This window comes from Corella eumyota, chromosome 3, assembly GCF_963082875.1.
Source record: "Corella eumyota chromosome 3, kaCorEumy4.1, whole genome shotgun sequence".
NCBI lineage: Eukaryota > Metazoa > Chordata > Ascidiacea > Phlebobranchia > Corellidae > Corella > Corella eumyota.
The window spans coordinates 4346946-4869891 of record NC_137492.1 but is presented as its reverse complement, the minus strand read 5'-3'; the positions used below and the strand labels follow the sequence as shown (position 1 = coordinate 4869891).

Genomic DNA, 522946 nt, shown 5'->3' with positions numbered 1-522946 from the left:
AATTTTAACAAGTTGCAAATTGTTTTATCTCGAATTTGTATGCAATATCATTGGCCAAAAATATCACGTGACCTAATTAAACCCAAAATAAAAATTACCTTAAACTTTTGTTTTACTGAAAATTTTCGCGAAATGTTTTTTCTTGAATGTTAGTTAGGCCAATGCGCGTCTAATAAAATACAAAATTTTAGGTTTTGAGATTTCAAAAATTTTTAATAAAAGTTTCATAACTTTTATGAATATTAATATTTTTGAAAAATATTTTGTAAACACGGTAATTGGACCTGTGCGGTTCTAACACAACAATTATTTTTCGATTTAAAATTTTTTATTTTTTTTCAAAAAATTTGTATGCAATATCATTGGCCAAAAATATCACGTGACCTAATTAAACCCAAAATAAAAATTATCTCAAACTTTTGTTTTACTAAAAATTTTCGCGAAATGTTTTATCTTGAATGTTCGTTAGGCCAATGCGCGTCTAATAAAATACAAAATTTTAGGTTTTGAGATTTCATAAATTTTTAATAAAAGTTTCATAACTTTTATGAATATTAATATTTTCGAAAAATATTTTGTAAACACGGGAATTGGACCTGTGCGGTTCTAACACAACAATTATTTTTCGATTTAAAATTTTTCATTTTTTTTCCAAAAATTTGTATGCAATATCATTGGCCAAAATTATCACGTGACCTAATTAAAACCAAAATAAAAATTACCTCAAACTTTTGTTTTACTGAAAATTTTCGCGAAATGTTTTATCTTGAATGTTAGTTAGGCCAATGCGCGTCTAAAAAAATACAAAATTTTAGGTTTTGAGATTTCATAAATTTTTAATAAAAATTTCATAACTTTTATGAATATTAATATTTTCGAAAAATATTTTGTAAACACGGTAATTAGACCTGTGCGGTTCTAACACAACAATTATTTTTCGATTTAAAATTTTTTATTTTTTTAAAAAAATTTGTATGCAATCTCATTGGCCAAAATTATCACGTGACCTAATTAAACCCAAAATAAAAATTATCTCAAACTTTTGTTCTACTCAAAATTTTGCAAAATGTTTTATCTTGAATGTTAGTTAGGCCAATGCGCGCCTAATTAAATTTCAGATTTTGAGATTTTATAAATTTTTAATAAAAGTTTCATAACTATTATGAATATTAATATTTTCGAAAAATATTTTGTAAACACGGTAATAGGACCTGTGAGGTTCTAACACAACAATTATTTTTCGATTTAAAATTTTTTATTTTTTTTCAAAAAATTTGTATGCAATATCATTGGTCAAAAATATCACGTGACCTAATTAAACCCAAAATAAAAATTACCTCAAACTTTTGTTTTACTGAAAATTTTCGCGAAATGTTTTATCTTGAATGTTAGTTAGGCCAATGCGCGTCTAATAAAATACAAAATTTTAGGTTTTGAGATTTCATAAATTTTTAATAAAAGTTTCATAACTTTTATGAATATTAATATTTTCGAAAAATATTTTGTAAACACGGTAATTGGACCTGTGCGGTTCTAACACAACAATTATTTTTCGATTTAAAATTTTTCATTTTTTTTCCAAAAATTTGTATGCAATATCGTTGGCCAAAAATATCACGTGACCTAATTAAAACCAAAATAAAAATTACCTCAAACTTTTGTTTTACTGAAAATTTTCGCGAAATGTTTTATCTTGAATGTTAGTTAGGCCAATGCGCGTCTAATAAAATACAAAATTTTAGGTTTTGAGATTTCATAAATTTTTAATAAAAGTTTCATAACTTTTATGAATATTAATATTTTCGAAAAATATTTTGTAAACACGGTAATTGGACCTGTGCGGTTCTAACACAACAATTATTTTTCGATTTAAAATTTTTCATTTTTTTTCCAAAAATTTGTATGCAATATCATTGGCCAAAAATATCACGTGACCTAATTAAAACCAAAATAAAAATTACCTCAAACTTTTGTTTTACTGAAAATTTTCGCGAAATGTTTTATCTTGAATGTTAGTTAAGCCAATGCGCGTCTAATAAAATACAAAATTTTAGGTTTTGAGATTTCATAAATTTTTAATAAAAGTTTCATAACTTTTATGAATATTAATATTTTCGAAAAATATTTTGTAAACACGGTAATTGGACCTGTGCGGTTCTAACACAACAATTATTTTTCGATTTAAAATTTTTCATTTTTTTTCCAAAAATTTGTATGCAATATCATTGGCCAAAAATATCACGTGACCTAATTAAAACCAAAATAAAAATTACCTCAAACTTTTGTTTTACTGAAAATTTTCGCGAAATGTTTTATCTTGAATGTTAGTTAGGCCAATGCGCGTCTAAAAAAATACAAAATTTTAGGTTTTGAGATTTCATAAATTTTTAATAAAAATTTCATAACTTTTATGAATATTAATATTTTCGAAAAATATTTTGTAAACACGGTAATTAGGCCTGTGCGGTTCTAACACAACAATTATTTTTCGATTTAAAATTTTTTATTTTTTTAAAAAAATTTGTATGCAATCTCATTGGCCAAAATTATCACGTGACCTAATTAAACCCAAAATAAAAATTATCTCAAACTTTTGTTCTACTCAAAATTTTGCAAAATGTTTTATCTTGAATGTTAGTTAAGCCAATGCGCGCCTAATTAAATATAAAAGTTCAGATTTTGAGATTTTATAAATTTTTAATAAAAGTTTCATAACTATTATGAATATTAATATTTTCGAAAAATATTTTGTAAACACGGTAATAGGACCTGTGAGGTTCTAACACAACAATTATTTTTCGATTTAAAATTTTTTATTTTTTTTCAAAAAATTTGTATGCAATATCATTGGTCAAAAATATCACGTGACCTAATTAAACCCAAAATAAAAATTACCTCAAACTTTTGTTTTACTGAAAATTTTCGCGAAATGTTTTATCTTGAATGTTAGTTAGGCCAATGCGCGTCTAATAAAATACAAAATTTTAGGTTTTGAGATTTCATAAATTTTTAATAAAAGTTTCATAACTTTTATGAATATTAATATTTTCGAAAAATATTTTGTAAACACGGTAATTGGACCTGTGCGGTTCTAACACAACAATTATTTTTCGATTTAAAATTTTTCATTTTTTTTCCAAAAATTTGTATGCAATATCGTTGGCCAAAAATATCACGTGACCTAATTAAAACCAAAATAAAAATTACCTCAAACTTTTGTTTTACTGAAAATTTTCGCGAAATGTTTTATCTTGAATGTTAGTTAGGCCAATGCGCGTCTAATAAAATACAAAATTTTAGGTTTTGAGATTTCATAAATTTTTAATAAAAGTTTCATAACTTTTATGAATATTAATATTTTCGAAAAATATTTTGTAAACACGGTAATTGGACATGTGCGGTTCTAACACAACAATTATTTTTCGATTTAAAATTTTTCATTTTTTTTCCAAAAATTTGTATGCAATATCATTGGTCAAAAATATCACGTGACCTAATTAAACCCAAAATAAAAATTACCTCAAACTTTTGTTTTACTGAAAATTTTCGCGAAATGTTTTATCTTGAATGTTAGTTAGGCCAATGCGCGTCTAATAAAATACAAAATTTTAGGTTTTGAGATTTCATAAATTTTTAATAAAAGTTTCATAACTTTTATGAATATTAATATTTTCGAAAAATATTTTGTAAACACGGTAATTGGACCTGTGCGGTTCTAACACAACAATTATTTTTCGATTTAAAATATTTTATTTTTTTTCAAAAATTTTGTATGCAATATCATTGGCCAAAAATATTACGTGACCTAATTAAACCTAAAATAAAAATTATCTCAAACTTTTGTTCTACTCAAAATTTTTGCAAAATGTTTTATCTTGAATGTTAGTTAGGCCAATGCGCGCCTAATTAAATATAAAATTTCAGATTATGAGATTTCATAAATTTTTAATAAAAGTTTCATAACTATTATGAATATTAATATTTTGGAAAAATATTTTGTAAACACGGTAATTGGACCTATGCGGTTCTAACACAACAATTATTTTTCGATTTAAAATTTTTTATTTTTTTTCAAAAAATTTGTATGCAATATCATTGGCCAAAAATATCACGTGACCTAATTAAAACCAAAATAAAAATTACCTCAAACTTTTGTTTTACTGAAAATTTTCGCGAAATGTTTTATCTTGAATGTTAGTTAGGCCAATGCGCGTCTAATAAAATACAAAATTTTAGGTTTTGAGATTTCATAAATTTTTATAAAAGTTTCATAACTTTTATGAATATTAATATTTTCGAAAAATATTTTGTAAACATGGTAATTGGACCTGTGCGGTTCTAACACAACAATTATTTTTCGATTTAAAATTTTTCATTTTTTTTTCAAAAATTTGTATGCAATATCATTGGCCAAAAATATCACGTGACCTAATTAAAACCAAAATAAAAATTACCTCAAACTTTTGTTTTACTGAAAATTTTCGCGAAATGTTTTATCTTGAATGTTAGTTAGGCCAATGCGCGTCTAATAAAATACAAAATTTTAGGTTTTGAGATTTCATAAATTTTTAATAAAAGTTTCATAACTTTTATGAATATTAATATTTTCGAAAAATATTTTGTAAACACGGTAATTGGACCTGTGCGGTTCTAACACAACAATTATTTTTCGATTTAAAATTTTTCATTTTTTTTCCAAAAATTTGTATGCAATATCATTGGCCAAAAATATCACGTGACCTAATTAAAACCAAAATAAAAATTACCTCAAACTTTTGTTTTACTGAAAATTTTCGCGAAATGTTTTATCTTGAATGTTAGTTAGGCCAATGCGCGTCTAAAAAAATACAAAATTTTAGGTTTTGAGATTTCATAAATTTTTAATAAAAATTTCATAACTTTTATGAATATTAATATTTTCGAAATATATTTTGTAAACACGGTAATTAGACCTGTGCGGTTCTAACACAACAATTATTTTTCGATTTAAAATTTTTTATTTTTTTAAAAAAATTTGTATGCAATCTCATTGGCCAAAATTATCACGTGACCTAATTAAACCCAAAATAAAAATTATCTCAAACTTTTGTTCTACTCAAAATTTTGCAAAATGTTTTATCTTGAATGTTAGTTAGGCCAATGCGCGCCTAATTAAATATAAAATTTCAGATTTTGAGATTTTATAAATTTTTAATAAAAGTTTCATAACTATTATGAATATTAATATTTTCGAAAAATATTTTGTAAACACGGTAATTGGACCTGTGAGGTTCTAACACAACAATTATTTTTCGATTTAAAATTTTTTATTTTTTTTCAAAAAATTTGTATGCAATCTCATTGGCCAAAATTATCACGTGACCTAATTAAACCCAAAATAAAAATTATCTCAAACTTTTGTTCTACTCAAAATTTTGCAAAATGTTTTATCTTGAATGTTAGTTAGGCCAATGCGCGCCTAATTAAATATAAAATTTCAGATTTTGAGATTTTATAAATTTTTAATAAAAGTTTCATAACTATTATGAATATTAATATTTTCGAAAAATATTTTGTAAACACGGTAATTGGACCTGTGAGGTTCTAACACAACAATTATTTTTCGATTTAAAATTTTTTATTTTTTTTCAAAAAATTTGTATGCAATATCATTGGTCAAAAATATCACGTGACCTAATTAAACCCAAAATAAAAATTACCTCAAACTTTTGTTTTACTGAAAATTTTCGCGAAATGTTTTATCTTGAATGTTAGTTAGGCCAATGCGCGTCTAATAAAATACAAAATTTTAGGTTTTGAGATTTCATAAATTTTTAATAAAAGTTTCATAACTTTTATGAATATTAATATTTTCGAAAAATATTTTGTAAACACGGTAATTGGACCTGTGCGGTTCTAACACAACAATTATTTTTCGATTTAAAATTTTTTATTTTTTTTTCAAAAAATTTGTATGCAATATCATTGGCCAAAAATATCACGTGACCTAATTAAACCCAAAATAAAAATTATCTCAAACTTTTGTTTTACTAAAAATTTTCGCGAAATGTTTTATCTTGAATGTTAGTTAGGCCAATGCGCGTCTAATAAAATACAAAATTTTAGGTTTTGAGATTTTATAAATTTTTATTAAAAGTTTCATAACTTTTATGAATATTAATATTTTCGAAAAATATTTTGTAAACACGGTAATTGGACCTGTGCGGTTCTAACACAACAATTATTTTTCGATTTAAAATTTTTTATTTTTTTTCAAAAAATTTGTATGCAATATCATTGGTCAAAAATATCACGTGACCTAATTAAACCCAAAATAAAAATTACCTCAAACTTTTGTTTTACTGAAAATTTTCGCGAAATGTTTTATCTTGAATGTTAGTTAGGCCAATGCGCGCCTAATTAAATATAAAATTTCAGATTTTGAGATTTTATAAATTTTTAATAAAAGTTTCATAACTATTATGAATATTAATATTTTCGAAAAATATTTTGTAAACACGGTAATTGGACCTGTGAGGTTCTAACACAACAATTATTTTTCGATTTAAAATTTTTTATTTTTTTTCAAAAAATTTGTATGCAATCTCATTGGCCAAAATTATCACGTGACCTAATTAAACCCAAAATAAAAATTATCTCAAACTTTTGTTCTACTCAAAATTTTGCAAAATGTTTTATCTTGAATGTTAGTTAGGCCAATGCGCGCCTAATTAAATATAAAATTTCAGATTTTGAGATTTTATAAATTTTTAATAAAAGTTTCATAACTATTATGAATATTAATATTTTCGAAAAATATTTTGTAAACACGGTAATTGGACCTGTGAGGTTCTAACACAACAATTATTTTTCGATTTAAAATTTTTTATTTTTTTTCAAAAAATTTGTATGCAATATCATTGGTCAAAAATATCACGTGACCTAATTAAACCCAAAATAAAAATTACCTCAAACTTTTGTTTTACTGAAAATTTTCGCGAAATGTTTTATCTTGAATGTTAGTTAGGCCAATGCGCGTCTAATAAAATACAAAATTTTAGGTTTTGAGATTTCATAAATTTTTAATAAAAGTTTCATAACTTTTATGAATATTAATATTTTCGAAAAATATTTTGTAAACACGGTAATTGGACCTGTGCGGTTCTAACACAACAATTATTTTTCGATTTAAAATTTTTTATTTTTTTTTCAAAAAATTTGTTTGCAATATCATTGGCCAAAAATATCACGTGACCTAATTAAACCCAAAATAAAAATTATCTCAAACTTTTGTTTTACTAAAAATTTTCGCGAAATGTTTTATCTTGAATGTTAGTTAGGCCAATGCGCGTCTAATAAAATACAAAATTTTAGGTTTTGAGATTTTATAAATTTTTATTAAAAGTTTCATAACTTTTATGAATATTAATATTTTCGAAAAATATTTTGTAAACACGGTAATTGGACCTGTGCGGTTCTAACACAACAATTATTTTTCGATTTAAAATTTTTTATTTTTTTTCAAAAAATTTGTATGCAATATCATTGGTCAAAAATATCACGTGACCTAATTAAACCCAAAATAAAAATTACCTCAAACTTTTGTTTTACTGAAAATTTTCGCGAAATGTTTTATCTTGAATGTTAGTTAGGCCAATGCGCGTCTAATAAAATACAAAATTTTAGGTTTTGAGATTTCATAAATTTTTAATAAAAGTTTCATAACTTTTATGAATATTAATATTTTCGAAAAATATTTTGTAAACACGGTAATTGGACCTGTGCGGTTCTAACACAACAATTATTTTTCGATTTAAAATTTTTTATTTTTTTTTCAAAAAATTTGTATGCAATATCATTGGCCAAAAATATCACGTGACCTAATTAAACCCAAAATAAAAATTATCTCAAACTTTTGTTTTACTGAAAATTTTCGCGAAATGTTTTATCTTGAATGTTAGTTAGGCCAATGCGCGTCTAATAAAATACAAAATTTTAGGTTTTGAGATTTTATAAATTTTTATTAAAAGTTTCATAACTTTTATGAATATTAATATTTTCGAAAAATATTTTGTAAACACGGTAATTGGACCTGTGCGGTTCTAACACAACAATTATTTTTCGATTTAAAATTTTTTATTTTTTTTCAAAAAATTTGTATGCAATATCATTGGCCAAAAATATCACGTGACCTAATTAAACCCAAAATAAAAATTACCTCAAACTTTTGTTTTACTAAAAATTTTGCGAAATGTTTTATCTTGAATGTTAGTTAGGCCAATGCGCGCCTAATTAAATATAAAATTTCAGATTTTGAGATTTCATAAATTTTTAATAAAAGTTTCATAACTATTATGAATATTAATATTTTGGAAAAATATTTTGTAAACACGGTAATTGGACCTGTGCGGTTCTAACACAACAATTATTTTTCGATTTAAAATTTTTTATTTTTTTTCAAAAAGTTTGTATGCAATATCATTGGTCAAAAATATCACGTGACCTAATTAAACCCAAAATAAAAATTACCTCAAACTTTTGTTTTACTGAAAATTTTCGCGAAATGTTTTATCTTGAATGTTAGTTAGGCCAATGCGCGTCTAATAAAATACAAAATTTTAGGTTTTGAGATTTCATAAATTTTTAATAAAAGTTTCATAACTTTTATGAATATTAATATTTTCGAAAAATATTTTGTAAACACGGTAATTGGACCTGTGCGGTTCTAACACAACAATTATTTTTCGATTTAAAATTTTTTAATTTTTTTTCAAAAAATTTGTATGCAATATCATTGGCCAAAAATATCACGTGACCTAATTAAACCCAAAATAAAAATTATCTCAAACTTTTGTTTTACTAAAAATTTTCGCGAAATGTTTTATCTTGAATGTTAGTTAGGCCAATGCGCGTCTAATAAAATACAAAATTTTAGGTTTTGAGATTTTATAAATTTTTATTAAAAGTTTCATAACTTTTATGAATATTAATATTTTCGAAAAATATTTTGTAAACACGGTAATTGGACCTGTGCGGTTCTAACACAACAATTATTTTTCGATTTAAAATTTTTTATTTTTTTTCAAAAAATTTGTATGCAATATCATTGGCCAAAAATATCACGTGACCTAATTAAACCCAAAATAAAAATTACCTCAAACTTTTGTTTTACTAAAAATTTTGCGATATGTTTTATCTTGAATGTTAGTTAGGCCAATGCGCGCCTAATTAAATATAAAATTTCAGATTTTGAAATTTCATAAATTTTTAATAAAAGTTTCATAACTATTATGAATATTAATATTTTGGAAAAATATTTTGTAAACACGGTAATTGGACCTGTGCGGTTCTAACACAACAATTATTTTTCGATTTAAAATTTTTTATTTTTTTTCAAAAAATTTGTATGCAATATCATTGGCCAAAAATATCACGTGACCTAATTAAACCCAAAATAAAAATTATCTCAAACTTTTGTTTTACTAAAAATTTTCGCGAAATGTTTTATCTTGAATGTTAGTTAGGCCAATGCGCGTCTAATAAAATACAAAATTTTAGGTTTTGAGATTTTATAAATTTTTATTAAAAGTTTCATAACTATTATGAATATTAATATTTTCGAAAAATATTTTGTAAACACGGTAATTGGACCTGTGAGGTTCTAACACAACAATTATTTTTCGATTTAAAATTTTTTATTTTTTTTCAAAAAATTTGTATGCAATCTCATTGGCCAAAATTATCACGTGACCTAATTAAACCCAAAATAAAAATTATCTCAAACTTTTGTTCTACTCAAAATTTTGCAAAATGTTTTATCTTGAATGTTAGTTAGGCCAATGCGCGCCTAATTAAATATAAAATTTCAGATTTTGAGATTTTATAAATTTTTAATAAAAGTTTCATAACTATTATGAATATTAATATTTTCGAAAAATATTTTGTAAACACGGTAATTGGACCTGTGAGGTTCTAACACAACAATTATTTTTCGATTTAAAATTTTTTATTTTTTTTCAAAAAATTTGTATGCAATATCATTGGTCAAAAATATCACGTGACCTAATTAAACCCAAAATAAAAATTACCTCAAACTTTTGTTTTACTGAAAATTTTCGCGAAATGTTTTATCTTGAATGTTAGTTAGGCCAATGCGCGTCTAATAAAATACAAAATTTTAGGTTTTGAGATTTCATAAATTTTTAATAAAAGTTTCATAACTTTTATGAATATTAATATTTTCGAAAAATAATTTGTAAACACGGTAATTGGACCTGTGCGGTTCTAACACAACAATTATTTTTCGATTTAAAATTTTTTATTTTTTTTTCAAAAAATTTGTATGCAATATCATTGGCCAAAAATATCACGTGACCTAATTAAACCCAAAATAAAAATTATCTCAAACTTTTGTTTTACTAAAAATTTTCGCGAAATGTTTTATCTTGAATGTTAGTTAGGCCAATGCGCGTCTAATAAAATACAAAATTTTAGGTTTTGAGATTTTATAAATTTTTATTAAAAGTTTCATAACTTTTATGAATATTAATATTTTCGAAAAATATTTTGTAAACACGGTAATTGGACCTGTGCGGTTCTAACACAACAATTATTTTTCGATTTAAAATTTTTTATTTTTTTTCAAAAAATTTGTATGCAATATCATTGGTCAAAAATATCACGTGACCTAATTAAACCCAAAATAAAAATTACCTCAAACTTTTGTTTTACTGAAAATTTTCGCGAAATGTTTTATCTTGAATGTTAGTTAGGCCAATGCGCGTCTAATAAAATACAAAATTTTAGGTTTTGAGATTTCATAAATTTTTAATAAAAGTTTCATAACTTTTATGAATATTAATATTTTCGAAAAATATTTTGTAAACACGGTAATTGGACCTGTGCGGTTCTAACACAACAATTATTTTTCGATTTAAAATTTTTTATTTTTTTTTCAAAAAATTTGTATGCAATATCATTGGCCAAAAATATCACGTGACCTAATTAAACCCAAAATAAAAATTATCTCAAACTTTTGTTTTACTAAAAATTTTCGCGAAATGTTTTATCTTGAATGTTAGTTAGGCCAATGCGCGTCTAATAAAATACAAAATTTTAGGTTTTGAGATTTTATAAATTTTTATTAAAAGTTTCATAACTTTTATGAATATTAATATTTTCGAAAAATATTTTGTAAACACGGTAATTGGACCTGTGCGGTTCTAACACAACAATTATTTTTCGATTTAAAATTTTTTATTTTTTTTCAAAAAATTTGTATGCAATATCATTGGCCAAAAATATCACGTGACCTAATTAAACCCAAAATAAAAATTACCTCAAACTTTTGTTTTACTAAAAATTTTGCGAAATGTTTTATCTTGAATGTTAGTTAGGCCAATGCGCGCCTAATTAAATATAAAATTTCAGATTTTGAGATTTCATAAATTTTTAATAAAAGTTTCATAACTATTATGAATATTAATATTTTGGAAAAATATTTTGTAAACACGGTAATTGGACCTGTGCGGTTCTAACACAACAATTATTTTTCGATTTAAAATTTTTTATTTTTTTTCAAAAAGTTTGTATGCAATATCATTGGTCAAAAATATCACGTGACCTAATTAAACCCAAAATAAAAATTACCTCAAACTTTTGTTTTACTGAAAATTTTCGCGAAATGTTTTATCTTGAATGTTAGTTAGGCCAATGCGCGTCTAATAAAATACAAAATTTTAGGTTTTGAGATTTCATAAATTTTTAATAAAAGTTTCATAACTTTTATGAATATTAATATTTTCGAAAAATATTTTGTAAACACGGTAATTGGACCTGTGCGGTTCTAACACAACAATTATTTTTCGATTTAAAATTTTTTAATTTTTTTTCAAAAAATTTGTATGCAATATCATTGGCCAAAAATATCACGTGACCTAATTAAACCCAAAATAAAAATTATCTCAAACTTTTGTTTTACTAAAAATTTTCGCGAAATGTTTTATCTTGAATGTTAGTTAGGCCAATGCGCGTCTAATAAAATACAAAATTTTAGGTTTTGAGATTTTATAAATTTTTATTAAAAGTTTCATAACTTTTATGAATATTAATATTTTCGAAAAATATTTTGTAAACACGGTAATTGGACCTGTGCGGTTCTAACACAACAATTATTTTTCGATTTAAAATTTTTTATTTTTTTTCAAAAAATTTGTATGCAATATCATTGGCCAAAAATATCACGTGACCTAATTAAACCCAAAATAAAAATTACCTCAAACTTTTGTTTTACTAAAAATTTTGCGAAATGTTTTATCTTGAATGTTAGTTAGGCCAATGCGCGCCTAATTAAATATAAAATTTCAGATTTTGAAATTTCATAAATTTTTAATAAAAGTTTCATAACTATTATGAATATTAATATTTTGGAAAAATATTTTGTAAACACGGTAATTGGACCTGTGCGGTTCTAACACAACAATTATTTTTCGATTTAAAATTTTTTATTTTTTTTCAAAAAATTTGTATGCAATATCATTGGCCAAAAATATCACGTGACCTAATTAAACCCAAAATAAAAATTATCTCAAACTTTTGTTTTACTAAAAATTTTCGCGAAATGTTTTATCTTGAATGTTAGTTAGGCCAATGCGCGTCTAATAAAATACAAAATTTTAGGTTTTGAGATTTTATAAATTTTTATTAAAAGTTTCATAACTTTTATGAATATTAATATTTTCGAAAAATATTTTGTAAACACGGTAATTGGACCTGTGCGGTTCTAACACAACAATTATTTTTCGATTTAAAATTTTTTATTTTTTTTCAAAAAATTTGTATGCAATATCATTGGCCAAAAATATCACGTGACCTAATTAAACCCAAAATAAAAATTACCTCAAACTTTTGTTTTACTAAAAATTTTGCGAAATGTTTTATCTTGAATGTTAGTTAGGCCAATGCGCGCCTAATTAAATATAAAATTTCAGATTTTGAGATTTCATAAATTTTTAATAAAAGTTTCATAACTATTATGAATATTAATATTTTGGAAAAATATTTTGTAAACACGGTAATTGGACCTGTGCGGTTCTAACACAACAATTATTTTTCGATTTAAAATTTTTTATTTTTTTTCAAAAAATTTGTATGCAATATCATTGGCCAAAAATATTACGTGACCTAATTAAACCTAAAATAAAAATTATCTCAAACTTTTGTTCTACTCAAAATTTTTGCAAAATGTTTTATCTTGAATGTTAGTTAGGCCAATGCGCGCCTAATTAAATATAAAATTTCAGATTTTGAGATTTCAAAAATTTTTAATAAAAGTTTCATAACTATTATGAATATTAATATTTTCGAAATATATTTTGTAAACACGGTAATTGGACCTGTGAGGTTCTAACACAACAATTATTTTTCGATTTAAAATTTTTTAGTTTTTTTCAAAAAATTTGTATGCAATCTCATTGGCCAAAAATATCACGTGACCTAATTAAACCCAAAATAAAAATTACCTCAAACTTTTGTTTTACTAAAAATTTTCGCGAAATGTTTTATCTTGAATGTTAGTTAGGCCAATGCGCGTCTAACAAAATACAAAATTTTAGGTTTTGAGATTTTATAAATTTTTATTAAAAGTTTCATAACTTTTATGAATATTAATATTTTCGAAAAATATTTTGTAAACACGGTAATTGGACCTGTGCGGTTCTAACACAACAATTATTTTTCGATTTAAAATATTTTATTTTTTTTCAAAAATTTTGTATGCAATATCATTGGCCAAAAATATCACGTGACCTAATTAAACCTAAAATAAAAATTATCTCAAACTTTTGTTCTACTCAAAATTTTTGCAAAATGTTTTATCTTGAATGTTAGTTAGGCCAATGCGCGCCTAATTAAATATAAAATTTCAGATTTTGAGATTTCATAAATTTTTAATAAAAGTTTTATAACTATTATGAATCTTAATATTTTCGAAATATATTTTGTAAACACGGTAATTGGACCTGTGAGGTTCTAACACAACAATTATTTTTCGATTTAAAATTTTTTAGTTTTTTTCAAAAAATTTGTATGCAATCTCATTGGCCAAAAATATCACGTGACCTAATTAAACCCAAAATAAAAATTACCTCAAACTTTTGTTTTACTAAAAATTTTCGCGAAATGTTTTATCTTGAATGTTAGTTAGGCCAATGCGCGTCTAATAAAATACAAAATTTAAGGTTTTGAGATTTTATAAATTTTTATTAAAAGTTTCATAACTTTTATGAATATTAATATTTTCGAAAAATATTTTGTAAACACGGTAATTGGACCTGTGCGGTTCTAACACAACAATTATTTTTCGATTTAAAATTTTTTATTTTTTTCAAAAAATTTGTATGCAATATCATTGGCCAAAAATATCACGTGACCTAATTAAACCCAAAATAAAAATTACCTCAAACTTTTGTTTTACTCAAAATTTTCGCGAAATGTTTTATCTTGAATGTTAGTTAGGCCAATGCGCGCCTAATTAAATATAAAATTTCAGATTTTGAGATTTCATAAATTTTTAATAAAAGTTTCATAACTATTATGAATATTAATATTTTGGAAAAATATTTTGTAAACACGGTAATTGGACCTGTGCGGTTCTAACACAACAATTATTTTTCGATTTAAAATTTTTTATTTTTTTTCAAAAAATTTGTATGCAATATCATTGGCCAAAAATATCACGTGACCTAATTAAAACCAAAATAAAAATTACCTCAAACTTTTGTTTTACTGAAAATTTTTGCGAAATGTTTTATCTTGAATGTTAGTTAGGCCAATGCGCGTCTAATAAAATACAAAATTTTAGGTTTTGAGATTTTATAAATTTTGATTAAAAGTTTCATAACTTTTATGAATATGAATATTTTCGAAAAATATTTTGTAAACACGGTAATTGGACCTGTGCGGTTCTAACACAACAATTATTTTTCGATTTAAAATTTTTCATTTTTTTTCAAAAAATTTGTATGCAATATCATTGGCCAAAAATATCACGTGACCTAATTAAAACCAAAATAAAAATTACCTCAAACTTTTGTTTTACTAAAAATTTTCGCGAAATGTTTTATCTTGAATGTTAGTTAGGCCAATGCGCGTCTAATAAAATACAAAATTTTAGGTTTTGAGATTTCATAAATTTTTATAAAAGTTTCATAACTTTTATGAATATTAATATTTTCGAAAAATATTTTGTAAACACGGTAATTGGACCTGTGCGGTTCTAACACAACAATTATTTTTCGATTTAAAATTTTTTATTTTTTTTCCAAAAATTTGTATGCAATATCATTGGCCAAAAATATCACGTGACCTAATTAAAACCAAAATAAAAATTACCTCAAACTTTTGTTTTACTGAAAATTTTTGCGAAATGTTTTATCTTGAATGTTAGTTAGGCCAATGCGCGTCTAATAAAATACAAAATTTTAGGTTTTGAGATTTCATAAATTTTTAATAAAAGTTTCATAACTTTTATGAATATTAATATTTTCAAAAAATATTTTGTAAACACGGTAATTGGACCTGTGCGGTTCTAACACAACAATTATTTTTCGATTTAAAATTTTTCATTTTTTTTCCAAAAATTTGTATGCAATATCATTGGCCAAAAATATCACGTGACCTAATTAAAACCAAAATAAAAATTACCTCAAACTTTTGTTTTACTGAAAATTTTCGCGAAATGTTTTATCTTGAATGTTAGTTAGGCCAATGCGCGTCTAAAAAAATACAAAATTTTAGGTTTTGAGATTTCATAAATTTTTAATAAAAATTTCATAACTTTTATGAATATTAATATTTTTGAAAAATATTTTGTAAACACGGTAATTAGACCTGTGCGGTTCTAACACAACAATTATTTTTCGATTTAAAATTTTTTATTTTTTTAAAAAAATTTGTATGCAATCTCATTGGCCAAAATTATCACGTGACCTAATTAAACCCAAAATAAAAATTATCTCAAACTTTTGTTCTACTCAAAATTTTGCGAAATGTTTTATCTTGAATGTTAGTTAGGCCAATGCGCGCCTAATTAAATATAAAATTTCAGATTTTGAGATTTTATAAATTTTTAATAAAAGTTTCATAACTATTATGAATATTAATATTTTCGAAAAATATTTTGTAAACACGGTAATTGGACCTGTGAGGTTCTAACACAACAATTATTTTTCGATTTAAAATTTTTTATTTTTTTTCAAAAAATTTGTATGCAATCTCATTGGCCAAAATTATCACGTGACCTAATTAAACCCAAAATAAAAATTATCTCAAACTTTTGTTCTACTCAAAATTTTGCAAAATGTTTTATCTTGAATGTTAGTTAGGCCAATGCGCGCCTAATTAAATATAAAATTTCAGATTTTGAGATTTTATAAATTTTTAATAAAAGTTTCATAACTATTATGAATATTAATATTTTCGAAAAATATTTTGTAAACACGGTAATTGGACCTGTGCGGTTCTAACACAACAATTATTTTTCGATTTAAAATTTTTTATTTTTTTTTAAAAAATTTGTATGCAATATCATTGGTCAAAAATATCACGTGACCTAATTAAACCCAAAATAAAAATTACCTCAAACTTTTGTTTTACTGAAAATTTTCGCGAAATGTTTTATCTTGAATGTTAGTTAGGCCAATGCGCGTCTAATAAAATACAAAATTTTAGGTTTTGAGATTTCATAAATTTTTAATAAAAGTTTCATAACTTTTATGAATATTAATATTTTCGAAAAATATTTTGTAAACACGGTAATTGGACCTGTGCGGTTCTAACACAACAATTATTTTTCGATTTAAAATTTTTTATTTTATTTTCAAAAAATTTGTATGCAATATCATTGGCCAAAAATATCACGTGACCTAATTAAACCCAAAATAAAAATTATCTCAAACTTTTGTTTTACTAAAAATTTTCGCGAAATGTTTTATCTTGAATGTTAGTTAGGCCAATGCGCGTCTAATAAAATACAAAATTTTAGGTTTTGAGATTTTATAAATTTTTATTAAAAGTTTCATAACTTTTATGAATATTAATATTTTCGAAAAATATTTTGTAAACACGGTAATTGGACCTGTGCGGTTCTAACACAACAATTATTTTTCGATTTAAAATTTTTTATTTTTTTTCAAAAAATTTGTATGCAATATCATTGGCCAAAAATATCACGTGACCTAATTAAACCCAAAATAAAAATTACCTCAAACTTTTGTTTTACTAAAAATTTTGCGAAATGTTTTATCTTGAATGTTAGTTAGGCCAATGCGCGCCTAATTAAATATAAAATTTCAGATTTTGAGATTTCATAAATTTTTAATAAAAGTTTCATAACTATTATGAATATTAATATTTTGGAAAAATATTTTGTAAACACGGTAATTGGACCTGTGCGGTTCTAACACAACAATTATTTTTCGATTTAAAATTTTTTATTTTTTTTCAAAAAATTTGTATGCAATATCATTGGCCAAAAATATCACGTGACCTAATTAAAACCAAAATAAAAATTACCTCAAACTTTGTTTTACTGAAAATTTTTGCGAAATGTTTTATCTTGAATGTTAGTTAGGCCAATGCGCGTCTAATAAAATACAAAATTTTAGGTTTTGAGATTTCATAAATTTTGATTAAAAGTTTCATAACTTTTATGAATATGAATATTTTCGAAAAATATTTTGTAAACACGGTAATTGGACCTGTGCGGTTCTAACACAACAATTATTTTTCGATTTAAAATTTTTCATTTTTTTTCAAAAAATTTGTATGCAATATCATTGGCCAAAAATATCACGTGACCTAATTAAAACCAAAATAAAAATTACCTCAAACTTTTGTTTTACTAAAAATTTTCGCGAAATGTTTTATCTTGAATGTTAGTTAGGCCAATGCGCGTCTAATAAAATACAAAATTTTAGGTTTTGAGATTTCATAAATTTTTATAAAAGTTTCATAACTTTTATGAATATTAATATTTTCGAAAAATATTTTGTAAACACGGTAATTGGACCTGTGCGGTTCTAACACAACAATTATTTTTCGATTTAAAATATTTTATTTTTTTTCAAAAATTTTGTATGCAATATCATTGGCCAAAAATATCACGTGACCTAATTAAACCTAAAATAAAAATTATCTCAAACTTTTGTTCTACTCAAAATTTTTGCAAAATGTTTTATCTTGAATGTTAGTTAGGCCAATGCGCGCCTAATTAAATATAAAATTTCAGATTTTGAGATTTCATAAATTTTTAATAAAAGTTTCATAACTATTATGAATATTAATATTTTCGAAATATATTTTGTAAACACGGTAATTGGACCTGTGAGGTTCTAACACAACAATTATTTTTTGATTTAAAATTTTTTAGTTTTTTTCAAAAAATTTGTATGCAATCTCATTGGCCAAAAATATCACGTGACCTAATTAAACCCAAAATAAAAATTACCTCAAACTTTTGTTTTACTAAAAATTTTCGCGAAATGTTTTATCTTGAATGTTAGTTAGGCCAATGCGCGCTTAATTAAATATAAAATTTCAGATTTTGAGATTTCATAAATTTTTAATAAAAGTTTTATAACTATTATGAATCTTAATATTTTCGAAATATATTTTGTAAACACGGTAATTGGACCTGTGAGGTTCTAACACAACAATTATTTTTCGATTTAAAATTTTTTAGTTTTTTTTCAAAAAATTTGTATGCAATCTCATTGGCCAAAAATATCACGTTACCTAATTAAACCCAAAATAAAAATTACCTCAAACTTTTGTTTTACTAAAAATTTTCGCGAAATGTTTTATCTTGAATGTTAGTTAGGCCAATGCGCGTCTAATAAAATACAAAATTTTAGGTTTTGAGATTTCATAAATTTTTAATAAAAGTTTCATAACTTTTATGAATATTAATATTTTCGAAAAATATTTTGTAAACACGGTAATTGGACCTGTGCGGTTCTAACACAACAATTATTTTTCGATTTAAAATTTTTTATTTTTTTTTCAAAAAATTTGTATGCAATATCATTGGCCAAAAATATCACGTGACCTAATTAAACCCAAAATAAAAATTATCTCAAACTTTTGTTTTACTAAAAATTTTCGCGAAATGTTTTATCTTGAATGTTAGTTAGGCCAATGCGCGTCTAATAAAATACAAAATTTTAGGTTTTGAGATTTTATAAATTTTTATTAAAAGTTTCATAACTTTTATGAATATTAATATTTTCGAAAAATATTTTGTAAACACGGTAATTGGACCTGTGCGGTTCTAACACAACAATTATTTTTCGATTTAAAATTTTTTATTTTTTTTCAAAAAATTTGTATGCAATATCATTGGTCAAAAATATCACGTGACCTAATTAAACCCAAAATAAAAATTACCTCAAACTTTTGTTTTACTGAAAATTTTCGCGAAATGTTTTATCTTGAATGTTAGTTAGGCCAATGCGCGTCTAATAAAATACAAAATTTTAGGTTTTGAGATTTCATAAATTTTTAATAAAAGTTTCATAACTTTTATGAATATTAATATTTTCGAAAAATATTTTGTAAACACGGTAATTGGACCTGTGCGGTTCTAACACAACAATTATTTTTCGATTTAAAATTTTTTATTTTTTTTTCAAAAAATTTGTATGCAATATCATTGGCCAAAAATATCACGTGACCTAATTAAACCCAAAATAAAAATTATCTCAAACTTTTGTTTTACTAAAAATTTTCGCGAAATGTTTTATCTTGAATGTTAGTTAGGCCAATGCGCGTCTAATAAAATACAAAATTTTAGGTTTTGAGATTTTATAAATTTTTATTAAAAGTTTCATAACTTTTATGAATATTAATATTTTCGAAAAATATTTTGTAAACACGGTAATTGGACCTGTGCGGTTCTAACACAACAATTATTTTTCGATTTAAAATTTTTTATTTTTTTTCAAAAAATTTGTATGCAATATCATTGGCCAAAAATATCACGTGACCTAATTAAACCCAAAATAAAAATTACCTCAAACTTTTGTTTTACTAAAAATTTTGCGAAATGTTTTATCTTGAATGTTAGTTAGGCCAATGCGCGCCTAATTAAATATAAAATTTCAGATTTTGAGATTTCATAAATTTTTAATAAAAGTTTCATAACTATTATGAATATTAATATTTTGGAAAAATATTTTGTAAACACGGTAATTGGACCTGTGCGGTTCTAACACAACAATTATTTTTCGATTTAAAATTTTTTATTTTTTTTCAAAAAGTTTGTATGCAATATCATTGGTCAAAAATATCACGTGACCTAATTAAACCCAAAATAAAAATTACCTCAAACTTTTGTTTTACTGAAAATTTTCGCGAAATGTTTTATCTTGAATGTTAGTTAGGCCAATGCGCGTCTAATAAAATACAAAATTTTAGGTTTTGAGATTTCATAAATTTTTAATAAAAGTTTCATAACTTTTATGAATATTAATATTTTCGAAAAATATTTTGTAAACACGGTAATTGGACCTGTGCGGTTCTAACACAACAATTATTTTTCGATTTAAAATTTTTTAATTTTTTTTCAAAAAATTTGTATGCAATATCATTGGCCAAAAATATCACGTGACCTAATTAAACCCAAAATAAAAATTATCTCAAACTTTTGTTTTACTAAAAATTTTCGCGAAATGTTTTATCTTGAATGTTAGTTAGGCCAATGCGCGTCTAATAAAATACAAAATTTTAGGTTTTGAGATTTTATAAATTTTTATTAAAAGTTTCATAACTTTTATGAATATTAATATTTTCGAAAAATATTTTGTAAACACGGTAATTGGACCTGTGCGGTTCTAACACAACAATTATTTTTCGATTTAAAATTTTTTATTTTTTTTCAAAAAATTTGTATGCAATATCATTGGCCAAAAATATCACGTGACCTAATTAAACCCAAAATAAAAATTACCTCAAACTTTTGTTTTACTAAAAATTTTGCGAAATGTTTTATCTTGAATGTTAGTTAGGCCAATGCGCGCCTAATTAAATATAAAATTTCAGATTTTGAAATTTCATAAATTTTTAATAAAAGTTTCATAACTATTATGAATATTAATATTTTGGAAAAATATTTTGTAAACACGGTAATTGGACCTGTGCGGTTCTAACACAACAATTATTTTTCGATTTAAAATTTTTTATTTTTTTTCAAAAAATTTGTATGCAATATCATTGGCCAAAAATATCACGTGACCTAATTAAACCCAAAATAAAAATTATCTCAAACTTTTGTTTTACTAAAAATTTTCGCGAAATGTTTTATCTTGAATGTTAGTTAGGCCAATGCGCGTCTAATAAAATACAAAATTTTAGGTTTTGAGATTTTATAAATTTTTATTAAAAGTTTCATAACTTTTATGAATATTAATATTTTCGAAAAATATTTTGTAAACACGGTAATTGGACCTGTGCGGTTCTAACACAACAATTATTTTTCGATTTAAAATTTTTTATTTTTTTTCAAAAAATTTGTATGCAATATCATTGGCCAAAAATATCACGTGACCTAATTAAACCCAAAATAAAAATTACCTCAAACTTTTGTTTTACTAAAAATTTTGCGAAATGTTTTATCTTGAATGTTAGTTAGGCCAATGCGCGCCTAATTAAATATAAAATTTCAGATTTTGAGATTTCATAAATTTTTAATAAAAGTTTCATAACTATTATGAATATTAATATTTTGGAAAAATATTTTGTAAACACGGTAATTGGACCTGTGCGGTTCTAACACAACAATTATTTTTCGATTTAAAATTTTTTATTTTTTTTCAAAAAATTTGTATGCAATATCATTGGCCAAAAATATTACGTGACCTAATTAAACCTAAAATAAAAATTATCTCAAACTTTTGTTCTACTCAAAATTTTTGCAAAATGTTTAATCTTGAATGTTAGTTAGGCCAATGCGCGCCTAATTAAATATAAAATTTCAGATTTTGAGATTTCATAAATTTTTAATAAAAGTTTCATAACTATTATGAATATTAATATTTTCGAAATATATTTTGTAAACACGGTAATTGGACCTGTGAGGTTCTAACACAACAATTATTTTTCGATTTAAAATTTTTTAGTTTTTTTCAAAAAATTTGTATGCAATCTCATTGGCCAAAAATATCACGTGACCTAATTAAACCCAAAATAAAAATTACCTCAAACTTTTGTTTTACTAAAAATTTTCGCGAAATGTTTTATCTTGAATGTTAGTTAGGCCAATGCGCGTCTAATAAAATACAAAATTTTAGGTTTTGAGATTTTATAAATTTTTATTAAAAGTTTCATAACTTTTATGAATATTAATATTTTCGAAAAATATTTTGTAAACACGGTAATTGGACCTGTGCGGTTCTAACACAACAATTATTTTTCGATTTAAAATATTTTATTTTTTTTCAAAAATTTTGTATGCAATATCATTGGCCAAAAATATCACGTGACCTAATTAAACCTAAAATAAAAATTATCTCAAACTTTTGTTCTACTCAAAATTTTTGCAAAATGTTTTATCTTGAATGTTAGTTAGGCCAATGCGCGCCTAATTAAATATAAAATTTCAGATTTTGAGATTTCATAAATTTTTAATAAAAGTTTTATAACTATTATGAATCTTAATATTTTCGAAATATATTTTGTAAACACGGTAATTGGACCTGTGAGGTTCTAACACAACAATTATTTTTCGATTTAAAATTTTTTAGTTTTTTTCAAAAAATTTGTATGCAATCTCATTGGCCAAAAATATCACGTGACCTAATTAAACCCAAAATAAAAATTACCTCAAACTTTTGTTTTACTAAAAATTTTCGCGAAATGTTTTATCTTGAATGTTAGTTAGGCCAATGCGCGTCTAATAAAATACAAAATTTAAGGTTTTGAGATTTTATAAATTTTTATTAAAAGTTTCATAACTTTTATGAATATTAATATTTTCGAAAAATATTTTGTAAACACGGTAATTGGACCTGTGCGGTTCTAACACAACAATTATTTTTCGATTTAAAATTTTTTATTTTTTTCAAAAAATTTGTATGCAATATCATTGGCCAAAAATATCACGTGACCTAATTAAACCCAAAATAAAAATTACCTCAAACTTTTGTTTTACTCAAAATTTTGCGAAATGTTTTATCTTGAATGTTAGTTAGGCCAATGCGCGCCTAATTAAATATAAAATTTCAGATTTTGAGATTTCATAAATTTTTAATAAAAGTTTCATAACTATTATGAATATTAATATTTTGGAAAAATATTTTGTAAACACGGTAATTGGACCTGTGCGGTTCTAACACAACAATTATTTTTCGATTTAAAATTTTTTATTTTTTTTCAAAAAATTTGTATGCAATATCATTGGCCAAAAATATCACGTGACCTAATTAAAACCAAAATAAAAATTACCTCAAACTTTTGTTTTACTGAAAATTTTTGCGAAATGTTTTATCTTGAATGTTAGTTAGGCCAATGCGCGTCTAATAAAATACAAAATTTTAGGTTTTGAGATTTTATAAATTTTGATTAAAAGTTTCATAACTTTTATGAATATGAATATTTTCGAAAAATATTTTGTAAACACGGTAATTGGACCTGTGCGGTTCTAACACAACAATTATTTTTCGATTTAAAATTTTTCATTTTTTTTCAAAAAATTTGTATGCAATATCATTGGCCAAAAATATCACGTGACCTAATTAAAACCAAAATAAAAATTACCTCAAACTTTTGTTTTACTAAAAATTTTCGCGAAATGTTTTATCTTGAATGTTAGTTAGGCCAATGCGCGTCTAATAAAATACAAAATTTTAGGTTTTGAGATTTCATAAATTTTTATAAAAGTTTCATAACTTTTATGAATATTAATATTTTCGAAAAATATTTTGTAAACACGGTAATTGGACCTGTGCGGTTCTAACACAACAATTATTTTTCGATTTAAAATTTTTTATTTTTTTTCCAAAAATTTGTATGCAATATCATTGGCCAAAAATATCACGTGACCTAATTAAAACCAAAATAAAAATTACCTCAAACTTTTGTTTTACTGAAAATTTTTGCGAAATGTTTTATCTTGAATGTTAGTTAGGCCAATGCGCGTCTAATAAAATACAAAATTTTAGGTTTTGAGATTTCATAAATTTTTAATAAAAGTTTCATAACTTTTATGAATATTAATATTTTCAAAAAATATTTTGTAAACACGGTAATTGGACCTGTGCGGTTCTAACACAACAATTATTTTTCGATTTAAAATTTTTCATTTTTTTTCCAAAAATTTGTATGCAATATCATTGGCCAAAAATATCACGTGACCTAATTAAAACCAAAATAAAAATTACCTCAAACTTTTGTTTTACTGAAAATTTTCGCGAAATGTTTTATCTTGAATGTTAGTTAGGCCAATGCGCGTCTAAAAAAATACAAAATTTTAGGTTTTGAGATTTCATAAATTTTTAATAAAAATTTCATAACTTTTATGAATATTAATATTTTTGAAAAATATTTTGTAAACACGGTAATTGGACCTGTGCGGTTCTAACACAACAATTATTTTTCGATTTAAAATTTTTTATTTTTTTAAAAAAATTTGTATGCAATCTCATTGGCCAAAATTATCACGTGACCTAATTAAACCCAAAATAAAAATTATCTCAAACTTTTGTTCTACTCAAAATTTTGCAAAATGTTTTATCTTGAATGTTAGTTAGGCCAATGCGCGCCTAATTAAATATAAAATTTCAGATTTTGAGATTTTATAAATTTTTAATAAAAGTTTCATAACTATTATGAATATTAATATTTTCGAAAAATATTTTGTAAACACGGTAATTGGACCTGTGAGGTTCTAACACAACAATTATTTTTCGATTTAAAATTTTTTATTTTTTTTCCAAAAATTTGTATGCAATCTCATTGGCCAAAATTATCACGTGACCTAATTAAACCCAAAATAAAAATTATCTCAAACTTTTGTTCTACTCAAAATTTTGCAAAATGTTTTATCTTGAATGTTAGTTAGGCCAATGCGCGCCTAATTAAATATAAAATTTCAGATTTTGAGATTTTATAAATTTTTAATAAAAGTTTCATAACTATTATGAATATTAATATTTTCGAAAAATATTTTGTAAACACGGTAATTGGACCTGTGCGGTTCTAACACAACAATTATTTTTCGATTTAAAATTTTTTATTTTTTTTTAAAAAATTTGTATGCAATATCATTGGTCAAAAATATCACGTGACCTAATTAAACCCAAAATAAAAATTACCTCAAACTTTTGTTTTACTGAAAATTTTCGCGAAATGTTTTATCTTGAATGTTAGTTAGGCCAATGCGCGTCTAATAAAATACAAAATTTTAGGTTTTGAGATTTCATAAATTTTTAATAAAAGTTTCATAACTTTTATGAATATTAATATTTTCGAAAAATATTTTGTAAACACGGTAATTGGACCTGTGCGGTTCTAACACAACAATTATTTTTCGATTTAAAATTTTTTATTTTTTTTTCAAAAAATTTGTATGCAATATCATTGGCCAAAAATATCACGTGACCTAATTAAACCCAAAATAAAAATTATCTCAAACTTTTGTTTTACTAAAAATTTTCGCGAAATGTTTTATCTTGAATGTTAGTTAGGCCAATGCGCGTCTAATAAAATACAAAATTTTAGGTTTTGAGATTTTATAAATTTTTATTAAAAGTTTCATAACTTTTATGAATATTAATATTTTCGAAAAATATTTTGTAAACACGGTAATTGGACCTGTGCGGTTCTAACACAACAATTATTTTTCGATTTAAAATTTTTTATTTTTTTTCAAAAAATTTGTATGCAATATCATTGGCCAAAAATATCACGTGACCTAATTAAACCCAAAATAAAAATTACCTCAAACTTTTGTTTTACTAAAAATTTTGCGAAATGTTTTATCTTGAATGTTAGTTAGGCCAATGCGCGCCTAATTAAATATAAAATTTCAGATTTTGAGATTTCATAAATTTTTAATAAAAGTTTCATAACTATTATGAATATTAATATTTTGGAAAAATATTTTGTAAACACGGTAATTGGACCTGTGCGGTTCTAACACAACAATTATTTTTCGATTTAAAATTTTTTATTTTTTTTCAAAAAATTTGTATGCAATATCATTGGCCAAAAATATCACGTGACCTAATTAAAACCAAAATAAAAATTACCTCAAACTTTTGTTTTACTGAAAATTTTTGCGAAATGTTTTATCTTGAATGTTAGTTAGGCCAATGCGCGTCTAATAAAATACAAAATTTTAGGTTTTGAGATTTCATAAATTTTGATTAAAAGTTTCATAACTTTTATGAATATGAATATTTTCGAAAAATATTTTGTAAACACGGTAATTGGACCTGTGCGGTTCTAACACAACAATTATTTTTCGATTTAAAATTTTTCATTTTTTTTCAAAAAATTTGTATGCAATATCATTGGCCAAAAATATCACGTGACCTAATTAAAACCAAAATAAAAATTACCTCAAACTTTTGTTTTACTAAAAATTTTCGCGAAATGTTTTATCTTGAATGTTAGTTAGGCCAATGCGCGTCTAATAAAATACAAAATTTTAGGTTTTGAGATTTCATAAATTTTTATAAAAGTTTCATAACTTTTATGAATATTAATATTTTCGAAAAATATTTTGTAAACACGGTAATTGGACCTGTGCGGTTCTAACACAACAATTATTTTTCGATTTAAAATATTTTATTTTTTTTCAAAAATTTTGTATGCAATATCATTGGCCAAAAATATTACGTGACCTAATTAAACCTAAAATAAAAATTATCTCAAACTTTTGTTCTACTCAAAATTTTTGCAAAATGTTTTATCTTGAATGTTAGTTAGGCCAATGCGCGCCTAATTAAATATAAAATTTCAGATTTTGAGATTTCATAAATTTTTAATAAAAGTTTCATAACTATTATGAATATTAATATTTTCGAAATATATTTTGTAAACACGGTAATTGGACCTGTGAGGTTCTAACACAACAATTATTTTTTGATTTAAAATTTTTTAGTTTTTTTCAAAAAATTTGTATGCAATCTCATTGGCCAAAAATATCACGTGACCTAATTAAACCCAAAATAAAAATTACCTCAAACTTTTGTTTTACTAAAAATTTTCGCGAAATGTTTTATCTTGAATGTTAGTTAGGCCAATGCGCGCTTAATTAAATATAAAATTTCAGATTTTGAGATTTCATAAATTTTTAATAAAAGTTTTATAACTATTATGAATCTTAATATTTTCGAAATATATTTTGTAAACACGGTAATTGGACCTGTGCGGTTCTAACACAACAATTATTTTTCGATTTAAAATTTTTTAGTTTTTTTTCAAAAAATTTGTATGCAATCTCATTGGCCAAAAATATCACGTGACCTAATTAAACCCAAAATAAAAATTACCTCAAACTTTTGTTTTACTAAAAATTTTCGCGAAATGTTTTATCTTGAATGTTAGTTAGGCCAATGCGCGTCTAATAAAATACAAAATTTTAGGTTTTGAGATTTTATAAATTTTTATTAAAAGTTTCATAACTTTTATGAATATTAATATTTTCGAAAAATATTTTGTAAACACGGTAATTGGACCTGTGCGGTTCTAACACAACAATTATTTTTCGATTTAAAATATTTTATTTTTTTTCAAAAATTTTGTATGCAATATCATTGGCCAAAAATATTACGTGACCTAATTAAACCTAAAATAAAAATTATCTCAAACTTTTGTTCTACTCAAAATTTTTGCAAAATGTTTTATCTTGAATGTTAGTTAGGCCAATGCGCGCCTAATTAAATATAAAATTTCAGATTTTGAGATTTCATAAATTTTTAATAAAAGTTTCATAACTATTATGAATATTAATATTTTCGAAATATATTTTGTAAACACGGTAATTGGACCTGTGAGGTTCTAACACAACAATTATTTTTCGATTTAAAATTTTTTAGTTTATTTCAAAAAATTTGTATGCAATCTCATTGGCCAAAAATATCACGTGACCTAATTAAACCCAAAATAAAAATTACCTCAAACTTTTGTTTTACTAAAAATTTTCACGAAATGTTTTATCTTGAATGTTAGTTAGGCCAATGCGCGTCTAATAAAATACAAAATTTTAGGTTTTGAAATTTTATAAATTTTTATTAAAAGTTTCATAACTTTTATGAATATTAATATTTTCGAAAAATATTTTGTAAACACGGTAATTGGACCTGTGCGGTTCTAACACAACAATTATTTTTCGATTTAAAATATTTTATTTTTTTTCAAAAATTTTGTATGCAATATCATTGGCCAAAAATATCACGTGACCTAATTAAACCTAAAATAAAAATTATCTCAAACTTTTGTTCTACTCAAAATTTTTGCAAAATGTTTTATCTTGAATGTTAGTTAGGCCAATGCGCGCCTAATTAAATATAAAATTTCCGATTTTGAGATTTCATAAATTTTTAATAAAAGTTTCATAACTATTATGAATATTAATATTTTCGAAATATATTTTGTAAACACGGTAATTGGACCTGTGAGGTTCTAACACAACAATTATTTTTCGATTTAAAATTTTTTAGTTTATTTCAAAAAATTTGTATGCAATCTCATTGGCCAAAAATATCACGTGACCTAATTAAACCCAAAATAAAAGTTACCTCAAACTTTTGTTTTACTAAAAATTTTCACGAAATGTTTTATCTTGAATGTTAGTTAGGCCAATGCGCGTCTAATAAAATACAAAATTTTAGGTTTTGAAATTTTATAAATTTTTATTAAAAGTTTCATAACTTTTATGAATATTAATATTTTCGAAAAATATTTTGTAAACACGGTAATTGGACCTGTGCGGTTCTAACACAACAATTATTTTTCGATTTAAAATATTTTATTTTTTTTCAAAAATTTTGTATGCAATATCATTGGCCAAAAATATCACGTGACCTAATTAAACCTAAAATAAAAATTATCTCAAACTTTTGTTCTACTCAAAATTTTTGCAAAATGTTTTATCTTGAATGTTAGTTAGGCCAATGCGCGCCTAATTAAATATAAAATTTCAGATTTTGAGATTTCATAAATTTTTAATAAAAGTTTCATAACTATTATGAATATTAATATTTTCGAAATATATTTTGTAAACACGGTAATTGGACCTGTGAGGTTCTAACACAACAATTATTTTTCGATTTAAAATTTTTTAGTTTTTTTCAAAAAATTTGTATGCAATATCATTGGCCAAAAATATCACGTGACCTAATTAAAACCAAAATAAAAATTACCTCAAACTTTTGTTTTACTGAAAATTTTCGCGAAATGTTTTATCTTGAATGTTAGTTAAGCCAATGCGCGTCTAATAAAATACAAAATTTTAGGTTTTGAGATTTCATAAATTTTGATTAAAAGTTTCATAACTTTTATGAATATAAATATTTTCGAAAAATATTTTGTAAACACGGTAATTGGACCTGTGCGGTTCTAACACAACAATTATTTTTCGATTTAAAATTTTTTAGTTTATTTCAAAAAATTTGTATGCAATCTCATTGGCCAAAAATATCACGTGACCTAATTAAACCCAAAATAAAAGTTACCTCAAACTTTTGTTTTACTAAAAATTTTCACGAAATGTTTTATCTTGAATGTTAGTTAGGCCAATGCGCGTCTAATAAAATACAAAATTTTAGGTTTTGAAATTTTATAAATTTTTATTAAAAGTTTCATAACTTTTATGAATATTAATATTTTCGAAAAATATTTTGTAAACACGGTAATTGGACCTGTGCGGTTCTAACACAACAATTATTTTTCGATTTAAAATATTTTATTTTTTTTCAAAAATTTTGTATGCAATATCATTGGCCAAAAATATCACGTGACCTAATTAAACCTAAAATAAAAATTATCTCAAACTTTTGTTCTACTCAAAATTTTTGCAAAATGTTTTATCTTGAATGTTAGTTAGGCCAATGCGCGCCTAATTAAATATAAAATTTCAGATTTTGAGATTTCATAAATTTTTAATAAAAGTTTCATAACTATTATGAATATTAATATTTTCGAAATATATTTTGTAAACACGGTAATTGGACCTGTGAGGTTCTAACACAACAATTATTTTTCGATTTAAAATTTTTTAGTTTTTTTCAAAAAATTTGTATGCAATATCATTGGCCAAAAATATCACGTGACCTAATTAAAACCAAAATAAAAATTACCTCAAACTTTTGTTTTACTGAAAATTTTCGCGAAATGTTTTATCTTGAATGTTAGTTAAGCCAATGCGCGTCTAATAAAATACAAAATTTTAGGTTTTGAGATTTCATAAATTTTGATTAAAAGTTTCATAACTTTTATGAATATAAATATTTTCGAAAAATATTTTGTAAACACGGTAATTGGACCTGTGCGGTTCTAACACAACAATTATTTTTCGATTTAAAATTTTTCATTTTTTTTCCAAAAATTTGTATGCAATATCATTGGCCAAAAATATCACGTGACCTAATTAAACCTAAAATAAAAATTATCTCAAACTTTTGTTCTACTCAAAATTTTTGCAAAATGTTTTATCTTGAATGTTAGTTAGGCCAATGCGCGCCTAATTAAATATAAAATTTCAGATTTTGAGATTTCATAAATTTTTAATAAAAGTTTCATAACTATTATGAATATTAATATTTTCGAAATATATTTTGTAAACACGGTAATTGGACCTGTGAGGTTCTAACACAACAATTATTTTTCGATTTAAAATTTTTTAGTTTATTTCAAAAAATTTGTATGCAATCTCATTGGCCAAAAATATCACGTGACCTAATTAAACCCAAAATAAAAATTACCTCAAACTTTTGTTTTACTAAAAATTTTCACGAAATGTTTTATCTTGAATGTTAGTTAGGCCAATGCGCGTCTAATAAAATACAAAATTTTAGGTTTTGAAATTTTATAAATTTTTATTAAAAGTTTCATAACTTTTATGAATATTAATATTTTCGAAAAATATTTTGTAAACACGGTAATTGGACCTGTGCGGTTCTAACACAACAATTATTTTTCGATTTAAAATATTTTATTTTTTTTCAAAAATTTGTATGCAATATCATTGGCCAAAAATATCACGTGACCTAATTAAACCTAAAATAAAAATTATCTCAAACTTTTGTTCTACTCAAAATTTTTGCAAAATGTTTTATCTTGAATGTTAGTTAGGCCAATGCGCGCCTAATTAAATATAAAATTTCAGATTTTGAGATTTCATAAATTTTTAATAAAAGTTTCATAACTATTATGAATATTAATATTTTCGAAATATATTTTGTAAACACGGTAATTGGACCTGTGAGGTTCTAACACAACAATTATTTTTCGATTTAAAATTTTTTAGTTTATTTCAAAAAATTTGTATGCAATCTCATTGGCCAAAAATATCACGTGACCTAATTAAACCCAAAATAAAAATTACCTCAAACTTTTGTTTTACTAAAAATTTTCACGAAATGTTTTATCTTGAATGTTAGTTAGGCCAATGCGCGTCTAATAAAATACAAAATTTTAGGTTTTGAAATTTTATAAATTTTTATTAAAAGTTTCATAACTTTTATGAATATTAATATTTTCGAAAAATATTTTGTAAACACGGTAATTGGACCTGTGCGGTTCTAACACAACAATTATTTTTCGATTTAAAATATTTTATTTTTTTTCAAAAATTTTGTATGCAATATCATTGGCCAAAAATATCACGTGACCTAATTAAACCTAAAATAAAAATTATCTCAAACTTTTGTTCTACTCAAAATTTTTGCAAAATGTTTTATCTTGAATGTTAGTTAGGCCAATGCGCGCCTAATTAAATATAAAATTTCAGATTTTGAGATTTCATAAATTTTTAATAAAAGTTTCATAACTATTATGAATATTAATATTTTCGAAATATATTTTGTAAACACGGTAATTGGACCTGTGAGGTTCTAACACAACAATTATTTTTCGATTTAAAATTTTTTAGTTTTTTTCAAAAAATTTGTATGCAATATCATTGGCCAAAAATATCACGTGACCTAATTAAAACCAAAATAAAAATTACCTCAAACTTTTGTTTTACTGAAAATTTTCGCGAAATGTTTTATCTTGAATGTTAGTTAAGCCAATGCGCGTCTAATAAAATACAAAATTTTAGGTTTTGAGATTTCATAAATTTTGATTAAAAGTTTCATAACTTTTATGAATATAAATATTTTCGAAAAATATTTTGTAAACACGGTAATTGGACCTGTGCGGTTCTAACACAACAATTATTTTTCGATTTAAAATTTTTCATTTTTTTTCCAAAAATTTGTATGCAATATCATTGGCCAAAAATATCACGTGACCTAATTAAAACCAAAATAAAAATTACCTCAAACTTTTGTTTTACTAAAAATTTTCGCGAAATGTTTTATCTTGAATGTTAGTTAGGCCAATGCGCGTCTAATAAAATACAAAATTTTAGGTTTTGAGATTTCATAAATTTTTATAAAAGTTTCATAACTTTTATGAATATTAATATTTTCGAAAAATATTTTGTAAACACGGTAATTGGACCTGTGCGGTTCTAACACAACAATTATTTTTCGATTTAAAATTTTTTATTTATTTTCAAAAAATTTGTATGCAATATCAGTGGCCAAAAATATCACGTGACCCAATTAAAACCAAAATAAAAATTACCTCAAACTTTTGTTTTATTGAAAATTTTCGCAAAATGTTTTATCTTGAATGTTATTTAGGCCAATGCGCGTCTAATAAAATACAAAATTTTAGGTTTTGAGATTTCATAAATTTTTAATAAAAGTTTCATAACTTTTATGAATATTAATATTTTTGAAAAATATTTTGTAAACACGGTAATTAGACTTGTGCGGTTCTAACACAACAATTATTTTTCGATTTAAAATTTTTTAATTTTTTTCAAAAAATTTGTATGCAATCTCATTGGCCAAAATTATCACGTGACCTAATTAAACCTAAAATAAAAATTACCTCAAACTTTTGTTTTACTAAAAATTTTGCGAAATGTTTTATCTTGAATGTTAGTTAGGCCAATGCGCGTCTAATAAAATAGAAAATTTTAGGTTTTGAGATTTCATAAATTTTTAATAAAAGTTTCATAACTTTTATGAATATTAATATTTTCGAAAAATATTTTGTAAACACGGTAATTGGACCTGTGCGGTTCTAACACAACAATTATTTTTCGATTTAAAATTTTTTATTTTTTTTCAAAAAATTTGTATGCAATCTCATTGGCCAAAAATATCACGTGACCTAATTAAACCCAAAATAAAAATTACCTCAAACTTTTGTTTTACTAAAAATTTTTGCGAAATGTTTTATCTTGAATGTTAGTTAGGCCAATGCGCGTCTAATAAAATACAAAATTTTAGGTTTTGAGATTTCATAAATTTTTAATAAAAGTTTCATAACTTTTATGAATATTAATATTTTCGAAAAATATTTTGTAAACACGGTAATTGGACCTGTGCGGTTCTAACACAACAATTATTTTTCGATTTAAAATTTTTTATTTTTTTTCAAAAAATTTGTATGCAATATCATTGGCAAAAAATATCACGTGACCTAATTAAACCCAAAATAAAAATTACCTCAAACTTTTGTTTTACTAAAAATTTTGCGAAATGTTTTATCTTGAATGTTAGTTAGGCCAATGCGCGTCTAATAAAATACAAAATTTTAGGTTTTGAGATTTCATAAATTTTTAATAAAAGTTTCATAACTTTTATGAATATTAATATTTTTGAAAAATATTATGTAAACACGGTAATTGGGCCTGTGCGGTTCTAACACAACAATTATTTTTCGATTTAAAATTTTTTATTTTTTTTCAAAAAATTTGTATGCAATATCATTGGCCAAAAATATTACGTGACCTAATTAAACCCAAAATAAAAATTATCTCAAACTTTTGTTCTACTCAAAATATTTGCAAAATTTTTTATCTTGAATGTTAGTTAGGCCAATGCGCGCCTAATTAAATATAAAATTTCAGATTTTGAGATTTCATAAATTTTTAATAAAAGTTTCATAACTTTTATGAATATTAATATTTTCGAAAAATATTTTGTAAACACGGTAATTGGACCTGTGCGGTTCTAACACAACAATTATTTTTCGATTTAAAATTTTTTATTTATTTTCAAAAAATTTGTATGCAATATCAGTGGCCAAAAATATCACGTGACCCAATTAAAACCAAAATAAAAATTACCTCAAACTTTTGTTTTACTAAAAATTTTGCGAAATGTTTTATCTTGAATGTTAGTTAGGCCAATGCGCGCCTAATTAAATATAAAATTTTAGGTTTTGAGATTTCATAAATTTTTAATAAAAGTTTCATAACTTTTATGAATATTAATATTTTCGAAAAATATTTTGTAAACACGGTAATTGGACCTGTGCGGTTCTAACACAACAATTATTTTTCGATTTAAAATTTTTTATTTTTTTTCCAAAAAATTTGTATGCAATATCATTGGCCAAAAATATCACGTGACCTAATTAAAACCAAAAAAAAATTACCTCAAACTTTTGTTTTACTAAAAATTTTGCGAAATGTTTTATCTTGAATGTTAGTTAGGCCAATGCGCGTCTAATAAAATACAAAATTTTAGGTTTTGAGATTTCATAAATTTTTAATAAAAGTTTTATAACTTTTATGAATATTAATATTTTCGAAAAATATTTTGTAAACACGGTAATTGGACCTGTGCGGTTCTAACACAACAATTATTTTTCGATTTAAAATTTTTTATTTTTTTTCAAAAAATTTGTATGCAATATCATTGGCCAAAAATATCACGTGACCTAATTAAACCCAAAATAAAAATTACCTCAAACTTTTTTTTTACTGAAAATTTTTGCGAAATGTTTTATCTTGAATGTTAGTTAGGTCAATGCGCGTCTAATAAAATACAAAATTTTAGGTTTTGAGATTTCATAAATTTTTAATAAAAGTGTCATAACTTTTATGAATATTAATATTTTCGAAAAATATTATGTAAACACGGTAATTGGGCCTGTGCGGTTCTAACACAACAATTATTTTTCGATTTAAAATTTTTTATTTTTTTTTCAAAAAATTTGTATGCAATATCATTGGCCAAAAATATCACGTGACCTAATTAAACCCAAAATAAAAATTATCTCAAACTTTTGTTCTACTCAAAATTTTTGCAAAATTTTTTATCTTGAATGTTAGTTAGGCCAATGCGCGCCTAATTAAATATAAAATTTCAGATTTTGAGATTTCATAAATTTTTAATAAAAGTTTCATAACTTTTATGAATATTAATATTTTCGAAAAATATTTTGTAAACACGGTAATTGGACCTGTGAGGTTCTAACACAACAATTATTTTTTGATTTAAATATTTTTATTTTTTTTCAAAAAATTTGTATGCAATATCATTGGCCAAAAATATCACGTGACCTAATTAAACCCAAAATAAAAATTATCTCAAACTTTTGTTCTACTCAAAATTTTTGCAAAATTTTTTATCTTGAATGTTAGTTAGGCCAATGCGCGCCTAATTAAATATAAAATTTCAGATTTTGAGATTTCATAAATTTTTAATAAAAGTTTCATAACTTTTATGAATATTAATATTTTCGAAAAATATTTTGTAAACACGGTAATTGGACCTGTGAGGTTCTAACACAACAATTATTTTTTGATTTAAATATTTTTATTTTTTTTCAAAAAATTTGTATGCAATATCATTGGCCAAAAATATCACGTGACCTAATTAAACCCAAAATAAAAATTACCTCAAACTTTTTTTTTACTGAAAATTTTTGCGAAATGTTTTATCTTAAATGTTAGTTAGGTCAATGCTCGTCTAATAAAATACAAAATTTTAAGTTTTGAGATTTCATAAATTTTTAATAAAAGTGTCATAACTTTTATGAATATTAATATTTTTGAAAAATATTATGTAAACACGGTAATTGGGCCTGTGCGGTTCTAACACAACAATTATTTTTCGATTTAAAATTTTTTATTTTTTTTCAAAAAATTTGTATGCAATATCATTGGGCCAAAAATATCACGTGACCTAATTAAACCCAAAATAAAAATTATCTCAAACTTTTGTTCTACTCAAAATTTTTGCAAAATTTTTTATCTTGAATGTTAGTTAGGCCAATGCGCGCCTAATTAAATATAAAATTTCAGATTTTGAGATTTCATAAATTTTTAATAAAAGTTTCATAACTTTTATGAATATTAATATTTTCGAAAAATATTTTGTAAACACGGTAATTGGACCTGTGAGGTTCTAACACAACAATTATTTTTTGATTTAAATATTTTTATTTTTTTTCAAAAAATTTGTATGCAATATCATTGGCCAAAAATATCACGTGACCTAATTAAACCCAAAATAAAAATTACCTCAAACTTTTTTTTTACTGAAAATTTTTGCGAAATGTTTTATCTTAAATGTTAGTTAGGTTAATGCGCGTCTAATAAAATACAAAATTTTAGGTTTTGAGATTTCATAAATTTTTAATAAAAGTGTCATAACTTTTATGAATATTAATATTTTTGAAAAATATTATGTAAACACGGTAATTGGGCCTGTGCGGTTCTAACACAACAATTATTTTTCGATTTAAAATTTTTTATTTTTTTTCAAAAAATTTGTATGCAATATCATTGGCCAAAAATATCACGTGACCTAATTAAACCCAAAATAAAAATTACCTCAAACTTTTGTTTTACTAAAAATTTTCGCGAAATGTTTTATCTTGAATGTTAGTTAGGCCAATGCGCGTCTAATAAAATACAAAATTTTAGGTTTTGAGATTTCATAAATTTTTACTAAAAGTTTCATAACTTTTATGAATATTAATATTTTCGAAAAATATTTCGTAAACACGGTAATTGGACCACGGTAATTAGCGGTTCTAACACAACAATTATTTTTCGATTTAAAATTTTTTATTTTTTTTCAAAAAATTTGTATGCAATCTCATTGGCCAAAAATATCACGTGACCTAATTAAACCCAAAATAAAAATTACCTCAAACTTTTGTTTTACTAAAAATTTTCGCGAAATGTTTTATCTTGAATGTTAGTTAGGCCAATGCGCGTCTAATAAAATACAAAATTTTAGGTTTTGAGATTTCATAAATTTTTAATAAAAATTTCATAACTTTTATGAATATTAATATTTTCGAAAAATATTTTGTAAACACGGTAATTGGACCTGTGCGGTTCTAACACAACAATTATTTTTCGATTTAAAATTTTTTATTTTTTTTCAAAAAATTTGCATGCAATCTCATTGGCCAAAAATATCACGTGACCTAATTAAACCCAAAATAAAAATTATCTCAAACTTTTGTTCTACTCAAAATTTTTGCAAAATGTTTTATCTTGAATGTTAGTTAGGCCAATGCGCGCCTAATTAAATATAAAATTTCAGATTTTGAGATTTCATAAATTTTTAATAAAAGTTTCATAACTATTATGAATATTAATATTTTCGAAAAATATTTTGTAAACACGGTAATTGGACCTGTGAGGTTCTAACACAACAATTATTTTTCGATTTAAAATTTTTTATTTTTTTTCAAAAAATTTGTATGCAATATCATTGGCCAAAAATATCACGTGACCTAATTAAACCCAAAATAAAAATTACCTCTAAACTTTTTTTTTACTGAAAATTTTCGCGAAATGTTTTATCTTGAATGTTAGTTAAGCCAATGCGCGTCTAATAAAATACAAAATTTTAGGTTTTGAGATTTCATAAATTTTTAATAAAAATTTCATAACTTTTATGAATATTAATATTTTCGAAAAATATTTTGTAAACACGGTAATTGGACCTGTGCGGTTCTAACACAACAATTATTTTTCGATTTAAAATTTTTTATTTTTTTTCAAAAAATTTGCATGCAATCTCATTGGCCAAAAATATCACGTGACCTAATTAAACCCAAAATAAAAATTATCTCAAACTTTTGTTCTACTCAAAATTTTTGCAAAATGTTTTATCTTGAATGTTAGTTAGGCCAATGCGCGCCTAATTAAATATAAAATTTCAGATTTTGAGATTTCATAAATTTTTAATAAAAGTTTCATAACTATTATGAATATTAATATTTTCGAAAAATATTTTGTAAACACGGTAATTGGACCTGTGAGGTTCTAACACAACAATTATTTTTCGATTTAAAATTTTTTATTTTTTTTCAAAAAATTTGTATGCAATATCATTGGCCAAAAATATCACGTGACCTAATTAAACCCAAAATAAAAATTATCTCAAACTTTTGTTCTACTCAAAATTTTTGCAAAATGTTTTATCTTGAATGTTAGTTAGGCCAATGCGCGCCTAATTAAATATAAAATTTCAGATTTTGAGATTTCATAAATTTTTAATAAAAGTTTCATAACTATTATGAATATTAATATTTTCGAAAAATATTTTGTAAACACGGTAATTGGACCTGTGAGGTTCTAACACAACAATTATTTTTCGATTTAAAATTTTTTATTTTTTTTCAAAAAATTTGTATGCAATATCATTGGCCAAAAATATCACGTGACCTAATTAAACCCAAAATAAAAATTACCTCTAAACTTTTTTTTTACTGAAAATTTTCGCGAAATGTTTTATCTTGAATGTTAGTTAAGCCAATGCGCGTCTAATAAAATACAAAATTTTAGGTTTTGAGATTTCATAAATTTTTAATAAAAGTTTCATAACTTTTATGAATATTAATATTTTCGAAAAATATTTTGTAAACACGGTAATTGGACCTGTGCGGTTCTAACACAACAATTATTTTTCGATTTAAAATTTTTTATTTTTTTTCAAAAAATTTGTATGCAATATCATTGGCCAAAAATATCACGTGACCTAATTAAACCCAAAATAAAAATTATCTCAAACTTTTGTTCTACTCAAAATTTTTGCAAAATTTTTTATCTTGAATGTTAGTTAGGCCAATGCGCGCCTAATTAAATATAAAATTTCAGATTTTGAGATTTCATAAATTTTTAATAAAAGTTTTACAACTATTATGAATATTAATATTTTCGAAAAATATTATGTAAACACGGTAATTGGACCTGTGAGGTTCTAACACAACAATTATTTTTTGATTTAAATATTTTTATTTTTTTTCAAAAAATTTGTATGCAATATCATTGGCCAAAAATATCACGTGACCTAATTAAACCCAAAATAAAAATTACCTCAAACTTTTTTTTTACTGAAAATTTTTGCGAAATGTTTTATCTTGAATGTTAGTTAGGTCAATGCGCGTCTAATAAAATACAAAATTTTAGGTTTTGAGATTTCATAAATTTTTAATAAAAGTGTCATAACTTTTATGAATATTAATATTTTTGAAAAATATTATGTAAACACGGTAATTGGGCCTGTGCGGTTCTAACACAACAATTATTTTTCGATTTAAAATTTTTTATTTTTTTTCAAAAAATTTGTATGCAATATCATTGGGCCAAAAATATCACGTGACCTAATTAAACCCAAAATAAAAATTATCTCAAACTTTTGTTCTACTCAAAATATTTGCAAAATTTTTTATCTTGAATGTTAGTTAGGCCAATGCGCGCCTAATTAAATATAAAATTTCAGATTTTGAGATTTCATAAATTTTTAATAAAAGTTTCATAACTATTATGAGTATTAATATTTTCGAAAAATATTTTGTAAACACGGTAATTGTACCTGTGCGGTTCTAACACAACAATTATTTTTCGATTTAAAATTTTTTATTTTTTTTCAAAAAATTTGTATGCAATCTCATTGGCCAAAATTATCACGTGACCTAATTAAACCCCAAATAAAAATTATCTCAAACTTTTGTTCTACTCAAAATTTTTGCAAAATATTTTATCTTGAATGTTAGTTAGGCCAATGCGCGACTAATTAAATATAAAATTTCAGATTTTGAGATTTCATAAATTTTTAATAAAAGTTTCATAACTATTATGAGTATTAATATTTTCGAAAAATATTTTGTAAACACGGCAATTGGACCTGTGCGGTTCTAACACAACAATTATTTTTCGTTTTAAAATTTTTTATTTTTTTTCAAAAAATTTGTATGCAATCTCATTGGCCAAAATTATCACGTGACCTAATTAAACCCAAAATAAAAATTATCTCAAACTTTTGTTCTACTCAAAATTTTTGCAAAATGTTTTATCTTGAATGTTAGTTAGGCCAATGCGCGCCTAATTAAATATAAAATTTCCGATTTTGAGATTTCATAAATTTTTAATAAAAGTTTCATAACTTTTATGAATATTAATATTTTCGAAAAATATTTTGTAAACACGGTAATTGGACCTGTGCGGTTCTAACACAACAATTATTTTTCGATTTAAAATTTTTTATTTTTTTTCAAAAAATTTGCATGCAATCTCATTGGCCAAAAATATCACGTGACCTAATTAAACCCAAAATAAAAATTATCTCAAACTTTTGTTCTACTCAAAATTTTTGCAAAATGTTTTATCTTGAATGTTAGTTAGGCCAATGCGCGCCTAATTAAATATAAAATTTCAGATTTTGAGATTTCATAAAATTTTAATAAAAGTTTCATAACTATTATGAATATTAATATTTTCGAAAAATATTTTGTAAACACGGTAATTGGACCTGTGAGGTTCTAACACAACAATTATTTTTCGATTTAAAATTTTTTATTTTTTTTCAAAAAATTTGTATGCAATATCATTGGCCAAAAATATCACGTGACCTAATTAAACCCAAAATAAAAATTACCTCTAAACTTTTTTTTTACTGAAAATTTTCGCGAAATGTTTTATCTTGAATGTTAGTTAAGCCAATGCGCGTCTAATAAAATACAAAATTTTAGGTTTTGAGATTTCATAAATTTTTAATAAAAGTTTCATAACTTTTATGAATATTAATATTTTCGAAAAATATTTTGTAAACACGGTAATTGGACCTGTGCGGTTCTAACACAACAATTATTTTTCGATTTAAAATTTTTTATTTTTTTTCAAAAAATTTGTATGCAATATCATTGGCCAAAAATATCACGTGACCTAATTAAACCCAAAATAAAAATTATCTCAAACTTTTGTTCTACTCAAAATTTTTGCAAAATTTTTTATCTTGAATGTTAGTTAGGCCAATGCGCGCCTAATTAAATATAAAATTTCAGATTTTGAGATTTCATAAATTTTTAATAAAAGTTTCATAACTTTTATGAATATTAATATTTTCGAAAAATATTTTGTAAACACGGTAATTGGACCTGTGCGGTTCTAACACAACAATTATTTTTCGATTTAAAATTTTTTATTTTTTTTCAAAAAATTTGTATGCAATCTCATTGGCCAAAATTATCACGTGACCTGATTAAACCCAAAATAAAAATTATCTCAAACTTTTGTTCTACTCAAAATTTTTGCAAAATGTTTTATCTTGAATGTTAGTTAGGCCAATGCGCGCCTAATTAAATATAAAATTTCAAATTTTGAGATTTCATAAATTTTTAATAAAAGTTTCATAACTATTATGAGTATTAATATTTTCGAAAAATATTTTGTAAACACGGTAATTGTACCTGTGCGGTTCTAACACAACAATTATTTTTCGATTTAAAATTTTTTATTTTTTTCAAAAAATTTGTATGCAATCTCATTGGCCAAAATTATCACGTGACCTAATTAAACCCAAAATAAAAATTATCTCAAACTTTTGTTCTACTCAAAATTTTTGCAAAATGTTTTATCTTGAATGTTAGTTAGGCCAATGCGCGCCTAATTAAATATAAAATTTCAAATTTTGAGATTTCATAAATTTTTAATAAAAGTTTCATAACTATTATGAGTATTAATATTTTCGAAAAATATTTTGTAAACACGGTAATTGTACCTGTGCGGTTCTAACACAACAATTATTTTTCGATTTAAAATTTTTTATTTTTTTCAAAAAATTTGTATGCAATCTCATTGGCCAAAATTATCACGTGACCTAATTAAACCCAAAATAAAAATTATCTCAAACTTTTGTTCTACTCAAAATTTTTGCAAAATGTTTTATCTTGAATGTTAGTTAGGCCAATGCGCGCCTAATTAAATATAAAATTTCAGATTTTGAGATTTCATAAATTTTTAATAAAAGTTTCATAACTATTATGAGTATTAATATTTTCGAAAAATATTTTTTAAACACGGCAATTGGACCTGTGCGGTTCTAACACAACAATTATTTTTCGTTTTAAAATTTTTTATTTTTTTTCAAAAAATTTGTATGCAATCTCATTGGCCAAAATTATCACGTGACCTAATTAAACCCAAAATAAAAATTATCTCAAACTTTTGTTCTACTCAAAATTTTTGCAAAATGTTTTATCTTGAATGTTAGTTAGGCCAATGCGCGTCTAATTAAATATAAAATTTCAGATTTTGAAATTTCATAAATTTTTAATAAAAGTTTCATAACTATTATGAATATTAATATTTTCGAAAAATATTTTGTAAACACGGTAATTGGACCTGTGAGGTTCTAACACAACAATTATTTTTCGATTTAAAATTTTTTATTTTTTTTCAAAAAATTTGTATGCAATATCATTGGCCAAAAATATCACGTGACCTAATTAAACCCAAAATAAAAATTACCTCAAACTTTTGTTTTACTGAAAATTTTCGCAAAATGTTTTATCTTGAATGTTAGTTAGGCCAATGCGCGTCTAATAAAATACAAAATTTTAGGTTTTGAGATTTCATAAATTTTTAATAAAAGTTTCATAACTTTTATGAATATTAATATTTTTGAAAAATATTTTGTAAACACGGTAATTGGACCTGTGCGGTTCTAACACAACAATTATTTTTCGATTTAAAATTTTTTATTTTTTTTCAAAAAATTTGTATGCAATATCATTGGCCAAAAATATCACGTGACCTAATTAAACCCAAAATAAAAATTACCTCAAACTTTTGTTTAACTGAAAATTTTCGCGAAATGTTTTATCTTGAATGTTAGTTAGGCCAATGCGCGTCTAATAAAATACATAATTTTAGGTTTTGAGATTTCATAAATTTTTAATAAAAGTTTCATAACTTTTATAAATATTAAGATTTTCGAAAAATATTTTGTAAACACGGTAATTGGACCTGTGCGGTTCTAACACAACAATTATTTTTCGATTTAAAATTTTTCATTTTTTTTCAAAAAATTTGTATGCTTTATCATTGGCCAAAAATATCACGTGACCTAATTAAACCCAAAATAAAAATTAGTTCAAACTTTCGTTCTACTAAAAAGAATAACGTAAATTTGTCATAACTTTATAAAATATAAATATATTTTTCTAATATTTTAAAAATGTGTTAGTTAGGTTAATGCAGTTCTGTTGGTAAATAAAAAATTTAATTTTGAATTAAAATTTTTTTAGCAAAAAAATAATTTTTTCGTAACCTAATGATGTGCACCTAAAGTTAGGCCTTTGTTATAAGTAAGTTTAATAAGGTCTCGCAATAGAACTATAAAACATAGCTTTAAAAACTTTTGTTACTTATTTTACTTATTTTTTGAAAGAATTTTTGTTTTTACAATTATTGTTAAATAACTCGTTTTCAATTTTATTATAGTTATTAAATTAAAACTTGACATTAAATTTTGACGGACATTGTGGTTATGTTGTTAATTGCAAATTTTTAAGCATAGCTTGAATTTAAATCCAATCTTTATCATACGGTTATCATCATATCCTTTTGATCTTATAGGCAAAGGTGGGCACCAAATCGTTAATGCGTTAAATAACGAAGTTAAATTTTTTGTTAAAATTTAACTTTTTAGTTAATTTTAAAAATCGTTTTCGGATTTCGTTAAATTGTGCTTCCGTTAAATTAAGTTCGATAATTCAATATTTTACAAGTAAATACATTGTTATATAGGAATATATGTTTAATATCGCCGTTAATCGGGTTTAAACGTTGCAATTTTTAAACGACGTAAGTGATCACTATCCAGCCACTGTTATTTGGGCATTAGGCCTATGTCAGTTTTAAAAACCTTGTTTATACTGACTTTCGTATAGTTAAAATATCGATTAAGATAAAAAATATCCCTTTTTTTAAAAAGATCATTTCTTTGTTTGTTTTAATTAAATTTTAACGTTAACGGTTAACGATAACTTCCGGTACATTTCGTTTAATTTAACGAAAAAACGTTAGCAAAGTTTGTGTAAGGAATAACCATTTAATGAGTTTTTTTTTTTTTTTTCCCGTCGCATTGTTGTAATATTAATTGTATATCGTATTTATTATTTACTTTTATCAATGCGCGAAAAACCAAAATAAAAAAAATAATTATGGCTATCACCAATAAACTGTACCTATTGGAACGTTTAAAGGAAATTTTACACAGTCTAAAAATCCCTTACGTAGTTCTATACTATAACATAGAAACCTTGTGCTAGCAACTACTCGAGGAATTGTTGACGTCACGTTCCTTTAGGTTACACATAATTGCCTGGAGAGTCTGCCGGCCGATAAAACCAACTAATTAGTGCTACTCTGATTAGAAAAATGTGAACAAAACTAACATTAACGTATACAGAGACAAATAAATACGTTACATTATTTAAAATGAGTGACATCGATAATTATAAAACTTTAGTTTTAATAAAAACTAACTAACAAAATAATATTTTAAAAAAATTTAATTTAAATATAAAAAGAGATAATTTTTTTGTCATTAGACCGATTAAAAAGTACTTATAAAATAATAATTAAAATTTTACCCTAAAAAGTAAAAAAAATTAGTAGTTTTTAGTGACTGAAATCAAAAAGATTTAGTGACTGAAATAAAAAAAAAAGGAAAAAAGGAAAAAAAAATTTAAAAAAAGTTATCTAAATTTTTTATTAAATTTTGGTTTTAAGATTCATTTTTTTAAATGAATGACATTCTTAAATAATACCTTAGTAACAAAAATTAAAATTAGGCCTACCAGCAAAACTATTAGCAAAAATATTTAAAAAATCGGCAATTAGTATTACTTGTTAATATTTATTATATCTCGTGACTCTTCAAAATTCTTTTATTTTATTTTTAGATTTGTTTTAATATTTTAAGTATTTTTTTAAAAATTGTATTATGCCAAACTATTTATTTAGTATGTAATGTAATATTCATATTTTTGAATAGGCTATTGCATACAACATTTATTTACTTAACTTATTTAATTAAAACTGTTTTTAAATTTTTTTTTAATATTCCAAGTTACAAAATTAAGGACAGTTTTAGGTATGTATTATTAATTAGGCCTAAATTTTAAATTGATTTTAATAATATAACCATTTGAATTATAAGTTTAAATTCATAAATTTTTTAATAAATATGTTGTTAATTGTAAATGTTTTTTCTGTCACTTTTGTTGGTGCAAAAAAAATAAGGTATTTCTTTTTTTTATTTTAATAAGGTATAAATCAATATCAATTATTAATTAATTGCAAAGAGTATTCAGCTTGTTAAAATTTGCTTTTTAATTGAAATTTTTACTTAAATCACAAATAAATTCCCTTTTTTAATTTATTGTAACATTACCAGCTTTACATAACTGGCTTTTAACAAATTAAAAAACAATCATAAATTTAAACAATATATTTAAATATTAAAATCGAAAGTAGAAAGTATATCTATAAATAATAAAGCTTAGTGTGAAGCAAAGTATATAAACATAAATATATATATATATATATATATATATATATATGTTCAATTTATAAGTCTACAAAATCAATTAAACTACTATTTGTGGTGTGCGAGTAAATTATCACAGGCAAATTTTAGTTGAGAGCTTTTTATAAAAATTAAGATCTCAACCGGAAAGTACATTATCGTAGTTGTCCTATAAACTAAACAGAAAACAATATTTAAAAAATTGAAATATAATTTTAAATAATTTTTTTTGTCTTTAAAAAATTTAGTAATGTTTTACAATTATGGTTAACAATTGTTTGACCTGGTTTTGATGAAATTTATTAGAAAAATGCCAATTTTAGAATTAATATTTTGTTAAAATCAAAACCAGGTCTCTGGTTTGTTGGTGATAAGCCATTGCACCACGACAAGGTCAACCAGAAAGCAATGGGTTAGTTCTAGGCCAACACCGGAATTTTATGGGAGTCGTCGGGAGAAAAGTTTAAGGTCAGAAACCCATAAAACCCGGCAAAAACCTTTGGATGTATACGGCGGACTAAAACTAACTCTCGGTGGTTGTACCTATTAGCAGAATATCGGTCTGGCTGCTATTGGTTCTGAACCGCTAAGAACGGATAACCTAAGTATACATGAACTGAACTGTAATACTGTAAAACTGTGATGATTTATACTGATATATTGATGATTGGATTGGATTAATATTTAATTCCTTCAATTTAGATTGTGGACTTGAAACCTGAAAGCCTTGAAAAAAATGAGTTGGGAGTTAATATTAGTTAGCCTGTGAAGCTGAAAAAATAAATGGTTAGGGGTTAATATTAGTTAGCCTGTGGAGCTGAAAAAATAAATGGTTAGGGGTTAATATTAGTTAGCCTGTGGAGCTAAAAAAAAATGGTTAGGGGTTAATATTAGTTAGCCTGTGGAGCTGAAAAAAAATGGTTAGGGATTAATATTAGTTAGCCTGTGGAGCTGAAAAAAGAAAATGGTTAAGGGGTTAACTTTAATTAGCCTGTAGAGCTGAAAAAAGAAAATGGTTAGGGGTTAGTTTGGTAAAAAATATGCCAGCAAAATACTTACATTGGGGACCATAGTTACCAAAAAATTGAAGTTGTTAGACGACTTGAAAACGTTGATTCGATTTTTTTTGATTTTTGTTGATTCTTGAAATTCTTTAAAAATACTTTAAACTAAATAAATTACCTAAACCACCGAGCTAAAAATAAGATGCTTCTAACTTGGAAATATCTAAGTTTATAAATTTTCTTACTGTATTCTATAGGTAACTTAATGCTTCTTAAAACTTTTTACAAGAATTTTTTGCTAACTGTGTTTTTTTTTTTGAAGTTCCAAAATTTCTATAATATCTTCTCTGATTAATTTTCTACTGAACTATGTACAGCGAAATCGCGAGTGAGTGTAAAACGTCGGAATAAAAGCGAGCCGGATTTAAAATTCTTATACAGAAGAATTATACGAGGAATGAACAATTCATACAAGCGATCGTCGCAACACAAAATGTGATATTATAACACATTCTGTTAAAATTCTTTTCTGTAAGAATTTTTTTCAAGTTAAAATCCTTTTTTAAAAGAATTTAACTTAAACTATGACACCACATTAGTGGTCATCATAGCAACCAACCTTTATTTGTTCCATTTTCAGCCCTGAGTTTCTTCAGTCCTGAGTTTGGAGGTCAGAGTTCGATAAAAGTGTGTTGTAGAAATTCATCAGCAACACAAATTATCTACTATCAACTTTTAAATATCATTTTACAAACTACATAAATAAATTGAAATTTTACATAAAATTGAAGACTTCATCCAAAATCTTTTTCCTCCTTTAATGCTCTGCGAAGACCTAGACTCACAACATTTAAATACAAGGGAATGTTTAACCCAAGCATGGAAAATACTTGACCAAACTTTTAATTAGAAAGTAAGTAAAAAGATCATACCAGTTAGAAAACTAATATGATGGAGAGCGGCGGAAATTGCGCGCGGTTATCCGAATCGTGCGTTTACCGATATCCGTATACATCCAGATTTGCTGCGAAATTACAAAAATCTTATCCTATCCTAACCTATCATGACCCCCCCCATTACCCTTTTTTTAATGGCGTTAGTTGCAACAATGTTGCAGTTAATAGAAAATTGGAAAGTGCCAGGAGGCGAAGCAACAAACGTTAGAGCTATCTTAGCCTAGTGAAAATTAACGAGAAGAGTTTAAATAGTAAAGGAATAGAGTTAACTAATTTAAATAATGAGGTTTTTTACCACGAGATTCGATTGGTATTACACCACTAAAGTGCGATTGTGTGGTATTAGACCACTGAAGTTTGATTGCGTAGTCCAGTGTAAAATCCACATCATGAAAAGATCTCTAAAACAAAATAAATGGGCATTAGGATAAAGAATCTATTTTTAAATTTTCAACTTAAATTTTTATCATAGGAACACTTATATCTGTTTTGTCCACTAATCTTTGTTAATGCAGAAAAATTATTGTTTAGCAATTCAAAAGCAAAAAAATTACAGTGATCTATATCATGAAATTGAACAATACTACAGAGTGGATCATTATGAAAGCCTAGCTAAAAAAAACTTCAAAAAAAAAAAAACTTACTTTGGAGCAGTTGAGTTTCTAGCAATTCCGTGATGCCCGTTTTGCAGAAATATCAGAATGAAATCCACATCATGGAGGGATCTCTAAAACAAAATAAATGGTCATTAAGATAAAGAATCAATTTAAAATTCTCAACTTAAGATTGAACAATACTATAGAGTGGACCAATATAAAGCCCAGCTTAAAAAAACTTCAAAAAATAAAATACAACTTACTTTGAAGCAGTTGAAGATCTAGCAATTCCGTGATGCCCGTTTTGCATAATTATCATCCTTAAACCATTCTGTTAAAACAAAATATATTAATTCAACTGTTTGTAATTTTTAAAAAATACCGATTCGTAAGTTAAACCAACCAATAAACACTATTTTAGTTGATAATAACAAGTAAATGAATAGATGCATGCCATAGGTTAACTATTAATATTTTTATGTTTTGTTAGCGATTCTTAGTCTAGCATTTACTTATTGCTTATCTAAGCAGAGCTATTTGTTGGCTTGGCATTACAAATAATTACAAATAATTACCATTACAAATAATATGTTTAAGAGTTCTAATTACCTTTAATGTGAATGGCTTTAAACTTCATTGCTTTTATGTTAAAAGCCTTAATCCAAACTAGGCGTTGTAACTTTGCCTGTAAAAATAAATCAAAATTACTAAACATACAAAATCATGTCATCTAAGTTGTTTTACGGCCATTTCTATATTAAATATAAATTAGTCAGCTAAGATGAGTAAGAAATAGTAAACCGATAAAGTTAAGTTAAATATTTTTTTAATCAGTAACACCACTTGCATATTAAATACTAAAAATTAAAATTACCTTTTATTGTTGGATAGTTTAACAGTGAACTTGTCTTATAATTATTTGCTTTGTTTCAAGTATGTACAGCAATCTAAAAATCAGAAAAAATTGTGTTAGAATCTAGTAACCTTAATATAAGATACTTTTATAAATAAAGAACGGTTAAGGCAGGAAAATATCATGCACCTTTTTTTTATCATACCGTTGTCGATAGTATGTCATAATTTGTTTGCAACTTGAAACTAACTTTGTCCAATAAAATTTACCCAAAAATCACAAACAATATTTTTATTTAGTTTGTAGGCCCATAAATAGAAGATATATATAAATATGTGTATATATAAACATTGTCCACTAAACTTCATTATATATTAATAAATACAAGTTATAATTATAATTACCTTATATTATAATTGCTGTAGCTATGTTAAATGAATGATTAAGTCCGCGTCTTTAAATCCCTCCTAAAAATAATATAAAATTTAATATTTTTAACCCTTTTAAATTATTTTTTATATATGTTTTAATTATCGTGATTATAAAAATATAAACTTATTATTAGATATATAAAGATGATTATCAAGTTCAAGTATAAAAATGGTTATTGTAAGTATTCTTAAAATAAACAATTTAACTTTTTACCTGGAGCCAAGAAGATCCAAATTGTTGAATTGGTTGCTTTATTTGCAGAAAAATTCCACTATTTCTCTAATAATATGATTCCAGTATTTATTCAACAAACAGATTCCATTATTCCTTCAATAAAATAATTCCAGTATTCCCTTAATAAAACCGATTCTAGTATTCTTTAAATAAAATAATTCCAGTATTCCTCTAATGAAAATAATTCCAGTATTCCTCTAATAAAATAGTTCCAGTTTTTCTTCAAAAAATAGACTCCAGTTTTTCTTTAAAAATAGATTCCAGTTTTTCTTTAAAAATAGATTCCAGTTTTTCTTAAAAAATAGATTCCAGTTTTTCTTAAAAAATAGATTCCAGTTTTCCTTTAAAAATAGATTCCAGTTTTTCTTAAAAAATAGATTCCAGTTTTCCTTTAAAAAATAGATTCCAGTTTTTCTTTAAAAAATAGATTCCAGTTTTCCTCAAAAAAAGGTTCTAGTTTTCCCTTAAAAAATAAATTCCAGTTTTCCTACATAAATTAGATTCCAGTTTTCCTTTTAAAAAATAGATTCCAGTTTTCCTACATAAAATAGATTCCAGTTTTGCTTTAAAAATAAATTCTAGTTTTCCTTTAAAAATAGATTCCAGTTTTATTTTAAAAAATAGATTCCAGTTTTCCTTTAAAAAATAGATCCCAGTTTTCCTTTAAAAAATAGATTCCAGTTTTCCTTTAAAAAATAGATTCCAGTTTTCCTTTAAAAAATAGATTCCAGTTTTCCTTTAAAAAATAGATTCCAGTTTTCCTTCAAAAAATAGATTCCAGTTTTCCTTCAAAAAATAGATTCCAGTTTTCCTTTAAAAATAGATCCCAGTTTTCCTTTAAAAAATAGATCCCAGTTTTCTGCCAAAAAATAGATTCCAGTTTTCTTTAGATTTTTCCTTTTTTTTCCAAATTTTGTTTTTTTTCCCTTGGATTGACAATAAATGCATGACAGTTACATTGCCAAAAAATGCATTGTCATAATTGTTAAAGACATGTTTAATGTCTATAATCATACAATTGTCAAAAGTTATTTGATGAATTTTTAAATGATTTTTTTGAGGTTTTTGTCAATTGTTTATAAACCACCATTGTTTTAAGTATTTCACCAATGCAAATAAATAAAAATATATAAAATAAATAAAAATATATTTTTAACTCTTTTTGTGTATTATATAAAAACTAACTCAGTTTAACCTAACTTTAATGTCCAGTAATACCTAACAATGATATGCCAATTTAAAATAAATGTCAAATTTACTAACGGTGTAAAGAAGTAGCGAATAGATTAACTTAACTTTAAAAACTAAACAATATTTATTTTAAAACTTTTAGAATATCAAGTTTTTTGGGGGGGGATATGCCAATTTCACAAAAGCTCGCTTGAGCGCTGATAAATATAATCGCAGATAGCAAATGCAGCAGCAGTTAGTAACACCATGCAAAAATAAAACCCATGCAGTTCATGCAGCATACATGCAATTTGGGGGAGGGAAAAGGGGGGGAGGGGGGTAATAAATATTTGTAAACTCGAGCTCCAAACTTTTAGAATAAAATATTGTTCAGATTTCTAAGTTAAAGTTAATCATTTCTAAAGTTAAAGTTAATTAAAGTTAATTCGCAAGTACTTAACACCATTAGTTTAGTTGACAAATTTTCTTAAACCTTTATATTATTGCTAGGCAGACTTTTTCTTAAAATTAAATTAATCAGGTATAAACTTGTGTTTTTTTAAGTAATAAAATCATTGCGTTCGTTTTATAGTAAAACGATAAATAATTAAAATGTTTAAAATATATATAAAAATTTTGAAAAACAATAAATTTGAATTTCAACATAATTACTACAATCACTGCGTATGTTTGTAAATAGAATGAAAAGTAATCAAAAACATATAAAAATTAAAGTCTTTTTTACAATATTGTCTTAATTGTCTGTTAATAATTTATATACATTTATTGTTCATGATATTGTTTATGTTTGTACAAGTCATTTTTGTTACAATAAAGTTTTGTAACTTACTTAAATAAATCAGCATAACAACACCCAAGGTTTTTGAAATTCCATTTAAATCAGCATAACAGTTAAAGTTTTCCAAATTCCATTCAAATCAGCATAATAGTTAAAGTTTTCCAAATTACATGCAAATTTACAAACAGTTGAAGTTTTCCAATAACAATCCAAATCCTGCAATAATAAAATACATTTTAAAATTGTTTAATTGTAGGTAATATTTTGTAGATAATATTAGGACACTGTAACCATTAGCATAACATTAATATAACAATAAGATAAACAAAACAGAATTTTAAAAATATTGTCAACTAAAGATGCCCAATTAGTTATAAAGGGTTACTATAACTTCTCAACGCAGCGTGTTTTGAATCATAAGCGGCGTCATTATTAGAAGAGGGAATACCAGGGGGCGTTCGCAACATGGTAAGTAGCCCGGTAATATAATCCTAATGGGCCAGGAATGCCTTGAACAATTAACTGTAACGCTTAAAAATCCGCCGTTTGTTATGTCTTTAGTTTGTAAATTAACTACTTAGGATTCAGGTATAAAAATATAAAAATGCCTAATTCCGCGTTTTTTATTTTAAAACATTTTAACCAACAGGTCAGGTGATCTAGTAAAAGCGCGCACTAATAGGGGCAAGTAAACAAGGTATAGAGGCATCTCAAGATAAAACATTTAGATGATATAATCAAATGAAAGATTCGTTACATTTGCAAATATAAGTTTTACGTACCATTTTTTAATTTTTTCCCTACAAATCGGTTTAGCAAATTTTAGGACAATTAGAATAACCAGCGTATTTATCCATGCGTAACCTTAATTGACAAACTATTCCAAACGGTGGACCAGAAGACTCGGCCGTAAGTAAAATTAGCCCGCAAAAAACGCGGGAAGTTCACGACGAAATTGCCGCCTTATTTTACCGAAATATTCACAAATTACTTTCGAGCTGCAAAATTTTTCACCTAACTACAGGAAGTCCGTGGCATAAACGCACTATCGTTTTAGCCTAATAATTCACTATTTTAATCATTTAAATTGACTTATTAGTAAAAAATAACAAAAAATTAGCAAAAGACACGTTAACATTGCGTTAAACCGATCATAATATAATTTGTGACATAACAATGCCGTAAATTGTCTTACAACAACTACAATATAAAGTCACTTAGGTGCGCCGCATTGAATTTATATAATTCTTACGTCATAATATATTAACACAAACTATTGATTACTAACAAATAACGTTTTATTTATGACATAACAATATAAACTATCTTTAATAAAGCAAAAAGTCTAAAACTGTAACAAACTTACCAATAAAGAGACATCTAAGAACGGAGCTCAAAAACACGTGCGCATAGCAGGAGAGTAAAGCAAGAAAAAACTTTAAAGGACTAATTAGTGACGTCACAAAATCACGCTTCCGCGTTTTGGTCTAGGACAATTCTTGTGTTGACATTCCAACGCTAATTGTTTTGTTTTTTTGAATTAATTAGTGAAATAATATTTATCCTCATTTAAACTATTGAGTTTACCTCTTTAATATGTTAATATTATATATTTTTTAGAATATTCAAAAACAGATTATTTTAATTCGCTTATTGACATTTTGCAGGCCTATGGTTTAAAAATTATAAGCGTTTGTTGCCAATTTGTTGATTATAAAAATATTATTACAAGTTTTTGTGTTAACAAGCGATTTCTGACAATAGCTAACTTATCACGTAAGTTTTGTTTAGTGTTAAATTTAACAGAAATTTTTTTATTATATATCTTTATCTATGATGTGGGAAAGTCGAATGAGCGACCTAAACATAGAGTAACATTAGTTTTTTTTTTTTTTTTTTTTTTTGTATATATCTTTATCCTCGATGTGGGAAAGTCGAATGCGCGACTTAAACATAGAGTCACATCAGTTACTCCGACCCAGTCTCGAGTTGCCTGTGGCAGATTGGGATATTATAGATTATAATTGACCAGTAATTATGCTGCTGATTAAGTGCTGGCTCAGCAGGAGTTCTTACCGTTTATAGCGCCTTACTCAAGGACGCTACACACGCTATAGTTACCCCAACTTAGTCTCGAGTTGCCTTTGGCAGTTTGCAAATTGTCCGAAAGTTTAACTGCTGTTTAGGTATGGGCTCAGCAGGAGTTTATACCGTTTATAGCGCCTTACTTGAGGGCGCTACAACAAATCACTCAGGATCGAACCAAGGACCTTATGTAGTGTAGTTAGGTCATAAATCTAGATAACGTTTTATGGGCTTTTGTATAAAGCAACACATATAACTGTTGTATAAGGCAATGCTGTAACGAATCCGCCATTTTCTTATTTACTTAAAGTTGTTATCTGCATTTAGTCACGTGTTTACACCTACAGTCACGTGTTTACACCTTATCTCTATCACGTGGGCTGTACCATGTGACTTGTTAGTTAAAATGTATTGAATTGTGTTGGTATTCGTGATACGGGGTTGTGACGATTGTACTTATTCTTACCCAATAAAATACTGTAAATATTACTACGCCCTATGACAGAAAAAATATCACATTACACATAAATAAATAAATTATTGTTAGGAATGGGTTAAATTTACAAAACAGCTGTTTTAAAATGGCCATTTATCAGAAAAAAACACTACATCAAAGTTGTCCAAAATATACTACAAATTGGTATGTTTATTATATAACAACATAAAACTAGTTTTAGCATTGTTCAGATGACTTTTAAAAGTGATGTCATAGCTAGCTAGACCTGTTAGATTTCATAACCAAAAAATGAATTTAAATGGGCAATAGTAAGCTAAAACCTAATTTAGTATAAGCAAAGCATTTCCCAGAAGAAAAACGTCATCACTGAGTTACAAATATAGACTGCTGCAGATCTGTCGACGTGTGACGAAAACGTTGAAGTATTCCCATTGGACTACGGCATTGCACACGCTTAATTATTATGTCATAGTGCTACTACCCCGTTACTCATATTTGGTAAGATCTAAAATCAAAAAGAGTTCGTAAAAAAAATTGTCTTAAGGTTCTGTTGAAAATAAATAAACTTTTATAAGTATCTATGGCATGTATTAATTTTAAATTAATCTTTATATTGTCTTAAAGAGAGTGAGCTTTATTAATTGCATTGTTTTTCATTTTTTTTATTCCACAAAAAAATTATAATATTTTACTAAACCTTCTATTACAATATATTTGCAAGGATAAACTAAATCAAACACCCTTTTATTATTTTAATATTCCCATTAAAAAAAGACTTATAATATTGTAAATATTACAAATTATCAATTTTTATTTAATTACCATTTTTACTGTAAATAATAATTTTTACAGTAAATGGAAACTTTTAGAAAGGTGGCAATATTTTAACCTTACTATCTAAATTACTTTTTTAAATAATAAATAAATAGCTGAACCCATTTAACAGTACTCTTTCCTTCTACAATTTCCAAAGAAAGGTAACGCCCATCATAAATCACACAAGCCAAATCGACCCCTAATATGGCCCGGGAAAACTTGCAGGCCTGTTCCTTATTTAACAAATGTGCAGGCGTAGTAACTTTTAAAGTGCGTCTGCTTATCAGTCGATAGCGTCTATTTAGATTCCCAATCCCGGTACCATATTAGGAGTGGGAAAGTGACGTCACAAGTAAAGTAGTAGAGTCCCCAAGGATGCTGGTATGCAAGCCAAACAGCCGCATAACGGTATAAATTGTTGGGCCTGGTAGAAATTCTTCGCAGTCAGCAATTTAGCTAAGAAGCATTAAGAGACTTTTGATTTCATCGCTCTACCTTCCAAAGGTTGGTTAACTATTTTAAAACTTTGTTAATTTAAATGGAAGAAATACTATTGTGTTTTTATTATTAGGAATTTATCATTCTGTACATTTTTTATTTAGTTGACTATAAAGTTTATTGGTATATTTTAGATTTTTTTTAAAGTATTATTTTTAAATTAAATTATTTTTTCTCTATTTGTTCAAATTAAATGACATTTTTTTGAAGGCTAAAATTATTGGTTTTAATATTTTTTATAAAAATTAAATAGCTATAACCAAGTAAAATATTAGTTAACTTTTAACTGTAGGGCCTATTTGCAAAATGAATTTTGTATTTAAAATTGTCAAAGGTCAAGTTATTTTTTGCCAAAGCCTAACATTTTTATGTTATGTTTAATAATATATAACCTTACACCCTAGTAATAAAATAACCTTAATTTATTGTATCTATATATAATTTTGCCGGTTAACTTATTGGTATTGGCATACGGAAATAACATATCCATATATGGCGCGCTGTATCACATATCCAGCTGCTGTCATGGGTCCTTATCAAAGAAAGATAAGTGCCATGATTTAAGCTGATGCAATACAGACTAAATTCCCCAATGAGATACCTTGATAAAAATAGAAAACATTGGCATGAAATAATAACCGCGCGGTGTCAGTATTAAGGTGGAACTTACATAGTTTAAGAGTCTAGCAAGTAATATTTCAGCGAAATAAATATTTAACGAGTAATAATTTAAAAATACAAATTTATTTTTAACTTTTATTAAAACACTGTATTTACTAATCTTTAAACAAAGATAAGGCTACTACTAAGTCTTAAATAAAGGATAGGTTATACAAAAAAGGAAGCATGATTGCAAAGCAATAACAAGTTATAAGAATAACCTTTCCCATTTCTTAAAAACATTTATTTTTAAATCGAAAAAAAATTAATTTTAAATTTTACCTTTTTTAATATTTTTTAATAACAGAACACATATCACAATGTCCGACGAAGAAGAAGAACAAACCGCTTTAGTATGCGACAACGGATCAGGTTTAGTCAAGGCCGGATTTGCTGGTGACGATGCACCAAGAGCCGTTTTCCCATCTATCGTCGGTCGCCCGAGACATCAGGTACACCATGTTTTATTATTGTAGTATATATATCTTAGTATATTTCCTTAGTTGCAAAATTTTATAAGATAATTCAAAAAAGGCAAAGTTCATATTAAAAAGCTTATTGTACGCTGTTACCCTTATTTTTGATCCATTTTTCATAAATGTGGCCTATTTTTATCTATTTTTTAGTAATATGGCCTATTTTTATCCATTTACATAAATTTGGCAATATTTCTTAAGTGAATGATATTTTTCCAAGCATGAACTCTTCTGCATTTATTTCACATGTACATATTTCTTTTAGGGTGTCATGGTCGGTATGGGACAAAAAGACAGCTACGTCGGTGACGAGGCACAGAGCAAGAGAGGTATCCTTACCTTGAAATACCCCATCGAGCACGGAATCATCACCAACTGGGACGACATGGAAAAGATCTGGCATCACACCTTCTACAACGAGCTCCGAGTTGCCCCAGAAGAGCACCCAGTACTCTTGACTGAAGCCCCACTTAACCCCAAAGTAAGTTTGACACATTTATAGTGGGTTATTTAGAACGGTTTTAACCAATTAGTTTTAGTTAAAAATACTGTCTGGCACAAATGAAATGCTATTAGCTACATTTGGTGTTATAATTTTCTTATTAATTTACTTTATTAAAATTTTATTTTACTAGGCCAACCGTGAAAAGATGACCCAAATCATGTTCGAAACCTTCAACGTACCAGCCATGTACGTCGCCATCCAAGCTGTACTTTCCTTGTACGCCTCTGGCCGTACTACCGGTAAGTTATTATTAAAACAAGATTAAATTTGTTGCTGGAGCCATAAAAAGGTGGCCTAATTTAAGGAAGCCTGTTAAATAAAATTATCTTTTAAGGTATCGTCCTTGACTCTGGAGATGGTGTTTCCCACAACGTCCCCATTTATGAAGGTTACGCACTCCCCCACGCCATCATGCGATTGGATTTGGCCGGTCGTGACCTTACTGACTACTTGATGAAAATCTTGACCGAAAGAGGCTACTCTTTCGTCACTACAGGTAAAAACACCGCTTTAAACTAGATCATTTTTTCTCTAAAAAAAGACAAACAATTTTTTAGGGTACTTGATAAAAAAATATAAAATTGTTTAGGCTTCTTGATAAAATACTCAAACGTATATCTTTGTTACTTCTAACCAAAAAATGTAAATTATAAACTGAAAATCCTTTCCAAAATTTGGCATTTTTTTTAACTTTATACAACAACTTTTTTAACCGTAAATTTTCGAATGCTAGCCGAGCGAGAAATTGTTCGAGACATCAAAGAGAAATTGTGCTACGTCGCCCTCGACTTCGAGCAGGAGATGGCAACCGCCGCCTCCAGCAGCTCCCTTGAGAAGAGCTACGAGCTTCCTGACGGTCAAGTCATCACCATCGGTAACGAAAGATTCAGATGCCCAGAAACTATGTTCCAACCATCTTTCATCGGTAAGTGTGACGTTACGCCGTCTGTAGACCACGTGGTGACGCAATTTTTTGTCTTAATTTATCCTCGATGTGTAAGTGTGCGCTATTTCAAATGGGAAAGTTTTTGCCGTTTATTTAATTTTTCCTAAATTTTTGATAATAAATTTCTCTCCAACAGGTATGGAATCTTCCGGAGTTCACGAGACCACTTACAACTCCATCATGAAGTGCGACATCGACATCAGAAAGGATCTTTATGCCAACAATGTCTTGTCCGGAGGCACTACAATGTACCCCGGTATGCATTTAATAAATTTAATTTTTTGACGAAAATAATTACCCAAAATTAAATTTATTTTTTTAACCATTTATTTACTTTTTTAGGTATCGCTGACAGGATGCAAAAAGAGATCACTGCTCTTGCTCCAAGCACCATGAAGATCAAGATCATCGCTCCTCCAGAGAGGAAATACTCCGTCTGGATCGGAGGCTCCATCCTTGCATCCCTCTCCACCTTCCAACAGATGTGGATCACCAAACAAGAATACGACGAAGCTGGTCCATCCATCGTCCACCGAAAATGCTTTTAAATTAATGATTGTTTTTAATAAAGTCATAGGATTCAGAATAAATGTTATTTCACATTATTTTTTTGTTGGATTTGATTAGGGATAAAAGAATGTAAGTGTTATGTTATATATTGCGCAAAATAAAAATAATTTAGGCTTGACGAGTTTGGTGTTTGTGAAACTTGGGACATTGGTTTAAAGTAAAAAAATAGTAATTTTTGAAATACTGGTTCAAAAAAAACTTTCATAAGTTATTTACCAATTTGTTAATTTTAAAAATTCTTGTATATTTCTATGCTCATTTTTTTACATTTATTCCTTTTAAAATTTTTTTACAAAAATTCAAGTAAAAAATGTTTAACTTTTTGGGTCAAAAATGAGGTAAATATTTTTCGAAAACGGACACATATTTATTGGTATACAAAATAATGGACCCACGTCAAATAACAATATATGTGGTTCTCTTAGCCTTTAAGTACCTCTCGCTTATTTTTTGTTTTCAAAATAGTTTTTTGACAATAAGGGCACGATTTTGTATACAACAAAGAATATATCTGTGAACTAATATATAGTATATGCGTATACGTGATAGCGTTCTACCAAAAGGTTAGAGTTCAAGGTCGTTAAAAATGTTTGAAAACAGAAAAAAAATCTGCAAATTGATAAAACACGTAAATAAATTTTCGCTTTCTTATTTCACGTCTCATTAGGTTTATGAGCTGCGCAAATTGGTTAAGTAAATGCTATATAAGCCTACGTACACTCTTTAACATTTGCCCACCCATTTCTACACGACTCATTACCTGCCTTTAAACCCATTACTCTTTAGCAATTTCAAATGCGGCAAAATGTCAAAGTCGTATAAACCAAAGCAATAAAAATCGATAATTGCAAGTTACGTGGTCCCAAAACCCAGATTAATAACGTGATATGATTCATAACAATGTGATGACGTACGAAGCTCAAATTTTAAAAGAAATAAATAAAAAAAATATTGTCAGAATTTTAGAATAATATTGAGATTTCTATGGTAACAGTTATAACAATTTTTGAGGTTTTTTAGGGATTTGTGGTCAAATAAATCAATGTTTTTATTAAATTACATCCTATAATACCTTATAACTCTCAATTCATCTATAAAAACGATAACCAATATTATTATAACACTTAAACAACAAAAAACAAATACTTTTTATTAAATCTTTGGTATTGTTCGGATGATTTTATTTTAATGTTAGAGTTTTTATAATTTAAAATTTAATTAAAATTTAAGAACCATATTTGCATTGAATTTACAACAAATGGACATTGTTTATTGTAACTTTTTTCTTGACATTTGTCTTTCAGCAGAAAGTAATACTAATAGATATTCTGCAAATGATTCGACGACATAACATAATAATAAAGTGTTCAACTTTTCTAAGCCTTTTAACCACGCGCCGAAAACTTCAGATTTAGTTTTGAAAATTTCGAAGAACTACATAACAAATATTTAACATCGGTTTTGTAAGATACATAATAGTTAGTATCGACACTCCTCTAACAACATTTAACCCACTTTTGTTTATTTAAATAGTGAAAGTAAGCGTTTAAGCGAAAAAAATACAAAATCTGTTTTTAAGTTACTTTTAAACCAAAAAATGTTATTTTTTACCTGAAAAAATTTAGCGATTTTAGTTGAATTTCTGCGATTTTAAATGAAAAATTTTTTTAAATTAAACACAAAATGTTATTATTAATTCCTTTAACTTGCAATCAAATATATAATAAAATGTTTTCTATATTCTCTATACCTAAACAAGAAAGAATTATCCGTTTGCAAAATGTAACCCTCGTAAAAATGTGTGCTCAAAAAACTTAGAATTTTCTCATTAAGTATTTATCAAACAAACACAATTAAATGGGTCATGACGTAAATGTAAGTGACATTTTTTGTTTGGCCGTCAAAAATTCCGGAAGTCCAAAAATGAAAAACATTTTGTGATGACGTAAGCAGCGCACGTGACAAGCGTAGCCGTGAATTTCTTAGGTTCATAAAAGCATTGTGTACACTGACTTAGGCTTGTCAGTATGCGCTGATCTTGAGCAAATAGTAGTGACGTTAATTTTTTTTGAAATTTCTTTCAAAGAAAATTTTGCTTGAAAATAGAAAAGTTGTCAGCAAATAATGGTCTAAAATTTTGGAATTAAAAAAAAAAATTTTTTTTTGAAAATAGGAGCCTCTAAAAAAATTTTAAAGCATTTTTCTTGAAAATATAATACTTTTTTTTTTACTTTAAAAAAAAATATTCGATTGATTTTTAAAAATGTTTTTCGACTAATGCGTTTGTTAAGAACCAAAATTTGTAAAAGAGGATATGTTATATGGTTAATACATTGTGCAAATACCCAAAAGACGCTTTGAACTTTTCAACTACACTTGCATTATGATTTACGTAAAAGTTCTCGGATTTCAAACATATTAAATAACAAAAAAACAATATTTTAAATTTTAGATATCCTAAAAAAAAAACATTTCTTCAAAATATTTATTTTTTTTGATGAGTGCGTCAGTTGTAATTGATAAAAAAACGCCATCTAATGTATATATTATACGCCTATTGCCAATTCATTTCATTTATTTATTAATTAAATATAGATGAATGACAGCGTCGACTTTTAATTTAATTATGGTACAATAAAGGTTTATAAACATATTAAAAATATATAAGGCTAAGATTGAAATTTAATATTCATATCGTTATAAATCAACTTTGGTAAGGCGTTAAAATCACAGATATTAGTTCTAAAAACATTATTTTAACAGTAAGTTTAGATTCAGTTAGATATATGTATTTGATTATATTAAAAAACACACAAATTATTAAAAAAATTAGGACTGTTATTATTATGCGTTGAGTTAAAATCACATTTTTCTAGAAATAAATATTATTATTACCCCTTCTTAAGCTAAGCAAAACAAATGTCTTAAATTGAAAAGATTGTAATATAGCTACGTCAATCAAATAAAATTAAGTTACGAAACGGAGTAGTTCTTTTTTATATAAGCTCTTGCGTATAGGTGAGGATATTGGAAATTAATATATTGTCTACGTAGTTTTTGACCTATTACTAAAATTTATTCGCCGAAATGCGGTTAATAAGGTAAACAATAATATCCGAAATTTACGGTTCAAAAAATTAAATTTTTAACAAAAAATAAAAAAAAATAGTTGTGATTTTTGTAGAAAAAACTATTAGAATTATATTAAAACTGATTTTAAATAGATAGTAAAGAATAAAATGAGTTTATTTATTTCAAATTTTTTTTTTAAATTTTAGCGTTTTTGTTATGTTAGTTATATAGCGGAGACGTTATTATTTAGAGCAAACAGGCAGAAAATAAAAAGATTGAAATTTAATTATTTTAAATCGCGATATTATAATTTGCTATGTCAATATTACTCAGCGTAATTTGTATGTTTTGGCGGCGCCAATTCAGATTTTTTTTAAACTTTTATTATTTTTGCGTAAAATTAATTTAAAATTAAAAAATAATTTTATTGTTAGACATACTTTTTTTGGCACATATATTTATTTTGAAAATTCAGAAAAAAAGCGTTTACTCATACCTACAACCGCCTAAAAAATAAAACAGACTATACTCTACGTCACCATACAATATTACAATTTTGTTTTGTTTCTTACGGAATTTACAATATTGACCTGTTATTGTCTATAGGTTAAACGTAACATAAAACATTTCTAAACTCTACAAGTTATGGTCCATACACACGTCATAATCCGGCTCATTGTTTGCGTAGTAAAGAATTATATGACCAGTACTTCATGATTTTATTTGTTCTAGAGAGTGTACACTAGTTAAAACAGTTTTGTTTGCGAATATAAAATTCGGGCAAGTTTTATATGTTTGTTTATAGCGTTTCTCATATTAAACATTAAGCATAGGCAACGAAAAGATAAAGTTTCAATAAAGGAAGGGCGCTAAATTAAAAATATATTTACATAGTAATTTGGCTAACACTTATACGCATAAAGACCTGAATCTAGTTAGCCCTTTTTTATTATCACCTATTCACATCCGCTTTTTCTACGCTGCCGGATTTACAACATTGTTGTGATTGCTTAGATATCAAGTCCAGTCAAATGACGTCACGAGCTTCGGACGTCGACATTGTTTTCGTAGTAAAAAATGTTGCAAAACAAAAACCACGTGGTAGTGTGTTTGGTTACTCTGTCGCCATGGCGACGGGTCACGTGGGTAAATACCCAGATTGTTTTTAGTTTAGGAGAAAAATCGATTTTAAAACGGAAATTTATAATTTCTTGCTACACAATTTAATTGTCTTTAAAATAATTTACAAAAAAAAAATATTTTAAATCATTTTTAATAAAATTATATGTTTTTCTTTTGTTAATTGCTTTAAAAACGGTTGCAAAATTATCATTTACATTTTTAAGCTTCAACAAAAACCTTATTTGTGTTTTACTTGACTAAGATTACAAAAACTTGAGCGCAGAATTTTCGCTTTACGTTTTGGTTGTTATCACATTTTAACAAAGGTTATATTCACACAAATATAAACTTACCCCTACGCGCTTTGGGGTACGATTAACCCCTACAACGTTGGGTAAGAATGAAGAAAGGTGTAACATTGAAAAAAATTATGGGTTTGACCTTTGGATTTTTAAACATAGAAGTTTGAAACAGAAATAGATGGTTAGGGCTTAACAATTTTAAAATAGGACCAAAATATAACTCTGAGTATTTCGATAGAAATGTTGACAATTAGAAAGCACTTTTAATAAAGAAATATTAATTTTCGTGGTAAAATAGATTTGGTAAGAATTAATTATTCCTTTTGAAATTTCTTGAAAATAAAAAAAATTTCGATTTAAGATTTTAACCTCTGTGGCCTACATTTGCGTTGGTAATACACAGGTCGTTAAACCCAGCCTTATACCATTACAGCAGTCGATAGAGTAAACAAACAATCAATACGGCGGCGACGTTTGATCGTACACGTTATTTGCCGACCGCTAGATGGCCAGGAATGCCTAGGTCACGTGACCGCTCGGCGAAAGTCTTTAAAAGCAGCGCTATTCGACTTTGACTGACAGAACTAGGATTTGTCTTATCTAAACAGCGCAGACCCTAATCTGAAAATACGACAGGCGTTAATTAAGAGTAAAGACATGTATTCTAGAAACTCAGCGCGTTAATGACAAAGTGTATTTAGCTATTTTTACTAAAAAAAGAATTATTTCATTTACGGGAATTGATAGATATTTGAAAATATTATTGCCCTAACGTAGGCTTTAAAGTTTAATTTAAGTGTGTTCGTTAAATAATTAAGCGTTTTCTGGAAATCGGAAAAAGTTACGTGACTCAATATTAGTTTTAATTGCATCACAAATTTGATTAAGATTTTACCTATTGTTATAATTCAAGTTAAAGCAGTTACAGGAATAGACCAATACGTAAGACTGCACGCTTATTTTCACATAGATTCGCGCTAACCTTGTATTTTGCAGCCCAATGCGCCCCTAGAACCTTGTCAAACAGGATAATAAATAACACGGGTTTTTTAGAGTATACGTAACTTAAACACGATTTTCGAGGTGCAAATACAGCACACGGGACGATAAAAACTATGTGACAAAAGGTCGGCAAATACAAAATATTAAAATCAAACACGACTTTTGTTATTTCGAGTCATGATCTTTTTGTTGGGCCGAATCGCTTAAAACTTCGATATTGTATTTAAATGCTAGCCAACTCGACAGCGAAAACGCGTTTTTAGCGAAGCATTTTTTACGATAAGAATTTGTTTTGGAAATTTTTTAAAGTCAAAACAAGGGGCTTATAAATGTTATTTTAAAAACCATATTTCAAGTGCTTTGCCATATTCTAACAAGTTTTTTGACATTTTCGCTAAAAAAGGATATTGTAAAGCTTGCAAGTTAGATTCAATAGTGCATTTAGTATTTATAAAGGCATTTTAATATAGTTCAGTTATGCATTTATTATAGTCAATATTCAAATAGTATAGAAATACATTTTCAAGGGTAATCAAATATTTTTACGTTTATCCTGTAACGTAAACTGCTTAAGCCACACTGGTCTAAATGATCCTTGAAATTCACGCAAAAAAAAGTCAATTTCAAATCTGGTACAAAGTAAAACGAAACCCGCATTATTAATAAATAGTTTTGCCTGTTATTCGAGGGTTAAGCAAATTGGAGCATAAGTTCGCCGCAGTTCACTCGAACCGTATTGTTATTCCCTTGCAACAAGCCTAAGCGGCTTGGTTTGTGTAATAGAGCAATCATAACCTCTAATGTGAAATAAATTGGGCGAGACTCCGTAAATATTCCGGACAATTTGTTCTGCGGCGGTAACGGGATATATTGTTATTGTTTGTTGTCCGTATTGCTTACAGTACGCGGTTAAATGTTATTGCATTTTTTTCAAAGTGGTTAAAATGGATTAATAATTAAAGCAAAGTTTTTTGATCAAAATTTTCCTATAAATTATTTTAAACAAGCACTAATTTATTATTAAAAAACAATGCATAAGAATTAATAAATCACTAGTCGAAGAAGCGGTCATATTTAAAAACTTAACAAATTAAATCCCAAACAACCTAAAGTCTTGTTGCTAAAAGCCCTTTTTAAACAAATATATCTACCGTCCATTAGCGTAAGTTACCTAAGATTACGCAGTGTCCAAACTACAAGTAAAAACTCGCTTAATTTTTGAAGTTCTCTATTTACCGAGTTCCGCTTAAAAAATGCTAGGAAACTTAAGTTAACGTGGCCGACTCAGTATCTCGTTAATCACGATTAACAAACATTGACAGAAGACAAGTTAAAACAAAAATGCAGTAGCACCTTAATTCCGGGGTTTAGGGTCTCAGTATCCTGGTTCGAAAAAAAATCTTTATTTTTAGGCATTCGGTATGTAAATGTGCAGTTCTACAAAAAAAAAATCAATATTTTTCTAATTTTGCTATTTTTTTGTCAGATACAAGACTTTTAGATTTAACGCTAATTTATTATTTAATGTGTGAAAACGCGCGAGTTTACCAAAATAACGTTGATTATTTTAAGAAGTTTGTGAATTTTATGTTTGTTAAATTACATGAATAATGTAAAATGTTTAAAAATTTTTAAATATTAAATTTAAAAATATTTAAATATTATGACATTCATTTCGCAAATAACAGCAAATTAAAATTCTATATTTTTCTGAAACACGATTTACAAAATTTTACCCTAAAATTTCGAAGTAAAATTTTAGCCGAAACAGCCATTAGATAATTGCCAGCAAACGTTACCCTTAACCCATTACTTTTAGGCCTTAATAGTTTGCCTTATCGGATTATGTGACATATTTTGGGCCCGTGTTTTTAGAAGAGTATTGACAAAACAGATCGAAGTATTTCGAAGGGGGCCTATTTTACTTTTATAGTAAAAATCTAACTCTATACCCGCTTACTTACAGTTTTTTGTGTGTATGGCAACGCACTATTTTTGTTTCGTCGTTATAGGGTTAAAAATGCAAAGATTTAAACGCTATGTAAAAATAATTAACTCTGGCCCAAAAGGAACAAAAACCGACACGACGATACTACATTATCACTTTTTGCAAGGCAAAAATATCGCTTTGGCGTTTGTGGATTCGCTAAGTCGAATTAAAAAAACAAAAACAGTTTCTATAATAAGCCAAGAGCTGGCCAAAAGAAACAAAGACAACTTTAAGTGTCATTTCAATACACAATTAAATACTAAAGCCTTAAACACACGATTTAATAATAAAATTTCCAATAAACCAAAACTACGCGATATAAAAAAAAATTCCAATTTTTTGATGCGCTAACTTAAATATTATCGTTTAATAAACGTGATTTTATAATAAAGGTGCCACAATACCATGGTATAACTTTATTTCGACACCTTATTAGTCTGTACGTGATTTATAGAAAAGAAAAGTTTATATTTTAAAGGGTTTTTAATTCGGGATAAGGTGGTATAATTATTAATAGGTGACAATTTAATTTATTCCAATACTTCACAAAACTGACCGCAGGTTGATACCATATTAAAAACACAATCACATTTATTTAAAGACTTTTAAATTGTGGGTTTATTAAATGCTTAAAAATGTTGGCCATTTATAAAACGGGCAATTCTTTGAATTAGCTTTTTAAATGTTACGGAACACTATATTGTTAAAGGTCTGTCTGTTTTCGATACCTTTAGCGCGAATTTACCAATACACATTAAACTCCATTATATATTCCATTCTAGCATAAGCAAACCATTAATCATTTTGACATTTCCATTACTATGGGACGTATACATAAGTTTACGTTTAGATTACTTTTTAATATTAAACATTTTGCCATTGGGGTTGGTTATCGTATATCATCGTTATTCTGCAAGAGGGTGTTTTTTTTATTAAAAACTCAAAATCAAATTTTTGTACAAAGGCCAGGCTAGTCGAATATAAATATTTAAAGAAAAAAAATTTAGTATATAGAAAAAGTTAAAATTTAAAATATATATTTTTCCAAAAGCATTTTTAGAGAAATTTAAATTAGTTATCATTTGAAAAAATGTAAATTTTTTATTAAAAATTTATATTAAATTAGATTTTTTCCGAAAGTTTTCTAAAATTAATAAAAAAAATTTAATTTAAATATTAAAATTACTATTAATTAATTTTACTTTATTATTTCAACGTCACGTGGTCACACATTATATACTATACACTCATGTAATAACTACTCAAGTATATTTATTTTATACGAGAATGCCACGGTCGATCTAACACGTAAACATCACTTAAGTCAATAGCAAACACAATTTAAATTAAATTATAAACTCATAGTAAGCTTACGTTAAACATAGAATTGTATAAATTTCAATTCGTCAAAGGGTATATTTTATAATTTATGTAATTTCTAGTCTATATAGTCTATGAGGTATAGAGAAAACCCATGCTTAAAAACAGAAATTATTGTAAAGCTTATAATTTGATCTCTTAATCAGAAATAGATCGGTTAATACATAAGGTAAAGATTAGTAGTAAGCCTACATTAAAAGAAATACAATGGTATTTACATTTGATAATTTAGTATATGGAGAATTAAGTTGTAAGAATAACTAACAGGACTGTACATCGTTATTTTATATAAAACAGTTACAAACGTTGCCTAAAAATTTATCCAGACAATTTTGTCTCCAACGTTATCTCATTTTTAAAATATTCAAAAAGCGTTAAAAATCGTGCGGTGATAAATGCGTAGGGGTTAAGTCTAACAGGATATGTTTTTTTATATAACTATACGTGATTTAAATTATTCAAGCAACTTAACGGACTAGAATTATATAAAAATCAAAAACAAAAATTTTAAAGTAAAATTAATGTTTTGAAAAAAATGTTACAAAAAAATTTTTTTTCTTTGAAATTTGTCCTCATTTTTACCTATTGCTCCGTATTAAACCGCAACTTTGTAACTAAATGTGTGGTCTGTTATCGGATTAACAGTTACTAATTCTCGGATTAATGCTACTTCGAAAGCCAAGTGCTTGTCGTCATACAAGAGTTATGACAGATAACAATAAACATGACAAGAAGTACAGGTGGTAACAATGTAAATAGTCGAAAAAATGTGTAAAAATCGAAAAATTTCGAATTGCTATAATTTCACGCCTAATCGATTAAGCATCTACACCGCTTCAAAATAACATGGCGTTTTTTTTAAATTTTAAGCGACATACCATAATTTCCACACAAAAAATAATTTGAAACAACAAAAAAATTGGTTGCTACACAATTACCGATTCTTATGAATTGCCTACACCTCAAATACGCATTTCAACTTTTGATAATTAAATTAATTTATTTGTTTGCTAACAATTTAATGAATCCGAATTTTGAACTTCTATCGATTTTGCGGTTTCAAAGTACCCTATAGGGACCGTCTAAACACGTCACATTAATTAAGATAGCTAGACTATGTAACCGCACAATCACATGTTAGGGTCGAGTATTGTATAGAAAAAACGGAAAAAATTGAGTAAAATTTGAAGTGCGTCACTATATAACTAATATCATTAAAAAAGTGCTTTTTTTATCTAAAGTTAAACACTATAGAAAAAAATAAATCAGTTTTCATATTAGGCTTTAATAATAAATGTATATTTTTAACATTTCTATGGGCAATTGGTAAATTTTTAAATACATATTAAAACTTCTATAGAAAGAATTAATAAAAATTCCAACAACAAATTACGAAAAAGTTCGGTATGTTATTTACGAATTGTATTGCATCTACGGTTAACCTTGTTATGTACGCCCTTTCAAATGCAAAAATACCCTGCATAACATACAACTTATCGTAATGGATATTTATTAATTCAATTAAGCGATTTCGTCAGTTGCGATTCCAAATGAACTGTGGTATACTAAACACTACCGGAGTTCACTAATCACTAATCAATAAGCTTACGGTTGGTTACATAGAAGATTAACTGAGTGACCTTTAAGAGAATAGATTAGGGCATATTCGAATAAGAACCACGTGGTAAAATAATGAAATTATGGTTTTCAATTTTGGTGGTGTAGGATTGTTTTAAACCATTTCAATTCACACTGGGGATTTTATTTTAAAAAAGAAAAAGGTATACGTCATTTAATTGTTCGCAAATCGCATTTATACCTCTATAATTAATTTCAAAACATGGTCGGTAAAAAGGTCGTATAAAAACAAATTTATTATAGCCTGTACTGCATATAGGATATATATATATATGCAAAGGTTATTTGCCATCGTTATAAATACATCTAAAACGGCTTGAAACGTAAAGTTTTTTTAAAGGGCCATTCCGCGCAAAAAATAAGCATAGTAAAAAGCACTACTTGAGTACAACAGTAGTGTTGTAGTCGGAATATGTATTATATATTCCAACTAATGATTAATGATAAACGATTAATATAAAACTTGTAAACAGGTTTCAAGTATTTTTTTGATTTTTTAAAATAATAGAAAAGCTGTTTTGTTAATTAAGAAGATTAATAACAAAGTTAATACGCGAGTTATGTGTTTTTGAGGTATACTTATAAAGGGCTTATGCAATCAATATATGCCAACAAAAAACATGTTGTTAAATTTAATTTTAGTAAAATAAAAATAAACTTTTTGACAGCATCTCAAAGTTAAAAAGTGATTTAATAAACCGAATTTTTTGTCCCTCAGTTCAGAATTTTGTCAATTTTATAAGACAGGCAGTTGAAGTAATAAAAATAAATTTAATTTTAGTTTTCCCCGTGCCACATTTGTATTTTATTAACAACTTCTGTCGTGAATTGTGTTAAACGACGAAAGCCATATAGTTATAAGGCGTTTCTGTCTTCGAAAAATTTCCCTATTCGCAGAGTTTAAAGTTTAACAAGTTTATTGATTAAAATAACTTGATTCTGATCGACTTTTCATCGTGTTCACAACCACTTTGTACCCCAAAACGATTAAGTCGGCGCCGACTGAAAGGAATTACATTAGATTAACGGTTAAATTTAGAAGTAAAACATGCCGGCAAAAACATCTCGAAAATTCAATTTTTACGTTTTTTTTCTGACATGGGCCGAAAAAGTAACACTGTCATATTTTTTTTTGTTGAAATTTTGAAATAAAATGATTAAATTTTCAAAGAAATAAAAATAAAATTTGCAAATTGAATTTTATCTACTTCTTTCCGTGCGCTAAAAAAAATCTAATTCGATTTTTTACAAAATTTGATTGAAGCAATGTTATAGCAAAAGCGATAATTCGATTTTTGTGAAAACAATTTTAACAATTTTAGAAAAAAAATTTACGAAAAATTGTCTTTTAGAATTTATTTTCGGATTCCCGTAATTCAAGTTTTATTTAACATGACATTAGGTTAAGAGAATTTTAAAAGCATTTGTTGCTACAGATGAGCTTATATTTCAGATCGTGTTGTTTTTACCATTTAGAATAAGTAAGGTTTATACCGTTGCTTACCAATACAAACCAAAGGTAACTCTTTTAAACTAAAAAAAATTTATGTGCCTGAAAATACAAATAGCACGGCACATATAAGCGTTTTTCATCGCCATTGTGTGGTATAGCGTATGGACTAAAGTTCTGCTAACAGGGTGTTCTCAATGCGAGAAAAATGAATTCAGAGCGATATGGAGATTAAATGTAACTTAAAAAATAAGTTTTGCTAAAAAGTGCGTGACATTACTATACCTTTAAAGCTTAGGAGCTAAAAGGACTTACAGGCCTAAAGTAATTGCAATTCGTAAACGACAAGGGATACAGTAGTAGAATAGAGTGTTAGCAGTAAATAGGTGCTATACGATTTCGTATAAGGGAAATCACGATACAAAGATTTTAAATTATCACCTCAGCGCCTTAGCGTAAAACGGTGCGACCTTTCGCAATTAAATATAAAGTTAAGTTAGAATGCGAATACCATAGTAAAGCCTGTTCAAATGGGGGTTATAGAATTACTGTTCAAAAAAATAGATATTAATATTTAAGGCCGCGGTTTAGTAAAATTTAACATTTTAAATTATAAATGTCTTTTAGTAAGAAATGGGCCTTAAAATAATTGCTTTAATCTTTAAGGACACAAAAGTTAAATTTTAAAGCCGATCGTCTTTCTAAGTTAAGGCAAAGAGGGCATGAATTTTTTAAAAGATAATAAAAAATTTGGTCTAAATAATTGCTAGAGTTTACCTTGAGGTTTAAGCGCAGGACCCGTACGATTACAACACCCTTTAAATTTTAAATGAAATTCTTTTGTCATTACGACAATAGATACCCCATTTGGTCAGCTGAGATATTATAACACGTTGTGAAAATTTGTAAAGGATCGAATTCGGAAATTCGCTTTCTGAACAAACAAAATCGCTTTTGTTTTGTTAGGGCACTGGTGCAGTGGAGGGCACCGATGTGGCATTTAACAACGAACTTAAACAACAAATAACTTGTACTGCCTTAAGTTGTATTAAGTTTTACCAAATTAGGCTACGCTACCTTAAGACATTTGTCATCAGTAGAAATTACAGTTTCTGTGTATTGAACCATACACAAACTTGTAATAAACAAAAAAAAAGAAAAGTTTAAATTGTTTCGACAATCTTATTTTCAAATGTTTATAAACTATCTTAATGAGGCTGAGCGTTTGTTTTTTTAAAGCTTTGAAGTTGCTATTTTAAATGTTAAAATAACTACCGTGAACGTAAACTTTACAAATGAAAACTTGTTTTTTCGTTTTTGATTTTACTAATGACATGTTTATTTCAAACTCTCGTTTCCCAGTACAAAACATGCCACTTTTAATTTCCATTTCGCGTGTCTAATTTACTTTTGATATTTTTAGATTGATTCTTTTCATCTATAGGCAAGTAAAACAAAATAAACCACGATAATAGCCCACGAAAAGAATTCGAAGAAATCGAGTTAAATTAATTTTAAAAAGTCAAAAAAGACCTTGACTGAAGAAAACATATCAAAGACAATTTGGAAAATGCCAATGCGTTTTTCACCAATAAGACAATGTCGCTTTTGCGTGTGGTTTGCACTTATTTCAAGCTCCGCAATTAAAATAGCAAAATCTTCATCTGAAGGTTTAGGCACTGCTATGAACAACTCGAATTCAAATATGTCAGACAACAACACATTTTTAACAACGGTGCAATTTAACCAAACTTTTTTTCCGGTCCCTTCCGGACCCGATAAAGCCCCCATAACTGTGACAACCGTTTTGCTGGCAACTGTCATCAGTCTTATGATCGCTACCACAATTATTGGCAATGCTATGGTCATTTTTGCGGTTCTCGTATTTCGAAGGCTACGCACCATACCAAATATGTTTGTGGTTAGTTTGGCTTCTGCAGATTTTATTATGGGCGTTATGATTACTCCACTAGGTGCGCACAACGTCTTGTGGGGAAAATGGCAGCTGAGCTCGTTCGCCTGCGAGATATGGACTTCAATTGACGTGTTAAGTGTAACAGCCAGCATCTGTACTCTGTGTGCTATCTCGCTTGATCGTTTTGTCGCTATCAACATGCCGTTCCGTTACTCCCAAAAGATGACCCGCCTCCGAGCGCGATTCATCATCGGAGCAATCTGGATCATCTCGGCTCTTATCGCCTTTGTCCCGATTCATCTGGAGTGGTGGAAGACCTCGAATCCGGAAGACGTAGCGTGTTACGACAACCCCCGGTGCTGCGAGTTTCGAACGAACACGATTTACGCTCTCGTGTCATCGTGCGTTAGTTTCTACATTCCATTGATTATAATGGTGGTCGCGTACTCAGTCGTATTTCGAAGTAAGTCGATTTTATTTTCATTTTAAAGTTACTTCTTGTGCTTAAGCGTTTAAGGCTCAGCATTTTTCAAGCCTTACTAAAAAAAAATTTTTTTAACATTTTCAAAATTTTTTTACGACGACTTAAAATTTTAAGGATTTACGTACAAGCAAACGCAATAAAGTCTTACAGGTGGCTTACTTTCCGATTACACTAAGTTTTAAATTGTTGAAAACACATAATTACACATTGTTTTAAACCCAGTTTTAATTCCAATTATTAACGATGGAATAAACTGCCAAACGAAATACTAAAACAGGGAATTATTGTTTAAGTATGTAGAAACTATCCCTTACCCTTTGTAAACAGTTTAAGTTAAGATAGGGATAACGCCAAAAAGCAATTTTGTATAACAATAGTGTAACAAAAATATTATGACCTTTTTAAGGCATGCAACGTCGATTTAAAAGAAACAAATATATATATTACTAAAAAAAATATATTTTTTACGTGACATTTATATATATGTCTACATACTTAAAAAATTTGCATATTAACGTAAAAAGTGACATTTTTATATTCAAAATGCCACTAACGCATGTTTACATTTATAAAAATGACAGACATCCAAATTTATAAAAACAATTCAGATATTACTGTGACATTGTGTAGTATCAAATGTCGGTAGTTGTCATTTAAAATGTCAAATACCACGTAAAAATGCATTGGAAAAAATCAACAAAAAATACAGCCCTAAATTAAACTTAAACATCTATTTTAAATCTATACTTGTTTAATTAGTCTAAATATTTAAAAATTTTAGTACATACCATTTTAAACAAAGAACAAACTTTATAATTTAAAAAAAAATTTAAATTTTTCGTGTCAAGCATTATAGGTTATAATCGTAAATTAAAACTAATATTTTAAAATACGGTTTACGATCAATATTGCCCCAAGTAAGATTAAACTAACTATTTACAACAAAAAAAACAAGGCTGATTTCAAATAGCTCAAAAAACTAAATTTTTAACGATTTTACTTTTCATTTTAGTTGCGCTTAAACAAAGATCTGTTATTCGCAATAATAAAGGGATCTATCGTAGAGCTTCAATGCCAGGTACGAAGAGGTTATTATGGGGGAATGTGGAATACAGAGCTGTCTTCACGATGGGGATTATCATGGGCACTTTCGTGATATGTTGGCTGCCATTTTTTATCGTGAACGTCGGAACGGTAAGTTCGTGAAAAAAATTCTGTGATATTTCGTGATTATTTTAATGATGTTTTTGTAATTATTGTTATTCTACTTATTTTGCTTATGACCTTTGACTGTTTTATATTCAATTTGGTAGTATTGGTATTCTGTAAAACAATTTGGGTTATGATAGATTAAAGTTTATTTACTAAGCGAGGATTTTTTATATTATTTTTGTGTTTTTTGTTTAAAGGAATTCAACGAAGTCTACTAAATTAAAATAATAAATACCGTTCAATAAAATTATAAATGCTTTTAAACGAGTAACAATTGCTGTTCATATTTAGGTTTTAACCAAGGACTTTATTTCGCAAACCGCATTTATGGTTTTAAACTGGCTCGGGTACGCTAACAGTTGCTTCAACCCAATTATATACTGCCACAGCAAGGAATTCAGAAGAGCTTTCAAGAGAATACTGCAATGTGGTTTATGTAGAGACGGTAAGATTTGGTGTATTGATTTATTTGTAAACTGATGTAAATAAAGGCATCTTGGCTTAAGGTTCTTTAAGGTCACGCGATCTGATAACGGTTTAAAAATAGATGGACGATAAATATTAGGATAGGGTAAACGTTTGGTCCAATAAATTGAAAATTTAGATTTAAGATGTACTTTAACCAAGAGTTATATGTTTCAATGACGTTATAACGCAGTACTACATTAACATTATCAAGTAATGACACCATGCCCTTAATACAATTCTGTAGATACACCTTTTTGGTCGTCAAAATATCTAAATAAGCCAAAGTTGATAGTTTAACGTCGAATTTTTATATTTCCAGGCTACCAAAGAACAAGTCGAGCTTCGCTCGCAATCTCCTATACTCCGTCCGCTAGCACGCGCTCGAGCGTACGGGAAGGAAGTTTGTACCATCTGACCAGTTTCTTTTTAACGGGAAGAAACTCGAGAAGGGTAAGCAAAATTTTTTAAATTATTATGGCCATATTAAAAGTTGGATCTAATACATTTTATTATTTGTTGAAAACAATAAAAGCTAGGCAATTCTTAGGATTTAAGGGTTTTCACACATTAAACGACTATTGCAGTAGCCGAACCGAATAAATCAAATTATACACAAAAATATGCATTGTTATCTTAAACAACACAACCAAGAATAAAAAAAAATATTAATTATATCTTTAATTAACAGGTTAGTCGTATGAGCACAAGTAGTGCAAAGTCGGCAAGACGCTCACCTGTTAATGGCCACTCGCCCTACATTAACAACAACTACCCGAGGACGGGGGCATATGGTCACCGAGGCGGCGAAACCGGACGATACGCTGGCGGGAATCGAAACGAGTACGAAAGCGTCTCAGATACGAGTAGTTCGTCGGGAATAATCGTAAACTCATACCAACAAACACACTTACCTAGCGAAATGGGTACGAAGTTACAGGTACGAAATAACTCGATAGAGAACGCGCACAGAAACGAACTTAATTTAAACAGCAACCAAAACGGTAGAGTGACTCACTTGCGCGACCAACGGAGTCTAAGTTTACACTTAAATTTAACTCCTGACGTTTGCAAAAGACTACTATTCAAGTCAAAATCGCATCATAACGTAAGTCAAGACGAAGACAATTCAGACTCGCTCAGACTACTTTCCCACTCAAGCTCGGAGTCAAACCAAAGCGAAACAAAAACAGAAAACAAATGTTAATATTACCATAGATATCTTACAAATTTAAAAAAACATTCTTAAAATGTCGTTGTCCGTAATTTTAATTTTGATTTCTTATAATGTTCGCAATATTTTTTTCTTAAACAATGCTTTTTATGTGCAAAAAATGATACCATTTTTTTGTATATAAATTTAAAGGTTTTGGCTACCGTTTATCGAAATACTATTGCACCTTATTTGCACAGTTCTACGTTTACACAACTTAATGTTTTAAGGGTAATTTCTATTCACTGTGATGCTTGTATTTTACACTCTTACTGAATCTATCTATTTTTACTCGACCGAATTGTATATTATTTATCTTCAATTTTTTATAACTAAGTTATAATACAATCGCGAGTTTTAGTTGATTTGTATTAAGTTGTTAGTTAACATTTACCTCAGATTTTTACAATTTTTCTTCCGCGCATGTTGCTCTTCGATACCATCTGGCGGATGCTTTTCTAAGTTCGTTTTTCCTTAAAATCTATAAAGTTTTTGCACTACATTTTAGTAACTTGTGTAAATAATTGGCCTAACCAAACGTGTTATTATTAAATTAAGAAAAGGTTTTAAATTTCGTACTAAATCAAATATTTTCCAACCTTTGTATGAATATTTCATTGTCTTTTTTCGACTGTATTACTGTAGTTTAGCAAATTTAAATCAGTGTATGTTTTTTGATTACAATCTACAAAACAAATAATAAATAGTTTAATGTGCATTACAAAACCTTAGGTTTTTAAGCTTACTACTGGTAGCCTTAATGGATAAATAAAATTAGTTGTAAGTATTTTTAACAAGACTTTAAATTACTATTCAAAAAAGAACACAAGCTTTTGGTACAGATAGTGCTGTTTATAAAGTGACAAATAATCATGCACACATATATTAACTGACACAGAATATTTAAAATAGTACAGATATTAATTTAAAGTTGTATCGTTTAAAAAAAATTAAATCTTTGAATTTAAATCAAAATACAAAAATAAAAAAAGATGATAATATTTTTAAGGAATCGGACTGCATTTTTAATAGAGTATAACAGTGAATAAACAGCATAAACACTTCTAAAATTAAACCAAGTAACAAATATTACAATTTACATTTAAAAATAACATAAAAATTAAAACAATAATCTCTTTTTAACATAAAAACGAACCAAAAACTAAATTTGAAGAGCTGTTTTAAAATTCACAAAAATCGTTTGTTTTAAAATTTACGAAAATCAGTACACAGGATTTTAAAGTTATTTAAATTTATTCGGATTTAAAAATGAAGGTTGTTTATAATTCATTAACAATATAAAACAAGAACAAAAAGAAATAATCTACAGAAAACGCCTAAGCAATCACATGGAATTAATTATACAAAATTATTAAACAAAATTTTTTAGGTGAACTTTCCATATTTAAAATTATTTTTTTATCTTTTATTTATTTAATTTAGCACCTTAATTTTACAAAAAATATAAAGGTTATTTTGTTAACTAACATAAACTTTATTAACAGTGAACTAAAGTTATGAGATATTTAACAATGCAGTGGTTTCTGTTACAAATGAGGTTTCTGCAAATTACAAATAAACCAAATCAAATACACACAACTTCAGTGCGAAAAACGGTTTCAAAACAAAAAAATTACAGCCCAAAAATGGCAAAATGTTTTTCAAAAAAAATTGGTATGCTCAAATTATAGAATTACACCTACCTATATACAAAACAAAGCAAAGCACAAATACAATTATTCAACGACTAAGCTTGCTGATAAAAGATAATTTAGAAATATCTGTAAATATAATTATTTTGTTATTAAATATATATACATTGCAACTGGCGTAAAGTTTGTTTAAAATTTTGAAGAATTTCTACAGCACCAAATAAAACACCGTTTAACAGTTAGCATAATTATTTAAAAGGCAGATATAAAAATTAGGCAACATATATTTGTGTGTAATAATATAATGGCTATAAACTAATTAAAGTAGGTTTTATTGCAGCTAAACACTTGGCAAATGCTATATCTATATAGCACAAAATAGAAATCTAATTAAGTTATTATGATTGAAAAAAAATTAGAGTTTTTATTGCGAATTTAAAGCTATTTTAATTCTAAATAAGGAACATTACAGAATGGCACATAAATTTCTATGCATAACGTGATTACTCAAAAGCACACATATAAGAAAATGAATTCCGTTACTACACTAGAATACAGCAATTGTATAGTTAGTACTTCAACCAATCAGGAAAAATTACAGTCTTTCATCGCAAACAATTTCATTGCTTATAACTGCACTAGTATAACTCGGAGGGGCTTCAGATTTCGGAGAAACTGATACAGAAGCATCGTCAGAATTTAATCGCTTGTAATCGGTGCGGAAAAATATCACATATACGATACAAACCAGTCCGGCATACCCAACCATAACATAAACTGGTATGGACATATCCAGGACTGGCAAATCGCCAAGATCTTCACTAAAACAGGCTGTGGTGTTTTTAAGCTCCTCCGGAAATTCTGTACCGATAGACGAAAGAACTATAATGAGAATAATACCTTGAAGTTGACCGAACATAAACACAATACCAGAACTTGTAGCTTCCCCAACTGGGTATGTAGTTTCGACAGCAAGTTCATTACCAACTGGATAAACAGGTATGCCAAAAAATCCGAAAATGCCGCCAACAGATGCAATAGCCGCCCACTGCTCTTTTTGGTTTTGTAAAAACGCAAAAGCGATTAGAGAAATAATTGCAATAATGAATCCGATTTTCGTGACTTCAATAAATCTCTTTGTTTTGTCGACGATAACGCCGGCGATACCGGACCCTACAACCCCTGACCCAATTATAATGCTCACACAAACCACGCCAACAAATGTATCAGTATATCCCCACGGACACAAAATTTGTGATAAAAGTGTGGTAAGAACGCTGAACAATGCAATTCCAGCACCAACAGTCCAGGCAAGTAACCAATATTGTTTATTTCGAAACAGGGCTTTAAAACCAACACAAAACGGCTCCGTGTCTGTCTCAGCACTGCTTGAAGGGGGAGTTTTAGGCCTGCTAGACCACCAACCAAATGTAGCCATGATGGTAGCTAAACCAGCTGGAATACATTGTATTGCAAGCATGTATAACATATCCGAAGGCTGAGGTAGCAAAATAGGCGAGAGAATGTTCGTCAGCATAATTCCTACAGGGTTGGAAATAGTTGCAATCATATTAGCGATCGCTCTTTGGTCTTCACGAAACCAGAGGGATGCCAACTTAGTCGGTGCAAACAGAACAAAAGGTTGAGCAAATGCAGCGATGGTTTGGCCGACAAAACAAAGAGGGAGCATAGCACCTTCTGAAATGCCGTCTATTGCACTTACAACCCTTAAAACACAACCGACACAGTTCAACCATGCTCCCAAAATAACCGAGATGCGTAGCCCCATGGTATCGATTAACCAAGTAGCAATAAAGCCACATGGTATTCCTGTTATCATAAAAATCACTGACATAAAGTTAATAGCGTCTGTGTTGGTGGAGTAATACTGAGCTGCTTTATATGCAACAGGGCCGAAAGTTAGCCAGATCATGGCGTTTGATATGTTAAGTATGCACAGAGTTGCGAGTAAGAACCATCTCCATTTGTAAACTTTGTGAGGTTTGTCGTCATTCAATGCTGCCTTAGAACTTAAATCGTTCACTGAAATGTCTTTAATGCTGTCCATTATTTTTCAATTATTTTTTTTAATTTTTAAATATTACAGAACCTAATGTGAAGTCTAAAATAGAAGAAAGGATAATTTAAAATATTGCACGAAAAAAAATTGAGTTAATTATTTTTAATTGAGATATTCAAATATTTAAGAATTACAGTAACAAGAATTACAAACTTAAAACAAAATAATATTAATAATTTTTTTGATACACATTTATAATATTTACATTTACAGTTATGATAAGTGACAATATTGTTTTATTTTTAAACTACATTATTGTAGTGATAATTTCAAAATGTCATTGTCAACGATCATAAGAAATTTAGTAAAAATTTTTGAAGCCTAAAATAAAATCGAAGTAAACACTTATACCATTACAAAATCTAATACCATTACAACATTAATTATAACATTAATTATATTAATTTTAATTAATTATAGTACATAAATCTAATACCATTACAACACAAAAACGATATGGCTATACAAATAAAGATTAATTATTATGTCAGCTTATATATACATCAGGTGACCATGACTAGACAAAAATAACAACTTTTAAATGAATTAAAAAAATACAATCTTAAATAAACCTAACACTGATATTTTCTCACAAAATAGTACAAAAATAACATAAAAAAATTTAAATCATTTAACTTGTTCACAACCATAAAAAAATAAATAATTTTGCTCTAGCTAAGATTAAACCATTTTAAAAAAAATTCATAAAACTTTACAGCTCAAGAAAAAAATCATCATGTCTAGTTTATTTTATCAACCTTACCATTTACTGTTGTTAACATATCGTTAAATTTTATTACTTAACCTTACTTTAAGAGCAAAACAAAATTGTGCAATGCAAATAAATGGAAATAAAACACAGTTTGGCCACAATTTTGGAATTTGAACCTTAATGTTATTGCAATGTTTGCTTACAAGTGTAATAACATATGACACTAAATCACTTCAAATACTGCAGTTTGCAGCAAACATCAAAAAATTTTTTTAATTTAAAACAGCTGAATTAAAAAAAATCATAAAACCACTAAATTACAAACAATAAAAACTTGCATTTTTAAGTTGGGGTACTTATATTACAATTTACAGAAAAACATTTAAAAAATCTGAATTGTAACTTAAAAATGCATATATAAATAGTTTAAAACATTGAATAAGTTACCCTACCCTCTACACATTTTTCATATTAACATTCTATATTACTACCTTATTTAGTTGTTGATTTTTCTATTTAAAAAAAATGGCAACTAAAAAAATCTAAATAGAATAACTTTAACAAAATAACAGACTACATTTTCAACAACTAGCATATTAATTATTAATATCAGCCAGTCCTAAGGCACTTAAACCTATTGAGCATCTGCTTCCTTTTTCATTATTAAAACCATTCAAAAAATAGGAATATTATTACGGGTATTTCCTGGTATTGAGGGTATATATGGTAAATGTTGAATAGGCTAAAAAATACAATTCTTATTTAATTTGATATGGCAATCTACATTTAATTACCAAACTATAAAAAATTTAATGCAAAATCTAAACAAAAATATATTAAACTTAAAATATAAAAAGTTAAAACAACAAAATCTAAAATACGCAAAAATGGACGTGTACTTATAGTTAATAAATATTAACTGCAAATAAATAAAACACATTGTATTTAAATTTTAAAATTAAATAGATAAAGGTAATAAAAAAAAGGTTATAAGGCAATATATAACTACACAATTCAAAATTGCACATCTTAAGAAAACACTCTTTTAAATATAGAATAAAAATGTTTTTAAATTCTGAATGTAATTTTCAGTGTAATCAATTGCAATAATTTAAATCGAATCCACCTTATCTTAATCATAAAATCCTTAAAAAACACCCAAAAATAAAAAGAATAAGGTTGTTTTAAATTTAGCAACAATAAACAATGAAAAAAAAACCTTCTATTAAGTAAGAGAAATAACAAAAACTAAACAAATTAAGACAGAAATTATTAGGGTAGCTGCAAATTTTAAGACATTACTAAATATATTGGACACATCTAACTTTAATACATTAAACTATGAATAGCCAAAATAACCTTATTTTATTTGCATATATTTAAAAAACACCTAATGCCTTCGTTATTCTTCTTCAACAATTTCATTATTTTCTTCTACAAGCCTTTCGGCATTTAACCTTTTATAGTCAGTTTTAAAGAACAGGATATAAATAATAGCAACAAAACTTGCATAGCCTGCCATTACGTAAGCTGGAACTGACATATCTGTTACAGTAATGCTACTATCGCATTGAGATAGTTTTTGAGCATCTGGTGGCAATGGAGTGCCAATAGATTGAAGTAAAAGCACGAGAATTATTCCCTGGATTTGACCGAACATAAACACAATTCCTGAACTTGTGGCTTCTCCAACTGGGTAAGTTGTCTCGACAGCGAGCTCGTTACCGATTGGGTAAACAGGTACCCCAAAAAATCCAAAAATAGCCCCAACACATACTATAGCTGCCCACTGCCCGCTATGATTTTGTAAAAGAGAGAACACAATAAGAGTCAAAACAGCAATGCCTAGCCCAACTTTAGTAACTTCCATAATGCGGTGAGTTTTGTCAACGATGAATCCTGCAATGCCTGCACCTATTACTCCAGATCCAATGATTACGCTCACACAAACAACTCCCACAAAGGTATCAGTATACCCCCACGGACACAAAATTTGAGACATAAGTGTAGTGAGGACACTGAATAATGCAATACCTGATCCAATAGCCAACACAAGGAGCCAGTATTGCTTGTTTTTAAGCAATGCTTTTAATCCAACTAAAAATGGTTCTGTGTCTGTTACAGCACTGCCTGAAGGGGGAGTTTTAGGCCTGCTAGACCACCATCCAAATGTAGCCATAAGCGCTGCTAACCCAGCTGGGATACATTGTATGGCAAGCATAAAGCACATGTCTGAAGATTTGGAGAGCAGAAGTGGTGACAAAATGTTGGAGAACATCATGCCAAGAGGGTTGGCAGTAGTTGCCAACATGTTAGCGATGGCTCTTTGGTCCTCGCGAAACCAAAGCGAGGCCAATTTTGTGGGAGCAAACACAACGAAAGGTTGTGCGAATGCCGCAATAATCTGACCAACAAAAACCAAAGGTAAGGCAGCACTGGGTAAAATCCCATCTATGGCACTTACTACACGAATAACAGCCCCTATACAGTTAAGCCAGGCGCTCATAATAACAGAGAAGCGTAAACCGATTGTGTCAATAAGCCAAGTTGCGACAATACCGCATGGCACTCCAGTTATCATAAATACTACAGACAACCAATTAATGGCATCAGTATCGGTTGAATAAAACGAAGCAGCTTTGTAGGCTACAGGGCCAAACGTCAGCCAGATCATAGCATTTGATACATTGAGAATGGACAAAGTTGCAAGTAAAAACCATCTCCATTTATAAACCTTAAATTCTTTGGTATTCGCGGTTGTGGTTAATTCATTTTGTGAATCACTACTACTTAAACGATCATAGTCAACTTGCCTGTCCATTATCAAAATTTTATAATGTAAACAGTTTATTTACTTTAAATTTATACCGTTATATGTTTTACTAAAACAATAAAAAGTTTTATGGGCTAATATATATATATATATATATTTTTTTTTAGAAAACATAAACTTTTTTAAAAACAAAATAACAATTTATACATTCAAATTTATCATAATGTTAAAAAAGTTCTATCGAAAATTGGCTTGCAATTAATCTCTAGAGACTGTACTATCAACTATCTGACTATAGTAACAGCAAACAACAATAAAAACTAAACTGTTATTTAAAAGTTTCTGACGTTGGTTTGTTATTATCAAATAATAAATGTGTTTATCAAACCTACTCTTGCCTTGCTTAAAAAGGCTGGTGTAATTTATTAGCCAACTACACACCTTTTATTACTAACCGTATGCTAACTGCCTGGGTCTTAATTTTTTTAAAAGAAAAATACCCTACATTGAACAGGAATTATAACTTCAATTTGTTTTTGCATTTCGTAGTCGTACTTTTTATTTTAGTTTATCCTTGTTGTAAAAAAAAAATAAAAAGTTAAAATACATTTGACTGTTTAGAACTGTTTAGAATATTATCCAAGTTGTGTTTTCAAGTCTTTTTGCCATAAGCTAGTTGATATAATTTATCGAAAATAATTAAATAAATGCCAGTTGTCAGTAAAAATACATTTTTCGCCGTTTTTTGCATTTACAAAAACAAGAAGCCTAGATAAATTTTTTGACTTTTTATTTTAATAATTTGGTTAAACAAGTAAATATACCAATTTATAATTTGTGACAAACTATTTTTAAATGCAGACATTTTTAAATCTAATGTCGCATTACAAGCGTCTAGCACGCAACCCAACTTTATTTTATAAATTTAAAAAACTATCACCTAGAATAAATTGTTTAAAAATAAATAAATTAATTTTTTTTAATTTGATTTAAGCCTCATGTATGTATTTAACTAACTGTTACATCACTTTCTAAGGGCTCATGTATGTATTTAACTTAAGGCTCATGTATGTATTTAATACGAGTCACAAATACGGGCTTTAACATCCGAATTAGCATCTACAAGAAATATAATCAGGTTATTGCCAAATCCTAAAAAAATTGAGAGTATTAAAACATTAAATAAATTAAAAAAATTATGTATTTTGGACCGATAACTTAACATACAAATAAGAAAAAATCAAGTAAAAAATGATGACGTCACAAAGCAACCCAATACTGATGACGTGATGCCAAGTCTTTTAACGAATGATGTTGGTAATGATGTCGTTGATGTTTCAGGGAGTGATGACGTCAAAAATCAATTTGGAAGCGATGACGTCAAAGTGGCACTGGAAGAGGATGACGTCGATATTAAACGAGAAGGGAATGACGTCACAGTGCCAAAGAAAAGGGAAGACACCACAGTAAAACCAGAAAGGAATCACGTCATGATGCTAACGACTACCAATGACGTTTTATTTCAAACATCTAATAATGACGTCACAGTTCATTTCTCAGATGATGACGTCATAAGTCATTTCGCAAGTGATGGGAAAAGCAGAAAATAAAAATTGGATGCAGATCCGGAACAAAACCCTGAGGTCAAAAGCAAAAAAAAAAAGATTTACGTAAAAAATTAAATAATTATTGATTTTCTGATACTTTTTTTGTATATATTGTAAATATAATGATGTACTATCATAAAATTTAATTTAGTTTTTATTTAAATCATTTTAAAAATTGGTAACAAAGTGAATGAATAAATATGTGAAACTGGCAATAAATATTTGGATTCCATAAAAATAGTTCAAAATTGTTTTATGTCAAAAAATTGGTATGATTGTTTTTGATATAGGAAATCTTAAGTATGTTTGTCGGGGATTTTATTTTGCGTCATCCACAAGGAAATCAAAAGCAGAACCAATGGCGTATAAAATTGTTCAATACACATTTTTTTTTAAATTTGCTATCAAAAAAAATGACATCAGTAAAAAAAAAAGATGACATCAGTAGAATTTTTAAAAGCAAAAACCCCACGACTTCTGAAGATACTTATGACGTTTATGACGTCACTTCTCAATTAATAAGTTGTAATATCATCAAACAACAAGTGGTGACATCAATTCAGATAGAAAGTAATAATAAAGCAACCTGCATTAAAAAAACGAAACCAGAATTCGATGCAGATTTTTGATTTTAAATTGAAGAAATTTAGGTTGTACAAACTAAATTATTATTAGATCACATAAACGTTAACAATTGTTTTTAACATTAATTGTTTTTGTAAGCGTCGGTGTGCTTAGTAAACTTAATTATTCCACACACATTGTATACTGCAACTGTATGACTATAGATGTTTATAACTGATTTAAAATAAGTGTGGGTTTGACAATTTAAAGTAGAGTGAGTTGCTTAATTGGTATATATATATATATATATATATATATATATGTACTATCATAAAATTTAATTCAGTTTGTCATTTAAATCGTTTTAAAAATTTGTAACAAAGTGAATGAATAGATGTGTAAAACCGGCAATAAATATTTGGATTTCATAAAAATAGTTTAAAGTTTTTTTACGTCAAAAATTGGTACGCTTCACTAATGATGGGTAACTATATAAAAATACCTAAGTATGTCTGTCGGGGATTTTATTTCTGCCTCATAGACAAAGAAATCAAAAGGAGAACCAATAACATATAGACTTTAACTTTCAACTTAGGTTACAGAAACATTTACTTCGTAATATACAGACAATAAGATTATGAAATGACATCAACACTGTATTAATAAAAGTTATAGATAGGTACAAAAACTTAACCAATTACTTTTGATAACCAAGTTGTTCAATATATTTATTTTTTGTCAATTTTGTTATCGTATAAAAAAGTTGTAGTAAATTAAAAAGAATTTAAAGAGGGTTTAGTAGCATTCGCAATATAGCACCAAATGTATGATAACCTTCTTAATGCATGTTTCAATTTGTTACAAATTTACAAAACGTTTTTATATACAAATCTGAAATAATTCTCACTAATATACAAATATATAAAATAAGCGAACAGCTAGTTAATTTAAATTAAAACATTCAGCTTCTCAAAATCTCAAAAAGTAAGCTTCCTTCTTAAAATATTGTAAATTACAATTCATTAACGTATTTGTGAATTATTAAAATTGTTTCGAACCTTAAAATTCAAAACATGTAAACTTTGCCAATTAACTGTGTAAAAAGTTCTAAAACATTGAAATCGTTCTTTAAAATAATATATTTGCTTTCAGTTTTTTTAAATGGCATTTACCATATATACAAATAAAATTAAAATCATTCGATTAATTTTTAGAAATTTTTTTTTAATTTGCTGTCAAAACCAGAATATTCATCTGATTCTGTTTCTAGTTTTCGTTTTCTGCTGTCGGTAATTTTTCCATTACTTGCTGATTCATTATAACGACAAAATTTTTCAACTTATTCATGACGTCATTTTTCATTAGATTTGTTACGTCATCACCTGCCGATGTATCTACCTCGTCCTTACTTACTGGTTGGTAATAACTTCATCACCTGCCAATTTACTTATGACGTCATATTTTGCTGGTTGGCAAATGACGTCACCACCTGCTGCCTGACCAATGCGGCCATCAACTTGTGTTTGAGGCTTGGCGTGGTTGTTTGTAAATTGATCTGCAACTTTATAATCTTTGTTATCGTCTTCCGATTTCTTCGTGGCGTCATCGATTGTATAGTAAATTTTGACGTCATTGTCACAAGATTGACCCGCGACGTCTTCGTTTTCAGATTGACCTGTGACGTCATCAATTTTAAACTGACCTGTAATGTCATCGTTTCCAGGTTGAACTGTGACGTCTTCGTTTTTAGATTGACCTGTGACGTCATCAATTTTACATTGACCTGTAATGTCATCGCTTCCAGGTTGAACTGTGACGTCTTCGTTTCCAGATTGACCTGTGACGTCATCGATTTTAGTTTGACCTGTGACGTCATTAATTTCAGATTGACCTGTGATATCATCGCTTCCAGGTTGAACTGTGACGTCTTCGTTTCCAGATTGACCTATGACGTCATCGCTTTCAGGTTGAACTGTGACGTCATCAATCTTAGATTGACCAGTGACGTCCTCGCATTTATTTTCTTCTGTAATGTTATTTTTAGCTAATTTTTCGTCGTTTACTCCATTTGTTTTGGAATCGAGATTTTCTTTATGTTCGATCAGCAAATTGTCTTCCAGAATCGCGCTAAAATTAAATCAAATTATATTTTTACAAACTTAATTACATAACCTTGGGTTAAACCTAAAGTTTTAGTATAATTACAAAGAAAAAAATATGTCAACTACAAAAAGAGGCATGGTGTAATAAAAAAGTCAATAAGGGTGATCAAATTTCAATTAATTGAAATTGTTTAAAGTTCGATTTATAAACAAGTCATAGCGTGCTTAAAATTGTTATGGTGTGTTGATTTAAAAGTCATTGTGCTTTGTGTATTTGTTATACCCTACCCCTCTGTATTTGCTCTTTCAGCTTCGTCATTAAGTTGTTTTATTGTTTCTAATTCCAAACGTAATGCCTCTATTTCTTTTTCGGTGTTCTCAAGAATTTTATTTAGCCTAAAACAAGGTTGTGGTTTGCACTAGATAGTAATTTTAAGTACTTAAAATTGTCTTAAATTTGTTTAGTTGTTGATTAGCAAAATAATTGTGTTTACTCGTCTACTGATTCTTTGTAGAAATTTGTATCTTTCTCTACTTCACTTAGATTCTCTTCTGCAGCTTTACCATTTCGGATGCTCTTAAGATTTTTAATCTCTTCTTTAAGATTTTTAATTTTTTCAAGATTTGGTCTGATGTTTTGTTTTAACCTAAACACAAATTTTTTTTTTTTTTTTGATAAAAAGCTATAATGTTTTTAATTTTTGGTAAAAAGCTATAAATGTTCAAAATTTATAATTTAGTGAAACTGTTATATTAATTAAATTTCTTAAAATGTATTGGGTTTTGTTTTAAACAAATGTTAAAAAGGACTACAATTTAAGTAAAAAAATTTGGTAAATAATTTTTGTATTGTGCCTATTTTTATAAATAACAATATTTTACCTTTCAGCTTCGTCGCTTATAATCGCCATAGAATAAGTTTCTGTGCCTAAAACTTGTATCGTTTTTCCATCACAGTTTGTAGTATATTTTCTACTTTGAAAATATGTACTAGTATACACATTTATCATAGAGATTACATTTCTTTCTTCCAAACATCTAAAAACGTAGAGTCTTCTATTGTCCATGCTGTACCACTTTCCATCTCTTTTCACTATAATGATTGTTGGCAAATCTGAGACACTCATTAGCTTCTGTTGTATATGATCAATTGTATCATTGACTGACTTTCCACAATAAAAATGATGACAAATATTATTTTGCGTAAATCTTATTTCCGAAGGTCGCATGTATCTTGACATAATTACCTATCTTAATATCTTTTATTTAAAAAATAAAAAAATTAGATGTTAAATTCCGTTACACACAGACATAAAACTATTTGGTTAGCATACATATGCAAAATTCACAACAATTTTAAGATTTTGACTTCATAAATTACGTAGGTTATCATACATTTGGTGCTATATTGCGAATGCTACTAAACCCTCTTTAAATTCTTTTTAATTTACTACAACTTTTTTATACGATAACAAAATTGACAAAAAATAAATATATTGAACAACTTGGTTATCAAAAGTAATTGGTTAAGTTTTTGTACCTATCTATAACTTTTATTAATACAGTGTTGATGTCATTTCATAATCTTATTGTCTGTATATTACGAAGTAAATGTTTCTGTAACCTAAGTTGAAAGTTAAAGTCTATATGTTATTGGTTCTCCTTTTGATTTCTTTGTCTATGAGGCAGAAATAAAATCCCCGACAGACATACTTAGGTATTTTTATATAGTTACCCATCATTAGTGAAGCGTACCAATTTTTGACGTAAAAAAACTTTAAACTATTTTTATGAAATCCAAATATTTATTGCCGGTTTTACACATCTATTCATTCACTTTGTTACAAATTTTTAAAACGATTTAAATGACAAACTGAATTAAATTTTATGATAGTACATATATATATATTTATATATATATATATACCAATTAAGCAACTCACTCTACTTTAAATTGTCAAACCCACACTTATTTTAAATCAGTTATAAACATCTATAGTCATACAGTTGCAGTTTACAATGTGTGTGGAATAATTAAGTTTACTAAGCACACCGACGCTTACAAAAACAATTAATGTTAAAAACAATTGTTAACATTTATGTGATCTAATAATAATTTAGTTTGTACAACCTAAATTTCTTCAATTTAAAATCAAAAATCTGCATCGAATTCTGGTTTCGTTTTTTTAATGCTTTATTATTACTTTCTATCTGAATTGATGTCATCACTTGTTGTTTGATGATATTACAACTTAATAATTGAGAAGTGACGTCATAAACGTCATAAGTATCTTCAGAAGTCGTGGGGTTTTTGCTTTTAAAAATTCTACTGATGTCATCTTTTTTTTTTACTGATGTCATTTTTTTTGATAGCAAATTTAAAAAAAATGTGTATTGAACAATTTTATACGCCATTGGTTCTGCCTTTGGCTGGGATATATGTTCTTTTGTGGAATTGGCTTATCACTTTTTTAATGTTTTATGAAAGTTAGCCGTAATAAGCATAACTATATTTTAATTTGCCCCTACGTTTCTTTCTATTATTTTAAAGAGAACAAGATAAATGTAAAAAACGATCGCGTGCGCTGTTCTTCGAGCGCATGCGCTAAAGAGAATGTAATTTTTCTCTTTAAAATTTCGCACCGTTTCTTTTTAATATCACGGCAAAGAAGCAAAAACCACCTGCAAATAAATGTAAAAAAAGGAAAATTAAAAATTTGAAATTTTTGGCTTAAAAAACATGTGGATTGTGCTCTTAACAGGTGCAAATTAACGATTTTTAAGTGCGCATTTATTCCATTACGCACAGACTAAGTGAACAGTTAAACGAACAAATGGGACTGTTGTTGAACAATTTTATAATTACTTGCATAAAGAATATTTATTGTACAAGAATGGATATTATGTTTACATCGTTTAAAGTAATATAGGTTTACCTAAATGTTGTAAAAAATTAGACATAATTTTCAGTTTAGCGATAAATTTATCAAATTAATAATTTTTTGTTTACACTTATTTATTAATCAGGTTTCGTTTAAAGTATTTAAATTTTTGGGGATCGCCGAAAAACTTGGTGGGCTATTAATGTTAACCGTATTTGGGCATTAAACAAAAAGTATACAGCTTTCGGGCATTAAACATGTATAAATTTTTTATAGTTTTAGAACTTTGTTCTAATAATGCAATTTTATAAACTTTTTTACGCATAGCCTATAGCTTTTAAATCGGACTTTTACATAAAAAAAAACTTTTACATTGCCGTTAATTGTTATCTTAATTTTGTTATTTAGTTTTTTTTGTGTAAATAAAATGCCTTACACTAATAAAAAAATAGTAAAAGGAGAAAAACCAGTGCGTTAGTTAACGCTAAAAGTTTTTCGGTGTCAACGAAGTGCGCTCTGTATTCGACAGAAGTATTTTCCGCCAATCAGAAAGTTATACTGCAAAATATTGGTGTTTTAAATGTTTAATATATATTTTGCAAAGCACGGCTTTGGCATCATGAATCTAAAAACTTTTGCTGTTCAGGGGGTAAAATTGTACTACAACCATTTCCTATGTTACCATAAGTGTTTGCCAATCTGTGAAAAGCAGATACATTAAATGCACGAGTTTTTCGTGATTATTCCCGACAACTTAATAACGCGCTTGCATTAATTTCACAAAAAGTTAAACTTCCTCCGAATCCGTTAGGTCACCATAATTGGAATCCAAGCGTTGTAATACAAGGAAATTGTACAATTTCATAGGTCCTCTACAAGGTGATTTTAATTCACCCAAATTTGCACAATTGTATATTCACGATCCTGACCATGATTTCGAAGAAGCGTCGCTGCGACTTGCAAATATACCTCTTCCGTCTTCTACTACAAAAAACCAGCGCCAGATACTTTTGGAATTATTAAAATATTACAAAGTATTGGAGCGAAATTTGTGATATGTGAAAGTGCCCGACCACAAGTCGAGCATGTACGACGTTATAATAAAAGTTTTAAGGAAGTGTCTGTATTTGTTGATAATGAACCAGGAAGACGAGACTCACTTCTTCATCTTAGAGAAGGCGGATTACAAACCATACAAGACACGCACAGATCTGCAAACCCGCTTCATTTTATTCTCTTTTTTTCACAAGAAAAAGACGGATGGCATTTGGAAATTAAACACGTAAACCCAACAACCAAAACTGCTACAAAAAAGGGAGTCGTTGCAAGAGAATTTTATTGTTATCATCTTCAACAGCGTTTACGACAGTCGCCTTCTCTTTTTCAAGCCAAACGTCTTTTTCAAGAATATTGCTGCGTTGCGTTTGCAACTGCTGAAAATCAACGCCTATTTTACATTCGCAATAATCAAAAAAAGATTCGTGCGAAATTGTATTCAAATCTTTGTAATGCCATACATTCACACGATGTTCATTTTTTACCACTTTCGTTTTCTGGTGGTCCCCGCGACAAGCATCGCAGGTTTCAAGATGCAATGGCAATAGTTCGTAAATTTCATAAAGCGGACTTATTTTTTCTTTTTACATGTAATCCCAATAGGAAGGAAATTACAGACTCTCTATTTCCTGGCCAATCTCCCGCTGACCGGCCTGATATTGTAACGAGGGTGTTCAATGGTAAATTAATTGCATTAATGGAAGAAGTAAAAAATAAAAATCTTTTTGGAAAAATTAGTGCTTATATTTATACTATCAAATTTCAAAAAAGGGGTCTTTCACATAGTCACATTTTGCTTATACTCGATGAACAAGATAGATTAAGAACATGTGACGATGTTGATAATGTAATTCTTGCAAAACTTCCTCCAGATCCCAATTCTTTTCCTAATGAATCTTGTGAGCAAAAACAAGCTGAACGTTTGCAAAATATAGTTTTGCAAAACATAATTCATGGCCCATGTGGCTTTATTAGAAGCAACTTGCCGTGTGTGAGAAATGGCGCATGTAGTAAAGGATTTCCAAAACCGTTTATACAACGTTCAGTTTGGAATGAGAATACAAACTATCCTTCGTATATGCGACGGTCTCCCGAAGAATTTGGACGACAGGTTGAATACAAAGGGCAAATCATTAACAATAGCTGGGTGGTCTCTTTTAATCCATACTGCACTTTGCGTTATGAAGCCCATATTAACGTTGAATCTTGCACTTCTTCCCTTGCTGTTTAGTATCTTTTTAAATACATCCATAAAGGATCTGATAGAGAGATGGTAAAAATAACACAAGAAAACTTGGATCAAACAAAAAACGAAATCGACGAATATCAAGCCATGCGGTCAATTGGGTCGAGCAGGGCATGTTGGCGACTATTTTCTTTTCACATGAGTAAGCCTTTTCTTGCTGTACAAGCGCTACGAGTTTATTTACCAAACCAGCAACTAATATATTTTAAAGAGGGCAATGAAAAGGAAACTGTTAAAAAAGGGCCAAAAGCTACAGAATTAGACATGTTTTTTCAATACAATAAAATCAATTCTAATACTTCTATTACGTATTGCGATTTCCCAGAATATTTTACTTATACCAAAAATGTTTGGACAAAAAGAAAAAATCGTTCTTCAACCATAGGCAGAATATAATACTATTCACCCACTAACTGGATATGTATTTTACCTAAAAATTTTATTGCATCATAGCCATTGCAAGGGTAAATCATCATTTGATGCTTCGAAAATAGTTAACTTTTATAAATGTGATACTTTGCAAGATGTGTGTAAAAAGCTTGGTGTATTACAGGATAACAATGAGTGGGAAAACTTACTTACTGAAGACGAACACACAAATATGTGTCCTCAATTAAGAGAACTTTTTGTTACGATTTTGTTGTTTTGTATCCCTGCAAACCCTGCAGAACTTTTCAATAAACATTATTTATACTGGATAGACGACTTTCAGAATGGATCAGATCAAATTACTGAAAGTTTTTTAAAAGTTTTGGTCTTGCATGATTTTGAAAAAAGACTTAACAATTATGGTAAGAATTTATATGACTTTGAACTACCAATTATTACTCCGGATGAGCGAGCAAAGGCACATATTTTTAATAACACTATTACAGATTTGCAACTTTCGTTAATGATTCAACAGGAGTTAAGTTACGACTGGGATACACTTATTCGAATTGCGAATAATTGTTCAAATAGCTCAATCTCTTACTCAAGAACAAAGCGAAATTGTTAGCAAAGTATCACAGTCGCTAAAGAAAAACAAGTCTCTCGCTACTTTTGTTGACGCTAGGGGAGGTACAGGAAAAACATATATGCTTAATACTTTGTTGGCAACAGTTCGCACCTCTAACAGAGAAGACAAAGTTATAGCATTAGCTGTCGCTTCTAGCGGCATCGCTGCTACGTTGCTTATTGGTGGCCGGACATTTCATTCCAGATTTAAAGCTCCTCTACATTGTAATCAAAATTTAACATTTTGCATCTCAAAACAAAGTTCAATAGCTAAACTGATAAACATGGCAAAGGTTATAATATGGGATGAGGCACCAATGGCAAATAAAAGTTTGCTAGAGGCACTTGTTTGCACGTTGCAAGATATAATGGATAATAATTTGCTATTTGGTGGGAAAATTGTAATATTAGCTGGAGACTTTAGACAAATTCTTTCTGTAGTTAAACATGGATCACATACACAAATTATTAACGCCTCATTTAAAAAATCAAAATTATGGCCAAGTATCAGCGTACACCATTTATCAAAAAACATGAGAGTGTTACTTAATAGTAGTAGCAGTGCTTTACTTAAATTTGACGACTGGCTGTTAAGACTAGGTGATGGTAATATAAATTACTTCAAAGACACAGATTATATAGAATTACCCCCTGAGCTTTGCTTTTTAATTGATGATAGTACGAAAACAACAATAAAAAAATCGATGCTTCAACAGGTCAAATGAATTTACCCAAATTTTTTAGAACATTGCCATGATCTTAATTGGATGACAGAAAGATCAATTTTAGCTCCCACAAACATTGTAGTTGATGAAATAAACTCCGTCGTGTCAAATCTATTTCCTGGCATTATGTTTGTTTGTACAAGTGCAGACAGTACAGAAGAAGTAAATGATTGTACAAGATTTCCAACAGAATATCCTAATTCTTTAAATATAAATGGACTACCACCACACCAACTACATTTAAAAATAGGTATGCCAGTTATTTTGTTACGAAATCTTAATCCCAAAGACGGTTTATGCAATGGAACAAAAAAAATTGTACCGGGAGTTTAAAAAACTTATTTACTAATAGTCAAAATTGCTTCAGGGGAAAATGCTGGTAGAGAGATTTTTATACCTAGAGTAACACTGCAACCATCAGATCACGATTTTCCTTTCCAATGGAAACGTCGTCAATTCCCAATAAGGGTTGCTTTTGCAATGACTATTAACAAAAGTCAGGGCCAAACATAAAAAAAAGTTGGTATCTGGTTGGAGGAACGAGTTTTTACGCATGGGCAGTTATATGTTGCTGCCTCAAGGTTAGGCAACCTAAATAAAATTAAATTTTCTATTAAAAGCAAATCTGGGTTTCCCCCAACAGCAACACGAAACATGGTGTATCGAGAAATTTTGTAAATTAATGAATTTTTAAACAATTTTGCTGAAAATATTTAAATAAATAAACCTTCAATATGTAAAATACTTTTTAATTGGGATGTTTGATTTGACACGAACTATTGTAAATAGTGCCTAATTATTTTTTATTTATTTTTTTGCAAATAATAAAGTAATCAATTTACAAACAATTTACATTCAAAATATTGTTGAATATGGAAGAAATGCTTCAGAGAATTAATCAAACAAAGAATAAGTTAGAACTGGATATAAACAGAGCCATGGTTGCGTTTTTAACAAATAAAAAAGAAACAGGCGTACAAATTTTAAACGAAATTTTGCATACCGTTATGGAAGATTTGGAACAATTAAAAGATTTATAGCATCTCAGCATAATCAAAATCAAGCCATGATCACTAAACTAAATAAAGAATTAAAAAATTTAAATGATAATAAAAGAAAATGAAAATAGATATTAAAGACAAAGATGAAAACTTGCTGGTACTTTCTCAAGAATTAGCAAATTCAATGTCGGAAGAACTTTTAGGGGATCTAACCCCAGAAATTTCGGATGTCTGATTAAAATCCTTTTATTTATGATAAGCGGTGTCTATTTAAATTATTTTTTATAAAGAATTGCCCCTTTTGTTTCGTTTTAACTGTATCTCATTTAAATTGTAATCGGTTTTAATCGTGCTTTTTTAAAACAAAATCTTTTTTAGTACTTTCGGGTTTAAATAGTTCATTAAATAAAGATAGCAAAAAACGCATTTTTAAACATTTAAAATTATTTAAAGCAGACTTTTACCAGTTGAAAGCAGGCCACGTTCGACAAGTGACGACGTGTGCGTTAAATTTAAATAGGGGAAAATTTATTTTTAATCAAATTTTAGAATAAAAAAATTATTAGTATATAAGGGGGACTAATAAGAGCAATTTTCCAAAAAGAATATTTTATATAGGCCGTGGTAAAAATGGACTGGTCTTAATAGATAACTGTACAACATAAGTGCCACACGAAGTGTGGCGGGTCCACTAGTTTACAATATATACAAAAAAAGTATCAGAAAATCAATAATTATTTAATTTTTTACGTAAATCTTTTTTTTTTTGCTTTTGACCTCAGGGTTTTGTTCCGGATCTGCATCCAATTTTTATTTTCTGCTTTTCCCATCACTTGCGGAATGACTTATGACGTCATCATCTGAGAAATGAACTGTGACGTCATTTCTCACAACAAGTGGTGACATCAATTCAGATGGAAAGTAATAATAAAGCAACCTGCATTAAAAAAACGAAACTAGAATTCGATGCAGATTTTTGATTTTAAATTAAAGAAATTTAGGTTGTACAAACTAAATTAATATTAGATCACATAAATGTTAACAATTGTTTTTAACATTGATTGTTTTTGTAAGCGTCGGTGTGCTTAGTAAACATAATTATTCCACACACATTGTAAACTGCAACTGTATGACTATAGACGTTTATCACTGATTTAAAATAAGTGTGAGTTTGACAATTTAAAGTAGGGTATGTTGCTTAATTCGTATATATATATTTGTACTATCATAAAATTTAATTTAGTTTGTCATTTAAATCGTTTTAAAAATTTGTAACAAAGTGAATGAATAAATGTGTAAAACCGGCAATAAATATTTGGATTCCATAAAAATAGTTTAAAGTTTTTTTACGTCAAAAATTGGTACGCTTCACTAATGATGGGTAACTATATAAAAATACTTAAGTATGCCTGTCGGGGATTTTATTTCTGCGTCATAGACAAAGAAATTAAAAGCAGAACCAATAACGTGCTGATAATAACCAAGTTGTTTAAAATATACATAAAAATAAAAAAAATTTTATTGCAGTAAATAAACAGGACAGCAATTAAAAAATAGCCTAGTAGCAGTTTGCAGTTTAAAACCAAGTATAAAGAAATCTGCTTGACTTAAAATGTCTAGGTAGGCTATAAATAAAGAAACAAAAAATTTAAAATTGTTGTTAGTTTTTTATTCCCATGGTTAAACATTATTTAAAGGGTGTCCTTGTAAAATTCTAGTATAATAATCCATTTTACAAATTTTAATAAAGATTGTTTAAACTAAGGTTGTAGGTCCAATTGTATAGGTATGTTCTGCATAAAAAAGCAACATAAATAATTATGAGTCGTAAGCGACCTTCGGAAATTAGATTTACGCAAGATCGTATTTGTCATCATTTTTACGGCGGAAAGAGGGTAAATGACGCAGTTGATAAAATACAAAGTGGAGAAAGAAAAATAGAAAAATTCAATCTTATTAAAGTTGTTAAACGTGATGGAAAGTGGTACAGCATGGACAACAGAAGGCTCTACGTTTTTAGATGTCTGGAAAAGAGAAATTTTATCTCAACAATTAGGGTAAGAATAGGTTACGATTTTCAAATGAAAAAATATACAACAAAATGTGATGGAGCTACAATACAGTTTTCAAATGGACAAAGGACGTATGACATGGCAAGCATTTGTGACGATGCAGAAAGGTAAAAATATTTTTTAGGATTGGTTGACGTTGTATTATTGTGATAATAATTTACTAATTTATCAATCTTTCATTATAAATCATTTAATATTGTTAAATAATGAATGTGCTTTAAAGCAAAAGTTAATATATTTAACATATATAAAAGCATTTACTTTGTTAAGGTTGAAAAACGACATACGACCAAATCTTGCCAAAATTAAAAATCTTAAGGAAGAGATTAAAAATCTTAAAAAAACCCAAGCTGCAGAAGAGAATTTAAGTGAAGTAGGGAAAGATACAAATTTCTACAAAGAATCAGTAGACGAGTAAACACAATTATTTTGCTAATCAACAACTAAAAAAATTTAAGACAATTTTAAACATAAAATAATTACTACCTAGTGCAAACCTGCAACCTTGTTTTAGGCTAAATAAAATTTTTGAGAACACCGAAAAAGAAATAGAGGCATTACGTTTGGAATTAGAAACAATAAAACAACTTAATGACGAAGCTGAAAGAGCAAATACAGAGGGGTAAGGTATAACAAATACACAAAGCACAATGACTTTTAAATCAACACACCATAACAATTTTAGGCACGCTATGACTTGTTTGTAAATCGATCTTTAAACAATTTCAATTAATTGAAATTTGACCACCCTTATTGACTTCTTTATTACACCATGCCTCTTTTTGTAGTTGACATATTTTTTTCTTTGTAATTATACTAAAACTTTAGGTTTAACCCAAGGTTATGTAAATAAGTTTGTAAAAATTTAATTTGATTTAATTTTAGCGCGAATCTGGAAGACAATTTGCTGATCGAACATAAAGAAAATCTCGATTCCAAAACAAATGGGGTAAACGACGAAAAATTAGCTAAAAATAACGTTACAGAAGTAAATAAATGCGAGGACGACACTGGTCAATCTAAGATTGATGACGTTAAAGGTCAAACTAAAGTCGATGACGTCATAGATCAATCTGGAAACAAAGACGTCACAGTTCAACCTGGAAGCGATGACATCACAGGTCAATCTAAGATTGATGACGTCACCGGTCAAACTAAAGTCGATGACATCATAGGTCAATCTAGAAACGAAGACGTCGCGGTTCAACCTGGAAGCGATGACATCACAGGTCAACCTAAAAGCGACGACGTTACAGGTCAACCTGAAAGCGATGACATCACAGGTCCATCTAAAATTGATGACGTTACAGGTCAACCTGAAAGCGATGACGTCACAAGTCAAACTAAAATCGATGACATCACAGGTCAATCTGAAAACGCAGACGTCGCGGTTCAACCTGGGAGCGATGACATCACAGGTCCATCTAAAATTGATGACGTTACAGGTCAACCTGAAAGCGATGACATCACAGGTCAATCTGGTAGCAATGACGTCACAATTTACTATAAAATCGATGACGTTACGAAGAAATCGGAAGACGATAACGCCACGTCTTTAGCCAAAGACAATAAAGTTGCAGATCAATTTACAAACAACCACGCCAAGCCTCAAACACAAGTTGATGACCGCATCGGTCAAGCAGCAGGTGGTGACGTCATTTGCCAATCAGCAAAATATGACGTCATAAGTAAATTGGCAGGTGATGAAGTTATTACCAAACCAGCAAGTAAGGACAAGGTGGATACATCGGAAAGTGATGACGTAACAAGTCTAATGAAAAATGACGTCATGGATGAATTGAAAAATGGTGACGTTATTAATGAATCAGCAAGTGATGGGAAAATTACCAACAGCAGAAAACGAAAACTAGAAACAGAATCAGATGAATATTCTGGTTTTGACAGCAAATTTAAAAAAAATTTCTAAAAGTTATTCGAATGATTTTAGATTTATTTGTATATAAGGTAAATGCCATTTAAAAAAACTGAAAGCAAATATATTATTTAAGAAAACGATTTTAATGTTTTAGAACTTTTTACACAGTTAATTGGCAAAGTTTACATGTTTTGAATTTTAAGGTTCAAAACAATTTTAATAATTCACAAATACGTTAATGAATTGTAATTTACAATATTTTAAGAAGTAAGCTTACTTTTTGAGATTTTGAGAAGCTGAATGTTTTAATTTAATTCAACTAGCTGTTCGCTTATTTTATATATTTGTATATTAGTGAAAATTATTTCAGATTTGTATATAAAATCGTTTTGTAAATTTGTAACAAATTGAAACATGTATTAAAAAGCTTACAATAAACTATTAAAAATTTAAAAAAATGCTTTATTCCAGTTTAAGGTAAACATGTTTAACCGGCAGTGGTCAGAATACTTAGCTTTACCACGAGGTCCTTGGTTCGACCCTTTACTGCCCCATGCTAAGGCACTATATAAATTCCTGCTAAACCAACAGTTAATCAGCAGCTTATAATTATGGGGCAATCATAATTAATAAAATCCTAAACTGCCAAAGGCAACAATGGGGTAACTGATGTTACTCTTTGTTTGGATCGTAATGTCTTACTTACATCAAGAAAAAAAATTATAAAAAACATTGATTTGCGCAATTTAAAATTCCTCTTAAAAAAAAAAATTGATTTTGTTATTTAAAACCTTCGAATAACTTGATTTTATTTATATCCAAAAAAATGTTATTGCCGTATATAGCAAATCAAAAAGATATATACAATAAAGTAAAAAAAATAAAGACTTAGGTTTTAGGTATTTAAAAAAAATACGCAAAAAAACGAAATACTTAATAACTTAATACAAAACTTATTAAATAAAACCTACCTTCTAAAGATAAGGTAAAGAGTAATTTATAATTAAACCGACATTACATCGTGTATTTATTTTTAAATAGGTTATTTTTTGACAAAATATATTAACCAAATTAATAATCATATATTGCATACTTTAAAAAGTATTGTACTTTCGAATATTATTATGTTTGGTGTTAGTTTAAGAAAAAAGACCCAAATATTTATTTTATTGTGTTAATTTTGTTTTTGCATTGTCCAGAAATTAAATATTTACATATGCAATGCTATTTCAATTTTTTTTAAAGCTTTTCTATGTAAGTACTGATATTATAATAACAGTCGAGAAAGCTTTAGTTTCTTCGCCGGTGATTTTATATCTGCGTCATTTTGTATTTAATGGCAAACCAAATATAGTTTAACGAGTATGTTTGTTTAATATATGATTTAACAATGCATTTTACAAATAATGCAATTGCATAAAAGCGCTGAGCTTTTAGTTATACAAAATCCAATCCTTTGCATATATGGGCTACACTGAAAAATATAGCAAAACAATTTAATATGACAAGATTAATGCGACCTTCAGAAATTAGATTTACGCAAAAGACTATTTGTCATCATTTTTATGACAGAGAATGGGTTAATGACGCCGTTGATAAAATACAAAGTGGAGAAGGAAAAATAGAAAAATTCAATCTTATTAAAGTTGTAAAACGTGATGGAAAGTGGTACAGCATGGACAACAGAAGGCTCTACGTTTTTAGATGTTTGGAAAAGAAAAATTTTATCTCAACGATTAAAGTGAGAATAAGTAACGATTTTGAAAATAAAAAATATAGTACAACATGTGATGGAGCTACAATAGAATTTTTATATGGACAAAAAACGTATCCTATGGAAATCATTCGCGACGAGGCAGAAATGTAATATATATTTAATTTAAGATAGGTTTCCGTTAAGTAATTATAAAGCTTTTTTTTATATTTTTTTGTTTATGTTTATTGTAATTTTATGTACTTCTATGCATAGGCAATACATAATTGCCCTATCTTTAAAAAAAGTTCAATGTGAAACTTGAACAAAACCGGTGTTTTAAAACAGTTTCGACTTAACAACTAATACGTTAACCTTGTTATAGGCTAAAAAACGACATCAGGCCAAATTTTGAGAAAATCATAAATCTCAAACAAGAAATTAAAAATCTAGAGCAAGCTGTAGAAGAGGATGACAACAAGAGTAAAGAAGAGAAAGATACAAACTTCTACAAAGAATCAGTAGATCAGTAAATATATAATTTTATTACAATTTTTAGGGTAAACCACTACCTTTAAAAATACAATAATTTTAAATAAAAAAAAAAAAGTTATTAAAGCAAATCTTAAATTCAATTTTTTTAGGTTGAAAGAAATTCTGGAAAAATCTAAAACAGAAATAGAGGCATTAAATTTGGAATTGAAAACAATAAAAAAGCAAAAAGAGGAAGCTGAAAAAGCAAATACAAACGGGTAGGTGATAGCAAATACACAATAAAAGCACAATAGATTTAATACAAACATACAATAAAAATATTAAGGCACGCCGTGGCTCGTTTGTAAAATAACTTTCAGAATTTTGTTTATTTGTCACTTTGATGTATTGACGGTGACAGTTTTATTGCACAACCACCATTTTTTAAACTAATAATTTATTAAATGCAGTTAACATATAGTTAGCCATTGCATTTAATACAAAACTTTAAATTAATATTTAAATTTCTTTAAGCGAGATTCCAGAAAACGATGAACAGGTCGAACAAAAAGAAGATTGTGATGACGAAACAAATGTGGTAAACGACAAAACAACGGCAGAGGACGACGTCATAAGTTGTTCGAAAAATGATGGCAACCCTAGTAAAAAGAAAAACGATGACGTCACAAGTCAATTGACAAATGATGACGTTATTACCCAGTCAACTAGTGATGAAACGCGTGGAAGAAAACGGAAACTAGAAGATACAGAATAAAAAAAAAGAAAAAGTCCAAGATTCAAAAGAAAAAATTAAAAATAAAACTATTTTAATTTTATATATTTACTGTAGCCCAAAATGCCAATCAAAAAATAAATAAATTATTTCACAGAAATTATTTTTTAATAAGCAAACTGTTTTACGATTTTAAGAGAAAAATTAATTTAAAATATCCAACATACGCTTTCATCAATTGCTCGCAATCTAGTATATACACAAAACTTACTGATTAAAATTTTAATGACATAAAAAATTATGCTGCTTTTATTTGTATGTTTAGCTAGATGTGTCACACTGAGCTTGTTTAGTTCTATATAAGTATATTTATCAAAATATTTTTTGATTCGATTATAAAAAAATGTTATTTAAGTGTTTTAAATTAAAATATTGATTCGTAGTACTGCAATAATCTATTTGAAATAAAATACATAAACACACGTGTGGTTTCTATATTTGAAATATGTTTTATTGTTAAAAGGTAATGGGATAGGTTTAAACTTAAATATCCCAGTTGGGGATTTTATGTCTTTGTTATTAACAAAGCATTTGAAATCATAATAAGTACCTTATTTACTTTAAATCTACCAGTTAAGCACAATAACCAAACCTTTAAGATTTAAAACCCAGATTGTCTAATTTTTATAAGTAAAAAAAAATTAAGTAACAAATTTAAAAATAATAAAAATTTAAGTTTAAAGTGAAAATCAACTTTGTTAACTGGATAAAAATAATTCTTTGCTTTAACAACAATCTATCTTTAGGTATATGAAGCAAGGTGATTTTAAAAAGTATTTTGTTTATAATATGTTATAGCATGAAAGTACACAGTTCATAGGTATAGAGAATTAAATGTTAGTTGTTTGTTTAGTGCTTAAAAAAATTGTTAAAAATGGAGACAAGATACATGCGACCTTCGGAAATAAGATTTACCCAAAGTAGTATTTGTTGGGCATTCTACTGTGGTGATAGCGTTATTGACACTGTCGATGACATGAGGTGGAAAGTGCAAATTTCTGATTTTCCACTAATCAAAGTTGTGAAAAAGGATGGAAAATGGTACACTATGGATAACAGAAGACTCTACGTTTTTAGATGTTTAGAAGCTCTTAGACAAGTCCGAACTATAAAAGTTGAAATAAGCACCTATTTTCAAGATCGAAAGTACACAACAGAATGTGATGGAGCCACAATAAGAATATTAGAACCGAGAACTCGCCCCTTGGCACCTATTGATGACGATGCAGAATGGTAATGTTTATTTCTAAAATGTGATTAAAATTTAAAATATACGTTAAATAAATAACTGTGAAAGTCTATACTTACAAGTTTTTTGGCGAAGCATAATTTAAATACTGTTTGTTACATGCACACTTTAACATGTAAAGGTATAAAAAGGAAATTAGAGAATATCTTGAAATGAATAAGAATCTCAAACAAGAAATTCAAAAAATTCAAAGTGACGAAACTAAGGAGGAAAATAACATTAAAACCGAAGAGATAGGAGATACGAATTTTTATAAAGAATCAGTAGATTAGTAAGCTTAAATAAATTTTAATACGAAGTTTTAACTTAATTGCCAATTTAAAACTTAACCAAGCTTAATTTAATATAAAACTTTTAACTCTAATCTAACGATGTTTAGGTTACTACAGATTCGTAGCACTTTAAGTTCAGAATGGCGGGAACTAAGACAGAAATTGGAAACAAGAAAAAATTATGCACTTGAAAAACAAAACGAAGAGGAGTGAGTGAATAGTGTTAAATGCATTACCTTTTTTGCTGTAGTTAATGTGACTTGTGTTATTTAATTAATCTAAAACAAGGGTATTTATTTAAGTTTATCGTTGTTAGGAAAATTAAGATTTGCTTTTTTAGTGCCAGTCCAGCAAGCAGTTTAACAAATGCAGTTAATCACAAAAAATCGGCCACGGACAACGTTGCAAAAGAATCTAGAAGCGACGACGTCACAAGTCAATCTGGAAACGATGAAGTCACAGCTCAATCTGCTAATAATAACTGCACAGATCAATCTAGTGACGATGACGTCACAGATCAATCTAGAAACGAAAACGTCATAAATCAACCTGGAAGCGATGACGTCACGGCTCAATCTAGTGACAATACAATTTACTCTAAAATCGATGACGCCACAGGTCAATCTGGAAACAACAACGTCACAGGTCAACCTGGAAGCGATGACATCACAAGTCCATCTAAAATTGATGACGTCACAGGTCAAACTAAAATCGATGAAGTCGCAGGTCAATCTGAAAACGAAGACGTCACAGTTCAACCTGAAAGCGATGACAACACAGGTCAATCTGAAATTAATGACGTCACAGGTCAACCTGGAAGCAATGACGTCAGAGGTCAATCCAGTAACGATAATGATACAATTTACTGTGAAATCGATGACGTCACAGGTCAATCTGGAAACAATGACGTCACAGGTCAATCTGGAAACAATGACGTCACAGGTCAATCTGGAAGCAATAACGTCACAGGTCAATCTGGAAACAATGACGTCACAGATCAATCTGGAAGCAATAACGTCACAGGTCAATCTGGAAACAATGACTTCACAGGTCAATCTGGAAACAATGACGTCACAGGTCAACCTGGAAGCAATGACGTCACAGGTCAATCTGGAAACAATGACGTCACAGGTCAATCTAGTGACGATGACGTCACAGAACAATCTAGAAACGAAAACATCACAGGTCAATCTGAAAGCGATGACGTCACGGGTCAATTTAGTGACGATACAATTTACTCCGAAATCGATGACGTCACAGGTCAATCTGGAAACAATGACGTCACAGGTCAATCTGGAAACAATGACGTCACAGGTCAATCTGGAAACAATGACGTCATAGAACAACTTGAAAGCGATTTCATCACAGATCAATTTGTAAACGATGACGTCACAGGTCAATCTGGAAACAATGACGTCACAGGTCAATCTGGAAACAATGACGTCATAGGTCAATCTGGAAGCGATGACAACACAGGTCAATCTGAAAACAATGACGTCACAGGTCAATCTGAAAACAATGACGTCACAGATCAATCTAGTTACGATGACATCACAATTTACTTTGAAATCAATGACGTCTCAGGTCAATCTGGAAAAAACAACAGCACATGTCAATCTGGAACAAATTACAACACAGGTCAATCTGAAAATGGTGACATCACAGGTCAACTAGGTAGCAATGATATCACAGGTCAATCTAGAAGCGATGACATCACGGGTCAATCTAAAGGTGGTGACATCACAGGTCAATCTGAAAGTGATAAAATCTTAGGTCAACCTGTAAACGATGACATCACAGGTCAATCTTTAAACGATTACAACACAAGTCAACTAGGTAGCGATGACATCACGAGTCAATCTTTAAACGATAAAATCACAGGTCAATCTGTAAGCAAAGACATCACAGGTCAATCTAAAAGCGATGACATCACAACTCAACTTGGAAGTGATGACATCACAGGGAAATCTGAAAATGATGACGTTACAAATCAACCTAAAAATGACGACATCACAAGTCAATTGGAAATGGATGACATTGCAGGTCAATCTGTATGCAATGACATCCCAGATCAATCTGAAATTATGACATCACGGGTCAATCTAAAACTAATGACATCATAGAACTACTTGAAAGCAATTTCATCACAGATCAACTTGTAAAAGATGACATTACAAGTCAATTTAAAAGTGATGACATGACAGGTCAACTTGAAAGCGATAATATCACAGGTCAATCCAAAAGGGATGACATCACAGGTCAACTTGAAAGCGATAATATCACAGGTCAATCTAAAAGGGATGACATCACAGGGGAATCTGAAAACCACGACATCACTGGTCAATCTGTAAAAAATTACATCACGGGTCAAATTGGAAGCAATGACATCACAGGGGAGTCTAAAAACGATGCCATCACAGGTAAATCTGAAAGTGATGACATCACAGATCAATCTAAAAAAGATGACATCACAGGTCAATCTGGAAGAGATGACATCACAGATCAATCTGAAAGTGATGACATCACAGACTTAATCACTTAAGTAACAAGTAATGGGGCAACAATTCAGCCTAAAAACTTGAACTAAATACAAAAACTTAAGATCTTGTGTACAAGGAAAAAAACTCTTTAAGTAATAAATTAAACAAAAAAATTATTTTAATTTTGTATATTTTTTTTGTATGATATGAAACAGAAAAAACTCTATTTAGAATGTTTTGATAAACTTTTCCTAATGAAAAAAAAACAAAACACATATCAAAATAGGTTTATTCAATTTTTTGTTAACAAATGCTTTAAATATTTTTGGTTAGAATGAATCAACCAATTTAAGATGGTTATCAACAAAAAATTTATGTCGTTGGTTAGCAGTTTTTTTGGCACCAAAGAACGAGGTTATTGCCGGTGCATTTGTATCTCCATTTTCTGTTTCTTCATCATCTGGCCATTTTACATTAACTGTTTCACTTTCCATTAGTTTGCTTGCTATACATTTAAAGATTTTGTGTTATTCATTTTTTTATAATTTTTTATTATTTTTTTTTATTACTTGATTTTTTTTTAATATTACATATATACATTTTTATAAATTAATGTAAAATTTTTTTTTTCATTGCTATTGTTTTATTTTCTTTTAAAATTTAGCGACCTTATTGTAGAGCAAATTTTATTAATTTTGAGTAAATAATTGTAAATTTTTTAATAAAAAACTAATTTTATAAACAGTTTAATAATTACCTGTTGACCAACTAAAGCGAACAAAATTTGGAAAACCAAAAATTCGATCAAAATTTTTCTTCAACCAAGCTTTTGTGTTAGGATCTATAAAAAACATAAAAAAAACTTAATCGGTTAGCATTATAAGTTTAATATTCAACATAAAATTAAACATTGGATTGTATATAAGGAGAAAGGTAATTTGGTAAAAAGTATCACAAAAAAATTGACATTTTTTTTTAATTTTTAATTTTTTTTTAAATTTCTACAGAATTATAAAATATTTTTTCAGGCTAATTTCTTTCATGATAAAAATAAACCATCACAATCAAATTCGGTAAATAAAGAGTAAAGACATTAGTCTGAAACCATTGTCTTGGTTTTAGATTAAAAGCATAGTTTTGTGCGCTTATACAATATAAACAGTTCAACTCTGCAAACATCATAAAAAAAAGAAGTAAAAAAGCGTTGCGGACCCTTAAAGTACGAAAGCATAAAGTTATTTGCTAAAATCCCTTTCAAATTCTTTCGTGTGTTGCAACGTTTTTTAGCAAATATTTAGTATCCCAAAATATAAAAAGGGTTTAAAAAAATGCAATAAAACTGGGTAAACTAACAACAAAATCAAACTAGAAATAACACTGAATACTAAGATAAAATTGACAATTTGCAATATGATTAGAAATTTGTCGTCTTTTAATTATAAAAAGATTTACATATTAATAAAAAAGTACAAAAATCTACCTGCTGGGTATCCAGATCCATAGCTACGATCAATATCTTCATTTTCTCGAAATTTCCAATCCGAAACAGCTTTATCTCTACACACCTTCGCACAAATACTGGCAGCACTAACAACTGGAAATTTTGAGTCAGCTTTTTTTTCGACCGTAAATTTTATTCCTGGAAAGTGTTTCTAAAAAGCAAGTGTTTGAAATTATTTTTTTACTAAGTTTCAAAACACGACTTTGTACAAAAAATAAATAAAAAAATAAAACACACACTTAAAAAAAGGGCGAAAAAACATAAATTTAAGTTAAACACAACCTTTAGTTTTGCTTGGTATGTTTCAGGGGGGCCCACAGTGTCAACATAAACTTCTTTAATATCAACTCCGAACTTTATAACACTTCTTATAAGGTCCATAGCTGTGTCGTGGGACATTGCATTAAGATTATATTTTGTTCTAAAAAGCATAACAACTTATATTGAAACATAATTAATCATCTTACACTACAACCAAAAATATTAACTGCCTCAAGTAAAAACAAGACACTTTTAAAAATTTTTTTCATATATATTTATTTTTAATGTGAAAAAGTCGACTTCACGACCTTAACATGGAGTAACAACTGTTACCCAGTCTCGATGTGCCTTTGGCAGTTTCAAATAATATAGATTGTATTTGCCAGATAATTATGCTGCTGATTAAGTGCTACTCAAGTGCGCTACAGCATAAGAGCAGTGGGGATTGCACCAATGACCTCTTGTAGTGTTGCAAGTGTTCTGACTATAACACTACAAGTATTCTGACTATTACACCAAGCTGCCAGTTTTCTTAGTTTTTGTTTGGTACTACCTAAGCCAACTTTATTTTATTTAACTCAGCATTTATATTTAAATACTCACCGACCTAACATAGATGTTGATATAAATGTCGGAGATAAAATATTGATAATCCAACCAACAAAATCGCTCGTAGCCTCGTTTAAAATTTCAAATAATTTATCTCTTTGTTCCTCCTTTAAAACTTTTGAATCGTCGCATCCTAATTCGGCTAATTTTTCCTTGCAGGAGATTGGTATAAAACATGCTGCATAAACCATTGGTCCTATAAAAAAAATTATTTGAACCATAATGGCATTAATTATAAAAAAAAAAGATAACATAGGTTAAAATCTGTGTTGATCTAGCCATAAGAATTGCTTTACTATTACATAGAAAAAAATGTGGTAGTTTTCTGATTAAATGTGTTTTAATTAGTTTAAATAAGTATATCAATTTAACCTTTTTATTAAGTCTTATGTTGTTGTTTATGCATTTAAAAAAATCTCAATCTGTTATACTGCAAAAAAACAATATTTCAACAAAAATCTTATTTAAAAAGTTTTTATTTAAATTTAAAATATTTTTAATTATACTCAACAGTTTTACTATGCATGTTTATTTTATACTTAATCAAATAAAATGATGAGGAATTACCCAAAACAGGTCCCCTGCCTGCCTCATCAATTCCCAACAAACAAGGTTCTTGTTTTAATTTTTCCGACAATTTGGAATAAAACTTAAAATTTTCATCATTTTTCGCAGTAAACGTGTCAATTTCCATTTTAACGAACAAACAAAAATATTAACAAAAAAAGCCTAAAAAATGTCCACATAATTTTTAGAAAGTCAACGTACATTATACATTTATTTTTATGAAAATAATTTTTTTTGCTATTTGACTATAAAAAAAAACTCAGGCCGGCAGTAGTAATATAAAAAAGAAAAAAAACCTTTTAAATATTTATAAAATAGATTACTTTTCAAAATAAACAAATAAAGTTGAATGAAAGAAAGTTCAAATACTAAAATCACAAAAAATTCTCAAAACTAACTAGAATCTCGCAAAGAACAAAAACTACAAAATCTTTTTTGTTCGTGAACTTAAAAACCATTTTTTATTCTTGTAATCAAGTTTGGCTCTCGTTATTTTAGAATCAATAGTAGCATTTTGTATAAAAAATGGTATTTTAAATTGGTTTGTTCACAGAATCAACCTAGTACCCCCCTCCCGAATTACCATACGATCCCTGCCCACCATAGTTAGATTGATTACCATATCCACCATATCCACTATTATTGGTGTTTCCTGAACCATATCCGCTATTATGGTTTCCTCCACCACCATACCCACTATTGTTATTACCATATCCACCATAACCATCTGAACCATTATAAGAGTTACCACCATATCCACCACCACCACTACCGGAACCATAACCGCCTCCATATGGACCACTAGATTTTTGACCATATTGGCCACCACCACGCACTGGTCCATAATTTGAATTGTCATTACCATACCCGGAACCATATCCACCATATCCGCTCTGGTTGCCATATGAGGCATAACCATCATTGCCATAATCCCCATAACCACCCCCGCCTCCACCTCCACCTTGATACCTACCCCCACTTCTTCCACCTCCTCCTCCTCCTCTTCCTCCGCCCCTTCCCCAGCCCCTGTCTCGTCCGCCTCCTCCTCTTTCTTCATAGTTGTTATAGTCATGCCTCCCACCCATGGATTGTTTAGCTCTTTCCATCTCATCTTTTGATAAAGCTTTTTTTACTTCACAGGAATGGTTAGGTGTAATCTGATGGTATCGCTTTGCTACTAATTTATCTACAACGTCAAAGTCTTCGAACGTAATAAAGGCAAAAGTTTTCTTTTTTTGTGTGTTGCGGTCGACGGGAATCGCACAGGAGACTATTGCTCCAAACTGCTTAAAATACTCCTCCAACATATCCTCGTCACAACCATTTTCAACACCACCAATAAATATTTTCTTTACTTGCACATGAGCACCAGGTTTTGATGATTCTTCACGTGAAACTGCTCGTTTAACATCGATGGATTTACCATCTAGGTTGTGAGGTCGTTCACTCATGCAGGCATCGGCTTCTGTTTCTAAATCATAAGTTACAAATCCAAACCCTTTTGAGCGCTTTGATTCTGAATCGCGAATTACCACACAGTCTACAATTTTTCCATATTTATCGAAATAACTTTTGAGCGCTTCGTCACTCGTTTCTCGAGACAAACCACCTATAAAAAGTTTTCTAGATTGTTCTTCTTCTTTTCCGGAGCCATACGGCATTTTTGTCAAATAATTTTTTTTTAAATAATTTAAAAAGACAAATGTCAAACCTAAAAAAAAAATTTAAATTACTTTGGTATACCTTCTTAATATCAGTCAACAATTTATAATCGAAAAAAAAATTAATAAAAAACTGAATGAAATAGATAATATAAGTTTAAATCGGAAACAAACAAAAAATCATTCATAAAAACGTGAAAATCGTGAATACAAGCTGAAAAAAATTAAAATCTCGGCGCTGAGAAAAAAGTTTACCATAGAAATCGTATATTTTAATATTTTTAGAAAATCCTCTAGTTTTTTGTTTTTAAAACACATTTCTGAGACCTAATGTACATAATTATAAATACTAATAAAATATGGCGTGTAAAACATCTTTACGGTTAACAAAATTTGGTAAAAAATTAAAAAAAAAATTTTTAAAAAATTATTAACTAACAAAACAAGATTCTGTTGTAAACATCAAAAACCAAATATTTTACAAACAAATTAAAAAAAAAAATTGTGCACAAATTTATTATTCAATTTATAAAACAGGACAAAGTATTTTAGTATTTAAAAATTAATCAACCAACATATATAAGTTCAGGATAAATCGTAAAAAAATATTTGTGTCACGGTTGAAAAAATTTCTAAATATAGTAAATATTAAAAATAGTTCACAACATTTCAAAACAAATAATAATCACCTAAAATTAACTTAATTTTTCTGTAAATACGTTTAATTTGTTAATTTTGGACAGAAAAATGCTGCTATTTATTGCTGTTGTACGTATTACCCCGAATACTTTAAAACAACCTGAGAAAATTCTTAAAAACAATGTTGAAATCTTGTTGACCTGCAATGAAGAAGAAAACTTTAAAAAAACTTTTCCTTGTATCGAGAAAAATATTTCGGCGACCACGAAAGTTAAGATGCGTCAAATAATTAGCGACCATATATACAAACTAACACAAGGATGTGCAGAGTTTCCACTGGGTTTAAAAATAAAAAGGATATTTCACGCCACTACAATTAAAATCAACGTTGGAGGTCTTTTGACACCAATTTCTTTGTATATTGCTCCGACAATGGTAAAGGTGGCCGAAAACTTAGCTTCGGAATCGGAAAATACTTCATTTTACAAAGCAAACTTTATAAGAGATGAAATAAGTCATCATAAGGGGAAATTCACCGATGAAACATCACAGTTACTAGAAGCTGTGACTATATGGCTGAAAGAAAAAGTTTCGAAGCAATTTGGTTTGCAAAGTTTGTTTAGACCTGTACCCCTTGATAGAATAATGGAAAATATAACCAACCCTGCTTATGCTACGGAGCTAAACCGGGATTGGTTTTTGCTGGAGAATAAACTAGCGCCAGATGAAGCTATGCAGAAGATGAAATTAACGGATCGTTGTGACAAGATCGTGCATAATCCGCTTACAAAATCAATAGTTGAACCTTATAACAAAATCAATAGATTGGTTGTAAATAAATATTATGGGATGGGCGAACCCAATTACAGCAAAATAAAAGTTCCCGACAGAGAACAATGGTACAAGGGTGAGGGTAAAAATGATGAAAACCGGGAACTGAGTTGGGTGGAAGAGTTTCCAGCGCACAGAGCCGCCGCAGATGGTGACATCGCAACTTTGGATCAGTTTTTGTGTAGCGATATGAGCTTGTTAGAAACATGGGACCATGATGGCTGGGCGCCAATTCATTATGCTTGTTGGCATGGTAGAGTCGACGCTGTATCTCTTCTTATAGAACGAGGATGTGATCCAAATCTTTGTAACCGCAACAAAACAAGTTTATTGCATTTATCAGCCGGTTGCGGCCATTGGCAGATTATTAAAATTTTGTGTGATCACCCATTGTTGGATCGGATGGTGCTTGATAAACAAGGAAGAACTGCATCCGAATGTTGTGAGCAGATCAGGTCCAAAGATTGGTCAAAATGTATACAACTACTGAAGGATTTAAATCATAAGCCATTTCATAAATTAATGATTCATCGAATGGATGGTACGGAAAAGGCTTTGGAGTTAAGGCATGGAAGTAACACAACAGTCCGTGAGATCATAACTAACCTTAACTTGTCAGAGGAAGCAAAACAATGTTTTTCGTTGTGGATTACATCAAAAAGTTTACATCTTCAACTAAAACCTGATCACAGCCCGCCGATCGAAATGCAAAAGTGGCCCGAAATTTTACATCAGCTGAGTGGGATTAGTTGGGAAGCATGCAAAGAGGAGAAACCGAGGATTGTCATGAAGCGAGATGTTCGTTTACTTCCCACTCTGGAGGAATCTGTAACGGATATATTTTCCATTAAACTCTTATACGAAGAAGCAAGAGCTCAAGTCATACGAGGTCTATATCCTTGTTCTGATCAAGTAGCTGTTGCAATGGCAGCAATAGTTGCCCGCATCCAACACGGTCCCTTTGACACGAAGAAACACAAACTTAGTTACTTCAATGAGAACACCCTGAGGCAGGTGTTCTGTGTGTCAAAATTAAGGAACCGCACCGTAAATTGGCCGCAGAAATTAATCGTGGAGTACAAAGAAATAAGCGAGCAAGGGCCAGGAGAAATATCTCAACTTGAGTTGTTGTATTTGAGATATTGCTGGACACAAATACCAACCTATGGCTCCGCATTTTTCACCGGTTATGCTTTAGCAACCAAAAACTTAGGTGAGGAGAAAATTCAAAGAATTGTGGCGTTGTACATCGGGGTAAATCATCGAGGGATACACTTTGTAAAGGTCGAAAACAAAGCATTGCTGATATCAGTTAGCTATCATTCTTCGTCATATGAACTCAATGAGGTGAAGCGATTTTTTCAGATACAAACAAACGACAATAAAATAAACATGATTATACACACCCCACAAGCTTCGTTAGTTTGCAGTTTGATGGCAAAACTCAACCAAGAGACTGGCGCAACTTCTTAGTTATATTTTTTTGGCATTTTTTTATTTGTATTTAATATATTGTATTACACAATAATGTCTTGTGAATCTTTATTCAATCATGTTCTTTAAATGGCGTTAAAAAAAATAAAAATTTAAAAAACTATAGGACATTTAGTTATTTTAATTTTAAACAAAGGCAATAAGCAACTGTTCCATCAATTTTACACACCAAAACACCAAATTCACACAAAATGAAATATCGTCCTATTTAAAAACCTTAAAACACGGAAAAAATAAATAAAAAAATGAGTTGACATTATATAATCGTTAAAACTAAATAAAACATTAAAAAAACTTTACAAACCAAAAAGGTATCTATACTTTTTAAGACAATTTCTCAGTGATTCCTTCAAAAAACTTTTAAAAAATTAAGTCACACGATATTTATGTACAGTGGTTTATGGCAAGCATGGTTGATATAAAAAATAAAATAAGATCGGTAAAAAGCTGAAAAAAAGTAGCCTAAAACAAGAAATTTAAAACCATTACTTCAAAATAAAGTTTAAAATGTACCAAAATTCCCCTACAAAATTGCATAATGCATCCTTTTCTATTGCACCGATTCACAAAAAAATTCTTTAAAAAACTAACACAAAAACTGGAGTTCTGTATTAGAAAAAAAAAATTAAAAAACAATTTATTGAAAATAGTTACACCAAAGCTATATACTTCATAAGCCTCATAATCACAAAAAGCATTATATACGCTTAATAACGTAAAATAGCCCTAACAACTCTCTGTAAACTTAAACAAAAATGGTTTGACAATTTACCTCTTACATAAAAATATTAAAAATAGCAGAAAATCCCCACAAATAAACGAATACAGTCCCTTTAAAACCAAACTTTGCAAGATGCATTTGGAAATCTAATACTGCACAGGCAAGTAGTATACTAGTTGATCATACAACCCACTCCATGTTACAAACCCCCACATTCCATAAACCACAGCCCCCAGTAATACTCCCTTTGTAACAAACTTGAAACCTTTACCTAGTTTTGAAGGGGGAGGAATTCTAAAACAACGAAAAAACAAATTTTTTTTTTTAAATTTTGTCATTTTTTTCCGTGTATAAATCATTTTTTATGGTTTATTTTTTTTTGTCAAAAGAGTTCGTTATTGTTATAAAAAGCTATAATTGTTAATTATTTTTTTCTTTTGAATATATCTATTTTCCCAATGTGGGAAAGTCAAATTGATACCGCTTATAGCGCTCGAATTAATACCGTTTATAGCGCTTTACTCAAGGGAGCTACAGCATGAGATCAGTGGGGATTAAACGCACGACCTCATGTCTGGTGTAGCGAGTGTTCCTTCCACTACACCACACTGCCTGTATTATTTAAAATTGCTTTACATATTGACTTACTTTTGTACTTCTTCCATTTGTTGGTCTGATATCTCAGTGTGAAATAATTTCTCTATTCCAGCACTGTGGGCCAGACCAACAACACCTACAGCAACTGGGGGTACCAGACCTAAAATTTAAAAATGTAAATTATTAAATATTAGTTTTTTTAGTATAAATATGTTTTTATTGGCTATTTGTTGCCAAATTTTTGTTAAATTTAAAGAAACATTTTTAAAGATTATTTTTGGGTCATTGAAGCTGCTCAAATGTAAATTTTGTAACCCAAATTAAAACACAATTTATTTTCTTTAACAACAAGAAAAAATAGGAGGTGGTAGGCTAGGGCTGTAGAAATTATATATATAGTAGAAATTAAACTGTTTAATAAACATTTGGTAAATAGATAACCAATATGTTTAGGAAAATTTCTATTAATGAACTGAAAAGGTGAAACGAAAAAATGCTAATAAAATTAGATAAATATTTGTGTAAGCTTTTTTTTACCTAATAGTTAATTTTTAAAAACATGAGAGCTGCAAAATAAGCTTAAAGAAATATAAAATGGTGATTCGTCATTTTTTTTGACTAAAAAATACAAAATTGCAAAAAAGCACTTGATAAAACACAAAATTTTAATAATAATATATATAACCAGTTATATTCTGTTATTATTAATGTTATTATAACAGCTCCAGAATAGACACTTCATACCAAATAACATACTTGAAAAATAAACTTAAATAAGCATTTAGTTTTAAACTAATATATATAATTATTATTTCTTACCTCCACCTGGAAGCTGGACGGGAAGTTGTAAAACTTTTTGCAGTTTTTTGGTCAAGAAAATATCCCGTTCACTCAAAATTGCATTAAGTAAATGAGGGAACTGAGACATAAGTTCCTCAAGCAATTGTTCGAGCATATCTTTTTCCTTTAATTTTTCTACATCCTCAGCACTAAAGAAAATTGAATGAGCAAAAAATAAATTTGATTTTTTATATTTTTTAGGATAATATTGAACAATAAAAAGTAGACAGTTAAAATGGGTAATCTTTATTTTACAATTAAACTATTAAGTAAGTTTAGGTAGGACTAGTGTTTATATTGTTGTTTTATTATCAGAAGTTCTTTGCAATATTTTCATCTTAGCTAATTGTAAAATAATTGTGTATATTTATAGTGTAAAATAAAGCACCGAAACTATAAACAAATGTATAGGCCTACAATCAATCAAATTCAATACGCTATAAATTACTTCCTCATTAAATATTAAACAATTTTTTTAAAAAGGTGCAACACATTTAAAACATTTTCGTTACTAATAATACTAACGTTAATGGTTTTATATCTTGTAGCAAAGAAACTCCAAATTTGAGTTTATCTAAAAATGAGAGGGATGCTATTATTCGCTTCATGGTAATTTCGATAGGTCTATCTCCCAAAAAAATTCCACAGCCCGATATTCTAAAATGTCATATAAAAAACATATTATTTAGATTTGCAAGATAGTCGGGGCCTTTTATTAAACACTTAGATTCCGGATTTAGACTTAAACCAATATTAAAACGATTTAGAATGTGAAATTGATAAATAGAGTGTATATACAAAATTATATTTTAATTGGTACAAAATTTAAATGAGCATAAAAAGAGGTTTTAAAGATAGTAGGTTTAATGACAAAACCTAATCCATTTTAAAACGAAAAAATATTAAATTTTCCTTTCACCCAAAAACTTACGGAACCAGAAAAAAAATTATTTGTTAGAAAGGGGTACATTTTAATGGGTTAAAGGCCTCAAAAATGGGGCTAGTTTTAGTCCAAAAGGAAACACTTTTTTGAGGGTTATTTTTAAAAAGTAAATTAAACCCTTAAAAATGTTGGTCAAAAATAAAAATTAGACCTACTTTGAGGCTTCCTTTTCAGCAGATCTAAATTCTCCTCCTGGGGCCATTCCTAATTGTTTGGTTATTGAATCAGAAACTTCATGCATTAATAACAACACAAAACTTGACAATAAACCTCTCTGTGAATAGGAATATTAATTGTTATTTAAAATAATATTTTTTCAAATCTTTTTCAAAAAATTTTTTTTTATATTTTTTTAAAATTTTTTTCATAAAAAATGACCAAGTCACAATAAACAACATATTAATTTTAAAAGTTGCATTTTTTAAATTATTTGAAATAAAAAAAAGGAATATTAAAAAAATTTTGTTTAAGTTTGTGTTAAAATCTAAGGCTTGGAAAGCAAAAAAATAATTTAGGTATAAATACAAAAATTAGAAGCAAGTAAGTATTTTACTTTAACTATTTGTATACAAAATAAAATACCTACCTGTTGGTAAAATTCTTTAAATTTGTCAAATTTTGATCGTTTTGCTTCATTTAGAAAATATTCTTCGTCCATTGTAAGTATATGTGCTCTGGCAGGACACAGTTCTAAAACAACATAATCAGGTTGGACCATTTGGATCACCTGTAAAAAAATTATTTATCAATTTGGGTACAATACATATTTTTTAAAGAGTTATTTTAATAATTAAAAAAAATACATTTTTTCTATGAAAAAAATACAGTTTTGAAGGGTAAAATTTAACTGAATTCATTAAAACAACTTACCTTTTCAAGGATAAAATTTAATTTAATATAAAAAAGAACTATATATAAACCTTTTTTATAAAAATATATATATATATACCTTTAATTTTAAAATGTGATTGAATTAAATGGAAAAACTACCTTTTCAACTTCTTCGCAGCTTTTTTTACTAAAGTGAGCAGTTCCGATTAAATATAAAACCTCCCCAGAATTTCCATGTAAAACTTTTACACTTTCTGGTAATTCTAAATTCTCTGATTTTCTTAAAGCTCGTCGAAAATAAGCTGCCATCAACCTTGGATCTAAAATTTTGCATTTGTTAATCTTAGTAAAAAAGATTATGTAAGAATTTGTAGTGATCGTATTATGGAGAAATTAATAATAACATTCTAAAAATAACATTACTGGTACAGGACAAATATTTTTTGCGCATATTAAAGAAACTAACTATTTAAAAATATCACAGCCTTTAAATTAAATATTTAAAAAAAATTTGTGCTAATTTAGATGTCGTTAAGTAGGCTAAAAAAATATAACTTACCACAACTTGCAGGATTATTTACGCGGTCATCCTCTGGTATGCTGTTCCCTTCACTTAAATCCTCCCAATCATCATCATTTGAATCCCATTTCTCCTCATCTTCTATTTCATCTTCCTCCTCCATGCTTTGCAAGCATTTATCCTTTTCTCCATTAATTTTAACATCTTTCTCTTCGTCCAATTTGGGGATATCTCCTTGGACTTGCAATTCTGTTTCCATTTTTGTTGATTTTTTTTATTTAATTTAGTGCAAAATATCTAAAACATGAAAAAAATACAGTTTATTGCATTTAATGCAAACAAAAAACTTTATGTAAAATTGCATGTTGTTGGTTGTTAAACAAAAATTACAACAATGATACAAGGGCAGTTACAGCTTTAAACCACTACAACACATTGACACAAAAAGATTTCACATTTAAAACACCGGTCAAAAAAAAATTTACACAACAAATTTTTTAGTCTGTGTTATTCAGGATATCTTTCAAATTTCCTTGCATTTCATCTGGCCGGAAAACTCCATGTTCTGTGATAATTCCACCAGTTATTAAATCCCAGGGTGTGACATCAAAAGCAGGATTCCAGCAACCTATTCCCTGGGCTGCAATTTTAACTCCGGCGATCGATGTCATTTCATGTCGTGGCCTTTCTTCGATAACAATATCCTTGCCGTGTTCGAGATCTTCATCATGACAAGTCAATGGTGCTGCCACATAAAATGGTACCCCATGGTACTTGGCCAAAATCGCAATCTGATATGTCCCGATTTTATTTGCCGTGTCACCATTTTTCGAGACCCGATCTGCGCCGACAATCACAGCTGATATTTTTTTGGTTTGCATTAGTAGAGCAACCATACTGTCGCATATCAGAGTAGATGGTATATTGTCGAAAACCAATTCGTACGCTGTTAATCTTGCCCCTTGATTGTAAGGTCGGGTTTCGGTGCAGTAAACATGGTTTAAAAGTTTTTCTTTATTAAGGCTTCTAATCACGCCAACTGCTGTGCCATATCCGGCAGTAGCCAATGCCCCAGCATTACAATGTGTTAAGACATTAATATTGCCATCTCCTTTAGTATCCAGTTTAGCACAAAGTTCTCTGATATGATTTGCACCATGTTTGCCTAATTTTTTGTTGTCCTCAATATCACAATGCAGCATTTTCTCAATTGTTTCCACTACGACGTTAATTGCTTCTTCTAAGTCGCATTTATCCTTTACAAGGTTTTCAGACAACTGAATTAAAAATGTAGAAGATTTTCCCATGTTTACAGCAGTGGGCCTAGCCGTCGTTAAAAATATTAAACTTTGTTTTACGAATTCATGAAACTCTTGAATGTCAGTAAAGTTTCGAGTTTTAATGTCAACGGCAAGACTTAAACAACCCACAATTGCAATAGCGGGTGCACCACGGACTTTCATGTTTTTAATGGCATGCCATCCGTCGTTGATGTTATTTATTTCATCATATTTATGCTCGTTCGGTAACAAAAGTTGGTCCAAAATCCTCAGGTTCCTGTTTTCGTATTTTATTGCTTCCAACGACATTTTTTGACAATTTTCTTTTAGAACACTTGGTTTTACTACACGAGGACCTAGGTTCAATTCCACTGGTGACACAGTTCTGTTTTCTGCTAAAACAGTCGTTTGCTTTCTGAGCAATTCGCTGATAACGCTGGAAATGATACAAACTCTCGTGGAAACGGGCTTTCACCTTTTTATGACAAGATTTTATGGTCACAAAAACAGACACATCTTTTGTTTTAAAACTTTTGACATAAATATCATTTTAAAAACAATATTAATTTTAAAAATTTTTTTAAATTGTGTCAAAAAAGGGGTTAAGACTTAATAAGGAATGTACATTTTATTTTGGGTTTGTTTGTTATATTCAAATGCTTGTTTGTTTAATTATGCAGCCACGTGACGCTTGACGTCACGGTTGTATGCCTATATGCTGGCATACATAGAAAAATTAATTTATTTTACCTTTTATGAGCCGTTTTACGTTTTTAACGATTTTTCTTTTTCTGAAAAAAAGCTTGATAAAAAACAAAATGTGTTGCAACAACAAAATTGCTTCCAGTTTTATTGTTAGTCAGTTAAATTTTCTGTAATAAATTTTTCTTGGTTGTATTTACGACGTTGGCCAATTTAGGACATCAAAAGTAATTTAACTTTAGATTATTTACTATTTTATTAGTAGCATATTTTTGTTTTAGTTCAATTTGTTTGCTTAACAACGCTTATAAATTATTTAACATTGGATACTTTATTTTTTTTATAACTGATTGATTCTCTTTCGGTTCACGTGATTAAAATACACTTTTAAAATCGTAAATCTATACAAATGTAAGTAATATCTAAAAACAACAGGGGCATATCAGACGGTGTTGTTAAGTAATTAAATATTGACATAGAACAATGAAACATGAATATTTTATTACGTAGCCTATGTGTTGCTAATAACTTTAATAACAAACATATAAATAACAATGTAACTTCAGCGCAAATCAATAAAGATAGGTATATAAATACAGACCAAAATTATTACTTGCAACCTAAAAAATTTGCACGTTAACAAGGTTTGCTATTAAAAGTTAAGTATTTAATTCACATAAACTGTTGTAATTTCGTACGAGCAGGGTTTGAAAAAGGCTTCAACGCATTTTAAAGTTCGTTTTTAAATGGAAACATATGTCGTTTCCTGTTTCGAGCCTTGCGCTAGAGTAATAAAGAAACAAAGGCATGACATGGCGTATTTTTCGGTCTGTTGACTAACCAAAGCGAAGGAATTAACAGCTCTATTATAAAAATACCATGATATTCAAACAGAAATAAATATGATGCACGTTTATAACAAAGCAGTACGTAATTTAGAAAGCCCCTTTCGCCAACGCATAAAGTTTTCTTTGTGTAGTATTCAAATGAAGTAGTCAGTACCCTTTTATAAACCAGTAATAACCGAGTCACTAAAAATGAACTGAGTTTTAGCAGTTAAACATGTAAAACTGAGTAAAAAGGTTGTCAGTTAGTAAAATTGGTTAATTCATTCTAAACTAATAGATGATGGTACAAATGTACTTAAGATCGCGATTATATTTAATGAATACATACATATTTTTTAAACATTTTGTAGTTTACTTACTCACTGAATTTTCGAGCGGAAATAATATAAGCATAGTATACATTCTTTATGTTAATGTTTGTATATTTTGTTTACAATTTCGCGTATTTTATATGCTTTGTTGCAGTTTTTAAGTTACGGTAGGCTAGTATCTTTGACACAATTTGTAAAATTAGCAACGGTGCTAAAATTTAGATATGGTTTATGTACCATTATGTTATTGGTTTCGTAAGATGTCAGAATCATATCGGGTTTTAAAGTATTTTATATAAAATAACAAACCAATTTATTTTTGTTTTTACACCTACCTAAAAATGGTATTATTGTTTAAATTTTTTAGATCAATAATTAAACCCTTTACTTTTAACACTCTGGTCTCAAAATTTTCTACGGATTTGAGTTTCGTAACGAAGAAAGGTTGCACAGTTGTGACATGTGCTGAACTATAATATCGGGTAAGTGATGTTACTTTATTAGTTTTATATGTTTTCTTCTTAAAACCTGTTTTATTTGTTTTTATGGGTTGTTAAATTGACTTTGGGCTTTACAATGTTTACCGCCTTTATATGTAAATGTTGTGTATAAGAGGACTAAGTTACTTTTTTTATCTACTCAATTTTTGACTTTTTTTCAGCCTGCGAGGCCTTGTGGAAATGTGTATGCGGCACCGAAGACAAACCGGGTACGTCACAACGCTAACTTAAGGCGTAATACTACAAGATAATACACCTTACTGTAAACTTTTATCCTGGTACATGTAAATTTTTTGGTTTGTGTAAAAAATCGTTTTAATGGCTATTTAAATTTAATTTTAAACAGAAAACAAAGGATGAGGTCAACCAAGTTCAGCTCCACCTCCCTACTCTGCTACCCGACCCGACGAGAGAGTTGTCACTAGGGGACCCCAGAGAGGCGGCGGAGGCTGACGTTAGATCATTTTCCATTCTTTCTGAATTCTTATATGTTTGTCTTGTTAAAATAATGTTTATACGTATACGTAATTGACAATTTTTTTATTAGTCTTAATCATAAGCGAGTACGCTAATTTTGAATAAGGTTACAATATTAGTAATAACAACTTTGTTAAATTGTCTCTATATTATTTTTCTATATTGTCCCGTAATTTTGTGTGTGTTTGATTCGATTTGCAATAACCTTTTAAACCGTTAATGACGACCAGTTTTAAAAACCCGCGAGGGAAAAAACTTATCTGATAGGCAACAGCCAAGGTTTATTTGGATGCTTATCATTTCAAGCCAAGAATTTTTATGTTATTTATATTACACGTTTTTTTAACCGAAGTACATTTTCTTTTCTTCAAATTTAAATAAATAATAAACCTTTCTTGACTTGAATTATTGATGTTAAGACCTTACAGCGTTTTTGTAGGCCACACTTGCATACAATTTTAATTAGTTATACCCTTGTTAAGTAACGAGGAGTAAAGTATTTTAACACGGTTTCGAGACAAAACTGTTTTAAAGCATACAACTTTAACAAAACTTGAAAAAAACATTTATAGAAGAACTGTCAAGAATGTGATCAATATTTACAGGTAGTCAAAGTTTAAACTTTTGTTAGAATTTATATTTTTTGTTCCGTATATTTAGAATAGTAAAATTTTGTGTTTAGCTTCAAGAATGTTATGTAATTGGATTGGTAAAAGACATCAAAATAACTCACGAAATGCATCACACACAGGTGGGGTAACTTGTTTTTTTTTATATTAAATACTTAGTGTAGATTATTTACACATTGTCCTATCCACAAAGTCAATTCATTTTAAACTAATGAAAACCTATAGGGTACATTTATAGGGTTTTGTGATAAGTGTCAAAGGTATTTATTATGGTTTTGTTGGGATTTAAACATTTTGGACCTTAACCCTAGCGTGGTATAATAAACAAAACACTTGGCTTTACTGCATAAGGTCATGGGTTCGAACTCCACTGCTCTCATGCTGTAGCGCCTTAAAATAAGGGTCTATGTACGTGCCAATACTTAATCAGCAGCTTAACTGTCAGTATTTCAAAGTGCAAAAGACAACTAGAGACTGGGTCGGGGTAACGAATTTTACTTAACGTTAAGGTCGACATTTTAACATCAAGGATTACATGTCAAGTAAGCTTTACTGTGCATTTGACTGGTTAACAGTATAATATTCATTTGTTTTGCCTACATTCAGATATTGCAAGTTCTATCCCAACTACACCAAGCTCAGCATCTGATGTTATTATAATAACTCCGCCCTCACCAATACATGAAGAACCTGAACTAAACATGGTCTAATTTTCGTTAGTTACAAATATCGTATGCTTAGCTTCAAGTTTTTTACTTGTTGTCGTATTAATTATTTTCAACGTTTGTAACTAATTGTTGCCACTATATGAAATTTGACCTAAAATCTTTACGTAGAAAGGGTCAAATCGATGCCTGTGGCACTTAATGGGATAAACTTTGTTGCGCTACATTAAGAAAAAATAAATTTATGCATTTACATAGCATGCACATATAAATTTTACGATCTTTTTTTAGCTATCTAAAAAATGCCAAACAATTAAAAAAACAGGTACAAATTTTAACTGGTAAAAAAACGACTCTTTATATATTTTTCTTTTTATTTTGTGAAAACCCTTAATAGAAAAGGTTTGGTTTGTTAGAGGTAAATCGCGGAGCATTCTGTCGAGATTTACTTAAAACCATTCTGGGCATTGGGAATCGAATCTTTGAATCCTAAAGTAATCAAAATAATGTTATAAGTGTACGTAAGTTATTCATAAATTAAAAAACGTTAATCCTAAAAAAAAGAATTTTAATGCAATATAATTATTTCTAACCTTAGTTTTGCGTCAAATAAAAATTAATATAAAATATTGAACGTTTTATAAAATCAGGGCTGAAATAATTATATAAAATCAGCATTTGATAAAATATATAAATAATATTTTAATGATTTAATACAAAACAAAAGCCTTTACTAACCCAAACTAAAAAAATTAAAACTACAACAATATAATTTCTAAGACAATATTTCAACTTACGTGAAATTGTTTGACATGCTTTCTCTTCGTTTTGGAAGCGGGCACGACTTCGACTCTCATGATCTGAATGGAACCGGGACGGGCACGATGTCTCGCTCCCATGTCCCTGTAACAAGCAGTAACTGCACTTGCAACTTTCACATCACGGTACTCTCTAAAAAAAAAAACATATACAATTTAAAAATTAAGGACATTTGGTTGAATGTAAACTTACTATTTTGTTAACAACATTACATTATTTTGGTACATACATAATCATATAAACGCAAATTGGAAAAAAAAACAATTTAGAATACAACTATAGCCTTAAATTTCTTTTAGTTTAGTTTTTTATACACAATTTTAATAAATTAATAGGTCAAACTATAAATGTTATTTCTTTATTTAAAGACACTAAAATTAATATTAACTAATATCAATGCTAACTTCTAAAATAAAACAGTTATTATAATAAAATTAAACAGTATATATAATAAATTTGTAAACAACAATTTTACAGCAAAACAGGTTCAAAATAAATAAAAAATAATTTAATTAAATATATATATATATATATATATAAAACACGGTCAAAGAAAAAAAAAGGTTAATCACAATCTTACCTGTACATGTTATGGGTTCCACTACGAGAATCATATCTCAACCAAATACCAAAGTTTTTGACATAACCTGGAGATTTTTCTGATCTTTTGCTACATTGAAGGATCTCGCCGGCATTCTTCTTGATTTTCTTGTAATATGACAAATAATACCTAAATAATATTTTCAACAGATTATTTAAGCAGTTGAGATATTAAAATTTTTTTAACTGTATTTTAACATTTATAAAAATTAAATAAAGTTTAAACAAAACCTTATCTACAAACCCAAGTTAATCAGATATTTATATTTAAAATGCATATTAATGGCAAACAATTCTGGAACAATTGTATAAAAGTTTAAATTTTTATTAGAAAATTACAGTAATAAGGACTTGGGTTTTAAAAATAAAAAGTTGAATTAAATCAAACAAAATTTTGTTAATTAAACACCATTTTCACATTTTTTAATAGAAGGGTATGTTTATATTAAAAACTGCCTTAACCTTTTAAATATTTGCCTAAATTTTATTTTAGCTTGTTGCTAAGAATTTAGTAGATCTTGTTTTAAAAAAAATTAAACTTACCAAAATCGTGATTTTGCGGCGATGTGATTAGGTGCAAACAATCGCATGCGAAACAAAGGGGGTTGTGGAACCGCTGTAGACGGCAGTTTACGTCCAACAACCTTATATTCTCGAAGCTGCAACAACAAATACCTTATTCAAAATTACACGTAAATTTTGTCTTTAACTTTTTGTCGACTTTACCGAGTAAAGTTTTAGCCAATACATAACTTTCTAGGCAAAATTGAAAAACCAAACACTATATCAAAGTACATTTTGCTTTTCTACCTAACTAATATTTAAAATGAAGCTAATTTAGGCTAAAAACGAACCTCTCCCTTTGCCTTCATGTTTCCAGTTCAATCGAAATTGAGAAAAGACAGAACTCATGTAAAATCCGAGAACTGTGGGTAATTTTACGCGTTGTTTTTTTAAGTTGTTTATCCTCAAATATACAAATTTTAAGCTTAGAAGTTGATATAACGCTAATTATAACATTAATTATTTAAAAAATAGTATTAATACAAAATATATTTTTTTACAAACAAATTTATATTTAAATTAGTTACGATTTTATTGCCACAGTTCATAAAATAAAATATACACAAATATTAAGTATTGCAAAAATTTCAATGCTTAAAGTCAATTAATATTTACAAAAATGCCAAAACAAAAATTCTTATTAAAACTGTATACTTTTGTAATAAATAATTTTTATTATTAGTAAACGCCTGAATGAATATTAAACCAGCTGATTTTACTTTGTTTACAACATCACGTGACTAAAATTGGTAAACAAGGTTTATTTTATGAAAAAGGTACATTTTTGCCAACTGTTGATAGTGTAGTTTATTTTAATATTTATATGTAGTAGCTCAGCCTAATTTAACAGTATTTAAAGGCCTAAAATATTTAAACTTAATTTTATCACTTCTCTATTTTTAGATTTCAGAAAAAGTATTTTATGTATTTAAAAAAAACTTACCCTTTAAACAATGAACTATAGCGTTCATAACATAACATTTAACCAGGAAAAGAATTGCTTCACATGCTCAACTGATGAAGGTGTTAGAGTTTATAATGCAGAGCCCTTAGTTCAACAACTTAAACTTGGCCTCAACAAAATTGGAAGTGTATCTCAAGTTTCTATGCTACATAGAACAAACCTTCTTTCCGTAGTTGGTGGGGGTATAAAGGCTAAATTTCCCCAAAACGTCCTTAAAATTTGGGATGACAAGTCTAAACAGTTTGTCGTACAATATACATTTGCTCATAAAATTCTCACTACTTGTATGAGCCGAGACAAATTGGTTGTCGTTCTTGAAAAATGTGCTTATATTTTTGCTTTTCCCAATCAATCTAAAAAATTATTACAAGTTGATACCAGAAGTAACCCACTTGGGCTATGCCAAGTCGTTTCCACATCAGAAAGAAAAATAATGGCCATTCTTGGACACACAGTTGGTACCCTACAAATTATTGACTTATCAGCTGTAGGTAAAGCAGGTTCCAGTTGTCCGATTACAATAAATGCTCACCAGAATGAACTAGCGTGTATATCCCTTAATAACCAAGGCACAATTGTGGCAACTGCTTCAGAAAAAGGAACTCTTATTCGTCTTTTTGATACACAATCACGACAGCAACTTGTCGAACTGCGTAGAGGCACGGACCCTGCCTCTTTACACTGCATAAACTTTAACAAAGACTCGTCATATCTTTGTGCAGCTAGCGACAAAGGCACGGTGCATGTATTTGCCCTAAAAGACACAGGTTTAAACCGCAGGTCGGCATTTGCAAAGGCCGGTAAAGTTGCCCCATTTAAAAAATACACTGACTCACAATGGAGTTTTTGTCATTTCACAGTGCCTGCAGAATGTCCGTGTAAATGTGTTTTTGGTAAAAACAACTCTGTCATTGCTGTGTGTATAGATGGTACATACCATAAGTATGTCTTTACTGCTGATGGAAGTTGTAGCAGAGACGAATATGATGTTTATTTGGAAATTGGTGATGATTTTGATTTTTGATCTCATGTTTTTGACAACATAAACTATTTAAATTTCATTAAAAAACAATTAAAATGTATATAAAAACTTTTTTGTAATAGCATGAATTCATGGATGTTTAACCTTATCTTTTTTACTTGCTCATGAAAAGCAATGAAAAATTTATTCATATAAATTATAACAAGGTTGTAGAAATAAAACATTGTATTCTATATTTTATATATAGATATAGCTCCATGCCAGTTTAACCCTGCCCAAATTAATTTTAGGCTGAATTAATAAGTTACCATATACATAATTAACTGAATTTAATGTATGTCACAAATTTATTTTAAAACTTTAAAGCAATTTTTTGTATACAAACAAATGTGGTTATGTAAAATTTGTTGATATATCTGAAGTACTGATAATTTAAATTTACTGTTGTGCAAATTAATAAAGTGTTTAAATTAAAAATAAATTAACATCTTGTTTAAGGTTAAGTAAATTTTATAAAAAAAACTCAAAATTTATTTTATCATTAAAATTACTTAAAACTTTTAATAAAATACCAAAAAATATACATCTTAAAAATTGAGATAACAAAAAGCTAGCAAAAATATTTCATTAAAAAGGCAATAAAAAACAACATTAGAAAACATCGACATGTAAAAACAAAAAAAAAATGTACAAATAATAACATGGCTAGTCAGAATCTGGCCACCATGCACTAAAGGGTAAATGCAAACAAAATGGATTATGTGCAAATTGGTATTGTAAACTTAAGCCATAGGACAGCATGGTTTCACTGTCAAAATTACATTCTTGTGCAGTTGTACGTCTCTGGCATTCATTTGCCCCATAATATTCCCTAACAAAAAATGGATTATACTTAGAATTGTTACATGTTAAATTGTTAAAAATTACTTATCCTTTACCATAACAATTATTACTACAAAACAAGTAATAGCTGCTAGAAGCTCTAGGCTTTACCATGTAATGTATTGGTTTCAAAATCTAGAGCTTACATGCAATAGTTTACTTAAGTAACCTGCTGAAAACTACATCTAATCTTAACCAAACAAAGGGACGTAGAAAAGTTGTTAAAACTAGTAGCAAAAACTAGTTTACCGGCAGTGTGGTATAGTGGTAAGAACACTTGCTACACCACACATGAGGTCGTGGGTTCAATCCCCACTGATCTCATGCTGTAGCGCCCTTGAGTAAGGCGCTATAAACGGTATAAACTCCTGCTGAGCCAGCACTTAATCAGCAGCATAACTACCAGGCAATTATAGTCTCTATAATATCCCAAACTGCCACAGGCAACTCGAGACTGGGTCGGAGTAACTTATGTTACTCTATGTTTAAGTCGCGCATTCGATTTTCCCACATCGAGGATAAAGATATATACAAAAAAAAAAAAAAATGTAGCGAAGGTAGCTAAAGAGACCTTGACTGAGCCAGGGTAAATAATGGTTGTAGGCCCATGCTTAGGCTATGCAGCATTTTTACAATTATGTATACACAAAACAAAAGAAAAACTTACTTGCATAACTGTGGATTTCCGTGTTCAAAATTAAATATGTTGGAAAAAGGGCTTCCACAGGTTGATAATTTTATAAAATACCGAGGACCGCATTGAATCGGTAGTTTCGCTACAGCAAATTTAGGAAAAACGAACGCGCCGTCTTCTTCGCAATAAACCTTAAGATAAACCATAGTTTTTAAATTGAATTATTGTACAAGTTTACAATGTAATCTGTTTCACAACATATTACAAACATAGGCTATTTTTATATAATAGAGGACCTAGTTACAGCACAACTTACTTTTCTTGTTTGAAAGTTGGTACGCAATGTACCAAGTATTAGTTCTTCCAAACGAGTATTCGATACATCACGTGATGGCACGCATGATTCGGCACTTTTCATAAGACAGAGCTCAAGTTCAGAATAAAGAGACCTGAAAAAACGTCATAAAAAAACTCTTAGAACTTTTTATATAAGTATTAATTAACAAAACACTTTAATAGTACAACTAGTACCTGCATCCACGTGGCCTTTTATACAGAATTGAGAAAAAGGCGCGAAAGCAACTTCGCAGTCTTTGCGTGTATTCAATAAAATCGCAAGCACCGATGCGCTCAAAAGAGTTCAAAGTGGGTGTTAAATCATGTGGAGACGTGGGTCGTTCTTTAATTTAAATTATAAAAATTAATGTCATAAAATTTTTTTTCGATAAGGTTAAAAAAATATTTTTAAAATGCAACGATATTATAAAAAATGCTAGGATATTATAAAAATACTACAATATTATAAATTTACCCTAGGATTATTCTATCTATTAAATAGCTACATTCGTAGAAAAATAATATTTAAAAGTACAATAACAAGAAGGTTATTAAAATTGGATCAAAAATAAACTTAAAATTTGGTACCTTCAATAAAAACTTCGCCAAAGCCATGATTGGGTTGACTCTGTGCTGTGCTTGCTAATTTACTTAAAAACGAGTCGTGTAGCCTGGCTTTTTTAGTTGTCGCTAGGCGGCTTCGTGAGCCGCCCTTGCGATGTTTTCGATGCTTCTTTTTTTGCCTTTAAATGTGTTTAATTTGTTAAAAAAAATTTTCATACTTTTGAATAATAAAAATGATAAATAACAGATAAAGGATATTGCAACAAATATTTGTAAATTATTTTTTATTATTTTTTTTTTTTACCTTCGTCTTCCCTTTTTTCTTTGAGTCACGTGAACTCTCCTTTTGTCACTTTGAGTATCCGACGAAGGCAAAAACGTCAAAGCTGACACGTGGGTTGGGCGTTCCGGCTGAACAAGCGAGCCAATGGGAGGGGAGGATTCGGACGAGAACACCGAACCTTGTATGTTGGTGGTTGAGCCTGACGGTAGCAACTAAAAATACAAACACAAATTAAAAAAAAACTTTAACACGCATTCTTATGACGTCATACTATTATTCTGTAGCTTTCTTATGACGTCACTATACAACACACTTACTTATAACATCACACTGTTATTACGTCATACCTGCATAACTTCGATCCCGCCGCTCTTAGCCGGAAGCTGTCGCAAAATTTGATGTCCAGCATCTTTACCCTTCATTAATAATTCCTTTCGGTCAGTATTCAAATCATCTTCGATGCTCGTTTTTTCCATTTTATCCTCGCTTTGGGCCCCTAGATGAATATGCTCGGACCTTTTAGGGGGTAAAGGGGTTGTCGTGGAGGGGTGGTATGTGAATGAAGTTTCTGCTGCTGAAAACAGTTAAAAAATTGTTAAGGTTTAAAAATTATTTAAAACGTTATTTATGTATTATATTTATTAATACACCACAAATTTGGACTATCTCTTTTTCTAAATATGCTTGAATTAATTTTGAATGAACGTCAAGTGAATCTTTTTTAGGTTTCTGGAAAAAAGTAATTTTACTTACAGCAATGAAAAACTTTTACGTCATCAATAATAACGAATCCTCTCTTTGAATTCCCGCGCGTCGTTTCGATAATGAGATGACTACTCACCTAAAAACAAATCGAAAATTGTAATAAATTTTTAATACTAAAAGTGTTTTTTAAAAATATACAGGTCTTCATAAAAAAAATTACATAATTTAACAGTATATAAACCGGATTTTAAGCGTAGAATTTACTGCCTTTTTATAAATATTTATTTAGTTGCTACGAAGACGTTTTTCAGTCTAAATTGAAAGGTCAATTACTAGTTTTAGCACTATTTACTTACTTATTTATTGTATAAACACTCTGTACGATAATGAATTGCGACAGTTTAACCAAGTATATATATATATATATATATACAATAGCAGGTTTCAAAATGCACTTCACAGTTTCCGGTCAAACGATACTAAAAGGACGCTTTCGTTTACCGAAAACTCTCGAAAAGTGTTGACCCGTGATATTAATTGACTGAGAACTTTTACCGATTTTGGTGGGAAAAATTAAGGCACTGTTAAAGTTAAGTAGAGTAAAAAAATGCAATGTAAATTGGCTTTGTAAAACTGTTTTCAGAAAAGCGTCGTAAATATTTTAAATTAAAGCCTTTTAAAGTTAATATAAAATGTTTTAAAATTAAAAAAATAGATATTTATTTAAAAAATAGGTCTATCCTTAATTAATTTTACGATTTTTACTTTAAAATATTTAAAACGAAAAATCCTAAAATGCCACATTTTACAAAATTAAAAAAATATTTTGTAAATATTTTGACCTATACCGACCCTAGGTGATAACATTTAATAGCCTACCATGTAATCGTTAATGCTATAACATTTTTGGTTGAGAATTACATAAAATTTATAAATATTTTTGTCCATGGCCGCAAGCACTGAAAAGCTAATGATCGTTTAGGTTTTGGCAAGCCACGAATTTTCCTAATTCGCTTTGTCCAAGAAATAGTTATTTGTTTTGTAAATAGCCAAAAAATGAAGGCTTACATATTTAAAATCTAGCTTAAAATTAAATGGTGTAAAATTAAGGTATTTTATTGTCCATTTCAAGTGGTTTATTACTTTAAAAATTTGATATCACATTAACATGTATAATATTTCAAAAAGGAACACGCGTTCGTGTAAGTGTGATTTTAATCTTTAAAATTTATATCCAATTTTTAAGTTTTTTTTTAACACCATAATTAAAAAATTGGCCATTTTTTATGCTAAAGTTTTGTAATCCCCTACATTTATTAAATTAGTAAACATCTATATAGCCATGTTTATAAGTCAAACCCGCAATACCGCAATGACATTATGTCTATTTTAACAGGCTCGCATTACTGTGTATTATAGAAGCTATCAGTAACACGAGATCGGTCTATTCCTACAACAATGAAGTTCATTCATTTAATTACTCAGTTGCGTGTGAGCTAGTAGTTTGGTGTCAATTTAGGGTAAAAAGGCAAAATCGAAATTTATAAAATAATTACAAATTTGGTTAAAAACGTCTTTAAATAAAAGCGTATAGGTATCGACAAATTTATGTGACGTAATTAAATTAAATATGACGTCATTGGGTAAGACGTAACGCAACACGAAACCCATTTTCTTACCATATCTTTCCTTCCCGAATCTAGTATTATTTGATTTTGTTTTTCGTTTAAATTAATTTCAATCGCGGCCTCCATAAATTTTCTCCGATTCGTCTTAGTTTTGTGTTCATAGATCAAATTTTCAAAGTTTGGGGATGCGTCGTTCACCAAATATACTAAAAATTAAACAAAAAGTCTTGTTTCAAATTTCATGCCCGTTCAAATTGAGAAGTTTAATTAAAACTTATTTAAAAGTAGAATTTTAAAAACGTGTGATTTTTGGTAAAAAATTAGGTTTCTAGTTTTTACCAATTTAATCAAATTTCTGAGATATGGTTTATACTTGATTTTTTATTGTTCACGATACAAAATAAATTTTAAAGTTAAATAATAGATTTCTTTTAATATTAGTCAAAATTATATATTTTTTTAATTTTAAATTTTGCATCTGTTTTACTTTTTAAAGAACTGAGCCCATCTGGGTAAGGTAACTTTGAGCCCCCGATCGAAAACTTGAAAGAAAGGCAGCTTACACTTCCGACGAATTGAGGACTCTTAAGTCGGGAAACAAAGCCGACCGGACGACTTTTGGCGCGAAAATATAAAAACTTGCCGCCTAAATTTTAAAAAATTAAAAAAATTTGACATTTACTAGGATCATTTTTTTTTACTTCTATTTTAAAAAAAATTTAAAAGTTTAAAATTTTTTTTTTAAATACCGTCTTCGTCTCTCAACTTCGAATTTCTGATCTTTCTTCCGACTTTCCATCCAGCTCTTCGCATCCCAAACCATTCCCTTTCCCATTCACAAAACGGGGGCTTTCCGTTAAAATCGCAATCCAAAGTGGTCTTGACGTCACGACCGTGGGAAAAATCCACCATAGATAAATATACAGCAGAACAGAGTATTAAAATTAAATGTAATCTCATTTTTACAAAAAAATAATTTCTAACTTAAAAATAAACAAGTTTAATTATTATTAAAGTTGGTAAATATGTTTAATAGTAGGCTACACATTCCAACATTAAATATTTTTACATTCGTTTTAATTTTTTCCTTTCTATTATTTTTTCTCACTTTAAAATTTTTTAAAAAGCTAAAAAAACTTACAAAAACGGTGAAATTTCTTACAAACAGCTAGCATATAAAAACAAGTAAAACCTGCATTTTTGCACGTAACTTTTTTTATAAAAAAACACCTAGGCCTACTCTAGTTACTTGTTAAATAACTAGCAATTTTGAAAGGTCACAAACAGTCAACAACATCTAGCAGTCGCGAATTACTGAAATAGTTACACGGCTGGTAACTGGAAATATTATATGCTTCAACTTTTGCACGGTCATGTGTTATGACGTCATAAAGAATAAATAGTTGTCATAATTATAGCTAACCTGAAAAGCGACAACGACAAGGCTAAAAAATTAAAAAATAAAAGAAAAAATTTCTAGGTTTTGTACACCTGCCTTTTTATTAGAAAAAACAAATGGATATCATTTTTTTAATCAATCAACGTCGTATATTTTAAGGTTTGCTGACTTTAACACTTGCACTATTTACCTACGACCACCCGGCCGCTACCTTCAAGAAACGTTATTGTTTACGTGAAAAATTTAAACAACTTTTGACCTGAAAACCAAAGGTCAGATACATACAAGAATAACATAGATTAAAAACTTAAAAAATTTCAGAAATATGCAAATAACAAATTTGCAAAAAAGGACAAATAGTACTATTCCATTTTTTTAATAATATCGTTTTGCGTAAAAAAAACTTATATACCCAACCACATGGTACTAAAATACCTTATCATATGGTTTACTTAACTTCACAATATATATTGAATCACTTTCTAAAAAAAAGTGAAAAACAAATTACATAATCCAATAAATGTTTACTGAAAATTACGCGTTTTTTAGGCTAAAAAAAGTTTTTCTAAATAAAAAAAACAAACAATACCCGAGCTAGTAGCCAAGTAAATACCGAGTTTCCTTAAATTTACCTTTTAAACCCTGCGAAACATTTTTTCAACTTGTTTATGGCGCACAACCCCACACAAATTCACCCATTCAAATTAAATCAACCTTCACAAATTACAAAGCCTAAAAATCCAATTATTTAAAGTCGTTTTAGTCTGTAGTTGCCAAAAAACGTTGAAATTCAAGTAAAAACCGACACGTGCAGAACTTGAAAACTAATTACACCCCCTGAATTCACCTATTGTGACGTCATAGAATTTCTATTGTGACGTCACAAGTGGCGATTTCCGCGCAACAACAAGTCGCAAATTCGTGCGAACTGCTGGCGTAGAACTTGACTATCTTGATTTAATCTAACCTGTTATTACGTTTTATGTATTCATAGCCTATTAGTCATAAAACTGATACGGTAAAGGACTAGCTAGGTTTTCAATACAAGACAAGGGTTTTACCAAAGCTCGTAAAGCCCACGCGTTCTGTTACAATCTTTTAAATCTTTAATAACTAAATACACAAATTATATCTATTAACATCTCCCTTACGTGATTGGACTTAAGCGATTGAAGGCTTTAAAAACTAAGATTTAAGAGATAATATCATTCGATCATTTAAGGCTTTAATCTGTTGTTTGAATTTTCCATTAAATAATATATTTTTAAAACAAACACTTTTTTTTAATAAATACAAATAAATATGGCCAGTTTAAAAAAAGTTAAACTGTTTAATTTTTTTTCAAAACTTTTTTTAAATAATTTTTCTTAAATCAAAATTTAAAATTTTATCACCCTAAAAAAACTACCAAAAATGTGGTCAGACTAGTTTTTTTAACACCACGCGCAGGTCATCTGAATCTAAATTTAAAAGCCGTCTGGTAAATTTAACTTTGTACTGAAGTGAACGCTTCTAACTGTCAAAATTAATAGTTTCGGCGACTTGTTATAAAAACCCACTCAGACAACTCTTGCAATTAACATACCAATCTCAATCAAAACATTCAATTCAGTGAAGTTTTGTAGATTTGCTTCTTTTTAAACGCATGTCTTTAACCTGCATTCTAGCAGCTAGTAAAACCATAAATAACACAAAAAATTAATTGCTATTTCTGGACAGTTTAAATTTTTATTTAAAAGGTACAGGTATATAAAATTCTTCACTTGGAATAAGATATAACAAACCTAACCAGAACCATAACTAACAAATGGGAACTAAAAAGCTAGGGGGTTTTGCTTATGCTACATGTTTTTAACTGAGCAGTTAGTTGCTTATTTGTTTTCCTTAATTGAAGTCTTGCAAAATTCCACACTTTTTCTTGAAATGACAAGGCAAAAACCAAATTTTGGAATTTCAAATTCCACGTGTTTCTGGAATTTCTTACTACGTCACAGCATGCTTGACTGCGTAATTGTAAAAACAAAGGGCTTGCAATTTACGCTTCACTGCCCAAGCCTAAGCTGTTATTTATTTTCTGCTCAAACTTATAATTTTACCGGAATATAGCTTTTTGTTAGGTTAACATGTTAGTAGCAGCAGTAATATTGCCTAAACTCAACATAAATTTAAAACCTAGACCTCGTTAAAGCCTTACTTGAATTAAATTTAAATTTGAATAACACAAACACTGCAGGGGCTTGATTAAGAGGCTTGTGTGTTTTGTGTTTGCAGAGTTTTGAGAAAATAATTTTAAGGTAGTTAGAAATGAATGGAAAACTTGTGTTTTGTTTGGTTTTGTTTGGTCTGAGTGCGACGAAGAGTGCACGCACGAAATCGCGTCAACTACAAGGTAAATATTACGGAGGCTACTTGAGTTCACTTTTTTGGATTCATTTAAACCCTTTTTAATACCTGCATTGGACTTGCCCAGTTAAACTTGTTTTTCTCTTGTGATAAACTTGGTTTAATACATATTTCGTTTAAACTTTCCAAAAATGTAGTAGTTAATAATCTGTTTTCTGTTAGACCGATCACGTGACCCGATTACTGGACTGCAAAGTTTTCCCTACGAAAGGCGACGCCATGAATCTGCAAACAGGTAAAAATTTTAATATGATTTTAGTTTTTTTATTATTATTTTTGTAAAACTAGAATAAACTTATTGCTGGTGGTGTAATGTATCGCACTAAAATAAGTGTAGTTTAACGTTAAAACCTATAAATATATAATCCAACAGTTGCTGTATTAGTATATCGAATATAGTTTCTTTTTTTAATTTATACGTTTTAGTATCTCATATAAAATTATATTACCTAAACAATGTCTCTTTAGGAATACTTTTTGTACAAGAAAATGTCAATGTTACCCGAACGCAGCATACTGCGCCAACCAGCGGCTGAATCATATCCCTGTTGTATTTCCAAGAGATATTGAATTACTGCATCTTGAAAACAACAACATCAAGGTAAAGGCAGTAAGCTAAAGCAGAAAAAAAATAATTATTAAATATTATTAATGTTTAACATAAAAATTGTTTTTTAGAAAATTCCCCCAAATTTACTTTTCAACTTTTCCCGCTTAAGAAAGATTTACTTAAACAAAAATAATATAACCTCAAGCGGAATTAATTTGTTCAGTTTCAAAGGATTAAGTTTGTTAAAACAGCTTGATTTAAGTGACAATAAGTTGATTAAGGTGCCCAGAAATTTACCAGAATCTTTAGTTGAATTGTCCCTGAATGGAAATCAAATAAGAGGTATGCAAGAATTGGGTTAATTTTTTTTTTATTTTAATCTTCGATGTGGAAAGGTCGAATGAGCGACCTAAACATGGGGTAACAACAGTTACCACGACCCAGTCTCGAGATGCTCGTGGCAGTTCGGGATATTATAAATTACAATTGCCCGATAATTTAGCTGCTGATTAGGTGTTGGCTCAGCGAGAGTTCGTACCTTCAAAGCGCCTTACTTAAATGCGCTACAGCATGAGTTCACTGGAGATCGAACCCAGGAACTTATGTAGTGTAGAAAGTGTTCTAACCACTACACTAAGCTGCCGGTATTTAAACAAAGAAGTGTTTTATTTTCATAGTATAAATGTAATGCATATAACCTACGGCAAAAAAACACGGCTGTTTTTTAAAAAATTAAACGAAATTTAACCCTAACATTAATAGTAATTTTTATTTTATATTAGGCTAGGGTTTGATTAAAGGAATTTTGTTTAAGTAAAATTAAGAGTTATTTTACGACGCTGATTCGGTATTTTTGTAGATTTCTACTAAAGATTAAAAAAAATATTAAATAATAATTATAAAAAACATTTGTATGTTTTAGAGATCAGTCATTTAGCATTACAACATCTAATCAATTTAAAAACGTTAAATCTATATGATAACGACTTACGCGACTTTGGAATTGAACCTGGCGTGTTTGCTCAACTGACTTTGCTCATCAATCTAGACTTGAGTAAAAATTTTCTGACAACTATCCCGATCGTAAGAAAAAACATCCAAATCATTTTTATGTCTGATCGTATCATTAAAATATAAAATTTTTAGGGGCTTCCCCGCAACCTGGAAGATTTACGAATCGAAGAAAATTTGATTAAAAATTTTTCCGCCGAAATTTTCTCGAACGGCTCTCTTATACGTCACGTGACTTTGAGAGCCAATCAGCTGACCGATATTTCGATGGGGGTAGACATATGGCAAAATATGGTAAACGACACAAATTTTGGTCGAAAAATACCAACTCTAACCACAGATTAAAAAATAAACTATATATTTTTTTAGACTAATTTACGAGTACTGGATTTATCCACGAATCGCTTACGCATTGTACCACGTGGTCTGCCTACGTCATTACAACAGCTGATCTTGGAGGAAAATAAAATCGAGGTTCTAAATAAAATAATTAAAATTTAAATAACATTTTTAAAAGTTTATAGTTACTATCTAATAGCTTTAAGTTAAATTTTGGTATAACTTGTAGGTATGTTTTATTTCGATTTCATCGTTCAGTAATTTTAAGTATTAAACAATCAAGTGGAGAATTGGCTAAGTAGCTTAAACATTTTTAAATGAATACTTTTTGCAGGAAATAAATGTAAGAACCTTTGCCAGTATACCGGATATCACACACATTCGACTTTCGTTTAACTTAATAAACCTGATTGTGCCTGGCTCATTTGCATACTTAGATAAGTTACAGGTTATTAATTTATATTTTTATTAAATTTAACATGCTTATTTACTAAGTTGTTAAAATATCAACTCTTTAAAATGCTGCCTTTTTACTTTTAGTATTTGGATTTGGCATTCAATCAAATTATATACGTTCCCCAAGACCTGCCCAGAAACTTAGAAATTTTAGATCTTAGTTCCAACAGAATACGATATATACAATACGAAGTATTCTGCCCAGGTTATATGACAAGGTAAGAAACTTAAAATAAGGTTATAGATTACTATTTTTGCAAAAATGTAACAAGGTTTATACAAAAAATATAACTTACAACCTTTATTTTGTTTTAATTTAAACGTTAACAATTCATAAAGAATATAAAACTGTAGCAAATTCAAAACATTTTCAATTTTTGTTAGGAATTCAGCTTTAAAACTTCGACACGTTATTTTGATTAACAATTACATTTCGATTTCCAGTGCACTGTTTGGAGTATTTGAATGCGCACCAACGTTACAACTTCAAGTTTAAATTAAAACTTCTTTTGTATGGGACATTTTTGTTACATTTAAATATATAATAAGCTGATGGCTAGTTTAATTTAAAACTTGCATGCATCTTAGAAAAAGTTTTTGGAGACTAAAAATATTTATGAGGATAACCTAATGTTCGGAGTCATGTTCAGCATGAGTGGGTTTTATGACGCGTTGTTATGATATTACGAAATTTATTGAAATTGTAAACAAAAATAAAATTGTGTTTTAAGCTAAATATTCCTGTTGTTTCATAAGCTTTAATAAGATTTTTTAATCGGTTAAACAACCTATTGTTTGCCATAAAAAGGTTGTCATTAAAAAGGGCTCTGGAATAATTTAAATAGAAACCCTTGCCTTTATTAGCCAAATTTATTTGCTGGTTTACGTTTAATTACTAACATTTGTAGAAGTAAACGCTTTCGCTTTTTGCGACGCCAGGAACAACTACTTTACCTAATATTTAAAACCTAAAAAATTAATTTGATTTTTTAAAATGGAGAAATCAGAAACAGAAAAAAACAATTCAGAATCCGAGTATATTCCAGTTGAAAAGAAATTTGAATATCTTGACCACACAGCTGACATACAAATCCATTCTTGGGGTGATTCAATAGAGGAAGCTTATGAACAGAGTGCTATGGGAATGTTTAATTACATGACAGACATTAACGGAGTTATACCGAAAAAAACTGTCGAAATTCAAGCAGAAGGCACCGACCATCTTTCACTTTTATTCCATTTTCTAGATGAGTTTTTATTTTTATCATGTGTCGACGATTTTTTTATGGCCCGCGAAATTAAAATTGTTGAATTTGATAAAGAAAATTGGAGGATCAAAGCATTAGGGTATGGGGAAGATTTTAATAAGGAACGACATGGGGGCCAAGGTACTGAAATTAAAGCGATTACCTACAGTGCAATGCAAGTTCATGATAATAAGGACAAACCTGAAATATTTGTTATTGTGGATATTTAGGCTTCACTTAAAATCAGTAATTCTATCTAACCGCTTTTTTTGGGAAGCTGACCAACTGTTCTTTATTGCAGCAACAGTCCTTAAGGATATATTTTAAAGAAACTTATATGTTTTTGGTAATTTTTAATCACAACTTTTAATTTTTTTTAAATAAGTTTTTTTTTTCTTTTTAAATTAAACATAAACTTTACTGAATTTATTTTATTTTTTTGAAATTATAATTTTGATATGCATTTTTTTATTGTTGCAAGTAAAGCCATTTACCATTTTTACTGGTTTTATTTTATGCATTTCTTAAAAATAAAATACTTAGAATTTGAAAGAGGTCTTCTTCGTACAAAGTGCACATTTTTGGAACAAATATAATCAGACAAAGTTATTTTTGTGCAGTTGTTTTAACTCTCTCATCCATCAGTGCCCTTTTTTCCCACAAAGCAGCTTTCTTTTTTAAACATATTTTTACAAAGTTAGAATCAAGGGTTGGCAAAGGCTCCTACTGCTAACAGTAAATTTCTTCTTGTAAAATGCAAATGCAAAATGGGCGTCGATTTGGTAGGAAAATCGCACAAAAGATAATTACGTTCTGACAATGTGGCATGGCCTCTATGCAAACTTACATCATCGGTGTCTATGTCCCAGATTGCTTGCTGGAAGTCCCAAACTTTTACAGTGTTATCAAGACCTCCTGCAAAATTTTTTTTAATAAATTTAAAAACCTATATTACCAAAACTGTAAATCTAACAAACCCCAAATTCAAAAAAATCCAACAATGCGTAAAGAGGGTTAAAACATTTTGCCCAACATTCCAACACCATGGGGCCATAGGTTCGATTACCACTGCTTTCCTGTCAAAGCACCCATGATTAAGGCAATAGAATGATGTGTAATCCTACTAAGTCAGAAACTAGGCTTAAATAATATCGAAAACTGTCTAAGAAAACTTGAGACCAGGTCAGTGTATAAAAAATGATTGTATACTCCGGCCAAGAAAACAGCCTCCTTACATCGAGAACAAAAGTATACAAAAAATACCTGAAGCCAAGATTTCGCCGTCCTTACTGAAAGCGAGAGTATGCACCGTACCAGTATGAGCTTTAAACCTACCAACCATAACTTTACTTGATATATCCCATATCAAAACTTGGGAGTCCACTCCACCAGAAGCCAGGTATCGTCCACATGGTGACCAGGCCAAACACATAATCGGTTTCTATTAGGTTGTATGTGTTAAAAATATGTTACTAATTTTTAAGAAGGCTGAATTTTGAATAAATTTAATGTATATAATTAAAGTAAATAAATATTACATACTTGTTAAAACAAAATTTAATGAATGTGTTAACAATGTCATTTACAGGTATTTACAAAAAAAATTAATAAACTATAGATATTTTCTACAACAAAAACTTCTACATTACCTTATGCCCAGTAAAAACCCTCACACAATTTCCATTAAGTATATCCCATACTCTAACACTTCTGTCACTTGAACCAGTAGCTATATAGTTAGAGTTATGATGGAAAACAACACAATCCACATCTGATAGGTGTCCTAAACAATTTTTTAATTTATTTAAAACAAATCATAAGAAAACATTTTTTCCATTTAACCTATATCATCATGCATAATGTCAAACAATAAACCCTTTTAACCTATAGTAAAAAGCCATTTTTATGAAATCTTACCTGCAAACAACCTTATAGGTTGGTGGTGGTCAGTCACCCACAACCTTGCTACTCTGTCTTGACCGCTGGACACAAAATAATGACCACAAGGGCCAAATTTGGCGTCCCAAACTGCCCACATATGACCTTTGTATACCATTAAATTTGTCCATGTCAGAAGACTCCATAACCTTGATACAGAGATTTAAAATTATTTTTTCAATTTAACAAAAAAAAAAAAAAACTAAAGTGACATCAGCTACCTCGACCCAGCCTTCAGTTGCCATTAGCAGTTCGGGTGTTATAAATTATAATTGTCTGATAATTTAACGGCTGATTTAGTATTGGCTTAGCAGAAGTTTATACCATTCATGGCACCTTACCAAAGGACACTCCAGCGTAAGACCAGTGTGAATTGAACCCAGGACCTCAATGAAGCCAAAGGTTTTTACCACTACACCAGCTGCCGAAAACCAAATTTTTAAAGTTTGCGAAACAGTTTTGTTAAATTTATATCAGAAAATCAGCATTTTCTAGCAAAAAAATGCAAAAAAATTACCTTACTGTGCCATCTTCTGAGGAGGAAATAAGCAGGGTTCGACATGGACTAATACTTACAGAATGTACAGTACCACTGTGGCCAAATAATGTTCTAAAATCAAATCAAAAATTCAATATATTAATATGCATAAATGTTAAAAAATTGGGTTAAGGTAGTAAACAGCATCAACCCCCTACCAAGGCCTCTTACACCTCTTAAAATAATTTCTAAGTTTATGGTGATATTTATAGCAAGAAAACAAAGTAATAAACACACACAAGCAAGTCAGTAGAAATTGAGAAAAAAATAAAAAAATGATTAACTACAAGTAAGTTAAGTTAAAATTCTACCTTGATTCTACTCCAGTACAATCGTCCATCATCCGATGGAAAATATCCTCCCCCTCTTTATCTAGAAGGTTCAACTCAGCAGCAGATTTTACTGAGCGTAAACTCTGTGGCGTTAGGCTCCAGATTCGAATGTGAGAATCTTGGAAACCTGGTTTCAAATATAATTTTATTCACTTTTTTAATGTTATTCTCTTTTCTTTGCCTATTGATTTCAATAATTTCTTAAATGTAGTATAGTAATACTATAGCCAATTAGTTTACACAACCAAATTACAAAAAATCAATAAAATCAAACGTTTAAAAAATTCTTTAATTTTATTAAATTTATCTTCAAAAAATATTTTTTAACATTCTAAAAAACTCACCAGCGGCTAGTAAGGAAGAGTCATCACATATATCAATGGCAGTAACATTTCCAAAAGCGTTGGTAAAAGTATACATACAAACGGAAGGTGCAACATGGTCAACTCCTCCTAACCTTATCTTTCTTAAACCCTCTTTTGCTGCTAAGATTTTTTCAAGCTTATCAGCATCCTAAAGTACAGACTATTCAAGTTTTTATTTACATACTTCTTTTTATAATCTAGTCAAAATATGCATTCATCTGCATTTTTAACTTCAATTTTTTATGATCATAAAACATAGAATTTAAATCAATTTTTTTTTAAATTTTATTAATTTTAACAAAAATTTAAAAAATTTTTAAAAATTAAAAAATTTTTCAAAAGAATGTAACCTTTAATTCAGGAAGAGGGATTCTTGTTAATGATGGTGCGTTTGGGTCAGCTTTGTTTTTCTTCGACAAAAACTCCTTCTTCTTTCTCTTTCTTGATTTGGGTCCACCCTCGGTCTCCTGATCCGGAAGATCGTCATCATCTTCAAGAGGAATGTCAATATCTGGTTCCTTTAGTAATCCATAATAAACCTAAAACCAATTTTAAAACACAAAAATATTGAAAAAAATGCTAATAAAATTTTTCCTTTTTTTTTAAATTTTTTTTGTTAAGGCAATGGCCTCGTTTTTTTTTACCCGGACTTTGTTTTCATCTTTCGTCGGCTCCCCACACAACCCCCCAGCACTTGCCAGTATTTGGTTCTTGTTTCGGGGAAGTCCCTCAAACTCATCTATCGTGATATGTTCTTGCACTATGTTCTGAATAATCGGAATATTTTTGTCCTAAAGAAAAAATGGGAATAGCGTTACAATAAGAGTTTAAACATTGGTAGATACAAAATTGAAGCACATTTTCATATTTTTAAATTAATAAACGAAAAGTTAGAAAAATTCTTTTTTAAAATATAATTTTTTACTTGATTTGGACAAAGCAAATTTAAGGTTAAAGTTTAAATAAGCACCTGCATGAATTTCTTGAACATCGTATGTGATTCTTTCGATATTCTGACCACATATTTATTAGATCGTAAACTATAAATAAAGTTATTTCCCTCCATGTGACTTTTTGTGCCAACTGCCAATAACTGGATTAGGTCATTTTCATGAAAATCCTCTAGTTCAAGTCTAAAAAATGAAAAAAAAATTTCTTTAAAAACTAAATTAAATATAAAAAAAATATTAAGAAAATATTTCTTTAAAAAAAATATTCATTTATACAAAATGATTTTCATATTTTGTTACCTATATCTTTTGTAGAATAACTTCGCTTTTTCTTCGTGTTCATTATACACCAATTCAAGGTACATGTGAATAAATACAGGGTATAAAAACTGTGCCATTTCACATTTATTTGCGTCCAAACTTTTCGAAATAAACTGCTGAAGTAACCTTTGTAGAAAAAATTGTAAAATTTTAGAATTACTTTTAAGGTTTAAAATTTTAGACTTACAATATTTATTTTTGAATTTCAGATTTCCTGATGTGGGAAGGCTTACTTCACAAATAATAATCATAGGGTAATGTTTGTTACCACATCAAAACTTAGTCTTAAGTTTTCTTTGGCAAGCATAATGTTGTAAAATTTATGGCACTTTACTCAAGAGCACACCATGTAAACCAAGTGCAGTAATGCCAAGTGTTCACCACTTATAAAATATTGTAAAAAAATGTTCAAAATAAAAGTTCACACCTGTAATTATCATAATAGCTGGAAGGGTCTGCTTCATTGGAGTAGGCAGAGAGTAGTGAGGACACCTCAACCACACTCATATTTTGACTGTTTGTTGCATCCTTTATTAAATGACCAACTAACAAAAACAACAAGTCTAATTAAAACTAGCAAAAAAAACATTTTTACAGTCCGAAAATGATGTTTAATATTTTGAGGTCTTATTTTGATTGGCATATAATAGCCTTTAATTTGATTGACCTCATATACTCCGTGTAAACAGAATTAAGAAATTAAACTGATTACTTTACATCAAGCCAAGGTAGGCAAGAAACAAAAAATCCCTAAAAAAAATTGTCAAAAACTAAAAAATAAAAACAAAGATCCTTTCAAAAAATGACTGAATTTTAGTACGAGTTTTTAAAATTTTATAAACATTTAGATTTTTTTATATTACCTCCAGCATTTTCAGTTTCTTTTTCCAACGCCTGCGCCGTCTTTCCAAGATTATTTTTCTTTAAAAACTGGAGCACAGCACATAAAGTTTTCTGATCCTCCTCGGACACAAGAGCAACGGGAAGGTCCTCGATAATCCCCGAATCTTGGACGACAACTTCACCACTAGATGCTGAATCAATTAACGGGTGATCGATTTGCATTGGGTTATCCTGTAGGGGAAGAACTGGGGCTGGAAATCCAATTGTTTCAGCTGTCGTCGAGTTTGGGTAAGGTTGATATTCTGCCATGATATTTTATTTTATTTTCAAGTTTTATTTAATTTTATCTGAAAAAGATGAGTTTTAGAGGTTAATTTTGATGTAAAATTGTTGGTGTAATAAGTATTTTACTGTTATAAAAATTTGGAAAAACTGGCTTTTAAAAAAACTACCCCAAAATATTTTTAGTCAAAGCCATCTGAGAGGCATAGTATAGAAAATTTTTTTATGGCAGTACAGTAGTATAAATAAAAAAGTGTATTTTTAATTAAAAAAACATTATTCTTAAAGCCAATTAAATGTTGAAAATAAGGTCCCTTTACACTAATAACATCATAATAAAATTTAATTTTTGAACATGGCTTACAACATGTGAAAAAAGTCTTGACAAAAGATAACCAAAACTATGTTTTTTTTTATTTTTCAGGACTGGAATGTTCTGTTTCCATGGAGTCTAAGTTATCCAGGTCAGTAAAGAAACTTAATTTCTCGGGATTCAACGTTTTTAAATTTAACAACACAGCAGACGACGTCTTGTTGAATTCGGGAATACAAAGCAACAAAACCTTTTGACCGTCGTCACCAGTTTTAATCTCTGACGAAAATTTCGGTTGGTTTCCTGTAAAGTAAACATGCGGACATTCGTCGACGATAAATGGGTCAGAATCATAAAAAGGGAAACACCCTAAGGTGTCAGGGGCGGTCGGGGCAATGTGCTGACTGTCAATAGTGTCGGAAAGTAATTTAAGTCCATCTGTCACGCCACTATACATTCTTAAATTACTGATGTTTTGTCCAGAGGTGCCTAAAAAGTGCACACCATTAATTTTGCACTCATATGGATTACTAACTGTAAAAAATGTGCTGCCATTGTAGTGGCGGGCACTCGGGAACATGCATGGATGCATTGGCTTCTGCGGGAGGATGTGATTGGTCGGATCAAATTCACCGCTCATCAGATCAACACTTATATTCGGCACCAGTTGAGACAAGAAAAAATCTAAATCACTAATGCCTTGCACAGTTCCAGCCTCACTTTTGTATGTCAAGTATCTTGCTTTGGATTGCGAGTCCTTATTACCTGTGTCTTTGGCCAAAGAGTTTCCAGCAACAATAACATGAACAATTTTAGAGCAAAACTGATGATCTTCAGTACCACCGAGCATGCCATTAATATAATCAATCAAGAGTTGAATTTCGAAAGTCTTTTCTCGCTTTCCCCCGATTCCAAGTCCGGAAACAAAAAGTACAAAAGTGTCTTCATCAATGTTGCTAGGAAATGGTGCTTGCGGCGACAGTCCAGCATATGTGAAATCCTCAACCAAAAATTGTCCAGCAACATTTTCAACACCCAATACTCCGACAACAGTACCCGTGTAACATTTATCAGAAATTATATTACCAGTAAGAGAGATTCTTTGTACAGTGTCTTCTAAAATTAACTTGTCATCTTCGCTCGTAAAACGAGTTCTTCCTGGTTGATTCTGAACATGATGTTCATCACTGACTTCTTTTAAAATACTCGGTTGCAAACTCATCACTTTAAAAATAGTCCCGATTATACAACATTTCACACCAATTTCAATTTCCGAAAGGCTGCAAATATTAACATCATCGCCCCATTTCTTTTTAGCCGTCTTTTCTAAACGACTTCGCATAATTGTGCTTCTATAAAAATAAATATGAGCATATTGCCTTTCGTACTTTTCGTCAAACACAGAAAACCGTTTTGATAAATTCTCGCGGCTGCAAGTTGATCGAGTTATAATTGAATCCGTCATTTCGTTATTCTCTGGACTTTTCGTTGGCATTTTTCTTACACGATTTAAAGCATTGTAAATTAAACCGCATTAAATTCTAGATTTAAGAGGTCGAAAGGTACTGTTATTGTTGATTAATTAACGTGTTAAACTTACGTTACTATTTAATATTGTTTATATTGGCGGGAAGCACTTTTTTGTTGGACGACACCTCTTGGTGATTTGTTTTACGATTTTTATTTATCCTTAATTTTAAACAAATGACTTAACAATCTAGGCTCCGCATCATATTTTCTTTTTTAAATTTATTAATTGTAATCTTGTTTATGTTTGGTTCTTACATTAATTTGTAGGTTATACCATTTTTAAGTACATGCAAAGTACCGTTGGCTGCAGTGGGTATCAAAGTGATGACCTCTTGATGCATACATAAAGGTTATAATAATAACTGTGTAAAAATATAATATATCTTACCAATAATTTAATTTTAAAAGTCCGCTATTTATTTTTATCATCTATTAACTAAAACTTTTGGTGTGCAACAACATTACTTTGGTAACAGACTAATTAAAAGTTGCTGGATTTATTACAATAGCGTTTTTTATCACCAACAAAATTTTTAAAACAAAGATAAAACAAAATAAAGAAAACCAACCACAATTAAATGGCTATAAATATAAATTTCTTCTACTTAGACATTATTTATGAACATATTTTAAAATTAAAACATTCCTAAAACCAAAAATTATCAATTTGTTCCGGTATCTACGACTACAGTTAATACAGAAACTACAAGCAGAAAAAGAAGTAGTGAAACGTTTGTAGAAATTTAAATTAATAAATATTGTCGATTTTAGAACCAATATTAAAATTGAATATCATAATAGTCTTTTTAAATATATATGCAACAGCTATTGTTTCAATTAATTGTTCAACAGAATATATATATATATATATATGCACTTTGTTATTAACAGAATTTTAATTACATTTTTCATAATTAATTCCTTTTAAATTATAACTTTTATAGGTAAATTAACATCACTGCTGCAAAAACTAAATTAACGTAACTGCTGAAAAACTAAAAGGGCAAGAACTAGTGAAAATATAAAAACTAAAAGAAAATATATATATTGAAACTAAAGTATAACATGTATTTTTTTAGTAATTTAAGTTAACAGTGACGATTTAAGGGACAAAAATGATGAATCGATACAGTTGCTTAAGAGTATATTTCTACAAAAAAAATAAACCAACAAAATGCTTATTAACAGCCATACAAAAAAAAAAAAACAATATCTTTTTTGCACCAAAAATATCACAAACTTATTTAAAATAGTGGTAAATATATAGTGGAATAATAATGTAAAAAAGGTCATCAAATTGTTATAAACATCAACTAGAAGTTCTTTTGTAACAGTTATATGTAAAACAAATTTAAAAAACTCTTGAGTTTTAAAAAAATAATTAAATAAATAACATAAAAACATTTATTTTTAGGATTTAAGAAAGATAGCACAAAGAATAAAGCTTGTCACGGATTTAAATAAAAAAACACAAACGAATAAGAAGTATAGGTCTACTCACAAATATCACGACAAATTAAAATTAGAAGCAATGATCTTACTATGATTGTTTTCGTCATGAACAATAATTTGAAAAAATTTAAGTAGAAAAAACTAGAAATAATTTATATTTAAAAAAATGTATATTATAATATTTTTATATAATATACTAATATAATTACAGTGTATGTACCACAACTTTGATTTTATTTTGAATATAGCACAAAAATAAATTTTACTAACTCAAAATAAAGCAGTATTTTAGCAGTTTGCACTGACCCAAAATAAGTTTTTGCTACGACTATCTATTTGCAAATTACATCAACAAATTTTATTGCAAAAGCACAAACAGGTGCAACTAAAATTTAGATCACTTTTTATTTCGGGGATATTTTTGTTTTAGTTGTTTTTTTTAAAAACTGTCACAAAAAAGTAAAAGACAGTAGCATAGAAAAATTACTGTAAAATTTACAGCCACACACAGTGTAAAAAATAGTCTTGGGGCTTAATCGGATTTGTCGGTGTTTAAAACGTGACCATTGCCATTAGAAACCGGGCTTTCGTTAATTGTTGTTTTTGGATTGGTACGAAAATTCAAATGCTTTAACACACCGCTTACCATTTTATGGAACCAAAAAAAATTCATTATATCTAAAACAAAGCAAACCCCAATCCAAGAATAATGAATGAGTGGACTTACGCTAAAAAAAACAAAGGGCATTAAACTCACATTAAATTTTAACATAAAGTTTTGCCCAATATTAAACACAGGTTTTCAAGACTAATTTTAAAGCCTAATAATTTATCTTGAGTTTATTAAGTTGATTATGTTTCAATTTCTGGTTAAGTTAAAAAATAAATAAAAAAAATATTTATAAAAAAAAAATCACCTTGCATAACTATCCATGTGAATAGTAAAGTAAACCATGTAGTAAAAATAAGGCATCACTATCATTCTGGATAAAAAGAAGGTGGCTGTCATTATTAATCCATTTTTAAAGTAAACATTTCCATCTTTCATTCCACAAACTGATAACGTCCATCTAAAAATGCATAAAATTGGTTTAAAATAAGGTGAAAAATTAGGAAAATGGTTGTACATAAAAAAGTTGTTAATTGTTTCATAATTAAGCAAAATTCCTAAATTAATAAAAAATTTATTGTTTTAAAACAAAAATTTAAAAAAATTAAACATTTATGCATTATAAAGTGTTTTAAAGTGTATCAAACTTTAAGCAGAAAAAGGAGTAGTTTACTATATTAAACAACATAAAAATAAAAAAATTTATATTTACTTGAAAAAAGTAATAAAAAAATAAATTTGAGCAAATACATGTAAAAAAAATTTTCTGACTAATTTCAATTTGTTTGTATAAAAAAAGTGCCAACAGTTGAACAAAAATGGTTAATTATTTATAAATAACATATTTTTGATAAATTGATTTTTATAAATTGCAATCAAATATTTACGCAAACCGAATCGATCCGCTCAGATTTTTTATAACAATAAATTGAAACCGCAAACATATTCAAATGTTTACTAGACTTTGTATTTAAGAAGAGTAAACAAATACATAGTGAAACATTTATTAAATAAATTACTAACAATTTAAAGTGATTATATTTAGGGTTTTATAAAAATTCCAAAATTTTGTCCTAAAATTTTCTTAAATTTTTTTCTGTATATATAGTTATTTAATACAAAATATATATATTGCAAATATTTCCATATGCATTTACACATATGGTAAATTAAAAAAAACAAAACAATTGTTTTTCTACTCAGATAAGGTTTAGTAAAATAAAACAGCTTGATACTAAAATCTGCCACGCTTCTAAATTTGATTAAAAAAAATCAACCAAGTTACCTTAAATTTACAAATGGTGTGGACATTTCAGCTATTAAACGAAAATTGGCAAAATATTGAAGGAGGCCATGATTCTAGAAACAGTAAAAAAATTTAAAGGGTTTTATTTAAATTGATGTACAATGTGTAAATATTGCAAACAAAAGTTTGTAATTTTTTTTTTAAATTAATTAAGATAAAAATCTGATACCAATTATTTTAAGCAGAATATATGTATTATATATTAGTTTTTGCTTTGATTACAAAAAAAAAACTTTTGAATTGCCTACATGCTTATTGCCATCAATTCTTTTTAAATAAATAGTTAAAAGTTCAGAGTCTATGTTTAAATAACACGATTTTAAAGACCAAAACAACAAACATGGGCTAGTATTCAAAGTCCAACTTTGTTGACCCAATATAGTTCTGCACTGAGATTTGAATCAATAAGTCCAATACTCAAGATTTAAATACAAACATATGTTTAATGATTTTGGTTCCTGTACTAATAAAAGTCAACGACTTAATCAATTTAAAAATATAAATTAACTTGTGAATATATAAACATTAAAAGTTTCAAAACTAAAATAATTGTATGAATAATTCACAAGGAGAGTATTTTTTAAAATTTTTAACACCTTAAATTAGTTTCATTCTTTCGATTATTATTTTTTTATTATAGCCTACTTTATAAGTGCAATAATATATTAACTAGACTAGGATAGAATGCTTACCAGGCAAAATAAATAGGCATAAATAGAGCTGATGTGGTGAATAATAAAACCCCAATTCCCACCAACAGCTTCAGCACTCGTGAATATTAAAATCAAATCTAAAATAAAAATATCAACTATATATAAAAAAAATGCATATGATTAAAAATAACCGAAGTCCAACTTTATATTAAAAAACAGTTGATCCTAAAAATTACAAAAAATAAGTTTAATAAAAAGTGTTTGCATAAAGAAATACCTAAAATAACACTTACCTGAGAATAAATATCCAACAGCAATGGCAATATTGGCTTCCGCAATTTTGGAGTAACCCCTAAAATAAATCAAGACAAGCATTTAACTAAAATCCAATTGAAGTAAAAAATAAAATTTTTGAAATTTATTTTAATTTTTTTTAATTCAAATTCACTAAAATCTTACCAGACCATGTCTTTCTTTATTTTATCTTCAAATAACAAAACATAAATACAAATAAATGTCACTGTGGTGGCATGAACAGTGGAAGAATTTCTAGGAATTATAAGAAAAAGTCATTGTGTTAAAATATTAAATAGACTATAGCAACAAAATAGGCAATGTGTTTCCTAATATTTAAAGGTCTAAAATATAATTAAACATAGCATAAGGTTCTTATATTAGATAGTTTTAACACAATATAAATCAAATTAAATTTGAATATATGTTTAAATCTGGAAGCCTGGTGTAGTAGTCAGAACATTTGCTACACTACATGAGGTTGTGAGTCTAATCACAGCTGCTCTAATGCTGTCGCGCCCTCGAGTAAGGCGTTTTAAACAAAAAAACTTCTGCTAAGCCAGCACTTAATCAGCTGTGTAATTATTGAGCAGATTTATTTTATAATATGCTAAACTGCCAAAGGCAACTCATGACTGGTTTGGGGTTACTAAAGTTACTCCATCCTTAAGTTGAAAGGTCGATGTTTAGGTTGAGAAGTCTAGTTTTTAATTTATTTACTAATTTAATTTATTTTAAGTTACTAGTTTTTAATTTATTTTAGTAACTTGACAAATTATTTAAAATAAATCGAAGTTGAAATTTATAAAAACCAACCTTGCATTCCATTCTGATTTTTGTTCCAGAGTTAACTTTCTATATTTCGGAATCGAGTTGGATAAATAAGGACTTATTTTCCTTTCAAACACAGAAAAAAAGATAAAGCTTGCCACAGAACATTGCAAACTGTTCAACATCTTAAGTCTTTTTTTATATGAAGCAGTTATTAGTCAATTTAAATCTTTTATTTTGTAAATACAGAACTGCTTTTTAGTATAAAAATATAATTTTTTGCCTGTAATTGTTAGCAAACTGAGTGTACACGTTTGCTAGAAAGACATTAAATTGTTTTAGCCATACTTAGCCATTATTCCAGCAAAGCTGCTAGGATTAATTAATTGCGCTAAACTTTTTAAACAACCAAATCAAGTTTCAGCGTGATTGTTATTTACATTATTAAAAATATCACGACGTTGCAAGTTTCTTTTTACGGCTGACAACTTACCAAAATTATTGCTTACACGTGAAAACTTGCTTGCAAGAACAAAACATGTTGTGAAATATTGATTTTCGTATATTTACTCCTCGCTGCCGCCCACTTCTGGTCGTGTTGTATGACAACAAAATCTTTTCATTGTTTGCAAAAATTGTTTTTATCCTCGATTTTAATTAACAAAGTTATAGCATTATATTGAACAAAACATCAAATTTGATTTTATTATAAAAAAACAACAGCTTTGAAAAATTACATGACAAAAGATGGTTTTTACCTAACTAGAATATACATCACAGTAAGAAATACTGAATAAATTATTAACAAATTAAATTATATCTATTGTTACATTGTACTTTTCATAAGCTAAGTTTTTTATTACAGTAGACTGTTTGTTGCATAATAATATAACACTGACAAAAAGATATTTACAATTTTTTTAAATTTACACACAGCTTTTAAAAACCATAAAAAGTCTACTTAAAATTTGCACAAAGTCACAAAAAAATTAATATATGTATACCAATTTGATTGGCAATTGCATATTAATAAAGAAATTTAGCACACTGCACTTTTTAGAAGACTTTTAAACTGCAATCAATTTCAGTAACTAGTTAAAAATTTATTTTTTAAATATTGCAAGGAAGTGATTGGTTTCACTAAACTTTTGTTTTTACCATTGAGTGTTTCGTTTTGATACTCTATCGAGGAATTAACAATCACATTGTCGTCTGGATGAACAAAATAGGCAAGAGACCTCCTTACAATGTTGCGCTTTTCATTTTCTGGTATCAAAACCCGATGTTTGGTAGATTTAAGTTTATTGTTTGTCCAATATTCTAACACATCACCAATGTTGATAAGCACTGTATCTTCTATTGGCCTAGCATCAATATACTGACCATCTGCATTTTCAATCTACCAAAAATATAATAAAAAATTATGTTTTTATGTGTATACCAAGTAAAACAAAAGAAATACACACCTGCAATCCACCAACTTGGTCCTGAAACAAAAGTGTGATTGACCCATAGTCAGAATGCTCACCAAGTCGAATTTGACCGGGTTTTAATTTCTGGTTGACAGAAGGGTAAAATAAAGAGCGAAGAGTGCTGGCATTGCCAATGTTGTTAAGTAACGAATGTGAATCTTTAAAATAATTTGTATTTTTTAATTGCATGCCTATTGCAAGAGCCTCGAAGACTTTAAGAGTTAAATGTTTACACTGTGTAATAAATTGTCGGATAACTTCGTAAAATTGGGGCGAAATATCAACTGGCCAATTTTTTGTATCCAAATTATCAATAGCCCATCCACTAATATTAAACGCTTCTTTATAATCTCCTGGCCGCATTGGATTGACTTTTTCCACTTCTACCCCAACATATCCAAAGTTGGTTGATGGGTTCCTAGAATATTTGCTTTTATCAAGATTTGAGGCTTCAAAAAATACTCTTGTAACTTCATTTACTTGATTTACAGATTCTTGCAAAATTCCAGTGTTTTTTAAGTAGACAAATCCAGCGGTTGAAAGTGCATGGTATAATTCATTTTCCACCTTAGACGAAGAATTGGAAAAGTTTTTTAAAATTGAATAATCACTAAAGTCCACAATTGGAATTGCATTTGCCATAGTACATATATTACTAAAATAAAAAAGCTCTATTAGCGTTGTCCGCCAAGTTTATAAAATGCGGAAAGGAAGGAATTTTTAAAACCTTACCCTAATCTTCTCTTGTACATTCCGCATTAATTTTAGTACTAGTCTGCTATTCGTTTAAACCGGCGGACGACGTTAATAGAGCTCCAAAATTAAATAATATTTTTCTTACTAACTTAAAATAACATATTTAGATTTTTTGCTAATGCGGTGTGTAGTCAGGCTGTCAGGTGGTGTGCCACCACTGTGTGTTTGGCAGTTAACTTTGTTAAGCCATCTACTTCTAAGCTAAAAAGCTTTAAATAAAAATGCAACAAAAATCTAATTTTAAATGATTTTTTCTGCGAATTGGGAAACATTTTGTTTATTTAAAAAACTTTGAAACTTGCTGAATTAACTAAAATAAATTGCGCAAACAAAAACAAATCCGACTTAATTCACCTTACAAAAATATCAAACGGATTAACAAATCGATTATTATTACCTGAATCAAATAAATAGATATTACAATTAAATAGATATTACATCATTCGAATTTATGTTTAACGGAAATTTAATTAAACAGAAAGGTCGCATAAATTAAACCCTTACCCAAGACCCAACCCTCACCTATTTAGATTACCCATTAACACATCCGACCCATTCCATTATTCGATCCATTTAAAAATCAGTTGATCCACGCAATGATCGTATATATGATCATTGATCCACGCGATCCGAAAATATATTCGTGAAGTGAATTAAGTTATACCCAAAAAAACATTGTTGTGGTTTTTCGCCAGGTTACCTTAATGATTTTTATCACCTTGAGTGCTATTATTACTTACTAAACTGCAAAAGTCAAAATATGTGACATCTGGTAGATAGGTAAGGCCGAAAAATATTTTATTAAATACTTTAATAAAAGTCAAATGTATTAATAAACTGATCAAACAGCATTGTCTTTTTTGAAGTTAAATTTTTTTGCTTGGGATATTATATATTGGTAATATCAGGCGTGAATCTTTAATTCCAAACCCCTTTCTAAAACAAAATATTTTAATATATTTACAATAAGAGTATATATTTGCTATATTGCCATTGTTAATAAAAGATTACACATAATATATCATAAAACACATAACACCAAACTATATAGGATGTAAGATGTAGGCTAACAAATGAAACAAGATTTCGTAAAGATTAAAAAGAGTTCAACTTTTAAAAAATGTGATTGTTATAATATTTACTGAATAAGCAGAAGTATATAAAGTAATAATTGTATAATGCCAAATTGTATTTAATGTTTGTTAATAAACAACACTTCATTTTTCTGGGACATCCTTTTTGAATAACTTCCAAGCCACAAACATGCTAATCAATCCCAACATAGTTCCAAACACACAAAACAAAATTAGATGTGTATCTCCAACATAAGTATGAATGTCTACATGTAATCAAAGCAGTTTTTTTAGATCAAAACATGTACAATGGATAAGGATATTCCTTAGTTAATGAAATAACTATTAAAATAAAAAAATGGTAAAGGGTTATAGTTTTAAAATTATGAGTTTAAGTTATTGGCTAATCTCTTACCTTTACAAGATTGTGAAATAGAGTCATATGTTTTTCCTTCGTAACATGAACAAGTTATTTCATTGTTGATCACTGAGCATATTTCATCACATCCACCATTGTTCTAAACAAAACGTTTTTCATTTATTTAGTAAATAATGTAACTTATGTCAAATACAGGTTGTTATTCAGAATAAGGGTTTTGATTCAAAATCACCTTTAAACAAAGGTCTTCAAAACTCTCCTCGATTTTGATTGGACCAATGCTGATCACATGACCTGGTTCCACTTCTCTACGTTGTCTTTGTTTTTGTTGCGAGTTAGGACAATCCTACAGGTTAATTGATAGGATTAAGTTTCTAAGTTGTAAAATACATTAGTTTTTCAATTAGTTTTGTAAATGCTTACAAGGTTTTTGCACCCAAATTGTACATCTAAATCACAAATAGTGACGAGACAATACACATAAATCTTTTGCTTCATAAAACTAACGTTTGGCCAAAGAAATGATTGAAACTGAAATTGAACTTTGGTATCATAATTACGAATAACTTTAACTTCATTTTTGAAATCGAACGAATTTTGGGCCAAACAACTGAAGAAAAACATACCGATTATAGTTTTATTTACTTATAAACTCACTAAAAGAAAATAAAGTTAAAATTTTATTAAAACAATAAAAAAACTATTTTAAATGTTCACATTATTAAAATATTGTTTTTACCTTTCATCAATTATAGGATATACATTACTTGGCAAATTTACAGGGAAGTCTTCATAATTAGTTTCTTGGGGTGTTGCCCAACATTTTGATGCCTATGTATTATAATAACTTAGTTCCATTTTAATTATTTTTTAATTTAAAAATTAAAAATAAATAGGTTTTATATGTAAAGTATTATTTTTAATATAAAAATATTACTTGTAACACAAACTTCATTAACATTTGTAACAAATTTTTTTTTCATTTTAATTATAAGTGAATTAATGTAGTTTTACATTAAAATATTTAACGTTGAGAATATCAAGGATTTTGCAACTTGCCTTAAGTAAAATGTGTGCCTTATTAAAACAACAAATTTTAAAACAAATTTACTTGTAAAATAATATTGGTGTTATTGGTTTCAGATGTTATCTGTCCAGCAATTACATTGGGGACTTTAACTTCTGGAAAAGCCCCCATAAATGGCTCAGAAAAGCTGCTGGAAGGAAAAAGTCCAAAATTGATTTTATATTTACCCTCTTTATTATAAGCCCCTGTAGGTCCTGGTACGGAAAAAATTCTACAAAATAATTTAAAATAAAGTTTTATAGAGTATAACATATTAAACAAATAGTTACATTACACAGAACTTACATTTTAGTTTTTTTGTTAAACAAAGCTTTAAATTGTAAGGTAAACTTTTTTGTAAACAGAAGCAAAGTTATTTTTAAATAAAACTTTTAAAGCCTAGCATATAAATGTATGCTTTACCTTAATAAAGGTGTCTGTTGTGCTTTGACAAAAGCAGTTAACTTCAAAACACATGTGACAGTTATAAAGTTAAATTTTGTTCTGGAGATTGGTTGACCTAAGGTTTTGGAGGAGTTAAATGCCCAAACCGAGTAAGTGTAGGTATATTGTTCAAAATCACCCTTAAACAAATAAAATAGTTAATAGAATTTAGTATAAAAACAAAAAAGTTTTTACTGTATTTTACATTAACCCATGAATGGTACAAACGTAAGTTAATGATTTTAAAAAATATGCTAAAAATAATATGTATCAAAATGTAATCTGAATTGTGGATACATTTTAAATACTAAATTAAACAAACTTCTTTTTTTGTGCTTTTATCAACGTACTGTAAAGGTATGAATTCTTTTCAAAAAAGTACCATCAGGGTAACTCCCTTTCAGGGTGGCATAATCAATTCGAATTCTTCCATTACCCCCATCTCCCCCACATGCCTTATAAGCCCCATATCCGCCCCTTCCACCATTTACCGAAATTTTGTTTACCCCTAATCAAGTTTAATATATTAAAACTATTTTGGTATTATAAGAAAAAGTTTGCCAAAGTTATAACTATATTTTTTTAAGAATTTAAAAAAAAAATTACAGTTATTTTATAAAGTTAAAATGTGAACAATTTATGAAATAGTCAAAGTTGATTTTTAGTTAAAAATGTGACATTTTACTTTTAACCACACAATACACATATTTAGTTTTTTTCTTTCTTTAACCACTTTTATTTAAAAATACCAATATCAACATTGGTTCCTCTTAAATAAAGTGAACCACCACTACCACCTCCACCAGCACCAGATGCATCATAACAAGCTGTAGTTGAAGTACCATGACAACCATGAGTAGAACCTTGACTAGAACATGCTCTCGGGCATGCTGCACAACTAAAATAAAAAATATTAAAATAACTAAAATATAGAACACTTTAAATAGTTAGTGTTTTTTATTTTAAACTATAATTATTGCACAACCATAAAATTAAATGTAATATATATATATATTTTAACATATATTGTAAAAAAATTTTCTTTATGGATTATAAAGGATGACCAAAATGACAACTTTTCACCATTAACCGGCAGCGTAGTGGTAAGAACACTTGTTATACAACACATGAGGTCGTGGGTTCAATCCCCACTGATCTTATGCTGTAGTGCCCTTGAGTAAGGCTATGAACGGTATGAACTCCTGCTGAGCCAGCACTTAATCAGCAGTATAATTATTGGGCAATTATAATCTATAATATCCCAAACTACCACAGGCAACTTAAGACTGGGTCGAAGTAACTGATGTTACTCTATGTTTAAGTCGCGCATTTGACTTTTCCATATCGAGGATAAAGATATATACAAGGAAAAAAAAACTATACCGGCAGCGTGGTGTAATAGTCAGAACTTTTGCTACATTACATGAGGACGAAAGTTTGATTCCCACTGCTTACATGCTGTAGTGCACTTGAGTAAGGTGCTATATACAGTATGAACCCCTGCTAAGCCAACACTTACGCAGCTGCTTTATTTTTTGGCACTTATGATGAATAGTATCGCAAACTGCAAAAGGCAACTCGAAACTGGGTCAGTATTAGCATTTTATTTAACAATTCCTCAGACAACAGTGGGAAGAAAATCATTAACCTCATATCAACTTTAAATGTCTTGTGCCTTAACTTGATTATTCATAAAATTTATTTTGCTAAAGCACAATCTTACCTTTCACTTTTATCACCATCTCCATTTTCACCATCAACTAAAACTGAACCCAAAATTTCAAGATTGTTTGATGAAAATAATCGAATAGCACCACCACCATTTCCCCCTCTTAAAATTTAGTTTAACTTTGAAATAATTGACTAAGCCTAACTACAATGCAGTTACATGTTTGTATTATAGAATACAATTTATGGCATTAACAAAATGTTTATCAGACCTTTTAATTTAATTGCTACTTTAAAACATTTGCAATTTAAAGATTTAAAACGGAATTGAATTTTAAAATTATTTTAATAACAATAACCTTGCTCCAGAAGGGGAGGGATTTGAACCATCATTTTTTCCTCCACTTCCTCCACCAGAACCCAGATGCAAAGTTGAGAGTTCTTGATCTCCATAAATTAAACCTGGGAACCCACAATTAAGCATTCCTGATTCAGATAAAGCGCTATCAAATCTCCACTTGCAACGGGTTCTATTTAAATTATCAAAACAATTTTAAATATTTTTGCACAATAAATTTTTTTGTAGTATATATGTATTAAATATTGCTACTTTTTAAATAAAATACACGGTCTTCCTTTTTGGCAAAAAAAACTATTTTGCAGAAATGTTTTAATATTTTTTATCAATGCTATGCAGTTATTTATTGTAGTGCTAAGTTATTAATTATATATGATTTGTTAAAGTACAGTTAGTAGATTGGTTAATTTTAGAATGTGCATACCTGTAAAAAATGTATACCAAAAATTATTTAAGTAACTTTCAATATTATTAAATATGGCAAAATGCATGAGACATACAACTACTAATTTTGTTGTATTTTTTTTTAATAAATGATAAGTTATACATAAATCAGGATCTAAGAAAAAAAATAAAATCTTGTCATTGAGCTAAACAAATAAAGCAATTTAAATTTCTAATAAAGGAAAAAATATAAATTAATGACATTAAATAATAATTTAAAATTTCTGTGCTTTCTATTTTAAAGGATAATATCAATTTAAAATTTTTTCTTATACAAGCAGTAAAAATATTAAAGAGATGGTTCGGTCGCAGAGCTTCTTTTTTAATTATGTTGAAATTTTTCTAACTTTTTCTAACCATTATTTTAAAAATTGGTCTGGTAGTTTTTGGGATATCGGGATTTGAAGGTAAATATTGTAAATAGGGAAATTCCCATCGCTCGCGAGTCACGCAACGTCATCGTCGCAAGTTCATATGCTGGTAGACATAGGAAAATAACCTTATTTTGCCCTCTCTAAGCCGTTTGTTGTACTTTTTTCAAATTTTTTTTTGCAGAAAACAAACTTAACATGAAAAGCAAAATCTATCCATATTATATAAGACAGTTGTTACTTATTAAAAAATTTTAATTTGGTAGGCCGTATTTAAAAAAAATTAACAAATTATGGGTATGCTGTTAATTTTGAAATTTTACCAACCAAAAACGCTTACAAACACTTGCAAGAAAGAGACAGGTCAACTAAGTGTTATTAAAGCAAATTTACTGTTAACACAGTCTTAGTTTTGTTTGAAATAAAATTACTTCAACGTTGTTAACTAATACATTGTCAAATTGTTCAAGTTAGCTTATATATATATAGCCTATACAGACGATATATACTTTTATTTTGGTTATATTATATCAATTATTTTTGTTATATTTTTACAGGTGTAAACCACAAACTGAAGTTAAGAAGGGCAGCAAACACCAATATTTGTTGCCAGGGGTACAAGTACTTACGTATATTGTAGGTTATAATAATTTTTTTTTGGAATTATCAATTAAAAAAACACTTAAAACAATGTTAACCAGAATATTTAGCGTTTATAGTTTATTGATGTAAAATATTCATATGTGTGTTAACCCATGTGATGTTTAGTAATTAGAACTATTTTTATATGATACCCAACAAAACTGTCAGATATATTAAGTTTTAAGCAAAAACTAATGTTCTTACAGGTAAACTTTGCTTCAGTAACACTTGTTTGTCAGCTAATATCAACTGTTTCTGGCGGGAAAATTTTTAAAAATTAACAACATAACCTTAATTTGTTAAAATTTTTCAAATACAGCCTACCCAATTAAAAATACTTTAAAAGCAAAAAATGTCTTATATCATATGACTAAATATTGCTTTTCATGCAAAGTTTGTTTTTTGCAAAAAAAATTTAAAAAAAGTACAACAAACGGCTCAGAGAGGGCAAAATAAGGTTATTTTCCTATGGTTGCCAGCATATGAACTTACGACGATGATGTTGTGCGTCACGTGACTCGCGAACGAAGGGAATTTCCCTATTTACAATATTTACCTTCAAATTCCGATATTTAAAAAAACTACTTAATCAATTTTAAAAATAATGGTATTCTCGTGCAAGTTGGAAAAATTCCAACATAATTAAAAAAGAAACTCTGCGACCGAACCATTTTTTAAATATATATATATACTCTTTATATTTTAAATAAAACAACAAAAACTATATAAAAATATTTTTATACAAAGGTCAATGTTTAAAGGAAAAACTTTATAAGTTAAAACAATCATTAATAATGTATAAAATATTATGTGTTTTTTTAAATAATACTAATAAAAAACTTTAAAATTATTTTGGTTTAAAAATTATAAAAAAACAAACCCATTTGTTCCATAACTTCCACCACCCCCTGGTAATCTTGAGGCGCCATATTTAGCTCCACCCCCTCCACCTCCAAGATTTACAGATGTACTTCTGAGGAGGGTAACTCGTTCAATAGATTCCCCTTGTTTTCCAGATTCTCCCTTGACATTACTCTGCATTCCACCTCTATATCCCTTACCAGTAGCAGTTAGTGTTCCATGGATGTAAATGTCCTAAATATTTAAATTAACTAGCAATCTATCTAATTAGTCAATAATTCATTTGTAGCTTAAATAACTTATTGACAATCAATTCACGTAAAACAATAAATATATAATACACTTTAAAATTCATTTTTTTATATTAAAAATAAGATGGAAACACAACCTTTGCAAATATTTCCAATTTTCCACCACCAGTTCCATTCCAAGAAGCAACTTGAACATTTGAGTTATTTTCAATTTTAAAAACATCAATGTTGTAATGAACTCCACTAATAACAGCTTCGTTAGGAACAGTCCAAGGCATTCCCTTGTGATCGATTCCATTTTTTAACAGACCTGAATTATATATCTATAAAAAATTATAATAAAACATAATTAACTTGATTTCCAATATCAGCAAAAGGTTTATTACAACACTAAAATTAGATCAACCAACATATTGATTGCCCAGCCTGGAAAGTAGGGCAGCGTGCACGCACAAGATTTTTTTCATTAAAAAAAATGCACACCTGGAATTAGCGTTTTGCACGCCTGGTGTCTTAAAAAATGTGCACGCGCAGTACTGCGCCTAAACACGTTAACATATATCACGCGTGCACGCCTACACCGAAAATTTTAGTACGCGTGCACGCGCGGTCACTCATTTTTTTACGCTTGCACGCACGAGATCTCGTCGAAAACTGCCCTACTTTCCAGACTGGTTGATTGCAAGGTAACAATTACAGCTCTTAATTTGTAGCCCTAATATTAAAATGTTTTACAAAAAAATATAAACTACAAATGTCGTTATTCAGTTCCTTACACTGGACTGTGTAGGAGAGCATCTATTTATAACAAAGGCAAAAGATGCAGAGAAGTTTGTTAATTCGTTTGGCAAACAATCAACACTTGGTATTTCTGGAAGACGATTAACAACAACTTGGTGATCATCAAAACTGGTCAAATTAAAATCAGCAGGAGTCACTCTACACAAAAATCATTGATTTCACTAAAGTTATTACTATTTTTTGCCGATGCACAGAACATAGAAATAATTAAAATTTATATTAAGTCAATGCTATGAATTTTTTTTAACAATTTGTATAGTAATAATAAATGGCCTATATAAAGTCAACCTGAAAGATGCTTCTTTTGAGCATTGAATGTTCTCAATTGCATCTAAACATACAAAGTTGAATAATAATTGTCTGATACTGGATACTGATTTTGTGAGTGAATTTAATCTAATTACTACAAAAGTGTATTATCATTAAGAACCTGGGTGTTTTTTAAACACTGCGTAACCAAGTACCAAATTTATTGCTAAAAAAATGTCATAACCAACAATAAACTTACAAAAATCATAAACGTCAAACCACTTACCAACTGCTTGAAATTCTAATAAAAATATTAAAAATTTTAGAAACAGCATGAAAATATATGGGGAATTTCCCAGTTGTGAAAACATTATTATTTATTTTAAAAAACTGCAAATTAAAAAATGTTTGTTTTTATTAATTTTTACTTTTAATTATTTTATAATTAGTTATTTCTTTTCTCAATTAGGACAAAAAAAACAGTTAAAATCATTTTGAAGAATTGCTACAATTAAATTGCATTTTATTGCTACAATTAAATTGCATTTTATTGCTACAATTGCATTTTATTGCTACAATTGCATTTTATTGCTACAAATGCTGCATTTTATTGCTACAATTAAATTTAAAGAATTGCTACAATTAAATTGCAGCGCCTGGGACATCATAAAGTAACTTGACTTTGATAAAGTCGTTGGGTCTTCAAAAAAAAAAAATTAGAAAAAAAATTTTGTTATGACGCGTTTTTATAAAGTTAGGAGCGGTTGAAATCGTACTACACTAAAATCCTAACAAATCCATTGTGACGTCAGAGGTGGCCCTTAGGCCTAAAAATAGCAAATATTTTGCTGTTTGCACTGTGTTTATTTTAACTTTAAATGTATTTTTAATCAAATATTTTATGTGTTTTTCAACAAAATGTTTAATTTGTAACTCGGCCTACAAAAATAATATCGTATATGGTTTAAAAAGCATTACAAAGCTTATTAGTAGTGCGTGCGCACATTTTTATTCAAAACGGAGCGTAATTGTACAATTGCGCAGTTTACAAATAAAAAAAAGTTGGCAAATGATTGATTTTAAAGTTTGTTATCTTGTATTTACTACATTTATGCAAAATTGTGAGTTTTAGTTTCGTATAGAAAAAGTTTGTTCAACGTGAGGTAAATAACAAAAAAATATAAGCTACTTGAAAATATTAAAATTGTCACAACAAATCCTTTGTGACGTTACAATAATTACAAAGAAATACGCAGAGGACAAAATATTAAGAGTCATGGCAAAAAAGTACCTTATTTAGTCTAAATTTAAAAAGTTTCGTTTAAATATTTTGTATTTAATAAAAACTAAAAAAATACAGTGAAAACATATCTGGTCGGGGGCCGTAAGAATGCTGAAGCATTAGGCAAAATGTTTAGTTTCCACGAATTTCCGGGAATCAAAAATTGTGCGTCAAAAGATTCAGTTTGTGCAAACGATCCAATTTTAAAAGAGTGGCAAACATCATCACGTTGTAAAATTCCCTTTTTCTAAATATTTATGTTAATATTTCAAACATCCTCATGTTTTATTATTTCTTTTAATAACTCTAAGATTTTTTTTAAATAGCCCTAACCCCATCGCCGAAGTTGTCAGTAGACCACATGCCTATACTTCTAATAATTAGTAAAAAAAGATAAAGCATTCTTTTAAATAAATCTAAATTAAAAACTAACTTGTGATAAGATTCCTTAATTGCATGACACCCTAATTTTTTGTTCTAAACGAAATAGGCTGTTTCTAAAACCCATGGATTAAGGAAAACACCTTTAAAGCCTAGGTGTGAGCAGTTTTGCAAGCAAGCACTTTTGTTTTACTGTTCAGTTTTCTAATTTTCCTACAGCATACTGATAGGAAAACTGAACTTATACAAAAACACAGTTGCCACATGGCACTTTATTTACATAAAAACTTATTGTTAAATAAATAAAAAAACAAAAAAGACGGCTTAGCTTCGCTGTTTAGCAGTAAGGCTAAGTGATACTAAATATTTTTTAAATTGTTTCTTAAAAAGCAGGAGCTACTTATAATATGTATTTATTTTAACTGATTAAAGTATTTTAAATAAGTTTACAGATAATATAAACATCTTACTAGTTCATATTTTACAGCCTGCCTTTACGCAAACTTGATTTAAAATCCTCAAACACGTGTGTGCTAACAATATCAGATTTGTTTACCCTTTCCAACTTGGCCTCAAAAATTCATTAAAAGAAACTGAATCATATTTGCTTTCTTCTTGGCAAAACATATTAACGCCGATAAAATAAAAATTTTTCAGTACACGCGCTTAAATCAAAAATTTATTTTCTTCCCAAAATGGCCACGTTAGGCCACTTCTGACGTCACAAGTAAATTCACAACGGTTCGTGGAATTTTAACAGTATTTATTTTTAAATTACTGTAACTTTCCAAAACTGAAATAAAATTAGGATATTTTTTGTAAATAAATTACAAAAAAATATAAAGTTTTGTCGTAAATGCAAAAATATACTTTTAGTTTTACTAACGTTTGCAAAATGCATGTCCCAGGGGCTTTAAAGCATTAAAAATGTTAAAAAGAACTCAAATATTCAGTCCCGCACACAATATTGTATTTATTGGCAAAACCATTATTTGCTAAAATTAGCCTATAAATTTTTGCTCTAACGTAGTAATAACGACTAGTTCTCATTTGCTACAGTTTAAAAGGAAACCAAAATTTTAGAAAATTTCTAATTGATTTCAACAAAACTTACTTTCGTATAAAATTCAAACGATTTACATATGTTTTAATTCATTAACAACATAAATACATTATCGGCTGTAAAAAAATAAACTACGGACTTTTAAAATTATTATTTAACTATAAATTTTTTAAAAATATATACAAAATTCAATGAACAAAAAATAGCTCGTTTTTACTCAATAACAATTTACAGCAATGGGCCTAGCCTAGGCCTGATGATAATTAATAACGGGATATTTGCCCACAATTTTGTAATAAAAATTCGCCTACTTTTTTGTAACTGGAAATTTGCCTACTTTTTATGTAACTGGATGTTCTCCTACTTTTTATGTAACTGGATGTTCGCCTACTTTTTCCCGCTTTTAGGCTACATCCTTTTTTGAAATAAAACATAACGCAATGAATTTAAATTGAAACAAGTTACTTATACCCAACTCTTATTACTTGTCTTTTTATTTTAGCTTCGTAATTCAAGCAATTATTATCCAACGTGAGTTTTTCTACCCTAAAAAAACATTTTTTATAAGTTATAAATTTAAAAAAGTTTAACAGAGTATCTATTTTGTAATAGCAAATTATCATAGTAAGACTAGGGTTTATAAACAAATACTTATGTGTAGGCCTATTGTGTGTATAATAATAAAAATTGCGTGATTAAATAAACTGTTTGGTACAATGATTATTGAATTAATTGACTGCCTAAAAGTTGATATACCGGCAGCGTAATGTAGTCTTAACACTTGCTACACCACCATGAGGTCGTGGGTTTAATCCCCACTGCTCTCATGCTGTAGCGTCTTTGAGTAAGGTGCTATTAACAGTATGAACTCCTGCTGAGTCAGCTCAATTACGATCTATATAATATCCCAAACTGCCAAAGGCAACTCAAGACTGGGTCGGAGTAAATAATGTTACGCTATGCTTAGGTCGCGCATTCGACCTTCCCACATCGATTTTAAAAATGTATACAAAAAAATATGCTATGCACATATCGAACATAGCAGTCATATTGTGCATAGCAACTATGTACATTTTTAAGATACCGGGTTAAAAGTGTTTGGGGAATAAGGCCCTATTTTAAAGTGAACGGCTCAGCTTTTTCGTCTGTCCTGACATTTTTATATGAAAATGCAGAATGCCACGCCAAAAAACGCACCAAAAATTATAACTCAAATCTTTATAAATCGTTTGTAATTTAAATTTAAAAATTACTTTTTAAAATAAAATTTCAAACGCAAATTTACGTCACTCTAGTAGATTATGACGTAAAAATGGTAGAAGCGCTGCTTCAACATACGGTTTTGCAATGTTTTCTTTTGCGCTTTGAAGTTTTCTGGTAAGTTTCATTTAATTAAAAGTTTATTTTAGTTTAATTTGTATTCTTGTTTGCCAAAACAAACCTATTCATAACGTTAGAACTTCTTAAAAAACAATCAAACTGATAAATCTTTACCTAGTAAGCGCAAACGCGATTTTGTTTGGTTATGTAGGCTAGCAATATCTTTTAGATAAAGCAAACCAAAGTGTTAATAAAATTACAAGTAGGCTATGACTTTTAAATTGTTTTTTTGTTGTTCTGTAAGTACACCTAACACTTTCATAAATCGTAGGTGGCAGTAACTAAAACTGCCTAACTTCCAAATTGGAAATGTAAAATCGACTAATTTAATTAAAACGTCAATTCGCGTTTTTATAGGAACAAAGTTTTAAACTAAGATTGCAGACTAACTACACGGCCAAAATCAACAACATATACTTTAATTTTAAATTAAGTTATATGACCAAAAGTCATACTGTTTATTGCAAAAATTAGTATTTTAGAAAACAAAAACAAGTTTTGCCCTATTTATATTGCTTGGAGTAATATTATTACTTTTTTTTCAAGTGCATACTTCATTTGGTTAGCATTTGTTTTATTTACTAGCTAAACAACATTTGTATTTTAATATTAACAATATTAAAAAAATTCTAATAATCATATAATTATTATTTTTAAAGTAATGATTTTAATTGTTTGTTGGTGATTGAAAAAATTTTATAAACTTTCGCGCGGGGGTAAACAGCAAAAATTGCGGTCACAACTCTTGTTCACCGGTTAGTGCAAAATATTAAGTAGGGAAGCCATTTTATTTTGAATTTATCGTAGGTAGTGTATAGTTTATTTATTGCTTAGTAAATCAGACGATATCAGTAACTCTTACAGTCTAATTGTAAGGCACCTAGTTCATTAAACGGTTACCGTTGACCTGTTGGGGTTGTCAGATTGTGATCGAGGTATACATGAGCTTAACAAAGTCGACAGACGACAATCGACAGTTGTGTATAAAATAGGGTTATGATCGATTTGTGACACAACCTATTTAAGCTGGTTAAAGGGTTTGAGTTTTATGAATTTTATTAAACCGAACGCTAACACTTTTTAATAAGTTGTTTATTTTGTAATTCAAGAAAATATAACAAGTATAACTTTTTTACGGTCAGACAGTCAGACATGACAGTCTGACCATTGACCATTATTCTTTGTTTAATGTTTTTTTTAAAATATCTGTAGTTAAAAAATATGGAAAATACTGGAATAGCATATCTAATTTTACAAGAAATAAAAGGATTGCGACAAGATTTAAAAGAAGATGCTTTGCATTTAAGGCTTCAATTGAAAAAACTATGCACGGAAAAAAATTCTGATGAAATACCTCAAAATGAAGATTTTAATTCTAATGCCGATAGTACACAAGAATTTAGTATTACAAAAGTGGACAGCTTGGCTTTAATTTTGGAGTGTAACAATGTGGATGTAAGTAATGAACATGATGCCAGCATTTCCCCCGCAACCTTTCAAAGTACAGATTTAGTTGGAGCTTTTGAAAAAGACTCTATCTCAAATGACCTCAACTTAACTTTAGTTTCAAATCATGATATTGACAGTGGTCCTAACACAAATGAACAATCATTATTGGATACAGTCGTCGTTTCTGACCTTTTTTCAGTTGATCCTGATAGTCAGCAGTACAACACTCTACAGACAACAGACTTTAAAAGTATTTCAATCAAGCAAGAACCTAGTGATAGCTTAATGGATAACAATAGTGTATTTCCCTGGCCAAATACAAGCGAAGATAAAGAAAATTTTAATGAAATTTTAAATCATAGTAATATGGAAATGAACAGTTCACTTGGTGCTTTAGAGTACTCTGAACTCGACAGTAATTGCTTGAGGCCTTTGGTTAGTATTCCACAAGTTGTTATAAAACAGGAGAAAGAAGACATTTTTTTCTGTGAACAAAATGATTCTAAACATCAACCCTGCACCACAAAAAAAAACAAATACTCGATTTGTCATGCATTGATTAATGTTAAACTTTTTAAAAAGCATTTAAAATCCCATGTGACCTTACCAAGATTTATATGTCAGTTGTGTGGTAAACAATTTTTAACAAGTTTTCAGCTAGCGAAACATTCTCTTACTCATGCTGACCCAAAACCCTTTCCTTGTACAAGCTGCCAGAAGTCTTTTAACTCAGCTTTAAGCTTAAAAAAACACTCACGAAAGGTTCATAACGTAACTATTAAGCCGTTAAAAGGAGTTTTTAAAGGGTCGCTTAATGCTAAAAAAGTGGGAAAGAACAAAAAATGTCCAAAATGTGACAAAAACTACTTTCAAGTAGCAAGCTTAAATAGGCACATAAAAGCAGTGCATAAACTAAATCCATCGGTGGCAAAAATGGTGTCAAAAGGTGGAAAATTAAAGTCTAAAGGTAAATTTCAGTGCTACATTTGCAGAAAATTATTTACAATGAAATGTAACATGTATCATCATTTAAAAAATGTTCATTCCATTACCAGCCAAAATAAAAAACCACTTGCCCCAAATTTAGCTGGGTTGAAATCAAAAAAACCACTGGTGAAAAAAAAGTTTTCTTGCTCTTTTTGCGAGCACACCTTTGCTTTGCGCTACTGCCTTATACAACACATGCAGAAACAGCATGCTTTTAATTCTGCTGATTATCAACAGATAAAAGATAGCAAACTTGGCATTTCAACCTTACCTAGCCAACTTGTTCGTGAAAAAGAAAACCCCAACAACCCAACTCAGTCTTCCACAAAATCACCCGCCGAATGTCCAGTTTGCAAAAAAATAATATCAAGACGCTCCAATTTAAGGCGTCATACCATAGCTGTTCATTCTGATTCCACACCATTTAAGTGCCTGCATTGCAATGCCAGCTTTTCAACGCAACGAAGTTTAAGTGTTCATTTTAGCGAGCATAAACACTTGTTGAGGACCCCTTACAAATGTGCGATTTGTCCTAAAATGTTTATGAAACCAGACGACTTGGTCAAACATTCACAAGATCATACAACATCAGTTCAAGATCATAACTGCCCTAGTTGCTATAAAACGTTTAGCAGTGAAGCCAACCTAATGAGACATAAAACTTTGGCCCATGGTAGGCAGTATAACTGTACAAAATGCGATGTTGCATTTAAGAATCGAATTTTGTTCGAAACACACATGAGCACAATTCACAAAATTGGTGAGCCCTATATACATTTCAAGAAGGCAGGACTGCACACGTTTTTTGAATGTGAACTATGCAAAAGCTCCTACTTGTGGAGATCGGGATTGTATAAACACAAAAAAACAAAACATCCAGAAATTTTTGCTGTGAAAGAAAAAGTGCTAACTTGAAAAAGCATACTCGTACTTTAATGAATAAAAGTACATTATTTTTGATCTATTTAAATTATAAATTAAATTGTAAGTTTACAAAGTCTTTGTTACGGGTTTTATAATACCTTTTGCTTGCCAACAATTTAACTGTACATTACTTTTTTGTGTCTGTGTAAAATTGTTTTTTTTTGTGAAATTGCATAATTTATGTTACCATGACATATCATTTTTATTTTTTGTAAGATTTTTTTTTGAAATTGGTTCTGCGTTTTTTCATGCTGCTTTGTCAAAAAATACTAAGTTTTTCCTTTTTTGTCTACATTGTTATAACCAGGCGTTTTAATTTTTTTGAAATGTATGTAATTTGCTTAAAAGCACTGAACCTTTTATTAATAACTAAATTATTAAATGATAACATATGTTACTAAAAATAAAATTATTAAAAGATAATTTTTTTAAATTTATGTTTGATAAGTATACGATACACAACAATTGTATTATATCTTATTCCGAATATTAAAAACTGTTTATGAATTTTTGTATATATGTATAACTTATGTGTTTGCGAATCTTGTGTTTTCACTTGTTAATTAAGTTCTTTGTCGATATTTATTTTATTTTTAAAAGTTTTTTTTTTTATATTCAGATTTTTAAATTGCGGGCTTATTGAGGATGTATTATTAGAATAAGAAACAATATTATTCTTAGAGGGAAAGGGTCAAAAAACTTTGATTATAAATGTGTTGTGTATCGTATGTTTCTTTAGCTTGTTAACATGAACCCATTTGTTGAGATTAAATTGTGTTTTTTATGTCATTATTCCTTGTTTTTCAGGTTCATTTTAAACTACCTTTTAAAAGCTATAGGCTATTTAAATAATTTTATTAGCAATGGATATTAATATTACACCGGAAATGATTGGATTACTAATCCTAGAAGAAATAAAAGGATTAAGAAAGGATCTAAGGGAAGAAATTTTGACTCTAAAACATCAGATTGGCTATCAATTTACTTCGCCTGCATCACTGGAAAAAGATTTAAATATTGAAGAAACTAATAAAGACCAAAAAGAGCAGTGCAGTTCGCTTGACCTAGAAAATAAAGCAGAATTGTTTCATTGTGAATTGGATAATAATACAACTGACTTAACACATCCTGCCGCTGTGCAAAGTATTCTTTATGATAAAGAGGAAAATAAAGAAGAGGGTAACTTAGTTTTAAATACTGATGTAGATGACACTACAATGGATAAAAACGACCTGCAAATTTGTGAAATTCAAAATTTATCCGATTCTCAAGAAAATAACAAAACAATACAACTTCTGCTTAAAAATACCGAAGTGAAGAAGAAAAAAAGATTTAAAACTCAACCTTACAACAAACTGATGCGGAAAACTAAACACAGTCAAGAAAAATCGAGTTTTATAAAATCGATAAACAACTTTGACAATTGTGAAAGCAACAAAGAAATTTTACCTGATTCCCAAGTCAATGACCAAGATAAATCATCAGATTACAGAGTTTTATTTTCAGTGCAGCATAGTGACCCAACAGCAATTAAACATGTAATTAAAAGGGAATTGTCATTTGTTAGCAGTTCCCCTGAATTGAGAAAGAATTGTGCTGTTGCCCCGAATAGTATTTTTCCAACTCGATCCCATACTTACAATGCTAAAACTTATTCAGAAACTGGTCAGCAGCCTAATACCGCTTGTCACGAATGTGGAAAGGTTTGCTCAACCGTCTACGGGCTTAAACGTCACATGATTGGCCACAGCGGGAGCCGGCCTTTCAAATGTCAGATTTGCAATAAGCGATTTTCGTTAAAGTGGAACTTGAAGACTCACTTAAGAATACATACAGGTGAGAAGCCATACAAATGCAATGTGTGCATGAGAGCGTTTACCGAGCACGGCAATTTAAAAAAACACAAAAAGATACATTCTTCTTCCTAGGAAAATCCACTGCTCAAGTATTTATAAAAAATTAACTAGAAAAAATAGGTAGGCTATTATTAATGTAATATCAAGTTTAAGAAATTTAATTTAATATAAATTGGAGGTGGCTTTAAGTTATATGTTATCTATGAAACTGCAAACTTTTAACACTCATTGTGATTATTTAAATGATCAAAACCTTTATTTACATGTAAGTTAATGCTAATGTTTATCATTGGTATTTTTAATAAATATTTTAGTAATTTATATTTCAAACATTCGTTTTTAATTATATATATATAATCAATTTTTAAAACATTATATTTTTCAGTTTTCACTGTTATTTTTTGTAATTGAATTTTCTGAAATGGAGTTTCGGCAAAAATTCTTTTTTTTATTTAAAATTTTTCAAATTTTTTTTTTTTTTATTACATTTTTAGTGTAAGGTTTTTTTTACATGAGGTGTAATATTGTTTATGTTTTTATTGAGTTCAATTGGTAGAAACTTAAATTAGTTTTTTAATTATACTGTAAAAGTTTGTTTTAAAAAGTAACTAGGCCTATATTATTTGTATATTAGTTTTACATAAACATTTTTTTTTATTTTTATACTTAGTACAATTAAATTTAAGCAATTTCTTGTTTAATGTTTGACATTAAGTAGATTATCGTACCATTAAACAAAAACATTTTTTTCATTTCAGGCCTCAAGACTTAGGTTTTTTTAATGACATAAACTTGAATTAAAGTTGAGAAAAATGTTCTCAAAATTGTGTAGTTTTCCAAAATTTTAAAGGAATTACATAGTGAATTTTAAATCTGATGAAATTGGATTAGTAACATGTAAAAAAAATAATGGATCGCATGGAGTAAAATCAGCATCGAAAATCATAACATCTTAAAAAAAATCAGAAAAGTTATGCATAAAAGAATTTAATTAATAAACCTAAAGCTGAAATCATAACATTAAAATTTATCTTTCTCATTTTTTAACTTATTTCCATTTAATCATTCTTCTATTTTGGAGGATCTTAATTTTTATATGATTTTTTTTTTAGATTGTAGCCAAATTTATTTAGTTTCGTTTTACTATTTTTGTTTATTTTAAACGATGGAAGTTGTTTCAGAAATCGGGTTATTGATCTTGGAGGAAATCAAAGGATTAAGAAGAGATCTGAAGGAGGAAGTTTCTACTTTAAGGATGCAAATTTTAGAGCAACTTAAATCGGGAGAAGTCAGACCGCAAACCAGTTTAAATATTTTGTCGGAAAACCAGGAAAATATAAAACCTGAAAGTAACTCTCAAGCATGTCGAGATAACACTTCCAAGAATTACAACAGTCAAGTTAAACAAAACCAAAATGCCTTAGATTCTCAAAATACCAATGCAAACACTGCTGAAAATATATTAATGCTAGACAACAAAGAAATGTTACCAAATTTAGATTCAGGTTCAATCTTTTCATCTGAGTCTGCCCAGAGCTTATGTGAGTTAACATCTGAAGAAGAGACAAGTTTACCAAGCTCTGACGATGCATTAAAGTTGACTTCGCGACTTCGAAAAATTCAGCACAATCTGCAACGTAAAACCTATTCCGAATTGCCAAAACGAAAATGTTCAAGTGAGTCGGAAAATGAAAACGAATTTAAAAGATCACTGTCGCAAGTCAAACCTGTTGAAGCAAACACAAGAACTGATCCAACTACCTCAGCAACTACATCAACCCTCTCTCTGCGCACCTTACCAAAGCCAGTTACTCATAGCAGGCTCAAAAAACAAACCGGGGTTACCAAACTGAGCAAATTGGAGCCTCCAAAAATGATAAAACGTCCAATTTCGAAGCCACAAACACGAAGTAATTTGAAATGTTCAGTATGTGATCAATCCTTTTCTAGCCAAGTGTTGATAAATAAACATTCGAAGACGCACACCAACATTATTACCCATGCATGCCATCTGTGTGGGAAAACTTTTACTGGGAAAACCCAACTTAAAACCCATTTGCTTACACACACCTACGATACCAGCAACAAGGGGTAAAAAAAGCTTTTTATCGACAAGATTAATTTTTAAAATTTATTTAAAATAAGTTCATTAAATTTAATAACACCTCATTGTCTGGTAATCAGTTAATTGCATTATTAGTAACTTGTGTGTTCCGTTTAATTAAAATGCTAAAAATGTTGCCACAAACTGAAATAAAACTGTGCATTTTTGGTGTAGTTCTATTATAACTATTGCTACCTGTAGTGACCAAACTAAAGAGTATAAAAATTTAGATTAACTTTATGCTATAGACTAATAAAGAATGTTAAACTTATTTTTGAAATTTTTTAGCTACGAATTTTTTTTTTTACAAACAATACCGTACACAATTATGTTACCTCTAATCATTATAAATCAACTTTTTTTTGTATATTCTGTTAACCAAATTACTCTTGCCAAATTATGAAATGCTTGCAGTATGTACACTGTTTAACTTATCCATTTTATTTATTTTTTCTATACAATCATGGTAACTTTTAGTTTATTTATATATATTTAATACTTTTCCCTTTTCTGTGACTATATAACAACATCAATAATGCTAATAATTTGTGCAATTTAGGCCTGTTGTATTTGACATGTATTATTTTTTGCACGGTTACTATATGAATTTAAATTTAAAAACTTTTTTTGTATGTAGAATTTTTTTTTCATTTTTGTACATATTTGTGTTTAATATATGTAAACCTTAGCTCACATATCACGACTGTTAACATTAGGTTTAAGGTATTATCAAAGTTAAACTAACAAACATTATATTCCAGGTTTATTTTAAAAATTGATTAAATTTTGAACTGTTGAGGCTGTATGTTGTCAATGGCAGGGAGTTGAAATCAAGAAATGATTGGACTTGGAAGAATTAAATGCAGTCTTGGAAGAATTAAATGCAACAGAAAATTAAAGAAGAAATGTCCACTTTAAAAATTTAACTCGTGTACAAGTGGAGCACCAATAAAAAAGGAAGCAGCAGATAAACATAGAGGTTACAGTAATCTTAAAAGGGATTACCCCAATTGTAGATAAAGAAAATATCGAACAAACTAACCAAAGCAGCTCTGATCTAAATGTATGTGAGCAACAACCTTGCAGATTGCAATTAACCAGCGCAAACTCAGTGTAAACATGCAATACCTTAACAATTGTGTTCTTCACGAAAATGAATTTTTTTAAATCAGAAGTTTAGAAAGAAATTAAATTTCTAAAACTAGTCCAGAATTCAATCACTGCAAATAAAAAAACTAACAGTCAGAATTCTTGAGTTTCTGATTTGTCAAAGATTATTTGTTCTGAGTTGCACCTCAAACGACATTTAACAACATACAATGCAGACGAAAATTGACCTTTTGTTTGTCACATTTGTTATACAGCATTTAATTGCCTCTTCACCTTAAAGTTCCATCTAAAAACCAGAGGTCATTCAAGTGCACAGTCTGTGAAAAGTCATTTTATCGCAAAGCTAACTAGGCAATGCATTCGGCAACACACATAAAGTAGCAAATACATTACCAACATCTTGTTATATTTTTGGGCCATGGACTGAAATACAAACACATTTATTTTTTAGTCTTTTTAATACTTTATACATTTGTTTTTTAAAAGTTTGGTTATTTTTTTTTGTGTTTAGTTAATAAAATTATATTTTTTAGAATAATCTTAATTTTACCTGTTGAATAATCTTAATTTACCTGTTGCATTTCTATTCTTAGGTGTTTAGGTATTTGTTTAAGCAACTTGAATAAATAACTATTATTAAATAATGGAACAAAACATACAAACCGAAATGATCGGCGTTCTAATTTTGGAAGAAATTAAAGGGATGAGGGAAGACATGAAACGGGAAATTCAGGCTTTCAAATCTGAAGTGAAATTAGAATTAAAAACTCTGCAATCTCAATTTCAGGAATATTTTCAAGTGAGCCAAACTGAAACAGAAGAAAAAGAAATTACGGAATATTTCGATGATGAAGTTTACGACTTTAAGGGAGAACTGCACAAGAATATGTTGGATAATTCCGATTCACATTTTTCTGAGTCTGATAGTTATCAACGTTTTAATGTAGAAGGCGAAAATAAAAATAGCGGTGATTCAATTTTCCAAAATAACCTGTTATCATCAGACAATGTACCTGTTGATGTCGTAGTTGTAAAACTAGACGAAGAAGCCAATTTTCATTGTGATATTTGTCATATTGGATTTAACGAAAAAGCTGAATTGGAAGCACATGAAAAGTTACATTATAATGAGGACGACTTATCGAGTGAGCTTACTGAAAATAAGATAGCTTCAAATTTCTGTTCCTACTGCTCAAAATACTTTTCAAGCAGATCAATTTTGGCAAGCCACGTTCGCATACACACAGGCGAGAAACCATTTCGCTGTGCGATGTGTGCTAAATGCTTTAAAAGAAAAGATCAACTTAGGGCCCATGTCACATCCAAACACATGAACAGTATTATAAGACCTAAAACTGCCTTACCAAAGGTAGGTCATGAAGGAGATGGAGATATTAATATTGGAGATAATATTGATTTTAAAAAAAAAGACGTGCCATTGTTAAACCCCTCAAAATTAAGCCAACTGGCGGCAAAAAAGGCTCCAGTTGCCGATCAGCTGTTGGCAATGTCCAAACGAGACAAGAGCACCAATCTTTTAAAGTGTTACGTCTGCGAGAAACTCTTCACGCAACAAAACAGACTGAAGAGACATCTTATCAGTCACACGAATAACAAACCCCACGAATGCGAAGTCTGTAACAAGAAGTTTACCCTTCAGTTTAATTTGAAGACCCACATGTTAACACATACTGGAATTAAACCTTTCACTTGCTCAATATGCGACAAATCTTTCTACCAGAAGGGCAATCTTACTAAACATTTAGTGACGCACAGAGCGAAATAAACAAGACTTTATTGCTCTATGGTTACAAGGTGTAGTTATTTTTGAAACAATTACATTAGCTTTATTTTGTAAAACACTTGCATGACACATTGACTTTAAAAAATCTGATAAAAATTTTTTTAATTTCAGCTGTTATGTTTACCATCTTGTTGTTATGTTTACCAGCTTGTGTACAAACAGTTATAATGATTTTCTTTTTTAAATAATAGCTAGTAATTGCCTTTATCAGTTGTAATGTTTAAAAAAGGATGTTTTGTTTTAATAGGACATTTAGGTTAGTAAAATTTTACTAAATCTTTATCCTACATACAAATCCAATGAACACTGAAAACATTTCACCAGAGATGATCGGGGTTTTAATTCTCGAGGAAATCAAAGCAATGAGAAAAGACATGAAAGAAGAAATTTATGCTTTCAAATCGGAAATTAAAACTGAACTGAAAGCCCTGCGTTTACAGTTTTATGATTACATGCGATTCAACCAGAATTTCACGCAAGCTAAGGACCCATTTCAGAGAAGTTACGAAGATAATTTAATAGATGACGTTTTAGAGTCGCAACAAGATGAAACATCTGCAAAAATTACTGACCAAACACCACAATTTTCGATAGAGTTACCAGATGATTTTACAGCTTATGAAGAGGACTACCGTCAACCTCAAAAGTTGCCTCTTAAGACAATTGCCACAAACTCAATAACACCTGAAACACGGATTGTAAAAAGACTGCCACAAAACCGAGCCAGTGTGAGAAGAATTTCCAAAGACTTGAAACCCAAAATAATTACTCCAGCACAAAAAATGAAGGGCAGAACTTGTCCTTACTGCCGGAAATTTATTTTACACAACTCGATATATATAAGACACCTTCGTTCTCATACCGGAGAAAAACCGTTCAAATGTAAAATTTGTTTTTCGAATTACTCGAGAGAAAGCGTACTAAAACGACATATCAAATCGGTACATAAAATTGATCCTGCTCAAGTAAACTCAAAAATTAAAGTTGTTGTTAGTAGTGATAACACATTAAATAAAAACAGTTCTTCTGCTAAAAATATTAATGATGAACACATCACTAATAAAAATGCAGTTAATAAAAAAATTCAAATTCAAAATTGAGGGAATATTCATGGGCAATTTGTAATACTTGCTTGAACTAAATTTCAATTTTTTTGCTTTATTTGTGAAGGATTATTTTATTCTCTTTGGCAAAAATTTCGGTCAACTTTTGTTTGTGCATTTATATTATTTTTTTTTAAAACTTTTTTAAAAATATCTTTATATTTTTAAGTTGCTTTTTTATTATATATGTTTTTGTTTTTTATTCATGAATTTTTATCTGAATGTAATTTTAGTTTTTGTCGTGTTTGATGCATGATAAGTAAAGTTTTGTTAAAATTTTTTAATTATATTTTGCAACACTGGATTTATTTACATTTTTTTTTATAATTATAATTTTTTTTTTTGTTACCCCGTTAACTAGGCCAATTTTGAATTCGTTGAATCGTAAATATTTATATGTTGTTAATGATAAATTTTATTAAAACTGTTAGAAGTTAAATTCAATGTGAAATTATGCTTTTTTGTTTTATAACATAGTATCAAGAATTATTTTTACCATACCTCGACGTAAAAAAATTAAATATTTAAGTTATTTTATCATTTAGTTTTCTACAATGTTGCTTTATAACATAATGTTGTTATATTTAGATAGATCAATCACATTAATTAAGTTGAAATTTTTTTTAATATCTTGAAATCAAAGCAATTTCATGAGCACTGAAAACATTTCACCAGAGATGATCGGGGTTCTAATCCTGGAGGAAATCAAGGGAATGCGAAAAGACATGAAAGAAGAAATTTATGCTTTCAAATCGGAAATTAAAACTGAACTAAAAGCCCTGCGTTTACAGTTTTATGATTACATGAGGTTTAGCCAAAATTTTACGCAAGCTAAGGACTCATACGAGAGGCATTATGAAGATAACTTAATTGACGATATTTTGGAATCGCAACAAGATGATATATCTACAAATAATTCCAACATGGCACCCAATGTTTCAATAGAGTTGTCAGATGATTTTTTACCTATAGAGGACGATAACATTCAATCCAGAATATCGCCTCTTAAAACAATTGCTACAAACCTAACTAAACAAGCAACTCCAAATGCTAGGAATCCACGCCGAAAAGGGGCAGGTATGAAAAAAATTTATAATAACTTAACTAAAGAGGAGTTAAAGTCTGAAATAATTACCATGAAAAAGATAAGGGGCAGAATCTGTCCGTGCTGCAAAAAATTTATTTCACAAAATTCCAATTACGCAAGACACATTCGTACGCATACCGGCGAAAAACCATTCAAATGTAAAATTTGTGGCTCAAGTTATTCAAGAAAAAGCGGACTTAAAGAACATATGGTCGCAAAACATGAAAATGATCCAACTCTAGTTAGTTCCGAAAATGTTGTCAGTTGTAGTAATTCAAAGGAAAACAATTCCTCCTGACAAAAAACACTGTATTTAACAAGAAAATAAACATTTATATGCAGTTCTAGAAATTTATTTTTAAAGAAATTTTAACAGTGGTATTTTTGCATGTGTTTTATCATAATATTTCCTAAAACTTTTTGTAAATAAATTTTATTTACAACTTACCATATTAATTTTAGTTATTTATGTGTTTAAAGACACAATACTTTTTTTTTAATTAAAATTTTAGTTGTAGGGTTTGTATTCCCAGACTTATTTTTATTTGTGTTTTTTTAACTTGAAATTTGTTTTTTTTATAGGTATTCCACTGACTAGGCTTGTTTTAATTTAATTAAATTTTAACTTTATCTAAAAAATGGATGAAAACATCGCACCGGAGATGATTGGGGTTCTTATTCTTGAGGAAATTAAAGGAATGAGAAAAGACATGAAAGAAGAAATTTATGCTTTTAAATCGGAAATTAAAACTGAGCTAAAAGCCCTGCGTTTACAGTTTTATGATTACATGAGATTTAACCAGAATTTCACGCAAGCTAAGGAGACATATGAAAGAAGTTATGAAGATAATTTAATAGATGACGTTTTAGAATCTCAACAAGATGAGACATCTACAAAAATTAACGACAGTTCACAACATTTTTCGACAGAGTTGCCAGATGATTTTCTAGCCAACGAGGAGGGCAACATTCAACCAAAAAATGTTAATATTTCAACAAATGCAACAAACTCACTTAAATCGGAAACTGCAAGAGCTAAAAAATCTCCACAGATTCAAGGCACTTTAAGTAAACTTTACGAGGACTGTGTTAAAAAAAACTTTAAACCCAAATTAATTACACTACAAAAAAACAGAGGCAGATTCTGTCCCTACTGCAAAAAATTTATTTTGCAAAGTTTGGGTTATGACAGACACATTCGCACACATACTGGGGAAAAACCATTCAAATGTAATATTTGTTCATCTTTTTACTCAAGAAAAAGCGTACTTAAACGACATATTAAAACAATACATAAAGTTGATCCAGCTTCGGTTAATTCTAAAATTAAAGTTGTTGTCAGTAGTAGTATTACACTGAATGAGGACAAATCTTCTTCTGATAATAAGATAGATGGCATCACATCTCAAGAAAGTACAATAAATGGAGACATTTTACTTCAAAATTAAAAAGACATTGGCAGGCAACAAACTTTAAAAAAACTTTTTTTTTCCTTTTTTTGTTATTTGAGTTTTTAGTTACTACAGCTATTTTTGTATTGCATTGTTTTAACATTTTTAAAAAACTTTTTAAAATTTTTTTTTTAAGTAATTATAAGTTGTAGTGATACAATTTTACTGAAAAAGGTAAAAGTTTTTTGTTTATTCTTGGAAATTAATGATGCTACATTGTACGAAAAAAGTGCTTCAAAATATCAAATGGAGTTAAACTACTACATCAGCACCAGCAGTTGGACATTTACCTGAAATCTAGCATAAAATTAAAGAGTGCAGCACTGCAGATGAAGTGTTTAAGGAAGCTCTAAATTAAATCAGTTTTTAGCCATGTCCAAGAGAGTCACGACAAAATGGTCAATTAACTAAAATGTTAAGTTATTGAGAAACTCTTCAACAACAAAACAGGATCAAGATACATCTGATAAGCCACATAAATAACGAACCTTGTGCATTTGATGTATTATTATGATTTAGTTGTTCCTTAAAATGGCATTTTAGTTATGATGTTTTATCATTCCATAAAATAGCTATGGATTAAAAACTGTTGTTTAAAGTATAACACTTTTAGCTTAATGTTAAATATTATTTACTTTCAATTGTTGATTTACTTTAGTAACAATATAACGTATACTTAATTTGTTTTGGCAGTTGAGGAAGTAAAATTTTACGTAATTTTATTGTAATTTTTTCGTAAAACCAAGCAAATTTAATGAAAATGGATGACATTTCACCAGAGATGATTGGCGTATTAATTCTTGAGGAAATCAAAGGAATGCGAAAAGACATGAAGGAAGAAATTTATGCTTTCAAATCGGAAATTAAAACTGAATTAAAAGCTCTGCGTTTACAGTTTTATGATTACATGAGATTCAACCAAAATTTCACACAAGCTAAAGAGTCATTTGAAAGACATTATGAAGATACTTTAATCGACGATATTATAGAATCGCAACAAGATGAGACATTTACACAAAGTGCCAACCAAACATCCAATTTCTCGATAGAGTTGTCAGATGATGTTATAAATGATATTAAAAAAAACATTCAAAAAAAGTTGCCTGTAAAGACAAATATTACAAACTCAACTAAACCTGAAATTCAAAAAACCGAAACACAATCCCAAAATAAATCGAACGCTAAAAAAATATCTAAAGACGTAGATGGCAAGAATTCGAAACCTAAAATAATTACGATGAAATCGAGATGGAAAAAATCGAGAGGCAGAATTTGTCCCTACTGCAAAAAATTCGTTTTGCAAAATTCAAGTTACACCAGACACATTCAATCTCATACAGGAGAAAAACCGTTTAAATGTAATATTTGTTCGTTATCGTACTCGAGAAACAGCATATTGAACAAACATATTGTCACAAAACATAAAATTGATCCAGCTTTAGTTAATACTAAAAGTAAAGTTGGTAACAGAAGTGATAAGACAATACCTCAAAACAATTCTTCCCCTAATATTAGTATAAATGATGACAAAACCAATGAAAATACTGTTAATGAAGACATTGAAATTCAAAAATTGAACCAAATTTTATTTGACAAAAGTAGTTGATTAAAAATATATTATTATGTTGTATGAAATTTGTTTTTTTAATATTTTATCTGTTTAAATATTAAAAACGTTTTTAATGTCTATTTTGTTATGTGAGAATGCATTTGTAAAACTGGAATTTTTTTCTCTGTCTTAAACTAAGTTTATTGTGTTTTAGGTGTTTCCAGGTTAAATTAACTTAAGTATTTTGTGACTAAACTTATTTAATTTAAAAATTTGAAATTATGGATGATAAAATTTCACCAGAGATGATCGGCGTTTTAATTCTCGAAGAAATAAAAGGAATGCGAAAAGACATGAAAGAAGAGCTTCAATCGTTCAAATCAGAGATCAAAATGGAGCTTAAATCTCTACGCCTGCAGTTTTACGACCACATGAGGTTCAGTCAAAGTTTTTCACAACCGACCGAAAGTGCGAATCAAATTTTTGAGGAATCTCTAATTGAAGAGATTGTCGGTTTAAAGAAAAATGAATCGTACTCCTCCGAATCACTGTCAAAAGAGATTGCATCGTATGATCTAGAGGCAACAACGTCCGACCACAATCTAAATTTAAACGACAGCCAAAATGAAATCAATTCAAACGGCATCGAAATGTTCGAACAAAAGCGACCGTCGCCAATCGACGTTGTTGTAGTAAAAGTTGATGGAGGATCACCTGGTTTTAAGCCTGAGCGAAAGTCAAATCGTCTGCATAGCAAGGAGTACCTAAGTCGACTATATAAAGAATACCATCTCGTTGACCGCAAGTCAGGTTTTAAAGCTCTTATGGATCCCACAGTGTATGCCGAAAAGCACTGTCCGCACTGCAAGAAATATATACCTAAAAAGTCGGCCCTAATTCGACATGTACGCACTCACACTGGCGAGAAACCTTTCAAATGTGAAACCTGCGACAACTGTTTCACGAGAAAAGAACACCTTAAGTCTCACAAACTAATTCATACAGGGGACAAACCTTACAAATGTCAACATTGTCCCAATATGTACAGATACCAAAAAAGCCTAAAAGTTCATGTTACCAATGCACACAAACACTGATCTGTGCTTTCCGAATCATTTTGAGTGTTGTTTAAAGTTGAAGTATGTATTCTTAAGTGTTGGTAGAAAACAAGGTTTAAATAAGGTCACCTTAAAACTGGATAACCAATATTGGAAAACCGTCTAAAGTGACTTAAAAAAACAAGAAAAAGGAAAATTACAACAACTATACCTTCAACCTAAAAAAGTATAACAGGAGTTTATAAGCCTTGTTTATGAAGGAGGAAATTTTTTACATTTTTTGCTTTTTCTTTTTTTTAAATTTTATGCTGCGCAATTGGATGCAGAATTAAAACTTTGGTGTTTTAAAAGAAATTAATAAGGTTATCTGTTAAAACATATTTGTTGGTTTATGATTATTTAGTAAACACTTACACCCCGCAATTTTTAAAGTAAATGTCAATATTTTAAATGGTAAAAATGGAGTCCAGTTCAAAATTCTGAATGTTTACTCTACTGTGTTCTTTTTAACCAATTTTTATATATAGGTGTTTGTCATGTATATTGGTTTTAATGTTTATAGAGTTCGTTTTCACGTATCTGGATTTAATTGCTTTGTTATTGTCAACCAGTTTAAACAAATCATCCGTTTTATTTTAGATTTATTTAAAAAATTTTTGTAATAATTTTTTTAAATGGATGACAAAATTTCTCCCGAAATGATTGGGATATTAATCCTGGAGGAAATCAAAGGAATGCGAAAAGACATGAAAGAGGAAATTCAGTCTTTTAAATCGGAAATTAAAACCGAGTTGGAATCTCTCAGATACCAATTCTACGACTTTATGAAATTTTGCCAAGAAAAAAATCCTATTTTTGACGAAAATGACGAAATGGACCGGTTTGAAAATCATGATATCAATTTAGAACAAGAGTTAAATGACTCGGCCAAGTCAGTTGATATTTCTTCTGTAAATTTAGCCAAAATTTCTGAAAAAAGTTCTTCTGAAATATCAAAGGACTCCCAAGTTGACGTTGTTGTTGTAAAAATGGAAGAAAATTTTCGCACCCGAAATCGCCCGAGTATTTTTCCAAGCTCAAAGATGCACTTGTACGGAAGAAAAACTGGCGAAAAGCAAATTGCCTCAAACTCGGACAGTATAACATGTGGGCAAACGAAAAACAAACAATGCCCGTATTGCGCCAAACTTTTTGCCAAAAATTTTATCTTAGAAAGACACATACGTACTCATACCGGTGAAAAACCATTTAAATGCGAAATTTGCAGCGTTTCCTTTAGCAGAAAGGACGGTTTAAAAAATCATGGGCGAATACACGACCGCAAAAATAATACCTAACACATTTCACTTTTAGTAATTCGCTAGGACGACAATATTATTTTTATCTCAAAAATGTTATTGAGATGTTTTAAAATATTTTAAAAGTACTTCACAAGATAGTTATGGCAATTAATATTTGCTGCACGTTATTTTAAATATTATTACCTATGTTTTTAATGAAATTCTTAATAAGGCTCCTTTATTGATATTAATTTTAAACTTTATTAAGGTATGGCATGCTTTTTTTTTATTTTTTTAGACATTTAATTGATAAAAAAATTGATTTAGGACTAACCTAATATTAATTTTACTATTAATTTAACTTAAAATTTTTAAAAGTTTAAATCAAATTTAATCCAAAATGAATAACGAAGATTCAGTATCATTAAAAATGATTACACTTTTAATATTGGATGAAATCAAAGGCATACGAAAAGACCTCAAACAAGAGATAAGCAGCCTAAAAGAACAACTTACAAATCAAAATGGCCAGAGAGTGAATGAAAACAGTTTTAACACAAATGAATTTTTGCCTAGTTTAAATGAAATAAATTTGGAAACCGTTCAAACTGAAAACAACTCCAAAATTTTGGAAGAAAATAATTTAGCAGCTTCTAGTAGCGAAACGAAACAATTCGATAATTTTACCATTAAAGCAAGTCAAAAAATAATGGAAAACCATTTTGAAGAAGAACAAAAGTTACCTTGTATAATAAAAACATATAGTTTACCTGAACAGAACAAGAAGAAAATATTAAACAACAAAACGCATTTCAAGACAACAGGTAAAAAATCAAAATCTATCAAGACAAATGAACCAAACGTCTGTCCATATTGTTTAAAATTATTACATCCCAATACTAGCATGAAACGTCATATGAAGATTCATACTGGGGAAAGGCCGTTTAAATGTAACGTTTGTAACTTAGGGTTTAAAAGAAAACATCATTTGAGTAATCACACATTGATACATACTGGCGAAAAGCCCTACCAATGTGAAGAATGCTTGATGCGGTTCAGGCAAATTTTTAGTCTTAAAAAACATACAAAAACTTTTCACCAAAATGTCCTGTTTTAATAAACTGTTAATCAATGTGGAATAAAGTCTAGTTAAGCAATTTTTATTTATTTGAACTAAGCAAACAATATTTATGTATGTTTACTGTCCAATTTACAGGCTTTCATAGTAAAAAAAATACAATTTATGAATTGGTAAATTTGCATGTGCACATTTTACTTACAATCATATTATAACAGTTAAAATGCAGCCTGTAGGGAAGACAATGAACTAGTTATTCCTGATCAGTAAATAAATAAAACTAAATTAGATCTATTAGTTAAATCACTAATGTAATGTTTTTAAATTTGGAAAGGCAAAATAACTTATTGATTTTGGTATATATATTCATTTATCATTTTACAGATTTGGAAATTGGAAAAAAAATTCTTAAATAATGTTTTTAAATTTTATTTTACTATTTCAGCTGTTTCTTTTTTTCATTTTTTACTTTATAATATCTTATACTAGTGTATGTATATCACAGTAATTAATTTTAAATTTCTTATTTAATTTTACTAATGTCTAAGATAACTAAATAAAGTTATTATTCAGTTCTCTTTTAGATATTTATTTTTTATTGTAATATAAAGAGTTTTTTAAAAAAATTTTTTTACAGAAAATTTTTTTTGTAAACATCTTAAATTTTAAAATGAATAATGAAGATTCAATTTCGTTAAAAATGATTGCCCTTTTAATATTGGAGGAAATCAAAGGCATACGAATAGATCTTAAACAACAAATAACCATTTTAAAAGAACAACTCGCAAGTCAAAATGAAAATAAAAAGAATAAAAATGATTCGGGGGAATTATCATTTTCTGTTGACACTGAAACTAATGGTGATAATGAGAATGCATCATCCAAATTAAATTCCAACACTGATTTTTTCGATGAAAATACTAACTTATTGACATACCCTGAGTTAGACTTGGAAAATGAAAAGTCTAAGTTAGAAAATGACATTGACAGTGTAAAGCAGGAAGAATTTTCACCCTACATAATGGAAACTTTTAGCTTACCTGAAATCAAAATAACAGAAGTTCCAAATGAGCAAGTGCAACCATCTGATAACATAGTTTCAGTTGATTTATCAAGTGGTTCAACCAATTTATACAAACACAATAAACTTCGCAATTCCGCTATAAAATCAAACAAAAATAAAGTAAGGACAAAAATTTTACACAAAAGTCGATTAAAAAATAGCAGCCCGTTGAATAGTCGCACAAATAAAAGTAATTTAAATGTTAAGAAAAGAAAATACCAATGCAGTATATGTGAAAAATCATTTACACGGGGCTTTGATCTTAAGCGACATGTACTTACTCATTCAGGACAAAAACCATTTGAATGCAATTTCTGCAAGAAGGGTTTTATTCGTCGGGAACAATTGACAAGTCATTTTTACAGCTGTACGATAAAATATAATGAACATTTACAACAATCCTTAACCTCAATGAGTTAACATTTTGTCTTACATAGAATTTGAATTTTTTGCAATTAAAATTTGTGGTTTCCCAACTAAATAGTGGCTTTATTATCATGTTAGTTCTTTTTTATTAAATTATTGTTTATACAAGCTACCTTTAAACAATTTGTTGTGATTTAACAAGAATGGGTAAGACCTACTTTTATGTTGACTTATTTATTACTTTAAACAGTATATTTTGAATGGATTTTCGTTTTCTTTTTTGGTTCTTTTTGGTCTTACAAAATTATTAGGTGAATAACAGTTATATTTTTAAAACAATTTATTTATTCTTTTTTTATTTAAATAGTGATTATTTTTATTTACAGTACTTTTTTAATTACTTTTAAATTAAGTGTAAAAATTTGTTAAATACTTGAGTGTAAAAATGACTGATGATATAAATTTGTCACCTGAATTAATTGGAGTATTGATTCTTGAAGAAATTAGGGGAATGCGATCCGATTTTAAAAAAGAAATCTCTAAATTAAGAACCCAGCTTCTAGAACAATTTTGCAATAACAAAAATTTGCAAAACCAAAACCCTCAAACAAAAGAAAATGCAACCAACCATAAAATGCTAGAAAATAATTTTACAAAAACTGATCTAAAAGAAAAAACAAACTATACTTCTATGGGTATTGAAAACGCAGAATATTTAGATGGTAAATCTGAAATGGAAACTATAATTCAAGAAACAGTTGAAATTCAGGTAATGGAAGATAATTTGCAGATTATGGAGCCATGTGATGGTGATGGAAAACGCCTTTTAGCCACTTCAAGCGAAAATAGGTCCAGAAAAAAGAGAAAAATTCTCCCAAAAACAAAAACCCCAGTTGTTGCTCTATATACTAAACCCTACCTGAAAAGGCCTAACAGCGAAATGTTACAACATTGTTTAATTTGTAAAAAATCGTTTTCTACAAAAGAGCTCCTGAAACAACATTTTATGATATACCATGAAAGTAGTGACAAACCTTACGCGTGCCAGACTTGTTCTAAAAGGTTCACAACAAATGGTCATTTAACACGTCATACTAAATCGCTTCATACTAATATCAAACCGTTCGCTTGCAAATTATGCAACTGTAGATTTGCTAGAAATGATACATTAACTTTACATTTAAAAAGGCGTCATTAAAGCAAAGCTTTGATGTAAATTTCGGGCCTGACTTTTAAAATTGTATACGCTCCTTTTTAGCGTTTTTTTTATTCTAGTTTTTCGCACATTGATGAAAGTAAATAATAAATATGATATACAATTAATATTACAACAATGCGACGGAAAAAATGACAAAATCAATTTAATGATTCGAAACATGCCCAAGGTAATAATGTTTACGCAAAGATATTATAGTATATTATGGCATGGTCACCAAACCCGGCGTTATTTGAGTTTTTTTGACAATTTAAACGCAAAATTACCTCTTTTGTATTTTTATGTGTTAAATAAATATAATAACTTGTTGTTAGTAATAACTACCAGACTACAACTAGTTAAATATTTTGTAGTAGCTTTTGTGTAAATTAATTTATTGAAAAAGAGGACGTGTATTATGTTTGCCAAAACAAACCTAGGCATAACGCTAGAATGGCTTAAAAAACAATCAGGCTGTTAAAATTAAATTTAGTGAGCGCAGACGCAATTTTGTTTCGCTAGATAGGCTTAGTAATATTTTTAAGAAAAAAGGCAAACCAAGGTGTTAATTAAATTACAAGTATAACATTTAAATAGTTTTTTTATATATATAATAATGGTGTCGGTGTATAATTTTTTCAAGAATATTTTTTTTACTTGTTTTGAAATTTTTTGCTTAAAATAATTTTTTATATAACTAGGTGATTTTCTGATTTTAATAAAAGAATATAAAAATGCCAAGTAAATACATTGAGAAAAATGTTTATGAAATCAGTTATGATACGATGTTTAAAGCAGCAACTGCTTACAGGCAAGCTAATTTACATGGAAAAACTAAACATTATTATAGAGTATGTACAAAAATAAAACCAAAATGAAGTTAAACTACTAAAATTAACATTTTAAGGGATAAAAAGTTTACTAGTAATTCAGTAATTCAGCTTGTGCACTAGTAATTCAGCTTGTGTTTTTTAAGAGCTTTAATTGAGATTCAATTTGATTTAAACTTTAAACATATAAACTTGTATGTTTTATTATAACAGTTAAGTATATAGTATTTATATTTTTTTTTATTAACAACTAAAATTTTTATTTAATTCTTTAGCTTGTTGTCGCATATGGACTTGTGGGCCATCTTGCATTTACAAAGAAGCCAAAATTAGCTACGAAAAATCTTTAATACTAAAACTCAATGACTTTCTAATTATGGATAATCTTAAAAAATTGAGTAAAGTTTATAAATACAAAAATTTTTAACAAATATACTTTTTCTTGTGTCATTTTTATATTGAATTTAATTAAACAAAAAAGCAATTTTTATTTAAAACCATATTTATTTGTGTCTTTTTACGTTCATCTTTTTTATCATTTATTTTTGTTTTTATTTAATTTTTTAGGTTGTTTTAATATTGTGTTTTTGTGTATAAGAGTGCAATACTAGTTTTAACTATTCCTTTTATTCGTACTTATTTTCAACGTTCTTATAATAAATATCATAAAAACTTCTATTGAAAATATATACATTGGTTTTGTTTTTATTGTTTTAATATTTTAAGATTTAATAAATGCGCTACAAATTTACGTTCCTCGAATTTTTACCACAACTTGGCCACGTTTAGTTATAACTTTTCCTCTAATACAAAACCCACGTGCGATTTTTTAAAGCTAGTTTTTTTACTTAATAAAAAAGGGAATGTCTTCAGTTATTATGAGTTCGAAGCATAATTACGTGGAATTTTGGGTTCAACTTTTTATCTGCTTCCACATTATTGCGCTTTTTAACAATGTGCTTAATACGGTCTCATATACCTACTAGCAATTTAAGGATATCGAAACTAGCAAAAACAACTGGCAAGCCTGTCTGCCTGTTAGTTAGTCTTTTCAATAAACAAAAATTTCAACATTGCATTGAATACTCTCTAAACCAGTGTTAACAACTGTTACCCCGACCTAATCTTGACTTGCTTTTGACAGTTTGGGATATTATTATTTAAAATTGCCCAATACTAATGCTGCTGATTAAGTGCTGGCCCAGCTTGAGTTTATAGCGCCTTACTTAAGGGCGCTACAGCATGGAAGCAGACGGGATTGTAACCAAGACCGCATTTGGTGTAGCAAGTGTTCTTACCACTACATGACGCTGCTGGTAAACTGGAATTGTCGCGGCACACATAAAGAAATAAAGCACTGCTTGCATTGCTAAACTTAAATGTTTCACTAAGAAAAAATTAATATGTTAAGTTATAATTCACATTCTTCAGGATTTTTTTGGAGATTAGTATTGAAATTTATGTATGGTACAGATGGTATGTGAAGATCTCTGATGTTTTTCTGTTTCGCGGCACTCTTAATGTGGCATATCCCACTTACAATTATTTCAACTCCTACCAAATTTCAACTCCTAAGAGTTTTATTTATATAAAATAAAGTAACAGAAAGTTGGAGATAGGATATTAAATTAGAAATTTGGCACCAAAAGGTAACTTTAAATTTTTTTTAATATTATTTAACAAATAATAATTGATAAAGTAAAATAAAAAAACATTATTTATAAATTAATTTGTGTTAGCTATTTGAACCCATATATATTTTTAATACAATAATGATGTCATAATTTGTGTTCATTGTGTTTAACAATTCAGGAAGTTCTTACCCTCTTTCAAACTTTTAAACTTATTGTATTACTTTTTAATTTTAATTGTTAAAAATTATTTAAAGAGCAAAATTATAAATTCATGTCAAGGAAGTTAACAAATTCTGTCTACCCTATATAATACTGAAGCTTATTATTTTTGAATCATTTTATTTAAACAACAAACTGATTGGTTGCAAAATGAACAAGTTGATTTTAAGTTTGATGATTTTGAGTTTAAATGTTGTAAATGGGCAACAATGTCTGATAAATGTAATAAATGGAGGTCTTTGCTTTTCTTATAAGAATGTAGAATATGAGTTTGGTTTAACTGGGGTTACCTATGCAACAGCAGTGAAAAGATGTGCAGAAATGAACTCAATGTTGACAACTCCCAAGACACTGGAAATTCGTGATTTTATTAATCAAACAATGTATTTTTTTGGAGGTATGGTTTAAAAATTTTAAATATTTATTTTATTGTTATTTGTATTAAACTAATTTGAAACAACTTTTAAAAATATAATTTAGTTACAAAAATATTATCTTTAATGTTATAGGACAAAACAACTTTTACTGGATTGGTCTAACAAGAACAAAGTCCTCTAATGATGATTCCTCTTTTAAGTGGAGCGATAACACAATTTTGCTAGCTACCCAATCCAACTGGTTTGACGGTGAACCTAATAATTATAGTTTTCTTCTTTTGTCTGAGAAGTGTGTTGTTTTACATGGTAAAGATACAAAATGGAATGCTGATCCATGTGAATATAGTCGCCGATATATTTGCCAACGAGATTTACCAGCATGTAAGTAACTTATATAATAATTCTAAGTTGTTAATTTGTTTTTATCCAAGTTTTTTAATATTTTTAATTGAAAATCTGTGAAATTTTATTTAAATTTTAAAGCTTACTGATTATACTAGAAACATGTTAGGTGTTAATTTAATAAAATATAAAAATATAAAACTTACTCTCCTATTCATTTAAAAATAAATTGTTAATTTTTTGTTATTGTACAGCTATGACTACAACCACTATTTCTACTACAACTACAGTTAAGAAACAAACAAAGGTTGTAACAACAGAAACTAAAAAAAATTATGCCATTGCACCAAAAACCAGAATAAATGATGCCATGACACCGAAAACAGCTTTAACTTTAACAACAGGATCTTCTACAGCCCAAAAACAACAATCCAATGTAAGGATTATCATAGAAACTTTTTAAATGTTTTTTCACATTTATTCTTTTTTTGTTATTTTTTAAGCATTAATTTTAAACAAATTTTAATTATAAAAGTTACTAAATTTATTTTTATTAAGGAAATTCCTCTAATATTAGGATGGGCAACCTCAGCACTTTTTCTTCTTGTCATCTTCTATCTACTTTATAAACTGAAAAACAATGTTTCATGTAAGTTTAAAGCAATATTTTAATTGCTTGGTAAGGTTTTATTTTTATAGCCTAATTATAAAGCAACTTTTGTTACTTCAACCTAGCAATTTTTGTAACTTCAACCTATTTTTGTTGTTTTGCAAGTTTTATTTTAATCTTACAGCCTTGCCAGTAAAATCTTTTGTGTATAAACTATTTAAAGGGTTAAATAATTATTTAAGTTAAACTAAATTAATTTTTTTTTTTAATTAAACTAATTTTCAACTTATTTTTGCAGCTCGGTCGGTAGACTTAAATGCTGGTGCTGTTGCAGGTAATAATGTTCTATGTTAATTGTAACATTTTACATTTTAATTGTTTGGTAGTGTGGTATTCATGGTATTGAACTACAAGCTGAAAGGTTTCGAGTTCAAGCCACACTAAGGCCAAACTACTAGATTTATAATGCATTGTAACCTAAGACCGGTAATTTTACTTTGGCGGGAATCTGTGCATATAACGCGGTCGATTTTATTTATTACCCTCTTAGTTCATTCTTATTTTTTGGCGTACCGTTTTTTAGAATAAAAATTTCGTTTAATATGTGTTTACGAATAATCAAAACTATAAGATACAACATGGTGCCTCGTTAATTAAACTTGTTCACCAAATGTTAGGGTACAGGGTTTTATTGTTATATTAACATACTTAGAATTTAAAAAAAACATTGAAATAATATTTTTAAAACGTTTTTTTTTATAATATTCTATAATATTAACCGCCATCTAACGCATTTTTCTTGTGCGAAGAGTTGCAAACTTAATTAAGTTGTTTTATTTAAAACTAACATTTTGATGCGTTTATTTTTTTAAATAGTTTATTTTTAAATTTATGTTGTTTAAAAAACTAAAAGTTCGAACCAAGATATTGGCTTAAACAGGAGTTGTTGTTTTAACTTTATTGTTCCAAAAAAACACACATTAAAATGTTCGTTTTAATCAATAACGTAAACGCTTCAAGCACGGAACAAAGAAAATTCTAATAATTAAGTACGCAAATAATCACTTTTTTTGACGTTGTCGTATGCTGTTTTGCGTATTTTTAATGTTTTTTTTTAAAATTCTTAAATGGGTAAAATGGTTTATAAATGCTTTGTTAAAAAAATTTGATTTTTATATTAAACAAAATCCATTTAAATTTTACAGCTCGACCAGAAGACCTATATGAACCTGTTATTGCAGGTAAGTTTATACTAAAAACTTTAAAGTTGTATTATTTTTAACTGTAGTCAGCATGGTGTTGTGGTTAGAACACTTAGCTTTACTTAATTTGGTCCTGGGTTTGATCCCCACTGCTTTCATGCTGTAACGCCTTTAAGTAAGAGGCTATAAACGATATAAACCGTTGCTGAGCCAACACTTAATTAGCAGCTTATAATTAGTGGGCAATTATAATCTATAATATCTTAAACTGGCAAAGTCAGCCTAAGACTGGGTCAGGTAACTGATGTTACTCTGTGTTTAAGCCATAAAGTCGACCTTTCCACACCGAAAATTAATAACTATATTACAAAAAACACCTAATAAATTAAATTAAACTTTACAGCCCAAGCACAAAATGTTCGAACAGACGCTGTTGCATGTAAGTCTACTTCAATTTCTTTAATTAATTGAAATATTATATAAGTATACTGGTCGTCTTGATGTACCTTAAATGCTCACTATTTAAAATTTAGAATGTATTGTAACTTAAGACCGGCAATTTAACTTTGCGTTGACGGGAATCTGTGCATATAACGCTGTCGATTTTATTTATTACCCTCTAAATTCATTCTTATTTTTGGCGTACCGTTTTTTAGAATAAAAATTTCGTTCAACTTGCGTTTACAAAAAATCAAAACTATTACCATACAACATGGTGCCCTGTTAATTAAACTTGTTTACTTAATCTTAGCGTACAGGGATTTATTGTTATATTAACATTCCTAAAATTAAAAAAAAATCATTGAAATTATATTTTTAAAACGTTTTTTTTCTTGTAATATTTTATGATATTAAACGCCATTTAACGCGTTTTTTTTACGCAAAAAATTTATATTTAAAACTAACATTTTGATGCGTTTATTTTTATATATAATTTTTTTTAATTATTTATTTATTTTTGCAGACAACGCGCAAGCAGTTTACATGAATTTTAATTAAAAAAACAAAAAACTTTTCGCCGATTTTATTCGGGTTATACATGTAAAAATTTGTGTGATAGTAATTTTGCAAAAGATTTCGATATTTTTTGTAAATTTTTTTTTAATCATTAGCAAGTTTTCTGTTATTGATTATTTTAAATATTTTAGGTTTACATTTCCTTCTATTATTAATTTTTTTTTTCAAAATTTTAAAATTCTATCGTGTATTTTATTTTATAAAAACCCCGGATCGAAACCTATTCATAACTTATATGACTCCGTTCCTTTCTTTTATCGGAATTTCGAAATTCTTTTGTGTATTTTATTTTAATTTTTACTTGTTTCTTTATTTTAAATATTAGTAAGCTCGTAGTTATTGATTATTATAAATTTGTTAGGCTTCTATTTTCAATTCATTTTTTTCCATATTTTGAAGTGGCGTTGTGTATTATATTTCAGACTATTTTATGAAAACCCCGGATCGAAACCTATTTATAACTAATATGACTCAGTTTTATTCTTTAAGAGCATTTCCTTCTAGTAATATTTTAAATTACAAGGCAGCAGTGGGAATCGAACCTACGCCACCAAGTCTCATAAAGACAAACCACCACTGCGTTTTTATTCTTAATTATATAAGCTTTGTTCTTTCCGCTTAAAATTGATTAAAATCTTTGCTTTTTTAAACGAAATACTTAGTTTTTTATAAAATGGTAAAATTCCAAGTTCGTGAATGTTGTTATTTTTAAATAAATATAAGAGACCTACTTAATTTTAAATAACCTTAATTAAATATTGATTGAACTTTATAAAAAAGCGTTTGTTTTTTAGTTAGGATTTTTATCAGAATTTTATGTTTAAAAAAAACTATAATTTTTACTCGGATTTTAAAGCCGCTGATACTCTTATTCAATGATATAATCTACTAGTGGTCAACATGTTTGGTTAAAAACCCGCAAAATTTGATGGTTAGTTGAACAACAAAAGACATCAAATTATTGATAACAAGATTTTTATATTGTGAGATTTTAAACTAATTTGGTTAATACTGTCACATGCTCTGGTGTTTAACATACTTTAAAATAAACAGTAGAAATACGTTTTATTTAAATGAAGAATGTTGTTAAAGTTTTATTTTAAGTTGATTAAAAAAAGGCGTGGCAACAAAAGATCGTACCAAGATATTGGCTTAACAGGAGTTGATGTTGTTGTTTTAAAAATGTAATCACTTGAACTTAGATGTGACGTAAATGTTTCAATTGTTAATAGAGTCCAGATCAGGCATGCTTTATTAGGTCAATTTTTTATACTTCTTACTTGGATTTTTTTTAAATAAACTGTTAGTTTTGTTTGACGCAAAAGTTAACTTTGTTAAACAACGATTAGCGGGGTAATGGTTTGGTGCCCACCTTTGGCTTTATTTATTTTCAAAAAAGTGCTAAATTTTTAACAATATTTTGAGTGAGTTTCTGTAAATAGATGGCATATGTGGAACCCTTTTTTCTTATTAATATAATCCGAGCAAAAAAGGTTGACGATTTTAAATAATTAACAATTTAAAACTTTTGTAAATTATCTACATTTTTTTCTTGTCCGCCAGATGGTAACCAGGAGTCATTATGTAGAATTGACCAATCCAAACGGGAACGCGGAATTTGGGTCGACTGAAAATGAGGGAATGGAAATTGAAGGAACGGAAAATGAAGGAACGAAAAATGAAGGAACCGGAAAATGAAGGAACGGAAAATGAAGGAACCGGAAAATAAAGGAACGGAAAATAAAGGAACCGGAAAATGAAGGAACGGAAAATGAAGGAAACGGAAAATGAAGGAACCGGAAAATGAAGGAAAGCAAAAAAGGAGAGGGCGGAATCTTCAATACTAAAACGCGGAAATACCGTTGACTGTTTATTTAGGATTACTGTAATTTATTCGAGAATTGATAAGCGATAATGAGTTAATTTTTATTACTCCAGCATACCCTAACTCTCTTCTATAAAATGCCCGTTTATTTCTAAAATAATATTGACTTAAATACAAATAAACAGTCAACAGAATTTCCGCGTTTTATTTTTTTAAGATTCCGCCTCTCCTTTTTTCACTTTCTGTCAATTTCCGTTCCTTCATTTTCCGGTTCCTTCATTTTTCGTTCCTTCAATTTCCATTCCCTCATTTTCAGTCGACCCGAATTAAACAATCCAAACCTATATTTATTAAACTTAAACTCAAATAAGTAATTTTTAGTGATTTCTCTATTTTGTTTAATTTATATCAAATAGAAACTTAACATTACTTCAATTATCGCGTAATACTTACATTACCAGTACTTTAAAAAACTTTAATGAACGATCATCTGATTCAAAAAAATAAAAATTTTGGTTATAAACAACGTTAACTATTAGTTAGAATATGGAAAATCAAGTTTTGCAGAGTAAGTCATATAGAAAAAGTCTTGGCAAAAAAATTTGTTGTTACAGCAAAATAGTTGTCGACTGTCGCCAAAAGGATAGCCTGCGAATTGATTTTGGCGAACAACAGTTTTGGTCACGCTACGCTGATTTAAAAAATTGCGGTTTAAATCAAGTTAACTTTTAAACAGAAATTGGTCTTAGGTTCAACTTATTAAAAAGCCTGTAAAATGAGTTTAAAAGTAGGCTACTAGTGTTTATTTATGCTTATTAAATATTAAAGCGTTAATTGGGTGTGCCAGCAGCCGTATGTAGAATGTTATATCGTGTTTTTTTTAAATTTAGGTAATTAGTGCAAGTTGCAATAATTGTTTTGTGCATAACTTTAGCAGGTTTGTGCCAGCATTGTCGGTTTATAAATTAGTGTCTTGTATTTAGTTTAGAAAATAGAATATGGCTTGAATACACGTTTTTAATAAAGGAAATGTAGCACATTTTGTAATATAATTTGAATATACATTTTTAAAGAAGGAAATATACCGGATACAATTTACAAAATAATACAATTTTTTACAAAATAAGCTTACAATTTAAAAAGAAAAGACGTTTCTTCTAAGCATTTGACCTGGAAAAAATACGGCCCGGTAACGTGCTGCGTATGGTTGCCGACCACTGATCTATATCATAGCACTAAAAAATGTTTATTGTTGAATAGAATTTGATAAGTTAGACTTTAAAACATGACTTATGCAGAAGCACTTAGAAAAGTGGGTAGTTTCGGCAAATATCAGAAGATTTTATGCCTTCTTTTAACTCTGAGTAGTATTCCTAACGGTTATTTAGTACTTTCTGTGGTATTTACCGGCCTTAAACCACAGCACCGATGTAAAATTCCGGACATAGATCGCGGTAAGTTTTCGTTAATGTAAACTTCGTTTTAAACATAAATACAACTGAAATTATCAATGTACGAATTTGAAAAACATAAAACACATAAATTTGTCGTTGTATTCTTTATGACGATTAGGCGTGTGTTTTATTTCAAGTTAAATGTTATAAACAAATAACTATAAAACCCACTACATGAATAGGCTAACTTTATCATTATTAAACGAATCCAATTTATGAGAATTTTTAAAATTACAAATCTAAATTCTTTTTTATATTGGTTATAGCGATCAGATATAAATTTTTATATTGTTTTTTAAACGGTATGCTTCTCGGCCATAAATATATATTTAATAGCAATCATAAAAAATGTTTTTTAGACGAACTTTTTACTTTCTATTCGTTTATGAAACTGTTCAAAACAACTTTTTATAACTTTTAAATAAAAAATTTTTGCAGAACAAAATTCAAGTATAGAATATGACACGAATTCGGTATGTTACTAAATATAAATATGAAATATTTTGTTCTCTGTTTAAGATTAATTTTAAAATAATATTAAAAAATACTTTTTATACCAAAATTAATAATAAGTAAATGAAATTTGTACAAAAAACGTGGCACTCTATTTAATGTTATTACAAATGTTTTTGTTTAATATTTTTTTTGTATTAAGCTTTGTTTTCTCCACTGTTTAAAGATAGCGTGGTTGCAGGTTTCTTTTTTAACTATGTTGGAATTTTTTTAACTTGCACGAGGATACCATTATTTTTAAAACAAATTTTGCAATGTTACTCATTCTTCTTTTATTCATATATTAAAAAAAACACGTAATCGTATATTATATTATGTTTATTTATACGTTCGTGTTTGCCAAAAAAACAAATTCACTACTATTTTGCGTGTCTTTTACGTTTAGTATTGATTTATACTTGAGGGAATTTAAATCTATTTAAATTATGTTGTAGACGTTACAACATTACATTCCACTGAACAGCGATGGTAAATTAAATGGATGTCACCAATTTATATCGTTTAACCAAACAAACGTTACAGTTTCTTGCCAACACGGTTGGGTTTACGATATGGATGAGGGACGTAACTCTTTTGTGACAGAGGTATTTTAAGACCAATTGTTAATACCAAATATTGTAACTAATTGCAACAATTTTAAATATAGAGTAACATTTGATTGCCAAGTCTCCAGTTAGCCTTGGTACTTTTAAAATTTCCTTAATCGTATTGTCTAGAGAATAACGTACAAGCTTTTTTTGCTTGTTAAGTATATCGTTTAAAGCGCTTTACGCAGGCCATACCAAATCAAAGATATTAAACGCATGTCCTTTTGTTTTACTCTATAAAAACTGTAGAAATGACAAATACGAACCAGTTTATTTAGAATTTAAAGGTGTTTAAAAATAGTAAAATTTTTTTAAAACAAATGGCCAAATTGTCTTATAAAATTGAAACCTTCGTTTTAGTGGAATTTGGTGTGTGAAAATGACGCAGTACGACCAGTTATTACAATGGTCTTCATGATTGGTGTAATGGTCGGTTCAGTCGTCAGTGGAATTCTCTCTGACCAGTAGGTTTACATTTATTAAGTGTTTAGCATAGTTAAAATATTTTTATTTACAATGTAAAAGAAAGGTGCGTATGCCAAAGATTTAGTTACTACAAGTTTTAATGGCGTATTACTAATATTTTTGTCGCCCTTTATTAGTCTTGGGCGCCGTCCTGTTTTTCTAATTGGAACCTATTCCATGTTTTTGTGCTTTATACTTTGCTCCTTTGCGAACTCACCGGCAATGTTTACCGCTATGTTCTTCTTTGCTGGAATGACAAATTTTATCAACTTTGCAGTAGCTTTTGTATTGGGTAAGTTATATAACCGTTATCACATAGCTATAAATTCCCATACAAATGTTATATGTTTATAATTCTGTAGCTTCAGAGACGATAGACACAACTAATCGAGTAGTAACTGGAACTCTGACAATCGGGGGCTTTGCATTGGGCTACATGATTATCCCTTTGATTGCTTATATGATTTCAAACTGGAGAACTATTTACTTAGTCTGCGGATTAACTGGTTTAGCGTTTATCCCGTATTACTGGTGTGTATATGTGTTGGTGTTATATATATACGTTTACTGCCTAACTTGTTTTCTGTAGTGTCTTTTAATCGAAAACCGTAAATTTTGACATTAATTTTAATAAAATGTCGTTGTTTGGGTGGGGAAAATAAAATAGTTTTTGATCTTATATAAATATATGTACATAGCATTTCTTTTTATGTTCGTAGGTTAATTCTTGAGTCTCCAAGCTGGCTTTATTCCCGGGGAAGGTTTGTGCAATTTCGGATAGTTATGAAGAAAATTGCTAAGGCTAATGGAACCCTAAACTCAGAATTGGAAAATTACTTGGAAAATATAAAGGTTTAATTGAAGCTTTGTGCAATAATCAGCAATTTCGTAAATTGGCTTACGCGGTAAATAATTGCTAACATAGGGTAAAAAGTTATTAGCTATCTAATTGGGTTTTTTGAGTAAGAATTTCATCGAAAATACTGGTTTTAGTTTTGTTTATTTAATTTTTGTAATTAATGCAGCGTATAGCAAAACAGCGTGAGATATTGTTTTGAAAAGTATGCACTAATACCACAATTAAAAGGCAAAATTCACAAAATTAACTACTTACAAGAGCTCGTTACTTTGTATATAAAAGGCGTGCCCTTTTAATTTGTTATTGTAACATTTCGCGGTAATTTTTTTTTATTTTTTAGGAGTCTAAAGACTCAGAACAACATGAAAATAAAACTGTTGAGAAGTTCTGGAAAGTATTCGCAACCAAATCTGTTCTGTTTCGCTTGTTAAATATGTGTTTCACGTGGTAGGCAACATTATAAACATCTTTGTTTATTTAAAATCTATCTCTGGATATAAATATCAAAGTTTGCTATTATTCTTATAGGTTTATAGCCTCGCTGACTTACTACAGCCTTTCGTTTAATACTTCGAATTTGGGAGGGAATCCATACTGGAATTGTTTCGTTGCTGCGGCAGTTGAAATTCCAGCCTACACTTTCGTTATTGTTTCGCTGAAGGTATATTTATAATTAAAATCAAGTGCAATACTTTAAATTGCACAAATTTAATTGTAAACCCATTTAAATAAAATGGCGAAAAGTGTGGTTTAGAACTAGTTAAATTAATAAAAATAAAATCATTCTTAATATTGTTTCATTTGATTTTAAATTTGGAACTGTAGTTTTAGATTTTATATATTGCAACAAAATAAGTCATAATCATGCCTTAATTTAAAATTTTATCTTAGTTCTTTGGTCGAAAAGCGATTACTATTTTTACCATGTTCTTGTCAGGGGGCTTTTGTTTGTCTATTCCCTTTCTTTCTGCAGGTAACTCTAACTTTTTTATATTGTAAAGCTATTAAAGTTTAAATTTTTCTGTGAGTAGGCGGCCCTACCATAACTTTATATAAATCTCACCAAGATTTATGTAACAAATTAGATTAAAGATGTTAAAATAAAGAGATATTTTTAACGCAGAATTTAAATTTAGATTACTTGTATAAATTAATGACTTAATTCACAAAAAATGCCAATTTGAAAATGTTAGCGATCTAAATACAATCTAAGCATTAATAAAATAAAACCAAAAATTGGATTTTAATTTTCAGTTGACGTAACAAGTTCTATTGTGGTCGGTATGATTGGAAAATTCTTTGTGTCAGCATGCTTTGCAATTATTTACATTTACTGTGCCGAACTCTTTCCTACCTCAATTCGAACAACGACCATGGGTCTGGCTTCTATGTGTGCCCGCATTGGAGCTGCTATTTCTCCGTTTATTATATACCTCGGTAAGACTTAACAAGATTAAGTGTTTGTTAAAAATTATGGTTTTAAAAACTACTAAAACACTTTAGCATAATTTGTAAGAAAATTTGCCTAAATTTTTTTTTATAAATTTTGTGTTTGAATTTTACAATGAGCTTACTTATACTTTTTCTGCGTGATCATAGGCGAACAAACTTGGTATCTGTCATATCTTATCATATTTATGCTGAGTTTGTTTTCCTGTCTGATTACAATGTTTTTACCGGAGACAAATAAAAGACCGATTCCAGAAACGATTAATGACATCGGAAGCTACAGGTGCGTATGTTAAAAATAATATTACTGGTCTTTAAAAACTTATAAAACTTAACCGGCAGCGTGGCGTAGTGGTCAAAACACTTGTATTCACTATATAAGAATTTGGGGCCATTCCCACTGCTCTTATGTTGTAGCGTTCTTGAGTAAGGCGCTATAAATGGAATAAACTCTTTTCAGATTCAATACTTAATCAAAAGCCTAATTATTAGGAAATAATAATATTTAAAATTTTAACTGTCAAAGGCAATTTGGGTCTAGGTCAAAGTAACGGATGTTACTCTATGTTTAGACCGTGAAGTCGATCTTCCTACATCAAGAATAAATTAATATAAAAAAATATTTTACATTTCGGTTTTAACAACTAAACTAAAGATATTTTTTTAAAAATATATATAAAAATATTAACTTTATAAACACACAAATTTAACATTTGATTTTTAGCATTTTGTTTTATTTTAGTACTTTTACTAGCTATTTAATTTGTTTTAATAGTTTTTTTACTACTTACAGTTAGCTTACTTGTGTTTTTATAATCCTGTTTAAGAGTGTGGTCTAGTTTATTGAAAACTATAAAAGTAAACACTATAAAAATTGTTTTTATTTTTATGTAGTCTGTTTTCTGACTTATGCGGAAAAAATGTGAAGAACTCGGAAAAGAAAGAAATTATAGTTGTTGATGAAGAAGTCCAAGTCCAACTAATGTCTAAAATTTAGAATATTTGCAATTTTCAGCAATTTATTATTCCTTTAAAATGATCATATTAATATTTCATATTAATTTTTTAAGTTCTTTATAAATTATTTTTCAATATTTGATTAATACAATTAATGTTTTTATCATATTGATATTTTTGTTAATTTTAGTTTCAGAATGACTTTCTGCCATATCTCGTTTTTTGACATTATGGACAAATTTATGCACGTTATAACTTTATATTTTTTATTTATAATATATGTATTTTTAACCATTTACATAGCTTTATGTATTCTGTGAAATAAAATAATAACATTTTTGGCAAAGAAAAACTTTAAAGAGCGTTACTAGCGGATAATATTAATTGTATACATAGCGACGGGTTTTCGCTGTAACGAAAATATTTAGTGCCATTTTTATATCTAAGTATGAAAGTTGTTTTGGATCTTTTAGGTTAAATGCCTCAACTTTAATATCTTTTTTTACACAATGACACATACACAAACTTCGGTATCAAAAATTCAAGCTATTTTGTTAAAATGGGATAAAGGGACTTCCATAATACGCAGTGAAATATTAAGTAAATTTATCGCCAATAACGTTGGAAAAACAGGGCCAGAATTAGAACAGGAGTTTGGTCAAGCGGCTAGTTTGTTTTTGATAAGACTGACAGCATGGTTAAGACTAACATATATGAATGGTTCAACGACTGGATTGCAGTTAAAGGCTATTAACATATTCTTAACAGCAACAAGTGGGTAAGTTTGTAAAGTTTTAATCACATTTTTGTTTGTATAAAGCAAAACATTTTTTTACGTTTATAAGTAAACACTTCATCGATTATTTTAACTTTTATTGGGCTTAAATAAGTGGAGTTAACCTGAAATGACTGGGGATAATCAATGAATATATTTCTTTTACAAATGCAATTTAAAGCTAGTTTTGTTGGGGTTATAAAAGTTTTTTTTTCATCCTTAATGTGTAAAAGCCAATTTAAGCCTATAATTAGAGTAACATTAGTTACCTTTTATGTAGTGTAGCAAAGTGTTTTAACCACCACTACTACATCAGACCACAAGTATGTTACATCGATTGTGAGCTGTAAAGTCAACCTTTTACATCGAAAATAAGGATAAACAAAATCTTTAAAAATTGTATTTTTACAAAATGTTTTTGTTTAGACATCATTTCATGGCTGAATTTCTAGAAGTAGGGGGTGTTTTAACCCTTCTCGAAATTGTCGGCCTAAAACAATCACCCGAAGATAATAAAACGGAAGCCCTAAAACTTTTGATAGCTATTGCTTCAACGGGAAGACAGTATAAAGAACTGATTTGCGAAAGTGGAGGTTAATAACAATTTTGTAGCTATAATAAAAGGGGTATTACCAAAGGCTTTTTTTATACCATGTATGTTGTGTGTGTATAAATTTTGTTTTAGTATATAAAATATCTGTCTCTAAATATTTGTCCATTTCGTTGTAATACTAAGGTATTAGAGCTGCAGCTGAATGCCTGGCCAAATCGAAACTAGAAAATACCCAAGACAATTCAAGAATACTTTTACAGGTCAATAAAAGAACTATTTTTAATCTAGTTTTATCAAATAGTATTCATGTGCAATAAAATACCCATAACAAATTACTATACTTTTGGCTGTAGCGTTTACTGAGTCATTATGATTTTTTTCGAACAATGTTGTTTTGTTATTTATCAGTTATTGGCACAAGGAAATCCTAAATATGAAACTCAAGTTTATAAAGGATTGATCGCTCTTCTACCTTCTACTTCACCTAAGGCACAACAGATGGCACTTCAAAATTTAAGGCAAGTCAATTGGTTTATTTTAAGTTATTTCCCCCAGTATGAAAAGATCAAATTTCTAATCTAAAGAAATGTTAAAGTAAAAATAAAGGGTATACAAATTCTAGTTATTTTGTATTTAAGAAATAAAATTACTAAATACACATTTTCAACTTAAGGTTTACTTATTATATCAAAGTGAAAAAATTATTTATTTTTGAAATATATTTTTTAGAATAGTTCAACCTATTGTCAAGGTAGCTAATACGAGCCTTGTTGAGCCCTTGTTAAATTTGTTATCTACAGTACATCTTGAGGTACAATATGAAGGTAATTTTATAATATTAATTGCAGCAATTTATACAGCAAAATCGATTAAAATTGGTGTTTAGATATTATTTTTAATAATATTTATTTTTATGTGAAAAGACATTTTCTGCCTAAACAGAAAGTCTTATTTGTTATTTTGACTCAAACTTAAGTTTTTTTAGCAATTTTATATGATATTGATTATATTGCATTGTTTTCAACTTGAAAGCAGTGGGAATTAAACTTAAGACCTTGCAAAAAAGTTTTTTAATTACCACACTATGCCACCATGTTCCATTTTTTGTTACTAAATATAACAAAAACTACAAATTTTAGATCTATCAAACGTGGATTTGCAAAAAATCGTTTATTTTTTCAGCTGTTGAATATATACGAGAATTAATGTCTTACGATATTCAAGATCAAATTTTGGAGGGTCTGGTAAAAGCTCTGCACCCCACTAGAGAAGAAATTACCAGAAAACAACCCGGTTTAACAGGTAAAATATTACACTAAAAATATCAGTTACTTATCATGTAATTAAGTAGGTAAAAATAACGGGTTTTATTTAAAAAGATTTAACCAAAGACAGTACAACGTGATGTTCATATAGCTATAATTAATAAACAATTAATGTGGTAGCTTAAAAATTATATAAAACCTAATTTGTGACTGGATCTTATTTAACGTTTTAATAAAAAACTTAGCTTCCAGTTGCTAAGCATTAATATTATCCGTTTATAGAATAACTAGCAGATATACTTTTAACTGCGTCTGGGTAAACCTAAAAATACTTTTGTCCCCTTTACTCAAGAATCTGTCGAAAATGTTTTTATTTTATTCATACAGGACCACTACCCTCGTTTATTAAACAGGCTGCGGCGGCCAAAGCGATCGGCGTTTTGTCACGTGACTCCTCCCAAATTGCGTCGATGCTGCTGAAAATCAAAGTCATTCAACAACTCTTGTATGCGATGGGCAACGTCGACTTTGCCGATAGCCAGCGACAATCCGCGTTGACTTTAGAAGTAAATTTTTTATTTTTTTAATTGTATTGTTAGTTACGCCGGCGTCGTACATAAGCGCCTGGGTTAGATTCCCGCTGCTGTACTTTGTTCTGCTGATCTTAAAAACTAATTAGCTCAGGGATGGCCATACGTTATCACTACATCAGTAATATTCAGAAATTTATATAAAAAAAGTCGTTTAGGCTGATTGTTTTAAAAAAATAATATTTTAGTTGGTATAGGCAAAATTTAAGTGCTTGCTTAACTGGAGTTTTTACCGTTTATATCGCCTTACTCAAGGGCGCTACAGCATGAGAACAGTTGGAATTAAACCCACGACCCCATAGTGGTGTAGCAAGTGTTCTTACCACTATACCACGCTTTCGGTTTTATTTCAATTGATTCAATAAAAAGATTTCAATTGATTCAATAAAAAGATTATTTTCTTGTTTCAGTATTTCATTCGTGTTTTTCCCGCTGTAAATGAATCAGTGAAATACAGCATGGGTGAACAATTATATGAACTTTTCATGGTAGGTGTTTTGTTTTACTTACAATTATTAAACGTGTTTTTATTAAATTTTAATTTCTTAGCAGATGTTTTATTTTTCAACTTAATTTACCAAACGATTAAGAAGGCTTAGTCCTTTAAAAGATTCTAACATTAAACCTGTATATTTGTCTAAAAAATAACAAAATTGTTAATTTTTTGCAGAAAAATCCGCAAGATTTATATTTTCGAATAAACGCAGTGCAAGCTGATGTACTAGTTTCTAATAAAGTCCAATAATAAAAACAATTGTAGGGCTTTTTAAAATTGTTTCTTTACCATCTCTTTTAAAAATATCGTGCGTTTTTTTTACGTTGTTCAGAAATATAGATGTTTATCGAAGTTTTATACAATATAACTTTATAACATTTTGTTTTTATTTATTTTTTATTGTAAATGTTTAAATAACGAAAATGCAGCTAAACGTTTAGCTTTAAATAAAATCGTTTAGCTTTTAAAAATTTAACAGTACCGCGCTGGTGAATCAATTGTTAGACTTGACTGCAGACTACAGCACGTCCAATGCGGTTAAATTCTTGTTTTGGCTGAAATTGATATGCGATGTTTATTGTAAGTAACTTAGACATATTAGCCGACGGGCATTGTTCGCTGTCAAGTAATGCGAAGCTTCTAGGTTAAGATCGTTTAGCTAATCACACGCTTACGCCTTCTTAAATAGCTTTCTTTGTTTCGAGAGTTAGCAGAGCGAAAACTAAACCTGGGCCCGACAGCTGAAATGCAAAACTGGCAATGCCTGATTCATATCAGCAAAAATAACCGCAGTTTGATCGTTTTTAGTATATATTTGAAAGAAAACAGAGGCCTATTGTTATAAAGTAAAGATCTTAGGCTCAGATTCAGTTATTTAAGCTGATGGAAGGATAGATTTTCGACGACAGCCGTGTAAAAAAACATAATGTCATTGTGAAGGCTATACAAAAAGAAAAGCGGTTAGTGACACGATTTCTTTAAAACGTTTTATGATAAGTAGATAGAGTTTTAGTTCAAACCAAATACGATTAGAATGAATGCTTTAAGTTTATAATTATTTTATTTTTTATTAATGTCAATTAGTTTTTTTGCTTGCATGTGATAGCCGACTAATGTAAATCGACAATTTAAACTTTTTTAAATATAAATTTATAGTAAAGAGTCTAGTACAAAGAAAAGTTGGCCTAATTATTTCGAAAGATTGGCAGACATTAATGTTTTTTAGCTCGTGTGAAAAACCGCAAAATGTCGCACAATTTTTCAACCTTAACCAAAGACAAAACGTCATAGCTTAGAAAGGGAGTCTACAGATAATTATGAAAATAACGTCATGCATTGACTGCTATACAGTTATTTTGTATAAAACATAAAAGTTATTTCAATACGCATATTTATAGGTAATGGCATTGGTCAAATAATCATTGAAATGTACATTTAAGCCTGCAACTGGTATTTAATTTCACAACTGATGACAGGCATGGTTCTTACGATTATCCAAAACGTGATTCTTATCTCATTTGTGACGCAAATTCAAGGCGGGCCAATGCGACATGGAAATAAAAAGGAGGCCCAAAGCTCTGCCTACATAACATTTATGAAATACCACGGCTATTACAACGCATCACTAACATCATATATTGACCATGAAAACTCAACATATGCTATGAATATTGCTCGACAAAACCTAGGGTCGCAAAACAATGAAAACAGCCAAGATTTTACTTGTGAAGACGGTGGAAATGTATATGGACCAGGAGACTTATTTACTTTACAGTCAGACCCATGTCAGAGCTGCGTTTGTCTTGCTGAAGGGCCAAGGTGTATTGGCAATGTCTGTCCAGAATTGCCTGATAGTTGTATAGAGGTTAAAAAGGATCCGCGTCAATGCTGTGTAGTTTGTATCAAAAAAGGGTGCGACTTTCATAACCAAACTTACCACGTTGGAGAAACCTTTAAAGTAATTTATTGTTTTATTAAAATTATGCAGTTTATATGTGGCAATAATTCCACCATTACTAAAATTGACAAATGGAAGTTGTTGAAGTTTATAAAGATTACTGGTTTAATATCCAGCAGCGAAATTTGAACTTAAGACCTTAGATTTAAAAAAAAAACAATTTTGTACCCAAACCACTTCGTCACGATAATGTTATGATTTTGTTTGCATAACATTCTGCACTTACGCACGTAACCTTAATTTAACTGCCCTCTACATTTGAGTTGTATATGTTTGTAAGGCAGATGTTAGGGTATATGTTTAACATGACAAATTTTCGCCTGGTTTAATTTTCTAGATAGTTACATAACCTCAAAACACGCATATAGCAAAAATATAAATTTTATATGTTTAGGCTACAGATTGTCAAATATGTAAATGTGAAAACGACGGCCGAACGTACTGTAGCGTAGGAGATTGTGAGCCACCAATTTGTGTTGACTATATTCGAATACCTGGAAAATGTTGCCCTGTCTGTCCAAGAGGTTAGTCTTTGGTTGAATTGTTTATTTATTATTAATGGGCATTGATTGAGAAAGATAACAGATTGCTTATATATCAAGTTTTCTGCTTATATTGAAATTTTTTTGACGTTTTGTAAACAAAAAAATGAAACGATTTTTAAGGGGAAAAGGTCAATTTACGATGGTCATGTTAAAATATTTTTTTTTCGTTAACAATATTTTATTGTAGCGTGACGTGGGATGCCCCTTTGCTTCCTTTCCTTAAATATATTTTTTTTAAATATTATAGTCAAATGTTTTTTGGTGTGTTGCGAAAATTTTCACTGAAAATTAACTTAAAAACCGTTTTGCGTTGGTCTGTAGTGTAAATTATACAGTAAACGAAAAATTTAACGACCATTAATATGGCGGGATTTTTTTTAGATTTGAATTTAATTTATTCGACACGTTTTTTAATTTAAAATTTAGGGCCGAATTGTTTTGCTGGCGACATGGTTATACCAGCGGGAAATCCAATTATTTTAATAAGGGGAGGTTGTGTACGCTGTAGATGCATCAACGCAACTTACGGGGCAAGATATTGGCTAGGAAGTAACCAAGCAAGGTGTGATGTATTGCCGCAATGTAAAAGAAACTCGAAAATTCGGCTGAAACGATCTGCTAAACACAAAGGCGCTAGAAGAAGACGACAAGCAATGTAATTTTTGATTTTCTACGAAAGAGGCCTTTTTATGATGTATATTTCTATATTTTGGTATTATTGACATATTCTAATTTGGAGGTGTTCAGAAGGCAACAAGGTGTTTTTGTATTGTTGTTTATTTAAGATCGAAGATTATTCTTTTTAATAAAGTTTATATTGCTCTTACTTTGTTTTATATTCAAGAAGTTGTGGTGTAAATATTCGTTCGAACATTTTAACATTAAATGACCAGTTAGTAGGTTTGTAGTTTTGAATTAGGGAAAATGTATGGAACAATATTTTTAATTATTTAAAATATTTATATTTTTTTTAAATAATCTGCTTTAAATACAAGGTAAATTTTTAAATGTAAATGACTTGATTTTATTTTTAAGATAACCAAAATACGTTTGTTTATTTTTTATGTTTTCTATGGAAATTTTACCTTGTGGGAAATTCCCAACTTGAGAGCCTACGTCATAAAGGGAAATGTAATTATGAAACTATGTCAGTAAGTGGGTAAAAACCAACGTATCTAAACACACAAATTAGGTGTTAGACTAATACAATTTTCTAAAGTAGTATTCGTTATATTATTAGGTCATTTTTAGTCAGAAATATTTTTTATTTATATAGACCTTATAACTGAAAATCTAAAAATAAATAAAAAAATTAAAATTTAAAAAAAAACAATTGTCAGTTTAATGTTTTTTGTCAAATAACAAGCTTTACTTATACCCAGTTAGCTTATTAATATTTTGACAGTTACAAAATTTTATTAAATTTAATTTAGGTATTAAAATTCAGGTGTAAATTTGCTAACTACGTTACTAATTTTATTTTTCTATATTTGACATAAAAAATATGCTGAAAAATTCTTATGTTGGTTTAGAAGATAAATTTAAGTTTAATTTTTAAATAAAAAAAAATTGTATTTTTAATGCTGTAAAAATGAGTGCAAACAGTTCTAATATGAAGTCTACAAATAATTATATTTGGTCAATATCTGATGTGTTGGGCCAAGGAGCTACTGGAATGGTATATAAGGGAAGACATAAGGTTGGTCTAATATACATTTAAAATGATGTTTATTATTCTTAGTATAAAATACTGTCAAAAATTACTTTTCAAGGCTAATTACCCGGTCTAAACATGGGTAGTTTTCGGCGAGATGTTGTGCGTGCGAACGCAAAAGAATGTCGTTACGGTTTCGATTTACGGATGATTACGTTTATGCACTTAGTTTTAGAAAAAAATCTTAAATTCATATGAAAAACTATTCAACATTTCATATTAATAAAAAAATGTTGTGTATATAGACCACATTTTTTTTAAATTTATGTTTTAGTGCTAAATTTAATGTGTTAAAAGTTGTTAAAAAAAGTTACTGTCAGTAATATGTGTGTGTGTCTGTTTTTCAAAAATCAGGCATATACATTTTATACAACAAAAAATCTTGTGGGGGCACACTGCCCTACTTTTTAGACTGGCTAACTGCAAAATTTATCCTACTCTAAATAATGTTAAACAATTTTTAACTAACCTGTGATTTAAGGTTCAAAATCGAACATTTATATATATCACAAAATTAATAGATTTTTTATATAAAAATTTTAGAGAACAGGAAATGAATATGCGATTAAAGTTTTCAACCAAATGAGTTTTATTGCAAGAGCACAAGAGGTTCGAAAAAGAGAATTTGACGTTTTAAGTAAAGTTGATCATATCAACGTTGTACGATTATTTGATATTGAAGAGGAGGTGAAAGGATTTTTATTTTAATTTTTTTTTGTATTTTTTATGGCACAGAACATTATCACATCAGGTCTTTGGTTTAATTCCTACTTCTTTCATGTAAATTTTAGAAAAGGTGCTAACAGTGTATATATTTACATATGCCACCCTTATAAACTATCTGTAGGTTAATTATTAGGCATTTACTAATTTAGTTTGAACGGATTTACCTTTTTTTTAAAGACACAATTCCATTCAAGTTTATTTTACAAGGGCCTTAACTTTCAATGTACATATAAGCGTAATATTGTTGCTGGGGAAGTTGTATTAGGTAGTTTTTAAAATTTTGGAATGCGTATATTCTGTATTCAATCGATGTATACAACCCATTGGCATTTAAAAAAAAATTTTCTTTATTGTTTAGGTTAAGTAATGGTTTCGTAATATTCAAATCACTGTAATTGGGAAAATTCATATTGATAAAATAATGAACTGATTTATAATTTGTATTAAATAAAAATAAAATTTAAGTCTTACTAAAAATTAAAAAAAATATGGTATAATGACTACGCACTTTTTTGCATGATGTGACTCTGTTGATAAGCTAACCTGAAATTACTAAAATTTATGAGGCATAAGTCTACATGAGTTTTTCACTGTTGAAATTCTATATTTAGTCAGCCAATAATCTATTTTTAAATTAAGCATACTAAATTTGTGTGATTTTCATTGAGTTACAACTTTTCAGTTGCTTTTTCAGTACAGTATTGCAAATTCGCATCCAAACTTTAATATTTTTAAATACTTTTTATTTATTTTTAGTCAATCACTAAACACAATGTAATAGTAATGGAGTTATGTGCTGCCGGAAGTTTGTTCTCTGTTTTAGAAAACCCTGAAAATATGTACGGCTTTCCTGAAGACGAATTTATAAGAGTTGTGCGACATATTAGTAAGGCTATATCCAAAATTTAAACTCGGCTTTTTACTAAAATTTTATATTATCTTAAAGAAAACAAAGTAATTTTACTTTAGATTTCAATTTTTTTTTAAACTTGGATTTATTTAAACTTTTTGGTTGATATAAAATTAAACCCCTCTTACAAAATCAAATGTGCCATTTTCCTTCGAAAACTCACAAATTCGAAATTAAATTTTTTTTAACTTGTAGCTTCGGGAATGAAACATTTACATGACAAGGGAATTGTACATCGCGATTTAAAACCAGGAAATATAATGCGGTCTTTTACTGACGATGGTACGGCAGTCTACAAGTTAACTGACTTCGGCGCAGCTAGAGAGTTAAAAGATGATGAACAATTTATGTCATTATATGGCACCGAAGAATACTTGGTTTATAATTTTATAATTTCTGTTTTAAAGCTTAGTAGATATAATATAAAAAGTGGTTGTCTTTGCTTTAACTTAACATGCTGGTTTTTGCCCGAGGTTGTTTTAGAATACTGTAGCTTTTCTTGTGTTACTAAACAATGGAAAAAATTTTTATGGGGGATATTTTCCTGTTGAAATTTCTCTAAAAAAATAATTTTGAAACTAGTTTGAAATATTTATAGAAAACTGAATGATAAATTATGAGTAAAATTGAAAATCGTCAGTTTAAGTTTTTTTATTTAAAACTTGCATAAACTTTTGTCAACCACTAATCTTTAAAAACCTGATTTTCTGCATTTAATTAGTTTTATTAAGTACCTTAAACTCTTAAGGCATAATACTACGTGTTTAGTTTAAAAACTGACAATAAAAAAAAAATTTAAAAATTATTTTTTTAGCACCCGGATATATATGAAAGAGCGGTCTTAAGAAAACAAGCAGGCAAAACTTTTTCTGCTTCGGTCGATTTATGGAGCATGGGCGTAACTTTTTATCATATCGCTACTGGACAATTGCCATTTAGGCCATTCGGTGGTGCAAGAAGAAATAAAGAAATTATGTAAGATAGGCTATTTAAAAATTTTTGTTGAACTTTTTTTGTTGTAAATGGCAACTTTTGTACTTTTAAATTAGTTTAACGTTTTAAATTAAATTAGTTTTTTGTAAAGGTTGTTGAATTTAAAGCTGCTCAAAATATATTATTTCTAAGGACATTACCACCAATGTAAATTAAACAGTTTGGGATATTTTGCTGCTCAGCAGGGGTTTATACCGTTTATAGCGCTTTACTCAGGGGTGCTACAGCATGAGATCAGTGGGGATTAAACCCACGATCTTATGGTGGTGTAGCAAGTGTTCTTACCACTACACCACGTTGCCATTAAGTTTTAACATACCATAGTTAAACATCCTAAATATATGTCTTAGGCACAAAATCACAACAGATAAGCCACCAGGGGTAATATCAGGAGTGCAACACACTGACCAGGGTTCAATAACTTGGTATAGAGAATTACCAAAAACATGTAGACTAAGCATGTAAGTATTTTTTTGTATTAAAAAAGTAGTTCAAATTTTAAAACACAAAATAGTTTATCTTAAGTAAAATGACATACTCTGTTTTAGAATAGTAAAATGTGTCAGCTAGGGATTTTTTGTTTTATATAGCCTACTTTTTGTTTTAGTTGTGTTTGGTACTTAAATACTATTGAAGTTTAATTTAAATATGCGTTTTTTAAACCAGTTGAATAATATAGGTTAGCAGAAATGTAAATAATGTAAACATTCTTACATAAAAATTAATTTTTATGTTTCCATTAATTAACTCTACGACAATACAATTGAAAGTTGTTAAATTACCTGTTTTTATTTTTATTGCCCATAAACCTTGGCCTAATAGCAGAATAAAATGCAAATTGTTTTGTCCTGAAGGCAGTAAGGAAGTAATTACAGTTTTGTTCAAATTATCATTGCTTCATGAGAACCATAAATTGTAATGATTTATGTTAATATTGACAGACCTCTACTTAACATTTTTAAAAATGAACGTATTTAAATTTAGAAAAAAAAATAGAAATGAATTTTTTTGTTAAGTAAAATTGTTTTTAGATATTTTAGAATTATTCTTAAAACTAAAAGCATTATTAACCATTTTAAGCATTTATTAAACATTCTTGAATATTATATCAAACCAACATTCATAAATGTAAAGAAGTTACCAATACCTTAGAGCTTTGAATTTAAAATTTTTCCCATAAAAAAATAATTATTTTTTAAAAAAATTAAAAAAAAATATTTCTTTAAAAAAATAAAAATTATAATTTAACTTTTTTTAGGAGTTTTAAGAAATGTTTTACACCAGTGCTGGCGGGTATTTTGGAATGTAACCCTCATAAAATTTGGACGTTTGACCATTACTTCACCGATATTGAAGATATATTATTACACAAGAAAATTATCCATGTTTTTAGTTTGCCATCATCTATATTACACAGGGTTTATATATCCCCAGAAAAAACGTAAGTTCCGTCAACTTGTATAATTTTAAATGTATTTATTTTTAAATTAAGAATATTTTTGATTTGGTATAAAGAAAAAATTTTAAATCAAAGTTAAAAAAATAACACAAAAAATGCAAATCAATTTTTTTACTATAGTCTAGTATCCTTTCAAGAGCAAGTAGCAGAACTGACTGAAATCCGATCCAGCAAACAATTAATGTTGTTAGAAGGTTCTCAGTTTTTGGTCGAGTCCTTTATTCCAGTAAAAGAATACCCTATCACAACAGCTGAAAATCCAATCATTTTGTTATCAAGCGATATTTCCGATTTTCAGCAAATACCAATACCACATACATGTAGGAATTTACGTATTATTCATTTCTAAATATTACTTAGTTAATATTTAATTTAAAAAAAAAATTTTTTGAGGTTTAATTACTGCGTACTGGGTTATATAATTGCCTAAGTAAATATGTAAAATTTCCATTGACATTTAATACACGCTATGGATTTCTATATACTGTATTTAAATGCCAGTTGTAAACTAAACACACCAAAGACCAATATATGCAAATAAGTATTGAATAGCAAGAATACAAGTATGTAAATTGTTATTGTTGCTTCTTAGGCAAACCACCTAAAGTTAAACCTCAACTCTCAATTGATAACGATGCAAGTTTAGCAAAAGTTTGTTCAAGCACTTTGTTTGATATCAGAAAAACAGTGAAATATTTGCTCGATGTGCAATCGTTGATAAGACTTGGTGTAAAATGGTTTGTGTAAGTTGACTTATTTTGATATTTATAATATTGTGGATTTTTTTTGTATAAAATTTTTGGGAGCTCTATTAGCGTTGTCCGCCAGGTTTAAAGGATAGTCTGGTAGTACTAAAATAAAAGCGGAAAAGGACGAAATTTTTATACCTTTTCCTAATCTTTCCTTGCGCGGGCTAAAAAATTATGCAAAATCAACTATGAAGCCCAAGGGAAGATTTAGTACTACCAGACTAAGATTATGGTAAGGTATAAAAATTCTGTCTTTTCCGCATTTTTAAAATGGGGGGCGCTAATAGAGCTCTAAATTTTGATTGTGTTTTTTTAACTCTGTAACTTTTAGGTTATATTTGCTTTATTTTTTGCATAGAAAAATATATTTGTTGGTAAGACTAAAAAATTAACTTTTGACTTTTTAATTATTTATGTTAATACTGTTTTTGTTTGAAATTCCTGTCACTATTTAAAATTTTGTTTTTTAGATCGTACTTGAAATCGCGTGTTAATAGAATCCAACTTTTAAGATTTCAGCTTCAGAGTAAAGTGGAATGTCTTAAAACTAATTTGGAAATATTTGAAGAACAGTAAGTTCAAAAAAATTTTATTTTATTTTGTGACTATCACTTTAAACATTTTACTGACATGTTTTTATGGCCCAAATAACTCTTTTTTATTGGTATTTTTCCTTTTTTTATTGGTGGTAAAAAAGAAATTAATAGACTTTTTTAGCCAAGTTTTTCTTTGAATAAATTTATATTGTTTTGTGCTACTTTATGTAATTTGGTAGCATGTGATTATTTACTTTATTTGTTTTAGTTATCAGCGTGAAACTTCATTATTAAGAATAGTTTCCATGATATTGGCCTCATCCCCTGAAATAAATGAACTGAAATTATATTTTACTCAGATCACTGAAAAAACTAAGATCTTACGTCAAGTAAGTTGAATTTATTTGTTAACAAATCCAATACACATGAGAAAAATTTACGAAAACAAAATTTAAATTTTTATTTTGAATAAATTTTTTACAAAATAAAATTTTCTTTAGATAAGAACTGATTTTGATCAATGTAGTGAAAAGACCCGCCAGCTCGAAAAAGTTATAATTTACGACAGAATTCCAGCATCTATTTTTGTTGATGACGGACCAAATTCTTACGATCGTTTGGAGGAAAAAATGACAAATTTTGCAGAAAGATCTAGAGATACTGCAAAACTTTTTAAAAAACATAAACATCAAAAAAGTAAAAAATTATTAAACACTTTTTTTTAATTTTAAATTAAACTTTTTATTGTTTTGGCAAGTAAAGGGTTGCCTATTTTTTTTAACGGCGTTGCCAATTTTTTTTCTTAAATAGGGCTTCAGTTTTCTGAAGAGCAGGTGCATAAATTTGAAAAGAAAAAGTTAGCAGAAGTCTGTGACAAATCAGTGAGTTTGTTTACTGACCAAAGCGTTCCTGGATGCAAAAAATTACACAAAGAGTCAACTGTTTGGTTTAAGTAAGTTCAATAAATAAAGTTTCAATGTCATTTAAAAAAATTTGTGCAAAATTTGTAAAAATAAAAAAATATTTATAGTAACAATTTTTTTTCTGGTTTAGCACAAAAAATCAATTATAAATTGTTTTAGTTTTAGCTCATTTTGTATTTTAACAGGTTCTACTTTTTTAACAAACTTAAAAAGCATTTTAATTTAATTGCCTTTTTCTATTAATATTTATCACATATTTAAAAAAAAAACAAATTCCATTTATTTTTTACTTTCTTAGTAACATGAATGAATATCTGAAAGACATATTTACTGTGGAAAAAAGAATGCATTTGTTGGGTGAACGATGCCAAGAACAGGATGAGGCTGTTCGCAAACTACAGAGAATATATAAAGATAAGCTTTCTACAGTCGAAACTTTATTAAAAAATGCTGCATCAAGGTAATGTATGTGTTGATATATCCTTAGTAAAATTGTTTGGGTTTATTACAATTGCTTCTAACATGAAATAGAATATAACAGATCAATAGCATTAAGTTATTTTTTTAGTGTCAAATAAATCAGCAATATAAGTCGGTGGCTATAATAACTGGGCATTTTTATATGAGACCCTGGAAAAGATTTTCATGTTATGGCATTTTTAAGTAAGCTATAAACATCTAAAACTGACAAAGATAACTCCAGTCTAAACTGGCATGAAAAAACTTACTTTATATTTAGGGTGTAAAATCAAATTTTCTATATAAAGGGTACATCAATAAAAATAAAAAATTATTTTTTAGTCCGACGTCACGCTTAATGCTTTCTGGGGTAAACAATAATACTGATAAAACTCCAAAGTCCTGGGACAGTTCTTATTCATCAAAAAACAACAATAATTCACAACAAAAACAAGCACAGTTAAGAAACTTGCGGAAGTGTTTAAATGATGCCAAGTCTAATTTGTACCAGGTTAAAATTGAAGTGGAATCAAATTCTGAAATGCTAAAAAGGTAAAAAACAGATAGTTAACAAAATCACAAACAAATTTTTTAGTGGTTGTATTTAGTTAATTGGCTAGCTATATTTTTTTACAATATTTAAATTGAAATAGTTAAATTAATGTTTCAATAAAAAAACATTTTTGATTTTAGGCTTGGAATTATATCTCCACAATCTACAGAAAATTAAAAGTCATTATTTAAATCATTTATTAATTCTACATTTTGTATATAGTATATTTAAATAAAGCTTTCATGTTAGTGTAGCCATTTTATTTTTATACATTTTTTTATTTTTCAATCATTATGTTTTTGTTAATTTTGCAACATTCAATTTTCTGTTGTCAATAGTTTTGATATTTTTTTATTGTACTCTAAATATTAAGATGTTATTATGTTGATCTAATTGTCCAGTTTAATTTATGTAATGAAATCACCTAATTGCATACAAAACCAAGTTTTTTTATTACTTAATTAAAGTTGATTTATGGCCTGCCTTTCTTAAGTTTGTAGTGAGAAATTAGAAGCAAAAAGTTTTCAGTAACAGTACATTAATCTTAAATTTGTTTATATTGAAAAAAAATCTAAAATATCTTAGTTATAAAATACAAAGAGACCCAAAATTTATTTAGACCTCTTTAAGTAAACAATTTAAATTTATTTTTAAACCAGTTGTAGTCAAATATACAATGTTTAATTTCACTTTAAATCAAACGCCTATTTTTTTTTAATTAATTTAAAACAGGTTTCAAGTTGATATCACTAAATTTTTATTGAAACACTTCTTTGTTGTCATTCTTTGAGAACAAATTAAAAAGGGGGATTTTTGTAGTGCCGACGTATTGATATAGGGAACACTTCGTTATATATCATTAGTTCTGATTTATATTTAGCGCAAGTTGTCCAGAGGCTAAAATCAAAAAAGAAAGAAAACGGCAATTAAACATGTTTTGTGTTATTGCCAAATACTTTGTCGTATTTCATTTTCCATAAATGATAAGATTGTTACTTATAGCTAGATATGCAAAAGCAAAATAGTTTCGTTTGTAAAAAAGGGTTTATTAATGTCTGCAGTCTGTATGTCATATGCTAAAAATCATGTTTATTTATTTTGATACTAGATCCTAAATTTTACCACAAATTTGCCTTAAGGCTGGTTAAAAGCAGTAAACATTAATATATATCAAATTGTCAGACAAAGAGTCGTACAGTACATACCAATTATGTTTTTTAAAATTCTTATATTCTGTTTATTTTAACGTAATTATTTTAAACTTATAGAGGTTTTGTAAAACTAGCAATTTATAAAATAATTTAGTAGTTAAAAAAAAAATCAACCAATATGTCGACGACACAAAGTCCATCGGGTCTTACTCCAGGGAGAACCCCCAAACCAGGAGAAATCAGCGGGATAGCTCAACCAAAAGCGATGGTTTATATTTGCGGGGAATGTCACCACGAAAATGAGATTAGATCAAGAGACCCCATCCGATGTAGGGAATGTGGTTGTCGAATAATGTACAAGAAACGAACTAAAAGGATGGTTGTGTTTGATGCGAGATAATCTGAAAAATTGTCAAAACATTATTTTTTAGAAATTTGATGGTGGATTTTAGTTTCGAGATTATATCAAATTTTTTGATGCAAATTGACGTGGACCTTTGTGAAAAAATGGCAAAAATATCTTAATATATAAGGAAACTACCATAGTCTTAGTGCGTTGATATTGGATTTTAACTAATGAACAAAAAATATTTTTTGAAAATCTTCTGTTTTGTTTATGTTAAGTTGTAATTCTTTTGTTCTACAAAAACATTTTTAAAAGCTTTTATTAAAACTAAATTTTACCTCCAACCAGCTGCTATATACAAATTTCAACTTTGTCAGTCAAAAAACAAAGAATTAAAATGAAATTACTGCCGTCTTTATTTTTTCTAAGCCAATCATTTTTTTATTCTTTTTTAGCCTGGTGAAATTAAGTAAAATTTTATAAAAACAATTAAAATGGCGGAAATTTATGGAGTGTTGAATCAGGAACGCGACAAATACCTAAAAGTCGACGAAGATGAGATACTTCAAGGAATGACGGAAGAGGAGCTTGCACAGCTGACTCTTGATTTGGAGGACATGGATCCGGATGTAAGATTTTGTAATAAAAAAAAAAATTTTTAAAGGATTTACAAAAAATTATTTTATGATATTTTAAAATAATATGAAAAATTGAATAGAAATTTTAATCTTATAACTGACATAAAACTAGTTTACTGTCCATTTTTAAAGGTTTTTGCACATTTTTAACTGTATATCCGTGTAATTCTTTGTACAAACAATGCCTTTAATTTTTAATCTACAGGTGTACCGACTTGTTAAAAAAAACATAAAAATCAAAAGAAATATTCGCTTTATTTTAAATTAAAATTTAATAATTAATTTGTTTATAGAACCAACTTTTACCAGCTGGTTTTCGTCAGAAAGATCAAACAAAAAAAGCTCCAACTGGGCCATTAGATCGAGAAAAATTACTCGACTTCATTGAAGAAGAGGTACGAAAACAAATTTATTTTATTTTTTGGTGTGATGTCGTTTTATTTTTTTTGGAAACTGTCTTAATTCAGTTTAATTAAAAAAAATTATCTTTAGTCAAAAGCAGTGGAGGATCAGGAGGAGTTTGTGCCTTACCAAGCTGGTTTGAAGCGGGGTAAAGTCTTTCAAAAACCCCAACAATCCCACACAGTATTACCCCCGGCTAATCTGGATCCTGAATTGGAAGAATGTTTGAACAGCGCATCAGAAGCAGAATTAACTGATATCGCAGGTAGATTTTTAACATTTTAAAAGTGGTAATGTATATGTTTTTTTATAAAATTTTTGATTTTAAAAACATGTTTGGTTCTTAAATTGGGTTAATAATAATGAATGTTTTGTCTGGTTTATTACTTAATTGTTATTATTTTTACTATTTTATTACACTATTTTGCGGTGGAGGCCTATTTTTAAATTTGTGTGGGTTTGATCTAAAAATAATAAAATTAATTTTGACCAGAAACAATCAAAACAAAAATACTGATTTAATTTTTGTGTGTACTTTTTAAAAAAAAAGTTGCTTTTAAATGGCTGTAAAATTTAAATTTAATGCTATTAACTCTGTTATATAAAATATAGCCACGTCAATCAAATTAATTTGAAAAATAATTTTTTTATTTTATTAAATTCTGGTATTAATGTTTTGATATAGCTGTTTAAATAAATACTACAAAAGGTATCAATGTTCTATACAACTTTGTTTCAAGTTAAAGACTCCCACTTTGAAACTAAATGTTAATAAGCTATAAACATGTGTTTTATTTCTTGTGTAAATATTATATAACAATTTTGTACTTAACCTTATTTAGCTTATAGGGCTTTACTGTTAGTACAATAAAGGTTATGTAAAAAAACACAATAATCTATCTGAAAACAATGTTATTTTTTTTCTGTACAAATTTATTTGTTTTAATTAAAATTTGTTATTTTTATTTACTTTATGTTTTTTTAAATTTATTTTAGCTATTCTGGGTATGCATACTCTCATGAATTCTGATCAGTTTTACAGTTCTCTGAAAGAAACAAAAATTGTTAACAAAACTGGTTATACTAGCATGACTAAGTGTGAGTTGAAGGTAGGTTGAATATTCATTTTCTTTATTTTGTCATCATTTTAAATCAATTTTTAAGTTTTCAATTTTTTTTGGTTTGTTTAGATAACGTAATGTAGATGTGTAACTTGATTTAAAAAATTGGTTTATAGAATTTTTGGGGTAAATTTTTTATTTTTTTATTTAAAAAATATATTTGTAATGTTTACTTTAAAATAGTTAAAGGATGATTTAATCTATTAGTAAGCACAAATTAGGGTGTTCAGATAAATAGATTTTATGATGTTAACTAACAAAGTAAATATCGTTGCTACAACATTGTCAATGTGTAATGACTTTCTTATTAAAAAAATTTAATAAGTTTTTTTATTTAGCCATTACTTTAAAAAAAATTTAAAATTTTAGTATTTTGGCTACTAAAATTTTGGTATTTTTTTTTACTAAAAGTAAAAATATTGTTTTTTAATAAAAACTATTACATTATTTAAACCTTTTTATTGTGTTATTTAATAAATTCTGACATTTAAAATACAAAGGGCTCAAGAATTACAGCTTACCTTAATATACAATTTTTTTATTATTGCTGTGTGTAATTTTTTTATTATTGCTGTGTACGCACAACTCTATTCAATATTACGAATAATAACCAGTTATTTTATTTTATTGAAAAGCAAAAGTGTAATAAAAAAATCAAATAAAAAAAGATGATAAAAATATGTGACATTGCTATGTATTACAATAATAATATATATGGCCTTGCCTACAGATAAAAAGATTGAATAAATATTTATTTAAGTTAATTTGATTTGTTTCGTGCTACTAACGCACCTAAATTGGTGTATTTAATAATGCATGCAATGCTTCGGTCAATATTGAATCTGAATTGCATTATATTTGTTGTACAGAATATTTGCATTACTTAAACTTTGCACAAAAACATAAATTTTGTAAATAAAATAGTTGCTTAATTTTAAAAACTTTAACATAATTTCCATGTACTTTTATACTTATTTGAGTATTTGAATTAAATATACTGACATTTATATAAAATATTTAGCTATATCGGTTATAGTTTTTTCATAACCAAATTTTTTTTTAAATTTTATAAGATTTTTTTAAAAATTATTTAATAAAATCATTGTATTTAGGTTTCGATTCCAAATGAACCACCCAACCCAACAGATGTCGAAAAGACTCTACAAAAAATAAAGGATAATGACAATGAGCTAACCATAGTTAACCTAAATAACATAAAGGTAATAGGTTTACCACTTACTGGCCAATAGGCACTAATTAACATCTATTAGTCATGATGTGTATTGTTTGAAGTAGGGCTATTATATTAAAAACAAAATGTAAACAAATATGCTATAAGTTTTATATGTTATTAAAACATTTAAAATAAATACATTTATTAAGAAGGCATTTAAATTATTTATTCTTGATTTTTAGTATTTTTATCATATTTGGAAAAAAAAATTGAAAAATAAATATTTTTTTTCTATTTTTTTGTAGAATATACCTATACATACCCTTAAAGATTATTGTGAGAGTTTAAAAACCAACACCAATGTAACTTCCCTGTCTGTAGTAAATACAAGATGTAATGACAATATTGCTTTTGCTATTGCTGAAATGCTCAAGGTAAGTGTGTGTTAAAATAGTTGTTTTTTGAATTATTGTTCTTTTTAATTTGCACAATAATGTTAAACAAAAGTATGCTAATCTTTTTTGAACAGTATCTATCTTAATTTTTTATCAAAATGCATCCTAATTTTTACCGAAAAGAAACCTAATTTTTACCATAAAATATTCTCATATTTACCGAAAAGTATCGTAATTTACACCATAAAGTATTCCATTTTTTTACCAAAAAGAATTATAATTTTTACTAAAAAGTATCCTTATTTATACCAAAAACTATTCTAATTTTTACTAAAAAGTATTCTTATTTAAAAACCATAAATTAAGAATATATAAATACTTAAAATATTTAGTTTTTTTTAAATAAAAATTTTTATAAATTTAATAAATACTATATTGAAATAGCACTTTACTTTCTACATTATTAGATCTGCAACTTTTTAAGATATTTTGCTTAATCTACAGATTAACAGAAAATTGAAGGTTTTGAATCTGGAAAGTAATTTTATTAGTGGTGAAGGTATAGTTGCTATAATGGAAACTCTGCTGGAGAATGATTGTTTGGAAGAACTAAGACTCGATAACCAAAGGTCGCAATTTGGAAATAAGGTAAAAATATTGTAAATTTTTAGTTGTTTTTAATAACATTAAAATTGCAATAATATATAAAAGTTTATATAAGATGTTATTTTAAAATCTGAATATTTTTTACTAGTTTTACAATAACACACTAACTTAGTTATGTTTTTTTTATGTGCACGTAGTAGAAACAATAAAAACATTACAAATTTTAGATTTACGAATTGCTTTTTATTTTAATTAGCAATTAATACTTTAAATTCATGATCCAGTTTTATATTAATCTTTTATTTAAAGCACCTAATTTCTTAATGAAAAAAAGTTTTAATAACATCTTGTGAATTTTCTTAAGGTGGAAATGGAGATGACTCAAATTCTGGAGAAAAATCGCTCGATGCTAAAGTTTGGTTATCACTTCAACCTACAAGGACCTCGTACTCTTGTGAGTGGTTATCTCATGCGCAACAACGACTTGAAAAGACAGACGCGCATCGAATATAACCCATCAAGCGTGGTATCGAAAACCTTCACAAAAAAGAAATAAAAACTGATGTTTTCAGAATACTGTGCATCATACAAACCACTATTAATACTTTTAACTTTAATTTTAGCACTGATTTTGTTTTTTTCAGTGCGTGTTTATGGTATGATCGTCAGTGGATAAAGTATATATATTTAGAGTTATAAAAGCACTTGCACTATTAACTACTACTATTATTATTATTCGCTTTTTTTTGAAAGCCATTTTTTTTCTGTACTAGCTAGCGAACTCATAAACGGTCATTTAATTATTTATAGTAGCACAAAAAAGAAAAATTTAAACGAATAGTTAATTTGCCGAAAAGAGTATTATATTTTATATAAAAAAGCCTTAAAAATTTGCTGTTTTATTTGTTCTGGGTAAGCCTATAGTGGCGCTACTGTTAAAATATTGCATGATTTGTTTTATGCTTTTCGTGCAAAACCTCATTTGATTACATCTGCAAATTCGAGTACCAAATCTTTTGTATATTCTGTGATTTTTCATTTTAAGTGTACTTGCATGTGATAGTTTAATGTTCCACATTTTATCAGTATTATGTGAAAAAAAGCTTTTTATCGGTTTTTTTTTATGTCGTATTCTGGCTTAAAACAGGGTTGTTTATTATTCTTTTGCTTTTTTTCACTGCTGCATGTGTAAATACATATAACTTTTGTCTTTATAATGACAGGAATGTTAAATATATAGCTTAAATACGAATCTTGATGTTGTATTATTAGTGGCAGAATATCTATACTTCACTGAATCAGGACTTGGGTTTCGATCACCACTACTACTATGTTACTGTTCTCGAGTAAAAAAGAAATTGACCAATCATTAATGAGACAATGTGCTCAATGTAACTATGGTTGAAGTAAAAAAAAATTCCAAAGTTAATTTTTAGAAAACGTTCTTCTCAAATTGTCGAGGATAAATCAATTTTAAAAAAATATAAAATTGGACTTTTGGGTTTCTGTATGGCCGCGAGATGATGCACAAGAGCCGTTATTTTTAAATTAAGTTAAACGTGAAACGTTAATATTTAACGAATTTTTAATACAAAAACAGTTCAGTATTCAAGTAATAACTAAAAAATAGCATAGTCTTATAGTTAGTTATGGAGGAAACTTCATTTTCATTCAGATTTTTGTCCGACTCATTGCCTACTTTTTCCAACAAGGAATTCAAGACGTACTTTGAAAAATGGAACTTGAAAAATCGAATAAAATCGTGGAAATTTTCGTTTGACAGCGCTTTTCAAAGCTACATGAAAAACAAATTTGCTGAGGACTTTTTTGGCAATGATGAAGTCTTAAAAACCATCCAAATGGTGGGATTTTCTGGTGGCTGGGGCTCTGTTACCCAACCAAATTCTATAGTTGTCGAAGATCTAGATTGTTCTGTGACTTCAATGACATTTTTTGATAAACTAAAGGACGATGAAATTGTAAGAGAATCTGGAAACATTTGTAAATGTCTCGACGAAGTATTTGATGGCATCACGATTTCAGACGAGCTCAGAAAGATGATCTTAGATGAGGATTCAGACAATTTTGAATGTTTTACCGATGCACAAAGAAACGAACTATTATTTAAGCTCTTTACTCATCTTGTAATAGGAGGCCCAATTTGCCAGTATGAAGACATCATCACTCCCTACTTGGATGTTACAAAATCACTTTACAAAGACTTAGTAACTGTGCAAAAAACAAGCAGTGGTGAACTGAATGTTATTTCTAAAGCATTTAAGATAAATGGTTTGGATAAAAATGGAAGGCTATGCTACCCTTCTACTGAAGAACATATTCAGTCATTTGCGTATCTTGTAGTTGATCCATTAAAGAGGCATGTCACATTATTGTACCATAGCTGGGGTAAGGGTATTTGGTAGACTTGTGGCATAAATATTGTGTCACTATTTATTTTATTTTTTTTTAATGCTATTTTGTAAGTAGTGTTAGTGATTTTATATGTTTTTGTAGTGAACACTGTTGGCTATTGTAGCTTACTAAATTTAATTTTTTTTACTACATTGTAAGTTTATTTTCTATAATTTGTTGCAAAGTTTTTAGATATATATTTATTTTAATATTTTTAGAGAACTTTTAAAATTTATTAATAAAAAAAATATTTTGTAAATAAATATGTTGACAAGCTTTTCTAAGTTACCCCACGATCAAATTTTACGGGAATGGCTTTCAGAGTTCAAAAGTTTACCGTCGACTTCCCATGCAAATTATGCAAAGACAATTAACAAAAAAATTAATGTAATGAACTCATTTAATTATGCTGTGACTGCATATCACGAAAAATCATTAATGCCGCTTATACAACCATGCTGTCACCAGCTATTTGAATTTTTTAGAACTGAGTAAGTATAAAAATTGCATTAATGAATTATTGATTCCTTTTTTTTGTAATTACTAATACACAAAATAAATAAGTTTTAATGTAGATTTGTCGTTTGGCCTAAAGTTCAATTTTTTTTCTTAGTAAATGTCCAAAATTATTTTATTTTGCTTTAGTTTTGAAGAACTAAAACTCTTCGTTATTGCACTTATACCTGGGGCAGTATGTGGTTATTTGTCAGCCTATTATTGCTCAACGGTCGACACTTCTGAGTATAAAGTCTCGGTAGGCACTTTATTACTTTCGATTTACAATATTTCATGCGAAGAAAAACTAAGCGAGGACAACGAAATGCAGATTCCAGATCTTTCCCATTCCTCCATTTATCATGATCCAATGGCAGTAAGTAAACTTTTTTAAATATTATTAAACGAAAATTGTTAAGCTTTATTTTTTTTTATTTTTTCGTTTACAGTGTTTTTATTTAATCAATAATTGTTCATATTAAACTTGGTAATGTAAATCAATTTTTTGAAATCAATAAATTTTAGAGGCATTTTGCTTGGCTTTGTGATTTAATTTTATTGTATAAACCATACAAATAAAAAATTTTTATTTTTGCTATCATCATTTTGCAGCACTCTTACATAAGGCAATAAAGTATTTATTACGGCTGATTCAACTATTAAAACAAATTAGTGGTTTGGTAAACATAAAAAATCAATAAATGAACTGTTTAATATAATGATGTACATATACCGCACAACTATGTGTTGATATAAAATCGTTGTTTTGTATTTTTTGTTGCTTTTCGTTTTTGTATTTTTGTGAACTATATATGGTAATAATTTTTTTTCTACAATTACAAACCTTTTTTAACAGTTCCCATTTTCTGAGCATACTCTTACAACCAGAAGTAAAGGTTTAACCACGGCCAGGCTTCCTTCTTGGAATTTGCAAGAACATTTCAATCCCTCAAATACTTGTCAAGTAGGTTCCTTATTTAAATGCAAAATAAAATATAATTAGTAAATGGTACGGCCTTCTGCAAAGCCCAAAACCAATTGGCAAGATAATTATTCAGCAATATGCTAATATTATTCAAAACTGCCAAGAGCTGCTTAAAAATTGGTTAGGGTAACTAATGCTAATCTATGTTTAAGCAGTAAGATCGACCTTCCCACATCAAGAATAAATTTATGTTAAACCTAATCTAAATTGATTAAAAATATTTAAACTATTACTAACTAGTAACATAGGTGTATATACATTTTTTTTTAGATAATAAATTTATTGTTAACAACTTACATGGAGTACTCTACGGTGTTGGGTAAATCTTCTTTAAAACAAATCTGTAAATTAACTGCACTTGTGGCAAGTCAAGCTTTTCCATGGCATTCTACATACAATAATGACACTAAAAGGTAGATAAAATACGATTAACTAAATACAAATTTTTAATTAAATTGTTTATGTGTAAAAGTTTGAATTTAAATAAATTTTACCCAATATATATATTTTTTTTAAATGGTAATATATATACATTTTTTTTTGTATTTTCATATTTTACATCTGTTAATTTATTTGAACTATATATATTTTATGTTAAAATTTTAGAAAAAAAACTAAACTTATTTATAAAAAAATAATTATATAACATTTTTTTAATTTTACTCAATATTTTAGACACAAGGGCATTCGACGAATTCCACTGACAGTAGATTTATCAATGACATTACTTCGATCAACTTATATAGCTCTTTATAATGGTGAGAGCAGTTTGGCTGTTCTTGCTGTTGAGGCTATGTCAAAAAGAGCAAATTATGAAATGAACCCCCAGGTAAGGCAATTTTTTTATTTAATGCCTAGTATACTTTGTTATATTAAAAATACAAGTCCAACCCCATGGCCACAGTTTTTTTAATTATTTTAATGTGGTTGCAACTCACAACTTACCGGCAGCGTGGTGTAGTGGTAAGAACACTTGCTTGAGTTAGGCCGTATAAACTCCTGCTGAGCCAATACTTTATCAGCAATATAATTATCTGGCAATTACAATCTATAATATCCCAAACTGCCACAGGCAACTCGAGACTGGGTCGGAGTAACTGATGTTACTCTATGTTTAAGTTGCGCATTCGACTTTTCCACGTCGAGATAAACATATACAAAAAAAACTATTATTTGCCCACAATAATTCACCTGCGCCCAACAAATAACAGTTTTTTTACATTGTAGGCCTATAAATTGGACATACATATAGATAAATATTGTCCACCTAGCTTTAATGTAATATAGATTATGCATCACAACTGTTCTAATAATTCTAAATCCTAGTCAAATTTTGGGGAAAATGTTCATCAACTTAAGTTTGCAGTTTTATCATTAAAAAGTTATGACATTCTATTCAGCATTCACTTTTTCTGGAGTAATATATTTAAAAATTATAAATTTTAAGTACTGGAGTAACAATGAATGTAGTTTAAAAAACTATTTGTTGACTTTTCTAATTTTTATTTTAAAGGTTTTACTTTTATGCAACGCAATTCTAAACACAATAAACAACGAGGAAAACTTAATCAACGACAAAACGTCACCTCTGGGTTTGACCCTTGGCCTCACTCCAATATTGACCCGCACTTCAAGTAGCATTTCTCGATCGGCTGTCACTGCGCGCTCGATTAAGCACCACAAGTGGGTGCACTCGAGCGAAGAAGTGTCAGGGGATTTCACCGATAGTTTGCATAGAGATGGTTTGTCCTCAATTAAAATTTTTAAAAAATCTGTAAAAATTAAATAAATAATTTAATAAAATTATTAATGTTGTCTCTTTAATTTAATAAAAATTTATATTTATTAGATTATTTAAATTTAATTTACGATTAATAACAATATTAAATATTGACATTTACAGAAGTTTTGGCTGTTCCTTCACCCACAACAGACCCTAGTTCATCTGAAGAAACTGGGTTAGTTATTTATTGTTTATTTTTTAAATATAATCTAAAATATGGTGTATATTTAAATTTTTTTTATAAAACGAACTTTAAAAAATACGCAGATAACTTTTTTGAAGTTTTTTAAAGATGATCAAAATCTGTATTTTAATGTAATAAAATTATTTAAATGTTGCTTTAATTATTTAATAAATATTTGTAGGTTTGCACTATTTATAAGTTAAATTTTGCTGATCAAATTATTTTAAATCTTTTTTTTAGTAAACTAGAAAAACATGCGGTTTCGCCAGCAAAATTATTAAAGCAGAAAATTAAGAAAACCATGCCCTCTCCAAGTGCTAATTTGCAAGGTAATAAATGCAATTTAAAACAAATTATTTTTAAATTATTGCTAATTTAGCAATTTTTTTAAACGGTGTTAAATTTCTTTTTATTTACCATCTTTGGTTATAAAACTTAGAGATTATTTTTTAATGTTAAAAAAAATGAATTGAAGCAAAGTAGATGTTATAACAACATTTAGATTTTTTTTAAATTAATTTTAAACTGTTTTTTTTTTTTTAATTATCAGGTCAAGAGAGCAAGAAAACCTCCAATACAAGTGATAAAAAAAATAAGAAGAAGTTACCACCAACAATATCTATTGAAGAGGACATGAGTAAGGTAAAACAAGGATTTGTTAATTGTGTCCCAAAATTAATAAAATAGTTTATACATTTTTTCTAATTTTTCTTTAATTTTACCGAAAATATTTTTTCTGTAAAATTAAAATACATTTAGGAAAGAAATCGAACACTTTCCGGAAATTCTGCGGAATTTTCACCAACAAGGGATCAGAGATATTCCACCTGTTCCATTCCTTCTATCAAACAACTATCAATCGATGATGATACTGTTGCAGAAGACACTGACAATACTAAAAGTAAGTTTTAGTTATTCTTTAAATCAATACTTTTAAGGGTCATTAAATTTCGATTAGCATAAATAATACCTTTAAGAAATTTCTAAAAAAATTTTTTTAATTCTGTAATTTTAAGATTGCTAAACTACAAAGTTTTTCCATGTTTTTTGAAATTTATTTACCTCCTCTTTGAAAAAGCAGACTTCATGACCTAAATATAGGATAATAATCGTTTCTCCAACCCAGTCTCAAGTTATCTTTGTCAGTTTTGGATATTTCTGATCATTATTTCCTGATTATAAACTTGTTGCTTGGTGCTTAATGTTTATAATTGTATTTAGTGTTACATGAACCTATAAGTCACAAACTTTCTGGTGGAAATGGAAAATCAGAAGCTGTTAAAAGCCCAGGGTTTTCTGCTGCAATTAAAGGCAAACTTGAAAAAACCAAAAGCAAAAGCAGCAAAAAGAACAGCCACGGCGAATCAAAAGACCTTTTTCAGAACCTCCTAAAAACAGGGAGTAAAAAAAGCAAGGAGAATAAAATAGCAGTGCCTAGTGAAACATTGGAGCTGTTGATTCCATCGGTTGTTGTAAGCAATAATGGAGTAATTGATGAGAATGACACCGATAGTTTCACCACTGATATGTAGATCAAAATTTTAAACACAATATTTAAAATATAAAATACCATAAAATGATGTTTTTCAGATAAATTTATTTGTTTTATTATCCTAATAGTTAATTAAAAATACATGGCTTATGATTGTTAAGTTAATTATAAAGTATATTCTATAAATATTGTGTTTTAAAAACATGACATTTATGTATTTTTGTTAGAATTGTAGAAGTATTTTTAGTATTTATTCAGATAAACAAATTTACTTTATTACATATATAGTTTCATATTAGTAAAAACAAACAACAATTTAAGCCTACTAAAACAAAAAAACTTAACATTTATTTCAATGCATTTTAAATCACTGTGCTTCTTCTATTTATGTTCAAATGCTAACTGCTTTTTTTATTTTTATTTTAATGCTTTATTATAATTTATGTTTTGGTTCTAATTGTATTTTTTTGTGCAATATATTATTTGGAAAAATAAAGAACATTATTTGCTGTCTGGATTTTATGAATTTATATCTAAATTTGCAAGTTAACGGCGGCTATTGATTTTGTTTATTTAAAATGTGTTAAAAATGTAAATGGTAATAGTATAGCTAAATAAATTAAATAATTTACTAAAATTTTTTGGCAACATCGTAGATAAGTAACGAGGTCACGTGACTACACAAAACCACGTGTGTGTTTCATACAAGAATTAAATAAACAAGTAGAAAGCTAGTACAATTTAACAGCATAAAGTTTATATTTGTTATATAATATTATAAGTTTGTAAACACTTTACTTACTTAAAATGTGCTATGATTATTTAACTTAATTTTTAAATGGTTTAATGTTTAGACAGTATTTTATTAATGCGTTTTTTTTCTTTTTGTATTTAAAATATACTTTTTGACATTTTTTAAAGATCAATTTGTTTAAATTTTAACTAAATCAAAAAAAATGAATGACAATGATGAAAAATATTCTTTAATAGAAACTGGTGGATCAAGTATTGTAAAATACAAAACCTTATACTCAAAAGATTCAAAGTAATTTTTTTGTTTTTTTTTAAAGTCAGATATAGTTGCAAATAAAATATGTTTTAATCTTACCTTTAAAACCTAAGTTAAGTGTTACAATTTTCCTTTTATAAAATTTAAAAGTTTCAAAACTGGTTTGTTGTATAACAATAAAAAATTAAGAGTTTTTTGTAAAGCAATGTATTTTTCTGATATAAAATATTGGTTTTTATATTTTAAATTTTTAGGTATCTTTTATGCCCATGTGGAAATGTGGTCAAAGTCTTAGTCGTACAAACAGGGGAATGTATTCAAAAACTAATCGGACACAAAAATGAAGTTACAGGAGTTTGTCACCACCCTAAAATTAAATTACAGGTTTGTAAAATTGATTAAAAACTTTTAGACGCCTAATTTTAATTCTTTTTTGTTTTCAGATGTTTTTAAATTTTCAATTAAAAATTTTAATTGAAAATTTCTGGATCTCTTATTTTTCTTTTTTTTTTCTTTTTTAGATATTTTCAATTTCCCTGGATAGCTCTGTAAAATTGTGGGACTATGAAGATGGAATTGAACTAGCTAATTTTGACTTCGATTTTCCACTTTATGGAATCTTTTCAAACTTTCAAAGTCCTGGGGATAATCTGATATTTTTTGTTCAAAAAACTTCAAAAAAAGTTTTCAAAGGTATGCAATAGTATATTCACGTAAAAAATATGTTAAAATAATCTTTGGCTAAGCATAAGCTGTTATTCAATGTTTTATGTTTATTGTCGATGTAGAAAGTTCAACTTTGCAGTTTATATATAGGATAACCATTGTTACCCAAGGCCTTTCAAAAATTGCCTGTGTCAGTTTACTATTACTATGTTACTCAAGTGACATGAAAGCAGTGAGAATCAAACTCAGACATGGAAGCAGTAGGAATTGAACTCAGAATAACAAGTAGTAAAGCTAAATACATTGTGTGTATCAAAGTAGTAATATAGTTTTTTAGGTAAAACTGAAATATTTTATTACAATTTAATACACATTACAGACATGGAGGTATGCTCTTTTAACTTTGAACAAAAAACTTCTGAAAAACCAGGAAAAACTGATTTTGATGTGGTAACCAAATTTCAAAGCCCTTATCACCAAATCGAGAAAGTGATTTCTTTTTCTAAAAGTTTTTTTGCGATTCAGCATTCCAGAAGCTTCACAGTTTATTACAAAGACAAAAATGATTTGTTTAAAAAAATAAGGTAAAGTTGTTAGATTTTTTGCAAGTGTTTTAATATATTAATGTTACAATAACTTACACCCTTAATTATTACATAAAATCTCATTGCTTAACCTCACATTTTTTTCTGAAGGTTTTGTAAATTTAAAAATTTAATTTTTGCTTTTTTTAGATATGAATTAAAAGAGGAAGATGAGGACATCGTGTGTTTGGTTTGTCACCCAACAGAAAATAGAATTGTAACAGGCCACATGTCTGGAAAAATTTGTTTCTGGTAATTTTAGTTTTTGTTAATTTAGCATTTTAATTATTTAATACCTTTTTTATGACAATGTCTTTGTGTATCCTTTAAAACCAAATTTATTAATGTAATAAGATTATAAAATGCTGTTTAATTTTTTAGTAATACTAAATTAGTTATGAAATTTTTGAAACTAATTTTTTTAATTTTTGGGAGTTAAATTTTACAAATTTTATTTTTTTAGGTTTGAAATTTTTGACCCAAAAAACATTGTCGCTGATACTCAACACTGGCATGCAAGCAAAGTTCATACTCTTTGCTTTACCCCTGGGGGTCACAGTTTGTTGTCAGGGGGTTGCGAAGGGGTGTTGGTACAATGGAAAGATAATCAACGTCATTTCTTGCCACGATTGGGGGCTCCGATTGATTGGATAAGTGTGGCAAATGACAATAGTTATTATTCAACATCTCATGTTGATAATAGTAAGATTTTAGATTAAATGTAAAATGTTTAGTAAATTTTTACTATTGATGTTTCTATTTTTTATTACTTTATATATTTTTGTATCCCATACTGTATGTATATAGCCTATCAATAAAATTTTTATTATTTTCGTTTAGGTATTTTGGTAATAACAAATTACTTTACTGTTTTGCAATCTTTTGAGGGTTTTGCTTCATCAACAGACAGTAAGATTAAAAAAACATTTTATTTTTGTAAAACAATTTTAACTGCAATTGGTATACAAAGTTTATTACATAAACAATTTTTTGCTAACCACTTTTTAAAGTTAAATAGTTTTATTGTTTTTTATAAAATAAATTAAATAAGAAAAATTGTGTGTATATATAAGTCTTAAAAATTAAAAAAAGCAATTTTTCACTTATTAATTTTTTTTTACGTATTAATTTAGGTTTACCTTGTGGTTTTAAGTATGATCACATGACTGGAGCTTGTGTTACTAATGGAAAACTGGGTCATTTACTTTTTTATTTACCACAATCAGACACACAACTATATAATGTAGGTTTATTTTTTATATTTTTGTCTAATAAAATACGGAGATTTCGTAATGAAAATTATAAAAAAATATAATTTTTAAACTTAAATTGAAAAAATTGTAAATTTCAATCTGCAGTTAGTTCTTTTAAATTTTTTTGTAGCTATGTATATTCTTTTTTTGTTTTTTAATAGAATAATATTTTAGTTAGATGTAGTTGAGAAAAATTATGTTTATCCAATGAACCCAAAAAGTTCGAAAACAACAATTACTGCAGTTGCCTTCAGCAAATCTAAAAAATTGGGTAAAAAATAGTTGTTTTAAATTTTACACCTTTGGGTAAATAATACATTGTCATTTTTTATTTTGCCATAATAACTAAGGTAATAAAAAAAATACATAACACTAGTCTATGTTTACAGTCCGTATGTTAATTTTTATAAAATGGTCGCTGCTCTAAATTAATCAATTCAAGATAATGTATTTTGAATGATGGTTTTATTTATTCTGTAGCTCTATAAACTGTACATGCCTATTTATATATATATTGTCTATCAAGCTTTAATATATAAAGATATTGTTACTTTAATATTTTTTTAGATTACTTTATGGCAACTATGGAAAGGGATTCGGTTTGCATCTGGGACCAAAAACTTAAGTTTTGGAAATTTGATGAAACTGAAAAAGGGTAAGTGGAATATTTTGTGTTTAAATTACTTAATTCATTTTATCTGATTACTGCTTTATTCTTAACAAAGATACCTTTTTTGTTTAATTCAACTTTTTTGTTTTCTTACAATACAATTACATTACAAATAAAATTAATTAATATGTTTTATTGTAATCCAGCTTTGCCAACCATAAATACATTTAGATTTTTTTTTTTTAAACTTAAAGAAAAACAAAACTTGTATAGGCTATAAAGTTTAATTTGGCTATATTTTTTGCTAAAAAAAGAGATCAAAAATAAATATTTTGGAAAAAAATGCCAGTAATATTAATGTTTTTAAAGTTGGAGTTTGAACACAGTTGTGGTGTCTCCACATAAAACAAGCAAGGTGACTTCATTAAATTTTCATCCAACAGAAAATTATTTTGTTTCCACTGATGCGGATGGGTTTGCTAAAACTTGGAGCCAAAGCGAAAATGGTAGAAATAAATTTTTTTTTTGTGGTGCTTTGTGTCTCTAGGTGGTTTTTTATAGTTTTTGCATAAGTTAAAAGATGATATTTCAATAAAAATGGTTTGTTTAAAATATTAAAAAACAGGGGTAAATGTAAATTTAAAACAAACTTAGTTGTTGTAGGTTTTTAGTATTTTTGCCATTTTTAAAATTGTTTATAAATCTTTTACTCAATTTTATATTTTTTGCCAAAAAAAAAATTAATTTATAAAAAAAAATTATTAAATTTTTTAGGTTGGGAATCGGAAAGTGTTTTAACTTATAAAAATGAACCCTGTTTTGATTCTTCATTCTCTCAAGACGGCTCTTTACTGGCACTAGTGTTTGGTCATGTGATCACTTTGTGTGACCCATTGTTATCTGATAACCTGACTATTTTTGCTTCCTGCCAATCCCAAATCAAGTAAAAATTCTTGTTTTATTTATTTTTAATTCACCAAAAAAATTTAAAACAAAAGTTAAAATGCACACATAAAAGATAGACCGCTTATTAATAGTAAAAACTGATAAGATGTGTATAATTAACAACAGCAACAAAAACTAATTTTTACAATATTAAGTTAAATTGTAAATTAAATAAATAAATATAAAAATAACAGAAAAACTGTATAAAGTAAATATAAAAAAATAATTTAGGTCTGTTAAATTTGGAAATTTTGAATGTTGTCATAATTTGGTGATTTTGACGACGGAAAGTTTAGAATCTTGGGACATCATTTCTGGAGACCTTCTTTGGTTGATACCTGTAACTAATGGTTCTTTTATTAAAAGTGATGCATTTTCGAGTAATATGGCTCTGTTTGAAGGCAAAAAAGCAGGTATTAAAAAAAATAAAATAATATTCATTTAATTTTATAATGGTGTTTCAGGCAATTTTTCAAAAAAAAAATGTTTTTTTAACTAAATTTTAGTTAGTTACTTACCAAAAGCAAATTTCCATTGTTAAATTTAATTCCGATTGTATATAAAGGTGTTCTTTGATATTTTGATTGGCAAAGTTAATTTCATAAAAGGTAGTGTTAAATATTTGCAACAGATTATTAATAATTTAAAAAAAAATATTACTATTTTCTTAAACTTTATATTTTGGCATCATCTTTTCACTGGCAGGATCAAATGTTTGTAAATTTAACGTCTCTCTTGGTTGAATGTTGAATTCGCCCAAATAACTGTCTCTAATTCGATTGTTATTAGCTGGTTGAACCATAATAACTTGCTGATTTTTTCGTAAAAATTTGTCACGACAGCAGACCAATGAAAGTATAATTATGATCAGAAAAAGTATGATAACAACAGCAACTACTATTATGATGATTTTGTCGTTTATTCGATTTTTACGGTTAACAATATGGGATTGAAGAGTGGTTGTAACATTTAAATATGTTTTTCCTGATAAGGCTTTATTTGAGGTTGTACTTGTTATTTTGGTTGTTGTTGCTGTTGTAGTTGTCATTATTGTTGTAGTTGTCGTTGTTGTGGGTAGTTCTTTCTGTACTTCACCACAAGTTATGTTGTTATCATTACAATCTTGGGATTGGGTAATATTCTTAACCTGTTCACAATTTAAAGTACAGTTTCTGTGTTGACTTTTAAGTCCTTGATCATCACATTTACAGTTACTCCATGGACCCCATACAGCCTCTGGTGGTAAATCAATGATGTAACAATTTTAATATTAACACTAAATATCAAATTATATATCATGTATTATATATGTATGTTTATAATATTAATTTTATAGGCCTATTTAAACTATTGAATTTTTAAACTTGTTTCTTTTTGCATTGTTTTATTATTTTGCTTGTAGGTGATTTGGGTGCTACAGTTCTTATCGATAGCTTCTATATTTCTATATCTTTAAAGTACATTTTGTTTTGTTAGAAGTTTTTGTTTACCTTTTTGACAAGGAGTGTTGCATGAAGGATATTGTTGTTCTTCTAATATGTCGGTATTAGCACAGTCTTGACTTGTTTTACCATTTAGTTCACAAATACGTTTTCTTCTCTATAATATAAAAAATGATTACATTAAGAACAGTGTAGATTTAAAGTTTACTTATTTAAGCTGGGTATAAGGAATTGGTTATAAAATAGGTACTTCTGGGATTTTTGTTTGTTGAAATGTTATTTTGGGTTTGTGCTTCGTGTAACTTGTATACCTATATATAAATTATAAATTTTTTTTCTGCAGAGCATGGCTTACGATGAATTAGTTAATTTGTTAAATATAGCAACATTTTGATTTCCAACAATGTGCCCTAAATAACTTTAACTTTATGATTTAATTTTATTTTAAACATTGTAGACTAAAATATTTCTTCTTGGGTTCACCTGTCTAGCTTTAAGTCATTACATCGGTGTTTTTGGTCGTTAAAAATTAGATTAAATTTTACGGTAGCAGGTGAGGTTAACCCTTTTGTAATGTTGATTATCTTATTGTACTGCGTATTTATCAAAGCGCACATTTTTTTAATAACATTTCATAACTTAATGCATCTCTATATTGTTTATTTATAATCTTTGCCCATCAGACATCAAATGCTGGGAAACTTTAACAAAATATTAATATTTTTAAATTTACCTGAAAACCAGAACCACAAGTTTTAGAGCATTTCGACTCAATTGACCACTCTGACCAAGTTCCGTTACAGATTTCATTCTGGTGACAAAACTTGCTTGAAATTTTATGGCAGTTAGGTTGTTGGATTGCGTTTGAACAGGTCTCTTCTTTTTTTATTATTGTGTCCGCACACCCACTTCCTATACAAGCTGACCAATCCAACATTGGTAGCTAAAACATATTTTTTTGTTATAGTAAACATCTATATTTAGTAGAGCTTAAAAAAGGTAAATTCGTATGTTTAATTTATAGGCCCACAAAATAAACACTACAATTTGTAAGGTGTTGTTAATTTATTGCGGCAAATAGATATTAGGTAACACCATATTTTACCATAGCATGTGCTTTCAACTAGTAAATTTTAGCTACAGAAAAGTTATAAACGCAAGATTTTTAAAATTACTAATAAACAATCATTTAAGTTGCTTTGCAAAATTTGTAAGTTTTTGCTGTTTATAAAATATCTTACCTTTTTTATAAAATTTAAAAATGCCAATAAGTTACATTTTGTTAAAAAAACACTTACCCATGCTACCCCTTCACATGATACACACCCTTTTGTCTCTTCTTTAAACGTAAGATCACCACAAGATATTTGAGGTTCTGTAGTCTGTGTACAAGTCCTATACCTCTCAGAACTACATTTTGTTTGATCTTTGCATATCTTCCATTCAAGCCAACTTGATTGGCTAGAATCCTAAAAAAAAGTTTAGCTAGATTATCTTATGTTAAAATCACTGTTTATTCAAGGTTTACTGTATTATAATAATCATATTATCCTATTGATATAATAATATATTTTTTGTAAGAATAAAATGTGTTGGCCTACCCTAGAATTGTAAGAAACAATTTTTTATTTAAATATTCTTACGTTTATTTCTGCTGGTGCTTCTGTTACATTCTGTGTAAAAACATCTTTGAAAAGCAACAGAAAATAAAATAAGCTTAATATTTTTACTACTTTAGACATTATGTTACTATGCTGGTCTTCTGAATATCTCCTGTTGTCATAATTGTCACTCAGTAGTTGTTTTGTGATGTCATAATAGGAAACAGGTACTTCCTGTTTAGTGATTACAACATTAGTATCAGTGACGCATAGGTAGAGAAACTTTCCTTTTAATTCTTTTAACAGTAAGTAACCTATGTAAACAATGGACCTTTTTTTAACTTAATAATATAAACGTGATTCTTGCTAAACGTCATATATGTAAACGTTGGTTATTTCACCATTTGTTACCCAATTAAGGTGGTAATTTATATATAAAAAGATGGAAAAATTTATTTTTTAAATGTAAGCCATTGTTAAACTATTACCTCACATATAAACTGACATGTCTTCATTGTAGTTTGTATATTGTCTTATTTACAAAAAGATTGCCAATTTTTTTTAAACAATAAAATTATGCTTTTTTGTGCATGACATAAATCATTATATTACTTTAAAGGCTTTGTTTTAAAATTACATGTAAAAGTTTTAAATTATTAAGATGATAAATTATTTTTTATTGCTTTTTACAGTTGTACAAAAACTACTGCACATTGATAATTAATAATTTTTTTTATTTTTTGTTAAACATTGATCTTTTCATAATTATGTTAATTTTTAGGTGACTTAACATATTAATTTTTTTACTTACAGTTAGTTTTTAATGTACAAAAAATTCCAGTAGTTTCAAAAATTTTCTGTAAGATATCATACTATTGTGTTCCTAATATGGGATTTAAAATAATTTTAATCTTTTGTATTGTTTTAGACCATCTTTATATATTTCAACCAAATAAAAAGCTGCCAACATTTTCGTACCAACTACCAATAGCACCAATAAGTGCTGAGTTTATACCAAGTGAATCTGGTTCAAAATGGTCAAACCAATCAGAACTATACATCGTTTCAAGCAAAATGGTAAAAATTTCAATTTTTTTTATGAACTTGATAAATTATATATATACATAGAAAGTTTTATTAAGATATTTCAAAATTTTACTTAGAATAATATAATAGATTTTTCTCAGAAAAAATGATATAAAATTTTTGTCAGACTGATATAAAAACACCCACCTCTAAATTTAAACAAATCTAAGTTTAAAATACATAACACACTAATATGCGCAGAAAAATATTAGAAATGGACCATTTTTTTAACGATTTAGTGGACCATTTTTTAACAAATAAGTCGGCCATTTTTTAAACAGTGTTTAATCTTGCTCTTCGTCTGTAAAATGATCAAGTATTCCATAAGTATATGGAATAATCTGTAAAAATTCTGATGAATCATTGTTAGAAATTGGGTATTGCCTCCAAACATTATTAACAGTAGAAAAACTCCATAAATTTTGATCATCTTTAGTTCTAATGTAAATCATATCCCCATAACCAAGAACTGATGAAATTGGATTAAAAAACACAGAGTTTGTTGTTGTCCATGTCTGGTTTTCATTTTCAACATTAAAGTATTCAATGTTTGTAACTAATTGGTTTTCGTAATTGTGTCCACCGAAAGCATAAATTGTTTTATCTACTACAGCAAGAGAAAAATCATATCTGGCAAAGTTCATTGAAGGCAACTTGGTTCTTTCGTTTTTGTCTAAGTTGTATTTGTAAACTTCATTTTTAAAATTGAAAACTTGTTTCCCTCCACAAATATATACATTTTGATCAACTATTGCTACAGCTGACTTTTCAGATACATTGCCTATGCTGAAGATTGCGACTTTTTTCCATTGTTTTGATAACTTGTAAAATGTTTTACAATTATTCACATTTAACAAATACAACTCATTTTTATACATGAATACAAATATTTTACCTTTTAAATCTGGTAATTGTGGAAGATCTTTTATTCCTGCCATGCTTAGTTGAATAACTCTATTCTTGTTTACTCCACAAAATGTTGGAAATCCATTTTTAATTACAAGAGAACTGTGACTTAACTCTTCGCTGTTATCCCAAATATTGACAGAGCTTAAAAAGATTTCTTTGTTTTTTGAAATGTCATACAAGGAAATTTGTTTTTTTGTTACAATAACAAATGCCCTTATTTCTTTTCTTGGTTTGCATTTCCAAGGTTTCTCAGGCAAATAATGATGTTGTAAAGCAGTAGAAATCAAATTCATACATGTTGAATTTTGTTGAAGTTTTGTTTCTTGCATAATTTTTAATAGATATTTTTGTGTAATATACTTAAGTCGTAAATGTTGAAAAAGCTCTGCAATATACTCAACTCTAGAGTTATTTGAATTTATCCATGTCATCATTGCAGTGTAGGCTGCCATTTCTGACATTATAGTTAAATTATCAGACTTAAGAAGTTTTAAAATGCCTTCAACACCAATAATAAAAAAATCAGCATTTTTTGGAATAAGATCAAAACTTTTTAGAATAATTTCATCACATTTATTAACTATGAAATCTATAGAATACTGTGCTCCTAATTTTCTTACGTATAAGCAGTTGTCTAATGATATAAAATTACTAACTGGTGCAGTCAGATGTTCTATTTGCATAAGAGAAGATGCATGAATAATATTGTGGACGCTCTCTTTCGATAAAGAAATTTGACCAGTGTAGATAAAATCAAGAACATTTTGAAAAGTGTTGGAAGTTATTTCTTTCAGTTCTACTTTTTTTTCATATTTTTCTTTCATATTTGTTCTAAACATTGTTTTAAAAAACTCACTGCTTGCTGATAACAGGTTCTTATGAGCATAAAATTCCTGGTTTTCAACGGCAATAACAACATCACATGATTCTTTATTTCTACTTTCGTTCAGTTTTTCTAAAATCACACTGCTATCCACTTTAAAAGGCTGTAGTAAAGGTGTTAAAGCGGAGTTTTGTTCCTCTTCTTTTAATTTTTTTTCTGGTGGTTGCTCTTCAGAAGTTGCCATTATTCTATAAGTTAAAATTTACAATGTTACATTTTAAAATCAGTCCTCTTTTTTTGAAGTTTTAACTGTTTACTTGTCTGTTACCAAGTTACATGTAACTGATACTCCTCAGTACAGTTTTTTGTCACACAGTCTTTTGTTTATGCATTTTTATTTAAAGACTTTTATAAGCTTAGGTACAACGTTGAGTTTTTTGTATGATAATTAACAACAATTTATATAACGGTTTGTCTAGGTTCCAAACTTAGTTTGTTTGTTATGTTTTGACTTAAAAGTATATATAAAACACACAAGGCAATTTTTGTTGGTTTTATTCACTAAGTAAAAATATAATTTTTTGTTAACCTAATCTACAAAATGACACAGCTAAATTCATGCAAAAGTCTGTTTAAAATATATAACACACTAATAATATGCACAAAAATGCTTTTCTTGGATATTAAATAATAAAAAATGTAAAATTTTGCACTTCTTTTAAAACAGTTCCGTTTTAAATCTTTACAATTGTGTTAAAACGCTTTTATATTTTAGAAAAAGATGTAAATATACTTTAAAAACACATTCATATAATGTTTAATCAATTAAACTTTTTGTGACCATAATACTTTTTGAGCTTTATTCTTAATTTAACAATTTACAAAAAGTAAAAAGATTTTTTGTAGTGACAAATGTTGATTTATAATTTGATTTTAACCTTCGTCTGTAAAATGATCAAGTATCCCATAAGTATATGGAATAATCTGTGAAAATACTGATGAATCATTGTTAGAAATTGGATATGCCTTCCAAACATTATCAACAGTAGAAAAACTCCATAAATTTTGATCATCTTTAGATTTAACATAAATTTCATCTCCATAACCAAGAACTGACGAGATCGGTTTCCAAAATCCAAAGTTTGTTGTTGTCCATATTTCATTTTGATTTTTAACATCAAGATATTCAATAGTTGTAACAAATTGATCCTTAGTGTCAAATCCTCCTAAAGCGTAAATTGTTTTATCGACTACTGCAAGTGAAAAATCATATCTTGCAAAGTTCATTGGTTTTAATTTGGTTTCTTTGTTTTCTTCCAAGTTGTATTTGTATACATCTCCTCCAACATAACCTTTTCTTTTTCCTCCACATATGTATGCATTCTCATCAACTAGTGCTACTGCTTGCATACATAAATTTGAACTATTTATTGTACCAACACATTTCCATTTGTTCAACAACAAATGGTAAACCTTTAAATGAAATATTATATATGACACTTCGTTTGAATACACTCCTGTGTATTCTCGTCTCCATTTAGTTTCTTCTTCAACATTAATGACATACAAATTATTATCAAAAACTAAGACATTTGCTTTAAGGGGTACATTCGGTAATTGTGGAAGGTCTTTCATTCCTGTCATGCTCATGTTAATAACTCTATTTTTATTAACCCCACAAAATATTGGAAACCCATTTTGAATTACAAGAGAACTGTTTTTTAACTCTTCACTGTTATCCCAAATATTGACAGGGCTTGAATAAACCTCTTTGTTTTTTGTTATTTCAAACAAAGATAATTGTTTTTTTGTTACAATAACAACTGCTTTTATTTTTTTTCTTGGTGTACGATTCCAAGGCTTGTCGGGCAAATAAAAATGCTGTAGAGCGTCAGAAATTAATGCCATACACATTGAATTTTGTTGAAGTTTTGGTTCCTGCATAATTTTTAATAGAAATTTTTGAGTAATGTATCTTAGTCTAATATGTTGAAAAAGCTGAGCTATATACTTATTTTGGGGGTTATTTGCATTTATCCATGACATCATTGCATTATAAGCTACTTTTTCCGATTTTATTTTTAAGTTTCTGGACTGGAGAAGCTTTAAAATTCCGTTAATGTTAGTATCAAAAAAATCAGTATTTTTTGGAATTGTGTCAAAATTTTCCAAAATAAATTGGTCACATTTATTAACTATAGCATCTATAGAATATTGTGTACCTAAATTTCTTATGTAAAAGCAGTTGTCTAATGATATAAACTTTATAATTGGGGTAGCCAGTTGTTCTATTTGCATGAGAGAAGAAGCATGAATAATATTGTGGACGCTCTCTTTTGATAATAAAATTTGACCAGTGTAGATAAATTCAATAACATTTTGAAAAATATCAGAAGTTATTTCTTTTAGTTCTACTTTTTTTTCATACTTTTCCTTCATATTTGTTCTAAACATTGTTTTAAAAAACTCACTGCTTGCAGATAATATGCACTTGTGAGCATAAAACTCCTGGTTTTCAACAGAAATAACAACATCGCATGATTCTTTGTTTCTACTTTCGTTCAGCTTAGTCCAAATCATACTGTTATTTACTTCAATAATTTGTGGCAAGTTAATATTTTCTTCCTCTTTCTGAACTCCTACATCAGGTTGTTGTTGTTTAAAGGTCTCCATTATTTTATACTAGGTGAAACTTACAATAAAACTTTTTAAACACAGTGCTTTGCATTTAAAGCCATGATTGTTTACCCAACTGTTACTAAGAAGTGTGTAACCTTGGTATATATACATTTCTTTGTTTACAATATTTTTATAAAGGCTTGTTTTTTAGACCTCTTTATAAGCTACACTACAGTGTTCAAATCTTTGTAAAATAAACGGCAGAAACCTATTGTAGTTTGTAATTCGTTGAAATTTTATATTCTTTGAATTCTTTTTAAAGTGAATATAGTGCATACAAAGCCATTTATTTTTATTAATTTTCTTCGTAAAGTAGTAATATATAATCTTCTAAATCAATCTACCAACTAAAGCATATAAATTTATACCTAAATAAGATGACAACTTAAAATTACAGTTATACCAAAAATCCCTTGCTTTTGAGGTTATTTTTTTCTACATCATTGTTACATAAATAAAAAGGCCCTATAACTGTGTAAACTACACTGTCTTTTAAAAAAAAAAAATTGGGCTTATATTTTGGAATTACTGATGAAAAAAATTTTTAAGAACAATACTAATTGAATTCACTATACATTTTTTTTTTATTTTTACCATAAAAGAATTTGATTTATATATTTACACAATATTTGCAAATCACTGATAGATATTCGAAATTCTTTACGAATTTTATTAACTGTGGTAAAGATTTCTAAACTTATAATAATTGTCATTTTAATTTATATCTTACACCCATTTACTCAAAACAAAAACTAAATTTGAAAAATATTCACAGTAATATGCAGTAAAAAAAAAATTTGAATAAAATTAAGTGTTTTTTTTAAGGAAGCTTGTTGCATAAACATAATAATAATAAATATTAAAAGGTAAACTATATCTTTTAAACATTTAATTTTAATTTCATACTTGCGATAAAGCAAAAATTCCCAAATAAAAGTAAAATTACTAGTAAAGCACATTTATTTAATTAACCAACGATAATTTTTTCTACAATATGTACACAAATCATTTTGACAATATATACACTTATAAACGATAAATTTTAACTGTAACTAACGTTTAGTATTTAAAATAATTTTTACAATGACTTTGTTTTTATATTCAAAAAATAATGTTATATAACTCTTTAAAAATTATTAATACAAACCATTGCAAAATGTTCAATATACTATACTGTCATAACAATATATATCTTAAAATTTATACCACATATAACAATATTGGGTTCCATTTTAAAATTAGTTTAGAGAAAGTTTAATTGCAATAAATATTTAATATTAAATTATTTGTTTTTTTGGTGACACATTAATTTGTTGTTTGTGTTAATTTTTTTTACTCCTTATCTGTAAAATGATCGAGTATTCCATAAGTATAAGGAATAATCTGGCAAATTTCTGTTGAATCATCATTAATAGAAATTGGATATTCCTTCCAACTATTATCAACCGTGGAAAAACTCCATAAATTTTGATCATCTTTAGTTTTAATGTAAATCTCTTTTTCATATCCAATAGCTAAAGAAATTGGTTTCCAAAAAACAAAGTTTGTCTTGGTCCAAATTGGGTTTTCATTTTCAACATTTAGGAATTCAATGTTAGTAACGGAAGTGCTGTCGGACCATTTTCCACCGAAAGCATAAATTGTTTTATCTACTACAGCAAGTGAAAATTCATATCTTGCAAAGTTCATGGATGACATTTTAGTTCCTTCATTTTCTTTTAAATTGTATTTGTATACAACCTCTGTAGCCTGATAACCATTTGTTCCTCCACATATGTAAACATTTTCTCCAACCAATACCACTGCTTGATTTGTTAAATTGAAGTATTTCATTTCTCCAACTTTATTCCATTTCTTTGACAAGTTGTGAACAATTAAATAATAAGTTGTATTTTCATAAACACTTCTATTACACTTTTCTTTTTTATTAAAAACATACAAATCATTATCATGCACTATCACAAATACTTTGTCAGTAAAGTCTGGTAATTGTGGAAGATCTTTTATTCCTGCCATGCTTAGTTGAATAACTCTATTCTTGTTTACTCCACAAAATGTTGGAAATCCATTTTGAATTACAAGAGAACTGTTACTTAACTCTTCACTGTTATTCCAAACATTGACAGAGCTTAAAAAGATTTCTTTGTTTTTTGAAATGTCAAACAAGGAAATTTGTTTTTCTGTTACAATCACAACTGCCTTAATTTCTTTTCTTGGTTTACAATTCCAAATCCTATCAGGCATATAATAATGTTGTAAAGCAGTAGAAATCAAATTCATACATGTTGAATTTTGTTGAAGCTTTGTTTCTTGCATAATTTTTAATAGATCTTTTTGTGTAATGTACTTAAGTCGTAAATGTTGAAAAAGCTCTGCAATATATTCAACTCTAAAGTTATTTGAATTTATCCATGTCATCATTGCGGTGTAGGCTGCCATTTCTGACATTATAGTTAAATTATCAGACTTAAGAAGTTTTGAAATGCCATCAACACCAATAATAAAAAAATCAGCATTTTTTGGAATAAGATCAAAACTTTTTAGAATAATTTCATCACATTTATTAACTATGAAATCTATAGAATACTGTGCTCCTAATTTTCTTATGTATAAGCAGTTGTCTAATGATATAAAATTACTAACTGGTGCAGTCAGATGTTCTATTTGCATAAGAGAAGATGCATGAATAATATTGTGGACGCTCTCTTTCGATAAAGAAATTTGACCAGTATAAATAAATTCAAGAACATTTTGAAAGGTGTTGGAAGTTATTTCTTTCAGTTCTACTTTTTTTTCATATTTTTCTTTCATATTTGTTCTAAACATTGTTTTAAAAAACTCACTACTTGCTGATAACAGGTTCTTATGAGCATAAAATTCCTGGTTTTTAACGGCAATAACAACATCACATGATTCTTTATTTCTACTTTCGTTCAGTTTTTCTAAAATCACACTGCTATCCACTTTAAAAGGCTGTAGTAAAGGTGTTAAAGCAGAGTTTTGTTCCTCTTCTTTTAATTTTTTTTCTGGTGGTTGCTCTTCAGAAGTTGCCATTATCTTATAAGTTAAAATTTACAATGTTACATTTTAAAATCAGTCATCTTTTTTTGAAGTTGTAACTGTTTACTTGTCTGTTACCAAGTTACATGTAACTGATACTCCTCAGTACATTTTTTTTGTCACACAGTCTTTTGTTTATGCATTTTTATTTAAAGACTTTTATAAGCTTAGGCACAACGTCAAGATTTTTGTATGATAATTAACAACAATTTATATAACGGTTTGTCTAGGTTCCAAATTTAGTTTGTTTGTTATGTTTTTATTTAAAGGTATATATAAAACACACAAGGCAATTTTTGTTGGTTTTATTCACTAAGTAAAAATATAATTTTTTGTCAACCTAATCTACAAAATGCCACAGCTAAATTCATGCAAAAGTCTGTTTAAAATATATAACACACTAATAATATGCACTAAAATGCTTTTCTTGGATATTGTATAATAAAAAATGTAAAATTTTGCCCTTCTTTTAAAACAGTTTTGTTTTAAATCTTTACAATTGTGTTAAAACGCTTTTATATTTTAGAAAAAGTTGTAAATATACTTTAAAAACACATTCATATAATGTTTAATCAATTAAACTTTTTGTGACCATAATACTTTTTGAGCTTCATTCTTAATTTAACAATTTACAAAAAGTAAAAAGATTTTTTGTAGTGACAAATGTTGATTTATAATTTGATTTTAACCTTCGTCTGTAAAATGATCAAGTATCCCATAAGAATATGGAATAATCTGTGAAAATTCTGATGAATCATTGTTAGAAATTGGATATGCCTTCCAAACATTTTCCAAAGTAGAAAAACTCCATAAATTTCCATCATCTTTAGTTTTAATGTAAATCTCGTCACCATAACCAAGAACCGATGAAATTGGTTTCCAAAATCCAAAATTTGTTGTTGTCCATACTTGGTTTTCATTTTCAACATCAAGACATTCAATAGTTGTAACAAACTGATTTTTAAAATCAAATCCACCTAATGCATAAATTGTTTTTTTACTACAGCAAGTGAAAAATCATATCTGGCAAAGTTCATTGTTTGCAATTTGGTTTCTTTGTTCTCTTTTAAGTTGTATTTGTATACAACTCCTTTAACATCATGTTCTCCTTTTCCTCCACAAATATATACATTTTCATCAAACAGTGTTACTGCTTGCATACATGCATTTAAACCATCTATTTTACCAACACATTTCCATTCTTTTAACAAATGGTAAACCTTTAAATGATAGGTTAGATATGACGTTTTTTCTATATAATTGTACATGTGCTTGTGTACCCAGTTAGTTATTTGGTTTACACAAATGACATACAAATCTTTATCATACATGTAACGTTCGAGTCTTTTATTTTTTCGTATCATATGCCGTATTATAATTTATAGTTTAATATTGCGAAAAGATACACATACAAAACGTTCACAAACTCGGCACCTGAATACTACCACCGTTTTGCCCGCTCTCAAACTTAAATCAATCCGGTGACGCCCTTATCAGCGGGTGCAGACCAATCATTAATTTAAAGGCAAATTAAGTGATAACGCTATTTGTTACATTCTTCCCTTCCCGATAAAGGAATGCTTTACAATATAACAAAAACATACACAGTAAACATAAAAGCGGTAAACATTAATAATAAATCAGAGGATACAGAACATTATACGTTTAAAGTTAATACTAATAAGATTTGCCAGGTAATTCATGAAATTTAATTAACCTGATGTCTCTAACTATGTGATAAGACATAAACTTGACAGATCGGATTAAATATGTTATATCGTTAATACGTTTAACTACTTTATATGGGCCGCAAGGCTTATCCCCAAATTGTCTTAGCCATACATTTTCTCCATTAAAAAAACATTTGTATGAGTTCACGATGTGATTGAAATTAATTTTTTCTTCTTCCACAGTAAAATTTTTTGCTCTTAACAATTTAAGCACGTCGGACCTACTAAAATACCAGTAGTACCTTCTGTGCAGATGTTTTAGCGCCATTTCAGGCGTGTGATAATTTTTAATGGTAAAGTCCAATGCAGATTGTTGAAGGGATCGTGGGACAATCAATTGATAAGTTTCAGATTGATTGTAGGGTGAAATCCATCTTCTATATAATATACCATCCTGCAGTGTAAGGCTGTCCCATTGTTGATAATAGGAATAAGCGGTTTTGCTCAATGAGCCATAGCAAAACGTATTTAAACTTGGTCGTTTTAAACCGGTATTCTTCCAATAAACAATGCTTTTTATATCTTTGTCCAGATTTTGTTCTTTACGAATTAAGCTTGGTGTCTGCAGGGGAATTTTTTGTGGCGTTGCAATTATTCTTCGTATGTGCACTATTTTCGGATTATTTTTTATTTCTGTTTCGATCATTTCTTTTTTTTCCTGGAGTTGTTATCTTTTTTGTCCTTTTTACCCGTAGGCCTATTGAAGTTTGGCAAAACGATTTTCTCTTCAGGGTGACTAACTTTCTTTGCAGTGTCTTCTTGAATTTTATTTTGGTTTGTTTCATTAACAATAGCATTTGATTTAATCAATTTTAAAACTTCTGTCCTTAAATCATTTATTGATAGTGACATTGTGGTCTTTAACAAAGAAATCTCTACTTCATTTTTATTTTTCACATTTTCTTGTTCATTTTTCCATTCCTTGAACAGCTGTAAATCTTCCTGTAATTTTTCAAACTGTTTCTTCATATTTTCAAAGGTATCCATCACTTTAACCATGACTTTAATTTCAATTTCCTTTTTAATTTCTTCTAAATCGTCATAGGTTACTAGATCGTCGCATCGGCTAATGCTTTCATTTCCATTATAGTATTCTTCAGGTGCGCCAATTTCATTTGAAGTTGCACAATACATTTTAATTTAATATTCTACACAATCTCGGCAGGACCTCCAATGTAACGTTCGAGTCTTTTCCTCTTTCGTACCATTAGCCGTATTATAATTTATAGTTTATTATAGCGAAAAGATATACATACAAAACGTTCACAAACTCGTCACCCGAATACTACCCCGTTTTTGCCTGCTCTCAAACTTAAATCAATCCGGTGACGCCCTTATCAGCGGGTGCAGACCAATCATTAATTTAAAGGCAAATTAAGTGATAACGCTATTTGTTACATACACTAACACATAGGCTTTATTGGTAAAATCTGGTAATTGTGGAAGGTCCTTCATTCCTGCCATGCTCAATTGTATAATTCTGTTTTTATTAACTCCACAAAATATTGGAAATCTGTTTTTAATTATAAGAGAACTGTGTTTTAACTCTTCGCTGTTATCCCAAATATTGACAGGGCTTGAATAAACCTCTTTGTTTTTTGTTATGTTAAACAAAGAAATTTGTTTTTTTGTTACAATAACAACTGCTTTTATTTTTTTTCTTGGTGTACAATTCCAAGGCTTGTCAGGCAAATAAAAATGCTGTAGTGCGTCAGAAATTAATGCCATACACATTGAATTTTGTTGAAGTTTTGGTTGTTGCATAATTTTTAATAGAAATTTTTGAGTAATGTATCTTAGTCTAATATGTTGAAAAAGCTGAGCTATATACTCATTTTGGTGGTTATTTGCATTTATCCATGACATCATTGCATTATAAGCTACTTTTTCCGATTTTATTTTTAAGTTTCTGGACTGGAGAAGCTTTAAAATTTCATTAATGTTAGTATCAAAAAAATCAGTATTTTTTGGAATTGTGTCAAAATTTTCCAAAATAAATTGGTCACATTTATTAACTATAGCATCTATAGAATATTGTGTACCTAAATTTTTTATGTAAAAGCAGTTGTCTAATGATATAAACTTTATAATTGGGGTAGCCAGTTGTTCTATTTGCAAAAGAGACGAAGCATGAATCACATTGTGAACCTTTTCTGTGGATAGAGAGATTTGACCAGTGTAGATAAATTCAATAACATTTTGAAAAATATCAGAAGTTATTTCTTTTAGTTCTACTTTTTTTTCATACTTTTCCTTCATATTTGTTCTAAACATTGTTTTAAAAAACTCACTGCTTGCAGATAATATGCACTTGTGAGCATAAAACTCCTGGTTTTCAACAGAAATAACAACATCGCATGATTCTTTGCTTCTACTTTTGTTCAGCTCAGTCCAAATCATACTGTTATTTACTTCAATAATTTGCGGGAAATTAATATTTTCTTTATCTTTCTGAACTCCTACATCAGGTTGTTGTTGTTTAAAGGTCTCCATTATTTTATTCAAAGTAAAACTCACAATAAAACATTTTAAACACAGTGCTTGGCATTTAAAGCTATGATTGTTTACCCAACTGTTACTAAGATATGTGTAACCTTGGTATATATACATTTCTTTGTTCACAATATTTTTATAAAGGCTTGTATTTTAGACCCCCTTGTTAGCTACACTACAGTGTTCAAATCTTTGTAAAATAAATGGCAGAAACCTATTGTAGTTTGTAATTCGTTGAAATTTTATATTCTTTGAATTCTTTGTAAAGTGAATATAGTGCATACAAAGCCATTTATTTTTATTAATTTTCTTCGTAAAGTAGTAATATATAGTCTTCTAAATCAATCTACCAACTAAAGCATATAAAGTTATACTTAAATAAGGTGACAATTTAGAACACAGTTATACTCAAAAATCCCTTGCTTTTGAGGTTTATTATTTTTCTACATCAATGTTACATAAATAAAAAGTGTAAGGCCCAATAACTGTGTTAAACTACCCTGTCTTTTTTAAAAAAAAATTTAGCCTATATTTAGGAATTACTGATGAAAAATTTTTTTAAGAACAATACTGATGAAATTCACAATACATTTATATATATTTTTACAACAAAAGAACTTAATTTATATATTTACAAAATACTGGCAAATTATTGATAGAAATTAGAAATTCTTAACAAATTTTATTAACTGTGGTAAAGATTTCTAAACTTAAATTAATTGTCATTTTAATGTATATCTTACACCCATTTACTTAAACAAAAACTAAATTTGAAAAATATTCACAGTAATATGCAGTAAAACAAAAATTTGAATTAAATTAATTGTTTTTTTTTTGAAGAAGCTTGTTACATAAACATAATAATAAATATCAATGAGTAAGCTATATCTTTTAAACATTTAATTTTAATTTAAGACTAGCAATAAAGAAAGTAATCCCAAATATATGTAAAATAACTAGTAAAGCACATGTATATACATTTAATCACTTAATAAACATTGACTTTTTTACAATATGTACACAAAGCATTTTGACAATATATACACTTATAAGCGATAAATTATAACTGTAATTAAAGTTTAGTACTTTTCAAAGTTATACAATAACTTCGTTGTTATATTTTTAATGTTACAAAGAAAAAATATTAAAAAATAACATGACCTTTATACAAAATAAGTCACAAACAGTAATCAAAACTTTTTAATCTACTTTGTATAATATTAATGATAAAATTGACAATATAAATATCATGTGTTTTTGTGACAATTTGACTTTATGTTTATAATAGTGGTAGTGACAAATATTGATAATTGTTGTGTGTGGTTTTATAAAAGTTTCTAAAAAAACATTCTAAATAATGTTATATAACTCTTTAAAAATTATTAATACAAACCATTGCAAAATGTTCAATATACTATACTGTCATAACAATATATATCTTAAAATTTATACCACATATGTTTTGATTTTATTTTAACTGGGAGGCATAGGTAACCTAACAATACTGGGTTCCATTTAAAAATTAGTTTAGAGAAAGTTTATTTGCAATAAATATTTAATATTAAATTATTTGTTTTTTTGGTGACACATTAATTTGTTGTTTGTGTTAATTTTTTTTACTCCTTATCTGTAAAATGATCGAGTATTCCATAAGTATAAGGAATAATCTGGCAAATTTCTGTTGAATCGTCATTAATAGAAATTGGATATTCCTTCCAACTATTATCAACCGTGGAAAAACTCCATAAATTTTGATCATCTTTAGTTTTAATGTAAATCTCTTTTTCATATCCAATAGCTAAAGAAATTGGTTTCCAAAATACAAAGTTTGTCTTGGTCCAAATTGGGTTTTCATTTTCAACATTTAGGAATTCAATGTTAGTAACGGAAGTGCTGTCGGACCTTTTTCCACCGAAAGCATAAATTGTTTTATCTACTACAGCAAGTGAAAATTCATATCTTGCAAAGTTCATGGATGACATACTGCTTCCTTCATTTTCTTTTAAATTGTATTTGTATACAACCTCTGTAGCCTGATAACCATTTGTTCCTCCACATATGTAAACATTTTCTCCAACCAATACCACTGCTTGATTTGTTTGATTAAAGTAATTCGTTTTTCCAACTTTATTCCATTCCTTCGACAAGTGGTGAACAATTAAATAATAAGTTGTAATTTCATGACGATTCCTATTTAGGTAAGTTGTTTTACCTCTTACTTTTTCAATAAAAACATACAAATCATTATTATACACTATCACAAATACTTTGTCAGTAAAGTCTGGTAATTGTGGAAGATCTTTTATTCCTGCCATGCTTAGTTGAATAACCCTGTTTCCATTAACCCCACAAAATGTTGGAAATCCATTTTGAATTACAAGAGAACTTTGATTTAACTCCTCACGGTTATTCCAAACATTGACAGGGCTTAAATAAACTTCTTTGTTTTTTGAAATGTCAAACAAAGATATTTGTTTTTCTGTTACAATCACAACTGCCTTAATTTCTTTTCTTGGTTTGCAATTCCAGGGCTTTTTAGGCAAATAATAATGTTGTAAAGCATTAGAAATCAAGTTCATACATGTTGAATTTTGTTGAAGTTTTGGTTCCTGCATAATTTTTAGTAGATCTTTTTGTGTAATGTATCTTAGTCGAATATGTTGAAAAAGGTCGGGAATATACTCAACTCTAGAGTTGTTCGCATTTATCCATGACATCATTGCATTGTAAGCTACCTTTTCTGACTTAATCTTTAAATTATCAGACTTAAGAAATTTTGAAATAACATTTACATCAGTATCACAAAAGTCAGCATTTTTCGAAATAAGATCAAAATTTTCCAGAATAATTTTATCACATTTGTTAGCTATTGGATCAATAACATATTGTGCACCTAGTTTTCTAATGTTTAAACAGTTGTCTTTTGATATAAACTTTATAACTGGGGTAGCCAGATGTTCTATTTGCATTAGTGAAGATGCATGAATAATATTGTGGACATTCTCTTTTGATAAATAGATTTGACCAGTGTAAATAAAATCAATAACATTTTGAAAAGTGTTGGAAGTTATTTCTTTCAGTTCTACTTTTTCTTCATATTTTTCTTTCATATTTGTCCTAAACATTGTTTTAAAAAACTCACTACTTGCTGATAATATGCATTTGTGAGCATAAAATTCCTGGTTTTCAACAGAAATAACAACATCACATGATTCTTTGTTTCTACTTTTGTTTAAGTTCTCCAAAATCACACTGCTATCGACTTTAAAAGGCTGTAGTAAAGGCGTGCAAACAGAGTTTTCTTCCTCATCCTTAAATTTTTTTTCCAGGGGTTGCTCTTCAGAAGTTTCCATTATTTTATGAGTCAACTTCTACAATGTAACTATTTACAATCATTCAAAGATGTAAAATCCCACTTTTATTCTTTTTTTAAGTCTGTGTAAAAGTTGTTAGTTCAGATTCTTTTTTTTTAATTTCATTCCCGGTAATAAAAAATTGTTAAAAATAAAGCAGATATAACATGAGTGGTGATATTTATTTGGCTACACAAAGTATCTAATATGAATATCTACACACCCACTTAGTATATTTAATGTATAAAAATATTTGTTTGCCAACTAATAAAATTTTGATTACTTAAGCTTTGTTTGTAACTACAACAGCAGTTTGATGTTTGTTCAAGTATTGTTTTTAAATCTTAATGTTGTATAATATTATTATTATCACATTTTACTTTATTCTTAGATCTATTATTGTTTTTCTTTCAATGTATAGTTATATTACACAAAATTTGTTAGGGAGGATTTACAATGTTTTTATTTTTTAGAGCGTGCACACATTTGCTTCTGGGGAAGACTTTAAAAAAAACGGATTGCATTTAAGAACGAATATTAAATCAAAACTTGATGCTCCCATTGTTGAATTGCTTTCAACTAAAACTAATTTAATCGAAAATAAACTTAATAACAAATCAAGCATTTCTGTTGGTGCAAATAAGGTAAATTGTGATAATTTTTGTTTAAAAAGTAAGCAAAGTATGTAATTTAAAAACAATACATCTTGTGAGCTAGTTTGTATATAAGGGCGTTTAACATTTAAATGTTAGAGAATTTTTAATTTATTTAACTTCAAAATAATAATAATTTTTAAAAAGGTTGTATTTTTTGTAAAGAATTTCGTTGTTTTCAAATTAAAAAACACCTAAAAATCACATTTTTATTTAGAATGCTCTTAATACTTTTGAGGTGACGCCATGTCACATGATGTCCTCAATGTCACAAATTTGTGATGATTTTTTAACAACTCTTCTCATGAATTCATCTGAGTAAACTTATTTTTTTAGGTAAAATTGTAAGCTTTACTTGATAAAATCTATAAAAGTGAATAAAATAGTTTATGATAATAGTTGTTCTATTTGAATTGTAAATCGAACATTTGCTTGATAAATTATTCGGTTAAATTGATTTGTATTTCATTTTTTTTGACAAATAAAATGCTTTTTCAAATAAATGGCCTTTTTTTTAGTGTATTGTTTTGTTTTTAAAGAATTGAGTTAGTAATCCTTTATTTTGTATATACCTTTATCCTTGGTGTAGAAAGGTTGATTGCGCAACCTAAACTTGGGTAACATTAGTTACCCCGACCCAGTCTCGAGTTACCTTTGCCAGTAGGGATATTATAGATTATAATTGCTTTGATAATTTTGCTGCTGAATAAGTGCTGCCTCAATAGGAGTTTATAGCGTCTTACTCAAGGGCACTTCGGCATGAAAGCAGTGGGAATCGAACCAAAGACCCTAAGTAGTGTAGAAAGAGTTCTGACTACTACATCACACTGCCAGATTATTAAAGCTTATAGGTAGCAAATGTAAAATCTAGGTGGCAAAAGTCTAAAATCAGTGTATAAGGGTACTGATTGTAAATTTACTATTTAAATTTCGAGGATAAAGTAAAATGAATTTTTATGGTTATTATTCTAAAACATAAATCTGTTACCAGCCCTGACCGAACTCCGTAGTAGCTGTTTTTCGCTATAACGAAGTAAACCGTGTCACAGAAATTTTGTTTGACTTTTAATGAAAAAAATCTTTTTAAGGTAAATAAAATTTGTTTGTAAGACTTTCCTTCTTGTAAAGATAGATGGTTATTAATTTTTATAACTTTTTATTAAATCTAAATACATATGAGACCATTTGACATAAACAACATTAGTTTAAAGAAAAAACAACAATCAAACAAGGATTAGTCTGGTCTGCTAGTTCTCGTTTTGTTTTTTAAAGTTTGTTTAGAAAGATTATCTGATTATAGTCATCAAACTCAATATATAAAGCATAAGGACTGCAGTATAAATGGTGTGGTAAAAACTTTACAGAAAATTAGGACATAACTTAACTTTTTAAAGGTTTTATGCTAACTTTCAGACATTTAACTGTTTAAATAGCTGATTAGTCTGTTGGTCAATGTCTTGTATCACTTTAGTAGTTATTCAGTGCATGCTATTTTAAGAACTTGAAATTTCTACTGTTTAACTACTTAATTAATTGTAAAATATGATATAAGGTGGTAAGTTAATTTTAAAACAACATTTTTTTAAATTTTTCTAGGTATTTGCAAGCTATTAAATTTAAAATTGATAATAATATTAAAAGTCAAATTTTGATTAAACTTTAAAACAATTGAAAAAAACAGTTGCAGTGAAGAAAAAAGAGAACTTTCACAACTTCTTGTTATTCAGGTAATTCAAGATATTTTATGGTTGTTGCCTTGGGGCATATGAGAACTTTATTCGCTAGTTTTGTTTAATACTCATTCTAACAAACCCTGTAAGATAGGATTATAAAAATTTTTAGTTTTAAGCTGTTTAATAGTTTTTTTGTTTTATTTCGAGTTTTTGTAAATTTTAATAATTTTTAAATTATACTAACTAAAAATTATTTAAAGTTATTTAAAAAATTGTATAATTTATTGATACAATTATGGCATTCTAGGCTATTATTTTGGACTTTATGTTAAACAACAGTATTAAAAAGTTTATCATTTTTTTAAAGGATTAAAAATTGTTTAAACTAAAAATTATTTAATAATAATTAAAAATTTTAAAATGGCTCCAAATGAAAATCTTGTTTTAGCAAACGAAATAAAACCAAACCCTAACGAAATGAAGGCTTTAATTTTGGTTGGTGGTTTTGGAACCAGATTGCGACCACTAACGCTTAGCACACCAAAACCGCTGGTGCCATTTGGTAACAAACCAATTATGTTGCACCAAGTTGAAGCATTGGTCGAGGTGATTATTTTAAGCTAAACAAAAAAAGTTAATTTTTTGAACTATTTTTAAAACATGATTTTTTTTATTTTAAACTAAATATATTGTTTTACTTGAATTTTGGGGATTTTAAGATATATATTTTTAAAATAGTTATAATTTATTTTTTTATTTTGACAGGCCGGAGTTACAAAGGTAATTCTAGCTGTTAGTTATATGTCTGAAGTCTTGGAAATTGTAATGAACGAACATGCAAAAAGGGTAAGCCAAAAATTAAAAAAATGGTTAAAAAATTTAATATGTACATCTAAAACAAAAACCAACTGTTGTTTCTAAATTAGATTTTTTCTAATTCCTGTTTAGGTTAAAGTTTTAGTAATGTTTATTTGTATAGTGTTATTTTAATTATAAATATTTTAGCTGGGAATTGAGATTATATTTTCACAAGAAAAAGAACCCCTAGGAACTGGTAAATACGAATTAGATATTTTGTATATCATTTTGTTTAAATTTTGGTCATATTTTTTATGTTAAATAAATTGCTCTACAGTAACTTTAATTAGTCAGTAATAAAATACCAATACATTGGGTGTAATTAGGACATTAGTATGGAGAAATATAGAACAGGATATTAATGGTAAAGCCTGTTTTTATAAATATAAATAGCAGATTCAAAATTTGACCAAGCCCACTTTTATTGAATGTTATATGACCAAAACATAACAATTAGAGCTGTTTGCTTTTTTAAATCTCTTTATTATATTTCTGTTGTTAAAATTATATTATTAACAATTTTACTAAATTATATAATCTTGTTTATAATCTTGTTTGATATGTAAATCTCAATTTTTTCACCTTTTTTTAGCTGGTCCACTTGCACTTGCCAAACACCATTTAGGTGGTGACGACTGCTCAGAACCATTCTTTGTGCTGAACAGTGATGTCATAAGTGGTTACCCCTTTTCAAAAATGCTAGAATTTCATAAAGCTCACGGAAAAGAAGGAACAATCTGTGTAAGTTTTTTAATACTAGTGAAATGGCATGGTTTATACTTTAGTTTTTTGCTTAAAATGATTTAGTTTCGTATAAAATGGATGTTCAGGGTAAGAATATTTTGGTTTAGAATTATTTACCTATCAATTATGATTTTAGTCACTGTAATAATTCTTTTAAGGTAATAATAAAAGTCTTAAATTATGTGGGTGTAATTATGTAGTAAATTTTAGGCCAACTAACCTTCTTTATGTCGCAAATATTTTTTTTTGATCTAGGAAGCAGAATGGTCAATTGTTCACAATATATTTTCAAATAATATTTTTTGATTTTGTTTTATTTTTGTTATTTTTACTTTATAAATACAGGTATGTCTCAATGCTTTAAATTTATTCTTTTATTTTCAAGAAGGTATTTAAATTTTTTTTTGTATGTTTTTTTTTTTTTTTTTTTTTTTTTTGTATGAACTATAAATTTATTTTTAACTAAAGGTTGCTAAAGTGGAAGAACCATCAAAATATGGGGTTGTTGTTTATGAAAAAGATTCCGGAAGAATACATAGGTATAGTATATTTATAACTATTTTATTTTAATAGTATTCTGGTATCAGTACCATCTTATTATAAACAAGTAAATAGCAAATTGGAGGCAGCTGGAATCAAGCCTAAGACCTCTAGTATCAAATGAGTTATTTTATTAAAAAGTTTGTAAAAATTTAATTAAGTTTGATTTAATTTTCAAACTTGTTCATGTTTAAATATTTAATCCTATTAATATTTATAATTTTATATTTTGTTTATACATTTAATTTTAATCTTATTATGTGTTTACGTTAAATCCTGCCCTTTTAATTGTCAGATTAGACTTAAAATCATAATTCTTTTTTAACTAGTTAATAAAATTAGTCCATAGGCTTAAGTTTTTAAAGTTCTTTTTTAATAAACCTATTTAATTAAACATTTTAGTATAATTTAATGTTAATGTTAAACTTCTTTAATATTATATACCAGGTTACTATGCATTTTTCTAGAATTTAACTGGTAGTTAAGTAAGTAAGTTTGCTTTTGATTTTTTTCCATACTTTTTTAAATTAATTTCATTTCTTTATAGATTCGTTGAAAAGCCTCAAGAGTTTGTATCGAATAAAATTAATGCTGGAATGTATATTTTTAATCCCTCAGTTTTATCAAGAATACAGGTAACCATATGTTAATAAAATCAAAACTAAAAAAAATATTTTAAAAATAATTTTTGATCAAAAACTAACACCTAGATGCTTGAAAACAAATGTAACCTGAATACAATTTTTAGATATCTAAAAACTATTGATCACTTAAAATTACTTTTGTCAAATATTAAAAAATTAATAATTTTATTTTTTAGCCGAGACCAATGTCAGTTGAAAGAGATGTATTTCCATATATGGCAGAACAAGATCAACTATATTGCATGGAGTTGGACGACTTTTGGATGGACATTGGTCAGCCTAAAGACTTTCTAAAAGGAATGTGCATGTATCTTAAGAGTTTGAAGCAGAAATGTTCCGAGAAGTTGCATAAAGATGAAAGTGTATGTGGGAATGTCTTAGTGGTAAGTATTTAACCAAAATATTTCAACTTTTACAAATATTAAAACATTTTTTCCTTATCAAAAGAAAATTCTAATTTTTTTAATTTTTCAGCTTGAATATAATATATATTAAAACCAGTTTAAACAACTACAAAATATTATTTTAAAATTTTTTTTAAAGGACCCTTCTGTAGTTATTGGGAATAATTGTAAAATTGGACCCGATGTTGTCTTGGGACCCGGTGTTGTTATTCAGGATGGGGTTCGAATCAAAAGATGCACGATTATGAAAGGAACAATTATTAAGTCCCACGCATGGCTGGATTCATGTATTATTGGATGGCAATCTAAAGTGGGGAAATGGGTAAGTAAAGTTTTCGAGTTTTGGAGTTTTTTATTTATAAAAAATATTGTTTTTGAATCTTAAAATTTTTTTATTGTGTAATTTGATTTAACTGCTTTAAAATGTTGCTACAACTCAATTTTTTTGTTGTATTTTATTATCTTTTTTGGCTATTTAGGCTCGTTTGGAAAATGTGACGGTCTTAGGTGAAGATGTGAACGTGAAAGATGAAATTTATCTAAATGGGGTTCGAATTTTACCCCATAAAAGTATAAGCACTTCTGTCCCAGAACCACAGATTATTATGTAATAGCCGTTTATGTAATAGCTGTTAAAAAACTATTTTTACTAGGCAAATAATGTCAACAGTATATTAATTAAAGACTTTAGTCATATTTTTTTTAGATTTTAAGATAAAAAAAGTTATATTTGAAATTTCAAAAATAATTTTAATAAACTAATCACTAATGTGAACATTTTTGCACATAAAACTAAGTTAATTAAAAATTTATTTATTGCCTAAGTGAGATTTTAAAAAAGGGTTATAATATTTAAATGCAAATGGTAAATATTGTGTTAGTGTATATACTATACTAATATTAATGTTATTAGCAAATTAAAAGCCTTGGCGATCAAATTACAAAAAAATATTAAAAAAATTAGTTAAATTTCTTTGACATTAGACTTATTATTGACCAACTGAGTTTAGTTTTTTTAAAGTATATTTTTTTAATAAATTTAGTGTTAAGCAATTTTGACCAAAATTACATTTAAATTTAAACAATTGTTTTGACATTAAACTATTTTATTTGTGTGTTTTTCTGAATTTAATAATGTATTAAATTTTATTTTACAACCTTTAATAACAGAAACCTAACTTTGCCTATGTTTTACAAATTTGACAATTAAAGCATTTTATTGATAACTATGCTGTTGTTTTTAACATTTAAATACCCTATATATATATATATATTCCAAATCTATTGTTGTAGCTTTTAATATTTTATTGCTTACATATATACAGTGTGTGTTTTTACTTTTTTTTGGTTGGCAGTACATTTTTTGTATTTTCCCTTTCTTGCATATGTAGCATAGTGCCTTTTATTTATTTATGTAAACTTTATTAAGTAGTATTGTTTATTGAATGTGCTGTAATGGTTGTCAAAAACGTTTTGGTCAAATTTTTTTTAGGAAATTTTAAATTGTGAATTTACACTTTGCAGTTTTGTACTACATTGAAATTGTGCTGTTGTTTAGAAAATTTCTATTTTGCATTTAAGCGTTAAGTACTTTTAAATTTAAGTCAAATATTAAAAAAACGCCCAAATAAATAAAATAGTTATTAGATATCTATGATAGATTTTTAAAATAATCTTTTATTAGTTAAAAGGTTAAAAAAAAATTGCAAAAGGAAATAAAATAAAGCGCTCTTTTTTTTAGTAAAATTATTTTATTGTATTGTTAGAGTGGGTAAAATAGTTTTTTTTGTTTTGAAAGTTTTTAGGGTATTGTTGAGGATAAACTATAAAATTAAGAAAAATTAAAAATGGGAAAAAACTGTTTGGAAACTCTGATTTAATGCACGTGTTTCTTGTAAACAAATAATTTACAATACAAGAGCACAAGATGTTTAAGGTAAGAATTAAAGTCTTAATTTAACGTAAATAAAATGTTTTTATGAAGATTTTTTTAATTTTTTTACAATTTTAGGTGAGTGTTTTTGTTTCAATGTTTCTAATCTAAAATTTGTTCGGATAATTTTATAGTAATTTAATATTATTAGTTGCCAAAATATGACTGTATAAAACATAAATAGTTTCTATTTAAGCATAGGCAAATAGGGAATTACAGCGTAAGGTTTTGTGTTTGCTTCTATTTGTTTCATGTTTCAGTGCCTTTTGCCTTGTTTAAAAATTTTATATTAGCAACTAAATACTAGAATGATAAAAAAAAGTTAATAAAACAAATGAACAAAAAATGTGTACAAATTAAGATTATACCTATTTCTTTCTTTCTGTAAGTTGTTGGTGAATTAAGTAATTTTTTGCAGTAATAAATTGTTTTGATTTTTGAGTCGATGATTTGGCATTATAAATTAAATTAAAAATTAAGTTCAAAATAGAATTTATATTTTGAAAATAGGATTTTTACTAATGCTTAAAATATTTTTTCAATAAATTTATTTTTTTTTTGTTTTGACACAGGTATTAATATCAGAGTAAGGCAATTTAATTTACACATAATAATGTAATTAATTGTCTTAATTAGGACATTTAACAAACAAGGTGTTAGTAAAATTTGTTACTTATTTGAACGTTATTACAATATGGTGATAATTTAATTAAAAAAAAAAATATTAGTGTTGGGGTTACACTTTAAATGTGCCCAAAAGAAAACGATTTAACTTTTAATATAACCAGAATCAATACATAATATTAGGAATTGTCAATTGGTATTAATCTAATTGTAATGTATGTTTAATAGGTCTTAATCTAAAACCGACAAATTTTAATAACAATTCAAACTTTAATTAAGATTTTAATCAACGCAGATTGTGTTATGTCGTGTAATGTTTATTTAAGGGTTTAGTTTTTTCAACATATTTCTGTCGGGTTTAAAATTTTTGACATATGTGTTTGCATAGGATTTCGATTTGTTACAAAATTGCGGACGCATTCTCTTGCTTTAAGCGGCAGGAAAAAAGCCATCGCGCGTGACGTCATTCTCTTTTATTTTTCGCGGATCGCGTATTATATTTGCACACAATAGATTCGTAATTTAACTGTGATTTAAGCTTGTGTCTTAAGTTTTTCGAAATCGTAAAATAGTAAAGTAAAAGATCAAGTTAAGATAATAAGTCAATTATGGGATCGGGTAAGAAATATTATTATAATCTATTATGATTATTGCGAATTATGATTATTTTTAATTTTTCAGAATTTATTGTTTTTTAAAAAATATAAAAATAACATCTTTTTTAAGTGCAGTAAAAAATTATATTTATTTTTTGCTAATTTTTTTTCAGAAAAATAGTTGATTAATCTACGTTTTTTCTAAACCTTTAATTTATAGTTTTTAATTTATTCGGGGTTAAATATAAATATAATCTTTATTTTTTATTTTAATTTTTTTTCAGGTCCGGAAAAATTTTCGCCTAGAAATCCGTTTGGTTCGGATTTAAGGTTTGTTTATTAAACTTTTAAAATAATTTTTAAAATAATACATTTTTTTGATTTTAAAAACTTCCGAAATGCATTAGTTTAACTTTTATGAATAAATACTATAATTTTTTAATAAAGTTTCAATTACCTACAAAACTAAATAATTTAATCTTAAAAAATGGTTACTTTTTGCAAAATTTATTTATTTTTAGCGAAGTTTTATTTTTTTTAAATTTTTTTTAGACATTTTGGGGAAAACAATTCAAGTCGACCTCTGAACTTCAACCCATATAATTTAAACCCGGGCCGTCATTTACCGGGCCCCATTAACCCCAACGTATTGCCCCACCCTTTTATAGCCCACTTTTACCCTGTGCTCGGAGCTCAACGAGAGCTTTGCCGGAATTTAAACACCCAAAACCCGCAAAATCCGGTCTCGGCGATTGCGGCCTTAGCTGCAAGTGCAAGTGGGCCTCATTTTTCTAACGAGGTTTTAAACGGTAACCAACTAAATAAAATCAAAAGTCTTTAAGTTTTAAATTTATTTAAATCTATATTTTAAATTTAGCAAGAATCAATTACGTTTTTAAATTTAAATAACGTTAAAGGTAATATTAATATAGTTTAATTACCCAAAGAATTATTTTTTAGAGTATATTTTTTTAAAATCGTTTTTTTTTAAGAATTTCAAAATGGAAATTTTCGTCGCGAATTATTAAATTTGGAGTTTAACAATCAGCAAAGAAATTTCAATCAACTAAAAAACTCGCAACAACAAGTAAATATATATTAAATAAATATTCTCTACCTTAATCGTACTTATTAAATATTATCAACATTATATTTCTAGTTCGACGGTGAAACGTCTTTTCCTGATTTTCAGCATTTTAGTATGATGGCTCAGTCTGAAAAACAATCAGAAGGTAAACAATTAGTTTACTATTACGTCATACATTTCTAGCATTACGTCACAAATTTTTTTCTAGTTTTTATTTCGAAATTTTTATTTTTAGGAATTTAAAATCTTTAAAAATTGGTTTTATTTATGACTTCATAATTTTGTTTTTATGATGTCATATTCCAATCGCCGTTTTCCTTATTTAGTTACAATTGGACCAAAAAAAATGATTACTTTTTTCGTTTTCAAGTCAATTAAGGGGATTTGAGATCCGTGTTTTGATAATTTAGTTTCTCGTGTTATAATCTGTTTAAGGTATCTTCTTCAATTAGGGCAACTTTTTTATGTTATTTAGTTTTTTTTTTCCGCGAAAAAATGAGGTGCACTGATATTTATTTTCGACTAATCTTATCGCGTTTTTTTATCTGAGTTTATTGCGGAAAAAGGTTGCGTTTTAATATACAGTTGTCACAGGAAAAACCTGCTTAACCCATTTACTTTCTTTTGTATTTGACTTAATAAATTAATATATTCTTGTTATAAGTAGTACAAGTATTTAAGTAGTACAAATTTTTGTGGAATTTATTCCTTTTACTATTTTATAAAAAAAACTTTATTAAAATCATAATCATATTTTGATAATTATATACCATTTAGTTTTTATTAAAATATATTGATCTAATGTTTCAAATGTTCTTGTTGCAGGTTTTGGACTTGGTGGGTCGTCAATCCATCCGGCTTGGAGCGAAATTCTGCGGAGAATCGGAACCCAAAACTCCGCGGAAAATTCTCCGAGCGACGAGACGCCTTCCGACATTTTGTTTCAAAACAAATCCGCGAATTTCTTACGACAGAACACTCCGGAACAGCTCGAAGTTACAGAACCGGGAAAGTCCCGAAAGCAACACGAACCTGTGACGACACAAATGGAGTATGACATTACTGACAATAAGGGTGATGACGTAGACAAACAAAGTCACGTGGAAAACTCGTTTTCCTTTAAAACCTTAAGCAGAGCGCGCCAAGATTCAAACCAAGGTATATATTTATAGTTTTTAAAGTTATTGTCAGCTGATTTCTTAAGTGACGTCATTTTTAAATTTTAATAAATTAGTAACGTTATTTACAGATGACGTCAGTATTGATCCGGGAACTTTTAAGCGGAGATATTCGAGCTCGTCATCAACTCACTCAAAAGAAGATTTTCCCCGAACGAGAAGACGTAAGTCCAATAAATATTTCTTAAATGATGATTTTTAGATTAAACATTAAGCTCTACAGTTTTTGTTATTGCAAAAAATAAAGAAAAAATTGATGTTTGTTCATTCCCAGATCGCTTATGGCTCAAATTAAAAATTGTCGTAACATATTAACCCTACATGGCAACTGGAAAAAGTTAACCCAACATCACGGATTTAAGCAAATATTTAAACAGGGATTGTTATTGTTTCAGGCAAACGAACAGGGGATGTAAGAGAAACATGTCCAGTCTGTGGAGTCACCGTAAGACCCAGCGAACTTTCGAGTCATCTAAGTCAGGAAATGGACAAGTTCTTCCAGTTACCAAAGTAATTTTGATTTAAATATAGTCTATTTATTTTAAGAATTATCGGCGCAATAAGAAGTAAGGCGCTTATTTAACGCTTTTTTATGATTTTTTTTTTGATCCAAAAAGGCTGACTCTTCTTATTATCAGACTGCTGAATGTTTAATAGCTTGGCATAAGTCAGTACTGTTAGGGTATTCTAATTGGTGTTACGATGCAAAGGTAGTGGGGTTCAAACCTATAGAGTCACGTTTTGTTTTACTCAGGCTAAGATTTTATATTTTAGTGATTTTCGAAAGAAATTAACCAGCAATCGTCGCCCAATTTTAAGCGAAAAGCAATCCTCTACCTCATACTTTAGCTCAACTGTAAGTACCAACAAATTCTTTTTTGTTATTTAGTTTTTTATAAAAATTCACTTGCCTAAAAATGTAAAGTATTTACGATTTATTTTTTAATGCATTATTAGCAGCACTTAATCAGCAGCATAATTATCGGGCAATTGTAATCTATAATATCCCAAACTGCCACAGGCAACTCGAGACTCGTTCGGAGTAACTGATGTTACTCTATGTTTAAGTCGCGCATTCGACTTTCCCACATCGAGGATAAAGATATACATAAAAAAAATAGTGATTACTCTTTTGTAAGTTACTAGTTAATACTGTAAATCTATCAGTGTTTTACCATATAAGTACAGTAAAATTTAAGTACTGATTAGATGGCAACTTTCGTTAAAGTATTTATTATCAAAAATTGTATCTTTTTTAATGTAGAGCACATCTGTTACATCATCACTTCGTAGACTTTCGGAGAAAGATTTGCTGATGCGAGAAGATCATGACAACCGTTTAAAAGTAAGTTAACATAATTAAAAATAATTTAGGAAAAAAATTGTAAATTTTGACAGCCTTAAGTGTATAAATGTAAATCTGTTTTAAATATTTAAATACTATATAGATGGTATTTATTATTTTGGATATACATTGATAACAAAAAAAGCAAAAATCCGTTTATTTTTTACATATTTTTAGCAAAATAAATTTTTAAAATGAGATTTAGTTAACAAATGTTACAATGAATTAAGTCAATATTCGACTTTTAACTTACCTATATTCTTACAGTTTATTAATTAGTAAAAGCATTCTTCACAGTTTTATACACTAGCAGAGTCAGCTTTTTTAAATAACCGTGAAATTGTAAAATGTCAATTTTTAAATCTAAGAAGAGTCAATATCGGCAGGAATTTGTGCCTCGCTAAAAAAGCGAGAGTGTTTGAAAAGCGGTCGACGATAACTTAATCATGCAAATGTCGCTATCCGTACGCAGTATATAACCAACTTTGATGATTTATCTTTTATCTGGGCCGATTTTAATCGACAAGATAATTATTCGGCGCTGTCTTTTACAGTAAGATTCTTACTGTTGATTCAGAAAGATAAGAAACTGTTTGATCGTTAGGCGAATACATTAAAACTTTTGTTTTCCCGTCTTGCCTTTTAGAGTTATTAAAAAATTAAAAATTGTAATTTGTTAATAATATATAAGCTTTTTAGGGGTAGTAACGTAATAGTGTATTAATAAGTAGTTTTCCGCATAAAAGATCCATTTTATATCATATAAACTTTTATATTTACATTAATTCGACGACAATAAATGACTATTGTATATATTTAAAAAAGTCAAAATAAAAAAGAATTTAAACAATTTTTAAAAATTTTTTTTCTGTGCCAAATTCGTTTACAAATATTTTAAAAATCATTTTAATTAGCATCCAATCCAAAAGCCATAAACTACTTTGTCACCGCTACAAAACACGGAGTCGCCCTTATTTGTCTTTGTCTCTTATTTGAGTTAAAACGCACCTGTCTTGGCATAGTATACTTAACGAGAAAGTAATGATGTTCAGGTTTGGTAACCTTTGCCCAAAAACACTTGAGATCTAGAATTTAAGTAAACACCCCATTCCTTTTGTTTTAGCGACCGTTTATAGCCATTTACTTTTGTTTAGGGCCGGTCTAGTTTTAATAAAGGAGGGTAGGGTAATAGCGGTTAAAATTTATTAATGGAGGGGTTAAAAAATGTTATATAAAAGTCCAATGGTGCAAAGTAAGTTAATACATTTCTATGTGCATTTTTTTGTAATATATTTTCGTAAATTTCTAAAACTGACGAAATCATAAATTTAAACAAAAGTTCCAAATAATTCTCAAACTCAAAAAAAAAACGATTTTTAAATTTTTAAATTTTTTCCCTTTTTGACTTGACGACTAGATTTAAAATTGAATAATAAATGAGGTCTCATGTATTTGTTCTAGAGTGTCATAAATAACAGAAAACACAAGATGAATAAAATTTACCGTTAGCTCCCGTATTGACAGCCACTTGTACAAATTCACTATTAATTTGCTGATTTGTTTGTTTTTTCGTTTCTTATTGGCTCATGACGCACTTTTGGCTCGGCAAAGCCTTCCATTCGTTTTAATAAATGTGATTAATTAGTAAGAGTAACTAAAATTCGTTTCAAATATCGCTAATTGATTTTTGGACATTGTACTTAGCATTTAAATATTGCTTTTTTTTTAATTTTTTTAATAGCTAATTTTTTTTTAATTTTTCTTTGATTTTTGAGATAACATCTTTACACGCTTTTTTTGGTGTTTAGAATGGTGTAAAAGTAACTTTTTTATAATTACATGACTGCTTTACTTAAAATAGTTCACACGTTGTAATCTTACTAAAATAATAAACAGACCTCACTATTTATTATTTTAAGTTTTGTATATGCTTAAAATAGTGTAAAATAATAATTAAAAAAGATTTAGATTATTTTATGTTAAAAAATGAATTTAAATTTTTTTTTGACAGGTTAGCAAATTTTTAAATTAATTTTTTATTTTTTTTTATTTAATTTATAATTTTTCACTCCTTTTTAGAAGTCAAAACTCGTAAATAATCGATCGCTCTATATATCACTTTAAACGAATTACGCTATTTGACAATACGTTTTACAAATCGCTTTAATTTAGCTAATCAAATTTACGCGAATCTTACAACAGATCGAAATGTAATTCGACCGAAAATCGAATCAAATATTTCGGCTAAATGGTTTGAAATCTTTCAGATGTGTCAGTTTGATTAACGAGAAGGATTTAGGCTTGACAGGGCAAATCTGTAAGATGGTTTTGATTAAAAATTAAATGTTCATTTGTACTTGTCGCTCAGTTTTTTGATTAAATGTCTGATGACTATCAATGTTTTTACTTTCGTTTTTTTTAGCAATCGACGACTATTTTTTTGTGTTGATTTGTAAAATATACATTTCGTTTTATTTTAAATTTTTTAGTTTTTAATACATAAAAAAATAATTTAATAATTCATACAATACTTAAGTGTTTTTTTTTTTTGTGTATATCTTTATCCTCGATGTAAAAAGGCCGACTTTACAACCTAAACATAGAATAACATTTGTTCTCCTGACCCAGTCCTAAGTTGTCTTGGACAGTTTTGGATATTATTATTAATAACTGCTTAATAATTATTCTGTCAATTGTTTTGAGTTTAGCAGAAGTTTATTTCGTTCGTAGCGCCTTAATCCAAGAGCACTGCAAGAGGAAAGCGACGGGGATCGAACTATAAACCCTTGTAGTGACACCAAGTGTATTAACCACTACACCTGGCAGCCGACATTTTTTACTTTATAAACGCATATATAATTAACAGTCATATTTATGTTGTTAATTTTGATTTAAAATGAACTTGTATTTTTTTAAACCCTTTTTTCATTTTAATTTTAGACTTTTCTTAAAGTTCGGAGCAATCGAGTTGGTCGCCTGAACACCCGAGTCGGACAATGCTTCCGCGCTCAACGAACCATATCAGGCAAAACCAACAACTTTTCTGCCAACCTGTTTCAACCCGGAAATCCATGGAAAAACAACTCTTTGCCGCCGATCGTGGACGACTCGTGCCCTTGTTGTTTTGCTGAGTTGGGGGATTTATCAGTGGGGGAAGTTGGAGCTCATATAGAACAATGTTTTAGCAAGGTAATCAAACAAAATTAAAAAGGGATTGGGTAAAATAGGTCATAAATAAACTCTATTTTACTTTTTTTTATCAAGTTTTATTATATATATTTTTTTTTTTTTTTTTTAAAACTTGCATTTTTAGCGAACTTTTCGACGCGATCCTAGTGACGTCACTGAAGACGATGATGACGTCATGGTCGACGTTGAGTCTCCGGTCGACCTTTCGGCGATCATAACACCGCGGGGAGACGTGACGTCATGTAGCGGTGACGTCACAAATAAAATGCACGTTCGAAGGGCTTCGTCGCCGAATGTCGACCAAGTAAGAAAATAAAAAAATAAAATAAAAAAAAAAGATCCTTTACTAAAATTTTATTTTAGAACTTGGATGTTGAGAGCGATGATTCAAGATCGTTTGGACCCTCACAATTTGACGAATCGAATATTGAAGCCCATAAATTAAACAATTATGGAAATGAAACCAGGTTATTATTGCTAAGTAATAATATAATATTACAAGGTTCTGTTAAAAACATTGCGCACATAGAGTATTATGTTTTTTTTACAAAATTCTTTTTGCTTAGTTACTAAATCGACATAGTAACTTTCGGGTCAAAAGGTCTTGGGTTCAAGCCGCACTGCTGGCAAACTTTCTGTCCTTGAAGCCGGCGTTTTTCGGATAGCTTTATTTAAGTCCTATTAACATAACTTTAAAGACAAGCTTCTATTTTTTTATAGTAAATGGAAACTTAATTTTTGCTTTATTTTCGTTTTTTTTTAGAAACGAAGGCAAATCAAAATCGCCAACTAAATCGAATTTATCAAGTCACGTGATTGGCGACGTGACGTCACTTCAGTTAAAAGTCGATAAGTTAGAAAACGAAAAAAGGTCGTTCCGATGCATGATATGCATGGTTAGTACACAGTAGTAAAATTTACTTATTACCTTTTACGGTCCTGATAAAATAACTAATACATTCACTGTTTTTAAAAAAAATCATTTACATTCTAATCCCTATACCCTAACTCACACTCAATTATTACGCCCAACTCCCGAGCACTACATGGTAGCAGTGGTGGCGGACCTTGGACTTCATGTTGTGAAGACTAGTGTTCTGACCACTACACCATGCTGCCAATTAACGTATTTTGTTCTTGTAACTTTTACCCTTCTCACAATTCATTACATTTACAGTCATATTAGTTTTGTATGAAGTGTTATGTGTAAACTTGGTTTAGTAATTAATTAAACATAATTTTTTTATTATAGGACTGCTACCACAACCCTGTTACTTCAATCCAATGTTGGCATGTTTATTGCGAACAATGTTGGCTTCGCGCCTTAGCTGTTAAAAAGTTGTGTCCAAAATGCAAGGCGATTACACCTGTCGACAAATTACGAAGAATTTATTTGTAAAATCGGAGAATAAAATTCTATATTTTTTGATTTTAAAGATCTGTGTAGGAAAGTTTTTGTCCCTTTTATAACTTGGTTAAATAATGGATTTGGCAAAATGTAAGCCTTTTCTATTTATATATTTTATTTAAAAAAAGTTTATTGACTAAATTCAGTTCAAGTCCAAGGAATTTACTTTAATGTTAAATAAAACTAAAGTAACAGCGTATTTTTTTGACTGTTGTGTCCCAACTAAGGCTGTTTTTGTTTTGTTTAAAGATATTGGCATTTAAGTTGTCGTGAAATATAATTATTTAAATAAGTAGTATAACTACCTTTCATTTTTCTATTTTGTTTATTCAAAAATTAATATTGTTTTTTATTACTTTATTCAATTTGTAAAATATAAAACTTGATTTATTTTTTGCTGTGTTCAGTAAACACAAAAAAGTGTATATTTCAGGATGTGATTTTTAACTAAGGGTTTGAAATATTTTTTTTTTCATGTGGCTAAATGTGGTATTCTTGGTATGTATCTTTATTCTCGATGTGAAAAGGTCGAATGCGCGACCTAAACACAGAGTAACATCAGTTACTTCGACCCAGTCTCGAGTTGCCCTTAGCAGTTTGGGATATTATATAAACTATAATTGCCCGATACTAATTCTGCTGATTAAGTGCTGGCCCAGCAGGAGTTCATACCGTTTATAGTGCCTTACTTAAGGGCGCTGCAGCATGAGAGCAGTGTGGATTGAACCCACGACCTCATGGTGGTGTAGCAAGTGTTCTTACCACTACACCACGCTGCTGGTTGTTATTGCAAATGTCACGATTTTGCATAAAATTGCTGGAGATCGATTTGGTCGCAGAGGTCGAGTGAACAGTTTCCATAAAAACGAGGAGCAAAAAAAAAACTGGGTATTTCCCTAATTCATTTCTCGACGACATTTTAACAGCTGTTTTGTGCGAACGCGTTAAGGTGAGATTGTTACTAAAACAATTTTTTCTAATGCATGAAATAATCAGTAATTGCGTAAAATTTGTGCAACTCCGTGAGTAAGGATTAACTTGCAATTGCAATCTCTTCATAATCTATTAGCCTTAAAAAAGTTGTGACTAATATGTGATACTCAATAGGGCAATATATAAGTCATATTAAATTGTATGTAAAGATCTAAGTAGTTGTTTTTTTTTGTATATATCTTTATCCTCGATGTGGGAAAGTCGAATCCGCGACTTAAACATAGAGTAACATAAGTTACTCCGAACCAGTCTCGAGTTGCCTGTGGCAGTTTGGGATGGTGGCTCAGCAGGAATTCATATCGTTTATAGCGCCTTACTCAAGGGCGCTACAGCATGAGATCAGTGGGGATTGAACCCATGACCTCATGTGTGGTGTAGCAAGGGTTCTTATCACTACACCACGCTACCTGATAACCACGTTGTTGTAAAAAATACCCATACTGTTTCGATGAAGAATTCTTTAAGTTTTTCTTATTAAGATAGAATTTTTTTAGAGTTTGAATAACCCACATTCAGAGTACAACAATGGGATCTAGAGCAGTTTTAAAGTTTCAGGAATATTTAAGAATCAAATCGGTTCACCCAGATCCCGACTATGGTAACTTACTTATTTTATTTTTGTTATTTGTTTTTTTTTTACGTTTTATAAGCTATTTTTTGTTTGTTAAGATGGAATTATCAAGTTTTTGGACAATTATGCAACAGAACTTAATATTGTGATCTGCAAAATTGAGGTAAAATTAACAAAAGCTCTTATAATACGTCGAGGATCGAGGATAAAGATATATACTAAAAAAAACCTTCCCACATTGTGAATAAATAAACAGAAAAAAAAATATACGTATTCTAATGACATAAATTTGTATTTATACGTTTTCAAACAGCCGTTATCTTAAAAGTCAATGTTATTTTACAAAAATTATTTTTTTTATTAAACAAATTAAATTTAAGTTTTAAAATTAAAGGTGGCTGAAAATCGTGTTGTTGTTATAATGACAGTACTTGGCAAACAACCTAAACTTAAATCAATTTTGCTTAATTCCCATACTGATGTGGTACCAGTTTATGAGGTAAAAAATTACTTTTTTAGAGGAAAAAATTAACATAATTGCATAATTGAAATAAAAACATTTTAAAAAATGTTTTACAGGATGAATGGAAATGTGATGCGTTTGCTGGAATTAAGGAAGGAAATGGTGATATTTATGGTAGGGGAACACAAGATATGAAATCAGTTGGTATTCAATATTTGGAGGCAATTCGAAAACTCAACGAACAAGGTGTTAAGATGGAGAGAACAGTTCACTTATGTTTTGTCCCAGGTAAAAAAATTATTTCTTTTTGTAGCATTTTTAATGGATTTTTTTATTTTTATTTTTTTTATATGTATCTTTATTCTCCATGTGGGAAGGTCGAATGTGCGATCTAAACATAGAGTAGGCCTATTAACTGTTACTCTGACCTAGTCTCGCGTTGCCTGTGGCAGTTTGGGATATTATAGATTATAATTGCCAGATAATTATGCTGATGATTAAGTGCTGATGAAGTGTTATTGTAATTTAAGCTATTTTATGTATCAGGTTTACTCTAAAAAGTTACAGCGTTACATAATTGTTATTTTTTTATATAAGCAAACTTAATGTTTGTAATTTTTTTTAATAAATTTTATTTTGTTTATGTGTCTGTGGCAATATAGCCTACACACTTTTTTAATTGGATTATAACATATTGTAATATTTATTTTATTATTTAATATTTTTGTTGCAATTTTTTAGATGAAGAAATTGGGGCATTGAAAGGAATGCAGGCCTTTATTAAAACTCCACTTTTTAGTGAGTTGAATATTGGATTTGTTCTAGATGAAGGTCTTGCCAATCCAGGGAATAAATATTCTGTGTTTTATGCAGAAAGGTCGCCATGGTGTAAGTATTTAAATGATGTTTAGGTAACAAATATTACTCAATGTTAGAGCATTGAAGTCTACCTTTCCACCTCTTAAGATAAAAATATACAGTTAATAAGAGTATATTTATTGCACAGGGATAAAAGTAACTTGCACAGGTAATCCAGGTCATGGCTCAAGATTTATAGAAAACACTGCAGCCGAAAAACTGGCAAGCTTTATTTATATCTTATATAACAAATTTACATTAATAGTTTAACAAAAAATTGAATATCAAAAATTATGTTTTTTTGTATATACATTTGTTACACTAACAGCAATTAAAAAGCTATTAAAATTTTACAGAGAAAATTGTTAAACGTTATTCTGGATTTTCGAGAGCAAGAACGATTAAAATTAGAAGAATCGAAGAGTTGTTTGTTTTTGGGCGATGTGACAACAGTTAACCTAACTGGATTGGAAGTAACAAAAAAATTTTAAAATCAAAAAATTAGTTATTTGTTATTAAAAGAACCGGCAGCGTGGTGTAGTGGTAAAAACTCTTGCTACACCACACATGAGGTCGTGGGTTCAATCCCCACTGATTTCATGCTGTAGCACCCTTGAGTAAGGCGCTATAAACGGTATGAACTCCTGCTGAGCTAGCACTTAAAACAGCAGCATAATTACAGGGCAATTATAGTCTCTATAATATCCCAAACTGCCACAGGCAACTCGAGACTGGGTCGGAGTAACTTATGTTACTCTATGTTTAAGTCGCGCATTCGACTTTCCCACATCGAGGATAAAGATATATACAAAAAAAAAAAAAAATTAACTAAATTTTGTTTATTAGTTATTTTTTTAATAATACAGTCTATCACATTTTTTTACATAAAGATTTCATGACGAAATATATTTGGATGTTAATTAAAGAAAAAAAATCAGCATTTTAATTGTCTTAATTTTTTTTAAACAAAATAAAGATTGTAACTGTTTTGTGATTGAAGGGTGGTTTAGCTTACAATATTGTTCCGGCAGATTTAACCGCAACTTTCGATATCAGAATCACTCCATCAGTGGATTTAAAGGTTTAGTTTACCGAATTTTTTTACTTTATTTAAAGTATAATAATTTTATTTTAAGATTTTAACATATTTAATAGTTTGTTAGGTAGATAGATTAAGCTGTAATCTTTTAGCAGCAAAAACCTACAATTAAATACAGTTTAAATGTTGGACCTCAAAAAACATTTAAAGAATATTTATAAAAACATGGGTTACTATTTAGGGTTTTGGAATTGGAATTCTTTTTTTTTTACTTGATCATTTCTTAAATTTTGTTTTTAGAAATTTGAGGAGAAATTACAGGGTTGGTGTAAAGAAGCTGGGGAAGGTGTATCCTATGCTTTTATTCAGGTTTGATTTATTTTCAACAAAGTATTGTGCGCGTGTTATATTATGTTCAATAGTAAAATCTGATTTTAACCTATGCTTCATCAATTAAAAAATAAGTGTTGCACTTGTTTTGCTTTTAAAATTTGATTTTTATATAATTTTTCTATTTAGCACATGTATGTTGTAATTAACACGAGTCTGTATTTAATTTTTTTGGCACTTTTTTATTAAACAACAGAAAAATGAAAACTTTGAAAATACATCAACCGAAAAGTCGGATCCGTGGTGGAATGCATTTAGTTCGGCATGTGAAAATCTGTAAGTTGAAATTTTAATCTTTTTATTAACCAAATAAATATTATTTGTTTAAAATGATAATTTAAGTAAGAAATATTGTTTCTTTTTAAAGGGGAATTGAATTAAGTTTGGAGGTTTTTTCTGGTGCTACTGACAGCAGATTTTTACGCAAGGTTACAATTATTACTAATCAATTTAATATCTATGAAAAATCTCATATCACATTTTTGCTGGGATGCCTAACTGTATATTTTAAAATTTTTATTTTAGTTGGGTTATCCAGCTATTGGTTTTAGCCCCATGCGAAATACTCCCATTTTACTTCATGACCACAACGAATTTCTCAACGAAAAGGTCTTTTTGGAAGGAATTGAAACGTATTGTAGCATTATACCAGCTTTGGCCAATGTACCTAAATTCTAATTAACTTATGTACCAGCTTTTACGAATTTTTACTATATAGGTGTAACTAATTACTGTAAAGGTGTTATTTTATTTTCACAATTATTCAGGTACCATGCATTTATTTTACAATCTGTATTATGGTAATATCAACTTCAAATGTGGTGTTTTATTTTCTAAAATTGTGCTTTTTAATTAATTCCTATATTTACACTTTGTCAAGTTTTTCTTGGGTGCTTTTATTTTTAGGATTTAAAAGTTTTGTGAAATGTAAGAGTGGAACCTACTAACGAGTAATAATTTTAACAAGTAATTATTTTCCATGTATATAAAAAGTAATTTTCCTGTTTTTGATCTTTTTTTATTTAAACAAATAGTTAGTTCAGATACTTCTTTTTATTCTCAATAAGGCAAACATTGCAACAACTTTACACATAAATTACAAGTCCGTTTCTGGAGCAAAAAACATTTAAAATGGAACTGCATTCAATTTTAATTACAGTTAAGTTTTCGTTTTATTGCAAGATAAATTTTATTTTATACAATCAACCATAACTTTACTAAAAAAATTAATTAAACTGTAATTCTTTGATATATTTGAACCGTTTCAAATATCTAAATTGATGTCAGCAGTAAAAAAGTTTTTTCTTTTCGAATAACCTGGTCACGCTTCATATAATACTCAAGGTAATCATCCATGCAATTCTCGTCACCCTTGCACAGTTTATTCCAAAACATGATCAGGTTATTCACTTCAAGGGTTTTTCTTTGGGTAAGTGCTGGAGTGAATCCATTTCCGTCTGTTTCCTGAAGATCATCCGCTGTCAAGTTGTAATGCTGGGCCATAACAAGCACAAGATTTTTACTTTCCATGCTTAATTCCAATTCAGATTCTGATGTGAACTCTGAGATTTTGTTTAAGAGCACTTGATCATCTTCCGAGAACTGAATGTCCTCTTCTTCTTCCTCAACTCCATGTTCAGGCTTTATTAAGACAGAATATTTTTTATAAAAACAGCTTTTTTTAAATTTTCTTTATACCCAATGTAAAAAGGTCAATTTTACGACTCACACATAAAGTAACATCAGTTACCCCAACCCAGTCTGTAATTGCCTTTGGCAGTTTGGGACATTATTAATTATAATTGCTAAAAAGCTGCTAATTTAGTGTTCGCTTAGCAGGAGTTCATACAGTTTATAGCGCCTTACTCAAGGGGTGCTACAGCGATTAAAAAAATATTTAAAATGGGGTTTAAAAGTCATAACTATTTTGGACTACCATTACAAAAACTTTTGGATAGTTTTTTCCACTTTCATGAAAAAACATCAGAAGTTACAATCTTACCCCTAACTCAGACTCAACTTTGGAGAATACTCCATCATTATGGCCAAGTTTATGTTGGACTTGCTGTGTTGCATGATAAGATGAAATTACCGAGATTTTTTGAAGAGTATCATGTAAGTTCGGATTGTCTTGCAAGTTACTACAAATAAAAGTTTTTATAAAGTAACTTTAAATAATTTGTGTAGTCTAATTACATTACTAAAGTATGTATTTACTTACTTTATCTGATCTTCAATGGAGTAACCCAAGTCATGCCTACTTTCCTCGTGTAAAGTTTTTGCAATGGCTATCTTTTTAGTAAATTGCAACTTGACTGCAAAAGTGTATCTGGGCCCATTGTAAGTAATAGAAGGGGGGTGAGCAGCATGTGGAAAGTTACCTGTAAAAATAACTGATCTGCCATACAGGGGCACCACTTCTGCAACGTAGTCATTGTCAGGAGAATCAAAGTTGTGCTCCATGAATGCAGTCTCACCTATAAATACATTTTTCTATAACTTTAAACAAAAACAAAAAAGGTCCTAGATAATAAAATTTCAAAGTAATTGTAGAGCTTTTTTATCAAAAAATTAATAATCCTTTGAAACTTTTAATTAATTGTATTTAAATCCGGCAGCGTGGTGTAGGCGTAAGAACACTTGCTACACCACAAATGGGGTCGTGGGTTCAGTCCCCACTGATCTCATGCTGAAGCGCCCTTGAGTAAAAGGCCGTAAACAGTATGAACTCCTGCTGAACCAGCACTTAATCAGCAGTTTAATTATCGGGCAATTATAATCTATAATATCCCAAACTGCCACAGGCAACTCGAGACTGGGAGTAATTGATGTTACTCTATGTTTAAGTCGCGCGTTCAAATTTCCCACAACAAGGATAAAGATATATACAAAAAAAATGTTTTAGCTTTAATTTTTTTGTTTAATGTTTTAGCTTTTAAAAAAAATAAGTTACCATAGTATTCCGCCGTCCAGTTTGGACTAAGATACAACAAAAATGTGACTTCCTTTTCATTATCTCGACTTGTGTCCAAATGCATTCTTGTGTGGTCAAAATTTCTTATCAAGTTACATGCAACATCATAGGGATACCAAGTATCACTACCTATTATAGGAGGTTTGGATTTTTTGTTGGTTTAATTATTAAGATAAGTTTAATAAAAAATTTATGATAGTAATATGGCCAAGTTACAAAAAATTAATAAAATATATAACTCTAATTACGGAGTATTTATTTAAAAATGTCATATTTTTTGAGATAAAAAAGAACACTTGGCATTAAAATACTTTTCGAATACTATAACTTAGTATTTATTTATTTACCTGATTAATAATGTAACAAAATATATACAAAACAAACCTGTGAAATGGGTTGCTACTTGCTTTATAATCTTCCAGTATTTAGTTTTAGCAAATTTATTTACATTAAACCCTGCTATCCATTGAACGTTATCACTACTTAAATCCAGGTGATCATCAAAAAAGTAATTTCCATACTTAACAGTAAACAATCTAAGAGCATCCAGATCTTTTACGTCGAAAAGAGAGTCATATACACTTACCTTTATATACAAAGAATGCTTAATAGATTTATTAATAGTAATTTAAAAATATTTGTAAAATTCAGCCAATATTTTTACTTTATTTTCCCAAAATAAGTTATTAAAATAATGCCGTTTGATCTTACCGTTTCGCCAGCTTTACTTTTTCTGTGTAAAGTAAGGTGTTTATCTAGGTTTGAAATAGGAGAAAAATCAGTTGAATTTTCCAGCGTATTCACAAAAGGTTTATTGTTTGCTTCCTAAAAGTAAACAATTTTATTTTACAATTTCAAAAAAAGCATATTTAAAAAAAAGTTTAAAGCTGCAGTCTTGCCTGTATTTCATCTAAAAAATTCTTGAAGTAAGTCCTGTTCTCATAAATCTCAATTTCATCTGATGAGAACTTTGCAAATATTAAATACATGCTTGAAAGCTCAGATATTGCTGGTGAACCAATAATGTATGGAATAGAACTATCCCAAATCACTATCCTACCAAATTTTGGTGTTATAACAGCAAAAATATCAGAATTTTGATCGTCTTCATAAAATAGCATTTGACCGTAACTATTCTTTCGCCAAAGTGTGTTAGTATACATTAGCATTGAGTAACCACTAACAGAGTTGTCTTTTGGTGTTGACATTTCTTTATGCAATGTGGTCTGGTCGCCACGGCGAATAATAGCTGAATAAGTTTCAGTCATTTTGTAATTTCTAGAAAAGAAACAAAATTACTAAAAAGTTTTCAGCATTTAAAGCAAACTTATATTGCATTTGATTGAGTTCTTTTAAGTTATAAGTCTACTGTTAGGTCGTTAAAGTTTTATTTATATATTTTCAACCTTTTTTCCGTATTATTAGCTGAAACAAAGTCAGTTATAGATTTTAGAACTGTTCCAATTCTAGTGTTGCTCATAAGTGTTGGGTCTTGCCAAGATTTCCATGGTATTCCATTACCTATTAATAATTAGAAATTTATTACAAAAATCACCTAGATACCGGTAAAGATTACATTATAATTCTGTACAAATGGTCTCCCAGCTGTTATACTTGATAAACATAAATTTTTACCGTCATCATATTTTGCATCTTGATCAGCTACAAATTTATCAAACAATACAAATCTCCAACTGTTCTTTAAGCTGTAGAATGATCGTGTTTGTAGAACATGTGGATCTGAAAGAACTTTGTCGAAAACGTAAACCTAAATCATTGGAAAATAGGTTAGCTGATTATAAATAAAAATATAAAACTATTTAATTTTCTTTAGGCATTCTCAATTGAAAAAGTTTTATATTTTAACAGCCAATTAAAATATTCTAATTTTTTATTAATCTTTTAAATTAGGTTTTCTTACCTTTCTACCCTCTTTGGATGTATATACTGTGCTTAAATGGGAATGTAAATATGGATAGGAATTCGATTCAACTGAATAATATTCGTTGCAAGATACAACAAGTATCACGTTACACAAAAACAAATACCCTAAAATATTCATTTTCCTAGTTAATGTTTATAAAATCTAAATGTTATGTTATCTTTACTGATTAACTAAATATCAAGCCTATAGACTGCTTACTTTTTTAAGTAATTAATTAATTTTGAAATAAGTTATATTCAAAACAACAACCCAACTATATATTTAGTTAAAGGTTTTTTCTATACACAATGGTTTATAAAACTTCGCACGTAGTCAAAATTAAAGTATGGAACTTAATAAGGAAACTGGGAGCCTATTGTTTCCTGTTCGTTAAACGTTAGTGGGTCTTCATTAATAGAGAAATTTATATATACTACTTCACTATGGTAATTAGCTTAAAGAAAAATATGTTAAAATGTGTTTAGTATTTTCATTTAAACGTTAACAACGTATTACTATGTCTTGTGAAGTGTACAAGGTAAATGTAAATTTAAGCCTGCATTTTTTTATATTCGATGGGGGGAAGCACGTGCCATATGTTTGTTTTGATTTCCTCGCCATATGATTGGCCGCTAAATCTCTACGCATGAGTAGACAGCGTCGTTTTGTTGATTTTTAACACGTGTTTTTTTGCAAAATTTGTTGATTTACTACAAGTTAAACCTGTTATGCATTGCTAAGCTACTAGAACATTGGTAATTTTAAACCTTATTTAACATAGATAACTTGTTAGTTCAACGCGTTGACAACGCAATTTTAGTTCGTTTAATAGTAAATAATGTTAAAATTTGCTAAAAAATGTAATGTAAAATTACTGGGAATTAGCAAACGTCATTTAAGTCAGAATATAATCATACAAAATGAAGTAAAGAATGCAATTAACAGCAAACAGCCAGTCTTGGTTTTGGAAAGCACAATAATAACTCATGGAATGCCATATCCTGACAATTTAAGGTCTAATGTTATATTTTAAAAGAATTTAAAAAAAATTAAATATATATAAATTGTTTTTTTTAAATAATAACTTCTGTTTTGTTAATTGAAAACTTTTGACAATTTTTAAATTCTTTAATTTTTAATATGTTAGTAGTTATTTGCCAATGTTTGACAATAAAAAAAAATTCTAAATATATAATTATTTTAAAAAGAAATAATATTTGTAACATTAGGACTGCATTAGAAGTAGAAGAAATAGTAAAAGAAAATGATGTAACACCAGCTACTGTTGGAGTTATTAATGGAACGATTCATGTTGGTAATTATGTGCACTTTAAAATATTTTATATGTTATATATATATTATTTCTTTATATTTAATTTTTACTGTTTAAATATAATATTTACGGATACTGCTATTTAGGATATTGTCTAAATTACAAGTTAAGGTTTTTTTAAAAATTAAGCATGTAAATCTTTTTAATAAAGGTATAAACAAATCTAATCTTGAAATGCTAGCAAATAACAAGGACTCTGTTAAATTATCAAAAAGAGATTTACCGGTTGCTTTGTTAAATAAACAAACTGGTGGAACAACTGTTGCTGCTACAATGTGGATTGCTAACAAGTAATTTAATAAAAATTTAAATTGCAGATACTTAGTAAGATATCCAATTAAAAAGTTGCATATAAAGAGGTCATTAAAAACATATTCTGTAATTTTAAAATATATCGAATTTAGATTTTTCTAAAAACATGAAATTGGTGTAATTTTTTAAATAAGAAAGTAGAAATTCAAATTTTGTTATTGGGATTTTTAGATGTAACATAAAGTTGTTTGTGACTGGTGGTGTTGGGGGGGTTCACCAGAATGGAGAATCTACAATGGATGTCAGCGCAGATCTAAAAGAGTTGGGTCAAACCCCGGTTACTGTTGTTAGTGCTGGAGTGAAGTCTATACTAGACATCGAAAAAACATTGGAATATTTAGTAAAATTTTTTGTAACATTTTTAAAAATTTATTTGTAAAACATAAAGAATAAATATTGGGCTACTTGTAATTAAATTTGAATACATTTTGATTATAACAAATTATATATTTAAAAAAAAAACTTTACATAATTTACATATATCTCATGAAGTTGGTGGATGACATATATATTTACATTGTCCACAAAATATAACATTACTATTTGTGGTGCATGGGTAAATTATATCATGCACCAATGTTAGTTGCAAGTTCCGACCATATAACAACAATTAAAATGCCAACTATAGGGTGTCTATAGATAGGCTTTATTACTGCTCTACTAATATATATACTTATAAAAAGTCTTACAAAGCATAAAAATAAATTTAAAAAACAATTTTTAAGGAAACAGAAGGTGTTACTGTTGCTACATTCGGAAAACACAGAAATTTTCCAGCATTTTACACACCTGAAAGTGGATTTAAATCTCATGCCAATGTTCCATCTGCTTATAAGGCTGCAGAGCTTATGTATCTTCATAATAAGTTGGGTTTAAAAAATGGAATTTTAATCGCGGTCCCTATACCAAAAGAACACGCTGCCTCTGGTTTTGAGATCGAAACTACAATTCAAACAGCTTTAAAGGAATGCAGGTTTAGTTTTGAGCTCTTTAACTATAGTTTAGATTTTCTTTAAATTTAAAATTTTTTACAACCTTTGTTGTTTGATTATATCTTTTTTGCAAATATTTGCGAATATTTATTTACTTTTTTAGTTCTTTGTCCATAACTGGAAAAGAAGTAACACCATATGTGCTACAAAGAGTAAATGAATTAACCCAGGGAAAATCATTGCAATCAAGTAATTATTTTCATAAAATTATTTTAATCTAACACAAGATGTAATTTTTTTAATATTTTTTTTATTTTTTTCTACAAAAAGATATTGCTCTGATTAAAAACAACGCAACAGTCGGAGCACAAATTGCGAAGGAATATTCACTTCTTCAAAACAATTCAAGAATCAAGCAAAATGGATCTGTCAATTCAAATCAAAAATCAAACTTAAATCGAACTGTAAGTTATAAATGGATCTTGTATTAAACACTCCAGTTAAATCTTTACATCAATTTTTTAAATTGTTTTTATTTTACTAAGGTAGTTGTGGGAGGGTGTAATATTGATATTATCTCAAAATGTCAATCAAATATCATGCTAGGAGGACCATCTAATCCATCAATAATAACTCAATCATTTGGTGGTGTGGGCAAAAATATAGCAGGTAAAAGTCATCTTATGAATACAAAGGAGAAAAAACCTTGATAATATACTTATTTTATTTACTTAGAAGGGCTGTGGAGATTAGGCAATCACCCTTTAATGATATCTGCAGTCGGTGATGATTATAATGGAACTGCTATGCTAGGATACTTAAATGAGATGGTAAATAAACATGGAGTTTATTTGATTTCTATTTATTAAGATACAGAATTAATAAAACTTCACCAAATTTTTATTGCAATCTTAATACTCGTGTGTTTTATTGTGTAGAACTTAAATGGAATAGCAAAGTTGCCAAACCAGAGAACTGGTGTATATAATGCTGTGTTTAATAAGAATGGCGAAGTAAAAGTTGGGTCAGAAGATTCAGATATACATGATAGGTTGGTCACAGTTTACTAATTACTAGACTTTATACTTTAGTGTATTAAATTACCTTTTAATTTAAAACGATTATTTTAAAGTATTGCTTATGTCTTTATGTAATTTAGAAATGTTTAAATTAAAGTATTATCGATAAATAAAATATGTAGTTAATTTTTAATCTTAGAAACCTTTGTGTACTAACAATTTTTGGATTTTGTTTTTAGGATAAGTGAAGAAATGATTTTAAAATATGAAGAGGTAATAAAAAAAGCTCCAATAGTATGTGTGGATGCCAATATACCTGTTTTAACCATGCAGTTAATTTGTCAACTATGTGCAAGGTATGTAAAAGTCTTATTAAATTAAAAAATTGTTATATTATAATGATAGTTTTAATACTATATTTAAATTACATCTGTTATTTCAATTAAAAATATTAAGTTGTTTATTGACATTTTAATTAGTTCATTTATTTTTACTTTTTTTTTGAGATACAGTTTGTAATTTTTAGCCACAATATTTTAATACTATATTTTTGGCCACGATATTCCATTACTTTATTTTTAGCCACGATATTCCATTACTTTATGAACCTACTGGTGATTTCAAAGCAGATGTCGGTTACCGGGGAACTAAGAAGTTTAAAAACTCAATTACTTTTTGTACACCCAATCTTGATGAATTAAGAGTTTTATATCAATATCTTACTGGCAAAACCCCTGGTATGTTTTTGTTTATTCAGGCTTTTAACTATTAATTTAAGTACTAATTTGCATAACAATTTTTTTTAGATACAAACAAAGCTGACATTTCTTTAGACACAATTGCAAAGTTATGTTTGCCATTGTTGGAATCTACCAAATATGTATTAGCTACTCTGGGTGGCAATGGTGTGTTATTAGCATATAAAGAGGTATTTTTAAAAAATGTTAATTGGGTATTGTCAATTTCTAAATTATTTTTAAAGCTAAACTAATATTTTATTAATTTTATAGAACTCGGGTACAAAATTTGTGCATTATCCATTAACTTCACCTCCGGACTTTAAATGGATGAGAAATCCGATCGCCAATGTTTCTGGGGGAGGTGATTCTTTTGCTTCAGGATTTGCTCATGGTGTTGCTCATGGAAACACAATCGATAAATCAATCAAAATAGGAATTGCATTTTCTCAGATGTCATTACGATCTAGTGCAGCCATTAGTCAAGATATCTCTAATTTTGATTTTAATTCCTTAACAGATAAACACTGGGCAGGAAAAGTAATTAATATTACTGAAATATAAGATGTTAGTGTATAATTTGTGTATAGGATACTTGTTTTGATAAATCATTGTTTTGTTTTGAATACCTGTGCAATTTTAAATTGTAGTCAGTCTATTTTTCACAAGTTGAAGGACATTATGCAACTATTAGTTCGTACTAGTAGCAAAACAAATATAAATTTATGCAATTTATTAGTGGTACTATGTAGTTTTAATTTGTTTTTTCTTTACCCACTTAATAGTATATGCTTTGTCAATATTAAAGGATCTATATTCTTACTTGCTACACCATTTTATTTATACTTTATTTTTTCTAGTATAATGAATTGTATTCCTCTTGTATGTTTAATTCTTTGTATAGGTTGTTTAGATGGGTATGTATTTTTATATTAATAAGACATCTTTTTTGATTAAAAAGTAAGTTTGTAACCCTAATATTCTTTAAAAAAATAACAACTGTGTTAGTTTGTTATTTAGAATATTTCAGGGTATGTTTAAAGTAGTTTCTTATTGTTCAGACTAGTTAAAATAATATTATTAGTTATTGAGGATAACCCTAAAGGTGAATACAACAGATGGCGCGCTTACTTATGTTTGTGCTAAAACGAAAATGCAGAGTTGGTAGTTTTTTGGATTTTTGTAAAATAAAATTACATAGGCTTGGTGTTTTAAAATGTCTGACAAAGAAACAGATGACATAGTATTAAGTGAGGACATTGGTCCTAAATCACCCGACGTTCTTAAGGAAAGTGTTTTAGAATTTAAGCAAGAAAGTTATGACGAAACTTCGCAAATCACTGAAAAATTGGATTCATTTTCGGAAAACGTAAAAATGGATAATAACTGTAATAAAGATGACCCTATAGCTGTAGAAAATGACGCGCCTGCAGTTAACGATATTGTTTTCAATGGTAGTACAGAAATTAAATCGAATTTAAATGATGATTCAGACCAAAAGGCCGATAAAATATCAGATAAATCTGAAAAGATTAAAACTAGTGGTATTCCAGTACCGGCATTCTTTACATCTTCTTTTGAAAGTTTAAAATCTTTAGCAAGACAAACATCATCAAAAGAAGCAATGGTTACTTCACCAACTCAATCAATAGATGACAATTTAAATGAAGATCGAACAAGAAACATGAATGTCGAAAGACGCAATTTACTTAGCATGGCTAAACTAAGTGTAAAAGGTCTTATTGAGTCATCTTTAGCAGAAAACCATACTTTGGACAGTGATCATGAGCCTTTGCAGCAATTTTTTGTTATTATGGAATATGTGCTAAGACATGGGTTAAAGCCTCATAAAAACTTTTTCACTCAAAACAAATATTTTTGGCCGGCTTTAGAATTAATAGAAAAAGTAACTTCTGATGTTTTGGAGGTCAATGACAGTGTCAGAAGTCTTCCTGGAGTGAAGACCTACCTCGGCAAGGGAAGAGCATGGTTAAGACTTACGCTTATGCAGAAAAAAATGGCCGATTACTTTAAAATATTGGTTGAAAGCAAAAAGGTTTTAGCTGAATTTTATGAAGACAGTGCTATATTAATGAATGACGAAGCTACAGTTTTAACTGGCCATTTAGTTGGATTAAATTGTATTGATGCCAATTTGTGCATGAAAGAAAATGATTTGGATAATCAAAATACGGTGATTGATTACAGCTCGTTTATGAAAGATGGAAATAAATACCTATACTTTGAAGAGTCTGAAAATGATGCAGAGAAAAATGAAGACATGATTCAGAGCTTGTTAAATCAAAAGAATTATCTGGAGGAAAGAAATCGGCATCTAGAAACGGCGTGCAGTGAATTTCAGAAAAAATGTGATCAGCTTAAAGCTGACAACAAGGAAGTTTTGCAAAAACTCGATGCTTCTGAGATTGTTTCCGTTGCTTTGAAAGCAGAACAAGAAAAAATCTTGGCTGAAAAAATGGATCTTACTTTGTCGCATCAAAAAACTTTGGAGAATCGTGAAAAGGATTTGGATATGGAGCGAGAAACTTTACTGCAATCGCGAGCCGGCATTGACGACATGTGCAATCAACTTCAAAATCAACTAAAGCGTGAAACTCAGCTTCGGTTAGATACTGAGAAAGAATTAGAGCTTCAAATGTCTGTGAAACAGGAATTAGAAATGGCAATGAAGTTGCTAGAAAAGGATATCTACGACAAACAAGATGGTTTGATCACATTACGCGAACAGCTAGATAATGTTAAAGCAATCAACATGGATATCTACAATAAATTAGAGGTTAAAACTAAAATGGTTGAGGAAAAAGATAAGAAAATAGCAAAACTTGAGAAGGATAATCACAGCCATAAGCAAAGAAATGCAAATTTGACTTCACAATTATTAGAGGCAGATCGACAAACTGATGTTGCACGAGAGCAAGCCGATCGGTACAATCAACAATTAGATGACAACGAGAAAAAACGAGGAGTTTTAGTGACAAACTTGCATATTGAAAAAGAGTGGCGTGAAGCACTGCAGTCTAAAAACCAGCAGTGCGAAGAAAAACTTGTGCTTTGTGAGGAGAAATTACAGATTGCTGAATCACTTAAAGAAGAATTAAACAACGTGACGATGGATCGAAATAACTTAAGAGAAACATGTGAGGAACAGGAACAAACGATCCACGACTTGGCAGGGCATTTAGGTCAATCAAAACAAGATCTCGGCGATTTACAAGTTGTCCATAAAAGCCTGACTGGTAATATATGGGAATCTGATAAGGAAGTTAAGCACTGTTTCCAATGCCAGAAACAGTTCAGTTTGGCTCGCAGGAAGCACCACTGTCGAAATTGCGGGCAGATATTTTGTAACACTTGTAGTGATAACACAATGCCATTGGCCTCCTCTGCTAAACCTGTTAGAGTGTGCGACACCTGCCATACCACACTACTTCAAAACTTTTCTGCAGGAAGCTAAAGTTGATGTTGATTTGTTAATTAATTTTTATTATTGAATTGATTTAAAAGTTTTTGTTAACTCAAAGAAATGAAAACTTTAATGAATAAAGGTTTGGTGATTTTTGATTTAATTTAAAACCCACATTGCAATTTTAATTACTTTCAATTTAACTTTATAACTATGTTTTTTTAATGACAGAATGACTGCCTGTAAGTGGGATGGGTAAAAGTTTGTTTGTTTATTCTTTGTTTACTTTATGATAATTATTACTGTTGCTGTTATTTCTGTGCAATTCTGTTAAATAGATATTTTATTTTCATCTAATGTCGAACTGTAAAATTTTAATTTCAAGCAATTAAATTTGTGAATAAGTTTCTTTGTATAAGTTTATAGTATTATATATTTTTTTAAATACGGCTTACATAAAAAAATCATAACAATTGTTTACATTTTTAAATTCTTACCTTGATTGATTCTAAATACTGTTCAGTTTCAAGCCGTTTCAGTAAATTTATTCAATTTATTTTCATTCATAGGTGGTAGGGACTTTTTGAATTGATTTGGACCTTAATTGGTTAAAAAACGTCAGAAATGAGGATAACAAGGATTTTATTTGAAAGTATTAAAAAGTTCAAACACCGAACGGTGGAACATGCAGCGGCTCCTTTTCATCAGCCTACCACTACCCTGCTGGGTGTAATGAAAGACAAAGGCTCGATGTGGCTCTGTTGGCCATTCTTATATTTGTGTCATTACTTACAATACGAAAACGATGTCTACATGGTATCGGCGGTAAAATACAAAGTAAAACTTTACCCAGAGAAACCGAAAGTTCAAAGGCTTCGATTTTAAAAACTTTAGCTGGATTTTTTTCTTATTTTGTGTGCCTCTAAAATTTATCTTAAACTCAAAAAGCTGATTTTTTTATAGTTCATTATAACTAACCTCCGAAACAAATGTACTATTTATTTATTCTTTCTCTGTGTACAAAATTTGAAAAGTGGTTTTCTAAATTGTTATTGCTAAATTGTTTCTCGAGATAATACCAACCAAACTAAAAAACTGTTATGTTATAATGTGCTAGATATAGATTATTAAAGTCTGAATTATTTGTAAGTTTTGTGTATAAATTACAATCATGACAGATACTTCTGCAGCAGTTAAGGTATTTTAACTTTTACTTTTTTGAGTGTTTGTTTATTTATAATTTTATTATATATTTCATTTTAAATTTGTATTGCTTTAAAATCATTTTATTTTTTTTAAATTAGTTCGTTTTTGTTATTTGTTAAAGACAAAATACTATGTTTAAAATTTAGTCAAATTTTATCTTGATTTTGTGTTTTGTAGGTTAGTCAAATCTTCAAAACAGCGGGCGATGCATTTACCAGACTTGCCGAGCTGACAATGCAAATTAATACCCAAGTTGAAGCCCCACCTGGGTAAGAAATATACTTATTTTAAACCTGAGTTTATATTACCAAGTCTCAAAATATAAATGAATAAACTAGTGTTAACTATCGCCCCAATAAATTCCAAATTCAGAAAATAAAAAAATTATTTTAAATTCTGCTTTCTAATTTTAATCTAAAAATATTGCTTTTTAAAAAATAATTTTTAACAAGAATTTAAACAATTATGGTAACCAAAAATGACAAATTATGATGTTAGGGCAAAATGGAGTGAAGAAGAGATAGAAATGTTAAGGAATGCCGTTCAAATGTTTGGAAATGACTTAAACAGGATCAGTGAAGTTGTTAAAACAAGATCGTTGTAAGATTTTTAATAATAAATTGACTAGCACAATACACTCAATTTTGTGTAACTAATATTAAGTACATATATAGCTAAAAATTATTTTAACTATTTGAATTTATGTTTTTTTTCCTGTGCTATGGTCGACATTTTAATTGTCGAAATTTTGTTACAACTCTCAACTGATAATTGTTTGCAAAAATTCTCCTATGCACAACAATTATAGTTTATTAAATGACTCTTAACTCATCTAAAATTGCTTTAAAAACATTTTTTTAAATTTCCAAGGGGGCAACTCAAAAATGCAATCAAAAGAAAAATATATACTGAAGCAGGAATGCCGATGTTGAAGAAAACACATCAAAGTAGAAAAAGATTGAGCGAAAATGCTGTAGTGGAAACTGTACCTGCTGTAAGTTATATTTTATTAAAATAATAAGTTTATTTAGTATGCTCAAAAATAGAAAAGAATTAAATAAATTTTCCTTGAACTAATTGCATCATTTTTTTGCTTTTTTTTTGTCATTTTTATTTTTTTGGGGGGGTACTTATTTGGTTTAAAATAATCTTTTTTTTTAATTTTGCTTAACTTTATATCTATAATAATTAACTCAAATTTTAATGTATTTCCTGATGGCATTAATTCTAAAGTATTATATAACTTAAATTTTTTTTATCAAATGTAGGAAACCATTTCGTTTGACGACTTTACGAGCGACCTAGACACTAGTATACCAAACAAAAAACAAAAATTTGAAACAAGCACAAACGAGGCTCTAGTCGATGTCGAAAACTTGGACGAATCAAATTCCTCTCTCAAAAAATTAAATAATTTTATTAGCACTCAGCCAGCCCCAGAAAATAGAACAGTAGGTGGGGTAAGTGAGTTGTGTGTAAGTCACCCACCTCCATTACCCCCCTTTGATTTAGTATCAGACCCAAGTTAAAATTTTTTAGGAAGGGTAAATAAAAATTTTAGAAAAAAAGGGTTTTTGTGATTTTTTTGATATCACAATGTTTTGTTGCTGTTGGATTTGTGGTAGACATTTTTTTAGGATTTCAAAGATTTTTATTATCTTGGTTTAAATAATTCCATTACAAATTAATCTATCTACGCTGGTTGACGGACTCTTTAAATGGAAAGCAACTGGAAACATTCTACTTTTCTATGTTAAATCTTACTGGTAGTTGAGACAATAACCTTCATATGCTTGCATCTAGTTTCTAATTGCTGGAGACTGAGGTTTAACAAACGAACAGTTTTTAAACTTTGTTGGAGTAATATTATCTGGGTTTTTGTAAGCACTGCCATTAAGTTCTCGTTTGTGTTTTTATATTGTTATTGAAAAATAAAGTTTTTTTGTGGAATACATTTAATCTACCTCCAAGTTTTGTACTGGTGTGGATTTAATGGTCATTTTTAGCTTTGTAAAAGTAGTTTTTTTTGTTGTACTTTAAATTAAAGTTTAATATTTCTAGGTTTAAGCATTATTAAATTGAGAAAAAGTGTAGTCATCTTAGTTGATATATTTTAACGCGAATTTGTCGAACCGCTAGGTGGGGCTATAGAGCAACATGATAATTGCAGCTTAGGATCTGCCGTAAAAGATTTGCAACTGTTTGTCGCAAATGGACAACATATTGTTGTTTGTATTAACATTTATCTTAAACCATTTGTGGAATATTAATTGTATTATATGTTGAGTATTTTAGATTAGTTATATTTTCTGTAAAAGATTTATTTTGCTTGATTGAGTAAATTTAATTTTATAAGGTTGATAAAATTATTTTTACATACAGTTTCATTATCTACACCTAAAAATTTTACGATTATTTAATTTTGGAAAAAAAAACACTTTTTTAAAATTCAGGAAATTAACTTGTGTAATTATGAAATACATATGAGCGTTTATGGTATCATGTTCGCACTCGTCTGACTCTATTTATAAGTGTACTTTAACGTGGTAAACAAAATACCAAAGCGCTACAGTTCCCTATTCAACCCAACGACAAATGCTCCAAAGTAGAGATACTACGTCACAGCGATCTTCAGGGGCGTGGTCACGTGACCAGGTACGTGCGAGGCTGGATGCGAAAAATGGCTTCGGTTTATCGTAATTAAAGCGGTCGCTTTTATTTTTGTTCGACCGGTAATTTAATGACCGCGGTTTGTGTGGTCACGTACACTAGATACACAATAACATTTACCTAGCGTTGTTGTTTGTGATACAAGGGTATCATATGAGCCAGTAGCATTGTTTGCAAAGTTGTCTGTTGTGCTTGGGTTGTATGTATTGTTTGACTTTAATAAACACAAAGCAAGTTTGCAACATATTTGTCGCCCTTTTACAGCATAAATAAAAACATGTTTGTACCCTTACGTTTTTGAATCAAGTTTTAAATTAAAATTTCATGTATTTGTTAAAAACTAGTTTAATTGCCTAATAAAGATTTTTTCTATTTTCATTTTTTGTTTAGGAATTGTTTAAGCTAATATTTAATATTGGCGTTGGTTTATTAGAATTGTTGTCGTTAAGAACGTGTGGAATATTCCATTAAATTATACTTGACAATGATTGGTCAATTTTAGGGGCGTGTATTCAAACAGGTAGTACTTTGTTAGTGTATCGAATCCACATACAAAATTTAACATAAAATTAAATGTTTTATTTTAAAACATCAAGTAATATCCGTTGTAACATAAATGCATTTATAAATTAATTTGATGTATTGGGTTATTGTTTAAAAGTAATACCTTTTTTTAAAAAACTAGCTTGAAAGCATGGACACATATTGGAAGCGCGTGATTTCCAATGTTATTTTTTCCTGTTTAAACCTTATTGCAGGATGTTTTCTTATGCTGCTAATCTGCAAAAACAATCCTATGGTAATAAGCAAATGTGTTTTTACCCTTTACTCTACTTTTCTGCTTCCTTTATCCCCCCAAAAATATAATATCAATGCATTCAAAAATTTAGGCATTCAAAAATTAAAGAAGTCGAGTTTTCCTTTTTTGTTGTATTTTTTGTTATTGAAAAATAATTGCCTAATTTGTCAAAAAAATTGCTGCCTAAAATTTGAATAATTTGCAAAATCAAAGTCGTTGGCAGTCTATAAAAAGTTTTGCTGGCTGAAGAAATAATAATTTGGCTGTGGTCTTAACAGTCATTTGAGTTTAATGATACACGATTGGACGCATTTCTGTCTTTCAAAAATGTTTTTTGTAATTAATTAAATAAAATTTGAATAAACAAAAAAAAAATTGGCACGACATTTTTTTAAATTTGGTATTTGTTTTTTTTTACGGTTTTACTAAAAACCTTACTGCAATATTGCTACCAAATTGCTGCATTTCATTGCAAGGAGTATTAACATTTAATTTGACTTCATGTTTGTAAATATAAGATAAGGTGTATTGCAAAACCCTAAATTCGCAGACGTTGTTGCGAAATTCGCACAACTTATTTCAAAATCGTTCATTGCTGCGCCGTCTGCTCGGAACTCTCGTCTGCTCTCCACGTGACTAAACCGAGAGAGATCACGCGCTCGCAGCATGACCACAATTTCCTAACAGGAGAGAGTTGAAGTGAGGGTATGTGGGTAACAGTAAACTTCACCGTCGGCAGATTTCAAGTTTTTTATGAGCTTGGTACACACAGTATTTGATTCATAAACATTTTGTCTTACTTTTATTTAAAGTTTGTTTTAGTTGCAGCCGCTTGTTTGCAAAAAATATCTCAAAGAAGGCCGCTTATTATTTACCCTGTCAAAATTTAGTTTTTAAGATAATAAATAATTAATCAAAAATTGTCTGATTATCGATTTTTCTTGTGTAAATAAATTTAACTAAAACTGTTTTTGCAATTTATTAAAATTTGAAGCTAAATGATTCACCATTAGTTAGGTTAAAATCGATTTAAATGCGTGACCTTGATTATTCAAGCCATTTTTAGCAGCTCTAAAGTACATTATTCAATTGATTTAATATTACATTTCGATATAATGTCAATTTAAGCAATCGTTGCGTATTTACTGACGTTTTTATTTGATCAAGTACATCCTTAAATGCATTATTTATTGATTCCTTTACATTTAAAAGGGTTTAAAATAAATTAAAAGGACTGTAAGGGAAATAAGCCTAGCATTTAAATTTTTGATTGACCTTTAAAATATATACAATTTTTTTATTTTAAAAATGTTTGTTTTTTTGTGAATTAAAATATCAAAACTTTAATGAAAAAAAGGCCCCACCTCAATTTAAAGTCTAAGTTCAATCTTGTTCATGTTTATATACCATGACAAGTACATAAGATTAAGATAAGGAAATGTATTCATATTTCTAAATTCCATAATATCAATCATTAACAGGTTTCTTAACATTTCTTGGCTTTTTTGGAAATTCTTATTTAAACAAACCATACGTTTAAAGGCCTAGGCAGTGGAATTACAAATTAAAACAAAAAATGTTTTAAATGTGATATTGTTACTTAAACCCATTAAAATTTAATAAAATTCCAAACAACTTTTAATTGAAAAACGATTTTTAATTTTTTGCTTTATTTTAAAAATTCAAAAAATTATTTTAAAAATTTCATTTTAATAAAATGAAATTCAAATCCCTTTAATAGCGAAACGTAATTTTTGTAACCCTTTAAAGACTAGTAAATACATGTTAGGCTGTTGTAACTTAACACAAAATGTGCCACCCGCTTTAAAGGGTCAGTTTCGACTTTTGTTGGGAAGTTTACTGGTTATTTATAGTTCTTAAAACATTGAATACCATCTTGTTCCTTTAGTACCTTAAATTTTAATTATACACCAAAAAAAATTTCGAAACTATTTTTTTTCAAAAAAAATAAATTTTAAAACGATTGAGGCTAGATGGGCGTTATCTTATACACTCAAGTAATTTTTAAGTAATATAAATTATGTTAAATAATTATTTATTATATATTATTTAATGCTTTTAGCATGTACTTGAAAGCCAGGCAAAATGTAGTGTCGTGTTTTTAAACTTAATTTTGGATTATTGCATATTTGGAAAGGTGCCTCTGGCATATACTAAGTAATCTGACATGGAATCAATATTGGTTTCTGTTGAGCAATTATACGCAGTGAGCTTTAAATTTTAAAGTTTCTAGTAAATTTACACGTATTAAGATAAACATCACGTCGACGTATTTAAAATACTAACATTTTTTGACATTTCAATACTGGCAATTAAAAAACTAAGGGTTATAATTAAAAGTGTAAACAAATATTTAAAAATGTTTTCTAAAATAACTTTTTTAAACAATTAAAAGTGTGATTTTTTAAAGACAATACAGTACCGTTTAAACAAAGGAAAAACAATTGCGAATTCGTTTTGTTTTAAAAATAAACGAACAAAAAAAACAGCTATTTGAATTTGTCACAATACCCTTTGACGTACAAAGAAAGATCAATTAACCATAGAAAAAAAAACGATTTTGTTTTTGCAGAAATATCAATGTCACCTTCTAATACACGTTCTATTCTAAATAATTAAATTTTTTACATTGCATATATTGCCAAAGCGTAAAAAATACACATTTAATTTAATTTGATTATTTGGTTCTTATGTTGTTGAATTTTTTAATTTCAAGATGTTAAGTAAATGCATTCTAATTAACGTTTTCGTAACGTTTTTTGTTATTAATAGAAAAAACAATAACAAAATTAATCGTAAACAGTTCTCTAAAACAGCTCAATTAAAAAATCTTCGTCATAACATCAAAAATGAAAGCGTGATATTATAAGCCGGATTCTAAACCTCCGGCCCTGTATAAGACTTTATACGAAAACTACTATGTTACCATTGTTTGTAAACATGGAAATTCGCGCCGGAAGCACTTTTTAAAAAAAATTTTTTTTTAAATTTTATTTTTAAAATTTTAGATAAAAATTTGTTTATTTAAAAAGTTAATTATGTACAATATTTTTTAATGACTTTTAATATAAACTGCTAAATTTGAGTTACAAAATTTTAAATTAGAAATAGGCGGCTAATTAAAAACTTTTTTTATAAATACACGAAATGTTTTGACACATTTAAAAAATAAAGGGGTAATGTATATATAGCGAAATGTACGAAAATTATTATTTTTCGATTTCCTATTTTAGTTATCTTTATTAAAAAAAATCAATTTTTAATAAGATTTTTATGACATATTTTTCTCATATCATAAATCCTTTATTGAAGTTGTCATACCAATTATACTTAGCCATCAAATCATATTCAATTGATTTAAGATCCATCTGAACTATTAGCATTAATAAGATAAGTGTTATATGGCTGTCGTCGGTTTTAGAGCTCCATTGACAATAACGTTATAACTTTATGACTATGTTCCAAAAATAAAAACTTAAATCATGGTGGTTATAGCATTAACTTATATAGAAGGGTTTATTTTAAGAAAATGTATAATTATAAAACTTCTTTATTTAATTTTTTTTTGTATTAAGGTTTACATTTAAATAGAGCATAATTAATTTAAAATTGTAGAAAAAACATAGGCTAATATTACCACTAAAAGCAATATTTATTTTACACTGTAGTAAAAATAAAAGTAAAAACACTATTAGCCCTTTGTGATTGGTAGAATTTGTTATTTTTTGCATTATATTTTGGCTCGTTTTGCAAATAACATTAGTAATATAGTTGCTGTCAATGTTATTTCCTATTACGATGAAGTATAGCTCTACCCGTGCCGTGACTTAATTAGCTGCTGTTTTGAATAGGAAAAGCAGTTACATAAAATACTCTAAAAATCACACTACTGGTTTTGATAGCATGTTTTTAAAATTAGGACCACGACTATTTCTGTAGCTACATTTTTTTGTAGAATATTTTACTTAAAAAAGAAAGTTTTACGTAAAAACGTGTACTTTAATATTGACTCCTCGGGCGAAAGGGCGGTATGTTTTATGTGTATCTTAATTAGGTTTAAACGTAAATGCACTTATAACATGTCAGATATTGCTTAGATATGAACGTTTTTTAAAACACGATTTTTAATATATGTTCGTGCCTAAAAAAATGTAATAATTGCTTCATGTCATTAGTATTTAATTGGAATTACATAATTTTTACTCATACATATTTTTTTCATGATTTTTTTTGGCAGATACACCCCTTTTTGCATAATTTTTTATTTGTTTGTTTTTGTATTAAAGTCACGATATTTTTTTATCATCTTGCAATTTTTTCCAGCGGGATATGACTGAAATTAAAACTTGCAAAATTTATGACCTTATAAAATCATATCGAAATTTTAATCGTGTTCTGTCATAAAAAAAAAACATTTAAATGAAGTTTAAAAAAAAAATTTTTTAAATTTTGACTTTGGAAATTTTTTTTTAATTTGCATTTTTTATTATTTAAAAAAAATATTAAAATTAAATTTTTTGCTAAATTTTAAAAAGTTAGTAATTTCTAAAATTGTAATATATTCTTGTTTAAAATAGATGATATGTGACAACGTTTTAAAGGTATTCAATAACCGGTTTCACTCGTTTTTCAGTTCAAACATTCACTTGTCTGACCTTCTAACCTAATATAAACTTTCAGACGTTAATTACTACTTATACAGAATTCCATTGTAGCAGGCAAGCGCTATAAAAATTCGGGAAACGGTTAATTAGATTGGCGGCATGACGATTTGAGTCAAATTAAAATTTCACGCCTTTAAATTTAAGGCTAGTTGGTTGCAAAAATTGGTGTATTTTGTCTATAAGCAAAAACGTATTGAAGTAAAATCATATGGCTTTAGTATTGATTTTTGGGGTATTTAAACGGGTTGTTATTTTATTTATTGTACTGTTTTGACTAGTAACTTTTAAAATAAGTAATTTGGCAGTAATTAAAAAAAATGTAAACCTTTTAAATACAATTAAACTATTTAGAATTCACACATTGCTTAAACACTATTAAACACGGCGCGAAAAAAATAAAACAATAGGCGTTTCGCAACATAATTTTGCTAAAACAAAAGACTCGAATATACGTATTCGATTTAGTATACTGTCGGCCTTTGTGTAATAATTGAAACTTAATATTAAATAAACAGTTTTAAATCGAAAATAACCTTAATCCTCTGTTTGTTTGGTTTTAATTCTTGACTTTGCTGATAACATTTTTGATTGTTGTTTAGTTTTGGGACTTGCTGTTTAATTAGACTTATTTGAAATCCTAGTTTTTTGTTTGCTCTTGAAAAACACAAATTAATTAACACTTTTGAAAAATTGTATTAAAGTTGACGTTTACAATTCAAGGTACAGTGTCACAAAGATAATATTTCGAAACAAAAAAAATAACGAAGAAAAAATTGAAATGCCAAAGGCTTTAACATTTATTATATATTTGTATCTCTAAAACTAACAAGAAAAAATTAAGTGTGAAAAAAATTACAAGATGAACAATATTGCAAAAGCGTTACTAAAGTAACAAATTGGACGTTTTTGTAAGCATGCCATGGAAAACACAAAGCAAGTTTTTTGTTCACGAAAAAGTAGATGTTTAAACAAAACACAGTTTGGCACGATAAGGCACATTTAGTACACAAGCAAAAACCATGTCATTTTTTGACAATGGCATTCGTGGACAGTATGTATCAAAAAACATAATTTCTTTTAAACTGTCACAGCAGATTAATTTTAAAAATAGGTCAACTTTAAACTTTTGTGTCGAAAGTTTAAGGCAAAAAAATTCTCATTAAAAACAAATCGAGTAACTGTGCAAGACCATATTTGATGTACAGTGTCTTATACATATTTTAAAGTGACATTGCAACATTAGCACGCGTTTAAATGGCAAACCCGTTGACTTTTTTTACTGCATTTTAAAATTGGCACAAAAAACACTTGAAAAAAAATTTGAATTTCGAAAACATTTTGAATTTTTTTTTTGGTTTAATAAAATGGACTGTTACCGTCCCAAGTCGACCAGGAGCGTAACTCTGGGGAAGGTACGGGTTGAAAAAGTGGGGTAGTTTGGGGGTTAGTGGGGATAGCCCGAGCCTGGGTACCTGTTTTACTCATCATATGCGTAGATGATGTAACAACATAGTTTTTACCTTCGTTGTTATCCCAAAATTCGCCATTGTCCAATTTAAATTGAATACAAAACTCAATGCTACCTGGTGATTGGGAAGTAGTTTTAAGAAAGTCAATTTGAAATTGAAAAGTGTCAACGGTACCGCTTTCATAAGCATTTTTAACATAAGAACAAGGGTAGTCCGTAAATGATTTCCAATTGTCATACGACACCCTGACATTGACCGATTTCTCATACGAAATGTTTTTAACCTTAACAGTACCAACTAAGGCCTGGCCCTCTTTTACAAGTGCATTTTCCAGGCAGACCATATTCTTTTCAACTCTTGCTTTAAAAGCAACATAGTCTGATACCGGTTGCTTGAATTTCAGCATAAAATCCGGCTCTTTTTCTTCGGCAGGCTTTTCTGAGCTTGGGGAAGAGAGGTTTAGGTTTTTAACCATGTTCCTAATTAATTCCCCCGAGGACAAACACCTAGGTGGCTCATTCGTTGATTCGGTTAAATACTTAATCAAAGTTAATGAATACCCTTGGGTGTCTGCGAAAGTAACTCTTTTTTCCTTCGCTACTATTTTTTTCGTCACCCCTTCATCAATATTTAAATTAAGCTGGGTTTTCGATTTGCTACGGATTGCATTCACCTCTTGAAGCAATTTAAGACACGGTTTTAATACTTTTTTCTTTGGTTGTTGTGGCTTTGGAAAGACCATGTGCGTAGTGGGGGCCATTTTTAAGGTTCGGTTAGGAAAATATGTCCTTGTACGACTTTGAATTGAATAATATGTAGTTTGATATGAAAAGGGTGGGCTTACACCATATAAGTATGAAACATCAGCTGACATGCTCTGTACTTTGCAAGATTTTTCACTATCAAGTCCACAAATAACACCTAAAAAAAATAATAATAAGGATTACTTAAAGAGAATTATATTCATATTTAACCAAAAATTTTAATTGGAAAATAAATTATAAAATAACATAACATTGCCAATATAGTTCTGTGTATTATATTACATAAAAATATATTTTTAAATAGTCATTCTATATAAAAGAAGAATCTAATCAAAGCTTACAATTATGATAAATTGAACATTAAAAGGTTAAATTAATGATTGATGGTGACTTGTTTATAAATATGACTTACGGCCTGCTTAAAACTTGACCCACTTAAATAAAAGGAAATTTAAAGGACCAAATTTTCTTAAAAGGAATTATATATAAACGGAATTCCTTAGCAAGTGTACGTACCTCTCTCGAATAAATCTGGTTGTGTTAAAACGGTCATAAAGAAGTATAAAAAATCACGAGCAGTAAACCTTGAATTCGGAAAATATGAAAACAAAAACCTTAATAATTATATACACCTGGCATTCAAGCTTAAGTTTACCAAAAATATTTGATTTATCTGTAGAAAAAATCAAATGATTAGATAAAATTCGTCGAAAACTTAGCAGCAAATCATCTTATCTAGCTGTCTTGGGTTATATATTTTAATCCTTCTTGCCCTTGGCTACTCTTGACTCATTTCCTAAAGATTGATTCGGTTTTTCCATAATGAATACAATTAAATAAGTTTTAATAAACATTTACATACTGCTCGGCTTTCCCACTGACACATTTTTAAACTAACTTACGCAATTTTCCAACACACCAACTTAATATGGGATAAAACGAGAGAGCGTGTGACGTAGGAAAGAAATAACACGACACTCTCATGTCACGTTAGCGATCATGCGCTTAGAGCCGGCAAAGCGGTGTCGATCATGCTTCGAGCGCGTGTTGCTTGAGAAGTAGTTCATTGTTTATACTGGCGCATGGCTATAGCAGCATGCTGTACACATGATCTAAATGCCTTAACCGGTGATTTCATTTCTTATTACAGTTAAAATGCGTGGCTGTTAATCGATTTGAGGGCTACGCAATCATATCTAAGAAACTAACTTACCAGTTGCGTGTGAATAACAACTTTTCGTCGACACTGCAAAATGATGTTTAGTGTTTTGTGTTTTGAATAACAAAAATATTTGTGTATGCATAATACCCATTAAGGCATGTTAATAAAATATTAAGAAAATACAATAAATGCACAGTTTTACCGCTTTTCTAATTACATAACAATTAATTTTTCTGGCATACAAAAAGGGCCTTTTATAAATTTTGTAATATTCGTGTCTGATTGCATTATAATTTGTTTTCGTCGAAAATATCATTCTTATAGGGTGTTACGTCAGCTTTTTCGAAACTAAAACACGTTCTTAGGAAAAGAGGAAATTTACACACCCGAATTAAGACCATTATGACCTAGATATATATTACCAAAATAAACGGCAATTTACAGTCTTTTAAACTTATTTTAACAGCAGTTTAACATAAAATTGTCTAAAACTTGATTATTTTTTCTGCCAAGGCAAAAGTAATTGCTAAACTGGCCTAGTGAACCCCAATAAAAGTAAATTACTGTTAAGACAAAGTCATAAAACTGCTTCCACTTTGCTTATTACAAGGTTGAGTCAAGTTTAACTTAAGTTTTTTTATTAATATAAAAACAATCTTAAGCGTTTATTTAAAAACTTAAAATTTAATCTGCAATTTCATTATTAAAGATTTAAACCAATATAATGCCTAATCAGATTTAAAACTAATTTAATTATGTCACATTAAGGTTGCAGGCTACTTCACAACTTAAAAAATAAAGTGGCAATGAATGGATATCCGTATTAATAAAAAGGATTTTAGTAAGTTAGTTTTAATTAGCAATATAATAACGGTAAAACCGTCCACTGCATTAAATGTACATACATACTTTACAAAAAAAGACAACTTAAAAAACTTTACGAAATTATTTTTGAAAATATCAAAAATAAAAAAATTTGCAAAAATGTCGCTTTTGGTATGTATTCGCATTTGACGTTTCAATTAGATAAAAGGATTGACAGACCAATTTGGATTGTCAATAGCGTTCAAGTTGACATATATATATAGACGCAAAACAGCTACAGACGAATCAATTTAAATAGGTTTGACGCAATTGCTATATTTATTCTTAGATAAGAAGCAATTAAATATATTTGTTTTGTCTAACCTGCACAACTTAACTAATACGAAATTATATAAAATCGCGTCCAGTTAAAAACAGTTACAACAACAATTTTTTTAGCAACTTGATATATATGGACAACTTTGTAGCTTAAACATAAATAAAAAATTGCTACTCCGACTAAGTTTTAATTTGTTTTGGCAGTTTTGGATCATATTGACTTTGTTGTATTGTCAGTTAATTGAACCTGCTAAATGGTTTTTGGAATGATTACCGATAGCACCTAACCCAAGGTCTTTTACGGTGATCGAACGCAGGACCTCACGTCGTAAAACCAAACCACTAAAAACCGCTTTATCTTTTAAACAACGCCGTCGGTTATTCTGAACGAATGCTGAGTATTGATTTTTGAAGATTACTTGACCGCACACAATTTTACACACAGCTGAATTTGACTTGAAATAATTTAACTCACATCTGGATTCAACTGGTAGATTTTTTAAATGTAGTTTTGTATTTTTGGCAAGGTATTAAATGCATATGACAGTTATTACAAAATGACATAAACAAAAATGTAAAAAATATAAATTTGTTTGTAAAAATGAAAAACAAGTTAATTTTTTTTAAATTTTTTTTTAACTTATTTATTTTTTGTTGACAAAATGTTTCTGTGTTTTTAAACAAAAGTTGTCCAACATTTAGGTTTGGACATATGAGTATATAAGTTGTATAGTTTTTATGCGATCTTCGTTTAAAATGATCTTTCTCCTAGCCTACTAACGTTTTAAAATTTGCTCATTACTGTCAACTAGCGAGCATATTTATGATATAAATTAGACTCTTTAAACAATTTATCTAGGAATTTGTTAATTTTTACTTAACTAAACACCTAACATTGCTAACGTTTTTTTATAACTTATTTTCAATAAATTTATATGCATGTAATCTTTACTAAAACAATATCTATGCTAAAACGCGTGTTACTTGCATTCAGCATGTTTAGTTGATTGCTGTAAATGTACACAAACATTATTTAAAAATTACTAATATTATAATATTAAGTTAAAATAGTTTAGTTATTTTATTGCTTTTTTACAAAAATAAAAATATTGACAGAAAATATTATTTGGCAACACTGGTTACACTTGAATAACCTTGCACGTTACAATAACATAAACACGTTTTTTATTTTTGTAAACAATAATTTTTATATATTTTGTTATTATTAAGATAAAACATATTATTAAAAAGATGTTTAGAGCTGGACTTATATTTTTAATAAGGAATTTTGAAGTACGAAATATTTGTACAAAAAGGTAAAACAGTTTATAAAATTATTGTTTAAAAATTATTTAATACAGTCAGATAGTACTTTATTTTGTAGATAATTTATGGACTTTTTTATTTTTAGGAAATCAAATTCTTGTAAACTCTTGTTCCAAAAATGTTTTAATTTTGCAACAAAGAAAAAGAGTTTTTCAGGTAAATCAATTTTTTTCTTTTTTAGTAAAACTTATTTTATTAGCCCACTTACTGCTGGTGTGAAAAAAAATGTTTGTAATATTTTTTTAGGTTATCAATTATGTTTGTTATCTGTTGTTGCTTTAAAAACAACTAATGAAGATAGAATAGAACAATCAATAAAAAAAGGAAAGGTTAAACAACATTTTTATAAAATTTTAAATTTAAATTTATTAATAAAAATAAAAATTTAAAAGTTCTTTTAAAATACAGAATTTTTATATATTAATTTTAAACACTTAAATTTCTGTTTTTTATTTTATTTTTTGTAAAAATATTAGATTTCTTTATCACGAAAAGAATCACCTGCGATAGTAGAAGGTCATTTTATTAATGCACTCCATATTGCGATAGAAAATAAGGATAGAAAAGTTATTGCAAATATACAGGACCTTTTAGCTAATTTGGCGTTGCAAACAAATCAGCTTGATAAAGTAAGAGTTAACAATTTGGTTGAATAATCTTACTTTGGGTTTAGTAATGTACTTTTAAATGTTGTATGATGCAAAAAAGTTCTAAACTAATGTACTTTTATTTAATTTTATAAAAAAGGCAGAAAAGTTATTCCGAAATGTACTTCAAAATTTGATTTCAACTGGTACAAAAGAAACAGATAATTCCATTGTCGAAATATCATTGAAATTAGCAAGTATTTATGCCCAAAAGGGCCAACAAGAATTGGCCAGAACTGGCTATGAATGGTGTATTGGAATTGCCAGGCAAAATATTAAAGATAAAAAAGAGGATTTTAACGACAAAGGTATGCAGTTTCCTAATCTAATTTAAAAAAGATGTTCTTAAAAGTACCGAATTTAATTTAAGTACAAATTTTTAATGAATAACACAAATATTGCAAATCTTTATTTTTTTGTTTATTTTTTTTAGATTATATTAACAGCTTAGCGATTCTTGGTATGATTCTTGATTCATATGGTCGATATCTAAGCGATATTAATAAACACCAACAGGCGCTAGCGTGCACTTTGGAGGCACTCGGAATTTGCGAAAAGTTGTTTGGAGAAAATGATTCAAGGGTAAAAAAAATTTTATTTTATATTAAAAAAAAAAATAATTGGTGTTGAATTTTTTTTGGTTTCGATTTTGATTATTTGCTTTTTGCTTCACACTTAAAAAAAAACTTTTTTGTCGATTTGATTCTATTTTAACAAGAGTTTTATTTTTTTAATTTTGAAATACTAAAACAATAATTTATATTCAGGTTTACATTTGTTTTAATACAAAACATTTTATTTTAGACTTTAGTATTGTATAATGATATTTCAACAATTAAATTAAACATGGGAGAAATAAAGGAGGCACTTGCTTACGCATTAAAGTCAGTTGAAAGAAGCTCAGACCCAGAAGACAAAGCTGTGTTTCTTGCCAATTTATCTCAAATTTATATAAAACTTGGTAAGAAAATTTTGTTTTTTTTATTTGTGTAAAAAATTTTTTTTTTATATTTACATATTTATTTTATATATTGTAATTTTTCAAGTGATATTTTTATTTATTTATAATTTTTGAAGGGGATAAAGAAAATGCAATTCAAACTTTTAAGGAATCTTTAATTGAAGTTTCAAAGACTAGCGACCAAGATTTAAAGGAAAAAATCGCATCTTTAATTCACCATATACCCCAAGACAATAAAAACAAAACTTAAACCTTTCTAAGCAAATAAAGTATTTATATATTACTAATTGTTTTTTTTTTTAATTAATTAGAAAAACCATTTTTGAAAAATAGTCATTTAATATATGCAAAATTTAAGACGTAAGGTTATAACAAGAATTGGTCGTCAAGTACATATTTTTATAACTTTATTAACTCGAAGTACGCTTAATTTTACTCCTCTTCAATATTCCTAAGAGCACTTGAGTGTATTATTTATAGTAATCTCAAGTTGTCTGTTTATTGTCATTATTCAAAATTCGCCAGCCAATACGATCCTATTTACTGACTACGTTGATTGTTATTGCAAGTTTAAAATTTTCAGTAGCCTACAGAAGTGTTTTGCGTCTGTAAATCATCTTTTTAAAACATTTTCTTAAAATATATGTAGACAATGCTAGCTAACATTGGTTTAGGTTAATATTTTACTTTAACGTATTAAAGAAAAGGTTGGTAGTGCAGTGCATGTTTGGTTAAAAGACAAGATTGTTGGGGCAAATAAAGAACATAAAGTGTTTATCGAAATTTATTTTAAGTAACCCATTGCCAAATCTCCAAAAGATGTTTACGTAATTCTTAATCTACTTGACTTGAAATCTAATATAACAGAGATACTTTGATAATTTAGACTTTTTTTGACCTATTTGCAAAACTCCTGTTGCGCAAAGAAAAAAACTCTTTCAAAACCACTTAGGTAGAAATAAAATAACAAATTTAATCCAGGTCTTAGCACAAATAAACCCAGCTTTAACACTTATGAATTTAAATACAACTTAGAGTTTAGTCATAGCAATTTTGTCTATAAAAAGTGTTATGCTTTTTGTGGTGTTTTGGTGGACCAATTTTATTTCATTTTTACCGTAGCTTAAGTTGTGTCTTTAGGCTATAATTAAAGGTGTTATTGTCAATATGTTTTTATGTAGTTTTTTATATATAAGCGTATAATTTTATTGACTTATCCAATTTACTATGCCGCTCAATTCAAACTTGATAAAATGAACGTAAAAAATGTTAGTTTATATAGATTAGTCACATTTAACAGTTTTAATAATTATAAACACGTGTAAAGCTATTAGAATTTCCGCCGGCGTCTATAGCATAAAAATTTCGATACAGTAGTTTATTGTTTAGTGGAGTTAGGTATTTATTTTTAACTTTTTTCAATAAATATTTAGCCTAAATAAAGTAAAAGGTCATACAAGTTTATAATTAAAAAAACATGTTTGTCATGACTTGGCTTTTGAGATGTAGATATTTAAACAGGTTCGGGGAGCTTTTGAAATTCTTAAGTTTATGAAAATTACAATGGAATTTGATCGATCAGATTTGATCGTAACTTACTGCTATTGAAATCTTTTTTTACTTTGTGGTAAATCTTTATATTTGAGCATATTTGATTGATTGGAAAACGAACAAAAGTTTCAAAAGGCTTTAAATTGAAAATTAAATAAAAACGGGAACAAAAAAAGAAGTAAAAAAAAAACTAGTATAAAATAGAGACATTTTCTAGATTTCAGTCACTGCTATCCTGTAAAACTCAATACAATCCTTAAGTGACTTGAGCTTATATAATACAGTTATTGTTTTTACAATGGCAAGTACAATCTAAGTCATGCTTTAATGTTTAAAAGTTTTGTAAATCAAGAATTTTGTTTACAGATTTCTAAAAATTTATTATCGACTATAAGTTAGAAGGAAAATAATGACAACGCCTGCTCCTTCAAGCATTTTGGATACAACTCAATCGTTTTTGGCTTTGCCAACTGCAAATCTTGATTCTGCAGATATTGCAGTTATTGCTATCTACTTTGTGTTTATTTTAGTTGTTGGAATATGGGTAAGAAGAGCTTTGTAGAATTTTTTTCAATTAGTTGTATTTATTTTGACATTTAAAACTTAGATTTTTCTTTAAAATTTGTGACGCCATCAAAATTCTTATATGACGTCATTGCTATTTGCAGGCTATGTGCAGAACAGACCGGAGCAACGTAAACGGATTCTTTTTGGCGGGAAGAAACATCACGTGGTTTCCGGTCGGGGCATCTCTGTTCAGTAGCAATATAGGAAGCGGTCACTTTGTGGGGTTGGCGGGAACAGGGGCGGCCGCTGGGATAGCAGTGGGGGCGTTTGAATGGAATGTAAGTCTCCATTTTATTTTATAATTTTTGCATTTATTTATTGTTGGGTGAAATTATTATATTGTGATATTTTTGGCTAACTCTTATGGTTATTTACGTCAGGGCATGTGTTTATTCATATTTGTGACGTGTTTTGGTAGAAACAGGTTTATTATTTTTAATTATTCATCGAAAACTAGTTTTTCTTTAAAATGATTTATTTTATAAAAGGGTACTGGATTACACATTTTGCTTAAGGGTTTTAAGGATGAATATTTTGTACATTAATGTATATGTTATTTACTGACTAAAGACAAAAACAACGTATTAGGCCTTAAGGCCAAATTATTCTTTTAAATTAAAAAATAAAGGCTTTAGAAAAAGATTAACATATATTATAATTATCAAGATTGAAACTGTAAACCAAAACTTTTTTATTTTTCCTTGGGTAAATTTTCTATACATAAAAGAATACTTACATTTTTTGTTATTAAATTTTAACCAATTTTGTTACTCTTTCAATATTTACTTAAAGAAAGACTATATTGAATTTTTCCAGGCTATGCTGACCTTATATTTTCTTGGTTGGGTTTTTGCACCAATTTACATTTCTGCTGGAGTAGTGACAATGCCTGAATACCTTATGAAAAGATTTGGTGGTCAACGTATTCAGGTTTACATATCCGTGCTTTCAATTCTGCTTTACATATTTACCAAAGTTTCGGTAAGTTTATAAATTTGAAAATCAACGTAGTTCTACAGTTTTTGTAATCAATTTGTTTACTATAGCAGTAGCATAGCATTTTATATGGAATTTTAATTAAAAGATTCTTTTGAAATTTTGTAGTGTTAAGTTGTTAAATTTCATACAAAAGGACATTAAAATTTGTAACATGCTGTAAATTTTAACAAATGGGGATTGATTTACAATCAAATTTTCATCTATACAACCACGGACTTAATTTATCTAATACTTTTACGACGCTCTAAAAATATTTAATAGGCAACTTTTACAAACAAAAATCTAAGTTTTTGTAATCAATTAGTTTACTATAGCAGTAGCATAGTATTTTATATGGAATTTTAATTAAAAGGTTTTTTGAAATTTTGTAGTGTTAAGATGTTAAATTTCATACAAATGACATTAAATGTTATAAAATGCTGTAAATTTTAACAAAAAGAGGATTGATTTACAATCAAATCTTTATCGAGCACCACAGACTTAATTTAACAATCCAATTTTTATTAAAACGCTCTAAAATATTTAATAGGCAACTTTTACAAACAAAAATCTAACCACAGCAACTGTTATTTCTAGGCTGATCTTTTTGCGGGCGCAATTTTTATTCAAGAGGCATTGGGCTGGAATATTTACGTTGCTATGGTAACGCTACTAGCTATAACTGCTTTGTATACGGTAACTGGCGGACTGGCTGCGGTTATTTATACTGACACTGCACAGACGTTTATTATGTTAGCTGGTGCCTTTGTGATGATGATATTGTGTAAGTTTTGTGTTTAGTATTAAATTATATTACTTGGCTTTTCCGTACACATTTTTATAGTTGTAAACTTACACAACATTTATTTTATTTTTTTTGTAAAGTAGACTTCACGACCTAATCATAGAGTAACATCACCTATCTAGCCTCAGTCTTAAGTTTCTTTTAGCAGTTTGGGATATTGCTGGTTAAGTGTTGGCCAAACAGGGGTTTATACCGTTTATAGCGCCTCACACAAGGGTGATTCAGCATAAGAGCAGTGGGAATCGAACCCAGGATGTAGTAAAGTTCCGCTAGTAATTTTGAAGGTCTTTCGACCACTACACCACGCTGCTGATATTTTTTTTAAATAAGGCCATGTTTATGTTTTACTTAACAAGTAGATTTGTGTTTGCTTTTTAGCATTTATACGAGTTGGTGGGTATGAAGGCCTTAAAGTAGAATACATGAAAGCAATTCCGACAATTCGTCCGCCAAACACGACCTGTGGCCTTCCTCGTGCGGATTCTTTTCATGTGCTCAGAAACGCAGTAACTGCTGATTTACCGTGGCCCGGATTGACCTTCGGCCTTACTATATTAGCAACCTGGTACTGGTGCACAGATCAGGTTCGTGCCTTGAAATTTGTTTTATAGTTAATACCCTTATAAGAATAGGCTACCTTTTCATACTTCTACTCTTACATTTTTAAGTAACTTTTCCATCGTTTTTAAGGTAATTGTACAACGAACTTTGGCGGCCAAGAACTTAACGCATGCTAAAGGAGGATGTGTAGCAGCTGGTTTAATGAAAATATTACCGATGTATATGATGGTAATGGTTGGAATGGTCAGCAGGGTTGTTTTTCCAGGTACTTTAAAGTTTTTTGTTAATTGCATTGACGAACTTTCGCTAGACTGGTAAAGGATAACAACAATTTTTTTTATTAAAAAAGTTTTTTATATTCACAGCCTAGTTAAAGAACAATTTTGTTTTGTCTTTTTGTCCTATGTATTGCCTTAAATATGCTGAATAAATTATTTTTTTATAGATGCAGTCGCATGTGCAACACCAGCGGAATGTAAAAGATATTGCGGAACACCTGTGGGTTGTTCTAACGTCGCCTATCCGAAACTTGTCCTGGAAATTATGCCAACTGGATTAAAAGGTTTGCTAATTTATGCAAAGAGTATGGCGATAGAAAAGTGTGTTTTGTGACGTGTTTAAGCTATTTTCATACGCTTGGCTGAAAAGCTAATAATGTTCTTTGGCGCGGCTTGAACTCAAAACCACACTACCAAACAGTTTGAAGAAATACAAATAAAAGTTTACTTTGACTTTAGGTCTCCTTCTTGCGGTAATGATGGCTGCATTAATGTCATCATTGACTTCAGTGTTTAACAGTGCTTCGACGTTGTTCACTTGCGATTTGTGGATGAAAATGAGAAAGAATACCACCCAGTGGGAACTCATGATCGTTGGAAGGTTTGTATAGTTTGTCCTCAATTAAAATGAAATTTTAAAAAGAACATGTAAAATATAAATTTATCTAAAACTATAAAAATATACATTTTAAATACATTACTGTTTTAATTTTCAGGTTGTTCATTTTATTTATGGTCGGAGTCAGTATTGCATGGGTGCCAATTATACAAGTATCCGCAAATGGACAACTCTTTGACTATATTCAATCTATTACCAGTTACCTAGGTCCTCCAATAATGGTGGTTTTTGTTTTGGGAATATTCTGGCCAAGACTAAATGAACCAGTAGGTAGATTTGATATAAACAGATTTAATTACATTTGAATTGCATACGAATTAAAAATTTCATTTACGATATATTAAAAAAGAAAAAATGTTTAGGTATTCAAGATGATTATACTTTTTGCATTATTATTTTTACCAAGTATTGTCCTTTATTTTCTTTTTTAGGGTGCGTTTTGGTCTTTAATGTTGGGTTTGGTTGTTGGTTTAATTCGAATGATTATGGATTTTGTTTTAAGTCCACCTCTTTGCGGAGAAGATGAATATAGGCCAGCGGTATTGTATAAGGTAAATAAAAGCAATTTTTTTATTTTTAATCTTTTATGTCCATAAATGGTTAATCGCTCCCTGTTTAAATAAAGTTGTGTTATAATCTTAGGGATTAAATAAGTAAATATTAGTTACTCACACAGGTTGATTTTTTAGTTATTTGAACAAAGTCTTTATTCCCGTTCCTTTGTCTTTATCTTTTTGGATTTGAAAATTAGTTTCGCCAAAGTTATTTAACAATTATTAGGCCGTTAAACTTTTGTCACATTAAAAGTCATCTTTATTTTTGGTTTGATCTAAATTATTTCACTCGCCAAACTATTACACTTTTTTTAATTATATTGTTTTTTTAGGTCCACTATCTTTATTTTGCCATAATATTAGCTACAGTATCAACAATCGTCGCTGTTGTTGTGAGTTTGTTGACTGAAGAAATACCCAAAGAAAAAGTAAAAAATACTTAAAATATAGAATTTATTAAGAATTCTTTATAAAACTTTATGCTTAGCCATTTGTTATTTTTTATTTAAATCTAGCTTAACAAGTTGACATGGTACACTAGATTTAATGATAACACAGAGAACAACAAAGAACCATCACCAATTGAAAATAAGGTAAAAGTTTATTTTTTAATTTAAAATCTAAATCAAGTTATATTTTTATTAAATTTAAATTTGTACTTAAGGTACTAGTATTAAAAAAATAATAAATTGTTTAAAATATATGCTAAACACTTTGTTATTAGGTTCAAGAAACTGGATTCACAAACTTAAATTTTGTAAATGACAACAATGAGAAGCAAGTGGACAAAGAACCAGAAATTACCCAACAACCCAACTCTTCTGATGACAGTGAGGAACAAGAAGGTATATCTAATTTTACTTGGTTGTTTTTCTCATGCGCTAAAATAAGTTTTTTTGTAGAGGTTTTAATTTTCAACCTATATATAATATTGCTGCGGTTGTTTAATGATTTTTTCCGTTAAAATTGAAATTTTTTTTAGTTTTAGATGAGAGATCATGTATAAGGAAATCAGTTGACCTGTTTTGTGGATTGGACAGCAGGCAATCACAAACTACCACCGAAAATACTCCAATTATTACCGATATTACAGAAAAGAAAATCCCCTCCCAAATCGTTGATTCCTTTGGCCTGTTGATGTTGCTGGTTATGACATTTTTGTTTGGTTACTATGCCTAGATAAAAAAAGACAAGTTTTTTGTACTAAAGTTATTGTTTTTTGCTTAGATTTAGCAAAATATAAAATTTTTATGTTTTTTGTAGAAATTCCGAGTTTTTATACCATTTTCTTTTTTTACGTTTTATATGGGCTACATCAAGAAGTCTTACTTATATCGGTGTTATTTTGTACTGCACTAATTTGAAATAAATTTGTTAAACATAATTAGTTCAATTGCGTTTTGTTTAATCGTTAATATAGTCAAGGTATACCGAGTAAAAAAAAGTAAAAAACTACTACCGATAAGTGTTAGCAAAGAGCTGATGTCGTCGTCGTCGAAATTACGCACGTGACTCTCAGCAAATCGAAAATGGTAAACAATGTGAAAAAGGCAAAGCGCATGGTAGGCGAATTCCAGAACTCAAAACAGCTGTTTCTGCGTATTTTCCTTTTGTGCTACCGTAGGAAAGTTTACACATCTTACTTTCAAGTGAGTGTCATTAGTTTACTAGTTTTGTGTTAAAATTAAACCGCTATTCGCAATATAAGGTTGATAGAAATCAGGTAATTCAAAATTGTTGTAGCAAGCAGCAGTTTTTATCGATACGAACTTCAGAATTTTGACTTAGAAAATGAATGCAAACTTTTCGACGTTTTTTTTAATAAAACTGTCTTAGTATAGTTAATTTAAGCATGGTAAAAACATTATCACTTTAATTAATTGTAGGATTTTTATATATTTCACGTAACCGCATATTTAAAGTACTGCGTATGTTTTCAGACTGATTTCCCCTTTCTCTATTCTTTAACATTAGACTAGACTTTTATTTACCTAACTTGAATAGAGTTTACTTATGTTTGTGCGTAGATGACCGACTATGTATAACTAACATTTAAAATGAGTTAAGGCAAATAGTATTAAAGTTCAATATAATATATTAAATTTTATCACTTGAATAGCTTTATATTAATATCGTGAACCCTTTATAATTTATAAGGAGCCATAATAGTACTTTTATTGTCATTGTAAATTACTTAATATAATTTATGTGTTATTATAAAAGTTTGTTTTTTATTTTTAGTTGCCTGATGCAGTGACAACAGCAACTTTCAAATAAAGATTTCTGAAATAAGTGATTAAAAAATGTGGATATTTTCAATATTTTTTGTATCATTTTTTCTGTTTGGTCTTACTCAGCCCAACGAGCCAGTCTTAAGCATACATCGAGTATCTCAAAACTCACCTAAAACCCTGAGTTTCAACTTGAGTGAAGATTTTGAAAATGACTTTAAAAATATAAATCGCGCAGTAAATTCAAATGATATTGGAAGCAAAGATGAGCTTTATTCTAGAAGCGAGGCGAGTATGTTTGCAATTGCAAGCGCGATGTTGGTTGGCTTAAGTGGTATTTTTCCACTTTTAATTTTGTCGAGGATAAAAGATGGAGTAGCACTTAAAACGGAAGGTAAACACTTTAAATAATTTCAAATAATTTTCAAAGTTTTTAATTACAAGAGTAAACATTTATAACACATTTTTTATTATAAAAACAAGATTTTATTAATTATGGTATTTTGTTAAACACCTCCTTATATAAACAAAAATTAAGAGGTGTGTAAATCATTGTTATTATGTTTTTTATTTTTTGTTTATTATTGGAAAAGAGAAATATGTGAACTTATTTGACTACTTTAAGGTTAATGATCTATTATAGTTTCGTGGTCTAATATAAATAAATTAGTAAATAGGAACTGGCTCCTTTAAATAAACAAACAGCTTTAAATATAGTTATGTCATTCATAAGTTATTTGTCATTAACACTATAAAACATTTAAAAAAAATCTGAATTATCTTAATTTTTTTAAGGTGGTGCAAAAGTTTTGAACAGGCTTTTAAGTTTTGCGGTTGGAGGTCTGTTGGGTGATGTGTTTCTTCATTTATTACCGGAGTCTTGGGATCATTTACAATTTAACAATGAAGGTAAAATAAATCCTCAAATTGATAATTGGATAAAATTATATCATTTTAAATTGCCAAATTTTTTTTTAAATTTCTAAATTTAAAAAAAAGGTATTATGTGATTTTTAATTTTTTCACAACTCTTAAATAAATCAAAATCGAATTTTTGGTTTAACAAACAAATACCACATATTGTTAAATTTTTAGGGGTATAAATTTAATGTTCGTTAAAGGTAAAACCGTTAAAACTTGGTAGTTATTAATGGCATGCCACATAGTGTTTCCTTGTTGTTTTAAAATACCCGGGAAGGAAGTTATACTTCTCAATTTTCACAAATTAGTTTCAAGTTTCAAGAAAATAACAGGACACACTTTTTTGATTTTTTTTCAATAAACATTTGCAAAAAAATTGCAAATGAACATTTTTAAAATGTCTTACAAAATTATTATTTGTCATTTTTTTACTAGTATTTTGTGTATATATATATATATAAACATAAAATTTAAACAAATATTAAAAGTAATTTGATGAATGAATATTTTTATTATTTTAGATGGTTCTCATAATCATTGGCCAGCCATGGGAAATGGTTTATGGATTTTAGTTGGTTTAATCAGCTTTTTATTACTGGAAAAAACTTTTCCTGAAAATACTCCAAACACAGAAGAATCTGATGATATTGAAGATTTAGATCGGTTAAATCATAACACAAAAGAGGTAAAGAAATTGTATTTTTTATGCCGTAAAATGTAATATTGCTAAAAGAATTGGTTATATTATTTCGATCCCCCAAAAAATATTATATAAATTTTTATATTTTTATTTAGATTTCGTACTGGTATATATTAAAATTAATTTGTTATTTTAGATAATAAAGCTGAACCAAAATGGTAATAACAACACAAAATCTTATTCAAATGGTTTTTCGAATCACCATCAACCAAATCAGAATCTATGCGAAATAAAAACTAAAGTTTCAAATCATCAAAATATTAAACATGAAAATGAAAATAATGAAACGAAAATCAAGGTAACTATTGTTATATATAAATTATTTTGTAAAAGAGTTATTGGTATAAAGTTTTTTTGTTTACATATTATATATTTTTGTTCATCAAGCAAATAGCTGATTGATTACATTTTGTTTTGGTAGGCTAAATTTATTTTAGAAACAAACAAGTTACTCATATCCATACAAAACCGAAAATAGTGTGTATGCAGCATATTAGTTTACAGATTAGTTAAATATAAAGTTAGTTATTATTTGTTTTGTAAATAGATTGCACAACACTAAAAAATGCATATGTCATGTGGTTTCTGGTTAGAGATATTATCAGTATGTTTAAATAGGAAACTGAGGACCGATTTTTTACTGTGAAAACTTTCCACATATGGACTAACTTTTGTTGTATTGCTTTTTTAAAAAATTTTAAATTTTTTAATGTTTTGTAGAATTATATTATAAATAGGCAAAAGGTTAAAAAATGTTATTAGTAAGTTAAATACATATGTTAGATTTTAATATGCACCCTTCAACCATTTGCAATATACCTATAATATTTAGAATTTGCAATATATAATTCCTATAATATTCTAGAATTTTAAATTTTTGTATTTTTATTTAAATTAAATTTGTTTTAGTAATTTTTTTTTTTAATTGTGCATTAAACACATTATCCCTTCATTTACACAATTGTTAATAATGCACATGCATTACAAAATTAAAAAATGAAGCAATTGTCAAAATTAAAAAATTAAACAAAACAAAATATTATTTTTATCTTATTTTTTACAGGCCAGTGGTTATCTAAACCTCCTAGCTAACTGCATAGATAATTTCACCCATGGGTTAGCGGTGGGTGGAAGTTATTTGGTCAGTAGAAGAGTAGGAGTCTTAACTACGATGGCTATATTACTACACGAAATACCTCATGAGGTAAGTTTTTGTAATTGTTAAATTTGTGGGAATGGCGGTTGCGGTAATTGAACATAGGACCCCAGTCTTGCAAGCATAAGATTTTTAATGCTTTTTTATCAAGAATATGGGTGTTTATAATATTTGCCACAAATTTAGTATTTTTATTTTATATCTTATACTAAATTGCTTAAAATATATTTAAAATAAGAATATGGTGTAATTAAAATTGTTTGGTGATCTTTAACAACTTGCAAATCATCATTTTTTCAATTCTGCTTTAGAATTGCAATCCAAACTTTTGTTATTCAAATGTCAGGGATATTAAAAGTTGTTGTTTTTCTCTATAATTGTTTTGCAAATCATCAGTTTCTTCGCATGGCCAACTTTAGTATGACGTCATGCTCTGTTTTTATGTTCTAGATCGGTGACTTTGCAATTTTATTGCGCGCTGGTTTCAATCGTTGGGAAGCTGCTAAACTTCAAGTTTTAACCGCTAGCGGCGGAATTTTGGGTGCTATTGTTGCTCTTATGGCTGAATCAGCTAAATCAGCAGGTAACACAAATAATTAAGATCATTAAAAGCCATTGACACTGACTTATTTTAAAATTACATTAGATTCTTGTTGAATTGATTTAACACGATTTGTTCGAAAGACAATAAAATGTCTTTGTTTAAATTAAGGTTAATGCGGAAAACAAACTGTCTTGTCCTAGTTTTAACTTTTTTTTATTTTTTTAAACAATTTTATTCACACTATTCCATTAATTTTCACACTTCCAAAATAAGGGTTCAAAAAATTAAGTTTTGCCAAGTTTTACAAGTTCGTAAAATAGTAATAATAGGAATACACCTATTTTAACGTTACTTTTAGTTAATCTAATCATCTATTTATTGTCACATGTAATATGGTCACTTTAGTACAATGTTATATATTTATTTTTATTAACGTTGACCACAAAAAAAACGCAAAAAATAGCGTTCGAAAATTATAGGCTATTTTTTAACCTCGTAATTTTCGGAATTATGATATTTAAAAAATCACACAATGTAACCGTTGTACTGTGGCCTTATATCACGTGACTCAGGGTTAAGTGACGTTGTTACTTTATTTTCAGGTGACCAGGTGGCTTGGATTTTACCATTTACATCGGGCGGGTTTATCTACGTCGCTCTATGTACAGTTGTACCCGACATTTTAAAAGAAAAATCGCCAAAGTAAGATATTTACTACTATTATTAAATATTTATTTTTTTTAAATAAATACATATTGTTATCTAAACCTTTTTTGTAAAATTTTTTGTTTTGAATTTTTTTCGTAATTTTTTACCGTTTCCGGCAAGCCTATGTGTTGCTGCAACATTTTTTAATTAAAGAAGCGTGCATAAGTGTTCAATGCATCAACACATTGCACGTATATTTAAAATATAATTTTAGGGTATACTGTATCAAAACATTTTTTTTACATCTAAAAAAACGTAACTATTTTATATTTTCAAAAGTAATTAGAATTTTTTTTATTTTTTTCCAGAGAGTCGTTTATTCAGATCTTGTTTATTTTGCTTGCAATCTTTATTATGCAAGCTGTCAGTTTTATCGAGTGAACTTTGAACAACAGTGTTCGTAACATTGCATTGCGAAATAACATGTACCGTTAACAACTTACAAATAGATTATCATGCTTACATACGTAAATTTCGAACAAGGGTAGTGTTAATATAAGGTTAAAGCGGTATATAAATATAAAATTTTAGTTATATTTTTGTTTAATTTACGTATTTAACATGTTTTTATTTTCGATATTTTTAGAATTGGGTAAATTTTTAATAGAAGCTAATGTAGATTTTAAAGCATTTTGATTTTAATTTTACTTGCCTTATTTTCGTGTTGTTGCAAACCGGAAACTATTTTTTAGTTGAATTATGCGGATGAAATCTAATTTTCGAAACAAGTTTTTATTACAACTTGCTTTATTTTAATATTGCGTCAAAAAAGTGTTATAGTAGATAACCTAATACACATTTTAGGACCCAAAACCATTCAGATCAAGTGCAATGATTGTTTTTATGCAATATAGTGTTTTTTTCTCGTATTATTTGTTTTGTGCAGTATATTTTACTGAACTACTTCTTATGTAGCATGTTTATTCGTTAAGATTTAAAAATACTCCCTATCATCATCTAGCGGCCGCCTTTTAATCATTTTTTTAATCAACATTTTTTTGGAGCATTACGAAAAATCTACCTTTTTCGATCAAAATTTTTGATGTTGTCAGTCTTTAATTATTTTTTTAATTCAATATTTTTTTATCAACCTTATGTCCACTGTTTTTAACCGTTGCATTATTAAAATTTTAAACAACTGTTTTCCATTTTTTACTCTTTAAAATATTTAAAAAAATGATATACACTTTATTTAAAAAAAAGGGGTTTTGTATGATAATTATTCAGTTGAAGTATCATTTAAAGAGATGAACTCTTTAAGTATATTTTATTTGTTCGTACTTTTACTTTTTATGTTTACAACAAGTATATATTTTTAATCATCCTAATTTTTTTAAAAGTGGGGTTAATTAAATAAATATATTTATACAGTGTTGCAGTCATATTTTATTTTTATAAGGACGCAACTAATCTACCTGCTTTCTTTTAAAAAAAAATAGTATTTTTTTTTATCTTGTCATTTTTTAATTTGGTAAAAACTTGGAGTTTACAATTATTTTTTTTAAATCTATTTAAAAATTGAAGCATATTTGTTAATAAATGATTATCTTAAAGTGGGTGTTTTGGTTTGGTGACCATGCCATAACATACTTAAAATCTTTATGTAAACATTAATACTTTTGGCATGTTTTAAATCATTAAATTTATTTTGTCATTTTTTCCCGTCACATTGTTGTAATATTAATTGTATATCGTATCTATTATTTACTTTTATCAATGTGCAAAAAAAAAAAAAAAAAAACGGGGGGAGCGTAAGAGGAAAGGTATGCGGGGTTGGATAAGAGGATAGGGTAGCCCGGAAGGGGTAAGAAAGTAAGTAAGGCACGGTGGGTAGCTGGGCGGAAATGACGTCACAATCCCGATGTGCCACATTTTTATTGCCAGTTTTTGATAACTGCAAGCCGGCGCTAGAAAACTTTTTTGTGTTTTTTTTTTGTAAAAGTTTTACTAAACTGCAAATTAATGCAAAAGGATTATTTAATTTAAATGTTAACGTTTACGGTTTTAATTTTTACAAATTAAAGTTAACGAAGTTAATGTATTGTGTAACGAATCACTATTTAACGAAGTTATTTTTTTGGTTAATTGCCCACCTATGAGTATAATAATAAACCGGCAGCGTGGTGTAATGGAAAGAGCACTTGCTACACCATCCTAAGGTCGTGGGTTCAATCCCCACTGCTCTCATGCTGTAGCGACCTTGAGTAAGGCGATATAAACGGCATGAACTCCTGTACTTTATCAGCAGAATAATTATCGGGCAATTATAATCTATATAATATACAAAACTGCTAAAAGGCAACTTGATACCGGGTTGTTGTAAATGATGCTGTGTTAGGTCGCGCATTCGACCATTCCACATCGAGGATAAATATATATGCAAAAAATATATTTATATATATGAAAATTGGAAATTCGCAAATTTCGGGATTACCCTTTATTCCCGCGGTTTCAAAAAAATGTCTAAGTTAAGTCTGCTAGCAATTCGTTTTACACACGTGCTTTTAATTTTTAAATAGGTTTTAGAAAACAGATATTGGTTTATGAAGAAGTGACGTTTGGGTTTAAATTGCAAATACAATCTACAATTCTTTTGATTTTATGTAGGCAACTTTTTACGTAAATAAAAAAGAACAAATTTTTTGCAATGTCGAAGTGTTGCAACAAAGATCAAAATGAAACGGAATCACAAATTGGTAATAATTATTGAGGTTTTGTTGTTAAAAAAATGTCCAAAAAATGTTTTTAATTTCAAATGCATAAACAGCTTAATCAAGTTATTGTTTTGAAAATGTGCTTTGGTGTTTGACTGGCAGCGTGGTGTAGTGGTAAGAACACTTGCTACATCACCATGAGGTCGTGGGTTTAATCCCCACTGCTCTAATGCTGTAGCGCCCTTGAGTAAGGTGCTATAAACGGTATAAGCTCCTGCTGAGCCACCACTTAATCAGCAGCATAATTACCAGGCAATTATAATCTATAATATCCCAAACAGCCACAGGCAACTCGAGACAGGGCCGGAGTAATTGATATAACTCTATGTTTAGGTGGTGCATTCAACCTTTCCACATCAAGGATAAAAATATATACAAGAAAAAAAAAACTTTTAGACTTTAAAACAAGTTATATTTTCAGTGAAGTCAAAATCAAAATCTTCAACATTTACAGCAACTAAAAGCTACAAAAATAAAATATTGCTATTTGGAATCGTCATAGTAATATCTGCTATTGTTGCTTTTGTAATAGGTTTGTACAATTCAAAGATTTTAACTAATGCAGCCTAATTTTATTTTAAATAGGCTATACATATTTATACCAATTTGTAAAGGTTTATAATAATGTTACATATTTTAATAAGTTTGTGTTTTTTCTATTTTAAAATTAACATTTACCTTCTATAGCGTTTACGAGAACAAACAATTATGATGAAAGCCAGGAACAATTTAGTGGTGAAATTCAGTTGGAACGAACAAGAGAAGAAATTATCGAGTGGCATGATGACTTCGTTGACATCAATTCACCCCAAGCCAAAGCTCTTGTGGACAAAATTAAACCAAAGGTTTGTAGCTTTTGAATTATTATTGATCTTATGAATTAGACTTTTAGGGATCACTTGTAGTTTAAGGTCTTTAAATGAACTTTTAAACAAAACAGTTTTCGCAATATATGTTATGTACTCTAACTGTACTACCATAATATACATATATACCTTTTTTTGTAAATTGAATGGAGAATAAAGATAAATTGTATATAATATTATTTTTATTTTATTTTAAGATATGTATAGTTAAGTGAGTTGGATAAATTGGTTAAATAAAAATATAGCTACATTTTTTTAGATAACAGCGGCTTTAGAGTCCGAAGGATTTAACTTAGACAAAGTTGAAATTACAGCTCTAGAACCTGATGAAAAAATTGATGTCACATTATTGAAAAATACTAAAAATGAAGTAATTGATGAAAGATTTTTTCAAGGAAGAGCTGTTGAGGTCGAGAATGATATTAATTTTAAAACTGTAAGTTTTTTTAACGCTAATTCATACAAATATAAAATATATTTTTAGTTTTTTTTATACAGGCTTTTGTATTCTATCTTTAATTTGAAATTGGATTATTTTTATGTTGATTTTACATTATGGGATATAATATTATGCTTTAAAGCTGTGGTTTGAAATAAACAGACCTAAAAAAACTGCACTTTTTTAACATTTCAATCAAAAATACCTAACAGAATATATAAAATATAGTAAGAAAGAGCAGAAGTATATATTAGGAGTACTATAGACAATTTATTAAGGTAAAGTAAAGTAGAATAATCATTTTGATATTAAAAAATTTGCTTTATTATTTTAATATTTACTTCAGTATAAAGATGTTCAGTCAGTTAAAGTTAAGGTTAAAACTTATGGGTCCCCTGTTAAAAATGCAGCAGTCATGGGCAGTGCGGGGTCTGACCCACAAACATGGGGCCAAGTTGGAAATGCTGTATCAGCTAGACTTAGAAGCGTTGGTTTAAACACAAGGGTAAAAGAAATCCAACGTAAGAGATGAATGGTTTTTATGTAGTTAAAAAAAAAGTTTTTATTTTTGAGCCTTAATTTAGAGAGTAAATGTTGTTTTAGACCCCTAACATGGCAAAGAAATAAATTAGTCTAATTGTAAATTGCCGATAATGTGTAGGATAAGCAACATTATTGAAACCAAAAAATATTTGGTCCAATAATATGTATGTATCAAATTGGGCAAAAATTACAAGGTTATATTTACAATCTTTTTAAAACAAATAATTTTATTTTAGCTCAACAAGATTTTATCTACACTGTTAGTCAAGTAATTCAATACCAGCCACTTGCAGTTACCACGACAGAAGCCCCCAAAGCAAAAAGTATTTTCTTTTCTTTTAAAACATTCTCATATTTAAAAAAATTACCTAAGTTTTCAGTTTTGATCACTACTGGCAAGAATTTGTTACCAAGTTCATTAATCAAGCAATATTAAGATTAATAACATTTAAAACTGCCAAAGGCAGTCACAAAGGGAATATGTAACAATATGATTTTGCTTTTAAGTTCAAAATAGGATCTACCAATTAAAAATATTCATGGTATTATTGTTAATAATCCTTTATATTAAAATAGGTGTTTTCCCAACCCTGTTTAAAGTTGACTTTGGCAGTTTACGATATTTTTTTAATCATTTATATGCTAAAGGGAAGCAATTTTTTTAACCACTATGCTATTTGTTAAATAGGCTTAAACTTATATTAGTTAAACATTACATTTATTTTTTTTAATTGTGTTTTAATAGTTTTTGAAGCTAACTGCTTAACCACTGTGGGTAAGGCACATATAATCCAAGCAGAACAGAATCAGAAATACTATTTTCACTGTACTTCTATATGTAAGAAACCTTACTACGAGGTTGCTGGAGGAACAGATAACATGTTTCACAGTTGGGAATTCTTATGCACACTAGCTTGGGCAGTTGGATTTTCAACGGCAAGTATAATATTGGAAACAGAAAATGGGCCAGCGATCTTTGTAATGGTGTAAGACCAGCGTGCTCATGATTTAACTTTTTTTTTTATTTCCGCAGTTTTAGAATAGAGTTAAATCAAGTTAAGTAACCTTTTTTATATTTACGTTCATTGATTCTCGATTCGGGAAGGTCAAAAACAGAGTAAAAATTTGTGAGGGATCAAACATAGGACCTAATGTAGAGAAACCAAACGTTCAGGACACTACACAATGCTGTTGATTTAAACCTTTTTGCTATTGTGTTAGATTAAGCGAGTACTTCTACTAAATTATATTAAGCCAATAACTATAGGTGGACAATGTTAACAAAAAAAGTTATTTTTTTGAATGGTAATTAGGTGTACAATACATTAGCTTTATTAACATTGTTTAGTTAAATCAGAAGGAAAGTAACAAAAGTTAATGATAACCCTAAAATTTAATTTAAACGAACAATTTTTTTTGTAAAACATTGATATACAACTAACTATGTTACTTTTTATCAAAACAAACTTTGGATTTGTAAAACTTTTAAAAACTAATGTATTAACTGTTTGGTGCCTATCTTTGCCAATAACCATGTTAATATTATACTAATACCAAAACTTAGGTGTATTCAAAATCTTAACTATTTAAAAAAATTATTAAATTTTTAGGAAGAAGGTGAAGGGTTGTTAGAAGTTATTGAGCAGGGTGCTCAATGGTTGGTTCCCATGAATAGAACAATTCGCAAAGCAGATTGGCTTGGAAAACGGACTGATACAAGATTTTATCAGTACACGGCAATTGTAAAAAGTAAAAGAAACTTACTTTGTTCTTACCTAGCTTACTTAACTTATTTATTTTAAAAATTAAAAAAACAAAAAAAAATAATGGTAATAATGGTTCAAGTAAATTATGTAATAACAGAAAATAAATGGAGTTATTTTTTTAGGTGTGGGTCCAGTTATTACCCCAACTACACCTCCACCCCCAACCTTAGGAATAATTCACCCATTTTTTCCCAGTTTGTTTATACACCCGACGACGACTACTAATATGTGGGTTGAACCAACCCCAACCCCGACAACTAAAGTTGGTATTCAATCAGTTGGCAACCCTAAGACAATGATGGTGTTGTTTAATGATCTGTATAATCCTTTGTGGCCCAAGAAAAGGGAAAATCCAAGGTAAAGAAATTTAAATTTAATTAATTTTTTTGAACTAAAGGTTGTTGTAATGTTAAAATTTTTTTTATATATTTTTAGGTAAATTTTAAAATGAAGTAGTTATGTCCTAATTAACTGTTTTATTTTAATGTAACTACCCTTTTTCGTTGTTGTTGCGCAGCATATTTTATTCAAGTGATCATGAAGATTCAATTCGTTATCGAAAGGATGTAATTGACCGGGTATGTCATTAATGCAATTATTAAAATTATTTAAATCTTATAAATTAGCTTCTAATTTGTTGTGAAAGTACTTGAATTGTAAATATGTGATTATTATGTGAAAAAATGTCAAATTTCTGCATGTTAGTTTTATTAGAATGTATTACTTTTGTTTACTTACAAATATTACTTACAGATTTTAAACTATTTGGAAAAAAAAGGATTTTATTCAGTAAAGGACGAAGGTTTATATCCAGCCTTAAATGAAGAAAATAGAATTGCCTTTTTTATAACTATAAATGATGACGCTGAAAATTTTGTTCAAGTACATTTTTTATATATTTGACCTGTTAAAATATAATGAAGGCAAAAAGTTATAAATGAATTAATTTTTTTATAATCCTCTAGTATTTTAAAGGTAAATTGTTTTTATTTTTGGTTTATTTTTTATCTTTTTACTGAAATTTAATTACTTTTAGGTTATAAAAACATTGGATAGTTTGGAGTGGGGTAATTTTTATGTTCAAATGTACAAAGATCTAAAAGTCAATACAAAAAGATTTCTAGGCAGTGTTAGATGTAGGTTCGAATCAAAAAAGTTATTTTTTGTTTGCACATACAACTTAACAAATGTATAAAAGTTTTTTTTGTATTTTTAGTGACCAAAAAGGGAAAAGAAGCTTTAGAAAAATATGATAATTCATTGTAAAAGAATTTTGATATACTGGTTGATTGTAAATTTATTTAGGTTGCTTGATGATTTTTTACACTTTTTATTAAATATTAAAAATCTAGGTGGGTTCGTATCAGTGTATGTATTCTAATAAATAATAGATTTTTTAAACATGTTTTTATGTGTTTTATGTAATTTTATGTACATAATTAAATAAAAGCAAATTGTTTTTCAATATTTTTATTGTTTACTTTCTCGTTAGACAGATTCGATTACAGGTGTTAACCTTAAAATTTAACGAGATTCTATTTACTAAACCTGTTAAAAAATGAGTTAAATAAATATCACCTTCTGTTGCTTGTTGACTTTTATTGTTATAAGTCAATAAAATATGGGAATATTGGCAGACGGGGACAAATCATAAATTCGCTGTTTAGTCACGTGTTGTAGAGGGCAACAATCTTCGTAGGATTGTTTACGTTTTACGAAAGGCAGAAAGCAGGGTAGAGTTTCGGCGTCCATTTTAGTGATTTAAATAATGTTATTTTGCTTTTTTAATATAAGTATTTATTGTTTTTACTATTTAATACAACATTTAGTACGGATATATTACTAGTTTTTTTACTTAGCACTTAGACAATCTAATGTGTTTGCACTACAGGCAAAAAAATATGCGCACGTGCTTTACGTGTTAACGTCTAACCAATACCAATAAACTGTTTGCGCAAAATACAGCTGAAAGAATATTTTAAGTATAGGATGAAATGTTACAGTGTGTGAGGTAAATGCAATTTATAGTTGTTTAAATAAGGTTTAACTTTAAACACTTTTACATTAGTAGCAGAACCCAAAAAAATATTTGTCGGGCAGTCGGGACGTAAAAAAATATTGACCCCGAAGATACATTAGGTTCTCATTTAATTTTAACTCAGAGACTCAATTCTATGCAATTCAATTTTATCAACATTTTCAATTTTATCAACATTTACATATGTAACAAACTAAATATAAATGTTTTGTTTGTTTTTTAGGGTTACTTGTTGTAAATGGCTTTGTATGCATCAGGACATTTATTAGTGCTAATAAGTTTACTTTGTGCGTGTATTTGTTTCCCGAATAAAAATCAGTCTGCAGCACCAAGCCAAAAGGAATGCACAATTAGTTGTACCTACAAAGTAATTTTTAAACTTTACTTTTAAACTTATTAAATAGAATTTTTCAACTAACTTATTAAATAGAATTTTTTAATTTTTTTAAAAATTTTTTTTTTAGTTGTCGAACTAATGACCCAATGGTAAATAGTTGATTATTTTATTTTTTTTTAGGTAGCACTAACTGGCATAGATTACAATGAATGTATGTTTCAATGTACTAATGGCAATTGGTTATTAACTAGCGGTGGTAAGTGTTTACTTTTCGGACAGTTATTCTTATTGACACTTAGGGGAAGTGTATCATTAATTGTTGTTTACATATTAGGGCCATGTACAAACTCTCCAAATTCATTTCGTCAAATTTTTTCTGCGTCTGTCTGTGCACCAACCAATGTTAAATTTCATGAAGTAGGAATTCACAACAATTTCACCGACGTTTCCAATGGTTATCTGGTTTTGTCTTGGTTAGCTTGCCCGGCAGGAATAGACGATGTGTTAGGGTTTCAGGTTTGTTAACATATAGTCCACAGGTTTTAAAACAAAAAACAGTAAAAATTTATAAAAACTTCTAAAACAAATGGGTTTGAATAGGTTACTCAAATAAAAAAAATATTTAAAAAATCATGTTAAATGAGTTTTTAAACTAAAAATACTACATCAGTAGTTGTTGTTAAATAAATTAAATGAGTGATAGAATAGCATTATTTACATGTAATAATATGTAGATGATCAATCAGTATCTGTTAGCTTGGTTGCTATATATATATACATCAACTTTTTATGAACTTAAAATGTTAATTTTTTTTTTAATTTAGTTTTTGTAAAGGGTTAAACTTATGTTTAGGTCAAATTTGTCGATCCTCATTACTTTTCCAATGATTGCTACAACATCAATTTAACAAAAACACTGAGCAACGCCAATAGAAAAGTAAAATTTTTTAAGTTATCGTATTTATTTATTTTTTTGACTTTTTTTATATTTGAATGTATAAAAATGGGGATTATGTGGATTTTGTGGCCTTAAAAAAATTTAGAAATTGGAAGCAATAATATGTAAGAACCAAAAGCAATTATATGTGAGAAGTAAAATAACAATATACTAATTTATTTTTTATAAATTAGTATTTATTTTTTTTTATTTTTTTATTTATTTTTTATCGTTAAATACATAATGAGTAAAAAGTTAGGGTTATTTAAAGAACTGTTTAAGTAATAAATAATTTGACAAGTATCGTAAAGGTCATGAATAAAATTAAAGATCAAGTACACATGGTCTAAACATCGTAATGATTTTTTAAGTGAAAAAAATCTTTATTTATTTAGACGAGGTTTAGTATTTTGTGGCCCCATAAGTTGTCCTATGAACATGAAATACATGCTATAATACGACCTTTACCTATAACTACCATTGACGATTATAAAACATATACCTATACAACCGAATGTAAGTTTAAACATTAAAAAAATAAAATCAACTATTTTTATTCAATAAAAAAAATTTTCGAAAATATTTATTTAAATAAATAAAATGTTTTATTTTAGCTTGTGTTAATCTTAATGGGATTGGAACATGTGCCTGTGGTATGTACAACATTTCATATTTAATTATTAATACCATTACTTAAATACCAATTCAAAAACTTGACATATATATATTCTTTTGGTAATAAAATAAAACTGTAATTTTTTTTATTTTAATTTTGATTTTAAAAAAATTAAGAAATGTTTTTTGTTAGTACTAAAATCAAACCAAAACGGTAAAAGCATCAATTATTGCTTATTGGTATCTTATTAGCTTCAGGGCATTCGCAGATTACAAGTATAAACAAAAATAAACTTTGAATTCGTCAAGCATGTTTTTACAAGTTATATAACATTCCTCCAAATTAAAAAAGAGAAAAAAAATTCATCATTTTAATTTTACTGGCATTTAAAATAATTTTAGCTTTATTTTACTTATTTAGACCCTAAAAAAAAATTTTTTGATAAGTTTTTTGAATTGATTAGAGTATTTATGTTCATAGAATTATTGTGGTTTGTAAGTATTATCCTTGTCATTGTATATTTTTAGACTAATGTTTCATTTTATCTTAAAACTTTTTAAAGTATTTTTAACGCAGTATTTATAAAAACTAAGGTTATTTGTTTAGCTTGGTTTAGCCTAAAGGCCAAATTTATTTTAATCAAATTCTTGATAATTATCCTTCCCCTAACATCACTATTTTTTAAAAAATAAAAAAATTTTTAAATAATTTTGTATCATCATTTTTTTGTTTGTTTTATTTCGTTTTTAAAAACCAATTTTTATCCACTGGATAACTAGTAATTATTTTTTTCATATGGTTGTAAAAAAAAATTTTTCGATAGTAATTTTTCTGCGCTTAACTAATGGTAGTTTGTTTGTTTTTTGTAATTTAAGTAATTTTTTTATAGTTGCAAAAAAAGGAATTTTTTAACCGTTAACATTAATTAAATCCCTCTTTCTTTAGATTTGAAATACACTTGATATGACACTTTGGCACATTTTTTTAAAATAATTTTTACTTAAGTACTAAAGCATTATTATATATATAAATATAAGTTTTTTTTTAATTATAGGTATATAAAATTAATTTATAAGTTTTAGTATGGCATAATATAAGGTAAAAAAAGGAAAAATTACACTTTAAAATAGTATCTTAATTTTTACCGATAATACTTCCAGTATGTTTTTATTTCTATTTCTAGGTAAACTAGGTCAAAATGTATATATGCAAATAAATATTTCATATCTAACTGGTTCTGCATTTCAAATATGTTTGAAGTGTTTGTTTAAAGTAAACCAAGCAATGCCTTTTGAGTTAAGGAAGTCTTGCATCCTGCATTGCTTAAACAGTTTTTATTAATAATTGGCATCTTAGCATAGGCCTTGTTGTCTTGTATTTAAAAAAATTACTGAAATATTGGTGGTATGGATTAGCCCAAATCAAATAAAATATTTCAAGTTGAAAATCTATATTTTTTTATTGGCACTTTAATTTACGCAATAAAATCTTAATTCGTCAATTTAAATCTAAAAAATTTATTATTTATTTTAAGTTTGTATTTTAACACAGGGTTAAAGGGTCTAAGGCAATCCAAAACCACAGCACCGAAGGTTACAGTGCGTGGCTACACCTTACATGTGACTATGCCCGTACTTAAACCTTGTTTTAGAGTAACTGGGTATCAACTAGCTCTAACAAGAAAAACACCAGAAAACCCGTTTTTCCAAAACATTGAGATAGCAAATATACACAATCCTGTAGTAAGTTTAAATAATTTATATTTTAATTTTTAGATCTTGAAAAAATTATGTTTATATTATTTATTCTTGGTTTAAAATGGTTTTATCTTTAGCATGAACATATTGTAACATTAGTTACTTTGACTCAGTTATGAAATGATATGAGCAGTTTGCGATAGTTTTGGTTAGAATTGATAATTAATTTAAAAATTGATTTTTTGCTTAAAGGCGGTTCATGTAGTTTATAGCAGCAAAGTTAAGGCTGCAACAGCTTGAAAGCAGTGGAAATCAAACCTAAGACATCATGCAGTAAAGTCATGAGTTTTAATCACCACACCATACTGCTTGTATTTTGGCAATGAAAAAAGCATGTATTGAGAAACTTTAACCCACTGTTAAAAAATTACGTTGTTTAATGCTAGCTATGCTGGTTTTTTGTAATTTTCTTATTCAGTGATTTTTGATTTTTAATCTGCAAAAAAGCACAAAGGGTTACCCAATGCTAGTGTATATTGTTATAATTTTGCTAAAGAGTAATTTAAGACAAATGTGTTAAAAATTGTAAAAAATTTTTTAAACAAACTAAATGAAATATTTTTTTTAATGAAACACAACTGTTACGGATTGATTAACATTATAAAAAAAAACTATGTAAGAATTTAATACTAAACTAACTCATCTCTATTAAACACAAAATAAATTCATGGAATTTTAAAGACAATAACAAAACACATTAGCTTATGTTCTATACATAAGGTCTTAGTGAATAATATAGATATAAATAATATATATAAGTGCGCAATTTTAAAATCCTTCCGAAAAAATAAAATACAATAGCAAATCGGAAAGCAAGGGAAGCAATAGACTTATGTGCTTCAAGATTTTTTTATCAACTGTAACCTGACCATATGTAGGTTTAGTTTCTGAATACACGAATGAAAAATATTTTTATTTTTATAGGGACCTTTCTTTAACCACACATTTACCAATGTCTATAATTCACCTAATCAAGATGTCATAAAAGTTACGGTAAGTTTATGTCACAATATTATAAATATTTTAGGCCATTTTTTTAATATATATAATTTAAAAAAATTAAAAATTCAAAAATAAATATAACTGCATGTTTTATTTAGCATAACATGTTTTGATAAATAATTAAGTTTATTTTTGTAATTTTTTAGTGCACTTTAATAACTGACGAACCTCAACTGCTATCATCACCTACAATCCATGTTAAAGGTTTAAATTTTTTATTTAATTCAAACTTTTTTTTTGTATTTTTTTATTCTTGATGTGAAAAGGCCACCTTTATGGCTTAAACATGAATTACCATTTGTTACTCTGACCTAGTCTCGAGTTTACACTGGCAGTTTAGAGTATTATTGATTACAATTTTTCGATAATTAATCTAACGATAGGTTATTAACACAGCTAAAGTTTCTACTGTTAATAGCACTTTACTTAAGGTCTTTTAAGTAATTAATTAGTGGGAATCATTTTGTATTTGAGTTTAGTGAAAATTTTATTTTTGCACCCACATTTTTTTTCACAAAAAATTTTTAATTGAAGGTGGTAATTTTTCTACTTAAATTTTTTTTTATAAATTTTTAATTAAAAGTGATAATTTTTGTAATAAATTGTTAAGTAGTTTTAGAAAATCATTTTAGATAATTTTTCTTATTTTTTTTTACTTTAATGATCTACAACCAATATTAAAAACAATTTAAATGATGTGTAATATCTTTTTTTTGACATAAAGTTTTTTTAAAAGGATGTTAAAATGAATTTGTTTTGCTTTCATTCGATTAAACTGATTTTTAATATGTCTTTTGATAAGTATTTATGATAAGATTTTAGATAATGTATTTTTGACAACAAAATTTAAGTGTCTGTTACGTTACACTAAGTAATAATGTTTTGGTATAAGTGGGACAAAAAATCGTGTTCAATTTAATGCTTTAATATTTCTATCCGAACGATCTACCGTTTACTATGTCATTATAAAAACCTATAGGATTTAGTGAATTTTTAAAATTTTTGGTGTTTTATGTTTTTTTGTAGCATGGAAACCACAACCTGTTGTTCAAGTCTTCTCGCAAGGTGTAATAAAAGTGTCCTTTCGCCCTGCTGCGGATGAATTTATGATCACAGCCTATCTGGTGCGCTTAAACAGTCATCCAGATGCTAAATTTAACAACCTTTCTGTTCCCACAACAAGCTTAATCTCAAATCTTAGTTCAAGCAGTGTAAGTTTTTATATTGTTTCTATTTCTAATTTTTTTTTAATTTTTTATTTTTGGTTTGTAAAAGCTGATTAGGTACCCTGAATTTAGAGAACTATAACACATTTTTTTTGACCCATTTAAAAGATTCCTTTGGCATTTTGTATATTATTAAAATTAATGCCAAATTTGGAATTAATTTTTGACCAAGAAAAGGGAAGTATTAATTATAGCACTTTAATTAAGGCCACTATAGCATGGAAGCAACCAAAGACATGACATTTTATAAAAACATATTTTAAAATTTAGTGTAAAAAACGCCTAATGTCACAGCCGTTTTTTATTTAAATAATTTTATTAGTAAGAAAAAAATTTATAGCCAATTTTTTTTATTGGTTTAGAAATGTGAAGAGTCAATTAAATTAAATTAAAACTGCTCTTATATTTTGTTATACCAGTTTTTCTTTTCAGTTAAATAATGGATTAATTTCGACAACCTACTACGATTTACAACCGTCAGTTTATACAGTTCAGGTAAGATTATAGATGGTGTTAAAATTAAGAGTAATGCTATGTTTGTTTATGGTCTAGTAAGGTACACTATTAAAAATCTAAATGTAAGTCTGCTATCTAACTTTACTTCCTTTAAATTTTAATTTGTAATTTTGATAGATGTCAGTTGGTAACAGTTAAGTTAAAAATACAATAAATGATAAATTTAAAATATTTATTAATGTTAATTAATGTTTTTTCAATGCAAATTAAAAAATATTACATTTTTTATGGAGTTAAAATTTCCTGTATATTTTAGTATATAATATATTTTATTAATTTTGCATTTAAATAATCAATAAGGTAATTTAATTGACTTAATTTTATGCCAATACCAATTTAATAAAAAATCGAATTTAATTTCGAATTTTTTCAAGCTATGTGTTTTCTATAAAAAGTTATAAAAATGGCAAGAGCTGCAAAATAGTTATTTTTGCTATAAAATTAGTCAAAAATTTATTTGGTCATGGTATTTAAATCAAATGAACCGTTTGTAAATTTTGCCAAAGTCAAAGTAAAAAACAAATAACTTTGTCTGGGACGTGCTTCTTCTTTATGCTTTTGCAACCTTAGTTCTATATTTAGGCACATTTAAAATAAATGTGAACTTTTATGTGCATACACTATACAGTCTGTGATATTTTGTTTTAAATATTTTGCAATTTGCTGACTAATTTTAGCATCTTAATTGCTTTAGGAACATGATTTTTTGAAGACTTCAGTATTTGTTAATTAAAAAATCGTGCTCTATTAGTGTATTTGAAATTATAATAAAAAAAAATGAAGTTTATAATATAATAAAACAATATTTTTTAAAATTTTTTTGCATTATTTTAATATAGTTTACTTATTCATTAATTTAAAATATTTTTCAAGGTCATGGAATACCGACCCCCAAGTGATGTGTTCAGTGAAGCGGAATGGAGTCAACCAACTGAAGTTGTTGTCAAAAAAACAACTAAAGAATCTGGTATATTTATTTTGCTAATTTGGTTTTTATACCTTCTTGACACTTGCCTAACCTATTGACTGTATTTTAATTGTCTTATTATGTTTTTTTTTGTACATATCTTTATCCTCGATGTGGAAAGTCAAATGCGCGACATAAACATAGAGTAACATAATTATTCCGACCCAGTCTCGAGTTGCGGAATATTATATAGATTATAATTGCCCGATAATTATGCTGCTGATTAAATGCTGGCTCAGCAGGAGTTTATACCGTTTATAGCGCCTTACTTAAGGGCGCTATAGTATGAGAGCATTGAGGATTAAACCCATGACCTCATGGTGGTGTAGCAAGTGTTCTTACCACTACACCACACTGCTGGTACAACTTGCAATTATTATTTACCTTGCTAATTTATTTATGTAGTTGTTTTTATTTTCTTATAAAAAAACTCTATTTATATTGTCCAGTTAGCTTTATTATATATAGATAATATTTTAGGTGTTTATAACATTTTCAAGCATTTTTTAAAGTTAAATTAACAACTTAACATACTTATGATCTTAATATATTTTTAGGTACAAATAACTAATGTTCAATACAGATCTTAAAATTAAAAATCTTTTTTTTAGATACTGTTGTAGTAAGTGTGGTATTGGTGACAAGCCTGATAACTCTTTTTGTCATCGTATTCGTTATAACATTGTTCTTATGGAAAAAGGGTAAGCCTATGTTTTAAAAAGACATAACCTGTATAAAATAAAAATTTATACCAATTTCTTTATATTTTCATTAAAGTATTTTTTAATAAAGCTATAAGCATTGGTTTATTTTTTGTTATATTTAGTATTTTGTTTTTTTCAATTAAATTTTTTTATTTTTTTGAAGGACGTTGTAGTAAAGTAAGACATTACCTTCCAGGCCATGTAACCAAATGGTTAGACTCACAGACTATCAGTGATATTTCGTTAAGAGAAAGAACCGTTTTTATTGTTTGGAAAAATGATAACAGGTCCCAAATACTAAGTGAAAAACATGCAGAAATAATAAGGTATTGAAACAAACTTTAAGTAAAATATTGTGTTTTTTGTTTTTTTTTAAAAGAAAGTGAATTTAATTAAAAAAATATCAAGGTTTGGATGAATTTACAAAAAAATAATATATAAAAAAAATTTATTGAAGAAAAAATTTTGGTTTTACTTTAAATTTTTCTTAAATTATTTCAAAAATTAATATCAGTATTTTACAAATAAGGCCCTTCATTTTTCAATTTTTTTTAACTTTAGAAATTTTTTCTTTTTTTTTTAAATCTTTCGCTAACTTAATATTTTTCAGGCACCTTGCAGCTTATCTAAGTCGTGTTTGCGGCCTTACAGTTATTCTTGATAGTTTGGAAGAACATATTGTTAGTATCGGTGCATGTAGTTGGATACAAAACTCACTGGAAAGTGCAGAATTTGTGCTTTTTATTTGTCCACATTACAGTAACGACGATGATAAAATTATTGATAATAATACAACTGTTGTTGGGGATTTTAACAAAATTTACAGGTTCGTTACTTTTTATTTATTATTTCTTTAACTTAATTTAAAAAAATTTTTTTTTCATTCTTAAATAATGATTTAATCATTTTGTTAATTTATTTGAATTGATTAACATTTGGATATTATTTTATTTATTTGCTACTTATTTTATTAAATTTGTTTTAAAAAATCATTGTACTTTAGTTAACTTAAAAAAAATCAACTAAGTCTATCAATTATTTTTAAAAGCATCTTGCATTAAAACATAGAAAAAAAATGTATGTATTTTTTTCTTTTTTAACGAAGTTTTATTTTAGGTATTTGGAACCTCAACTGGGTGATCGTAAAAAATATTTGACACTTTTATTACCTTACTCTGACCCCTCTTGTTGTAAAGCGACCAAATGGTTAACCAACATGACAAGATCATTTAAAATTATGGATCAAATCGAAGACTTATATTTTCATATACAAGGTAAAAATATAACTTTTTTTTGTAAAGGTAAGGTCTTGGTGCACTTCATCATAAAAAAATGTAAAAATAATAACGAACAAAAAAAATTCAGCAAATTCGGCAGATTTTTTATTGGGTTGAATTTTTTATTAGACTTGTGTTGGGCTTTTTAAAATTTTTAGTGTTAGTTTTTAAAGGTTAACAAACATACTTAAACTCAAAGTCAATATTAGTAATACTCTTGCACAGATCTTGGAACTAGGTCAAGTTACTTTAAAGTTTAAGTTAAATTAAATTTTTGCTCTCAAAAATATATTTATTCTGTTAAATTTTTGACACGTTTTTTTTGACATGTTTGTATAAACAAGGTGGTTTCCATTTTAATGACAATTTCAAAATAAAAAAAATATATATAGAAATAAATATAGTAGAAACCTATTAAAATAAATTTTAAAATTAAATTTTTCTCTTAATTTATAACGACCTTGGTTAACCTGAAATTGTATTATGTAATTTAAATTATTTTAAACCTTTATTGTAAATCATCAGATTCAACAACAAAGTCAAGTATTTCAAAATATAGGAAAACTTTACTTACATATTATAAACTGTATAGAAATTTATTGGTATATTTTTAAATATTTTGTTCAATTTTCTTTTTTGACAGAACATTCCAAAGTGAATTTATCAGGGAGGCACTCAGTCCAATATATAAGCTCCAAAGATTATCATTTAACTCCTGAGGGTCTTGCATTTAAGGAGTGTGTTAACTCTTTCATGGAGGACTCTTTGTCTACAGATGCAGGCAGCTCCTCAGGAGGATCCCTGGTAGAAGAGAACAGCGAAGATGCGCTTCTGGAGCATCAGGAAAATCCAGGAGGTAGAGTTTAATATGTTTTCACTTTTGTTTGTAGTTTAGAAGTTTTTTTTTAATAATCAAATATTTTTATTTACTTTTTTAAAGATCTAACAAATCACATTGGGGTAATTCCCCCAGCCCCCTATATGAACTGTTTACCCCTCACAATCCAGCCTCCCCCACTATTGGTATACAACCCAGACAAACACCTCAAGCTCATGAATGGAGGCATACCTGTCAATCAAAGTATTCCTGACCCTTTACCTGTCAATCAAACACACTGCCCATATCACTCTAATGTAAATACCGATGAGGGGATCCAAAACTGCCCCGAAGACTACCAGGTTGAATTCCAACCTGCCCCAAGTTTACCTTCACAGAGCAGCTTTGCTTCGATGGGTTCGATTTCATCTTTCAATAACAGTTCGGGGCGAAACTCAGCCCTCCAGGAATTAAACATTCAGAGTCTTGCCACAGAAAATGAAAACTCAATCGATTTAAAGGAGATCGAGATTATGCCGGCACTGGACAGCGGATTCGCTGAATCTCCGCTTAAAAGGTAAATTATTTACCAATATTTTCTATAGTTTTGCAGTTTTTTTCTTTGTAATTTGTAAGTAAAAAAACAGTTATTAGCTGAAGCAAATCGTGGTCAAATTTTTGTTAAAAAATAATACAGTTTTCATGTTTATTTTTCACTGTCATTTTTTTTCTCAGTTCTATAAAACCAAAGTTAAAATTAATTGAAGTACCTCATGCTAAGTTACATGAAAGCCCCAGTATTAATATATTTTTAATCCTTACAATCCACATTCAGCGGCTCATTATATTCTGTTATAATATATGTAAATTTAAGCATAAATTGTATTATAATAAGTTTTTTTTTAAATCGTAAAATCAAATTAATTTTGATTTGTAAAATAACCTTTTTAGGTATTTTTGTTTTTGCTTATTTTAAAATATTGTTCACATAGCTTACAAAGTTAGTTTTTAGATATTCAGTTATGGTTTTTAATTTCTAATATTTTACCTTTACTATTACAAAGTAATATAAACCGAATTTTAAATTTTGCTGCAGTTAGTTTAACATTTTAGAGCAATTCTGTTACAGTACCTGAATATTTCAGCATCTCACTTTTAAACACCATACTATATTTAACTTAAAATCATAAACGTACTTAACATTTAATGCAGCAGTGGAAATCAAAATAGTTGTTCTGTTAAAAAATAGTGAAACTCTTTAATAATAATATAGTTCAATACATTTAAAAAATGTTATAGCATTTTGTAGTTTCAATGAAGTAGTACTCTTTTGACTTGTTTTTGCTTAAATTGTGTTTGGTAGTTAAAAGCATCGGCAATAGAAAAGTGTTCCAATTTTCGAAGTTCAAATATATAATATTTGTTTAATAAGTTTCAATAATATCTCTATTCTATAGGGACAATTATTTAATGTTTTTATACCATTTTTGCCTAATTTATGCACACCATCATTAGTAACATTGTAGTTCGTGCTTTGAGATTCTTGTTAAAAGCGTTTTTATTTTTTGTTGTTGTATATATCGTATATTTTTTTAAATTGAGATATGATTAATTTTAAAATAAAGTTTATTTTCAATTTGTAGATTAAAAACTTTTAATTTTTAGTAAAATGTTTCTAAAATTTTTAATCAGAGCATTTCTTTTAATTGAAATTTAAATTTTAAATGGTACACCCGAAAAAATTATTTTTTTACCTATTTTTGCCTTTTACCAAGTTTGCTGTTACTAAAAAAAATGTTTATTTTTTTGAACTTTGTTGCATGTAAATATATAATATTGGTTATGGGTGCTTTTTATTACTAATTAATTCATAATTACTATATTTATGACAATAAAAGTGAAAAATTGTACATAAGGTTTTTGAATAGAAATTTTACATTTGGTAGCCCATTAAATTGCTAAATGTTGGTAAACATAAAAAGGTAGGTTTAAGTTGTATCAAGCTAGTCGTGCAAATATGTGTAAATTCTGAGCCCCTAGTTGGTGCTAACGAGCTATGGCGTATTTAAGGTAAAAGTCCGATTTCGAACCAAAGGTTTTTGGTTCAAGTCGCACAAGTATTACACCCTTTCTCTTGAGCCTGCCGTTTATGGGTAGTTTGAACACGTTACATAAAGCAAACCATTTTCCAAAGGATAATATAACTTATTGCATTAAGATTATACAAAAAAATAAAGATAAATTAGGCCTGTGGGTAATCTGCTAGGGAAGAAATAATATCCAAATGAACAATTTGGGTCTATTTTAAGTTGTCATTTACAATTGTTATTTGGGTATTATACTAAACAAACGTCCCACTACATAATACCCAAATTACTAGATGCATTTTTATGACTAACATCAAACCAATTTTTCTTTGATGTCCACTGGGAGTTTGAATAAAAAATTGCTAGGTAAAATTTCAATATTAAGTAACATTGACTAAACATGAGTTACTGAACTATTTAAACCGCCAGGGAGGTTTTGAGTTTTGAGCTCCTATTCTAAAGGCCAAAAGTTTAAGTTTAATATTATCTTTTGTTTATGCTGGCAGCCGAATTTAGGGTCTTTAACTAGAAATGCAGATGTTAAAATTATTAATTTCTTTTACCCACAATTATCCATTTTTTAATTGCTATTTTGTTGTATGTACATTTTGTTTTTGTTGTAGACTTAAACATGAAAGTAAATTTCGAATAATGCATTTGCATTTAGCCGAAACAATGACAATTAGACGAGCAATCTGTCATTGCTGTTTTGCAAGTGAACTTATACAGGGTTATACAATTAATCGAACAAATTAATTAAATAATAAGTTCCTAACTAATTGCATCACGCCTTCGATTTTGTCGTGACGTGTTTTCTTCCTTACGAACTCGGGTTGACTGACAGTTCGGTTTTGATAAATCGTTTTTGGAGTTAGCTTTTCTGTCTGGAACGTGCAAAGATCTTCAAATGATGACGTGACTTATGACGTCATAAATTCATAAATTACGAAACTAGATTTAGAATTTTTTCTCGATTGCGAAAAAGGCCCTTTTTCCATAAAGTGGAGATAATTAAAGACTTTTGTCCTTTTTAGGCATAAATTAATATAACAGTGGTTAAATATTTTGTTTAACACATTTGATTGCAAGCTCAACTGATAAATTTAAATTATTATGAAAGTTTGTAAACTGTTTTGGTAAAACAAAACCATGCTTGCAACTTCATTCGATTTTTTCGATCGTACACCAGTTAACAGCGAGTTATGTAATTAGCAGACATGCGCTGCATCGGATAAAAACAGGCCGACCAAACTTGTCAGATAAAAAAGGCGCTTTCGAATTTCGTAAAAGGTCAATATAGTCAAAATGTCAGACCATAGGTAGCTTATAATAATACGTGATTGAAAATTATGTAAGTAATGCGTGCGTCTGCATTTGCGCTGTGATAATTCGATTACTTTTTTATTTTAATCGCGGTGTAGCAGTTGGTTAAGCCGACTACGCTTAAGGGAAAACGTTTAAAAAGCGCAACCAGGCTTAGCTATTTGATCTAAACGTATTCTAGTAGTCGACATAAGTATTAAATCAACGAATTTATTCCCTAGAGAGAAGTTAAAAGGTTAAAATCGTAGTTTAAAGTCAATGCTGCAGACTTTTACGCGGTCGCAGAACTGTAGAAATAGGATTTCAACTTAACTTTATAGTTGGCAGACAAATAAGGCAGACTACAGCCCAGTTTTACTACATTTCGGTTCTTGAGTTCAAGTTATCATAACAAGATAAAAGTTAGATTTTTAAAGCCGGCTTTTCCTAGAACTGATTTTAAAACATGAAAATGTTTTAGGTCATGTGTCCTACTGATGTGCCCACACATGATCATAAGGCTGCGGTGAACTTGATTGTATAGCGCTCAGTTTAATAGAGGCCTGTATTGTATCATTGGTATTGTACGAAATAGGATTACGGTGCCATACCGCGCATAACCTGTAATTACTACAGCCTACAAAGAGACCACTATCTCTTTTAGACATCGGGTATTTAAATATGCAATTTTCATTAACGGCAATTCGCAGCCTAACCCAATGTTTAAAGTGTTGAAAACTTTTCTGTTTATAATGACTTAATCAGTTTTGTCATAAATAAAACATGAATAACGCTTGTTTCAAAGCTTAAAGTCACGCAAAATGTTCTAATTTCGAAAACGTGTTATTACAAAAAGAAATACATTAAAATTAAAATGATTCATTTATTTAGGCAACCTTTTTTAAATAATGGCTTATAGCCAAGATTTTTAATTGTTATTGTTACCTTGTACTGCAATGTCTAAAATAATCTAAAAAAAAAATTACGATTATTTAAATATGTTTTATCACATTCCAGTTCAAACCTCTACTTTAAACCTCTATATAGTTAGCAAAACAAAAATTAAAACTGTCGTTATGATGTTGTGTTAAGCCGGTCGCAAGTTATTGGTTTCTAGTTTATTTAGCATTGGCAACTAGCCTAGTAAATTAAGTTTTGTTAAACAGTTAAAATAACCATGTATTGTTATCCTAAGTTACTATTTAGTTATTTACAATTATGCGCTGTGCGGGTAAATTTTTGGGTCAATTTGTGATTTCGTTTCTAGATATTTAGTTGTATAAAAACAATGATATTTATGTTGTTACAAAGAGACGGAAGTAAAAATAAAAGAAACAGAAAGTTAGGATTTACATACTCGTTGTTTCAGTCATGTGATTTCATTTTAAATTTAGATCAAACGCAAATATGTTTATCAAATGCAATTTGCTACTTTATAATGGTGATTAGGTTATAAATAAAAGAATAATTGTTTTTTTTATAAAGTTGCAAAACATAGATATACGACAATTGCTCATGTAATGAGTATTTGTAGAAAGGGATTTTTTTATTTTAAAAAATAGCGTTACGCCATAAGAACATAAGAGAAAGAAGTCGTTTTTGGAAAACCTCAATGGACAGTTAGCATAGCCATTACAAAACTTTCGAGTAAAGTATTGGCTACTCTCGCTGTAAAACATCGCGATATGGCAGCTTGCCAGGTCACGTATCAGCTGTCTACGCCAAAAATGCCTGTTTTTAAGTATAACAGTGAACTTGACCGAATCGAGCAAAGAGGCTAGACTCGTAAATTTGCCATAGCGCAGACTCGGATACGCTTTGTCGGTGGTGCAGAACGACCTTGTATGTTGCTGCGAGTAGGGTTTAACACGCAAGCCTGTGCTGTATTTTAAAAGCTCGTTCATCAGGTTTCAAGTTTATAGACATACAGCGCGTGGCCCTGGTATGGCTTAGCAATTACGCGGCTTTTCTAGGTTTGCTCGCTTTTAGTTTTTGTTTTATTCGCGCTGTACGATTTTTATGACTGTGCCGTGGTGTAAAATTAAAATGGCTGTTGTAACTGTTAGCTTGTTGTGACTATTTCCACGTTTGAAAACCGTGCATAGCCTAAGCAATGGCAATCGAACGCTCGAAATAGATTAATGCCCTTGTTTACTAGCACTTTGTGTCAAATGACTTCATTTAAACTGCAAATTGCATCCTACTCTTTCTGAAATATTTTCCGCCTTTCAAACGGTTCCAAAACATTTTGTTTCTATTCTTAGGGTACGATGGAAAATGAATTTGGTTGCCTATCGTCTGGTCGTCCGCGCACATACAGCGAAAATCAAAAAACTTTCCCGGAAATGATAAATGTTTAATCTTTTCCCATATGATTTACCTTCTTTTACACTAGATATTTGGGGGTTCATTTTTTAACAATTGAATCAAACAAGCACTTTTAACTGACTTAAAACTATGTCATATAAGATAACTTTTAACGAAGACATGACTGTTTAAAACTTCAAAAATAACGTTTAAAAATTGACTGGAAAAGCATTGCGACAATTTTTAAAATTTTAATTGCCCTTTTTTTGCTTTTCTACCTGCATATTCAGACGTTATCTGATTCGTATAGGGCATAGGTGAATTGAACACACGTGCGGTATGAACTTATCATTCGGTCATTAAAATTCTGACTAGCTCGTCAATTTATTTCCCCTTTTCACCAATAAACAAGTAATTGTGTGGGTGTTTTGGCAAGAAATTAGGTGGTTTAGTAATCTTATTAAAGGTGGAAATATAATTAGTTTTTTTTACCCAGACGAAATAGTTAAAATAATTAGTGATTAGTTTATTTTTTAACTTTTTTAAAAGTAAAATAAAAATGTAGCAGAATTTAGTATTCAAAAAGTTAAAAATCCCCCACTTTATTAACAAGCAATTTTAAATTGCATAACATATATTAGGCCAATGATCAAAAATGGTCAGGTCGAAAATTTATTTTTAATAATTGCCGAAAAATCTCTTTTCTTTTTATACCCCAAACCAACTTCACCTTGTTAAATTATTTCCGTTTTCAAAACTCAAAACATATCGTTTATGATTATGAATCACGGGTCTATTTTTAGCGGGTTTGTATTCTGCAAGGTTCGCTGATAAAACGGTAGGCTTCGCGGTTTTTAAGACAGGCAAAAATAAAACAAATTTTTCGTAAGTTTTAAATTTTTTCGTTTTAAAAGTTTGTTAAAATTTTTTTTTTTTTTTTTTTTGCGTTTTTTTTAAACAAAAAATTTAAATATAAATTTTTAAAACAAATATTTAAAATTTTGTTTTTGGTTCTAATATTAGAAAATTTGTTTAGAAAGGGGTTAGTTTTAAGATTTACCAATTAGTGTGGGGCAAGGCTAATCTTTTTTGCTGTCTGACGGCATTTTTTCTTTTATGAGGTTTTGCTAATTAGTAATTTACATTTTTCTGGGTTAAGAGAGAATTTAACTGATTACGTTCGTGATTGATAGCTCTTTATGATTTATGTTAATACAAAAACTTTTTTATTTCGTTAAAGTTTTGTCAGAAAAAATGTTTATGTAAAAATATTTTTTTAATGAATTTTTTTTGTTGTTTTCTTTAAAATTGTAGAAAAAAAAATTTGCTTGTTTTTTAATTGGGCACTTGCAAATTAAACGACTATTAATTTTGATCAGCAATTTCAATAATTAATTTTTACGGCTGCGCTATGTTATTTCAGTCATTTTTCGCAAAATATAATCATTCACTTTTGTCGGATTGCGCGCAAATAGATAACCTTCGGTTAGAGATAAAGGCTTGATAAGACAAATGAATTTTCCCACCCAAATGCAATTATCTTTCAAACTAGTTTTTGTAATTAAGTCACTGCTTAAATGCATTACGTAACAACCAAAAAAACTTATGTATTTGCCATAAATTTATCTGGATTTAGATTACCTTTATATTAGGTTTGTTTACGGTACTAGCTTAGCATTCTTCCCTGCCTTAAAGGTAATTGTAGAAAAATGCGAGGTTCGGTATATGTTTAGAATAAAATGTTAGTATGTTAAATGGGTTAATTATAAAATGTTAAAATAAGTTGTAAAAAAATGAACTGTTTTGATATTTTTTTATATAAAATTGGTGTTTTTTAAGTAAGTTTAAAATTATTGTTGTAGTACAGCCTTTTAGAATTGAGTATCGGCATATTAAGTTTGCAGCTTTTTTGAACTAATATGGAAACGAGCTATTTTTGTTATATAAGGAAAGATTTTTTTTGGAAATTGAAATTAAAATTAGCTGCGACTAGTCACTTAAACTGCAAGCCTATTTCGAATTTGTGGTTACTTATTAAGCAATTGGTTGGTTCGAGATGAACTACTAGTAGACGTAATATAACATGCTTTTGACGTGATTGGCGGAAATTATGTGTTTTTGCATGTCGAAATTATCTCGAATTAAAACGCTGATTGATTAATGTTCTGATCGTCTCGAAATATTTTTAATTCCGTCAGTCACGTTCTAAATAGATTAGCTAAAGAAAATGTCAAAATTTATGCAGAATTTAATCGTGTTTGGGATTAATTGAATATAGGATGTTGCAAAATGTGGATCCTAATTTGTGCAGTTTAAATGGCGGATAGAACATACGGTTGTTTCAAGTTAACATGCTTGTTGTTTTTATTTAGTTTAATCTTTTTACCCAACACACGTTTTCTGCTCTAAATAGATTTTATCTTAAAAGAAATCACTTGTAGTTTTAGATATTGTTTATAGTTGCCGTTTATAGGGTTAACGTTTTTTCTTTTATTCTCAAAATAACCGATGCCTTGTTGTTTTAGCAGATTGACCGTAAATAACCGAACACTCTAGGCTAGAGTTATAAACAAAGGATAGTTCAATTCCATTAGCCAAGTTCTCCGGTGAGTTTTGGGTTAGGTTGAATTCGACGATGAAAAAAAACAATTGCCTAAATGCATTTTCACTGGAATGAACACAATATTTCAGCCTTCAAATCCAGCCGAACCGTTACGATCCACCACGACTAACAACAACAATTTCCAATCTAACTCTTTATACAATAAATCAAATCTCGCAAACGAAAAGCAAGGAATTGCGTTGGCCGGCCCGGTCAGCATTATAGGCCGTAGACATTCGAACATTATATCTCGTTTAGAGAACAGGTATAACTCGGCAGCGTTTGAGTCTACTAGTTTGTCGCAGCCTCAGCTTAACCAGTACCAGAGTACAGATCACCAGCAGCCTGAACTGTACGATCAACCGGTAAGACGAAGCTACAGCGTTGGTGATTTTAACAACAGCGCCATTTTATCAAACAGCGAACAATCTGTAGACCATTATCAGTTAGAAACCGAGGCGCAGTACCAACGTTCTCACAGTATTAGGGTGGAAAGCCAAGCCGGGTTTCGAACCAGAGGTCACTGTGCTTCAGTCGACGAAAGCGTACTGACTGCCAATCAACGACGAAGTCGATTCGCAAACGGACAAATCAATCATTCACGAGATTATTCGCTTGACGAAAGCTTGGCAAACTCAAATCAGTCGGGATTGTTGCTTGCAAATACCAAACATTCTAAGTTGTTTCAGAACATAGTCGGCAACCAACCCAGTCCTAACTCTTCGCCAGATAATTTCAAAGTGGCAGCGGTGGCGGCGGCAGCTGCCGCACAGCGGTATCCACCCTTCCTTCCTAACCCCTTATACCACGGACCCAGCCAAGTGGTACAGTACCCAAACTTGGAACGACAATCTGTCAATCACCAGCCTAATTCCCATGACAACGGCACTCTGGCGCAGTTTAGTGGTGCAAGGTCTTTCTCGGACTCGAGCTTTTCGCACCCGTGTCACAGACATCAAACCTCGGTAAACACGGCGCCGGGGATTTGCCCTTCGACTGCCGCAGCAATGTTGGCTTACGACAACCCTCCGTATTCATTTTGTTCGATCCAAGACGAGTTCCATCCGTTCATAGAAGCCTTGATGCCGCATGTTAAAAGTTTTGCATACACTTGGTTCAACCTGCAGGCTAGAAAGCGGAGATATTTTAAAAAGCACGAAAAGCGGATGAGTTCCGGAGAGGAACGTGCTGTCAAGGAAGAGCTGCTTCGCGAAAAAGCGGAGGTGAAACAAAAGTGGGCTTCCCGATTGCTCGCTAAACTCCGAAAGGACATCCGACCCGAGTTTAGAGAAGATTTTGTTCTGACGATCACCGGAAAAAAATCAGCATGTTGTATTTTATCGAATCCGGATCAGAAAGGAAAAATAAGAAGAATTGATTGTTTAAGGCAAGCAGATAAGGTGAGTCAGATTTCGTTTAACAAAATTTTACATTTTTCATTACAGATTATTTTTTATTTTTTTAGAAGTTTTTTGAGCAAAATATTTTTGTGGTAATGATTTATATTTCTATAAATATCTAAAATGCAAATAAAGTTTCTAAATATAACTGGACCGGAATAACAAACGTGAGATAAACGTTTGGACAAGTTTTACATTTAACAATTTTTTTGATATTGTAAAAATTAAAAAAAATCTTTCAATATAATACAATATGATGCAACTTTACATTACCCGAGCGTATACCCAATGTTTAAAGACCTAACTAACCGGTTTTTATGAAAATTTTAAGCGGTAGTTCGACCTTAAGATGTTGTTTATAAAGATAGGCATCACTATTTGCCATAAGCCCAGAAAAATATTCTCCGAACTAACGTAAACGTAAATAATTAATACCTCCTTTAACATTAATAAAGTTGGTGGTTAAGCAACTTTAACGCAATAAAATATTTCAAAGCTTATGCACCGTTTTTAAAAACCTAAAAACTTATTTGTTTTCATTTTTTAATTTGGATAAGCTAAATAGAAATGTTGTGTATGACATTTTAGACTGTACATTTACTATTTTTAAATTTTAATTTTAAATGGTCACTTTAGCTTATACATTTTTTCTGCGGTTACGGTTAAATTATTACAAAGTTCAAATTTCAAAACATTCCATAAAACAAAGGGATTTTTAGCCCACCATGCAAACTTTTTGTTGTGTCGATTTAAAATACTTAAGCACGTTTTGTTAATATTAATATCACAATTAACATTAAACTTAACTTTTCAAATTTTAATTGAAAATTGTTAATATGTTGGCATAGAATTCTAAGGAAATAAAATTTTTTTTAAATTTTTTTTTAAAAATTTTTTAACGTTTTTTAAATATGATTAGTAATTTATTTATAAACAATAAAAGTTAAAATTTTTTTAATTTATTGATAAAAATGATATAACCATATATTTTTGTATTAGGAAGATAAAGATTGAAATTAAATCTATTAGTTAAAATGTTGGAAAATTAGTATTAATGTGTTTTTTGTAAGTATTACATTGTTACTTCATTACTACACTTACCCCAAAATTTATTACTAAGAATTTACAAATTGACAAAGAAAAAAAAACGAACCTATTTTTTGTCAAATACTTGGTAAACATGCCAATTCAAAGCCGACCAGTCGATTAAAACCTTGCATAAGAAATAAGGTGTCATATACCATTAAGCTCATACCAATATATTAATTAGTAAACCGCTATGGGAATTACTTGTCAAATTGCTTGCCTAAGCTGTATAGAGAGTAACCATGGCACTTGATAAAGGTTGCAACCGCGCCAAATTTCGAGCGCTATTTAAGCTTTATATGTTTTTTATGTCGTTAACGAAATATTTATATTGAATATATTTCTATGTAGAAATGGAAGGTAAATTTAATAAATATGTCAATAAAATGACAATTTTGACGTTGGTTAGGTCTATAAGTTCGATATTACTTTCGAATCGGTAGAATTTATAATTAATACTTATAAATTTTAGTAAGGCTTGTTTTTTAGAAATGACAACACAAAATTATGATTTAAAAAATAGAAAAAACTTATTATTTTTATCTATGGCCTGTAACATATATTGTACAAGTAATGATTTTTTTGTTAAATATGCGTTGGTGTCCATTAATTTGACTTAAATTCAAAAAAAAATAAAATGGCATGGCATAATAGTATATAAACAATGAATTGTTTTCCTTCTATACTAATTTTTGTATCGTGTAATAATTTTCTTCCGCTGTTACGTAAAAACTTTGAAAACAAACTTTTCATTTTTTTAGGTTTGGCGCTTGGACTTAGTGATGATAATATTATTCCGGGGATTACCCCTTGAGTCGACCGACGGCGAACGACTGTGCAAGGCGCACTCTTGCGGCCAAAATGCCGGCCTGTGCGTTCAGCCGTATCATATTAGCGTATCAATCAAGGAACTGGACTTGTACTTAGCTAACTACGTAAAAGAAAAAGGTAAGTTAAAAGTTGCATTGCCCTTTTTAAAGATTTATTTTAAACTTTAAATAATCAATTCAACTGTTTAATAATATTTGTTGTAATTATTTTTAGAGAATCATGACGACTTAAATCGGGAAGAGGAGGACTCGTTGCGAGAAGAACCTTATACGGGTATGTTCAAAAGGGGGGCAACATAAAAAAAATTATTAAACTTTAAAATTAAATTTAAAAAATTGTTATTAATTTTTATGGGTTTAGTTTAAGATATACATATAGTACATTTACACTCAAGTCAAAATATAATGTATTTTCAATTTTAAAATTCGAAGTATTTAAAATTTTGACTTTTTGACACCAAAATATTACGGTTGCATAACTTGTAAAATTATCCAAAAAGTTTGCATACAAAAAGATTGAATAACAACCTTCGGGAAATAGGGATTTTGACTTTTTAAGTGTAACTCGCCACATCCTAAGAAAAATGTTCAATATTTATTAAATATTGCATATTAGCTGTGGTTTAGTTAAGGTTAAATACGATTTACCGTAGAGCATGCTGAACCGGGTTATGGTTATCTAATTTTGGCCAAAGGCGTAGCCTTAAAACCACATATTTGTTATTGGTAGGCAATTCAACGCGATTATATACACACACATAACGAGAGAAATAATTTGTGCGCCATTTATACAACCTACTACGGTTAAAACATATATTTTTAAAAGTTCAATTTTTGCATACAAGCACTAAGTTTTTGACAGTAGTATTAAAATATAAATTTAATAAAATTGTTAACCGACAATTTAAAGGTCTTTAACAAAACAAATATAGCTGTCTTTTGCTTAATTGTATTTTTGTAATGCAATTTAAATATATTTACAAGTACTGTAAAGTTATATAACTTTTTACGTATTAAGGGTTAACTGCTTGCTAAGTAGCACAGCCTACCATAAAAATACCGAAAAAATTGTGCAAGTTTCAGCATTTCAAAAATCTAAAGCCTTCAAGTTGACCTTAACCCGCCATCTTGTTTACTAAACACTAGTTTAGTACTAATATTTGGGCGTGCACTGCTCGACTGCGTGCTTTTTTATTAAACCGGCGTGCAATATACTTTCCAGTCGGTTGGATTTTAAAGTGGAAATTGCGTCAAGCCATATCAGGTATCGGCAATTGGTTTAAATTAGCCCCGAATTTCGGTGCTTATTTTCCGCCAAGTGAAACCGCAAATTCCCACGTCCAACATAGTCACACAGATATCGCTTTTTTTATTTAATCGTTTTTATTAGTTTAAAAGCCACAATTCGTTATTTGCTTAAAAAAATCAAGCGGTTAATTTCTCTGTAGTCATTCTAAAAACATGTTTATAAACTTTTTAACTTTTCGGAAATTGGATTAGGTAATTAAAAAAAAAACTTTTTAAATTGGCTGGTTGTCAATATTTTTTAAACTCTCAGTTTTAATATGCGATTTTAGGCGGCTTGTATTTATTTTGTTGCACGTTGAAATTTTTTGGAAAAATGGCGTTTCGAATACAATAAGATTTACATCCATTTGAATCAAGTTTTTTGTTTAAATTAATAAGTTTACAAAAATGTGGTATCATGCGAGGCCATCATACTTTCATCAAAATGCTAATCCCAATTTTTTAATTTTTAGTATCTGGCTCATCTCGGTGTTTTCGTACAAGTGGAGTATTTGGGGTTCGGGAAATTTACAATATATCAAAAAGTAAAAAATTATGTCATATTTCTATTGCAAGATTTTTTTAACAATTTTACCCAAATTTATAAATTAAAAAAAAAAAATGTTAACAATAACATTTATTTTTTAGACCCGATTATTGCTGGTGATGCCCCGTTGGGCGTTTTAGGAGCTGGTTTAATGGAAAGTCCCTCTTATTATTACCCCTCTCATCAGGAAGGAAGAGTTCCACCTCCTAGCCCTTTAGTTAATAGGGGTCATAACAGGTAATTGAAATTAAAGCTTTAAAAAACATTTAAATAGTAAAAATTCAAGCAGTGATGACACATTGTAAAACTTTGCTCTCTTTTTACTGCCTATGAGAATCCTTATATAAACGTTTTATTTACAATAAATTTCGATTACATTTTCGTTCAAGTTTTTATTAAAGCTATTATATTATTATTCAGCCACTCGCAGAACAAACGGTTAAAGTCATCAGGTAGTAGTATGTCTACCGAAGAAAACGGACTTGAAAGCCCGAATGAGAACGACGCCGACACTTTCTACAGCTCGGGTGGTCGAGGTCATTCGTCTCATCATAGCTGGAGGGGTAAGTTCAAAATATTCACGAGTCTTTTAAGGGGATAAATAGTCATGTGACCATGTCAGGGGTGAAAAGTCACGTAACCTTTATATGTGCTCAATCGTCACATTACTCCATTGTTATCCAATTTGTTATTATTGTATTCTAATTTTAGGAAGTCCACTTCAGTCTCCAAACATTAAAAATCGAACTCAATCCGAACTCGATCACTCTGCCGTGGCGTCACCAGGTTAGTATTGTGATGTCATGTTTAGGTAACAAAGTGAATGTTTTTTCAAGTTAAGTATCCGATATATAAAGTAGTTATTTTTCTACGTAAACACAAAAAAATATTTTTTAATTTAGTTGGTTCAGATATGATAGCAAATATCGCGACTTCAAATTCTATGCCAGCTTTTCCGAGACTACAGGGTGGGTTGATGTCTGTTTTTTTAATTAAATATGTAAATATTGTTTATTATAGCTTGTAAATTTCCGTTAAGCGTTCACATCGTATTAAATTAACTTTTCTTCCCTATTTTTAATTTTTAGGAATCTCTTAACAAAATATCATAAATTATTTTTAGGAACCCATTCAGCAGCGTGGCATCCGATGTTGCAGCAAACTCACCCGTTCCCATATGGGCATACCCAGTCGTTCTACCATCCAAACCAAGAACTTAAAGAATTAGCTCAATTTGCTTGTCTATCCGCAGAAGCTGCTAAACATACACCAAGTCAGGTTAGTCTTAATTTTTTACACTGCTGTTGCTAATAGTAAATGGTTTGGGGTTCAAAACCCGCCATGACCCCCTTGATTCAGTTTTTTTTAATACAGCCTACCGAATTTTGAATGTTTTTTTCTTTTTTTGATTTTTTTAGATTTTAGGTTATCACCCACACATGGCGTTAAGTTCGTCAAGTCTTATAAACTCAAACATGAACACGCATCGCGCCGGACTGTCGCAAATTAATTCGCCGCATGATGGAGCTGGAGAACGGTGGAATTTAGAAGAAGGGGGTGCAATTGATTATCACCCAATCTTGGGCGAAAGATTGCAAAGTAAAGTTTAAATAAATCCCAAAAGTTAAATCTCTTTTAGACTTTAAGCAAAAAACAACATACTGGTTATACTCTACTAACGTGGGATGGGGAATTAAAAAACACCTGACTTTACTACGTACGATCGATCCTGTGTTTGATTCCCACTGCTTTCATGTTGTAGCGTAAATTGGCAAGGTGCCTAAGCGGTACAAATTTTGGCTAAACTAAAAACAGATCGGCAGATTAATTATCAAAAATTATGATTAATAATATTCAAAACTGACAAAGGCAACTCAAGACTTGTCTGGTTAACAATGTCACGCCATGCTTATGGTATAACTCGCCCTTTCTATATTAAGAATAATTTTCAATATAAAAAATGAAAAATATTAAATTAGGTGCCGTTCCTGGCATCAACCCCGACGAAGTTTTGGTTGCCGAGGAGAGATTATTTCCGCCGATTCCATCCTCCTTGCTCGATGTCCACCACAATAACATGAGTGGCATATCACCCGCCACGCAGGGCGCGTCCATGGCGTCAAAACAGTCATAACTCCTACTTGGTCTCAAAGCGGTCAAAACACTTGCCGGGTATTCTAGTTACCTCCCTAATGACGTCATTGCGATTACGTCACGTTGCCACGCGCGATTGTTTACCTCATCTCACTTAGCATACTGCCTCATCGATAAAGAGTTCAGAACAACAATCCTTTTATTAAAAAAAAAAGAAGACGTAAAACATTTGAAATTTACATCACTAGATCACGTTCGATTTTTATTCTTCTTAAGTGTTAAAATTGTTCTTTATTTTTCGTTTTTTTTCTTTTTCTAAAAAGTTCAATTGTTTAGTTCCCTTTTGAGTTCTTTCGTTCAGCATAGTGTGTGAGTTTCTGATTTTGACGTCGTCGTATTGTTATGACGTCACTTATGTTTTCAAGTTGTAGGCTATATTTAGTATTGTATGAAGTGTTTTAAATTTCGACGTGCAATTTATTTTTTTAAAGTTTTACAATGCCTTAGAAAGGCTTTTTAGGTAACATTTTAAAGTTCTTTTAACCCGATTATAAATAGCAATAATACCACTTTTAGAAAAATAGTTTTGCAAATAATTTATTTTGTAAACTACTAAATTTCGTAAAATATAAATATATGTGAATTTTTCTAAAGCACCTAGTGCATTAACTATTTTGAAGTAATATTTGACGAGCTAAAAATTTCGTTTTAAAAACACAGCATACTTTTTTGTGGTAAATATTGCATTTAAAATGTGTTAAACGTTTTTTTGACCATTTCTGTATTGTATTCTATCTTTTACTAAGCACGTTTGCCTTTTTAAATGAGTTTAACTCGTTTTGTATTAGACTTGGAATGGTGTTTTGTAATGCACCATACGGGTTTTTAATGCTGGTAAAGTAAATGTAATCTGTATTTGATTTAATAGAATTCAATCCAAAAGTTATTTGTTATAAATTCTGTGTTGTAATAAAAAGTTGTTCATTTATATTGTTTTGTTTTGGAAATTACAGATTCCTTTTTGCTTATTTGGTGACTTTGGTTCTTTAACCAAAAAAAAAAACTTTTTTTGTAATTTTGACTGAAAAATATGTTCCGTTTTTCCGCGTTTTTAAGGGGATTTTATTTGGAATTTTGTGCAAATGGCTAATTTCATTTGAAAAATTTGTTGTTTTAAAAGCTTCTACACAGACGATTTCACGTGTTGTTTAAAGAACTGGCATCACCAGCAAGCAAAGGTAAGTTTTAACAATTATAGAGGGTTTTAAAATTTTGTGTCTTTTTTACTTTAATCACAACTAGACAACTGACAACCGTTAGACCATAAACAGTTTAGGGAACTTAGGTTAAAACATAAAGCACGGCAAAATAAAGGTTGTACCTAAGTATGACTTATCAGATTTGTCGTCAAAATCCACAGCATTAAGAAACAAAGTTGTTATTTGGAGGAATAATGTGAGACTTTATCAACCCCTACTAACTACTTTATCAATCCCCTAGTAAAGGTATAGGGTTCAGATTACAAAAAAGCATTTACTTTATACGTAAGTCATATAAAGTTACAACATTTACTTTGTTTTTACAAGAAATTCTTGAGTAGGCTATAAAGTTTGTTAAAATTTTGTTTAAATTAAAGGTTGAGCAAATGTAACAACTTAAAAAAGTAATTTTTAAAATTTTGTTATAGATTATGTCTTCCAATAAAACTCATAAACGAGTTCTTTATAAAGAATTAAGTAAAAGCAAAAAAAATGACACAAAAAAGATAATAAAAGATGAACCTAAGGTTCTTGCAAGTTTTCCTGATGTCACAGACCAAAACAATGAAAACAATGAGGACAATGAAGAAATGGAAGACGCTAACAATGCAAACTTATCCGACAATGAAAATCTTAGTTGTGAAAAATTTGTGGACCAGAAAAATTCAACTTCTGAAAGTTCTACGTCGAAATATTTAATGGAAGAACAACAAGCTTTAAAATCTCATGTTTTGGCAACATCAGATATAATTTTCAATAACATTTATGATTTTAATAATATGGACCAAAATTCAAGTCCTTTAAACTCTGTTTCTTTGCTGATGGATGAAAAAAATGATCAAGATATTTTTCTGTCGGATTTTGAAGATGATTTTGTCGAAATGGATTTTGAAAATGAAATTGAAGTAGTTCCAACTGAACAATTTGTCTTAAAGAGTTATTATATCAATGATGACTGATAAATTAAACAGGTGAGCTTTTTATTTAAAAATAGAAGTGTTTTCTATTACACCTAATTTATCAACTATATATATATTTTTTTTTCTCTAACATTTATTTATTCTAGATGTGGGAAGATCGACTTCACGACTTAAACATAAAGTAACATTAGTTACCCTAATCCAATCTTGAGTTGCTATTGGCAGTTTGGGATATTAAATGTTTGCTTAGCAGAAGATCAGATCATTTATAGCACCTTACTTAAGGACGCTACACGATGATAGCAGTGGTAATCAAACCCAGGACGTTATGTAGTGAAGCCAAGTGTTCTTCAAATAGTAAATAAAAGATAAAACAAATTTATTTTGTTTGAATAATTAATATGTAACACTACTTTAAAAATATCAAGAAATAAATTTTAAAATATTATACCCTCACACCTAAAATTATCCTGCCGTTAGGGTGCGCAAGAGGGTAAAGCATGCAAGCCTGATTTTTGTGATTTTTGGATTTTATGTTTTACGCATGGATTTTATTTATATATGTGTTAATCGTTTAGCAAAAATAAACCGTTTTAAAACAACGCCTAATTGGCTTATTAAATTAAATAAATAATTTTACGAAATCCTATTAGTAGCCTTGCCACGAGGGCAAAACTGAATTTGTATAAAACGGCAACACGACCTTTTAAACGACTACCTATAATTAGTTTTATGGAAACGCGGTTGGGTATGTGGGTTTTTATTGTAAATTATTAAAGAAAATCGCTCTTTTTTTCGTGTTTTCTAATTTAGAATTAGGAAAAAAATGAATTAACGTTTAACGAAAATTTGAATTTTTTTTTTGTTAGAGCATTTGTATTTTAAGTAAAAGTACGAATCTAGGTTTGCCTTAAGCTAAACGTTATCTTGTCTTGTGACGTCATCATTGTTATATAGTAGTGTTAGTTACTACGTTACTTTAAATAGCTCCCAAAATAGTTTGGACAAACAAATTTCGTTATAAATCAGATAGGAAATTGTTTTAAAATAATTTAATACAGTTTATGTAGCTACTGTTTAAAAATGACTTTAATTGTGATATTTAAAGATTTTCAACGTTTCAAGTTATATGCAAATTTAAAATAGACCTATATTTTTTTTGGTAAAATTAAAAAAAATAATAATCAACCAGTTATAAATTGCATCTAATTTTAATACAGATTTTTATTTTAAAAGTGCATGTCGTTTTTCTCGATTACTATTCCTTTAATTACTGATTTGGTTGTAATAACCATGTGGTGTTGTTAATTAGTTTAACTTATTTATAATCAAACCACGTGGATAGGCATTAGGTTGGCAGTCAATTAACATATCTTTAATTAAATATTAATACAATATTGTTTAATTAAATATTTTATGTCAGCTTTCAGATATCTATTATTTTTTATTTTTTTCCAATATTAATTTAAAAAATTTGTTTAAAAAAAAGAATGTGCAATTTTTTTAAAAAAAATTTCGGGTTTTATAATTATTTGTATGTTTTAGTTAATTAATAAATATATTATATTTTACTTCTATTTTTTTACTTAATTTCCTAAAACGAAAACGATATTAAGTTGAAAAGAAAACAGTTTAGAATCCGTTACTTTCTAAAGGCTCATTTAGTTATTTCAGCCTAATTAATATGACCTGAAAAAACTTCTAAATTTTTAATTGTTTTATTTTCGGTTTGAAATTACCATATAGTTTTTTTCTAATTTAAATTAAGTTTCTTTTAAAACAGAAAATGGTTTTGATGAACGTGGATAACATATTAAGTTACAAAGAGGGTATTTTTACGGTTAATTTACTTTTTGTTTGAAATTTGATCATGGTATATCTAATTATTTTAGTGAACTTTTGATAGTCTATTAACCTATAATGTAGTTATCTACTTTAACGTTATAGTGAAGTGTTAATAAATACGAAATTTTATTTAAATTTAAAAAATATTTTAAAATGATTTTTCGAACAAAAAAGTAAACACTTTTATTTAAAATTTTAAACATGGTCTGCCTGAAACTATTTCAGTTTTTTACAAAACAGTCTTATCTTATAGCGTTATATATTACTTTTATCTAAATAAATCCCTTTTTACCAGCTTTTAGTCTGCTGGACTAATCCTAATAAATATTTATTACACCTGCGTATGCAATATGCCTTGTTATAAATATTTTATTATTTTTTTGTTAAACTGCATGCATTGTTATGAATATCGATACTAAATAGAAATGTGTACACAGTTTTGAGAATAAGTACTTTCAAAAATTGTGTTACAGAAACGGTTATATCTTAGAGGTTGTTTAACCTTTTACAGAATAAAAAACAAGTTTACAGTGTTATTTTTTTATTAATTACTTTGACAACTGACGTAATATATATGACAAATAAATTATATATTAATTAATTTAAAAATTTGAACTATTTTACATAAAGGCAATGTGAAATGGGTTAGTTTATACAAAAACATAAAAAATTTACATATTTTAAAAGCGTACTTAATTGGTTTTATTTATTTTAGCCAGAAAAAATCCTAACCCAGAAAAAATCCTTACATACCAATCGTCAGCAGATAGACTAAGGTAACTTTTTGATTACAAAAACCGTATAACGTCTAACCCTTGACAAAATTTCCAATTCAGCTAAGCAGTTTTTGGTTTACCGCACGACAGGCTTACATTCATTTTGGGATTTTTGTTTGTTTTTTGTCTGTGGTTACAAGTTAAGCATATGTATATTTATAAACTATAAACTCATACGTTATATTTAATAGAAAGCAAATAAAATCATAAATATCTAATAAAAACACTGTATAATGGGAAAAAATAACAACCCTATTATATAAGCCGCAAATTGAAATACATTGATTTCTACAAATTTCAATTTCGGAGAGCGAATATAGATTTTCAAATGGCCGCAGGGTTAGTATTATAATATATAGCAATGCTTTCTTATTCAGTTCATTTGGGTTATATAGTTAGTGCACAACTAAAGACTAAAAACACAGTTAAAAAACGTGAAGCAATATAGATTAGCGTTGTTATCAAATCCTTTTACGAATAAAAAATTGTAAAGCATTTTGAAATAGAAAAATTTTGAAACATATTAACTAAAATTTAAAATAAATAGATATTTAATTTTTTTGAAATTTTTATTTCGTTTTTATTGTTAAAAATAGATTACATCACTACATTTTAGTGTTTTATTTTAAAATAGTCGATGTTTAGTGATAAAAGTCGAAAAAAAAATAAGAAAGCTATTTTTTTTCTGTAAAAATGTGTATAACAACATATTAGATTTGTTATCAGTTTTTAAAGCACTTTTTTAAATGTATACCAAGCAGAAAGGTGGTATTTTTAATTAATTAAAATTAAAATGGTTTAAGTCATTATAGAACCGAATAAATAGCTGCAAAATACCAACATTTTTATTAATTGAAAGGTCATTAGTAGATTAGTTAAAGTTGTAGCTTGTTTGGCAGCGAAACTGAATTAATGGAAATCACCTAAAAACGTGACCAGAAAAAAGTCATCAATTTTGATCGTCACATGATTTGTCAATGACGTCACAACCATGGCCGTAACAGCAGCTTGCTATTTTTATTGTTACAGGTGTAATTTATAATCCAAAAACTGTCGTTCGGTTTGTTTATTCGATTTCCTATTCTTGTCGTTCGGCATATTTTGCGCAATTGTATCGATCATCGCGCGTAGGTCACGTGGTCGTTTTGGTCACGTGATGAGCTGTCGCATTTAGTGCGGCATATATAGATTACATGTTTAAAAGTATAGCGCTTAATAAAGTAAAACAGTTAAGTTAGACGTATTGGCGTTCTTTTATTACTAATACGACAGTCCATAGAGTTTTAGTTACCTTTTTATATCAATTTTTAAGGCAGTATTGGTCTAAAGATTTGAGAAAAGTAATTCAAAAATTTTTATACGTTTTTTAATAGATTTTTTACGCATCATTGATAGTTATAAAAGATAACACCAAAGTATTACGATAAGATGACGGGATAAATATCGTGTTATGATTTTAAGCGTTTTTAGTATCAGTTTTTGCTTAACAATTAACTTCGCTATGTAAAATACATTAAAAACAAAATTTCCAGTTGTGTTCGGGTTTTCCGTTTTATAAGAATAGTCTCAAAAAAAGAAGGAAGGTTGTACTGCCTTTTTTTTAATCTGTAACGAGATTGTGTAATTTTTTAAAAACATTTCGCGACCCCTATAAGCCTTGGAATTTTCCAAAAGGAGATTAGCTTTTTTTTAAAACTAAATATTTTTTTTTAGAAAAAAATTTTCAAGGTCTGCTTAGTGTTATACTGAACGCACGTATGACAAGGCAGTTTAAATATATTTAAAAAGTTATGTACGGAAAAGAAAAAAAAGAGCAAATCCAACCCACGCAGTACGTGATATTGCAATCTAAAACCGGGAAAGAACAACCCCCCTTACCCCGCTATTATTACCTGACGACGACCCCCGAAAACGGTAAAAGCAACGGCATGGACTTAAATGTCACTGCCGGTGTATTCATGGTGCTGATGATAGCTATAGTTACTGCTATTTTGCTGTGTTGTTGTAAAACGTATATTGTTTGCAAGAAACGGCGCAGGAGACGCGAGTTTTTAAGAAGAAACGCGGTAAGCCTTCAGTTTTGAACCTATTTTAGTTAAATATATCTTGTAACAAAAAACTTAAAAATTTGTTACGAAAATTTCTAAATTTCAAAATTTGTTACGAAAAAAGACTATTTTTGACATCACAATTAAACCATATTTTTATTGATTGTTTTTAAACAAACCTATTTTTATATAACAATCCCATTTTGCCTTTAAAATATTAAGCAATTATTTTTAACACACATTTGTTCAGAAATATATTTTCAAATATAGAAAGTTAATTAAGATTCAGAAAACTTTAAAATGAAGCTTACAAGTTGTCAAAGACGAGTTCGATATAGAAGAAGATTATTAAAATTGAGGTTAAAACATAAGCAAATTAGTTTAGCAAAATTAACTGCTACTGGCAACGACTTATTGGCAAAACCAGAACCGAAAACTGCTCATTTTTTGTCAGGAAATGAAAAAGTTGAAACTAGAAATAAAAATTTGTTGCCAAATGGAGATATTAGTTCTGTTTTAGAATTAAAAAGCTCTGATATGAAAAAAAATGAGATAGCTTTTGGTGTTATCAAACAAGAATTGAGTGAAAGTTTGAAAGAAAAAAATATATCTACAAAGACAAAGAGCATACAAAATTTCGAAACCAAAACACAAGAAAAAGTCGAAAATTTCCTAAAATTAGAAGAAAAAATTTCCGTTCCTTTAGATCCGCATATAATTTTGGTTGATTTTTTTATTGGTGCATTGGCCTTAAATAAAAAGAAAAACTTTTTTTCAGCTAAGGCAGTGTTGCGAAGAGTACAAAATTTATAATTTCGAAAATAAAAAATAAAAAATTATTAGTTGTTTTTTATACTTGAATACATAACATAAAAATAGAAAAAAATTAATTATTAAATCTGTTTAAACAATATGCCCGTTATTCAATCCCTATCTAATTAAAAATGCCATTAAAAATAACCGTTTTTATTGATATTGTATTTAAGTAATACCGTGTACTAAATGCTAATATATATATATATGTTTAAACAGAGAATAATATCGATTTATATAAACGTTTAAAGTAAAAAGCGTATGTGCCAAAATCGCCCAAAGCAAAAGCATGTAACTATCAGTATATTAAATCAAACATTTTTAACAGTTTGCGTTTTTTTTTCAAATTTGAGTTGTTTATTTAAATAGAATGCACAATCGAAAAGTTTGAAGAGACATAATTTAGAATACTTGAAAATTACTCTTTAACTTTTGTGTAAAAAATGCTATAAGAATTTGTAAGATAACATTATCGTTAATGCGAAAATTTTCATCAGTCTTTTTATCCAATGCAAGTTGTGACGTATTTAAGCTATCTGTAAATGCCGGGCTCATGGGCAAACGGTGTGGCATTTGGTCGGTTCAAACTCGAAACCCCCCACTTGCTTTCAGATGTTATTTTCGCTAAACTACACTTAGTGTCACTTTAAGGTGATAGGCGAATAGAACTCAAAACTATTTGGCTTATAGTCCGTTGCCATGACCGGTATGTACACCAAACTACCAAACTTTTAACACTATTTTTTATATACTAGGAAACTGAGGGAGGTGGTATACATCGCCATCTACCGACCGAGATACGGTATGATGACTCGCCGCCAAGTTACGCCGAAATTATTCTAAACAGAGAAGGTGAACCACAACCTGAGCTCGCAATTTCTTCAACAAGTAAGTTGAAGTTTAGTTGAAGAAATATGTTTATTAATATTTATTTTAATAAATAACTACAGTATTAGGTCACTTAAACAAAAGTTAAACTAATTTCTTAGATAACTAATTTGTTATCGATTTATTTTCTTTTGGACTTACTCAAGGCATGTATGCAACTATGCGCTTATCTAACTAATATTTTTTTTTGATCTCTCAGGTTATTCTGAAACCGACCAGAGCACAGACGACCCAAAACACTTAGAAGACACAATCGAAGTTTACTGGTCGATTGATGACGTCACGATCCCTCCGCCCACCTACTCATGCGCGATCAACAATAACTGCTCAAGAGCATCATCTGGCGGCTGTCGTAACTCACGTGTTCCGAACAGCCGACTGGGTCGTATAAACCACGTGGTTACAGGTGTTTTAGTTCGAACGATTCAGACAGTTTCCGAGTTAGTTTTTCGCTCGAGTACAACAGAGCGTAACCGATTAGCAACGAACAATAATGTTTCTAATCGAAGCAACAATCGCAATACAACAGCAACAACTACAGAAACCAGAGACGATTCGACAGAAACAATTTCGATTCCCACAGAAATATCCACAAGCACAATATCAACAGACACAATAACAGTCGAGACGGAAGATTTACAAACGCCATCTGTAACTTCAACTCACTCAACATCGACAATAACAACAACAACAAAAACTACAGAAGAAGTCGAACCCAGAGAAGAAAAAACAAGCCAAAACATCTCGTCTTTTTCGGCCACTAACGGCGCGTTTGAGCACGATCCATCCGACGACATGTCACGTGATACGACCGAAGAGTCACGTGACCAGATCGCTTCCACGTCAACGGTCACGTGATTAAGCTTGAAATTATCGCGTCGCTATGTGACGTAATAATGCTATTTTTTTCATTTTTAAAAGGTGTATTTGTTATAAAATGGTTACAAGTATAAAAAGCTACACAAAATATGCTTGTTTGCTTTTACAAACATCCCCTTTACTTTAAGTTAGTTTTTTTGTTTCTTTTTGTGCTTTTTATTTTTTAGCAACATTTTTTTAAATTGATAATCGAATTTTTGGTTCGATTTAACTTGTTTTGTTAATGTTTTTGGATTTCTTATTCAAGGTACCTTTATAGTTAACTTTGTAACTTGCATTTATTTGTTTATTTTTTTTCAACATAAAATCCATTGTCAATTGTTTCGTTTTAATATATCCGTATTTTTGCACTTTGTTTATTTTAATACATTTTTTAGGCTTGCAATTACAACGTTTAATTTTGTGCCTAATACGGAAAATTGAATTCCTATACATCGATAAATAACGATATGGTTATAAATATGCGACTGCGATATAACATAGCTTAGATAATATACAGATTGCCTAATTAAGAGCGAAAACTGTTCGTTGCATTATTTGCTTATGATCCATAGTTTAAACCTTAGGGAGTTAGATCTAAATATACACCGTGCCTTTAGCATGTTAAACTTACTTTAACTATAACTTTTAAACGTACAATCTTATGGTAAAATTTTAATCTACATTCCTTTTCAAGAATTTATCATAAGATTCTTGCTTAATTTCAATTGTAAAATGATTAAATACTACTGACATTTTAGATTTAGATGCCCTAAGAAGTATTTAATACAAGACAGTTTTTTTTGATTGGACTGGTTCCACAAAGCTTTAGGCAAGGTAAGGCACAACGTTTTTGAACGTATTTTTAAATATTTGTTTTACTAGAAGTCAGACTGTTTTTAAAATTACTGTTTTTAACACAACATAGTTATACTAATAAAATTGATAATACTATAAATTATACAAAGACGAAATGTTAAATGAGAGTATATTGAGGTATATGTTAAATAGATTTAAACAAGCTTTGTGCCTATAATAAACAAGAACTTATTAATGATATGACATTATACAGACTACATATTGACAGCTGGCATTTATCAGACAACGTATATCTACTAGTACCACAGTAACGAAAATATTTAATTATTGTGACTCATTATAAGTTGTGTTTAATAACTTAATCTTGGATTTTTGCTTGGTGCTTTATTGGTGGTTTAAGAATGTTGAGTTTTTGGTTTATATTACTCTATAAAAATGAGTTTTTACATTATTGTGTTAATATATTGGGTTAAAACAAAAATGTTTATTACAAACTATCTTTTTTAGATTTATATAACTAGACCGTCAGAACTTTATGTTCGTTACGTCACTAAGCATCACACTCTTGCTAAACTCATCTGTTACGTCATAGAAACGAGTGACGTCATCGACACTTAATAGACGAAGGGCTGCTTATCTTGACAGGACAGTTGTTTGCAGTCTCAGTCAATTCCCAGTTGGATTTAAGTTTCGAAAAGGTTTTGTTCATTAGCAATCAGCAACTCACAGCAGTGACTTACTGTAGATAATTTAAGGCTACTTGGTCGTTTTGGAATTATTTGGTTTATTTTCTGTACGTGAAAACTAAGAAAACATCAAAATGTCGGAAGTAAGTCGTTTTTTCCTTACTTTTAAATGCGTATGTTGTTAAATTTTACATGTTGATTAACTAGACTTGTTAAAATTTAAATAAAACTTTACGTATTTGGCACCTTTTGTATTTGGTAAAAAACTTCAAACGATAGCAAAATAAAAATGTTGATATATTTATATTTTTAGGAAGTACATTTATCGGAGGAACAGAAAATAGGTTTGCTAGTTTAATAAATTTATTAAAAATGGCTAAAAGTAATACTTTAAAAAATAATATCAATCTTTGATTTCAAAATCCTTGAAAATACTGTTTTAATAAATAATTTAAATTAAATCGTAATATTACATTACATAAAAGGTGGTTGAGAGTAGCAGAATTGTTTACAAAACTAGTCTATAAAAGGCGTAGTTAAAGAGTTTTATAATCCAAAGAAATGACCTAAATTAGTTTTCACAAGTGATTTAGCTTTGACAATTTGAATTTTATTTTATTATTAAACTCTTTTTTTGCAAATACTTAACTTAGAATTTAAGGCCGCGTTCGAGATATTTACGGCCGATTCGGAAGACGGTACTATTACTACCAAGGAACTGGGGACCTTATTTAAAATGTTGGGGCAAAACCCAACTCCTCAAGAACTCAAAGAAATGGTCGACGACGTAGACATGGACGGTTAGTCAGAGTGATGACGTCAGAATGTATGACGTCAGAGTGCAACAATGTTTTATTGTGTGAGTGTGAAAGTATAAATGGGAGTTTAAGAGTAAAACGTTTAATAATGGACAGAGGAAAATTGCATGGACAGAGATTTAGCTTAATTTAGAAGTTAGATAATTTTTTCTTCAAAAGCCTTAGAATCAGATTTTGACAACAGGATTAGACATATTTTAAAATCTACATTTTGGATTTAAAAATACACCACATTAAAATTACAATCCCGCATACAAAAACGTATTTAAAGCCAGCTCAACATTTTTCCGTAGAATTCAAAGCCGCGTTTGATATTTTTGTTACTGATTCGGAAGATGGGACGATCACGACTAAAGAGTTGGGCAAAGTTATGAGAATGTTGGGTCAAAATCCGAGCGATTGCGAGCTCAGGGAAATGATTGACGAAGTAGATATAGATGGTCAGTTTGGCATATCACAATTTACATACATTCATCACTTCAATTTACCATTTAATTACACAGTACACTTTTTATTATTAAAATTCACTTAAATTTTTTTTAACTTTTGTTTATTACATTTACTTTGTATATCAATTATTATCACATTCACTTTTTTATTAGAATTTTATATCACATTTTAATTCACTTTTTAACTGCAACCTATTAGCAATTTAACAAGAAAGCTTCATTATTTCACTTCTTTGTTCAGTCATCAGAAAGTAAAATAAATAAGTCGTTTTAAAGCTTAGATATTACCAGTCTTAATAGCTTAAAGACAATGTCATGCATGACAAGGTTGAAGATATGTTGGTATGTATTGCATGTTTTTTCTTATCATTTTAAAGCATGAATCTACTTTACTTATAAACAACTTGTATAAATACTAAAGTAATTATACTAACATAATACCTTTTTTTGTTTATGTCTTTCCGTTTAATTTTGCTTGCAAATTATACCTTTTTAATATTGTAAAATCTTAATCAATTACATTTATCAAACTATTTTCTAAAATTATTTTTTTAAAGATTTAAAAAAATTATTTTATCATTTAGGAAGTGGTACCATCGACTTCGAAGAGTTTTGTCTTATGATGTACCGTCAATTACAAGCTGAGGAGGAGGCTAAAATTCCTGAGCGGGACGAGAAAGAATTGTCGGAAGCTTTCAGGATGTTTGATTTAAATGGTGATGGTTTTATCGATTGGGACGAACTCAAGGTAAAGAATTTTTTTGAAAAACAATCTTTTAACAAAGTGTTGCAATATTTATACGCGTTTTTTATCCCGGTAGGTGGCGATGGAAGGTACTGGTGAGTGTATAGAAAAGTGGGAGGTGGATGACATGATGAATGATGGAGACAAAAACCAAGACGGCATGCTCGACTATGAAGGTAAAACATTTCTACAGTTGCATTGACACATTCAATTTAATAATAAGAGTTTAAACTATTTTTAAATGGGCATTTTTAAGCTTTAAAATATTATTGTAACTCATATCTTATAGTTGAACTATTTTTATGTTACAGAATTCGTTAATATGATGAAGTTCGTCGTCTAAGAAAATTTAATTCATTTTAATAATTCTACCACTACAAAAACAACTTGGATATTAATAATTTACTATACTGTATATAACTTCTAAAATGCATGATTGTAAAGCGTTACTGAAGTGCTATTAAATGGCATAACTTGCTAAAAGTGCAAAACTGTATGTAGAAGGTGCTGCTAGTAGAAATACAAAGTTGTTTGTAAATGCTTTTTGGTTCAAAGGGACTCAGCCATTTTAGCTGTTTGATAAATTGTCTATGCAACGTAAAAAAAAATTGAAATAATTTTTATTAACATTTTGCAATTTAAGCAATTTTTAGAATCTACAAAAATACTAAAAAATTAAAATATTAGCTATTTTTGTGATATAATCACAGTCCGCACGTTGGAGCTAGAGGTTATACTTTGCACATGTTTATTGTTTTGCAACAACAACCAGACAAGAGTTTTCAATAACAAATAGCAGTGTTACTTGTATGTATTGTCGTTTGTATAAAAAAGAAATAATAACAATAGTTTTTTCCAAATCCATTAACAGATTAGCACTGGCATTTTTCCTTTTTAAAGGTACTTGGGTTTGAATCTGGCAAAAACTGCCACTAAAATTAAATTCTTCTTTTTTTTGGATTTGAATTTACCTGGCGCGGGCGACTTATCGAGTAAACCCAGTATTTCTTGCAAACAATTAGTAACTGAAGTGTTCTAATAAAATTACAGCTGACAGCTAGACTACATAAAATATAAATAAATGGAGAACTATCGTGTTACAAAAGTGACTTATGTTCGAAAACCAGGATTTTTAGAAAGAATAGGCAAGAGTTGTTCAGGAATTCTGTTTGGTGTTGTTTTCTTTTGTTTTTCTTTCGTGATCTTGTACTACAATGAGGTGAATAAAAACTTCTAAATATATGTATATACTATTTATTAAATTTGAAATTTTTTTGCCTAGTAATTAACTATTTTACAGGAAAGAGCAGTCAGAGGGTCCCAAGTAATTGATGATGCTTTTGAAAGAGTAATTTCCTTAAATTTAAACAATATTGGAACATTTAATGGTGAATTGGTACATCATACTGGACTACTACAAATTGATGAAGTAAGCCTAAATTTTATGAATATAAAACTTTTTATTTATATATATATATTTATTTATCCTTGATGTGGAAAGGTCGACTTTATGATTTAAACTTAGAGGAACACCAGTTACCCCAACCCAGGTTAGGGTTGCCTTCTATAGTTTTTGATATTATATAGATTATAATTGCCTGATAATTAAGTTGCTAATTAAAAGCTGGCTCAGCAGAAGATACTTTTTATAGCACTTTACTCAAGGGCGCTACAGCATAAAAGCAGTGGAAATTAAACCAAGGACCTCAACCAAAATATGTTACAATGAATAAATTTAGATGTTTATATTTAAATAATCTAAAAAAATTTTCAAAAAAATATATATTTTAGAATACAGAAGATCCTGAATTTGGATTTTTTGTACCATGTGTAGTTCTGCGTCGAAACGTTGAAATGTATCAATGGATTGAACATTCCGAAACAAAAGAAGAAGATGTCGGAAATGAAATTAGAAAAACCACAACTTATACTTACGACAAAGAATGGTCAAAGAGTCTAATTAAAAGCAGAAATTTTGAGGAAGAAATAGGCCACCAAAATCCAGTGTAAGAATATTTATATATAGTTTACGAAATTAGGCTGCATAATAATTTTAGTATTATTTTAAATTTTTCAGGTTAAGTTTAGTGTTTTTATAATAGCTTACCTGTAAAATTTTACACTTTAGTTATGTATATATATATTAGATTTTGAAAAAAAAAAATTTAATTAAATTTAATGGGCTTTAACCAGTTCGTTAACTTATATAATTAAAAAGTAATACCAAGGTAAACATTTTTTATATTTTAGTGAAATAATTGCTAATAACAAAGAAATCAAAGCCAATCAAGTAACAGTCGACAATGTTCATTTATCCCAAAATCTTATCAACAAAATCAACTGGTTTAAGCCCCTTGAAAAATTACCCCCACCCCAAAATCACATGAAAGCGAAATTGTTCAAAAATTATTATTACTTTGGTGTGGATCCATTAGTTCCAGAAGTGGGGAATACCCGAGTGTCTTTCGATTGTGCTGGTTTTACAGATTCTAGCTTTACTGGAAAGAGAACAATTGTAAGTTTAAAAATATTATGTGGTTTTTATTTTATTTAAAATTATTTTGATATATATTTAACTCTATTATAAATGCAAAAACGTAGATTTTAAAATTCCTATCTATAAAAACTGAAATGTCCTAGTTATTGCATTGTTTCCTGTTAATTTAAAATGTTTTTAAAATTTTTTAAATTTACTAGGATTAATTTAAGTTTAATATTTAATTTTTACGTGTTTTAGGTTACTGTTATAGCAATGCTGAACCAAAATACATTTCAATCCTATAAATCTCCATATGGTGGCAGTATTGAGTTATTGTATCAGGGTTCAAGAAGTCCAGATGAAATTTTAGCTTCGGAACAATCGGCAATTAACTCTTTAACTTGGTTCTTAAGAATACTTGGTTGTATTCTCATGTTTATTGGTTTGGGTATTATGACAAATATCGTTGTAACTTTAGGTAAGTCATTTGATTTTGATTTTTTTATTTTAATATAAGTTTATATAAAACAACAATGTTAGGTAGTTATTATGCCTTTTGACCTTACTACATGTGGTCTTTGCTTTCTTAAGTAAAGTGCTATAAAACCAAAAACCTAGTGACAGCAAATGTTACTCTATGTTCAGGCTGTAAAATTGGCCTTTTCACATCAAGGTTAAATAAATACTAAAATTATAATATACATACATACATTTTCAACAAATTTTTAAGATATTAATAATGCAAGTATTATAAAGTTTACATATTATATTTTTTATATTTTTTCCATTCAGTCGGTTGGATACCATTTGTACGTGAACTTATTACTTTCAGTCTGTTTTTGTTTAACATTTCCATTGCCATTTCTTTATCTCTAATCACCATTGCTTTAAGTTGGGTTCGATTTCGACCTGTGTTTGCAACTACTATAGCTTTTACATCACTTTTGCCTTGGCTCTTATCAAAGCTAGGAACGAACTTCTGGTACAAGAGGAAATACTGTATATAGATAGGATTATTTTTTGGGGTATGTTTTTCTTTAACTTAAAAAAAAACAAACACTCTAAAAAGTTAAAAAAAACATTTGCTTTGGCATAGTTATTTTGAATTTAGTTATTTATTTATGTACACGTAAAGAAACCTGTTTATCGAAAGTGTAATGTTAAAGATTGTATAGTTACATTTTACAGTGATTTTATGTCCTTTCTTCAATATAGTTTGTTGATCTATTCAAACTTTTATAAAGCTAATTTTTGCTAACTGTAATTTTAAATCGTATTTCGATTAATTTTTTGTTATATTTTATAATAAATTTATTATATTTAACATTCAATGTGTGTTTGTATTACAGAACAATGCATCAAGTACAAAAGTAAATTGTATTCTATATCATGTTTCATATTCAACATTAGACAAATACGTCAGTTGTTTTGTTCTGATAAAAAAAAAACAGTGTAAATATAGCACAAAAAATGTTTAACAAAGAAGGAAGTGTATTAGGTTTTATTAACATCTGGCTTAGGTTTATGTATTAAGTTGAAGCGAGACCACATAGCAAGTCAACTAGCTTTCTGTATTTCAGATGTTTTTTTTAAGAAATTACAAAAGTAAATAAAAGGCACCAGCCCTATGTTTGCGTAACCTTAGGTTTTTATACAAAATTGCACATTGTTATACCAAGGTTATTTTCCTTAACCTGTTGAAAAGAACAAAAAGTTTATGGTTTAAAAGAACTTGTTTTACCACTTATACTTATAAGCTTAGATATTATACAAACCCATTTTTTTGTTAATTTGCACAATAATTTGCCAAAGTTTTAACATAATATTTTAGAAAGCAAGTTAAGTGAAAATTAAAGTTTAAAAGAACTAAAGATAGTTTATATTTTGTTATGTTTAAAAGTTTGAGTATAAATAGCTCTATATTGATAAGGCTACCTGTGTTTTTAAAGGATAATGGCCTATAGACATAGGCCAGACAATAACTGGGGAAATAGAAGGTAAAATATTTTTTATATGTATATAGTAAATTAGCTGCATCTTTATTACATATCATTTTTTAAATAAAAAAATGTGTGTTTTTTTGGAATTTTGTTTTTTAGGAATTCTTCAAACAATGGATGGCAAGGTAGGAATTGTAATAATACACCTAGCACTAGCAGGCAAAATGATGACGAAAGGTTAATTTTTTTTATTCTAAGATGAAATATATTTTATAAACCAAGTAGTAAACCACTGCTTATTATGGTTCGAAATCTTAGATTTCGAAACATATTGTTATTGCCATTATACTTATTATTATTATTTTTATTATTATTTTTATTCTTTCTAGTCCCAATTTTGAAAGAAGATATCTTTAGTTCTTTAGAATTTAAAAATCTGAAATTTTAATATGTTGTTTATTATCAGATTATGTTTTCATTCTCCTATTTACAACATTTAATTATCACTAATTACTAATTAATAAGTGTTTATTTATTAAAATTTAAAGGTTGTTATTAATTTTTTAAATCTTGATCAATTGTATATCATGATATTGGTAACTCAAAAATGAATTAAAATTTTAATTTTTATCAATAATTACTAATTAATAGGTGTTTATTTATTATAATTTAAAGGTTGTTATTAACTTTTTAAATTTTGGTTAATTATATATCATGATATTAGTAACTCAAAAACGAATTAAAATTTTAATTTTTATCACTAATTACTAATTAATAGGTGTTTGTTTATTAAAATTTAAGGGTTGTTATTAACTTTTTAAATCTTGGTCAATTGTATATCATGATATTACTAACTTAAAAATAAATTAAAATTAAAATTTTCATCACTAATTACTAATTAATGGGTGTTTGTTTATTCAAATTTAAAGATTGCTATTGCTTTTTTAAATCCTGGTCTATTGTATATCATGATAGCAGTATCTCAAAAATAAATAAAAAATTTAATTTTTGTTTGTTTATTATATTTAAATTATTGTTTGTTTATTTAAAATTGAAGTTCGACATTAAGTATTTAAAATTTGATATAATGTATTTTATAATATAAGTAGTTAAAAAACATATTTAAAAAATAATTTTTGTTTATTTATCATATATGTAAATGCTTGTTTATTTATTAAAAATCAAAAATCAATTTTAGGAATTTAAAATTTAGTCTAATGTGTATCCTGATATCAACAACTTAAAACTGGGTTGAAAAATTGATTTTCGTTTTTTGAGTATATTTAATTACTTTTGTTAATTAAAAAATTAAATATTGATATTTTAAAACTTTTAAAATAATTTTGTTCCGAAATTTTCTTAATCCAATAATTTAATACGTTTTTAGTCTAATAATTAATTATGTAATATTAAATTTATTTATTTAGTTAATATTCATAATTAAGTAATGTTTATGCATAATTTTATTTATTAATAAAGATTAATTTTAAAAATGATCAAATGATTTCGAACCATATTTTATTTATCAAATAAATCTAGTTTTGTATTTGTTGTTACCTCTGATGATTACTTGTAACACAAAAATATATATACATATTGTATGTTGACTGATATTCAAATTACAGAGGGAGAGGTTGGCAACATAATATCACTCCTGGCTCAAGTCGCTTTAATTACAATGAAAGGTTATTTAAAATTATAAGAAAATATTATTTTAAACAAAAAATGTATTTTTACACAGACAATACAATTTAAAATGTGATAGCTCTTTAAATAATGTACCCTTTTTCAAATTTTAATATTGTTAAAACTGTACAGAAAACATCCAATAGGGTTCAGAGAGCTTGAAAGACTTGCAAATGACATATCCATTTCACCAAGTGATCTTGCAATAAAACTTTCCACTGAAAGATCAGGTCTTAATCTTAGACTTCAAACTGACATGGACAATGGTAAATAAATATTTTTTGGTAAAATTTATTAGCAACTTAGCAACTTTTTTTTTGTATGAGGTTTCCACTTTTTTAAGTTTTTTTTTTTAATTGAATTTTTTGGTACATCAATTTTTGATATAACCTATAATTTTATTCATTTACATTATAAGGTATCAAATTTAGGTTTTTAATGTAAAATATCATTTAGAAAATGATTTTAGCAATGATTTGTTTTTAAATATTTATTTAAAATATTATTGCCGAATATTTTTAGGAAAGCTGCAATTATTGTTAAAAGTTTTTGGAAAAATGTGTAAGGACAATGATTCAAGTATAGCTGTAAATCATGTTCTTACTGATATTCTAAATTCAGAATACATGAACAAATTAAATATGTTTTTTCATGGATTAATATTAGAATCGTAAGTCTATATCCTTTTTAATTTTAAATGCATATGTTACATGATGTTATTCTAATAGGACTCTACTTTATAATTTAATGTTATCTAAATTTACTTAAAAAAAACTGCCATTATACATAAGTTCAAATAAAATAAATATTTTTTTTATTTATTATTAATTGTTTTTTTTAATATTAAAAATGATAATTTTAAGTCAATACTGGCAAATTGCATTTTAAAAATAATGTGTTAACAGATAGATTTAAATTTAAAAATGTTGTAATTAGGAAAGAAATTCAAAACGAAGCTTCAATACATGTTTCCAATTGCATATTCTTGATTAAAAGTATGCTTGGTAAATTGCCAAATGACTCAAAGAAAAAGGTTTGGTAAATTATTAGTAAAAGTATTAATAAAGTATTTTTAATTTTTTTTATTTTAAGTATATATATATTAAATTAATGTTGTTGAGTTAACTTGTTCAATTTATATCAAAGTAATATTTTTAAGATGGGAATTCTAGTTTTATTTTTGGAGACTGTGATAAGTAATCTAACAACTGTTGATTGGTCAAATAATGATATTGAAAACCGATTTAAAGAAGTTCAAGAAATGGTTGAAGAGTTAAACAAAAAAGAAGAAAGGATTCAAAAGCGAATGTGAAAAAAAGCATTGGCAACTATTAAATATTTTTAAGTAACTTCTTTTTTATTAATTTAAAATTATTTTATATTAAAATTTTAAGACAACATGCTTCTGATCGTATGTCATTGATGCACGAAGAACAACCTCCCGATAATTTTCGAGAAATTTCAGTGTTTCCCCAAATAAATGACATTCATTTAAAAGAAGATCCTTTTGTGAGAACCAACTTGGTCAACTCAAAATATCAAAGGTTTTTACCGACAATATTTTTTTGTTCTTTTTTTTAAATTGTTATTGACTATTTTAAGTACAAAAGTGTAGCACAAACCATCTGTTTTTTAGTGTTGATCATTACTTGGACGTTCAGTTTCGTTTACTTAGAGAAGATTTTATTCGACCACTTAGGGAAGGAATAATGGAATTTTTTCAATCTGGTAAAAATGTTAAAAGTGTCACTAAATTTTTTAATGTAAAAATATTTTATCTTCTAATTGCTGTTTGGTCTGTATCTTTATTATTAAAAAACATGATATCTGGTAAAAATTTTTTAAAGGTGATGGAACTCAAAAAGTAAAGAAACTTCAGAACATTAAAACGTATCAAGAGGTTTCTATTTTGTTTCCAGTAATAACTCAGAGAGGTATCTTTGTTATTTAAACTAATTTAATTTTTTATACATCTTTTAGTCTTTTTAAAAAAAAAATTAAATAAAGTTTTATTGCTCCAAGAATTTAGGATTTTTTTTAAACATTTTGTTTTTAGGAATGTGCCACCGGTTACAATTTAGTACAAAACATCTTAAAGGAATAAACTGGCAAACTACTAAGAAGTTAATCTATGGAAATCTGGTTTGTTTGTCTTCGGACAAATTTCAGGTAAACTAAAACTTGGTTAGGCACTTTATTATTAAAACATTATGTGTAGTAGAAACTATTAAATTTTGAATTGACAGTATGTTGTAGTGGTCAGAACACTAACTACATTACATAATGTCAGGGGTTTGATCTCCACTGCCTTCATGCTGTAGTGTCCTTAAGTAAGGCGCTATAACACGTATGAACTTTTCGTGAGCCAACACTTTTATTATAAATTAATATAATCTGTAATATCCCAAAAGGTAAACTCAAAACTGGGGTGGGGTAGCTTATATTACCCTATGTTTAGGTCATGCTGTCGATTTTCCCATATCCAAAAGAAAAAAATATATAAAAAAAAACATAGTTACAAAACAGAAAATGATAAAGTTTAAATATTTTAATGTAGTAACATTTAACAATTTTTAAATTTATTTTTTGCTTTAGACTGATTTTCTTTTTGGTGTAATAAATGATAGAGACCCAAAGGACTTGGAAGAAGGTCAAATTGAGATTGAATTTGTTTTTGAACAAACAAGGTTTAATCAGCAAAATTTAAGGAAACGATTTGGCCAAGAAGACAATATTTTAAGTGCTGATGATTTAAAATTATTAAGCATTTAATATAAATTATATTAATTCATCTTTTAAATTATTATTTACTTTTTTTAAATAAAATCATTAAACTGAATGACAGTCATTGCTGTTTATTTTTAGATAGAAGAGTAGTTAAATTTGATCCATTTTCATTGATTGACATGACTAAGACCTATCTTATGGTTGAAACTGAAGCTTACTTTGAAGCCTATAAACACATTTTAAGTGGTCTAAAAGGTAACATTGTCAGTTTTGTTGAAAATAAAAGTAATTATTTATATTTACTGTAAAACAACTAACCTTATTTACATTAAAAAATAAAAGACATTTTCAAAATTCTTATTTTTTTTTGGATTTAAAAAAAATAATTTTGTATACCTAAACTCAAGATATTAATATAAACAAATAAAATATTATTAAAGTTTTTGCCTTTACTAATAAAATAAATTCAACACTTTGTTTGTTGTTACAGAGATAAAACATTTACCAATGGATAGATATATTGTCGAATGCAATGATCTAGTGAGAGCTCCATTGCAATTTCGACACAACCAAATTCTACTGGACTTTTCTTCAATATTAGTCATACCTCCAACAGGTATTACTTGCTTTTTTATTCTAATTTGTTGTGGTTATACTGGCAATATACCAATAATTGTCACAATCGAGATAGGCATGTATTAAATAAATAATATTGCTATATTTTACAAGAAGCAAATGTTATTTTCTTCTGCAAAGTCTAAACATTTTTTTAAATATTGTTTCACTAGGTTAATATTAATTCTAAAACTGTTTTTATTTTCACTGTATTGCCTTAAATGGCTGTCATAGTTGCTGTAGTTTTATATTTATTTAATTATTTAGATTCAAAAAAGGTAAGAGTTTTAGATTTTGAAAACTGGCCTACCAAAGAAGAATTAGGCTTAGATGACTCACAGAGAAAAGCTTTGGTAACTGGAGTAACAAATGAATTGGCCATTATTCAAGGACCACCTGGGACAGGAAAAACATGTGTGGGATTAATTATCATGAAATTGTTACTTAAAAATGGGTAAATCTTTTTTTTAAACAATTCCATAACAAATTTGTTATTTTTTAATTTTTTTAATAGACAGTTACCCATACCCAATCTCGAGTTGACTTGCAGTTTAGGATATAGGTTATAATTGCCCGATTATTGTTCATTGGTTTTAGGCTCAGCATGTGTTAATACTGTTTATGGTGCCTTATTTAAGATACAGCATGAATACATTAAGGGTTAAACTACTATGCTGTTTTATATATTTTATATTGCATCTATTGTCTTTTAACCAAAGTGAAAAAACGTCTTATCATTAAACCATTTTCTAACTATAAACCCCTTTTACAAACAAAACCAAATCGACCAGTTATTATTACAAATTAAGAAAAATTTATAAAGCTCATGTTTAATTTTTCTAAACAGGCAAGTTGGAAATACAGCTCGTTCTCCAATGCTTGTAGTTTGTTACACAAATCATGCCCTTGATCAGTTTTTGGAGGGTATTGCCAAGTTTCACCCAAATGGTATAGTAAGGGTTGGTAGCAGGTGTAAAACAGAAGAACTGGAAAGATACAGTCTTTCAAATGTTAGAAGGGAATACAGTTATAATAATTTACATTTATTATGGCAAGCGGTCAGGGATTATAAAAGTAGATCATTTTTGTTTTACATTTTAGTGTTTGCTTTCAAAAATGGATAAAGTAATAAAATTGGTTGAAAAAATATTTTTTGTATTTCCTAAATTGACTCTTAAACATATTCATAGCCATCAATACTTTCAATATTTTTAGGTGAGTTACAGGCATTAGAGGAAAGGATAAAACACCATGAAAATGTTTTAAAATTGTCCACTGATAATGTACTTAAATTACAAGAATTGGAAAGTGTTATTCCTTATCATTTGATTAAACAATTTGGCATGGGTCTAGGTATATTATTCTATGGAAACTGTGTTTTTTTTAGTTAATGTATCAACAACTTAGGTAAAAATAAATAGGGTTTTATTTAAATTATTTTTTTTTAATTTTTAGAGAAGATTCAAAAAAGACCTTCCAGAATTATGTTCTATTTAGATGACAAAATTCTTATTCGTTGGTTGGGCTTAGATGTAAATATTTATGACAACTTGGTGTCAAAATATCCCCATGTGTTTAACGGTATAACTTTTTTATAGTTGTATTTAATTAAAAAATGATTTAAAGTTTAAATAGTTTTGTTTTTTTATTTTACTTAGTAGTGTAAAATATTTCTGTAATTTTATTAAACTAATTATTTCATTTTAATTTTACTTTCAAGAGGTAATACTTCAACTAACTTACCCCTTGGAGAGTTTACAATTTGAACGAAAAGTTGTCATTGAAGCCATTTTAGCAACAGGTGAAAAGTTCTTTAGCAATTTTTCATTAACTTTTATTTTTTAATAACTTTTATTTTCAATAACTTTTTATATATTAAATTTGTAAATCAAACCATTTTTTAAAAAGAAACCATTTTCAGGTGAAACAGATATTTCTTTTTTATTAAATTGGCTTGGCTATCATCAATATGATTTAAATAACAGGAGACATGTGATATCAATTCCAGGTATTCTGTAATAAAATTAGTAAAAGTTATAACAATAATATTGTGACAGTTTAAATTATATCATTAAAATAATTTATTGTGTTGTTTGACAACTAATTTTAAGATTATAATTCCAGTTTTTTATTACATATTTAGAGTTGGTATTAGGTATTTTAAAAGATGTTGGTGTTGGTCAAAAAAATGATTTTCTACATAAAAGGGGCTACCATGATATTGAAATTCAATGTGTTCATTTTATTTTAGGTTTGTTTTGTTTCCAATTTTTAAATTTAATTTTGTATTTTACTGTGAGAATTATTTTTTAATAATTGTATCATTTTATTTAATATTTTTTAAGGTTATGGAACAACAATTTATGAAATGGATAGATGGTTGTCAAGAAAAAGAATGGGTAATTGAATGTGTCATAAATGTGTTGTCACTATTTTTCTAAATTTAAAATATATTTTATTGAACTAAAACATCTTCACTGTTATTATCGTTATGGTTTAAAGTTTATTCGTCTAGCTTTAAAAATTAGGTTGTTTACTATTTTATGAGTAATCATTGCAGTTCTAATTAAAAAATTTACAAACTATGTAAACTATTAAGGTACCTAAAAGTTAAAATGGTTCGATAAAAATATTTATAATTAGAATATTTAAAACCTGAAAGTGATGCCAAGAATCAGTTTGAGCAACTAGAAGAAGAAGAAAATATAGAAAATGAAGTTGATATTATTCAAGGTCAAAGATTGCTTGATGATGGTATGTAGAAACAAATTCTGATAAATTGTATTGAGTGAATTTTATATTTTCAAAGTTTATACATAATAAAACCAAATGAAAATTTTAATAGATTACAAAACGACACGATTTAGGAGAAGAAAGGAAAACGAAGAAGAAACAAAATATATAATTAGGAAAATTGCTACAATAGCATTTGAAGATTATGAAGGTAACTTTAAAATAAAAATAAATTATTAGAAAGGGTGTTGTTATTGATTGTTGACGTAGTTTTTACAAAATAATTTCTTATTCATTTAAGGTTGATCAATTTAAAAAATACATATAATTATAGGTTTTATGTCAAGTTTAAATTATTTTGATTAAAATAAATTCATATTTTTTTTTATTGTTTTTACAACATATAAACAATTGAAGGAAAAAAACGATTTCCTTCAGCTTAGTTTTAAGTTTTTACTAGATTTTTTTAATAGTTTTTATGTTTCCGACTTAATTTGAAAAAAAAAGTTTTTTGGTGTCCCAAACTACAATCTTAACCATGATATGACAGCAGTTAAAATTAACCTAGATCGTTAAGTTTTAATAGAAACACAGTTGGCAATGTTTGTTTTTTTAACCTACACTAAAGTCGTTATAAAATCAGATAGTAAATGTTTTTTTATTTATATTTTAAAATAAAGATATAACTGATAGCAAGTTCAGTTGGGAATTTCAACGACAAGAAAAGAAAAAAAAAAAGTTTCAAGTACGAAAAAATATTCAGACAAATGATGTTATGACAATGGAAGAATCATTACAAGTTGGTGATATTCAAGATTTACTTCCCAAAGAAAGATGGAGGTTGTATAGGTAAAATTGTAACTTTGATTTACTTTTGTTTAAATGTTTATATTTTATTAAATTTAAAAAAATTATATTAATATTTAATGAATAACGCATAAATAATTGTATAAAAAATAATTAAAGTTTTTATTTATTTATTTTGGTTTTTCGCACATTGATAAAAGTAAATAATAAATACAACATACAATTAATATTACAACAATGCGACGGGAAAAAATGACAAAATCAATTTAATGATTTAAAAAATGCCAAAAGTATTAATGTTTACATAAAGATTTTAAGTATGTTAAAATGTTACTCACAATCATTCAAGTAATTTAAATGTAATCAACTAACATATAGAACTTAGAGTATTATTAAAAAATATAAAAAATTTTATTTTTTTAAATCAGTACTCTGATTATTTTTTATAGATTTTGGGTACATAACCTAAAAATAACAATTAGGCAAAATATTCAATATTGGATTGAAATGTACAACCTAAAAGCTAAAAGGTTAAACGAACTAAGAAGAGAGGAAGATTACGAAGTACTTAATCAAGCAGATGTAATTGGTATGACAACCACTGGTGCTGCCAAATACAGAGATATTGTCAACCGATTGCCAGTTAGTTTTGTTGTTTTTCAAACATTTGTATTGCAAAGTTGTTATTTAAAAAAATTATAAAGTTTAAACTCTTAGTGGAAAATGTGTGCATGTTAAACAAGTTGCTGTATTATTTCCAAATTTTGAAAGATGTACAAAGCATAAAAATTAAATGGTTGCAAGATATCATTGACTGTATGATATATTTAGCTTTTTATCTCGATGAAAATATATAAAATAATTTTTTTACTGTTTGTTAATACACTAAATAACTTTTTGATATTGGCTTTAAACCATTTTAATTGTCAAATAAACAATTTTTATGAAGGTTAAAGTAGTTATTGTAGAAGAAGCAGCAGAAGTCCTTGAAGCTCATATTATTACAGCAATGCCACGAACAACTCAACATCTTATCTTGATTGGAGATCACCAGCAATTACAACCTTCACCCACTGTATATGAACTTGCTATCAAATTCAACCTTAATGTGTCACTATTTGAAAGAATGGTAAATATAATATCGATTTTTTGTACAGTTTAATAAACTTTTGGACATCTTGTTTGTTTCTACATACAGATCAAAAATGGAATTCCTTTTACAAAGTTATCAGTACAGCATCGTATGAGGCCTCAAATTGCTGATTTAATTCGACCAAATATCTACAGGGAGTTGTCTGATGCCGATAATGTCAACAAATATGAGAATGTTAGGGGAATACAAAAAAATGTTTATTTTATTACTCATGAGGTAAAAGAAGACTCTGTTTCAGATGGAAAAACCAAGGTGGAGTACATTTGTGAATACTACTTAAATTAAAAACAGAAAATATTAACATAAGCAACTGGATATATTTTTAAACAACATACTTTTATTTAGGTGAATCAACATGAAGCAGATTTTTTAGCTGCATTATGTCAACATATTTTATGCCAGGGCTACAGACCAGAACAAATTACTATTCTAGCAGCTTATATAGGTTTATTTTTAATATGCCCAAACAAAAACAAATTTAAATGTAAATTGACTAATGCCCAAATTTAAATTTATTTTAGGTCAATTGTTTGCATTTAAAAACATAATGAAAAGGAACTTTAGTGAAAAGGTTAGAGTAACAGCGGTAGATAATTTCCAAGGGGAAGAAAATGATATTATTCTACTATCCCTTGTCAGAAGCAATGAGGAGGTAAATTTTTTTAATATTTTATATAAATAATTGTTAGTTAAGCTATTATTGCTACATTTAAACCTTAATAGACACATAGAAAATGTATATGCAGTTCCATTGAATTAAGTATTTTAACTGTTTGATTTTCATAATTTCTGTTACAAATTAATGATTTTATATATTAGGGTAAAATTGGCTTTCTTAGTATAAAAAATCGTGTCTGTGTGGCACTTTCAAGAGCAAAAATGGGGCTTTACTGCATTGCCAACTTTAAGGTAAAAAAATTTTTACGAGCATTGTTTTTCATTATTTTAATATTAAACATTTATTTTGAAATTTAACTTTATTTTTTAGATGCTGGAAGAAAATAATTCTTTATGGCAAAACATTACTAGTAAACTTAAAGATGAAGGTTGTTATGGACCCGGTTTGCCTTTAGTTTGCCATAATCATCCAGATTTTGTTAAACAAGTGCAAACTGTTGAAGATTTTAAATTGTTTCCTGAAGGTATGTTTATTTTTAAATAATAGATTGTTTTAAATTTGTTTGAAAATATTAAAAAGTTTTTAAATCACACATATGTAATGTATTAAGGTGGGTGTGGTAAACCTTGCAAATTTCGTCTTGAATGTGGTCATGTTTGTACACGAAGTTGTCATGCCGATGATGAAAAACATTTAAAGTTTAAATGTCGTAAACCTTGTGAAACGAAATGTGAAAAGGGTCATCTATATAAAAAAGATTGTCATGAAAGATGTGGTGATTGTTATGTTCAAGTTAAAAAGGTTTGGAATATTATAAGAAATTTGTATTTTTTTATTATTATAAGATACTTCTAAATTATAACAAATGTTATCAGTACATAATCAATTCTTTATATTTTATGTCAAGATTATTCCGCGATGTCAACATGAACAATTGGTGGAATGTTATAGAAATCCAACTGCAGTATCATGCCTAACTCCATGCCCCAAAAACCTTAACTGTGGGCACAAATGTGGTAAACTTTGTGGAGACAATTGTACCAAGCAATGTTTAGAAAAAGTAAAAGGTGGTTTGAAGTTTAATTTTTTATTTAATATGCCTAAAATAGTATGACTTTTGGCAAAAAATTAACCGATAATTAAATAAATTGAATTTAGTTTGTTCATCTTATTAAAGTGTATTTTTTAAAATAAATTTTGAGTACATTTTAAACATCAAATTATTGATTTACTTAGTAACGTTTCAATGTGGGCATGTGAACAAAGTTTGTTGTTACCTTTCAAACACAAGTGGAGTTGAATTGATGAAAAATTGCTTCAATGTTTGTAATGAGGAATTAAAATGCGGACACAAATGCAAAGGGACTTGTGGAGAGTGCAAACAGGTAATTTTTTTATATTCTAAATACAAGTGGGATTTTTTAGACCTATTTAATTTTTTTTTAAAGACGAACTCTTTATTTTTATAAACTTAAATTAAGTAACAACTTTTAACAAAAAATATATATTTGTTAGTTTTTAATATGTCATTCCTTTTTTTAAATTTAAAGGGTAGACTGCATGTGAGATGTATGGATAAATGCACTAGAATTAACTTATGTGGACATCCTTGCAAGGAAAATTGTTCAACAAAATGTCCTCCATGTAAAGAAAAATGCCAGACAAAGTGCGAACATAGTGAATGCAAATTGCCTTGTTTTGCGTCATGCCAACCATGCAAGTAAGTATATAAAGTTATAATTAAATTATTAGGTACTTATTATGGGATCTTAACTTTTTTATCATAATGTTGATTATATTAAATGGGTACAGTTAACTTGTAACCAGGCATTAAACTAATGCCTCTAAAAATATTTTATGCATTTTATCTAAAAATTTAGGTAAATTGTCAATATATAAATAACAATCATAATGTTCACAATTGATGGTTTAAATATAATTTATTTTTAGGGAAAAGTGTTTGTGGAAATGTAAACATCAAAAATGTGATAACAAATGTAGTGATGAATGCAGTATAAAACCATGTAATAAACCATGCGAAAATGTGGGTATACTTGTTATATTTTTATGTTTTTATATTAATTGGTTAGTTAGATTTATAAAAAAAAATTTTTTATAAATGTTACAATTTCTTAACAATTTTTAATACGAGTAAAAAATTTTTAATAAGTTAAAAAAGTTTTATTAAGTATTTGAATATTGCCCATGTTTTGTTTAGATAAGAAGTTGTGGCCATCAGTGTATTGGTTTATGTGGGGAGCCTTGTCCAAAACTTTGTCGAATTTGTGACAAAGAAAAGGTAACTGAAATCTTTTTTGGTGATGAAGATAAGAAAGATGCAAGGTTTTTAATTTTGTTTTTAATGTTTTAAATATAAAAACGAATTATAGTGAAAATTTTTATATATAATCCCAAAATTAACATAATCCCAAAATTAACAGAAACGTTTTAATATTTTTTTATTATTTGGTTTGTGATATTTTTTTTTTAATTGTAGTTAGTTTTTTGCAGATATTTAGCATTATGTAATAACAAAAATAAGTATAAAATTCAAGTTATTATGCTTTTTAAATACTTTTTTTTAATATAAGGTTTGTTGAATTGAATTGTGGGCATATATTCACTTATGAGAATCTTGATCGATGGATGTACAAAGACATTAATGCAACAACAGATGGTGAAAATTCAATTGATATTACTATTCAACTTAAGGAATGTCCAAAGTGTAAAACTGTTATTAGAAGGTCAAGAAGATATGGAAATATTATAAACAATCAACTTAAGTAAACAATTATAGTTTTTAATTTTGACTTTTACGACAAAACATTTTTAAAAATATATTTTAATTTTTTTTTTTTTTTATATATCTTTATCCTCGATGTGGAAAGGTCGAATGCGCGAACTAAACATAGAGTAACATCGGTTACTCTGACCCAGTCTCAAGTTGCCTGTTGCAGTTTGGGATATTATAGATTATAATTGCCCGAAAATTAAGCTGCTAATGAGGTTCTGGCTTAGCAGAAGTTCATACCAGTTGTAATGCCTTACCCAAGCATGAGATCACTAGGGGTCAAATCCCTTTTGTGTATGGTAGGAGAATGTTCTTACCACTACACCACACTGCCAGTACTACATCACGCTGCAATATGTAAAACAAATATGCTGCAAATTATATTCTTTTAATTAAGTGTTTTGTTAGTAAAAGTAATTTTTTTTTATTTTTAGATTAATTAACCAAATTAAAAGGATAACATATGGACATAAAACAACTATTTTGAACTGCAAAAAAAAAAAAATACAGTTACTTATTAAAACTAACCAACATAAAAACTTCTTTTTCCGTTTTCAACAATTAGACTTACAATTGGAGGTTAACTTTATTTTTTAAACATATTTAAATTATTTTGTTCCATGTGTGTTCAGGTATATAGTCTTATTGCCATATCAAAATAATAATTATAACAATGGGTAACTTTGATTTAATTTTTACTTGTGTATCATACAGTAATATTTCAATTGTTGAATTTATTATCTATCTTTGGTTTAGCGAGACTATCTCAGTTTAAGTGAATTAAATGTCATTGAAACTAAGGTTAAAGTGATGATACTTTTTGATTTGCTTTCAAAAAAACTAGCTAAACTGCTAAGAGAAAAAAAGAAAAAACTGGAAAAATGCGGTACAATCATTAAATCTGTGTACTGAAATATAAACACATTTTAAAATTTCTAAATATAAAATTGGGTATTATTTGGTTTTGGTTTAAAATTATGTACACTTTACAACAATAATCACCATAACTAAACTAATGGTATTTGTAGAAAAAGATATTTTCGAGGAGATTGACAACATACTGAGATGGTTGGATAAAAATCGGCTTTATTTTAGTGATCAAGAAATTATTGATGTTGATTGTGAAAAGAAAAGAATTGAAGCAAAAATTCAATACATTATGTTAAAACACAACATTCAAGATATAGGAGTTAAAAATAAGTATAATATAATTTTAATCATTTTTTTAAATTTTTTTGTTTAAATTGTAAAATGCATTAACTTATTTTTTTATGTAGAGATGTAGATAAAAACATGTCTGAAGTACAACAAAAACTTTTTGAAGAATTTAAACGTTATGAAGAGTCTATGCAAAAAGGAGTCAATGAATATTTTGACAAAATTATAAAAGTGAAAACAAAAAATTGTTGTTGTATTTAAATTAATCTATTAATTTATAATAATTCGTAGATTAATCTAAATAATCTTTAGTAAATGCAAATTATTTACAAATTATATAAGAAGGGTTACAATTTTTTGAATTTAGGATGGTAATTTAAATTTGCCTTTCGAAGATGCTACACATAAAATGGTTATAAGAGCAATGGAGTTTACAAAGGGCTATTGGTTCCAGTGCAAAAATGGACATATGTATGCAATTGGAAAATGTGATGGGGCACAAGAAAAGGGCGTTTGTCCTGAATGTAAAGACAATATTGGTAAGTTCTTATTTTAGGGAAAAAATATTTAAAATTATTTTGATTTTGTCAAAACGGAAAAGCTTTTGCATTTTTTAAACATTGGCATTTTAAATTGTTAGGTCAAACTTAAATTTAACCTACACAACCTATCAACAACTCAATTAAACCATTTATTGTTCCTTGAAGTTGTATATACAATTTTTAGGCAACAGTAATTGATATTTGGCATTGATTCTTTTTTTTATAACAGCCTATATATTTTTAGGTGGTACTGGTCACAGGTTAGCTGAAGGAAACAGGGTAGCAACAGTAATGGATGGTGCTATTGAGGGAGCTTACGATGAAGCAACAAGACTTAATTTAGTACCAGAAAATTTTCAGTAACCAAAAACAACATGCTTTAGTTTTTATGTGTAGATTTAGATTTTTTTACATATTGAGTAAAGGAGTGTTAGCTTTTAGCAATTAGTTTTTATTAATGTTCCCTTTTGCTATTTTTTTTTCAAAAAAAATAATTTTTAAACTTTGTAACCTGGTTAATAATATTACAATACCTGATTTTTTTACGTAAGCAAATGTATTATGAAATTTTAGTTATAGCCTGTTAGTTATAGCCTGTTACACTTTGTATAAAATTTTCCTAACAAAATTGATAATTTTTATAAATTGCTTTTTGTATTTATCTGACTCATTATACCATGTTAATTAAATTGCTATAGCTTTTTTAGATAACAACGTATTAGTTTATTGAATTTAACAACTTTAAAATAATATTTATTGCTTTGTCTTTACCAATCTTAGAAAGGGGGGACAAAATAAAAGTAGATATTTCAAAATAGGGTAATCACCATTCCTATAAAATCTTTAAAAAAAGCAGGTGCGAGTTTATAACGAGAAAACAACTTTAAAAGCTGTTGGTATTGCGAAATAAACGTTTAAAAAAGAAGAAATACATGCAAAAAGATGTAAAAACGTTGAGTTAAATACCTCGATAGACCATTTAATAAGTTATGCCGATTTCTCGACTAGTTTTTTTTTAAGACAAACAAGTGCTGGAAGATAAATTAGGCAAAAGAGAAGTGCCAGTTGCTAATTGCAGGTAAAATTCGTATTAATATTGTGATATACTTTTTGTGTTAAATAATTTTGCAGCTTGTCTGTGTGTCTGTAGTAGATTAAAACGATTTTATGATACAAATTTTGTTTGGGAATATCTATATATATGTTTTCATATTGTGTAAATTTTAAACTTTAATTTGAAAAATAAAAATTTGTTCATTTTTACTTTGTTCTCTTAATAAAATAAAATTTTTTTATTCTTTGGTTTGTTTTTTATAAAAAGCACATTATTAAAGTATATTAATTTGGGATTACTTCTTTAATATTTCACTTTTTTAAGGTAACTGCTGTAGCAATGTTATACCAAAATACTTCCAATCTTCAGATCTTATAAATCAAGGGATTTTAACTTTAAAACAATCAGCAATTATCTTGGTTCTTAGAATATTAGGTTATATTTTTATGTACATTGGTTGGGGTGTTATGACAAAAAATGTTTTAACCTTAGGTAGGTCAATTGATTTCTATTTGGTTTTTATTTATTTGATAAAAAATTATTTATTTATAAATCAGTGAAGTTCATCCCTGCAAAGCATTTGACTTCACTATATGGTCCTGGGTTGAATCCCCACTCAGTAATGTCATAATATTACATAAGTAAAGCAATATAATTAATACAAACTTCTGCTAAGCCAAAAACCTAGCAGTAACAAATGTTACTTTAGGCTTAGGCGGTAAAATTGGCCTTTTCACATCAAGGTTAAATATATATTAAAAAAATTCTTTTATACATATTAATACTAATACATATGCACAAAATAATATTATAAAGTTTACATATTATATTTTATTATTCAGTCAGTTGGATACCATTTATGCAAGAACCTATTACTTTCAGTCTGTTTTTGTTTAACGTTTCTGTTGCCATCTCTTTATCCTTGATCACCATTGCTTTAAGTTGGTTTCGATTCCGACCTGTGTTTGCAACTACTATAGCTTTAACATCATTTTTGCCTTGGCTCTTAACAAAGCTAGGAACTTTTGGTACAAGAGGAAATACTGTATATAGATAGGATTATTTTTTTGGGGTATGTTTTTCTTTAATTTAAAAAAAACAAACACTCTAAAAAGTTAAAAAAAACATTTGTTTTTGCATAGTTATTTTGAATTTAGCTAATTATTTATGTACACGTACAGAAACCTGTTTATCAAAAGTGTATTGTCAAAGATTGTAAAATTACAATTTACAGTGTTTTTATGTCCTTTCTTCAATATAGTTTGTTGATCTATTCAAACTTTTATAATGCTAATTTTTGCTAACTTTAATTTTAAATCCTATTTTAATTAATTTTTTTGTTATATTTTATAATAAAGTTATTATATTCAACCTTTAATGTGTGTTTGTATTACAGAACAATGCATCAAGTACAAAAGTAAATTGTATTATATATCATGTTTCATATTCATCAGCAGACAAATATGTTAGTTGTTTTGTTCTGATAAAAGGGATACCAGTATAAGAAAAGCACAAAAAAATATTTGGCAAAATAGGGAAGTGGATTAACTTTCATTAACATTTGGCTTAGGTCTAGTTCATTGTAAGATTAAAAATGCAATGTTGCACAAATTTTTGAAGCAGAAAACCAATAATTGGTATGTGGATTAGATTAAGTTACAGCGAGACAAATAGCAAGTCAACTAGCTGATTTTATTTTATATGTTTTTTTAAGAAATTACAGTAAATGAAAGGCTCCAGCCTATGTTTGTGTAACCATAGTTTTCCAATTAAGAAGTTACGGTTTGTTACTTTAATAAGATATACGTAATAACAATTGTGATGTAGACTTTTATTTGTAACATTTTTTATTAAATGGTGTTTAATTATGTCAAGGTTATTTTTCTTAACTGTTAAAAAGAACAAAAAGTTTATGGTTTAAGAGAATTTGTTTTACCACTTCTACTTAATAAGCTTAAATGTTATGCAAATCTATTTTTGCATTTAAATTGCACAATAATTTGCTAAAATTTTAACGTAATATTTTAGAAAGCAAGTTAAGTGACAATTATAGTTTAAAAGAACTAAAATACATTAAATAACTACCTTATTTGTGGGTTAATAAGAAGTAAACATAGTTATACTTTGTTATGTTTAAAGTTCATGTATTAATGGCTTTATATTGATTGGGCTACCTGTGTTTTAAAACCATAATGGCCTATAGAAATAGATCAGATAATACTTGGGGAAATAGAAGGTAAATACTAACATATATATAGTAGTAAATTAGCTGCATCTTTTTTACATTACACTTTTTAAATAAAAAAATGTAATTATTTTTTAGAAATTTTTCAAACAATAGATGGCAAGGTTGGAATCGTAATAATACACCTAGCACTAGCAGGCAAAATGATGATGAAAGGTTAATTTTTCTTTTTTAAAATGAAATCTATTTCATGACCTAAGTAATATGACTTTACTGCTTATCCGTATTCTTCATCACCTGTGATGTTTACTTGTAACAAAATATGTATATAAATATATATATATCTATTGTATTTTAGGGGATACTCAAATTACAGAGGCAGAGGTTGGCAACATAATATTACCTCTGGCTCAAGTCGAAATAATTACAATGAAAAGTGAATTAAAATCTATAAATTTTTTTAATGTTTTTAAAATATGTGGTTCTATTTAAATTAAGCAAGAAAATAATATATTAAACAAAAACCAATTTGTTACAAAGGAAATACCATTTTATTTTTTATAGTCTTTATTTAGTGTCTCTTTCAATTTTTTAATATTGTTAAAACTGTACAGAAAACATCCAATTGGGTTCAGAGAGCTTGAAAGACTTGCAAATGATGAAGCGATTATGTCAAATGACCTTGCAATAAAACTTTCAACCGAAAGATCAGGTCTTAATCTTGGACTTCAAACTAACATGGACACTGGTAACTTAATATTTTTTAATAAAGTTAATTAGCAAATTTTGTATTGTATTATAGATTAAAATTTAATTGTAAAAAATAAGCAGGTTTAAATTTTTTTAGCAATATTTTTAGGAAAGGTTCAACTGTTGTTAAAAGTTTTTGGGAAAATGTGTAAGGGCAATGACTCAAGTATAGCTGTTAATCATGTTCTTACTGATATTCTAAATTCAGAATATATGAATGAATTAAATATGTTTTTTCATGGATTGTTATCAGAACCGTAAGTCAGTAGTCTTGTTATTTTATTTCTACATGCATGTGTTACATGATGTTATTTTGATAGAACCCTATTCTATAAATTAATGCGATCTAAATTTATTTAAAAAACTGTTACTATACAAAAGTTCAAATAAAATAAATATTTTTGTTTTTTATAGAATTAAAATAATAATTTAAAGTCTATATTGACCAATTGCATCTCAAAAATTAAGGGTTAACAGATTTTATTTTGAACAAATTGTATTTAGGGAAGACTGTCAAAACGAAGCTCCAATACATGTTTCAAACTGTTTAATTTTGATTAAAAGTATGCTTGCTAAATTGCCGCGTAATTCTAAGAAAAAGGTTTTATATATTATTAATTAAAATATTTGTATACTGTATATAATTTTTCATTTTTTTTAATTGTATATTTTAAATAATTTTTTTTTAAATTATTTTGGTCAAAGACAGACCAAAATTTAATATTTATTTGTTAAGGTGGGAATTTTAGTTTTACTTTTGGAAACTGTGATAGGTAATCTAACAACTGTTAATTGGTCAAATTATGACATTGAAAATCGATTTAAAGAAGTTAAAGAGATGGTTGAAGAATTAAACCAAAAAAAAGAAAGGATCCAAAAGCAAATGTAAACAAAAAATTAAAAGCAATGGCAATTACAAAATATTTTTTAAGTAACTTCTGTTTTATTAATTTGAAATAATTTTATATTAAAATTTTAAAGACAACATGCTACTGATCGTATGTCATTGATGCATGAAGAAAAGCCTCCTGATAATTTTCGAGAAATTTCAGTGTTTCCCCAAATAAATGACATTCATTTAAATGAAGATCCTTTTGTGAGAACCAACTTGGTCAACTCAAAATATCAAAGGTTTTTACCGACAATACTTTTTTCTTTTTTTAAAATTGTTATTGACTATTGAAAATACAATAGTGTAGCACAAACCAACTGTTTTTTAGTGTTGATCATTACTTGGACGTTCAGTTCCGTTTACTTAGAGAAGATTTTATTCGACCACTTAGGGAAGGAATTACAGAATTTTTTCAACCTGGTAAAAATATTAAAGTGTCACAAAATTTTTAAGCATAAAATTATTAAATCATTAAGTTTTTTTTTTAAATATTTTGTTTCTAGGAATATGCCATCGGTTAAAATTTAGTACAAAACATTTCAAAAGAGTAAATTGGCAAACTACTAAACGGTTAATGTACGGTAATCTGGTTTGTTTGTCTTCGGACAGTTTTCAGGTAAACTAAAATTTGATTGAGCACTTTATTAAAAAAACGTTTTGTGTAATGAAAACAACTGTTCAATTTTAAATGGGCAGCATGTTGTAGTGGTCAGAACATTTGTTACACTACAAAAAAATATATTTGCAAAACAGAAGATGATAAAATTTAACTTTTTTAATGTAGTAAAATTTAATAATTTTTAAATTTATTTTTTTTGCTTTAGACTGATTTTCTTTTTGGTGTAATAAATAATAGAGACTCAAAAGACTTTCGAGATCGAAAATCGAGATCGAATTTGTTTTTGAACAAACAAGTTTGGAACAGCAAAATCTGAGAGAACAACTTGGCCAAGAAGACAATGATTTAAGTGCTGATGATTGAATATTATTAGACACTTAATATAAAATTATAAATCACTTTTTAAATCACTATTTACTTTTTTTAACAAAATATTTTAACAATGTGTTAATCATTGCTGTGTATTTTTCTAGATGAAACGGAAGATGAATATGACCCAATTTCATTGATTGACATGACTAAGACCTACCTTATGGTTGAAACTGAAGCTTACTTTGAAGCCTATAAACATATCTTGAGTGGTCTAAAAGGTAACATTGTCAGCTTTGTTGAAAATATAAGTAAATATTTATATTTACTGTAGAACAACTAACACTATTTACTTAAAAAAAATTATAAAAGACATTTTAAAAATATTTTAAAAAAAAGACATTTTAAAAAAAAGACATTTTAAAAATATAAAAGACATTTTAAAAATTCTTATTTTTTTTTAAATAATTTTGTATAACTAAACTTAAAGTATTATTTAAAAATAAATAAAATAAATTCAACATTTGTTTGTTGTTACAGAGGTAACACAATTACCAATGAATAGATATATTGTTGAATGCAATAATCTAGTAAGAGCCCCTTTGCAATTTCGACACAACCAAATTCTACTGGACTTTTCTTCAATATTAGTTGAACCTCCAACAGGTATTTTTTGATTTTTTTACTATTATTTTTTGAGGTAATACAGATGCCTTTTATTTTTTTATGCAGGCAAAACCTCAAGAATTGTCACAACCTAAATAGGCTTGTATTAAATAATATTGCTATGTTATACAGGAAGCAAATGTTATTTTTTTCTGCAAAGTCTAAAAATAATTTTAAAGTAATGTTTAGGCAATATCAACATTACTTTAAAAAAAAAATTTTTAAAGTAATGTTTAGGCAATATCATCATAATATCAAACACAATTTAAGACTAAACACAATTTAAGTAAACACAATTTAAGACTGGGTTCAGTTATGAAAAATGCTTTATAACTTAACTGTTTTTATTTTTAATTTTTTGCACTAAATGCATGAGTTGCTGTAGTTTTAAATTAAGTATTTATTTAGATCCAAAAAAGGTAAGAGTTTTAGATTTTGAGAACTGGCCTACCAAAGAAGAATTGGGCTTAGATGATTCACAGAAAAAAGCTTTGGTAACTGGAGTAACAAATGAATTAGCCATTATTCAAGGACCACCTGGGACAGGAAAAACTTATGTGGGATTAATCATCATGAAATTGTTACTCAAAAATGGGTAAATCATATTTTTGAACAACTCCATACCAAATTTGTTTTTGAACAACTCCATACCAGAAATCCTATTTTATTTATTTATCTTTGACATGAGAACATTGACTTTACTGCATTTTAATGGAGTAACATCAGATAAACATCTCCAGTCTTAATTGGACTTTTTCAGTTTGGGGTAAAGGGGATAATTGCTCAAATATTCAACTGTTGATTGGTTTCAGGCTCAGCATAAGTTAACACTGTTTGTTATTTTAAATATATTATTATCCTCAGTGTGGGAAGGTCAAGTGCGCGACCAAACATAAAGTAACAACAGTTACTCCGATATTATAGAATGTAATTGCTCAATAATTACAGTGCTGAATGAGTACCGGCTTAGCAGGAGTTCATACCGATAATAGCGCCTTAGTCAAGGGCACTACAGCATGTAGTGTAGGCAATGTAGTGTAGGAAGTGTTCTGATCACTACACCACGCTGTCGAATATTATATATTGCAAATATTGTATTACAATCAAAGCGAAAAAATGTCTTAATATGAAACCATTTTCTGACTACAAACTACTTATTACAAACGAACCTAAATCAAGCGCCTAGCATTATAAAGATTTTTTTTTATTTTTTTTACAGGCAAGCTAGAAATACAGATCACTCCCCAATGCTTGTAGTTTGTTATACAAATCATGCTCTTGATCAGTTTTTGGAAGGTATTGCAAAGTTTCATCCATCTGGTATAGTAAGGGTTGGTAACAGAAGCAAAACAGAAGAACTGGAAAGATACAGTCTTTTAAATGTTAAAAGGGAATACAGTTATAATAATTTAAATGCAAGAGGGCAAGCGGTTAAGAATCATAAAAGTAGATTATTTTTGTTTTTTTTGTAAATTTTTTTCGTAAATTATTTTGTAAAATTAGTTAAAAAAATTTGTATTTTTTGTATTTCTTAAATATGCTTTTAAATATATTTATAGTCATTATTATTTTTTTTAATATTTTAGGTGAGTTACAGGCAATAGAGGAAAAGATAAAACACCAGGAAAATGTTTTAAAATTATCCACCGACAATGTACTCAAATTACAAGAATTGGAAAGTGTTATTCCTCAAAATTTAATTGAACAATTTGAAAATGGCATGTATTTAGGTATATTATTCTATAGAAATTGCTATTTTTTCTATTAAAGTATCAACAACTTTAAGTAAAGATAAAAAAAAATTTTTTTAATGGTTATCTAATTTTTAGAAAAGCACCTAAAAAAATTTCAGACTTATGATAAATTTTTTTTTAGATGATGAAATTCTTATCCGTTGGTTGGGCTTAAAACTAAATATTTATGACAACTTGGTGTCAAAATACCCTCATGTGTTTAACGGTAAAACTTTTTTATAGTTGTGTTTTATTAAAAGTTTATTTAAAATTTAAATAGTTTTGTTTTTTTATTTTACTTAGTAGTGTAAAAAATTTTTTGTAATTTTATGAAACTAATTTTTCATTTTAATTTTACTTTTAAGAGGTAATTCTTCGATTAACTTACCCCTTGGAGAGTTTACAATTTGAACGAAAAGTTGTTATTGAAGCCATTCTAGCTTCTGGTGAAAAGTTGTTTAGCAACTATCCTAAAACTTTGCATAAAATTAAAATTATAAAATTAATAATATTTTATTTAATAAATTAAAAATACCATGGTATATTTTTGAAATAGCTAGGCAGTTTTGTTTAAAATATGAACCATTTTCAGGTGAAACAGATATTTACTTTTTACTAAATTGGCTTGGCTATCATCAACATGATTTAAATAAAATGAATCATGTGACATCAATTCCAGGTATTCTTTATAAATTCTTTTAAATTTTATGGTAAAAATTATAAAAAATTATATTAAATTTGTTGAAATTGTTTATATTACAACAAAATTTATTTTGTTGTTGGATACTACATTTAGACGATAATTTCAATCTATTTTACGTATCTAGAGTTGGTGTTAGGTATTTTGGAAGATGTTTATGTGGGGAATAAAAATAGTTTGCTACATAAAAGGGGGTACCATGATATTGAAATTTAATGTGTTCATTTTATTTTAGGTTTGTTTTTTTTTAATTTGTTTTTTCTTTTTAGATTTTACTATAAAAATAAATTTTTTAGGAAAAGTAATCTAGTTTTAATGAATGAAGAGTTTGTATGCCTTACCATGTTATTTATAAATAATTTGTAATCAATTAAAAATAACTAGTTTTAGATTTTTTATTTTTTAAAGGTTCTGAAACTACAATTTATGAAATGAATAGATGGTTGTTAAGAAAAAGAATGGGTAATAAAATGTGTATATAAATTCGTTTTACCTACTTATGTTAATTTTTTTTAATGTGCCTTACTATTTTTTTAAATTTCTAATATATTATTTTCTATATTTAAACTGTATTAAACTAAGATATCAAAACTTTTTTTATGGTTACTGTTTAAAATATATTTTTAAAGCTTTAAATGTTGTTCACTTTTTTATAAGTAATCATTGCACTTGTAATTAAACAAGAATCACCAATTATGTAAAACTGTAAACTGTTAAGGTAGCTAAAAGTTAAAATAGTTTGGTAAAATGGTTTATAATTAGAATATTCGAAATCTGAAAATGATGCCAAGGAGCAGTTAGAGCAACAAGAGGAAGAAGAAAATATAGAAAATGAAGTTGATATTATTCAGGCTCAAAGAATGCTTGATGATGGTATGATAAAATAAATTCTGCATAAAATTATTTTAATTAATGCTCATCGAATAAATTTTTAAGTTGAAAGTTTGTATTCACTAAAACCTAATAAAAGTTTTATTAGATTACAAAATGACAAGAATAAGAAGAAGAAAAGAAAACGAAGTAGAAACAAGAAGAGTAATTCAGGAAATTTCTGCAATTTCTTTCGAAGAATATGAAGGTAACTTTGCAAAAATAAAATTATTTTAAAAGGTTTTAATAGTGATTGTCAACCTTAAAAACAAGTGGTTTTAACATAATAATTTTACATTTCTTGCATCTGTTTAAAAAATATATATTATTTTAGGTTTTATGCCAAGTTAATTATATTTTAATTGAAGTATATTCATATATTTTTTTTTAAATCTTGCCCTTGCAACTTGCAAACAAATAAAGAAAAATGTTTTACTTCAGCTTAGTTTCAAATTTGTTCCATTACTGGTTTTCATGTTTTTGACTTAATTTAGAAAAAATGTTTTTTACTATCTTAAACTACAATCTTAGCTATGATATGACATCGATAAAAATTAACCTAGGTTCTAGATTCTTGGGTTTTAAAAGAAACACAGCTAGTAATGTTTGTTTTTTTAAACTTGCACTAAAGTCAATATATAATCTAATCGATTATTAAGTTCTATTTTAATTATATTTTAAAATGAAGATATAACTGAAAATAAGTTCAGTTGGCAATTTCAACGACAAGAAAAGAGAAAAAAAAGATTTCAAGTACGAAAAGATATCAAGAAAAATGATGTTATGACACTAGAAGAGTCATTACAAGTTGGTGATATTCAAGATTTATTCCCCAACGAAAGATGGAGATTGTATAGGTGAGATTATTGTAGCTTAATAATAATAATAATTGGAATATTAACTTACAATTATTCTAGAAATTCAAATGTAATCAACTAACATATATAACTTAGAGTATTATTAAAAAATTTAAATAATTTTATTTTATTAAACTTAATACTCTGTTGTCTACTGTTTATAGATTTTGGGTAAATAACCTAAAAAGAAAAATTAGGGAAAATATTCAATTATGGATTGGAAAGTACAACCAAAAAGCTAAAAGGTTAAATGAGCTAAGACGAGAGGAAGATTTTGTAGTGCTAAATCAAGCAGATGTGATTGGAATGACAACAACTGGTGCTGCCAAGTACAGAGATATAGTCAACCGATTGCCAGTTAGTTTGTTCTTTGTTGTTTTTAAACATCTGTATTGTAAAGTTATTATAATGTTTGACTCTTGGTAAAAAAATTGTGCATGTTAAGTAATTTGCTGTATTATTTCTAACCTTAGAAGATATACTAAGCATAAAAATTGGTAACTTGGTTGCAGGATAACCATGACCATATGATACATTTAAGCTTTTTGACCCAATAAAAAATATATACAACAATAAATTTTTAGGGTTAGTTAATACACAAAATAAATTTTTAATATTAATTGCAAATTCTTTTAATTGTCAACTAAACAATTTCTATAAAGGTTAAGGTAGTTATTGTAGAAGAAGCAGCAGAAGTCCTTGAAGCCCATATTGTTACTGCAATGCCACAAACAACAGAACATCTTATTTTGATTGGAGATCACCAGCAATTACAACCTTCACCCACTGTATATGAACTTGCAATCAAATTCAACCTCAATGTGTCACTATTTGAAAGAATGGTAAATATAATAGTTTTTTGTACAGTTTAATAAACTTTTTGAAATCTTGTTTGTTTCTACATACAGATCAAAAATGGAATTCCTTTTACGAAGTTATCTGTACAGCATCGTATGAGGCCTCAAATTGCTGATTTAATTTGACCAAATATCTACAAGGAATTGTCTGATGACATCTGTGTCACCAAATACGAGAATGTTAAAGGAATACAAAAAAATGTTTATTTTATTACTCATGAGGTGGAAGAAAAATCTGTTTTAGATGGAAAAACCAAGGTGGAGTATATTTGTAAATACTACCTTAATTAAAAAATGAAAGCTTTAACAAAAGCAACTGAATATATTGATTAGCAACATGCTTTTATTTAGGTGAATCAGCATGAAGCAGATTTTTTAGCTGCATTATGTCAACATATTTTATGCCAGGGCTACGGACCTGAACAAATTACTATTCTAGCAGCTTATACAGGTTTATTTTAAATATGCCAATTTATAAACATATTTAAAAAGTATTGGCTAATGTCCAAATTTGATCTTATTTTAGGTCAACTGTTTGCATTTAAAAATATAATGAAAAGGAACTTTAGTGAAAGGGTTAGAGTAACGGCGGTAGATAACTTCCAAGGGGAAGAAAATGATATTATTCTACTCTCTCTAGTTAGAAGCAATGAAGAGGTAAATTTTTTAATATCTGATATAACTAATTGTTAGTTAAGCTATTATTGCTACATATAAAACCTTAAAAGACACATAAAAAAGTAGATGCAGTTTCATTGAATTAAATAATTTAACTTTTTATTTATATAATTACAAATTAATGATTTTATATATTAGGGTAAAATTGGTTTTCTTAGTATAAAAAATTGTGTCTGTGTGGCACTTTCACGAGCGAGAATGGGGCTTTACTGCATTGCCAACTTTAAGGTAAAGTAATTTTATGAGCATTGTTTTTCATTATTTTAATATTAAACATTTATTTTGAAATTTAACTTTATTTTTTAGATGCTAGAAGAAAATAATTCTTTATGGCAAAACATTACTGGTAAACTCAAAGATGAAGGTTGTTTTGGACCCGGTTTGCCCTTAGTTTGCCATAATCATCCAGATTTTGTTAAACAAGTGCAAACTGCTGAAGATTTTAAATTGTTTCCTGAAGGTATGTTTATTTTTAATTAATAGACTGTTTTAAATTTGTTAGAAACTATTTAAGAGTTTTAAATTTGTTTGAAAATATTATTAAATCACACATATGTAATGTATTAAGGTGGGTGTGGTAAACCTTGCAAATTTCGTCTTGAATGTGGTCATGTTTGTACACGAAGTTGTCATGCCGACGATCAAGAACATTTAGAGTTTAAATGTCGTAAACCTTGTGAAAATAAATGTAAAAAGGGTCATCAATGTCAAAAAGACTGTTATGAAGAATGTGGTGATTGTAATGTTAAAATCAAAAAGGTTCGCAATATTTATTTAGTTCAGTTAACTATTCAAATTAAAGAAAATTTTTTTTTTGAAACTATGTGATATTTCTAAATTGTTATAAATGCAATCAGTAGATTTTTTTCTTTCTTTTCTTTTTATACTTTATGTTAAGATTATTCCGCAATGTCAACATGAACAATTGGTGGAATGTTATAGAGGTCCAGCTACAGTATCATGCCTAACCCCATGCCCGAAAAACCTGAACTGTGGGCATAAATGTGGTAAACTTTGTGGAGACAATTGTACCAAGCAATGTTTAGAAAAAGTAAAAGGTGGTTTGAAGTTTGAAGTTTTATTTATTATGCCTAAAATAGTATGACTTTTGGTAAAAAATTAACCAATGATTAAATAAATTGAAATTAGTTTGTTCATCTTATTTAAGTGTATTTTTTAAAATAAATTTTGAGTACATTTCAAACAACAAATTATATATTTACTTAGTAACGCTTCAATGTGGGCATGTGAACAAAGTTCGTTGTTACCTTTCAAACACAAGTGGAGTTGAATTGATGAAAAATTGCTTCAACGTTTGTAATGAGGAATTAAAATGTGGACACAAATGCAAAGGGACTTGCGGAGAATGCAAACAGGTAATTTTTTTTCATATTCTAAATACAAGTGGGATTTTTTACACCTATTTATGTTTTTAAGTAGTAGCTCTTTATTTTTATAAACTTAAATTAAGTAACAACTTTTAACAAAAAAAATATTTGTTAGTTTTTGATATGACACTCCTTTTTTGAATTTAAAGGGTAGACTGCATGTGAGATGTATGGATAAATGCACTAGAATAAACTTATGTGGTCATCCCTGCAAGGAAAATTGTTCAACAAAATGCCCTCCATGTAAAGAAAAATGCCAGACAAAGTGCGAACATAGTGAATGTAATTTGCCTTGTTTTGCGCCATGTAAACCATGCAAGTAAGTATATGAAGTTATAATTAAATCATTGGTTACTTGTTTTTGGGATCTTGGCTTCTTTATCTTAATTATATTTAATGGGTTTAGTTAATGTTTTATTTAATGGGTTTAGATTATATTTAAATGGGTTTAGTTAATGTTGATTATATTGTATGGGTTTAGTTAACTTGTAACCAGACATTTAACTAATGCCCTTAAAAATACTTTATGAATTTTTTCTGGAAATTTCAGTAAATTGTTAATTATTAAATAACAATCATTATGTTTTCAATTGACGGTTTTAAATATTATTTATTTTTAGGGAAAAGTGTTTGTGGAAATGTAAACATCAAAAATGTGATAACAAGTGCAGTGATGAATGCAGTATAAAACCATGTAATAAACCATGCGAAAATGTGGTGGGTGTACTGGTTGTATTTAAATGTTTTAAGTTTAATTTGTGAGTTATATTAATTTAAATTTTTTTTTATAAATACATTTATTTCTTAACCATTTATTTCACAAAAAGCCTTTAATAAGAGTTACTCTTGTCTTAATAAAGTTTTAATAAATATTTAAGTTTTGCCCATGATTTGTTTAGATAAGTTGGTGTGGTCACCCATGTATTGGTTTATGTGGAGAAACTTGCCCAAAACTTTGTCGAATTTGTGAGAAAGAAAAAGTAACTGAAATCTTTTTTGGTGATGAAGATGAAGAAGATGCAAGGTTTTTAATTTTGTTTTTGATATTTTAAATTTAAATCCGACTTATAGTGAAAATTTTCATACTACATAATCCCATAATTAACAGAAACATTTTAATAATCTCAGTTTATATTTTTTGAAATTAAGCTGTTTGTGATATTACTGTTTCTTAATTGTAGTTTTTTGCAGATATTTAGTATTAGGTAATAACAAAACTAAGTATAAAAGTAAATTTATTATGATTTGTAAAAACTTCTTTTTAATATAAGGTTTGTTGAATTAGAGTGTGGGCATATATTTACCTATAAGAATTTGGATCGTTGGATGTATCAAGACATTAATGCATCAGAAGACAGTGAAAATTTAGTTGATAAAACTATTCAACTTAAGGAATGTCCAAAATGTAAAACTGTTATCAGAAGGTCAAGAAGATATGGACATGTTATAAACAATCAACTTATGTAAACATTTAATTATAGTTTTTAGTTTTAATTTATTAAGACAAAACGTTTTTAAAAAATATGTAAAACAAATATGCTGCTAATTATATTCTTTTAATTAAGGATTCTGTAAAATTTTTTTTGTTGTTTTTAGGTTAATCAATCAAATTAAGGGGTTTACATATGGGAATAAAACAAATAAATTAGACTGCCAAAAAAAATTACAGTTACTTATTAAAACTAACCAACATAAAGGCGTCTTTGAAACATATTTTCAACAATTAGAGAAACAATTGGAGGTTACTCTTATTTTTAAACCATATTTAAATTGTTTTGTGCCATGTGTGTTTTCATTTCTTAGGTATATGGTCTTTATTGCCATATCAAACTAATAATTATAAACAGTGGTTAACTTTGATTTAATTCTTGCTTGTATCATACAGTCATGTTTAAATTTTTTAAATTTATTATCTATCTTTGGTTTAGCAAAAGTATCTTAGTTTAAGTGACTTAAATGTCATTGAAACTAAGATTGAAGTTTTATTGCTCTTTGATTTGCTTTCAAAAAAACTAGCTAAACTGATGAGAGAACAAAAGAAAGAACCGAAAAAACGTGGTACAATCATTAAATTTGTGTACTGAAATATAAACACATTTTAAAATTATCAAATATAAAATTGGTCATTATCTGGTTTTGGTTTAAAATATGTTTACTTTACAACAATAATCTTTATAATTAAATTAACGGTATTTGTAGAAAAGGGTGCTTCCGGAGAGATTAAGAACATACTGAAATGGTTGTTTAAGAAACGCCCTTATTTTAGTGATCAAGAGATTGTGGATGTTGATTGTGAAGTGAAAAGAATTGAAGCAAAAGTTCGATACATTATGTTAAAACACAACATTAAAGTTATGGAAGTTAAAAACAAGTATAATATAATTTTAATTAGTTTTTTTTTTTAATTTTTGTTTTAAATTGAAAAATGCATTAATTTATTTTTTTATGTAGAGATGTAGATGAAAACATGTCCAAGTTACAACAGAAACTCTTTAAAGAATTTAAACGATTTGAAGAGCCTATTCAGAAAGAAGTCAATGAATATTTTGACAAAATTAAAAAAGTGAAAAGCAAAAAATTGTACTTGTATTTAAATTAATCTATTAATTTATGATTATTCGTAGATTAATTTAAATAATGGTTATCTTAAGTAAGTGCAGATTATTTACAATTTATTTTAAGAAGGTTACAATTTATTGAATTCAGGATGGTGACTTATATTTGGCTTTGGAAGATGCCACACGAAAAATGGTTATAAAAGCAATGGGATTTACAAAGGGCCATTGGTTTCAGTGCAAAAATGGTCATATTTATGCAATTGGAGAATGTGGTGGTGCTACACAGCAAAGCAAATGTCCTGAATGTAAGGAGGATATTGGTAAGTTGTTACTTCAATTAAAAAGTATTTTTAATTATTATGTTTTGTCAAAACGAAAAAGCTGTGGCATTTTTAAAACATTGGCATTTTTAACTAACTTGAAATAAAAGTATTAAGTATGGTTATATGTTTATTTCGCAAAGCGAACTTCTATTTGAACAAGCTTGATTTAACCTACGAAACACATCATCAACCCAATTGAACCATTTATTGTTTCATAAAATTTTTAAGCAACAACAAATTATATAGCCCATATTTTTTTAGGTGGTACGGGTCACAGGTTAGCTGAAGGAAACAGGGTAGCAACAGTAATGGATGGTGCCATTGAGGGAGCTTACGATGAAGCAACAAGACTTAATTTAGTACCAGAAAATCTTCAGTAACCAAAACAACATGTTTTAGTTTTATGTGTAGACTTAGATTTTTTTACATACTGAATTAGTGTTAGCTTTTAGCAATTGTTTTTTTTATTAATGTTCCCTTTTTCTAAATTAAAAAAAAAAATAATACGTTTTAAATTTGTAACCTAGTTGATAATAATATAATTCCTGATTTTTTTAAAGTGAGCAAATATATTATGTTATATTTAATTATAGCTTACGTGTTACACGACATTGTATAAAATTTGCCTAACAAAATTAATTTTTTTTTAATGGCCTGTTGTGGTGAATGCCAGACACTTCGGCCCCCGGACACTTCGGCCAAAATTTTTTTTTCAAAACAGCGGGGATTTTGCATTTTAATTACCGCGATAAATTTTATTTTCGCGTAGTTATATACAGTTTTTTAGACAGTATTTGAAACAAAATAAGCAGTAAATTAATATTTTTTTTAAAGCATAATGTGCAAGAACATGTTATCTTTCTTTTCCAGTGTAAATTTTTTAATTTAACAAACTAAAACCTATAAAAAACTAATTTTAAAAGCGCGCGCTTTTAGCTGACACAAGACAATGAGTTATGATATCACGTGTTTTGCGAAATAGGACCGTCTTTCTAAACAATATTTAAAGAAAATAGATCATTAATTTATCATTTTTTACACTGAGGAATGTGCATAAATATGTTATTAGTTATTACCCGTGTTAATGTATATAAATTTATACACTAAAACACAAAGAATAAAACGTTTAAAGAGTTGAAGAAGAAATATCTAAAAAATGACTCGAAAGACAATCAACGGGCCAAAGAAGACTAAGAGGCAAAGTACAGCTAAAAGTATTGCAAGCCCAACTCAAAAACGTGTTGTCAGAGTTGTTTTACTTCAAAATGGGGAAAGTTCAACGTCGGACAAACAAGCTCAATAACAGTGCAGTTTGTCAAAATAAAAAGCAAAATGGAAAATTCTCAAAATCTTTTCTCAATAAAACTGAGTTCAAATTTTAACTAAAATTTTGTTTGAATGTATATCCTATTTGCTAAAATAAATCAAAAACAAAGTAACAAAATACGTTTTATTTTATAAAAGTTGGGCATTTTAGCAATATAAATAGGTTATGAAAAAAAATATAAAGTACGTTGTCAAAATTTGTATTTGCTGATAATGAAGTTACACCCGATTAGTTAACAAGTATTTTCCCCTACGTCATGTTTTAAATACATTTTGGTACGCATGAAGCGTAAATGGAATTGTTTAGAAGGCAAAGGTTAACCTTTTCTTGTTTAAAAGCGGTTAATATGCATCGCTTTTTTATTTAATTTATAATAAATTTGTTGAGTATATATACCTTTGTTTGGCTATTGTTATCTTTACAATTTTTGAAAAACATTAGAGCTGTTAAAGTAAATGAGAGATTCTATAAAGACTGTGAAAGTACTTTTACGAAAACCATGATCCATAATTGTTTAGTTGATTTGTTTTCCTTTAAAAACAGTTTATTCGTTATTTGGCGGGGTTATGCTAATTTATCTGTCTCAACATTTCGCAAACTTATCTTTAACCTATTGAAATACATACTCACCAAAAAACAAATTCGTAAAAACAAAACTTCACCATGACCTAAAAATTTAAAGTTTTAAGGTTAAGTTTTTTTGCAATTCGGGTTGATGTTATATTATAGGGCAAGCAATTTAAAGTCAAATGTTTTGATATTTTAAGCTAAATTTATTTAAATTTGAATTTATGTTTTTATTAAGATATAAAAATTTTAATTATGTTTTTCAAGTAACAGGAAAAGGCTAAATTTGACGGTGTATATAAAAAAAACTTTAAGTTATACCCTTAACAACACCTAAAAAATAAAGTAAAGATTTTTCCTCACTTTCCTAATAACAAAGGCACAGCAAAGACAATAACTATGCATGAAGTATTTTGAGTTAAATGCACAGTACTTGGGCAGTGCATTGCATTAGGTCTAGTACATCGTAGGGTAAGTAAGGTCTAGTACATCGTAGGGTAAAGTTGCGCTATTTTTTAAAGCGAATAACATTAAATGGTTTTTGTTATGTATTAAAAGTAATATTAACAAGCAATAGTATAGGTAACGCTGTCGGTAAAGTTTATCTAAAACTTGAAATTTTGTCCTGTACGTAACAGACAGAAATAGCTTCTCTATTTAATTTCGGAATAAACAAGGGGCTTTAAATGTATGTGCGCATAACCATTCACACGTACTTTACATTACGTAACATTAAAGGATGTACGCAATCACAAACGTTACGTTGACTTTAAACATTCTATTGAATTGGGGTAGCCTATTAAAAAGAAATTTATAAGATCAAATGCGCTGCATAGGTTAATTTTTGTTACAGTTATTGTGTAATTCGTTTATAGTTGTGCGTTTAAGGAACTTACAAACCCGTGACTATAGCAAAACTGTTTTCTCGCTTTTAATCATAGGCGCTTAGTAAAGGAAGCAACTTTAGCTGCATACGTTTAAGATGTGCAATAAATTCGTAATATACAAAAGTAAACAACGGGATTATTTAGAAATATGCCTACCTCTTAAAAAGGTACTTAAAATGTGTTAAATAAAAATGACTACAGTACTTGTGGGTTAGTTGGTTAATCAGATAATAAAAAAACCTTACTCATTGTTGTTACTTATATAAGTTAGTGAATTAACATTACCTGTTGTTTTTGTTGCTTAAGATAATGGCTTTTAGAAATAGGCAAGATAATAACAGGGGCAATAGAAGGTAAATAGGATTGCATATAAAAGAATATATTTTTGCTGCAGTTTTTATTGCATTTTATTCATATCTTCTGCATTTTTTATCGCATACTTGGTTATTTTGCAAATATTACAAAAACACAATATTTAATGTAGTTTGTATTTTAGAGGTAATTTTAATCAAAGAGGCAGAGGTTGGCATGATAACAATAGACCTGGAACCAGTAGACAAAATGATTATCAAAGGTAAAAAAATTAATAAAAAAAGAAAATTTATCACTACATATTTTTAAAAGACATGTATAACAGCAAAAAACTATAAAAAAGGCAATGTTATTTAAAAACTATGCAATAAAATTCAATCTATAATAACTATGTTTTATGTATCTAATAAAAGTATTTAATGTTTTAAATATACATAAAATACAAAAAAATAAATGTTTTGCACAGAAAGTATCCAATTGGATACAAAAGACTAGAAAAACTGGTCAATGATGAAGAAATTTTACCAAGTGATATTGCTTTGCAACTTTCAACAGAAAGATCAGGTCTTAATCTAAGGCTTAAAACTGACATGGACAATGGTAAATATATTTTTGTTGTATAAATTTTGTAGCAAAAACAGATTAATAAAAATTATAAATACAAACCTAGTCATTTCTAAGAATATACAACCCACTTCTTTTGTAACATTTTAATTTTTTAAGTTATGTTGTTTTTATTATTTGTTGCATTACATTGTTATTAAATTTACCTGGTAAGTAGCCTACACACTTTAAATCCTACAAATCAATGGTGTAATCTGTAAACTTTTTAAGAATAATTTTTAGTGGCTAAGTTTACTTTTAAGTAATTTTTAATTATAAAAATAATTTACATTCAACTTAAATATTCTTTAAAATTATTATTACAAATATTTTTTTGTTTTATTTTAGGTATGATACAAATGTTGCTTAAAGTTTTTGGAAAAATGTGTGAGGACAAGGATCCAAATGTGGCTCTAAATCATGTACTTGCTGATATTCTAAATTCAGAATACATGAGCAAGTTATGTATGTTTTTGCACGGCATCTTATTAGAACCGTAAGTTATAGAAATTTCTATACTGTAATATGTTATTTACTAAAGGTATATTAAAAACTAATTTATATTAAAATATTATGGCATTTTTTGTTGTGTTAGAAATGAATTTAAATCAATGGTAAAAATATTACCAGAATGTTTTTTGTGTTAAAATAAGTTTTTTATATTAAATCTATTTCAATTCAGGGAAAATGTACAAAGAGTTGCTCCGACACATGTGTCCAACTGTTTATATTTAATTCGAAGTATGCTAGCCATACTTCCAAGTAATTCAAATAAAAAGGTTTATAAACTTTTTTATTTATTGTGTTGTTGAATTTTGTTTTGTGTTACTTTTTTAATATTTTGTTAGTATTTAAATAAAAAAAGTAATACTTAAACAAAATATCTTATATAAACAAACTGAAATTTTTGTTTTTAGGTTGGAATGATGGTAGTAATTCTAGAAAACATGATGCTAAAAATGACAACTGTTGATTGGTCAAAGCATGATATTGAAAATAGATTTAATGAAGTAAAGGAAATGGTTGAAGATTTAAATAAAAAACAAGAAAAGATCCAAAAGCGAGAGTAAAAATATAAATAACATTTTGCTTTTTTGTTATGAAGTTTATCAGTTTTAATATACCACCATTCCTAAGTGCTACAATTTATTTTTAATAAATTAAAAAAAAATTGTTAATGTTTTTTAGACAACGAACAGCTGATCACTTGTTGTTAATGCATGAAGAACAACCTCCCGATAATTTTCGAGAAACTCCAGTGTTTCCTCAAATAAATGACATTCATTTAAAAGAAGATCCTTTTGTTAGGACAAACTTGGTCAACTCAAAATACCAAAGGTTTTACAACTATTTTGTGGTTACTTTATTGATAAATTTTTTTTCTTAAGTGATGAATTGTAATTTGTTTTTATATAACTAAATTTCTATTTATTATTAAATTACTCTTTTAGTATTGATCATTACTTGGATGTTCAGTTTCGCTTACTTAGAGAAGATTTTATTAGACCACTTAGAGAAGGAATTAAGGAATTTTTTCAAAGTGGTAAAAATTAGTTAAATTTTATTTTGCATTTTAAAGTTATTATTGATATGCTAAAAAAACTTTTTAACATAAAGTAAAAGCAGAATTTTTTTGTAAAAAATACTTGTTTTTAAATTCATTACAATGTTTATCGTTATTTTATTTCTTCTTGTTTAAATTCATGGTACATTACATTACAACTTGTGATTTTTTTTAAAGGCGATGAAGCACAAAGAAGAAAAAGGTTTCAAAACATCAAGATGTATGAGGAGGTTTCTATTTTATTTCCAGTGTTAGCGCAAAGAGGTAAGGTTGTAAAAAAATTATGCTAAATAAATTATATACTTTTGTTTTTTGTTCAGAATATAAATTTATAAGGTTTAGGTAAAATTAATCGGTAAACTAAAATAATGGTTTAATTAAAATGTATACACTTGTTTTTTTATAAAGGTATAAATCATCAGTTGAAATTTAGTATAAAGCATCTTAATGGAGTTAAATGGCAAATCACAAAACGTCTTATGTTTGGAAATCTAGTTTGTTTGTCTTCAGACAATTTCCAAGTATAATAATTTACAATTACCTTAATATGCAATAACTTTTAATTTTACATTGGACTCTTTGTATAGTTTATATAACAAAATAAAATGAGTTTAAAGATATATATGTATTTACAAAAATGTTTTTAATTAAAAGAACTAATTTAACGAAAATGTTTTTTTTTTTATTATTCCAATGTTGTCTATACGGATTTGTTATGGAAATTTTTTGTTTTTTCTTTGCAAATACCGCCTTTTTTTATAAGTTCCGAGCTAACCTTTTTTTGGTGTTGTTCAGAGAGATTTTCTTTTTGGAGTGATAAGTGATAGAAAACCTGAAATGTTAGCACATGGTCAACTTGAGATTGAATTTGTTTTTGAGCAAACAATAATAGATCAGCAAAATTTTAGAGCGCATTTACGCCGAAGAGAAAATCAATCAAGTGATGATGATTCAGCATCAGAAGAGAAAGGTAAACCAACGTCTTAATTTAATACTTATAAAAAATAAATTATCATTTTGGTTTTAAAAAAATTTATATACTATGTTTTATTTTTATGTAAACTATCTTTTTACTTTCATTTTTGTGTATAGGTTTAAATAACTATATGATTATCAAGTTTTATTTTTTTTCACCTTTTTTAATTTGTTACATTTTCGCAGAGGAAGAGAAAAAAGAAGATGACCCAATTTTAATAATAGACATGTCCAAAACTTACCTTATGATAGAAACTGATGCTTATTTTGAGGCATATAGACATGTTTTAGGAGGTCTTAAAGGTAGAAATCAAAGTTTGGTTCATTTGTAAAAATGTTATTTATTTACCTAAAATCAAATTGTATTTATAGAAATAATGGAAATACCAATGGATAGATATATCGTTGACTGTAATAACGTAATGAGGGCCCCATTGCAATTTCGACACAACCAAACCCAATTGCATTTTTCCTCAATATTAGTCAATCCAGCGTTAGGTTTGATGCAACACATTTGTATATTTTAGTATTCTTTAATGAGTATTCTACATTACAACAGTAAATTTAGTAACGTATAACTTAGAAATATAACAATAATTAATACATTTACTCAAGCTGTTTTACTTTTTGCATTAATAAATTTAATTACAATTTATTCAATTAAAAGAAAAAAAGGTAAATGTTTTGGATATTGACAAATGGCCTTCTGAAGAAGAAATGGGCTTAGATACTTCACAAAGAAAAGCCCTAATTACTGGAGTAACAAATGAGTTGGCTATTATTCAAGGACCCCCCGGTACAGGAAAAACTTACGTAGGGTTAATCATTATGAAATTGTTACTGGAAAACATGCCGAAACCGCCCGAAAATGTACAACAAAGGTGTTTAATTTATTTCTAACAGGCGGTATTTTTATTTAAAATAATTAGCAAAACTAATTTAACAGGATTCAAATTGTGGTTATGTCGATAGTATAAAAAATAGTTAAAGCAAATAAACACATATGTAGCTATTTTACAAATTAACAATTTTTGATTAACAGGCTTCTTAGGCGAGATAAGATTTTAAATCATTCACCAATGCTTGTAGTTTGTTACACAAATCATGCCCTTGATCAGTTTTTGGAGGGTATTGCCAAGTTTCACCCAAATGGTATAGTAAGGGTTGGCGGTAGATCTAAAACAAAAGAACTGGAAAAGTACAGTCTTGTAAATGTTAAAAAAGAAATGAGGTTGAACTATAACTTTAGAGCACGAGGAAGAGCAGTTTGGGATCATAGAAGTAAAACATTTTTTGTTTAGAATATCTTTAAGCTTTTTTTGTAAATTTATTTTATTTATTTAAATCATTTTAAAAATAATTTAAGTTTTAAAACCCCAAAACAACTGTTTAAAGATGAGTTGCAGAATATTGAGAGCCAAGTAGAACATCAAGAAAATGTGTTAAAAGTGTCCACAGATACTTTACTTAAATTGCAAGAGTTGGAAAATGTTATTTCGGAAAATTTAATTGATCAATTTAAAAATCACAATAGTCGTCTAGGTATTTACCATAGAATTAATTTTTTTGTTTCTAATCTTACTTCTTTTTTAATGTTATGAACAAGATAAAATGCTTGTAAAAACTGTTTTTTTAATTTAATTTTATTTTTAGATGACAGAATATTAATTGATTGGTTGGGACTTAGTGTTGACGATAACTTGCTGTTAAAATATCCACATGTATTTTATGGTATGTATTTTTGTTGGGGTGACTAAGATTTAAAGGTTTTAAGTAACTGTAAATAAATTTTAAATAAAAGTCTTAGTAGTTAAAGTCTTTTAATTTTACATATAGTAGGCTAAACACTATTGCAATAAAACCCAAAATAACTTATTCGATTTTAAGAGGTCTTATTTCGATTGACCCATCCTTTGGAGAAATTAAAATTTGACAGAAACTATGTTATTGATGCCATTTTGAGATCAGGTGTTAAATGTGTTGTAAAAAATAACTTTTATACATTTTACTATATTTTTAAATATTGAGTCCAACTACAGTTTGTTTAATTATTTTTTTATTATTTTATGTTAATTATTTATAACTTTTTGGTAATTAGTTAACTAAATTTAGGCGAAATAAATCCACAAGATCTAATAAATTGGATGTTGTACAATCAATTTAATATGTATAATTATGATCAAGTGACATCAGTTCCAGGTATTTAATTTAGCAACTTTGTTTTAAGACTTAGATACAATTTCATTAATCAAATTATTTATATAATATCTTATGTCATTGCTAAATTTGTAACAATAATAGATTTTTTACTTCAAAAATTAATTTTTAGATTATTTATAGTTAAATATTTTAGGAAATTTGTTATATTTAATTTATTTAAATTATAGAGGTGGTATTAAAAGTTTTAGGAGATTTTTACTTTGGCCATAAGCATGATGTGCTACATAAAATGGGATACCATGATATTGAAGTTCGATGTGTTTTTTTTATATTAGGTTTGTTTTTTTTTACAAATTTTAAGTTATATTTCAGTATAAACTGTGTCAAAAATTGTAGTGCTTTATAAATTCAAAAGTTAAAACACACATTTACTGTTTTAAGGTAATAGAACATCAATTTTTCAAATGGAAAAGTGGTTATCAGGAAAAAGAAAGGGTAAATATATCCATGATAATTATTGTAGCCATTTTATGCATGGGTTGATTTTTTTATTTAGTTTTTACTAAACAAATTGTTTAATGTTTTAAACAAACAAATTCTATTCTACTTTAAAGTATCATTAAAGTATAACTAGTGTGTTTCCGGTAATAACCAATAAACAAAAAAATTAATTATGCAAAATTTCTATTGGTAGCTAAAATAAGGTAAAATGATTTTATAATTGTGTTATCCAAAAAATTCATAAAAAACATTTATCATCAGAATATTCAGAAAAAAATGATTTCCAACAAAAAGTAAAACAACAAGAAGATGACGAAAATGTAGAAAATGAAGTTGATATTATCCAAGAGAAAAGAATGCTTGATGATGGTATACATCACATATGCTTAACTAGTTTATTTAATAAACTATAGACTTCAGGGGGAGCAAATTTTGGACACATAAGATTGGTGTATAACTTAATCTTCTTTTTTTAGAATACACAATAGCACAAGCAAAGCGAAAAAGGCAAAATGAAAAAGAAAAAAGAGAGATATTTGAAAGATTTGCAGCTCTTCCCTTGGAAGATCAAGATGGTAATTTTGAATTAAATAAAAGTAAAAAGATTTTTTAAAGGCAAATACTGTTTTCCACCTGTAACAAATAGATGTGAAGATTGAAATTCAATTTAAAATATGTTTATAGTATTAATAATTAGAGAATAACTTATAAAAAATATTATATAAACATGTATGATTTTATTGTTTAGGCATTATATTATGCAAAAGTTTTAATAAATAAAGATTTTCTGTTTTGTAATTTTGGGAAAAAGTATTTTTGTATTAAGATTTTTTTCTTTTAATTTAAAGATTCAACTCAGGAAGCAGGTGGATGGCAAATACAAAGGGAGGAACGTAAAAGAAGAAAATTTAAACTTCGGAAAGATATAATGAAAAATGACGTTATGACAGAAAAAGAGGCTGTGGAAGTTAAATTCATTCGTACTTTGTCACCAAAAAATAGATGGAGATTATACAGGTACAATGTTTTGTTTTCTTATTTGAAAATACAAATATATTAATTATAATTGTAGCTGATAAGACAAAACATTTTTTTTAAATTTACCAACCCTTTTTTGTTAAATTAAAGATTAAAATAAATAGCAGAACAAATATAACAAAGATTAGCAAAAGAAAAGTCAAATTGGTAATATAGATTTTGAGGTTTTCTGTATATTTTGTTAGGTTTTGGGTCCAACAATTAAGAATAAAACTTAGACAAGAACTACACACATGGAGTGGAAAGTACAACCAAAAAGCTAAAAGGTTAAATGAGCTAAGAAGAGAGGAAGATTATGAAGTGCTTAAAAGAGCTGCCGTGATTGGTATGACAACCACTGGTGCTGCCAAGTACAGAGACATAGTCAATCGCTTGCCTGTAAGTTTTATTTCAGACATTTATAATTTACTGTAATATTAATAATTTTTGCACATCACATTTTTAAATATAGCTCCTTTAAGGTAGGGGTGCTATATTTATAAAATTTATAACTTTTTAAAGGTCAAAATTGTCATTGTGGAGGAGGCAGCAGAAGTCCTTGAAGCTCATATTGTTACTGCAATGCCACGAACAACAGAACATCTTATCTTGATTGGAGATCACCAGCAATTACAACCTTCACCCACTGTATATGAACTTGCAATCAAATTTAATCTCAATGTGTCACTATTTGAAAGAATGGTAAATATCATTTAAAATATTTTTTGCTGGGTTTTAAAGTATAGTTTCGTATATTTAAAGAATAATTTTTGTAAATGTTTTGTTTGTTTTCTTCTATACAGATGAAAAATGGAATTCCTTTTACAAAGTTATCAGTTCAACATCGCATGAGGCCCCAAATTGCCAATTTAATTCGACCAAATATCTACAGGGAGTTGTATGATGCCGATAGTGTAACAAAGTATAAAAATATAAAGGGAATACAAAAAAATGTATTTTTTATTACACATGACAAAGAGGAACAATCTGTTTTAGATGGCAGAAGCAAGGTATTGTAATGCAAAAGCTTTATGTCAAGTTATTAATGTTAGTAATGTTTTAATAAAAACATATTTAGGTTTAAATTAAATCAGTGAGAATAAAATATTATCAAGTTTATTATTGTAAAACTAAAAAATCACAATGCTGTTAATGTTATTTACATATTGGTAACAATATTTTATTTAGGTGAATCAGCATGAAGCAGATTTCTTAGCTGCATTATGTCAACATATTTTATGCCAGGGCTACAGACCAGAACAAATTACAATTCTAGCAGCTTATACAGGTTTATAATATTCTAATTTTTGCTAATTTTGAAAACTTTAGTGTATTTTTATTTTATGTTTATTAATTTTTTTAGGTCAATTATTTGCATTTAAAAACATAATGAAAAAGAACTTTAGTGAAAGGGTTAGAGTAACAGCAGTAGATAATTTTCAAGGAGAAGAAAATGATATTATTCTACTATCCCTTGTCAGAAGCAATGATGAAGTAGGTGGTTTTAAGATATCTTTATTAGACATAGTTTGTTGCCTAAATGTAATTTTTTTATTATAAATTAAACATTTAGGGTAAAATTGGTTTTCTTAAAGTGGAAAATCGTGTCTGTGTTGCACTTTCAAGAGCAAGAATGGGGCTTTACTGCATTGCCAACTTTAAGGTAACTTAAATTTTTTTTTAGTTAAGTTAAAAAAAAACATATTTCTATAACTTAAAGTAAAGGCATTTTTTGTAAAGGCATTTCCTAAACCTTTGCTTTATAGATGTTAGAAGAAAAAAGCTCATTATGGCGAAACATTACTGGGCAGTTAAAAAAAGAAGGTTCCTATGGACCCAGTTTACCTTTAGTTTGCCATAACCATCCAGATTTTGGTAAACACGTTCAAACTGTGGAAGATTTTAAATCATTCCCTGAAGGTTTGTTAGATTTTTGTGTCTGTAAAATTTGTGGTTATTTTAGTAGTTTAAACTTTCTAAAACATCAAATCACAAATTCATTTAGGTGGATGTGGTAAACCTTGCAAATTTCGACTTGAATGTGGTCATGTTTGTACACGAAGTTGTCATGCCAACGATCAGGAACATTTAGAGTTTAAATGTCGTAAACCTTGTGTGAACAAATGTAAAAAGGGTCATCAATGTGAAAAAGACTGTTATGAAGAATGTGGACAGTGTAATTTTAAAGTTAAAAAGGTTTGTAGAATTTTTCAATCTAAGTCAAATCGTTTAACTAAAAAATGATTTTTTTTTAAATCACGTAATATTACAAAAACTAAACCAAATTTGGATATAAAAATTCCATGAATTTTACATTAAGATAATTCCAAAATGTCAGCATGAACAAATGGTGAAATGCTGTAGAGATCCAGCTAAAGTACAATGCACAACTCCATGCTTAAATTTTCTGCAGTGTGGACATAAATGTCAAAAACAATGTGGAGAAAAATGCAGTGAAGAATGCTTAGAGAAAGTTCAATGTAAAATTCAATTCTAAATTCAAAGTTTAAGTTAAATAAGTGGCAATTAAATTTATGTAATAATAAAACATGTTTTGTTTCATAAAATTTACTATTCTATATTTTTTTTTGTTAGTAACTCTTCGCTGTGGACATATTAACGAAGTAAACTGTCATCTGTCAGAAACAAGTGGAATCGAGTTAATGAAATTATGCTCTAATCTTTGTGACGAGGAATTAAAATGTGGGCACAAATGCAAAGGGACTTGTGGAAAATGCAAACAAGTAATTTAATGTAACAAAAATCTAACAAGGGGTCTTTAGTTATTTGGTTAAAAGTAACGAAAAAATTTGACAACACTAAAAGCTTATACATAATTATTTTTAGGGTAGTCTTCATGTGAAATGTGAGGATAAATGCACTAGAATGAACCTATGTGGTCATCCCTGCAAGGAAAATTGTTCAACGAAATGTCCTCCATGTCAAGAAAAATGCCAAACTAAATGTGAACATAGTAAATGCCAATTAACTTGCTCTTTACCTTGTGCACCATGCAAGTAAGTTTATAAGCAGACAAGTGTGTTGTATGCATTTCTTAATTAACTGTTGGTGCGTATAAATTAATTGTAAAATTCAATTTTTATGACTTACTATAATGTATTTTAAGGGAAAGGTGTTTATGGAAATGTCAACATCAAAAATGTGTTAACAAATGCAGCGATTCATGCAGTATAAAACCATGTAATAAACCATGCAAAAAGGTTGTATGTATGCTGTTTATTTTTAATTTATTTAAAAAAAGTTTATTTGTTAAAACACATGTGATAAATTATGTTCACTGTATTGTTTAAAATATGTTTTTAATTAACTACATTTATTGAATTTTTTTTATAAATTTATTAAGAAAAAAATTTGTTTTTTTTTAACCAAATGTTATGTTAGAAAAAAAAATGTGGTCACCTATGTATTGGTTTGTGTGGAGAACCTTGCCCAAAACTTTGTCGAATTTGCAACAAAAAAAAAGTGACTGAAATCTTTTTTGGTGGTGAAGATGAAGAAAATGCAAGGTTTTTGATTTTAGTGAAAAGATTATGTCAAATTGTTAAAATAGTCCCAAATTACATTTTCCAATAAGCTTGTGATACTTTGTTATTTTTTTTGTTAAAAAGAAATATAGTGTTAGCCCAATAAAAAAACTAAAAGATAAAAATAAAGAAGTTTAAAACTTTGTCTATTTTGCAAATTTAAATATTTTATATTAGGTTTGTTGAATTGGAATGTGGACATATATTTACTTATGAGAATTTGGATCGTTGGATGAATCAAGACATTAATGCAACAACAGATGGTGAAAATTTAGTTGATAAAACTATCCAACTTAAGGAATGTCCAAAATGTAAAACTGTTATCAGAAGATCAAGAAGATATGGAAATATTGTAAATGATCAACTCAAGTAAGCAAGTACAAATACAAACCCATTTTAAATAAATTGAAACATGAAGATTTAAAAGTTTTTTGACATTTCTGTACATTAGTAAATGTGTAACTGTTTTATTACTTGTTTAGGTTAATCAATCAAATTAAGGTAATCAAAGATGGGGACAAAAAAGATATTTTAAATTGTAAAAAAAGATTACAATTACTTATTGAGGATGAAGATCTTAAATTTTCTTTCAGTAACCAACATGGTTTTTTAAAACAAGATTTGATAAAGGTACCTTATATTAAAATTTTTAAAACTTTTTGTACTATATGTGTTGTTTTACAACTCTTGATAAAAACTTTTTAAATATATAGTATTAATTAAGTAAATTATATTTTTTTCAGCGTCATTATCTTGGTTTAAGTGAATTAAATGTCATTGAGACACGCATTGAAGTTTTAAAAAGTTTTGCTTTACTTGAGAAGAAAATCAAAATTAAGGAGAGAATTATTTATGGTACAGCTATTTTTTTTAAATTAGTCTGAAAGCATTAAATTTAATAAATTTAGTGTGTTTATAAAGGCCTATGAATTATATTTTAAGGTATTGGCAGAGAAATGGAAAGTATTGTGGATTGGTTGTTTCAAACACGTTCATATTTTAGTGATCAAGAAATTCTTGATGTTGAATGCGAAGTTAAAAAAATAGAAACAAAAATCCAATACATTGTTTTAAAACGCAATATTCATGAAATGGGCTTCGATGACAAGTAGGATAATATTTTAATTTACATTTTTTTAAACAATCTTTTTTTTGTTTAAAACTTTATGATTATTTATTTAATTTTTTTTGTAGAGTGGTGGAAAAGTTCATGTTAAAATTACAGAAAAAACTGTTTGAAAACTTCAAACGCTTTCAAAAACCTGTTCAGAAAAAAGTGGAAGGATATTTTGATAAAATTAAAAGAATTGTAAGTAAAATGTAAAATTGTAGCATTTAAAAAATACGGCCTATAGTTATATACACATGTTTTAGAATATGGTAAATATAATCACTTTTTATAAAAATATCAGAATAAAGCTCTATTCATTGGACTGGAAGCAGCTACACGTAAAATGGTTATAAAAGCAATGAACCTTACAAAAGGCCATTGGTTCGAGTGCAAAAATGGACATATTTATGCAATTGGAGAATGTGGTGGGGCACAAGAAAGAGGTGTTTGTCCTGAATGTAAAGACAATATTGGTAAGTTCTTATTTTAGTGAAAAAGTATTTAAAATTATTTCGTTTTTGTCAAAACAAAAAAGCTTTGGCATTTTTAAAAAATTGGCATTTTAAATCATTAGGTCAAATTTAAATTTAACCTACACAATGTATCAACAACTCATTTAAACCATTTATTGTTCCTTGAACTTGTATATAAAATTTTTAGGCAACAGTTATTGATATTTCGCATTGATTCTTTTTTTTTTATAACACCCTGTATATTCTTAGGTGGTACTGGTCACAGGTTAGCTGAAGGCAACAGGGTAGCAACAGTAATGGATGGTGCTATTGAGGGAGCTTACGATGAAGCAACAAGACTTAATTTAGTACCAGAAAATTTTCAGTAACCAAAAACAATATGTTTTAGTTTTTATGTGTAGATTTAGATTTTTTTACATATTAAGTAAATGAGTGTTAGCTTTTAACAATTAGTTTTTATTAATGTTCCCTTTTGCTATTTTTTTTCAAAAAAAAAATTTTTAAACTTTGTAACATAGTTGGTAATATTGTAATACCTGATTTTTTTACGTAAGCAAATGTATTATGATATTTTTAGTTATAGCCTATTACACATTGTAAACAAATTTTCTAACAAAATTGATAATTTTTTAAATTGCTTTTTGTATTTATCTGACTCATTATACCATGTTAATTAAATTGCTATAACTTTTTTTAGATAACAACGTGTTCGTTAATTAAATTAAACAACTTCGAAATATTATGTGTTGTCTTATTTATGTTTTAGTCTTGTAAAGTTTGCCACATCGAGAATAAAAATATATACAAAAAAAAAAAATGAAGGACAAAATAAACTTAGATATATCAAAATAGGGTAATCACCATTTCTTTAAAAAATTACAACAGCAGCTTTTGCGGAATTATATATAGAAAAACAACTTTAAAGTTGTTAGTGTTACAAAAAAAACGTTTCGGTCTAAAAAAGAAATACATGCAAAAAAGGTAAAATAAGGTTGGGTTAAATACCTCTATGAACCATTTATCAAGTTATGCCGATTTCTTGATCATTTTTTTTAAGACAAACAAGTTCTGGAAGAAAAATTAGACAAAAGTCAAGTGCCAGTTGCTAATTGCAGGTAGAAATTTGATTCATATTTTAATTTACTTATGGTGTAAAAATATTTTTTCAGCTTGTATGTAGTAGATTGAAACGATTTTATGAGTCGAACTTTGTTTGGAAATATATATATATATATGTTTCCATATTCTAAGTGTAAATTTTAAACTGTAATTTTTAAAATAAATAATTAGTTAATTTTTACTTTGTTCTTTTAATAAAATTAAAATTTTTTATTCTTTGGTTTGTTCTTTATAAAAAGCACAATATTAAAATATATTAATTTGGGATTACTACCTTAACATTTCACTTTTTTAAGGTAACTGCTGTAGCAATGTTATACCAAAATACTTCCTATCTTCTGATGTTATAAATCAGGGGATTTTAACCCTAAAACAATTAGCAATTAACTTGGTTTTTAGAATATTGGGTTGTATTTTTATTTATATACATTGGTTGGGGTGTTATGACAAAAAATGTTTTAACCTTAGGTAGGTCAATTGATTTCTATTTGGTTTTTATTTATTTGATAAAAAATTATTTATTTATAAATCAGTGTAGTTCATGCTTGCAAAGCATTTGACTTCACTATATGGTCCTGGGTTGAATCCCCACTCATTAATGTCATAATATTACATAAGTAAAGCAATATAATTAATACAAACTTCTGCTAAGCCAAAAACCTAGCGGTAACAAATGTTACTCTAGGCTTAGGCGGTAAAATTGGCCTTTTTACATCAAGGTTAAATATATATTAAAAAAATTATTTTTTACGTATTAATACTAATACATATGCACAAAAAAGTATTATAAAGTTTACATATTATATTTTATTATTCAGTCAGTTGGATACCATTTATGCAAGAACTCATTACTTTCAGTCTGTTTTTGTTTAACATTTCCATTGCCATCTCTCTATCTCTGATAACCATTGCCTTAAGTTGGGTTCGATTCCGACCTGTGTTTACAACTACTATAGCTTTTACATCACTTTTGCCTTGGCTCTTATCAAAGCTAAGAACATCTAGTGCAAAAGGAAATACTGTATATAGATAAAAAAAGGATTAAACTTTTGGGGTATGTTTCTTTTTATTTATAAACATTGATCAACTGTTTGAATAGTACTTGAAAATATTCCTAACATTTGCTTTAGCATTGTTAGTTTGAGGTTATTTTTATATCTGTACTGCAAAGTTTTTTTTATTTTATTTTGGTTTTTCGCACATTGATAACAGTAAATAACAAGTATGATATACAATTAATATTACAACAATGCGACGGGAAAAAAATGACAAAATCAATTTAATGATTTAAAACATGCCAAAAGTATTAATGTTTACATAAAGATTTAAAGTATGTTATGGCATGGTCACCAAACCCAAAGTTGTTTGTACTAAGTATAAATATATAGTACTATGGTACCAGTTTATACACTAAAATGCAATGCTGGTTTAATTAATATATTTTCAGTATTACTTTAATAAATAAACTATTTTGAATAAAATGTTTAAAATTTTTATTACTACAATTTTAAAATGTATACAATTTAAATTTGTTATATTTTATAATAAGTTTCTATATTTAACATTCAATGTGTTCTTATTACAAACAATACACTATGTACAAAGTAAGTCTATTTAAAATCAACTACGTCAGTCTCTTGTTTAAATAAAGGAGAAACCAATGTAAGTAAATACATAAAAAACGTTTGGCGAAATGGGGAAGTGAAATAGTTTTAGTTTACGCATGGCTCAGTAAGGTCTAGTTTATCGTAAGGTAAAATTGCGCTATTTGTTAAAGCAAATAACGTTGAATAGTTTTTGTTATGTATTAAAAGTAATATTAACAAGCGATAGCATAGATAACGCTGTCGGTAAAGTTTATCTAAAACTTTAAATTTTGTCTTGTACGTAACAAACAGAAATAGCTTCTACATTTAATTTCGGAATAAACAAGGGGCTTTAATTTAAATGTATGTGCGCATAAGTATTCACACAGACTTTACAGCACGTAACATAAAAGGATGTACGCAATCACATACGTTACGTTGACTTTAAACATTCTATTGAATTGGGGAAGCCTATTAAAAAGAAATTTATAAGATCAAATGCGCTGCATAGGTTAATTTTTGTTACAGTTATTGTGTAATTCGTTTATAGTTGTGCGTTTAAGGAACTTACAAACCCGTGACTATAGCGAAACTAATTTCTCGCTTTTAATCATAGGCGCTTAGTAAAGGAAGCAACTTTTTAAGCAACTTTGGGTAAGTTTAAGATGCGCAATAAATTCGTAATATACAAAAGTAAACAACAGGATTATTTAGAAATATACCTACCTCTTAAAAACGTACTTAAAATGTATTCAATAAAAATGACTACAATACTTGTGGGTTAGTTAGTCAGATATTAAAAAAATCTTACTCATTGTTGTTATGTATGTAAGTTAGTGAATTAACATTACCTGTTGTTTTTGTTGCTTAAGATAATGGCTTTTAGAAATAGGCAAGATAATAACAGGGGAAATAGAAGGTAAATAGGATTGCATAGTAAAGCATATACTTTTGCTGCAGTTTTTATTGCATTTTGTTCATATCTGCTGCATTTTTTATCACATACTTGGTTATTTTGCAAATATTACAAAAACACAATATTTAATGTAGTTTGTATTTTAGAGGTAATTTCAATCAAAGAGGCAGAGGTTGGCATGATAACAATAGACCTGGAACCAGTAGACAAAATGATTACCAAAGGTAAAAAAAAATTAATAAAAAAAGAAAATTTATCGCTACATATTTTTAAAAGACATGTATAACAGATAAAAACTATAAAAAAGGCAATGTTATTTAAAAACTATGCAATAAAATTCAATCTATAATAACTATGTTTTATGTATCTAATAAAAGTATTTAATGTTTTAAATATACATAAAATACAAAAAAATTAATGTTTTGCACAGAAAATATCCAATTGGATACAAAAGACTAGAAAAACTGGTCAATGATGAAGAAATTTTACCAAGTGATATTGCTATGCAACTTTCGACAGAAGGTTCAGGCCTTAATTTAAGGCTTAAAACTGACATGGACAATGGTAAATATATTTTCATTGTATAAATTTAGTAGCGAAACAAGATTTATTCATATTAACAAAAACTTTAAATAAAAACTTGGTCATTTTTAAGAATATACAACCCACTTCTTTTGTAACATTTTAATTTTTTAAGTTATGTTGTTTTTATTATTTGTTGCATCACATTGTTATAAAATTTAGGTGGTAAATAGCCTACACACTTCAAATCCTACAAATCAATGTTGTAATCTGTAAACTTTTTAAGAATGATTTTTAGTGGCTAAGTTTACTTTTAAGTAATTTTTAATTATAAAAATAATTTACATTCAACTTAAATATTCTTTAAAATTATTATTACAAATATTTTTTTATTATATTTTAGGTATGATACAAATGTTGCTTAAAGTTTTTGGGAAAATGTGTGAGGACAAGGCTCCAAATGTTGCTTTAAATCATGTCCTTGCTGATATTCTAAATTCAGAATACATGAGCAAGTTATGTATGTTTTTGCACGGCATCTTATTAGAACCGTAAGTTATAGAAATTTCTATACCGTAATATGTTATTTACTAAAGGTATATTAAAAACTAATTTATATTAAAATATTATGGCATTTTTTGTTGTGTTAGAAATGAATTTAAATCAATAGTAAAAATATTACCATAATGTTTTTTGTGTTAAAATAAGTTTTTAATATTAAATCTATTTTAATTCAGGGAAAACAGACAAAGAGTTGCTCCAACACATGTGTCCAACTGTTTATATTTAATTCGAAGTATGCTAGCCATACTTCCAAGTAATTCAAATAAAAAGGTTCTATAAACTTTTTTATTTATTGTGTTGTTGAATTTTGTTTTGTGTTACTTTTTTAATATTTTGTTAGTATTTGAATAAAGAAAGTAATACTTAAACAAAATATCTTATATAAACAAACTAAAGTTTTTGTTTTTAGGTTGGAATGATGGTAGTAATTCTAGAAAACATGATGCTAAAAATGACAACTGTTGATTGGTCAAAGCATGATATTGAAAATAGATTTAATGAAGTAAAGGAAATGGTTGAAGATTTAAATAAAAAACAAGAAAAGATCCAAAAGCGAGAGTAAAAATATAAATAATATTTTGTTTTTTTGTTATGAAGTTTATCAGTTTTAATATACCACCATTACTAAGTGCTACAATTTATTTTTAATAAATATAAAGAAAAATTGTTAACGTTTTTTAGACAACGAACAGCTGATCACTTGCTGTTGATGCACGAAGAGCAACCTCCTGACAATTTTCGAGAACTTCCAGTGTTTCCTCAAATAAATGACATTCATTTAAAAGAAGATCCCTTTGTTAGGACAAATTTGGTCAACTCAAAATATCAAAGGTTTTTTACAACAATTATGTGGTTACTTTAATTGACATATTTTTTTTGCTAACGAATAAATTTCAATTTGTTTTTTAAGTAACCAAATTCTTATTTATTATTAAATAATTCTTTTAGTATTGATCATTATTTGGATGTGCAATTTCGTTTACTTAGAGAAGATTTTATTCGGCCACTTCGAGAAGGAATTAAAGAATTTTTTCAATCAGGTGAATACTATTAATATTTTTTCCTAACAGTAAAGCATTGGTAATTACTATAACCTTGATCTATAGTTAACGTAATCCCAACTTTAATTTTTTTAAAAGGGGATGACACACAAAAAGTAAAGAAATTTCAAAATATTAAAATGTATGAAGAGGTTTCAATTTTGTTTCCAGTTTTAACACAAAAAGGTGAATTGGTTAATAATTTGAAAATCAATAAAACAAAATAGCTTTTATGGATTAATATTAATTTTAACTTATTTTACCAAGCTTAACTTAAGTAAATTAGCGAACTAAAATAAAGAATTCAAAATGTCTTGTGGTGTAAATATTTTTATTCAAAGGTATAAGCCATCGGTTGAAATTTAGTACGAAGCATCTCCAAAGAGTTAGATGGCAAAATACCAAGCGATTGATGTTTGGAAATTTGGTCTGTTTGTCTTCAGACAATTTTCAGGTATTTTTTGTTTTAAAAGATACCATTAGATTAAGTTATTTGATTATTATTGTTAATTATATAAAACTCTATGATCGTGTTTTTATAAGAAAAAATAATAGTTTTTTACATTAATTAAAAATGTATATAAAAAAAAGTTTTTGTTTATGTGTATCTATATTGTTTAAAATCATAACTTATGTTTTTTTAAAAAGTGTATTATTGAGAGTATTTTATAAAAGAATTTTAATGTAATCTTTTATTTTTGTTGCTTAGAGGGATTTTCTTTTTGGAGTAATAAGCGATAGGAAACCTGAAAACTTAGCTTTGGGTCAGATAGAAATTGAATTTGTTTTTGAACAAACGCTTGTAGAGCAACAAAATTTAAGAGCGCAATTACGGCAAAGAGAACAACAAAGAGAACACCATTTTAGTGATCACGACTCCACATCAGAAGAGGAGGGTAAATACAAAACTGTTCTTTTTCACTAAAACTTAACTTACTTAACGTATTTTATTATCATATAAGTGGCTTTTGTTCAAAAATTTTTTAACTTTTATTTTTACTTATTAATATTTATAGAGGAAGAAGAAGACGAAGACTTTGATCCAGTTTCTTTGATTGACATGTCAAAAACTTATCTTATGATAGAGACTGATGCTTACTTTGAAGCTTATAGACATGTTTTAAGTGGTCTAAAAGGTAAGAAAAGTTGGTTTAAATAAAAAAAAATTTTAAACAAAAAAATCTGCAGCCAATTTTTGATACATAAATTATTAATGATTTTTAAACTAACTTTTTTTTTTGTGCAGAAATAAGGCAAGTACCAATGGATAGATATATTATTGACTGCAATAAATTAATGAGGGCTCCATTGCAATTTCGACACAACCAAACTCAACTGGACTTTTCTTCAGTTTTAGCTAAATCACCACTAGGTATTTTTTATTTTTATTTGCCAAATAGGTTTTATTGTTACTAAGCTTCTCTATATATTGATATATTATAAGCTGCGACTTTTAGATATTTTATTACAATAAATCTGCCATAAAATTTTACAGTAAAAGTTAATATATAAAAAAAAACTTTATTATTAATAATTATCAATGTCATTATTTAGATGAGAAAAAGGTCAGTGTTTTGGATATTGAAAAATGGCCTACTGAAGAAGAATTAGGCTTAGATACTTCACAAAGGAAAGCTTTAATATCTGGAGTAACAAATGAACTGGCAGTTATACAAGGACCTCCTGGCACAGGAAAAACTTATGTAGGGCTAATCATCATGAAATTGTTACTGGAAAATTTGCCGAAACCACCTGAAACTAGACTAAGGTTGTTACACATTTAAAATAAATTATTTTTAGTGGATGATATTAATTATTTGAAAGTGTTAAAAAAAAACAAAAATAATGTAATGTGTTTTAAATTGTGTAACTGTTATTAACAAATCAACATTTTGTTTTTTTTATTGTCAGGCATCCGAGGCAAGCTAGAAATCCAGATCACTCCCCAATGCTTGTAGTTTGTTACACAAACCATGCCCTTGATCAGTTTTTGGAAGGTATTGCAAAGTTTCATCCATCTGGTATAGTAAGGGTTGGTGGCAGATCTAGGACGCGGGAACTGGAAAAGTACAGCCTTGTCAATGTTAAAAAGGATTTAAGATTAAACTATACCTTCAAAGCAAGAGGAAAGGCAGTTTGGGATCACAGAAGTAGAAAATTTTTTTGATTGAACGATTGCTTAATTTTTATGTTTAATTTTTTTTTTTTTTTTTAATTTTTGGATAATGTTAAAATTTTTTTTACTTTATAAATCTAAAAAAGCAATATTTGACATTTTAAGATGAGTTGAGTCGAATTGAAGGAAGAGTAAAACATCAGGAAAATGTACTGAAAGTATCCACGGATACCTTACTTAAGTTACAAGAACTGGATGGTGTTATTCCCGCAGTTTTAGCTGAGCAATTTGAAGATAGCAATGGTCATTTAGGTATTGATTTGCTAAAATTTGAATTTTGTTAAATTCAAATAAAAAATTTAATATATAAAAATTTGCAAAATTTTTTTAGGATAGTTAACAAAATTTGTGTAATGTAATTTTAAATTTTAGATGACAGGATCTTAATTCAGTGGTTGGGGTTAAATAATGATGGTAACTTGCTGTTGAAATATCCTCATGTTTTCAACGGTATATTATTTTATGAATTATTTTACCTTTAAGTTCATTTTTTAAATAATATTTGTTTGTTAAATAAAAAATTAAAACTTTTACTTATAATTAATCACCAGCTTTTATAGTAATTTTTGAGAATTTTTCTAAATAATATTAGGCACAAATATATATTTCTTTTTTCAGAGATTTTACATAGCATTACTCGGCCTTTAGAATTAATGGGATACCAAAGATATGTTGTGATTGACGCAATAACAAAATCAGGTGTTGTTTCTTGTTTTATAGATTTTTTTTTCTTTTTAGCTTTAAAAATATTAAAAATTAAATTTTGTCATCTTCTGTTAAGGTGAAACAAATCCAATGCAACTAATAAATTGGATGGTAAATAATCCATTTGATGCAAACAATCTCAAGCAAGTTATATCAATTACTGGTATTCTACAAAAAACTTTAGTTTTGATATCTAATAATACCGGCAGCGTGGTGTAGTGGTAAGAACACTTGTTACACCTCACATAAGGTCGTGGGTTCAATTCCCACTGATCTCATGCTGTACCACCCTTGAGTAAGGCGCCATAAATGGTATAAACTCTTGCTGAGCCATTCGTTAATCTGAAGTATAATTATTGGGCAACTATAATCTATAATATCCCAAACTGCTACAGGCAACTTGAGACTGGGTCGGAGTAACTCATGTAACTCTATGTTTAAGTCATGCATTCGACTTTCCCACATCAAGGATAAAGATATATACAAAAAAAAATATATATATAAATATATTATTTCTATTACAACATATTTATTAGAATTTTACTATTAAAAGTACATTTGTATGTATTTTTTGTAAAATAATAAACAAATACTTAGTAATTTGAGAAATTAGGTTACTATTTAATAATAAAAGTTAATTGAAAGTAAATTATTGATTTACCAGATTTGGTACTTAGAGTTTTGGCGAATGTTCCACCTGGTAAACATTACTTTGAGCTACAAACTTCAGGCTACCATGATATTGAAATCCGATGTGTTTATTTGATCTTGGGTTTGTTGCTATACATTTTATTAAATACCCTTTCTCAATAGGATAAACAAGCACTTATGGTTATTGTTTTTGATAAAAAATTAAGCTTTAATATTTTTGAAAATAAGCATTTTAGGTACTGTTATTTTTAATAAAAAAATTTTGGATTTCTAAATTAATTTGTAATATTATTATTAAAGGTGAAAGAAATTTATGTAAAGAACTAAATGACTGGTTAATACAAAAAAGAAAAGGTATGCAAAAATAACTAAAAATAAAATTTATTACTTTAAATATTGTATTTAAATGTTATTTAGTTTGTAGAATGTATATTTACTTAAACTGTTGCATTGTTTATGGTTTTATTTCTTGTTTATTGTTTTATAACTGATTAAATATAACGATATAATTTTTTTAATTTTTTTTATGTAAATAGCACCACAGCTTATTTTATATTTTACTTTTTAGAATATTCAGGAGACAAAGATGCCCAACAGCAGTTAGAACAACAAGAAGATGAGGAAAATGTAGAAAATGAAGTTGATATTATCCAAGAACAAAGAATGCTTGATGATGGTATAATTAAATAGTTTCATAAGCTAAAGAAATGGTGTACCTTAAAATTATAAAAGGAAATCAATTTCTTGTAGAATACAAAATGGCTCGTACAAAGCACGAAAAGAAAAACGAAAAAGAAATGAGGGCAATAATTGAAAGCATAGGTGCGATATCTTTAGAAGATCATGAGGGTAACTAAGAAAAATTATATAAAATTATAAAGATTTATATTAAGATTAGTTCAATTAAATGTGTATTTTTTCTTAACATGAACACATTTTTTTAAAAAACAAAAATTTTTATATGTTGTTTGTAGTATTATTAAAGTAATTATATGTAAAGGTTTTTTATGTTCATTTAAAGATTCAACTCAGGATGCAGATGGATGGGAAATACAAAAGGAGGAAAGAAAAAGAAGAAAATACAAAATTCGGAAAGATATCATGAAGAATGACGTCATGACAGAAAGAGAGGCATTGGAAGTGTTTTCTATCAATGATTTAACACTCAAAAATAGATGGAGATTATACAGGTATAAAATTTATATCTTTTATTATTGTAATGATAAAATAAAAATTATTATTTATTATTACCAATTAAAAGGTTTAAGTGATGCAAAAAAAATCAGTTGTACATTTTCATGCTCTTAGATTTTGGGTTCAAACTTTAAGAGTAAAACTAAGGCAAGAAATACACCTTTGGAGCGCAAAGTACAATCAAAGAGCAAAAAGATTAAACGAACTAAGACGGGAGGAAGATTACGAAGTACTTAAACAAGCAGATGTGATTGGAATGACAACTACCGGTGCTGCCAAGTACAGAGATATTGTCAACCGATTGCCAGTAAGTTGTTTTTTTGTAAACATTTGAAATAATTCTTAAGTGTGTACAAAGTTGTTTTACCAACTGTGTTATAGTTTTATATATTAGTAAAGTTAAACATAAAGCTCAGTTTTTTAAAATATCAAGTTTTTACTTATTTATGCAAATACTTATTTTCAACTTTGGCGGCAGACTTTGTTACACCTTTAGCTACCTTTTATTGACCTATTACCATTTTAACTTACCAAGGTGAAACTAGTCATGGTGGAGGAGGCAGCAGAAGTTCTTGAAGCCCATATTGTTACTGCAATGCCACGAACAACAGAACATCTTATCTTGATTGGAGATCACCAGCAATTACAACCTTCACCCACTGTATATGAACTTGCAATCAAATTCAACCTCAATGTATCACTATTCGAAAGAATGGTAAATGTATTATTATTTTTAATTTAGACAATACATTTTAGATTAAGTGTAGGTAATTAAAACCCTTCTGGTTGACAGAAGCTTTGGCCAGAAGGTTCAACCTGCAAAAAAAGCGTTTTTTTTTTATGTATTATACTTTTTGTCAAATTTTATTTTGAATATCGGTAAAATATGGTCTTAAGCTGACATTTTATGCAGCAATTTTGTCACCGACTCCCTGCGTTTTTTGCAGGCCAAACCTTCTGGTCCCCAAACTTTTAAGCATAATCTTTATAGTGTGTATTTATTTTTGTAAACAGATCAAAAATGGAATACCCTTTACGAAATTATCGTTACAACATCGTATGAGGCCTCAAATTGCTGATTTAATTCGACCAAATATTTACAGGGAGTTGTATGACGATGAAAGTGTTCTGAACTATAAAAGTGTAAAAGGGATACGAAAAAATGTATTTTTTATTACACATAATAAAGTGGAACAATCTGTTTTGGATGGCAGAAGCAAGGTAGTGTAACCAAAAGTTGTTTTTTTAAATACATAACAATGCAATGTAAACAATAGTTCAGACTTATTGGTAACAATATTTTATTTAGGTGAATCAACATGAAGCAGATTTCTTAGCTGCATTATGTCAACATATTTTATGCCAGGGCTACAGACCAGAACAAATTACAATTCTAGCAGCTTACACAGGTTGAACTTATTTAAAATTACTTAACATAATATCACTGAAATAACCCAAAGTTAAAGGTCTTAATTAAATTAGGCCTTAATTAATTTCTTGTATTTAGTAAGTAGATTTTTGTAACGAAGATATGTTTTTTTTAATTGACTGGTTTCATATAAACAATTAATTGTTAAAATACTCATTCAGTATTAAATATGTTTGTTTTAAATCCTTTAGGTCAGCTGTTTGCATTCAAAAACATAATGAAAAAAAACTTTAGTGAAAGAGTTAGAGTAACAGCAGTAGATAATTTTCAAGGAGAAGAAAATGACATAATTCTACTTTCACTAGTTAGAAGCAACGATGAGGTAAGTTTTCTAAAAACACAAAATTTTTTTTAAAACCATATCTAGTTGTAGTAGCTTTATATTTATTATAATTGTTACCTTTGTATATTGTAATAAGCAAAACTTACTACATTTAGGGAAAAATTGGTTTTCTTAAAGTGGAAAATCGTGTCTGTGTTGCGCTTTCAAGGGCAAGAATGGGACTTTACTGCATTGCCAATTTTAAGGTAACTTACTAATTATAAGTTTTGTAATTCCTTTTTATAACAATTAATTTTTTTTAATAAAACGTTTTTTAGATGCTGGAAGAGAATAATTCATTATGGAGAAAACTTACTGGGCAACTAAAAAAAGATGGTTGTTATGGAACCGGATTGCCATTGGTTTGCCATAACCATCCAGATTTTGGTAAACAAGTTCAAACTGTTGAAGATTTTAAATTGTTTCCTGAAGGTGTGTTATTTTTATTTTTTTTTATAAACTTGGCAAAGTTTTTGTTAAATTTTTTTAATATAATTATAAATTAGCTTAAATATAACTGTTTGGTTTGTTTCTTTTCTAGTTTTTCAAGTTTGATTGAATCTTTATTATAAATTTTTGTTTTAATTAAACAAAATAATGTTAAAAAGTTGAAATTATTTATGATTTAGGTGGTTGTGGTGAACCTTGCAAATTTCGACTCGAATGTGGTCATGTTTGTACACGAAGTTGTCATGCCGACGATGAAGAACATTTAAAGTTTAAATGTCGAAAACCTTGTGAAAAGAAATGTGAAAAGGGCCACCAGTGTAGAAAACTGTGTCATTTAAAATGTGGTGATTGTTATGTTGGAGTCAAAAAGGTTTGCATTATGTTAGTTGTTAAAGTAGCATTTCTGGATTAAGATAAATAGGTTTTTATAATTTTATCTATGTTTTATGTAATGAAAAATGTCAAAAAAACAAAATTTAAAAAAGTTTTTTGTTTAAGATTATTCCAAAATGCCAACATGAACAGATAGTGGCATGCTGTAAAAATCCAGCTACAGTTTCGTGTAATACTCCCTGTCCAAAAATGTTGCCATGTGGACATAAATGTAAAAGAGCGTGTGGGGAGAAATGCAGTTTAGAATGTTTTGAAAAAATCAAAGGTGATAAATATTGTATTATAAGTATCAATGTTCAAGTGAAAAATCATGCAGTAAATTGAGGTTCAGTTTTATTATAAAGTGTTTTATTCAATTAAATTTTTTTAATATGTAATATTTTCATTAGTAACTCCTCGTTGTGGACATATCAACGAAGTACCCTGTCACCTGTCAGACACAAGTGGAATAGAGTTAATGAAAATTTGCTCTAATCTCTGTGACGAAGAATTAAAATGTGGACACAAATGCAAAGGAACTTGTGGAAGATGCAAACAAGTAATTTTTTATTTTATATTTTTTTTCTATACAGATAAATTGTAATAAAACCCAACAAAGGATCTGTAGTTGTTTTAGTAATAGTAATAATCTAAAAAAAACCTTATATACATAATTATTTTTAGGGTAGACTACATGTGAGATGTATGGATAAATGCACTAGAATGAACTTATGTGGTCATCCCTGCAAGGAAAATTGTTCAACAAAATGCCCTCCATGTAAAGAAAAATGTCAGACAAAGTGTGAACATAGTAAATGTCAATTTGTTTGTTCAAAACCGTGTGCACCATGCAAGTAAGTATTTCGTAGTTTGAATTTTTCAATAATCTATTGTTTATGTAGATTAATAAAAAAAATTAACACTTTTAGTTTAAATATCCATCATTTTTAGGGAAACATGTAAATGGAAATGTAAACATCAACAATGTGAGAACAAATGCAGTGATCCATGCAGTATAAAACCATGTAATAAACCATGCAACAAAGTGGTAAGTGTATAGACTACATTTATTTTTTTATACTTATTTTGTTAGGTTTGGTGTATAAAATCTATTAAGTTAACTAGTTTACTTATACATTTTTTTCTAATTTCAATAAAAACTAATATATAGAATGAGAATTTTTTTTTGATAATGTTTGCATAAAATGTTTACTTTAGATAAGAAATTGTGGCCATCAGTGTATTGGTTTATGTGGAGAACCTTGCCCAAAACTTTGTCGAATTTGTGACAAAGAAAAAGTAGCTGAAATCTTTTTTGGTGATGAAGATGAAGAAAATGCAAGGTCATTATTTATAATAAAATAGTTCCAAATTTTTACCAACATTTGATGTAAATTCTACATTTTTATAACCATATTTAAAACAAATATAGCCAAATGTTGGGATGAACAGATAAAGAGCTTTGACATACCAAAGCAATGTGTTCAGTTTTTAAAAGATATTTAGCACATTTCTAATAAAAAAAAATATAGACAGATTTTGAAACTTTTTTAAAATATTGTGTAAAAATTTTGTTAATTTAGCAAATTTAAATTTTTTTGTGTTAGGTTTGTTGAATTGGAATGTGGGCATGTATTTACTTATGAGAATTTGGATCATTGGATGTATCAAGACATTAATGCATCAGAAGATAGTGAAAATCCAGTTGATAAAACTATCCAACTTAAGGAATGTCCAAAATGTAAAACTGTTATCAGAAGGTCAAGAAGATATGGAAATATTGTAAATGATCAACTTAAGTAAGTTTTTTGACTTTGGTGTATATTAGTATATGTGTAAACCTTTTATTTTTGTTCAGGTTAATTAATCAAATTAAGGTAATCAAAGATGGAAACAGAAAAGACATTTTAAGTTGCAGAAAAAGGCTACAAAGATTGCTTTTTAGCGATAAAGATTTAAAACAGTCTTTTAGAGACCAACATAATATTTTACAACAAGCCTTGGAGGTACTTTGTATAAAAATATTTAAATCTTGTATCAAATGTATTGTTTGCAACGGTAAAAATATCCACTTTTATATGGAATTATTTTAAATAAATTATATTGTTTCAGGGGCTATATCTTGGTTTAAGTGAGTTGAATGTCATTGAGACACGCATTGAAGTTTTATCAAATTTTGCCTTACTAGAGAAAAAAATCAAAATTAAAGAAAGGATTATTTATGGTACAGCTTTTTTTTAAACTCATTTTAAAAGCATTAAATTGAATGTGTTTATAAAGGCCTGTGAATTATATTTTAAGGTATTCGCAGCGAAATGGAAAGTATTGTGGATTGGTTGTTTCAAACACGTTCTTATTTCAGTGATCAAGAAATTCTTGATGTTGAATGCGAAGTTAAGAAAATAGAAGCGAAAATCCAATACATTGTTTTAAAACGCAATATTCATGAAATGGACTTCAAGGACAAGTAGGATAATATTTTAATTTAAATTTTTTTAAACAATCTTTTTTGTTGTTCAAAACTATAATAATTTATTTAATATTTTTGTAGAGTGGTGGAAAAGTACATGTTAAAATTACAGAAAAAACTGTTTGAAAACTTCAAACGCTTTCAAAAACCTGTTCAGAAAAAAATGGAAGGATATTTCGATGAAATTAAAAGAATTGTAAGTAAAATGTAAAATTGTAGCATTTAAAAAAACGGCCTATAGTTATATACACATGTTTTAGAATATGGTTAATATAAACACGTTTTATAAAATATTAGAAAAAAGATCTATTCATGGGACTGGAAGCAGCTACCCGTAAAATGGTTATAAAAGCAATGAACCTTACAAAAGGCCATTGGTTCGAGTGCAAAAATGGACATATTTATGCGATTGGAGAATGTGGTGGGCCACAAGAAAGAGGCGTTTGTCCGGAATGTAGAGACAATATTGGTATATTTGAAGCTTTTTTAGAATTTTATTAACTTTTTTAAAAACTCAACAATATTATTTGAAGACTAAATTTGGCAAAGCAAATTTTGTAACTTGGTATTAAACATAATTTTTACCAATAAAACCTTATAATGGGCTCATTTTGAATTATATATTTTGAACTAAATAAAAAATTAACATTAAAAGCTTGATACACGTTTTAATACTTTATGAAATGTAAACATTAAATTTTTTAAGAGCAAACACATATTTTTAGGTGGTACTGGTCACAGGTTAGCTGAAGGAAACAGGGTAGCAACAGTTATGGATGGTGCTATTGAGGGAGCATACGATGAAGCAACAAGACTTAATTTAGTACCAGAAAATCTTGAGTAACTTAAGATAATTAAAATTGTGGTTATGCATAGATTTGGTTTTAGCATTTTGCAATCAAGTTGCCTTTTTACTGTTTTTATTGGATAATGGGATTTTAGAATTGTACGTCTTAACTGTAACTCTTTTAATATAAATGTCTAATATTGTTAGTTACTACTAGATTTTTATAAGCTTTAAGTTTCAAAAGCAATTATATATTTTGTATAAAACATTTAATAATTTGTTAATTGTTAATTTTAGTGTGTGTATATTACATGTTATACAAAAATTTTGTTTTTTCTGTTATGCCAACAGTAGGTAATACTAAAGTTATTTTTTAACTATTAAAATATATTTTGATGGACACTGTGTGAGCATAACGTATCAATTAATTGCAATAAACCACACACACACACATTTATAAATATATATATGTAAATATATTTAATTGTTATTTTTTTGTTTCTTTTTTTATTGTAAAATGTAACATGTAAATATCTATGGTTTGATTATTAAAAATATCCCATGATTATTAGGTAGCTATGGTTATTTGGTTAACCAAGTAAATACGTTTATAAAACGTTTTTATTAACCAAGAGTTGTCCTTTTATCAAAATATACTTGCACTGTAAAAGTTTTAGGTTCACCAAAATTTGGTATTAATCTTTAAATTTGAGGACAAACTTTTTTTAGTTTAAATATTTTTAAACAGGGTAATCACCATTCTTCTAAAATTCGAAAAAAATTACTGCAACCAACATGACCGAATTTATATCTAGGAAAACGACTTTAAAAGCTGTTGTTATTGCGAAAGAAACGTGTCAAGGCAAATCTAAAAAGGAAAATGAAGCAAAAAATTGTAAAAAATTTGATTCATTTGCCACGGTAGACTATCCAATAAGTTATGATGAATTTTTCAACAATTTTTTATTAGAAAATAAACCTTGTCTTTTAAAGAAATGGGCAACTGAAAATTGGAATAGCGTACACGAATGGGCAATAAAAAAACATTCCCAAAATTTTGTTCCGAATTTTCAAGTACTTGAAGAAAAGTTTGGCAAAAGTCAAGTGCCGGTTGCTAATTGCAGGTGATTGATCAAAAAGTGTTATTATTTTATATAATCTATAATTTAGCAATTGAAACTTAATCCAATTTTTAAGTTTTTTATTATAGTTTGTGTTTATCTGGCTTATAACTATATATATATATATATATATATAGTTTGCATTTGAAAAAGAATTTTTTTTCAATTTAAGTGATTTAATTAAATTTGTTAAGACAAAGAAGTTATAATGCACAAGAAAAGAAAGAAATGACATTTATGTCATATCTAGATTATTGGAAGAAATATATTAAAGATGGGTACCCAGAATCAGACAATTGTTTATATCTTAAAGATTGGCATTTTGTAAGGTAACATATTTTCTTCCTTTTTATTATTTTTAATCCATGGCATGGTTCTTTAAAATATTAGATGAAGATTATGGACTATAATACTTGTTTACGTAAGATATGCAATTACAAATTACAATGTTATGATAATACTGTATGTTTGTGACTAAATGATATTATTTTGGTGTTAACTTACTTAGATTTAGTATACTTTTAAAATTTTACATTTATTTTTTATATCCTTGATGATATGGATATTTTTATGTCAAATTTTTAGAGAGTTTCCAAATTACGAAGCATACAAAACTCCAGAATATTTTTCATCAGATTGGTTAAATGAGATTTGGGATAAAAAGTTAAAACCAGCTTGTGATGACTTTCGATTTGTGTATATGGGACCTAAAGGATCATGGTATGTTTTAAAAAATATGTGTTATAATTTACCAAGTGTATTAGAAAATTAGGTTATAGTAGAGTATTTTTTTAATATTAAGTTTATCATGAAGGGATTGTTAATTTTTGTATTTATTTTAATTTATTTTAGGAATAATTAAAACTTATATTTTGTCATAGGACTCCATTTCATGCAGATGTGTATAGATCTTACAGTTGGTCAGCAAATATTTGTGGAAGAAAGAAATGGTATTTCTATCCTCCTGGGTATGAGGTTAGCCACAATTTATTAGTTTTTAATTTTTTTTTGTTAATTTATAGAAAAGCCTTTTTGGATAGAGTAAAGCCTTTTTAGATAGGTTAATTGTCAAACAAAATTAGGTTTTTAAAACAAAAAAATGAAAAATATTCCTTTCAAATAATGTAACATATTTAGTATGTAAACTAATTATCCTAAAATTTAATTGAATTATTAAAAATCGATTTAGGACCTTTTGCGAGATCAAAATAATCACCTCCCTTATGATGTTGAATCATTTTTAATCACCGAGGATAACCATCCACTCGAGGTCATCCAGGAGCAAGGGGAGATTATTTTTGTACCCAGTGGTTGGCACCATCAAGTTCATAATCTGGTTCGCAATTTGTATTATTTTTAAAATAAAATTATGTAGTTGGTTTTTAGTATTTTTAAGTATGTCAAAATAACCTGGTTGGCTATACCTATTTTAACTTTGCTTTCTTATTTTTAATCTGGTTAATGTTATTTTTTTTTTGTATTTGTAGGGTGTTTGTTTTTAGAATTTAGATAAGAGTTTATATTTAAATTTTCAACTTTTGATATTTAAGGAGGACACCATTTCTATTAACCACAACTGGTTAAATTCTTGCAACATTCACAATTGTTGGACTTTTCTACAGAAGGAATTACTTGAAGTTGAAAAAGAGATTTCGGATTGTCGAAAAGAAATGACTAAACAAGAATGGAATGACCAATGTCAGGTTAGATAAAAGTTGCATTTTTCATTTATTTTATGATGACTTTGTTCCTATTAAAACGCGAATTGACGTCACTCTATAGTAGATTATGACGTCACATTCAAATTACACGTCGTTTCAAAGTTATCTTAACAGCGAGATTAGGTAAAATTGTTAATGTTTAAAAAAATTTACGGGTCTTATTATGCTATTATTCATAAATTGTTATGAATAGGGCAAATAGCAATAAGTTTCTGATTGTATGCTTATTTTAATTAAATTAGGCTATTTTACATTTCCATTTAAACAGCCAAGGGTCTGGAAGTCAAAAACGATCTAAAAGTCATACTTGTATTTTAATTAACACTTTGGTTTGCCTTTATCTAAAAGATATTGCTAGCCTACATAGCCAAACAAAATCGCGTTTGCGCTTACTAGGTAAATATTTAAGAGTTTGATTGTTTTTTAAGCAATTCTAACGTTATTCCTAGGTTTGTTTTGGCAAACAAGAATAAAAATTAAACTAAAATAAACTTTTAATTAAATGAAACTCATCATAAAACTTCAAAGCGCAAAAAAAAACATTGTAAAAACCGTATGTTGTTACGTCATAATCTAGTAGAGTGACGTAAATTTGCGCTTGAAATTTTTTTTAAAAAAGTGATTTTTAAACTTAAATTACAAACGATTTATTAAGATTTGAGTTATAATTTTTGGTGCGTTTTTTTGGCGTGGCATTCTGCATGTTTTGATATAAAAATGTCAATACAGACGAAAAAGCTAACCCGTTTACTTTAAAAAACTAAAGTTCCTTTTTCATAGATGATTTTAGAAGTAAACAGTGGAATGAACTATGCAAGTTTTTTACAATTTATTTCGAACATTGCCAAAGAAAGGCTTAAGATTATTCAGCCAAAACCTATTCACAACTTGAGTTATACAACTGACTTAAATGTTGTTTTAAATGATATTAACACAGTTTTTAATTTACTTACAACTGGTTTAAGTAAAAGTACAGAATTTGTCAGTTCTAAAAATCATGCTATGATTGATTTAGTAACACTTCTACCTGTTTTAATAGAGATGGTGCAAAGATATACAGTTGTTTACCCTAACAATTTAGCAAAGTCTGATCCAATTTTTAAAGTTATTTGTAAAATCAATTTCTCCATTAAACATTATGTTGAAAATATAACTTAGCACTATATATGTTGCCATTACAAACGCGTTTTTAATTTATATATTAACTATAAGATATTAGGTACTTATTTAAATGCACATGGCAAAATGTAATGGATATTTCGTTTTAATTATAGCCTATTGTAACAATATTGGACTGTCGTTATCTACTTCTTAGTCACGTGCTTACACCTTTTATTTCTTCTAATCACGTATTTACGCCTACTGTTATCTTTTTTTGTTTGCAAATTGTGTTTTTGTATGTAAGCTTTTTTGGACTAGTTAAACATATTGTTATTGTCAGTATATTTATTTTTAATCTTACTAATCCGAATTTTGAAATCGAATAACTTTTGATTTTGTGTATATAAATCTCTAAAATTTTAGTATGTTGTTTATTATCATATTGTGTTTCAATCCTCCTATTTTGATGATTTAAATATCACTAATTACTAATTAATAGGTGTTTATTTATTAAAATTTAAATCTTGTTATTGGGTTTTCAGAATTTGGTTAATCTAAGATTTTGAGATTTCATAAATTTTTAATAAAAGTTTCATAACTTTTATGAATATTAATATTTTCGAAAAATATTTTGTAAACACGGTAATTGGACCTGTGCGGTTCCAACACAACAATTATTTTTCGATTTAAAATTTTTTATTTATTTTTTTTAAAATTTGTATGCAATATCATTGGCCAAAAATATCACGTGACCAAATTAAACCCAAAATAAAAATTACCTCAAACTTTTGTTTTACTGAAAATTTTCGCGAAATGTTTTATCTTGAATATTAGTTAGGCCAATGCGCGTCTAATAAAATACAAAATTTTAGGTTTTGAGATTTCATAAATTTTTAATAAAAGTTTCATAACTTTTATAAATATTAATATTTTTGAAAAATATTTTGTAAACACGGTAAATGGACCTGTGCGGTTCTAACACAACAATTATTTTTCGATTTAAAATTTTTTATTTTTTTTCAAAAAATTTGTATGCAATATCATTGGCCAAAAATATCACGTGACCTAATGAAAACCAAAATAAAAATTACCTCAAACTTTTGTTTTACTGAAAATTTTCGCGAATTGTTTTATCTTGAATGTTAGTTAGGCCAATGCGCGTCTAATAAAATACAAAATTTTAGGTTTTGAGATTTCATAAATTTTTAATAAAAGTTTCATAACTTTTATGAATATTAATATTTTTGGAAAATATTTTGTAAACACGGTAATTGGACATGTGCGGTTCTAACACAACAATTATTTTTCGATTTAAAATTTGTTATTTTTAAAAAAAAAATTGTATGCAATATCATTGGCCAAAAATATCACGTGACCTAATTAAACCCAAAATAAAAATTACCTCAAACTTTTGTTTTACTAAAAATTTTCGCAAAATGTTTTATCTTGAATGTTAGTTAGGCCAATGCGCGTCTAATAAAATACAAAATTTTAGGTTTTGAGATTTCATAAATTTTTAATAAAAGTTTCATAACTTTTATGAATATTAATATTTTCGAAAAATATTTTGTAAACACGGTAATTGGACCTGTGCGGTTCTAACACAACAATTATTTTTCGATTTAAAATTTAAAATTTTTTTTTTTTTAATTTGTATGCAATATCATTGGCGAAAAATATCACGTGACCTAATTAAACCCAAAATAAAAATTACCTCAAAGTTTTGTTTTACTGAAAATTTTCGCGAAATGTTTTATCTTGAATGTTAGTTAGGCCAATGCGCGTCTAATAAAATACAAAATTTTAGGTTTTGAGATTTCATAAATTTTTAATAAAAGTTTCATAACTTTTATGAATATTAATATTTTCGAAAAAAATTTTGTAAACACGGTAATTGGACCTGTGCGGTTCTAACACAACAATTATTTTTCGATTTAAATTTTTTTATTTTTTTTCAAAAAATTTGTATGCAATATCATTGGCCAAAAATATCACGTGACCTAGTTAAACCCAAAATAAAAATTACTTTAAACTTTTGCTTTACTCAAAATTTTCGCGAAATGTTTTATCTTGAATGTTAGTTAGGCCAATGCGCGTCTAATAAAATACAAAATTTTAGGTTTTGAGATTTTATAAATTTTTAATAAAAGTTTCATAACTTTTATGAATATTAATATTTCCGAAAAATATTTTGTAAACACGGTAATTGGACCTGTGCGGTTCTAACACAACAATTATTTTTCGATTTAAAATTTTTTATTTTTTTTCAAAAAATTTCTATGCAATATCATTGGCCAAAAATATCACGTGACCTAATTAAAACCAAAATAAAAATTACCTCAAACTTTTGTTTTACTGAAAATTTTCGCGAAATGTTTTATCTTGAATGTTAGTTAGGCCAATGCGCGTCTAATAAAATACAAAATTTTAGGTTTTGAGATTTCATAAATTTTTAATAAAAGTTTCATAACTTTTATGAATATTAATATTTTCGAAAAATATTTTGTAAACACGGTAATTGGACCTGTGCGGTTCTAACACAACAATTATTTTTCGATTTAAATTTTTTTATTTTTTTTCAAAAAATTTGTATGCAATCTCATTGGCCAAAAATATCACGTGACCTAATTAAACCCAAAATAAAAATTATCTCAAACTTTTGTTCTACTCAAAATTTTTGCAAAATGTTTTATCTTTAATGTTAGTTAGGCCAATGCGCGCCTTATTAAATATAAAATTTCCGATTTTGAGATTTCATAAATTTTTAATAAAAGTTTCATAACTTTTATAAATATTAATGTTTTCGAAAAATATTTTGTAAACACGGTAATTGGACCTGTGCGGTTCTAACACAACAATTATTTTTCGATTTAAAATTTTTAATTTTTTTCAAAAAATTTGTATGCAATCTCATTGTCCAATTATCACGTGACCTAATTAAACTCAAAATAAAAATTACCTCAAACTTTTGTTTTACTAAAAATTTTCGCGAAATGTTTTATCTTGAATGTTAGTTAGGCCAATGTGCGTCTAATAAAATACAAAATTTTAGGTTTTGAAATTTCATAAATTTTTAATAAAAGTTTCATAACTTTCATGAATATTAATATTTTTAAAAAATATTATGTAAACACGGTAATTGGACCTGTGCAGTTCTAAAACAACAATTATTTTTCGATTTAAAATTTGTTATTTTTTAAAAAAAAATTTGTATGCAATATCATTGGCCAAAAATATCACGTGACCTAATTAAACCCAAAATAAAAATTACCTCAAACTTTTGTTTTACTAAAAATTTTCGCAAAATGTTTTATCTTGAATGTTAGTTAGGCCAATGCGCGTCTAATAAAATACAAAATTTTAGGTTTTGAGATTTCATAAATTTTTAATAAAAGTTTCATAACTTTTATGAATATTAATATTTTCGAAAAATATTTTGTAAACACGGTAATTGGACCTGTGCGGTTCTAACACAACAATTATTTTTCGATTTAAAATTTAAAATTTTTTTTTTTTTAATTTGTATGCAATATCATTGGCGAAAAATATCACGTGACCTAATTAAACCCAAAATAAAAATTACCTCAAACTTTTGTTTTACTGAAAATTTTCGCGAAATGTTTTATCTTGAATGTTAGTTAGGCCAATGCGCGTCTAATAAAATACAAAATTTTAGGTTTTGAGATTTCATAAATTTTTAATAAAAGTTTCATAACTTTTATGAATATTAATATTTTCGAAAAAAATTTTGTAAACACGGTAATTGGACCTGTGCGGTTCTAACACAACAATTATTTTTCGATTTAAATTTTTTTATTTTTTTTCAAAAAATTTGTATGCAATATCATTGGCCAAAAATATCACGTGACCTAGTTAAACCCAAAATAAAAATTACTTTAAACTTTTGCTTTACTCAAAATTTTCGCGAAATGTTTTATCTTGAATGTTAGTTAGGCCAATGCGCGTCTAATAAAATACAAAATTTTTGGTTTTGAGATTTTATAAATTTTTAATAAAAGTTTCATAACTTTTATGAATATTAATATTTCCGAAAAATATTTTGTAAACACGGTAATTGGACCTGTGCGGTTCTAACACAACAATTATTTTTCGATTTAAAATTTTTTATTTTTTTTCAAAAAATTTCTATGCAATATCATTGGCCAAAAATATCACGTGACCTAATTAAAACCAAAATAAAAATTACCTCAAACTTTTGTTTTACTGAAAATTTTCGCGAAATGTTTTATCTTGAATGTTAGTTAGGCCAATGCGCGTCTAATAAAATACAAAATTTTAGGTTTTGAGATTTCATAAATTTTTAATAAAAGTTTCATAACTTTTATGAATATTAATATTTTCGAAAAATATTTTGTAAACACGGTAATTGGACCTGTGCGGTTCTAACACAACAATTATTTTTCGATTTAAATTTTTTTATTTTTTTTTAAAAAATTTGTATGCAATCTCATTGGCCAAAAATATCACGTGACCTAATTAAACCCAAAATAAAAATTATCTCAAACTTTTGTTCTACTCAAAATTTTTGCAAAATGTTTTATCTTTAATGTTAGTTAGGCCAATGCGCGCCTTATTAAATATAAAATTTCCGATTTTGAGATTTCATAAATTTTTAATAAAAGTTTCATAACTTTTATAAATATTAATGTTTTCGAAAAATATTTTGTAAACACGGTAATTGGACCTGTGCGGTTCTAACACAACAATTATTTTTCGATTTAAAATTTTTAATTTTTTTCAAAAAATTTGTATGCAATCTCATTGTCCAATTATCACGTGACCTAATTAAACTCAAAATAAAAATTACCTCAAACTTTTGTTTTAATAAAAATTTTCGCGAAATGTTTTATCTTGAATGTTAGTTAGGCCAATGTGCGTCTAATAAAATACAAAATTTTAGGTTTTGAAATTTCATAAATTTTTAATAAAAGTTTCATAACTTTCATGAATATTAATATTTTTAAAAAATATTATGTAAACACGGTAATTGGACCTGTGCAGTTCTAAAACAACAATTATTTTTCGATTTAAAATTTGTTATTTTTTAAAAAAAAATTTGTATGCAATATCATTGGCCAAAAATATCACGTGACCTAATTAAACCCAAAATAAAAATTATCTCAAACTTTTGTTTTACTGAAAATTTTCGCAAAATGTTTTATCTTGAAAGTTAGTTAGGCCAATGCGCGCCTAATTAAATATAAAATTTCAGATTTTGAGATTTCATAAATTTTTAATAAAAGTTTCATAACTTTTATGAATATTAATATTTTCGAAAAATATTTTGTAAACAAGGTAATTGGACCTGTGCGGTTCTAACACAACAATTATTTTTCGATTTAAAATTTTTTATTTTTTTTCAAAAAATTTGTATGCAATATCATTGGCCAAAAATATCACGTGACCTAATGAAAACCAAAATAAAAATTACCTCAAACTTTTGTTTTACTGAAAATTTTCGCGAATTGTTTTATCTTGAATGTTAGTTAGGCCAATGCGCGTCTAATAAAATACAAAATTTTAGGTTTTGAGATTTCATAAATTTTTAATAAAAGTTTCATAACTTTTATGAATATTAATATTTTTGGAAAATATTTTGTAAACACGGTAATTGGACATGTGCGGTTCTAACACAACAATTATTTTTCGATTTAAAATTTGTTATTTTTTTAAAAAAAATTGTATGCAATATCATTGGCCAAAAATATCACGTGACCTAATTAAACCCAAAATAAAAATTACCTCAAACTTTTGTTTTACTAAAAATTTTCGCAAAATGTTTTATATTGAATGTTAGTTAGGTCAATGCGCGTCTAATAAAATACAAAATTTTAGGTTTTGAGATTTCATAAATTTTTAATAAAAGTTTCATAACTTTTATGAATATTAATATTTTCGAAAAATATTTTGTAAACACGGTAATTGGACCTGTGCAGTTCTAACACAACAATTATTTTTCGATTTAAAATTTAAAACTTTTTTTTTAATTTGTATGCAATATCATTGGCGAAAAATATCACGTGACCTAATTAAACCCAAAATAAAAATTACCTCAAACTTTTGTTTTACTGAAAATTTTCGCGAAATGTTTTATCTTGAATGTTAGTTTGCGCGTCTAATAAAATACAAAATTTTAGGTTTTGAGATTTCATAAATTTTTAATAAAAGTTTCATAACTTTCATGAATATTAATATTTTTAAAAAATATTATGTAAACACGGTAATTGGACCTGTGCAGTTCTAAAACAACAATTATTTTTCGATTTAAAATTTGTTATTTTTTAAAAAAAAATTTGTATGCAATATCATTGGCCAAAAATATCACGTGACCTAATTAAACCCAAAATAAAAATTATCTCAAACTTTTGTTTTACTGAAAATTTTCGCAAAATGTTTTATCTTGAAAGTTAGTTAGGCCAATGCGCGCCTAATTAAATATAAAATTTCAGATTTTGAGATTTCATAAATTTTTAATAAAAGTTTCATAACTTTTATGAATATTAATATTTTCGAAAAATATTTTGTAAACAAGGTAATTGGACCTGTGCGGTTCTAACACAACAATTATTTTTCGATTTAAAATTTTTTATTTTTTTTCAAAAAATTTGTATGCAATATCATTGGCCAAAAATATCACGTGACCTAATGAAAACCAAAATAAAAATTACCTCAAACTTTTGTTTTACTGAAAATTTTCGCGAATTGTTTTATCTTGAATGTTAGTTAGGCCAATGCGCGTCTAATAAAATACAAAATTTTAGGTTTTGAGATTTCATAAATTTTTAATAAAAGTTTCATAACTTTTATGAATATTAATATTTTTGGAAAATATTTTGTAAACACGGTAATTGGACATGTGCGGTTCTAACACAACAATTATTTTTCGATTTAAAATTTGTTATTTTTTTAAAAAAAATTGTATGCAATATCATTGGCCAAAAATATCACGTGACCTAATTAAACCCAAAATAAAAATTACCTCAAACTTTTGTTTTACTAAAAATTTTCGCAAAATGTTTTATATTGAATGTTAGTTAGGTCAATGCGCGTCTAATAAAATACAAAATTTTAGGTTTTGAGATTTCATAAATTTTTAATAAAAGTTTCATAACTTTTATGAATATTAATATTTTCGAAAAATATTTTGTAAACACGGTAATTGGACCTGTGCAGTTCTAACACAACAATTATTTTTCGATTTAAAATTTAAAACTTTTTTTTTAATTTGTATGCAATATCATTGGCGAAAAATATCACGTGACCTAATTAAACCCAAAATAAAAATTACCTCAAACTTTTGTTTTACTGAAAATTTTCGCGAAATGTTTTATCTTGAATGTTAGTTTGCGCGTCTAATAAAATACAAAATTTTAGGTTTTGAGATTTCATAAATTTTTAATAAAAGTTTCATAACTTTTATGAATATTAATATTTTCGAAAAATATTTTGTAAAAACGGTAATTGGACATGTGCGGTTCTAACACAACAATTATTTTTTGATTTAAAATTTGTTATTTTTTAAAAAAAAATGGTATGCAATATCATTGGTCAAAAATATCACGTGACCTAATTAAACCCAAAATAAAAATTACCTCAAACTTTTGTTTTACTAAAAATTTTCGCAAAATGTTTTATCTTGAATGTTAGTTAGGCCAATGCGCGTCTAATAAAATACAAAATTTTAGGTTTTGAGATTTCATAAATTTTTAATAAAAGTTTCATAACTTTTATGAATATTAATATTTTCGAAAAATATTTTGTAAACACGGTAATTGGACCTGTGCGGTTCTAACACAACAATTATTTTTCGATTTAAATTTTTTTATTTTTTTTTTTAATTTGTATGCAATATCATTGGCGAAAAATATCACGTGACCTAATTAAACCCAAAATAAAAATTACCTCAAACTTTTGTTTTACTGAAAATTTTCGCGAAATGTTTTATCTTGAATGTTAGTTTGCGCGTCTAATGAAATACAAAATTTTAGGTTTTGAGATTTCATAAATTTTTAATAAAAGTTTTATAACTTTTATGAATATTAATATTTTCGAAAAATATTTTGTAAACACGGTAATTGGACCTGTGCGGTTCTAACACAACAATTATTTTTCGATTTAAATTTTTTTATTTTTTTTCAAAAAATTTGTATTCAATATCATTGGCCAAAAATATCACGTGACCTAATTAAAACCAAAATAAAAATTACCTCAAACTTTTGTTTTACTGAAAATTTTCGCGAAATGTTTTATCTTGAATGTTAGTTAGGCCAATGCGCGTCTAATAAAATACAAAATTTTAGGTTTTGAGATTTTATAAATTTTTAATAAAAGTTTCATAACTTTTATGAATATTAATATTTCCGAAAAATATTTTGTAAACACGGTAATTGGACCTGTGCGGTTCTAACACAACAATTATTTTTCGATTTAAATTTTTTTATTTTTTTTCAAAAAATTTGTATGCAATCTCATTGGCCAAAAATATCACGTGACCTAATTAAACCCAAAATAAAAATTATCTCAAACTTTTGTTCTACTCAAAATTTTTGCAAAATGTTTTATCTTTAATGTTAGTTAGGCCAATGCGCGCCTTATTAAATATAAAATTTCCGATTTTGAGATTTCATAAATTTTTAATAAAAGTTTCATAACTTTTATAAATATTAATGTTTTCGAAAAATATTTTGTAAACACGGTAATTGGACCTGTGCGGTTCTAACACAACAATTATTTTTCGATTTAAAATTTTTAATTTTTTTCAAAAAATTTGTATGCAATCTCATTGTCCAATTATCACGTGACCTAATTAAACTCAAAATAAAAATTACCTCAAACTTTTGTTTTACTAAAAATTTTCGCGAAATGTTTTATCTTGAATGTTAGTTAGGCCAATGTGCGTCTAATAAAATACAAAATTTTAGGTTTTGAAATTTCATAAATTTTTAATAAAAGTTTCATAACTTTCATGAATATTAATATTTTTAAAAAATATTATGTAAACACGGTAATTGGACCTGTGCAGTTCTAAAACAACAATTATTTTTCGATTTAAAATTTGTTATTTTTTAAAAAAAAATTTGTATGCAATATCATTGGCCAAAAATATCACGTGACCTAATTAAACCCAAAATAAAAATTATCTCAAACTTTTGTTTTACTGAAAATTTTCGCAAAATGTTTTATCTTGAAAGTTAGTTAGGCCAATGCGCGCCTAATTAAATATAAAATTTCAGATTTTGAGATTTCATAAATTTTTAATAAAAGTTTCATAACTTTTATGAATATTAATATTTTCGAAAAATATTTTGTAAACAAGGTAATTGGACCTGTGCGGTTCTAACACAACAATTATTTTTCGATTTAAAATTTTTTATTTTTTTTCAAAAAATTTGTATGCAATATCATTGGCCAAAAATATCACGTGACCTAATGAAAACCAAAATAAAAATTACCTCAAACTTTTGTTTTACTGAAAATTTTCGCGAATTGTTTTATCTTGAATGTTAGTTAGGCCAATGCGCGTCTAATAAAATACAAAATTTTAGGTTTTGAGATTTCATAAATTTTTAATAAAAGTTTCATAACTTTTATGAATATTAATATTTTTGGAAAATATTTTGTAAACACGGTAATTGGACATGTGCGGTTCTAACACAACAATTATTTTTCGATTTAAAATTTGTTATTTTTTTAAAAAAAATTGTATGCAATATCATTGGCCAAAAATATCACGTGACCTAATTAAACCCAAAATAAAAATTACCACAAACTTTTGTTTTACTAAAAATTTTCGCAAAATGTTTTATATTGAATGTTAGTTAGGTCAATGCGCGTCTAATAAAATACAAAATTTTAGGTTTTGAGATTTCATAAATTTTTAATAAAAGTTTCATAACTTTTATGAATATTAATATTTTCGAAAAATATTTTGTAAACACGGTAATTGGACCTGTGCAGTTCTAACACAACAATTATTTTTCGATTTAAAATTTAAAACTTTTTTTTTAATTTGTATGCAATATCATTGGCGAAAAATATCACGTGACCTAATTAAACCCAAAATAAAAATTACCTCAAACTTTTGTTTTACTGAAAATTTTCGCGAAATGTTTTATCTTGAATGTTAGTTTGCGCGTCTAATAAAATACAAAATTTTAGGTTTTGAGATTTCATAAATTTTTAATAAAAGTTTCATAACTTTTATGAATATTAATATTTTCGAAAAATATTTTGTAAAAACGGTAATTGGACATGTGCGGTTCTAACACAACAATTATTTTTTGATTTAAAATTTGTTATTTTTTAAAAAAAAATGGTATGCAATATCATTGGTCAAAAATATCACGTGACCTAATTAAACCCAAAATAAAAATTACCTCAAACTTTTGTTTTACTAAAAATTTTCGCAAAATGTTTTATCTTGAATGTTAGTTAGGCCAATGCGCGTCTAATAAAATACAAAATTTTAGGTTTTGAGATTTCATAAATTTTTAATAAAAGTTTCATAACTTTTATGAATATTAATATTTTCGAAAAATATTTTGTAAACACGGTAATTGGACCTGTGCGGTTCTAACACAACAATTATTTTTCGATTTAAATTTTTTTATTTTTTTTTTTAATTTGTATGCAATATCATTGGCGAAAAATATCACGTGACCTAATTAAACCCAAAATAAAAATTACCTCAAACTTTTGTTTTACTGAAAATTTTCGCGAAATGTTTTATCTTGAATGTTAGTTTGCGCGTCTAATGAAATACAAAATTTTAGGTTTTGAGATTTCATAAATTTTTAATAAAAGTTTTATAACTTTTATGAATATTAATATTTTCGAAAAATATTTTGTAAACACGGTAATTGGACCTGTGCGGTTCTAACACAACAATTATTTTTCGATTTAAATTTTTTTATTTTTTTTCAAAAAATTTGTATTCAATATCATTGGCCAAAAATATCACGTGACCTAATTAAAACCAAAATAAAAATTACCTCAAACTTTTGTTTTACTGAAAATTTTCGCGAAATGTTTTATCTTGAATGTTAGTTAGGCCAATGCGCGTCTAATAAAATACAAAATTTTAGGTTTTGAGATTTTATAAATTTTTAATAAAAGTTTCATAACTTTTATGAATATTAATATTTCCGAAAAATATTTTGTAAACACGGTAATTGGACCTGTGCGGTTCTAACACAACAATTATTTTTCGATTTAAAATTTTTTATTTTTTTTCAAAAAATTTGTATGCAATATCATTGGCCAAAAATATCACGTGACCTAATTAAAACCAAAATAAAAATTACCTCAAACTTTTGTTTTACTGAAAATTTTCGCGAAATGTTTTATCTTGAATGTTAGTTAGGCCAATGCGCGTCTAATAAAATACAAAATTTTAGGTTTTGAGATTTCATAAATTTTTAATAAAAGTTTCATAACTTTTATGAATATTAATATTTTCGAAAAATATTTTGTAAACACGGTAATTGGACCTGTGCGGTTCTAACACAACAATTATTTTTCGATTTAAATTTTTTTATTTTTTTTCAAAAAATTTGTATGCAATCTCATTGGCCAAAAATATCACGTGACCTAATTAAACCCAAAATAAAAATTATCTCAAACTTTTGTTTTACTAAAAATTTTCGCGAAATGTTTTATCTTGAATGTTAGTTAGGCCAATGTGCGTCTAATAAAATACAAAATTTTAGGTTTTGAAATTTCATAAATTTTTAATAAAAGTTTCATAACTTTCATGAATATTAATATTTTTAAAAAATATTATGTAAACACGGTAATTGGACCTGTGCGGTTCTAAAACAACAATTATTTTTCGATTTAAAATTTTTTATTTTTTTAAAAAAAATTTGTATGCAATATCATTGGCCAAAAATATCACGTGACCTAATTAAACCCAAAATAAAAATTATCTCAAACTTTTGTTCTAATCAAAATTTTCGCGAAATGTTTTATCTTGAATGTTAGTTAGGCCAATGCGCGTCTAATAAAATACAAAATTTTAGGTTTTGAGATTTCATAAATTTTTAATAAAAGTTTCATAACTTTTATAAATATTAATATTTTTGAAAAATATTTTGTAAACACGGTAATTGGACCTGTGCGGTTCTACCACAACAATTATTTTTCGATTTAAAATTTGTTATTTTTTAAAAAAAAATTTGTATGCAATATCATTGGCCAAAAATATCACGTGACCTAATTAAACCCAAAATAAAAATTATCTCAAACTTTTGTTTTACTAAAAATTTTCGCGTAATGTTATATCTTGAAAGTTAGTTAGGCCAATGCGCGCCTAATTAAATATAAAATTTCAGATTTTGAGATTTCATAAATTTTTAATAAAAGTTTCATAACTTTTATGAATATTAATATTTTCGAAAAATATTTTGTAAACACGGTAATTGGACCTGTGCGGTTCTAACACAACAATTATTTTTCGATTTAAAATTTGTTATTTTTTAAAAAAAAATTTGTATGCAATATCATTGGCCAAAAATATCACGTGACCTAACTAAACCCAAAATAAAAATTACCTCAAACTTTTGTTTTACTCAAAATTTTCGCGAAATGTTTTATCTTGAATGTTAGTTAGGCCAATGCGCGTCCAATAAAATACAAAATTTTAGGTTTTGAGATTTCATAAATTTTTAATAAAAGTTTCATAACTTTTATGAATATTAATATTTTTGGAAAATATTTTGTAAACACGGTAATTGGACATGTGCGGTTCTAACACAACAATTATTTTTCGATTTAAAATTTGTTATTTTTTTAAAAAAAATTGTATGCAATATCATTGGCCAAAAATATCACGTGACCTAATTAAACCCAAAATAAAAATTACCTCAAACTTTTGTTTTACTAAAAATTTTCGCAAAATGTTTTATCTTGAATGTTAGTTAGGCCAATGCGCGTCTAATAAAATACAAAATTTTAGGTTTTGAGATTTCATAAATTTTTAATAAAAGTTTCATAACTTTTATAAATATTAATATTTTTGAAAAATATTTTGTAAACACGGTAATTGGACCTGTGCGGTTCTACCACAACAATTATTTTTCGATTTAAAATTTGTTATTTTTTTAAAAAAAATTTGTATGCAATATCATTGGCCAAAAATATCACGTGACCTAACTAAACCCAAAATAAAAATTACCTCAAACTTTTGTTTTACTCAAAATTTTCGCGAATTTTTTTATCTTGAATGTTAGTTAGGCCAATGCGCGTCCAATAAAATACAAAATTTTAGGTTTTGAGATTTCATAAATTCTTAATAAAAGTTTCATAACTTTTATGAATATTAATATTTTTGGAAAATATTTTGTAAACACGGTAATTGGACATGTGCGGTTCTAACACAACAATTATTTTTCGATTTAAAATTTGTTATTTTTTAAAAAAAAATTGTATGCAATATCATTGGCCAAAAATATCACGTGACCTAATTAAACCCAAAATAAAAATTACCTCAAACTTTTGTTTTACTAAAAATTTTCGCAAAATGTTTTATCTTGAATGTTAGTTAGGCCAATGCGCGTCTAATAAAATACAAAATTTTAGGTTTTGAGATTTCATAAATTTTTAATAAAAGTTTCATAACTTTTATGAATATTAATATTTTCGAAAAATATTTTGTAAACACGGTAATTGGACCTGTGCGGTTCTAACACAACAATTATTTTTCGATTTAAATTTTTTTATTTTTTTTCAAAAAATTTGTATGCAATCTCATTGGCCAAAAATATCACGTGACCTAATTAAACCCAAAATAAAAATTATCTCAAACTTTTGTTTTACTAAAAATTTTCGCGAAATGTTTTATCTTGAATGTTAGTTAGGCCAATGTGCGTCTAATAAAATACAAAATTTTAGGTTTTGAAATTTCATAAATTTTTAATAAAAGTTTCATAACTTTCATGAATATTAATATTTTTAAAAAATATTATGTAAACACGGTAATTGGACCTGTGCGGTTCTAAAACAACAATTATTTTTCGATTTAAAATTTTTTATTTTTTTAAAAAAAATTTGTATGCAATATCATTGGCCAAAAATATCACGTGACCTAATTAAACCCAAAATAAAAATTATCTCAAACTTTTGTTCTAATCAAAATTTTCGCGAAATGTTTTATCTTGAATGTTAGTTAGGCCAATGCGCGTCTAATAAAATACAAAATTTTAGGTTTTGAGATTTCATAAATTTTTAATAAAAGTTTCATAACTTTTATAAATATTAATATTTTTGAAAAATATTTTGTAAACACGGTAATTGGACCTGTGCGGTTCTACCACAACAATTATTTTTCGATTTAAAATTTGTTATTTTTTAAAAAAAAATTTGTATGCAATATCATTGGCCAAAAATATCACGTGACCTAATTAAACCCAAAATAAAAATTATCTCAAACTTTTGTTTTACTAAAAATTTTCGCGTAATGTTATATCTTGAAAGTTAGTTAGGCCAATGCGCGCCTAATTAAATATAAAATTTCAGATTTTGAGATTTCATAAATTTTTAATAAAAGTTTCATAACTTTTATGAATATTAATATTTTCGAAAAATATTTTGTAAACACGGTAATTGGACCTGTGCGGTTCTAACACAACAATTATTTTTCGATTTAAAATTTTTTATTTTTTAAAAAAAAATTTGTATGCAATATCATTGGCCAAAAATATCACGTGACCTAACTAAACCCAAAATAAAAATTACCTCAAACTTTTGTTTTACTCAAAATTTTCGCGAAATGTTTTATCTTGAATGTTAGTTAGGCCAATGCGCGTCCAATAAAATACAAAATTTTAGGTTTTGAGATTTCATAAATTTTTAATAAAAGTTTCATAACTTTTATGAATATTAATATTTTTGGAAAATATTTTGTAAACACGGTAATTGGACATGTGCGGTTCTAACACAACAATTATTTTTCGATTTAAAATTTGTTATTTTTTTAAAAAAAATTGTATGCAATATCATTGGCCAAAAATATCACGTGACCTAATTAAACCCAAAATAAAAATTACCTCAAACTTTTGTTTTACTAAAAATTTTCGCAAAATGTTTTATCTTGAATGTTAGTTAGGCCAATGCGCGTCTAATAAAATACAAAATTTTAGGTTTTGAGATTTCATAAATTTTTAATAAAAGTTTCATAACTTTTATAAATATTAATATTTTTGAAAAATATTTTGTAAACACGGTAATTGGACCTGTGCGGTTCTACCACAACAATTATTTTTCGATTTAAAATTTGTTATTTTTTTAAAAAAAATTTGTATGCAATATCATTGGCCAAAAATATCACGTGACCTAACTAAACCCAAAATAAAAATTACCTCAAACTTTTGTTTTACTCAAAATTTTCGCGAAATGTTTTATCTTGAATGTTAGTTAGGCCAATGCGCGTCCAATAAAATACAAAATTTTAGGTTTTGAGATTTCATAAATTCTTAATAAAAGTTTCATAACTTTTATGAATATTAATATTTTTGGAAAATATTTTGTAAACACGGTAATTGGACATGTGCGGTTCTAACACAACAATTATTTTTCGATTTAAAATTTGTTATTTTTTAAAAAAAAATTGTATGCAATATCATTGGCCAAAAATATCACGTGACCTAATTAAACCCAAAATAAAAATTACCTCAAACTTTTGTTTTACTAAAAATTGTCGCGCAATGTTTTATTTTGAATATTAGTTAGGCCAATGCGCGTCTAATAAAATACAAAATTTTAGGTTTTGAGATTTCATAAATTTTTAATAAAAGTTTCATAACTTTTATGAATATTAATATTTTTGATAAATATTTTGTAAACACGGTAATTGGACCTGTGCGGTTCTAACACAACAATTATTTTTCGATTTTAAATTTTTTTTTTTTAAATTTGTATGCAATATCATTGGCCAAAAATATCACGTGACCTAATTAAACCCAAAATAAAAATTATCTCAAACTTTTGTTCTACTCAAAATTTTCGCAAAATGTTTTATCTTGAAAGTTAGTTAGGCCAATGCGCGCCTAATTAAATATAAAATTTCAGATTTTGAGATTTCATAAATTTTTAATAAAAGTTTCATAACTTTTATGAATATTAATATTTTTAAAAAATATTATGTAAACACGGTAATTGGACCTGTGCGGTTCTAAAACAACAATTATTTTTCGATTTAAAATTTTTTATTTTTTTAAAAAAAATTTGTATGCAATATCATTGGCCAATAATATTACGTGACCTAATTAAACCCAAAATAAAAATTATCTCAAACTTTTGTTCTAATCAAAATTTTCGCGAAATGTTTTATCTTGAATGTTAGTTAGGCCAATGCGCGTCTAATAAAATACAAAATTTTAGGTTTTGAGATTTCATAAATTTTTAATAAAAGTTTCATAACTTTTATAAATATTAATATTTTTGAAAAATATTTTGTAAACACGGTAATTGAACCTGTGCGGTTCTACCACAACAATTATTTTTCGATTTAAAATTTGTTATTTTTTTTCAAAAAATTTGTATGCAATATCATTGGCCAAAAATATCACGTGACCTAATTAAACCCAAAATAAAAATTATCTCAAACTTTTGTTTTACTGAAAATTTTCGCGTAATGTTATATCTTGAATGTTAGTTAGGCCAATGCGCGCCTAATTAAATATAAAATTTCAGATTTTGAGATTTCATAAATTTTTAATAAAATAGTCATAACTTTTATGAATATTAATATTTTTGAAAAATATTTTGTAAACACGGTAATTGGACCTGTGCGGTTCTAACACAACAATTATTTTTCGATTTAAAATTTGTTATTTCAAAAAAAAAATTTGTATGCAATATTATTGACCATAAATATCACGTGATCTAATTAAACCCAAAATAAAAGTTATCTCAAACTTTTGTTTTACTAAAAATTATCGCGAAATGTTTTATCTTGAATGTTAGTTAGGCCAATGCGCGTCTAATTAAATACAAAATTTTAGGTTTTGAGATTTCATAAATTTTTAATAAAAGTTTCATAACTTTTATGAGTATTAATATTTTCGAAAAATATTTTGTAAACACGGTAATTGGACCTGTGCGGTTCTAACACAACAATTATTTTTCGATTTAAATTTTTTTATTTTTTTAAAAAAAATTTGTATGCAATATCATTGGCCAAAAATATCACGTGACCTAATTAAACCCAAAATAAAAATTATCTCAAACTTTTGTTCTACTCAAAAATTTCGCAAAACGTTTTATCTTGAATGTTAGTTAGGCCAATGCGCGTCTAATAAAATACAAAATTTTAGGTTTTGAGATTTCATAAATTTTTAATAAAAGTTTCATAACTTTTATAAATATTAATATTTTTGAAAAATATTTTGTAAACACGGTAATTGGACCTGTGCGGTTCTACCACAACAATTATTTTTCGATTTAAAATTTGTTATTTTTTTTCAAAAAATTTGTATGCAATATCATTGGCCAAAAATATCACGTGACCTAATTAAACCCAAAATAAAAATTATCTCAAACTTTTGTTTTACTGAAAATTTTCGCGTAATGTTATATCTTGAATGTTAGTTAGGCCAATGCGCGCCTAATTAAATATAAAATTTCAGATTTTGAGATTTCATAAATTTTTAATAAAAGTTTCATAACTTTTATGAATATTAATATTTTTGAAAAATATTTTGTAAACACGGTAATTGAACCTGTGCGGTTCTAACACAACAATTATTTTTCGATTTAAAATTTTTAATGTTATATCTTGAATGTTAGTTAGGCCAATGCGCGCCTAATTAAATATAAAATTTCAGATTTTGAGATTTCATAAATTTTTAATAAAAGTTTCATAACTTTTATGAATATTAATATTTTCGATAAATATTTTGTAAACACGGTAATTGGACCTGTGCGGTTCTAACACAACAATTATTTTTTGATTTTAAATTTTACAATTTTATTTCAAAAAATTTGTATGCAATATCATTGGCCAAAAATATCACGTGACCTAATTAAACCCAAAATAAAAATGACCTCAAACTTTTGTTTTACTAAAAATTGTCGCGCAATGTTTTATTTTGAATATTAGTTAGGCCAATGCGCGTCTAATAAAATACAAAATTTTAGGTTTTGAGATTTCATAAATTTTTAATAAAAGTTTCATAACTTTTATGAATATTAATATTTTTAAAAAATATTATGTAAACACGGTAATTGAACCTGTGCGGTTCTAACACAACAATTATTTTTCGATTTTAAATTTTTTTTTTTTAAATTTGTATGCAATATCATTGGCCAAAAATATCACGTGACCTAATTAAACCCAAAATAAAAATTATCTCAAACTTTTGTTCTACTCAAAATTTTCGCAAAATGTTTTATCTTGAAAGTTAGTTAGGCCAATGCGCGCCTAATTAAATATAAAATTTCAGATTTTGAGATTTCATAAATTTTTAATAAAAGTTTCATAACTTTTATGAATATTAATATTTTTAAAAAATATTATGTAAACACGGTAATTGGACCTGTGCGGTTCTAAAACAACAATTATTTTTCGATTTAAAATTTTTTATTTTTTAAAAAAAAATTTGTATGCAATATCATTGGCCAATAATATCACGTGACCTAATTAAACCCAAAATAAAAATTATCTCAAACTTTTGTTCTAATCAAAATTTTCGCGAAATGTTTTATCTTGAATGTTAGTTAGGCCAATGCGCGTCTAATAAAATACAAAATTTTAGGTTTTGAGATTTCATAAATTTTTAATAAAAGTTTCATAACTTTTATAAATATTAATATTTTTGAAAAATATTTTGTAAACACGGTAATTGAACCTGTGCGGTTCTACCACAACAATTATTTTTTGATTTAAAATTTGTTATTTTTTTTCAAAAAATTTGTATGCAATATCATTGGCCAAAAATATCACGTGACCTAATTAAACCCAAAATAAAAATTATCTCAAACTTTTGTTTTACTGAAAATTTTCGCGTAATGTTATATCTTGAATGTTAGTTAGGCCAATGCGCGCCTAATTAAATATAAAATTTCAGATTTTGAGATTTCATAAATTTTTAATAAAAGTGTCATAACTTTTATGAATATTAATATTTAAAAAAAATATTATGTAAACACGGTAATTAGACCTGTGCGGTTCTAACACAATAATTATTTTTCGATTTAAAATTTTTTATTTTTTTTTTAAATTTTTGTGCAATTTCATTGGCCAAAAATATCACGTGACCTAATTAAACCCAAAATAAAAATTATCTCAAACTTTTGTTCTACTCAAAAATTTCGCAAAATGTTTTATCTTGAATGTTATTTGGGCCAATGCGCGTCTAATAAAATACAAAATTTTAGGTTTTGAGATTTAATAAATTTTTAATAAAAGTTTCATAACTTTTATGAATATTAATATTTTCAAAAAATATTTTGTAAACACGGTAATTGGATCTGTGCGGTTCTAAAACAACAATTATTTTTCGATTTAAAATTTGTTATTTTTTAAAATAAGTTTTGTATGCAATATCATTGGCCAAAAATATCACGTGACCTAATTAAACCCAAAATAAAAATTACCTCAAACTTTTGTTTTACTAAAAATTTTTGCGAAATGTTTTATCTTGAATGTTAGTTAGGCCAATGCGCGTCTAATAAAATACAAAATTTTAGGTTTTGAGATTTCATAAATTCTTAATAAAAGTTTCATAACTTTTATGAATATTAATATTTTTGAAAAATATTTTGTAAACACGGTAATTGGACCTGTGCGGTTCTAACACAACAATTATTTTTCGATTTAAAATTTGTTATTTTTTTTCAAAAAATTTGTATGCAATATCATTGGCCAAAAATATCACGTGACCTAATTAAACCCAAAATAAAAATTATCTCAAACTTTTGTTTTACTGAAAATTTTCGCGTAATGTTATATCTTGAATGTTAGTTAGGCCAATGCGCGCCTAATTAAATATAAAATTTCAGATTTTGAGATTTCATAAAGTTTTAATAAAAGTTTCATAACTTTTATGAATATTAATATTTTCGAAAAATATTTTGTAAACACGGTAATTGGACCTGTGCGGTTCTAACACAACAATTATTTTTCGATTTAAAATTTTTTATTTTTTTTCAAAAAATTTGTATGCAATATCATTGGCCAAAAATATCACGTGACCTAATTAAACCCAAAATAAAAATTACCTCAAACTTTTGTTTTACTAAAAATTTTCGCGAAATGTTTTATCTTGAATGTTAGTTAGGCCAATGCGCGTCTAATAAAATACAAAATTTTAGGTTTTGAGATTTCATAAATTCTTAATAAAAGTTTCATAACTTGTATGAATATTAATGTTTTCGAAAAATATTTTGTAAACACGGTAATTGGACCTGTGCGGTTCTAACACAACAATTATTTTTCGATTTAAAATTTTTTATTTTTTTTCAAAAAATTTGTATGCAATATCATTGGCCAAAAATATCACGTGACCTAATTAAACCCAAAATAAAAATTACCTCAAACTTTTGTTTTACTAAAAATTTTCGCGAAATGTTTTATCTTGAATGTTAGTTAGGCCAATGCGCGCCTAATTAAATATAAAATTTCAGATTTTGAGATTTCATAAATTTTTAATAAAAGTTTCATAACTTTTATGAATATTAATATTTTCGAAAAATATTTTGTAAACACGGTAATTGGACCTGTGCGGTTCTAACACAACAATTATTTTTCGATTTAAAATTTGTTATTTCAAAAAAAAAATTTGTATGCAATATTATTGACCATAGATATCACGTGATCTAATTAAACCCAAAATAAAAGTTATCTCAAACTTTTGTTTTACTAAAAATTTTCGCGAAATATTTTATTTTGAATTTTAGTTAGGCCAATGCGCGTCTAATAAAATACAAAATTTTAGGTTTTGAGATTTCATAAATTTTTAATAAAAGTGTCATAACTTTTATGAATATTAATATTTTTAAAAAATATTATGTAAACACGGTATTTGGACCTGTGCGGTTCTAACACAACAATTATTTTTCGATGTAAAATTTTTTATTTTTTTTTTAAATTTTTGTGCAATTTCATTGGCCAAAAATATCACGTGACCTAATTAAACCCAAAATAAAAATTATCTCAAACTTTTGTTCTACTCAAAATTTTCGCAAAATGTTTTATCTTGAATGTTATTTGGGCCAATGCGCGTCTAATTAAATATAAAATTTTAGGTTTTGAGATTTCATAAATTTTTAATAAAATAGTCATAACTTTTATGAATATTAATATTTTGGAAAAATATTATGTAAACACGGTAATTAGACCTGTGCGGTTCGAACACAACAATTATTTTTCGATTTAAAATTTTTTATTTTTTTTTTTTAATTTGTATGCAATATCATTGGCCAAAAATATCACGTGACCTAATTAAACCCAAAATAAAAATTATCTCAAACTTTTGTTTTACTCAAAATTTTCGCGAAATGTTTTATCTTGAATGTTATTTGGGCCAATTCGCGTCTAATTAAATATAAAATTTCAGGTTTTGAGATTTCATAAATTTTTAATAAAAGTTTCATAACTTTTATGAATATTAATATTTTCAAAAAATATTTTGTAAACACGGTAATTGGACCTGTGCGGTTCTAACACAACAATTATTTTTCAATTTAAAATTTTTTTATTTTTTTTTTAAAAATTTGTATGCAATATCATAGGCCAAAAATATCATGTGACCTAATTAAACCCAAAATAAAAATTACCTCAAACTTTTGTTTTACTAAAAGTTTTCGCAAAATGTTTTATTTTGAATATTAGTTAGGCCAATGCGCGTCTAATAAAATACAAAATTTTAGGTTTTGAGATTTCATAAATTTTTAATAAAAGTGTCATAACTTTTATGAATATTAATATTTAAAAAAAATATTATGTAAACACGGTAATTAGACCTGTGCGGTTCTAACACAATAATTATTTTTCGATTTAAAATTTTTTATTTTTTTTTTAAATTTTTGTGCAATTTCATTGGCCAAAAATATCACGTGACCTAATTAAACCCAAAATAAAAATTATCTCAAACTTTTGTTCTACTCAAAAATTTCGCAAAATGTTTTATCTTGAATGTTATTTGGGCCAATGCGCGTCTAATAAAATACAAAATTTTAGGTTTTGAGATTTAATAAATTTTTAATAAAAGTTTCATAACTTTTATGAATATTAATATTTTCAAAAAATATTTTGTAAACACGGTAATTGGATCTGTGCGGTTCTAAAACAACAATTATTTTTCGATTTAAAATTTGTTATTTTTTAAAATAAGTTTTGTATGCAATATCATTGGCCAAAAATATCACGTGACCTAATTAAACCCAAAATAAAAATTACCTCAAACTTTTGTTTTACTAAAAATTTTTGCGAAATGTTTTATCTTGAATGTTAGTTAGGCCAATGCGCGTCTAATAAAATACAAAATTTTAGGTTTTGAGATTTCAAAAATTCTTAATAAAAGTTTCATAACTTTTATGAATATTAATATTTTTGAAAAATATTTTGTAAACACGGTAATTGGACCTGTGCGGTTCTAACACAACAATTATTTTTCGATTTAAAATTTGTTATTTTTTTTCAAAAAATTTGTATGCAATATCATTGGCCAAAAATATCACGTGACCTAATTAAACCCAAAATAAAAATTATCTCAAACTTTTGTTTTACTGAAAATTTTCGCGTAATGTTATATCTTGAATGTTAGTTAGGCCAATGCGCGCCTAATTAAATATAAAATTTCAGATTTTGAGATTTCATAAAGTTTTAATAAAAGTTTCATAACTTTTATGAATATTAATATTTTCGAAAAATATTTTGTAAACACGGTAATTGGACCTGTGCGGTTCTAACACAACAATTATTTTTCGATTTAAAATTTTTTATTTTTTTTCAAAAAATTTGTATGCAATATCATTGGCCAAAAATATCACGTAACCTAATTAAACCCAAAATAAAAATTACCTCAAACTTTTGTTTTACTAAAAATTTTCGCGCAATGTTTTATCTTGAATGTTAGTTAGGCCAATGCGCGTCTAATAAAATACAAAATTTTAGGTTTTGAGATTTCATAAATTTTTAATAAAAGTTTCATAACTTTCATGAATATTAATATTTTCGAAAAGTATTTTGTAAACACGGTAATTGGACCTGTGCGGTTCTAACACAACAATTATTTTTCGATTTAAAATTTTTAATTTTTTTTTTTAAATTTGTATGCAATATCATTGGCCAAAAATATCACGTGACCTAATTAAACCCAAAATAAAAATTACCTCAAACTTTTGTTTTACTAAAAAATTTCGCGAAATGTTTAATCTTGAATGTTAGTTAGGCCAAAGCGCATGTAATAAAATACAAAATTTTAGGTTTTGAGATTTCATAAATTTTTAATAAAAGTTTCATAACTTTTATGAATATTATTATTTTCGAAAAATATCTTGTAAACACGGTAATTGGACCTGTGCGGTTCTAACACAACAATTATTTTTCGATTTAAAATTTTTTATTTTTTTTTAAAAAATTTGTATGCAATATCATTGGCCAAAAATATCACGTGACCTAATTAAACCCAAAATAAAAATTACCTCAAACTTTTGTTTTACTGAAAATTTTCGCGAAATGTTTTATCTTGAATGTTAGTTAGGCCAATGCGCGTCTAATAAAATACAAAATTTTAGGTTTTGAGATTTCATAAATTTTTAATAAAAGTATCATAACTTTTATGAATATTAAAATTTTTGAAAAATATTATGTAAACACGGTAATCGCGCCTGTGCGGTTCTAACACAACAATTATTTTTCGATTTAAAATTTTTTATTTTTTTTTTTAAATTTGTATGCAATATCATTGGCCAAAAATATCACGTGACCAAATGAAAACCAAAATAAAAATTACCTCAAACTTTTGTTTTACTTAAAATTTTCGCGAAATGTTTTATCTTGAATGTTAGTTAGGCCAATGCGCGTCTAATAAAATACAAAATTTTAGGTTTTGAGATTTCATAAATTTTTAATAAAAGTTTCATAACTTTCATGAATATTAATATTTTCGAAAAATATTTTGTAAACACGGTAATTGGACCTGTGCGGTTCTAACACAACAATTATTTTTCGATTTAAAATTTTTTCTTTTTTTTTTTAAATTTTTATGCAATATCATTGGCCAAAAATATCACGTGACCTAATTAAACCCAAGATAAAAATTACCTCAAACTTTTGTTTTACTCAAAATTTTCGCGAAATGTTTTATCTTGAATGTTAGTTAGGCCAAAGCGCGTGTAATAAAATACAAAATTTTAGGTTTTGAGATTTCATAAATTTTTAATAAAAGTTTCATAACTTTTATGAATATTAATATTTTCGAAAAATATTTTGTAAACACGGTAATTGGACCTGTGCGTTTCTAACACAACAATTATTTTTGATTTAAAATTTTTTATTTTTTTTTTTTAAATTTGTATGCAATATCATTGGCCAAAAATATCACGTGACCTAATTAAACCCAAAACAAAAATTACCTCAAACTTTTGTTTTACTGAAAATTTTCGCGAAACGTTTTATTTTGAATGTTAGTTAGGCCAATGCGCGTCTAATAAAATACAAAATTTTAGGTTTTGAGATTTCATAAATTTTTAATAAAAGTATCATAACTTTTATGAATATTAAAATTTTTGAAAAATATTATGTAAACACGGTAATCGCGCCTGTGCGGTTCTAACACAACAATTATTTTTCGATTTAAAATTTTTTATTTTTTTTTTTAAATTTGTATGCAATATCATTGGCCAAAAATATCACGTGACCTAATGAAAACCAAAATAAAAATTACCTCAAACTTTTGTTTTACTGTTTTGAGATTTTTGTTTTGAGATTTCATAAATTTTTAATAAAAGTTTCATAACTTTCATGAATATTAATATTTTCGAAAAATATTTTGTAAACACGGTAATTGGACCTGTGCGGTTCTAACACAACAATTATTTTTCGATTTAAAATTTTTTCTTTTTTTTTTTAAATTTTTATGCAATATCATTGGCCAAAAATATCACGTGACCTAATTAAACCCAAGATAAAAATTACCTCAAACTTTTGTTTTACTCAAAATTTTCGCGAAATGTTTTATCTTGAATGTTAGTTAGGCCAAAGTGCGTGTAATAAAATACAAAATTTTAGGTTTTGAGATTTCATAAATTTTTAATAAAAGTTTCATAACTTTTATGAATATTAATATTTTCGAAAAATATTTTGTAAACACGGTAATTGGACCTGTGCGTTTCTAACACAACAATTATTTTTGATTTAAAATTTTTTATTTTTTTTCAAAAAATTTGTATGCAATATCATTGGCCAAAAATATCACGTGACCTAATTAAACCCAAAACAAAAATTACCTCAAACTTTTGTTTTACTTAAAATTTTCGCGAAACGTTTTATTTTGAATGTTAGTTAGGCCAATGCGCGTCTAATAAAATACAAAATTTTAGGTTTTGAGATTTCATAAATTTTTAATAAAAGTATCATAACTTTTATGAATATTAATATTTTCGAAAAATATTTTGTAAACACGGTAATTGGACCTGTGCGGTTCTAACACAACAATTATTTTTCGATTTAAAATTTTTTATTTTTTTTTTTAAATTTGTATGCAATATCATTGGCCAAAAATATCACGTGACCTAATTAAACCCAAAATAAAAATTACCTCAAACTTTTGTTTTACTAAAAAATTTCGCGAAATGTTTAATCTTGAATGTTAGTTAGGCCAATGCGCATGTAATAAAATACAAAATTTTAGGTTTTGAGATTTCATAAATTTTTAATAAAAGTTTCATAACTTTTATGAATATTATTATTTTCGAAAAATATCTTGTAAACACGGTAATTGGACCTGTGCGGTTCTAACACAACAATTATTTTTCGATTTAAAATTTTTTATTTTTTTTCAAAAAATTTGTATGCAATATCATTGGCCAAAAATATCACGTGACCTAATTAAACCCAAAATAAAAATTACCTCAAACTTTTGTTTTACTGAAAATTTTCGCGAAATGTTTTATCTTGAATGTTAGTTAGGCCAATGCGCGTCTAATAAAATACAAAATTTTAGGTTTTGAGATTTCATAAATTTTTAATAAAAGTATCATAACTTTTATGAATATTAAAATTTTTGAAAAATATTATGTAAACACGGTAATCGCGCCTGTGCGGTTCTAACACAACAATTATTTTTCGATTTAAAATTTTTTATTTTTTTTTTTAAATTTGTATGCAATATCATTGGCCAAAAATATCACGTGACCTAATGAAAACCAAAATAAAAATTACCTCAAACTTTTGTTTTACTTAAAATTTTCGCGAAATGTTTTATCTTGAATGTTAGTTAGGCCAATGCGCGTCTAATAAAATACAAAATTTTAGGTTTTGAGATTTCATAAATTTTTAATAAAAGTTTCATAACTTTCATGAATATTAATATTTTCGAAAAATATTTTGTAAACACGGTAATTGGACCTGTGCGGTTCTAACACAACAATTATTTTTCGATTTAAAATTTTTTATTTTTTTTTTAAAATTTTTATGCAATATCATTGGCCAAAAATATCACGTGACCTAATTAAACCCACGATAAAAATTACCTCAAACTTTTGTTTTACTCAAACTTTTTGCGAAATGTTTTATCTTGAATGTTAGTTAGGCCAATGCGCGTGTAATAAAATACAAAATTTTAGGTTTTGTGATTTCATAAATTTTTAATAAAAGTTTCATAACTTTTATGAATATTAATATTTTCGAAAAATATTTTGTAAACACGGTAATTGGACCTGTGCGGTTCTAACACAACAATTATTTTTCGATTTAAAATTTTTTCTTTTTTTTTTAAAATTTGTATGCAATATCATTGGCCAAAAATATCACGTGACCTAATTAAACCCAAAATAAAAATTACCTCAAACTTTTGTTTTACTAAAAATTTTCGCGAAATGTTTAATCTTGAATGTTAGTTAGGCCAAAGCGCATGTAATAAAATACAAAATTTTAGGTTTTAAGATTTCATAAATTTTTAATAAAAGTTTCATAACTTTTATGAATATTATTATTTTCGAAAAATATCTTGTAAACACGGTAATTGGACCTGTGCGGTTCTAACACAACAATTATTTTTCGATTTAAAATTTTTTATTTTTTTTTTAAAATTTGTATGCAATATCATTGGCCAAAAATATCACGTGACCTAATTAAACCCAAAATAAAAATTACCTCAAACTTTTGTTTTACTGAAATTTTCGCGAAATGTTTTATCTTGAATGTTAGTTAGGCCAATGCGCGTCTAATAAAATACAAAATTTTAGGTTTTGAGATTTCATAAATTTGTAATAAAAGTATCATAACTTTTATGAATATTAATATTTTCGAAAAATATTTTGTAAACACGGTAATTGGACCTGTGCGGTTCTAACACAACAATTATTTTTCGATTTAAAATTTTTTATTTTTTTTTTTAAATTTGTATGCAATATCATTGGCCAAAAATATCACGTGACCTAATTAAACCCAAAATAAAAATTACCTCAAACTTTTGTTTTACTAAAAAATTTCGCGAAATGTTTAATCTTGAATGTTAGTTAGGCCAATGCGCATGTAATAAAATACAAAATTTTAGGTTTTGAGATTTCATAAATTTTTAATAAAAGTTTCATAACTTTTATGAATATTATTATTTTCGAAAAATATCTTGTAAACACGGTAATTGGACCTGTGCGGTTCTAACACAACAATTATTTTTCGATTTAAAATTTTTTATTTTTTTTCAAAAAATTTGTATGCAATATCATTGGCCAAAAATATCACGTGAACTAATTAAACCCAAAATAAAAATTACCTCAAACTTTTGTTTTACTGAAAATTTTCGCGAAATGTTTTATCTTGAATGTTAGTTAGGCCAATGCGCGTCTAATAAAATACAAAATTTTAGGTTTTGAGATTTCATAAATTTTTAATAAAAGTATCATAACTTTTATGAATATTAAAATTTTTGAAAAATATTATGTAAACACGGTAATCGCGCCTGTGCGGTTCTAACACAACAATTATTTTTCGATTTAAAATTTTTTATTTTTTTTTTTAAATTTGTATGCAATATCATTGGCCAAAAATATCACGTGACCTAATGAAAACCAAAATAAAAATTACCTCAAACTTTTGTTTTACTTAAAATTTTCGCGAAATGTTTTATCTTGAATGTTAGTTAGGCCAATGCGCGTCTAATAAAATACAAAATTTTAGGTTTTGAGATTTCATAAATTTTTAATAAAAGTTTCATAACTTTCATGAATATTAATATTTTCGAAAAATATTTTGTAAACACGGTAATTGGACCTGTGCGGTTCTAACACAACAATTATTTTTCGATTTAAAATTTTTTATTTTTTTTTTAAAATTTTTATGCAATATCATTGGCCAAAAATATCACGTGACCTAATTAAACCCACGATAAAAATTACCTCAAACTTTTGTTTTACTCAAACTTTTTGCGAAATGTTTTATCTTGAATGTTAGTTAGGCCAATGCGCGTGTAATAAAATACAAAATTTTAGGTTTTGAGATTTCATAAATTTTTAATAAAAGTTTCATAACTTTTATGAATATTAATATTTTCGAAAAATATTTTGTAAACACGGTAATTGGACCTGTGCGGTTCTAACACAACAATTATTTTTCGATTTAAAATTTTTTATTTTTTTTTTAAAATTTGTATGCAATATCATTGGCCAAAAATATCACGTGACCTAATTAAACCCAAAATAAAAATTACCTCAAACTTTTGTTTTACTAAAAATTTTCGCGAAATGTTTAATCTTGAATGTTAGTTAGGCCAAAGCGCATGTAATAAAATACAAAATTTTAGGTTTTAAGATTTCATAAATTTTTAATAAAAGTTTCATAACTTTTATGAATATTATTATTTTCGAAAAATATCTTGTAAACACGGTAATTGGACCTGTGCGGTTCTAACACAACAATTATTTTTCGATTTAAAATTTTTTATTTTTTTTTTAAAATTTGTATGCAATATCATTGGCCAAAAATATCACGTGACCTAATTAAACCCAAAATAAAAATTACCTCAAACTTTTGTTTTACTAAAAATTTTCGCGAAATGTTTAATCTTGAATGTTAGTTAGGCCAAAGCGCATGTAATAAAATACAAAATTTTAGGTTTTAAGATTTCATAAATTTTTAATAAAAGTTTCATAACTTTTATGAATATTATTATTTTCGAAAAATATCTTGTAAACACGGTAATTGGACCTGTGCGGTTCTAACACAACAATTATTTTTCGATTTAAAATTTTTTATTTTTTTTTTTAAATTTGTATGCAATATCATTGGCCAAAAATATCACGTGACCTAATTAAACCCAAAATAAAAATTACCTCAAACTTTTGTTTTACTGAAATTTTCGCGAAATGTTTTATCTTGAATGTTAGTTAGGCCAATGCGCGTCTAATAAAATACAAAATTTTAGGTTTTGAGATTTCATAAATTTGTAATAAAAGTATCATAACTTTTATGAATATTAATATTTTCGAAAAATATTTTGTAAACACGGTAATTGGACCTGTGCGGTTCTAACACAACAATTATTTTTCGATTTCAATTTTTTTATTTTTTTTCAAAAAATTTGTATGCAATATCATTGGCCAAAAATATCACGTGAACTAATTAAACCCAAAATAAAAATTACCTCAAACTTTTGTTTTACTGAAAATTTTCGCGAAATGTTTTATCTTGAATGTTAGTTAGGCCAATGCGCGTCTAATAAAATACAAAATTTTAGGTTTTGAGATTTCATAAATTTTTAATAAAAGTATCATAACTTTTATGAATATTAAAATTTTTGAAAAATATTATGTAAACACGGTAATCGCGCCTGTGCGGTTCTAACACAACAATTATTTTTCGATTTAAAATTTTTTATTTTTTTTTTTAAATTTGTATGCAATATCATTGGCCAAAAATATCACGTGACCTAATGAAAACCAAAATAAAAATTACCTCAAACTTTTGTTTTACTTAAAATTTTCGCGAAATGTTTTATCTTGAATGTTAGTTAGGCCAATGCGCGTCTAATAAAATACAAAATTTTAGGTTTTGAGATTTCATAAATTTTTAATAAAAGTTTCATAACTTTCATGAATATTAATATTTTCGAAAAATATTTTGTAAACACGGTAATTGGACCTGTGCGGTTCTAACACAACAATTATTTTTCGATTTAAAATTTTTTATTTTTTTTTTAAAATTTTTATGCAATATCATTGGCCAAAAATATCACGTGACCTAATTAAACCCACGATAAAAATTACCTCAAACTTTTGTTTTACTCAAACTTTTTGCGAAATGTTTTATCTTGAATGTAAGTTAGGCCAATGCGCGTGTAATAAAATACAAAATTTTAGGTTTTGAGATTTCATAAATTTTTAATAAAAGTTTCATAACTTTTATGAATATTAATATTTTCGAAAAATATTTTGTAAACACGGTAATTGGACCTGTGCGGTTCTAACACAACAATTATTTTTCGATTTAAAATTTTTTATTTTTTTTTTAAAATTTGTATGCAATATCATTGGCCAAAAATATCACGTGACCTAATTAAACCCAAAATAAAAATTACCTCAAACTTTTGTTTTACTAAAAATTTTCGCGAAATGTTTAATCTTGAATGTTAGTTAGGCCAAAGCGCATGTAATAAAATACAAAATTTTAGGTTTTAAGATTTCATAAATTTTTAATAAAAGTTTCATAACTTTTATGAATATTATTATTTTCGAAAAATATCTTGTAAACACGGTAATTGGACCTGTGCGGTTCTAACACAACAATTATTTTTCGATTTAAAATTTTTTATTTTTTTTTTAAAATTTGTATGCAATATCATTGGCCAAAAATATCACGTGACCTAATTAAACCCAAAATAAAAATTACCTCAAACTTTTGTTTTACTAAAAATTTTCGCGAAATGTTTAATCTTGAATGTTAGTTAGGCCAAAGCGCATGTAATAAAATACAAAATTTTAGGTTTTAAAATTTCATAAATTTTTAATAAAAGTTTCATAACTTTTATGAATATTATTATTTTCGAAAAATATCTTGTAAACACGGTAATTGGACCTGTGCGGTTCTAACACAACAATTATTTTTCGATTTAAAATTTTTTATTTTTTTTTTTAAATTTGTATGCAATATCATTGGCCAAAAATATCACGTGACCTAATTAAACCCAAAATAAAAATTACCTCAAACTTTTGTTTTACTGAAATTTTCGCGAAATGTTTTATCTTGAATGTTAGTTAGGCCAATGCGCGTCTAATAAAATACAAAATTTTAGGTTTTGAGATTTCATAAATTTGTAATAAAAGTATCATAACTTTTATGAATATTAATATTTTCGAAAAATATTTTGTAAACACGGTAATTGGACCTGTGCGGTTCTAACACAACAATTATTTTTCGATTTCAATTTTTTTATTTTTTTTCAAAAAATTTGTATGCAATATCATTGGCCAAAAATATTACGTGACCTAATTAAACCCAAAATAAAAATTACCTCAAACTTTTGTTTTACTGAAAATATTCGCGAAATGTTTAATCTTGAATGTTAGTTAGGCCAATGCGCGTCTAATTAAATATAAAATTTTAAGTTTTGAGATTTTGTCAATTTTTAATAAAAGTGGCATAACTTTTATGAATATTAATATTTTTGAAAAATATTATGTAAACATTATAATAAGACCTACGGTTCTAACAGAACAATTATTTTTCGATTTAAAAGTTTTTTTTTTTAATTTGTATGCAATATTTTTGGCCAAAAATATCACGTGACCTAATTAAACCCAAGAAATTTTCGAAAACAATTAAAAAAACAAAAATAAGAGCATTTTTTTATTTCACGTACATGGAATCGTTCGCGTGACCTTTTGACCTATCAAAACTATATACTTAGCTCGACCAATGATCATACAAGGGTTGTATGATCATTGGCTCAACCAAAAAAAAATTTTTGTCGCAAAACTTAAAATTTTATAGTTAATTAGAATTGTAATGACGTTACTAAGATTCAAGATAAAGAAAGTTTTTCAAAAAGTCAAAAGAACAAAAATTTGAGCACTTTTTTCTTTGCGTATTTATAACATAAATTTTTTTTATATTACAGGTCGTGACTATAGCTATGCGTGAAAAAAAAAATGAAAAAAAAATTATTTTCAATGGGGAAGCTGGGTTTCGAACCTTAGACTTTGCTACTTACAACGTATGCCATTACGCGTTGAGCTACCGGACTCGATACATCAGCGTTACTTATTTATATACATATGTTTGCAAGAGACTTTCGATAATAAAAAAATATTATGATCAATTTTATTAAACAAAAATGATTTTATAAAGTTGAACAACCGATGTTGTTATGTGTTGTAATGATCAATACTGCCTGTAAAACAAAAAATATATTTAATAAAATATTACATAACGTAATTTGAAAACTTAAATTACACGCGATATATGAATATAAACTGTATACGTAATATAAAAATGATGTAATTTTTGTTCTGTTCAATATTTTTTGAATTTTTTTTTATCTTAGGTGTTCTTTTGAGTGTTTTAACATAAACATAATCTCAAGTTAAAGTAACGACATCCAACTATTTTGAAGTACTTTAAAAATAAAATTTTACTATGATTGTTTAAGCCAAACACATTTTAAAAGTTAAATCAAACGAGCCTAAAACCTAAAAGTAATCAACAAATTAAATTTATTTAAACTTGATAAACGCAGAAATGAAGTTTTGTGATCGTCAGTAGAGATATAACAATATTAGAGATATAACAAGACCTTTTGGCACGAAGAAATACTTTTGTAAACAGTTAATATTAATAACATGTTAAAACTATGAATTTAACTTCGTCATTTTTAGGTTGCACTTGATGAACTTCTTTTGTTAACCTTCCAACTATTTACGTGAAAGCGAGAAAAACCTAATCAAAAAGAAAAAAGAAATTACAATTTTCTTCAAGACGCTTCGGGGAACTCCCCGATTTCTGTTTTTATTTATCACGCTCGGATGGTTTTAGATGTAAATTGCTTTATCCTCGATTATATAATATTTTATGTTAATTAATATTTTACATTTTTAAATATAAATTGAATCACAATGTATGTAACAAATTTTTGTTCTTAATAAGTTAGTATTTTTTTATCTTAATCAAAAAATTTAAATACAGTTAAATATTTCAAGTTTTTTTAAAAATTTACAAAAATTATCATTAGTTAACCAACTTTGATATATTGTTATTACTACATAAATATTTATTTTTTGGGATGTATTTATTTAGATTCCCATACTAAATCAAATACTTTAAAGCTCTTAAACTTGATACACTATCGAACACATCAAACAATCATTTAAATTTCTTAAATTTAAAAATAAATATCTATTTAATTTTTAACTTTTTTAGTTTTAAAAAAAATGCTAAATTATGTATTTAACTGAATGTTAAAAATACAGTTAACTTTAAGATAACAAAAAAATAGTTTTTAAAACTTAAATATGTTTTGAATCATTTTTTTTAATTTAACTGTAAAACAATTTTTTAATTTAATTATTTTTTTATTATGGTTCGAAATCTTAGATTTCGAAACATATTGTTATTGTCCGTATATTTATTATTATTTTTATTCATACTAATCCGAATTTTGAAATCAAATAACTTTTGATTTTGTGTATATAAATTTTTAAAATTTTAGTATGTTGTTTATTATCATATTGTGTTTCAATCCTCCTATTTTGATAATTTAAGTATTATTAATTAGTAAATAATAGGTGTTTATTTATTAAAATTTAGAGATCGTTATTAAGTTTTCAAATTTTGGTCAGTTATATATCATAATATTAATAACTCGAAAATGGATTAAAAATTTAATTTTTGTTTGTTTATTATATTTAAATTCTTGTTTGTTTATTAAAAATAAAAGTTTGATATTAGGCATTTAAAATTTAATATAATGTATTTTATAATATTTGTAATTAAAATACATGTTTAAAAAATAATTTTTGGTTGTTTATTTTATTTAAATGCTTGTTTATTTATTAAAAATCAAAAATTAATTTTTGGAATTTAAAATTTAGTATAATGTATATCCTGATATTAACAACATAAAACTGGGTTGAAAAATTAATTTTATTTGTATAATATATTTAAATGCTTGTTTGTTTATTAAAAATCAAAGATATGTAATATTCTTAGTTAAGGTGTATGCATATTTTTTTTATTTATAAAAATTTATGCTAAACATAATCAAATAATTTCGAACCATATTTTATTTATCAAATAAATCTAGTTTTTATTTTTATTCTTACTAATCCGAATTTTGAAATCGAATAACTTTTGTTCTTTAAAACTAAAAGTTCTAAATTTTTAGTATGTTTGTTATTATCCCAACGAATCGCAAACCTCCTATTAACGACATTTAATTATCACTAATTACTAATTAATATATTTTATTATTAAAATTTAAAGAATAAATTTGCTGAAATTTAAATATGTTGTTGGTATTATTATTTTGTATGTTGCTATTTAAAATGAAGATTTAACTCTAGCTAAATATCGTTTAATCATTATTTTTGTTTTTTTATAAAATAATGAATCAGTGTGAGTTTAACGCTTGAATAATTTAATAGCGTTCTGGTCGCCGTCAAAAATCGTCCTTTTCGCTGTCCATTAAAGTAAAAAATATTGGTTGAAAATTTAAGTAAAATGTTAAAATATAAGTAAAAAATGTGTAAAATTTTTGTTTTAATTGTTTTGTTATTATTATATTTTAATACTTGTTTGATTACTAAAAATTAAGATCGGTATTTTGCTTTTAAATTTAGTTTACTTTTATATTACAATATCAATGAGTGCGTGTTCGCTCGTTAAAATTAGGTTTAAATATAAAAAAGTTCATATTTAAATTTATAATTTAATTAATAAACCTACTAAATAAATTATATTTATTAAAAAGAATCAAACAATTTCGAACCATATTTTATTTATCAAATAAATCTAGTTTTTATTTTTATTCTTACTAATCCGAATTTTGAAATCGAATAACTTTTGTTTTTGTGTATATAAATTTTTAAAATTTTAGTATGTTGTTTATTATCATATCGTGTTTCAATCCTCCTATTTTGATAAATTATATATTATTAATTAGTAATTAATAGGTGTTTGTTTATTAAAATTTAGAGATCGTTATTAAGTTTTCAAATTTTGGTCAGTTATATATCATAACATTAATAACTCAAAAATAGATTAAAAATTTAATTTTTGTTTGTTTATTATATTTAATTGTCAATTTTATTATTTTTATTCTTACTTTTTTGATCTAGTATATATTAGGTTCTAAAATTTTAGTATGTTGTTTATGATAATATTGTGTTCCAATCCTTCTATTTTCAAAATTTAATTATTACTAATTACTAATTGCTTGTTTATTTATTAAAATTTATAGATTGTTATTAATTCTTCAAATCTTTGTCAACTGTATATCATAATATTAGTAACTCAAAAATGATTTAAAATTTTAATTTTTACCACTAATTACTAATTAATAGGTGTTTGTTTATTAAAATTTAAAGATTGTTATTAATTTTTCAAATCTTGGTCAATTGTATATTATGATATTAGTAACTCAAAAATGAATTAAAATTTTAATTTTAACACTAATCACTAATTAATAGGTGTTTGTTTATTAAAATTTAAAGAGATTGTTATTAATTCTTTAAATCTTGGTCAATTGTATATCATAATATTAGTAACTCAAAAATGAATCAAAATTTTAATTTTTAATCACTAAATACTAATTAATAAGTGTTTGTTTATTTAAATTTAAAGGTTGTTGTTAATTTTTTAAATTTTTGTCAATTGTATATTATGATATTAGTAACTTAAAAATAAATTAAAATTTTAATTTTTGACACTAATCACTAATAAATAGGTGTTTGTTTATTGAAATTTAATGATTGTTATTAGGTTTTCAGTTATATGTTAGATTTAAATTCTTGTTTGTTTATTAAAAATTAAAGTTTAATATTAAGCAATTAAAATTTAGTATAATGTATTTTATAATATTAGTAATTAAAATACATATTAAAAAAATAATTTTTGTTTGTTTATTATATTTAAATGCTTGTTTATTAATTAAAAATCAATTTTAAGCATTTAAAACTTGTCTAATGTATATTTTGATATCAACAACTTAAAACTGGGTTGAAAAATTAATTTTTGTTTGTTGAGTATATTTAATTACTTTTGTTAATTAAAAAACTCAATATTGATATTTTAAAACTTTTAAAAAAATTTTGTTCCGAAATTTTCTTAATCCAATAATTTAATATGTTTTTAGTCTAATAATTAATTATGTAATATTAAATTTATTTATTTAGTTAATATTGATAACTAAGTAATGTTTATGTGGATTAATCATTTTATGATCAATCCTTGGTACGAGTTTAATTGAGTTTATGAAAATCAAAGCAGTCAAGTTCAATAAATTCGACAATCATGTCAAGTTTGTGCGCAAGGGCCGGTCAATCTACCAAAAAGCAATTAGAAGGTCCAGTCGCCAAACAAATTACTGCAACAAAACAATCAAAACGAGGCTACATCATTATCTTTACATAAACAGGCGTCATATACCACGGGAAAACACTTCTAATCAGTTTAAATGACGCCTGCAGCCTGACGTACCAACGAACAACAAAAGAAACAAACTAAAAACATTATTTATCTCATAAACTTGTACCTGTTTTTATTACCTCTCTCCGTAAACATAATTAACTTTATTTTTGGGTATAAAAGCCCATTCTCTTACTGACCAAAAGTCAGTCAATTCATTACTCAGTTACCTTTACTCAGACTTTATGTCTGATGGTTCGTCTACCCTTAAGGTAGACGAACATAGCAAGTTGTCGCTAAAATGTTAGCATTTTATGTGTGTAATGTCTAAATTTTTATCACAGTTTCGTGTGGTTTTTATTCAGTTTTATTTAGTGTTTGTGCAGATTTATATAGTTATTGCGTAACTTTTAGGTGCTCGTTTTTATATATGTTGGTGTATTTTAAGTTAGTTTTTGGTGTCCTTGTGTATTTACGTTAAAATATAATTTGTAACATAATTAATTTACTTGCGTGTTATTTCACAATTAAAACAGACTTATGCTTAACAGCGATTTATTATAGCCTTAGTTAATATAATGTTAAAATCTAAGATGTCAGTCATTAGCTTATAATACAGTTTCGAGCTTAATCAATAAACCTTAATACTTTACTATTAAAACTTATAATGTCAGATTCATCATATGATTTAGCAATAAAGACTATGATAGAATCTGTGGTGACCCCAAAATCAATATTTATAACTCAATTAATAAACCTATAATTAATTATGAACAGATCTAGGTATTTATATAAAGTAAATCATAAATTTACGTGTGATTCAAACTGTTAACCTTTGTCATAACCAAATTCCTACAACTAGCATACCCGCAGCTCATTTCGTACCCTACATTTATGCATAATTTTATTTATAAATAAAAATTAATTTTAAAAATGATTAAATGATTTCGAACCATATTTTATTTATCAAATAAATCTAGTTCTTTTTTAGTGTTGAATGCATATTCTAATATTTTGTATATTTATTTCAATTCTATTTGAATAAGATTGTTATTTCATGTCGAGATATCATAGAATTGCTTGTTGACAAAATAAAAAACAAGTATTAAAAAAAAATTTGAACACAATTTTGAAAAAACATAATTCTTTAAATGCGAAAATACTTAAAAAAAGTGCCAAATTTTTTTTTGTTTTGTTTTTTTGTAATCCGTTTTTACCGCAAGATGATGCACAAGAATCGTTATTTTTCATGTTTTGTTTTTCAATAAAAACGTTTTTTTAAATAGTTTAGGCCATCTTAAAAACGTTTAGATGACTTATATCAGACTGCAAGTGCCTTTTTTGCATAAAAATAAACAAACTTTTTTTGATTTTTGGCCAAATTTAGCAAAAACAGCAAAGGCTATATATCTACCCTTGTAAAAAAAATATATTGCCGAAATTCGTTAAAAATATGATTTTTAAGATGCCTAGCTGACTTACAATAAATTTAAAGTATTTTTTTTTAAAGTGCCAAGTTTTTTTTTTGTTTAATTTTTTTGTAATTCAAAAAAAAAATTCTTTTTTTAAATTAATGTGCAAAATAATATTTTACAGTGTGGACTAAGATTAATAAAGATATACAAAAAAATTAACAAATTCAGATTTTAAAAACTTCTATGATAAATATTTTTTACTGCTACTTTAAGTTGAAATCCATTAAACAAAAGAAAACATATGTATTTTTTTACAAAGAATTATTTTTTCATTTGTACAATATACTAGTTTTAATGTATAATAAAATCTAATTTTTGACTTTAATTTACATATAAAAAAACAAAAATTTCTATATTAAAATTACTGATATTTAAATTGCACCAAAACTGCTCTTATTCTACTTTTTCGTCCTGCATTGAAGCTTCCTGTATTTTTTGTTGTTTCTTTTTCAACCTTTTTTCCTTCAGTAGGTTTTTCTTATCCTAAAAATCAATCACAGAAAGTTCTGAAGCTAATATGACTAATGAAAAGTCGTTTTACATAACGCAAATAATGCTAGTTTGTTGTTTACATTTTAAATTAGATTTAGTCAATACTAAAAAATACAAAACACACAAAAAATTAAAAAACATAAAAATAACTTGACACACCTCTACATCCAATTTCTTTGAGGTTGAAGGTATTTCAGTTTCTGGAATAACTATAACACTTTCAGTAATATCTTGATCATTTTTCTTTTCTTTAGACTCCATTTCCTAAAATGTTTGTTGAATTTTAAATTTAAATTCTTATCTGTTATAATAAAATAAAATCTAAATTTTTGTTTATATTACTGAAACATTATTTAGTTTAAAATTATTTGGAACCAAATTTATAAAAATTATTTTCTAATATATATTTTGTATACAAAACTACTTCTATTGTGCTAGTACTAGTACAAACAGCAAACCAACATTTAATCAAGCAAAAGCATTTACCAAAGTATTGTATAAAAAAATCCTATAAAAAGTACTTAAAAATTGGTAGTACAAATATATTAAATTTTTCTTGCAAAAAGTACTAAAAAATTGCAATCAAACCAGCTAAAATCATACAAATTGTGCTGCAGTTTCATCTTCACTTATTTCTGTTATATTTGATAGTTTTCTATCTGTCCCCTTTTTAATTATGCAGAAATAAAATAATTAAAACTATTTAAAAATATATAATGATGAAATAATTAAATTTCTTATAATTAGAAAAAAATAAACTAGTTAATTAACAATGCATAATTTTTACAATGGTTCTTTTTACGATGGCATAAGCAATTAAATTTAGGTTAAATTAAAAAATTTATACATTTTTGGAAATATTTTAAACTCATAACTATAGTTGCATTACAATTTAAATTAAAAAAGCTAAATTAATTTTACTAATTTTAAGTTTAAAATTTTGCAATATGATTTTTATTGTTTTAATTTTTTTAACTAAATACCTCTTTTCGGTATTCCTCTTCAAATTTCCTTTGCAATTTTTCAGCAATTAATTTCATTTTTTCATCCTCATTAAGATTTGTTTCTTCTTTGTCCGCTAATTTGTTAAAATCTCCACTTTTTCTAAAAATAAAAAAAAAAACTTTGCTATTTTTTGAATTATTATTTTTTGTCAAAAAAAGTATTATCAATAACAAAAATGTAACTCTCAAAAAAAATTTATGTAAGAAAAGTATAAACTTAAACAAAATAAGAAAAAAAACATATATTTTAATAAAATCAAAAAATAAGTTATTACAATCCTTTTTGTCTCATTGTCAAAGTTTTTTCGGTTTTTAATCGACTTATTCTATCACCGATCATGGTCTTTTGTCGCTCCAAATTCAAATTTTGTAGATCTCGAACCTTAAGACAGTAAAAAATTTGATATAAATACTATTTTAAACTTTTACAACGAATATCCTAATTATTTTTGTTTACTTATACATTTCTAAAATTTATTAATTAAAAAAAATTTAACGGAATCTTTCAATTACAAAATAACAACCCATTTACATATTTAGCACAAAAAATGTGTCTTTTGTACTTTAGTGTAGATTTTTCCGTTATATAATTTAATATAATCGCTTTTAAATTGTTGTTTTACATAACATACAAAGTTGGTATTTACCATTATAACACAACAAGTTACCTTATTTTCATCGTCTTGAAATTTTTGCATTATTTCAGTCGCTTTCGTATTTTCTCTGCTTTTTCGTTCATTGAGCAATTTTTTAACCTTTTCAATATTAGGTTTTATTAAAGAAAAAAAAAAACTAAATTCAGTTTTATTAGTAAACAATGTTATTTAATTAAAACAAAGCTTTTGGACAACTAAAAAGGGGTTAAACCTTCTCTTTTTGAGCATGTTTCTGTTGTTCGAATTTGTTTTGAAAATCCTTGGTGCTTTCAATTAAACTTTCCAAAATCTTCGTTTTTTCTTCATCCGGAATATGTCTTGAGATGATCGTCTTCTCTCTTTGCATTTTGGGCCTTGAAGAAGCAGTTTCTGAAACCTTCTTTTCTTCTACTTTGTTCTCAACATCTTTTTTCTCCTGATTTTCCTGGAACAGTTTTTTATTATTTTTATTAGCATAATTTTTGGTATCAACATCATGTATTATTTGGTTTAAAAAGTGCTTCTTACATTTACTAATTCCTATAACCATTAAAGGTTAAAGAGAAGGCTACAGGGTCTTTAAGGCATCTAACTAATTATTTATTTTCTAGACTGATTATTTATTTTCTAGACTGAAGTTTACATTGGGTGTCAAATATAATTCGCATTTAAAACCAAAATTTTAAATTTTACCTCTTTCTTTTTCTCCAACTCTTCCTTTTCAGCCTGAAGTCTCTTTTTTTCTTTAATTGCTAGTAGCTTTTGCCTTACCTTAATTTAAATTGTACAAGAAATTAAATAATATATTTAAAAAAAATGTAAAGCATTAAGTATAGCATTAGCAAGCAAGATAAGCTAACATTTACAGCATACCAAATGTTGTTTTTGTATTTTATATAGTATGTTAATACTCACCAAACTGCCTTGATCTTTTGCCTTTTCCTTATTCTTTTCATTTCGTGCTTTAAGTCTTTGTTCTGCCAGGAATACCATTGCAGCAGCAGCATGTGCCTCATACTCAGTCTCTTCTTTACTCATTCTTTTCTGCCGTAATTTCTCTCGAATTTGGGCACGCTGTCGTTCCAAATCCGCATTTAAAGCCTGTAACAGAAATATGGAAATTGTTTAAAGTAAAATTCAGGGTTTGAAAATAATTATTATAAAATTATTGCAATAAATGTAAAAAAATATCAAGGGCTGTCATAATTTAAACAATTTATCTTTTTTAGTGTGTTTACTATATTATGTCAAATTAACACAATTGGTAAATAGATATTATTTTTTTGAATTTGTTTTTTAGTTATGTACAAGTAACTTACGATTTTCTTTGCATCAAAATGCTTGTGTAAATCACTCATAGCCCGATCAATATCCATAACTTCACCAGCAACTTCTGTCATGTTAAAACAAAAAATTAAATTTTTATCTTTTAATCACAGAATAAAAAATATTTTACAACATACATTTATATTTTCTTTGACATGTAGTTTTCCTTATGTACATATCCTTATTTGGTATAACACTTTTAGTGAATTTTTTTAGCTTTTTTTATAAATAACTAAAAACTTAATCACAAATTAACAAACAGTTTAAAAAACTGACAATCTTTTTGCAAATTACTATTTTTTTACAATCTTTATGCAAAGTACCATTTTTTTACAAGATTAAGCAAAACTTTAAATAGTAACACCCTACTCTTTTTTTCTAGATTCTTTCTTTCCTCCTCTAACTGTTGATCAAGATCTTGGATTTCCTTCATCTTTTCTTTGGCATCCTCCTCCAAGCTTTTATCCTCCGAATCCATGCTGCCTGCCGTACTAGGCGGCCTCAAAGATTCTGTAAAAAATTCCCCAAAAATAAAATGCTAAAAAATTAATAAAACAATCAAAAAAAATAATTAAATTTAAAATATATTTATTAAAATTGTAAAATACCTTGTCCTGGTAGTGATAAACCAAAAACAACTTTTCCGATATTATCGTTCCAACATTCTCTACGAGCTCTTGATTGGTCCTGAGCTAATATATCCAACATTTCATCCTCCTATGAAAGAAACATTACATTAAGTAAAAATTGAAATAAGATTTAAGTTTTTTACTCTACTTTTAACATAAAATACTTTAAAACACTTATACCATGAAAAATAAACTAAAAAACAGTTTTTTTTAATCACAAAAAAAAATAAACTTTACAGAATAAACATTATTTTTTTTTGGTGTTATGATAATTGCAATAACATTTTATATTACAACTTTTTTGAAAATCAACCTTATCAGCAATTAAATCGGTCGTGGTTTCCATTTCATGTTCTTGTGTGTGTTGTAACTCAGCTAACCAACTTATTCCACTTTGATTTTTGAAGAAACTTGATTCCGAAGATTTAGTGTTGGACTGCCTTCTTTCAACTAAAAGAATCAAAATTGCATTTGTGGAAAGAAATAAATATAATGAACCGTATTGGACGATTTATACACACATGTCCAACTTTTGTCCAAGACCTTTAAAGTTAATAAAACTGCCATTCAAGGTCTGTAGGTAAATAATTGCAGGCAAAGATGAGTTGCGACCGTATATTAAGAATTAAAATGCCAAACAAAGGGTAGGCTATTTACCAGTTTATAAAATTTCTAAGCAATGAGTTTAATATGAAGATGACAAAATTACCTTTTATTTAAATTCATATAAAATATTATTTTGCTAATGGGGTAAATTTATACAAAAAAGAAATTTTTTTTAATAATTTTAAATTTACTTTCAAACTTGTAACCCAAAGCTCGAATCAGGTTTTTATTCTGCTCTGCAGTTCTATGTGCAAGTCGAATTTTTTGTCCCTCTGTAATTTTTACGTCACCGTCTTCACTTAGAACTCTGATCAACCTTTCTTCCCGCCATGATAATCTGATCTTAATGAATTGTTTTAAAGCGATGTCCAATTCCTGGAAAAGAAAAAATTGTTTTTTTTTAAATTTTTTTCCTTATATATCTTTATCCTCGACGTGGGAAGGTTAACTTTACGAACTAAACACAGAATAACACCATCACCCCAACCCAGTCTCATGTTGCTTTTAGGAGTTTGGGATATTATAACATTTTCTTATTTGGTGAATTAATATATGTTTTTTGCTAAAATGACTACTAGTAAAATATTTATAAGTTTATAATTTTAACAAAATCAACAAATTTATAGAGCTTATACTAAACATTTTTTTATGTTTTTAATTTTTAAATCAAAAAAAGGAAAAAAAAAAGTTTAGTAAATGCTTTTTGTTAAAACATATATACTACATACTTTAATAGCACTAAAAGTTTGTTTTTATTACCTGGTCATCCATTTCTGCTATCTCTTTATTAGTTGTTTTGTCATCCGATGCCAGCAATAAATTAATCAAAGTATCCTGCTCATCTGTTTGCTTCATCTCCATATAATGTAACAACTTTTCAGTAGGTGAACCATCTAGAAATTTGTTTTTAATAAAAAAATTGAGATAAAAATTATTAATTAAAACACTAATTAAAGTAATTAAAACACTTGAAGTCCTAGATTTAATCAACACTAGTCATTCTACATTGGATAAATCAAAATAAAAAAAACCATCTTTTACCTTTGAAATCTTCATCTTCTACTTGGTTAAGTTTTTTCAATATAGTATCAGGGTCTGTAAGATTCTTAATGGCCAATTTTTTCTGCTTTTGAGTCATTTGAATTGATAACCTTTCTTTTGCTAGCGATAATTGCCTGGTCCTTTCTGCTTCAAACCTGAAAAATATTTCTTGTTTGTTGCTTAATTTGTACACTTTTTATAATTGAATAATATGAGTAATATTGTAGTAACATTGCAAATGTCTTCCGTTTAATATCTTACACAATTTTAAACAATTTTTAGGAGAAATATTTTTAGTTTTAATTAATTTCTGTTATGTTTAAGGGTTTAAACTACATAACGGGAGATACAAAAAAACTGTCTTTTTTTAAGTATCCAACCATTTTTAACATGCATTTAAAAGAAAACATTTTTAAAACACAGATTTCTGAATAATTTTAATTTTTTAAAAACTTACGTGGCTGACAATGCAGCTTCATCTTTCTTCACAGTCTGAAACAATTGTTCAACTGCACTGTACTTCTCTTCGGCTTCTATCCTTCGTTTCTGTCTCCTCAACTTTGCAAGAACTAGCTGTCGTCGGCGTTCCTCGTTGACGATTTGACCTTGACGATGAAGGTCAGCTAACAAAGCTTCTCGCTCTTGCTCAAGATTGTGTTCGAGAGTTAAAAGAATATTCTGGTAAAAAAAGAGTTTAATTGTAATTTAAATGCCATGCTGTCTTGGGCAATTTAAGATATATAACTGAAATAACTTACTAGAGAAACAGAAAAAAGAGACATTGTTTACCTTTCTCTTTTTTTTCTCCACATTCTCTTCTTCTTCGATTAGTTTTTCCAAGGTACTCGAGTCAGCATCCAGCCCCTTTTTCTCTCTCTCTGCCTTGAGCTCTTTTAATCTCGCAATTCTATTCCTCACTGCCTCTTCACTTGACATTTTTTGCTCCCCAAATAACCTCGCAATTTCTTAAAAAAAAAGATTTTTATTTCAATTTTGGTAATTATCAAAAAAATTATTTTTAAGAAAGCTAACTATAATAAAACCTTCAAATATGCTATACACTTAGATATAAAGACAAAGTTATTAACCTTTTTCAGACAATTGCAAAGCGTTGAATATCTTTTCTACGTCTTCGTGTTTTCCTTGCTTTCTTAATCTCATTTCCTGTTGTTTAATTTGAAGAATCTTTTTTTGTCTTTCTTGTTCTGATAAGTTTGCCCATTCTTTGGCTCCTAGTTTCTTCATCAGCGCCTTAAATATAATTTCAAGACAAAAAATTATGGTTATAATTTTTGATATAGTTTAGAGTAAAATTAAAACATAGTCATACAGATTTAAAAAATTTTAAATTTAACAAAAAAAAATTATTTTTTACCTCAGCCAAAATTTTATCTTTAAGAGCATCATATTTCCCTTCTAGAGCCTCCAAGATTTCATTTTCCTCCTGGCTGCTTCCTTTTTCACCTGAAAAAATTTCTCATTTTTTTACTTCTAATTAAACCAAAGCCCAGCATTTTATTGTTATAAATGTTTTTTTAAATAAGTCGATTTAATTATTAGTTACCTGTTGCGTGGCCTAGCAGTGCACCTGCAATATTGTCATGCCAACCATCAACTTTAGCCTGTCTTTCAACCTCTGCCATTTTTCTCAGCACAACAACATTCTAAATCGATTTATAGTTTTTAAATTAAAACAGCCTTTAAAAAAATAACATTACCATATTTTTTGTAGAAATATTTACAAAAAGATAGATGGTTTGCTACCTTATCCAGTAAACCTTCAAGTAAGTGTACAGTTTCTTTGCCTTGTTCAGTTTGCAATGAAGCAAGTATGTTAACTTGTGCTTCTTGTTCGGAACAATTCAAAGCTGTACACAATGATGTCAACTGCAAAACTACAGCCTCCTGTTAAAAATTCATTTAAGTATCTACATTTTTGAAAACATGTTTTTACGCACTTAATGTTAAACTGTTTTTAAATTAAAAAATAATAAAAATAGTAATAGTATAAAAAAGCTAATAATATAAAAAAGTAATGCTAATAATTTATAACAAATTAGATGTTGTTTTAAATTTTAATTTTTCGAAATCATTTTTTACTTCTAAAATTTCAGTCTGTTCTTGTCGAGTTTCCAATAAAATATGAGGTGGTTCATTTCTCCAATGCTTTCTTGTCTCTCTAAATTATACAAATTAAATTATTTTTTATATTGAAATTTGAATTTAGACCTTATTAAAGCTGGCACCATGGTGTAGTAGTCAGAACACTTTGTTTCACTACAAAAAGTCCCAAGTTTGAAACCTACTGCTCTTATGCTGTAGTGTACTTTAGTAAGGGGCTTTAAATGGTACAAACTCCTGCTGAGCCAATACTAAATCAGCAGCTTAATTATCGGGCAATTATAATTTATAATATTCCAAACTGCCAAAGGCAACTTAAGACGAGTTCAGGGTTACAGATGTTTTTTATATGCTTAAGTCGTAAAATTTACTTTTCCACATTAAGAAAAACTAAATAGGAAAAAAAATTCAACTTGGTTACAGCTTAAGCCTAAAAAAAACATGCCATAAAATTATCAATTACTAAATAACCATTTATTAAAAGTAAACAGAATACCTTAAACTTCTAACCCTTGTCTGTTGTTCACTGGATGGCAGTGCAGAAACTTTTGCCCGGAGCTCAGTGTTTAAAGTAGATTTTTTCATTAACTATTAATCAGATTTTATAAATAAATCAAGAGTTGTATTCTTAAAATAATAAAGTTCAAAAAAATATATTAATCAAATTTTAAGAAATCCTACCTCCATTAAAACTGTTCTCTCAGCATTATGTTTACTTTCCATTTCCCTTAACACAAGATCAGCTAAAACTTTAACATCATCACTATCAAGATTTAATTCCAGGTCTTTTTCATCCTGAAAACAAATATGTGAAAGTGTGCAATTGTAATAATGGAAAAAGGGTGGTATTATATAATATGTGTAACATGAAGCATTTTTTCATACATTATATGGCTTCAAAATAGAAAAATTATTTCTTCAGAAGGCACCAAATCACAACAAGCAAGTATGCCTTATATACTATGCAATGATTGATAATTTCAGCTATAAACAAAGGTCAATATACGTAGGTCAACTTTAGACCTAAACATGGAGTAACATCAGTTACCCTGACCCAGTCTCGAGTTGCCTTTGGCAGTTTGGGATAGTTCAGATTACATTTATCTGATAATAAACCTACTGATTAAGTGTTGGCTTAGCAAAAACTTATGCTGTTTATAGCACTTTACTCAATGGCGCTACAGCAAGAATGCAATGGGGATCAAGCCCAGGGTCTTATGTAGTGTAATATAATGTTAACTATTTTTAAATACCCAGATGTTGTAGTTGAATATTACTTAATTATATGCAAAAATTGTGTAAATAAATTATTTTTTAGTACTTTATTTTTACAAACCTTAATTCCTGCAGCTCTTCTTTGCTTAAAGGCTTCCAATCTTTCTTTAGCCAAGTTTAATTGTCGCTGTTTTTCTTTCTCATTTCTGTAAAGAAATTATTTTTAAAATATGAAAAAAATAATTTAATTTGGATACTTAAAAATGCAAGCAATAAATTTTAACAACTTATTACATAAACAAAACAAAAAAATATTAGCAAAAAGTTTAAAAAAAATTCAAGAAAAAACTTACGCATCATCTAGGTTTTGCGACATTGCCATTAAAATTCTTATTGCATTCACATCTTTTTCTCTTCTTAATTGTCTTTGCTGTAGTCGAAGTTTATTAAGATAGGCTTGCCTTTTTCTCTCATTTTCAAGACTTTTATAATTTGAAAAAAAAATTATTTAGAAATTTTTTTATAAATTTAAAAAAATCCCTGAAAAAATTGTTTCCCAACCAACCTGTCATTTGTATTCTGCAAATTTTTTAACAATTCATCCCTTTCTTTATCCCAGTCCATTTTCAATCCTTCAAGAACATTTTTTCTTTTCTTTTTTAAATCTTCTTCCCACTCCCTTTCTTCCTCCTGGAGGAGTTTGTCCGCCTCTTCTTCACTCATTCCTAAAAAATATGGGAAAAAAAAACAAAAAATTTCAACAAAAAAAAAATTTATAGTAAGCTAAAACAATCAAATATTAAAAAGTAATATTATTTTTTTAGCCAAAGTGAAAAAAGTTTTTAAATAAAATAATTAAATAAATAATTTTTTTAGTTTGTATAACTTTGCAATTAAATTTAAAAAATATATGTCTTAGACTATTTACCATTTCTGATTCTCTCGTTTCTCCTTCTTTCTCTCTCCTCTTTTGCATTCTTTCTTCTCTCATCTTCATCACCTAGCAACATAGCAATAATCTCATTCCTTTCTGCCTCAGTTAAACCTTCGGTGAGTAAAGCTAAAGCCTCGTCAAAGTGACCAGAATTCATTAATTCTTTAACTTTTGAGGATAAATCAACAACTTTTTGGTTTTGTTCTAAAGTTGACATTGATTTCCAGTTTGTTTCACCAACCTGAAACAAAAGTAGTTGTATTATTTTTTTAAGTAACAAGATTTGTAGTTTATTATTTTTAATCTTAATTTGTAAGCCTTATCTATGCTTAAATTATACTAAGATAGCATTTACTGCATTTTATAATAAATACAAGTTTAGAATTTATAAAAAAGCATAATTTAAACTCTTTAGTACCCTTAATATTAAGACTGTTAAAAGGTTTTAATTAGATGCAAATATTTAAGAAAAACACCCAACATTTTTTACCTTTTTGGGCATAACTTTGGCTGCCAAAGCATCAATAATAGCATCATATTTTCCTTGTAAAGCGTCCATTACTTCAGCATTTTCTTCAACATATTCAGTAGAAGTGTTTAGGAGAGTTTGTGGAACGTTTAAAGACAATCCAGATTTTACTTCATTTAATATTCTTTCTTGTTCAATTATTAAATCAGCTTTACTCTGCAAAAACAAAAAAATAAAAATATTTGCACAAAAATGAAACAATTTACCAACTAGTAATATTTTTAAAGTAAAAAAATAACCTAAAAATGGCTATAAAAGGTAAAATGGGTTACTGGATTAATAAATAAAAACAATTAACACACATTCAGTATAACCTGCCTACTACATTTTATTTGTCCATTTTTGGAATAAATAGATAACAATAAAGATATGCATAGCAAGTTCAAAAAAATATCATAGAAACAAATTTGGCAGCTCAATATTGGTTAGTTAAAACACAATGTAATCCCCAGCCTTAATATATATATATTGTTAAAAAGTCAATTACCATGTCCATAACTTTCTGCGATGTTGTCACTTCATTTTTATCTTGAACACTTTGTAGTTCAGCGAGAAGTGAAACGTCCAGCTCGTCTTTTGTGATTGTCTCTACCTCCTTCAAATGGCCAGCAATGTTGATTACTCGATACAGAGCAGCTTCCGAAAGAGTTCCAGAATGTTGTTCCAACGAAAATGCTAAATTTTTTTGTCAAAATTAAAACCACTTTTTAATCTATCTTTAAAACACCAACTAAAGCTTGAAAACAATAATACTGACACCCTTATTAAAATATAAGTTTTAAAGTTTTTATAAAAAAAAATCAAAAATTTGTTAATATATTTCAAGTATTTTTGGGTATACCCAATTCTAAGCATTTTTACCTGAATTTTGCGGCACTAGTGTTTTAAAATGCATCAATTTATCATTAATTTGTTGAACAGAAAGTGTCCCGAGCAATGGAATGGGATCTTGTATTTTATTGAGTGTTTGAACCAACCAACAACGCTCAAAGTTATATAGAAGATGAAGTTTTTTCATAACAGCATCCTAAAAAAGCAACTAATTTAGTATTTTTTAACTTTATTAATTAACTAATACCATGCTTTAGGTATTTTTTGTTTACTTAATTAAACAAAAACTTTAAAATGTAAAAAATTTAATTTTTTATTATAAAAACTTTATTTTATTTCTTTTAATATTTTTTCAACCTGTAAATCAGCCAAATCTCCATCTTTAACAATTTCTTCATCTTCCTCCGTGATCGTAAAAAGTCTTCTGGATCTTCTTTTCTTCAGTTCGAACAACCGCTGCCGAGCAAGCTCTCTTTGTCGGGCTCTGTCACTTTTTGACCTTGAAAAATAGCATTAAAAATAATTAATTTTTATTTATAAAGTAAGACCCCTTTAAATTTAACTAGATAGCCTATCCTACCAGCTACACATTCGGCATTACATTCGGCCTTTTTTTAAACTAAAATAAACACATTTTTAAATTTAAATTACCTTTTTTCTTCCAACAATTCTCTTTCAGCCAAACCACTAACAATGGCAGCTGCATCAAATCGATCTTCTTCTTGTGCCCTTAAACGAGACTGTCGTAACCTTAGCAACGCTGCTTGGCGCTCTTTTTCAGTCATGAAACTAAAAGTTTACATATGTTAGTAAATAAAAATTTAAATTTTAAATTTAGTTTTTACGAGAATGAATAAACTTACGACTGATCTTGTCCATCTAACATCTTCATTAAAGCATCTCGCTCTTCCTCAAATCTAGATGTTAGATCCAACAGAGGATTAGAATCCTTTCCATCTTTAAGATCTTCTATAATGTCATCTTCGTCTATTTTTTCTCCTAAAAGTTTAACATTGAAATTTTTTTTTTTATTTAGTAAATATTTATATAATTTTGTCGTTAAAAATAATATTTTGTTGTTTTTACACAAACCTCTGTTTCTAGCTTCCAGTCTTTCTTTAAGTTTTCTCTCATATTCCTCTCTGCTTAAACCCAGCAATCCTTTCAACCTTGCATCATTATTAAATGCATCTCCCAGTAGCCTGGATAATGCATCTAAGTCGCCTATGTAATATATTTAATAAATTAATTTAGGTTTAATTTTTTTAGTCCTGATAAGAGTTTGTATTGCTATGTAAATTGTTTGCATATTTTTTGTTATAAAAACTTTTCTGTACTTATTTAAACTAGTCGATAGCTTGCCTTATGTTCAGGCACTACAAGCTGTATTTCATTTATTTGAGCTTAAGAATTAAACACACATATTTAAAATCTATATGTCGTTTACTAAGCTTCTGTATATTGTAATGAATCCGTCATTTTCTTGTTTAAGCCAAGTGTTATCCGTTTCTAGTCACGTGCTTACACCTCAAATCACGTGTTTACACCTTTAGCTCTATATCCTTGAAGAGACCGTTGTGCTTCGTGATAAAAATGGGGTTCAAAATTTACAAAGGGACTCTTACTTAATTTTTGTTATTACGTAAAAGCTTGATGAATTGACGTTTCGAATTAAAAAATCAAAGTGGCAAAACAAACCGAAGGTAGTTAGCAGAGCACGTTAACATAAACTCTGTTAATATATTTGCGTATTCGTTCTTTTCCTTTATTAAATGTTTTTCTTACTAGCGGGAGGGAAGAGTGTAACAAATCCGCCATTTTCTTGTTTACGCTAAGTGATATCTGTTCCTAGTCACGTGTTTACACCTCGAGTCACATGTTTACACCAAAGTATATATATAAACACAAGTAGTACAACTGATTCAACCGGATTGTTACGTCATTTTTATATATATACTTTGGTTTACACCATTGTCTCTATCACGTGGGCCGTATCACGTGATTTATTAGTTCAACCGTGTTGTAATGTATTATACGTGGTATTCGTGTAGCGAGCTTGTGGACGTTTGTACGTATTCTTACGTAATAAAATACTGTTAATATTACTACGGTTTATTATACTAAAAATATCAGGCAATTTACGTTACAATATATATTAAAAGTTGGAAAAAATACTGTTTCAGGATAGCATTTCAAAAAGCATCTAACAACACTTATAAATTATAAGGTTGTTACAGTGCAAAATAAATTTACCTTCTTTCCTTAGCCTTCTTTCTTCTAGTTTCATCAGCATTATTCTTCTTTGCCTTTCTCTTTCACTCAACTTTTTCCACTCATCTTCACCCAGTTGTTTCATCAATGCATCAGCTAATAACTTGTCTTTCAGGGCATCATATTTATCATCTAATGCCTTAAAGAAAAAAAAAACACTTCATTTTTTTTTTTATTAAACTGAAATAATCTAAAATCCAAATTTATTTAAAAACATAAATATTAAAAAATTACTAAAAAAATTTTTATACCTAAAAAATCTGACAATAAAAATTTAAAAATAATCTAACCTTTAGTAATTGTTCGTCATCTGCAGTTCCTTCATATTTGCACAAAACTTTAAACATATTCTCACAAGCATCCATGTAGAGTTGTATATTGACCTCAGTGTCTTGGTTGACACCAGTCTTTGTGAAAATAAAAACCAAATTGTTAAAAAAGGATTTACATTATTTATTATGCTAAAAATGATACTATTTTTCAGGCAAAAAAAAGACTACATTATTTTTTACGCTAAAAATTAGTTTTAAGGATGGTTTCAACCTGTAAAAGCCCCGTGAGCCAAGTAATTCCACTAAGCATTTGTTCTTCTTGCAAATCGGCCAACAAACTAATCATAACGTCGTTATCGTTCGTATTTTCCTCAGGCGCTAGATAGTGCAAGAGATCACGGCGGGACACGTGTTTTAAGGCGCACGCTTCTTCAAGTAAGCTAACCAAGTCGTCTTTACCGTCTGTAAAACAAAAATAGAAATATTTTTCGGTATTTTATAAAAACTAAAGAAAATATTCGAATACCTTCTGTTTTAAGGTTCAACGTTTTTCTCTTGGTGTTAATCTCGGCCAGTCGTTTTGCCCTGTCATCACACGTCATCAGTGACGCAGCTTCGCGCAGCTCCTCGGCCGTGACGTCACTCATCATAGTGCGCATGCGCGACCATTCCTCGTTTTCACGCGACAAAAGTGACGTCATCGGTCTTGCTATTTCGTGATTTTTAATTTCTGAAAAATGTTGGTGGTGTTTAAAATCAAAAAAAGTTTAAAAAATATCTGAAAAATTTACCCAAGTTGGTGACGTCATTAAAAGGTTGAAGATTTCCAAATCGTTCTTGGGCCGATCGAATATATCTGTTTGTATCCTGCGTTAACCTAAACAAAGTTTACTTTAATACAACTGTATCTAAACACAAACTAATACAGTAAATTGTTATTTATCATTCAACTTTTCTATACAAAAAAGTAATAAAAAAAACTAAAAATAACAGTCCTTTAAAAAATATTTAAGGGCAGAAAGTAATATAAACAAATCATTTAATACTCATCTGGGTTTTGAAAAAATAATTAATTATTATTAATAAACATATAGGTACAGTAAATTTAGTATGAGAGTATATGCATTTAGCTTAAGGTATACAAATATATCTAATTCAAAGGACTGTAAAAGGGTTGTAAAGTTTGATAAGAACCGTAAAGTACAGATGATCCTTCTAAAAATTTTAATTTTACCTGACAGTGCTGCTTCCAATCCATTTTCGTTCGAACAAACCAAGATTTAAACAAGATGAAGTAAAATCTTTGTCGCCCAAAATCAGTGATGTGTGCCATTGCTGACGTACTATCTCGTCATCAATCGACTTCGTGGCGTCATTGGTACTTTCCCTTATCTGTATTTAAAAATTAAATATGAGATTTGAAAATTATGAAGCATGAATTTTTGTTAAATTTTTTAATTAATTTTTAATTTTTTTGATAATAGTGTAGCTAATTTCTCTATGTTAAACCTGATTTAATATAACATTTTTAACTAAATTATGATATACATTTAAATTTATCTTAAAAAAATAAATTTTAATAGTAGCGCGATAACGCTTAAGTAAGATGGTAAAAAAAATTACCTTTTTCAAAATCGACTCCGACTCGTTTTCGTATCTTCTCTGCAACGCCGATAGAATATCGAAGTCGTTGAAATCTTCGGCTGGGTAGGTGGTTTCGTCGATTACGATCGACTTGGGGGCTTCCCCGAGCGAAAGAGCGCTGATGCAAAAACGGGAGTAAACCGGTCCGAACAGTTCTTTGGCAGAAAACGCGATCTAAAAAAAAAAAAACATATCGTTAAAAAATCCATAAAAATTTGTGTTTGAAACCAATTAGCAGGTTAATTATCAGTTAATATGATTACAGATATTTAAAATTGCCAAAAAAACTCGGAACTGGGTCTGGGTAACAAATGTTTTTCTATATTTATTCTGTAGAATAGTTATTCCTACATTGAGGATAAAAATAAGATAAAACAAAGTTATTTTAAATTAAACGCTACCTTAAATCTTTTCCAGAACTGTTCCTGTGCGCTTTTATTTGTATTCTTCTTTCCCTCTTCCTTAAGTCGCTGTAGGGCGCTGTTTCGATCCTTTTCGGAGTCAAATTTCTCCTGATCCAAACTCAAAGCATAGAGCCTATCCCTTATGACGTCATACTTGGCCAAAATCGCGTTCAGAAGAAGTTGTTCTTCTGGGCTTAAGGTTTCGGAGCCAAGAACCAATTCGGCGATATTCTCGAATAGTTGGTCTCGTATTAAACGATATTCACGTTTGCGAAGTTGGTAAATTTCCCCAATACTCTAAAAATAAAATAAAATTTTAATTTATTTAAATTTAATAAAAAAAAGTAATAAAATAAAAAAAAATTAATAAATTCAGGATAAAATTGTAAAACATTAATAAAAGTTATTTAAAAAAACGTTTTTATTCCCACAGATTGTATTAAAAAATGACAATTCTTCATTTAATTGTCTAAAAAAATTACGGGCTCGTCCGGGAATTGAACCCGGGACCTCTCGCACCCGAAGCGAGAATCATACCCCTAGACCAACGAGCCGCGTCGCATTCGGCTGCTTAAGCGCTAGTATGAGCGAAGCACAATTTTGTGTAACCCTTTCAACAAAGATAACTATGATTTAAATTATGTTATTAAGCGTGACATGGAGCAAATTTGCTAAAGAGTTTTATTAAAAAAAATATTTAACTACTATAGAAAATTAATCACAAAAATAAAGAAAAAATTAAATAAAGTTAATATGTAATTCTTACAAGTCGTTTTAATGCACTAAATGCTTTTAAATATAAATATTTGTAAAAAAGACACAATCTTTAAATGCAAAAGGAAAAAATTAAATTAATTTTTTTTAAACGTCTTTTAAAATAAAAGTAAATAAAACCTAGGTCACCAAGTAATACGTTAATCCTAACAACATTCTAATATTTACCCACGTAACTACGCAATAAATTGATCTGTAATCACTACCTACATAAAACAGACGACATTTTCACAAGACAAATATAGTTTGACGTCATTGTCTTTATGTTTGTTAGTGACAATGGCTTTTGTTATTGGGAATTGCTAAACAAATAGAATTCCGATTTTTCGAAGAATCGCGATTAATTAAAAAATAACAGGTTTTTGTCGGTATAGATTATCGTTTTAACACAATTTTATGTAATAAAATAGCATATTCTAGTTTATTTTTATATGTATTCACCTTTTAACTTAAATATATGCCGAAATATTAACATCTACTATCGAATATAGTGTAAAATTCATCGATTTTATTATTTTTATCTAATTTATTACACTATTTGTGAACTAAAAGGTTCGAAAAAATAACTCCGGTAAAATAAACTTAAAGCGCGCGAGTTTACTGGACGATCTAGGTCGATATTTCGCAGCGTTTCTTTCGTCGGCTCGTTGGTCTAGTGGCATGATTCTCGCTTAGGGTGCGAGAGGTCCCGGGTTCAACTCCCGGACGAGCCCGTGTTATTTTAAATTTTTTTATTAAAAAAAATTATAAAAAAATAGTAAATAATTTATTTTAAACACGATACTAAACTTCTAAAATTTTAAAATTTTATTAAAATTTTTTTTGGTACTTATGAAATTTTATTTTTTTTTGTTATTTTAATTTATATTATAGTTTAACCCCCTTAAAATAATAATAATTCTGACCATGTTTCTTAACTGTTCCACAATATTTTGAAATTGAACATCTTGTAATGTTTGTAGTTGTCCTAATATTATTGAAGATAATTCCGAATCTTTGACATTTTCTTTCTCAATTCTACGATAAATCAAAAATAAAATACTATACTAAACTTTTAAATAATATTTATTTAACATTTATATTAAGTTTGTTAAATTTTTACAATATGCTATAAAAATAAAATAAATACTTTAATTTGTCCTTGTAAAGTGCAACTGCATCATGTAAGATATTTTGAAGATTGTTTTTGCGCTGCATCTAAAAAAATTAAAAAATAAATTATGATGCTTTAAATTTCGAAAAAATATATCAAAAGTTGCTAATTAATAAATTGTTATTAAGCTAACATAAACTAAAGTTAATAAAAAATAAATTTAATACAGTTTTCGTATGTAAGCTTACTTAAAATTGAATATAGATATTAAACAATATTAAACATTACTTTAAGATTTTCATCTTTGGTTGTTTGATTTTTTGCTTCATCATAAAACTTTGACAGTTCTTTCTTTTTGTTTTGTTTTTCGTTCGCATTTAGAGTTTGAATTTCTTTAGTTTTTTCGTTTAAACTTTGAAGAAAGTAGATCATTCCCTAAAATTAAAAATATAGAAGCTAAAACTTTTCATTTAAAGATGCAAACCAATAACCAATTTAGGTCTTCACTACATGAACCTCTAGGTTTGATCACCAGTGCTCCTATGTTTTTAGGTAATTATAATCAATGTTATTCAAACTGCCAAAGACAACTCAAGAATGGGCAAAAGTATAAAAGCTATTTTTATTCGTCTTTCCACATCAAAGACAAATAAATACAAAATAAAACAATAAAAATTGTCATAGAAATTTACCTCCCTTTCTGCATCATGTTTTTTCTCCAACAACTTGACCACTTCCATCCAAGAACCAACTAATCCAAGATTTTTGTCTTGTGAAACGCCGTCAAACTTATCTTTGGACTCAAACTTTTTGAGTCGTTTCATAATTCTGAGTCTCTCGGCAGCGAGTCTTTCTTGGCGAGTATTTTCAGGAGAAAATCTACAACAACAAGAAAACCAAAAACACATTTAAATTTAAATGACTTTGTGTTATAAATAATATTCTCTGTAACAAACAAAAAATATATTATAATATTTTAATGTTTTTCTTATCAAGAAAGACACTTTTTGATTTTTTTTACAAACATTTTTTTAATTACAAAAAAAATTAAAAAACTTCTTTACTAAGCTTCATAAAAATTAAAATATTTTAATATTTGAGGCACTAAATAAATTTAAGGATAGTTTAACAACAATTGATACATAATACCATACATTAAATATTAATGACTATAATACATTGAAAACATAATTGTGCCTAAAATAGAATATGTTTACGAAATAGGGAGAATTAAAAAGTTATTAGGCTTTTGGAAAACCAAATAATTACATTAGGCATTTTTTATATTTTGAAATAAGTTAGTTTATTTTATTCTTATTTTTTGTTATTTTAAAAAAATATATTTTAGTAAAACCAATTAAAAAAATATAAATTTTGATTGTATTGCACGGAAAAATACCTTTGTCTACAAATAATATTTATTTTTTTATTTTTACCTTGTTGGATCGAAAGTTAGTTTTCTTTCAGCTACAGATACTCCTGAAGCACTAGCCTCAAAAGAGAATGACAATCCAGTGCCTTCTTCTAATTCGATCCCTTCTTTGGCTCTCTCACATTGTCTAAAAAGAGCTGCAAAAATTGCCAGATTTTCAGATTGGTTTCTGTTGGATCTTAGTTTTTCAATCAAATGTTGCTTTTCAGCCTTTTCTCGTTGCCATAATTCAATAAGCATAGCACCACTAGTTGTGTAAGAATCTAAAAATTATTAAAAAATCATTAGTTTTAACGAAAACCATTTTAAAATGAATGAATTTTGCCAAATTACTAATACTTTTACTTTTAATTTGATTTAGATTTTCTTTCTCGAATATTGAGTTAATATCCTTCACACTTTTTCCTTCATTAATATATTGGTCGTATCTCTTCTGTGCATTTATCCATTCCAAATTGTAAATATTTTCTGTCTCTCCCATTAAAACATGCAAATTTTGGCTAAAATTTAAATTGTAAAAATAAAAAAAAAAAAATAAATAAAGTTTAAAAATAAAAATAATTTCAAGTATGTTTATAGTGGCACTACATGAGAGCAGTGGAGATCGACCCAGAACCTCATGTAGTCAAGCCAGGTGTTCTGACAACTACACCACATTGCCGGTTATTATTATTATCTATTTTCTTTATTACTTGTATGGTAAATCATAGCCATACAACATGGCAACTTTTTGTACGAGAGTTTCATTTTTTCGAAAGTCTCTTTCATGACTTTGCAGATCATGAAAAGTGTCAAGTAATTCATCGTTGGTGAATTTTTTCTGGTTGTTTTCATTCCCTTAAAAAAATGTTTCAAATTATTAACAACACTATTTAGAAAAGTGATAATGTTAAAAAATTAAAGTTAAAAAGCAAAAATATCTAAAAAATTTAGAATAAGTTGCTTACGAAAAAAAAAATTATTTTTTTACCTTTTTGTACCTTAACCATTTCCCACATCAATTTATCTCTTAAAATTCCATATTTTTCCTCTAGTGCGGACAAAAGTTGGGTGACCGAGACCCCATCTGTCTGCACATCCGCTTGTTGCCATTCCTCACCATCGTCATGAATCACTGCTTCTATTCCACCAACATTCCACCTAAAAAAAATTTTTTTTAATAAAAATTTAAAAATAGAATTTAGACTAAAGAAAATTTTAAAAACGAAACTATAACTTTTTTTAAAAAAAATGAATAATTCTTTTAACAACAACAATTTTATTTAGGTATTTTTACAATCCCAAATTTAAAGTTTCGAATTACCAAAAAAACTTTAAAAAATGTGATTTTGTTATTTAATTTTGTAAATTTACAGATTTGAGTTTTAAAATTTGAACAAAAAAATTCAAACCTATTGACAATTCTGTTTGCTTCGTATTTTACATCTTCTTGATACTGTTGCCTTTCTTTAATTATTTGTGATGTATACGCTACATCACTCTAATAAATTAAATTCTTGAATTAAAAAAAAGGTTATAATCATGCAGTTAATACAAAAAATAATTTCAAATCTTTAAAAATAAAATTTTTGTTAACACAAAATATATACCTTTTTTAAAGGTATTGTTTTAGTAAAATAAAAGATATAAAATTATAATTATTATTTTTATTTTAAGTTTAAATAGCTGTATAAGCCTAACTTTTGCAACACTAGATTTTACCTCCATAGAACTTTGATAAAACTGATAATTATCGATAGCTTGATTGCTTTCCAGATTTGCCAAACTAGAATATTGTTGATTAAATTCACTTTCATTTACAAAACCCTTTTTAGATGTATCTAGAAAAGTAAATAATTAAAAAAAATTAAATAACTTGAAAATAACATTGTCAAAAACTAAAAAAAAATTTTAGTAAATATTTATAGACCCTGCTATTAAAAAAATTTTACAACCTAATTCTTTGAAATGATTTAGAATACCCCTTATATTTATTGTCCTAAGCATTATTAAAAGGCTTTTATCTTTAATTTTTTTTAATTTTTACCCTTATATGCGCCAACATTCATGTAGTTTTTAAATTCATCCCATGACAAACTTTCCAGAGAATTTTTATTTCGAGAATCTATAAAATCTTCCCAAGATTTCATTGAAAAATCTTTACCCATCACATTTCTAAAACAAAGAAAAATCAATTTTTAAATACACACAGATAGCCCAACATAGTTTAACAAATAACCTATCATAGACTATGCCACAGAAATATTTTTATAGTTATAAGTTAGCAAGTATTTTGTTAAAATCCTTAACAAAAAAGCTACTTTTTGCCCAAACATAGGATAACAGTTGTTACCCAGACCCAATTTTAAGTTGCCTGAGGCAGTTTTGTAAATATTTAAATATTTTATAGCCTTCAAATGTTAATGTTAGATTGTTAGTATATAATTTGTGCTTTTTCAGCAGAGTTACCTTGCTAGAAACAATGCTTTACTTGGTGACACAGTAGAAGTACCAGTTGTATCACAAGCTAAGAAATCCCAATAAGCACTTTCCTGTCTGGTTCTCACTTCTTCAATGTTTGTTAAAACTTCTTGGAAATGATTTGAATCGCAAACCTCAGACGAACATATTCTCTGTAGCACTGATTTGACCTTTTGAAAAATTAATTTTTAATATTTTCATTCTAAGAAAAATAAATTTTCATTCTAAGTATATGGTAAGAAAAATTAATTGTTAGAGCATAAAAATATGTATTTAAAAAGTAAATTTCTTATTTTATTTTTGAATAAAAAAGCAATATTTACAGTGATAATACAATTATTAGTTAAACAAAAGCTTTTTTTGTTAAAAGACAAAGCCCATTGTTTTTGGAATAAACAATGCTTATTCAATAAGTAAAATAATCTAACAATAGGCTAACAATCACTATCAGTATTACTCAAGTTTAACAATAAAATACATATTATAATAATAATAAAAGTTATACCAATTCATCTTCCACAAATTTATTAAACAAAGTTTGATAGAAATTTGATATTTCATTCAAAGTTAAAAATCCTTTTGATTTCTCATCCAAAATCACAAACATCGATTTAAAGTCTTCGTCTAACTTCATTTTTATTCGATTAACTTAACTTAGTATATAATAAACACATAGTTAATGTTATAAAACAATCTAAAATAAAAATAAGTTTAAGTTGTTAAATAGTGAACAATTAAATAACTTTGAACTTATTTGAATACGACTTTAACGAGGGTACCTATAAACTATACAGGATCGAATGGATCAAATGGATCGAATGGATCGAATGGATCAAATGTATATCAAATGGTTATCGAATGGACCGAATGAATAGAATGGAAAAAATATTGCATAAATTAAACCCTAACCCCGACCCTCACCCATTCAGAATAAGCATAATGCATGCAATCCATTAGGTCCATTCGATCCTTGACAGGCTAACTACCACAAAAAATGTCTTGAACTGTTAAAAGTAAAATGCTGAAAAATAAAACCTTTTTCTATCAGATTAATAACTGAACCTAATAAATCAATTTTCAATACAATTTTAATGGTTATCGTATTACAATGAGACTTTTAAACTTTATGACCTTAAAGCTAGAATCTAGCACGTAGGCTATTTGCCAAATAAAAGTTTTGGTAAAAGTGCAAATATTTAAGCGTATGTTTGTTATTGGTGATGACAATTATTACGCTCCACTAATTTTTATTACATCTTTAACTTTATCCTCAATTAAACTTTATATAAAAACATATTTTTAGTTTTAAACTATTTTTTGTATATATTAGATAAGCTTGCTTCCTTTAACATTAAAAAAAATCGGTATTATCTAGTACTTTAAATAAGTAGACTTGATGGTTAAGTGTGTTATTAAATTGATTAAAATTTAAAAAAAATTAATTTTAATTAACCCTCACGATTTTAATTTTTTATCTTGAAAGGTTAATAACGTAAACCTCTCACTTAAAAACGCTAGTATAACCGTGAATGGTTTATACTTATAACACATAAGATAATTTAATTTTATCCAATATCCCATAGAGTCAAAACCAAACAATTTGACATTAACATTTCGAAATGCACGATAATGTATTATTTGGCAAAAATTACACATTTAAATACAAATAATATACCGGGTTAAAAATACTAAATAAAATATTAAAATATCTTAATAGAAATTTCAACAAAATAATTTTAAATATAAAACTATATATATATGTTAACGTAAATTATTAATAGCAAATAACAAAAAATGTCCACTTTAAAATATAGACGATTTCTAACAGAAATGTTATAATAAAAATAACGAAAAATAATAACACAATTGTTATTGTACAAAAAAAGGCTTAACACAATAGCATAAAATATAATGTAATAATAGCAATGTTTTAAAAAACACACGATAAAATACCATGATTGGCAATAAAATATAAGAAAATTGGTCTTTAGTGCAAGAAAAATACTATAGTGTATATAAACTAAGGTAAGTATTAATATAATTGCAATATATATGTTAAGAAACTTTAATATGTTTAGGTTACATCTTAAAGTAAAAATAAACAAACTAAATTTGCCATAAAATTTTAATAAATTTCTTAATTATACAAGTAAACGTTATACAAAACAAAATTGTAAAATTTTGTAAAAATTTTTACATTTTTATTATTTTACACGAGTATAGTTAACCTTGGCGACCTAACAACTGTAACTAATGACGTAGTGACATACCAATGACGTCATTAATTAATGCACGTCGTTTTGAGATTCGACAGCTTCCGGTTCTTCGTACTTTAATCCGTTTTCACGAAGAGTATCTTTTAGTTTTTCGATTTCTACGAAATAAAAAAAATCGAATTAAAATTGGATATTACAAACTGGTAGAATTTGTTTTAATATGTATCTTAATATAGACTTTATTATAAAACATAAAATTGTTTATTCATGAAATAGATAAATACACTTTTGAGTAATATAAATATTTATATACCATTGAATATACATTGAAAATATTTTAAGCTTTTTTAAAGGTTTGTTTTTTCTTAGTTGCACTAAATATCGTTAACCCCTTAATCCTGACTGTTTATTAGACAAAGTTCAGGGCGAAAATAAATCAACAGTTATAATTCATAAGGAGAAAATGTGTAAAATAACAGTATCTGATAAATATTGTTTTTTACCTAAAATTTTCCACTGTTTTTAAGATATAAACTATTACGAATCAGTTTTTGCCCGGAAAATAAATACATTGTTATCTAACTATAATTAAGATCGATAGACCACCAAAGAAAATTCTAATCGCACAAAAATTCACAAATTTGCATTTTTGCTCATTGTCAATATTTTTCTATATGATTTTTAACTTTTAATATTTTGAAGTTATAATTTAACAGTTTGGTGAAATTTAGCCGAACTTATATTTTGTTCAGACAAAAGTTAAATTATAAGATGTTTATTTACGTGACAAATTTAACGCGTTGGCTCGCAAAAAAAAGCGATTATAATAATCTGATTAAGGTGTTAAAATATCTCAAATTTAACCAAGCGTGTTTAAGTTTAGTTATGCAAGGTTTTATAACAATTTTTCGTTTTCGTCCAAAAAAAAATGTAAAATTGCAAAAGTAGAACCTGAAATTACGTTTTTATTCATTTGTTACATATTTATTTTGCAATTTTTTCAACTCGAAGGATTAACTATTTTTGGCTTTTTTTAGATTTCTCAGAATTCCCTTACTGCACTAGTGAATCCGTTGTGACGTCATAATCAAAAGGAAACAGCGCTTTGCCGCTTCCCAAATTAGTTTTATATTAATCACGAATTAAGGACATGATAGGCAGACTTCGCCTTAATATAAGGAAATAGAATAAACAACGTGTTTATAATATTACGAAACGATTAATTAAATTTGCAAGTGTTTAATTAAGTTTTGCAATTTTTGCTTAAGCAGAATAACAATTGTTTTTAAAAATAAAATTTAAAATTAGTTCTAGGTTTATTTTTTACCTTCGTCTTTTTTAGCGATTTCGTCGTTTGCCGTTTTTAGAGATTCCATTAATTTTTTGTTTCTTTCTTTGAACAAATGAACCTTTTCATCTGCTCTACTCTTAATGGTAACAATAAATCCTAAAATATGTAAAAAATGGCGTTATTAGAACAAGGATTAATACAAGCCATTACCCAATCTTTAAAAAAAATTTCAAAATCTCCTTGTACAAATTAAAAAAACTTAATATTGTGCACAATATATTACTACAGAATTATAAAAACGTGGGTATGGGTGTAATAACGATATATTACATATTTTAACATACTTAGATAGTTTTATAACAGCTGTTTTGTATTTAACCAAAAAAAAAACTTAAAACACCCTGAGGACAATTAAATTTCACACTTGTAAACACAAATTTATTACTTGCAAAAAATGTAGAAATTAAACCTAAAGTATACAGCTTACTATTTTAAAGTTATGGCCATGTTAAAATTTAAACGAGTCTTTAAATAAGTAAGTTTCTATAAACAACTAAATAAAAAGATTGAAATTATTTTAAAATTGTAATATACCGTTAACAATTCTCAAAACCCTCCATAATCGAAACAAAACAAGTAATCCAAGTGCTTCCAAGGCTGCAGTTTCATGAAAAACTAGAACAATGTCGACAATAAACGATATCACGACTACAACTGCATCAACAACTTCAATCTTGTGGTGCAGGAAGAATTTGTGATTTGAATAAATCTAAAAAATGTTAAGCAAAATAATTTAAAAATCAAAAAAAAAATCAAAAACTAATTGAACCCACTCAAAATTTGATATTTAAAATTTTTCAGGGATAGCTTCTAATAATTATAGCTTTAGTGCTTTTAAAAAACCCTATTAATAGGATTTAGCTAATACTGCTATATTTTGAATGATCAGCATGACAAATGGATTTTAACACGCAATACATTGTATCTCATGGTCTGGTGTTGAAATCCAAGTAATGGCATTTTATAACAATATTTAATATTTACATGATGCTAAACAAAATATCAATAAATTAAAAATTATTTTAAAAATTTAAAAAAAAATTTAAAAACTAAACAAAATACGAAATACTTAGTAATATCACAAAGAATTATGTTGTGAAGTCAGCCTTACAAAACCTAAAAAAAGAAGTAAAGTTACCTTAAGCCCAATTTCAATCATAAACACAGCAAGAATTGAGATTGAAAAACCATGAAAAACACTGACAACATCGTGTGTTTCTGGGATGGCAACTACTCTTAAATCGACCAATAAAGCAAATATAACCAACAAACTGTCAAATATGACTAGAAGAATAACACCAATCTAAAAAAAATAAAATTTTAAACTACATATACATAAAAATTTTTTTTTTAATTTAAAGATGAAAATTAATTTTCAAATAAATTGACTATTTAATTTTATAATTCCTTTTTTCTTATAATAATGTACATTTTATTTTAATTTTTTTGTTATATATATAATCAAAATATTATTCTTACATGAACAGGCTTAGAATGAAGAATGTGACTTAGTTTTTGCTTTTGTGTCAATTCTTCATGAGGCACCATGTCATGTTCATAAATTTCATGATTTCGATCTTCGTGATGTTCAAAATGCATAAACTCAAATATTCCCATTTTATTCGATCTATCTGAAAAAATATAAAACCAAATATTAAAATCAAAGTTTATTCAAATTTAAGCTAAACAATTTTATAGTTCTAAATCCAAGTAAAGTAAAAAAAAATATTTTTTTTCTAGTTAGAATCATAAATATAAATCTTTTTAGTTAACAACTTTTTTCCAAAAAAAATTGTTTTAAATTATTAAAAAGTATTTTGTTGTCAAGTCATTGTAGGAATTAGTACCAAGTTATTCTTTATTTGTATTTAAATAACACTAGCTGATTAATCTCTTATGAATTTTATGCAATATCAAATAAACAAGTTTAGGCCCTGGGCTAAATACCAAAGGATATTAAGTTTTAAATTGAATATTAATGGTTTAAAAAGTAAGGTAATAAATAATTCTAGTACAATAGGCCTATAAATTTTAAAATGTTACATAAAAGAGTTAAAAACTAAATATAATATTACCTTATGTCAAAAGTCTTTTTAATAAAAATATATTCATTTAAACTGTAGTATTATTACAACTTTCAGCTTTAATTTTCTGTTTTTAACTAATTTTTTTTTTAATATTACTGATTAGTATACATTAAAAAATTTACAGTGTTCCTATTTATTATCTAAATCTGCAACTCAACAATTTTAGGTCTTTTAAATAAAAAGAAAACATGTTTTTTTTTCTATATACCTAACCACAAGATTAACTTCAAGTTCGCAAACAAGAGCGAAAAAAAGGTAAATCCACCATAACTTTCTCTCTTAATACACTAACAGCTGAACAAGATTATTTATCTTTATACATAACAAGAAAAAATCAAAAACAGTTTTTACCTTTTCCCTTACCCATGGTAGGGTTGTTTGACAAATCATTAAAATCCACAAACATTTTTCTTCTTACTGAAATTCAAAGGAATTTGTAAAAATTAAGTTAATTACATAGTTCCAGAGATAGTATTACCCTATATAGGCAAATTAATAATGTCTTTGTTGTGAATTTAAGAGTATATGCAAATGTAAACTAACCTTTATAAGGTATTTTAATTTATCAATGATGCAAAAAAATAAAACTAATTAAAATTACAAAAAAAAAGTTAATTAAAAAAAATAAAAAATCTTACTGTATTTTCTCCAATATAGAAAATGTCCCTTTACATTTATTCTACATGAAAACACCTTTTTCTGCGAAAGTACAACAATGTGTTACTATGTTTAAAACTTCGTATTTAGTTAAATTTATACGCAAAAACCGTATTTTATCAATAACTTAATTAACGTCTAAATGGTTAAAAACTATCCATTTTTGCAACATTTAAACGCCTATTTAGTTTATTATGACTAACACTTACGGCATACATACGCAACATGTATTAGATTAGACCATGTACAACATATTGCCCGTTTTAAAAAAGGAAATGTGTGACCTAATCGAGCTGCGTAACAAATTAATCATCGCACGTTTAATTCAATCTACTTGTCAAAATAGGGGATTTCCCTTGTTGATTAAATTTATTTAAATTTATTGCAGAATAAATTTTAAACAGCCTAACAGATTTTACACTTTACGACTAAAGGTTATAATAAAAACCACAACATCTGTTTACCACAATAAAAGTTACTTGTCGTTTCGCTTTAACGCTTCGTTAATTTATATACTGCATAATTAGATACTGCTCTCTAGCGCCCACTTACGGATCACTATTTACATGTTTCAATTCCTGTTTTTGTATTTATATTTTTACAGTTCAAATGCTAATGGTGAAACAAAACAATATAAACAATACACAATAAGTGCCATAACACAAATAACCAACCAACCATTAAATTTACAAATATAAGCATTATCCAACCAAAAATAACTTTACCTTGAAATTAATTCAAGTTATCTTAAAAAATCAAAATCAATTTATAAAAACCACAAGGTACAATGAGCATTAAAGCTAAAAACATATTATTTTCCTATCTAAATTAAACGATCACTGGTCTCGATCAAAATGTAAAAAAAAACAATGCATTGATTTACATATTGTAATAAAACTCTTTTTGTGATTATATTACTGTACAGTATGCAAATGTCAACGTAAACCACCTCCTTATTATTACATTTCCGAAAACAAGTCAACCTTTACAATGTTGAGTTATACCCTAAGGGTTATTCTTCTGCATTAGTTGGCTGTAAACATCAGACACGTAGACCCAAAGATTTAATTTAAATGTAGTTCCCTTTTTTTATTTGAGTTTTTTCCCACTGGCTGATTTTTCGTTTTAAAGTGGGAACCTTTTTCTTTGACTGAGTTCGAGCTGGGAGAGTTTTAACCTGGTCCTGGTCTTCAGACTCTTTTCTGACGTCATTGTGCCAGTTAAGTGACGTCACAGCGTCGTAGTTAGGGGGCATCGTGTTTGCCCCCGTTTGGTTTGTGGGGTAATAAAACACAAAACCACCTTCGTTGTTTGAGTACATTTGTCCCGTATTAACATTGTTTGTCACATGATGCTTCGCTTCGTCGCCCATAGCAACCTCGTTTCCTAAAATGACGTCATTATTAATCATCGAAATTGGTGACGGGGTGTGCCGACTTCGGTTAGGCGGAGCAAGTGGGGCTTGCGCTTTTTGGGGTTTACTCGAAGGAGCGGATGAATGTTTACTACCAGCTTGATTGTAGTTTTGTTGTTGTTGATTATTTGTTACGTCATAATCAGGATTGTAGGCCGGCTGCTTTGGGACTGTACCCGGAAGATTATGTAACCTTTGAATGGGATGAGCCTAAAAAAAATAAAAAAAACAATGAAGGGAAAAAAACTTTTTTGAAATTAATAAACTTTATGAATTTGCATATTAGTTTTACCATAGAAGCTAGGGGTGAAAAATGATGATTCTTTTTCTCGTATTCCAATTCCTTTTTTCTTTCCTTTTTCTCTTGTTTTTGTTTATCGCAAATACACCTTTTAAAACATTACAAAAAATTCCAAATTTTAAGATATAAAACGTGAAATCAAATTAAATCTCGCATTTTAAAATAGATTTTTAATATTAAACCTATAGCCTATAACTGACAATTATAGTTGTCATTTTCCACATTGAGAATACATCATATCATAAAAAACATTACGTGACTTAGTTTTTACAAAACAATAATAGCAAATATATTTACAATTTAATAACGACTCCAATCAATATAATAATAACAAGGCCAACAACTGGGATTCCGATCACCAAGTAAAGATTAAATTCTGGTTCTTCCTCTCCATTGTCAATAACTATCGCTAAAATAAAAAAATAATTTTATTTAATTAACCTTATTATTCTCAAATATTTAAAGAAGGAATTTTAAACCACGCATTTACTTTACAGTAAATTTATATTATTTTTTGACTTGTTTTTGTTGTTTATTACATATATAAATTCTATTCTTGCTTATTAATTATATAAAAAAAGGTATTTAATTAAAAAATTAAACTAAAAATGGGCATTTATTAAATTGTTTAAATAAATGCCCATTTTATAGTTTGTAATATTTTATTAGTCTACGCATTTACGTGAAAAGTTTCGTTATTTGCGTGAAATTCGAAAATTTTTCAATTCTTATCTTGATCCTATCGGAGCGTTACGTCATTGCCATTTTTAAAACAAAATCAAAACCAAAAAAACGTATGAAACTTAATTCTTTTAAACTTAATTCCTATTAATATTTCGTATTTAAAAACCCTATCTAGAAGTTGCTGTGAATGATATTCACTTTATTAGAAAAAAACTTAACTTTTTAACAAAGTTGAAGGAAAGCGTGTAAATAATGACATTTAATAATTTGGATCTCATTAAACTTGTGATAGCTCAAGGCCATAAGACACGTTTAACGAATAAGCCATGCTAGCTAGAAAATACGCAAATTTGAAACTGTATACGATAACCTTGTAATCAAAATTCCACATGGCATTAATTTTTTTAATAATTAAGAAGTTGGTTACATAATTTTTTATTTTTTTGTAATAACTCAATTGTTATATTATTTCGAATATTTAATTTGAAAAAAAAGAGTAAATTTATATATGGCATTTTTTTAACAACACCTGTTTATAAATATGCTTTTCATTATTTTTATGTTAGGAATAATTAGGGCGGCACCACAATAAAATTCCGGGCAATTTAAAGTAATATTAAATCTCAAAAAATGCTTAAAAATATTCACATTTTTTACACACTAGGTGATTTTGCATTTCTAGATAATATTTTTAATAATTTTTTTAACTAACTCTTTACTTACTTGTTTTTCCTGGTGATTGATCTCTACTGGGCGAGTTAAATTGCTTGGGTGGTGTCAAGGGTCTCCTGTTCTGATTTTTAACAACTATACGCGTGTTGTTTCCAACAAACTTTGGTTTACTAAAATACACAATTAAATAAATTAAGAGTAAATTTATACAAAAAACTTGAATAAATATTCCAAAAAAGTGTCACGCAACTATTAATTAAACAATGTTTATGCTTCAATTACTTGGCCAGTTTTTCTCTTTGTTTTTGTATTGAATTAAGATTAACTTTTCCGCCGTTACTTGGTGCCGTTGGCGGGATTTTAGCTGTAGACTTTCCGCCATTTTTAGGCGCGTTACCTGGTGTTTTTAACTTGTTCTTTTTAACCTTTTTCGGCTTTGGTTTTTTATTTGTAAACGAGAAAACGGCTGTAGAATAGAAAACAATTTTTTATTATAAAAAAAACAAAAAAATGTCAGTAAAATTAAAGCCGGGTAGTGGAAAATTTAATTTTCCCAATATTACTGTGTTTTACTTTGACGAAAAGTTTAAATATTACAATTCCAAGCGTTTCTAGCCCAAGATAAAAATATATAATAAAAATCTAAAACCTACATTTAAATCCTGACTGCTCTTTTTTGACAGCTTTAAATTTTATTTGAAAACCCTGATGTCCAGCTGCTGCGGTGTCAGCCATTAAGTCTAAACGAAGCTGAAAACCTAAAAATAAAAACAATAGTGAAAAGAAGGCCGAACCTTCTGGCCGAAGCTTCTCACGGCCGCAGCTTCTGGTCCCCGTGAAAAGATACATAAAACTGTTTTTATAGCCTAAATTATACATATTAATATTGAAAAAAAATAACTTGATTATACAAAAAAAAATGTATATAAAATTTTTTTTAAGTTGTAGAAACAATTCCAAAAAGAGAAAAAAAATTGTAATTCGTAAATTGTATTTTTGCAGATGAATTTATTAAATGCATATTTTAAAATGTAGTACTAAACGTCGTTTTTAAAATTACTATACAATAAAATCGATTTTAGGATAGAGAACCAGTTGGTGGTAAATTTTTAGGCAGAAATCTATATATTTCGTGTATTCAAATGCGCCATAGGCTATATACAAAATCCTTGGCTATAATGATTTAAAAATACTCATGCAATTTAAAATTTTTTTAAAATTATTTTTTGATTAAAAAACTTTATTTAAAAAAAATTGTTAATCATTTTTCCGACATTTTAACTAGTGGGAAAAAATAATGCAATTTAACTTGCACTATGACGTCATAAACATCCATCATAATAACGTGAGGTCACACTAACAAGAACCTTTTGTTAAAGGTAATAAAATGATTAGAGGTACGGTTTTTAAAATTGTTCAACTTTTACAACTAGGCTAATAGAGCTCCGAATATTATTTAGTTTTTAGAGAAAAAATGTAACTTACCGTAAGACACGTAATCTCCTGGTCTCCTATCCCCGCAAAATTTGCCCTAAAAACAATAAAATTTAAAAAAAAGGAATTTTTGATAGTAATAAGTATTTCTTAAATAGACCCATTTTGTATTACTTTTATAACAGATAAACTCTGTTTTTACACCAAAAAAGTAAAGTTTTTAAAAAATATTTTTTTACGGATTTAAACTTCGGATCCCGTGCACCAAATCTATTAACTATTTACCCTGTCGTGTTTTCCGTTCACGGCTTTAATCTCCATAATTTGAATGAATTGGGTAAAACAATTATCGATTGAACCGGTCAGGTTCATCGTTTGAAAAGCTAGGCGAATTTTTTGAGACGGATTTGCACTTATTCTGATAATTAAAACGATTAGAAATTTACATATAAAAGCACGTTAGAGTAATGGAATATATTAGTTTTTTGACAGTTTTATTAATTTCCCTTGAAGCCATATAAAAATGTGATTTAATTTTTTAATTGGAAACACTTACATCCATGTACATTGTGTCTGCCGTGTAATTCCATTTGGAAACCCTGGACTTGTGACTTCTTCCCATTTGTTCGGCAAAGCATGAAGTTGGATAATACAATGAGTCCCTTGAAATCAGGTTTATAAAATTATTAATAAAACACAAATTACGCAATTACATAAAGTTGTTTCACGTAATTGGATATATTAAAGGGTTTGAAAAGTTTTTAAAACACTAAAAATTGAAGTTAAAAGTGCTACTTATTAACTAGCCAAATGTAGTCTTTAACAAAAATGGTATAATGAGAACCAAAAAAAACAACATAAAAATACACAATTTGATAAATTTAATGTTAATTGGATAAGAAATTTATAAAAAACAAGTCGTCGTTGTGATATATCCATAATTAATTACGGTTTTCTATACTTACATGGTGGATTCAATAATGAATTTTTAGCACTTTCCACTTGAGATAAATATCCAAAAAGACAACTTAATATAAGTAACATAAACCTCATGATTTCATTATTGTTATTTTAATACTTTATAACATGAACGATTCTATCACCATCTTTTAATAAAAAATGCTGTTTTAAAAATCATGATCTTTTTTTCTCATATAAAATTACATTTATCCAGTTGTTTTGGTTTTCCTTCGAAATTAATAAATTTTTAATTACGAAATTTTATAAATAAAATAGGGTAAGGCCTAGATTATCACACACGACCCTTAAGATTAATTACTATAATTAAAAATTAGTACGATAAAGTTTACGCTAACTTGTGACTGAACTGAACTGTTTAGATTACAACGAAGGAATACGTGGAAGTTAACGACTGTTAAACACGTTTTGTAACAAGGCCCTTGTGAAAAGATTAATCTTAAAAAATATTACGAACACTAAAACAAAATGGAGAAAATTTTACTTTTATAAGTTTAGTTCATTACAGTTTACCTTTTTTATATCCTGTGTTGTATTTTTTTAGACAATGAATAAATACTATTTACTTTTTCAGTAAGAAATTAAGTAACATATGACTTAAAAATCATTATTCTAACTTTAAATATTTCTGACTTAACTTTTAATAATATTTTACTTAAAAAAACTATAGAAACATTATTTATCCTTACTTTTAAAGTAACCAAGTTAAACGGTTTAAAAATTCAACATTTTGAACTGCTCGTTTGTTGCCAATTACTAGTCATAAATTAAAAACCGGTTCACTTATTTTTTTCTGCCGCTACGTTCACGTTTACAGCGCGTGATTGCCTGAAACAAATCTTACGCAATAACACCAAAACGTTGAAAAGTTAAATAGGGTCTACATAGTGCAACATAATATAACCAAAATGCCTTGGAATTTTAAAAACAATATTTTTTCGTCGAAAAATCTACTTTGCATTACGTCATTATTTTTTTGAATGATTTGAACTATATTGTCGCTAAAATATAAAGAATAAACTGACTAACATTTTAATGACAACTTTTTTCAACATAAATTGAAATTTTCTTAGTTAAGATGTTACAAACTGTATATTTTGTTTAATAAATACACTTTTTACAGAACTGTGCCGCTTTCAAATATTACATATTTATTAACAAAATATATGCCCCGGGGTAGCCTACATTTTGAGAAAATTCTGTTTTTCTCTGGCACAACCCTGCGACCAGCAGTTTTATACTTTAAAGGCCTGAATAGAGTTTTTCTAAAAAACTAAACAAGTTGCAAATTTACAACACTACAACCACAGTATTAAATGCAACAAAATGTGTTATGAAAATAAAAATTCTTTTTAAAATTTGCGAATATGTATAATCCAAGTCGCCTTTAGGCAAATCCTTATAATTCTGTGTTTATCGTTTGTTTACGATGTATAACTACAACAAACAATGCAAATTATACGCCTGCAATTATTCTTATTCCAGTCATTTAACTGCGTACTTGTCTGTTTAATAATGACAAATAGGAAATTTGCTGGTTAACGCGAAAAGTACTCGAAATAAGTCAATCAAAGTGACACGCCTTTTCATTTTAAAATTAGAGTTTAACGAATAATTTTCTTACAAAACTGTATGTTTAGATTCTCCACATACAGTCGATTTTGGGTTAAAAAGATATGCGTACATAAACAAAGACGCAACAGTAACAAACATAAAAAAGTGCTACGGAATTTTTTTTTATTAGTTTGTCATTTGAAAAGGACGATTTTACAACGAAAACAGGGGGTGAACATTTATAACCTTTACCCAGTCGTGTTTTGCCTTTAACAGTTTTAAATGATATGTGACCAGCAACATAGCCCGATCATTTACTCGTGAATGGATTTTAGACTTTGCTCGAGTAGCCCGCCTACTTTATATAGAATCCTATGAATATCAAAGTTTGCGTTTAAAACTTCGCTTATATGATTAAAATAATTAAATTTTTACAAAGATTTATTTGTGTCAATTTATGTATGTACACCACAAATAGAAATTAACCAACAGAAAAATTAAATTTGACTAGTCCACAAAAAAAGTTAATTAAATTTTTATCCTTTAGAGTAATCCTATTTGTTTAAACAAAAAATCTAAATAGTCAAAGTTAATTAAATATTCAATTACAATTCTAAAATTAAATCTATTCAAGAAATCTGTGTAACTTAATCTGTAACAAAGGGTGCTGTAGTCGAAAACAAACATTACAATGGTTTTTACAAGGTGGTAAAAAAACAAACTTTTAAAATAAAGTAATTTTAATTTGAATAACCCTTGTTGGTATAAAGCTGTATTTACTGGCTTTATAAGTAAATTAAATAAATTTATAAAGTTTAAACTTTTAAGGAAAATATGAATAATATATTCCTAACAGTTTGGTAAAAAAAATGCAATCTGATGAAAATCATTGGGTCAATTTTACACAGTTCACATACAGCATAAATATCAAAAATTTACAGTGCGGAAAAATGTTTAGATAACTTACCAAAATATCCCAAACGCATTTTAAAAATTTTCATTTAGGCATTAAAAATCATTTTTTTACAACAAAATCTGAAATGTATGACATTTCTTCATCCATTCCAGCCATTTTGCGACAGATACCAATCAAAGAGTTATCAGGTTGCTTGTTTTTTCGCAAAATTGCATATTCAGTTAACACATCTTCAAACTGACCAAGGTTAAAATGGCATGCAACAATTAAAAAATGACAATCTGAAAGATCACTGCTCTTAGTTGGATCCTCACCAATTCGTTTGTAAATTTCTAATGATGTTTTAAAATTAGGAAGCGCTTCTTTGTATTGACTAAGCCGGTAATGGCATGCGCCAATCTTGTAATAACATTTTGAAATTTCTATACTTTTGGTTGGATTCTTGTCAATTTTTTGATAGATTTCGAGTGAAGTATGTAAATTAGATAATGCTTCATTAAACCGAGTAAGCTCATAGTTGCAACATCCAATGTGATAATATGCCACAGCATTACCAATGCTATTAGCTGAATTTCCAGCAGAATGTAGAGTAGTTTCAAAAGAAGATCTCAAACCTATTATTGCTTTGTTATAGTGACCAAGGTTATATTGGCACAATCCAATTCGACTTTGACACTTAACAATACCACTGTTTCCATTATTAATTTGTTGGTAGATTTTCAATGAAGATTGGAAATCGGATAATGCTTCTTTGTTTTGTCCAAGCCTATCTTTGCACTTTCCTATCGAATAATAACGCTCGGCAACAGTACTGTCCATACATGGACCCTTGGTAATGCTGTATTTTTCAAGTGAAGTCTGAAAATCAGATAAAGCTTCATGGAATTGTCCAAGTTTATATTTACACTTTCCACAAAAATTATATCCTTCTATTACAATAACATACAGATCCTTGTTACTTAATTTGTATAATGCGAAAAAAGTTTGAAAATCGAGTAAGGCCTCTTTGTATAGGCAAAGCACATATTTGCACATTCCAACAACAAAATGACAAATAGCAGTATCCGATTCACTTTGTTTAAACAATGTGTTATCTGCAATACTAATTGAGTTATTTTTTAAGTGCTTATTTGCCCAACTTACAGCATAAGTAAAATTTTTTAAATAATAACAAATTGTTGGTATCCAACAAATATTGGATAGCTTTATATGATCCAAATCAAAAATGTCTCTTTGGAATGGGTAAATTATTAAAAAATACTCCACAAGGCTTTTCATTCCAACCTTATCAATAAATTCTCCCTGTAGTTCTATTTGTTGAACCATGTCATCTTGAGATTTCCTATCCATGTAAACTCTTAATCTTGTCTCACATGCAACTGCAATGGCAAATTTAAGCTCACAACCAAAATTTCTATCTAATATATTTTGTAGAATAAGACTCTCTACAATGTCAAAGCAACAAGATTCTTTAAAATCATGAATTTTACCAATTGCTGAAACAAATATGGTTGAACTTCTATAAACCATTCTCTTTATGTTTACATTATTTTTACTTGATAATATTCGAATTTGAGAAAATATGATAAAATCTTTTTTATTTTCATCAATTTGATCCTTAACTGATAATATGAATTGATCTTTGTCCAGCAATTCTTTTTCTTTTATAACACAGTCTTGAAATTGTTGATATATTTGTTGACTGCCAGCAACAAAACATGAAGTCATCAACATATCGGCCAAGTGGTAACCATTTTTTATATCTTCTTTTGACCCTATAAAACTTGCCATTTTGCTGGCAGTTTGAATTAATTCAAGTGTAAATGGTTTGTTTTCTGTTTTAACTTGTCTTCCTAATGGAAACTTACAAGCATGCGGCACCATTCCATCAAAACTTATGCCAACTGGTGTAACATCATCATAGAATTCAAAGGGATGACTACTGTACAAACCAGGAATTTGAACCCGAGAAATATTAGTTTCTCCCAGATTAATCAAGATAACCTGAAAAATTACAGCAAACCATCTAAAGTATTCCTTTGCTTTTTCTTGGTCAATTTGTTTGAGATCGTTAATATTATTCTCTAAAACTATAACATTTTCGAAGTCAGAGTAGGGAGTTATTTCCCTTCGCACAAGAGATCCAAGTCCCACCAAAGCATATTCACAAATGGGATATCCCATTATTTCCTCGCAGAATCCAGCAAGCTGATTCATAATTTTTGTATAATCTTTACTTATGATGCTCTGTAGGTTGTGTATAGCTTCAACCTTTTCCTTTTTAAGTTTGGGAAGTTCATTGTTAGGTATGTCTTCCGGAATCTGAGGAATAGTTGCAAGTATTTCATTAACATTTTTTCTCATGTTTGCACTATCTTTAGCAATTATTTCAGAGTATTTAATTAAATCTGCTTCCTGGTTTGCTGCATTTGCAACTTTAAGTAATCTGAAACAAAACTGACGGAGATCCTGTTTAATATCTTCCACATTTTCAGGTTTTCTAACTATGGCTGCATTCAACAAAGTTGCACTTTGAATTAATTTGATTTTGTCGACTTGTTGTAAACCATCAGATTCAAAATTTAGCCCGAGTTTATGGAAAAGCTTTGCTGATTGTTTGGGAAATAATTCTTTTTTATTTACTCCACAAATATCTTTAATTTGTTTAATAATCAAGTCGTTAGAATCCATTGTTATGTACCCTTATTGATTTTAAAGTAAACTTTTTAAACAAATGAAATGTATTATTGCTTGCCTAACATTGAACAAATCAAAATGATCTACTCTGGCATGTTTTTTTTATAGGCTATCCAATTCCCTTAGAACTATAAGTAGCCTTTGTTATTGTTAAACCAACCGTGAGAAGGCTTACAAGGCAAGCTAACAAGCATATTTAAAACCTAACCACACTATGAAAAAACTAAACCTACTTGAGTTGATCACATTCACTTGTTAACATTTAAAAAATAGTTGGCAATCAACTGAGTTTTAATAAATTAATTAAGTAATTTTTTGCAAAGTTTCCTAGCAACAAACCCACGATGCGTAAAATGTAAGGCTAGTGTAAAAAGAAAAGAAAAACCTTGACCTTGCCACAAATGGATTTTGTAACCTCCTTCCTCCACGACTTTGATGACTTTGGGAAACTGTTGTGGTTTGCTATTCTTAGTTTCAAAACACAATTTCTTTTTCCCCTTACTATAAATACTAATATACTGGTTGGTATTTTTGTACTATTTTATTCTTTAGCTCCAAAAATATTTCAACCACCCCTACAATTTTTGAAAATATGTTCAAGCAAAATAATACACGGGAACAAAATATTTTGCGATATATAGCGAAACAAAAATTGCAAATCACTTCAAAAATTTTTAAAACATCAAACTTTAAATTTACAAAACTTGTTGTTTTTTTATACAACGTTTGTTGGTTGGCGTAAAAAAATATAACAAAAACAAAAAACATTTTTTAAAAAAAAAGTACAAACTATTTCGAAACTGAGTAATATTAGCTAATAAAAACTCTACATAAAAACAATTTATATACAAAAAGCTAATACATAGTAAAAAGGCAAACCGACCAAATCACAAATAATATATTTACAAATCAATAAATATGCAGTGCTGTATAATATTAATAATAATAAATTGGCGTTAAGACAAAATCTAAAAACTAAAAGTACAATCTACTTTCTTACAGTACAAAAACAAAGCAGTTATTCTTTTTTATACAATTTCATTACAACTAACATAAGAGTTTTTCTGATTCACATGAATTTAAACGTTTCTACTTAAATGTCAATTTTAAAATGCATAAGGATATAGGCAATACATAGGCTAATATAAATAAATGTACAAAGAATAATATACAAGTTTTTTTAGAGTAGACCTTATTATCTTTCGACACTTTTTCTTAATTTAGATACTCTATAAAACCCCTATACCATTATCTTAATTTTTTCTTCTTTTTCTAACTTTTGTAAAAATATAACCTTAACATAAAAAAAATCACCAAAAATAATTTTCCTTAATATCTGCTTACTCATCTGATTCATCATCGTAATCATGAGTGTGCGTGATTTCTGTGGACATCATCATTTTGTGACTCGGCATATCACTGAGGTTTTTATCCTCGACATGGTTAAGTAATCGGGTGGACATAGGTGATTCATCAGTGTCTTCAAATTTCATGTCATGGTCAACTGTAGATTCATGTGGCATCTTCAAATTAAAAAAATTATATTTTTTAATAAAAATTATAAATATTTACATCCATCTTTTTATATTTTTAAATTTTTTTTTTTTTCGTTTTAGCTTATTGTCATTTTACTATACATAAATAATAATGGTTTTACATATATAATACAATAACATATTTGAAATGTACTTACCAATACAGCGGGAGCTCGGAAGAAATAACAGAATGGATAATATAGAAGGTTAATGAAAGATGAAGCATACAAGTCTGCATATCTAGTAACCTAGTGAAAGTTTACACAAAAACTAATTAAATAATAAGTGCTTTTTATAAAATATAGTAGCTTAAAATAATGGCAGTTAAAAATTTGAAAGTAATGGTATATTGGTAAAACAAAATGCATAAATAGATCAAAACCAATCTATATGTAATGAAGCTTAGTAAACAATAAATACATGTATACATGTTGAATTCATAAAATATTACGACATATATTAAAAAAATGCTGTTTGTTGTGTGGGTAAAATATCAAAGATATCATGGCATATTTGCGACCATACTATTACAATTTAGTCACAGCCCATATGGCATAAAATTGACTATTTGAAATCGATTCTAATAGTTAAATAAATGTTGAAGTTTATACCTGACTGGCAAAGAAAGTCTGTCTTGATCCACATCTGAATAGACTTCCAAAAGTTCCATAACTCATATCCATCTCATGTACAACTGATCTTATTTGCTCTTGGAGGTTGTGGATGTTTGGTCTCTCACACGACGCACTGTCCAAATTTCTAAAAACAATTTACTTCTATTATTTAAAATAACTTTTAATTTTTTTTTTAATTCTGGCTTAGATATTATTTTATATTATGGCTTCAATTTTTGTTATAACTAAGATAATAGCTCAATATGCAAAAATAAATAAAAAGCTTATTGACATAATTTTTTATAACAATGCTTGTAAAAAGAATATTTAGTTTCACTTAAATATGTTACTTAAACCATTTTAAATAAATATTGTTCCACCATGTTGTAATATTACTTACATAATTAACTTCAAATATTTTAGTATAAGTTATCATGCATTTTGCATACATATTCTATTACAATTTAAAAGAAAAATTTGTATAAAAAGAAAATTTTAAAACAGGTATGAGTGAAATTAAAGGCAAATTAAATGTGAGTGGTTTTGTACCTTATATATCCACATTTAGAACACACATTCCTAAAATTAGAAATTTAAAATCATATTTTTTTCTGGTTTAACTAGCTTGGCATGTTAAAAGTTTATTAAATATGGATTTTACTAGAAGTCTAAACAGGCCAATTTGTTAGACAACAATTTTTTTAAACAAATATATTAAAGAATATTGAAATTTGTAAATACCCAAAAAAAATAATTAAATATAAATTTACTATAAAAAAAACAATTCCTTGTTATATTTCTTGATTAAAATTTACCTTGACAGTTATTGTTTACAACATTTTTTAATACATTTTATAGATTACCAATTTTAATCTTATGTTTTTAGTTAGTTCCAAATACCTAACATAAATGCACTCAAATTACGTTTGACCATTCATACAAGCTTCCTGTTATTGCAATCAGCAATACAAATATTAAAAAAGCTATAAAGAAATGGTTAAACTATATTACCAAATACTAAACTATCTTAGTTAAGGGCAAAATGCTGGAAAATTTTTTTTAGTTAGACTAAACAGTTGGTTAACCATCAGAACAGATATATTCTAAAAAAAATATAATTTTATTAACTAACCGATATTTTTCGCCGATCATAGAATCCAGTTCATTGAGTCGATGGTAAAGTTCTTTCTTATCGAGCCAAATCGAAAGTTCGTGAGACATTTCAGGAACAACAAGAAAAGTTCGCCATCCCCTCCTCTTCTTTGATTTGAGGATATCACCAAATATGTGATCACCTGTAGAACAATAATTTTTCATTTTTTGTTTAATCAAAAAACATTGATAAAAAAAGACATTGTTTCAAGCAAATTTAATTAATAGTTGTGCTTTTTTTTAGAAAAACGACCCATTTGTTAATTTAACTTTACAATATATTAAACACTTAATTTAATTATTACCATATTAAAATTTATATTAATACAACTAAGTAAGCGATAATATTTTTAATTAATACCCTTGAATTTAACATTTTTTTACAAATTTACAATCTTAGCTTACCTATGTAGAGAATTTCTTTCCCCTTGGCTCCCATCATATCACAGATCGCATCAGAAGATCCTCCGGAATAGATTGCTCCCTTCTTTAAATCTCCAGTATAATGTCCAATATGTAGTTTTCCAGTGTCCTATACATAAATTTTGGGATTTATTTATGTTGTTTAAATAAATATTCACAAACTCAATTAAAACTCCCAAAAAAATTGAAGTGCTTTAGACTGATAAAATATTAGGTAAAATGCTATTTTCTAATACAAAATAATATAGTCTTATACTTCAATTTTTACAATATATGACATGAAAAGTATGCCGTATTTGCAATGTATCAGTGAAAGTTAATTTATGCAAAATATATTTCTTTTAATTTTATTCACCAGATCAACTTGACGAAGAACAGTTCCTTCTCCGAAGAAAGAAGGTTTTCGTGCTTCAACGATCACCATGTCAAAGTAAGTTGTCCATTGTCGGTGGGGAAAACCAGGCTACAAAAGAAATGAAATAATTTTAAAAAAATTTTTTTTATTTTTTTGGCCTAAATATACAAATTTTATTATTTTGAGTAAGCATGCAAGCATTTGTTAATATTTTCAAAGTTTGCTAGTTTTATTATTTTATTTTGTAAAAAACTTAGGAATTTTCGCACTACAGTATTTTAATACTAGTTCTACATTATTCAAATGGTTAAGATGTAATTTTTTGATTCTAAAATTTATTTTTTAATTTGATTAAAAATGCATGCATTTAACTTGTCGTGAAATACCTCGGCAGTCTTTGGTTTGTGCAATTATGACATCACAAAGCAGAATGGTGTTCACGCATGAGTGGCACGGCAGAAAAAACAAAAATAAAAACAACAACAATTTAGTGAAAAGCACAAAAACAGCAAAATTTTCTAATATTTTTAATTTTTAAGGTGTTAAATTATTGACTATTGTTAATATGTATTTAAATTTGACAAACACTTTATTTTTATAGGGCTTTGTTCGTATAAAAGCAAAAGCAAAAATCTAAAAATTAGTGTAAAAAAACAAATCTGTTTTAAAACCAAGCAAATCATTTAAAACCAAAATTTTATTTTAGCACAAATGAAGCAAAAATCTTTTTAAAATATTTACCTGTGGCCCATGATTGAAATCAAACAGATAGGTCATAATTTTCTGCAAAAAAATATTATTGTTTATCTATTTTAGCAATTTTTTTATTTATTTTGAATGTAATATCCATTTGTTTTATAGGTATTTAAATTATTTGTTTTAAACTAGATTATAAGCGATCTTAATCAGTCAATTATAAAACATATTAACAGTAAAAAATTACCAAATTATATATTTTAACACATAATATTTAAAGCTATTGTTGTTGTTTTCATACAAATACAATAAGTAAAAAATATGATTTCATTGTAAATCAATCATCAGTAGCTTACATATACAAAACTGTATTTAAATTTAGTTAAATTCAAATTAGAAATATAATATTTGTGAATTGATTAACCTCAGTGTAGTTAAAGTCGCTGTTCGTGACAAGAAAAACTTTTCCATGTTCCCTCATTCGATCGAGCAGAAGAGGTAACTTTGGTTCTTTAACTACGTACTTGTCCAAGTCGTCAAGAGTCCTGCTCTTTAAGTCACCCTAAAATTTAAAGTAAAAATCATTAATTAAGATTTTTTTAAAATAAAATAACTTACCAAAATTATTGCACAAACAGACTATTAACCCCACATAAAAACCCCTACCCCTACCCATCATGTTCCCAAATTCACCCTTAAAAATTTAATGATAAGACTTATATTTTTTAAAATTGCAAAAATTAAAAACAAAATTAGTATTAGGATATCAAAAGTGTTTTTTTTACTAATTAATATGTTATTTAGGTAAATAAAGAAAACAATTTGTTCAATTTACATTAAGATGAACAAAGTCAACAGCATCTCTTATATCAGTGTAAATTGTATGATATGACATCACAAGATTATCTTTTTGTACACCATTGCGTATCTGAAAATTAAAAAAGTGTATAAGCTTAGTTAATAAATTTTTGCAAAAGTAAATATATATACAAAAACAAAATACTATAAATCAGTTTTAACTTAAGTGTAAGCAAAATTATCACAACACATATTGTTATAGCTGCTACTACAAAGAACTAAACAACCCTTTTAAATCCATACAGAACTTATATAAATGTATTTTTAATAAACCCTCTAACATTACTAAGTTACTGCTTAAAACTATAATGGCATCAAAGGGATATTAAATAAAAGGTTGTTACATAAAGTATTACTTTAGCAACAGTAGTCATAGTATTTGATGACCAATAACATTAAAAAAATAGTCTAATTAATATTTTTCCTTGCCTTTGTATAACCAGAGGTGTTACAAAAATGGTTGATAACACAAGCTTGTAAGTAGACTTCAGGTAGATTAAACAAAGTGTTGCAAATATAATATCTTGTTGTATTTCCAAGTTGAATGAATTTGTTGGGGTAGTCTTCCATTACTTCTGCCCTGAAATTAATAAAAAGTTATTTTTTATTTTTTAATTAAAAAAAAAATTTTACTTTATATATACTTTATGATATTTTTAAATAATCTTTCTAAATAAGACCAAAGCTAACTAAATATTTTGAAAAATGTTCTTAAAATAATTTATGTCTACATGTTATATTAAAAAATTAGTTTTAAGCTAAGTATATATACAAACATTAATGATTGTAGTTTTAAAAGAATTAAATTTAATTAAATTGCATCCTAAAATGTTATGTTGCATTTGATAATTATTCTCAAGTATTATTTTTATATTAAAAAAAGAACTTGGAATTTGACATAATTGACCTTCATAATATACTTAGAAGCCAAACAAAAGAACCGACAAGTTATCGAACTAATAATTAATCGCAAACTTAAAGTGTATCACAAGCAATAAGAGCCAAGTATTGCTAATATACAAACATTATTGCTTTACTAATTAAACATTTACTTAAGACAAGCCTATAAGGTAAATAAAGAAAACAATTTTGAAATCCATCAACGTTAACTGTCAATAGAAATGTCAAAGTTATGTCACACTGGCAGTCTAATTACATATTTATCACTGTTTTAAATAGATCTCAACTTTTGAACTTATGTTATTAGTTCTTTTATTGCCAGAAGCAATTAGTGGTTGGTATATTTGTTTTAAAATAAAATAAACAACATAGCTTATAATATTTAAAATTAAAATTAGGCAGTTGCAAATAAATATTTATATTTTAACTTACGTTTTTAAAAATTTAAAGCCATGTGCGCAGACCATTATATTTCCATAAGGGTCAACCTACAAAAAAAATTAATAATTTTTAAATTTTAGACATTAAACAGAACTTGATATTGTATGTTATTATGATATTCTTACCTCATGTTTCTATAAAGACAAATAATATATAAAATTAAACTTTTATTTTAAAGATGCCCACGATTCTATACAATTAACCTTGTCTATTACTTGATTTATAACATACTTAAAGCTTTTTAAAAAAAAATTCAAAAAGCTGCTTTTGGTGGGACTAACTAAGCATAGAAAACACTTTAGTTTAATATTATCTATACCCACATTAATCACAGAACACATCTTTAGATTGAACCACAGATGTTTGCCCTGATGCCAACCATCTGCAAATGTGCCATTATTTAACCACATCACTTACCAAGTTATGATATAAAAAAAAATCACAGATAAAATAAAAAAAAAAAGAAAAAAAAGAGCTTTTTAATAGAATAGAAATATGTAGGTAATTAAGTTACATTCTTACCAAATAAAATTCTGTATTGTATAAAGCATCATATATATATATATACATATATACAAATTTAAGGAGAATATATAATGACTAAATGAGTGTAAATAAGAAAACTTAAATACACAGAAGCAAAAGAGCTCATTAAACTAATAAAAATTTAATGAAATATTCATGTAGTTACATTTGAAAAAAAACAATGGATACAAATTACTTTTAAACTATAACAGTAAAATGAAATATACAATATTTATTTAAAAAAAATTGTACGTATGTTTAAATATTTTTTGAGACTGTACTTGCCTTTAACATATGACCCAGTTCTCTGTCAAATACCAGCCCACGTAAAACAAAGCTTGGATCATAAACATATTTTTTCAATTCTTCGGGATAACCACATTGGATTAATCTGAAATATTATTTAAAAAGTTAATAATGTTAAAAATTATTAAATTACAAAAATTAAGAATTTAAAAATATAAATAATTGTTTGTTCAAATAAAAATGTCTTCAGCTAATTTAGTCAAGAGTCAATAATAGCTAACAACTAAATCAATAAAGCTAAAAAATTAAAAAAGCAATCAATATTTTACCTGTCTCTAGCTAATTCAAATCCTAATTCTTCGTAGGCTGGTGATTTATACACAGCTAAGGTGTAGTCCATGTCAAAACCAAAAAACTTTATTTTCTCAAGACTGAGACTTCGATTTGTAAAAACTCTACAAATGCAAAAAAAAAAAAATTAAATGTTAAGTTAGCAATTTTTTAAAATTTTTGAATCTTATGTAACACCATCTACAACAAACTGACAAAACATTTATTTCATTTGAATAAGGACAAAAAACTACCTTGAAGCTGGTCCTCTTTTGTAATGTTTACCAAAATGTGGAAGATCGTTGGATTTTGAGTTAAAACTGTCATGACAACAAGGTCCATTACTGCTTGGTGCATCCTAAATATTTAATTGTTTTAATATTTGTATATAAAACATAATAAATAAATATTTAAAAAACCCTAATGTATTATAAAAATATCACAAAGTTTTTTGTATAGAAGATAAACTAAGTTTTTTTTTAATAGTTAATACATAACAATAAAGTATTCTTACCATTTTAAAAAAGCAGCTGACAAAAACGACTTTATAAAACAATAAAATAAATTAACACAACAGTAACTTAAATACACAATGTATTTGCACAAAATATCTGAATAAAACAAACAAGTTAAATTAAATCCTTAAAATTTGCTACATTTTGAGTAACCTAGTTAAAATGCTTGTAAAACTTTGCATATTTAGCATTACTATTGGTTTTATGCAATAAATCACTACTATTTTATTAACCTCATTTTGACAACTTTATTAGTTTTATTGCTATTTTATGATTTTACTACTAAATCCTTATGCATATTCATTTTTTATAGCTATACAAAAATGCCTAACTGCCAAAACATATATAAATTTTATTTGAAACGTTAATTGTCAAGAAAATTAAAGGAAATGACGTTAATTATATTAAATTAAACACAGTAATTAGGCGTTCA

The 522946-nt window shown here is 27.7% G+C and overlaps 68 protein-coding genes, 2 long non-coding RNA genes, 2 other non-coding genes and 1 pseudogene across 90 annotated transcripts; 48 read left to right on the top strand and 25 right to left on the bottom strand.

The window, feature by feature from the left end:
• The first annotated feature begins 55677 nt into the window (after nt 1-55677).
• Nucleotides 55678-59062, top strand: LOC145745829 (actin, muscle-type). Its single transcript, XM_082563997.1, has 8 exons — nt 55678-55793; nt 56755-56899; nt 57189-57404; nt 57559-57667; nt 57763-57924; nt 58162-58353; nt 58511-58630; nt 58717-59062. The coding sequence occupies exons 2-8, from the start codon at nt 56768-56770 to the stop codon at nt 58920-58922; spliced, it is 1137 nt and encodes a 378-aa protein (XP_082420123.1). The 5' UTR covers nt 55678-55793; nt 56755-56767; the 3' UTR covers nt 58923-59062.
• An 11855-nt stretch (nt 59063-70917) lies between these two features.
• LOC145745583 (beta-3 adrenergic receptor-like) lies at nt 70918-76826 on the top strand. Its single transcript, XM_082563699.1, has 5 exons — nt 70918-73278; nt 74312-74493; nt 74803-74956; nt 75299-75429; nt 75668-76826. The coding sequence occupies exons 1-5, from the start codon at nt 72471-72473 to the stop codon at nt 76181-76183; spliced, it is 1791 nt and encodes a 596-aa protein (XP_082419825.1). The 5' UTR covers nt 70918-72470; the 3' UTR covers nt 76184-76826.
• Nucleotides 76827-77425: 599 nt separating this feature from the next.
• On the bottom strand, nt 77426-79956 carry LOC145745584 (solute carrier family 49 member A3 pseudogene; annotated as a pseudogene).
• Nucleotides 79957-81890: 1934 nt separating this feature from the next.
• Nucleotides 81891-83500, bottom strand: LOC145745585 (solute carrier family 49 member A3-like). The gene has a single exon (XM_082563700.1). The coding sequence runs from the start codon at nt 83452-83454 to the stop codon at nt 82036-82038; it is 1419 nt and encodes a 472-aa protein (XP_082419826.1). The 5' UTR covers nt 83455-83500; the 3' UTR covers nt 81891-82035.
• Nucleotides 83501-85988: 2488 nt separating this feature from the next.
• Nucleotides 85989-88931, bottom strand: LOC145745586 (uncharacterized). 2 transcript variants are annotated; one of them, XM_082563701.1, is made up of 4 exons: nt 88562-88931; nt 88174-88326; nt 87968-88075; nt 85989-87704 (listed from the first exon to the last, which is right to left on the bottom strand). In XM_082563701.1, exons 1-4 carry the CDS (start codon nt 88918-88920, stop codon nt 86987-86989), a joined length of 1338 nt encoding a protein of 445 aa, XP_082419827.1. In that variant the 5' UTR covers nt 88921-88931; the 3' UTR covers nt 85989-86986. The 2 variants fall into 2 exon arrangements, with proteins under 2 accessions (XP_082419827.1, XP_082419828.1); XM_082563702.1 differs by lacking the exon at nt 87968-88075.
• A 2249-nt stretch (nt 88932-91180) lies between these two features.
• Nucleotides 91181-92848, top strand: LOC145745188 (uncharacterized). The gene is made up of 3 exons (XM_082563195.1): nt 91181-91218; nt 91504-92297; nt 92433-92848. Exons 1-3 carry the CDS (start codon nt 91181-91183, stop codon nt 92846-92848), a joined length of 1248 nt encoding a protein of 415 aa, XP_082419321.1.
• Nucleotides 92849-92887: 39 nt separating this feature from the next.
• On the top strand, nt 92888-95820 carry LOC145745187 (ATP-dependent DNA helicase Pif1-like). Its single transcript, XM_082563194.1, has 6 exons — nt 92888-93171; nt 93317-93654; nt 93824-94465; nt 94604-94834; nt 94937-95080; nt 95714-95820. The coding sequence occupies exons 1-6, from the start codon at nt 92888-92890 to the stop codon at nt 95818-95820; spliced, it is 1746 nt and encodes a 581-aa protein (XP_082419320.1).
• Nucleotides 95821-97340: 1520 nt separating this feature from the next.
• Nucleotides 97341-99859, top strand: LOC145745288 (uncharacterized). Its single transcript, XM_082563321.1, has 4 exons — nt 97341-97764; nt 97928-98071; nt 98172-98279; nt 98543-99859. Exons 1-4 carry the CDS (start codon nt 97406-97408, stop codon nt 99582-99584), a joined length of 1653 nt encoding a protein of 550 aa, XP_082419447.1. The 5' UTR covers nt 97341-97405; the 3' UTR covers nt 99585-99859.
• A 6916-nt stretch (nt 99860-106775) lies between these two features.
• Nucleotides 106776-109589, bottom strand: LOC145746251 (ribonuclease H2 subunit A-like). Its single transcript, XM_082564489.1, has 6 exons — nt 109433-109589; nt 108860-109061; nt 108278-108416; nt 107975-108146; nt 107252-107335; nt 106776-106999 (listed from the first exon to the last, which is right to left on the bottom strand). The coding sequence occupies exons 1-6, from the start codon at nt 109557-109559 to the stop codon at nt 106824-106826; spliced, it is 900 nt and encodes a 299-aa protein (XP_082420615.1). The 5' UTR covers nt 109560-109589; the 3' UTR covers nt 106776-106823.
• A 385-nt stretch (nt 109590-109974) lies between these two features.
• Nucleotides 109975-111137, bottom strand: LOC145746248 (heterogeneous nuclear ribonucleoprotein A1-like). 2 transcript variants are annotated; one of them, XM_082564487.1, is made up of 2 exons: nt 110142-111137; nt 109975-110111 (listed from the first exon to the last, which is right to left on the bottom strand). In XM_082564487.1, the coding sequence occupies exons 1-2, from the start codon at nt 111091-111093 to the stop codon at nt 109993-109995; spliced, it is 1071 nt and encodes a 356-aa protein (XP_082420613.1). In that variant the 5' UTR covers nt 111094-111137; the 3' UTR covers nt 109975-109992. The 2 variants fall into 2 exon arrangements, with proteins under 2 accessions (XP_082420613.1, XP_082420612.1); XM_082564486.1 differs by having other exon boundaries at nt 109975-111137.
• Nucleotides 111138-111772: 635 nt separating this feature from the next.
• Nucleotides 111773-114211, top strand: LOC145746246 (krev interaction trapped protein 1-like). Its single transcript, XM_082564484.1, has one exon. It carries the CDS (start codon nt 111841-111843, stop codon nt 114034-114036), a length of 2196 nt encoding a protein of 731 aa, XP_082420610.1. The 5' UTR covers nt 111773-111840; the 3' UTR covers nt 114037-114211.
• Nucleotides 114164-118781, bottom strand: LOC145746247 (traB domain-containing protein-like). The gene is made up of 8 exons (XM_082564485.1): nt 118549-118781; nt 118149-118309; nt 117745-117885; nt 117314-117432; nt 116741-116872; nt 116195-116364; nt 115427-115535; nt 114164-115072 (listed from the first exon to the last, which is right to left on the bottom strand). Exons 1-8 carry the CDS (start codon nt 118766-118768, stop codon nt 114925-114927), a joined length of 1200 nt encoding a protein of 399 aa, XP_082420611.1. The 5' UTR covers nt 118769-118781; the 3' UTR covers nt 114164-114924.
• Nucleotides 118782-118805: 24 nt separating this feature from the next.
• Nucleotides 118806-120230, bottom strand: LOC145746249 (methylthioribose-1-phosphate isomerase-like). The gene has a single exon (XM_082564488.1). It carries the CDS (start codon nt 120096-120098, stop codon nt 119007-119009), a length of 1092 nt encoding a protein of 363 aa, XP_082420614.1. The 5' UTR covers nt 120099-120230; the 3' UTR covers nt 118806-119006.
• A 1766-nt stretch (nt 120231-121996) lies between these two features.
• Nucleotides 121997-123026, top strand: LOC145745723 (uncharacterized). Its single transcript, XR_014281269.1, has 3 exons — nt 121997-122132; nt 122312-122359; nt 122497-123026. It is a non-coding gene; the product is annotated as an uncharacterized LOC145745723 (long non-coding RNA).
• Nucleotides 123027-124277: 1251 nt separating this feature from the next.
• On the bottom strand, nt 124278-126295 carry LOC145744550 (large ribosomal subunit protein eL20-like). Its single transcript, XM_082562425.1, has 5 exons — nt 126195-126295; nt 125884-125999; nt 125321-125470; nt 124719-124872; nt 124278-124410 (listed from the first exon to the last, which is right to left on the bottom strand). Exons 1-5 carry the CDS (start codon nt 126210-126212, stop codon nt 124312-124314), a joined length of 537 nt encoding a protein of 178 aa, XP_082418551.1. The 5' UTR covers nt 126213-126295; the 3' UTR covers nt 124278-124311.
• A 516-nt stretch (nt 126296-126811) lies between these two features.
• On the top strand, nt 126812-128385 carry LOC145744779 (WD repeat domain phosphoinositide-interacting protein 4-like). Its single transcript, XM_082562722.1, has one exon. It carries the CDS (start codon nt 126858-126860, stop codon nt 127890-127892), a length of 1035 nt encoding a protein of 344 aa, XP_082418848.1. The 5' UTR covers nt 126812-126857; the 3' UTR covers nt 127893-128385.
• Nucleotides 128170-133860, bottom strand: LOC145744778 (uncharacterized). Of its 2 annotated transcripts, none has more exons than XM_082562721.1 (11): nt 133632-133860; nt 133370-133528; nt 132934-133088; nt 131303-131390; nt 130897-131120; nt 130571-130761; nt 130291-130445; nt 129898-130045; nt 129683-129815; nt 129400-129557; nt 128170-128721 (listed from the first exon to the last, which is right to left on the bottom strand). In XM_082562721.1, exons 1-11 carry the CDS (start codon nt 133840-133842, stop codon nt 128556-128558), a joined length of 1788 nt encoding a protein of 595 aa, XP_082418847.1. In that variant the 5' UTR covers nt 133843-133860; the 3' UTR covers nt 128170-128555. The 2 variants fall into 2 exon arrangements, with proteins under 2 accessions (XP_082418847.1, XP_082418846.1); XM_082562720.1 differs by having other exon boundaries at nt 128171-128721; nt 130897-131123.
• Nucleotides 133861-136550: 2690 nt separating this feature from the next.
• Nucleotides 136551-139704, top strand: LOC145745797 (podocan-like). The gene is made up of 10 exons (XM_082563958.1): nt 136551-136670; nt 136847-136919; nt 137153-137285; nt 137363-137576; nt 138157-138317; nt 138381-138539; nt 138615-138719; nt 138919-139032; nt 139125-139258; nt 139425-139704. Exons 1-10 carry the CDS (start codon nt 136586-136588, stop codon nt 139534-139536), a joined length of 1290 nt encoding a protein of 429 aa, XP_082420084.1. The 5' UTR covers nt 136551-136585; the 3' UTR covers nt 139537-139704.
• Nucleotides 139705-139754: 50 nt separating this feature from the next.
• On the top strand, nt 139755-141073 carry LOC145746431 (tRNA-splicing ligase-activating factor archease-like). Its single transcript, XM_082564712.1, has one exon. It carries the CDS (start codon nt 140035-140037, stop codon nt 140515-140517), a length of 483 nt encoding a protein of 160 aa, XP_082420838.1. The 5' UTR covers nt 139755-140034; the 3' UTR covers nt 140518-141073.
• Nucleotides 140711-145910, bottom strand: LOC145746429 (transcription initiation factor TFIID subunit 5-like). The gene is made up of 13 exons (XM_082564711.1): nt 145595-145910; nt 145159-145276; nt 144711-144857; nt 144431-144593; nt 144105-144251; nt 143811-143999; nt 143440-143608; nt 143075-143222; nt 142743-142835; nt 142205-142374; nt 141937-142070; nt 141551-141728; nt 140711-141202 (listed from the first exon to the last, which is right to left on the bottom strand). The coding sequence occupies exons 1-13, from the start codon at nt 145881-145883 to the stop codon at nt 140991-140993; spliced, it is 2157 nt and encodes a 718-aa protein (XP_082420837.1). The 5' UTR covers nt 145884-145910; the 3' UTR covers nt 140711-140990.
• A 53-nt stretch (nt 145911-145963) lies between these two features.
• LOC145745512 (DNA polymerase delta subunit 2-like) lies at nt 145964-147751 on the bottom strand. Its single transcript, XM_082563610.1, has one exon. The coding sequence runs from the start codon at nt 147662-147664 to the stop codon at nt 146270-146272; it is 1395 nt and encodes a 464-aa protein (XP_082419736.1). The 5' UTR covers nt 147665-147751; the 3' UTR covers nt 145964-146269.
• A 1278-nt stretch (nt 147752-149029) lies between these two features.
• On the bottom strand, nt 149030-153336 carry LOC145745216 (TLC domain-containing protein 4-B-like). The gene is made up of 7 exons (XM_082563221.1): nt 152831-153336; nt 152180-152269; nt 152014-152072; nt 151760-151857; nt 151047-151120; nt 150069-150221; nt 149030-149879 (listed from the first exon to the last, which is right to left on the bottom strand). The coding sequence occupies exons 1-7, from the start codon at nt 152968-152970 to the stop codon at nt 149684-149686; spliced, it is 810 nt and encodes a 269-aa protein (XP_082419347.1). The 5' UTR covers nt 152971-153336; the 3' UTR covers nt 149030-149683.
• Nucleotides 153337-153659: 323 nt separating this feature from the next.
• On the bottom strand, nt 153660-155158 carry LOC145745679 (uncharacterized). Of its 2 annotated transcripts, XM_082563818.1 has the most exons (4): nt 154990-155158; nt 154491-154912; nt 154252-154415; nt 153660-154184 (listed from the first exon to the last, which is right to left on the bottom strand). In XM_082563818.1, the coding sequence occupies exons 1-4, from the start codon at nt 155007-155009 to the stop codon at nt 153870-153872; spliced, it is 921 nt and encodes a 306-aa protein (XP_082419944.1). In that variant the 5' UTR covers nt 155010-155158; the 3' UTR covers nt 153660-153869. The 2 variants fall into 2 exon arrangements, with proteins under 2 accessions (XP_082419944.1, XP_082419943.1); XM_082563817.1 differs by having other exon boundaries at nt 154252-154912.
• An 860-nt stretch (nt 155159-156018) lies between these two features.
• On the bottom strand, nt 156019-158681 carry LOC145745185 (alpha-tectorin-like). The gene is made up of 9 exons (XM_082563191.1): nt 158678-158681; nt 158326-158483; nt 157955-158115; nt 157577-157763; nt 157205-157296; nt 156889-157075; nt 156698-156811; nt 156502-156604; nt 156019-156352 (listed from the first exon to the last, which is right to left on the bottom strand). The coding sequence occupies exons 1-9, from the start codon at nt 158679-158681 to the stop codon at nt 156231-156233; spliced, it is 1128 nt and encodes a 375-aa protein (XP_082419317.1). The 3' UTR covers nt 156019-156230.
• LOC145745857 (uncharacterized) lies at nt 158547-164011 on the bottom strand. The gene is made up of 8 exons (XM_082564031.1): nt 163907-164011; nt 163660-163702; nt 163347-163509; nt 162708-162893; nt 162339-162553; nt 160003-160173; nt 159699-159806; nt 158547-158873 (listed from the first exon to the last, which is right to left on the bottom strand). Exons 1-8 carry the CDS (start codon nt 163989-163991, stop codon nt 158711-158713), a joined length of 1134 nt encoding a protein of 377 aa, XP_082420157.1. The 5' UTR covers nt 163992-164011; the 3' UTR covers nt 158547-158710.
• A 4639-nt stretch (nt 164012-168650) lies between these two features.
• On the top strand, nt 168651-171453 carry LOC145745423 (uncharacterized). The gene has a single exon (XM_082563498.1). The coding sequence runs from the start codon at nt 168948-168950 to the stop codon at nt 171075-171077; it is 2130 nt and encodes a 709-aa protein (XP_082419624.1). The 5' UTR covers nt 168651-168947; the 3' UTR covers nt 171078-171453.
• A 444-nt stretch (nt 171454-171897) lies between these two features.
• LOC145745184 (uncharacterized) lies at nt 171898-187008 on the top strand. Its single transcript, XM_082563189.1, has 8 exons — nt 171898-173000; nt 174103-174990; nt 177380-177937; nt 180787-181428; nt 182924-183199; nt 183421-184232; nt 184883-185495; nt 186388-187008. The coding sequence occupies exons 1-8, from the start codon at nt 171950-171952 to the stop codon at nt 186603-186605; spliced, it is 5058 nt and encodes a 1685-aa protein (XP_082419315.1). The 5' UTR covers nt 171898-171949; the 3' UTR covers nt 186606-187008.
• Nucleotides 177944-179408, top strand: LOC145745475 (uncharacterized). Its single transcript, XM_082563564.1, has one exon. It carries the CDS (start codon nt 178260-178262, stop codon nt 179058-179060), a length of 801 nt encoding a protein of 266 aa, XP_082419690.1. The 5' UTR covers nt 177944-178259; the 3' UTR covers nt 179061-179408.
• On the top strand, nt 179657-180732 carry LOC145745477 (uncharacterized). Its single transcript, XM_082563566.1, has one exon. It carries the CDS (start codon nt 179714-179716, stop codon nt 180446-180448), a length of 735 nt encoding a protein of 244 aa, XP_082419692.1. The 5' UTR covers nt 179657-179713; the 3' UTR covers nt 180449-180732.
• A 203-nt stretch (nt 187009-187211) lies between the features above and the next one.
• Nucleotides 187212-188300, top strand: LOC145745474 (uncharacterized). The gene has a single exon (XM_082563563.1). It carries the CDS (start codon nt 187237-187239, stop codon nt 188047-188049), a length of 813 nt encoding a protein of 270 aa, XP_082419689.1. The 5' UTR covers nt 187212-187236; the 3' UTR covers nt 188050-188300.
• Nucleotides 188301-188330: 30 nt separating this feature from the next.
• On the top strand, nt 188331-189431 carry LOC145745476 (uncharacterized). Its single transcript, XM_082563565.1, has one exon. It carries the CDS (start codon nt 188441-188443, stop codon nt 189191-189193), a length of 753 nt encoding a protein of 250 aa, XP_082419691.1. The 5' UTR covers nt 188331-188440; the 3' UTR covers nt 189194-189431.
• A 2139-nt stretch (nt 189432-191570) lies between these two features.
• LOC145745492 (uncharacterized) lies at nt 191571-197739 on the top strand. Of its 4 annotated transcripts, none has more exons than XM_082563584.1 (9): nt 191571-191669; nt 192129-192270; nt 192383-192631; nt 192847-193028; nt 193151-193241; nt 193501-193536; nt 194408-194443; nt 194808-194843; nt 196985-197739. In XM_082563584.1, the coding sequence occupies exons 2-9, from the start codon at nt 192195-192197 to the stop codon at nt 197050-197052; spliced, it is 774 nt and encodes a 257-aa protein (XP_082419710.1). In that variant the 5' UTR covers nt 191571-191669; nt 192129-192194; the 3' UTR covers nt 197053-197739. The 4 variants fall into 4 exon arrangements, with proteins under 4 accessions (XP_082419710.1, XP_082419711.1, XP_082419708.1 ...); XM_082563585.1 differs by having other exon boundaries at nt 191600-191669; nt 192175-192270; XM_082563582.1 differs by lacking the exon at nt 191571-191669 and having other exon boundaries at nt 192009-192270.
• A 792-nt stretch (nt 197740-198531) lies between these two features.
• LOC145745183 (solute carrier family 22 member 4-like) lies at nt 198532-203570 on the top strand. The gene is made up of 13 exons (XM_082563188.1): nt 198532-198700; nt 199139-199173; nt 199648-199797; nt 200161-200264; nt 200403-200557; nt 200628-200796; nt 200985-201117; nt 201465-201571; nt 201653-201785; nt 202016-202097; nt 202379-202561; nt 202724-202856; nt 203468-203570. Exons 1-13 carry the CDS (start codon nt 198532-198534, stop codon nt 203568-203570), a joined length of 1656 nt encoding a protein of 551 aa, XP_082419314.1.
• A 401-nt stretch (nt 203571-203971) lies between these two features.
• LOC145745553 (armadillo-like helical domain containing protein 1) lies at nt 203972-207575 on the top strand. The gene is made up of 9 exons (XM_082563666.1): nt 203972-204308; nt 204732-204898; nt 205042-205118; nt 205267-205376; nt 205588-205682; nt 206041-206160; nt 206511-206689; nt 207124-207201; nt 207384-207575. Exons 1-9 carry the CDS (start codon nt 204040-204042, stop codon nt 207456-207458), a joined length of 1170 nt encoding a protein of 389 aa, XP_082419792.1. The 5' UTR covers nt 203972-204039; the 3' UTR covers nt 207459-207575.
• A 1010-nt stretch (nt 207576-208585) lies between these two features.
• Nucleotides 208586-210537, top strand: LOC145745625 (von Willebrand factor C domain-containing protein 2-like). Its single transcript, XM_082563755.1, has 3 exons — nt 208586-209166; nt 209561-209690; nt 210138-210537. Exons 1-3 carry the CDS (start codon nt 208678-208680, stop codon nt 210368-210370), a joined length of 852 nt encoding a protein of 283 aa, XP_082419881.1. The 5' UTR covers nt 208586-208677; the 3' UTR covers nt 210371-210537.
• A 716-nt stretch (nt 210538-211253) lies between these two features.
• LOC145744691 (serine/threonine-protein kinase TBK1-like) lies at nt 211254-219210 on the top strand. Its single transcript, XM_082562604.1, has 16 exons — nt 211254-211410; nt 211969-212112; nt 212908-213037; nt 213257-213438; nt 213876-214036; nt 214405-214515; nt 215313-215495; nt 215634-215833; nt 216106-216256; nt 216733-216834; nt 217067-217187; nt 217299-217494; nt 217609-217750; nt 218020-218181; nt 218523-218732; nt 218874-219210. Exons 1-16 carry the CDS (start codon nt 211303-211305, stop codon nt 218908-218910), a joined length of 2340 nt encoding a protein of 779 aa, XP_082418730.1. The 5' UTR covers nt 211254-211302; the 3' UTR covers nt 218911-219210.
• Nucleotides 219211-220006: 796 nt separating this feature from the next.
• On the top strand, nt 220007-220685 carry LOC145744479 (DNA-directed RNA polymerases I, II, and III subunit RPABC4-like). The gene has a single exon (XM_082562316.1). The coding sequence runs from the start codon at nt 220063-220065 to the stop codon at nt 220282-220284; it is 222 nt and encodes a 73-aa protein (XP_082418442.1). The 5' UTR covers nt 220007-220062; the 3' UTR covers nt 220285-220685.
• On the top strand, nt 220667-225812 carry LOC145744478 (tropomodulin-1-like). Its single transcript, XM_082562315.1, has 8 exons — nt 220667-220859; nt 221162-221263; nt 221361-221535; nt 222267-222379; nt 223504-223611; nt 223871-223999; nt 224465-224608; nt 224931-225812. Exons 1-8 carry the CDS (start codon nt 220725-220727, stop codon nt 225120-225122), a joined length of 1098 nt encoding a protein of 365 aa, XP_082418441.1. The 5' UTR covers nt 220667-220724; the 3' UTR covers nt 225123-225812.
• Nucleotides 225813-226122: 310 nt separating this feature from the next.
• On the top strand, nt 226123-227194 carry LOC145744847 (cilia- and flagella-associated protein 300-like). The gene has a single exon (XM_082562803.1). It carries the CDS (start codon nt 226216-226218, stop codon nt 226987-226989), a length of 774 nt encoding a protein of 257 aa, XP_082418929.1. The 5' UTR covers nt 226123-226215; the 3' UTR covers nt 226990-227194.
• A 9-nt stretch (nt 227195-227203) lies between these two features.
• On the top strand, nt 227204-232234 carry LOC145744846 (hyccin-like). The gene is made up of 11 exons (XM_082562802.1): nt 227204-227469; nt 227624-227849; nt 228330-228437; nt 228729-228871; nt 229134-229287; nt 229972-230200; nt 230362-230416; nt 230666-230754; nt 230976-231067; nt 231185-231326; nt 231647-232234. The coding sequence occupies exons 1-11, from the start codon at nt 227243-227245 to the stop codon at nt 231955-231957; spliced, it is 1776 nt and encodes a 591-aa protein (XP_082418928.1). The 5' UTR covers nt 227204-227242; the 3' UTR covers nt 231958-232234.
• Nucleotides 232235-232837: 603 nt separating this feature from the next.
• LOC145746071 (WD repeat-containing protein 75-like) lies at nt 232838-257143 on the top strand. Its single transcript, XM_082564254.1, has 16 exons — nt 232838-232962; nt 233181-233310; nt 233448-233619; nt 233972-234176; nt 234327-234428; nt 234640-234878; nt 235017-235085; nt 235310-235419; nt 235604-235700; nt 235997-236084; nt 236409-236545; nt 236814-236982; nt 237216-237397; nt 240956-241104; nt 256634-256804; nt 257031-257143. Exons 1-16 carry the CDS (start codon nt 232874-232876, stop codon nt 257133-257135), a joined length of 2214 nt encoding a protein of 737 aa, XP_082420380.1. The 5' UTR covers nt 232838-232873; the 3' UTR covers nt 257136-257143.
• On the bottom strand, nt 236986-240426 carry LOC145746073 (coadhesin-like). 3 transcript variants are annotated; one of them, XM_082564256.1, is made up of 6 exons: nt 240070-240426; nt 239725-239895; nt 239160-239369; nt 238475-238583; nt 237503-238220; nt 236986-237375 (listed from the first exon to the last, which is right to left on the bottom strand). In XM_082564256.1, exons 1-5 carry the CDS (start codon nt 240166-240168, stop codon nt 237652-237654), a joined length of 1158 nt encoding a protein of 385 aa, XP_082420382.1. In that variant the 5' UTR covers nt 240169-240426; the 3' UTR covers nt 236986-237375; nt 237503-237651. The 3 variants fall into 3 exon arrangements, with proteins under 3 accessions (XP_082420382.1, XP_082420383.1, XP_082420381.1); XM_082564257.1 differs by having other exon boundaries at nt 236986-237337; XM_082564255.1 differs by having other exon boundaries at nt 236986-237328.
• Nucleotides 240897-248634, bottom strand: LOC145744887 (uncharacterized). The gene is made up of 6 exons (XM_082562854.1): nt 246861-248634; nt 245678-245732; nt 244696-245527; nt 243784-244614; nt 243163-243193; nt 240897-243093 (listed from the first exon to the last, which is right to left on the bottom strand). Exons 1-6 carry the CDS (start codon nt 248576-248578, stop codon nt 241398-241400), a joined length of 5163 nt encoding a protein of 1720 aa, XP_082418980.1. The 5' UTR covers nt 248579-248634; the 3' UTR covers nt 240897-241397.
• LOC145744884 (kelch-like protein 24) lies at nt 251689-252807 on the bottom strand. Its single transcript, XM_082562850.1, has 2 exons — nt 252146-252807; nt 251689-251794 (listed from the first exon to the last, which is right to left on the bottom strand). The coding sequence occupies exons 1-2, from the start codon at nt 252805-252807 to the stop codon at nt 251689-251691; spliced, it is 768 nt and encodes a 255-aa protein (XP_082418976.1).
• A 1763-nt stretch (nt 257144-258906) lies between the features above and the next one.
• On the top strand, nt 258907-263302 carry LOC145744529 (mannose-1-phosphate guanylyltransferase catalytic subunit beta-like). Its single transcript, XM_082562390.1, has 9 exons — nt 258907-259092; nt 259252-259332; nt 259492-259540; nt 259937-260085; nt 260557-260627; nt 261176-261263; nt 261449-261655; nt 261816-261998; nt 262156-263302. The coding sequence occupies exons 1-9, from the start codon at nt 258907-258909 to the stop codon at nt 262285-262287; spliced, it is 1146 nt and encodes a 381-aa protein (XP_082418516.1). The 3' UTR covers nt 262288-263302.
• A 1539-nt stretch (nt 263303-264841) lies between these two features.
• On the top strand, nt 264842-273261 carry LOC145745180 (E3 ubiquitin-protein ligase RNF220-like). The gene is made up of 15 exons (XM_082563186.1): nt 264842-264851; nt 265114-265159; nt 265382-265638; nt 265822-265916; nt 265989-266061; nt 266742-267074; nt 267166-267258; nt 267490-267604; nt 267869-267950; nt 268359-268439; nt 271380-271628; nt 271753-271932; nt 271992-272095; nt 272392-272524; nt 272881-273261. The coding sequence occupies exons 1-15, from the start codon at nt 264842-264844 to the stop codon at nt 273025-273027; spliced, it is 1998 nt and encodes a 665-aa protein (XP_082419312.1). The 3' UTR covers nt 273028-273261.
• A 688-nt stretch (nt 273262-273949) lies between these two features.
• LOC145746102 (aminoacylase-1-like) lies at nt 273950-278368 on the top strand. Of its 3 annotated transcripts, none has more exons than XM_082564292.1 (13): nt 273950-273985; nt 274524-274627; nt 274699-274763; nt 274995-275099; nt 275180-275351; nt 275805-275951; nt 276070-276143; nt 276278-276394; nt 276922-277002; nt 277261-277329; nt 277547-277626; nt 277718-277778; nt 277876-278368. In XM_082564292.1, exons 2-13 carry the CDS (start codon nt 274555-274557, stop codon nt 278026-278028), a joined length of 1197 nt encoding a protein of 398 aa, XP_082420418.1. In that variant the 5' UTR covers nt 273950-273985; nt 274524-274554; the 3' UTR covers nt 278029-278368. The 3 variants fall into 3 exon arrangements, with proteins under 3 accessions (XP_082420418.1, XP_082420417.1, XP_082420419.1); XM_082564293.1 differs by lacking the exon at nt 273950-273985 and adding an exon at nt 274045-274062; XM_082564291.1 differs by lacking the exon at nt 273950-273985 and having other exon boundaries at nt 274037-274627.
• Nucleotides 278369-278393: 25 nt separating this feature from the next.
• On the bottom strand, nt 278394-282386 carry LOC145746101 (uncharacterized). Its single transcript, XM_082564290.1, has 10 exons — nt 282246-282386; nt 281960-282092; nt 281731-281845; nt 281224-281602; nt 281036-281149; nt 280709-280910; nt 280304-280453; nt 279572-279827; nt 279353-279491; nt 278394-278991 (listed from the first exon to the last, which is right to left on the bottom strand). The coding sequence occupies exons 1-10, from the start codon at nt 282384-282386 to the stop codon at nt 278623-278625; spliced, it is 1998 nt and encodes a 665-aa protein (XP_082420416.1). The 3' UTR covers nt 278394-278622.
• A 700-nt stretch (nt 282387-283086) lies between these two features.
• LOC145745177 (uncharacterized) lies at nt 283087-287493 on the top strand. Its single transcript, XM_082563183.1, has 14 exons — nt 283087-283262; nt 283478-283563; nt 283733-283871; nt 284065-284233; nt 284619-284866; nt 284989-285074; nt 285156-285289; nt 285371-285494; nt 285561-285655; nt 285764-285876; nt 286084-286200; nt 286427-286581; nt 286651-286772; nt 286855-287493. Exons 1-14 carry the CDS (start codon nt 283087-283089, stop codon nt 287143-287145), a joined length of 2055 nt encoding a protein of 684 aa, XP_082419309.1. The 3' UTR covers nt 287146-287493.
• A 254-nt stretch (nt 287494-287747) lies between these two features.
• LOC145746235 (RUN and FYVE domain-containing protein 2-like) lies at nt 287748-290574 on the top strand. Its single transcript, XM_082564470.1, has one exon. It carries the CDS (start codon nt 287798-287800, stop codon nt 290054-290056), a length of 2259 nt encoding a protein of 752 aa, XP_082420596.1. The 5' UTR covers nt 287748-287797; the 3' UTR covers nt 290057-290574.
• Nucleotides 290575-290578: 4 nt separating this feature from the next.
• Nucleotides 290579-293343, top strand: LOC145746236 (uncharacterized). Its single transcript, XM_082564471.1, has 5 exons — nt 290579-291203; nt 291389-291480; nt 291710-291811; nt 292082-292205; nt 292480-293343. Exons 1-5 carry the CDS (start codon nt 291177-291179, stop codon nt 292738-292740), a joined length of 606 nt encoding a protein of 201 aa, XP_082420597.1. The 5' UTR covers nt 290579-291176; the 3' UTR covers nt 292741-293343.
• Nucleotides 293344-300038: 6695 nt separating this feature from the next.
• On the bottom strand, nt 300039-302464 carry LOC145744730 (protein phosphatase 1 regulatory subunit 3B-B-like). Its single transcript, XM_082562662.1, has 2 exons — nt 302115-302464; nt 300039-301755 (listed from the first exon to the last, which is right to left on the bottom strand). Exons 1-2 carry the CDS (start codon nt 302149-302151, stop codon nt 300722-300724), a joined length of 1071 nt encoding a protein of 356 aa, XP_082418788.1. The 5' UTR covers nt 302152-302464; the 3' UTR covers nt 300039-300721.
• A 2646-nt stretch (nt 302465-305110) lies between these two features.
• LOC145745325 (tetratricopeptide repeat protein 19, mitochondrial-like) lies at nt 305111-307352 on the top strand. The gene is made up of 8 exons (XM_082563362.1): nt 305111-305219; nt 305315-305385; nt 305476-305558; nt 305706-305858; nt 305977-306184; nt 306310-306458; nt 306681-306837; nt 306954-307352. The coding sequence occupies exons 1-8, from the start codon at nt 305155-305157 to the stop codon at nt 307085-307087; spliced, it is 1020 nt and encodes a 339-aa protein (XP_082419488.1). The 5' UTR covers nt 305111-305154; the 3' UTR covers nt 307088-307352.
• Nucleotides 307353-308770: 1418 nt separating this feature from the next.
• Nucleotides 308771-314134, top strand: LOC145745324 (sodium/glucose cotransporter 1-like). Its single transcript, XM_082563361.1, has 14 exons — nt 308771-308932; nt 309057-309233; nt 309772-309936; nt 310531-310717; nt 311117-311322; nt 311429-311564; nt 311745-311861; nt 312037-312178; nt 312294-312462; nt 312628-312747; nt 313083-313178; nt 313266-313343; nt 313475-313595; nt 313733-314134. The coding sequence occupies exons 1-14, from the start codon at nt 308798-308800 to the stop codon at nt 313927-313929; spliced, it is 2046 nt and encodes a 681-aa protein (XP_082419487.1). The 5' UTR covers nt 308771-308797; the 3' UTR covers nt 313930-314134.
• A 160-nt stretch (nt 314135-314294) lies between these two features.
• LOC145744656 (zinc transporter ZIP13-like) lies at nt 314295-320373 on the top strand. Its single transcript, XM_082562562.1, has 9 exons — nt 314295-314399; nt 314992-315375; nt 315777-315890; nt 316424-316587; nt 316739-316900; nt 317666-317806; nt 318209-318341; nt 318905-319004; nt 319319-320373. The coding sequence occupies exons 2-9, from the start codon at nt 315054-315056 to the stop codon at nt 319389-319391; spliced, it is 1209 nt and encodes a 402-aa protein (XP_082418688.1). The 5' UTR covers nt 314295-314399; nt 314992-315053; the 3' UTR covers nt 319392-320373.
• Nucleotides 320374-327228: 6855 nt separating this feature from the next.
• On the top strand, nt 327229-339299 carry LOC145745190 (uncharacterized). Its single transcript, XM_082563197.1, has 19 exons — nt 327229-327349; nt 327600-327743; nt 327894-327969; nt 328048-328229; nt 328567-328650; nt 329046-329166; nt 329265-329303; nt 330818-331008; nt 331948-332016; nt 332172-332229; nt 333052-333236; nt 333684-333746; nt 334641-334734; nt 335346-335435; nt 335602-335764; nt 336049-336264; nt 336555-336712; nt 337359-337571; nt 337656-339299. The coding sequence occupies exons 2-19, from the start codon at nt 327615-327617 to the stop codon at nt 338111-338113; spliced, it is 2589 nt and encodes an 862-aa protein (XP_082419323.1). The 5' UTR covers nt 327229-327349; nt 327600-327614; the 3' UTR covers nt 338114-339299.
• Nucleotides 339300-345757: 6458 nt separating this feature from the next.
• Nucleotides 345758-354052, top strand: LOC145746414 (uncharacterized). Its single transcript, XM_082564698.1, has 11 exons — nt 345758-347230; nt 349078-349264; nt 349361-349420; nt 350907-350978; nt 351082-351217; nt 351401-351543; nt 351692-351766; nt 351883-351948; nt 352104-352258; nt 352399-352579; nt 352960-354052. The coding sequence occupies exons 1-11, from the start codon at nt 345902-345904 to the stop codon at nt 353112-353114; spliced, it is 2559 nt and encodes an 852-aa protein (XP_082420824.1). The 5' UTR covers nt 345758-345901; the 3' UTR covers nt 353115-354052.
• A 1113-nt stretch (nt 354053-355165) lies between these two features.
• LOC145745241 (uncharacterized) lies at nt 355166-362847 on the top strand. 2 transcript variants are annotated; one of them, XM_082563252.1, is made up of 4 exons: nt 355166-355304; nt 359588-359940; nt 361491-361623; nt 361823-362847. In XM_082563252.1, exons 2-4 carry the CDS (start codon nt 359665-359667, stop codon nt 362479-362481), a joined length of 1068 nt encoding a protein of 355 aa, XP_082419378.1. In that variant the 5' UTR covers nt 355166-355304; nt 359588-359664; the 3' UTR covers nt 362482-362847. The 2 variants fall into 2 exon arrangements, with proteins under 2 accessions (XP_082419378.1, XP_082419377.1); XM_082563251.1 differs by lacking the exon at nt 355166-355304 and adding an exon at nt 357814-357874.
• Nucleotides 362848-363975: 1128 nt separating this feature from the next.
• Nucleotides 363976-366501, top strand: LOC145746498 (troponin C, body wall muscle-like). Its single transcript, XM_082564794.1, has 6 exons — nt 363976-364129; nt 364300-364330; nt 365098-365244; nt 365838-366001; nt 366075-366174; nt 366310-366501. The coding sequence occupies exons 1-6, from the start codon at nt 364121-364123 to the stop codon at nt 366339-366341; spliced, it is 483 nt and encodes a 160-aa protein (XP_082420920.1). The 5' UTR covers nt 363976-364120; the 3' UTR covers nt 366342-366501.
• Nucleotides 366502-366676: 175 nt separating this feature from the next.
• Nucleotides 366677-369727, top strand: LOC145746497 (transmembrane protein 43-like). The gene is made up of 6 exons (XM_082564793.1): nt 366677-367217; nt 367299-367427; nt 367790-368004; nt 368249-368513; nt 368736-368955; nt 369270-369727. Exons 1-6 carry the CDS (start codon nt 367080-367082, stop codon nt 369482-369484), a joined length of 1182 nt encoding a protein of 393 aa, XP_082420919.1. The 5' UTR covers nt 366677-367079; the 3' UTR covers nt 369485-369727.
• A 634-nt stretch (nt 369728-370361) lies between these two features.
• On the top strand, nt 370362-387470 carry LOC145746289 (NFX1-type zinc finger-containing protein 1-like). Of its 2 annotated transcripts, XM_082564540.1 has the most exons (47): nt 370362-370474; nt 370577-370654; nt 372043-372102; nt 372236-372369; nt 372626-372773; nt 373040-373136; nt 373263-373411; nt 373498-373647; nt 373740-373831; nt 373951-374037; nt 374160-374272; nt 374699-374843; nt 374969-375085; nt 375321-375446; nt 375713-375899; nt 376293-376519; nt 376661-376798; nt 376901-377026; nt 377166-377246; nt 377367-377453; nt 377589-377696; nt 377791-377844; nt 378089-378199; nt 378291-378389; nt 378859-379027; nt 379435-379627; nt 379935-380114; nt 380184-380390; nt 380484-380583; nt 380660-380790; nt 380958-381047; nt 381127-381280; nt 381368-381558; nt 381665-381824; nt 381994-382142; nt 382308-382477; nt 382708-382801; nt 382976-383100; nt 383349-383540; nt 383983-384127; nt 384305-384434; nt 384577-384748; nt 384826-384937; nt 385074-385245; nt 385493-386326; nt 386627-386794; nt 387145-387470. In XM_082564540.1, exons 1-45 carry the CDS (start codon nt 370431-370433, stop codon nt 385609-385611), a joined length of 5913 nt encoding a protein of 1970 aa, XP_082420666.1. In that variant the 5' UTR covers nt 370362-370430; the 3' UTR covers nt 385612-386326; nt 386627-386794; nt 387145-387470. The 2 variants fall into 2 exon arrangements, with proteins under 2 accessions (XP_082420666.1, XP_082420667.1); XM_082564541.1 differs by lacking the exons at nt 384305-384434; nt 384826-384937; nt 385074-385245; ... (1 more) ...; nt 386627-386794; nt 387145-387470 and having other exon boundaries at nt 384577-384746.
• An 866-nt stretch (nt 387471-388336) lies between these two features.
• Nucleotides 388337-391338, top strand: LOC145746351 (NFX1-type zinc finger-containing protein 1-like). Of its 2 annotated transcripts, XM_082564614.1 has the most exons (12): nt 388337-388538; nt 388626-388703; nt 388846-388923; nt 389102-389235; nt 389347-389494; nt 389742-389838; nt 389974-390122; nt 390219-390368; nt 390458-390549; nt 390633-390745; nt 390954-391097; nt 391222-391338. In XM_082564614.1, exons 1-11 carry the CDS (start codon nt 388495-388497, stop codon nt 391062-391064), a joined length of 1194 nt encoding a protein of 397 aa, XP_082420740.1. In that variant the 5' UTR covers nt 388337-388494; the 3' UTR covers nt 391065-391097; nt 391222-391338. The 2 variants fall into 2 exon arrangements, with proteins under 2 accessions (XP_082420740.1, XP_082420741.1); XM_082564615.1 differs by lacking the exon at nt 388846-388923.
• Nucleotides 391339-394299: 2961 nt separating this feature from the next.
• Nucleotides 394300-402965, top strand: LOC145746350 (NFX1-type zinc finger-containing protein 1-like). Its single transcript, XM_082564613.1, is given in 25 exon segments — nt 394300-394391; nt 394565-394618; nt 394919-395029; nt 395136-395234; nt 395715-395883; nt 396048-396240; nt 396546-396725; nt 396792-396998; nt 397092-397191; nt 397267-397397; nt 397557-397646; nt 397725-397878; nt 397987-398177; nt 398317-398476; nt 398646-398794; nt 398956-399125; nt 399427-399523; nt 399706-399830; nt 400078-400269; nt 400403-400547; nt 400735-400864; nt 401006-401177; nt 401258-401369; nt 401513-401684; nt 401949-402965. Coding segments are annotated over 24 exon segments (3399 nt in total). The 5' UTR covers nt 394300-394391; nt 394565-394587; the 3' UTR covers nt 402068-402965.
• Nucleotides 402966-404397: 1432 nt separating this feature from the next.
• On the top strand, nt 404398-417436 carry LOC145746287 (NFX1-type zinc finger-containing protein 1-like). The gene is made up of 45 exons (XM_082564538.1): nt 404398-404635; nt 404775-404821; nt 404965-405042; nt 405247-405380; nt 405732-405879; nt 406066-406162; nt 406301-406449; nt 406572-406721; nt 406835-406926; nt 407125-407211; nt 407356-407468; nt 407743-407917; nt 408109-408225; nt 408295-408420; nt 408590-408803; nt 408965-409203; nt 409318-409464; nt 409576-409653; nt 409810-409890; nt 410035-410121; nt 410310-410417; nt 410524-410577; nt 410845-410952; nt 411060-411158; nt 411432-411600; nt 411807-411999; nt 412123-412302; nt 412404-412610; nt 412789-412888; nt 412964-413094; nt 413174-413263; nt 413367-413520; nt 413606-413796; nt 413921-414080; nt 414196-414344; nt 414448-414617; nt 414728-414821; nt 415003-415127; nt 415323-415514; nt 415628-415775; nt 415889-416000; nt 416088-416253; nt 416340-416454; nt 416558-416729; nt 416979-417436. Exons 1-45 carry the CDS (start codon nt 404564-404566, stop codon nt 417095-417097), a joined length of 5937 nt encoding a protein of 1978 aa, XP_082420664.1. The 5' UTR covers nt 404398-404563; the 3' UTR covers nt 417098-417436.
• A 289-nt stretch (nt 417437-417725) lies between these two features.
• Nucleotides 417726-418894, top strand: LOC145746130 (uncharacterized). Its single transcript, XR_014281291.1, has 3 exons — nt 417726-417844; nt 418145-418316; nt 418667-418894. It is a non-coding gene; the product is annotated as an uncharacterized LOC145746130 (long non-coding RNA).
• Nucleotides 418895-419669: 775 nt separating this feature from the next.
• On the top strand, nt 419670-433479 carry LOC145746179 (NFX1-type zinc finger-containing protein 1-like). The gene is made up of 44 exons (XM_082564382.1): nt 419670-420353; nt 420497-420574; nt 420781-420914; nt 421276-421423; nt 421610-421706; nt 421846-421994; nt 422118-422267; nt 422385-422476; nt 422576-422662; nt 422818-422930; nt 423186-423372; nt 423493-423612; nt 423723-423848; nt 424031-424244; nt 424388-424626; nt 424758-424904; nt 425025-425102; nt 425271-425351; nt 425434-425520; nt 426022-426129; nt 426309-426362; nt 426577-426684; nt 426759-426857; nt 427030-427198; nt 427317-427509; nt 427738-427917; nt 428217-428423; nt 428512-428611; nt 428823-428953; nt 429070-429159; nt 429232-429385; nt 429583-429773; nt 429902-430061; nt 430186-430334; nt 430460-430629; nt 430727-430823; nt 430994-431118; nt 431383-431574; nt 431634-431781; nt 431888-431999; nt 432077-432242; nt 432327-432441; nt 432543-432714; nt 432971-433479. The coding sequence occupies exons 1-44, from the start codon at nt 420310-420312 to the stop codon at nt 433087-433089; spliced, it is 5880 nt and encodes a 1959-aa protein (XP_082420508.1). The 5' UTR covers nt 419670-420309; the 3' UTR covers nt 433090-433479.
• A 348-nt stretch (nt 433480-433827) lies between these two features.
• LOC145745169 (2-oxoglutarate and iron-dependent oxygenase JMJD4-like) lies at nt 433828-437378 on the top strand. The gene is made up of 7 exons (XM_082563175.1): nt 433828-434156; nt 434348-434482; nt 434739-434873; nt 435035-435128; nt 435343-435489; nt 435704-435856; nt 436655-437378. Exons 1-7 carry the CDS (start codon nt 433828-433830, stop codon nt 437030-437032), a joined length of 1371 nt encoding a protein of 456 aa, XP_082419301.1. The 3' UTR covers nt 437033-437378.
• A 37414-nt stretch (nt 437379-474792) lies between these two features.
• On the bottom strand, nt 474793-497644 carry LOC145745088 (uncharacterized). 2 transcript variants are annotated; one of them, XM_082563077.1, is made up of 57 exons: nt 497468-497644; nt 496951-497132; nt 496529-496656; nt 496204-496322; nt 495894-495982; nt 495473-495642; nt 495195-495339; nt 494848-495002; nt 494507-494765; nt 493763-493949; nt 493359-493505; nt 493107-493174; nt 492883-492994; nt 491201-491500; nt 490779-490973; nt 490390-490547; nt 489947-490032; nt 489682-489885; nt 489427-489617; nt 489174-489290; nt 488866-489022; nt 487705-487836; nt 487476-487611; nt 487264-487401; nt 486970-487111; nt 486643-486808; nt 486269-486456; nt 485743-485937; nt 485247-485493; nt 484884-485043; nt 484672-484800; nt 484440-484524; nt 483785-483898; nt 483600-483691; nt 483083-483161; nt 482747-482887; nt 482547-482646; nt 482358-482446; nt 482071-482233; nt 481772-481947; nt 481440-481660; nt 480983-481137; nt 480701-480834; nt 480133-480316; nt 479649-479785; nt 479315-479423; nt 479076-479216; nt 478700-478773; nt 478296-478481; nt 478074-478151; nt 477613-477825; nt 477414-477500; nt 477021-477127; nt 476725-476845; nt 476345-476407; nt 475901-476005; nt 474793-475732 (listed from the first exon to the last, which is right to left on the bottom strand). In XM_082563077.1, the coding sequence occupies exons 1-57, from the start codon at nt 497594-497596 to the stop codon at nt 475643-475645; spliced, it is 8175 nt and encodes a 2724-aa protein (XP_082419203.1). In that variant the 5' UTR covers nt 497597-497644; the 3' UTR covers nt 474793-475642. The 2 variants fall into 2 exon arrangements, with proteins under 2 accessions (XP_082419203.1, XP_082419204.1); XM_082563078.1 differs by lacking the exon at nt 476345-476407.
• On the bottom strand, nt 491686-491757 carry Trnap-cgg (transfer RNA proline (anticodon CGG)). The gene has a single exon. It is a non-coding gene; the product is annotated as a tRNA-Pro (tRNA).
• On the top strand, nt 492619-492690 carry Trnap-agg (transfer RNA proline (anticodon AGG)). Its single transcript has one exon. It is a non-coding gene; the product is annotated as a tRNA-Pro (tRNA).
• A 1075-nt stretch (nt 497645-498719) lies between the features above and the next one.
• On the bottom strand, nt 498720-503515 carry LOC145745286 (voltage-gated hydrogen channel 1-like). 2 transcript variants are annotated; one of them, XM_082563317.1, is made up of 8 exons: nt 503483-503515; nt 503255-503315; nt 502968-503033; nt 502009-502160; nt 501668-501832; nt 501064-501238; nt 500506-500625; nt 498720-499336 (listed from the first exon to the last, which is right to left on the bottom strand). In XM_082563317.1, exons 1-8 carry the CDS (start codon nt 503498-503500, stop codon nt 499248-499250), a joined length of 846 nt encoding a protein of 281 aa, XP_082419443.1. In that variant the 5' UTR covers nt 503501-503515; the 3' UTR covers nt 498720-499247. The 2 variants fall into 2 exon arrangements, with proteins under 2 accessions (XP_082419443.1, XP_082419445.1); XM_082563319.1 differs by lacking the exons at nt 502968-503033; nt 503255-503315; nt 503483-503515 and adding an exon at nt 502605-502770 and having other exon boundaries at nt 498734-499336.
• Nucleotides 503516-503848: 333 nt separating this feature from the next.
• LOC145745506 (uncharacterized) lies at nt 503849-508962 on the bottom strand. Its single transcript, XM_082563602.1, has 10 exons — nt 508744-508962; nt 508335-508440; nt 508064-508196; nt 507830-507875; nt 506998-507102; nt 506627-506810; nt 506396-506514; nt 505286-505397; nt 504980-505076; nt 503849-504897 (listed from the first exon to the last, which is right to left on the bottom strand). Exons 1-10 carry the CDS (start codon nt 508829-508831, stop codon nt 504343-504345), a joined length of 1545 nt encoding a protein of 514 aa, XP_082419728.1. The 5' UTR covers nt 508832-508962; the 3' UTR covers nt 503849-504342.
• Nucleotides 508963-514454: 5492 nt separating this feature from the next.
• Nucleotides 514455-522619, bottom strand: LOC145744488 (cytosolic purine 5'-nucleotidase-like). 3 transcript variants are annotated; one of them, XM_082562327.1, is made up of 16 exons: nt 522513-522619; nt 522253-522356; nt 521998-522123; nt 521708-521813; nt 520889-520944; nt 519986-520136; nt 519534-519626; nt 519123-519260; nt 518744-518785; nt 518003-518110; nt 517630-517756; nt 517205-517367; nt 516622-516651; nt 516070-516217; nt 515617-515706; nt 514455-515446 (listed from the first exon to the last, which is right to left on the bottom strand). In XM_082562327.1, the coding sequence occupies exons 1-16, from the start codon at nt 522513-522515 to the stop codon at nt 515264-515266; spliced, it is 1668 nt and encodes a 555-aa protein (XP_082418453.1). In that variant the 5' UTR covers nt 522516-522619; the 3' UTR covers nt 514455-515263. The 3 variants fall into 3 exon arrangements, with proteins under 3 accessions (XP_082418453.1, XP_082418454.1, XP_082418455.1); XM_082562328.1 differs by lacking the exon at nt 516622-516651; XM_082562329.1 differs by lacking the exons at nt 521708-521813; nt 521998-522123; nt 522253-522356; nt 522513-522619 and adding an exon at nt 521221-521253.
• Nucleotides 522620-522946: the final 327 nt, after the last annotated feature.

Coding starts and splice junctions, on each gene's coding strand:
- LOC145745829 (XM_082563997.1), top strand. CDS start 56,768: ATGTCCGACGAAGAAGAAGAACAAACCGCTTTAGTATGCGACAACGGA. Junction 57,668..57,762: donor CGCCTCTGGCCGTACTACCG/GTAAGTTATTAT, acceptor TTATCTTTTAAG/GTATCGTCCTTGACTCTGGA. Junction 57,925..58,161: donor CTACTCTTTCGTCACTACAG/GTAAAAACACCG, acceptor TTCGAATGCTAG/CCGAGCGAGAAATTGTTCGA.
- LOC145745088 (XM_082563077.1), bottom strand. CDS start 497,596: ATGAAGTTAGACGAAGACTTTAAATCGATGTTTGTGATTTTGGATGAG. Junction 492,995..493,106: donor CTTTACAAGGACAAATTAAA/GTATTTATTTTA, acceptor GATTTATCGTAG/AATTGAGAAAGAAAATGTCA. Junction 486,457..486,642: donor ACTAGTGCCGCAAAATTCAG/GTAAAAATGCTT, acceptor AAAAAAATTTAG/CATTTTCGTTGGAACAACAT.
- LOC145744479 (XM_082562316.1), top strand. CDS start 220,063: ATGTCGACGACACAAAGTCCATCGGGTCTTACTCCAGGGAGAACCCCC.
- LOC145745187 (XM_082563194.1), top strand. CDS start 92,888: ATGGTAAAAATAACACAAGAAAACTTGGATCAAACAAAAAACGAAATC. Junction 93,655..93,823: donor AAAAAGACTTAACAATTATG/GTAAGAATTTAT, acceptor TTGTTCAAATAG/CTCAATCTCTTACTCAAGAA. Junction 94,466..94,603: donor GCTGTTAAGACTAGGTGATG/GTAATATAAATT, acceptor CAAATTTTTTAG/AACATTGCCATGATCTTAAT.
- LOC145744730 (XM_082562662.1), bottom strand. CDS start 302,151: ATGACCGTTTTAACACAACCAGATTTATTCGAGAGAG. Junction 301,756..302,114: donor ACCAGATTTATTCGAGAGAG/GTACGTACACTT, acceptor TATTTTTTTTAG/GTGTTATTTGTGGACTTGAT.
- LOC145746414 (XM_082564698.1), top strand. CDS start 345,902: ATGAACACAATATTTCAGCCTTCAAATCCAGCCGAACCGTTACGATCC. Junction 351,218..351,400: donor GTTAATAGGGGTCATAACAG/GTAATTGAAATT, acceptor ATTATTATTCAG/CCACTCGCAGAACAAACGGT. Junction 351,949..352,103: donor AGCTTTTCCGAGACTACAGG/GTGGGTTGATGT, acceptor AATTATTTTTAG/GAACCCATTCAGCAGCGTGG.
- LOC145744779 (XM_082562722.1), top strand. CDS start 126,858: ATGAACTATAGCGTTCATAACATAACATTTAACCAGGAAAAGAATTGC.
- LOC145745423 (XM_082563498.1), top strand. CDS start 168,948: ATGGAAAATACTGGAATAGCATATCTAATTTTACAAGAAATAAAAGGA.
- LOC145745475 (XM_082563564.1), top strand. CDS start 178,260: ATGAACACTGAAAACATTTCACCAGAGATGATCGGGGTTTTAATTCTC.
- LOC145745477 (XM_082563566.1), top strand. CDS start 179,714: ATGAGCACTGAAAACATTTCACCAGAGATGATCGGGGTTCTAATCCTG.
- LOC145746101 (XM_082564290.1), bottom strand. CDS start 282,386: ATGAATATTTTAGGGTATTTGTTTTTGTGTAACGTGATACTTGTTGTA. Junction 282,093..282,245: donor CATCCAAAGAGGGTAGAAAG/GTAAGAAAACCT, acceptor CCAATGATTTAG/GTTTACGTTTTCGACAAAGT. Junction 278,992..279,352: donor AAGTTGAGTCTGAGTTAGGG/GTAAGATTGTAA, acceptor GTCTTAATAAAG/CCTGAACATGGAGTTGAGGA.
- LOC145746073 (XM_082564256.1), bottom strand. CDS start 240,168: ATGTCTAAAGTAGTAAAAATATTAAGCTTATTTTATTTTCTGTTGCTT. Junction 239,370..239,724: donor CATGTGAAGGGGTAGCATGG/GTAAGTGTTTTT, acceptor AATATGTTTTAG/CTACCAATGTTGGATTGGTC. Junction 238,584..239,159: donor CTTGTGGTTCTGGTTTTCAG/GTAAATTTAAAA, acceptor TTTATATTATAG/AGAAGAAAACGTATTTGTGA.
- LOC145746071 (XM_082564254.1), top strand. CDS start 232,874: ATGAATGACAATGATGAAAAATATTCTTTAATAGAAACTGGTGGATCA. Junction 235,086..235,309: donor TTTTGCTTCATCAACAGACA/GTAAGATTAAAA, acceptor GTATTAATTTAG/GTTTACCTTGTGGTTTTAAG. Junction 256,805..257,030: donor TTTCTGTTGGTGCAAATAAG/GTAAATTGTGAT, acceptor ATTTTTATTTAG/AATGCTCTTAATACTTTTGA.
- LOC145746497 (XM_082564793.1), top strand. CDS start 367,080: ATGGAGAACTATCGTGTTACAAAAGTGACTTATGTTCGAAAACCAGGA. Junction 368,514..368,735: donor TTACTGGAAAGAGAACAATT/GTAAGTTTAAAA, acceptor TACGTGTTTTAG/GTTACTGTTATAGCAATGCT. Junction 368,956..369,269: donor AAATATCGTTGTAACTTTAG/GTAAGTCATTTG, acceptor TTTTCCATTCAG/TCGGTTGGATACCATTTGTA.
- LOC145745476 (XM_082563565.1), top strand. CDS start 188,441: ATGACTGATGATATAAATTTGTCACCTGAATTAATTGGAGTATTGATT.
- LOC145745857 (XM_082564031.1), bottom strand. CDS start 163,991: ATGTTTTCACAACTGGGAAATTCCCCATATATTTTCATGCTGTTTCTA. Junction 160,174..162,338: donor GGAAGTTATGGAACAAATGG/GTTTGTTTTTTT, acceptor TAATTTAAATAG/AACCCGTTGCAAGTGGAGAT. Junction 159,807..160,002: donor CCCTCCCCTTCTGGAGCAAG/GTTATTGTTATT, acceptor CTAAATTTTAAG/AGGGGGAAATGGTGGTGGTG.
- LOC145745797 (XM_082563958.1), top strand. CDS start 136,586: ATGAATGGAAAACTTGTGTTTTGTTTGGTTTTGTTTGGTCTGAGTGCG. Junction 136,671..136,846: donor GAAATCGCGTCAACTACAAG/GTAAATATTACG, acceptor GTTTTCTGTTAG/ACCGATCACGTGACCCGATT. Junction 137,286..137,362: donor TTGAAAACAACAACATCAAG/GTAAAGGCAGTA, acceptor ATTGTTTTTTAG/AAAATTCCCCCAAATTTACT.
- LOC145745512 (XM_082563610.1), bottom strand. CDS start 147,664: ATGCCAACGAAAAGTCCAGAGAATAACGAAATGACGGATTCAATTATA.
- LOC145746246 (XM_082564484.1), top strand. CDS start 111,841: ATGCTGCTATTTATTGCTGTTGTACGTATTACCCCGAATACTTTAAAA.
- LOC145745506 (XM_082563602.1), bottom strand. CDS start 508,831: ATGAGGTTTATGTTACTTATATTAAGTTGTCTTTTTGGATATTTATCT. Junction 508,441..508,743: donor TTCATTATTGAATCCACCAT/GTAAGTATAGAA, acceptor CCTGATTTCAAG/GGACTCATTGTATTATCCAA. Junction 505,398..506,395: donor TCAATCACCAGGAAAAACAA/GTAAGTAAAGAG, acceptor TTTTTATTTTAG/CGATAGTTATTGACAATGGA.
- LOC145746431 (XM_082564712.1), top strand. CDS start 140,035: ATGGAGAAATCAGAAACAGAAAAAAACAATTCAGAATCCGAGTATATT.
- LOC145745585 (XM_082563700.1), bottom strand. CDS start 83,454: ATGGACAGGCAAGTTGACTATGATCGTTTAAGTAGTAGTGATTCACAA.
- LOC145745183 (XM_082563188.1), top strand. CDS start 198,532: ATGACTTATGCAGAAGCACTTAGAAAAGTGGGTAGTTTCGGCAAATAT. Junction 200,797..200,984: donor GCGTTTATCCCGTATTACTG/GTGTGTATATGT, acceptor TTATGTTCGTAG/GTTAATTCTTGAGTCTCCAA. Junction 202,857..203,467: donor AATGACATCGGAAGCTACAG/GTGCGTATGTTA, acceptor ATTTTTATGTAG/TCTGTTTTCTGACTTATGCG.
- LOC145745553 (XM_082563666.1), top strand. CDS start 204,040: ATGACACATACACAAACTTCGGTATCAAAAATTCAAGCTATTTTGTTA. Junction 204,899..205,041: donor ACTGATTTGCGAAAGTGGAG/GTTAATAACAAT, acceptor TGTAATACTAAG/GTATTAGAGCTGCAGCTGAA. Junction 206,690..207,123: donor AATCCGCGTTGACTTTAGAA/GTAAATTTTTTA, acceptor TTCTTGTTTCAG/TATTTCATTCGTGTTTTTCC.
- LOC145746429 (XM_082564711.1), bottom strand. CDS start 145,883: ATGGCAGAATATCAACCTTACCCAAACTCGACGACAGCTGAAACAATT. Junction 144,858..145,158: donor AGCTATTATGATAATTACAG/GTGTGAACTTTT, acceptor TTTTCTACAAAG/GTTACTTCAGCAGTTTATTT. Junction 142,071..142,204: donor ACCTATAAGGTTGTTTGCAG/GTAAGATTTCAT, acceptor AAAATTGTTTAG/GACACCTATCAGATGTGGAT.
- LOC145746179 (XM_082564382.1), top strand. CDS start 420,310: ATGGCTTTTAGAAATAGGCAAGATAATAACAGGGGAAATAGAAG. Junction 421,424..421,609: donor CACGGCATCTTATTAGAACC/GTAAGTTATAGA, acceptor ATTTTAATTCAG/GGAAAACAGACAAAGAGTTG. Junction 432,243..432,326: donor GAAATGGACTTCAAGGACAA/GTAGGATAATAT, acceptor ATATTTTTGTAG/AGTGGTGGAAAAGTACATGT.
- LOC145744529 (XM_082562390.1), top strand. CDS start 258,907: ATGGCTCCAAATGAAAATCTTGTTTTAGCAAACGAAATAAAACCAAAC. Junction 259,541..259,936: donor AAAAGAACCCCTAGGAACTG/GTAAATACGAAT, acceptor ACCTTTTTTTAG/CTGGTCCACTTGCACTTGCC. Junction 260,086..260,556: donor GAAAAGAAGGAACAATCTGT/GTAAGTTTTTTA, acceptor TTTTAACTAAAG/GTTGCTAAAGTGGAAGAACC.
- LOC145744478 (XM_082562315.1), top strand. CDS start 220,725: ATGGCGGAAATTTATGGAGTGTTGAATCAGGAACGCGACAAATACCTA. Junction 221,536..222,266: donor AGAATTAACTGATATCGCAG/GTAGATTTTTAA, acceptor AATTTATTTTAG/CTATTCTGGGTATGCATACT. Junction 224,609..224,930: donor GGTCGCAATTTGGAAATAAG/GTAAAAATATTG, acceptor AATTTTCTTAAG/GTGGAAATGGAGATGACTCA.
- LOC145746236 (XM_082564471.1), top strand. CDS start 291,177: ATGACAGATACTTCTGCAGCAGTTAAG. Junction 291,812..292,081: donor GTTGTTAAAACAAGATCGTT/GTAAGATTTTTA, acceptor TAAATTTCCAAG/GGGGCAACTCAAAAATGCAA. Junction 292,206..292,479: donor TAGTGGAAACTGTACCTGCT/GTAAGTTATATT, acceptor TATCAAATGTAG/GAAACCATTTCGTTTGACGA.
- LOC145744691 (XM_082562604.1), top strand. CDS start 211,303: ATGAGTGCAAACAGTTCTAATATGAAGTCTACAAATAATTATATTTGG. Junction 211,411..211,968: donor TATATAAGGGAAGACATAAG/GTTGGTCTAATA, acceptor TAAAAATTTTAG/AGAACAGGAAATGAATATGC. Junction 213,439..213,875: donor ATGGCACCGAAGAATACTTG/GTTTATAATTTT, acceptor TTATTTTTTTAG/CACCCGGATATATATGAAAG.
- LOC145745169 (XM_082563175.1), top strand. CDS start 433,828: ATGACCGAATTTATATCTAGGAAAACGACTTTAAAAGCTGTTGTTATT. Junction 434,157..434,347: donor GTGCCGGTTGCTAATTGCAG/GTGATTGATCAA, acceptor AAATTTGTTAAG/ACAAAGAAGTTATAATGCAC. Junction 434,874..435,034: donor ATGGGACCTAAAGGATCATG/GTATGTTTTAAA, acceptor ATTTTGTCATAG/GACTCCATTTCATGCAGATG.
- LOC145745188 (XM_082563195.1), top strand. CDS start 91,181: ATGAATCTAAAAACTTTTGCTGTTCAGGGGGTAAAATT. Junction 91,219..91,503: donor GCTGTTCAGGGGGTAAAATT/GTACTACAACCA, acceptor ATGATTTCGAAG/AAGCGTCGCTGCGACTTGCA. Junction 92,298..92,432: donor TGTAACGAGGGTGTTCAATG/GTAAATTAATTG, acceptor TCGATGAACAAG/ATAGATTAAGAACATGTGAC.
- LOC145744846 (XM_082562802.1), top strand. CDS start 227,243: ATGTTGACAAGCTTTTCTAAGTTACCCCACGATCAAATTTTACGGGAA. Junction 227,850..228,329: donor TTTATCATGATCCAATGGCA/GTAAGTAAACTT, acceptor CTTTTTTAACAG/TTCCCATTTTCTGAGCATAC. Junction 230,417..230,665: donor AGTTCATCTGAAGAAACTGG/GTTAGTTATTTA, acceptor TCTTTTTTTTAG/TAAACTAGAAAAACATGCGG.
- LOC145744887 (XM_082562854.1), bottom strand. CDS start 248,578: ATGGCAACTTCTGAAGAGCAACCACCAGAAAAAAAATTAAAAGAAGAG. Junction 245,733..246,860: donor GATCATTTTACAGATAAGGA/GTAAAAAAAATT, acceptor AAACTACAATAG/GTTTCTGCCGTTTATTTTAC. Junction 245,528..245,677: donor GTAGTGTAGCTTATAAAGAG/GTCTAAAAAACA, acceptor AGTTTCACCTAG/TATAAAATAATGGAGACCTT.
- LOC145745177 (XM_082563183.1), top strand. CDS start 283,087: ATGTTAAAATTTGCTAAAAAATGTAATGTAAAATTACTGGGAATTAGC. Junction 284,867..284,988: donor ACAGCTTTAAAGGAATGCAG/GTTTAGTTTTGA, acceptor TTACTTTTTTAG/TTCTTTGTCCATAACTGGAA. Junction 286,773..286,854: donor TGTTATTAGCATATAAAGAG/GTATTTTTAAAA, acceptor TTAATTTTATAG/AACTCGGGTACAAAATTTGT.
- LOC145744488 (XM_082562327.1), bottom strand. Junction 522,124..522,252: donor AAAAGAGGACCAGCTTCAAG/GTAGTTTTTTGT, acceptor TTGCATTTGTAG/AGTTTTTACAAATCGAAGTC. Junction 516,652..517,204: donor ATGATCGGCGAAAAATATCG/GTTAGTTAATAA, acceptor TTCTAATTTTAG/GAATGTGTGTTCTAAATGTG.
- LOC145744847 (XM_082562803.1), top strand. CDS start 226,216: ATGGAGGAAACTTCATTTTCATTCAGATTTTTGTCCGACTCATTGCCT.
- LOC145745288 (XM_082563321.1), top strand. CDS start 97,406: ATGAGTCGTAAGCGACCTTCGGAAATTAGATTTACGCAAGATCGTATT. Junction 98,072..98,171: donor TACAAAGAATCAGTAGACGA/GTAAACACAATT, acceptor ACCTTGTTTTAG/GCTAAATAAAATTTTTGAGA. Junction 98,280..98,542: donor GAAAGAGCAAATACAGAGGG/GTAAGGTATAAC, acceptor ATTTAATTTTAG/CGCGAATCTGGAAGACAATT.
- LOC145745241 (XM_082563252.1), top strand. CDS start 359,665: ATGTACGGAAAAGAAAAAAAAGAGCAAATCCAACCCACGCAGTACGTG. Junction 359,941..361,490: donor AGTTTTTAAGAAGAAACGCG/GTAAGCCTTCAG, acceptor TTTATATACTAG/GAAACTGAGGGAGGTGGTAT. Junction 361,624..361,822: donor GCTCGCAATTTCTTCAACAA/GTAAGTTGAAGT, acceptor TTGATCTCTCAG/GTTATTCTGAAACCGACCAG.
- LOC145745625 (XM_082563755.1), top strand. CDS start 208,678: ATGACAGGCATGGTTCTTACGATTATCCAAAACGTGATTCTTATCTCA. Junction 209,167..209,560: donor ACGTTGGAGAAACCTTTAAA/GTAATTTATTGT, acceptor TTATATGTTTAG/GCTACAGATTGTCAAATATG. Junction 209,691..210,137: donor TTGCCCTGTCTGTCCAAGAG/GTTAGTCTTTGG, acceptor TTTAAAATTTAG/GGCCGAATTGTTTTGCTGGC.
- LOC145746102 (XM_082564292.1), top strand. CDS start 274,555: ATGGGATCTAGAGCAGTTTTAAAGTTTCAGGAATATTTAAGAATCAAA. Junction 275,952..276,069: donor TGCAGAAAGGTCGCCATGGT/GTAAGTATTTAA, acceptor TTTATTGCACAG/GGATAAAAGTAACTTGCACA. Junction 277,003..277,260: donor CTCCATCAGTGGATTTAAAG/GTTTAGTTTACC, acceptor TTTTGTTTTTAG/AAATTTGAGGAGAAATTACA.
- LOC145746235 (XM_082564470.1), top strand. CDS start 287,798: ATGTCTGACAAAGAAACAGATGACATAGTATTAAGTGAGGACATTGGT.
- LOC145745185 (XM_082563191.1), bottom strand. Junction 157,076..157,204: donor TATCCTATAATTGATGAAAG/GTAAAAACAATA, acceptor GTTTTTCTTCAG/TTGTTTGGCCCAAAATTCGT. Junction 156,812..156,888: donor AATTTGGGTGCAAAAACCTT/GTAAGCATTTAC, acceptor ATTAACCTGTAG/GATTGTCCTAACTCGCAACA.
- LOC145745190 (XM_082563197.1), top strand. CDS start 327,615: ATGGCTTTGTATGCATCAGGACATTTATTAGTGCTAATAAGTTTACTT. Junction 327,744..327,893: donor CAATTAGTTGTACCTACAAA/GTAATTTTTAAA, acceptor ATTTTTTTTTAG/GTAGCACTAACTGGCATAGA. Junction 328,230..328,566: donor ACGATGTGTTAGGGTTTCAG/GTTTGTTAACAT, acceptor ACTTATGTTTAG/GTCAAATTTGTCGATCCTCA.
- LOC145745184 (XM_082563189.1), top strand. CDS start 171,950: ATGGATATTAATATTACACCGGAAATGATTGGATTACTAATCCTAGAA. Junction 173,001..174,102: donor AAAAAAACACAAAAAGATAC/ATTCTTCTTCCT, acceptor TTTGTTTATTTT/AAACGATGGAAGTTGTTTCA. Junction 184,233..184,882: donor TAAAAGTTCATGTTACCAAT/GCACACAAACAC, acceptor TAATTTTTTTAA/ATGGATGACAAAATTTCTCC.
- LOC145745492 (XM_082563582.1), top strand. CDS start 192,024: ATGAACAAGTTGATTTTAAGTTTGATGATTTTGAGTTTAAATGTTGTA. Junction 193,537..194,407: donor AAATGCTGGTGCTGTTGCAG/GTAATAATGTTC, acceptor TAAATTTTACAG/CTCGACCAGAAGACCTATAT. Junction 194,844..196,984: donor TCGAACAGACGCTGTTGCAT/GTAAGTCTACTT, acceptor CTTGTCCGCCAG/ATGGTAACCAGGAGTCATTA.
- LOC145745180 (XM_082563186.1), top strand. Junction 267,075..267,165: donor GCGCCAAGATTCAAACCAAG/GTATATATTTAT, acceptor CGTTATTTACAG/ATGACGTCAGTATTGATCCG. Junction 272,096..272,391: donor AATTATGGAAATGAAACCAG/GTTATTATTGCT, acceptor GTTTTTTTTTAG/AAACGAAGGCAAATCAAAAT.
- LOC145746498 (XM_082564794.1), top strand. Junction 366,002..366,074: donor TCGATTGGGACGAACTCAAG/GTAAAGAATTTT, acceptor TTATCCCGGTAG/GTGGCGATGGAAGGTACTGG. Junction 366,175..366,309: donor CGGCATGCTCGACTATGAAG/GTAAAACATTTC, acceptor TTTATGTTACAG/AATTCGTTAATATGATGAAG.
- LOC145745325 (XM_082563362.1), top strand. CDS start 305,155: ATGTTTAGAGCTGGACTTATATTTTTAATAAGGAATTTTGAAGTACGA. Junction 305,859..305,976: donor AAACAAATCAGCTTGATAAA/GTAAGAGTTAAC, acceptor TTTATAAAAAAG/GCAGAAAAGTTATTCCGAAA. Junction 306,459..306,680: donor TTGGAGAAAATGATTCAAGG/GTAAAAAAAATT, acceptor ATTTTATTTTAG/ACTTTAGTATTGTATAATGA.
- LOC145745586 (XM_082563701.1), bottom strand. CDS start 88,920: ATGTCAAGATACATGCGACCTTCGGAAATAAGATTTACGCAAAATAAT. Junction 88,076..88,173: donor TACAAAGAATCAGTAGACGA/GTAAACACAATT, acceptor ACCTTGTTTTAG/GCTAAATAAAATTCTTGAGA. Junction 87,705..87,967: donor GAAAGAGCAAATACAGAGGG/GTAGGGTATAAC, acceptor ATTTAATTTTAG/CGCGATTCTGGAAGACAATT.
- LOC145745583 (XM_082563699.1), top strand. CDS start 72,471: ATGCCAATGCGTTTTTCACCAATAAGACAATGTCGCTTTTGCGTGTGG. Junction 73,279..74,311: donor GTACTCAGTCGTATTTCGAA/GTAAGTCGATTT, acceptor TTTTCATTTTAG/TTGCGCTTAAACAAAGATCT. Junction 75,430..75,667: donor CGGGAAGAAACTCGAGAAGG/GTAAGCAAAATT, acceptor TTTAATTAACAG/GTTAGTCGTATGAGCACAAG.
- LOC145746289 (XM_082564540.1), top strand. CDS start 370,431: ATGGCCTATAGACATAGGCCAGACAATAACTGGGGAAATAGAAG. Junction 374,038..374,159: donor TCCAGTAATAACTCAGAGAG/GTATCTTTGTTA, acceptor TTTTGTTTTTAG/GAATGTGCCACCGGTTACAA. Junction 376,799..376,900: donor ACAATTTGGCATGGGTCTAG/GTATATTATTCT, acceptor TTTAATTTTTAG/AGAAGATTCAAAAAAGACCT.
- LOC145746251 (XM_082564489.1), bottom strand. CDS start 109,559: ATGGAAATTGACACGTTTACTGCGAAAAATGATGAAAATTTTAAGTTT. Junction 109,062..109,432: donor AGGCAGGGGACCTGTTTTGG/GTAATTCCTCAT, acceptor TTTTTTTTATAG/GACCAATGGTTTATGCAGCA. Junction 108,147..108,277: donor CATACCAAGCAAAACTAAAG/GTTGTGTTTAAC, acceptor CTTGCTTTTTAG/AAACACTTTCCAGGAATAAA.
- LOC145746248 (XM_082564486.1), bottom strand. CDS start 111,093: ATGCCGTATGGCTCCGGAAAAGAAGAAGAACAATCTAGAAAACTTTTT.
- LOC145745216 (XM_082563221.1), bottom strand. CDS start 152,970: ATGTTGAACAGTTTGCAATGTTCTGTGGCAAGCTTTATCTTTTTTTCT. Junction 151,121..151,759: donor ATGCCTATTTATTTTGCCTG/GTAAGCATTCTA, acceptor TACTGTTTCTAG/AATCATGGCCTCCTTCAATA. Junction 149,880..150,068: donor CACATGGATAGTTATGCAAG/GTGATTTTTTTT, acceptor TGTTTTTTTTAG/CGTAAGTCCACTCATTCATT.
- LOC145744656 (XM_082562562.1), top strand. CDS start 315,054: ATGTGGATATTTTCAATATTTTTTGTATCATTTTTTCTGTTTGGTCTT. Junction 316,588..316,738: donor TAAATCATAACACAAAAGAG/GTAAAGAAATTG, acceptor TTGTTATTTTAG/ATAATAAAGCTGAACCAAAA. Junction 317,807..318,208: donor TACACGAAATACCTCATGAG/GTAAGTTTTTGT, acceptor TTTATGTTCTAG/ATCGGTGACTTTGCAATTTT.
- LOC145744884 (XM_082562850.1), bottom strand. CDS start 252,807: ATGGAGACCTTTAAACAACAACAACCTGATGTAGGAGTTCAGAAAGAT. Junction 251,795..252,145: donor GCAAATAACCACCAAAATGA/GTATATAGCTCA, acceptor TAATAAAAACAG/AATTATACAATTGAGCATGG.
- LOC145746247 (XM_082564485.1), bottom strand. CDS start 118,768: ATGGAAACAGAATTGCAAGTCCAAGGAGATATCCCCAAATTGGACGAA. Junction 116,873..117,313: donor GCTGAAAAGGAAGCCTCAAA/GTAGGTCTAATT, acceptor ATGACATTTTAG/AATATCGGGCTGTGGAATTT. Junction 115,073..115,426: donor CAAATGGAAGAAGTACAAAA/GTAAGTCAATAT, acceptor TCGTTGTTTTAG/AATTCCTCCCCCTTCAAAAC.
- LOC145746351 (XM_082564614.1), top strand. CDS start 388,495: ATGGCCTATAGAAATAGATCAGATAATACTTGGGGAAATAGAAG. Junction 389,495..389,741: donor CATGGATTGTTATCAGAACC/GTAAGTCAGTAG, acceptor AATTGTATTTAG/GGAAGACTGTCAAAACGAAG. Junction 390,550..390,632: donor TACAGAATTTTTTCAACCTG/GTAAAAATATTA, acceptor TTTTGTTTCTAG/GAATATGCCATCGGTTAAAA.
- LOC145744778 (XM_082562720.1), bottom strand. CDS start 133,842: ATGAGATTACATTTAATTTTAATACTCTGTTCTGCTGTATATTTATCT. Junction 129,816..129,897: donor AAAAGGCCACGTGGATGCAG/GTACTAGTTGTA, acceptor ACGTTTTTTCAG/GTCTCTTTATTCTGAACTTG. Junction 128,722..129,399: donor GGAAATCCACAGTTATGCAA/GTAAGTTTTTCT, acceptor ATTTTTTGTTAG/GGAATATTATGGGGCAAATG.
- LOC145744550 (XM_082562425.1), bottom strand. Junction 125,471..125,883: donor GCCGCAAAATCACGATTTTG/GTAAGTTTAATT, acceptor AATATTATTTAG/GTATTATTTGTCATATTACA. Junction 124,411..124,718: donor AGCATGTCAAACAATTTCAC/GTAAGTTGAAAT, acceptor TGATTACTTTAG/GATTCAAAGATTCGATTCCC.
- LOC145745679 (XM_082563817.1), bottom strand. CDS start 155,009: ATGTACAAGAGAAGATTAGG. Junction 154,913..154,989: donor ATGTACAAGAGAAGATTAGG/GTAAGGTTTTAA, acceptor TTTTTATTTTAG/TAATATATGTACTATGGCAA. Junction 154,185..154,251: donor ACCAAGTTGGTGGATTGCAG/GTGTGTATTTCT, acceptor TATTTTTGGTAG/ATTGAAAATGCAGATGGTCA.
- LOC145746249 (XM_082564488.1), bottom strand. CDS start 120,098: ATGTCGTTGGAAGCAATAAAATACGAAAACAGGAACCTGAGGATTTTG.
- LOC145746287 (XM_082564538.1), top strand. CDS start 404,564: ATGTGCAATAAATTCGTAATATACAAAAGTAAACAACGGGATTATTTA. Junction 410,953..411,059: donor GAAAAGAATGCTTGATGATG/GTATACATCACA, acceptor TTCTTTTTTTAG/AATACACAATAGCACAAGCA. Junction 412,611..412,788: donor TTTTAGATGGCAGAAGCAAG/GTATTGTAATGC, acceptor TATTTTATTTAG/GTGAATCAGCATGAAGCAGA.
- LOC145745324 (XM_082563361.1), top strand. CDS start 308,798: ATGACAACGCCTGCTCCTTCAAGCATTTTGGATACAACTCAATCGTTT. Junction 308,933..309,056: donor TTTTAGTTGTTGGAATATGG/GTAAGAAGAGCT, acceptor TGCTATTTGCAG/GCTATGTGCAGAACAGACCG. Junction 313,179..313,265: donor AAGAAATACCCAAAGAAAAA/GTAAAAAATACT, acceptor ATTTAAATCTAG/CTTAACAAGTTGACATGGTA.
- LOC145745286 (XM_082563317.1), bottom strand. Junction 502,161..502,967: donor TACCATGGGTAAGGGAAAAG/GTAAAAACTGTT, acceptor ATATTTTTTCAG/ATAGATCGAATAAAATGGGA. Junction 500,626..501,063: donor GGTTTTGAGAATTGTTAACG/GTATATTACAAT, acceptor TACATATTTTAG/GATTTATTGTTACCATTAAG.
- LOC145745474 (XM_082563563.1), top strand. CDS start 187,237: ATGAATAATGAAGATTCAATTTCGTTAAAAATGATTGCCCTTTTAATA.